This window comes from Hyalella azteca, unplaced genomic scaffold, assembly GCF_000764305.2.
Source record: "Hyalella azteca isolate HAZT.00-mixed unplaced genomic scaffold, Hazt_2.0.2 contig10098, whole genome shotgun sequence".
Lineage (NCBI taxonomy): Eukaryota > Metazoa > Arthropoda > Malacostraca > Amphipoda > Hyalellidae > Hyalella > Hyalella azteca.
In genome coordinates this window covers 58,399-635,114 of record NW_025940147.1, presented here as the reverse complement: position 1 = coordinate 635,114, position 576,716 = coordinate 58,399, and the positions used below count along the sequence as shown (strand labels likewise).

The window sequence follows — 576,716 nt, the reverse complement described above, 5'->3', positions numbered from 1 at the left end:
GTATGGCCCTGGCTGCTGTCGGGGAGGTTCTGGGACTCGAGTTTTCATTTCATCTCAAGTTTGGACCGTGGGGGAAGGAAAGGTTCAAGGGGCCAGTGACGCTGATGCTCACATCTTCCCGGGCGAAAATGAAATATCTTTAATTTAGACGCCGGGACAATTTTATCGAAAAAATACCTAATTTAGTTTAGCAAATTTGAGCTCGAATTTTCTGCGTAATAGAGATAAAATGTTATTTTCATTTGGTCAAGAAGTTTTGGGTATTTTATAATATCAAAATGACGTATGTACTACGGAGAATCCAAGTATTGATATCAATTATCAGACTAAATTATTACTAATCTTTAGCAGTGCTCACCGATCACCTGCATTATTCGGCTAAGATTTCCCTGGCATAGTAATCCTCGTTTAATCTCTAGGTGTGTAACTCTTGCTTTTAATCCTCTGAGCCTAATTCAAAGCTCTCGCTGCCACATTTGAGGCAAGTCTACAATGAACGCCTCGGTCTTCATCTCACCGTCAAACCTCGGGCACGGGAATTGAAGTGCCACTTCGTCCTGCAATTCTGCCTCCCGAAGGACTCTGCTGAGAGAGCGATCATGTCTGAAGTTATTCCATTAGCTTAGTCTGCCCAGCCTTAATCTTTCCTCCTACACGGCACCTCGCAGTCTCTCGACCCCTCATGGAAGACACGGACGTTTCATGGGCGGCCGCACAATAGATCAGACTGGGTTGCTGATAAATTTACGTGGAACTGGTGGAGGTGCATTTATTCTTGTGTATTTATTAGTTTAGCAATTTCCGTTTTTCAGGCCGCTTATTCGGGAATGTACGCAAGTATGAATATTAATCTCATGTAATTTCTCTACCAGAGACGACTCATGCAACAAACCTATTTTGTGATGTGTACTTGTCTAGGTCTTTTGTAGATGGGAGTTTACCAGCCGCGTTTCCTGAGGAAATGCTTATAATTTTTCTCGCGAGTCTAACATATGGTAACGTATTCTTCTCACTCCAGAGACTTCCTTGCTGGACTGCATCGCCAGCATCTAACCTTCCTTAACCTCTTCCAAGTATTGCTCTGCCAAGCAGCTATGCGTACATAAACCAAGAGCACTTTTTAGCAAGCTGGTTTCTTTGCTACCAAGCATTCTACTTGCTCAAGTTGGGATCGCGCAATCAAACAATCGAGTTAGAAATTCTTTCAAGCTTTTATCAAAGTATTTTCCCATGTCTCATGTTAATCTTTTGACTGGCGCTTTACGAGTCGAAGGCTTCTGACGAATGTCCCGGATATTTCAAGTGATTCGTCATCGTGACGTACATGGCCGACGCTCCACGAGAGTCGGGTTCGCAGTGTCGTGCTTTTCCTTAGCATCTTGTTTCACGCATCAATTCTTGGGATCATCACAACTGTTCTTCTTCTTCTTCAGTTCTTCTATCACAACTGTTTCGCTTTATTCTTCCACGATCTCAGAAAGTATCAACTATAGTTTCTTAAATATTTCCCTCATTCCATCATAACCGGATGAATTTTGTCTTCTATTTTCATCGAAGCGGCCATATTAGGCTCAAATTCGGTTAATTTTGCGTCAACCTGTGATAAAGTGTATATGAATTTCATTGTTATTGGGCACGTTCCCATGCATAAAAAATGTTAGTATCATTTCTGTTTACTGTATCTCTCATTACCAAAATTCATCCGTGACTATTGTCAATAAATCACAGCCGGGTTATAGGTGTGGATGAATGGTAGTTTGTTGTGTGCAGACTTGAGTTGATGTTGTCACTGGTGATCACACATCGTGCCGGTGATCTCGAGTCCCTCGGAAGTCATATTTTTGTCTTGTTGACGGGTGTCGTTCTCAAGTTTTTGCGGCGATGGCATGCGCGAGCATACCACCATACATCGATGATGTACATACCTCCTAATTTTAGATATAATAGGTTTGCATTGCTGGTCGAGCTTTCACCTATTAATAGACATACCGACATAAATAGTCTATCTGTGAATTGGATTTACATACTTGTGTCGAGTAAGGTATTAAAAAATCAAATGATTGCCAAACGACCGACGAGCTGTAAGGTAGCCATTAAAATGTCAGTTATGGAAAAATGTTCGAAATTATCTAACACATTCACTTGATAACTCGCTCTCAAGTTGGTCGATGATGAGAGTTCGTTTAGCTAGGTTCTTTAGGTGATCCCATGATTTAATCGCTGTCCGTTTTCTTTTCGTCGATCCAAGATCGTTTCCGTTTCCGAGTTTCCCATTTTAACTGACATAACTTCAGCTATTTTTCTTTGGGTATGCGGGTCGGTTTCGCAACTCCTGAAGTTATTACTGCGATAATAACTCTTTAAAGTGATTTTCAAAACCCGGAAGAACAGCTACGTCAGCTGGAATAGGGTTCAAAAGCAGTAATGAAACCTAAAAAGAAGACAGCACTGATTTCTCTAGTTGAGAGTTACTTTGAGTAACTTCGGTGCTGTTGCTGACAAGCTGCAGGAGTTGTGGTGGCCGAAACTTTACTCTCTGCTGTGTTTTTTGCGCAGTGCAACCACAATACAAGATGAATTTTCATGCATGCATTTTCCCTGAACATTCTCAGCGCAAGATGAGTTGGTGCTTGTGCACTTCTTATATAGTTAGTGATTCATAAATTATTGTATATTTTGATTCCAGAATGTGCTGTATATAAAAATATAAACGTCAATTTTCTGTGTATCTCTCTCATTACCTATGTTTCATTCGTGACTATTGTCAATAAATCACAGCAGGGTTATAGTCGTGGATGAATGGTAGTTTGTTGTGTGCTGCTCTTCTTGCATGTCGGTTTTTAGACAAACAATATTAAATTTGAACCGGCCTGTTTGCACACGATCCTTCTCATTCCAGTTGAGCTAATCATTTCTGCCAGAATTATTAACCGTATAACCATCCAAAATATTTTCATCTTAACACATTTTGGAGACTAAGCACTCTACTTCCTTGATCAATGTTGTTTGAAGGCACAGTGACATCAAACTCATCAGTGATTTTATTGCGTCTCTGGCTCAGATCTCCATCTTGCATGTTTAATTGATGCCATCACAAAACACCGCTGGTCATCGAATTGATTATATAGTATAATGTAAATGTCGTGCATTTTAACATTATCAAAGTGCTACACGACGTATTACATAAACGCTCCAACTTCCTCTTGTGTGAATTGATTGTCTCTAAAAACTCTGTGCTGGCTCCCCTGTAATGAGAATCTCCCGGTCGATTATCCTCGCTAATTGATTTGTTGCAATGAACACACAAGTTTCCCTGCAATTTTTCCAGTTTAATGGCCAGACGCAGGATTGTTTTTGTGTGCGCAGACCGAACCATTACCAGACTTTCTCTTATAATTAACGCGTTAACGATTGCTGCTCCACGTGCTCATTTTTTCGGTTAAATTTTTGCAGCTTCGTACGTGTGTTGCGAAGCTCTGTTATAATTATTGGTGATAATATTATTGCGAACAATAATGAATGGTGACGCGGGTACTGGTAATTGAACTTTAGGGAATTGTAAATTCATTGCGTGACCGGAAAATAGTGTTTTTTTCAGAAGTTCAGGAAAATTGCACTAGTATTAGGTTAGAGCAAAGTACGCGCTCAGTTCTCGTAATATTCTCGCTTTCTTATATCAACTCTTCTCAACTCTCAGCTACGACTCTTCCCTACTCACGGCGCCTGCACTTCCCTACTCGCGATGCCTGCACTTTCCTACTCGCGACGCCTGCACTTCCCTACTCGCGACGCCTGCACTTCCCTACTCGCGATGCCTGCACTTTCCTACTCGCGATGCCTGCACTTTCCTACTCGCGATGCCTGCACTTCCCTACTCGCGATGCCTGCACTTTCCTACTCGCGATGCCTGCACTTTCCTACTCACGACGCCTGCACTTTCCTACTCGCGACGCCTGCACTTTCCTACGCACGGCGCAAATCGAAGGCCACTAACAACGCATCAAGCCTGTTCAATGCTACTACCTATACATACGCCAAGCCCGCGTCAATGCTACTACATACCACATCCATACCACATACATAAAGCCCTGGTTCACCATCATCATCACCTACATACATTAAGCCTTTGATCGCCAGCACCTGTGACTATATTTGCATCCCTCGCTTTCATAAAGATATCGGGTTAATTTATACCTGGTCATAGGCATACGTTTGACAGTGTATGATAGACATCGGCTAAAAGGGTGCGCCAAATTTCAATAGGGGGCCGCCGCTGCCCTCCCCTTAGCCTGCCAGGAATGATCATTACCGAGTCTCTGAATCCAAAGTTTGGAGCGGCATTCATTTTCCAGTTCATTTATTTGATGGCCGAATCCTTGCCTCCTGTGTTTCTCTCTCTCTGCTGCATCTCTCTCTTCCACTCGTTTTTTTTCTGCTACTCTAACCCTCTCTCTCTCTCTCTCTCTCTCTCTTTCTCTCTGAACGTTTCTATTCTCAGACTTGGGACTTCAAAGTCCTACTCCTCTCGCTATTCAGTCCCTAAAAAGCGTAAACCTCGCCAGTGAGTGGAGCTGTTTTTTTATTAATCAGGGGAAACGAATGCGATCGTGGGAAAAATCGTCTAATGAGTTGCAATAAGAGTTAATTGGTGGTAATCTGTGGATAACATGCAGGTGATTCCGGCAGTTTTATAATTTTTTTTTGTTTCTGGAATAATTAGTTTGTTCGCTGCCGTGCCGAGGCCGATGATTGGAACGCAAAAGCGGCGCCGACGCGAGCTCCAGTTGAGCGAAATATGAGCTGTTCATCTTCAGGTGTTGTTGGGGGCTGACATGTCCGTGGGGATTGTGGAGAGCAATGAGATGTCACCTAACTTGCTTTGCTCTCTGCATGGACTATTGTGACCACAAAATTTGTACGATGAACGGAAGTATGTCACTTACATTTGTGAATTGCGGTGTGTCACTTTATCAGCCATCAAGTGTGTAGCAATTTGGACAACACTGTTTTCCTAGGTGCCGATTTTGTGCTCGAAAATCCATTCATTTCGTCTGTTTAGTTTGACTCGGGTTTTTCCGTCACCAAGGACCAGCATCTAGGGCTTCGATTCTCTGTCCATGACTTTTCTTTTTAAAAATCGGAAGGCAGGGCTGCAGTATTTGTTGTGAGCCCTCGTGCCCTCGCGGCACAAAGAAGCCCTCGCCCGCACTTCTGGCGTGATGCCAGTCAGCGGAGCAGACTTGCTTCTGCTCCATCATGGCTTGGAGTTTACTCAAATTCCTCAACCGGGAATATTTCAATTTACTTCAATAAAAACATTTTTGTGTAAAACCATTAGTGCCAAATGGGGCAGTAAAATCGCCGTGGATTTTGAAATTTCCATTATTTTTGTCTTGCACTAAAAATCTAGCTGTCCGAAAAACCGAGGGGTTAGCAAGTTTGCCAGGATTGGCTTGCACGGAGATCGATGATAGCTTGTTATCGGCAGCGAACAACAATCGTGTCGCTAACGCGTCCTGCTAATTGCTTTAAAGTATCGGCATTTGAGTCAGCCACCGGCGCCACCTGGTAATGAACGTCACTATTTTAGACTGGCATTCGTCCTACGGCTGGCTGTCGATGAAATTATTTGGGCTTTTGAAAGAAATCAGTTGTTCTTGCGGGTATTCATTAGTGGCCCAAATTATTGAAATTAGGCTAGATGAGCACAAATATTATGTCGGGTTGCGCAGCGGATGAGTAACATGTCTGGCACTAATTTCCAATATGCGACTTTGGAAAGATGAAATAAAAATCTTACGCCATCGTCGCTTCCAAAGCCCGTTTGGTTGAGCCTCTCTAACCTTCAGGGGGATTTTCTGTGCTGCGAGCATACATAAGTCAATCATCTTGCGCTGTAGCATCACCACTAGAGAGACTTGCGATGCTATGAGGCTACATCGGTCGAGTATTTTGCACTGCATCATGCCAAGTACGTAACATTTGCAATGCGATATTGCATATTTCTTGATCAGCCTTGGTATTGTCAGTGCGATCAGCGAAGATAGTGCTCGTTTGCCTTGTAATAAGTAGTAAGTATTTTTTAGTATTTTATTACCCATGCCTGAATTTTTCGGTATCCTGATGACTTCATTCTATCACTCGAATACACCTGGTTGTCAATGTCACGTTTCACATAATGACGCAACATAACTGCTGCTAATGCCAGTACTTACAGCAGATAGCCACCGTGAGAACTTGAAGCATATTTAACTTTTATCTTCTCAAGCAATTACGCAAATGTATTTTTATGAAAAATGAATTCTTCAGCTGGAATATTGACAAATTTACTGCCGCCGATTTCCGTCTTCACGGTTGCCACCGCTTTACCTGTCGATATTCTGAACAGAGTCCGGCTAAATACGTTTTTACAGGGTGATTCACTGGAAATTCCTGATTTGAAAGCCGATTAAAAAAAGAACTAGTAAAGATATCATTACAATATTAATTTTATTGCAAAATATATTACCTGAATTTTTATGTCATTTATTTTTATAGATGACATCGTACAAATGACGGCCGCCATTGTCAATGCATTCAGTGAAGCATATTGACGGGTATGTTGGCGATGGCTTGGCGTATGTTGTTCTTCAAATGAGGTGGGGTCCTTGGACAGTAATTGTCAACAATTGATTTAAGATAACCCCTTAAAAAATCAGACTGAGCCGAATCGAGGGAACGGGATGTCCAAAGAAGGTCACCTCTCAAGAAGATAAGGCGCTCGGCAAACTGTTGTCTCTGAAGATCCATTGAACTTGTGGCCATGGATCGTGGCTCTATCCTGTTGGAACCAGACATCCCTGCCATGCATTTCAGCCAGTTTCAGCCGTTATTTTATATTAAAGGCTTTAAAGCCGTCAATTATTTGCGTGTGCCGAACTGCAGTCACCGTTACTGCGCGTTTGTTTTTCTCAAAGAAATAAGGGCCAATTATGCCGAATTTTGATACCACAAACTACACAGTTGCGCAGAAGCGTCTCTCCTATGCCTTCAGGTGCTGTGGCAGTCCGCTGACCTCAAGACCCTCGTGCATTCACACTTGCCGTAAATGTGTTCACCCACGTAACAATTTTTATTTCCGATTAGGAACCCTACATGAAGGACGAATACGAAATCGAATACGGAATGTCGTTGAATAGCGATAATGGAACGGTCATTAGAAAAGCACGCCTCGACAACAAACCCACGCTGTTCACTTGCCCAATGCATAGTGGCAACTGACTAAGCGGGACACAAAACTTCTTAACTTTGGCCTTGCATATGAAATACTCTTCGCGCTATTCCTACTACTTCTGGCTGCTTGGCGCGAAGTACAAAACAGGAGCTTTTCGTAAATCACTCTGTACAAGAAGGCAGTGCGATTTGCTTTCTCTTCTCAAACATGGTTTATACGTTCAAAATCAGAGTGAGAACGTCAACTTCCTTATAATAGACGATCATTCCAAAAGAACCTGACTAGGTAGAATGGAAATATAGTTTAACACTAATGGTCCGACTGGCGCATGCCTCGTTTAAATCTCCATCTTCGAATTTAATGGGCCTTGCATGACCTAATGCCATTCATGACGAGTAAAAAAATACGAGCAAACGAAGTGTATGCTGCATCCATCAATTTCCTCTCTCGAAAAACCATCGGTGGTGTCGCTGCGGCCGGCGCCAGCGAGATGAGTTTTTCATTTCAGATTTTGTCGTGGCCATCGCTCGGCCTAGTGCGAGGTGAAGCATCGGACAGGATTTTCTATTGGTTTGTTGTTTGGAAGGCAAATTGCAGCAGATTGGAACTCTGCCTCGCTTATCGATCGCTAAATGAAGCACGATGGTTTCCATGCCATACATCCGTCGTTTTTCGCGATCGTATATAAACCAGGGTAATCACCTGACGATCGTCGGCCAACTAGTGGCCACCGATTCACAATGCAGCCAAGATATGATACTGGGCTATTGCATCAGAACGGTGTTTACAATTTACAAAAGGGCATTGACTGTCAGTTTCTTCTGAAAGTGACATGCTATTCATGCCTTGAATTTTCTAGCTTATCGTGACCAGTTCATTGAGGCAAATACACATTGCACTGCTGTTAAAAATAAACAGATTGCGGAATTGCCCAGAATCCGAATCGCTTCCACGTCGCATCGTTCGCCACGCATGGAGCCTCAGAAAAGTTGCTTCCCGTCAGAGTGTTCTAGACATTTTATGTAAGAAAATTAATGATGGATTTGTATCCCTCATAATTGTGCTTTAATGCAAATTAGTCCTAAATATTTCTGCTATAAATGGTCTACAGCTATTCACTAAGTATGATGATAATTCCGCTTACCCTTTTTAGCGCATTTTCTCATTTATGGAAAAAAGACGCTATTGTGCTCGTCATGTCCGTCCGTCTGTCTGTCCGTCTGTCTGTTCGTCCGTCTGTCTGTCTGTCCGTCCGTTCGTCCGTCCGTGACCACGTTTTCGTCGACGAGAAAATGCGCTCTCTGTCGCTCACTGCAGTGAGTACCTATACTGAGTTATATTTTTTACTCATTCAGACTATTTCACTTCGAGTGAAAACTGAAACTGATCTTGCACATCCGTACGTGCAGATTGATGATGGTTTGTTTCATTCGGGGAAGTTACCAGCAAAACCATTCTCATTTTTATTTTTTTCGAGAATTTTTACAGGCTGTTATGTAGTTATAAACTTCATTTTCGCATCGGGAACTCATGTTGTCTTAAATAATTCTGTCCACACCGTCCACGTTCAAGCCACAGTCGTTACCATATTTGTTATCGCGTGAATGTTAACTGTTGTTAAACTTAATCGCACTCTGTTACCAGAATCATAGTCTTAGTGAGATGAATTTATTTATTTTAATAGAGCAATGTCAATCATTCGGATGAAGTTTTAAGTTGTGTATTATTTTGTATTAAAATGTATTGGCTGCACTCGGTCGATCTTGTGACATTTCCCTCCATGAACGCCGCTTTGTTTGCCATGTTCGACGCCTGGTTTAATGAGCCAATAATTAACGAGGCAGCTTGTCTAGCGCCGCGTTAACAACAGATTGAACTTGTTAATTGATGTGCTTCTAAAAGATGCAGCTGAAAATTGGGCTCAACCTCTGGACCATCAGCTTTAGTGTTTGAGATGTGGGTTTCTCGTGGTACTGACGAAAATCCTGCGTTATTTCTCAATGCAAATATCGCTGGACACACGATTCGTGGTCGGATTTATTGGGTAGCCTCAAGTAGAAATTAGGCCGATCATCATTGATAGGTCAACGAAGATTTTTTATATCAAGCATGCAGGGACAAAACTTAAAACTCGTGTCTCTTATCAGTGATAAGAGACACGAGTCAGTTATCACAAAAGCTATGTATTGTATGCTGCCCATAGTATTGTGCGCTTTTTTCTTCTTTGTCAGCTGTCCTGTCTACAATTTGACTTTATTTCGTTGAGATGTTATATCCTGAAATCACTGCTTCAATGACCTGATGGTTTCGTGTAACGTTGCCGCACTAAATTGACGTTTGTCATGTTCAAGGCACCCGTGGAAATTTTTGTCAATCACGCGTCATTTATCAGCAAGACACGTACATGGTTCATGTTCTGAAACGATTGCTTCAATTCCCAGTTAATAGCCGTCTTAATGTTAAGCTTTACTTTTGAACAAGTTAACCATTTTTCTGGCATATGTCAATAAGATGAATATCTCTTTTGAATGTCTATTATGCACCAAATAGAGATTTGCAGATGGCGCAATCCCGCCCACGTGTTTCATTTTCACGAATGATCTGCCAAAGTCTCTCTCCGATTTTGCTGTCTGCAGACCTTAATCCATTGATGTTAATGTTAGCCCAGACTTGTGCAGATTTTCTCAACTTGGACTCGTGCTGGCCCAAGTTTGTGTGTTCGATGAATTGCTCTCTTGAAAGAAAACCCCGCAGTTCTGCGGCGGCGAGCTCTTGCAGCTGATCTAGCAGATGCTACAGCACCTCATTTGCTTCCTGAAAATAATGTCAGAGCTGAGCTAGATTTGAGGTTTAACTTTGTATCTTTGAGTCACGGATGTGGTATGCACAACTTGAATACGAGTGTGAATGATGTGGTATGTACGACTTGAGTATGAGTGTGACTGACGTGGTGGTGGTATGTACGACTTGGGTATGAGTGGGACCGAGGTGGTATGTATGACTTGGGTATTGCTGGACTTGATACACAAACAAGAAACAAAAAAATTCATATATATATTTATTTTGGACTTGATCCCACGGACGACCGGTACAAAGCTTAAAGAAGCCGGTGCCCATACAAATTCGGAACGAGACCAAGATCCAGAATAAGAGCTTGGTAGATGTAATAATAGAGGTTCGCCGACCTGAAAGACGAAGGAACCCAATCCAACGTAACTCTAAAAATTACAAGAACCGTGGTAGAAAAAAATTTTAAACGCGCAATAAGGTATAACAAAAATCTTCAACTTTTTAGTTGTTAAAAATGATTTCAATCTTATGAAGCAACGAAATTACACACCCTTTACAATAAGTAGCATCTCAGAGTTGCACATTTTGAATCGCTGAAAGTCCCCCAAAAGATAGAACGAAGTGTTGCACCAGATATGCAGGAAGTCTATGGAAATGAAATTAAAAGATGTTGAATAATGAGGAAAATTAACAGGTGAACGTGGCCAAAATTTTGTCTCACCATTTCAGTATTGTAACCGTAATGTAACAGCCTCGCACCCACCTTAAAACTGTGTACCACCAAGCGGTTAGGCAGCAATTTTAAGAGGCAATAAAAGAGGCCATATAAAGGGAAATCATGAAAGGAGGAGTAAGGACAGACTCCAATTTAAATTAATTATTGGAAAGACCTAATCCTTTCCACAAGAAAAGGAACATACAGATGCAATTTATAAAGAGCCAAAGCTCCAAAATTTAAGTGGTCTAGCCGCAGTAGAGGGCGATGCCCAAGATTTGATCTGGAGTCGTCCCTTTTCTAATTAAAGAAGAGCGAACATGCACGTAAGAAAAGTAAATAAAACGAAAAGCAAAGAGTGATCACTCAAAATAATAAATAGCAATTAAGAAGGTATGGCTTTACACACTCCTACCAGAGAAACATTGATTGACGTTTTTACCTCCAATTCTTACTGCCAACTCCTACTGTTTACAAATTCATACCCAAAAATAGGTATGAAGAAAAAGAAATTTAGAACCTGAGGAATGTGGAAATTTCTAACAGTATGAGTGAGACCGACGTTTTATGTAACGTATAAGAACGAGTGGGACTGCAGATGCCTTATTTATATTAAAATTTAAATATTTAAATAAATTATTCTGCTAATATTGTGATGAATGTTTTCAAGAGGTCATTAGTTTCTTTCATTATTATGTTGTAATTATTTTTTTAGTTGTCATGCGTTTATTATAATCTTAGAATTAGATTTCTATGTATCGCATTTTTTTCTTTCAGAGATTTCACAGGCCGGTTCACAGCACACCTTATTGAATTTCTTGGTCTTTTGAGGTTTTTCTTTATTGATGTTTATGGAGGGCGAATAGCCTAACCCCACGGTGCTTCCCACAGCTTGATCCGCAACGATATTTCCTCGTCTACTCAATCCAATTTTAACGCCAGTAACTCTGTCGATAGAAAAAGTTAGGCTCTTCCGCAGGCCGGTTTGTTATCAAGACGCTGTTCCGCATGACTGCGCCAGAGTTTGTCTTCCATGCACGCTAGATTAATATTTTCAGTATAAGGCCCCCCAAACTCTTGAGTTTAAAAGTTCAATTAAACGATCGTTTCGCAAGACAATGAGTTGAGATGAAAAATATAATGAAATATAATGGAAAAAGTTCTTTAAATTCTGGCTTGCCCTTCTGAATTCAAGATAAAGAATTTCAAACTGAATGCACTCGTATTAAAGAAGTTGGTAGAGTATACTTTTGATCTTGTATTGATTTATATTAATAAGGCGCATTTGAAGCGACATTTGTACTGCCTTCTGTAGGTCGACAGCCCTGCAGCTCTGCGGCGCCCAACAAAGCACAACCTCGTGCGTCACCCACGCACTTTGTTTTGTCCTTTCTGTTCCAGCCATCATTTACATCTGCCGTATTTGCGCCTTTTGCAATATCATTCATAGGTTCGTCGTTAGAAATTGAAAGATTCTTCTGCATGTATCTCTATTTATATCACGTCAGCATTCATCGCTTATTTCATTTAATTTAAGTGATTTCCACATGTACACTTACACATATTTGTTTTTCTTCTCGTCATTGTTAAGCTCATTTCTCCACTGAAAATATGCCATATAACAGATCTAGTTCATTGCAATTGCAATTTCATCTTCCTTTCCAAAATTTTCTCTCCCAAAGCCGCATCTTTTTGGCGTCACTTGCAAGTTCAAGCTCTCGTTTCCTCCGGCATTGCAGGTTTGCTTGCCGTGTCGGCAGCTCGCCAGGCCGGCATAGGCCTTCTAATTTATGTCACGGCCGCGAGTGCTTACCCTAAGTCAGGGGATTTAAGAGGATCGTCGCAATTAGACGACTTGATAATACGAGGGCCGCCCCTGCCATTCCTTCCACTCTTTTGCTGAGGCTCTACTGGACCTTCTGGACCAGGTCCTGGCGAGTGTTACTGTCGATGTGACTTTTTTTGCTTTTGGGATTGAATTAAAACTGTAATTTAATTCGACCCATGTGCGTACATACCATTCAGTAGTCAAGTGTCTTATCTTTAAGTTCGCTTAGAATTATAGCTTTCAGTTTAAGAATGATGCCGTGATTAACCATGCCTAATTAATTCATATAGAATGGTTATAACTCAATACGCTTCAACTCAACTGATGTTTATTTCATTATGCATTATTTGTCGGTTGTCAGAACACTCAAATGGGCTACGCATTTAAGTTTGCAGTATCTTCGATCTGTGTATATTCGTACAGGTCCATGAGCGCGCTTTACTCTCAGTGTAAGAAAAAAAAACTTTCCTTACGCCAGGCTACTCTAGACGCTATCTCCTTTATCTTGTAATTCTATTTATTTTCGGTGCAATTAAATGTGGCAGGGAAGGTGCGTTATCGGAGTGGTCGACAGGCGATGCGTCTTCATTGGCGTGGTAGAGAAACTTCTTGTTTTTACGACACGCCTTTGTCTAAAGGCGACCGCAGCCGCAGATTTCAACCCTAAAATGTCATTGTACAACACGTGTTTGGTGAAATTATATAAACACATAAGAATGATGCTGCATAAGCAAATGATACATTATTTATTCTAGCATGCCGATAATTACCTCTGATAAGTTACTGTAGTTCTTTTGGTTAGCTGCACGTGTTCAGTTCACTGCTGACCTCTAGTACACTCCATTGTCTCTAATTCCTGAGATCAGGCCATCCACTGATGTTCTCACGTCTCAAGTGACTTCGTCAGTTACTTCCCTCTCCTAATTAAACCCAGCCCAACTCCCTCTGCTATCTACTCGACCCTTCCTGCTCATCAAACATCCTCTCGTGAAAAATACAGCTGTACATACGGTGCCGCGACATGTGCTATACCTCTGACGTGGTCACGACCCTCGTCTTAAATGTAGAACAAGTGTCTTCCTTCGAAGACTATTCATCTGAATTATTGAGGTTGTTATTACGTGGGGTGAATTTTAATGTACATTGTTTTTACTAGCATAAACTCAATATACTTTTTGTACTTTATTATGCACATTTGATATAGTTTCAATGTGAATAACTGCACTTCCGTTCAACTTCGTAAGCTTCTCTCATGCCGGTGAGTGTGACTTATTAGTTACTCACTATCGTCATGTCAGGAGACTTTAACATGATATTTCTACTATTTTCCCTATTATATTGAAGTTTAGTTAGTAATTGTAAGGCCACGTGCAGTAATTTGCCTGTGCGTCTATATTCACGCGTGCGTGGTACGAATCATTGTTACCCCAGACCAGTCCATTATACGGGAGCTCGTAACCATCACTCCCGTGCACCTCATAACCAGCCATTCTACAGTCCTCAATGCTAAGCTCAATTTGAAGGCGGATTATCGGTGGCCGATAGATGGGCGACCTTTCCTCAACGGGTATTTCTAACGAGGTAGCTGCAAAGCGACACATTAAATGCAGACTATTCTGCGCCTTAAAACGCAAGTCTACTGTGCCGACGGCAGGCAGATCTCATTAGCTCCTTGTTCCGTGCAGGCTTTTTGCTGCTCACCTTTTTCTCCATCTTTATTGACTTCCTCCTCTTTAAAGTGAGGCGTATTTGCCTCAGTAAAATAGGACCTCTCGCGACTTTTTGCCAAATTTTGCGCGGCATACTTTGCGTCGCAAAGGGTTCGTTATGCGCGACGCTACGTTGCCGTTCCGACTGCTGCTAAAGTGTCGTTGCGCGATGACTTGTAAAAAACGAGCGCCGGTAGAGGGCGCTGCGCCGACATAAAGCGCGCCGTTCATGATGCCGCGTTGTTACGAATATTTTTGTTTAGCTCACTCCGACATTTTTTAGGGCTGCGTTAGATATTTAGATGAGCTCGCTTGCGCTGCAGAGTTGATACTACGAAACAAGCAACTTGTTCGGTGCAATTGCTCCTTTCTCTTGATTAAATTGGTTTTAATTTTTACGTTGGGGCGATTCGCCGATACCTGGCGTGCTCAGTTTCTTATTTGGTAATTTCTGTGCTACTGCTTGATACCAAGCTTTGCCTGCAACGGTTTTTATCTTCTTTTTTGGTATACTACACGAAGAATGGATCATTATTATGAACTTTAATTTTTTATTAGGTATCTAAACAATGTTCTTATCTATTGACTTTTATTTTTTAACGCCTGTATTCCTAAAGCTCCGCTGCCTGTGTATTGATGCCTAACTAAGTACCGATGAGAATAAATTTTTTTTTTTTTGAAAGTGGTACGTATGTTGTATTTGACAGGAATTTCGTATTCTTTTATTATTGAACTACATTTTATGTATGTATAAAATGTAAATATTGTGCAGTTATAAATAACGTTCATCAAGCCTCGTATTGTTATCTGATTACAATAATAGATTCATCATTATTATGATTTGTACAGCTAAATCATTAGCGTTATCGGCATTTTTATGAAGAATATTCTTTATAATAATTGTGGTTTTTCTAAATTTCTATATTATTTTCACAAATACATTTAAATGAAACAAATATAACTTACCTGTTGATGACTGATGAAAATACTAAGGCATTCATTCGTTCATAGCCAAACATATGATGGAACGTGGCTTCAAGCCACTCGATCTTCGCTGCTTCACACCTCCAGCGGGTTCGCGGAGCCTACTGCCTGCGTCCGAGTTCAGCAGCTCAGTGCTCATCTTGCAGTTGTGAGTGTAGGGTGTGTCCGCAAAAGGTCTTCTCAACGTCTGTGTAAGCGTCGTGAAAAATGAAAATTACTCCCGCTGAGAAATTCATGAACATCGTCCATGATACTTTATCTTGAACACATGTGATTGATGATGAATGATGTTCCCAATATCCTAAGTTTTTATCCTTTTTTAGTTTTTGTTGAGGAATTCTGGAAATAGTGCTCCTTGTGAAGTTGGGCTGAGAACGGCGTACGCTACCTTCGTTTCAGAAGCCGCACTTTGTTATGAAGATCGCTTTCTACGTTTACATTCTGATTCTTTCGGTGCCTCGCTTGACAATCAACCGAACTTTGAACTATCCTGTATTACTCGTCCTTTAGAAAGCATTTAATCTTCATAGATTTGAATCGTTGCTACCTTTTATTTTGGAAAATTCATCTGGACATCAGAAGGAAAATGGCTATACAAAAGGTTCTATTGAAATCGGCAACTAATTCTAAAGCCGATAGTGTTAACAAATTTAGCAATACAGTGAACAAAAGAAGAAACTCTCGGATCGCACTTCCTTGCGTGCGAACTAGCCATGGTAGAGCCGCCTGTGGTCAAAGGTGGGCTTTCGCTCGAGCGTGCACGAAAAGAACATTTTTGCAGCTTTCTTTAGTGTTGATCTTTTTTATCTTGAGTGCCGTTCCTGTAAGAGCGGATGGCAATATTCCAGGAACTGCTGTTCGTAATAACAACGGCGGATATGTGGAAATACCATGCTGCTCCCATCAGTTCACGAGAAAAGGTAAACAACTTTTTGTCTATTTCACCCTTGCATGAGGAGTTTCTAATTTGTTCTATGCGTAGGTACTATTACCGCCAATCTCACTCATGTCGCCAGCCTTGAATATAGGGCGACTTATTATATGATAAAAAATATTTTTGCGAGATCAAGCCAGCTCTTTGTGGTTATCAGATACAAGGTAAAAACCTTGTAAATCATAGTTGTGACTAGTATTGTTTGGTTTTTATTGAGAAAATGTCAGTTTAGAGCAGTTGTACGGTCTATAATAACTGCTGAGTGGCCACTTGGCACTTGCCTGTGATTGATGGAAGTATACATGTATATAGTAGTACTGAAGTAGTATAGTTACAATTCGTGATCACAGATTATTTTTACAAGGATATTATTTGTATCACACACATGATTACTACTATTTAACTATTCAATGATAATTAGGCAACACGCAACAAGATATTATACCGGTAGTTGCCTTATATCATCCATCTGGTCTCAGGTGCCACCATTAATTTCTAGAAAAACATTGACTAATTTGCTTGTTATCATAACATTGAGTGAACAAATTGCCTACTATTACTACTACTAATTATTGGCTAATTTATAATATTAGCATTATGCAATATCTGCAGGACCTCAATGCAGGGTGCTGGGTCCTTGGGCAAAAGATAGACTTGTACATTTACTCTTATAACTCAATTCTAAGGCCTGAAATTTGGTCTAACTTCACAACTTGGTGAATATTTTTAGTTTGAGTCTGGCACCCAGATGGATTGATATTTCATTTATGAAACGCTATTGCTGGTTTTACACGCCATAAACCCTTTGTTGGTACAGTCCGTACAGCAAGAAAGTAACTATCTAAGCTAGCCTAACAGTAGCTAAACCTGGGCCTGAAAAAAATCCTAAATATATTGGTATTTCATGAAGCATGTTATTTTTATATCCATTTTATTTTGCTTTAAGTTTTAACTAGTGAGAATATAGCTAATATGTACTTTTTGAAGTCTATGAATTTCCAATAGGATAGGTGTCATGTTAAAATTTGAAAACTTTTTACTGATATACTGATGCTTTCTAAGAATCAGGTCCATCTTTGTCTTCCATTCAGTTTCCAATTTGTTCTCCTGATTAATTTCTAAATTATATTCATATTAGTTACAGACTTGATACAGTTTATAATGAATGAACTGCAGAGTATGAACTAATACCATTATATTTTTAGTTTTGCTTTCCTCATGAATGGGTATTCAATAAATGGATTAGTAAATCTGCAAAAATGGGTACCTATGAAAGATACTAAAATATTTCTTTAAAAATATTTGTAATTTTTTTTACATTTTTGTACTTTCCAAGCAAGTTGATGTAAGGAAAAGTAGGTACCGTATAAATGTCAAGTTGTTAAGTCACCCATCAGCCTCTGGATGGTCAGATAGCTTCAACTTTTTGTCAATGAATTTTGGATGCCACATGGCATTACTACAACAATCATGATTCATTTACAAACCAGAATATGAAAGAACAGCTTAACCATATTTTTCTTAGTAGCTCAGCATAATTTTTAGCAATTCTAAAAATGAGCTGCAATATTTGCCAGGAGCCCAGGATTATTGTTGATTAGTTGCAATTTTGTGTAATTTGCATTAATTTTTGGTTTGTTTTTAACCCGTCAATTCTCATACATTCATGCTGTCAATTGGACAACTCCTACCACTTCCACTAATAGCTATCATACTCTGGAAGTTTCCAGAAGTTTAAACATTCCACTAAAGCCTTTTGTGAAGTTGACATCTTCCTCATCAAATATTGTACCTACTGAGAATTTCAACCCTGAACATGAGAAATCCAATTATTTGTGCCCTGTCCCTACCAATGATCTGTGGCATGCAAACTCATTTGCTTGAAAGCAAACATCAAGAAGCTTATGCCTGAAGTTGAACTCTGTTTTCTCATGTTTATGGCTGCTGCTTCCTTTTTTGTGTTCCAAACTTCTATAACTTGGATCTATTAGTCCTGTTGATTTACCAGGCCAAGACTCAAGTTTGTTGGTCACATGCTGGTTAGTCTCTGCCAAACTTTTACCCTGCAGGGCCCTCATGCCTGATGATCAAATGCATCAAGGAATTGATTTATGGCCGCTATTCTTGTTCACACCGCATCTTGCCCTGCAATTTAGATCACTGAGTATGTAATTTGTAATAGGATAATAAATAAGTCAATCATAAAGGATCAGTTACTCCATTTTCCTATAAAATATTGTAAGATCTTCTGTGATCCCTTTATGTCATTAGTAATTTTGAGAAATTTACCCATTGTTGCTTGTTTCTTATGTAATATTAACAAACCCCTTTATGCCTTTCGATCTTTTTATTTATTGTAAACCTTCTGCCATTAACCATCGAATTATTAATTAGGCAACAAAACCTTTAGGTAACAAAACCTTTGAACATAAAGGCTCACATTCAGTATGTGCTGTAAAGAGCTTAATTTCTAAACGAGTCGGCAGTTGCCATCATTGTTGTGGACCAGACTGCTGTGTCACGTTGCAGCCGCAAAAAGAGCCTGTAAGAAGGAGGAGTTCGTCGCGGTGTCGTTTGTGATCGCTTTGAGAAGGAGTGCTGTGCTCTGTTCTACCTGAGTCTCTTTCTTGGGAATTTGTTCAGGCTCGTGGTGGAGAGACAGAGGTTATGTTTCCTTTTCTATTATTTTTTTAGATACCCCATGGTTTCATCAATATTATAAGCCTAAAATTAATGATACGCGGGATACTTTACTATTGTTTGCCCATTTCTACGTCAATCATTTGTATCAAAGTAGAGGCTTAACAGGTTCACGCTCGGACTCGTCACAATGTTAAGCCTCATTGTCTTGCTAAATTCCTTTCAAATAAATGTGTTAATAATTAATTGTGTTGATAAATGTTAATTGTGTTAATAACTGTGTTAATAATTAATTTCAAATAATTGTGAGTTGATCGATGCATCTTTATGTCAGTGACTTAGATTTTTGTTTTGAAAACTTATGATAGTTGGCCGCTGAAGTTGCGTTTTCTTGTGGACAAACATGAATTATATCGCGGTTATAAAGGGTGAAAATTATGATGAAAAATTTCAAATCTTAGATGGAAATTTATCTAGGAGGGGACTGCAGGAGAGTTAATTTTTTCCGCGTTACTAACTTTTATTCGAATTAAATATTGATAAATTACGCACGTTAAATTCGTTTTTTTCCACTTTATTGCAGTTAAGTTACCGTAGTATAGACAAATAGGATCTTAGAAGCGATTCAACTAGAGACATTCCATTTTTCAATGTTTTAATCGTCTTTGAAGTTGTAGGCATTCCGACCCTTGTAAACTGTCATACAAACTGCGTATCTATTTAAAGATACAATGTTCAGGTAAAGGTTAGCGGCTGGTAGATAGTTGAGCATAGAACCGAGTATATTTGAACCTATTTGATGAGTGCAAGGCGACGACGTGCAGTGACTTAGCAAGTGTCTTTGACGCAGGCTTTATTGATGTTCCATTGAGGCATTTGCTGGAGGTATATCGCTGCTTCGCGTGGCGATCTCATGTCCAAAGAGCGTGTTCGTGCTTTTACGGCGGGCCGCGGCTCAAACTTAGGTCCATTTAGTAGCGCTAATTGGAGCCTTGCTATGCCATTTGAGGTCTTATTCATCGCTCACTCCGCGCTACATGTTTGTTTTACGTTCGCATTCTTACTCTAGCAACTGCTGTTCTTGCCTTCTTTTCTGATGAGAAATAATACGAAATATGTGCTTACTTCTTCGCTTTAGTCAGATTGACTGTGATAATTGTTAGATTCATTCCGTTAGATCCAATTATGCCTTGGAAATTGGGCTTAATCTCGTCATTTAAGCGTGGCGCCATGACTTGATTTACATTTTTCAGTAAAATTTATATGCAATAAGGTGCTTGAAAATCAAATCCTACTGCTGTCAAGTTCGTTGTACAAACTCGATTTCAGAAATCATAGTTTAATTTTCTACTTGATTTATGATGAAGGTACCTGATTTTATACGTCACTCGCGTATTCAATTTCACTTCAATTAATTATGCTGTCAAGACTTGAAAACCTAACCAATTTGTTCTCAGAAAGGACGAAATTAATGGCCAAAAATCCCCCGAGCTCAAGAGTGTTAGTGTTTCTAGTCATGCTCAGCTTGGTACAGCCGTGAATAAATCTTCCGTTTGACTTTGCCCACAATACAACTCGCTTGTGTCGACACCTCTTTCAGGAACCAGGCAAAGCGCGGTCACGTTCATGAAATGACTCAAGAGATTTATGTGACTCTCTATAGTTGGTCAAGACGAATGCTAATCGTGTTGCATTTGTCTTTTATGGAGCCATGATTGCCTTCAAATATCCCTCACTTGGTGCAAGGCTTTCCCATTAATAATCTCGCTCTACGGGTCTTTGGCATGCAACTCTGAGGGCAGTTGCTCGTCGGTGGCTGCACGTCCAAGTCTTCGTACATTCTGCCATAATAGACTAAATCTTTTTTCCTCTTATTTTTCTTTTTGGATCTAAAACTATATTTCTCCCAAATTTGGTTCTAGCTAAAATTTTATTAGTCATCAGGAGAAACGTTTTATGATTGCCTACTGAGAAACGTCGAGCGTCCACATTTTGAATGTTTCAAAACATATTTTGATCAATTATAGTTTGCAGATGTCAGTCGCTTCATGTTCGTTTCTTGTCTGAGGTAAAATTTTTACACACTAATTTTCTATTTTATTTAGCTCTTGGTTCAAGATTTTCACCAACGAAAGATGTAAATTATTTTGACGATCTTACCTTGCGTTTGTCTTCACCGTATTGCGTTATTTGAAGCATTGCCCCGCTTCAGTCAACATCGTCTGTATCTCATACGGTAACGCAATGCTCATCATTTGATCAAAGTTTGCCATGTGAGTGACTATAATATAACGAAGCCATATTTACGATAGGCCTAACTGCTGCGACACGTCCTCCCGAGGGCGCGCCTCGAGCTGCAACGACTGACAGCCTCCCAGAAGAACTTCGTAGAGAGAGGGCAATCGATCGTCCCAATAATGATATTGGTATGGAACGTGAGCGCAGAGTCCATGGCTAGCTAGCTTCTAGAAATAATCCCAGAAATATCGCCGGCCACTGCTTTGCCGACACTCTGCCACCAACACCATAGCTCTGCTCATGATTATCGACAAGATGATACTACTGATCTGAATTTTATTCTGCACATTGAATATTTTCAACATAAGAAATTCATATCGTTTTAAGTTATTCGTAGGCTAGGCTTTAATTTCTATTTTTGAACGATGCTCTGTACAAAATTTCAATGACACGATTGAATAAGCTAAATGTAAAATTAATAGACATCACCTCTCCCGGCCTAGATAAAAAAGGAAATTTCGTGATACCGGAGTACCTATAAATTATTGACCTTGCCTTGTGCTAGATATTTCATAATTTTCCATATGCCAGATTATGACTATTTTTGTGGGAGTTTCTTGCTTTATGAGCTGTCTTTGTTTTCCTCCTGGCACACATATGCAGAACTGGTTAGCGAAGGTAAGATGCTTGGCGCTCTGAGAGCGAGTGTGCAGCAATCCATGGAGCTGGCAAGCCTGCGTGCTGCCGTAATGCCAAGACGATCAGCACCTGGAGGCCGTCTATAAGAGGATAGGCCTGCTGCTCTCGCTCGAGTGGATGGACCAAGTCTCAAGTCTCTCACTCCACAGCCTATAACAAAAGACCCTCCTCTCGGACGTGCTTCTCAGGCTCCGATAAGCCGGTCAGCTCTTTAGGCAACCCAGTTTCCTAGATTTCCTGCGCCTTTCTCTCACCAGACCCAAAATTCACTCGATAAAATGCCCCAAAAATAATTTAGCTAGGCCTTCACTTTTCTACGACGAAGCCGATAAGCTGGTTACCCATTGAGGTGTCCCTCAGCTGAGTGCGTACGCGGTGGCCTGTTCGTCCGTACCTGCTGCAATTTTTTTCTAAATCTTGAATCGCCTCGAAGTCTTCCAGAAGCTGTCATTCGAGAGCTCCGAATCATGATTTATTGAAGAGATTTTGAAATCTGTAGAGACTTCAAAATTGTGCGGCGTCACGGAAATTTCAAGCTGTCCAACAAATAAACATATATTTCAATTTAAACTACATAAAAAACGAAACAATAATTCTTTTTCATTAAACATTAAAATTTACATGGACTGTAGTAATGATTTTGACAGTCGTTTGTGTTTTAAATACTCATCTGCCGCGATTTTCTATCCTCAATGCATTTTTTACTATCATCCCTTTATGCTGATAAAACTGTCTATCCGCCAACTAAGCTACTAGTGGCTAATAATCAGTAATTCCATATTACAGATGCAGTCGTCAAGTGACTGAATTATATTTGTGTTCTAAAGTAGAAGCAAATGTTTGTGACTTGGTACTCCATTTTCCGCGCGTGCACTCGAGGTCTGGACGTGTTATTATCTCGACTCTGAGACGCGAGTCTGCCTTCATCGCGAGTTTTTCTCGTAGTCAAATTCTTGGCCGCTGTTGAAAAACTGCCATTGAATGTTCGAGTTTCAAGACTCATTCATTAATTTTTGTAACATTTTCTCCATAAAATTTATGCCTTATATTTGTCGACGCCTTATTCCAACAGAGATGCCAAAGGTTTATAAAAATATATTGATTTAAAAGGATTTCGATATTCAGTAATATTTTGCAGGCGTTTCATTTCTTACGGATTTATAATTCGCTGGTAGAGATTATTATCCAGTAACTTTTTTACTTTATTTCATATCACCTGTCTTGAAACAAAATTCAACATTTTTAATTAAAATGCCAATCTGTGTTAATCATTTATTACCAAGTTTCGCGAATCATGAAAGCATATTCTTAATTTGATTCCTTCATAGAGCAAGCATTCGCAATGTTTTATGGTTAGCTGGTTTCCAATCCGCGTTCAATTCATACTCATTTTTATAGTGCGCAAAGAATTGTAGCAGTTACAATTAAAATATATTTTAATTTATGCGTCTAACAATCAGGCTAATACATAGCTTCTTAACCTCTGAAGTTGACAATGCAATATTCAAAGCTTGTAATTTGGTGCTCGGGATCTCGCAGCAGACAAGATCTCCTCGGCCACCTCGTGTCGGGCGTCTGCTGCGGCGCTAATCATGCAACAGGGCGCCAAGCTTGCATTTGTCACCGCAATTTCATTCAGCGACCAGAGTTTCAGAGTATGAAGTTTACGTAACACTTCAGCCTCGTGTTTGTCGTGACGAGAAGTCATCATAATAGTACGTATAACTCATAAAAATAGTGGAATTTAGCCGGCGGTTTTCTAGTCGGAACGCAACTGTTATTCATCCATTTTTAGCGCATTTTCTCATTTATGAAAAAATGCACTATTGTGCTCGCCATGTCCGCCTGTCTGTCCGTCCGTGACTTTATGTTTTCGTCGACGAGAAAAAGCGCTCTCTGTCACTCACTGCAGTGACTACTGAGTTATGTTTTTTATATAAATTGATCACTGCTTCAGTACACTTCCCACATGATGATCTTATTTACCGGTTATGTTCTAAGTTAACATTCACAACGCGTCCTCGTGTAGGTCTTCCATTAACTTCATTTCTCTGATCACCACGAGTTTCGTTTCGTATTTTCTACGTTTCTAAGCGCCCGCAAAGAAAAAACGGCATAAGCCCGTGTTAATTTAAGTAGTTATGCCACGTTAACGAATTTAGTTGTGCCACGAACAAAAACTGTGTGTAGTATGACGCCGTGTACCGAGTAAATCCTTGTTTATCTTTGCTCGCAACTAAATAAAGAAATACATCACATTCCTTCTGTGCTCTGCAAAATGTTCAGTAATGTTAAGGCCGGATATACAAACGTTATAGAAAATAATCTTTTGTCTTCTGCTCACGAATTGCCGGCGTCTATTCATACTTTAACATTTACTCGTCAGCTTAAACTTGGTTATTATATATTTAATTGTATTATTAATTGTATTATAAAAGTTGTAGGCTACAGTAAGCATCAACGCTCGGAATGAAAGCAAAGCTATGAATTCTTGATATGTTTGCATATTGCTGAACCAAGCCACGGCTAACATCTTTACCAAATTGTCAGCTCCCCATGGGCGTAAGGGGTGCGTGGCGCATCTCCCACTAAACCATCTATTACCAAAAATAATAATAATTCGTAATAATTTCGTAATAATAATAAAAATTATAAATTTTATTCAGAATCCTTTAGTTTAGAGAAACGAAATTTAAAAAAATCGTTAAACGGCGTGGAATATATATGGGGAGCTTGGAATGACAGCGTCCAAGAAGCGTTATCGCCACTGGCAGTCACGACCATACCTACCGTGAACGAGGGCATCGCTCGTTATCCTCCGAAGCTAAGTAGATAATGGATAAAAATCGTCAAATACTGTAGCCGATGCGCTCTCCATGTTTATAGCTCTATGTGACTGCTTCCCATGTGACTGCGGTGATGCTTCTTAAATTACGAACTCAGATCTAGATTCAAGCATGCCAGCTGCATGGCGCGTTTACGAAAGCGAAATGTCATTGAATGATGCATTTGCAATCTTCTCTACACTGTCACCTCCTAAATTTTATTTCTTTTTGATCATGAACGCTGCAGCAAGCAAAAGAAACAGAACGATTTCTTTGTGGAACGCACTGAAAACTTTTCCAACTAAATTATCACATATACGGTACATAAGTTGCTTCATAAACATGTGGTAAAATTGCAGCACCGCTTTTTTAGATTGAGCTCCTGAAGTCTACTTTACAGTTATTAAATGTCAAGTGATTGCGCTATGAAAATGATATTATTTTAGAAATCAAAATATTCCAAAAACTTCTTGCGGCCTTGACTTCCTGTTATAGTCGACCATGTATTTTTATTTATGCATTTTTCCGCTCTAAATTTCCCTCCTGTTTATCAAGTTTCCGGAATCCCATAGGAGTCTCATGGACTTGCTACAAAAATTTCCGATGACAATAAGCAGCTCCTGCATGATTGTTTTATTCTTAACATCTTAATTCATGTATTCAAGCATCTCAGCTGTCACTAACAAGTTGCCAATGATGGACGTCCAGTTCGGTGTCGTTTTATGCTCGGTGTTCTCTGTCGTCAGTAAATACTTACAATATGACCTATGACCATATATCCTATTCCTCTGCCGGTCATCAGTTCTTACACCTTTTTCACACCTCTGTTGTATCGTTGGAGCGAATTGTGTCTCGCGGAAGGAAGGTCCTGATTTACCGAATCGCTGACACGTTCTTCTGGTTTTCGCGAGCGAAATGCGTTCGTTGCTTATTTGTGCATTGATTTATAGTAATTTTTTGCCCAGTAGGCTGTCGTATAGCCGAGAATTCTGCTCTGCACGTTCTTTCCCGGAAACCCATCCTTGGTCGTCAAATATATCATGCATTGGGTGGCTTCGGCCCAAAATCTCGTGTGCATTTTCCCTGCGAAAATCCTTCTCTTAATTTGTTTTAAGCTTGCAACTTAATTTTTTTTAGCTCGCAACCTGGTCTTTTTAGCGCATTTTCTCATTTATGGAAAAAATGCACTATTGTGCTCGCCATGTCCGTCTGTCCGTGACCTCAAGTTTTCGTCGACGAGAAAATGCGCTCTCTGTCACTCACTGCAGTGAGTATTGAGTTATATTTTTTTGTCTTTCATTCAGGACGGTGAGGATCATAAACTGCACTATATTCTTTCCATGTCCATCTAAATATATCAGCTCTCACGTCCATTTAAATTTGTACAAATCAACATAATTGAATGCTCGATTTTTAGCGACATGTTCAAGAATTGCACAAGATTCGTCCTCCATGTCAGCCTTGTCCAGCGGCATGATGACCTCCGCGCCCGACGCTGCCCGGCTCTAAATTGAAGCCAAAACAGCGCTGCCTGATCGCCGCTACCCGTTAAGCGGGGTAAATTTTTTATTTTGGCTAGGGACGGCCATGCCTCGGCCGATGGGAACGAGTGGGAGGATTGGTTGCTATCTTAAACAAAAACAATGAGACCAGCGGCTCCTCTTTACCGTGCGTCCAATAGGGCTGAAATGCCCCGTCGCTGACGACGCGCCAGCTGCAGCCAAAGAGGCTTATATCTCACTAGCCGAATCTTCTCGATAGTTTTTGGTTAGATCAAACAATGCAAGGATTACAGTTAATTTCTGTTCTCAACTCTTAATATTTTACGAAAATACGAAAGTTGTGTGCACAATTTCGCCCGTAAATGACTAAAACGAGACGAACCAAAAGACGCCTCCCAACAATGACGTAAATCTGGACCCTGTGAAGGCCGACGATGATGGCGGGAATCTCGTTCTGCTCAGCGCGCTGCAAAAATTCTCCATGAGCTTCCTTCAGATTTGTTACGAATGGAAGACCCTGCCTTTCTTGGGCTACGGGATCTGCTTAGCGAATACCATGGTAAATATTGGTCACGTATTTATGCTTGTAATTTGTTGGGAATTTATTGCGTCACTTTATTACCAGGCCATTTTGTCTTGTTTTTCGTCAAGTTTGGTGCAATGAATTCTATCGGTTGCCTTCTTTTATAGGGCATATTTTTATGATGCTTACATCAGCTTGTCAATTATTGCTTTTCGTGTCGATATATTGAGCGAGCAAGAACAAAGCTTATTCTTTCTTTCTTACAGTTTTCTTACTTTAGGTTTAATTCATCGTGATAATCGAGAGATTTGAAATGCGATATTATTCATGCCCGGCGATCTGGTGCTCGCAGTTCGTTACAATTTAATAGAATATTTCTAAGTGCAGGCCTATTGATTTCGCTTACTGAAAGGCCTGCTGACCTTGCCTGTTCAATTTCATCATTATTGCTTTTATTGACTTGAACGTTCGTTCGCTGAAGTTCGTTCCGGACAGAAATTCAATTAAGCCTTGGAGTCCTCCTCGACGACTTCGTTCAAGAGAGCAATATATGAGTGGCAATTCTGTCCTGTATTCGTTCACTTCTGCAAATTTTCCTTGAGTGTGTTATGTACGAAACTATTATCTTCTTAGTTCCGGACATTGCTTGAAATTCCGTACGAATTATCATTGATGATGTGTGTCTTAAGTAGCTTCTTACATTTTTGATCGACACCATCAGTTGCTTCTATGCTCACTCGCCTTCTACAAGATAAAACATAAATAATAATTTATATAATTTATCCATAAATAATTTTCTTCATATAATAATATGAATAATAGATTTTATTCATATCACTTTCGGTTCGCTCTAAGTCAACCGGCTAGGCCTGGTCAGTGTTCTGTACATCACGTTTACCGAAACCTCAACCAACACTCAACATCAACGTTCATGTGACTCCCAATGTCAGCTCTCATGCCTGCATACCTCAGAGGTAGCTTTCCTCATCACAGCTTTGGTACAGAAGCTTGGGCGCCTTGTGCTCCATCAGTCACAGAACGAGCGCAAACATAGAGATTTTGTGTTGTACATTTGTTCTATGCTTTTCTATATGCGTGTATTGAAACTTAGCAGCGGCGCTGGTATGTACACTGTACAGGCAGCAGCGCTGGTATGTACACTACAGGCAGTGGCGCTGGTATGTACACTGTACAGGCAGTGGTCTCCCCTGCAACACTACCAGCGGCGAGAAGCAAGCAACAGCATCGTGCATCAGGTGGCCCAAATGAGGGCGGATGAACGATAATCAGAGGCGGCGATCCATCGTGGCCTGGGACTGCTATGTCCCAAACAAATACTAAGGATACTAATGACAGCGGCGCTGGTATGTACGCTGTACAGGCAGTGGCGCTGGTATGTACACTGTACAGGTAGTGGTGTTGGTATGTACACTGTACAGGCAGTGGTGCTGGTATGTACACTGTACAGGTAGCGGCGCTGGTATCTACACTGTACAGGCAGTGGCACTGGTATGTACTCTACCAGTCCCCTCACCATCTCCCTGTATTGCTACCATCATCGCTCCCGTGGCCCAGGTGTGCGTAGCGCCTCGTCGCCTCGCCTGGAATGTTATTTGTAGTGCCATTACGGCTATGCTGTCTATATGTTTACTTTAATATGTTGTGTGCTCCCACCACACAGAAGATATGGATGCATTTCTTTACCCTTAATTACATCACCGCGATGTAACATGTTTTATTGAAACGCTCGAGTATGCAGTATTGAAACGCTTAAAGTATGTTTTGGGTCCACACATGTGTCCCGCGACACGCCGAAATTCCTCTAGATTTACCACTCACAAGTAGTTACTGGTGCGTTAAATACTCGTACTCTGCTAAAAGTCTAGTAATTATTGTTATGTTTGGAAAACATTCCTACGGGACCCCCGGGACTTCGTTCATACTGCGCCACATGATCGACAATTAGGACCCCTTCTCGGTTTAGCGCAGTAGCGGGGAATTTTCTCTGGGGTTTATGGTCGGGCGCTTGAATTAGGCTGGCTTGTTTACCTCTGCCGGGCAGAATTATGAGATGAACTTTGTAAACAAATGCTCCGCCAATTGCCTCGTTGAGACGAGCAGTTGAGAGCTTGTGTACTCAGCTTTGATAACCTGCTTTTGTTTATGGCTCCTGAGTGCCGACGTAGACACTCGCAATCGCTCCTGAAAATATTCATTTTATAATCTTTATTTTTTCGTTATTCATTGGCGCGCAATAGGAATTTCGTAAAATTTCGCATACGTATAGACAATAGGCGTGTATCATTAATATACAATTTATAATTATTCTTCTTGAAACCCAAAGCAGCCAACACTTCTCAGTTATTGGTCTGCTAGGGATGGAAAGTACATTATTGTTTATTGGACGTGTCAATTATTACCCATTCAGTGTTGACTAATCTGCAAATTGTTCACTGTTGTAATCTGCAATTGTTCCCGTTTTGTAACTTATCAGTTAAGCCATGTAAGACTAACCATGAACAGGTTAAATCTGTTGTTTACTCTTTGTAATCTGGATTGTACTGTTGAATTTGTTTTTGTTCAATTAAATAGGTATTGCTGACATTCGCAATTAAAGGTTAAAACTAGTTCTCCACCTTCAAATTAATTTGATTAGAACCAACCGCCACGAATTTTATTTATTTGATTTTTGCCTAGAGAAGAGGTCTTAGCGATTTTCCATTGTTATGCTACATGTTAAAATCAGAGGTATTTTCTTTGGTATTAAAATTTCCCTATTAAAGTGAATTTCTTCGTATTGTGAGTTAGTGCTTTCACTGTAAAGCTTCTAAATACATGCCGTTCCTTTGAATGTGTGTGGAGCTGATGAATAGGTTCAAGAATTTCGAGAGAAGCCGTGTTTAGCTGTTTAATGGGTTCACGCTTCTCGCACTCTGCTGTGTGAACCTGTTTAATATGTTCACGCTTCTAGCACTCTGCTGTGTGAACCTGTTTAATATGTTCACGCTGCTCACGCGCTGCTGTGTGAAGCTGTTTAATAGGTTCACGCTTCTCACGCGCTGCTGTGTGAAGCTGTTCAATAGGTTCACGCTTCTCACGCGCTGCTGTGTGAAGCTGTTCAATAGGTTCACGCTTCTCACGCGCTGCTGTGTGAAGCTGTTTACTAGGTTCACGCTTCTCACGTTACTGGCGCTGTACGCTTCAGGTTTAGTGACGCCTCACGTCGGTGCTGGCCGGCTCTTGGCCATTCATATACAACCAGAATTTTCACGTCTTTACGTAGCCTTTAGATATTCCTTTGAGGTTTTCTATATTTGCCTAGTGAATCTCTTCTCTTCTATTCCACGTAATTGAGTCGGAAAAAGAGTCAAACCACCAGGCATGAATAAAACTGTGCTGACGTTTGCAATTGCAGGCTCCTCCGAATTCGATGTAAATTTTTTCTTTATCCTTTTGAAAACCATTAAAATCTTCGTTTAAATTTGTTGACAATATGCATTGTTTTGGAGAGATAATGTTCAAGTATATTTGAAAAATGTTCAGTAACGAGAGCGTTACATAACAGCTAGTGAGAGTTATCCATGAAACGCTATGAAACTCAAAATTATAAAATTCTACGATATCAAATATTACGTTGATGAAATTCCACAATTTTCAAAAATGGAACTAGAGGCTGATGGCTGGGAGTCGCATGTGAAGTTGAGAGAATTTCGTTAATTGCAAAGTTAAAATTGTGGTCAACTGCAACAAAGAATCTCGCACGGCCGCAGCGTTAGAAGACTGTGTTATATTCTCTGTGCTTATTTTAGTCTGCGTAATTTTTGGGTTGCAGCCGCGACGCTGTGAGGGTTTGCTAATTAGCTGTTGGCTCACACGCCTCAAGTGCAAGCCTTAGTGCCCGTGGTGGGGAGAGTGAGGACGGGTAATGGGTATGGGAGAGATGCTCAAGCCTTAGTGCCCGTGGTGGGGAGAGTGAGGACGGGTAATGGGTATGGGAGAGATGCTCAAGCCTTAGTGCCCGTGGTGGGGAGAGTGAGGACGGGTAATGGGTATGGGAGAGATGCTCATGCCTTAGTGCCCGTGGTGGGGAGAGTGGGGACGGGTAATGGGTATGGGAGAGATGCTCAAGCCTTAGTGCCCGTGGTGGGGAGAGTGGGGACGGGTAATGGGTATGGGAGAGATGCTCATGCCTTAGTGCCCGTGGTGGGGAGAGTGGGGACGGGTAATGGGCATGGGAGAGCTGCTCAACCAAGGAGTAATGTGCGGCCCTGGGTCAAGTGAGGGGTGACGCAAGGGCTGCATGTATGAAATGACGGTAAAAATGAGGGACTGTGTAAAACAGGATTAGGTTATTTTGTGCTGGGTGAGGCAGGCAATTACCGGACAAGAAGCCATTCAAGATTTTTGCTAGCCGTGTTTTTTTCTGCAATATTGCTTATAATTATTTGAACTTTCGTCTGCTGCAGTTGGAAATGAGTGAATTTGTAGACGGTTTACTGCATTAAATTAGCCTGTAACCCTTGATACTCCCTCTCCTGCCCTCGTGTGAACATGAGCCCTCGGCTGTCAGCTCATTTGACGCGAAAAACTCATGAACATAATACGTGTTGTGGTGGGCGACTCTAGTATTGGCTTCACAATAAACTATACTAGAGTGCGGGAGCGAACGCCTGGCATTTGCGGTCTCTAATATTGCTTATTGTCCCAGACTCTAAATACAACCCATGCCGATATTGGTAGAAAAAAAGCCACCCATTGAATAATTATCTATGTATTGCTAGACCCGCCAATTTGTTCTAAAGTCATTCAGAACCTATCGTAATGCAATGCAGTCAAAGAAGTGACCATCAGATGTTTCCTTCACATTAAAGTCCATTTCGCGTTTTTTGCACTTTTGTATAATTTCTTGGGCGCTTTTTTGGTCATTTTTGTCGCATCCTTGCTAGAGAAATATACTTCACAGAGATTATTTGAACCTATTTTATGTTATCCCAACCTAAACTGTAACTTTAACATCAATTTCAACTTTGGTGTAAATTTAATTTGCATACTGTATTCTTAAAGTGGAATATAAAAACTGAAATCTAAAAAACACCCACATCAGTTCTAAAAAATTTATTATTATATTCAAACACGGTATATTTTTTTGAGACTATTACTTTGTTTCATGTTATTATTGGCGTAAATAAACTCAAAAGTCCATAAAACCGGTTTTAATTATATTAGTCATTACTAAAAGCCTACAGTCAATTGAGTGAAACGAGAGGTGCCAATTAAATAAGTTTGTGTTGACTATTTGCCCGCTTTATTGTTGCCAGTTGATCCTTAAATAGACTCAAAATAGACAAATTACATACTCAAATCTTGACCAACTTAACAAAAGAAGGTTGTTAATGATGAAAGAAAATCGAACCCTCAATATATCTATTGTTTTTAAAGGCAAAAGTATTCAGAAAGAATTTGTACACATGTTTTTTTTTTCTTACGCGTTTTTTTCAATTTTGAATAATTTAGCTTACTAACATAAACTAGTAGCATTACAAGCCTGACAATTTTTTTATCATGTACAATATTAGTATCAGTAAGGTTTAGCAAAAATTTAACAGTGCTAAGTGCAATTCTTCGAAAAGATGTGAGGAATCAACTGATTTTTTATTCCGAGGCTATCTCGCGGGACATGATTCTCGATGACTAACGGCCGAAATATCGAACTAATATTCCTACATGTAATTTTCTTCCTAAAGACTTCCCTACGGAAAGTACATCATCGCGCTCAGAATGTGAGACGCTCGTGAGCGGGAGTGTACTGAGCTCATCATTCTCTATTTGAGTGGCATTTAAATAGCATGGTAATTGAATCATGAGCTCCATGCGAATTAAATAAGTGAAGGAATACCAAACGAAACGCTGCAAACTAATCATCTGAGCCAAGAGTCGGAGGTATTTAGAGGAGTTCTTGTGTATTTAACTCTGTTTTTATAGTTTTAAGTGTATTAATGTAGTATTAGATGTATTAGATTAGAGTCAAGTTTTCTTAGCATTATCGATGATTCGTGAACATTTCGGTGGAAGGCTTGATTAATAGCATGATAGATAATTGTACTCATGATTCAAAGCGAAATAAATTATTAATTCTGAATCGGAGTATTCTTATGTTTAATTATTATTCGACTGTATTGAGAAATTGTCGCGTTAAATCATCCATTTGTTCCAATATTCGTGATAATTTCAAACTTTTCATTTACGTTCAACGATCTAATGTGTATTCATTTTTCCTTCAGGTACGTGTGGTGTATATAATGCTGATGAGGATCGATTGATCAAGTTTCGGTAAGTACGTAAATTTGTCTAAGCCTGAAAATGATTGAAGTATCGGAAAGCTTTGTAGCTCAAAAGATGCACTGTTCATAAAAGGGTTTCATGTGAGATTATCGATGAAGTTATGCATTTAAATTTTTTTTCAAAACACTCAATGTTTCTTGTACCTGGAACGCATTGAATGAAGCGGTAGCTTACCCCCTCCCGAGAAAGATTCTCTCACCCGCCTGCGCCCGCGCTCGCTCGGTCTTGTGATCAAAAATCCCGTGTAATTTTCCAGTGGATGGCCATGAGCGAGAATGATGAAGACATCAGCCCCAGGCGTTTCCTGCTCATCCGTGTTTCCCTATCCTCTACGAGCGCCTCTGAGCGAGCCCTTTGCTCTCTTAAGTGAACTTGAACTCGTCTTGATTTATGCGTCCATCCCATTAGACTGATGGCGCATTAACTACTAAATTAGGAGACTCCTTGGCCCGGTGTTCCGCGCGTCGCTTTGGGTCCCATCGGGTCATGTTGCTGCTCTCCACAGCTCTGACCTGCCTGCGTTTGCTTCACTTATTGATACGTGCGCTATATTGCAGCATGTGCTTCACTTATTGATACGTGCGCTGTATTGCAGCATGTGCTTCACTTATTGATACGTGCGCTGTATTGCAGCATGTGCTTCACTTATTGATACGTGCGCTGTATTACAGCATGTGCTTCACTTATTGATACGTTCACTGTATTGCAGCATGTGCTTCACTTACTGATACGTGCATGCGCTGTATTGCAGCATGTGCTTCACTTATTGAAACGTGGACTGAATTTAAACATATGATTCACTAAATCATTGCTGTACTTGATTGTTGCATCGTAAATGTTAACTCCTTTTACTCGCCTATAGCTGTTCAGGAGGCCAACTAATGGCCGACGGACGGTGCAGGATAATTTAGCCACAATTTCCAGCAAGGTTCGTCCTGGCTATCACTCCGTTCATTATCGCTACGTGTCGAGAAGCGCTGAAATGTTGACGCAGCCGCCGTAATCAGCTGCTAAGCTGCCAATAACCAGGATCACAGCTCAGCTCTTGTGTCATCCTCTGCTGTCATAATACCCTGCTTTAATACTCTCGATGTTTTTGAAATGTCGCTCACGAGGCTTGCTCTAATACCGCCCCTCCCTGCCTAATGTCTCCCGCTAGCCTTGCTCTAATACCGCCCCTCCCTGCATCATGTCTCCCGCTAGTCTTGCTCTAATACCGCCCCTCCCTGCATCATGTCTCCCGCTAGCCTTGCTCTAATACCGCCCCTCCCTGCATCATGTCTCCCGCTAGCCTTGCTCTAATACCGCCCCTCCCGCTAGACTTGCCTCAAATAGTATGATTGCTCCCGGCTTGTGAGGCCACCACAGAATCGTGCAGCCGTGCACCCAATTTACCCGAGACGGCGCTCTTTCTCGCGAGTTTACATTCATGTGTGGTTTCCCTAGCGGCCTAGCCGCTTTTCAAATTTCATTGTTGCTTCTATTCAATTGGCGTTAACCTTGTCCATGAGCGAGATAAGTTCAGTTTAGATTAAAATACTGGCAAGATTATACCGTCAAATCCTATAGCACAAGTTGATAAAAATAGCTGTCTGGCTTGCCATGACATTATGACATATCCTTTGTTTCTCTTGCCATTTTAGTTTGTCTTTAGACTTGAATTTGTCTTACCACTTGCGTTTGTTTTGCCACTTGTGTTTGTCTAACCACTTTCGTTTGTCCAACCACTTGCGCTTGTCATGCCATTTACAGTTTGTCTTGCCACTTAAGTTTGTCTGGTCATTTGCGCTTGTCTTGCCATTTTTTTAGTTTGTCTTGTCGCTTGCGTTTGTCTTGTCACACGAATTGATTCATGATTAATCTGCAATAATTTGACACTTAATTATTACTGTTTGTAATTTTTAATTGCTCGAAGCCTTGCGCTCGCTGAAGATTTTATGTAATGTGAATTATTATCATGTAATTGTTTTATTTCGATAAAATTTGCAGATGTTTCAAGAATTTCAAATACAAATGTTCAATGGCAGGTTTGAACTTTTGTTTACTGATATATTAACCCTCTTCACTACTAATTGAATCTGAAGGCCTGATGGATATAGCAACTATCGTTAGGCAAGTATTTAGTTGAATGAAATACTATTCGCTACTCTCTCCCTGCCCCAGTCTGATCTAGTGCCCAGGCGTTAGACTTAATAACTACATGCTTACTGATCGTATGTTAAAGCAGGAATGGTAGTCGTTGATCGTGTGTATTGCTAATACTGCCGGGTATTGACGCCTTGCCACTGAGTTGCAGGAGTGAGATGCTCTTTACTCTGTCGGTAATCGCCTCTAGGCCGTTGTTGTATTGCCGTCTCAATTTCCTGCGACCTCCTCGGAGCTTCCTGTCTTTCTGGCTCTGTACCTGACTTGAAAAAGTCAATTTTTTGGAGACCATTCGACCACCTATATAGGCTTGCTGCCGTCCACCCGCTGCTACTGCCATCTTTTAGATTCTTTCACCGAATTTGTTCACTGTTAGTGTTACTTCACACGTTGATGAAGCGATCATTTGTAACATAATATGCATATCACGTTGTTCCGTAGTTAATAACTTGAAATGTGTATAGTCAGATGGGGTAAGACAGGACCAAAATCACCAACAAGCATGTAGCATCTATACCATCAATAAATAAAAAACCCTAAACCTATCACAAGGTGTAGTTATGCAATGGGCTTCTAAGCTACAACTCATTTCAAATTTGCTTTCAGAACTGGTTTCAGGCATATTGGTGAAACCAAAATCGTATCCAATATCAGAAGACTTTTGATCCAGAGTCTTCATTAGATTCACTGGAGAATGGAGTAGCAAGATGTTGTTCACATAGACTGGGACGTTTTCTTGGAGAAGAAAATGTTTTTATGCTAAAGCTCTTGAAGGAGTCTGAAAGGCAGAATATATTACAAGTGCACTTCAATAATGGCCAGTGTATGTAGATAGAAAATCGGTAAACTGAATTCGTGTTTCTCACTAATAGTGAGAAAAATATTGTAGAAGGGCACTAAATTATAGAATAGTAATGAAAACACAATTATTATACATCGTAATTCCCTACTTGCATGGTCTAAGGAACACGACTCAATGGTCACATTTCAAACAATGCAGTTGTAAGTCCAACTGTACTGAAGGATTGCCTTTAGAAACACAATGTGATATATGCATGTAATTTTTATTTTATGTTCAAATTTTGCATGTGCACCCACTATTGTACCTACTAGAAACTGTGTAGAATTATTCCAATGCTGCAACTTTTCTGATTTTCCCACCATAGTCCAATAAAGATTGGGAAAGTTCAACAAATGAATGGCACCACGGATTCCCAACAAGACCAGCGCTGCACAACGTAGTTGGTGGCAAAGAGTAGAGTTGCACCACCGAAACAAAGCAGGGATGCTTACCAAACACGTTCAAAACAACTATCGCATATTCCTTATCATGACAGTAATATTACACAGCATGTTTGAATTTGATAGGCAACCGTATGGTACACCTGGTCATTAAAGGGTTAAGCATAGTAATAGTAGGTTGGCTTTGATTCATTGTAGAGCACTGCTAAATGCTACATGTATATTCCATTAGTGTCATTGTCTGAAAATTTATCAAATTGATAATAAAACCAATGAATAATAACTTAAGTGTCGGACATCATGTATTTTCTTGCTAACTGCATTTGTGGTGCACTTCTCCAAACATACCTAGCCCATGCTCTCTCACAAAGTTTTGATATTAATTATTTTTTATTTTTCACACAATGATTTTCCCCCAACCACTCTTACACATAGTTCTGCAGCTCACTAATGGGAAGAGACATCCCTATTTTCTCCATCCCCTTGATACAATTTTCAATAGTAAGCTAAATTTCTCTAATTAAAAAAAAATAACTAGTTAGAATGGTTATTTTGAGCAAAAGATAAAAATTTTGACCAAAATACTCCATGTTTACTTATGCACAATAATATATTCATTTAAAAGCTACTTTTGATAAACTACGGGGTAAGAGAGGACCATTTGTGGGGTAAGATAGGACCACTTGTGGGGTAAAACATGATCATGTAGTGGTCCCGTCTTACCCCATGTCCGGTCCTTTTTTACCCCATTTTAGAATAGATGTCACGCAGTGATGGTAGCAGGTAGGAATGCCTAGTATGTCTCAAAAGTTGCTTAATACTTGAGGTTACCTGCCTACATCCACAAATCTGGCCAACAAATTTTTTGTAATCAGACAGAGCTTATTTCCCAAATAGGGTTAACTATTTTGTGACCCTTCTTTTCATAGGTTTTCTTTAAAAATTAACCAAAAATTCATTATTTGCAGAACAGGGTTGAAACAAACACTGAAATGACTGGCAATGATTGCTCTAACATATTCTTCTGTCAAATTAAATTCAGTGCAATTAGAATGCATGCCATGGGCCGGTCCTTTCTTACCCCATGAAGAGTGCGATCCTGTCTTACCCCATTTGACTATAAGTCTTTTAATTTAGCAATTCTCCGATTGAACAATTTTATCATCGCTTAGTGTTCAACTGTTTGTTAATTAAATCCATTGGGTATTTTTTAATCTGCTTACATTTCAGAATATTTCACAGATATTTAACGTTGAGAACAAGTTCTAAACGTGAAATCTTAATCATGGTGTATCATCCCTTACGAGTACCGGCAGTTGTGTCACAGCTAAAAATTTTGCTCTGACGGCAAAGCTTACTCCTAAATTCGAAGCTGGCTTGACCTTGTAGCTTTGAGTCGCTCTGAGGCGATCAAAATATTTCTTTCGGCTCACTCATCCTCGAATTATATGAACATTTGTGTCAGGTCTACTATACTCTACACGCCTTTCTATGAATCATCTTCGATTCTTCTGTATTGACAATATTTAGGTTCCGGCAATAAACTATTGCTTAATGCACTCATCTAAACTGAGTGTGCATTCTTTGCAAGGTCCTTCAGTTGAAAGGTTCAATATATTTTCCATTCTTCCCGCATGCTGGCCGGACGTTATGAATCGTTTTCTGTAAATGCCATTACACAATGAACTGGAATTATCGTGTGACACGGAAAATTTCCGAGATCTAACTCCCTGCTAAAGTTTTTGGTCGACTTCATGGTCTGTTTACTATTTATTAGTATCGAGTTATTCATTGGAACGGGTGCGGCACCTAGTGACAATTTAGATCTTAAATTGTCTTATTTCTTGACATTTGTATGCAATTTTTCCATAGAGAAACTCCTGCAGATTGCCCACGCGAGCAGCCTGGTTACGGTAATGACTTTGCTCGCTCGTTTATCTTCTGCCATTAGTGCTGTGAAATATTAACCTGAGCAGTAAGTGAAGAATAAACAGAGGCCTCCACAATCACTCTGCACGTCTGACCTCAGAGACTGCATGCACCATTCCCTCATGAAATAACACAAGATAAATTTATGGCTGACAGTTGGCTTTCTCTAATTTGCAATGTTAGAATAAGGCCTGCAGTCCATATCAGAATTGCTTCTGCAATGTGATCCTAAATGCACCGAAATTTTGCGTATGATATTTTTTCTTGAAAACTATAACGTGTCTATATCACCTTCTGTATGCTGTGAATTAACTGAACCTGCGTAGAACTCATCGTTGAGCTCTAATAGTCAATGCAATGGTTTTTCAGAATACCGGTTAGAATGCTTTGCGTAAACACTATCATAATACTGCCTTATTGGCATAAAACAATTAAGTTCAGAGTGGGTACAGCCTGACGGTTACCTCTAATGTCGGACGTTAAAATAAACGGAATTCAGATTCCCTGGCGATTTATAGGTGAGAGTGACGCGTTTGACAGGCGCTTTTTTAACACAGAAGGCGGAACTCTACCTCGCAATCTGGTGCATTCTCCAGTGGACGTGGCTTCAGGCTTCGAATATCGATTGCTTCACGTCGGTCCTCCGTGTCGGCCTCTGGGCTCCCCTCGGGACGGACCAGACCTTCCTCCCCTATTATAAAACAAACCCGCGCAATTGCCGGCCGAACGTCTTCTATGTTGTCGGCTCCTCTTTGAAATATGTACTCAATTTCTTAAGGGGTTTGTAGCGGTTACCTGAAAGAATATAGTGGATATTGCTCTAGTTTTTATTTACACAATTGCGGCTTATAAAATTATCTGTAGTTGTCATTAACTGAATTCATGTTGAAATTAAATTGCACTCCGTCTATTACTTCTATTCGTTCCATCGTTCGTGATTTTCTCGTCTTTCGGTATTGATAATTATTAGTAATTTGTACGTGTAACGCTTTTGTCTACCTGTGAACTGATTAAAAGGAGACGCCTTAATTCTGCATACTCCTGCGCTAATTGCTGCTAATTCATGAACAAACTGTTGTGTAAGAGTTGAGCTTTTTTAGTTATCTATTTCCGCAGATATACTAACTGCGAGGAGTTATTGCCCGGGACCGAAGGAGTGAGAGAGAAAACTCCGAATTCTGGGTGTTAGTTACTACTAACAAATAAATATTTGTTAGTTTCAACGCACGGGTAAACATCAGCCTGATTGGTTTTTCAATTTCATTGATAATGAATTTTATTCTCTGGATGCGTACCCATGCATACGGAAAGGGAAAGATTTTTATATGATGTAAGTGGCTTCACATTATATCTTATAGCATCACATACGTTACCGTGTGATGCTATGTAATAAATTCTTTCATATTGACTGAACCCCGAAGTGTTCACCTTCGATATGGTGGAGTTATTTCCTCTTAAATTTACCTTCTGAGTGGCGCTCAATGAACCTCATTAATTTATTTCAAACCTGTACTGACTTATGTTATTTCACTGAAGAAAATTTCAACGCAGAATTCGAATCGCCGTTTATTGTTTTGAATTTTTATATATGCGTGTATTCTGCATAAATGGTTCCAAGATTTGGCTTTATTATTCTATGTATCTGAAGCTCAGTCTGCAGCAGCGTCGTAGCCCATGTTGTCTTGCTTCGTTTCTTCTCCATTAGCTTGTGTGTGTTGCAGCTAACATTTCTTTATAGTTAAGAGCACGCGATGTGAAGTTTTGCTTTATATGGAACTTAGGTCGCGTGAAAAGAGCGTCAGGCATCTCCTGCATGGTGCTGCAGTGGAGACTCGATTTAGGCGGCCGTATGTTGGTTATGATGATGGTTTAGCTGATATAAGGTCCATATAATCTTCAATTTTGTATATTAAAAGAGCAAATCGCAGTGGGAGAGTATTTTACTACGCCAAAAAAATTGGCAAATAAGTATAATTGAATAAAAAGTATAGGCGAACTAAATATTATTCAATATAACGAAATTACGAAATGAATTAATGGTATATTGCTACCTCATGTTTTATAAAAAAAATTGCCGTAAGGTATTCAATTTTATTTTTGAGTAATAATTTTCTATCAAATGCTATTATCTTAATTCTTGAGTTATTCGTTGCATGAAAGTATGGTCTGATGATTCAAGATGGGCAAAAGTATGATAACATAGCCTGAAACACGTAATAGCTAACCTGGTGGCAGTTTTTGTGGCAGTGAATTTAAATATCACGTACTTTAAATTGCTCGTCAGATTATAATAATCTTTTCCTTGCCTTCTTGTTCGTTCTTAACTCCGAAGTGTGCTAATATTAAATTAAATTCTGGTGCTGTCTTAGCACATACGGTTGAATACCAAGCTAGAGACCTCCTGTCTTTGGTCCCCCTTCGTCAATGTGATGCCTCTATCCATCATGATGTTCAACACAAGTAACAATCTTTTGGCAAGAAAATTATTCTCGCCGTATCGCCTTCAATTTCCGGTTCGTCGGGCAGATGTAAAATAAAATCGTCGTTGGCAGGCGCAGGAATGCGGTTGCGCGCCATCGATTTCAGAAATTGGCAGAAATATCGCCTTGTCGCGCTCTATGATATATGCCACGCTAGTGATTGCTTATACATGCCAAGCTGCTAATCTTGGCCGTGTTATGAGTGGCCTCCTTACGGACGTCTGCAAGCCTCAGCAGACACAACGATCTTGGTCAATTGAGCAGAACGTGACTGAAGCTCCAGTCGTAGGCTCCAATTTCTTGGTGATGGACTAGCGGGCCCATGTTGATATTGGCTTTGTGGCAAAGATTTGGCAAATACCGACATTCACTTTTTATGCTCTATTCTAAATCACGCAAATTTTTGGCTGTAGTACGTGATATAATGCTGGCGGTTTTTAACCCGTGCGAAGTGATTCAAAGTTGTTTCTATACTTATAAATTAGTGTTTGTGATGAATGAAGATGATCATGCTATTCTCTATAGCATCAAAAATTAATGAAATTATCTAATCTATTTCTTCACGAACGATGTTTTGCATAACGGGAACCCTCGTGAACCGTCGTCGACCAAGAGCCTGAATTGAGTCATTCACTAATATTATTAAGTCTGTTTAGCTGTCTCCATGGCAATCGTTATTCCATGTTGTTTATACTTCATGTACAAATACTTGCACAGATAATAATATCTGTATTACTCACACAGGGAAAATTTACAATGGTCATTCGTGTTCTGACCGCATCATTCTTTGCTCGTTTTTCAAATGGCGAGAAGCTCTGTAAAGGCGAATCCCATTGCCGTGCGACTTACGTCTCAATTCTGTGGAGTTCGTTGTCGCGGTCTTGGCTAAAAACAGCGATCTTATGGCGCAGCGAGAGGATAATGACAGTGATAAAACGAAGCCTTGTGGCGCTCCGACTGGCTAATCGCTCTCGAACTCTCCTCCTCTGTTGCTTTTGAGACTTGGCTGAAGACTTCACCTGGAATGCTCTTACTTCGCTCGTATGACGCTGGTGCAGATGGTGAGTTTCTTCGTCTGCTCAACTAACGTATTGAAGTTGTGCACTGGAGGTCGATATTAGAAGGTCTGGATTAGAAGGTCTGGAGCCTTCTAATCGTTCAGTAAAAATATTGTATCCTATTTCTGTAAAGTTTTGATCCCGGATACCACAGTTAGCACGCATTCGACAGGAAGGGGTTTTGTCGAGCAGTATGCGGTCGTTATCTCACGTTCATGTATTATAGCTGGCCGCGGATCATTAGGTGTCCACCGATAATGCGACTTTGTTCTCAACCCCAAAGGGTGCGCCTCATGTGTGCTGGAACTCGCCACGCCCTTCACTTTCTTTGCGATCTCAGCTCAGCTGGACTAGCATGACCAACTAGCAGCCTGCACTCGTGAGTGACGCGTATGTGATGAATTTATGGCGGCTAACTAGCAGCCTGCACTAGTGAGTGACGCGCTTGTGATGAATTTATGGCGTCTAACTAGCAGCCTGCACTAGTGAGTGCGTGCAGGTGATGAATTTATGACGTCTAACTAGCAGCCTGCACTAGTGAGTGACGCGCTTGTGATGAATTTATGGCGTCTAACTAGCAGCCTGCACTAGTGAGTGACGCGCTTGTGATGAATTTATGGCGGCTAACTAGCAGCCTGCACTAGTGAGTGATGAATGGAATGCGGCAAGTGAATGACGAGCATGTGAAGAGCTGATTTTCATGAACTTTTCAAACGAACAGCGGCATCACCACTTCTCAGAAGCAGATTACTAACATAAGACTAAGAGGCTGTTATCAATAACAAGAATGCTCCAAAATTTAGTGAATCGAACACAGGAAGAATCAACAGCCGGGCTATTTAGAAATTATGGAGGACCAAGTTCATCCAATGGTTCCAGCACCGTTTCTGGAGGTGACCGCCATCCTTCAAGATGATAATGTCCCAATCCATACAGCTAGAATTGTTAAAAAGTGGCTCGCTGAACATTCTAATGAAGTTGACCATTTAATTTGGCCACCGCAATCACAAGACCTGAATATCATCGAGCATTTTTGGTCGATTTTCGAGATGCAAGTCGATTCCTGCCGCCGTCGTCTTTAAAAGAGCTGGAGAAGTTTTGACGGCAGAATGGGTTAAAATTCCTTTGGAAACAATTCACAATTTGTACGAATCAATACCTCGGATAACTGAGACTGTTTTTGCAGTAAAATGTGGACCTCCACCATACTAAAATATATTTTGTATATTTTTCTGGTGTTTCCCTTATTTTATCTAATACCGTATGTCTAACCTCTGTAGTTTTGACATGCATCCCGTAAAAAAAATGTCACAGAAGAATGTTACGTTCATAACAAAGTGAAAGTGGCGAATGAAATAATAATATAGAAATAATAGAAATCTAATAATTATTAGTGACGGAGGAAGTAGAAGTAAGCATGTGTCAACACATGATGAAGAAGAAAGAATGAATTACAAACTTAATACTACGCAACTTGCGATGCATAATAAAAGTGCATGAGAAGAATAATCGTCGATAAATTGTCAGAATATACACGAACATGTGCTTTTTGACCTGATGCTCATTCATGAAGACTTGACGGTGCGAACCCAAGTATCGAGGATTATCACATGCTGACTTTGTATAGTCAAAGTTCTTTGGACGTCCTCTCTATTGATTATAAATAAGCAAATCAATCCTTTCCTAGCTAAGTCTTGTTAACTTTGCATAGGGAAATATTGGTATAGTTATATCATTCAGTTAGTGTTTTTATATAGACACAGGCTAGCACCAGAGGCGGTCGGATTCAGGCAGATCTTACGATCTCCCCAAGACCAGAATAAACCATACCTGTACGCACATTTTATCATTGGTGCGGCTATGTACGTGGCCATGTAATGGGTGGTGTGTCTTGAGGCCATTTGCATGACCTCTCAGGCTCGAGGGCTCCAGCAAATGAGCGGTGCTAGCCTGCTAGCTATAGGGCATAATTGCGCTCATTGCTCCGCTGCCGTCCCGCTCCCTCCCACGCACGGTACGGTAGCTCCGGTCGTCGCCGCGCCTTTTGACGGATGTATGGAGACCCGTGATTCAAGTCAGAACTGGATTATTTCTTGTTCAAGCTATAATTCAGTTATTCTTTATATTAAAGGTAATTAAATAGCAAATAACCGGTAATAATTACTGAAAATAATTATTATTCATCATAAACGACATCTGCATGATTGGAAGCATTTTGTTACACAGGCTTGTACGTTTTCCTTTCACGAACGTCAAATTTGACTGCGCATTCCCTAGCCGTGAATGAAATAAGGCTTTACTTTCGGTCTCACAATCTAGTGCATAATAGAAGCGTATTTTCGGTGGGCGGCCCCGTATACATTTCAGCGCTCTCCGTCTTGCTCTTGTGTATAGCTGACACCTTTACCGCGGCATTGAGGGAACGTATGTGCTATTGTGCGAGCCTATCTACAGGCCCTCCCCCTGTCAATCCATTGCAATTTAGCCCTCGTAATGTAGAATCCTTTGAGCGTCTTTGTGCCGTGATAACCTTGTGAGTGGTTTCCTGTTACGAAGCCCAGTAAACGTCCATTATCATTACAAAATATGTCCTCTTGTTCCTGGCTGTAAGGGAATAGAACCAGCTTCTATTAAACTCTGTGGTTGTGTCTTTGTATGTGAAATTCCGCTTAATTGGGACCTTTTTTCTGTAGTCTTCCCCGCTCGACGAATCGAACAGTTACCGTACAGCAATTTCACCACAGGTTGACCCCTTATTTGAGAATAAATTCGTCCCTTTAATAATCTTATTATTCCTACCGAAATAGTCTCTGAAATTCTAAAGTCGACTGCTCCACTTTGAAATAATGTATATTATGACCTTCTCGCTTGCAATTATAGCGCCTGGTTGCGAAGGTCTGCCAATTTCTTTATTTTTCCTCAAACGTTCCGTGGGTTGGGCTCAGTGCGAACATTATTGTGCTGCCTTGCGATAAGCGCAGCTGGGGGGAGTTTCAAAAATCCAGAGTTTCAAAACTTACGAAAAGCCGACGTTAATTTTGGTTTGTTTAGTGCTATCCATGAAGTACCTAGAACCGACTTTTGCCTTTCGTGTTCGTCTTCGAGTTATCTGTTCACACGACTCGTGTCAATTCACATTCATTTGTGTGTATGGGAAGCCTAATGAAAGGAGAGCTAATTTCTAGTAGTATCTGCACTGCAAAGTATCACTGGTTTACATGAGCCGATGTATACCCTAAAGCTGGAGTCTTGAGTTCGCACCACGAGTCGCATGTGCAGGCTCAATTTGAATGAATGTAATAGTTCCGCATTTCTTTCTCACATGTTCTTCAGGAATTTGTGTCTTCATTTTATGGGTTTTTAACCTAATTTTCATGTTTTCAGAAACCGCTCCACAAATGGTCGCTGTTAATACGGGTTCTTACTGAATAGAATAATATTCTTTCTAGTTGTTCACAAGTAGTTGCCTGTTGGAAAAAATCAATGCACTGCAGCCAGGCCTACATCACTCATCTATCTCCCATGAATAACATTGGAATTTTTTAATGAAGAAAGATAGATTGCTAAGAGCAGGTCGACGTCTTCGGAGGCAGCGGACGGCTCGGTGTCGGATGTCTCCGATCATTTGCGTGATGGCCGGTCGTAGCTCTCGCTCTCAAGCTCCCTCTGCTACTTATTGGCGCCGTTTGTTCTCCCGCGCCGATCACTCGGGAATGATGCAAGTTTTCACTTTTTACCATCGGGTGTCTGCCGAGCCAAAATATTATGGACTCTGGGGAATAGATTCTCATTAAGACTTCGATCTGCGAGCTGCCAAGTAGTTGTTCTATCGCCTGGCCATCAGCTGTGCTGAAAAAATGACCGTCGTGATTACTGAACACTTGCGCCTCTGCCGCCTACGGTTCTCTTTATTTTCCTAGTGTTCGAATTTGTGATTGAATAATGATTAGTCATTTCTACTAACGTAGCAATGATCAAATTACCTATGAATCCGATCTTATAGTTCTATTCATCTGAGAAACACAAGGTATTATTTAGAAATATACTCAGAATTAATCTTCTATTGTAGGTTAGCTAACTAATTAAAAAATATAACTCGGTTCTCACTGCAGTGAGTGACAGGGTCGACGGATTTTCTCGTCGACGAAAACGTGAAATCACGGACGGACAGACATACAGACGCACGGACGGACATGACGTCCATAATAGGGCATTTTTTCAATAAATAAGAGAATGCGCTAAAAAGATGCCACAGAATGAAGCTGGAAATGATCCATTCAAAAATAACTTACAAAGTTGACGAAACCGATGTTGTCAGCATTGAGTGCGCTAAATGAGAAGAGCCAATACATATTGACGAGACCACACATGTTCGAGATACGATATCTCCTGTAAGTGCTTGTAGCCCTCGCCTTTGTCTGCAGGAGCATCAAAGGCGTTGATGAGAGCATCGAGGTGATAAGCCAGCTGATATTGCCTCACTGCTCGACCCGATGTCTTTTATTCAATATCATCCATACACCTTCAATTATAATCATTCTATTGTCAATGTTGTTGAATATATTACGTTGAATCTTTGGGTTGTGCAGCAGCATAAATTTTTCTCGTGTTTTAATGTCGATTTTCAAGTAATAACTGCACGAATTCGCGTTGCCATTTATTGCCTAATTTGTTGAATTTTGTATATACGTACAGCTTGACAGCTGCTACTTAGGACACTTTTATTCGCTTTTAGCCGCTATTGTTCAGGACTATCAACCTCACCGTTTGCGAAAGTTATTTTTTGTAAAGGATTGCCCGTGATTGATCTGAACATAATTCAATTTTTTACTTGAGTTGTACTTATTTTTCTAATTGTTTTTCGTTGTGATTGCAAATTATATGAATGACTTCATTTGGACCGGAATTATATGAGCGCTTAAACTGATCAACGAAACTCTTGACCATTTTGCCGAATTATCATTAATTAATTCATAGAGGTCACAAAATTTTTCAGTGTACCTTACGATTCTTCGATCAATTCCAGCAGTCGCGTAATCCAGCGAGGTGAGCCTGAGTAAAGCTCGATGGCGGCTCAGCATTGTCTGGATTCGAGAGCCAATTTTGCCTACAATGGCAGGGCCATCCGTCTTTCAATGTGTTCTTTATCCAAGTGTTAAGTTTTTGTTTATTTTCTTTGGCCTGGAGCTTCTTGCAGCAGAGATCTGCTTGCCTGCAGCCCATAGCTCGACCCCTACTTGCCAAATCTCTACTCAGGTTCAAGATGAATGTGATATTTCTCTTTATGGTCTAACTTCGAAACTGGTTGCGCTCTTGCCCTGCAAATAGACTGCGTGTTTATACGAGTGAAGTGAGCTTCGCGTTCCGTTCTTTGTGTTCTTGCTGGTCGCTTGAATTGAGTTCAAAGGTGTCTACATATTTCATGTCCTAGAATACTTAAAATACCGCTCCGTTGCACCATTCTTTGATTTATGCCAGAATGATATCCCTCCTGTATGCCATGATATATTTGAGCCATAAGACTGCACGATTCTACGTTCAACAGCGAGAATTCCTACATTCAACTGGTAGGAATTTGTTCTTTTTTAAACTTTTGTACATTTTTTCTATTTATTACTTCGTCATAATGTAGTCTCTTTCATCACTGCTCATTTTGTTGGTTGTAGTAAGTTCTTCTGTTCGGATTCGTGGTCATTTGAATCAACTTTGCTCTCATTCTTCTATTATCCATCATCTACTGAACCTCTTGCGGTCTCCAGACTTGTATTTCCGCTATACCTATGGAGAGTATAAAGAAAACTATTCATTGTTGGCCACAAGTTCAGAACTCTTGCCTGCCCGCCCGAGAGTTCGGGGGAAAAAGTTCAGAGGAAACATCGAGGCCTATAAGGACTACTTGCTATAGACTGCGCATCCTGGTATACCGCGCATCCCAACTCTCGTATATGGCAAACTTCTGCAAACTTTGTCCCCTCAGACACATCTGCGCTGATTCTCGATGGCGCTGCCCTCGTGTGTCTGAAACGTTTTTTATTACCGCGTTCTTCAACTGTTCAGTTATTTAATTCATGTATTATTCTTTACTTGAAGTGTACCCTGATTGCTGGGTGTTGTGAGTTTCTATACTTTATGGGGTTGTTTTTGGTAAAATTACTCATAATTAGATATGATCAATAGTACTTCTTAATGCTAAGTCATTGGTCGATGATAAAGATGCAATTTTGGGAATCCGTGTTCAGATGCAAGAATGCCTGCGCACAAACGAATCGTTTCATGTTCATTAAAATACAATGTAAATGCAACGAACTTGTCATTGTGAATGCTGTGTATCTGAAACTATCAATATATAACCTCATGAATATAATTCGATCGAAGTAATTGCCGCAAGATGAAGTAGCCACGGCTGTAGGCCGCTCATTAAAATAAAAGACCGACTCATCCTAGTGAGTATATCTGATTTTTCCATAGGACCCGCCGTGCTGGGAGAGTCGTTCACCTCCCGCGCTCCTCAAGTTGTTGCACAATCGCCGGCAAGTCCATTTGATCTCTTGACTATCGCCAATTCCCGCCTTCTTCATGTCGGGACATACGACTTTGCGCTGGCAATATGACAGGAAAGATTTGGTGTTGTTAATATTCAGTTCAATGTGGTGCTGCCCCATTTCAATGTTGTGCAACTCAATTTGAATGAGATGCAACTGCCTTTCCATTTTGTACCAGTCTCTTGAAATGTTGTACCAGACACAGAAAATGTTGTACCAGACCGTGCAAATGTACCAAACTTTGGAAATTTGGTACCAGGCAAAGGAAATGTGGTATAAGGCAATTGAAACGTGGTACTACACTTTGGAAAAGTACCAGACACTGGAAATGTAATACCAGACATTGTAAATGTGGTACCACACTGGAAATGTGACACCAGCCATCTCGAATTACATTTCATGCCGGGGCTAAATTTTACACAAGGCTGAATTTAGTTTCATAGTTTAACCACGTCCAGTCTCCACGTGACGATCTCGCAACGCTTATATGACATACGGCGCCGGTATATAAACAACGAATTGAGGAAGGATTGGGTACTATACACGTCATCCTCCAGCTATAATACTTGGGCCTGTATTTCACTCGATTGCCATATATTTCAAGTTTACATTTATTGGACCGCTGATTTGACGCATGTATTTATGCTCGAAATAAACAAGCAATAGTTATTTATTTAATATTCCGTTCTCCTTTTATCTGTTTTTGTTTATCTTTACCTCATAAAATTTCCCTTTATATGTGTTTTCAGCATTTATTTTCAATTTCAAAGAGCCGTCTATTCATGTTTACTTTGTTTAACCTCTTTTGTATTCGGAGTGTCTTGTTTGATTATGCGTAGCTGCTATTCATGCGTGATTGTTCTCTTGTGCCTCTGCCACTCAGAACCAAACAGCACAGCTCTTTGAAGAAGTCAATTGCACGGCTAAGATTGCAACAATCGCTTATTTGGTTGGACATCTCAGAGGCTCCTTTCTTTGACGTCTACCGACATGAAGCCGTTGCACTTGCTGCCTTGTAAACTAGGGTCAGGTCTCGATCGCCTGTAGTGTCCTATTCGCCTTGAGTACTTTAGTAGTGAATCTTATTGACCATCTGTAGGATGCCTCCTTCACTATATTCATTTACATCCCAAAGCTAGGATCTCATATCCAGTTAAATTGAAAAATCGATGAAAGTGAATGCAACACTTCTGATTGAATGATGTGCTGTGAGATTTTTAGAGGCCTTAGCATAAACCTGTCCCTTTGCAACATGTAACACTGCACGCCCATGGCACACCCAATGGACAGCTGCTAACTTTTTTGGCTGTCAGAAACCGCCTATGATTATTCCGAGTTTCAGTCGAATAAAGACTAAATTTACAGTCTATATCGCCACGTTGCACTGCAAAATGATTTATTCGCTAGCTGTGATGGACGTTAGGGCGTTTGCAGGTAATCGCTCAGCGGGAGCATCACATTTGATGGGCTAAGTTTCGGTGCACTGTTACTTGGGGAGTCGCTCGGCTCTGTCTTGGGCCTCACACTCACACAGTTGTATTTTTTTAATATTTTCTTTTCGTTATCTATTAATTTCTTTGGTATTTATGATTCCGTGTTGCCGAAAATTCAACATTGTATGTGGCTTCGTACGGCTTATCATCGTTACATTCCTGAGTGAATGGACATGGTCCTGGAACCGCTGGGTGTACCTGATTCAGCGAATCCAAGGACTACTTCCCTGCAAACGTGCTCGGTAGATGTCGGAGTACGTAGCCTCGTGCAGCTGCGCACGCGCGTTCACTTGTTTGTTTTTGCCGTGACGATAAAGAACAAAAAGCAACCTCCTGGTAAAGCTAATGCTAGTGAGTCGTATTGCTGTCCTGACATGTCATTGAAATGAGCCAGTGTATTTGCGTCCACCTGTACTATCGGCAGAGAATAGCTCAAATGAGCCCTATGATCGACGAAGAGAGGCGAGCTCGTGCGAGCTGCTTCTCTGTGTGCTTCGTTGCTTGCTGCGCTGGCTTCCATATACCTAACTCTACATTATTTCACGTCCGGCAATCAAGCTCGTTTTCCTGATGGCCTGGGAAGGAGGTTATTATGTGATGCATATCTGCCGCTCTGTCGATTCCGATTTCACTTTCAAAGAATGATTTTGGTTCGAATAATGTTATGAAAATAATCTGGGCTTTCTAGACATGAAATTATTTTCGGCCTAATGCAACAAACCCCGAGATTTTTCACAATCGAAAACGGTCCAATGACATTATAATTTTTAGAATTTTTTCTATGCATAATAGTCTTATTGTTACGAGTAGTTTTGATAATCCCTGCATCTTTATCATGGGCTCCAGTGTTGAGCATCTCATCTCAATCAATTCGTGTGTTCGTGCAGCAAAAACTCAAGTTCGCTCTTAATTTCGTCATCCTATCAGCTTAACTGTCCGAGGCGGGTTATCAGGAATCAGTAGACTTCCGTGGTCTACTCAGTTTATAATTATAGCAAGTCATTTATTTTCTTACAACTCAACACTGCATTCCGGTGTTTTGGCCTCAAATCTTTTGATTCACTTAACACATTCAATTTTTTTATTCACTCAAGGTCCCTTCGTGAACTCGTCTTGCATCCTGAGACGCATGTGATGGATTTTTCATGCGTGTATACAACAAATATATGGTTTATTCAATGTGTTCTTGATAACAACATTTTTTTCATTGTTCCAGGTACGTCTGGCGCTGAATAATGCAGGTATCTCTTCGACTTCCTCTTGATTGTGCCGGCTCATTCGTATGGTATGTTCAGTTTATAATTTTTATGCTGTCCCGAATTTGATTCAAAGAAACGTCAGTTGGTTAATACGGGTTTCATTAATATTCCTGCTGAGATTGTTGTTATGATAATGCCCGCACTTTTAGAAATTTATTATATTGACTATTTTGTGCTTCAAGATCAAATACGCAGCTATAATATTCCTGAACCGAAGCGTACGGAAAAAATATTAATCAACTTGTGTCTGAATTGTTATGTAAAACACCACGTGATAAATGTGGGTTTTTCCATACAAACTCGCTGGTCTCTACTAATTGCCGAGCGCCTAACATGAGGCTTGCCTCGTTCTGTTTCTCGGTTACTATCCTTCTTATTTTACAGTAAATCTAATAGACTATGGAATACAAAGATGGCACACAAAGTAACTCATTCTATACAGGAAATTATTCTGAGAAACGAGCAGGTAAGTACGAAAGCTAAAGAATACTTGGAAGACCAGCGGGCAACAGATGGCTAGCTAGCCTCGCCGCCAGCTTGGCTGTTCTCAGCTCACCTCAGCTGTCAGAGGTGAAGGGGAGCAGGGCTTGAGGGGGCAATGTCTTCATCAAGCCGCGGTTGGGAGGGGGCATTCTGGGGAGGAGGAGGTGATTGGGGGGGGGCGAAGCTAGAAGTGGGCGGGGCTTGCGGTTACCTGCTCTCACCTGCCTGCCTTACTTGACGCCTTCAATTGTTCCGCTTTGTTGCGTTGCTTGTGAGCCGTCTTGCGGCGCATGAAGCATCGTCGTGTTACCTTTTGTTATCTCTTAATGCGAAGCTATCATCTACAGACTGTATACCGCTATCGAGTGGCGTGTCGGCTATGCGAAAGCGTAATATTCTTTAACCTCCATTATTTAGAGGCGACTTCTTTCCTTCATCCTAGGTAAGCCCATATTTTACATTACAGCAATTTTTGTAGACGCATGTTTGCACCCAAAATCTGACAAAAAAATATATATATATAGTATAGTTAAAGTCTCAGACATCGAACGCACGGAAAGACGAACCAAATCGTGAATGTTTACCCTTAGCACGCTATGTTGAACCGCAGAGCAATCCTATGAACTATTTGCTGTTGCTCTGCAAATCAAAGACGTACAGGGGTGCGTCTCTCGCACCATGCGCATGTACCCCGCTGCGTCGGTGCTCCAAACTCGTGCATAAAGAACGACTGCTAATTCCTACGCCGCCACCCGTGATGATATCTGTTCCCCTCCTTGTAAAATGTGTCATAAAATCCGTACCTGTGAAAATTGTTGCCGTCATAAAAGCGCTCTGCTGATGCCGCTCTTCTCTATCATCATAACAAAGCTCCCCGGCCGCGCGCTGCAGTGCTTTGCCTGACGCCACGCCCGCGGTGGACAAATAGAATGCGTTCGTGTTTCGTCGTATCCACCAACCAATAAGGTTATTGCTCGTCAAATGTTTAGTGTAGTTTTTTCAAGCGATCACGGTATTTTTTTTCAACTGGGCAACGTGTGTCGAAATTCGTTGAGTTTTGTCGTAACGCATGCAACCTGTGTGATTCTCTGTATCAAATAAGGTTAATTCCGATAAAATGCATTAATTTTGGACATAAACCGCGTTCTATTCTTCACTTCAAATGATTTAATTCTGTCGAACGAATTCCGTTATTATGAACGAGTTGAACACATTTCTGAATCATGTATTTTGATGTATGCCTAAGGTCTACATGTGTCGCACACACCGCTGTTGTCGGTATGCAGGGAGCACGGAGGCAAACCGCACGACACGTGTTACCCTGCCACCGTATTGCCTCTCCCTCCTGGCCTCCGTCTTATGAAGACAGATAATGAAAAAACCATTACACCGCCGCACACATGCTGTGGTGGCCGCAAGACTTGTCCAATGCTCCATTGTTGGTCACATGAGCTTGAAATAATGTATCAATGCTAGAGCCAGGCAACTCAGACTTTGTGGATCTTAGATCTTATTAGACATTAATTTACATTAATAATACCCCTGTCATGGTTTGAGACTATGAGCTTCAATTGATGTGAAGTTAAATGTATAAGTAGGAAAAATAAATTCCATACTTGATATTCTTAGTCGTTTAACTTATTTGAACTGAACTGGAGTGGTCTTGAACGTATTGGTTAGCAATCGGCCTTAAATCATTCATTTTATAACTGCTCTATCTTCTAGAATTTTTATGCTTTCATTCTAACTGTACCTGATAAGTAAGCACTTCAATCTTTCAAATTTGTTAAGCTTTGAATGAAAAATCTTTCCCTCATTTACAGGGCTAAGAAACATTTCCAAAAGCCATACTGCCTAGTAAATTTTCCCTCTGAGCTTTGACCCCTCGCAGGGGTTGCCCTCGCATGAGAAGCTCGTTACGTCGCAGCTGCGCCTCAAAGCACGCCTTCACATTTCGCTCTGCCGCGATGGATCGACCGAGCCAATATTAATTGGCTTGTTCTGGCAACCAGCGACGTATTTTGTACTAACGACCTCGCTATTAAGCTCGGCCCCAGTTTCTATAATAATCGTGAGTGCTTCGTGGCCAACGAATGTTCAACATTTGACCGTCTGGGATGCCAGCCTACTTTGTGACACGACAGCTGCTTGTCCAAGTCGTGTTATATTTCTTCGGCCTCTCGTCCCAAGATTTTCCTCTGTATCTTACGACGGGGAAGATGCTGGCGTCATTGTCATCATGGATGTTTTCTTTAGCTGCTGGTGGTCTTCATCATCGTCTACTGTTTTTAACGCTTTATTGTCGTGCTGTAACTTTTTCAGAGGTTGGTCGTATCTCGATATAGCTATCGATTATTATTCGCGTTTTACGAGTTTGTCCTCTTCCCGTGTAACTTTTTGTATATTAGCGTATAATATTCAACCGCGCACTACGAAGATTTCATTATCAAACACCGCATTGGAAAATATCGGGAGAAACGAACATGAGACGTCTATTGGTTGGAATGAATAATTATCTATTGGTTTAAATGTTCGGGACGAACGTGAAAAATTGGCGGCTGTGGCGATGTTCCATGTGATGTACCAAATATCCCCTAGATGTTATTAATCACCAGTTATAGCTCTAGTTGGTTGTCAACGGTTCACGGCATCGAAACCTCATTCAGTTGGTTGATGTAATGTTTTAGATCAACTAGAATACCTAACATGGATTTATTTGAGTTATTTCTTTTGTTACTCAATGCTCTACCGTCCCTGTATACGGGGCCAGCAGTTGCTGATAACCTATACCTGGGAGAAAGAGTAAACGATTAAGTGACTATATATGATAACCGTTACCATTCAACTTTGCCCAATATGCAGAATCTTTACATATGATATACAAATCGAGTCTTCGGGATATAAAATTAATATTGATATGTTTATTGATATGTTCCAGCATAATTTCAGATCGAGATATGTTTGAAACTAGACGGCCACCTCGACTTTAATGCTTGCAGAATCCTGGTCGACTGCTGATATGTTATCAAATCCAATTTAGAACCACAGCCAAAACACATCGCCGGCCGACCGCCGGCAACCTACAAACCGCTCGAGTTTTATACTTTGATGTGACCGAACAATATTGTATGATTTCTGTGATCCTCGTGGCATCACATGAAACTTTTTAATTAAAACTAGGGTTATTGTTGCGGATTCCTTTGAAGGAAATGATGCACTTTAAAAAAATTAATTATTATACTTTGCATGAAATTTTACAGTATCAGTGACGTGCAGATTATCGAACACATTTTTAGTCTGCTCGTTTATTTTCATCTGTTTTGTTGATATGTTTAGTTGGATAAATTATTTAGTATGAATTGTTTTCGTAACGTATCAATAGCAACTGCAAATCGGTGCTAATTAATGTATCCAATATTCAAATTTAACAATTTGAAGAGTGCATGTGTTAGAGTTAGATTATACGCTGTTATCCATGTGCTTATTCATTTATTCGGTAAAATTCGTTCGTGAAATGAAAATTTTTTGAGGTATTATTACTTGCTTTACTGACACATATTTTTAGATAGAATTTATTATCTGGTGAGCCAAAGTGGAAGTAATGTAAGCATTGCACAGACGGGGTTTTGTTTTCTGTTTTTCTGCGTCAAAAAATCATCAAAATGTAAGAAAATGTACTCGATACACCTTTGGGAACCTACAAACATTTCTTTGGTTAAAAATTGCATGAGTTTTATATATAGTTGATGAATGGTAAACTATTAACCTCGTTTGAACATGACATGATGTCTGAGCCAACACACGCGCAGCAGTGACTTGCGATACCTCTGCACGACATGTCTGTTCCAGGACCATGCAGGCGATGATGAGGATAATGCTTCGTCTCTGGTGCGTTATTAGTCTTCGTGTGAATGCTTGTCTCTCGTGTTGCCGGCTCCACCGTACCATCCATCATCCTCTTAATGGATGACACATCCTCCTCTTCCTCTCTCCAGAGGCCTTCCATAACTGGGAGCAAGAGTTGCTACAGCCTCCACGCATGTAGGATCACTTCCTCTCGCCTGCAACATCACGGATACACCACGCATGTAGGATGACTTCCTCTCGCCTGCAACATCATGGATACACCGCGCATNTATACACATCTAGATGTGTATAAGAGACAGTGGATACACCACGCATGTAGGATGACTTCCTCTCGCCTGCAACATCACGCCTAACTACAGCTCCTCTCACCGACATCGTTAATCTCACATTTTCAGTTGAAATTTCCCTGTGGACCATCTGACCTTGCTCTGGGCCGCGGCTCAAACATCGTGGTGCTTTCATCAATAAATATTATATCATGTGCGACGCATCATTTTGCGCATATGTTACATTATCAAAGTATTTCCTTTTTAGCAATGGTGGCCATTTATTATGTGGTATGTGATGAAATAATTTGTCCAGGACATCAAAATTATTTCAACATAAGACAGCAAGAAATGTTAGTTTTGTTCTATTGCACATCAAAATAAATGTATTAGTGTGAGCTGTGATTCTACTAATCGTTATTTAATCACCAGTGTTCAATTTTATTTGCATTTAATGCTCATTTGAGGATCATTTTGGTCTGCGCGTCCGAACGCAGCAGTGTTATACGTTGTATTTCTCAATGTATTCAAGAGGTGACGTGAGCTCGCTTGTCAACGCCGTTAGCTTCTCGTCAATTCAATGCACATTCATGCTCACGTTTGCAAATTGCTCAGCAAATAGCACGTTTCTTTGGAATCGTTTTCTGCTTCAGTAATGCCAATCTCCGTGCCGTAAATTTTTTTGTGCCAACACTGGAGGAATTTTCTGCGTCAATCAAGGCATTTCCTCGCTGTCGATCTTGTCATGTCAAAAGGTCGAGTTCTCTGCTGCGAATACGACCGACATTCTGGCCCTGAGCCCAACGCATGGAGGCTTCGCTCGAACAACCTACGCGATCCTGCCCTTGCTGTTGCCTTCACAGTCTTTACAGTGCTGCACGACGGCCTTAGCCTTCACTGTTGCGACTGTGTTGTACGTCGGCCTTAGCACAGTCTGTTGCACGTCGACCTTCACAGTCTCTACGTGTTGCACGTCGACCTTAGCACAGTCTCGACTGTGTTGCACGTTGGTCTTCGCCTTCACAGTCTCTACTGTGTTGCACGTTGACCTTCACAGTCTCTACAGTGTTGCACGTCGACCTTCACAGCCTCTACGTGTTGCACGTCGGCCTTAGCACAGTCTCGACTGTGTTGCACGTCGGCCTTAGCCTTCACAGTCTCTACGTGTTACACGTCGGCCTTAGACTTCACAGTCTCTACGTGTTACACGTCGGCCTTAGCCTTCACAGTCTCGACTGTGTTCAACGTCGGCCTTCGCCTTCACAGTCTCGACGTGTTGCACGTTGGCCTTCGCCTTCAAAGTCTCGACTGTGTTCTACGTCGACCTTGGTCTTTATATTCTCAACTGTATTACTCGTCAGCATTCGCCTTCCTTTTGTTGACTAAGCGTTGCGCGTCTGAGGGGTTTTGCCTTCATGATTCAGTCGGGCGATGCGAAGTGATGTTTGTCTTAACAATGGAAGTGCACTATAAAACATTGATCTCTAATCTCTCAGCCAAACACGGCCGGCAGCTCTAGGCGTAAGTTTTCTGACGCTGCTGGCTCAGCACTTTTACCGCTTGCATGCGAGTCTGAGCGCTTGTTGGCCTCGCTATTTTCCTGGGATCTAAGGCGTAAATATGTCTTCATATTCTTAAATGAATTCTGAAATTGTTCATGCCGATTTTGTTATGTATATCTTCGACCTCACTTTGTAATACACAATTAACTTTAACGATAACTTGGTGTTGCTCGGGTTAGATAAATTCTGAGATTTGAGAATGTACGTTGATTAGAGAAAGACCCGTTCGAACCCACATATAGCACGGAAAACCCATTCAACTTATGCATTTTAGATGTAGAGAAAATTAAAATATTTTATTTTATATTAAAATATAGGACTTGCCCTATTAAAAATCAAATTTCAATTTTCTAACTCAATTCTCTAATCCCCCATTTTTGATGCCTCGTTATTCCACCACTTAAATTCAAGTGTTACTTTCATGTAATATCCTTATACGCTTTCGGATAGCCTCTATATTTATTTACAGAAATAGAATAGAATAGAAATGTCGGCGTTGAAGAAATAGGCCCATGGCCTGTTGCCGATTCTTGAACTTTTCGCGACATGATTCACAAGGGATCCGGCCTTTGGAACCCGATCTTTCCATAGCTGACTGGCTACTAAGTAGTTAGGAAAGTTGTGTTGTGGTATTAGTAGTAGTTGTGGAGTTTGGCTACTAAGAAACACAAACTGATCAATGCACTAAAATATTCGTATGTATTACTATGTAATATACCTAGTTTGTTTCGAACCAGTGAGGCATAAAACATTGATCGCTTCCATAGAGTATCATGCAAATGCATGTTCCTATCCAGTCTCATTCAGCTTTTGTATTTATTCATTTGTTTTCTTCGCTGCCTTTTAGGGCTTTCTGATAGTTTACATAAACTCATGGAAAAACATGGCACTTTGTATGCCAAATGCGGCGTGAAAATTCAATTTAGTTTTGGTACGGCAGCTCCTCGTCCGTCCGTTTCGTCATGCAAGCTCGTGAACAATTAAACTTTGTTATTTTTTTTGTCGAAACTTCCAGTAAATGACACTGGATTTAAGGTATTTCATTTGTCGAAACTGTGAATTGCTCGTTCTTTGTTATTATGCTTATTATTTTGATCGCTCACATTTTCATCAATTTCTTGCTCTATAGAGCAAGAAATTGATGAAAAGGCTATAGCCTCTCACCACGCTTCATCAAGTACCCGATGTAGCTCTATCTTGCAGTGCATGTTGCACGGTATTGACGTGTTTACTGTGTGTCAAGTGTCGCGCAGCGTCGCTGAACTACGTACGACATTCCTAGTATACTAGCGTGTCCTAACACTTAACACTTCTAAGAAACACACAAACTCATGCACTCAAATATACATATATAAAGGTTTTATTTCGTAAAACATTAATAGCTTCCATAAAGTATTATTTATATACATGTTTCAATCTAATCTCATTCAGCTTTTTTATTTGTTCGCTTTGTTTTCTACATTATTCACGCCGCATGAGATTTGATCTGAACGTGGGGGTGAGTTTGCTGAGGCACGCTATAGGCCAGCTCTCCCCCTGTGTGCTATACGCGCCATCTGTTAGTGTTTGGCTCGTCTTCCAGTGCGCCCAGCCTAATATTTCTCCATTTGGCGCTGCTTTCCCAGCCTCATGTCGGCCATTCCCGTGGATTTTCTCATGACTTCTGTTTTATTTTGCTTGTTTTTGTCATGTAAACAGCGAGATTTAGCCGTTATTGGAGTCAAGGTTAGCATTACTCCTCACTGTTGTTGCCGAGCTCTCGATTTTTGGCCGTTTTTAGCGTATTTTCTCATTTATGGAAAAATGTGCTATTATGCTCGTCATGTCCGTCCGTCCGTCCGTCCGTGACTTCACGAGAAAATGCGCTCTCTGTCACTCACTGCAGATCGCATTTGCAGTACCTACTGATCCAATTTTTTTGTTGTTCCTTTTGACCTTCAAAAAAAATTGTTCTTCAATTTCTGTTCGTTTTGAATTTATATTTTTGTATCAGAGAATAATCTGCAATTCGTACTAAAATTTAATTTGTGTGAAAATTTCAATTGTGTTCGAGTTTGGGTATTGCGAACTAGCAAATGAGTGCTACGGGGAAAAGTTGTGCTTCGTTAATTCTATCGTTTTAATTTTGACCAATGCTATCATCAAAGTTACTTTCGTGCGTTAAGATCTCCAAGCCTAACTCGAGAATAAAATTAAATCTTAGAAAATTCAGACATGTTATTACGTTTACATTATATAATTATAAAGTCCAAGCTATGAAGTTTGTTTCATTTTACTCGAACTATGTTCATAGTTTCTCATAATTTGAACTGCTTGTGAGTTTGTATTATATTCCGTATCTAAGAAAAGATTGCGCTAAAGTTCAGAGCTACTCGCCATTGTGAGGGCAGAGTCTCCCCTCCAGCTCGGCGGTTTCTTCCCTCGCTCTCATTGACTCCTTGTATTGGCGGGAGATAGAATTTTGATTGCGTACGTGAGGGGAACGAACTAATTGTGCAAAGCCCTTGCCAGGTTTGATGTCGACTTGGCGACTTGGCAGCTCAAGGCAACGACAAGGCCACGATATTTTTCTTACCACGCAATCTGCCGAGTTTGTTTTGATTTAGGTGAAGATCTTGAATAGGACCTCGTTTGTGTGTGAAGTGTTGTTGATGCTTACAGTTTTTCATTACATGTAAACTTTTCCCATTTTAGCTGGCCATCAACACTACCAGTTATTCATTTACAGTGCATATTTTGTGGCATATGCAGTTTATCCAGTAAAAATTGGAAAGCCCTGCGTCCTACATTGTCCTAAATTTTTTTATACTTTTATATGATTCAAGGTATAATTTTCAGTGGCGCAGCTGCATTGTCGTAGAACGGATACCGTATCCATTGCTTAAGTGTTACACGACAAAACTCTCGAGTGGGCGCCAAATGTTTAGGCTCGGTTTCATTGTCACTATTTCAGTTACTGCATCTGTTAAACGATGCAAAAACCATCATTCCAATACAATGAGAGTTCCGGTTGTGCTGCGCAGAAAGCATTCTCCTTTCAGGACTCATTTTTGTTTGCTCTAGATGAACAGAGACCGTTTATTTTTCACACAGCAACCACAGCTTTTCCTCCTCTAGGCTGCAGTTTTGCCGAGCAAACAATGCCTTCATTTTGCTCAATGAGAATATAGTAGAAAAAACGGTTGGTTTGTGATGCTCTCTGTTCAAATGTTAGTTTTTCTTTAGTGTTGATTAATATTACCGAGTCTTGGACCGTCGGATATTACTGACTTGCATTACAATTAAAGTGTTTAATGTTGAAGCTTAGGTGGTCTCAAAGCGCCAACTATGCTGACCACGTCTTGATCTCGCACTCTAGACGAATTTTTCATCAATCTTAACTCATTGAGATCCACACAAAGCTATTCCGTTCAATTTTGATTTTAATATCATAAAATTTTTATGATCAGTGAGCAACCGAAGCCTGACTTTTTATTCCCAACGCGTTCTCGTTGAGTGAGAATTTATCACAATTTTCTACCTCCGTTTGAGTACAAGATATCATTCATGATGCTAAGCACATAATTCTTTTGTAACGTGTCTCCTTCGAATTTTCCACCTTAAAAATATTACTTTACTTCTCTTTAAAAGTATTGCAGTCACTAGTGTACGGCCATCAGCGAAGCAAACGTGTAGTAAATATCTTGAGTTCAATTTTATGGCCGTGATTTGCTCTGAACTTTGCATGAGCCTCCTCTTCTATTGAAGCAATCATGCTGAGGCTCTCATTCAGCAAAGTAACTCAGGAGCGACGCGAGGTGTGTGTACTGAACTCAGTTTAATTTCGTCCGCAAAGCTCGAGGCCTGACCGCTGCCGCTACCGACGGCGCTCAGTGAGCCAAAGGATCATGCGACTTACCGTCCATGTTACTGCAATGAAAATCCGCATTTGCTTCGCCATTTTTGATGGATTAGCGCGCATCCTACAGGAATTTTGTCGAAAGAAAACTGAAGCACATTCACTGTAACGATTTTCCGACTTTTGTTCTACTTTTACCTCCTATTCTGGTTTTAAATTGCCTGGTAAGATGACTCGAATTTGGTTCATAATAGCACATATATAGAAGAATGGTTGATAAGGTTAAATCTCCACTGTAATTACTATAGAGATTTAACACGCGAATTTTCTCTATTTGGTCTCTTTTTTGTACACAGTGTTAGGTAACGACCTTTTTCAATACTACTATTTTTTATGCATAAAATCACGAATTTAAGTTATAAAAACGACCACTAATCAGCTACAGAGATATATTCCTTTGTATTGTAGCCAACGCAGTTGTTCTTGACGCCAAACATAAAGAAGCTACTTCCTAACGAATTTTTCCATTGAAGAATTGATCGATTTTTGCCAAGAACACGACCACATGCTGACGATCTCGCGTGTTGCTCAGCGGAGTGAGTTTTGAGGTAATATAAGCTGGCCGCTCCATTAGGATGTTTGCTCAGGACTACAAGCCGTGGGTGACGTGTCGCGCTCGTTGACGGCGGTATTGATCTTGTTGTTTGTAGGCCTGCCTTCCGGACGCGCGTGTTCCTGCATCTCCGACTTAAGCCAGTGCCTAAATTCCCTGTCGCATTTCCGGGAATCTCCAACCTAAATGTTGTGTTCGTGAGTCACCCACTCATCTTACCTGCGCACTAATTCGAAGAATTTTCTCGCATTGTGTGTACTTTTGCGTCCTCGTATCTCCACACGAATTCATACAAGTGCAATCATGTCTGACGATTTAATTTTTTTTCTCTTTGAACGTATGAACTGACGCTAGTTTCACATGACCATAATTTTACATTTATTATCTCAAATTCCCAAAAGTATTTCTGTTATCACTGCATCTGAACTAAATTATATTTTTTTATAGTCTGTTACAGGCCGTCGCTGCATTTCTTATGATTAAGTTCCAAAGGTCTCAGTATAGGAAACGCGTGATGGTGGGTTTGGACGATGGGAAATTGAAAATGGTTGGTGAGGCTGAGAAAGAATGAAGGTTCAATATGGCCGCGGCCGCTGATAGCTGTGTGATAAGAAAACGTCTGTGGAACTGCCGGTGTGTTTTTTTGTTCTTGCTTCGTATCATTGTACGCTGTTGTTAATCTTATATGGCATATCAAACTGTTGAAGACTCCAAGACACTATGCTGAAATCATTTCATGTCGCTTCAAAGCGCCTCATTTTTCATCGCGTCAGTTCGTGTTTCGCGTAATAAGTTCGCCAAACATATATGTATTTCTCATTAACTTGCTTATGCTTACTATTGGCACCGTCGTTGTCATTGTAGAAACACGGTAACATTTAACCTGTAGTGCAAAAGCGCGTTTAAACGGCTGCACTCGATACTGTTGTTCCAGCGTTCATAGGTTCATCAAAGCTGATATTTATTTAAATTTAACTGTGAACGATTATGTAAATCAGCAGTTTCAATAATTTCTGTGCACGTCAAACGAGATGAAAACTAAGAATTATTTTGGCCCATCCCGCATATTTTTCATTTACATTGTGAAACATTTCCAACGAAATGTCAGTAAATTTTTCATTATTTTCATAATCCAACAATAGGAACACAATAAAGGAAATGTCTATTGTGGTTACTTACTTGATGATTCTATAGTGATATTAAATAAGCCGTGGCCGGTTGTAGAGCTGAAGCGTCGGCCGAGCGATACTATCTCATTAAAGCTGAGCCTCCTATGTTGTGCTCGGCTCAATTCTTTCAGTATCCTCCTCTGATTAGATGACCATTTTGTCCAGTTGTTTGCATGTTAATTGCCTGCGGTCAACGTTTGTTGCCTTTAGCACGATGCTGCAACGTTTTGACTGTCTCTCTTGTGCCACGGATACTGCTAGTTTCTCGCCTTGTTTACGTTACCGCAGTGAAAACAATACCTGCCCCCGTAGACGCGATTATGTTTTTAGCGCGAAACCACACAATTATAGTGCAGCACGTGCAATGTCTGTTTTTTATGCGACGAACGCTGCGCGTGCAGGGATCGATATGCCACCACGTGCGTATGATCGTCGGTGGTGGTCTCCCGACATCGGTGGCGTGCGTATCTTCGCCTCATGTAGCCTGCATGCAGTGTCCCGACGTTCTCGTGCTGCTTCATAATGCTCTTCATGGTGGATACTATCGCTTCGTTGTGGTACTGTAGAGGGGTACTGTAGCTTTCTATTTATAATTTTTGATGTCGTTTCGTGTGGTGCTTGCAATACTCAATACCATAAACAAACAATACCATATCAAGCATAAATAGATTCGCTCCATATTACGTTATTAATAGCAAATTCTATCCATATTGCGTTAGTTTACCATGCATGATTGCCATCAAGTTATGCCGCGAAATTGCTAAGTAGGTTTTGTATAGCGCATGAAAAGTTAGTTTGTTGGGTTTAGCGGTATTGTAAGCAAATTCGTTAGATAATGCGCAATGATCAGCACGTTTACTTAATATTGTGTTATGATGAGCGAGTTCATTGCATATTTTGTTATAATTTAACAAGTTCCCAACATTTTGCAAACATGATTAACCAACAAGTTTACCCGCATCGAGCGATAAAATTCGCAAGTTGCTCGCATGTTGCGCGTCAATTATCAAGTTTTTTTAATGTTGCGCTGTGATTATCAAGTTGACCGCATTGCGCTCTACAATTATGCCTTTTTCGTCTCGATCTCACGATGACGATGTGGCTGCAGTTGTGACTGACTGAAAAAGCTTCCCCCGACACCGAAGGGAGGATCGCGAAAAGTCCTATTGGCAGAATCCCTCGTGGCTGCTGCGTCCATTAAGAGAAATAATCTGCTCGCTTTTTGTGGATACAGCAGTGTTTATTGCTGAGAACCATAAACTTTGTGTCGATATTACGTACGCATTTCAAATTACTCCTGGTCTAATATTCGGACATCCTTCTGAACGTTGTAAAAATTGTAACCATATGATAACCTCAGTTGTCATATACGAATCTCAGAATGTAGCGATGTTTGAGTGTTATAATTTATTTTATCGTATCTAGTTATTTAAGCGTGCTCACCTATATGGGGACAATTTTCTTCGAGGTTAATTTTTGTCTGAATGGACAAAATGAAATTTCTAAAATTCTTAACGCATGATTACCTTAAACTTGGCAGCTTATTTAAGGCAGGATGAACGCTTTGCATAAGGAGAAGGTGAGGGATTTCGTTCTGCATTCAACGCTAAAATTACCACCGTTCGACCATAAAACTTTGTTATGACAAAATTTTTCTTAGTGTAGTGAATGATATTTGTAATAAATAATATATGCATTCCGATATCGAAAGTATAAGCAAACATTGATAAGGATTTTATCATCGAAATTGGACAACAACAGTGCAGAAGCGATCATCAGTGTAACTGAAGCATCACATATTTGTGTTAATATCAAATCCCTGCACGCCTTCAAATTCTGTGAGCATTGTATCAAAGCGTTGGTGTTCAAAGTATTGCTTGCTCAGTAATCCAGTCACGTGCTCACTGGATTTCTGTGTGTCCATGTCGACTGGTTTTTGATTGGCTTATATTGGCGCGGTCCATCATTTCCGCAGCCATCGGACCGTCGCCGAGCTATGCCGCTTCTGTATATATCACAGCCAGAGCGCGTGATCGCTCTACCGAGAAATTGCTACCAGTCCCTGTCCATGCATTTCAGCGAGGTGCCAAAACCCTTATAATAATCTAGGGTACATTTTCGGATGCCAACACCGGGGCACCGTTTTTCGGTTTTAATGCAGCATCAAACGTGGGCAAAAACACGTACAGACTTTATTCGTTCTCGGACTTCTCCGCGCAGCATTTGTTGCATGTGATGCTTGTAGCGTGAGAGTATCATCTTCCAAATGTTAGCTGTCTGTCACCTTACTGATCATCGTTTACTTGTGTTGATCAGTGTGTATCATGAGCGCATGGCCAGCTTTTATTTAAGTCCTGTCGCGCAATCATCTGATTAATTTAAAGCGCGTTTGGCGATGCGCTCATTCAATAATCTGTGCAGGTGATGAAGAAAATTGCTAGTATATACTAGTGAACTATTTTCTCTCGATATTCGGACGAGCGTATTAAATATTTGATGGGTGTCGTAAACCCCGCGCATATTCGATCAGTACACGTGCATGTTGATTCATAACTACTCGTGTGTTTCAAAGAAAGTTTTGATCTGATGCTACGACCGAGTGACTCAGCGCTGGCCTCACGCCGGTAAAAGCGCGATACCTGCCATCTCTGAATTACATTTATCGTCATCGGAGCCTTGGTGCTTGGTGCACTTTCAGAACATAGTTGATTTTCTCTTCCGAAAAACCAAGATCGTAACACTGCGTTTTATCTTTGCTTTTAATATTAAGGCCAATAATCTCATCTAAGTTCTTAACTTGAAAAATTAGTTCTGAAATACGCTTATAGAAGCGCTTCCCATTATTTTTATATATTTATTGCTAGCTTGCAGGCGTCATGCGAATTCGAAGTAATGTGTGATTGCCAGACGTGTGCATGAAATAATTGTGATCTTAGCAAATGAAATTTTATTTCCGAATGGAAAATATTGGTTCTTATGAACATAACGCGCTCTAGCCAGATGAGCAGCGCCGAGCTGTTTCGAGCCTTCGTACCGTGAGGACTGTGATGAAGTCATCGAACGACACCTTCCCTTTATTTGCTCTATAGAGCGTATATAAGTATATTACCACTCACGTAGAGCTTGTACTGCATAAAAAAATTAATTGAGCTAATTGGCCCTGAGTGCTAAAAAGGGGAACTGATTATCTCTTTTGAAACAATTTCAAACCATTTGCGACTGCTAACATGACCTTTGACACAACACAAACGACTATGATTAAACCGTCCGCTGTTACGGTCCAACCCGTATTTGGTGATTTTAGGTGCGTTAATCAAGCTACATATCGCTCCTGTTTATGTCCTCATTAACAATTAGGATACGCATCATCGAGTGTGTGTAGTGTTCTAGCCCAGGTTAATGGCGCCGGACCCTCACACCAGTGCTACCAGCTCACGTAAAAAAAAAACTATGTACGCATTCTTTCCACAGGCGTACTGTGGTTATCTCGACGTATCGGTGAATTTGTCTGCAGGTTGTCGGCATCGATCTCTGGCGTATGTGGAATTGGACTCTATAGTGTGGAACTTCTGTGCTTCATTGGGCACCCCGTTTCAGTTTTCGCATTCCAGATTCTTCATTTAGTCCTTAAATCTTTTTGTGTTGTAGCAGGGAGGTTGAAGCGCATGAAGTCCATGTCTCCGCAACAACGTTAGAGGAAGATTTGATATGTGCATCGTTGATGCGGGAGGGCGTACGACAGTCTTTAATTGTCGGATGTAATTGTAAAAGTAGTTACATAACCGAGCGCATGGCGCCATTTTCCATAAACAGCTTAAATCATAGGTTACCCCAATCTTACCCTCGAATATTACCAACAAAATTACCCAATTACTCCTGAATAAAACCTCCTTCAATATTATTACGAACAATTACCCTCTGTTGGGTAAGATTTGGGGTAATTGTTCGTAATAATATTGAAGGAGGTTTTATTCAGGAGTAATTGGGTAATTTTGTTGGTAATATTCGAGGGTAAGATTGGGGTAACCTATGATTTAAGCTGTTTATGGAAAATGGCGCCATGCGCTCGGTTATGTAACTACTTGTAAATATTTGATATTTTCAAGAAAAAAATAATAATCAGCAAAGATCCGCTCGACGACCTGGGTCGTCGAGCGGTACCATTTTTATTATCGTTGAGAGTCGATGCCATTTTGGAGTTGGATTAGATGGCTGAATGAATTTTTTAACAAATTTACTATCGATGACCACAAACCTAAAGTGAAGCTAGCTAGCGCAAAGTAATTACCGTTTTACAAAGATAACTGCCTGAAGACACGCAGCTCACCTAACGTATTCTGCTGATACTGTGATTAAGTATAAGCTGTGGGGCTGACTTAACGTCTCACTGAATGAGTTCATCGAAACCTGGAACCTATAAGTACACGGAAACTAAGCTCTCGCTCTAGGGGGTTGCCTTTAAAATTTCTGTCCCACCTGCCTGAGAAGCAAGGCTGAAACTCGTCAAATTTTTGCAAAAGGGCCACTAGCTGTTGAAAAATATGGACAAATCACTTCTTTTCATTTCAAAATATTTTTCATGAGAAGTTAGTTCGATGGAATCTAAGATTACTTTTTATCCTTGTAATGTTGCGGCTGATGATTGCTAGCGTGACAGAAACTAAAAAAAGTAAAGTCTTGAAAATGTTCCGTAAGATATAAGCCAAAATTGATAAAATACTGTTTATCAGTTCAAAATAATCCTGAACACCGAGAATCGGCACAAAAACCCTTATTGCGATAGAGTCATATTAATTTAAATTCAGTTATTCAATCGCGCTATAGTTTGAGTAGAAGGAACCTAACTGTCAACTTGTTCCTGTCATCTGATGACCATTTGCATGTTTACACATAAATACCGCCTAATAAAAAGTGAAGAGACAAAACAATTCAAACAGCTCCTACGTGCAGACAAATTTTTGTCGGCTTTATTTTTTCAAAAGAACTACATTTAGTGGGTGAGAGTACGGAAAAGTTGAATTTTATTTTTTAACTTTGATTTGGTTGGCAGTATCATAATGAGTAGTCAGTATCATAATGAGTAAAAAATGATCCATTGCTAACATAATTCATCTGATCATTAATAATATTACATCTACCTCGAAACTGGCTTCCTAAGCTGTTGAGAGTTTCATAATATTGGATACTTATATGCATGAAAGCAGACTAACCTAACAGGAGGAAAGTCTGACATATTCATTTTTTTTCTACTCAACTGCAAACGCACTCTTTGTGCCCCCCAATTATTTATTTTGGGAAAAATTCGAAAACTTCACATGTCACCAAGCACATTCAAAATTCACACAATCTTATTTACGTGGCTTTGAATCTCTGGGTATTACTGTTTCCGTCGAAGTGGAAGCCATGTATTCCACTAAAGTCTACATTCACCCAGTTTGCCTTCGTTGGTCGCATTTCCCCTGAAATTTTGAGGGTAGCGTTTATTTGAATATTTTTCATTTGGTGAAATGTTTATGCGCGGCTGCAGTGAAGCAAGTGGCTTGTGGTTGCTACTGCAGGATACGGAGTGCCGCGAAGCTGTTTCATTTGCATTACACTTCTGCGTTCACACTCAGTCTGGTAACAATGATAATGTATCGACTAGTCTTTCTGAATTTTGACAGACGAGTATTTTCATGCCGATAACTAGCAGGAAGACGTCTTTGTTAACATCCAGCTTCAATTAAGTTGTTTCTTAGAAAAATCTGACGATTGCGTCGTTATCTTTTTTAAAATGCCGATAAAACATTTTGTGACCTTTCATCCGTTGGCTTTATTTGTACTGCAAAGTTATTCTTATATCTCTCTACCATTTACCGATAAATTTTATTTTTAACTTGCCTTATAGCCTATATTTCTTCCTTATCTAACATTCTCAGTTCATTTATCAAATTGCGTTCCTATAGCCGCATTTTGCTTCACAATTCTTCACCATTTTCAATCATTACGGTGTACGGTACATGTCAAATGATGTGCAACTGAACACTTTTGAAACCGGATTCATAAATTAAAATAATCAAATTATTACGAAAATTGTCACATACACGGAAATTTAGTGAACAGAGCACGAAGATGGCAGTATTGCGGCCGTGACGCTGGCTGACATTTTTAACTAGCATGTATTAGCCTTAGGTTTCATATTCTTGTAGCAGCACAGCATGCAGCATTACAGCATGCATGTCTCACTCATGAGGATCTCTCTGTCTCCGCCTCTTCTCTGTAGCGCTACTCTCGGTCGATGTCAGTCCAGTTCTGGATGTTCTTCAGCGTCCGCATCCCTATTGTTGGTATGGTTGTGATTAAGATTGACGGCGTATTCTACGACTTTGTGCAATGTTTCCCTAACGAAGGTTAATATTTTCATGAACTATTGCTGGAGAAATAACACTGGGACACACCATGCTAGGAAGCACTAACTTTAGAAAAAACTTTTTTACTCCACGACCCTGCGGTATAAATTTTGTCCCGCGTCCTGCGCTTCGTCGGCTTGCAACTGCGCTCTTATTAGTCTCTTAATAAATCTTTTTTTTTTAAATGGACAAGTTTATTTTCGAGTGTAGCGTGTACATTTTCTCCCAGCTTTAGGTTTTTGGTATATAGGAATATTTTTAACAGCATTCCTGCCTGATTAATCGCATTCGGGTTCTTCACGTAGCTCTAGTTTCCAATTATAATTCTGTTGATGGAATATCCCTCTTTGAAATGAATCCTGAACGTTACCAAGTTTATTACTGCATCTTGAATTTTTTTACTATTACGTGATTTCATTTTAATTGACCGCTTGAGTATATTATAAGTTATTTTTATTTCTGTATTTGCAATTATATCATTTTAACCCTCCCAGTTGTTTGTTCAAAAATTGTTGTTCATCTAATAGAAATCATTTCCTGAACTTCGAAACTCGCACTTGAAGGCTACAAAAATATTTTGCATACGTTTTTCCATTCTTCTCTCCAAGAAAACTCGTCAACTTGAGATTCAAATTTGCTATGTCTCGATTATATTATCCATTCCAAGTCACGAGATATGACAGAGGTTGCTTGATCGTCTCTAGAATCATTTCTGACGACACGCGAGATCTGATAGATCGTCCTCATGTTGGAACTATTCAGATATCATAATTGTCTCCGAGCATCATCAGTGATCCATAGCCAGCAAGTAATCAAAACAACCGATACAGGATAACAAGTCATGTGTCAGGAAATGTGATTGAGCACTGAAGTCCAGTCACAGCATACACGTTCTAGCTTATACTGTGTGAAGCTGTGAACACCAGTACGAAACCACGCTAGCTGAAGCATTGAAAAAATCGATTGGCGTATAGTAATAAGACATATCTGCATGATGGCTGGATTTTTATCTCGTTTTATTTTCCTTACGACGCATTTTCGTGATTTTCTAAGTCATTTTTTGCATCTTGAACAGATGTTGATGTCTTGTCATCAATAGATGTCTTGTCTATCTTTCCATTAATGTTTTCAGATAAATTTCCGTTTACAGATGACGTGTTTCACGAAATAAATACAATGCATGGAGATTGCACAGTGCAAACTTTTTTATGCCATAAAATTTGATAGGGCAAAGAACAGTTTTTTATATGATCCATCCTTGCCTGCAAACTCATTTTAAATATTCTCACTTCCTTTACATATCATAATTAATTTGTCAGTCTTTATTCTGAACCTGAAAACCTCTTGCTCGAATTTCATTGTATTTTCTAAATACTTGAGGATTAATCGCGAGGTTTGGTTGGGATCGTGCTGAGGCTGGTGAAGGGCCCCTGTTATTTCGCTGGGCAACTCGGCGCGTGTATGCTGGAAAATTTCTTCCCAATCTCTAAGTCGAGTCGAAGTGTGTTTCTGGCGGAGTGTTCATAGTGCTATAAGTTGGTGAAGCGAACTTGTTGTACTGTGGTTGTTATTGATTATTATAGGCTTGATTTCTTGGTGATGATCGAATCGAGCACGTACAATGTTGAATGTAAGCCAACTTTGAAACGAACCGATATGAACAAAAAAAAATAAATTACCACTACAGGTATCGGTGAAAAATACTCATTAACAGCTTGAACTTTGTTCCGGCTAATATTTTGAGAATCATTTTGTAACAGGAGATGGCTGGGAAGTAGATGCCTGGCCATTACTACCAACTGAATGTTGAGTATCAGCGGAAGCAGTCTCCACAAGCACTAGTTTTGTATAAAAACTGTGCACTTGGTTGCGATTTTCTCGTGTTAGTCGATCGTTTGGCACTCAATGGATGAGTGCTGGCCATCGATGGACCGTCATTTGCCATCAACAGACAAGCGCTGGTCATCTGCCATACGTTTTTCGTAGCTATCAACGGACGAGCGCTGTTCACTTGCTGCATGTGCTCTGCGAGGCTGCGAATTGTACATGTGATCTGCCTGCCCTGTGCGATGGCCTAGAGCTGCTCAGATGTTGAGAAAAAGCGCGATCTTCTTTCGAAACCCTCTACCACTTTTGCAGAACCAAACGTTTCAATAAATATTCAATTTATAAATGTGCATTTTCTATTTATTGAGTCTATCTTTGCATTTTCGAATCCGTGCACCTGAATAAATTGGTTAAATTTTCAAAATAAATCTAGTTATTTCAGGTTTATTTTTTTCACAACTCACAAATATTTGCACTTAAAATATTTACATTTTATTTGTGCACTTATTTTTATATTTCATTCTTGTTTGACGTATCGCTGCTTGTTTTTGTGTGAATTTCTGTATGGCAAGTTTCTTTCTATGCGGTTTTCTCTGTGCTTCACACAAGCCTTGGTTAGGGCTGCTCTCAGCGGGCATGGATTTTCCTAGCGGCTTGAAGGGACTCCCGCGAGGTGAGGGAAATGCCATTAAACCGTCTTATATGCTGCATGTGGCACCCTATGGGTTTGAAAGCTCTGGTTTTGATTTGAAGGCTAGTTTTTTGCAGGACTGTTTAAATTAAAATTACATTGGACATACTTCAAAAAAATTATTTCTGCTTCGTTTGAAATTCTGGCCCTTAAATAAGTCATAAAATTTCAACGTAAGATCGTATTTTAGATCCGAGTGCAAGAAGCAGGAATAATGTTCGGGATTGCAAAAAATAGAATGCTTGGTTGCGTTGATGATTCTGTATCACACGTCGAGCACGCACTCCAGTTCCATTATGTCGGACGCGTCTTCGGTCTTCAGTCCTGCCGAGCTTTGAACTCTGATCACAAGCACGGATACATCAGCGGTCCTTTGTTAGCCGTAATTGCCTTTGCATTGTTGCTTCAGCTCTGAAGAAATTGTCCAGTTCTGCCGCCACGGTAAATGCTATTCCTATTCCACCGAGCTAGAAACCGAGAATTGTTTCAGGCCTGATAAGTGGTGGACGCTTTGGTGATCTGCTTCAAAACTTTCGATTAATTGGTGATTGATGGAAAGGCAGTCAGGTCGAGAGCGACCCAAACTTTGGCGTCATCGTCGCCGGCTCTTTGCTTCTGTGGCCGTGGATGTGAAAGTTGCAGGCAGGCGCTCTTGTTGAGCCCTCACAGCGCCACATTGCGTTAATATAGAAGTGCAATTTCTACCTGATATGATGGTAGAGAAATTACCTGATATGATGGTACATGAATCAAAGTAAAATTGGGCTAATTATTTGCATGACTAAGTTTAAAGTTCTGATCGCCTCTGCTGAATTGATGCCAGTCTTCAAACAATATATGGTTGCAGGAATTTTTATCTATATTAATTTTATCTATTTAAATGTAAATTAGAATTATTGGTGGATATCGTAGAATTCTAATCTGATCTTATCTTAATCCTTATTAATATTCGGACTTGGTTCACCTTCCTCCAAGGTCCGTAGCAAATTGACGATTACGAAATTTAATTTCAGTAGCAATAGAGAATCGAGTTTTCTGCCCTCAAGTCATGAAGTAGTGGCAATTAATTAATTTAGGATCTGTATTCCTTATAACTCGTTGCTGTTGTAGTAAAAAATGGGGGGCCACCCCCGGGTTTTACCCCGCGTCTTTCGCGTATTGATACTTGTATCCTTACAACTTTATACTTAGTACCGGCGAAACGTAGACGGAGGTGAAATGTTTACTTTTTGTGTCATTTCTCGGCAACGGCTACTCCGATTTTGTTCAAACTTTTTCTAATCGCGTTCCACATAAATTCTAAAGCCATTTATGTAGGTTTCGAGTCGAAAAATTTTTTTTTTCATATTAAAAATGATGTGTAAACACGAAAATTTGGTCGAGTTCTAGAAAAAATCGCAGTTTTGCGAAAAAATGAACCTGTTCCTCGTAAGCGATTTTGATTAAAATTCATACACAGACTCTCTGGGACCTGTCTCTTATACACATCTAGATGTGTATAAGAGACAGGTTTTACTATATTAAATCTTCATGTAAACATGATTTTTGCGAGAAAATGATGGTTTTTCGTATATATCTCAGTTTCATGTTTCATGATCATGTTCAAACTTTACACACGTTTTCTCACAAGTGATATCTACACATTGATGTGGGTTTCGTTTTTGGGAGTTTGATATTTCCAGAAAAAATGATTGTCAAAGTTGCGTTTTTTGCGTTTTGCCCCCAATCGTAATTTCGACATAACTTCTGAATGAGACATCGTATCTGTTTCGGGTTTCCTGCTAAAGCTTCTTCACATTAAAAGCAACACGACGATGGGTAGCACACGTCACAGCTCCTCCTGAAGCGGCCGTAATTTGTCGTTGAAAATGGCATGCCGAGAAGTGCCCGCGTTCCTCGAGATCCATCGCTACGGTGCCGAAACTCATTCATCGTAATTTTGCTGTATACATGGTAAGTAATGTAGTCCCTGGTGAATAAGTTGGTGTGTTTAATATGTTTCCTTCTTTCATTTTAATGTGAGTTTAAGTAAAAGTGATTGTGAGATTTACTGTTTGAGGATCGTATTTTCGATCAGAAATGAACCCAGTAAGGGTAATCATGTTGATTAAGATATATCTTACTTTATTGTGACTCCGATTACGTCAATATTTTTTAATACATTTTTTCTTTAACTTGTTTTTATTCGTACCCAGAAACATATTCTTATTTTTATCCAACCCAGCGCTCTATGTCGTCTACTTGCCGATGGAATAACCAGCCATCGTTATTGCTGCTCTGCGTCGATAAACGTGGGGTTGTGAATATATAAAATGTTGAGAAAGAAGGTTGGATAATTTCAGAATGTTGAGGAGTTTAAAAGAAGCATTGTCATTTTTATGCTTCAAACACTATATATCATTGTATCGAAAATTTGGCTTATATGGACCACCGCAGGACCTAGTTTCTATTCGATTAAGATGAAAACGAGTTTGTATGGTTTATAAAAAAAACTTTATATGAAGACCATTTGCTGCCCAGAAGGTCAATGAAAATGGACCATGTTTCATGGCACCTATATATAAGACGGTATCTCATAAGTGATATTCATTATGAAGAGAGCATAACATAAATGATTATTATGTTACATATCTTTAATCAGGCGTGCATTCTGAATTGCATATTTTAAAGCTGTGTCCGAGTTAATAAGCCTCAATATTGCGGTAACGGGACCCGTTTTACGACATCGAATGGGTACTGTTGCAGTATATACGGTGTTTAAACCAAGAGGCATAAAGTCATGGTTTCTCAAATTACGTGCACTGTGTATGAAAATGAGTTACTCGGGGATCGTGATTCCATTGATGTAGGCAAATGAAGATACCAGAGCTAATTGATGTCATATATGACTGTAATCCTGAGCTCTTGTAGTATATACATTTCTGTCACAACACGACTACGCAAGACATTTCCAAGTATCGTTTATGGAATCGTCTATCGTCTAGTTCTTAAAAATTACATTAAAAACACATTAATTTCTGTTTCGTATCATATATGTCTCTCGAATTGAATCATTTGGCTATTTATTTGGTCAATATGAGCATTTTCGCAATTGATTTCAACTGCAATTCTCCTTAAATCTTCATCTAGAGTTCTAAATATATAAACTGCATTTATTTGTGTCCACGCCTTATTTCTGATTCATATGTGCCTTCAAATCCTTTACATGATTGAACTATATATAACATATATAACACTATACTATAAAATCTACTAGTTCAACCATGATCCTTTATTCGAGGCAGGAAGCATAGCTATCTTATAGTCTCAGATGCTCTAAAAGAATATCACATAATTAATAGACGATAGAAGGTAAAGGCCAACGGTCTTCAAAAATGCATACGCTCATGCCCGGTAGTGTTGCCAGATGGATTTTTCCGGCCAAATTTCATAAATATGGCCATTTTAAATGCATTGGCCTGACAATTTATTTGGCGTTTTTTCCCGTTCCGCCTATAAATATTCTAACATCAATGCCAAAACCTTCGCCATATCGCTCAAGTCGCCTGCCACTTCACTATCTATTTTGTTGGCAAAACTGAGTCGAAACTCTATTAACGTGATCGAAAAGCGTTATAGTTGTTAGGTGGCAATCGAATCCTAAATATCATAGTTCTGACTAGTATTATACGGTTTTATTTACGATCGGCGAGTAACGTGCAATTCGCTGCAGGCTGGCGCCGGCCGCTTATGCAGCATTGACGGTAATTCAGATCGTGCACTTGTTGTAATTGGTGTCTTCTTTTGCTGTCTGGAAGCCTTGAGAGTAAATGCGTGCATTTCAAATGGTTAGAACTACCTTAAATTTAAAAATTTCCTAAGAATTCCAAATGTGGCCGTTTTTAGCCTTTTTGTGAGCTAAATTGGCCTTTTTCTCTTAGCTCCATCTGGCAACCCTGGAGCCTCAGTCACGGCTCATGTTTTCCTTCACGGTTCGACTCGATAAGTGTTGCATAGGCAGAATAGGTAGTTAGTGTGATTTGCATATGATATAGCGACGTCATTGCGCTTATTTGCTATTTGTGATACTTTATATTGTTTTGCTCTGGTTTACCTCGTTCAAGGGTTAGTAATTGTATAGAGTTATTTGTAAAATACATTTTCTTGTCAATAGAGGTGAACTCAGGGCCTCAGGCCGTCAGGCGATCTTCGGTCTCATTTATCAATTTCATTGGCATAGCCTAGCCTAAGTGATAATCTAACTGCGGATTGATTATAGCCTACCTGAGATATTTCTAGCACGGTTTACTATTTCATGTGTTATTGTTATTTATAATCACACGACTTTGTGGACAAATTTGGGAATAAAGTATTATTCCGGCAATTATTTATTCAAATCATTATTATTCCAACTTCTCAATTCCTGCTATGCAGGTGCAACAAAGTTGAACAACAATAATCTCAATGATCATTTATCCTTAGTTTTAAGGGGTAGTCCTAACATTAATATATGTTCTGCATTTGACTCCCATATGTTCATAAAAATAAATGACAGAGTAAATGTTCATTTAAGTTAGGTATCTCTCAATAAATTTCCATTCAACCACTTATGATCCTGGAGCTGAATTAATGATTGTTTCAATTATGCCAGTAAAATATTTCTTAAACTTTTTATTATTTGTTCTTATACCTCTGTGCCAAACAGGAAAATTGGACAAAATCTGCCCATTAATAAGAGTAAAATGGCAGACAAAATCATCTGTTTGTGTTATTCCCATGACTTTATGTGCCTAATTTATGTAAAAATTCAGAAAAAGGACATTTTTGCTCATGCCAATTTACAGTAACCTGAATTATGAATGTTTTCTGTCACTATAGTTAGAAAATTCGGCCATGTACCGGTATTCCAGATTGGTGTTTGTTCAAGGGCAAGCATTGCTCTGACCTTTGAGCAACCATGGGGGAAGAATTTACTTTGTTTCAAAATTTGCAAAAGGTGAAAATGCATCTTGACTTGAATTTCTGTTGCTTATAGGGCCTGGGAAAATTTTATAAATCAGCAAATATTGTTTATTTTCTAGTAAATGGACTTACAGTTAGGATCATATTTTTGCTAGAATTTTCTATTCAGATTATGTCTGTCATTGTTCCATGCAGCCAAGCAGCTTTAGGCATTAAAAATATCTGCTTTGCAAGCTGCAATTAGAGCCTTCATCCCATCGTTGGAGCTGCAAAATTCCGACTTAGTTGTCTACCTGACTAAAAAACAGTGCAAGATCGAGTGAAGATCAAACCACAATTTTTTGACATCCTAGATTCACTGCAGAGGTATCTCATCAGAGGCCAAAGCTTTAAATTCCAAGCATAAATTTGTCAATCCTATGCACTTCAACATGTATATTCATTTAAATTTTCGTTTTTTTATATTCATTTTCCAAGTTTGATGCTTTTTAAAATTTCAATCATTCAGGTGTCATAATTCATATACCCAAGGAGCAGCAAGGAATTCATATTAAGGTGCAGTAAGCATTTCAATGAAGTTCATATAACAATGAGAATCAAGTTTTGATGGCTTATTTCATTCGGAAAAAGCAACAAATTGGATGTCGTTATTTAATTAGCTACTTCAAAATTACAAAATTGACATTGGTATCTAAAACCCCTTGGGCAGGTAATCCACTAGGATCATACAACTATCATTATTGGCAATGAATTTTCAGCATATAAACATAATTTAGTTGGTGCTGGATTAATTGTACAAGCCACTGTTGTCTTAAGACTATTTTGTGCTGGTAAATTTCATGAAACAAGCACTATTCTCAAGACAGTATTGGTGGTTTGAATTTGAATAGATGATAGTTTTGAATTAGATTCTCATATCTGAAAGATTTATTATATGGGTTGATATGAGGCATAATAACTGTCTCGGCTAATGTAAAATTCATGGTATCAAGTTCTACCTACCCATTTGCATTCTGAAGCAGCCACTTGCACCTTATTATATGGGGGTTTACAAATTAGTAGGAAATCTTCATTTTTTTTCTTCAATGAAGTATGATTTAATCATCAGTTTCCAGCTGTAAGTGCTCAAAAACTTGAATTATTGCATTGAATATTTGATTACAGTGATTAGATGGAATGGGGTGTAGTCTTTAAACTAGAATCAAGACTAATATGTAGAAAAAGTTAGGCTATGCCTCTCTCATGATAGATTAGCAAGGAGTTTCCTAAGTACTGTGGAAAAATCTGACTAGTTTTACACCAACTTAAGAAGATATTTCATTCCCATGGCCTATTCTGTGCCTGAAATCTGCACTCGCTATGGTATTGTCAAATTAAATTTATTTGGATGAAAGTTCCAAACTATAGAGTGGTGTTGAGAATATGCACTTCATCTCACTGCCTGTCTTCCTCTAGGTAAATAAAAATGCATTAGAACTTATATCATTCAAAATTGAAAGACGTGCTAAAATTAATTGATATATGTGCTGGTCTTGTGGTCCAGATTTGTTCAACTACATAGGCGGAGTGCATAAACCAAAAATTGTAATAATCCAACTCTGTTTACTGGTTGCACAGTAAATGTTGAGTTTTTACAAATGAAGTTCTCATCAATTGATGTAACAGTTTCAATGAAATCCTCAACAGTGTAAGTCAATTAAATGTTTTTCAATGGAATACTACTGCACTGAAATGCTATGGTGCACTACACCATTGATTCTGCACAGCAATAAAGTACAGTTGGTAAAGAAATACCACATTCGGCAGCATCTTTTACAATTTTCAGCTTCTGCACTTCTTGAAAACTGATGTAGCACTGTTCAATGCTGTTTTAAGTGTCAGGCTCTTACTGAAAGAAGTCATTTTCAATTTGCATTGAATCAAAATACTTGTGTGTGTTAGTTGAGAAAAAGTTTGACTGAGTCAACTCAGACACAGTACTATCATCCAGAGACTCAACTATAGGTGCAGGAGGGTTTTCACCTGATTTCAATAAGGCATGTACCTACCATTTTGCACTTTTTTATCATTAAAATACCACATTCAGCAGCATCTTTGACAATTTGCAGCCTCTGCACTTCTTGAAAACTGATGTAGCACTGTTCAATGCTGTTTTAAGTGTCAGGCTCTTACTGAAAGAAGTCACTTTCAATTTGCATTGAATCAAAATACTTGTGTGTGTTAGTTGAGACAAAGTTTTAAGTCAATTCAGACACAGTTCTATCATCCAGAGACTCAACTATAGGTGCAGGAGGGTTTTCACCTGGTTTCAATAAGGCATGTATCTACCATTTTGCACTTTTTTATCATTAACTTCTGAATTGAAGAAAGCAAGTTCCACAAGAGTTTCACTCAAGTTCCCTAAATGGTGCATGAATGTCTAGGTGGCTGCACTGGAAATTGATTTATTAACTGTTCCATAACTGTGCTAGTGTTGCTGGAAGTGTTATCAAAACACTCCTGACTTCTGCTCAACTTAATATACACTATTTTTTCTGCCTTTTGGTCTCCACTAAGTTGTCTTTTTTTACATTTCATGAAGCACCATGTCAAATCCTCTCAAAATTCCGCGTCTTCCTCTCTCTCTTTGGGCATGCAAGAAATATCAGACATTATAGATTTTCATGGATATATTTAAAAGGTAATCTGATATAGAATTTGAATTGATTTTCTAATAGGTACTCGAGTCATACACTTTGAAAATTGGAGTGTGCACCCCTGGCAAGATTTCAATGGAGTTCATATAGCAATGAAACTGCAGTAGTATTGGTGAGTTTTCTGTGATCAGGTGGTAGCACAAAATTGCACTTGGCTATTCAATCAGATTAAAGTTGTAAATTTGGCTGTGGTCTCCCCCAAAAAAATATTGAGATAATGCAACAATTGTTTCAGAACATCTAACTTGAATAATAGGCAAAAAAATCTGCCAAAAAACCTTTCAGTTGTGCTGCACTAAATGTGTACCTAGGTCATTGTATGTCAGAGTATATTCTGTGTTGATAAAATACAAATTGAGCACCATTCTCAACATGATGATGGTGACTTGAATTTTTTCAATATTTGTATTTAAGAGGAAAGGTATTAAGGTGACTAATATCAAGAAGAAATTGCATAATTGGGGCTTTATAAGTGTTTTAGTTTATTTGAAATTAATTGAATTAATACCTCCAAAATTGACTAGGCCATTATATTTTAAAGAATTTTATAATTAATGGACATTTGAGTCATGAATCAGCTAGTTACACCTTAATACTTTTGGTTCTGCAATTCTTTGCAGGAAATTTTCACTGTCAGGCACGTATATAAATATTGATCCCATAATATACAGGATGAAGTATGATGATTAATTGGTTGCCAAGTGTGAGCAATAACATGAGTTTGGGTGCTTGATTATGTTAAATGTATGTACTTTGGTGTTTGGACTTGAAAGACAAGTATAAAAATAATGCATCAAGATTGTTTATACATCTATCTTCAATTATGAGTCAAGTGTTTTCAAGTACTTCTGAAGACATCAAATGCAATCCTGGTGCGCCACCAAAGATCATGAGATTTGTTCACTTCTAGCGATTTGGCTGTTTTATGCATTCATTTATCTATGAAAATATTTAGGATCCAAACTCAAATTCACTGCCATAATACTTGTGTGCATGTTGTGCCACATCCATTAGACCATCTTTAGCAGGAAGATGAAATGAAAGTGTAGTATGTGCCATGTGTACCGTGGGTCTTCGTTCATACCAAAAAAGAATGAATTATATTTTTTAATAATTAACATAAATTTGTATTATATACCACACAACAAATATTCAGGCTTTGTAGTTAGTTTTTGGGTATGTGCAATTCATCATAGTATGATTTTGTTGGCAGACGGACAATTTCTCCTGCTTACAAATTTTGAGGAATTTTTTGAATGTTGTTCCATGCTTCATGATCAGCGAGCATGTAGCATTATTGTCCATAACATTTCCAAAAACGTGTGTTTTGAAAATTAAAGTACTTGGTGTATTTCTATGTATACTCCTAAGGATGATGGTGGATGAGTCAACCTGATAATTTTTTTCAGGGAGTATGCATTGAAAATCGGGTTAAAGTAGCAAGTTTGTTCAATGTTTGTGTGTAAATATGGTGGTGTAATTTTGGAATCAGAAATAAGCTCATAATGGGGTGAGATATTTAATATCTTAGTGCCATTATTGACCTTTATTACTAGTTAGTTTTATTTATTATTAATCATTATCAAATTGATATCAGAAAGACTTTCATAACCTTTAATGTTTTGACAGCTTTGATATCCAAATTCAATCGAATCTTACAGATGGGTCCAAAAAAGAAGCCAAGAAGGAAGCAGTGCTTCAGCTGCGGCCAATTTGGTCACTATACGCAGGACTGCCACAAAGGAGCAGCCCATGATGTGGCTGCAGTGAACTCTGAGTCCGCGCCTGCTACGTCTCAGACTTCACAGATCTCTGAGGTATTTTTGTTTTATAGGGCATCTGCTGTGAGGGCTTCAGTTTTATAATGGTGGTCTTTTTTCACTGTTATCTATACTATTATCTTTGTCAATCATATTTGCTTTCGTTTGCTATTTTAATTTGAAGTAAACAAATTCTCTTGATTCACAGAGCCCGTCAAGAAATGGCCCAACTCCCGGTCAGTGCCTGACAACGAACACCTCAGCGCATGACAAGGCAGGCAGCTCTTCACGTGAGGAAGACGTGTCTGTGCCCTCGACCTCGGCAGTGAGAGATTTGCCATTGGTGAGTGCTATGAATGATCAATTACAGCAGCTGTTACATCAATTTAAATTATAATAGGATAACTTGTACTTTCTTTTTTCGTAAATGTAAGATCTTGTCATTGGACATACTACGTTGATAATTCTGGCATATGTTCCTTAAATTATTTTTTGTAATTTGATCTGAGAGTCGTTATATTCCTAATTTTGTGTGTAGTTTACACAGCTATTTAATCGGTAAATTTCAGGATGGTCATGACAACTGTTGATTTTAGTATTAGTATTAGTATTAGTATTTCGTTATTACTTCACTCTTTGCTTTTCTTGGTGCAAATCCATTTTTTGCAAGTCAGATTAATTTTCGCATTACCCAATTTCATACCAAATTATTATGCCGTTGGCCTGTCGCCGATTCTTAATATTACAAAACATTCACAGGTTGTTGCGGTTCGAACACTCACCTCACTGCTTTAATTTTGTTTTGCTTATCTGCCCGGCCTACGCGCCTTTTCTGACTTTAAACTGGCGCACAGAGCTGGGATCGGTCCCGCGCCTCTCTGCTTCAATCTTGGTACTCTGAACTTTAACCACTGGGCCAAATATATCAAATTTGTATCAATATTACAATAATCATTGACTTTTGCAGAGTCCTCCGAAGAAGAGACTAAAGAGAGGGCATCCAGAGTTTTCAATTGTTAGTGTACCAGTAACGGCGGTGAGTAATAGAATAAATTTTTTCGCAAGTTATTGTATTATATTGTCCACGGTTTTTGCACGGTTGGCTACGTTTTATCACTGTTGTCTGCATTCTAATTTTAATTTGTTGGGTTTTGTCCATAGGTGATATTTTAATAATTTTATGAGAAATCATTTACGGATTTTTTCCGTTATATTCCTGGAAATGTCGTTACTGTTGTTACTCAGATTTTTTATTTTTTTTTTGTGCAGCATTTGAGAATATTCATTTTCATATAAATAACCAACAATTTTTCAGGGTTATTGTAGAAATTTCTGCAAATGTTTTTGACTTGTCAAAACTTTAATGTGACACGAAAAAATTTAATTTTTGCCAATATTACAGACGTCTGCAACGGGTACCCGCTCAAAATCGCGCACATCCGTTCACATCGAGGAAGACTGCACATCACAAGTTGTTGATGCGTCGTCCACTGATGTTGGCCCTTCATGTTCGACAAGTTCGGACCTTCCTTCAGTGAGTACCAGCCATGTAATATGCTTAAGCTTTATACGTAATTTTCCGAATCCTTTTGATATTACATTAAATTACACCTTAATTTGTTTTAAATAGTGCATATCTCTCTAAGTGAAGCACTTAGTTTGTAATTATGTCCATGTGAGCATTTTATCTATTGATTTTAAATCCAATTGTTCGGAAATCTTCATCTAGCGTTCCAAACGTTTAAACTGCATTTCATTCGTGTCAACTCCATATTTTTCATTTATAAATAACTTATTTGAAGCAGTCAGCATAACGCACATATCGCTTCAGATGCTCTAAAAGAAGATCATATGATTAATAGACGATAGAAGTTATGGGCTAACGGTCTTCAAAAATACTTACGCACCTGTCCCAAGTTATCCTATTTGGTTCGACTTTACTATAACTAAGTGGTGCATATTCTGATTTCCAGATAGCGACGGTGCATACTCTGATTTCTAGATTGCTTGTGACAGTTTTTCATTTTGCTTTGGGTGACCTCGGTCAAGCGTAAGTAAATGTCTAGACACGAAAGTTATTTAAAAAATATAGCTTCTCAAGTTCTCGTCCAAAATGATCTTCTGAGTTCTGGGCTATTTGCTAAGTTCTTTCCATTTGTATCATTAGCAATTTAACTGCGAATTCATTGTAAGCTATTATTTCTATAATGGATTGCTAATATGCTATTTTATGCGTTATGGTAACAACATGACTTTGCGGACAAATTTGTGAATAAAGGAGTGTTCCGGCAATAATTAAGTTAAATCATTAATTGTTAGCTATTCATTATTTCTCAAGTCTTACTTACCATGCAGTTTCAAATACAAGTCTGCAACAATCTGAAGCCTTTACTCATTTTACTGTCATTTTAACAGAATAACAATAATAGTGCTTTGCCTTTGACTCCCAACTCCCATTATTTTCTAAAAGCAAGTAGGTGAAGTGGCAGAATAAAACTTCATTCAAGTTAGGTATCTCTCTAATCTCTATAAATTTCTATTTAGTAGCCACTTGTGATACTAAAATCTAAATTAATGCTTATTTCAACTATGCCAGTAAAATATGGGACTTTTTATAATTTTTTACATATCTCTGTGCCAAACTGGAAATGATTTGCCTTTGACCGAAGGCAATATTTACATATTTTCATAAAAACAAGTGGCAAATCAGACTTCAACCAAGTTAGGCCTGCCTATCTCTCTATAAATTTCTATTTAGACACTTGTGAATTTTGTGATACTAAATTAATGCTTACTTCAACTATGCCAGTAAAATATGGGAATTTTTATAAATTTTTTACATATCTCTGTGTCAAACTGAAAAAATAGGGCAAATAGGCTACGCCTACGCCAATGAATGAGATTGGAATGCCGGACAATTTCACTTTTTCCCTAAACATTAATTGTATCATTATTGCAAAAAATAAGGAAAGTGGCATTTTTTGCCCACACTATTTAACAGTCACCTGGAAAATGAATGTTTTAAACCACAATTTTTGGAAAATTCCAGATTGTTGTCTGTGAAAGTACAATAGGACATGCATTGCTCTGAACAACTGGGGTGGAAGATTTTCCATTGTTTGGAAATTTGCTAAAGGTGGAAATGCATTCTAACTTGAATTTATGCTGCTAATAGGCTAAGCCTGGAAAAATGTTATTAATCAGATAATTGGCTTTATTTCCTGGTGAATGCACGTACTGTTAGGATTTGTAATTGTATTAAATATATTTTTTTCATTTCGATCATGACCTGACTTACTACAATTCCAATTTAATAAATTCAACCAAATATGTAAGGTGCTGTTTCAAACCATGCACTTTGTCCATTAATATTCATGTAGTGGCATGCACCTTTAGGTAGTATTGAAAATATCTACTTTGTGAGCTGCAAGTAGAGCCTACGTTTTCTCCAATTTGAATTTTGGAGCTACAAAATTTCCAATGGATTATCTAACTGATTGAAAAACGGTGCACTGTCAAACCATAACTTTTGACATCCTAAATTTGTTGACAAAATATCACTTAGGAGATTTAAGGTTAAATTTCAAGCTACGTAGGCAGAGTGCATAGACCAAACATTTTAATAATTCAACTCCATTTATTGGTTGCACAATGAATGTTAAATTTTTACACTTCTCTTTAACTTAACTTCTTGTTTTTTATTTTTTTTCTGTGTAGATATCTTATAATCAATATTTAACACACTTCTACCTGTCCAATTGATTTGAAATTTAGCACGCTGGCCCCTCTAGAAGTGTTTTCTTTAAAAAGTAATTTTCAATTTTAGCAAAAAAATCTTTAAATTACTTAAAAAAGTAATTATTACTAATGAAGTACAGTACAGTAATGAAGTACAGTTGATTCAATTACAGTAAGTTTTAATAAACGCTCAACAGTGTGAGTCAACTAATTATTATTCAATGTACTACAGCACTGAAATGCTATATTGCGCTACTGCCACTGACTATCGATGCAGTAGTAAAGTACAACTGATTCAGTCACTTGAAAGTTTATCAATAATGGGACTTCTTGGGCACAGAAAACTGCTGGCGACCATGTTCAATGACATGAAGCAGGTACCGTTTTTAGCGCATTTTCTCTTTTATGAAAAAAAGGCTCAATTGTGCTCGTCATGTCCATCCGTCTGACCTTGACTTCACGTCACGCTATTGTGCTTGTGCATGAGAAGCTGCGCTCTGTCACTCACTGCAGTGAGTACTGATCTATTTTTGTTCCTTTTGGCTAGTCAACAAGAAGTTGAAGTCTGTAAACATAGAAATACCACATTCAGCAGCATCATTGACAATTTTCAGCTTCTGTTCTTCTTGACAACTGATGCAGTTCTGGTCAATGCTGTTCAAGGTGTCAGGCTTTTGCTGTAGGAAGTCAGTTTCAATTTAGATTGCCACAAAAAAACTTGTTTGTGTAAGTTGAGATGAAGTTTGACAGAGTCAACTCAGACAAAGTTCTATTATCTGGAGATTCAACTTGAGGTACAAGAGGGTTTTCACAGGATTATGACAAAGCACGTACCATTTTACATGTTTGTCTGTAACTTCTGAACTAAAGAAACAAGTCCCACAAGAGTTTCACTCAAGTGTCATAAATGGCACATGAATGTATTCATGGCTGTATACTGGAAATTGACTTACTAACTTTTCCATAAGCAACAAGAACTTAGAGTAACTGTAGATTATTTAATGGTGTAATTGCAGCATACATGCGTGTGTACCATGCTTTGAAATACAGCTTCACAGTACAGGCATTGAACTGTTGAAACTCATAGAATTCAGACTGTAAGATGAAACTGGGATTGAAAGGGTATTTAATTTTTGCCATTTAGCAGGCCTTGTGATAGGCATCCAGGGCATTAATGTAATCATTTGGCTCTTCATCAACTTGAGCAGAAGTGGCAGCTCTTTCTTGTCTAGTTTGTGTAGCTAAAAAAATGGCTCAGAACCTTCCAATTTGATGATAGCTTGGACCCTGTCATATTTTCAGATGTGCATTCAATCTTCTAAGTGCCACAAGTGTATATGATGGCAATAGTAGATGGAATTGAGTTCTGCATTATGCAGCTATCTTTACTCACTTGTGTGAAACAAAGATGGGATTAGTTAATAAATCTTCCAACTGGCACTTTGGCATCAATCACTTAATTTTTTAATTCAGTGGTTAATATAATGGTATTGTACAATATATCTCACTGATATGGGAATGGGGTAACACTTGCAATAAACTCCATTTTAAAACGTTGGAAGCATGCAGAGTTTGCTAGTCCATTACTAACAGTACTCTGAAGTCTTCCTCTTCCTTTGTAGATGATGTAGATGTAGAAGAAATGAAATTTCTGTGATTTTTACTTGTTTTTCCTTTATTAATATGATATTACCTAATTCATGGGTAGCATCAAGGCCATTGAGCCTTGACAATAAGCTTGTCCATTGCAAGCTTCATATCAGCAGCCATATAGCATTTCTTCTGCACGTAAGCTTACAGGACGGCTTGTAATTCTGCACCATTTTAATCGTGTCAAGTGAATTCACTATAACAAAAAAAAAAAAGATTGTAAAAAACATACCTGAAACACAAAAGAATATTTTAGTGACAACCATCATATTTTTAGAGAAAAAAAGCATAGTTTAGGTTAATTACTTTTCATTCTATGTTGCCCGGTGAACAATTCTATCTATGACATTCTATGCACAGTTTGGTGATGACCGATGATGCACTAATTTTTTTGTCAAGTGTAATATTTCCACTGAGCGAGGTAAATCTAATCAAAATTTTTTGTTGTTAATTGATTTTTTTGTTAACTGGAGCCGTTGCTAACCAAGGCTCTACTGTAAATGCATTTTTAGGGGTGTCGTGCCTCTTATTACCGCGTCGTGCAGAAATGCCCCCATTTTTTTCTGGAATGAGATATGCTTATTCCATCAATCACATTTTTAAGCCAACACCTGTGTGCAACTTTTATGTAAGTAAAATTTTTAAATGTGACAAATATTTTTTCTGCTACAGACCTTAGCAGAGGTACTTTTCCAAAATCTAATTTTCACACTTTTTTAGGGATTTTTTAGAGAGAAATGTATTTTTTAGAGAGAAATGTATGACTTCTCAACTTGGTTTATGCTGCATAGATAGTAAAAATGTTGAACTTTATGCCACTATTTTTAGTGTTGCAATATTTTGAATAGTTTAGCAGCTACAACATTTCTACAAAATGGTATAAGACTGTCCCTTATTACCCTGCCTGTCCCATATTACCCCACCCGTCCCTTATTACCCTGTTTGATGGTACATTTGTCTTCAATTATGAGTCATGAATTTCCAACCATTAAAAAAATTTGTCTTGTTCTGCACCCGCTGCTCAAGCTATTTGTTATTTAGTTCTGTTAAATTTTCCTCGCAACATTCCCTCAATCAACTCTTAAGTCATGTATACCGTAGTGAGAGTGTTGCACCTTTCATGGAGATTTCCTGCACAGAACAGACAATCAGAAACAAATAGTTTGTGCAAACCAACTAAATTTTTTCTATAGATTGCATTGTTTCATTGCTTATCATTAATAAAAAGACACACTTTGTACTTAATTTTCACTATTGTTGGTATACATGTATTATCCATTTAACAAAACATGTAGGTATTGCAATCAAATACCCAGATCCAAGTTCTTGCTTAATCACGATAACCTGTTAGCATATATCAAGGTTATGGGAACCCTTTGGGGGATACATATTGCAAATCAAATATTTTGCAAAAATTTGGTGGTAACTGGAGTTCATTGTGCAAATTGTCTGCCTGAGGAATTTACTGGGTTTTAAATTAGATGAAACCTAACATTATGAATTTAATCTTCTAAGTGCCACGAGTGTATATGATGGCAATAGTAGATGGAATTGAGTTCTGCATTATGCAGCTATCTTTGCTCACCTGCGTGAAACAAAGATGGGATTAGTTAATAAATCTTCCAACTGGCACCTTGGCATCAATCACTTATTTTTTTAATTCAGTGGTTAATATAATGGTATTGTACAATATATCTCACTGATATACTGTACTCGTACATGGAATAAGAAATATGCCATCATTTCATTGTTTCCTGTGATATGCCAGGAATATGATATTATTTCACCTGTTGTCTTGTGAAAGTCTGTTTCGCATTGTGTAATGGTATGTGTATGGTTTCGCTGTTGGTCACACAAACAGTGGGGTAGGAAATGAACTTCAACAAGCATTGCCAGCAAATAATATGTAGTACCTAATTCAATTGTTTATTTCCTGTAAATAGGTAAAACTTTACACTCCTGCAACATTTGGCATAAAAATTAAATATTGTCATAAAAAACACCAAATGGACATTATAAAAAGGAATAAGTTATTGTGCAAGCAGCAAATGTTGAAATTTTTTAGCTTCATTTTTGTCATAAGGAACACTTTTAGGGGAGAGATTATAGAAAAATGTAATTTAATTTTTCCATTGATTTGGTTTATCACCCTAATATATATTATATTATGGAATATAATAGAGACAGTGTAAATTTCATAGATTTCAAAATTAATGTGATACATTATGTAATTTAAGTTATTAATTTCAAATACTCAAGTCATACACAGCTAATTTAGCACCTTGGGAGTTGGAGTGTGCACCTTTGTTCATGTTGGAGTTTACAGAGCATTGAGACTGAAGTGCAGTATTGATGAGTTTTCTGTAATGAGGTGATAGCACGAAATTGCACATGTCTATTCAGTCAGATTAATGTTGTAAATTTGGCTGTGTTCTCCCAAAAAAATTATCACGATAATGCACCGATTGTTTCAGAACATCTAACTTGAATATTAGGTAGGCCATAAAATTTCTCAAGAAACTTTCAGTTGGTGCAATAGGCCATTGTTTGCCCAAGTATACCTATTCTGTGTTGGAAAAACACAAATAAGCACCATTCTCAAAATGGTAAAGGTGACTTATATTTTTTAAGTTTCCCTATTATAGAGCCGTGTTTGGACTTGAAAGACATGTATCAAAATAATGCATCAAGTGTGTATATACTGTCAAACAGGGTAATAAGGGATGGTTTGGACTTTAGAGCGTTTTTCCTTAATAACTTCTTGCCATGAAACATTTCATAAAGAAGTTTGGGTTCATTTTAAAGGTATTTGCAAGGGCTATTTTATGGCATCTCTGAAAAAATTCCATATGATATTCGTAAGGTGCCAGACGCAAAATAAAAGCTTCCTGAACTAACCCTGGGAATGGGGTAACACTTGCAATAAACTCCATTTTAAAACGTTGGAAGCATGCAGAGTGTGCTAGCCCATTACTAACAGTACTCTGAAGTCTTCCTCTTCCTTTGTAGATGATGTAGATGTAGAAGAAATGAAATTTCTGTGATTTTTACTTGTTTTTCCTTTATTAATATGATATTACCTAATTCATGGGTAGCATCAAGGCCATTGAGCCTTGACAATAAGCTTGTCCATTACTAGCTTCATATTAGCAGCCATATAGCATTTCTTCTGTACGTAAGCTTACAGGACAGCTTGTAATTTTGCACCATTTTAATCGTGTCAAGTGAATTCACTATAACAAAAAAAGATTGTAAAAAACCATAGGTACCTGAAACACAAAAGAATATTTTAGTTACAACCATCATATTTTTCAAGAAAAAAAGCATAGTTTAGGTTAATTACTTTTCATTCTATGTTGCCTGGTGAACAATTCTATCTATGACATTCTATGCACAGTTTGGTGATGACTGATGATGCACTAATTTTTTTGCCAAGTGTAATTTTTCCACTGAGCGATATAAATCTAATCAAAATTTTTTGTTGGTAATTGATTTTTTTGTTAACTGGAGCCATTGCTAACCAAGGCTCTACTGTAAATGCATTTTTAGGGGTGTCCCTCATTACCCCAGGGGGTGCCTCCTATAACCGTGTCATGCAGAAATGGCCCCAATTTTTTTCTGGAATGAGACATGCTTATTCCATCAATCACATTTTTAAGCCAACACCTGTGTGCAACTTTTATGTAAGTAAATTTTTTCAATGCGACAAATATTTTTTCTGCTACAGACCTTAGCAGAGGTACTTTTCCAAAATCTCATTTTCACACTTTTTTCAGGGATTTTTTAGAGGTAATAAATGTATGATTTCTCAACTTGGTTTTTGCTGCATAGATAGTAAAAATGTTGAACTTTACGCCACTATTTTTAGTGTTGCAATATTTTCAATAGTTTAGCAGCTACAACATTTCTACAAAATGGTATAAGACTGTCCCTTATTACCCGCCTGTCCCATATTACCCCGCCTGTCCCATATTACCCCCGCCCGTCCCTTATTACCCCATTTGATGGTACATTTGTCTTCAATTATGAGTCGTGAATTTCCAACCATTAAAAAAATTTGTCTTGTTCTGCACCCACTGCTCAAGCTATTTGTTATTTAGATCTGTTAAATTTTCCTCGCAACATTCCCTCAATCAACTCTTAAGTCATGTATACCGTAGTGAGAGTGTTGCACCTTTCATGGAGATTTCCTGCACAGAACAGACAATCAGAAACAAATAGTTTGTGCAAACCAACTAAATTTTTTCTATAGATTGCATTGTTTCATTGCTTATCATTAATAAAAAGACACACTTTGTACTTAATTTTCACTATTGTTGGTATACATGTATTATCCATTTAACAAAACATGTAGGTATTGCAATCAAATACCCAGATCCAAGTTCTTGCTTAATCACAATGACTTGTTAGCCTATATCAAGGTTATGGGGACCCTTTGGGATATATATTGCAAATGAAATATTTTTCAAAAATTTGGTGGTAACTGGAGTTCATTGTGCAAATTGTCTGCCTGAGGAATTTACTGGGTTTTAAATTAGATGAAACCTAACATTATGAATTAAATATTTGGACAAATTTTTAGTTGCAATTTCTTCCATTACATTAAGTATTCTGTCAAGAATTGAATAGTTACATAAATTATTGGCATGTCACTAAGAAGAGCTTTTTCCTTGCAAAACCAGATTAGGTTTTTGGCTAGAAATGCTGCCAGCATTATTGAGTATATAGTATCAGAACCACTTAAGCTGTCAAGGTTTATTGCCCAGAATATTTACATTTTTCAGAGGTAGGTACTTAATGACAAGTGTTTCTAAGTAGGTACTTCTTAAGACATCAATTGCTATCCTGGTGGGCCACCAAAGATCATGAAAGATTTCTTCAGTTTTAGCATTTTGGAATGTTTGTTGCATTTATTTATCTCTGAAAATTGCTAACTCCACTTCACTCTTCAAATACAATCTTTGGCACAATATATCTGAATTGTTTGAATGTAATAGTAGGAAGGTGATATGTGCGTGTTGTTATGTGCTGTGTGCACCATGGGTCTTCATTCAAATCAAAATTGAGTATATTCAATGCTTAAGCACTTCATTTAGTTTCAGCAATTCATTGTAGTATGATTTTTATTGCAGATGTGCAATTTCACCTGATTCTAAATTTCTCAGCATTTTTTAAACTTTAATCCATGCTTCATGATTAGCAAGCATGGAGCAATTTTTGTTCAAAACATTTCCCAGAACATATTTGAAATTAAAGTGTTTAGTATAGGTAGTTCTATGTGTATTATGCGTATTAGATGTATATATTATACTTAGATTTAATAACAAAGAAACTTTTTTTGTGTATGATTTAAGATTTTTTATTTGTTCAAGGATGTCACTCGACGATATTGTAATGATTTTATATTTCTGTTGAGGTTTTTTTTGCTAGTCAAGCCTTTGATGTAATATGATCAAATCTAATTTTTGTTTAAATTACAGATCTCAGCAACGGATGACTGCGAGCATGTGCAGCGTGTGACGTCACGCCTATCCCTTCACATCAAGGCTGACAAGTCGTCAGCNTACCCCGCCTGTCCCATATTACCCCACCCGTCCCTTATTACCCCGTTTGATGGTACATTTGTCTTCAATTATGAGTCATGAATTTCCAACCATTAAAAAAATTTGTCTTGTTCTGCACCCGCTGCTCAAGCTATTTGTTATTTAGTTCTGTTAAATTTTCCTCACAACATTCCCTCAATCAACTCTTAAGTCATGTATACCATAGTGAGAGTGTTGCACCTTTCATGGAGATTTCCTGCACAGAACAGACAATCAGAAACAAATAGTTTGTGCAAACCAACAGAATTTTTTCTATAGATTGCATTGTTTCATTGCTTATCATTCAGAGCAAATTAAAAGACACACTTTGTACTTAATTTTCACTATTGTTGGTACATATGTATTACCTGGTATTTAACAAAACATGTAGGTATTGCAATCAAATAGTCACATCCAAGTTATTGCTTAAGCACGATAACTTGTTAGCATATATCAAGCTTATGGGGACCCTTTGGGATACATATTGCAAATCAAATATTTTGCAAAAATTTGGTGGTGACTGGAGTTCATTGTGCAAATTGTCTGCCTGAGGAATTTATCGGTTTTAAATTAGATGAAACCTAACATTATAAATTAAATATTTGGACAAATTTTTTGTTGCATTTGCATCCATTACATTAAGTATTCTGTCAAGAATTGAATAGTTACATAAATTACTGGCATGTCACTAAGAAGAGCTCTTTCCTTGCAAAACCAGATTAGGTTTTTGGCTAGAAATGCTGCCAGCATTATTGAGTATATAGTATCAGAACCACTTAAGCTGTCAAGGTTTATTGCCCAGAATATTTACATTTTTCAGAGGTAGGTACCGGTACTTAATGACAAGGTGTTTTTAAGTACTTCTTAAGACATCAATTGCAATCCTGGTGGGCCACCAAAGATCATGAAAGATTTGTTCAGTTTTAGCATTTTGGAATGTTTGTTGCACCATTTACTTATCTCTGAAAATTGCTAACTCAACTGCACTCTTTAATTACAATCTTTGACACAATATATCTGAATTGTTCAAATGTAATAGTGGGAAGGTGATATGTGCGTGTTGTTATGTGCTGTGTGCACCATGGGTCTTCATTCAAATCAAAATTGAGTATATTCAACGTGTAAGCAATCCATTGTAGTACCTATGATTTTTATTGCAGATGTGCAATTTCACCTGCTTCTAAATTTCTCAGCATTTTTTAAACTTTAATCCATGCTTCATGATTAGCAAGCATGGAGCAATTTTTGTTCAAAACATTTCCCAGAACATATTTGAAATTAAAGTGTTTAGTATACTTCTATGTGTATTATGCATATTAGATGTATATATTATACTTAGATTTAGGTATATATAGTACCTACCTAAATTAAATTACAACTGTAATTGAATGAGCTTCAATGAGTCTACCTGATATTGTTTCCCTGATAAATGCATTGATGAAAATCATGTTGAATTTGCCAGTTTTTTCAATAATTGAGTGCAAATATGGTAGTGGAATTTTGAAATTCCAAATTAGTTCATTCTTGGCTGAAAATATTTAATTTTTTTCATAAGATGAGGACAACCAAGTTATATTTGTAAGATTTTTTGTCCAATTATTTACCATTATTACTAGGAAGTATCATATTGTTATTATAAATATTTCTTACTAGTGAGTTTTATTTACTAGTATCTATGTGATCCATCATTATCAGATAAAATATGTAAGACTCTCATAACCTCTATGATTTGGACAGTTTTAATATTAAAATTCAATTAAATCTTACAGATGGCTCCAAAAAAGAAGCCAAAGAGAAGGAGATGCTCCTACTGCAATCTACTAGGTCACTACACGGAGGACTGCCACCAGGGAGCAGACCGCGACGTGGCTGCAATGAGCTCTGATTCCGCGACTGCAACGTCTCCGACTTCACAGATCTCTGAGGTATTATTTTTTTTATAGCGTCTACTTTATAGGCATCAGTTTGATAATAGTGGTATTTTTTCACTGTTATCTATAATAGTATCTTTGTCGATCATATTTGCATTTGCTTGTTATTTAATTTGAAGTAAACAAATTCTCTTGATTCACAGAGCCCGTCAAGAGATGGCCCGACGTCTGGCCAGTGCATGATGATGAACACCTCAGCGCATGGCAAGGCAGGCTGCTCTTCACATGAGGAAGACGTGGCTGTGCCCTCAACCTCGGCAGTGAGAGATTTGCCATTGTTGAATGCTACGAATGATCAATTATAGCAGCTGTTACATTAAATGAAATTATGATTGGAAAACTATGTCCCTTGAATTATTTGAAATTTGATATGATAGATGTTAGGTATATTCTTAATATTTGTGTGTAGTTTGTACTGTTATTTAATCGGTAATTTTCAGGATGGTCATGGCAACTGTTGATTTAGTATTCTCATGGGCTTATTTCGTTATTACTTCACTCATTGCTTTTCTTGTGGCAATTTCACCTTTCGCTGGTCGGATTAATTTTTGCACTACCCAATTTCGTACCAAATTATTAGGCCGTTGGCCTGTCGCTGATTCTTAACATCACAGAACATTCACAAGTTGTTATGGTATCGAACAATCACCTCACTGCTCTAATTCTGTTTTGCTTAACCAACCGTCCTTCTCTCCCTTTCTGACTTGAAACTGGCGCACAGAGCTGGGATCGAACCCGCACCTCTCTGCTCCATTCTTGGTACTCTGAATTTTAACCACTGGGCCAAGTATATCTAATTTTCGTCAATACTACAGACCTCTGCAGCGGGTGATCGCGCGCATGGACAGCGTGCATCGTCCCGGAACACTGTTTATCATGAGACAGGCTACCCATCCCGAGGCGTTGACGTGTCGTACGCGGATACTGCTGGCACTTTATGCGCTAGAAGTACACATCTGTCTTTGGTGAGTTGTCTACATTGTTTATTTGTAAGCTCTATGCGCTGTTAATGAGGCATCGCGCTATGATCTTGCCGATAATAATTTACGTATTGATTTGTTAAGGCTTCACAATTAAGTACATGGAATTAAGTCAAAGTCATTTGAGATGAAACGGGATAACGTATCAGTTGAGTTTTGTATATATAAAGCAAGTTTAAATAATTACATATAATTTTTGTATCGTCATTTTAAATGTCGTTTCTACTGCTCTAACGTGTTCTACATATTTTCTGTCCCTGGTGATTTTTCATTTCGGTTATTCAATTTTTAGTTTTACATACTTTTAAAATATTATCATTGCGATTTGCAGAGTCCTCCGAAGAAGCGACTGAAGAGAGGTCATCCAGAGTTTGCAACTGTTAGTGTACCAGTAACGGCAGTGAGTATTAGATAAATTTTTTCGCAAGTTGTTATATAGTCCACAATTTTTTTGCACGGTTGGCTATGATTTATCACTTGTATGCATTCTAATTTTAATTTGTTGGGTTTTGTCTATAAGCGATATTAAATAATTTTGTCGGAAATCTCTAATCCGAATTATTTATTTGCAAAAAATTTTCATCAAATAATAATTGACTTATGCAGAGTCCTCCCAAGAAGAGACTGAAGAAGGGTTGTCCAGAAGAAAATTTTATTTTTCGGAGGATGGGTTATCTTCCACCGAATTTTTTACCCAATTAACTGGTTTTATTTCACTGTCAGTCGGCATTTTCAGTTATTTTCAATTCAGTTTTTTCAAATATCCGTTATGAAGTATGACACTTTTTTTCAAACAATAATCTCATTTTTTCGTGGTGGTTGTAAAAATGATTCGCGTGTCATCTCTCATGTAATATAAAGAAAACTAATTTTTATCAATATTTCNGTAAAAATGATTCGCGTGTCATCTCTCATGTAATATAAAGAAAACTAATTTTCATCAATATTTCAGACTACCGCGGATGACTCTGTGTCTGGACAGCGTGCTACGGGCCGCGCTTCCGTTCGTACCGAGGCAGGCTGCTCATCTCGGGAAGTTGATCCGTTGCCCGCAGATTCTATCGGACCTTCGGGCTCGACGAGTACAGATCTGACTATGGTGAGTTACCTAAATGCTATATGAGTTATGAATTGGTCAACACGTCAAGCGGCTCACGCTGATTTTTTTTATTGTAGTTACGTCGTCATGGTAAATCGGTAAATTTTCCGAAAGGGAATTTTCCGAAAGGGAATTTTCCGAAATTTCCGAAAGGGAATCTTTTTATATTATTTGAACAAATCTACTCTCCTTTTAGCAGAGAAAATTTATTATATGTAGAAAATTCTTGTCTAAAAGCTTTTTATCACTTACGACATGTTTAATCTGCTTCATATATCCTCAGTAAAGAAAAAAAACGATTATTTACTTTTGTGATCGTGCAACAATCAAGTAAATTTTCTTCACAAAGTTTCACGCCTGTTCCGTGAGATCCATCGCTACGGTGCCGAAACTTGTTTATCGTATTATACCTGCATACATGGTAAGTAGCGTAGTCTTTTGGTGCAACATTTAGTGAGTTTATCGAGTTTCTGCTACTTTTTAAGTGTGAGCTAGAACATTTTGAGTGAAATTGGTTATGAGATATATCTCTGCGGGTATCGAATTTTCCATCAGAAATGGAGCTAGTATGGTCAGTTGTATTGATTGAATCATCATTTTCCGCTTCATTGCGATTCCAGTGAGTGAAAGTGATTAATCAAATGTTCGGATTGTAACTTGCTTTTCAACTTTTTTCAAACTTTTTTTAGGTTGAGTGGTCATGTCTTTGATCATACATCATAATTGATTACGGTCTCAAGCAGCATCATATTTTTCGATGCAGAGCTTCATCGACAGCACATTTCGGCACAGTTATTGGTTCCCTAAAATATATTCTCATTTCAATCGTATTTTTATTTAACCAAGTGTTTCACGCCATCTATTTGCCGATGAATCAACCAGCCGCCACCATCACTGCTCTCAGAGTTGATAAAATTGGGACATCGGTACAACGTGAGAGGATGGTCACGGGCAGAGCATCTAGTATCTTATATATTATGCCATAGTTACTGAGAACGTTAAGGATATCGATAAATATCCGGTCAAAATACATTTAGACACATGCTAGGTATTTGGTTAAAGTCTGGGTTCTCCTATCGTGTTCTTTCCTGATGGCAGCGGTTTGGCAGTGATTACCTGCGGCATCATTTTTATACGCTAATGGTGAAATTTGTGCTACAATTTCATCAGTGAATTTGTTTATTGATGAGTTTGAAATTAAAGTTATTGGAATAGAAATCAATTTTATATTTGCCTTGTTGAATAATCAACAAATATTTCGCTCGTTCTGCAGATAACGGTCATGTAATGATTAATGAATGATTCATGGAAAAGAACACAGTGATTGAAATGATGGAACCTGTGGAAGACGTTAATTATTAAGCGGAATTATTGAACATGTTCATACATTTTGGTACGTGAATCAGGGAGCTGCATTAGTTATGTCATAGAAATCCTCATCAGGCATCGAATAAAGCATTGCTAGACAACCTGTGGCCTGGAGGCGGAATAACATTCTCCCATAATATGGAGTCGTTGTTACGTGTAATCTGTTCTCGACCAATCGCGTGTCTTCACCAGGCGCCCTGGCGAAATATTCATTTCAATTAACTTTTAGCATTACGAACAGTGACCTGGATTCACTTCCATACTCGGGGACCTGGATTCCATCGACGTAGGCAAATGAAAAAACTTGAGCTAATTGATGTCATATATGACTGTAATCCTAGGCTCCACATTTCTTTCAGTTAAATATGCTCAAGTCATTTCCAAGTATCGTTTATGGAATCGTCTATGGTCTAGTTGTTATAAAACATCATTACATTATAATACACCTTAATTTCTGTTTCATATAGTATATGTCTCTCGAATTGAAACATTTGGCAAATCAAACGGTGAAAATGAGCATTTTCTCTATTCATTTCAACTGCAATTTTTCGAAAATCTTCATCCAGAGTGCTAAATGTATAAACTTTATTTTATTCGAGTCCACGCCTTTTTTTTATTCATATGTGCTTCTAAATCATTTATTCCATGCAGTGTGCGTAGCGCGCATATAGCTTCAGATGCTCTAAAAGATCATATAATTAATAGACGATATAAGGCATAGGCTGACGGTGCTCAAATATGCACACGCATTCGTCTCCAGTTTTGCTTTACGGTTCAACTCAATAAGTGTTGCATATTGCACAGTCTGAATTTCAGATAGCGACGCCATTGCGCTTGGTTGCTATTTGTGATAGTTTATATTGTTTTGTTCTGGTTGACCTCGATCAAGCGTAAGTAATTGTCCAGAGTTAAATATGAATTATATTTTCTATTCCATAGAGGTGATCTTCGTTTCCATTTATCAAGTTCTCTTATCTCTCCAGTTGCAAACATGACCGCAGACAATTTAACTGCGAAGCAATTATAAGATGTTCCTATCATAGTCTATAGAGTATAGACCTTACTATTTTATGGGTTATTGTAATTTGTAACCACTAACCACATGACTTTGTGGAAAAATTTTGGAATAAATTATTATTCAAGTAATTACTTATTTATTAAAATCATTCATTGTTCCAAGTCCTGCTAGGTAACTGCTTTGCATTTGCAACTGTAACAATCTCAATCATTTTTTACTGAATTACTGTCGTATTAAAAGGATAACATTAATCAATGATTTGTATGTGACTCCCATATTTTCATAAATATGAATGGCGGAGTGAAAATTCATTCAAGTTATCGCTCAATAAATTTCCATTCAACCACTTTCGATCCTGGACCTTAATTAATGCTTGTTTCAATTATGTCTGTAAAATATTTCTGCAGTTTTTTATAATTTGCTAACATACCTCTGCGCCAAACCCTGCAAATAGGAAAATTTGGTGAAAGCTGCCCATGAATGAGACTAAAATGTTAGACAATTTTACTTGAGTGGTTCCCATGCCTTTAAGTCTTTAACTGCTTACTAATGCATGCAAAAATTCAGAAAATAGCATTTATGCAAACCCAATTTATAGTCATGTGAAAGATGAACATTTTCTGTCACAGTCACCTGAAAGATAAAAATTTGTAGATAATTTTGCCCAGAATTCTAGATTGGCATTTGAGCAAGTACAAGCCTTGCTCTGAGCAACCATAGTGGAAGAATTTCCTTCATTTTAAAATTTGCTGAAGATGAAAATGCATCTTAGTTTGAATTTCTCTTGCTTATAAGGTCTGGAAAAATTTTATAAATTAGAGAATAGGGTTTATTCTCTAGTGGGTATACTTTCAGACATTCAGAGTTTGTTAGTATCATGATTTTGCTAGAATTTTTTATTTTGGGTATGAATTAAAATTTCAATTTAAAAAATTAAACTAAATAGATATGGTGCAGTTGCAATTTGCAATCCATTCCCTTTTTCTGTTACTGTTTCATGCAGCTAAGCACCTTTAGGCATTGTAAAATACCTATTTTGTGAGCTACAAGAAGAGCCTTCCTTCCATCTTTGGAGCTGTTAAATTCCCATTTAGTTGTCTATCTGATTGAAAAAGAGCACAAGATCAAACCACAACTCTTTGACATCCTAAATTCATTGCCAGCACTTGAAAGCCTTACGATTCAACTTTGAAGCATATATTTTTCAGTTCTACACACCTTAATATGTATATCCATTTTAATTTATGGTCTTTTTTATTCATTTTCTGAGTTTCATTCATTATAGAATTTCAATCATTTAGATGTCAATATTTTTTATACATCACACAACAGCAGCAAGGAATCATATTGAGGTGCAGTTTTAAAGACTTATTCCATTCAGAAAAATTATCAAATTGGATGTAGTTATTTAATCACTATAAAATTAAAAAATTGCCTCTGGTATCTAAAACTCTTTGGATAGATAATACACTAGGTCCATACAACTAATATTATTGGCAATGAATAACAAAATTTTGTTGATGCTGGATTGATTGTACAAACCACTGTAGTCTTGAGACTATTTGTGCTGGTAAATGTTATGAAACAAGCGCTATTCTCAAGACAGTATTGGTGATTTAAGTTAGAATACCTGTAGGTTAGTTTTAAATTAGACTCTCATATCAGAAAGATTTATTATATGGGTTCATGAGAGGCATATTTTAAGGTCTGAGTTTATGTAAAATTGATTGAATTAATTATCTTGAATGATTATTATCTACTTTATAATTTGGCAGTATCAATTTCTACCCATTTGCTTTTTGAAGCAGCCACTAGCACCTCGGTATTTGGGGGGTTTACAAATCGGTAGGCAATCTTTATTATCCTTCTGTCCAATGAAGTATGATTTATTGATCAGATTTCAGCTGGCATGCAATGACTTGAATTATTACATTTAATCTTTGATTACATTGAATAGATGGAATTGAGTGTAGTGTTGAAACTTGAATCAAGACTACATATACAAAAAGTTGGTCTACGCCTTCCTCATGATTGATTAGCAATGAGTTTCCTAACTTGATAAGCTATTTCATTCTCATGGCTTATTCTGTGTCTGAAATCATCACTTGCTTTGTTATTGTTAAATTAAAATTATTTCCATGTAAGTTCCCAACTAAAGTGTGGTGTTGAGAATATGCACTTCACCTTGCTCTCTGTGATCATCTAAGTTAGTAAAAATGCATTAGAACTTGTATCATTCAAAATGGAAAAACATGCAAAAAATTAAGTAATAAATATAAATTAATTAGCCAATTATAAAAATTGGATGTATGCTGGTCTCATGGTCCAAATTTGTTCAACTACATAGGCAGCATGTATAAACCAAAAATGTTAATAGTCCAACTCTGTTTACTGGTTGCATAAATTTAAAGCTTTTAAAAATGAAGATCAAATCAATTGCGGTATTAGTTTCAATAAAATGCTTAACATTGTAAGTCAACTAAATATTATTCAATGTATTACAGCAATGAAATGCTACTGTGCACTACTGCCACCAACTCTGCACAGCAATAAAGTACAGTTGGTTCAGTCATTTGAAAGATTATCAATAATAACATATTTCTTGGACACATGAAACTGCTGGTGATGACGTTTGATGACCTAAAGCATGCACTGCTTTTGTTCCTTTTGGTTAGTCAACAAGTAATTGAAGTTTGTAAACAAAAAAATAGCACATTCAGTAGCGTCATTGACAATTTTCAGCTTCTGCACTTCTTGGCAACTGATGCAAGACTGTTTAATGCTGTTCCAGGTGTAAGGCTCTTACTGTAGGAAGTCAGTTTCAATTTTCATTGCCTCAAAAAACTTGTGTTAGTTGAGACAAAGTTTGACAGAGTCAACTCAGACTCAGTTCCATCATCCAGAGATTCAACTCCAGTTGCAGGAGGGGTTTCACCAGTTACTATTTTGCCCTTTTCTGTATCATTAACTTCTAAATTAAAGAAAGCACAAGAGTTTCACTAGAGTACCATAAATGGTGCATGAATATCTTGGTGGCTAAACTGATAATTTATTTACCACTGTTCCATAAGCAACAAAATCTTTGATTGACTGCAGATCATTTCATGGAGGAATTGCAGCAGACATGCATGTGTACCATGCTTTAAGACACAGCTTCACAGTAAATGCATTAAAATGTTGAAGCCCTTTGAATTCAGACCGTGTATGATGAAACTGGGATTGAAATGGGTTAATATTCAATCTATATTATTTTTTTGCCACCTAACGGGCTCTGTTATAGGCACCTAGAGCATTAATGTGAACATCATTTGGCTCTTTACCTAGAAATATCAGAGCCAAATATAATAATTCTTTATAGTCATCTCTTCCCTGGATTATCTGAAGCTGGTTTTGACAGAACTCTATAATAGATTTAGTTTATGGTTTCAGAATGGCTGAAACTGTTCATCATTTACACTACTTTCAGGTTTTCTATTTGTCTACTTGACTCCGTGATTGTGAGAACTGCTCAAACAACTTGATACTTGGACCACTGGAGCATCTTGTTAACAGATTGAAAATAGTAGCTATTATCAGTTGAAGAACGTGATGCCTGTATGCTAAACTAATAATTGGCATCTGCAGCTTCTGTTGCATAGTAAGGAACATGTTCCAGCTTTTGTGCTAGTGTTGCTGGAAGTGGTGTCAAATCACTTCTGACTTCTGCTCATCTTCATATATCCTTCATTTTTCTGCCTTTTGGTCTCCACTGTCATTTTTTATCAAATCCATGAAGCACCATATCAAATCCACTGAAACTTCCATGTCATCCACCATATCAAACTTCCACTTTGTGCAAGCAAGAAATTTCAGTCTTCTGGAATCTTGACTAAATTTAGTGCACCTGCATGTGCAACATTGAAGAGGTCATTAAGTTTTGAGCTAAATTTATTCTATTTCAGCCCTTGACTTTCTGTACATCTACTTCCTACTTTTTTAGACCCCGTCATTGCTTGTGCTGCTCTTTTATCTTATTAATGATATGATAAAGTTGGTTAGTGGGAATTCTTGCTTTTGCCCCAAATTTAATTAATTCTTGAGCAGTAGTGGCAGCACTTTCTTGAATAGTTCTCTCATCTAGTATGCGTAGGTGAAAGAATGTGCTTGGAACCTGACGATTTAATGTTAGCTTGGACCCTGTGATACTTTGAGATGTGCCTACAATCAGCCAAGTTCCATGAGTAGGTGTAATTGAATTAGTAGTTGGAATAGAGTTTTGCAATAAGCAGATATATTTAGTCACCTGTGTCAAAGAAATATGGATATATTGATCCCATAATAAAGAGGATGAAGTATGATGATTGCCAAGTGTATGATTGCCAAGTGTGAGCAATAACACGTGTTAGGCTATTTGATTATGTTAAATGTATGGACATAGGTATTTGTACTTGGAAGATAAGAATCAAAATAAATCATCATGAGTCATCTATACTTCTATCTTCAATTATGGATCATGAATTCCCAGCCTTTGAAAAAATTTGTCTTGTTCTGCACCCACTGCACAAGCTATTTGTCATTTAATGTTGTAAAATTTTCCTCGCAACATTCCTTCAATCAATTCTTTGAGTCATAGTGAGACTGTTGTACCCTTCATGGAGATTTACTGCACAGAACTGACAATAAGAAACAAATAGTTATGTAAACCTACTAGATTTTTGTCTATAGATTGTATTGATTCAGCTCTCATCATTCAGAGCAGATTAATATACACTTGGTACCTAATTTAAATAAATGTTTCAACAAAACATGTATTATTTAATCAAATATGTATTGCTATACTTGTTATCATATACCATAGAACTTGTTAGCATATACCATGGTTATGGGACCCTTTTGGATAAATGTTGCAAATAAATTGTTTCACAAAAAATTGGTGATGATTGGAGTTAATGTTAAATGTTTTGAGTTGCAACCTGCAAAACAGGAGTTTATTTGCAGATTCTCTGATCAATGAATTTATCCGGTTTTAAATTGAATGAAACCTAACATTATGAATTAATTGGGTAAATTTTTCTAGCATTTCCATTCATTGTATTAAACAAATCAAGAATTGAATACTAAAATGAATTACTGGCATGTCACTAAGAAGAGCTTGTTCATTGCATCACCAAGAATAAATTTTTTGACTAGAAATGCTGCCAGCATTATTGAGGATGTTACCAGCTGTTGAGATTTATTGCATTATTGTATTTAAAGGCAAGTGTTTTCAAGTATTTTTGATGTCATCATCAATTGCAATCTTGGTGTGCCAGCAAAGATCATGAAAGATTTGTTCAGTTTTAGCAATTTGGATCTATTATGCATTAATTTATCTATGAAAAATCTAAGATTCTAACTCAAATTCACTGCCATCATACTTGTGTTTAGGTATGTTGTGCCACATTCACTAGACCATCTTTAATATGTAATTTTTTCACACAACATGTCTGAACAGTTCAAATGCCATAACAGGAAGATGAAATGCTGGTGTAGCATATGGCGTGTGCACCATGGGTCCTCATGCAAACTAAAAAAGAATGCTGACTTGTATGTTTTAATAATTGACGTATATTTGAAGAATTTTTAACAACAAGTATTCACGCTTTGTAGCTAGTTTTTTGGGTTTGTGCAATTCACCATAGTATGATTTTGATGGTAGATGGACAATTTCTCCTGCTTCAAATTTTTGAGGAATTTTTAAATCTTGTTCCATGCTTCATGATCAGCAGGCATGGAGCAATATTGTGCAAAAATTTCCCAAAAGATGTGTTTGATAAATTAAAGCGCTTAGTATACCATCAAACGGGGTAATAAGGGATGGTTTTAGCGTTTTATGTTAATAACTTCTTGCCATGAAACATTTCATAAACAAGTTTGGGCTCATTTTAAAGGTCTTTGCAAGCGCTATCATATGGCATCTCCAAAAAATTCCATATGCTATTTGTAAGGTGCTAGACGCAATATAAAAGCCTTCTGAATTAATCTGGAAACGGGGTAATAAGGGATTCCTGAAATAAAACTCAATTTTAAAACGTTTGAAGCATGCAGAGTGCACTCATGCATTACTAACAGTACTTTGAAGTCTTCATCATCCTTTGTAGATGTAGATGTAGAATTATAGAATAAATGACATTTTTTGAGATTTTTATTTGTTTTTTCTTTATTGATATGGTATTACCTTATCCATACATACCTGCTATATTATTAATGTGATATTACTGTATCCATGGACATGCCATTGAACATTGACAATGACCTTGTCCACTGCAAGTTTCATATCAGTAGCCATATAGCATTTCTTCAGTATCTGTAAGCTTACAAGATGGCTTGTAATTTTGCACAATTTTAATCGAGTCAAGTGATTTTACTATAACGAAAAAGATTGTAAAAAGCATACCTGAAACAGAAATGAATATTTTAGCGACAACCATCATATTTTTTGAAGAAATAAATAATAGTTCAGGTTAATTACTCTTCATTCTTTGTTGACCAGTGCTCAATTCTATCTATGACATTCTATGCACAATTTTGTGATGACTGATGCATTTATGCATTTTTGCAATTTTTTTGCAATTTTTTGTTAAGTGAATTTTTTTCACTGAGCAAGGTAAATGTAATCATAATTCTTTGTTGTTAATTGATTTTTTCATTAACTGGGGCCTTTGCTAACCAAGGTTCCACTGTAAATGCAATTTTAGGGGTGTCCCTTATTACCACAGGAGTGTCCCTTATTACCCCGTCTTTCAGAAATGGCTGTCATTTTTTTCTGGAATGAGATATGTAAATTCTGTCAATCATGTTTTTAAGCCAACACCAGTGTGCAATTTTTATGTGAATAAAATATTTCAATATGACAAATATTTGTTCTGCTACAGACCTTAGCAGAGGTACTTTTCCAAAATCTCACTTTCACACTTTTTTCAGGGATTTCTAAGAGGTAATAAATGTATGATTTCTCAACTTGTTTTATGATACATAGATAGTAAAAATGTTGAACTTTACGCCACTATTTTTTGTTTTGCAATATTTTGATTAGTTTAGCTGCTACAACATTTCTACAAAATGTTGGAGGACTGTCCCTTATTACCCCGCCCGTCCCTTATTACCCCGCCCGTCCCTTATTACCCAGCCCGTCCCTTATTACCCCGCCCGTCCCTTATTACCCCGCCCGTCCCTTATTACCCCGCCCGTCCCTTATTACCCCGCCCGTCCCTTATTACCCTGCCCGTCCCTTTGCCCGTCCCTTATTACCCCGCCCGTCCCTTATTACCCCGCCCGTCCCTTATTACCCCGCCCGTCCCTTATTGCCCCGCCTGTCATTTATTACCCCGCCCGTCCCTTATTGTCCTGTTTGACGGTACTTCTATGTGTACTCGTAAGGATGGTGGTGGATCAGTCCACCTGATAGATAGTTTGACGAGTTTACCTAATGATTTATTTCAGGAATTATGCACTCAAAATCAGGATAAAGCTGCAATTTTTTCAATGTTTGTGTTTAAATATGGTGAGGGAATTTCGGAATTTAAAATGTGCTCATAATTGGTTGAATTATTTTAAATTTTGCTTGACATGAGAACAATCGAATAAGACTTGTAAGGTTATTTTTGGGACATGTTTCATTTGAAATTATTCAGTATTCTCACTAGTATCTTAGTGTTATTATTTACCTTCCATTACTAGTGAGTTTTATTTAATAGTAAGTATCTGAACCATCATTGTCAGATTAAAATCTGTAAGACTTTCATTACCTTTAATATTTGGACAGCTTTAATATTGAAATTCTATTGAATCTTACAGATGGGCCCAAAAAAGAAGCCAAGAAGGAAGCAGTGCCTCAGCTGCGGCCAATTTGGTCACTACATGCAGGACTGCCACCAGGGAGCAGACCATGACGTGGCTGCAGTGAACTCTGAGTCAGCGCCTGGAACGCCTCAGACTTCACAGATCTCTGAGGTATTATAGTTTTTAGAGCGTCTGCTATATAGCCTTCAGTTTTATAATAGTGGTCTTTTTCACTGATATCTATAATAGTATCTGGGTCAATCATATTTGCATTCGCTTGTTATTTTCATTTGATGTAAACAAATTCTCTTTATTCACAGAGCCCGTCAAGAGATGGCCCAACGTCTGGCCAGTGCATGACGATGAACACCTCAGCGCATGGCAAGGCAGGCTGCTCTTCACGTGAGGAAGACGTGGCTGTGCCCTCAACCTCGGCAGTGAGAGATTTGCCATTGGTGAGTGCTATGAATGATCAATTACAGCAGCTGTTACATTAATTTAAATTATAATTGGATAACATGTACTTTCTTTTTTCGTAAATGTAAGATCATGTCATTAGACATACTACGTCGATAATTCTGGCATATATGTTCTTTAAATTGTTTTTTGTAATTTGAAATGTGAGATGTTATATTCCTAATTTTGTGTGTAGTTTACATTGCTTTTTAATCGGTAAATTTCAGGATGGTCATGACAACTGTTGATTTTAGGCTTATTTCGTTATTACTTCACTCTTTGCTCTTGGGGCAAATCCATTTTTGGCAGGTCAGATTAATTTTTGCATTACCCAATTTCATACCAAGTTATTATGCCGTTGGCCTGTCGCTGATTCTTAACATTACAGAACATTCACAGGTTGCTGCGGTCCGAACACTCACCTCACTGCTTTAATTTTGTTTTGCTTAACTGCCCGGCCTACGCGCCTTTTCTCACCTGAAACTGACGCACAGACCTGGGATCGGTCCCGCGCCTCTCTGCTCCAATCTTGGTACTCTGAACTTTAATCACTGGGCCAAATATATCAAATTTGTATCACTATTACAATAATCATTGACTTTTGCAGAGTCCTCCGAAGAAGAGACTAAAGAGAGGGCATCCAGAGTTTGCAATTGTTAGTGTACCAGTAATGGCGGTGAGTAATAAAATGAATTTTTCGCAAGTTATTGTATTATATTGTCCACGGTTTAGTCCATAAGTAATATTTCAATAATTTTATGAGAAATCGTCTACAGATTTTTTCCATTATATTCCTGGAAATGTCGTTACTGTTGTTACTCGAATTTTATTTTTTTTGTGCAGCAATTGTAGATATTTCTGCAAATTGGTTATTGTATAAATTTCTGCATATGTTTTTGACTTGTCAAAACTTTACTGTGACATGAAAAAATTTAAATTTTGCCAATATTACAGACGTCTGCAACGGGTACCCGCTCAAAATCGCGCACATCCGTTCACATCAAGGAAGACTGCACATCACAAGTTATTGATGCGTCGTCCACTGATGTTGGCCCTTCATGTTCGACAAGTTCAGATCTTCCTTCAGTGAGTACCAGCCATGTAATACCGTATGCTTAAGCTGTTTACGTAATTTTCCGGATCCTTTTGAGATATAGATTTCTTAGTAAAATGACCATTTATCGTTTCGTTACTTTTGAATGGGCTGACCTAGTAGTTTGTTCACAATTTAGAATAACTTTACTATATTTTCGTCTGAGTTCAGTAGTTTATTAGCAATATCCAATGTATAAATTATTAAGAGAACTTTTTCTCATGCGGCCACTAATTATTACCATCATTCAGCTAATATGTGTTCTTTGTTTTCTTGTTTTGAATGCGTCAGTTTAATCCCTTAAGATACACTCATTTTTCTTGATTTTCTTTGCTTTTGGGCATTGCGTTATTTATGCTTATACTTGTTTATTCTTATGCTATAATTAATTTTTTTATAAAATGTTCTACTTAAAACATTTAATCGGTTACTGACATATTGTACCGCAATAGAGAGTCGTCACTCGTGCGTTAGCTCGTCGTCTAGCCGAAAGTGCCGTCGCAAGTGAAACGAATTCGCCCGATAACCAAGAAACAGTTGGCGGGATTGGCATCAATGAAGAGATGGAAGTGGACGTATCAACAGATTCATCTGATGAAGAAGCGGGATGTTCATGCTGTCATCGATGTGCCACACCAAACTACCCCATTGAATTGATGAACGTGAATGTAGTCACGAGACGGTCATATGGAGATATGAACTTGCCTGATTTACCCCTCTTCTGTTGCGAATGTGCGGCATATTTAGGGACACGCGATAAAGAACCAAGTTGGGCTGTGGCTTGGCCTGCCGTTCTTTTCACTTTCTTCACGAGTGATAACCTACCATTTGATTCGCAGAAGCTTGTGGAAATATTGCCTCGAACAATCAAAGAGAGTTATAGGTTATTAGTACCAAGATTAAGTGTCGGCATGGCAGCAGTCTGGCAGTGTCCTCCAAAATGTGTTGATGCGACTCAAGAATTGCATCAATTCAAGACGGATCTCCTGAAGCATGCAGGCTTATTGGCATCAAAGTTGAATGAAACCTGCTTCCCTTCCGTCAAGTGTCCGATGGGTTGCAACACTTACATCGATGGAGATGTTGGCAAAGATGTCGATTACCTGCCTCTTCATCATTATTTGAGCTTACTATGTCCCAAATTTTCATCATTCAAATCCGATCCAAATTTCTTCAGTGGTAAGCGTCCAGATTGGCCAAGTCGGGGCAAGCACGAGGGGTTCAAATATGCTGCTACGTTAATAGTTGACTCGAAGAAAGGACTCTGTATTGTGACTTGCTCAAAGAAAATTCATGCAGATGGCAGGAGTCTGTATATTCACGTACCCTGCAACCCGGTCCTCGGTAGCACTTCTGAGCTTCGTCCAGACCTCATCGCTCCGTTATCAGCTAATCCACACTTCGTAAGAGCTGGCCGGACCAACGAATTTAACACGAGCCACGCTGTTTTCCGGGAGTACGGCGATAGTAGCGGCGCGTCGTCCTTCAGTCTAACCCCGAAGCCTTACGTTGGCGGGCCGTGCACTCTGCCGCAAATAGATTCCATGGGTCTCACTTTTAATCAAAGGCCTGATATTTATCAGTCGTTAATGGAAGGGGAAACCCTGCCTAATAATTTGCTGGAAGAGTTGAAGGATTCTTATGATAAGCAGCCTTTAGATGAAGAGACTATACGTAAAGCGAGAGAAACGGGAACCTACGTCAACGTACACGACGCATCCAATATGTTGATGAATTTCAACAGTCGTTTGGCTACTGGGCATCGAGAAGAGACCCACCAGCAATTGAAGGCCAAGGGGAAGGAGGTGCTGCAAATTGCTCATCCTGGCAATAATGTGGGGCGGTTGCCGTTCCGGTTCTCTCACTTAAGCAAACGCAATGGCACTCACCCTAATGGTTTGGTAATGCACATGATCATCAACACGCTGTTGCACAGTCGTCATCTGCACCATTTGTTTTTGTCCAAGTTGCATACTGAAGCTCCTGGTTCTATGCACCATCTTCTTCAAGCTGCCGTTCATAATGCTGCCGCAGGTTTGAAGTTGACTAACCCTCTACGGCTAGAAGAGCAATTGCTGCGGATGGCGCTGGATAAAACATTGTGCGGTGAGCAGTCGCGACCACACATATTTTGCAATGCTATTCTGTCTGATATGTGTGATGTTGAAAAAATCTCTATCCATCGCAATTTTCGAGCTTTGCAAAGGATCGCCAGCCATTCGGAGAAAGTACTTCTGGTCGACTGTTCTGCACTGAACGCGAGTGAGCCTCCTCAGTCTTTATGCAATGGCCGGTGGCAATTGATGATGGCCCAAACCTCTAATATTGACGGAAGGAATCGATACAATTTAGAGTTTGACTTTCGTTGGAGTGACGACCTCAAGTGGCAACATTGTTCTTCTGGTAAAGGCATACCAACACAAGTTGGCGATAATCCTCGCAAGAAAATGTGGAATTTTCTGCTGTACATCGAAACGGCCTCAGTTGGATGCGTGTCGAAAGTTGACTTCCTCAACTTTTCTGGCGGACAAACAAAGCTGAAATGCTCTGAACATCCAAACTACTTCATGGTGAAGGAACGGCCTGGCTCTGGTCTGAGATGCTGCTCAGCCGGGTGTCAATCAGAATCTGTTCGTTATCGATGTGGTAAGGGATTTGGACAAAATCAGATAATGTGCTGTTCAGGATTGTGTTTGAAGCATGCGAATCTCATATTAAACAGTGATGTGCCGACCACTTACGTTGATCCTCCGTTGAATGGCGTTCCTTTACCCGTGCTGGATGCTACCGACGACGAAGTGGTAGATGCTGCTGGCATGCACATCTTGGAAGACCCCCCACCTCTATTTCCAGAGGAAGTTGACGATGTTGCAGAAATTTACGCAACCCCTCTCGACAGTCTTGCTGGGCAAGTTCCGGTGGCCACCGAATACGTAGAACCTTCGTATTCTAGAGGACCAAACTCTACATCTGGCCATTTCTTGCTTAATAAGTCTCTCAATATGATGTCTAGAGTAGACATCAATCGAAAACAACCGGTCTCACAACAAAACCTACTGACACATATTCATTCAATATCTCCGGAACAGTCGTTACCTATGTTGTATTGTGAAGCGCTTTTGTTTCCGACAATCTTCTGGGCGGCTGTGGACAGGAGTGTCGTCGGAGCTCTACCATCTGTTTTTTATTCTGCCTATGGACGAAAAGCTGTTTACGGTGGCTTTGCATCGCTTGTGGATCATCTGAGAGTGAGGTTGTTTGACTCCTCTTTGCTCACCAGTCATGACCCTAATTATCTCGCTTTCTGCTTTGATGTCTATTTGAACAGTCTTTTACAGAGTAACAGCGTTTCGGTCGCTTTACGAAAGGGTTTAGAGCATGTGAACCGCGCGTACGTTGTTCCTGAACGTCAAGAATGTTCCTTAAAATTCGACGAGGCGGACAGTCGTCGAGAGGTTCAACGTTTGTCAGCAATGATGTCGGAAAATCCATGGGATTTCTTCGTTACACTGACGTGCAATGACAGCGGAACAATGGGAGTAGCACCGTTAAGAAAAGCACTCGAGGAGAGGTACCACGGCAAAGAACTCGACAAGAAACTGCAGAATGCGTGTCCACTCCTTTGTCGAGCGTGGGCTCGTTCCGTACGATACTTATTCGAATTTCTCATGCACGGCGAAGAAAAGATTTTCGGTGAGTTGAAGAACGTGTGGTACCGGTTCGAGTTTCAGAACGCCGGTAGTCCTGGTAACAAGCCGCACGTTCACGCTGGGCTCACGCTCAAGGATCGTTCTCGCAATGACAACGAGCGTTTGAAGCGTGTTCACAACAATCTACTAGACATGTTCAATGATGTCAATAGGACTGATTTTGAGAGCCTCGTGAACGATGGTCTCGTGAAGGATCGCGCCGACTTCGTTGAACTGGTTAACCTCGCAGACCGGCTTACTCAACACAATTGTTCAAAGTCTGGATTTAAATGCATGAAAATAACATCAAAAGATGGAAGTAAAAGGTGTCGCGTCCCAAGATATTTATCCAGTGCAGAACCAAAATACCTTGAGCACACGCACATGTACGACGTCGATACTCAGGAGCGTCTTATGAAACTTGGCCTCGGGAAAAGACGGTATCCTCCAGAATTAGACCACCTGACAGAGCTTCACAATGACGTAGTGGTGGAACCGACTTTGGTTGGCGGGCGTTATAATTATGCGGGTGAGCCAGGTGTGCGCCGTGTCCCCTCAAATGGCCGCATTTTCGCTATGTTGCGTTCTATGGTGAACGTGCAAGTCTGCGATTTGAAGTTTACCACTAGTTACTTGGCGAAATACGCCGCAGGTGCCGATGAGAAGCGTGAAGTTGTAATCACCTCCTCCGGCGACGATGATAATGCAGTCGATGTCGAGCCGCGCGACCTCTATCATGCCAAGATTTCTGGTTCAAAAATCGCCCAGAAAGTGAAAATGCGAGCTGAAAAGGCAAAAGAAGCTTTGTGCAGGGAAATCACCGCCCCAGAGATGATCTGGTTTACTCATCAACTCCCCTTTGTTGTCTGCTCGGCTGAATTCGTTCACTGTTCAACACATGCCCCTGAACACAGGCAAGCAGTGTATCGAAAACAAGGCGGGTACATCCAGAAATTGATAAACGAGGACGGCACCTTGAAAGCAACCACACTACGAGCTGGCTTTCCAAGTTGGCGACGTTTTACTAGGACTCAAACTCTGCTCATGAGTGAAATCGTCAACTCTCCATACTTCGTTGACAACACATCTCTCTTTAGCGTGCGGCCTCCTGAGTTGCGCAAGGTGATGAAGCTTGGCGATTATCTCAAGTGGTTCTCTTTCACTCGGGCCAAAGTTATGACGGTTTCTGAAGAAATCAGCGAGTGCCCTTGGATAGATGGGAGCGGCAAGTTAGTTCGTGTGAGGAAGAGGTATGTGGACGATGTTCGTCGTTTTTTTGAAACGTTGGCAAACCAAGCTCACCCTCTGCCTGGAACCATGGAGATGCATGGACTTTTCGAAGCTCTTCATCATGAAGTTCTTCAGGGAAGTAACTCGATTTTCGTAAACCGGTTTGTCGATATGACGGCTGACAAGGATGTGGTAGTGGTCTTTACCTGTATCGAGCCAACATCGACACACAAGTTCCTCGTTCATCTTCTGCTCACCTTGGGGTCATTTGTGACTGAACTTCAAATTTTTAGGGGTCCGACCCTGCTGCATGCTTTTCAATATGCCCAACTTATCGCCGATGTCAACAATCCGACGGAAGAAGAGGCCCTGTCTATCATCAGACTTTACGTGATGACTCAGCTGAGCTCCTTACCTTACGGCGTGAAAGCGTTTTCTCGGCATTTGGGTATAGCAATGGATGCTTTACTCAACTTTTTCTTTACAAGGGGCGTTGAGTACGTCGAAGTTCCACTTGCGTCATTGAGAGCGATCAGAGAAGATGCTACTACGAAATTACAAGAAATGGAAGCAGCAAGAGCTCAGACCTTGGCTTCTGTTCTGGAAACAACAGGCATCAAAAATTCTCCCACCGCAGCTCTTCTTAGTAGCATGAGGAAATTTGATTTTGTACCAGAAATTGAACGCCTGCCTGAACAAAGCAGATCCTCGTATGCGGAACAGTTGTTGTGCTTGCATGCTCTAGTGGATGCAATCGACCGATTTGACCGTGTCGGGCCAGTGTTTGTGCCCTGTCCGTTAATTGTTGGACCACCTGGAGCGGGAAAAACGCATCTCTTACTGACTGCTTGCGTGTACGCACTTTCAAAAGGCTTGCGTACCATCATCACCGCTGCCACTGCCGAGCGGGCCCGCAGTTTGGGCGGAGAGCATTTACACTTGTTGTTTGCTATGCCGACTGTTAAAAGCCAAATCGAATCGGTGCCTGTGACCGCGCAAAAATGCCTCTTAAACTTGTGTGCAAGCCCTGTCAAGATGGCCTACTTAAAAAGATTGGACGTGCTGGTGATAGAAGAGATTGGTCTCTTACCTGCATCCCTACTTAACATCATCGACTTTGTATTACGACAGTTACGAGAATCTGCAGCACCATTCGGAGGTGTTCTGCTGCTCTGCTGCGGTGACCCATGCCAATTGAAGCCGGTAAAGGGACGAAGCATTTGGCTTATGCCCAACCTTTTCACAATGTTCAAGGTACTCGGCTTGAAGCATTTTGTAAGGTCGAGGGGTGATCCTCAGCTCCAAACCCTTATCAAGCGCATCCGAAAGCCGAGGCTTAACGCAGGTGACGTAGAGGAGAGCCTTGCTATCATCAGAAACCGCTGTGTACCTCACCAATTCGTCAACACCTGGCAAGAAGTACCCGATGATCATCAGCGTGTGGTCGGTAAAAATTCTGCAGTCGAATACGCAGTCAGTATCTATTTGGAACAAAAGAAAGCCACGCCTGGTCTTCGTTACATCATAGAACATGCGCATGATGAAATCGAAGTCATCGGAGGCAACTGGATGAATGCTAGCGCTGCCATCAGTAAACAACTAGACAAGGAATGCAAGGAACCACATGAGATTCTTCTCTTCTGTCGCCAAATTGTAAGATTAACCTACAATAATTCAGCACCGACTGCCAGGATTCCGAAGTTCTCTCAGGGCCAATTAGCTGTGTTACTAGAGTTGCCCGACCTTAACCTTCCTCGGCATGCTCAACGGATCACCATTAAGCTGGTCCCACCGGGTGTCAGAGTGGTGTCTGTGGATGCTTTACCTAATGAGTGGCCGGTCTTCGCTATTGCACGCAGGTTCACGATCCCTCAAAAAATCCAGGTGCACATGTCTAAGGCCAGGCGCGAACAGTGGCCATTCACTTATTTTGTCTGCACCACGGTTCATCGGAGTATCGGAGAAACCCTACCAAAATTGGCAACACAGATTAGTGAAGACAATTCCATGTTCAGACTCTGGGACAAAAATCAACTCCTTGTCATCTTAAGTCGAGTTCAGTCTTTGGATGATCTGCTATTTGTTGGTAATGCTGACGACACTTTGAGGTCAATGAAGAAACTTATCGAAGTTGTGGACCCCTGGCAAGCCTTCGTCGATAAGGTCCTGACCGCTTGTGACAGCATTCGACAGGGCGATGGACTCCTACCGCAAACTGTTTCTTATCCTTCGATCCTCTCCAGTGTCCCTTCTACCGAGTCTGGATTTGTGTTTATGCTCGTAAGCTTGAAGTTTGACTCGTTTGTCATCGACAACGGACCCAGCTTAAAGGAGGCACTCAGGGAATACAATGATCCCCTGACCCGTTCGGAAACTCGTTCAAGGCGACCGTGGATTTTAGCATCGTACACCACTTGCTTCTCGGACAACACTGCGATCCTTGATTTCACTAGGGCCTGGAGAGCACGAATCCATCGTCATCACGGTCTTGAGGCAACGTGTCATCAGGCGTTAGAAACGGGCCGTCTTGTGTTTCAAGAAGAAAAACTAGTTGAAGGTCAACTAATCATGCAACAATGCGTGAAGTTGACGGCTGGTGACTTCTGAGGCTGGTGACATTGAAAGTGGCGCTGTATGAGCAGTGCAGCACGTTTGCAAACAGTGAGTATATTCGTGTATGACTTCATTAATTTTATTTTGTTTTCCAGGTCTTATTTTCTTTTTCCACGATTTCTGTTATTTTCGCTTTATCGAATACTGCATCGAATGTTTAATTGGTTGTTTTATATATCTTTTGTTTGAATATTGACTTCGAGAGAATTGTGCAATTATTTAGTATTCACAGCATTGTATCCAGCCTTGAAACCATGGAATTTTTTTTGCAGGCGTGGAGTTGTCCACGTTTCGTTTCTTGTTTTGGCTGGAGTGGAGATGTTCGTGGCTTCGTTTGTTTTCGTACCACCTGATCTTCCGACCTCTGTGGATTGCGTTACATGTGCGAGATGACGGAGAGCGTTCACTCTACAGTGAGTAGTACTTGCTTCAGATCGCTGTAATTCTTACCTCTCAAGCGATTTCCTTCTGTTGCCAAGTTTCAATAGTAATATTCTCAATTGCATTACCTTTTTTCATTACCTTTTTTATCTGCTTCATTTATTCTATTATATACCTAGTGATTTAGAGAAACCTGTGAATTGAGAACAAAACGTATAGACTGAAATTTTTTCAAAAAAGTAATTGTTCTTAATAGTTATAAGTACGCTTATTTAGTTTTATTTCTTTTGTAATATGTCACTCTATTTTGTCTAGAATATTAATTTCTAATAATATGCGTTTAAAAATTATTTTTTAAAGACAACACTTCTAAAGAATCCAGTGTCTCCGATGTTACACATGTGCAAAGAATTTCCAGTTTTATTTTCATATATTAAAAAATTAATTTTGAAAATTTCGAAATTAAAAAAAAAATTTGATACAGCGTAACAAGTGAATTCACAACAAGAAGTATAGGCTGGTATTTTTACAATAATTGCTTTTCATAGTTTTTGGTAGGCTTATTTAGTTTTATTTCATTTTGTAGTATGTCACATATTTGCTCTTGAATAATAATTTCTGGAACGTTGTAACGAGATCATTTGCTTTTTCAGGCGTGGAATTGTCGTCGCTTTTGCTACTCATCATCGCCTAATGAAAACGGGGAAAAAGCTGATGTGACGTCAACCAGGCTGCGACCTACGCGGCTGGCTTGATGTTGTCGAGCAACTTTTGATTCCTATAACACCAGATCTTGCCTCTGATGAAGATTTCGTGTGTGATGAAGATTTCGTGTGAAGATTTCGAGATGGCGAGCATGCGCTTTACAGTGAGTGAAAATTGCTTCGAATCGCTGTAATTACTGTTGTCTCTTTTTGAGCCTCAATAGCCACAGTCATTATCACGGTGTCATTGCATGCCTCCCGTTTTCTTGTCTATACTGGTACTTGATTTTTATCATGTTAGTTTTTGAATTGAGCTCTTTGGATATTTTATGAGAACACGAGTACCTGCTCCTGGTATAATTCATAACCTATTCATTTTTGTCTCGAAATAATTCGTTTCTGTAACACTTTAGCTCGACAATTTTTTTATGCAGATGTCCAGTGGTCAGCGCAACAGATAGCTCTCACATCGTCCGACGAGCTCACGGTCTGCTGAGGGACTGCGAGAGGCTGGCGTGAGAGGACCGAAATGCGCAGCTTACCGTAGTAAGTACTGGTATTATCAATTGGCTGTATTCTCCTTGCTGAAAGCAGCTGCTGTTTACAGCGGCTGCTTTCAGCTCTGCATGCTATGCGGGGCTGCGTTGAGCAGCGGGAGTAGACGACGTTGGTCGGCGGTTCGTTTTAAGGTAGGACGGTTGTTACAAAATTGTAAAAATGTCTTTTTGCATGACAAGGCTCATTTACGATCAATTTCAATGTGCAGACAACGGTTATTTTTCTAAACGTTGTTGTGTTTAGCTTTCCTGTAGTGAATAGTTTAAAAATAATTATTTCACCAAGAAATTTCTCTAATTTGCAAAATAATTTCATTCTATATTAAAAGAAATGGCTTTTACAGTTATCTGGGTGATTAATCGGCCTTGTTGGCTTCTGCGTGCGATCATGAACTGAACTGCGAGCAAAGCAACGCATCACGACGAAATCCTGGCCGGACTGGTACTTGAGTGGCCTAGTTTTGCCATTGGAAGGAGGTTCACGATCCCCCAGATGATTCATGTGCAAATGGCAAAGGCCAAGCGCGAACAGTGGCCATTCACTTACTTTGTCTGCACCACGGTTCACAAGAGCATCGGGGAAACTCTTCCTAAACTAGCTACCCAGATCAGTCAAGACAATTCAATGTTCCGTCTTTGGGACAAGAATCAACTACTCGTCATACTCAGTAGAGTTCAGTCCTTGGACGACCTGCTGTTTGTAGGTGATGTGGGCGATACTGTGAGAGCCATTCAAAAGCTATTGGAGGTCACGGATCCCTGGGATCAATACATCCACAACATCGTCAACGCCTGCGACAACATTCGCCAGGGCGATGGCGTATTAGGCGTATTTAGAACCGTGTCTTATCCCTCAATCCTCTCTTCTGTTCCTTCTACCGAGTCTGGATTTGTGTTTATGCTCGTAAGCATGAAATTCGACTCGTTCATCATCGATTCCGGACCTAGCTTGAGACGGGCGTTGAAAGATTTCAACGACCCCTTAACAAGACCAGAAAAACGTTCGAGGCAACCCTTTGTTCTAGGTGTCTATATCGCTTGCTTTTCGGACAACATTGCAATGCATGATTTTGCCATGTTGTGGCAAGGACGAATTCTGCAGCACCACGGCTTTCACGCAACGTGTTATCAGGCACTGGAAACTGGTCGTGAAGTCTTTATCGAAGAAAAAATTTCTTCACCGTCCATAAAAATGCAGGAGTGCATCGTTTTAAGGGGCGAGCTGATTGCAGACATCTAAGCTTCATCTGAGCGCTGCATGAGCAGTGCACGCGTGTATGGTTTGTGATTTTCAAGGCCCTCATTTTTTCGTTACTTACGCTGCCCCAGTGTTGTTCCCTATCGCCTGTCCGGCAATCTCTAAGCTGAAAACCATTCAGAATTCTGCTCTCCTCATAGCCACGGGTTCTTTCCAAATGGCCTCCGCTTCCCACTTGCACAGTGAAGCTGAGGTCTTACCCGTGACCGAATACGTCTCTCTGCTCTGCTCACAATACCTTGCCAGCGCCCTACGACCACACCATCCAGCTACCCTATCGTCACCCAGACATCGGGGCCCGCTCCATGAAGCACACGCTTCAGACCCGCTTCCCTCCTTCGGTCTCTTACCTGCTGGAGAAGGGGTCCCTCACCCCCGACTCTACTCTACTGCCCTCAGCATCCTGCCCTGCGGAGACGCCGCCGAGCGACTCTTCCTGACAATTAACAACACGCGTGTAAGAAGTAAGTATATTAATTAATCATTATCATTCTCAATTAATTATTATTAATTTGGTTCCGTTCCCCAGGTTTCATTATTTCATGTTCTCTTTGCTATTTCAGAAACTGTAGAGAAATGTGTGTACGTAGAGAAACCTGTGAATTAATCACTAGAAGTATGGACAGGTATTTTTTCAATAAGTGTTCTTCATAGTTTTTGGTACTCTTATTTAGTGTTATCCCTTTTTGTAGTATGTCGCTTAATTTTGTCTTGAATACTATTTGATAGAAAGTTGTAACGAATTTATTTGCTTTTTCAGGCGTTGAAAAGTCGGCGTCTTTGCTACTCATCATGGCCTGATGAACACATGACATAGCTGATGTAACGTCCACCGAGGATGGCTTGATCCCGTCGCCTACATGGCCGCCTTGATGTTGTCGAGCGGCTTTCGATTCCAACATCAACAAATCTTGACTGCTGTGAAGATTTAGTGACAAGTGCGAGACGATGGCGAGCATGCGCTTTACAGTGAGTAGTAAATAATTTGAATCGCTGTNTTGAAAAGTCGGCGTCTTTGCTACTCATCATGGCCTGATGAACACATGACATAGCTGATGTAACGTCCACCGAGGATGGCTTGATGGCGTCGCCTACGTGGCCGCCTTGATGTTGTCGAGCGGCTTTCGATTCCAACATCAACAAATCTTGCCTGCTGGGAAGATTTAGTGACAAGTGCGAGACGATGGCGAGCATGCGCTTTACAGTGAGTAGTAAATGATTTGAATCGCTGTAATTACGTCTCTCCCTTTTAAACCTCAAATAGCCAGTCATGATCTCGGTGTCAGTGCATGTTTTCAATTTTGCTGTCTATAATGGTACTCGATTATATTCATATGCGCTGTTAAATTAAGGTCTTTTGATATTTTATGACATGTCATATAACCTGCTCCTGGTATGCACTTTTGTGTCGAAATAATTCGTTTCTTTAATACTTAACACGTTGACTACGAAGTGGTACATATGTGTACCACAAAATGTATTTCTCCAGGACGTAGTGTTACATAATCCAGGTTGCCTAAAATTGGCCAAATCCGAGAATAAAAAAGGCCAAAAAAGGCCGATATCAAAATGTACTAGTTTATNTATATATTGAAAACTTTCGGAGACCATTTTGATTTTTTGTTGTGTTGCCATCAGGTTTGTAACGGCCACATCGCCGGCTGCAGCGACGGCTTTGACGAACACAACTGTTCAAACTTCACGTGTCCACCTGAGCGGAACTTGAAGTGCAACAACGGCCACTGCATTGACGGGGTATTTTTCACTGGTCATAAATTTTGAATGGTATCAAATTTATATTGAAATTTATATTTAGGCTGACATTTAGTGATGAAACGAAAGAATCAATGTCGGTATGAATTCATTTATTGAATATTTGAGAGAAATCTTCAGATGTGGTTTAGATGACCGCTCATGCGGTTTAGTGGAGGTATTGCACGAGATTATTATACTGCATGACGCCATTAAAATTCACCAACCTGTCTTTTATATCATTTTTTAGGTATTTCATAAGTATTTTTAGATAAATTTTGTCATGCGTCCTAGTAGTTTATTAGCATTTTATCTCTGTCTCGGATTTTGATGCAGTTGTTAAGTAATTCAAGAGTATTCTAATACCACTCTCGCCTACTGTTTCAGGTGGTTGGTATGTAACCGTGGTGACGACTGTGGTGACGCGACCGACGAGCTGGACTGCTCCCATACCGAAGCCCCTCTGCGTCCCAGCTCCTACAGACCCCCCACCATAGCCATCCCACCGCCGCCCTCTTCCTCAGCAATCCCGTGCTCTGAGGAACAGTTCACCTGCAGGAGTGGAGCGTGCATTTCTTTAGACAGGGTCAGTATTATCAATATATGATTTCTTTGTTTATTCTTCTTCTTACTCAATTCATTCGTGAATATCCTATATTGTTCTACCGTCTGTTCATCCAATGTCAAATGCTTAAATACCTTCATTTTAGAACGTCCAGAAGGACTAATTGGTGTTTGAACGAAAAAATCAATAAGTCGCGTGGAAAATTCGATAGAAATTCTTTAAATTGACCAATCGTTAGTTCAGATTATTCGTTCTGTTTGTAGCGGTAACTCGTTAAAACCGTCCGGTGAAGCAAGGATCTAGCCTCAGATATCTCACGTCTTGTCCAACCGGCGACATCACTCTGAAGCCATATGTCTTTCTTTTTTTTCGTATGAATCCTCTGAATTCATTGAGAGTTCCATACATTTTCTCCCCGTTAGTTTCATATCAGGCCTGTGACGACGCATAGAGTGCCAGATGTCGATGGCACTAGCTAAAGAAAGTCTACTTAGCACGTTGACTCTGAAGTTGTACATATGCGTACCACAAAATGTATTTCTCCAGGACGCAGTGGTACATAATTCAGGTTGCCGAAAATCGGACAAATCCGAGAACAAAAAAGGCCAAAAAGGCCGATAACTCATTATATACTAGTTTATTTGTAGGTTCCGCTATAAAAATTCTATTTATTTTCTATTTGTAGTATTTAAAATTTAATTAGGAAGTACCCCTATCATAAATTTTAGCCGGCCAACGCAATTGAGAAAAACGAAATAACGGAATTTGTCCGGAAAAAAATGACCGCCTGGCAAAACTGTTTAAGGATTATTCAAGGGTTTGAGCTATACTTCCTGTGAATATCATTTGTAATTCAGAATTTTCCTTGTTATTTGAAATAATAGATGGCTAACATTACCTTTTTTGACAGCATTTGTTTGTGAAACATTTCAATAAGACCATTTTTTTGTGCAGATTTCGAGTTGGCGGTTCGGTCTTCGAGGCTTTGTCGGGTTGTGGACGCGGTCTGCGAGGCCTGCCTAAGGGCGCAACTTGTAGTGAGTACTAGTAGAATTCAAACTATAGAACTCTCGAGCTGGAAGCAGCTGCTCTTAGCAGCTGCTTCCAGCTCTGCACGCCGCAGGCGCTACCCTGCGTTAAGCAGCAGGTAGTAAGTGACGGTAGTAAGTGACGCAGGTCGCCCGCTCGTTGGAAGCTAGGACAGGTTGTTTTATACATATATATATTGAAATATGGATAGTGTTTTACACTTATACTAGCTGATTACTAGCTTTAATGAGTTTATTGTTCAATTTTTAGTAATGAATTTGTACTCAATAATAAAAGCGTATGCTTCTGCAGGGTTATCTCGGTGATCTCGCTTTTCTTGTGATTCACCTTGGAAGTAACAGCCGAGTGTGTCAGATGAAACAGCGCAGCGTGATGTGCGGCCTTTTCCGGTGCCGCAGCGGTCTCAAGTGGACAATTTTCAGCGGGAGGAGTGAAGAAACGAAAGTTGGATGACGCTGCGGTCAGATTGGCCACGAGGTCAGCTTGGCGGTCTGCTCAAAACTGATGGCAAGAAAAAAGGCAAAATGTAGGGAGAACAAACTGAGGTGTGAATGATAGTGTACGAGTCCGGAACTTTTCCTGCCAGAGATCACGATGCAAGGAAGCGGCTTTGTGAAAACTAAGTATTGGCCACACACCTTTCAACCATGTATACTTTATAGATTGCTGCTCCCATACGGCAAAGATTGCTTGGTACACTCGACAGTGTCATAGCAGACTGGCTCAACTACAGCACCGACTACATGAACTGCTCCGCAGATACGCCCCTACTAATTCAGAGGAAATCCTTCACTAGGATTTCAAAAGAAGTTTTCCGAATAGGAGAGAAACGTATGGCTACCACCATTCTGCCGCCCGGGTGGGCCAGAACACAAGCCTGAAACAGACGACGAATTTTGTGTGTAGACGTGCGAGTATGCTGGTAACTATCCAGCTGTGTATATGAAATGGTTGTAACATTCTCAATGGGAATATCAATGCCTGAGAAAAACATTTTTTATTGATACTGTAGATATATCAATGCGATATAAAGGCCTTTTTTGGATTTAGTTGTTCATTGTGTGTCGTTAGATATGACCAGCGAAAGCAGTGAGCTAGCAACGCTCTAGTGCATCCTGAGATATTGTAAAGTTTTGCTTTTTAACTGATGTTGTGGTTGTGCGATGACTTTTGGATAGCATAATTAAGTGAATTTAGTTCGTTGAATATTGATTTTTGATTGCAAGCTTAGTTAATATGTGATCTTAATTTTTTCATGCTAGGTTTAGTTACCTAGAGACGCCGGTTTAAACGTGTATATAATATACCGTATTATATAGTGTATAATATACCGTGGAAATGTTATGATGTATACATTTGGAGGGAATGTTGTAGATTTGGTGAGATCTCTGGTAAAATTTTTCCGCCCCTTGTGGGAGATGAATGATTTTTTAGATTTAAAAAACTTTCTATAACTGAGACGTTCCACCTCTTTGGTGATGTTCATCTCGACTCTCGGTACGAGATAGCTAAATAGCTGAAGCGCTGGTAAACATTTGGCCACTAAACTAAAATAACTGGCAAATTTCGTCGACTGCTGTCAAATGGTTCCTAAGTGGTAAAATTGAAATCAATTTTAGTGTTTTTTTCAGTTAATGAGCATAATATATGAACCAGTGAAACGTGTATATTTTTAGAAACCATCACAGAATATGGATTTTAACTGTTCAGTCGGTCCATTAGAAAGACCGTTTCATCAAGGCTTTGTGGTAATTGAAATCGACGAGGCCTACTGATTTCTGATACGTTAATGTCTATGTCAGATCGTAGCAAAACATAACATAATTGTGCATCAAGATGCTTGTTTTGAGAACAAGTTGATCTTGCACACGATAAAACGTATTGAGTATATATATTGATGGTTTTCATCATTTGACCTATCGCATATCGCAATGGATTGTTCGACATTGACAACCATAGAAAAATTAGCGTGTATTGTGTTTTTTACACTTTCAGTTGCACTTCAGGAAATGATAACACTTCCATACCAGAAATCTTATTGAATTGGTTAGTGTCGTTCATTAAACCGTGATTAGAAATCTTTATGCGAATGATGGAATTGAGTGCGACAAAAACTCGGTAGTACAGGAACTTAGTTGTAGAGACAGGCTGGTGTCGCTGCGTGTGTGCCTTGTTATCGTCATACGAACAGTCATCGAAATTTATTCTCAAGTGTGAAATTTATTCTCAAGGCTATGTTCCATCAGGGATCGGGGAGACATTTCGCACGATATTCCGGATTACATTCAAAGTATCCATTCTTGGAACTTGCGGAAGCAACACAAGATTGATCAGCACCGATTGTGTCAGATCGGACAGCGCAGCGTGATGTGCCCGGGTGGACCAGAACACAAGTCTACGTGCGAGTATTCTGGACACTATCCATCTGTGTATATAAAATGTTTGTAAAATTCCTCATGAAAAATTCATAGCACGAGATAAAAATTTTGTACTGATTCTTTAAGTATATTAATTTAATATTAAAAGCCTATATCTTGGGTTACTCATTGCGTGTCATTATCGGTGACCAGCGAAAGCAGTGAGCACAGCAATACTGAATCCTGAAACAAAAAGTTTTGCTTTCAACTGATTTAGTGGTTGTGCAGTGACTTATGGATAGTATAATTAAGATAAGTTAGTTCGCTGAATCTTGATTTTGATTGTAAGCTCCTCAATATTCGATGTAGTAATTCAGTTCAAACTCATTACCAGCTATGTGCTATTCATTTTTTAGCGCTAGGTTTGAGTTACCTTGAGGCAGCGGTTTAAATTGCTGATATTGCCGATTAGAGATTCCAAGATTTTATTCATATATTATTGCAAAAATTAGCAAGCTGTATTTTATATTTGGTCGTCACTTGATGGTTGATTTCTAGATTTTCCAGAAACGCGTTAGGTCTCTGTTTGTTGAACTTGGTATTAAATTTGTTTTAGGGGTTAACTTTTTTATTTTGTTTGATTCACTTGGGGAAGTAGCTGGTAAAGAGTGTGAACTGAATAACTACATCGAATATTGAGGAGAGTTGAAGTCGGTGAAGTTGTAATTTTATTTTTAAGTTATTTATTTGACTAAAATAATCCCTGCCGTTTTCTTGCCGTGACATTTTCTTGCTTTCCAATACCGCGATGAACTTAATTTTATAGGAGTATGATGATCACTAACATATTTATTTTTGTTCATGGTACTTGCTTGATTAAAATTGGATATAAACTACGTGATTCAGCGACATTGTATAGTCTCAGTCATTTTTAATATGTGATATATTTAAATTTTGCATAGTGTCATTTCACACGTCACTTGTTGTAGGACTGTTGTCAGCAATTTTTCTGCTTGAGGGTCCGAGCGAATGGGGGGTTTTAAGTAATTCGATATTTCTGTGATTTTATTGGAGGCATGTTAGCCACCGTCACCCATATCTGTAATGAGCCTTGTCGGTAAAGCTGTATGACGCTTGTCGAGACTTGAACATTAAAGCAACATCTTTGCTAATTGCAAGTTTTTTGTTCACGGTAAAAGAACTTCATTAATCTTCATTCATTCAACTAAGTAACATTTTAGAAGACCTGTCAATTGTTTTAGTAATCGGGTATAAATTTTAGGCGTATTGAAGCTACACTGTAGAATAGTTGTGAAATTGAAAATTCAATACTGCATCGTTACTGAATAAATGTATAGTCAATAGCATTTGCTCTTCCGCATCACGAAAAGGAGTTTCACCCGGGCTGCTAAATATTAGATCAAATATCCTTATCCTGTTAATAGTCTTACGCTCAGCCCTACTTCTGAACTGACTAGTAAAAATTTGGGACAAAGCTTACACGTTTGGTTACGATTAGTCGACCATTTGTCTGTTAGCTCTTCAATTTGAGCTTTCCTAAGCAGTAATTTGGTAAGGTAAGCAGCATAGTTTCAGAATAGCTGGTAACAGTAATATGAATGACTCACTGTGTACTTGCACTAATTATACTAGTCCTTTATCGCATTCAGTCGCAGAAACCGGTCAAGCACTACAAAACTGCGTGTTCTCTCGCTGTCCTGGACGAACCTGAAGAATGTCGATCAGGGGAAAACTTTAGATTCTATTTCAAGACATGGTTTTGTCCCAATGGGCCGAGGTAGTTGGCTGCGTGATACTGTTTGAAGTGCGTGATACTGTTGTGTTCCAAATCCGCTATGGAATATAATCAACTACGCACGTGGTCGTTATTTTCTAACTTGCTATCAATCTGTACAGAGCATTGTCAGTACGCTGGAGGCTGCGTATGCAGTTCAAAGAAGGTTTAGTAATTAGATAATTTTTTTATGACCCCTCCATTTTTATTTGACTTCAAAATCAGTAAATATACAAATCAAAGTGCAATACAAATTGGTGGAAAACCTTAAGTGATATCTTTCCGCAATAATTCATTCGCTGTTCTCGATGTTAGCGTCGGTTTCTTCTGGGTCACTGTCCATAGGTTGATTTTCATGAACTACAGCCCTTGTTAAGATTCTGAGCTTCTTTCGGGGGCATTGAATAGGACTTGTTTCTGTTTCGTCGTTATCAGTCGCTTGTTCTTCATGGTCCAAGTCTCTGCTCCTGGTTGTGAAACTTGTCAGAAGAATTTGTCCTGGTGTGACTTTCGGTCTTTGGAGGCGACTAGGTCCAGCGACATCTTCCGCTCTCTCTGCTGTGATGTCCGGCGTCATATATGCATGCATTCTCCGTTGCCGAATGGACGGATGTATTTCAGCTTGTGGAGCTGTAGTAGGAATTGTCATCCCGGGATTGTTATCCCGATCGATGGAAATTGGCTGAAAATCTTCGGGCAGTGCTTTTGGAGTTAGGAGAGATATGTGTACGTTCCTTCTCAGCTTCGGAGCATCCTGGTTCGAGTCTGCGGGGGCGACGGCCAGCTTGAACCAGCCACCTACAATGATGCTGATGTCGGAGTCGACGAAGCTCTTAAATAGCTTTTTCACTCCCTCCCTCACCAGGTCTTGATCTATTTTCTCCGACTGAAAGGTTTTAGAAAAAAAATTACGTAATATCAGGTATGAGCACATGTCGGTTTCTTGGAAGTTTCAACATTTGTAATATCAAATGAACAATAATAAAATCGATACTTATAATCAAGGTATTAATCAGGAATTTAATTCAGGGTTTTCCTCTTTGATGCAATATATGACAAATAGCTTGCTGTGAAAAGACTATTATCAGTAATTTAGGAATTTTTGGCAATTTAATGTCTATTCTAGAGTTGAGGGGTAACTATAGATTCTTCTACACTTAATTTTTAGTTGCCATGCTCAGGAACAAAATTTTCCGTGAATGTCCAGAGGCCATGTTCTCGTAATTATATTCTGGGCCATTGACGCGACGACCACGTCTAACTCTTTCCGTTCAGTTAAGTGAACTTTGATAACGTGAAAACCGTGATAATTCACCTGCAGGACTGTCTTCGAGATCAGCAAATTAGCCAGCGTCTCGCTGCTGAAAGGACATCTGCTGATTTTGTGTCCTTTAATAGTTACGCTGCAGGTTAGCGTGCGATGATCTGTTCGGCCGCCTACGAGAGCTGGGCAAGATTTTCCAGATTTTTCAGGAGATTTTACAGGCACGCTCATATGCAAGGAGTTGCACATGATGGCCGAGCAGGCTGGCGGTAAGCCGACTGTTCCTAGAAGCACGTCACTTGCTTTTACTTCAATCAGGAACGTCATTACTGGTTCCTTGCTCGAGGCAGATCCCAGCACCGTCGACAAACGAATATCCGCGGTATTAGGGGATAGAGCCAATGGAACTAACGAGGTATTGGTGTCCAAGATCGTCAGTTGGTGGATTTTGCCCGCTGATCGCGGCTCGTATACTGCCATCCATTGGCCGATGTAAGGCACATTTGGTGATCTAAATAAATGAAATGCCTCTTCTTCCCTTTCCGCGATTATGTAAAATGCCTCTCCTGTTTTGAGTTCTCTGCAGGAAGAAAATTTATTTTAATCAATCTTTACTTCATTTGCACAATAATTATTGATGCATGGCAATCAGTTTGTACATTCATTCGTTAATTTATCTGTATCAAGTAATGAGGAAGTCACACTTATTGAACAAAATTTGATTTCGGCACATTTTATTTTAGAAAATAGTTTTGAACTGAGCAAGTAATGAAATCATTTCGCGCCGCTACCTCAGTAAGACGAGTCGGTCGTATTTAGCCACAATCTTTCCGTGGCGCAGAAATTGGAGTTTCCGGGAGTTGTCGTGGTACTTCTTGATGGAGAGGATTAATCCATACACGACCCGTTGGTCTTCTTCTTCTGCACATTCTTCGTCTTGTTCTTCTTGACGAAGTTGCAGGAGGCTTGTATATTTGCCTTTTTGCACCACGTAAGTTGCCGCCGCTTGCCAGTTTTCTTCATCGATAAGGTCCTGGACCGTATTCATCTATAAAAAATTAAGAGTGAGCATGGGACATGAGGAGTGGAAGTAAGTTAGGTGATAAATCGGATTTTCCTTCGATGCCCTTATTTATTGATGGATGCTATATCCTGAACGTAGGCATTTCATAATTTAAATTAATTTTTGTTTGGTCCGGCAGAAAATTAGAAAAGAAGAAAGATGGACGATGCTCTATTCAAGTCTTAACTGCTATAGGTAATGCGTGATGCTGGAATGGCCAGGCACAGGTGATCAAAATTGTATTACGACATAACCCAATATGTCTAGCCGTTGTCAGGAACACCGTTGTCTGGTGCTTAACAGCTATGAAAGAGTTTATGCCATCTTTGGAAACGCTTTGTTTTATTCAAGATAAATAGTAGCATGATTTAGTTAATTCAGTACGGAATGAGAGCTAGGGGTAAATTGACTATGTTCTGACTCTGAAATCGAGGCAATTCTACGGTATTTATATTAGCACAGCATATCATTCAGGTTATCAGATTTGTACGACTTTAATAATAGACAGCGATCGGCCAATGCACAATTCAGATTTGCTTACGATGGTGCAGAGGTTGTTCCAAGGTAAAGATGGCAAGACGTCCAAGGCGGCTACGGCAGAGCCGTAATCAAGAGTGGTAATTAACCGAATCTGAAAAACACGACATACTAGGTTAGGTATATAGTACTTTAAGAAGTGCAGTCGAGCGTTGCACTATAAATTAAAGATAATAGAGTGCACCAATTTTATCGAATCGAAGTCACTCTTTACTGAACAAATGTCTGCATTGTTTGCAATTGTGTAGCTGTATAATTGCCAGGTGTTCACAGTAAATTTGACAAGGGTCGTCAGGGTTCATGCATGAATTTGGCAAGATATGCGCTTATTGTCTTATTTTAATTCGATTACATTACATCAAGCCTCAAATGACTCTACAAGTAGCTTACCGTAGTGGTAAAACAGAGTGATGAAGGCAGTAAGGTGTGAATAGAAGAGGTATAGTTACCTATATGAAATTAAACACGCTATCAAGATCTATATTTAGCTACAACAATGATACCACTCAAGAAGGATTCATGTACATTCGTATAATGGGAAATTGTGGGGAAATTCAAACTATGGTACATTGAGCCTCTTACCATGTCAATGAATGAAAGTAAAATAGGTCGCGAAGCCAGATAGGATATCGAGGCTAATACAGGGTTAGACACTAACAGAATTCCAAATTCTGTTCAACCTTGAATCTACGAAATCTGTCGCTTATTCCCGTCGTCAATATAGCAGTGCATGTCATTGACGATTCGATATGTGGAAATTCAACCGTATTAACAATGCTTCATTCTTTGAATGGAGTGAATTACATAAAAGTTTTTAGCATTATTGGATTAAATTACAAAGGCACTGAACGCAGTAACAAGGCGCTGGAGGTAGAGGAACCACTTCAAAGTTGAATCTGGACAGACTTTAACGATAAACAGCAATATATTAACATAAGAACCCAATTACGACTTTGCGCCGGGCTTTTATCATAGATCCGCCGATCATTAACTAGAATTTTGGAAGTAAAGTTTAGAAATTTAGCGAAAATTGCTATCCATGTAAATCTATGGCATTTCTAAACAGAAGCACGTTTGCTTATCTGAATTACAGGACATGCTAGGTAAACGGAAATGCACTATAAAGTGATCACGAATTCCGAAGCACAATTCAGTTCAAATTCAAATTTTAGACATTCCGTGCCGAAAAGTGAGCTAGGGTACATTTACCTCGTGCAGTACTGGCGTAATATTTGTTTCGATAATCTAGATACTCTAAACTTCTTATGAGCGGTAAATAGATGAAGTAATGTGGTATTGTTAATTAAGGTTTCTAGGTACTTCCTGTGAATATCATTTGTAATTCAGAGTTTTACTTGTTATTTGAAATAATATATGGCTAATCTTACATTTTTTGACAGCATTTGTTTGTGAATCATTTCTATAAGACAATTTTTTTGTGCAGATTTCGAGTTGGCGGCTCGGTCTTCGAGGTTTTGTTGGGTTGTGCCCGGTCTGCGAGGCTGCAGTTGCAGTCGTATGTTTTTTCCTTCTGCGAAATCCTTGGACCTGGCCACCGCTCCCTCCTTCTCCCCCCGAGTCTTGGCCTTTGCGGGGGCGACGCCGAGCGACTTTTCCTGACAACTAAGAACAACAACACGCGTGTAAGCAGTAAGTATATTAATTAATCGTTATCATTATCAATTAATTATCATTAATTTGGTTCCGTCCCCCAGGTTTCATTATTTCATGTTCTCTTTGCTATTTTTATGCTATGGCTAATTTAGTACTGGTCGGTTGGTTTACATGAATTTAGCTCGCTAATTGAGGTCAAGATGAATTTTCAGTTGTTTTGAATTATTTTATTAACATCGTTTTCGAAGTGAAGACGTTTGCTGGTGTTGTGTATTTTGTTGGAATTGCTTACATTTGCAGCATTGAAATGGAATAATATTGTTTTTGCAGTTGTGGAGTTGTCGGAGTTCTGCAGTTTTCAAGAAACATTTTAACACGACTATTTTTTATGCAGATGTCAAGTTGCCGGCGCTATAGACGTCTCTGGTGTCGTTTTTCGGGCACGAGGTCTGCGAGTCTTCACGGTCTTGAGACTGGCGTGAGAGGAACCCAATGGCGCAGCTGCCGTAAGTAATATTTGCTTCTAATTGATGTAATTCGCTCTATTCATATTAATCGTATACTTTCTTAAGCCTAAGTAGCCAATGTTATGAGCTCGGTTTTATCGCATGCTTGTTCAAATAGCCAATTTTATGATCTATGTTTCATCGCATCCATGTCAATTTTTTTCGTTGAATAAACATATATTGAGTACATCTGTAGATTAATCAAGGTTATGAGGTACTTCCCGTAATTCAGAGTTTTTCTTATTATTTGAAATAATAGATGGCTAACCTTACCTTTTTTGACAGCATTTGTTTCTGAAACATTTCAATAAGACCACTTTTTTGTGCAGATTTCGTGTTGGCGGCTCGGTCTTCGGGGCTTTGTCGGGTTGTGGACGCAGTCTGAAGAAGAATGGCATTGTACAAGCCTGGAGCATGTCTGCATACAGTGAGTTTAGTCGTGTATGGCTTTGTAATTTTTTTGTTTTCCAGGTCTCACTTTTATTATATGATATTGTCTCTTGTTTTTGCCATAGCCAATTTTGAATCGAATATTCAAGCGATTGGTTTATTTTTCTTTTACTTGATGACTGATGTCGTGTCATATGTTCAGTTATTTAGATTTTTATCTGCTTCATTTATTCTTTTATAGATTGATGTAGAGAAACCTGTGAATTAACCACTACAAGTATGGACAGGTATTTTTTCAATAAGTGTTCTTCATAGTTTTAGGTACGCTTATTTAGTGTTATTTCTTTTTGTAGTATGTCGCTTAATTTTGTCTTGAATACTAATTTATGGAAAGTTGTAAGGAACTTATTTGTTTTTTTTCAGGCGTTGAAAAGTCGGCGTCTTTGCCTGATGAACACGGGACAAAGCTGATGTGACGTCCCGTGCTAACCTTACCTTTTTTGACAGCATTTGCTTATGAATCATTTCTATAAGACCATTTTTTTGTGCAGATCTCGAGTTGGCGGTTCAGCCTTCGAGGCTTTGTCGGGTTTTGGACGCGGTCTGAACACGCAGTCTGCGAGGCTTCAGTTGCAGTCCACGAGGCTGGCACGGCAGGATCCGGCGCACTTGTCGTGAGTACTAGTAGAATTCAAAGTATGGAACTCCCGAGCTGGAAGCAGGTGCTATGAGCAGCTGCTTCCAGCTCTGCACGCCGCAGGCGCTAATCTGCCTTTAGCAGCAGGTAGTAAGCGACGTAGGTCGGCGGCTCGTCAGACGCTAGGACGTGTATTTATTTATATGATAGTGGTTTACACGTATATAAACTAAAAAAAATTAGGTTTGCCCTTGTATCCGAATGGACTTGGATAAGTTTAGTTCTAGGATAAATTTCATTTTTTTAACCGAGTGTTCAATTTGAGATGAATTTGTATTCAATTTTAAAAGCGTCTGCTTGTGCAGGGTCATCTCGGTGTACTCGCCTTAAGCAAAACGAGTCCGAGCAGCGGTGGAAGCAACACGAGTCCGAGATCGGACAGCGCAGGTGCCGCAGCGATTCAGGGCCGCAGCGATCCAGGGCCGCTGCGATGTTAAGGAGATTCAAGTTATTATGAGGCGGCGGTTAGCTTTGACGCCCGGGTGGACCGGAACACGAGTGGCGATCTGTGCTTGAGCGCAGATCGTACCGAGTGCCTGAAATAAAATGGGATCGGAGTTTATGTGTGCGGCCTAGGATGGCTTTGGCTATATTGGATTGCAGTCCAGACCGATTCTTTGAGAGAACCGTTATTTTGGGATAAATGACCTAAACATTTTCGTGAAGACTTTTATGCATTAAAGTATCATAAAAATATGTTAAGAGTGTAGGGGTAAAAATAATCTCACTATGATATTAGGTGTTTCATTCATTATTGGATGATTACTTGAGATGTAATTACTGAACTTAAGCTATTGTTTAGGAAACAAGCAAAGGAAATATGCTTTAATAAAATTGATATGAAATCTTGTCCCGCAAACATTTTACTGTAATTTTCATTTGCGAAATGATTTCGTTACCAAAAAGACCACACAATAAACAATATCTATCTACCACTCACTGGCCACCATCTGCCAGATGATGTTGAGCGCCACAGTCCTGATATGTAATATGTGATGTATTTAAATTTTATATAGTGTCATTTCACACGTCACCTGTTGTAGGACTGTTGTCAGCAATTTTTCTGCTTTAGGGTCCGAGCGATTGGAGGAAACAAGTGGCTATACAGAACAGTCTAGACTAAGGGTGGACCAGACTAGTCTGGCAGCACTTACAGTGTAGTACCGAGTACCCGAAAATTGAAGGCTAAGCAATGAATGAACTATTCTTTATCAATGATGATAATCCTTAACTATTCTTAATTATTGATATTAAATGCAATTTTCGTCCTTAGAATTTGCAATATGTATCTAAACTGGAAGTATAATTCCTTTCTTGTGAGTCCTCTAGGTTTTGTCGCCATATTTTACTATGCTATAAATTTTATGTTTGCTTGAATCTGAGCAAGAATGTATGCATCGTTTTTTTTGTGTGCAATTATATGTTTGCCACATTTCGACTGCAGCGCGATGGTAATCGATTTGCTAATGCGCTCTGGGTGTTTAAGAATAGTCTGCAGTGCAGATGGTTGCATTATGGATTGGAGCGGAAGCGCTGGCATCTTATTTGATTTCAGAATTGTAACCGTTTTTTCCTCGAAATTAAAAATTTATACGGTATTTTCTAGGGCTATCTTGTTACGGAGTACTCTTCAGGGGGTACTTCAAGATATATATTTTTGTTCCCGGTATATGCTGAATTAAAATTTGATATAAATTACGTGATTCTGCGCCATTCTTAAGTTGCAGTCATACATAATATAATATGTATAATATTTGATGTTTATGCTAGGGTGTGTCAAGATTAGCTGGTTGAATATACGCATTTGTTTTCAGTCTCAGCTCCTATTAACCTTTATCGAAATTTCCCACTAGCTGTATTCTTTGTAAGACCTGTAGCCCAAGCGCCGGCGCCTCAACCTTATTACTGCCGAGCGTTACGAGCAGTGTTGGCCAAAAATGAAAGTGTGAAATGCGAAAGGCCGATGTGAAAGAAAGCTTGAACCAGACTCCTATGATCATCCTTACGTCCGCGTCGGCGAATGCTTAAAACAAAGTTTTCATTTCTTCTCTCACCCGGTCGTAATAAATCGGCCGAGACTTAATGAAAGTTTTCGTTTAGTGCTTCAGGAATTATTTCAAAAATTAAAGTCCTTTTCAAAGTTCATTCTCCCATTTTCAAAGTTCATTTTCCGAGGATTTAAATTAACTATTCAAAAAATTATTAGATATTATCTATGAATTGTTTATTCACTTGCAAGACCGTCTTTGAGACCAACAACTTGGCCAGCTTCACACGGCTGGAAGGACATCTGCTGATTTTATGCCTATTTATAGTCACGTTACATACGTGCGCGATGACCAGTTCGCCCACCCACGAGGGCGGGGCAGGATTTTTCAGCAGCCAAGGTTAGGTGCGCTGAATCACACATGACAGCATTGCAGGCTGGAGGCAAACTGACGGTTCCTAAGCGGAGTTGGCAACGGATTTGTCTTACTTATAATATCTCATACGCTACCATTTGAATTCAATATTCTTTTCAGTGGAGCAGGGTTTGATATAAAATCAATAAAAAGAAACAAGTGAAGGGTTTAGATTTTATTCATCGTTGCTGGCCTGCGCTTCTTGGGCCTCGGAATGTTCTTCTTCCTCCTCTTCAACGTTGGCAGGACGGTGTACCGTAAAGTTGGATAGAAGAATGCCTTGTGTGGTATCCCGACGAACTTTCTTACGTGGCTGTTGCAACCCACTGCTTCCTGCTCTGGGTTGAAGCTCATCATCGCTTGACGATAATTGGTTCGGCGTCATGAATTTCGGCATTGTAGTTTGAACAACTGCTCTATTTAGCATCGCTTGCGGACGTTTACGGGGCCGTAGAGATTCTTGCGCCTCCTCCATTGTTATCCGATTTTGAGGCAGAACTTTTGGGCGAAGAAAGGTGACATGAACGTTTCTCCGTTGATTTGGAGGCTCGCCTGGTACATCCGAAGGTGTAATAGAGTGCTTGTACCATCCGGCACAAATGATGTCCTCACTATTATCAGCGAATCGGCCGAAGAGCTGCTTTACTTTTTCTCCCACTAGGTCCACGTCAACCCTTTCTGCCTGGAACAATATAAATTATTGATCGCACCACTTTTTTATTAGACGTAACGTTATTAAAAAGATAATAAAAACTGTCGCGAATTTCACAAATTACATCAAGTATTTTTGGCGTAGGAGGTCATCGTTACCTGCATAATGCATCGTACATAATTGAACGTTAATATTACCTGCAAGACCGCCTTCGAGATGAGGATATTGGCAAGTGACTCGCTGCTGTAGGCGCATCGTCTAATTGCGAAGCCTTTGATGGTGATTTTGAACGTGAGGCAGCGCCTGTCGCTGCGGCCTCCGGTCAGGGCAGGGCACCGGTTGTCGTTCTTCGTCGACTTGTGGAGGGAATCGCACATTACAGACGAGCACGCTTTTGGTAAGCCCACTTCTCGGATGCGAACGTCTTTCGCAGGCACCTCAATTAGGAAAGTTTTCACAGGTTCCTTACTGGTGACAGCGTCGAGTACTGTGCTGAGGCATATGTCGCTCGTGTTCGGCGACACATCTATCGGAACTAGTGTCGTATCGGTTGTAATTATAGGCAGATTGTGTATAGTCCCGCTAGATTGGGGCTCGTAGATGGCCACCCACGAACCAACGAATGTCACATTAGGATATCTAAATAGATGGAAAGCATCGTCCAAAGTGGGGGCGATCATGTAGAAAGCCTGTCCAGTTTGGAGTTCCCTGCATGGAAAATAAAAAGATGAAAATTATTTTTGGGGCATGCGCTCTTATAACGCAATGATCCGATAACGTCGGTATAAAGGGTAAAAAAACGATTTAAAAAATATTCAGAAATGCGATCGGGGCACAGATAGGCACTTTTTCTCAGCCGCGACTATGACGGATATTATCTGCTTATTTACCTCAGTAGCAACAGCCGGCTGTACGTAGTCAGCATTTTGCCATTGCGTTGGTATTGGAACTTTTTTGCGTTATCCTTATCCTTAGACTTCTTTATGTTGAGAATCAGAGCGTAGAGCACCCTTTGGTCCTCGTCGTCCGAGTCATCATCTTCTTGTCTTTCTTCCTTTTGTAAGGTAGCAATATCTACACATTTCCCCTTTTGGAGGATATATGATGCCGCATCTTGCCACAGTTCATGGTCGATCTTCTCTTGAACACCGTTCATCTAAAGGGAAGAAAGGTCTATTCGGTTCTCAGTGAGATTTGAAACTGCCCCCAATTTATAGCTGACATTTATTTGCTGCTAAAATTTCGGTATCTTCAAATGAGGCAAGACAACAGTTTGCTGACTGATAAGTACAGAAACGAGCACTATTGCCGAAATAGTCAGCAGCATATAATTAATCAACACTTGGCAAGTAAAATGTGTTACTTTCATTAGACTATAGATTTTAAGAAACGGGACTCTCTTACTGTGCTGAGAGTGCCGCTTGCAGGCGTTGACGGCGCACGCGTGGGAGCTCGAAGGACGATCGGCAAGGCGCCGAGGCAGTTGCACACGAATCTGATGAAGGACATAATTGGTGGAAAAAGTTGCAGCAAGAACCAGCCAAATAAGTTAGAAGCAATAGTTACTTTTAGTTCAAAAAAGAATAAACTTGGGTACTGCAATAAGTGGCGTAATGCTGACCCAAGGTAATACTCGAGATTACTCGTTCTGAGATTGGTACTATTTCAAAACTTCAAATAAGAGATTCAGGGCAGTGCGAGATCAGAACGATACTATAAGTGGGCCATATTGAGACCTAGCCTTTTGAATATTTAGTCGTTATGCACAAGATAATGAATCGCAACTACAGGGCTAGTTTATAAACTAAAAATTCCGAGTTGTTTATGCGTGGACTGCCAGTCGAAGTTATCGAAGCTATGTTGCGAGTAGAAGTGCGTAACACTGAAACCTGGTAAATGCACCGTAACCTTGTCCCTTTTGGTTTTTCTTAACATCAAGGCAGTTTTAGGGTGACGGGAGACAAGTCAAGAATTAAGAACAGTGTAACTAAACTAAGCCAATTTCTGAATGTCTACATTTAATGCTGCTTTGACAGAGGGCTTCGAAGGGAGGAAGTTTAACCGTAAGCACCATTCTTCACGTTCAATTAAGTACATAGCTGAAAGCTGTAATTTGATAGGATTACGCGACAAAGAGCCTCCTCAAGTTTCATTTCCTTTTTTGAAGTGGTGCGGCGACCGTCAAGGCGGTGATGGTAAGACACAGAAGCCAGGGACAGCTGCTTTATTCCAAAATAGCAGGACGTGCTTCGGAAATGTGTAGCTACCTTTTTACACATTGTATTAAATACTTTCAGATGAAAATGACGGGCGAAATACCAATTACGGTACGCGAACCCAATTACGACTTTGCGCCGGGCTTTTATCATATATCCGCCGATCATTAACTAGAATTTTGGAAGTAAAGTTTAGAAATTTAGCGAAAATTGCTATCCATGTAAATCTATAGCATTTCTAAACAGAGAAGCACGTTTGCTTATCTGAATTACAGGACATGCTAGGTAAACGGAAATGCACTATAAAGTGATCACGAATTCCGAAGCACAATTCAGTTCAAATTCAAATTTTAGACATTCCGTGCCGAAAAGTGAGCTAGGGTACATTTACCTCGTGCAGTACTGGCGTAATATTTGTTTCGATAATCTAGATACTCTAAACTTCTTATGAGCGGTAAATAGATGAAGTAATGTGGTATTGAATACGGTAGTGGAGCAGGAAGCGTGCGAAGTTTAACTCAGGGCTGCGGTTTATAGTCTAAAAAGATAGAGTTATTGATGCTTTGAGCAGACTTGTCTATCAAAATTATCTGTAGACCATAAGTGCTTACAACCTCTAAGGCCGGGTAAATGCACAATAGCATATTAAATTTGTAAAACATTTCGTGAAAATCAAACTAGTTGAAATTTGTATACGAGGTTTGAGGTCATGTATGCTTTTGATAATGAACCAAATTGACGGGATTAGAATAAATTCAAACTTGATCAATTATTTGCAAACTGCGGCAGAGCTTAATTTACGAACACTACATCGTTCCCAACTCTTGTGCAAAACTAAGACGGCAATCACGAAAGACAAATTTTGTCCACTACTTAGAAGAGATCTATTTTGCGATAATTATCACAACTTCAATAAACTCGTTGAACGGTTAAAGCAATGATATAGACATAAAGAGGTCGGGGCGCCAGGAGCTTTACAAACTTACGCAAGGAGCTTTTCGCTGGCGGTTGCCGAGGATGTTGAAGGCAATAGGGGCAATGTGAATAGGGAAAATTCAGGAATACATAGAACAATAAGAATTTTATAAGAAGATACTTCACAGAATCATTGCGCACGATTTGAGACGGATTTTCAGTCTCCAGTCTATGTTGAAATCCAGAAAATAGCACATAGCGTTACCCAAAAAGAGTTAAAAATCATTTCTTACATAAATGTACACAGATAAGTATCAGAGACTAAGTGGATGTAATGGATGTTGAAGGCAATAGGGGCAATGTGAATAGGGAATATTCAGGAATACATAGTAGAATAAGAATTTTATACGAAGATACTTCACAGAATCATTGCGCACGACTCGAGACGGATTTTCAGTCTCCAGTCTATGTTGAAATCCAGAAAATAATAGCACATAGCGTTACCCAAAAAGAGTTAAAAATCATTTCTTACATAAATGTACACAGATAAGTATCAGAGGCTAAGTGGATGTAAAAATGACTGGAGTAAGGCGATAGGGGAGAAGTATACACCTCAGTTTGAGTACTACCAACTCGTTTGCCACAGAATGCAGTTAAATTGAGGTCAATTTTATTAAGTTCAGAGAGGCTGTGAGTTTACGATACTTATTCTTGTAAGATCACATTGCTTAATTTGAGCTAGCTTTCGTAGTTTTTTAGCGACGCTGGAAATCTTCAAAGGAACCGTTCTTGAATTTAAACGCATATCAAGAAAACAGCCAGTTACTTCCTTATCAATTGAGCTATGATATACTAATAAGAAATATATTCTTTGCCATTATTCAATCTATGTGCTACTTGACATTAGAAACTTACGGTGATTTGGCGACAGTGAGACCAGAAGGAGCTGTCGGCAGCTCGACTGTAGGGAACACTAGACGCCACACGAGGAACACTAGACGCCACACGAGGAACACTAGACGCCACACGAGGAACACTAGACGCCACAAGAGGAACACTAGACGCCACAAGAGGGACGCTAGACGCCACAAGAGGGACGCTAGACGCCACAAGAGGGACGCTAGACGCCACAAGAGGGACGCTAGACGGCACAAGAGGGACGCTAGACGGCACAAGAGGGACGCTAGACGGCACAAGAGGGACGCTAGACGGCACGAGCGGGACGCTAGACGGCACGAGAGGAACGCTAGACGGCACAAGAGGAACACTAGACGGTACAGGGAGACTAGACTGAACAGACTAACGGCACACAGAATGCTTCTACGTACTAGAAGATCCAGAGCGACAATGAATCGGGAAACGGAAAGCAGCGCCCTTACAAGCTTTGATACGAAGCTTTGTCTTCGCATTGTTCTTTTAGTATCTCGCATGGCAATTGGAAATAGTTAGATTGATGTATATTCGATTGCATGTTGAATTTAGTATTTATTTTTCTTCAAAGTTAACAGGAGATAACAGGAGATGAAGAGGTATATATATTAAATAATTTTTAAGGATAGACTAATAAATAATGAGTTTATTCTTGATTAGTATTGAATTGGCAATTAATATAGGAATAATTTTGTACTGGTCAGTGAAAGGCTGAATTGATATTTAATTGAGAAAACACATTACAAATAGTAAAATCGAAATAGCATGGAAGATATTGAAGCAGCTGGTAGTAAATTTATTAGGTCTAATGTTGGACGATTTGAGACGTGTTCAACGCTTCATTGAAATATATAGTGGATTGGAGAAGAAAAGACTTTTTTATATATTTATTTCGAAGAGTTTAGAGCAGAGGATAGATTTTACGGGCATCTATATTGCTGGGTAAATTGTGTTGATATGTTGTTACCTTGAAATTTATTCTTTCATTCAAAAATTTTGACTTGAGATCATTTGTGAATTGGTAACGCAGGTGACCTAATGATGAATTTTTGTTTACTTTAAAACAATAGATTGGTAAAGTATCGAACTTACTTCATTCAACCATCGACGATTTGGTTACAACTTCATACACGCATTTCTTGATTGCTGACCAATATTTTAATATGCACTGTTGACGAACACTAGACGACTCAAGAGCAACACGAGAGGAACACTAGACGACACGAAAGGAACACTAGACGGCACAGGGAGACAAAAAACGCTTGTACGTACTAGAAGATCTAGAGCGACAATAAATAGGGAAACGAAAAGCAGCGCCCTTAAAAGCTTTGATACGAAGCTTTGTCTTCGCATGGTGCTTTTAGTATCTCGCATGGCAATTGCAAATAGTTAGATTGATGTATATTCCATTGCATGTTGAATTATTATTCATTTTTCTTCAAAGTTTACAGGAGATTACAGGAGATGAAGAGGTATATTTATTAAATAATTTGTAAGGATAAACTAATAAATAATGAGTTTGTTCTTGATTAGTATTGAACTGGCAATTAATATAGGAATAATTTTGTACTGGTCAGTGAAAGGCTGAATTGATAAAGTTTTAGGTGATAGTATTCATTCATTATTCGAAGCCATAGTTCAATTGAGACAACACATTACAAATAGTAAAATCGAAAAAGCATGGAAGTTATTGAAGCAGCTGGTAGTAAATTTATTAGGTCTAATGTTGGACGATTTGAGACGTGTTTAACGTTTCATTCAAATATATAGTATATTGGAGAATGAAAAACTTTTTCATAAATTTATTTCGAAGAGTTTGGAGCAGAGGATAGATATTACGGGCATCTATATTGCTGGGTAAATTGCCTTGATATGTTTTTATCTTGAAATTTATTCTTTCATTCAAAATTTGACTTGAGATCATTTGTGAATTGGTAACGCAGGTGACTTAATGATGAATTTTTGTTTACTTTAAAACAATAGATTGGTTAAGTATCGAACTTACTTCATTCAACCATCGACGATTTGGTTACAACTTCATACGCGCATATCTGATTGCTGACCAATATTTTAATATGCAGGGTAATCAATATTTAGCGTTATAACTTTGAGTGGTTAGAAATATGAAATGAAACACAATTGTGAATGTTTTAAAATGTATTTATGTAGGCAGAGGTTCAGAGATGCAAATCCCACAATTTCATTCAATATGTCCACCATCGGCATCAATAACGAGTTGTAGAAGCTTAGAGAAAGCCTTACACGAGTCACGAATGACACTTTGCGGGATTATTGCCCACTCCTTCAGCATGTGACCTATAGGGTTTACAAACTGTGATGGTGAACGGTCGAGACCTTGCTCTCAAGGTATGACCAGATTCCAAAATACAGAGGTTTCAGATCGGGTGACAATGGGGGCCATTCATCTTTGGTAATGAAGTAGGGAACATTCTTGGACAGCCACTCCAGAATCGATTTGGCCCCGTGGGGTGGTGCAGAGTTCTGCTGAAACGACCAGGGACGTTTTTTGAAGTGTTTTCGTGCCCAGGGCAACAATGCACCAACAAGGATGGCATGTCGATAATTCTTCTGATTCAATTTCACACCTTTGTCAACAAAAAAGAGGGGACTCCTTGAGGGCTCTGTCACGGCTGCCTAAACCATCACTGAGGTCGGGCATTGCTTCCTAGTCACCACACGGGATCCTTCGTCCCCATTCTTCGACCAAATTCGATCGGTTTGGGAGTTGAAGTGGTGTTCAACATTGAATATCTTCTCCTCACTGAAATCGAGGTTTGGAAGCGTATATCGTAGTTTTGCGCGTGACGAGAGATCAGTAGTTCGTCTTTGAATTTCTATGCGTTTATTTGCCGGGATATTGTGAGAACTTTGGCAACAGGTTAGTGATCTCTCTACAATCCGTCGTTTGGTTATCAAAGCTGAAGCTTTGCTTGTCAGTATCGTGAGGATGCTATGATAACGTGAAATGATTTAGTTCCATGTTATTAACGATATTGTGATACTAAGCGCTCCAGATAACCAATAACGAGTCTTCGAGTGTCCTGAAGACTATTCGAACCAATTTGAACAATTTTCGAGGGGATGTAAAGGTGGTAAAATGTCGTCGCTGCATGTCGTCGCTTTTATTGGCAATTTGGTAGCATGAAGCAGGTCTGACTTACGAGGACAGCTCTTGAAATAATCAAATCGTCGTGGTTTCCGTGTGTAACTATGGGTTTCGATAGGCTTGACTACGGCTTTAAAGATTATTGCCGAGTCTCGTGATCGGAAAGACATCGCTCAGCAACATGCGTTCCACGGAGAACATGCGTTCCACGGAGAACATGCGTTCCACGGAGAACATGCATTCCACGGAGAACATGCGTTCCACAGAGAACATGCGTTCGACGGAGAACATGCGTTCCACGGAGAACATGCGTGCCACGGAAAACATTCGTGCCACGGCGAATATTCGTTCCACGGAGAACATGCGTACCACGGAGAACATGCGTACTACGGAGAACATGCGTTCCACGGAGAACATGCGAAATGCGTTCCACGGAGCATATGCGTTCCACGGAGCATATGCGTTCCAAATATGCGTTCCACGGAGCATATTTGTGCCACGGAACAAATTCGTGCTAGGCCCAATATTTACGTTAGGTAGATTATTTAGGATAGGTAGAACTTCCGTGTCACACAGAACCACCAGGCATGATGCAAGTGAAGGTGCAGTAGTGATTTCTGAGTAAATGCATGCCGGTACGTAAGAGTGGCTAGAGGCCAGGATGAAAAATTTTGTGCTCTTTTTACAGACGTCAGACCAAGGCGTCGAGCAAAGTTCAAGAATGGCGACCTTAGTCTTTTCGAATGAAGTTTACCTTCTTCATTTCAATTCCTGTATTGGTAGTATTCACGCCCGAGACTCAGTGCTAACATTATGAAGAGCGCAAATGAACGTCTGCGCGTGTGTGAACAATTCGTATCAGAAGTATATTCAAATTAATTCGAAGAATAGTGAACCCGATTTGGAGATTAGTCAAATGAATCGTGTCTTTCGCCGAAATCTCAACGTATGAAGACGCACATGAACGTCTGATCGTGGGTGTGCAATACGCATCTGAAGTATATTCAAATTAATTTCAAGTTTAGTGAACCCGATTTATAGGCTAGTCAAAGAGATCTTCATATATTCAAATGAACTTGCGCAATAGAATTTTACTCGGTTAATGGCGTACTGAAGCCACGCTTACTCCTTCATTAGGTTTGCGATAAATGCTTTGGAATTGGATAACTTCGAACAGTGTCTTCATGGCTTCGCCATTCTCAGTCAACATCCTGCGTCTCAGGCTTTCATGAAATGAAAGCCCGAGACCGGCTTCCATAGAATGGAAGCCCGAGACCGGCTTCCATGGAATGGAATCGACGGGCTTCCATGGAGACGGGCTTCCATGGAGACGGGCTTCCATGGAGACGGGCTTCCATGGAGACGGGCTTCCATGGAGACGGGCTTCCATGGAGACGGGCTTCCATAGAGACGGGCTTCCACGGAGACGGGCTGCCATGGAATGCATCTCGGGCTTCCATGGAATGCGTCTCGGGCTTCCATGGAATGAAAGCCCGCGTGGAAATGACCGGTTTTACGGATGGAAATGACCGGTTTTGAAGATTTTTGATTTAATTATATTCAGATAGGCAGCCTGCGCTATCATACTTGTTGCGATATAGGAGTCTAAATTTCAATTGGGTATATTTTCAAGGAATTAATTCAAAATTTGCCAATGCTCCATAATGGAATGTTTTTCATCCGCAGATGTTATGCTCAATGACTGTAATAATGATGTCAAATTTCAATACTTGTCAGAGCTACTAAGGATGACGTCATGATGGCATCATGATCAGTTAAAAATGGATATATTGTACATATTTTGAACATATTTACTTGAACCTTTTAGAAAAAATTTGAGATGCCTCCATCATAGACATTCCATTTAGGTTAGGTGCTGATAGAAAAATGGTTTTTATGAAATCGTGTAAGTTATGCTATGAAACATTTCTTGCGATGACATGTATTGTTTTATGATGCTGCTAACTTAAACCTTGAGGTTAGGTGAAGATGGCAAAGTGTCTTTTAAAGTGAACGCGCGTTTTGACATATATCGACTACTAGTGTAACGAGACGAGAACCGGAATTTGAACGTTTACTTTGCGATTGTGGCAGGTAAATAGGAGTTCTTTTGACACCGACACATTATACGTTTTGCTCTCGGATTGCTCATTATTATACGTAATGCTCATTAATGAATTGATTTGATAGGAGATGCAGATAGGATACAAGTTAAGGTTAGGTGGGTCTATGAAAGATGTTTTTAATAAAGTGAATGCGTTGTTTTGACACATCCACTTTCGGAATGCGTTCACTTTCGGGTGCCGTCCGGGTCCCTTCCGCTGTCAAAGTAGACTTGCCAGGTTTAAGACAGCTTAGGTTTTAGACGCCGTGCAATTTTAATGAATGTAATGACTGAGGACTTCTGATGCAGCACAGACATAGCTGATGGAATCTGGGGTTAGGTAAGGAGGGCCAAGTTTTTTTTAGAGCAGGGCCGACTCGATGAGACAACCTGAGGTTGGGTTAAGAACCGAAAGGCATTTTCCTTGTAGGGATGAGCATGCTCTTGGACATGATTGTGTCAACATCAACAAACTATCTGGGGATACTATGGTTAGGTTAGGGACTACAGGTTGTTGTTTATAGTGAAATTATGAACTAACGGAGTCGTAAGGTCGTATCTGACATACACGCAGTATATCTGACGCTGAGTCAATGTTGATGTTGGTTTTAATGGAAGCAGATGGTGCGATAGACATGGTGGGATGATAGACGATTATTTAATTAGTATTGATATTGTTATGTTATGTTATGTTATGTTATGTTATGTAATTAAATATTGTCATAAAGAATATCAAATGGACATTAAAAACTGATAAATTTTGGGTCAAAAGGAACATCTTTAGGTGGATGAGATTATGGAAAAGTTGAATTTTATATTTATTTACCATTAATTTGATTGACACCCTAATATATTTTATATTATAGTATATCATTGAGACATTGTAGAATTTCAGCTTTAATATTCAAATTCAATTGAATCTTACAGATGGGTCCAAAAAAGAAGCCCAAGAAAAGGAGGTGCTCCAGCTGTAACAGATTTGGTCACTATACGGAGGATTGCCAGGAAGAAGCAGACCTCGATGTGGCTACAACATCTCTGACTTCACAGATCTCTGAGGTATTATTATTTGATATAGACCTTCTGCTGTGTAGGCTTCAGTTTTACTATACTGGTTCCCAGTTTCATCTTAGTCTGAATTCAAAGGGCTTCAACCTGTTCAATGCATGTACTGTGGAACTGCATTGCAAATCATGGTACACATGCTTGTCTGCTACAATTGCTTCACAAAATTATACACTAGTTTATTATACAGCTTGCCTGTCTCAAGAATTTTTTTTGGTTTTAAATGTTTTCAAGTATTGGTCAGCCAAACATATTTGTGATATTTGTGTACAGTGTACATATTGTGTCTTGCTGTTTTAATTTAAATTAAAAACTTTTTGGACCCTGTTTGTTCACAGAGCCTGACAGGTGTGGTCTCAATGCTTGAGCAGCACACGACAGGTCCGATCTGAACCTAGTTTATATTGATGTTTCTATTGTACTTTTCAGGATCATTATTGTAACTGTTACTTTTACTACTTTCTTCTGTTTAGTGAGTTAATACATTCACTTTTTTTTAATTTGTTACTTAGCAGATTTCATTTTTGTATCACCCAATTTATTATAATATCTTTGATTTTTGCAGAGTCCTCCATAGAAGAGACAGAAGACAGCTCGTCCAGAGTTTGGAATAGTGCAGTGAGTATTCTATTGTCACTAAGAAAGTTTGAAGCAGTGCCAGCATTAGTGTGGATATGTTGTCATAACCACTTCAAATGTCAAGATGTATTATTGCCTTGGATATCTGTATTTTGTAGGTATTTAAGGGCAAATGTGTTCAAAGGCAAGACATCACAATGCTGGTGTGCCACCAAAATAATTTTGAAGATTTAATAACAGTTTAAACCTTCAAATCTTTGATGCAGTCATTTAATTTTAAAATTTTTAGGATTCAAAGACAACTTTAGTGTTATACGTAATACTTGTATAATGTAAACATTATGTCACATCCAGCATACCATTCTCAAAATTTATCTTTGTATAAAAGTTGTGAATACCTACATTTTAACTTCAATATGAATGCTTTACGTATCAAATTCCATGTATTTTCCTGCGCCATGTATTCTCTTGTTTTTAACTTTATGTTTGATTTATTCATTGTAGTTTCATTAACTATGTTTTCTGCTCTATTAATTAATGCCTCAGGCATGTTGTCTCAGCTAAAGTGGCCTGTTAATCGATGGTGTATCAGCTTACCTTTTGTTGCCAGTATTTGTTTGTAAATTTATTCAATATGACCATTTTTTGTGCAGATATCATGTTCTCGGAGCGGTGTGCGAGGCGTTGTCTGGTATAGTGCACGCGGTCAGAAGAACACCGGGTCTGCGAGGCTGCAGTTGCAGTCCACGAGGCTGGCACGGAAGGATCCTAAGAGCGCCACTTGTCGTAAGTACTAGTAGAATTAAAAGTATGGTACTTCCGAGCTCGAAGCAGCTGCCAAGAGCAGCTGCTTCGAGCTCTGCTCGCCGCAGGCGCTTACCTGCGTTCCGCAGCAGTTAAGTGACTCAGGTCGGCGGCTCGTTGGAAGCTAGGATGGGTGGTTTTGTACTATATGTATATTCAAATATGGATTGTATTTAAAAGTAAACCAGCTGAGTCCGAACCAGCTGAGTCTCATTTAAGTCCGAATGGACTTGAATGAGTTAACATTCGTGATATATTTAACATTTATTTATTGTTTTTGAGTACCGGTAATGAATGTGTATTTAATAATAAAGGTGCATGCTTCTGCAGAGTTATCTCAGTGATCTCGCCTTTCTTGCGGTTCACCTTGGAAGCAACAATTGAGTGCGTCAGATCAGACAGCGCAGCGGTTATATTTCATTATTGATAACTTGATAGAATACTTTAATGAGTGAAGTTGCATGCAGTTGATTGAATTGCATGTGCAATGTCGTCACTTAGTATACCTTAAATGTGTCCTACCTCCGTTGAAGTTGCAATTTTTTAAATTCTAATTTAATAACCACATTAGTATACTAAATACGATAATGTTCAATTGAATTTAGCTATAGTGTATTAATTTTTTTTATTGCTGCATATATCCATGAATATAGTTTTCATTAAGTGATTGTGCAATGAATATTAAATGCTAGTGCTTTTTGCAGGGTTATTTTCCGTTCATCTGGTCTGGCGGCCCTGGTTGAAGCTGCCTTGTTTGCCCCACAACACCTACAGCCGTCAGCTGTAGATGGGTGGCGGATGGAGGGCGATGGAGCCCTCTAGGACAAAATAAAGATTATGTTCATTGAAACTCCAAAGTTATTGCCCTTAAATCAGGTTGGATATAGAGAACGAAGGTTGTATAACATTTAAGAAGTCAAGCTTGAACGACGAAAAAATAAGTTGAATGTCAACTAAATATTATTGTTTTTATTTACCCGTTACCCAATTCTGATGCTTAATGGTAGTACAGGAAGATCTGAGATTGAATGAAAAACCTAACCTCAAGAATAGTCAAACATATTTCTTTCACTTTCACTTCTTCATGCCGGTCGTCTATTGGTTGTTTTCATGCACGTGACGTAATTCTTGCTATGAATAAAGCAAATGAACGTCTGAGCGCGGTTAGTACAGTACAAATAGTATCAAGCGTTGATCTGAGGTATCGTCCGTGATTTAGAGAAATTCATATGTATCAGAAAACATGAAATCGATCTATTTAGAACGACGAGGTCTGATGTGTCGGGAATTTGTCCGTTATGTTATTAATCCTAATACTAAAAACGAACCGTACGCATGACATTCATGAAGTAATATGTTGGCTATGATGTGAGTTACTAGCTTCGTGTTCAAATATGAACTGCGTGTAGGGTTAGCATATTAGCGATATGAATAGATGGAAATGTAAGTTGAACATTGTTAGCATCGTTGATGGAAGAATATCTCGGTGATTTTCATGCATCGATCACTGGAACTAGAATCTTTAATTGACTAGAGCTGGGCTGTTCATTCATAATGAAATATGATCAATGTTCGATGGCTGATTAGTACGAGAAGAATGAATTAGTATGAGTGTGATATGAATGATCGTTAATGAAGATTGGATAGCCTTAGTATAACAAATTGAAGAGGCCAGCGTTCCATATAGCACGGGAGCTATACGTTAGCTCATTTGCGACCAACATTGAAACTAGAGCGTTCTATTATGGTAATGTAGAAATGAAAGAAAGCTTTCAGGCGCGCTTTCTGAGTTGCAGCTCAAAGTGCATAGTTTGCAGCCATGAAGTTATACGTCATGGACCGAAAGAACCAAGTCATCTGCATGCTATATGAATATACTAAATCGCAGCCAAGTCTGTACTCTGTACGTTGTTTCAGATAGTATACTGTTTTAAAATATTAAAAAATTGTCATAGTCTTTTTATAGGTTCTTTAATGACATGTAGCTATGCCGCGTACAGAAATTACCCTAAGATTCTTCGCTAGACTCGTCTATGTTTGATGACTGTTGAAATAGATATGAATACCTGATAATTGGTCTACTTCCTGGATAGCGGAAAGCGAGATCTGTGTCCGTGATCGTCGGATTGCTACGGCTGGTTTGAAGTGATAATTTTATTATGAGTTGATTGAAGTTGCACGTTAATATATGAATAAAGTCTGGGAGCTATAATGTGAGCAAAATGTATCGTTTATAACGTAAATTGGATAATATCTTCATCTTTGGTGGTTGAATAATATGTCCGCTATCATGCTTCGATCGCTGGAAACGATATCTTTCATTGATTAACACTGGTGACTGGTCTTGGTTTTCGTATTGAAATAGGAACATTGTTAGTGGGCTGCTGTGCGGGCTATATGAAGAATTGTTAATGAAGGTTGGTTAACGTCAATATATTGAGTTTATGAGAAGTATAGCCAATTCCAAGCATTGAACCCTGGAAAGAATTTCTTTTACAAACCACCACAAGGCTTGGAATTACAATGATAAGACCCAAACGAGTCCAGATGGCGCATATGGAAAATTGGTTAGATTACCTGCTGCCCAGTGTTCATATAAAGTCAAGAACAATAGGCCGTGTTCCACATTCTTTTGAGACGTTATCTCACTTGTAACATATATTAGAAAAAGAACTGAATTTTATTGGTAATGAAGTGATATAGCTATTCAAGCATGCGTACTGAGTTGCAGCTCCAAACGCAGATTTTCAAGCAGTCCATATATTTTTGATAGATCGAAACGAACAAAACGTCTGCTCGCTAAACATAAATATTTAAATGCAGCGATGTTTGTGTATTGTTTCCTATAATTTTAAGGATCTAGCGAACTATTATCATCGAAGTATTTTAACTGGTTTCTTAAAAATATGTCGTATCTACGGCGCATGCATAATTTAGGCTAAGATTTCGAACCGACGTTCCATGTTTAATGGCTGTTGATATAGATCTGAATACGTACATGGCAATTGTATCATTGAAGAGGTTAGCATTCAATTGGCCGGCGATCATGTGACTGGAATTCAAGAGACAATCGTTCAAGCGGCCAGCATTTAGGTGTCGCGTGCAGAAGTTGCAAATAATGGGGACCCGCCGTAACTATAAGGACGTAGCATTCATCGATAAGTAAGCATTTGATTTGCAAAGTAAGCATTTGATTTGCAAATGGTGAAGAGAAGAAGAAGCTGTGACCTAAGAGAATACCTAGATTTTTGAGCATCTAATTATTGGACGAGCAATAGGCCTTCGTCAGAATTCCATTGAAATGAAAGAGGTGTTTCATTCTAGCGGAGTGTTAACTGAGCTTCCACGTGGGTAGGTTGTGTGGTGCCTAAGAGCTCTCTAAGTGCTTGTTGTGTGCTCTGTAGCCTTGCACGGACGTTGCCCCCATTCTCTCTTTTCGTTCTTGCTGACGCAGCAATTCTATTATTGGCACGTCTTTCTACTGCTAGTGTACTCGTTATTTTTTTGCGGCGTGCCACTTGCTTGACTAGTTGCACGTAGCATTCGAGCCAGCATAAGCGTAATTTTGATTGTAGCCACGCAGCAGCCGTTCTGTTTTGGTTTTCGCCTAACCTTATGGAAACGGCCGAGGGATGGAGGGGAGAGGACGCGGGTGCCTGAGTTGCTCGAATGTTAACAACAGGAAGAGGACATTTTTTCACCATTTTTTTCAGGAATTTTTCAAAGCTAGTAAATGTCGTATTTTTCGACTTCCTTTATACTACATAGATAGGAAAAATGTTGTTGTTTAAGCCACTATATTTAGTTTAGCAATATTCCAATTAGTTTCGCTACTATGACTGTTTTACGTGTCAGAGGTGCGCCCCGAGTTGCCCCGCCAGTCCCGAGTTGCCCCGGTTGACGGTATATCAAACATGGAAGAGCTTTTTTGTGATAAAAGAACTTCAGAGCAGAAATTTATTAATAGTATTGAGTCAGAAAGGGCTAATGGAGGATAATGGGTAAGCAACTGATGAGATGGATTGAATCTAAGTGCATAGCCTACAGGCATTGTAGCAGATGCCTGCGTAAAGCATGGAAGGTGCTTATCATAATAGCAGGAATTTATTGGTGAAATTCATTGATAGAATTGATTCAGTGGTGGCTAATGGACATTTGATTGAAATGATGAAAGAAACCTATATTCTTAGTGAATAGTTAAAGGAGGGGATGCGGGTAAGAAAAATTAAAATTATGTTTTTGTATTCAGAAATTGATTGCTGAAATAATAGCGTGACGGTTAATGGATGGAAATGGAAATTGTGATTGAGAAGATTCATGAAACGAATGGATGGAAAATGTCCGTCTATCAAATGCAAAGATAAAGCATTGAGAATATTTTCACCATAATTGCTAAAATTCAGTGACATTAGAATTACGTTTTATGTTTGCGAGCAGCTTTGGGAACTTACATAGGATTAAACAGTTTATGTGCGGCATTGCAGTGTTTTAAGTTAGCATATTTGCCTCAAGCTTTCAGTGACTGGTTCACTGAAAGCTTGAGGCCGCATGCGCATGTGTCGCACAGCACTGACCGCGTTGCGGGCATCCACGCTAATATTGCGTATTTTTCATAGTGAATATATTCATTTGAAAGTATTCCAATCATATATATTCAAATTTAATACGTTAGAAGATACAATGCTTCACTACTAGGTTAATTTTAGTGAACACAAGTAGCGCTGAATAAACTTTTAAAGTTCATTTATTTGGTTTCCATAGGTATGTCTTCTTATCGCAAGAATTTAACTATCGATGAGAGACGTAATGAGTTTGGGTAAGCGTGTTTATTAAATGATTACTAATTTTATCAAGATTACAATGATGTCAATTTTTTATCTGATGTCTCTAGCAACTGGGTATTCTCCTGTTTTTCAACTTTTTCATGTTATATCATTTGTTCAATCATTCATGATGTTCGGTCATTGTAATTCAAGCAGCCTTTTGCTGGATTAGCAGATCTTCTTCTGCGGATGCTATGTGTCCCTTTGGTTGTCGAATATGACTGAGGCGAGTGGTGAAGAACCAAGTCCTCAAAAAAGAGGACAAAAGAAGACTCACCAAGTTAATGACAGGTTAGGGATAGGACACCTGGTTACTTTATTTAAGGTAATGACTAAGGACTTCTGTTCCAGCCTGTACACAGCTAATGGAATCTGGGGTTAGGTGAGGAGTGCCAAGTTATTTTTTTAAGAAGCAAACTATATGTAATAAAGCCACACAGCCTGACAGCCTGGGTCAAAGCAGGACTGACCCATGGTATTAGAACCTAAGGTTAGGTTAATGACTGCAAAACATTTTCCTTGCAAGGATGGCAACCTCAACAAACTTCATGGGGGAACTAAGGTTAAGAAAGGGACTCTAGGTTGTTGTTTATAATGAAATTATGATTGAGTTTTATGCAGCATGACTAAGTATGAGTCAATGTTGGTGTTGCTTAAAGGGAAGCACATGTGTTTTTGTGGTAGACATTGTGGGATGTAGAATTCTTTAGAGTGATATTGATATTAAAATGTAGGGGGTGTTAGGAATTTCTGGTTTGTCACTTTGTAGTGAGGAACTGGAAACAGAAATGGGAAGTAATTACAAGCCATTAATTATCACTCTTAAGTCGTGACTATTATCCTTCCTTTTCAGCATTCAGGGCAAGACGGAGGTGTAGACCGTGTACCTTAGTGTCAATTCCAGCAAATGGGGAAAATGGAAACATTGAATCTCTAGAGACCCTGAAGGATGGAGAATATTTGCCTGTGATTCAGTAAAATCACCAATGAAACAATTGTTTATATGTATTATGTAAGCTGTTCTGATCTTGAAAACTTGAAACACTGAAGCATAACTGCAAGGCTGAGACTTTTTTTTTTTTTTGCCCTTTCTTTTGAGTCCAGTGTGGAATTCTAGAAATGGAAGTTTGCTTATAATAAAAGCTTTTCATCCAAGGTAGAAAGCTTTCCTTAGATACAGTGCTCTGCCAGGTGACTGACTATAAAGAAAAAGGGTGATCAGAAGTGGACAAACTGTTTCAATTGTATAATAGTCAGTAGTACCTCTGATTTGTTTTAATATTGTTTAGTTGTTTTGTGTTTAATTGATATTTTTTCTTTTATTTGATGGACTTTTTCAAAATTTTCCAGGCCCTTTGTTTGTAATGAACCAAGCATGGAAAACTTCTACCATTAGGGCCACAACTAGAGCTTTCCTGCCCCCGCCATTTCTGGAACCGTGCAATTTCCGCCAGATGAATTAACTCCTATCTAATTGTTAACAAAAGTGCAGGAACGAGGCTGCAAGATTCCAAATGTATTGAAAATTTGTCCAGTTGGAGTCACCAGATTTCAAAAACAATTAGGAAAATTCTAATCCTGTAATGCCAGAATGATTAAGTTTAAGATAAGTATTAATTTTTATTTCAATAATTAAGTCAACCAGTACACTGTACACATACCATGTATGGGAACTACCAATTACAGCTGGAAAGGACATCACAATCCCCCCAACCAATCACAGCTGAAAAGGGATATCATCAACAGATATTTATATAATGGACTGAATGTGGAAAGATCCTGAATGTCCAGATCCTGATTTCTAAGCTTTCAGGTCCTACTTTCGAATATGCTATTCATACTGGTCATTTTAATACCCCTCTAGAATTCCTCAGTCCACACTGCTTTTAACTACATGATATATGAGCAAACCAGTTAAAGTATCATGGATATCAGCATCATCATACTCATACTTGATATCTCATACTCATACATAACTAGATCAATAAATTTATAATGAACTGATTGCTAAAAAATCTCTTGTTTGCTCTATGCATTGAACTGACTGTAGATAGCATCCTAAAGTGATTAGCAGGGTGTAGTCTGCATGGAGTCTAGAATTTATACTCTCTAGAAGATAAGAAAACACCCACATGAAACTAAAGGTTTAGGGCTCCAAAGTGACATATTTTCAATAATGCTCTAATTTTGGAGCTTGATTTTCAAGTTGGCAGCTGAGAAAAATTTATAAGCATTGACATTGGGTTTTTTGCCTTAAATCCTTTTTTAATCCATGTAAGACAATTTTCAAACAGTAACAGGTTATGCACCATATCTCTTCATTTTACGGTACATATAGAAACAAAAACATTTTACCTACTTTCAAGCATTAGTGGCAATTCCATCTATCTCAAGAAGTTTCAAATGGTTTTTCTCTTGATCAGGCTTTAAATATGCATTTCTTAATTAACATAAATTAACACTTTTGTAACTAAGGGGACATCTTGGTCCAAAACCACTAAGTTGGAATAGCATTAATGACAATAAATGTATCAGAGACAATAGACAAACCCATTAATGCTGATAATTATTTTCTGTAATTTTTTGAGGTTTCCTGTGAGAATATTATCACTTGTAATGGTAATAAATAAAAAATATGTTCAAATATTTATTTTTCATTGTATGTGAAAAATTATAGCTTAGTCCCATTATGAACTGGGCTAAATATTTCATTATTTAAATGACTTTAGAAACATTATATCACAATAATCACATAATACTAGCATATACAGCATTAAAAACATTCACTTTATCAAAAAAAGTCTGCATTAAACTCATAAATAATATACATTTATAACAAATTACCAACCTCTCACTGCTATGATATCAAGCTGTCCTGTCAGACACCTGGTCCTTATAATCTTTGAATGTTAACTGAACAGGGAGTAGTCAGCCAGCAGAACCATTCGTTGCCAAAACACATACAAGAGGTGTATCAAACCTACGCAATACGCATCCACCTGTATATTTACAAATGGATATTTTGTTCTCTGCTAGTTCATGATGGAACCTTTACATTATTACAGGTTACGGGTCTCAAGGTGCATCATATTTTTCGATGGAGAGCTTCATCGACAGCACATTTCGGCACAGTCATTGGTTCCCTAAAATATATTCTCATTCCAATCGTATTTTTATTTTCCCAAGTGTTTCACGCTACCTATTTGCCGATGAATCAACCAGCCGCCATCATCACTGCTCTAAGAGTTGATAAACGTGGGACATCGGTACAACGTGAGAGGATGATCACGGACAGAGCATCTAGTATCTTATATATTATGGCATGGTTACTGAGAACGTTAAGGATATCGATAAATATCCTGTCAAAATACTTTTAGACACATGCGTTTTCTTGGTTCCATGTATTTTACCTGGTATTGGGTTAAAGTCTGGGTTCTCCTATCGTGTTCTTTCCTGATGGCAGCCCTATGGCAGTGATGACCTGCAGCATCATTTTTATACGCTAGTGGTAAAATTTGTGCTACAATTTCATCAGTGAATCAGTTTATTGATGAGTTTTAAATTGAAGTTATTGGAATAGAAATCAATTTTATATTTCCCTTGTTGAATAATCAACAAATATTTCGCTTGTTCGGCAGATAACAGTCGTGTAATTATTAATGAATGATTCATGGAAAAGACAAGGTGATTGAAACGATGAAACCTGTGGAAGACGTTTAAGCTGCTAAAGCTAATGATATAAAATAATAGCTAATAAGCAGATGCGAATACTAGGCACGGAAGGGCATCTTTGTGACAATAGAAATTCATAGTTGAATTTAATCTCTAGAATTCGTTCAGTAAAGGTTAATGGAGGCAAATAGTATTCGCTAATGGAGGCAAACTTATATNTTTATATTTCCCTTGTTGAATAATCAACAAATATTTCGCTCGTTCGGCAAATAACGGTCGTGTAATGATTAACGAATGATTCATGGAAAAGAACACAGTGATTGAAATGATGGAACCTGTGGAAGACGCTTAAGCTGATAAAGCTAATGATGTAAAATAATAGCCAATAAGCAGATGCGAATATTAGGCACGGAAGGGCATCTTTGTGACAATAGAAATTCACAGCTGAATTACATCGCTATAATTAGATCAGTAATGGTTAATGGAGGCAAACTTATATTCTTAGCAAATAGACAATGGAGCAAATGCGTGTAAAAAGGCTCAGATGAGCTTCTTCGCGATAATAGAAATTTATAGCTAGAATTCGTTGATGGAACTGTGTCAGTAAAAGTTAGTGGAGGATAATGGGCTAGTGACAGAAGAGATGGACCAAATCTAAGTATATAGCGAACAGCCATTGTAAGAGATGCGTGTGAAAGCATGGAATTTTTCGTCAAATCAGAAATTCATTGCCGTAATTTATTGATGAAATATTTCATTAATGGGTAATAATTGAAGAGTTACCCGTGGATTGGGATTCCATTTACGTAGGCAAATGAAAAAAAAACCTTGAGATAATTGATCTCATATTTGACAGTACTCATGGGCTCGTACAGAATATGAATCTATTTGTCACTTATCCATGAATTCTGAAGTTATTTTCAAATACCGTTCATGGAATCTTCTATTGTCCAGTTCTCAAACAATACAATTACATTAAATTACACCTTAATTTGTTTTAAATAGTGCATATCTCTCTAAGTGAAGCACTTAGTTTGTAATTATGTCCATGTGAGCATTTTATCTATTGATTTTAAATCCAATTGTTTGGAAATTTTCATCTAGCATTCTAAACGTTTAAACTGTATTTCATTCGTCTCAATTCCATATTGTTTCATTTATATGTGCTTTTTAATAACTTATTTGAAGCAGTCAGCATAACGCACATATCGCTTCAGATGCTCTAAAAGAAGATTATATGATTAATAGACAATAGAAGTTGTGGGCTGACGGTCTTCAAAAAATGCTTACGCACCTGGCCCAAGTCCTCCTCTTTGGTTCGACTCTACTAGATATAACAAAGTGGTGTATATTCTGATTTCCAGATAGTGACGGTGCATAGGCCTACTCTGATTTCTAGATTGCTTGTGACAGTTTCTCATTTTGCTTTGGGTGACCTCGGTCAAGCGTAAGTAAATGTCTAGACACGAGGGTTATTTAAAAAATATCGTTTCTCGTGTAAAATGATCTTCTTGGCCATTTGCTAAGTTCTTTCCATTTGTATAATTGGCAATTTAACTGCGAATTAATTGTAAGATATTATTTCTATCATGGATTGCTAATATGCTATTTTATGTGTTATGGTAACCACACGTCTTCGCGGACAAATTTGTGAATAAAAGAGTGTTCCGGCAATTATTAAGTTAAATCATTAATTGTTATTCATTATTTCTCAAGTCTTAGGTACCATGCAGTTGCAACTGCAAGTCTGCAATAATCTGAAGCATTTACAGTCATTTTAACAGAATAACAATAATAATGCTTTGCCTTTGACTCCCATTATTTCATAATTTAAACAAGTGGCAGAATCCAACTTCATTCAAGTTAGGCCTGCCTATCTCTCTGTAAATTTCTATTTAGCCACTTGTGTCTTGTGATACTAAATCAATGCTTATTTCAACTATGCCAGTAAAATATGGGACTTTTTAAAAAAATTTTTACATATCTCTGTGCCACTGGGAAATTGGGCAAATAGGCTACACCAATGGATGAGATTGAAATGCCAGACAATTTCACTTTTTTCCAAAACATTAACTGTATTAGGCTATTAATGCCAAAAATAAAGAAAGTGGCATTTTTGCCCAGTGCCCACGCTATTTAACAGTCACCTGGAAAATGAATGTTATATACCACAATTTTTGGAAAATTCCAGAATCCAGATTGTTGTCTGTGAAAGGACATGCATTGCTCTGAAGTTCTGAACAACTGGGGTGGAAGATTTTCCATTGTTTGGAAATTTGTTAAAGGTGGAAATGCATTCTAACTTGGATTTATGCTGCTAATAAGCTTGCAAAAATGTTATGAATCAGGTAATTAGCTTTATTTTCTTGTGAACTAAGTCTACAATTCCAATTTGCCTGACTACAATTCCAATTTAATAAATTCAACCAAATAGACAATGTGCTGTTTCAAACCATGCACTTTGTCCATTAATGTTGATGCAGTGGCATCATGGCATGCACTTTTAGGTACGTATTAAAATATCTACTTTGTGAGCTGCAAGTAGAGCCTTTGATTTCTCTAATTTTGAATTTCGGAGCTACAAAATTTCCAATGGATTATCTAACTGATTGAAAAACAGTGCACTGTCAAACCATAACTTTTGACATCCTTAATTCACAGACAAAATATCACTTTAGAGATTTAAGGTTAAATTTCAAGCTATATAGGCAGAGTGCATACTAGACCAAACATTTTAATAATTCAACTCCATTTAATGGTTGCACAATGAGTGTTGAATTTTTACACTTCTCTTTAACTTAACTTCTTGTTTTTTATTGTTTTTTTTTCTGTGTAGATATCTTATAATCAATATTTAACACACTTCTACCTGTCCAATTGATTTGAAATAATGCACGCTGGTATCTTTAGAAGTGTTTTCTTTAAAAAGTAATTTTCAATATTAGCAAAATTATTTTAAATTAAAAAGTAATTATTACGTACTAATGAAGTACAGTACAGTAATGGAGTTACAGTTGATTCAATTACAGTAACAGTTTTAATAAATGCTCAACAGTGTGAGTCAACTAAATATTATTCAATGTACTACAGCACTGAAATGCTACGTTGCGCTACTGCCACTGACTAGCAATGCAGTAGTAAAGTACAACTGATTCAGCCACTTGAAAGTTTATCAATAATGAGATTTCTTGTGCACAGAAAATTGCTGGCAATGATGTTCAATGACATGAAGCAGGTACCGCTTTTAGCGCATTTTCTCATGTATGAAAAAAAGGCTCAATTGTGCTCGTCATGTCCATCCGTCCGACCTTGACTTCACGTCATGCTATTGTGCTCATGCATGAGAAGCTGCTTACTGGAAATTGAATTGAACTACTAACAAGATCTTAGAGTAACTGTATATCATTTAATGGAGTAATTGCAGCAGACATGCATGTGTACCATGCTTTGAAATACAGCTTCACAGTACAGGCATTGAACTGTTGAAACTCTTTGAATTCAGACTGTAAGATGAAACTGGGATTGGAAGGATACATATTTAATTTTTGCCATCTAGCAGGCCTTGTGATAAGACACCCAGAGCATTAATGTGAACATCATTTGGCTCTTCATCAATAAATATCAGAGCCAACAGCAATAATTCTTTGTATTGACTTCATGCTTGTGAGAAGCATTCAAACAGCTTGATGTTTGGACCAATGGAGTATCTTATTGTCAGATTAAAATCTGTAGCGATAATCAGTTTAAACACATGATGCCTGCATGCTAAACTAATAAATAATAAAAGGCTTCTGCAGCTTCTGTTGCAGTAAGGCACATGCTCCAGCTTTTGTGCCAGTGTTGCTGGGAGTGGTATCAAAACACTTCTTACATTGTTGTAAGCATCGTAGGATGTGAGATGGACGGATTATATTAATGGTATTGATAAAAGATCGTGGGACGTGTGAAAATATGAGTATTACTAAAATTGATATTAAGATATAGGGGGCGTTTGGAAACTTCTGGTTGGCGTGCAGGATGCCAGGCATTCCCCACTGAGACTCAAGTGTACGTCAGCTGTAGGATGTTTAGGATCCTCATTCAAGGACATGCACCTCGATCCTAACAAAATTCGGGGACCGCCATGGCTCCGGTCGAATAGTCACTATACACTCGTCCCAATGTAATTCAGGGTCTGCTTGGCCGCTCGATCGAAATCATTTTCTGGTCAGAATCTCCTATCCGACTTGAGAATCGCCTGAGAGTATGAGGGTTGGCCGAGCCGAGCTAGCAAACTGCCCAGATCGAGGCTGCCCTTCAAAACCTGAGCTAAGCGGACATAGAGAAGCTGATTTACGTGCGGTCCGAGTCATAGGCATGCACATGCAGTCTCCCACGCCTCTTATTTTTGTAGGGGCTAGGCGGGTATCTGCGAGCTAAATTAATTGTTCTCGTTATAAAGGCGCGAAAAAAAATTGTGACTACATTTGTAGTCACTATTAAATATATCATTAAAAATCTCATAAAAAAATATTTCATTAAAAATATATCATAAAATATATCATTAAAATTTGTGACTACATTTAATTTAAAATATCTCCATAAACCTAGAGATATTCTGGATTCAGTGTTAATCAAGGCCGATTATTTCGAGTTTTGCAGAATGCTATTCAAATTACGAGTGAAAATAGCGAAGCTTATAGGGAAGAGCCTTTTGACTGCACTCACCTTATTTAATTTAAATCTAAATCTAGTCACCGCTATGCGTGAAGACCGGCAGGATTGTAACACGTGTGTTTGGAAAAAGTCAGATTTTTTATTTTGGCATTCATGTTGAATTAAAATTATTTGAAAGGTAAAAAATTTGCAGATGTAAATATCTGTTATGAGAGAATAATTTGATTTATATGGTAAATTGTTATGAAAATTTAATTTGTAGCCGTACTATTTAACCTGAAGCGATTTGTTATTCATAGTTATTTATAACAGAGGTTTCAGTTTTGTTTTAGTTCCTTTAAGTCCTAACTACCATAGAGTAATTCGTTCCGAAGAGTAATTAGTTACAATAATTTGTACCGGGTAGTAAATTGTACAGGTAATTGTATTGAGGAGTAATTTATAAGGTAATTTGTGCAGAGAATAATTTGTAACAGTAATTGTTACCGGGCAGTTATTTATACCAGTGGGTAATTTGTAACAAGAGGTAATTTGTACAGCGGGTAATTCGTATTGGAGAGTAATTTTTAGTAGTAATTTTTACCGGGCAATGATTTGTACCAAGGGGTAATTTGTGCAGAGTAATTTGTGCAGCGAGTAATTTATAACAATAATTTTTACCGGGCATTAATTTGTAACAAGGGGTAATTTGTGCAGTGAGCAATATGTGTTGGAGAGCAATTTGTAACAGTAATTTTTTCCAGGCAGTGATTTGCACCAAGGGGTAATTTGTGCAGCGAGTAATTTGTGTCGGTGAGTAATTTGTAACAGTAATTATTCCCTGGCAGTGATTTGTACCAGGGGTAATTTGGGCGGGGCGCTTGATAATTTGGGCGGGGCGGGTAGTAATTTGTTACAATAATTTTTACCTGTGTGAAATTTGCATCATTAGAGTATCGATCGTGATTCATTCGTAACATAGGCAATTAAGAATAACGTGAGGTATTTAATTAATTTATAATTATTAAAGTAAGCGAGGTATTTGAATAATTAATAATTTCTCATCTCGGAGTAACTGGTTGTTCGGAGTTTACTAATACAGTAACAATTTGAAGCTGTATGTGTTAAGTTTAAGGAATAATCACTCTTACATTGAAGTAATTTCTACCGAATAGCAATTTCTGGCTCAATATATTGCTGAGCAGATGTTTTGATCAAAAGAATGCTCATAATAATGAGTAAATTAAATGATGACGTGAGGCGTTTGTGCATCGTCTTTATCGAGCATCGTGAACGAGGTCACTAATTGCTTAACGATTGGTAGTAACTACAAGTATAATGACCGTCACACGTCCATCGCCCCTGGCCGCGCATTGATGTAAGGCCTCCTGCATTGATGGCTATCTATAAGCTTTTGCCTAGATAGGTTCTTCTATTATAATTTTTAATTTGATCATGTGGCGTGGGTATGGATAAATTAATACAGGATATTTAATGTCCTAGAATCTAGAGCATTCCAAACACTTGAGTTCAGCATGGGTACTTGGGTTAAAAATAACTGATGTGGTAAAGTTGATGGGAACAAAAGCTTTATTTTTGTATTCAAGATGCGTCTCTGATGTATAAGAAATTTTATTCTCAAAAGTTTCGGAAAGAATATCAGAGAAAAATTTTCCTGTATTTTCTGACAAATAAAGTAAAAATCATTGTACTGAGACTCTCTTGGATTTGAAATTAGAAAGTCAGATATCGCCTGTTGGCTCAGATTTAGCAGCTAATTCGGGAGAATTTTTCTATTATTAAATTAAGTTGGTAATTTTTTGTCCTTACCTAGATTGCTATAGAATTTACACTCTAGTCATTCGAAGCATATATTCAATTATCATCAATAGTACTTATCAAATTGAGCACCTAATTACGAGCCATAAAAATGAACATAAAAACTGCCTATTGAGAGCAGCTGCGTACGAAGACTTCGCTCGTCTTTTCGAGCTCATCGTAGCAGTAAATTGTGTTATTATTATTCGTTGGGCACTGACGCCGGTGCTGTGGTTTCCATAGGAACGCGTCTCAACAATGCTGTTAGAGACGCCATCTCATGTCGCCCTTCGTGGACTTCGTTGCGTTTTTTAGCGCATTTTCTCATTTATGAAAAAAAGGCGCTATTGTGCTCATCATGTCCGTCCGTCTGTCCGTCTGTCCGTCTGTCTGTCCGTCTGTCGGTCCGTCTGTCTGTCCGTCCGTGACTTCACGTTTTCGTCGACGAGAAAATGCGCTCTCTGTCACTCACTGCAGTGAGTACTGAGTTATATTTTTCTTTTATTATACCGTTTTGCTGTCTCCAACTTCAAAACTGTTCAGGGAAAACTCGATACTTCCCATACCACCCGAGACATCTTTCCGGCGTTGGACTGCCCAGAGTACTCGACTCTGTGCGCTGGAGACTGCCCAGAGTGCGCGACTCTGTGCGCTGGAGACTTCTCAGAGTGCTCGACTCTGTGCGCTGGAGACTGCCCAGAGTGCTCGACTCTGTGCGCTGGAGACTTCTCAGAGTGCTCGACTCTGTGCGCTGGAGACTTCTCAGAGTGCTCGACTCTGTGCGCTGGAGACTGCCCAGAGTGCTCGACTCTGTGCGCTGGAGGCTTCCCAGAGTGCTCGACTCTGTGCGTTGGAGACTTCCCAGAGTTGCTCGACTCTGTGCGCTGGAGACTTCCCAGAGTTGCTCGACTCTGTGCGCTGGAGACTTCCCAGAGTTGCTCGACTCTGTGCACTGGAGACTTCCCAGAGTTGCTCGACTCTGTGCACTGGAGACTTCCCAGAGTTGCTCGACTCTGTGCGCTGGATTTATTTTCTACACCTCATAAGAATAATAAATCCAGCTTATTTTCTACACCTCAGAAGAATGGCACTTCAAAGTTGGCGAGGCGTAATTTCGTGCTCAGAAAATTCTTTGCGCGCCCGCAAGTTTCATGGAAGCGCTATGAACGTTTTCGGTCTGTTCTATTTCTTCCATGACATTACTTCGGACGCGCGTCTTGTCTCTCTTAATAAAATCACTTTTCTTTAAGTTGCACTAACACCATCACTAACATAGGCTTAAATGAGTAGGCCACACACTGCCACAACTTAGTATGTTCCCTTACAAATTTGAATATTTTTAAATACGATGAGGAAAGTATCTTGTAAGTACACCCTGCATGATGGCGTCTGTCAGAAGTCGCCGTATGACCTCTTCAGTGCACCTGCGAGCTCAGCAGGCGCATTCTCCGTGCATTGCTCTCAGTTCAATTTCCGTTCCTATGCTCCTGCTAACTTCTTCATGAAATTCTCTTGCTAGCGAGCATGACTTCAGTGTTTAGTTACTCAAACTCGCTCACTTACTTGCCAGGAGTTTACTCATGAAATTCACTTATCTCAGGCTCCTATGTTCAAAGTTTCTTAACGACGGCCCACGAATTTTGAATAACAAAAAGACAGTACAACATTGAATTTAATACATAGTTTTTTTTACTTGTGCATGACCGATGTGTTAGCAAGTTATATATTTTTACTGGTTAATATCTGTTAATTATCTTAGTAAAAACCTTAAATAAGCAGGTGGCCTATCAGCACAAATCGATACGCATCGATTAAATGGTAATTTTTACTTCTTTACCAAGAATTTCTCTCATCGTTTTGCTAAAAACTATTATCAAATACTTTCAACGAAAATCTACCGCCTGCTTCAGTATTCGAAAAATGGATACACGAGACGTTCGAAAAATAATAATAATTGTTTCAGCAAACAAATTATTAAAGTAAGGTAGTAAAATTTCTCATTATAGGCTTCCTTTGCGTACCAGGATTTATACCCTCTCGTTAGAAGCCCTCATAATGTAGACCGTATTCTTCTAAAGAACAAAGCTCGCTCGAATTGGCACACAAATTTGGAAAGCTATCGTTCATCTACTTTATTGTGCCTGTTTTTTTATGTTCTTCAATGTTATGATATCAGTCTACGAATGATATCATTTTTAAACTAATTATTAAAAACTTAGTATCAGAAACCATTACAAATATCGACCAGTTTCTATTCTTATCACCATTACAAATTATTACTAATTTTTTAGCAATTATAATTATGTATACATGTTATTCGTTGCTCCGAAGGCAGACCTTCACGTTCTTGTCTTTTACTACATCATATTACACTGACGTTTATTTTTCGTACAACTTCCTACATATATATTATTAATTTTAGTCGTCTGAAAATCACTGCACAAAATATCTTCTAAAAACACACCGAATTTTCCAAGTTGATGAGAAAATTACTTTTCTTTAAAATTGACCCATGATATTATTTATCGCATTATCCTCAAACTCCGTAATTTTCATGAGCGAAACCTGTAATCGTAATTGCCTTCCAAAATAGGCCCAATAGAATCATTAAAAATTAAGTAGGCTCAAGCTTTAAGGCTCTCGAGAAAATCCTATTGCCAGCTTCGAGCCGCGCCATCTTTACGTTGATCAGTAATAGGCCTATGCAAGCTTCCTGCCTTCCTTGCCTGCTAAAGAATATTACCATCATTATTTTAATGCCTTATTTTATCAACTTTATTATGTTTAAGTAATAATTCAGTAATAATTAATCAAATATTCAGCATCAGTAATTGGCCATCGCAAGCTTCCTGCCTTCCATTCCTGCAAAAGAATATTGCCATCTTTATTTTAATGGCTTATTTTATCAGCTTTAATATGGCTTTCCTTTGCCTCCCTCGAATTCATTAATCGCAATAATCTCGACTTGAGATTTTTGGGCAATTTTTTTGCGTAAAATTGAATAATTTTATTCTGTGCTCGTATTGGGTGATTTTAGAAGCAGTTAGCGAGCTCTGGTTTATAAGTACGAATCTCCCTTTCACAACAGTGAATTTCATATAATTCATCCTCAAAATTAATCAGAGAGAACAAATTTCCATCGTTTTTTTTCACTCACCATTAATGAACTCCGCTCCTCAAAATTCTCTCAAACCTCGCTCCTGTTTTATTGTTAACCCTGAGAGAAATAATGATACACTGAAGAAACAAATATTATTCATAATAGGATTTTTCTCATGAATTCATCTAGTATATGATAAAATTACGCGATTTTTGTTTGATTGAGAGGCTCACAAGCTAAATTTCCTCAATAAATTTGCTTGGTCGGGGGAATTATTGTGATGAGGAGGAAGTGAAGGAACAAATATTATTAATGATAGGTTTTTTCTCATGAGTCATCTAGTATACGATAATATTACGTGTTTTTTTTAATTGAGAGGCTCACAAGCTAAATTTTCTCAACAAATTAGCTAGGTGTTAGGAATTATTGTGATGAGTAGGAAGGCGCTTCCTAGCCTTGCTTAGCAGCACGCGACCTCTAGGGACATGTCAGTTAATTGGCTCTGTTTCCTGTCTAGGAATCTTGGCAGGTTCATCGGTGGCCAACACATGGCCATTTATATCCAGACTTTAATTTAGAATGTGGGAACTGGTGGCTGTCGACCTGTGCCTCCGTTGATCGTGTTGCGAGACTCGAGTGACTGCAATTATTTTATAGAACTTGCTTTAGCGCTTACATTTCTCGCTCTTCGCTGTCTGCCTGAATATCTTAGCCTTCATTTAAGCCTAGCATCTATTCATCTTCAATTTTTGAATAATAAATGTTGATCATGCATCTCTTGCTGCTGATTCCTTGAATAATTTTCATGTCCATCAACCTGTAATTACATATATCTTGATCTTTTATTTTACGCAAATTTCAGGATATTAATCAAAATTACATTTCTTAATCCAAATTCTTCATTACGGTTGCATTTATCCGTTTGTTTACAGCATTTCTTAATTTTACTTCGATCTTATATTTCTTAGTGTACATTTTATACCTGTATTTCTGGCTTTTCATCCAGTGCTTACATTTTTTTCTTATTCATCTTTTAAAAATATTTCCAATCGTTATTCTGTGGAGCATAAAATATTCTTTTTTGGGGGGAGTCTATTTCTTTCTCAAGTTAAGCTCAAAAAAATTAAGCCTCATTTTTTTATATCCGTTTCTCATTAATATTCTTATCCCGGGAAATCAATTTTTATCAGCTTGCAGCTTCTGCATTCATTATTAAACTTGATGAGTTTGAGTGTCGGACAAGCGGGGAGAGTTTCAAAAATGTTCAACTTAGGAGATGCAACCAAACCATCTTATCTGAGATCACGTCCTATAGATTGTCTAGAGTCATAAGCCAAACCAGGCCTGTTCTTCAACATCGAAAATATTATACTAAATTTGGGCGTAAATCTAGTATAGTTATGTGTCGCATTAAGTATGATATAATTAAAAATGTCATCTCGATGAAATAAATTTAAAACCTGCAATAATTCCTTATAATTTTCATGAAATGTTCGCTTGTTGATAATTAATGAACGTTAGATAAAAATTTGCAAAAAATTGTCAGTTTTACCATATAGATTTTCGAGAACCTAATGAATTTTGTTGAAATTCAAAAATTGATGGAATAATCTGTGTTAGTATCCAGATTTCAAAAGTTAGACTGAACTTGGAAAACAGAAAACCATGACGCTGGCCACAAAAAACTGTTTAGTAGGGGACTATATAAGAATACTCGGAATGGCTTCTTGTGAGTTTCCTTGGGCATAGAAAGCAATCAAACATTTATATTATTTACACTTGTGGTGAATTTATTGTACAAATATTTTTTCAAATCTCGAATTTTGCTCAGTGACTTTATGTGGCTTGCCAAAGTTGATTATTTCATCTACAAGCATATTAGTTGACTGTCATTAAGCTTTGAGTTCTTCAATTACTTCAATGCATATAATGGATAATTAAATAACTTTTTTCTCAGCAGCAATTCATGTCAATTGCGACGGCAGTAAATGAAATGCAGGTAAGAGATACTTAATCATGGCACTTATAACCGCAGACTTTCCCGGGTGACCAAATGTTCAAGTCCGCGAAATTACTAATTTCTATCGCTGGAATCCTTCGAAGATCCTGTTCAGACATTCATTTACAAGCTATAATTGAAGGTAAACGGGCCTCATCAAATTCTTCCCTCGACATTAGTTATAATTGTTCATGACTGATTACACCGCGCAATTGCTTATGAACGTACATGGTATTGGATACCGCTGTTAAACCGACGCACACTATCGTAAAAATACTCGATGTGATCTGTTTGAACACGACTTGCAATTATCGCTCGGTAATAACTTATCTGCCGCATTCTACGTGCAATCGAATTTATTCTTATTGCAAATCTCATTATCGTCGGGTATATTTACCATACACTCTTTTCACGTTTTTCCTTCAACTTTTTTTTATCAGTTATGAGAGCATACATAGTTTTAAGTTAACTGAATCACATTGTGTGTATGTGATTATCTTAATATTGGTATCCATTAAATTAAATCGTGTTTATTGTTATTTATAGGAGATCTCGTTCTAAAATCTATTTATTTGGAACAGTATGTATTAAATGAATCAAAATATAATGTCTAGGTATCAAAATCTAATGAAATAATTTATCAAACATTTGTCACCAGATTAAACGTCAGTCAAGTCAAACCAGTTATTTTTCCAGCAGTCCATTTGCTATTAATACAGGATTTATTAATTTTTAATTTATTAATACAGGCACGATAGTTTTACTCATTTTATCGATATAATAAAATTACCCCAAGGTAATGATGCAAATTATAATCTCATATTTCATGTTTGCAGGTACGTTGCGATGCAGTCAGAGTCTTAGCAAAAGTTAACTGAGAAGGTAAGTATGCAGTGTTAAATATTTTAGCATTTATCTCAAGTCTTTTGTATTTGTATTCAATTATTGTTCAATATTTTTAATCAATTTAAAACTCGTCGAATGTCCCAAGTAATTTTCCGTTACTAGCATATTCGAAATTGACAATTAAACTCTATCTCAGATTTATGAATTTTTCGGTTGACAACGTCTGAATGAGCGTCTGGTTTACACAAAATATTCCTTACCCTGAATCGAATTTAAAACATTTTGTACACAATTAGAAACTGCGCACGATAATGGTACGATAGATCGCGTCATCGCCCATCAGATCGTTTAACAACATTTCTTACGATACCTTCGATTTCTTTCCACATTCGTTTTCCATTACCTCTGGATATTGTTAAAATAATTATCAGTTTCATTGGAGCTACTACCAACATCTATTTTTGAGATTTCTTGAATTCTAACTCGTGTTGCTCAAACGTATCATTACTTCCAAAGTTTTCGTCGATCTAGTTCACTTGTTGGGCGTCCGTGACTGTTGTAATAAACTTCTTCAGCAAATATTTGTCGTATTCATTTAAAGCGGTAAGTTTTCTGCTTCATTTCAATCACCCGAAATGACGCTGTATTTTGTTATTCAACGAAGGTGATTAATTAAACCTAATTAAATGATAACTGTTGTTCTTAGTATCATTTGAATCACTTGGTCTCATCTCACAACTCTGGTATGCTATCTTCAGTAGTAAAAAACTCTTTTCAGTGTAATGCTTTTCATCAGAGTATTGAGGGACGAAGTCTAACGAGTTCTCTCTATTCGAAATTTTCATTGATCACTTGCCAATGCTGATATCTTCGCCATTATTTTTACTTCAACCAATTTTCTCCGAAATGTTTCGCCACAATTATATGCAAACGGCGACCAATGCGCGTCTGACGCTGCGAAATTTTTATTGGGTTCGCCGCTGGTTTTGCCATTGCAGTTTGCATTTTCTTTCCATCGACGCAGGCTTCATGCAAACGAACGCCGTCTGCTGCAAATATGCCTCCAGACGTTCCGGACGGAAGCTTGAACTTCTTTCTGAAACTACCATTTATTCCGGAATACAAATCTTAGTAAACTGATAAACTTTCATGCAATTCTTTTCAAAAATGTGTGAGTATTTTGTAAAATGTTCTTCATTTCCATGTAAGAATTCACTGCTTATGATCTCGTACCTGGAAATTATGCTTAAGAAAAATATACATCAACTCAACATTAATTAATACAAAATTCTGAGAATTGTTTTCTTTCAAGCAGGACATTTTTTACAAATGGAATTTTCATATCGAGTAATACATTAAGCAAATTTATCACAGATTTTCACTAATTTAAATTAATCTATCACCAATCCTTTAAAAATTTACCAGTCAAATGTTCAACGTTTTGATAAATTCTCGTTCTTATCTTAAAATTTTCTATATTATAACATGCGCTGTGAAAGTTTACTTTAAATAACAATGAGGTTTGTTTGAGTGTACAATGCTTGTAAATAAGTCGCCAGGGGAGTGGCGACTTACAGGCTAGCAGCAATTGAGCCTCGTGGTCCCCGAGGCGCCATAGCGCCGCGACTCTTGCAGTCCGGCTGTTGTTCTGCTCAATTTTGTTGCTGCTTTTATAAATACTCATCTTACTACTGCCTTCAGTGCACTGTAATCGATATCACTTGTTGTTATTGAACGCTGTCTAAATTTTAGCTTTAGTGGACTGCGACGGTACACCACTTATTGTTATTGAATGCTTTCTAACTGCAACTTTCAGTGGAAGTGAACAACGATCATTTATTAGTGTTGAATGCTGTCTAACTGCAACTTTCAGTGAACTGTAACGACAATCACTTGATGATTGTTGAACGCTGTCTAACTGCAACTTGCAGTGAACTGAAACTACTATCACTTATTGTTGTTGAATGCTGTCTAACTGCAACTTTCAGTGAACTTTAACGACAATCACTTAATGTTGTTGAATGCTGTCTAACTGCAACTTTCAGTGAACTTCAACGGCAATCACTTAATGTTGTTGAATGCTGTCTAACTGCAACTTTCAGTGAACTTTAACGACAATCACTTATTGTTGTTGAACGCTGTCTAACTGCAACTTTCAGTGAACTTCACGACAATGACTTATTGTTGTTTTTTATCTTCATGTGCCACCTTCAGTACACTCCACTGAAAGTAAAAAATCGTTGTTTCTGATCACACTTTGTTACCAACTTCAGTAAATGACAAAGCTACTCGCTAAAAATTGTTCATAAAATCTCATCAAACCTTTCTAAGTGCGTCTTTACAACCTTCGCCCTTATATTTGTGGAACTGAAGTGGCCGTCACTGCACTACATGGAATAATTCTGATCGATTAATTCTGGTTTTGCTCGTTCCTGATGTCATATGTGCGGCTTGATGGGCGGCTCTGTGATTATTTCCAGTGCTCGAAAATAATCAAATTGGAGTTGTAAATTAATGCTGGCCGGTATCAACTGATTCAATATTACATTCACTTATTTCATAAATCAAATGTTGGTCACTGACTGTTTGCTTACATTGTGAGCATTGCTTTGTAATCGTTAATTTCTACTGTTAAGTATTTAGGATAATTATCAAAATTCATAGATAGGCCAGCATTATGTCAGCAAAAATTCTTTTCTTAATTACGTATCTGCTATCACGAATTGTTACTAATGTTATCATGGATCGATTAATAGAACATATTGCAATTGATGAACTAGCAAAGAATTATTTCCTGTGAGTAGGTACATCGGATTTCTGGAGCCGTTAACTTTTCCGCTTTTTTAACTAATGATTACTAAGATACGGCCGATAATTACCGTTTAAGAGACCGCAGACCGCCCGATCAGAGCCATCTCATTTCTCTCAAGTTGCGATGAATGTGTCCTGCATGGCAATAAATTTTCTCAGTAATAATTTACCACAAACAAGTTCGACACTGTCAAAAGCTAGAAGCATCTTCGTCAGCAATGATAGAAGCATCAGAAGAGTGCCTCTACTAGTGTAAACAACTGCATTAACTGCTGTAGTAGTAGCAGCAGCAGCAACTGCCACAACAACAGTTGCTGTAGTAACGACAACAACAGTAACAGCAACATCTGACGCAATAACGCAGCAATTGACTTCCGTAATAACAGTTGCAGCAGCAACAGAAGCAACAACAGCAACTGACTGCCGCAATAACAGTTGAGAAATTAACGGCAACAACAGTAACAGCAGCATCTGTAACAGCAGTAGCAGAAGCACCTGACTGCCGCAATAACAGTTGCAACAGTAAACAACAGTAACAGCAGCATCTATAACAGAAGCAGCAGCAGCAACTGGCTGCCGCAATAACAGTTGCAACAGTAACAGCAACAATAGTAACAGCAGGATCAGTAACAGAAGCAGCAACAGCAACTGACTGCCGCAATAACAGTTGCAACAGTAACAGCAACAATAGTAACAGCAGGATCAGTAACAGAAGCAGCAACAGCAACTGACTGCCGCAAAAACTGTTGCAGCAGTAACAGCAGCATCAGTAACAGAAGCAGCAACAGCAACTGACTGCCGCAATAACAGTTGCAGCAGTAACAGCAGCATTAGTAACAGAAGCAGCAACAGCAACTGACTGCCGCAATAACTGTTGCAGCAGTAACAGCAGCATCTGTAACAGAAACAGCAACAGCAACTGACTGCCACAATAACTGTTGCAGCAGTAACAGCAGCATCAGTAACAGAAGCAGCAACAGCAACTGACTGCCGCAATAACAGTTGCAGCAGTAACAGAAGCAGCAACAGCAACTGACTGCCGCAATAACAGTTGCAGCAGTAACAGCAGCATCTGTAACAGAAACAGCAGCAGCAACTGGCTGCCCAGCAATTGTTGGAGGTCAAACACATCAACCTGCATGATGAACGCTCGCCTGGATCGCAACCCGAGGCCATCAGCTGCCCATGCAGCCCAAGCACCAGCATCGCTGCAATCCAATCCCCACAAGCCACGCAACCTCGGTGTTCCTGTGACCAGCTCCATGGTGACTGCGCTGTGAAGGCGCATCCTATCAAAATTAACAGCCTTTCTACAGGAGTCTGCCTCATTCGGAAATGTGAAGGAATCTTGCTGCAAGAAAAAGACTTGTGACGATAAACTCGTGTTTTGAATGAACCATTTCTTACTTGTTTTTGTCTCGTTGAGGTCCATAGAGGTCGAGTTTTGTAAGAAAATATTTAAACCTGAATTATGTGCTCTAGAAATTATTGATGAGGATGATTGCATGAGGCTGATTTCTTGTCTCGTCTGAAAAGGCTCATTTACATCGCTGGTTCATTCTCCCTGAAAATTTTTTCACAAAGAAACGCTATTTCTCGAGCTGGATTTCATTTGATGTGGATTCTAACTTGCGCCGATCAGGGTTTCGAACCCTGTTCACGAACGTTGGCCGCCGTTCTGCCAACGAAAGGACCTTGCTGATAACCTTACGCATGTTCAGTGATTCAATGTTCGTTGTTCGTCCGCTGTAATTGGCCTGTAAACGGCGTGTAAACGGCCGAGCAACAAATTGCAGAGGCGCAAGCGGTGTCTGCCATTCGAGAGAATCCCAAATATTTCTACAAATATGCCCGGTCAAAGGCCAAAATCATTGAAACGCCGGATCTAGAGAGGAGTATCCAAGAATTATCTACGTATTCGGCTCCCGGGCCGGATGGGGTCCCTGCAGTATTACTGAAAAGATGTGTCGGTGCACTAAAGGTCCCTCTGACTTTGATCTGGAAAACATCATTGAGAGAAGGAAATGTCCCAATTGACCTTAAATTAGGGCAAATTACCCCTATCTACAAAGGAGGCGCAAGAGACAAGCCCCAAAATTACAGGCCGGTTACATTAACATCACACGTAATCAAAGTATTTGAGAAGGTTGTTGCCAGAAGGTTGGTGCAGTAAATGGAAGACGCTGACCTTCTCAACAGAAGTCAACACGGTTTTAGACGAAATCGTTCCTGTTTGTCTCAGTTACTGGAACATCACCACCAAATCCTGGTCATGATGGAGGAGGGGGCCGGGGTGGACGTGGTGTATTTGGACTTCGCAAAAGCGTTTGACGAAGTCGACCATGGAGTGCTCTTCAGAAAATTAAGACTGCTGGGAGTCGAAGGTGAATTGCTGGCATGGATCCACAGCTTCCTAACGGAAAGACTACAAGCTGTAGTTGTTGGAGGCTCGAGATCGAGCGTGGCTAGGGTGAAGAGTGGAGTTTCACAGGGAACGGTACTCGGCCCAATCCTCTTCCTCAGCCACATCGCCGACATAGATGTGGCAGTGAACCACGCCACTGCATCGTCATTCGCGGACGACACCAGGATATTAATGACCATCACGGACAGGACGGACAGTGAGAGGTTGCAAGAAGACCTCTCTGCAATATATTACTGGGCCCTAGTGAACAACATGCAGTTCAACGGGACCAAGTTTGATGTCCTGAGGTACAGAGGAAACGGAAGAGCTGGAATGGATCACAGCTACCTGGCACCTGACAACTCGGAAATCGAAGAGAAGCGACTCGTTCGCGATCTAGGAGTGTTGATGAACAATCAGGTCAATTTTGGTGATCACATACCGGCAATAACCGCAAAAGATAGACGACAGATGGGGTGGATCTGGCGGACGTTCAGAACGAGAGAAGCGAAACCGATGATCACACTCTTCAGAGCCCTTGTAATACCTATCCTTGAATACTGCTGCCAGCTCTGGACTCCGTTCGCATAAGGCGCAATACGGCAACTGGAATGAGTCCAACGAATCTTTTCTTCTGGGATCAGAGGGATGGAGAATTTTAACTACTGGGAGAGGTTACAGCGACTGAGTCTGTACTCACTGCAGAGGAGACGGGAGAGGTATGTCATTCTGCACACATGGAAAATGATAACCGGTCTGGTGCCAAACTTCGAGAGCGAGACCTTCAGGATTCAGACATATCACAACGAGAGAAGAAGGAGACAAGATCCCTCCCCTGCGTAACAGATCCGCAGTCAGATTTCAATCCCTGCGGGAAGGATCGCTTTCCGTGGCAGGGCCAAGGCTGTTCAACGCCCTACCAAGGGATCTATGAGAGGGGGAGTTCACCCTGGAGACCTTCAAGAGACAACTAGACGTGTTCCTGAGCACAATCCCAGATCGACCTCCCCTGCAACACTACCAGTGGCGAGAAGTAAGCAACAGCATCGTGCATCAGGTGGCCCAAATGAGGGCGGATGAACGATAATCAGAGGCGGCGATCCATCGTGGCCTGGGACTGCTATGTCCCAAACAAATACTAAGGATACTATAAAGATGGAATTCAACCCTAGTACGTTGATATATGATACGCTCCAAATAAACAATCCAGGTTTTTTTGCCAATTAATCTGGGGTAATGGCTAGTGTCAATTGTTTGCGTGTTTAGTTCATCTACACACTCGTTGTGGCGAGTATCTACACGTTTATATACATACTGAAAACAGTGACGTGTAAATTTGTGGAGCTTGGTGGAAAACTTGATAGATCCTCTCTTCACTGTTCATTGGTAAGGTCAACCGATGGTGTCTTCACGCGTATGGTATAGTAAAGTTTTCAGTGTAACCAACTCGAAGTCGTTTAAAGTTGGTGTCGTTTGAAGTTCGGGTCGATCAACGTTGATACCTACGAACACTTGTTGGCAAATATTTCCCGTCGGTAAACTTTGGAGTCGTAAAACATAAGGCGTCTGCGAAGTTCGTAGTTCCGCTTCCATTAGCACTCGGTAGTCAGGCAATCTTAGAATCCGAAAATGCAAAGAAAATGGAAATGAATTCAGATTTATAATTCAACATTTGACGATAGTCGTAATATGTTCCGACATTAAACAACCAAATTCAAAATCCGCTCGAATGCAGGTGCGCATCTTGCTTCTAATATTGCAAGACTTCTAAGCCCCAGCTTCAGGTTAGATTATGGTTTGGGGACTCTTATTACTCGATGTGTAGTATATGATGACAGCCGGTATAAACTTTCATACTGTTTTATTTGATGACAGCTGGTTTACGTAGTTACTCTCCGCTGTATATTATGACAGCTGGTATAATTATTCACACTGTTCTATATAATGGTAGCTTGTATACTAGTACCCATACTGTGCTGTGTATGAATGCAAATGGCATACACATTCACACTTTGCTGTATATGAGGGTAGCTGAATGAGGGGAGTTTGTATACGTACACACTTAGAATTCAGTCGGCATGGGACCGTGCTGGTGAGAGGTCGGCGGTCGGGCGCTCCGTGTATACGCTCTCTCCTCCCTCACACTCTCGTTTGGGATCCGCTTGTCTCACGCTCTCTTTTCTTCAAATTTTCCAAGCTAGCGGGCAATTTAGGCTCTTGCATTTGCAAGCCTGGCTACTTTCATGCCTCGCATGGTAATTTTTGTGATTATCGGAGCAAAATGTGATCTTTGTGGGCCTGTTTTTTTTGGGGGGGGGGGCTCTCCCAATCCTATTTTCTAGACCACCTGTACGTCATTTTTATATTACCTGTAAACGCTCATGGTTTTACCGTCAAAGCGTCGCCTCACGAAATTAACAAAATGTTTTGGAGGGATAAACGATAATAAGATTAGTTTATTTCTTCTTTCACTGCTAGTTAATTGTTAGCTTGATATTGTGTGACCTTAGCTTCATTAATTACGAGAACATCAGAGCAAAATTTAGAAAAGCTCATAAACACTTACTAAGAATGTGAAATTTTAGAATTTGTTAATAATTTACTCTTCTTAACCCAAATGTTATCATCTTAAAGTTCAAATTTTCTCTTCGTTGCCAGAATCAGTTGAAATCTCGGCTCGATCCGTGGCAAATGAATTTCCCGTGTGAGCATCAAAATTAAGAATTTACTTCGATATTATTTAGGTCAAAATTCCAGAGTTTCGTTTGCTTTTTCGACATTTTCACGATTACCTGGGCAGCAGCTATCTTTTTAGGAACATATTGCGCGATTTTAGTTTCGATTACATTAGTTGAAGGAAGCTGTCTTTTGCAACCGAAATCAGAAGTTTGCAGGCGTATAAAGTATTAAATTAACTTGTATTATTTATTTACTTTCTCTGCCGTCTGCCTCTTGACCTTAAACAACGACACCTCACACATGAGCTGTCCTCTCCACGACCTATCTAATACCTCCCTCACCACGACCTATCTAATACCTCGCTCACCACGACCTATCTAGCACCTCCCTCACCACGACCTATCTAACACCTCCCTCACCACGACCTATCTAATACCTCGCTCACCACGACCTATCTAATACCTCCCTCACCACGACCTATCTAATACCTCCCTCACCACGACCTATCTAATATCTAGCGAATTAACTGCCATGTCATTATATCGTAAAAAACGAGAGAAGTATCTAATTTTCTGTCAACTAATTCACTCAAGATCCTGTGCTTCTATTAATCATTGCGATTAAAAGCTAGTTTTTACATACAAACAATATAAAATACAATCAATCTTTCTGTTTGGCATGCCAGTCATTCATATCAACTCCAGTCTGAATTATGTGCGCAGACAGTTATTCGTGCCTTACTTTGACTCGCACTGTTTCTTGCAAAGTTTCTTGTAAGGAATCAATTTTTGCCAATGTTTTGTGGAAATTTTTGTCTTTCTTAATGAATGGAACATGCTATTTGAGCCATGGTATCCAATAATTAGTTGAGTTTATTCGGCGTTTTTTAGGTATATTCTGATTAAAGTCGCGTATTCCTTAGATAATATGAATTGTAATTTCATTTATTTTCTCATCGAGCCGCGGATTCGTGAATAAATTTTGGGCTCCGAGTTTGGTATTGGTTAGTGACAGCGGGTAGTTGGAAAACAACTGCTATGAGTTGCAAGAAAATTGGACAATTTTTTATTAAGATTGAGTGGCGATTTCTTTCAGCACTTTTCTTCAGAGGGGAGATGTGATAGCGAGAGACCGACTAACGAATATTGGAATTTTCCAAGATTGGAAACTGCCGATCGAAAAGTCGCATGAAACTCAAACTCCTAAATGATGAATGTACTTGAATATTAATATTATTTTTTAGATAATTAAATTTATTTTAATTTGTTTTTTTCTATCACTGACGCAGAGAGCAAAATTTTTAATGTCTCGATAGTAAAATATTTGTAAACTTCTCCCGTTTTTCTATTCAAAAACTTAACATTACTGTCTTGATGTGACGGTTTATTTGGATTTGAAAAACTATATAAGTAGAATAAAGTAAATTTCCAATACCAATAAATTCTGCAGTAATTGGCGTTCATGAATGAGGAATATCCAGCATATCTTTTAGTTTAACTAGAACCTAAATGATCAATAGAAATATTTCTATTCCCGCGACAAATGAATATACCATTTCTCCATTGGTCGCCATCACGCAGTGGTTCCTGAGATAATCTAGGATTGAATAAACGAAAAATTCTTGAGCGGTGATCTAGAGAGCGCCTTAGGCGGTTTATCATACTTTATATTTTTCATAGAATTCGTCAGCCTCTTTTATAGGAGATATTGTCGTAAGGTCATTAGGAACATAATTACTGGACAAATTAGACGAGATCGAGGGGAGTGCGCCACGAGGTCGTTTGTAGCCTGGCTGGGCATGGGCTCATTGAAGAACGTTAAGTGCTGAGGCTCATGGAAGAACGTTAAGTGCTGGGGCTCATGGAAGAACGTTAAGTGCTGGGGCTCATGGAAGAACGTTAAGTGCTGATGCTCGTGACGAAACGTTAAATACTGTCTCGTTCTTTTTTTGCCGACAATAATCGATAATACTGGTTACAAGAACAGCAACCCCGTGCTTGAAGCCGTGAGAAATCTTATGGTCAGTCTTTACGTTCATTAAAGTTACTCTCTGCTCGTTCCTAGGAACGAAAGAAGCGAAGTGGTGGCAACCAATTCTTGTTATATTTTCTTCACTTGAATTATATTTACGTTTAATTCCCTTTACTTGTTTAATTTGAAAATCTATTTTCTTGATTTTAAGTCTTTGATGATAATCCTTAAATAATTCTCTCGAAGTTCTTTGTAATAAATTCGCTTCACAAGTATCTGATTTATTTCATCCAAATGTTCACTGAAAAATTGATTGCCGTCTTTGCGACAAGCTTCAGAAAGTGTTTTCTCGAGTTATTGGAAAACATATCTTCTGTTGAAGAAAAACTTCGAAAACTGCAGCTTCGCTGATAAATAAGGCAGACAGAACATGCTCGACACACTTGTCAATAGCACTTCGCAGGCAAGGAAACGCATCAGTGTGGGGTGCTCCACCGATAGCTTGGTTGGGAAATTTACATGCATTGAGAAAAGCCTAACCCTCGGAATGCAGAACGTGATCTGCGAATAGAACTATAACGCGCACGGCAGAGCTTGATCTTCCATGTACAGGATTTGATCTCTGTAAAGCCGAGATCGATCTCTGTCGGGAGCAATCTCGTCCTGTGTTAAGCTGAACTTGATATGACCTGAGCTGAACATTATCTGCTCCAAGTTGAACTTGACTACAGTTTAGTTGGAACAAAATAATCGATTTGCGAATCACCGATTTACGAAATTTAGCTGTCGCGATATTTATATGTCACGAACTGAGCTTGATTTCTCGCAATCAGTACGAGAAGAGCGCCAATCAACCTACCGCTCCTCGCCTGTATCCCGACCCTCGCTAACCGAGCTGAGGGCTCGTGGCCGGGTTACAGGCGTATCATGGATACGTGGATGCCTCATCGGAATGTCAACGGAATGCCTGACAGATGATGCTGCTGAGCCGATGTGACTTGCCCACAGCTGTGGTGCGCTCGTCAAAATTGTGAACCGTTCATTGCATCGTAGGTTGGGCAACCGTTTTCAGCGTTCAAGTTACTTGTTGAAGCTTCCAACCCACTTTTGTTATACTCGTTGATTGTTTTAAATTTTCAGAATTATTCCGTAGACATGAAAGTATAGCTACCAAAGTTTACCGAAATTTATTTCGTGCGTTTCCATCTGGAATTATAGTGCGATTCTTATTATTTTATGTTCAGTAGTTATGTGCGTTCTCCGCAACTCAAGGTCTGTTTTTGATGCCTGTAGCAGGTCAATAAATCAATGCCGTAATAAATTTGTTCTACGATTGATTTGCTGGATGTTTGCTGCCATGACACCGCGTCTCTCCATGCCATACCTCAGCTCCAGCTCAGAATGAGAACGATATAGCGACACCGGCCTCACATACGACCGCTATGGTTTGTACGGAACTTTTTTTTCCCTGAACCGCAATTTGTGAATAAGACAATACGAATAATAACACAAAATACGTGAATAAGACAAAAAATAAAAATTAGAGGGAGGCTTCTTTCTTGCTCTAATTACAATTGATGCCATTCAAATGCCTATTAACTTACACACTGTGGATCGGCTTTTGGATCAAAATCTTGATTAGGATCACAAATATAAATTCAAAATGCCAGTTTCACGTTCACTATTTGCACTTCTAGATCAAGTCTAGCCGAAACCTCTAGCCGATGTAATCGAGATGCTTATATTATATCGTTGCTGATCTTAAAATTGTTTTATTAGTTTTAGTCTTTGTCTGCTCCGTCGTGGCTGCACTTACCGTCTATAATGGAGCTTCTACTGCTTATGGAGCTCACAAATTACCGCTTTATTAATAGCTAATCTACCGGCGGATAAATTCGTACCCAAACCTATCTTCACTTATATTAGCTTTAGGAGCGGTTTTAGTTCAGTTTAGCGGTGGCTTCTAGCCAAGCACTTCTTTTGCTCGCAATAACCAATGCAGCAACCTGGAATCTGTTGGCCTCCAAAGACACGTCTGTTGTTTTGGGAGAGCCTTTGTGGTAGTCACAATATTTGTCTGATATCTACGCTCGCCTGGCAAGGCGAAAATACGCACAGGAGCACTACCGTCCATTTTGGTCTTTGCGTTTGTCCATACGCATCAGATTATTTTTTTCTGATCGAAGCAGCAGGACGAATACAAATTTCCATTTGCCCTGCCAGTGAATTTTCCGGTATCTATTAAAGTGTCCCATATAGAGATGCTGTAATAACGACTTACAAAAATCAAAACATTTTAAATTAACTAGAATTGCCATTGTTCCCACGCAGATAAATTTTTTTCGCGTTATATCTATAAATGTAAATAAATTAAGTTTTAAATTTGAAAAAGTTAATTGGGAGTTATAATTAAAATTAAATTATGTTAAGTATTAAAACGGAAAAAAGTCGTTAGATATAATACCATAATTATTGCTCAGTCTTCAAAAAGCGACGTGGTCGCGATTAAACATATACTTTGTTTTTGCTAATACAAAACACAAAAAGACAAACATACTGCAACGTTCCAAACTTGCCTTCATGCCTCCAAATCTTGGTATTGACATTCAATTCAAAGCGTAATGTATTTTTTAGTGACCACGTCTAAATTTCCGATTTTTGTTGCCTGCTCGCAACTAAAAGTGACTGCGGATGCGGATCACGAGAGATTGCCGGTTTGCATTAATGGATTAGAGTTCCATTAAAAGTCTGTTTTCTTATATGAAGTTCAATCTTATTTGAAATTTTGTGCTGTTGAATGAGACCGTTCGTATCTGCGCTCGAATTTATCAAGATTTTATTACCCTCTATGTAGTCGTAGGTTATTTATTTTTGGCAACTGACATTGCCAACGGACATAATTAGCAATACTAAATAAAATTACATTTTGTTTACTTTCCATAAATTGGTTTGGGAGAATATATTGACCCAAGAGTGTTGAAAATTTCTCTTCTCAAGAATTAAATTTGGCTTCTCAAACTAAATTTCGCTTCTCAAGTCAAATTTTGAAAGTTTCTGCCCCAGGAATTTTTATCAGAAAAAGTATTTGCACTCACGGCAATTAATTCCTCGTGAAAGTCTGGTCCGAGTTTTCTGGAACAATTTTTAATGGAAGTTTGGGTGGCTAATTTCTGCGCTGAAAATATGAGCTTACTAAAGCTGTGAAATAAAACTTTTTTTCTTCTTCGACATTGTATTGAGGTTGAGATTATATCATTAAACTTGTGATTTATTTATCATTAAACTTGAGATTAATTTGATTTGAAAGCTGAGTTAAGGTACGAAGATTAGACAAGACACGTATGACAATAAAATAATAGGTATACAGTATACTCGGCCTGAGTGAAGACAACGAGCGAAAATTGAGTGGTTTTTGTATTGTTCGTTGCAGGCAGACGCTCCATCTTCTTCGACTCGTTGGATCTTTACAACACCTATTAATTGGAATCGATGACATATATTACTTTTTTCTTCATTGAACTTAAAGAGCAAGCATCACTTGAGATCGAATGTGTATAAACAGTTATTAATTTTATGGGATTTTCATAATTACAATGCGAAAGGACCAACAAATTTTCGCGCGTTTATATATTTCCAAATATTGCCGATTGCGAGGTAATTGCGAACGGCCATCCCGTATAACGTTATGTCTGATGACTATGCTGCGATGTAAAGGGAACTGGTGGTATAAATTGTAAAGCTCTATAACAATCATAAATTTATGCATTTGAGTGTCAATATTATGGGTTTTAGTGCATATCATTGGATTTAGGTAGAAAACGACATGTGTAAATATAATGTGCTTATACTGAAGTAAATATGCCAATGCTCAACAGAGACAGAACGCCCCTTGTTTATTCGCCTTCAGTATCAAGGTCAGTATGAATCGCTCTGTTCGCACAAACACGGCGACATTAGTATTCAAGTTACGAACCACAACTTCTGCTTCATGGCACAACAACTTTATTAATACAAAAAATTACCGCCGTTAATGTATCAAACCTAGAACAAAATTCTGCTTTACTAGTATTCTGGCATAAAGCTCGCCCATTGTTTTCCGACGCATACAAAAATTCGTCCAGGAATACTACTTTCTGTTGAAATATATTTCAGTTACAGAAATAGTCTCTGAGAGGCCGTCGCTCTCGACTTGTTCGCTTAACCAATTTGCATGGCGATCTCCTTAATGGTCGTTAAGAGTCAAGTTTAGTTATGCCTTGCGCCAGGAATGACATCGCCTTTTTCTGCTAAAAATGATGCTGAGTTGAAGATATGGTTTTCTTTAATATCTACGAGACATCGACACGTGAGATGCTAACGCCTTTCGAAAGCGTTTCGTTGCGAATAAATGAGATGACAAAAGCTTTGAAGGCTTAGAAGCCGCAGCTTGACTAGGATGAAGCTTAAAGGGTCGAGTGGGACAGAGAACTACGCTTGATAACGGAGACCTAACGCGATATTGACTAAGAAACTCGCCGACTGCCTGGCAAAGGCTGAGCAAACTCTCAGCCTCGCGAGACGAATTCTTGAAGAAGAAGCTCGTTGTACCAGCCTCTGTGCAGGAATTTGCTCTCGTCCTTCAACGCTGTAATAGCGAAGGCCGTGAGCAGCAAGAAGCTTTAGAGGAATTTGAAGAAGTCCTTTGCATGCGTGTAACAAAGCTCGCTGGCTCGTGCAATGTCAGGACCAACTGTAGATAAGAAGCTTCTTTCGCGCCCCAAATGGGCTGTCTTTGAAATTTTTATAATATAATTCCCGTATTACGTCTTTACCCGCTGCCGCACACCACATTTCCAATTAATTTGTCAGCGGCAGCCTTGAGCGGATGGCAATCATCAATCCACGCACCAGCAACCAGAAACTAAATATCAGAACTTTGACTTGGTCCACACAATGGGCATTGATGAAAAAAAATCAAAGGTAAACTATATTATTTCTTCAGCATTATAGGCAAAATAATAACTGATAAACCATTCTAGGTTTATCTATGCTCAAGGGCTCGATATAATTCTACTTTTAAAACTATTTTTTAACAATCTATCTATCGGAATCTATCGGAATGTTTTTTTTAAATTAAAAATTGTGTGTATTAAATCTCCTGTGCATGAGAAACCAACTAACAGGAATAGATAATGTCGTGTAATTTCACCAATATTCCATCGAAATTTTTCAGAGACGAGCTTCATTATCAGTTCAAAACTACCTGAAAATATCAACCGATGTTGGAACAGGCTTTTTAAACGTTTTTAATAATGTTATAGTGAATTTATTTCCCTTTTCTTCGCTTTTAAATTCGTCCTTTCTTTACGATGAAAGTGAACGAATGCTATAACTGTTAGGCTGTGGTTCGATAACACTCTTACCATGGTACAAATGATGAACCAGTATAACTAATAATTGTTAAGATTGATATGAAAAGCACCGTATTTTCCGAAATGACGCTGAAATTAACGTACATCTGTGTAAATGACGCTGAAATTTACCGCAAACCTCTGTGCATGGGTAGGAAAATTTAAAAATTAAAATAATTATGACATGGAATGCGCTAGTTAGGTCACGTCAACGGTGAATGAGAAAATAGTGAATATCCTGAAGAGTAATGAATCTATTTATAATATATGTACACATATATAATGCGTTGCTTCTGTTACAACATTCAAAGCAGCAAAAGAAAAATTATAAACGACATTTCGATGCTTTTAAAATGCTGATCACTTTTTGAGAACTCAATCAATTGAATGTCCGTCACCTTAAAAAAATTAATTATTTCTCCATGGAAACTTTGTAGCCTGTTCTCATTCCCCATTTTTATCAATAGAAAACCATGCATGAGATTTTAAATGTGTGGAAATCTATCAATTTCACGAGTCTATTCGATGCGACACAACTGGTATAGTTTCCTGCTGAATACTCACTGAATTAAACTTCTGTTCACTGAGCGAGTTGAGATGAAAAGCAACACCAGTTCACCTGAGTCAGAACACATCTGTATTCTGCCTATCATACAGATGTGCTAGTCATAAGTCACGCGGGTTCACGAATCTCGGTCTTTATTATTCTTCATTGCGTATCCATTTTACTGAATAATTCAATTGTAACATTAGGCTTGATGACTTAATTTTGAAGGACTCTGATTGGCATAACGCTCAGGTAATATTTCAGTTCTTTATCAACCTAAGAAAAATTTATTATACTCCACAGAGTATACATTTTTCTGCATAATATATGAGCAAAATTAGGCTTGTTTCAAATATTAACTCTATGACTTTGAATGGCATAGCACTCAGATAATATTTGCATGCACATATGCAAATCATTTCATGCTAAGTTTATTATGAAATCTGTTTCTAATTTTATAGTAAAGCATTATGTTCTACGTTAAAATTACCATTGAATGAAGAAAGGCTTGTTGTCAAAATTTTCGTCCTTAGCGACATTTCACTTCCTTTATTCTACTGGGATTAAGAGACATCGAGACCTTCTTAAAAATCATGGCCTTATTGAAAATCATGGCTTCTCTCTTCACCTGTTGACGCCGGAAAAATTATAAGTTTTTTTATATCTATCTCTGATTTAGAGCAGTGCTTTACTTGATATTAGCTTCATAAATTCCTGTCATACATCATTGAGTGAGTAAACCGTTCGTGCTGTGACACGGAATCTAAAATTGTTTGAAACGCTTCATTTTGTTATCGTTTGTGGGGCCTTCCAATAAAGTAAATGCTTTTCAGCTTCAATTGACGTTGGATATGAAGTTGGGATTCACATTTTTTAAAGTGTCTGTAGAAATTCGATATTGTGTCGTGGCACTTGAAAGCGACTCTGCTCTTTTTCAGCAAACTTTTGCAAACCCAGAATTGGCAACTCGCTTTTCCAGGGAAGTCAACTCCAGGAATTGGAAGTGATTTGGCTCTTCTTGGATATTTGAACTGCAAGAGGCTAGAATTCTCTCGTCTCTCACATAAACATTTTTAGCGTAAAACTTGTATAGTAAGACAAAGTGTGTGCTGAAACTCTTATTACTGAACTTGCAAGCAACACAAAAACCACAGAAAAGCTTTGAAAATAAACAAGCGCTTCTCTATTATCGCCACCGAATGCATGAAAATTCTTTGACATCTTCTGAAGGTGCTGGATTCGGAATTGAATCCAGGTTATCCTAGTTTAAGTTTCGTCTCTGAGTGCAGAGCTGCTACACCTCGTACGTGAAAGGCTGGTCGAGGTCCGTGTGAGAGCTTCCATCAAGGCAGTTCAGATTGCCAAGATAGAGAACATTTCCATTAGTGTTCCGAGCCTGCCTACACCTCCTAGCTCGGTCTTGCTCACCATTAAACTCGGGCGCCAAGAGATAGAGAACATTTCCATTAGAGTTCCTAGACTACCTTCCCCTTGGTCGAGCTTCGAGTCTTCGGCTCCTCTGTGATAATTGCTAGAATGCAACGGTGGGCTCATTTCAATGATGACTATAGGTACAATTACACCATCTTGATTGTGCGCTTGGTGATCTTGAGTACAGATTTTGATATGGGACACTCTTCTCTATTTTATATTTAAAGGGTTTGGATTTAAAACTGCAATGTATCAAGAAATTTATCAATTTGGAAAAACTGTTCGATGAACCTAATCAAAAATAATTTCAATAGTATTGCTATTTCTAATTCACATTGCATTTGACATTGGTCTTTGCCATGGTACAAATTTGAGTTGAGCGGGCTCAAAAGGAAGGGAATCTATCAAAAATATGACAATAATTCTACCCACTGTCATTAATTTTTAACTTCCAATAAACCTCTCGAGCGTTGTAAACACTGCAGTTCTACTCCACGTGACCTATGCCCACTTTAATGGTGACGGTTTCAGGCCGGCTTGTGAGGCCACCAAAACCAAAAGCGAAAGATGGAGCCGAGTGCAATAACCTATTTAAACGCTAATTAAATGATGTAACCGAGCTGCCGGCCCATATGATCTCATCAAGACGTCCCAGGCTCGTTGCTAAAATAGAATTAATTTCAGGCTCTTAACTGCTTCTAATTAGGCGACGCTTGCAAGCTGCCGACAACACCTCTTCAATTAAGTAGTCTCGAGTCCTCCTAATTTGACGGTCTCGACAGACCTTCTTCCAAGCTTCTTCGCTCTCTAAGCAGATATCTTTGATAAATGTATTGCATTGCTGAATGTCTCTCTTATATTTACCATAATAAATACGTTGACATTTGAATGTCACATAGTCTTTTTATGGGATTGTTGACCATGAACTTAGTTCGAGTAAAGAGCTACATACAACGTCTTGGCCCCCCATAAAAGATGGCCATTTTCCTCATTTTCCTTACTGACATCTCCTCCAACGCTGATCTTTTGGATCAGTTCACGACCTTGTCTTACTCTTAGCAGCTTCACCTGATAAATTCTTCATATTATGAATACTAATGAACCCATCAAAATAACGAAAGAGATCTCTCATGATAAGATTAAATGATCGGCAGGATGAGGCTAATTTTGCTTGTGTTGATCGCATTCCTGGTCTGGCGAGCATCAGGCCGCTCTCTTGTTTATCAACACAGAGTCGAGTGCGCGCTCTTTTAAGCTTGCTAGTTTTGTGTGCAGTTCGTCTCTGTCAAGAGGTTGCGAGCTGAGCTCTGTGTTCTGTTTAAAGCATGGGTCATGTACAGGTACTGTATTTTTGCACTGGATAATTCTGCCTAGGGTTTTGCGCTGGATAATTCTGTGCTAGGGTGGATCTTTAACACGCGCATCGTGGAAAAGGATTATATGAAGCCCATTCGTCGTATTTTGCTCGAAATTTCCTACTTTACACGCCCCTTATGCAAGATCCTTGACATTTCGCACTAATGAATCGAATAGAAAATATCATGGTAATAGTTTTTGTTCTAAAACCTTAGAATTACTTATGTTAATGGAGCATTTAAGAAATTCTGTGCTACAAGAGATTGTGTTCCCTGGTGTTAGGAACTCAGTGACCGAGATATGCGGAGGCATAAGCGTTTAGCACATGCGTTGATGAACTGCAAGCCTGCACGTCCTAAGTTATGGGATTTGGCGCCGCGGCTTCTTGAATATTCCCCAGATCCTGTCACGAGTGATTTATAAGGCAACGCATCGGGATTCGGGAGGTGCGTTAATGGATTTTTTATGGAGCTCGTGAGCTATTCGTGTTCACATGGAACCGAATTTCGTGCAAGGGATACGATTCTTCTTAAGGAGAAGTGATCGCGAGCTTTCACTAGAAATTTGTAAGGACTTTTTCTGGCCAAAAAATTACCTGTTGTCTAATCCGCTAAATTTGACTTATATACTGAAATTATAAAATTTTGTGTCATGCTTCAAATGAATGAATTAGTCTGATACCAAATTTAAGTAAATAAAATACCAGAACACATAAAATATTTATCTAGATACGTTTTATTTTTATTGTTTAATATAATAATTACACTCATAGAAAAAATCTGCTCTTTTATTGAGCAGTAACTTTACAGCAGTAACTTTACAACTTTACAAATTTTACTAGATGCGTTTGCCTACCATTGGACTATGCACTGTGTATTTTTCTTAGTTATTTTGAAGACTTCGGATTAAGTTATTTATTTCATATTAAACTATAACGTTTAAAATGATATTTTTTGCAGATGTGTTACCCTTTCATATGTCACCCAGACCGTGTTGGACAACTTTTCGGACGCCAGCTTCTTAACAGAAAATGAATTGAAATCGAGATATTGTTGAGCCCTTAACTATTCCGTCTCCCTATCCATAAATGTATTAAAATATACAACATATCATTGGAAATTAGTTAAATCTTAACTTTAGATTTGATAAGGTGGCGAAGGATACACGCATCGTGTTCATACACAAGTGTAGATAGCACCTAACTCAATATGATTAGGCTTGCCAATCCTATCATAAGGCAACTGAAATAAGTTCAAACTAACTGATGTTTATTGAAGTTAAATTATTTGATTCCAAAGCCTTGTGATTCATAAATATTTGGATGATATGTACATCTCACATTGTGTCTCGTGATAACCTCCTTGAAACTAATTTTTAGTGCTGCTGCTGATAGCAGTTGTCCATTGTTCATGCGTTTCATTGTGCTGTGTGGAAACAACAGAACCAATTTCCGTACCAAGTTCCGTTGAGGTTTGTTCCGTAGGATTTAATATCCTGGCAGAACGCAGGCTGCGTATCAAATGTGTATATGAGCTGTGTAGTCAAGTAAAGAATGAAACACTTTTTCTCGCCTTCGGTGTCGTTCTATAGTTCGTTATGAGTAGCTAATATTTTTGCTGAATACTATTTGTCGTAGCTATGCTTGCTAGTAGATGTGATATTATTAATATGCTTGGAAAAATAGCTATCGATTCAAGTTATTGTAATTGTACGTCTTTGAGACGCACGTGCGATGGCCGCTGAATCTGGGCGGATAGAAGACCTACATAAATATAAAGGTCGCCAGTCTCCTTGTGGGCCTGACGAGCCCAAGGTGGCGTCGAGCAACCAAAAACATATCATGAAAAATCACAATTTTCATCCAATCTTTGATCAAGTTGCGCGGCCGAATTTAAATCGACGCGATTCAAGTGCAGAGAAAAAGGCCATGTCGCTACCCGTAGAACACGTGCTCTTGGCATCTGCTGAAGAAAAGCCTCGATCTCCTAGTCCTGGCGAGCGGGGAAGTCACATGGCACAGCTCAGGTTCAAGATAAACACTACCGCTGCCATCATGTCCGATAACAAGATGAGGATAACAGGGTTCGTGCCTACTAATCAACGCTCGGACTCGATCGGAGCGGACGAAGCGGAGCTCGGAACATTCGGCGAACTGCCGGTCTATCCCGTGAGGTTCTCCAGGAATCGCCGACACACGCTCGCCAATGTACGGTAAGTCCGTCTTTTATTCAGATTTTATGACGAATCATTCGTATTTCGTTCCTGATTACGCGACACACAATTTTTTTCATTCGAAAATCTTATGCGTTTTAAAATGTAGACAAATCTTCCTTGGATGAAGTAAAATAATATCTAGGCCTAGCTAATGATTTATCAATGCTTTTATCCATATTTTATTCAGATTTTATGACGAATCATTCGTGTTTTGTTTTTGGTTTCGTGGTACACAAATTTTTTCATTTAAATATCAAAGAAGATGTCAAATATAGACTAATCTTCCTAGTATGAAGCAAAAATAATATCTAGGCCTAGCTAATGATTTAATAATAGAACCACTATGGAACTAAATGAAGAATTTCACAGCGATTAAACTATCACATCTATGTTTTATTGTCTTTGCAATAATTATTTAAGTCTCAGATATAATTTTTTGATATCAAGAATTACAGTTCAATATTTCCTGCTTGACTACGCGCGTACTATCAAGTTACCCGTTGTCTTGTGTATACTATCCTCCGCTCTCAGGGTTGGTGCGTGTGTTGTGCCGAGCTGTTGTTGCTCAATGAACCGGAGCTATAAGAAAAAGAAAGGCGGCAGTAACGCTTTTCGTTGAGTTGTGAAAAGTGACAAATGATATGATGGCATTTGTTTGATAAAGGACATGCCATGTATCCATTGAATGTGTATAAACGAAGTTAAATTTGATCGTATCAATTGCTTGTTTTATCTTGAATGTAATATTAAATGCAATGATTTTTGTTGTAGGTGTTTTGTGGTCCTAAGCAATATTCAATACCATGTTGCTGCTGTTGTGCTTGCCTCCTGAAAAGTCACAATAATGAGGCTTCTTACGGCGACTGTACTTAATTGGAATAATTCGATGAGGTCGCTAAAAATTCCTTCCATTCTGATGCGGCTTTTTAAATTAAATTAGTCTTCGTTCCGAGAGGTTGATTTAACTTCACTTGTTTCCTCTTTTATTGTATTCTTGGATGCTCAATTTTCGCATTTGAATTTTATTTTAAAATTAGGCTGTCGATGTAATATTCTCAACCTTATGCTAGTGTATACCACAGATAATCATTATAGATGAAAAACACCTTCATTTCAGCAGCCCTGAACAATATTATTATATAATTTCTAAATGCATACGATAAAATATTATCACTTTATGCGCATTATGTCTAGAAGATCAATTAAAAAGATACAATACAAGAAAAGCTTACCTTGAGGCATTGAGATTTATTTCACTTACCTTAAAAAACTTACCTTGAGGTAAGTTTTTTAGAAACCCTTACCTTTACCTTACCTTTCAGAGAAACTAACCTTGAGGCACTGAGATTTATTTCGCGTCTCATTAAACTAACATTCTTGTCATTCAGAATCTATGAAGTGGACACTAAATGACCGACGGCCGATTAAAAACAATTGTGCTGGAATTATCAACAAGGTTAGACCGCTGCCTCCTACTATATTGATGGCATGGTAACCGCCGATAAACCTCCTATGGTTTTTAATTAGAATATCCCATCAGGGAGAAATTCTGACGTGTGTCTTTGTACGTCAGAAGTATTATAGGATTTCGCATTTCTGTGGGGCATTGTTTCTGAGGTGTCTGACATTGAGTCAGACATCGCTGAGCTCGCGGTGTCTGGCTGCAGGTCTCAGTTGTGGGGTTAAGTTATTATGTAGGTAGGATTCCTTACATTAAGTACTTATGTAGGTAGGATTCCTTACATTAAGTTATTATGTAGGTAGGATTCCTTACATTAAGTTATTATGTAGGTAGGATTCCTTACATTAAGTTATTATGTAGGTAGGATTCCGGACATTTCCCTTCTCTGTCTCTCTCTTGCGGGCGACCGACGTCTCGTGTAAGCGACCTCTTGTTCGAGTGTCTTAGTTTCTGTTGCTTTTCACCTGTCTCTCCTTGTCACCTGTTCTTCCTTGTCACCTGTTCTTCCTTGTCACCCATCCCTCCTTGTCACCCATTCCTCCTTGTCACCTGTCCCTCCTTGTCACCTGTCCCTCCTTGTCACCTGTCCCTCCTTGTCACTTCACTTCGTCTCTTTGAGATGCTAACGCTGCTCTTGTTTAATCAGCTTCAGATGACTGGACATCAGAGATTTCCAGCCCCATGTGGCTGATGAGAAATATCAATAATGGAGACCTTCCACCTAGCTGGTAATGTTACTTAATTAACTCCAGAGCGAAATAGCCTAATAGCTGAAGCGCCAGTAAATCACCATTCTACTACTGTTACTGCCATATTGAATGTACGTGAGATCCGTTGTACCCAGAGACGTGTGTATTCATCCTCGGGAACTGTCGCCACGAAAGGCGTGTGTATCGCTTATTCAGGCACGGGCTGATGAATCTGAATCATGAGGCTCCCTAAATACGTCCTTAAAATTATTTAATGGATTGTGTCTCTTCTTATCTTAATGTAATCGAGTGGTAAGCCCGCGAGGCAACGCCAATTCGACATTTTCGTTTTAACAGTTTAAGTTTAGATTTTATTGGATTACGATGTTAATTTCTGCAATAAAAAAATTGCTTCTTTCTATCCATAGGATGAGTGTATTTATAGAATGTTTTTCTATCAGGTCTGCTCAAGAAGAAAAATTTTCACTGGAATGTATCGGTGGTCCTATCAGTCCTTGACTTGGTTATCTATATTTGATAGCTGATTATGTTTTTTGATTTCGAAGTAGGAATTTCCCAATCTATAACTTGTGGTTTTGACTTATTGCCAAAGGTAACTTCGATGATATTTTGAACTTATTCCAATCGAGTGAATGAACTGTCATTCATGAATTCGATCAAATTCTGACGGCATTCTGATTCATTTTGCATTATTATGTATTACGGAAAAATAGAAGTAACTTCAGGGGCTATAATAAGCAATGCGCACTGCACAATCCTTTAATAGTAGGATCAAATGCAGTGCGATGGCTGGTCATCGCCTGCGAGTGGCTTTTAGAAATTCAAATGCGTTTTTTATGAGGCTTGTGAATACCTGAAATTTGACCGCCTACGAGGGGAAAATAACATGAAAATACCGCCACAATTACCACCATTGGCTGAGACTTGACTCGGTCGCTTCACTTTAAACCCTGCATTAGACGGTCAATTGTCTTGCGATGTTGGCGTAGAAACTTCATCACAGCGTCTTACGGCGGTCAAATTAAGGAATCTTTGAGATTGCGATGAACAAACTTTTACGTGTTGCATGTAGTAAGAGTAATAAATTTTCAAATTAATGTAGACGTCTCGTTTTGACGCTTCCTTAACTGTGTTATTAATGAACATCCTGACTTGATGAATGTATTGCTTTCTACCGTTCCGTAATGTGAACTTGAAGTCGGTCAACTTGGTGTATAAATGCTATCAAGTACGAGAAAAAGAATTACAGAACGCATTTTACCCCTGTAATATGGAATCTGTGAGGTAATCTTGCTGAAGTGTAGGAAGGTATGTGTCTGGTCGCAGATATGTGAGGATCGGCAGGATGCGTCCATAAAAGATCTTCGTGATCCGCTCAGCAGCAAACGCGAGATCGTGCCTCGCATAAAATCATAAAATGGAGCTCTTGCGGATTATTGCCTTTCTCTTCTCTGCTCATTTTTATGGTAATTGCTTCGAAGGCCCTTCATGTGGCCGAACAGCGTCTTCGGTGGCTCTGATTAAAACCTCAGTGGAAATACCTGGATATTTTTGGAAATTTAATTCAAGAACGCGTCCTTAATGCACGCACTGAAAATATGGAAATTATTTCGGCATTGCTTGCCAAAGTCAAATTTTCAATTGATTTCCAGGAACCGAGACAAAATTTTATTTATTTCGAGAACGTTTATCTTACATTAAGATATTTACATTATCTTATTACACGGGATTACCGGAAAGAGGAGTGAGAAAGCGTTTTCGAGACAATTTTATTTGTTAATAATTACAGCATTCAGTTGAGCTTGGAGGTTGGTAACTTTGGCCAAGCTTGCCGCTGCTGTTGTTCACCAGATCGCGGAGCACGCTTCGGTCATCTCTCGTGAAGCTGTTAGGTTGCGTCCAGGCCTAAAATAAATTATCTTCAAAATCTGGACGTAATCTGATCACAACTAAATTATTAAAGGTTATTTTACGCTAGTTTGATCTGGACTATTTTTTTTAGGTTCGGTTACTTATCTTTTTATTTGAAATGTTATTGCTCAGGTTATGCAATAGCGGCTTAATGTGTTGATCGTGGTGTATTTACCATAGATTATTAGCAATCTCAGTTACCTTATCTAGTTTATTGCTGAAGAAATAAGACGGAGATTATTATGTTTTCGCGTTTTTATTTTTCTGCAGGGCTGCCCAAAAAGTCACATTTTATTTATGAAGCTGAAATTGTGAAATGTCATGTTTTACATATATTTTCTCATTTCTTATTTCTTCAGCAAGGCTATATAAAAAATTCACGTTTATTTATGAAGCTTAAATTGTTAAATTGTCAAATGACATGTTTTATGTGTCTTTTCTCATCTACTGCATCCCAATTATCTTGCATTGTTCTACGAAAAAGTTGAGCACATTTCTGCTGCACCAAAGTTGACCCAAATTCGACCGCCGATATTTCAGCTCTGATTTTCAACAAGGTAGCGATGCGCTCCCCGGAAGGTCTCTCAATTTGTCACATTCAAGTTCACGTTCTTGCCGTTTCTCATCGGATGTGAAGGGGGCATTTTTAATAATGAAAGAAGGACGTCATGTTCGCGTCATGTTTCCTGCGCAAACATGATGTATGCTTGGCTGGCTTGTGCAACAAATTAACCCTGAGAGATGGCGGCCAGTCTCACTTTCCCTAAATGAACACTTGGACATTTTCTTGCCAGGCTCCGAGACGCAACTCCTTCCTTGTGGAATCTTGGTGCAGAACTTTTCCAGAAGCTTTTTTTCTCTCGCCGTCTTATGTGGCTCCACTGGGAATTTTTGCGAATGACAAGACTTTGGTCTCAGTGCGAATGACAAGACTTTAGACTCAGATTGTCTTTCCAAAATTTTTTTTAATGTCTGACAAGCGTTGATCATTCAATGCCTGAGTATTCTCGAATTTTATGAATTTCGTATGCTGGACCTAATTTTTTACATATAATTTTGAAATTATTTTGTCTTGTTTTTCAATAGATTCAGTGAGATAAATCTTTCGATTTCTGCTCGAGTTGCAGAGCTTTAATTAATTATTTTAATGCATTGAAATAGAACGAGTCACTATCACTATATATATATGGAAGTAAATTTTATAGCTTCCTTTGCGGCCTCGCAATCAGCTGCTGGAAGTCATTAGTATTTGTATCCACGATCTTCAGCTATTCAATTATCTGAACGTAAATATTTACAAAAAATTAAGAAAACCTTGTAAAACCGGTTTTTATTTGCCATTGTTCTTGATCCGCAACAGCTTGCGGATCATTCGCAATATTAGCCTTTGATCAACACCATTAACTGAATGCAGCATATTGCCTTAATACTCGAACTGCCACATATAACCCCCTCTTATTAAGTAACATATGCGGTAGTTTTGAGCGGATATTATTTAACAAACCAATAAATGTTTTGACGATGAATGTCCTTGGCACTCGGCACAACATAGTCCTTATGTGTCTTACATTGGCCTTGGGAAGTTCGAGGCTGCAAGTGATTCAAAATATGTTATTGAATGTGATCGGGGCTATCGTGACATCGGCTTGCAGTTCAGTTCACTACCGTCCTTGATTTGTGCAATTCTATTCAAGATCCTACGACGACGTCGGGATCCCTAAATCTCTCTGAATTATCGGGCCTATTATTATTCTCATTATTATTATTAATATTATTACTATTAATATTATAATATGAATTATTACCTCTCCATCAAATGGCCGAGTTGGCATTGGTTGACACAGTTGTTACTAAGAGTCTATTCGTGATTATCCTGGTGGATAAACGCATAATGCTGAGGATATTTAATGTGTCTAGTTTTGAATCCATTGACTGGTTAAGCTAACTCCGTCGAGATAGAGGTAAACTCGCTGTTTTTCATTTTTTATAGCTGATACCAATTTTAGTAGGATGCCGGGGTCTGCTCATTTGGCAGCCTGGGGTTTTATTTGATGTTTTTATCATTATCCAAGTTTGATAAGTCGTCAATTTTTCTCCTATTGTCTTTTCCTTAATCGGTGCGGTTTTTTTCACTCGCTCCTCCGCATCAGCATTCTTGGTCATTAGCTCAATGAAATTACAAACATACAGTTAATTATAAACGGTTACTTTTATCAGCAGCTGGGAAATTGTCAATATCAATCCATATCACGATTCCTGGGAAAACATTTTCATCAAAAACAATTATACTATTATATTCTATAATATATTAATATGTCTCTAAATATATCGCGAAATAGCTTTAAATTTACTATTCTCATCCATATCAATTTAATTTGAATAATGTTGACAAGTCCCTTCATATCATTCATTTAACGAATAACCAAAATAACGTTACGTTGTCATTCTGGTCCACAGATTCTTCACAACTCACATCCCACAAAAGTAAATAAATATGAACTTTTCGATGACACTGAGGCTCAAGATGCGTGTGAGTAGCTTTAATTACTGAGACTTGAAACCTCACTTCGAGAGGCTCTCATGCTGCTCTGGTCGAACGTGGAAGCCTCTTGGCCAGCGCAGAATTGTTTATTTCACGTTCTGCTAATGCCTCAATTCGTGATTTTTATTTTTTTCAGGTTTTATTTTCAGGCGTGCGACGGAATTGGTGAATCAGAGCCAACGTTTGATTAGGTAAAATTATTTGTATGACATGCCTGGTATAAAATGATCTCCCTGTTATATCCCGTCGTTGCCCAGGCACGATAATCTCTCCAATTTTCGAGTCCCGTCATCCTGAATAACAATAAATTAAAGCTAACAATGTTTATAAATTATGAAAAGATCCATTCGATTAATCTTACGTTGATTAATGGATCTTTTGTAGAAGATGACCCAGAAGAGTACCGTGGATACACATTCGAACAGCATCTTATTTTTTTTAAGTTAACTTTAACACGCGACTAGCGTTTAACAGTGAGGAAAGGCTCAATCCAGCTTAAGAAGAAGTCGTCAGCCTATACCATCCAGAGATACAGAATCTGAGGTGCTATTGGTATGCGGCGCAGAGCAGCAAATATGCTAATGTATGCGCTAGCGAGTGTTGTGTTACCCGTGTTATGTGTTGGGATTGCATACTTAAAACACAACTGATAGCATAGCAGCAACTAAGTTACAATCTTATAAAAATCAGGAATAGATCAGTGCCGTGCAACTGCTGACTGTTCATGGGCAACTGTAACAACGCTACAATTTTTGCAGAATAAACTGAAATAACATAGTTTAAAAAAATTTGACATCATCTCAAGATTCTTTGTATTTATGTTAACATAAATGGAGAAACGATTTCGTTAAAATGAGATAACTTGTAGATATTTTATTCAAAACATCGTAGCCAATTTCACTTTTGGTGTATATATTTAGGATCTTGTAACACTTGAGCGAACACTTGTAAATGACCGGCTGCAAAATCAGAAGGAACACTGAACTCTCAGACTTCGTTAATTTAAGACCCTATATTTCGTAATGGCTTGCTGCTCTTGCTATTGATCCCTGCCATCAGATGCTGAATAATGCGGAGTTATGAATAACAATGCAGCTAAATTCTCTCAAAGCAATGAATAATAGAAACAAAATCTTCATATTGTGCCCGAAATTTTTTTTTAAATACTCAACCGTGTTAGACTAATGGATAATTATTCTTTTCGCGTCGATTTATTTATAAGGTGTAAATTTTGAATTAACGTTAGCATTATTCAGTTTGCATGCGCCTGTGTTGTGTGTCTCAGCTATTATATTAGGCCAGACTCTTTCAAGCATTAAAATTTGTTACAGTCTACGGATATTGCTTTGAATATTTCACTACATGCATGGGGAATGATTGTTGCACGTCAATCATCGGAAAGGGATTGTTCGATAACTGTGATTTTGCGTCAATTATTTCCCTATCTTCTATTTACGTCTAACTGATGTCAGTTGACGTTCGATTTTTTAGCTTCATTTTCAATCTCACTTTGGGCAATGGAGCTGTGGACTTTTTCGCTCCTGGCCCGCACAGCAGTGACTCTCATCCAAAAGGCAGATTTCGGTTAATTTCGCATCTGTCCTTTGAAATTTTTAGCAAAAGATTTATGAGAAATATATATATTTTTGTATTTCAATGTTTGTTTTTTAACATTTTAGTTGGCATTTTGATCATGCCCGAATTGTTTTATTTTAGGTATTCAAATTTGTACTGTTCATTGGTCATTCGCCGTATTGCTGTTTATTGCAAATTTAAACAATACCACTCATTCTAAGCCTATTTCATCCGAAGTAACGGGCTCTTACAGGGATATTTTTGTGCCTAAAGAGGTTTCAAGGCAAGGCTTGGTAAGTACAGACAAATGTGCGTGCTGCGCTGCCGGGGAAATTGGACCAGCCTTAAACTAGTCATTTCCGGCAGTGGAACGAGAACGCATCCGTCTTCCAGTGCCGCGGATTGCGCTGTCTCTGCAAACACTTCACGGCATCAGACTTCGACGTGGATGTTCATCCGCGTCAAAATATGTTCATCCGCGTCAAAATTAACTGCTTTTCAACCCCCAAAGTTTCTGCTCACATTTTAATCCACTCTTCACGTTTTTGTTTGTGTCTTTTATCAATTTTTTACGAAATAAAATAATAGTAAGCGATCATGAATGAATAAAGTAATTATGCAAAGTGCATATATAAGTGCATTTGCAAATTGAATATTCTATAAAATGTTTTGAAAGTTTCACTCATTGCATTGATACAGATTATAACGCGAAAGTTGTTTCAAGACGTATATTATCATACACTCAACTGCACGATAAAACTTGTTTTTCTTCATGCAATGTTTCACATGAACAAATAGTGCGTAAATATGTGCCGGCACAAGACATCATAATAGCATGATGTTGGTGGCATTAGTGAACCTGGTATGGAGTGAGTACGTCGAAACTACGCAAAATAGAATTCAATATTATAATAATATGAGATTAAATAATATAATAAGGAGTAATAAGTCACTTATTTTATTTTTTATTTATTGGTTGTCCGGTTTCTGTTCAAATATTATGCAGGCAAATTGGCATCCAATGTTTGGTCCAAGGCCACCTCCGATAATTCAGCTATAATCTTCACCGTGGGATTGCTCCTTCTTTAGCAGGTTCTTCATTGGATATTCATGAAGTCATTACTCGTCTCGTCAGGTGCCTCGATAAAGAGCTTATCGATCAGCTGTTGCAGTAGAATAATTACGCAGTAAATCTTAACTCAAACTCGTCGTCTACGTACCTTCCAGACGACGTCGCATGGCAAAGATGGGTCGATAACTCATTCAAATAATGGGTAATTGTGTTGTGAGTAAAACGGTTGAAAATTATATTTTTCCTACGTACTAACCCTAACAAAATTTAGAGTCGCCCCAGCTTCTGGTTATCCAAATCAGAAGCCGCCGCGTCCGTAAAATTTACTGGGAAGTCACTGTTACATATCTTCGAATGTTGAAGATATATTACAGTAATTTTAGGCAGTTTGTCGGGACCTCTACATTAAGTATTTACGCAAGCGACCTCTAAGGGCCGAGTCGTTCGTCTTCAAAAGGCGGCCATGGAGCTCTGCTCAACAGCGCCCAACAAAAGGCTCCTAAATTTGAACTCGTGTCCTAACCTCACGTGTTTCTGGCTTGGAAATAGCAACAGGTTGCTTCCTTTTCTAGTCGTGACGACAGCAGTTACTGTCGTAGACTGTTTGTCCTAATTGTAAGTAATGGCATTGCTAAAGAACGTGCCTCGAAAGCGTAGTTCATAACCTCATTTATTAAATATGGCACTCGTCATAAAGGTGTTCTCCTTGTTGAAGATATTCCATGTTCTGATATTTTTTTATGGTGACAAACGGTTACTCGGAATGCCATGCACAACAGTCAGCACGCAACCAACACTCATAGTACGGTCAGTGAACTACTACTGAACTACTGAATGTTACAGGAGATTGGTTTGAAAACTTTTTCATTGTCTTGCAAATTCCCTGCCTTTGCAAGACAAGAATTTATTTCAATATTGAGCTGAGGTTTATAAATAATGCTTGATTGCTGTTCAAAAGTCGAGAAAGTAGGTGACTACTTCATCAATTCTTTCATTAAACTGTTCAGACCGGAGTACTTGGACCGAGATCGTATTGCCCAGACCCCCCAAAAAATTTTTTGTTATTTATCATTGACTGTGAATTTTTTCTCTTGTTTCTTTCATACTTGCTTAATTCTGAGCATGTATAGAGAGAAGGAACTCGTAAAATGTCGTCTAAAGGCCACGCAGACGTCATATATCGGCGCAGCCTCCTCACCCGCTTGAGTGTCACTCGATTTTCTTCATGAAAGCTACATTTATTTTATTATTATTAATTTCAGCCAGTTGAAAATGGTAATTCAAGCTAAATTGCGTGCTGAAGTCCAATTGAAATAAAATTCATGTGTTACAAAAAATTTCATTAAAGCTTGTCGAGGAAATTTTCTACCGAATTTTATCTGCAAACTCCATCATGTGTGCTACGAAAACTATTTCACAAAATCTGTTAAAAATAAATAATGATTTGAATGGTATCAACGAAAATAATTGAAATTCGTGATACCTGTTAGTTGGTGTCTCGAATATCTAATCCCCTCGGCATTTCGACAAAACTGTTGAAACAATCGGATGAAATGTCGATTGAATGCCACATGGTATAGCACATTTTTAATGAAATTGTTAATGAATATAGTTGATCGCTGGTGCCAAGTTAACTGATTAATTTTATTTTTAAGAAAATTACAGCTTCACGTCTAAACGCCGCTCGATGTGGCAAATGAGCTAGTGCCTTTTTTATAAAAAAAAAACGGGGATGTGTGCTTGCGGATTACGCCAAATTGAATTTTATCGAGTCACTTATTTTCATCAGCCGCTTTAGCTAGAATTGACAATTTGTTTTGAATTTGAGGTTATAGTTAAAGATTTTAGCGTATGATTTATGTTTAGGCTCAACCAAGATAAACCGTTTATTAAAATTAGACTCTATATTATTCAAGATCGCCATTTTGCAGAGTGAATTTCACCCAACAACGACTAATTTACTTTCACGCAATGAAATATTTTTACAAAGTAAAAACTCATTCTGGTTTTAATTTCGATGTTTTTTGTGGTCTGTATAGCCGTTTAATTTCGATGGTTCCATAAGTATCTTCCCAAAATTAATTAAGATGAGCACTCGAAACTGAAATAATCGATCACATTTTGTCCAAATCCAAGCAATCCTCTTCTTAAATAGGTGGAAGATCGAGATGCAAATCAGGAGTGATGGATTTGAATAAAATGCAATTGGAACAAGTGAAATAGAATGCGTCTTTTCTTAGCCTCGGCTAAGCCTAACTGCAGGAACGTCTTCTGTTTCGCCTTCTTCGACGTGTGACCGGTTTAAACATTTTAAAACAAGCCTAAATGTTGAACGATATTTTTTTCGACCATGCACCCAAAAGAAATCAAAACACTATAGGAACTTGAATTTCATGCTTACGTTACATACTACCTCCCTGCGAGAATTCAGCTAGAGTTTCCTCCTCGATGATATAGATTTATGTTTGAACAATTCTTATATCTAGACGGCTCCTAAAGATTTACATTTATCGTACGTTGTATGGCTGCTCATATTTAACTAAAACTTACATTATGAGAGCCGGTGCAGTTTTTTGCATGAGCAGCCGTAGATAAAAGTGCTATTCCTATGCACTGTTAGCCTGAACTGCACTGAATCATAGTCGTGAAATATGAATTCTACTTTTATGTGAAAAATTCTGATCACCTGAATTAAAGTTTGCTTGGGTTTTGAATAGATAAAATCAAGAACCTAAAATAACAATAAAATAACATTTGTTTGTAAAATGGTGATTAAGCATGTGGTCTGAGTGGAGTTTCTAAGTTGGCTGTTTTATTTGAATTCAGAACAGCTTTACCTCTAAATCCTGAGATATTCGTTACCCTGACAAAAATAACGGGTGATTAAAACTTGTACGTGACCGACGAATGGCCGCAATTTAATAGAGAGTGAACAATGTTCTAAAAAAACTTCACTCGAGCTAGTCATATAAAAGGTGAATCTGTAATCAGCAAGCTTGAACTTTTGCATGGCGTCAATCTCAGTTCAAATGGAAACCTTACATCCGATTTCTAATCCAATTATTTATGAATAAGATCAATTCGTTTTGTAAGTAGTGAACGTTATAAACAATGTTTATTTTCATTAATTATCGTAAGTCGTATTATATTTTAATCTAATTAAGTTGCATCTACGACCTAGGTAAGGTGGTTTTCAAATCGGATTAGTGACTATATGTTCAAAGAGATGAAATTAAATACCGCACACAATTTTTTTTAATTTAATCGTCTTCTAAAAGTCATCTCGGACCTTGCACTTCATCGCGTCTCGTGTAATACACGAACTTTAACCATTTTGGCAGCGGTGAACGAATCGCCGAAGAACCGCGGAAATTGCGTTTACTCGGTACTGGCATTCTGGACGTTGACTTTCGCCTCTTCTTAAGGCTTCAGTCTTAAATTCATCGTTACGGATAGAGGAACTTCTCTGGCACGAATATCAAGCAATCTGAAGTTTATGAATAGCTACAGGACCTGGCGAGAATGTTTTAAAATGAATGGATCTAATTACAAAGAATCTAATTTCAAGCGTCATTCATATATCATATTTAAAGGATGCCGTTTTTTAAGCTTTTATGTTCAGATTTCTTCAGTAATTTGGCTTAATTGTGAGTCGCTTACACTATACGTGGAAATAAAAGTTTTTAAATATCTTGTCCCGATTCTATTATCAAATTTATCGAGTAAAAAATGTCCGCAAACCAGGCTCCCACGATAAATATAAGTCTTACAGCTTCTCAAGAGTTTTTTGCGCTCAACAATTTTGATTAATCCGAGAGCACCAGTTCAATTCAATAAGTTGTGCTGCGTAGTGACCAAATCTTTGTCACTCCAATAATGTATTGGCATTATTTAAGGTTTTATTTAATCTTCGTTATTCCAATAATGTATTGGCGTTATTTTCGGCTAGTGGCAGTCGCGAGCTATTGTACAGCGAGCCGGTGGCGACAGCAACTATTGTATTGCTAACATTAGTAGCCATTATCGAAATTATCTGTGATGGAATCCTGACGCAAATTATTGCCTTCAAAGCAGAATCTCCATTAAATATCCTTCCCTTCATAAAATATGAAATTGCAAATCCTCCTTGTTTGCCTGCGTTTGATCTATCATGCGCAACCCTTGATCAACGTGTCTACCGACTCCATAATTCTCGGCTCGTCAAAAACTCATCAATTCTTTTCATGTAAGGGTTTCAAACAACGCCTGTGGAACTAATGCTTTGCCTATGAGATTATGTGGGCTCTCACTAAATGTTAACTGGGCCTCAACGTCGTCATCATCGCAAGCATTTAAAACTTGTGAAGTGCCTCCTAGGCAATATCAAATTCTTGTTTTCGTCGGTAGAAGTTGATGAACATTGAGGTTTATGTTGTAGTTTTAAGGCTTCAGTCTCTTCAGCTTCTATAGGCTCTTGTCGCATGTTCTGAACTACTCTAAGATCGCCTCTTCCGCGGCTCCGTACTACACGATGGTTAACCTAGCGCTTCTATAACATGGTAGTATTTATAAACCCATTTTTCTCTGAATCAAAAATTGCTAAGTAAATCAGCCCGTTCAATCAAAGCAATAAGGAAAAAAATTAGCCAAAATCCTAAAAAATTTTAAGTGTTAATTGTCTGAATTCTCACTACATGGACAGAAATACAACGATCCAGTTAAAATATAGGCTAATGGCTGATAAATAACCGATGGCATGCCGGCACTGACACTGCTACAATTTTCACTAGGGGTAACAGCTCCTGATTATCCTGGTTACCAATTTATGTTATGTTCGCTAGTCGCCGCGACAGCTGCACAAGATTTCACTTGCTGCCAACAAATAATTCGTGTTTGTGTCACTCAGGCGCTGTCGGTTGCCTCAAACTTTGCAACTCAAGGAAAACTTAGCCTCCTTTGAAATGCATGAGTAGCGCACTAATCTAACCCTGCACAGATCAACAGGCTAATTTACTTTCACCGCTTTATTTATTCGCCGATATTTGTAAATTTAGATAATTTAAACTACCTAATTCACTGTTTCATTTATGACCGTTATTTTATGTAAATTTAGGTTTCATTTATTATGACTTGAGCAATTATATGTTAATTTAGGCTTCATTCATTGAACCTAATTGATACAGTCAATGAATGAATTAATTCCTCCTAATTTACTTTAGAACTTCTTTCTTCTGATCTCACTTTTGCTTCTGCAGTCTCAGTCTACTTTTGTAGCCTGCAGAACATAGTTACATCATTTCGCACTTGTTGCCTTTGCATAGTTTATCCTGTTTTATATAGAGTGCTAAATGGTTAAATGGTCCATATATGCTCTAACTGTAGGCAGCTGCCAGGTTTTTTATTAATCGCAATCGATGCGGTGGTGAACATTTAATATACCTGCTGCTCGCAGCTCACTCGCAGCTGTAGGTCTATAAACATTAAAATTAAATGATTGATCGTACACCATACTCAAAACTATATCTTTTTTGTAGAATTTTCCATTTAGTGAAAAGTTTTGCAAAGGTTAAAATTTTTGTATTCAGAGCAAAGTTTGAATTTTTTAAGTCAGCATCTTGACTAAACCCGCGCTGCACTTGTTTTTTTATCGTCTTGTATAAGTTTAACTTCATACTGCTTGCGCTTCTCCTAATATTCTAGTCTCCCTGAAGAAATCAGTTCATAAAACACAACTGCTCCCTGTGAGGGAAAACGAACATGATGTTTCTTGTATTTCACCACTTTGCGAGGACGGGTCATGTGATATTTTATTAAATTTCATGACCTTTTTAAATTGATCAATATTGTCAAATGAATCTCATAGCCTGCATTTAGTGCTAGTTTAGTGATGAGTATTGAAAGTGAAGGTGACAAGTTTAGTGCATAGGGAGGACGTATAGGTAAAGCCGCTGTGCTGAACCATTAAACACAATAGGCGTTTTATGGGTCATTCGTAAATGCCTACTGACGGTGGAACACCTGAATGGCTCTAATTCCAAACATTCTGTTACCAAATCACACTCTACTACAAATTCTGAATAAGAAATGTTATTAGAATTCTACGAATTCTAAATGAGAATTCTACTACGAATTGAATACGAATTGAAGAATACTAAAGAATTGAATACTTAAATAAGAATTGAATTTTCAGTTGACTTGTTTATTGAATATTCACTCAGAGCCACACGCAAGCTTTGTTTGAATTAAAACTTATTTCAAACCGGGAATGGAAAATCTGAGCCACAGCTCGCAAGTCCAGCTATGGCTTCATTGAACTGCACTGATGATGGGAAGCCATGAAAGCCATGCTGCTGTTGCCGGATCTTTTGTTTCGTAAGTGTAGCATTGATACCGCGATTTAAAGACCTCCAATCGAGCATCCCTTTGATGGAGAGTTATCTATGCTGCATAACTGCGATGAATGGCCATTAAAACGCTCCAAAATGGAGGCTATTATCGTTTGAATGACACTTATCTGGTTATACGCTTTTTATACACGGGTTATACTTTTAGTTATTCTTTTTAGCGCATTTTCTCATTTATGGAAAAAATATTTATGGAAATAGATATTGTGCTAGTCATGTCCGTCCGACTGTCCGTCTGTCCATCCGTCTGTCTGTCTGTCTGTCTGTCTGTCCGTGACTTCACGTTTTCATCGATTTTGAGAATTTTCTGTCTGTCTGTCCGTCGATTTTTTTTTTCGTCTCTGTCTCTCACTGCAGTGAGTACTGAGTTATATTTTTTTGTACTACCTATAGTGATTATACGAATATATATTATTGCAGTGCATTATTAGGACTCGTTATAGTTTTTATGGCATTCTACATTATATTAAAACACGAATTATTATTTTCAGAGCCACTGGTGAAAATTCCGGATATTCCATTACTTATTCTTTGTTGAAAGAGCCTTCGATCAGTTGTTATTCTAAACTTGAAATATAGTGCCTTACAGTTTGATCTTACTCGTGTCACGCCAGATTTACTGCCCACGTGTGAATATGAAATTATGTTTTCAAAAGCTCAGAACTTATACAGTTTACCTCTCTCAGCACATGAACTTCAAATCTCTACACTCTTTTCCTTTTATAGTTAATCATGCATTTTTGATCACATTTAATAGTTCACTGGAAGTCATTAAGATAGTTTTCACATTTGTTAACGTAAATTATGTTATATCCTTGATATTTTTAGCTTAATTTCTTATAAGACTAATATAAACGACCAAGCATAATATAATAATAACGACCTATTGCAATCACATTAAATGAAATTCCTGTCACGGCTAACAAGAAAGACACATTTTTCTTCAAATTGATTTAGTTTCCAATTATGTCTGAATGACGGACGTTTTAAGAATGCGTTGCATGTATTTACAACACTTCTCTTTAACTTCACTTCTTGTTGTTTGTTTGTTTGCTACAAATCTTATAATCGATATTGAACACACTTCTACCTGCACAATCGATCTGAAATTCTGCACACTTGCGTAATGTCGGAGACAAGGTTTGAATCGAGTGACAGAATGAATAATTTAAAAAAGTAAAATTTTATTTATATTAAAAAGTTTTAAATACCTTTTTTAAATATTAAAAATAAAATTAGATTCATTGTACATGTATAACATCAGAGACACTGGTCTCTTAAGAAGTGTTGTCTTTAAAAAGTAATTTTTAAACGCATGCTGGCCTCTTTGGAAGTGTTGTCTTTAAAAAGTAACTTTTTAAGCGCAAATAATTTTTAAACGCATTTTAAACGCAAAAAAAATAATTTTTAAACGCATATTATTTCTTATTTTTTGCGTAAGCTTGTCGAGGGCTGACATCTGTTGCGGCCACGGAGGTCAGCAGGCAGCAGGTGACCTCAGAGCGCCGTGTTAAAGAGGCCCTCGCTCTACCAGCCCTTCAGAGGCTGCGTGCTGCCTTGCATTATTGCTGCTGTCACTGCCTGTGATGTCTGGGCATCACATGCCTCCGTCACTGTGTGATGTCTCAGCATCACATAACTGCGTCACTGTGTGATGTCTAGGCATCACATGCCTCCGTCACTGTGTGATGTCTCAGCATCACATAACTGCGTCACTGTGTGATGTCTAGGCATCACATAACTGCGTCACTGTGTGATGTCTAGGCATCACATAACTGCGTCACTGTGTGATGTTATGGAAAGATCGGGTTCCAAAGGCCGGATCCCTTGTGAATCAAGTCACGAAAAGTTCAAGAATCGGCAACAGGCCATGGGCCTATGTCTTCAACGCCGACACTTCTATTCTATTCTATTCTATTCTATTCTATTCTATTATAACTCCGTCAATGTGTGATGTCTCAACATCACATACCTCGGTCACTGCGTGGGATGTCTGGGCATCACATACCTCCGTTGCTGCTGTTTCTCCGATGTAAATCAACCTTCCTACCACTAACATAAAAGAAAACCTATAAAAGTTGCTAGAGCACGAGTTTGAGTTTCATTGCGTTTGTCTATGTATAACCTATTTTTTCTTGGCCAATTTAAGATCATTCTTAGCGCATTTTTTTCATTTATGAAAAAAGGCGCTATTGTGCTCGTCATTTTCGTCCATCTTCCGTATGTCAATCCGTGACTTCACGTTTCCGTCGACGAGAAAATGCGCTCTCTGTCACTCACTGCAGTGATCACTGAGTTATATTTTTTCACATCGATGCGGTGGTGACCGGTGCATGGTTCCTTCCTACTCAATTCAATAGGCTCCCTCACACATGCTACCACCGGAGCGCTATCGCAGCTCTCTCGGCTCCCGCTATCGCTGTATATATATAGACGGATATAGGCCAGTGGCTGTATATCGCTGTATATATATATACGGATATAGGCTTGCTTTATATTTCTGTATGGGCACACGTTCCCGCTATCGCTGTGTATATATAGACGGATATAGGCCAGTGCGATAAAGCTGGCACGCGCGAGATTACATATTAAATTTACGTTCCTCGAAGTGGTTTTCAAAGTCGAGGATTTTTTGGGACATTTTCAGTATGCGTTAACTTTTGTTTGAATTTGTCTTGCACCTTAGAGTTCATATTTGTGGTGCAGGTGCGGGTTGTATGAACTTTATTATGATAATGCAAACACATTATAAAATATGCTATAAAATACTCCTCAATCTTAATTCTCTAACTCGTATCTCCGAAGAAAAATCAACTCACATAGGTTTATTCCGCGTTAACATTGTCAAAAATGGCTATAATCTGGAGGATTTTCGTACAATTTTTCATTTCATTCCAACTTAATTCGCAAAAATACTCATAACTTTTATTTTCCTTGATTATTCAGAAACCTCCCCAGAAATTTCTTGATCTCACTAATTTCTTGATCTCGAAACCCGCTTGGGTCTTACGAGTGACGTCACTCGCTTCCTGTACTTGGTTTTTTCCCTTTATTATATAGAAAATTTATGTCACTTAAGGCCCGCTCCTGAGCACTGCACTGTGGCTGACATGAAGGATTAATTTGAGCTAACCTAGGATAGAAAACGCCTACTTGCCGTGAAATTGAGCGACGGATGCATGAGAAAAATTCTTAAATTCGCTTTCTGCCTCCAGGCGTCGAGAAATTTTATTTGCGGATTTTGTGCCGGTTTCATTTATTCAAACCACAGCTCGTAATGGAAAGCCAAACAGCCGCGGGCACCGACCTCACTTCTTTACGATCAGATTTTTGCAAGGAAAACCAATTTTACATCAAGATTTCCAGAAGAATACTTTCGTCCGATGCTTTTATGAAGCTTTAAATATAGCTAAACGCCTTAGGTACTTTTTCATGTAAAAAATCATTTGTTTCAAAATCGGAAATAAAAAGAAACATTCAAACGTAGAAAAATATTCATTGGAGTAAAGTCAGTAAACTAATGATACATCACAAATATAAACTCTGCGCATTTAACCTTTTCCTTGCTAGAGTACAAAATATCAGATGCATCTTCCATTTAAAACTTCTTTCATGGTGCACCGACACACCAGTTGAAACGTTGTTAATTAAACATTCGTGCATGTGACATTTCAAGATGTGGAGGCTTCAAAATGTCCATTATGGCTTGTAGGGTAAAAATTAAATAAAGCTTTATGGCGTTCACTCATGGTGTACATGTCTGATCTGCTGCTGTCCAGCGGCCGCTGATGCCTTAGCCAATGTTTGTGAAGAGGGCAGAGCCATGCGTGTGACACCAGCAGCCGAGTGTTGTGAAGAGGGCAGAGCCATGCGTGTGGCACCAGCAGCCGAGTGTTGTGAAGAGGGAAGAGCCATGCGTGTGGCACTAGCAGCCGAGTGTTGTGAAGAGGGCAGAGCCATGCTTGTGGCACTAGCAGCCGAGTGTTGTGAAGAGGGCAGAGCCATGCGTGTGGCACCAGCAGCCGAGTGTTGTGAAAAGGGCAGAGCCATGCGTGTGGCACTAGCAGCCGAGTGTTGTGAAGACGGCAGAGCCATGCGTGTGACACTAGCAGCCATTAGGATGCCAAGGTTCACGGTGGCCCTAAAGGACCACGAATTTGTCCTCGAGGGCCGTAAAAACCTGTGGCCATTAACGCCTTCACATTTTTTTGCTCGATTTTTCTTCCTTAAAGCCTGATCCTATCGTGTGTAAGAAATAATGTCGCAATCACATAACGTCTGCAGCCCGCGGTAAAAACAGCCTCAGACACATTGGATTTGCCGCACCACTGTAATTTGTTAAATAATTTGTTATGCTGTTTTGCTCAAAACAGGTCATGTAAGCGGACCGAATTTCTTAACTTGCTCTATTCCACCTCTTTTATTACGCAATTTTGTTCACGAATTAATACGCTGTAAAATATGGGATGTACTGTATTCATTAATTATTAAGCATTGAATATGCGTGTTTGTGCGCCATTTCAACGCCGACAAATCCACGTCCACAAGAGCAATGCTATTTACATTTTTGATCAAAAACTTGAAAAACTTGATTCGATGCCACTTACAGTAACCTAATATTAGCGCTTATTCTTAGAAATTTAATGATTTATTTACAGAATCGTTTTAGGATAGCTACGTTCGCATTCAATATAAATAATGCGGTGGCAGGCACACATTTGAAAATAAATAATAACCAGTGCTAAATAATAAAAGTGTTTTTTTTTTCTCTGTCCGGCGCCACTTGACCGGGAAATTTTACGATCTTCCTATCGGTGATTTATCACAGATGAATCGATTATTCGGCTCAATGATGTTCGATTATAGACTTCCGTAACGTACAATGTGGTCTATCCGGTAGCTTGCCAGACTGGCCGGATTAATAAGCTCGATTATTCTCATCGAAATTCTTTAACGCTCATGAAAACAATCGAGGCCAGTCAATGTTCGAACGGAATGCCTAGAATCATTATTGAGCCGTTTTTTATTATCGGAAGCGTTTTGGTAATGGACATCGAACTCGATATCTGCAATTTCCATCGCACGCTTACTCATTGTTCTTGTTTTAGCATATCCAAGGAATTTCATTCATTTTCCCATTTCATTAACACTGGAGGCATTGTTACTGTTTTAAACTCTGTATACGACGTCTCGCATCATCTCAGAATTTAAGTCTATTCAATTATTTTACTCTCGTATTCCATTCTCTCTCAGTTGGAATATACAAAAACACGGAATGTTTTTCCATGCAATTCTGCCCTCGTATTCGATGACGAGAGCCTGAAGCGCTTGTTTTAAAAGCCCAAATCTATCGGCTGATCTGTCTGTTATGCTGCCAGTTGTATTCCTAAGCGTGTTTCTGAAGAGCCACCTGTTGTGGAATGGCAAGCAAACGAACATAATGGGTCAATTAAAGTTCGTTATAGCTCCGGTCGCTATTTTGCTGGCCAGATTGAGGCGACGAAGAGACGCGGAGTTTGAGCCTTGCGAACCGCGAGCAGCTTCATTTATTTTTAAATCATCTGCAACTCATTGGTAGAAAGTTATTTGTTCAAATGATTAACAATTAAACTAATAAGTAGAGTAATAAATCGAAAAGAATGTCGTGTATATTTATGATGAATTCATTTCGTATAATTTAGTCTTTTGGATTCGATGCATGCCACAATGATATGAGAAAAATGTCAGGGCGAAGAGCCTACCCACTCTCAGTTGTTATCGTTCATGTTATTCCAGCCTTCCCACAGTTTTTAGTAAAAGCCCTGTTCATGTGAATTCTGATCACTCACAGCTGGTCGTTAAAAGCGAACCTCGTGGAAATCTCAAGACGTCAACAGCGCAAAAAAAAACACAAATGCACTGTTAGAAAAATTTCCGTGAACGGTATTACCAGCGTTTCCGTGGACGGTCGGCACGTGGAAAGAAACACAGTGTTGCCGTTTTTATTCTAAATTAACACTAGAAATCCGTAAAACATCTGATACAAACGGCGAAACAGTTTATTTTAACGGGGCGACCGGCCACTAGAACGCAAGTGGGACCGTTTTCACCGTTTTTTCAAACAGTGTGGTAGGGGACAAGATTCACGTGAACACCCCTTCAACGTGACTTCAACCCCCCCACGACTGTTCATTAACGCACCGTTCACGTGAAGCCCATAATAGGCAGGTTAGTTTCTCCAGCCTTCGTTAGGCAGGTCGCCCTGCAACGCTAGCCCCGGAGGTTACGTTGAACATGGCAACCGTGCATATCTACCCTCATTTGGGCAAGCTGATACAAGATGCTATTGCTTGCTCCTTGTTGATAAAAGTCGGCTATGGACGAGCTATCCGGGTTCTTGCTTAAAAACCTCTCCTGTCGTCTCTTAAAGGTCTCATGTGTGAACTTTCCTCCTTTCAGCTCCATCGGCAAGGCATTTAACAGCCTCTGTCCTACCACGGGCAGTGATCCCTCTCGAAGAGCCTGAACTCTGGCCGTAGTTCGGTTTTTCAGTAGGGGGGGATGTCCTGCACAATGTGCGTGAATCATACCCCGAGGAAAACAGGCCCTAAAGTCCGTTGCTCTCTGGGAGGCCGGCGAATCATCTTGAGAAAGCGCATACGATTTAATAAACATATAGCTAAATACACAAGTGATTTGAGGAGACAGAGACTAGTAGTGTTCTACAAGCCAACCGAAAGCAGATTGCTGGATTCGCACAGGATGGAAGAAGTCGTTGCCGAGGAACGAGCAGTTGTGATCATCTGAGAGAACCCTAGGTATTTCATTAAATACGCTCAGTCCAATTAAGTCTAAAATAAAGACGCCAGTTGGCCCACTGAAGGATAACGAAGTTCTTGTCGGAGATGACCATAGCATGTGTGAGTTACTGTGATTGCATTTTGAATCAGTGTTCAGTAGCCCCCGCTACGCAAGACAGGAGAATGAAATCGAAGTTCTCCAGGAGCTGCCAAGCGATAGATCGAGGGTTGGAGAACATTGAGTTTGGACCAGAAGACATGGAAATAAGTATCTAAGAACTGGCGACGTTGTCAGCACCATGCAAGACCCGATGAAATTCCGACAGTGCTGTTGAAGAAGTGTGTTGGAGCACTGAAGGCTCCACTCACAATGCTCTGGAAAGCCTCGATAACAGAGGGAATTATCCCTGAGGGTCTCAAAGTGGGACTGATAACGCCAATCCACAAATGAGGTGCGAGGGACAGACCCCATAATTACAGACCTGTGACCTTGACCTCACAGGCGATCAAGGTTTAAGAGAAAGTAGTGGTCAGGAGGCTTGTGCAGTATATATGGAAGGGGCTGAACTGGATAATAGTGGATAACATTGTTTCCGGTGAAACCGTTTATGCTTGTCACAGTTATTGGAGCACCATTACCGCCTTATGGCCCTAATGGAGGAGGGAGCAGGCATGGACGTAGCATACCTGGACTTTGATAAAGCTTTTGACAAAGTTGTCAAAAGCTTTTGACAACTTTTTTGATCAGCAGCCTTAGCTTTCTTAAGAAAGCTGAGGCTGCTGGGGTTTGGAGGAAGCCTGTTAGGGTGAATCCACAACTTCCTTACAGCTAGAGTAAAAGCTGTCGCACGTGCAAACTCGAAAAAAACGAGGGTAAAAAGCGGAGTGCCACAGAGTTCGGTGCTTGGGCCGATCCTCATCCTCATCCACATCGCCGACATCGACTCAGAGCTTACCCACGCAAATATCTCGAATTATCCAGTTATGGGAAGCTATCTTCAGCAGGTGGCAAGCAACAGCATCTTACATCAGCTGGCCAAAAGGAGGGCTGATATTCGGAACACGTTCAACGTTACATCCGGGACCCGAAGGTGGGGCGACCTGCCTATCGACGTTTTAGGGACGGACGACGACGAAAGCGGCGCTTCAGCGTGACTGTGTACTAAGAACACCTAAACTCATCATAAGGTCATAATGTGTCCTGTAAAGTGTGCTCCTCCCTAATTTCCCTGTGATATGTCACTATCCTGAATGAATGGCTCACTCACAGATGTTCATTTACGCAACGCAATTATGACTTCGGCCCACTCACAAATGTTCGTTAACGTTCCGCGCTTGTGATTTGAGCCCCCTCGACACAGCTATTGATTAATGCACCGCTCACTAGACTTCGGCCCACTCACAGCTATTCTTTAACGCACCGCTCACTAGACTTCGGCCCACTCACAGCTATTCTTTAACGCACCGCTTATTCGTTAATGCACCGCTCACGAGACTTCGGCCCACTCACGGCTATTCTTTAACGCACCGCTCATGCGACTTCGGCCCACTCACAGCTATCAGCTATTTTTTAACGCACCGCTCATGTAACTTCGGCCCACTCACAGCTATTTTTTAACGCACAGCTGGCATGACTTCGGCCCACCCACAACTGTTCGTCAAGACGCTGTTTCCGTAACATCGCGATCGCTTACGGCTGCGCTATTTTAGGCGCACGTTAAAGGGTATGTGCTTGTCAAGTGAAATCCCTCGAGGACAGGCCGTATCACCCGACCACTATCTTGAATCACACTTGACAGATACAGCGTCCTTACGGTAGAATGGACATTTTTGCAACTTCATCAAAGGCCTCCACTCGATATCATAAGTTTCTTTGAAGAATCTATTCACTTTTGATTCGGTAGGTGTGAAATACATTGAATGCTAGAGTTGAGTCACATTACCAGTCTAAGCTGAGGAACCTGTTTAATTACAATAATATATATAAATATAACGCGCATCTATAGAACTTAGCTGTACCTATTTATTATACAGACTGTTATTGAAGGTGTCTGTCTGGCTTAATTGGCTTTGAGTTAGTTTAGTCGCCTCACTCCAAAGAGACATCAAACTTTCTTGCCCTTAGTTGTTGTCCACAGCGCTAGATTCTTCACTTCTCATTCCGAACGTGCAATTACTCGAAAAACTGTTGCATGCAGACTGGCCTTCTGAACAGACTTTCTTACTGTTCAAATTTTAAAGCATGACTTTCATGGAAACGCCGCTAATGAACTGGCAAGGGAAGGAAGATTGAGGTCATTTCCGGGAAATGGACCAAAATCTCGCAATTTTATGGAAATGTGCCGAGCGAGAATTAGTCTCTTGAGAGATCCCACCGGCAAGTGGCCGGGCCTGTGAATAAGTTATCGGGCGAAATGTAAAGAAAAGCTGCGCACCAGACCTGAACATCTAGAATTAGATTTGATTCAACCTTCTCAGAAGCAAGAGATGTGCTGCCATGTTTTATTTGATACTTTATGACGATTTATTCCACTATATCCAACCTCTTTTACGACTCTTTTTCTATCGACTAGACCTACAATTATACAATTACGATAGGATTATGCAATGTTTAATCACGCTTTATTTATGTTCAATTTATTTATTTTACAAATATTTGTTAATAAAACATTATAACTAATCATATATTCAAATTAGAATACACGTCACAGTTTCTGCTCCCTCTGATACGTGATTCTCGCTAGATTGCAACAGTAACATGCACCTGTAACATCCACGTCCGCATCTTCATTTATCATATCACTTTAGGTGAGACGCAAACCGCCTTACGAGCTTATTACATATACATATATATTACATATTACAAAGTTTGCGAGAAAAATAATTTTCACTTTCTGCGAATTGCATAAGTAACGAGAGCTTATTGCTTATTCCTAATCTTGTTTTGAACCCCACAAGACCGAGCTAAGCTCGTCGAACTGCAGAAGGAAGTTTTTTGCGATGCTCTCCGTAATCGGATGAGGCTCTGCGTAATTAATACGGCGGCGTTCAGAAATATACTGGCGTGCCGGACTTGCTTCGGTCAGATCATACTATTACTCAGTCGTGAGTCGGCATCACGACGGAGCCCTGCGTTTTCTCGTATTTTTAGCACATTTTCTCATTTATGAAAAAACGCTATTGTGCTCGTCATGTCCGTCCGTCTATCGGTGACTCCACGTCATGTCCGTCCGTCTGTGACTCCGTCATGTCCGTTCATGACTTCACGTGACAAAAAATGCGCTCTCTGTCTCTCACTTCAGTTAGTACTGATCTATTTTTTATGTTTATTTCTTCCATTTTTAGTGCCTAAACTTGTTTCCTGATGCCATCAAAAATAAAATGAACGTTATCGCCGGCGGTCATAAAACGGGGCTCGGTATTTCAAGTGGAATTAAAGCGCGCTTATCGCCCAGTATACGTTATATACATCGATTTGATTGGTTAGTTGCCAAATTTATTTTCGCTTGTAAGTTATCCTGAATTTTTTATTGTGAGGGCTGCAGAGAAGCGTGTTGCCTGTATAATTTCAAAGGCATAATTTACACTTTTATTTATTTAAAAAAAACATGCCCTGCAGTGCCCATACTTACGCGGGCATTATTTGAGATGTGAACATTTCTTACTAAATCTCGCATCTGTCAGCTGTTCGCGTACGTATACATTGTGATGGTGATGTCGTGCGTACTCATTATGCTGTATGTATGCACAATTCGCGTAAAATTTAGTTTAAAAAATTAATTTTCAGGACGTGTTGAAGTTCAATTCATCCAATTACTAGTTTTAAAATTGAACGAAAAATCGTGGAAAGCCCCTCTGGATTTCAACAATTTTGGTGAGGCAATTACGCGTTCAATTCAGTTGAGCTTCGTGTTGACTTAACAACACTTGTTTCTGAGAGCGAACCACTTGAAATTATGTTGAACACTGCCGGCAAACTATAGGTCATGGCGTCCACACGATATTCAAGTGATTTGTAACAATTATATGAGGTCTTTAGATACTCGTGATCTTACGTTTTGCATTATAAGTGCTGCAATCATACTAGTACACTCTACTACTGTAATCATACTACTCAGGTTGTAAACACACACATGCAGATTATGATTATACGTACCCTAGTGTAGCATGTTATATTATTAGACCATTGCCATACGACTTGCACAGCTCGCTACAAAAAATTACTATTTCAATTCAAGGTTTTCTGAATTGACGGTTAGTAGTAATTTGGCAGCACTTAATTTTTGTTTATGTGTATGTGCCTTAATATATTTAGCTTCTCCCAAATACTTGTCTGGCTGCTAGACACGAGGAAAAGGAAGGCTTTCATGCATCACTCAACATGTTACCTCTTCTATGTATTTTCCTATTGGAAATATTCGCTTATCAAGTGTTGGCCGCTGGATGGCCGACATTCGGCCACCGATAATTCTGCCATGAATTTTAGTGAGGGTCTCTCTTCATCTCGCTGCCAAATCTTCAATATTTGCGCCGATGCCCTGGTTTTTGCCAACTAATCAGATATCTAATTTGTGCTATAGAACTCCAATACTTCATACCCATGAGACAAACTCAGTCACTCTGTTGATAATCTCTGCGAATATACTGCCCATGTCATTCTTTGATCAAAGAGTTGTACGTCATATTCGAATATTTGTTTGTCAATATGCGAGTTAAAAATATGCTATTGTTAAAACACACAGAATTCCGTCATTTACAACACAATATTGAAACTCCTTAGTCAGTCATTGTCTTAACATATCCGAGATTAACCAACAAATTTTAATTTAACATTATTGGCATTAGATTCGGCTGATCTGTTATGTCAATTTTTTGTTACAAAATGAACTACTTATATTTGAGAATTAGTCGGAGTCCTTCGAAATTGTTAATATTTGTCATTTATCGACTATTTTTCTTCTTCTGTTGCAAATATTTCGATTTACTTACCGTTATCTCAAAAAGTGACACTTCATTAACTGACCTTTCTTTCTAAAATCTAAATTCATCAAGCATTCTGAATTAATTCTTTTTTTAAAAGAGATAATAACATTGATTGAATTTAGTAGCTATTTAAAATTCGAGATCTCATTTTATGCACAAAATAAATTACATTTTTACTTAAACTTTACTTAAACTTGTTTCCTGATGCCGTGAAAATATATTAATAAATTAATTTTATGTAATGTTCACTGGTACACAATAACAATCAATACATCGCCGCTCCCACGCTGACTCGATCACTTAACGCCGTGTCGTATTCGTCGCACCGATCGAATATTCGCCTATACCGCGCCGGCTGGGTCTCGTAGATGCACGTGTAAGGTCATAGTCTCAAAGGACTATTTCCGATTTAGAACAGCAATTAGCTAATAGCAACAAGAAAGCTTATTCTATCTCGTAATTTTCAAGCGTGTTTCCGGGTTTGAAAACGGAATTTGCGATTATTCTCGTCAATCTGCGCCTTCATATCCCGGCCTTGCCAACTTCTCTGGCCCTCCATGACTTGTTGCTAACTTGATCGTAAATTGAGTTGTTTAGAAGTTATTAGGGTACGTGAGTCTCAAATAAATCGCTACCGCCAACGAAGATAGGAACATTTATATATCTTCGTCATCGACGGAGATATGGAGCGTCGTCCATGTTACTTCGTCCTCCCCATCGAAAATTCCCTTTTTTAGACTAAAATAACTCTCCGATCTGCTTGAATATTAAAAAAGTGTAGAAATACTAATACTCTGAATATTAATGAAGTGTTCAGATTTCCAGCACATTTTCGTTCGCCACTAGGTTGGTGAAAGCTCTCAATTTCGCTCTGTTTGCCACTCTCGTCGTGCAGCGATGGCGTTAGATCCTATACCTTTGATGTCGAAGGGGCCGTCGGACCTAAAGCTTCATGTGGTATTCATTGAACTTCCATGATCTCTAAATCTCCCTGTTAATTTCATTGCAGTTATAGTCCTTGAATACGACTATTCGCCAGGGCTTTTCATTAACAAAGCATATTCTTTTAATGGATGGGGCTATTACGTTGACAATTGTGCTGTAATTTTGCTGGTGCGAGGTTCAGGTGCATTGAGGTCATTAAATGTTCGTGTTGTGAGGGCTGGCAGTGACCGCTTACTTGCTACCGCTGTGTGATTCCACTATATTATGTATATTCGCTGACACTGCATGCGTGATTTAGATTCTATTTGTCGCTATTTTATGGTTAATTAAATTGAATAACGCCTTATTTATAGCCAAGAATTAAAGAGTAATTAAAATGTCAAGTAAATTTATCATATTTTCAGTCAAAATATGAAAATTTACTCATCATTTTCTGTAATTTTATTTCTTTGTTTAATTTATGATTCAAGCAAACAATTAATTACATAAATATTCCTTCATTGGCTTTGAGTACGAAGCAAACGTACTTATATTATCTACCATATTATATGCCTCTAGGAAAGGCTCCTGTATTCACATTAAACCAAATTTACGCTATAACTTACTTCTACTCACAAAATTAAATGAGCACAGTACGCTTTTCCAAGGTGTTTTTATCAATAGGTGAATACCATCATATGTGCTTCACAATTGGAAATAAACCGAAAAAAATTATTCGGGTAGGAAGACAGTCAGCAGCGATGTTGCATTATTGTTGCTGCTGACTTATGTAGCGTAGGTACACTCTCGACTTTGCACCGGTGTCCATTTACACGGTTGCCTGAAGTGCCCGGTTGCCAAGCTAGATGTAGACATCAAGTTAAAGTAAGACTCTTGTTTGCTAATGAAATAAGCTTCCCCAAGACATGCCCATGACACTTTGTGGCCAATGAGACATGGATGCCAATGACACTTAAAGTTTGCCATCACACTCGTCAATTGTACTTGGTTTACTTACCCCCCTTACGCAAGCTAGTAAAACCAGGACTTGTCAGTTCATAAATAGAAATATATTGAAACCGTGAGTGATTGGTTGAATGAAAATATTGATATATTCCGAGTCATGAAATAGAGAATAGACTGATTCAGGAAATAGAGAGAGACGGTTACAAAAGTTATTTGCAATAGAATGCTGCTGTGACAGATAATAAATACCGATGTCACATTACTAACCCGCAGGTTAGCCTGGCGTTGCTCGATATTCTCAACAATTTTGTAAATCCCGTTATCGCAAATCTCGTAAATGATGATAAAGGTAATCTCTGCTAATTCAAGATAGACGCGTTCAAACCCTATACATAGAAAATTCACATGTTTCAAAGAACAGCCCCTATTTGACGCTCGATTCAAATAATGAAAAAACTATTTTGCTTCTACGAAACACACAGACAAACTTTGACAAATCTATTTATGACATCACAAAGCATGACCCAAATCTGAATTTATTGCATTTAATACTCTTCTATAGATCCCTACTAAAGTGGGAGAAGGAAAATATTTCTGATGCATTTTAGCCTAGGTTCGTTTATATTGTTCGTTGAAGTGCGTCTCCGAGAAAACGAGTCTCTTTATCTCGCGTTTAGACGATGAGACGCCGGCCTCGTTTATGGCCGAACGAACCAGGAAAAATCCACAGCCTTTAGCTTGTTAGGCCAGCGCAACTGATGGTCCGTCATTACCAGCACCCAGCAGGGATGATACCGGGCCCAGCCTGATATTGGGACGTAGTGTCCAGCCTGATATTGGGACGTAGTGTCCAGCCTGATATTATTGGGACGTAGTATCCAGCCTGATATTGGGACGTAGTGCCCAGCCTGATATTGGGACGTGGTGCCCAGCATGATATTGGGTCCCAGCCTGATATTGGGACGTAGTGCCCAGCCTGATATTGGGGCGTAGTGCCCAGCCTGATATTGGGGTGTAGTGCCCAGCCTGATATTGGGACGTAGTGCCCAGCCTGATATTGGGGCGTAGTGCCCAGCCTGATATTGGGGCGTAGTTCTCAGCCTGATACTGGGACGTAGTGCCCAGCCACGAATTAGGGCTCCATACCAAGTCTGATAAGATAATTTGGCTCATTCAATAGGCCCCGCGAGCTTGTCTGATATTGAATGGTTCCACTTTGTGATGATATTTGAATCATCACACAATCTCTCATTTATGAGACTAATACTGTGCCTACGTTCCAAGAGCTGATATACTGGGCCTCGTGTCCAGACTTGACATGGGGCATGGTGTTGTACGCTTATTACGGCTTGGGGAGCATGTCTTCTTATTGCCTATCGTTTGGTCTGTGCCAATGTTGGCAATCAGCGAGTAGATGAGCCTAATGGATGATACAAACCTTAATTAAATTCAACCTCTCGAGCTTGCTAACTAATTAGAAGGAATTCCTCAACTGCAAGTATGGCTGCTGCATTGAACTATTCAGTTGATGGTCTCGTAATTAATTGATATTATCCAATTAAGGCAAGGCTTCCGCTCGTGTTTGTCGTTCGCCTGTCGGGATGTTCCGCCGGTCACGTTATTGATTTGATGTAATTATCCTCTTATTCTATGCAATTAACCTCTTCTTTTGATGCTGGAGCCCGCATATTCAAGTGTAATTTGTGTTCAATCTCAAATGCGATAATTTTCTTGTATTTGCCGGCGCTTTATATTAATGATGAAGGTGTTAGGTGGGCCAGATGCTTATCATTAATTTCATAATTTAATTGAAATAAAATATTGTATCAACAAACTTCTTGATCCCGATGCAGGAGTATTATTGGCTGGAACGGATTTTTTCTGCCTTAGCGAGTTAAAGTTTGTTACTAAATTCAACTTGAGAACATTTGAGGCTCGTGAATTCGACATTCATTCGCTCACCTGCTATTTTATGATGATAATCAGTCATAAAACATTGAATTCTATAGAGTTAACCAACATCCTTTTCCCTCGATATGCACCCTTAAATTAGATTTTCATAACATTATAATAGTAAAGCGTCTATAAAATGTAGCGGTGTTGGCTTCAGAAGGTTGCAATTGAGAATAAACGGGCCAATCGCGCGACATACCAAGTTTGTGCTTTGCACATTGTCACTTGTGCTTTGCATGACAATGTCTGGCGCGTTGACGTTAGGATTTGCACTGCCTTGAGTTGACCTCAAGCTGCAGCTAAAACTGTTCACCATTGATTATTCAAGAGCCAGCAGCGTGGAAATGGAGAAAATTTCCGCAAAAATCGAACCAGGGCAATACAATATTCCCGCTTTTCGAGGCGGCAATTTTAACTTACACAGTTTTGGGATCAAAACTATTTATTTACCTTACTAGTCGTGGAGCTCCAGGTTCATCGATGCTTGCTGGCATTAGATGAGTGCTGGTAAAAATTGTTCTTCTCCGGTGCTCTAAATGCTATGCTGATTCTCAATAGTTTACTGTTCAGGCCGATTATTTATATTCAATTATTTTTTTTTTTCATATTTTCCGAGCTGAAACGATTTTATTCTAAGCAATAAATAAATTAATCACGTCATTTGGACCTTGATTAGTGCTAAGCTTGGAACTTCTGGCTATGCAGGAAGAATTAATCATGATTGAGGCTGTTCCTGCGTGGACATAAGTTCTATATGAGAAGCTGCATGCAAGGTCCCTCAATCAATAGACCTTGACTCTGGTCTGAACTGAACCTGTTCGCTTGCCGCCCCCTACTAGTGGGTGCTACATCCAACGGTTGTTTAGCAACTAATTCTTCTGTGATATTTAAGACTCATGAATTAAATTGATACGCATAAATATTCTGCACATATTTTTGGAGTAGAATGAATGAACGTATGATAAAAACATGCATTGGACTAAACTAACTAAGCGCTGTTGACAGGAAAGTGGCGCCATCTATGTAGCAGCGGCGAAGGTTCGTGGCGGGAAGTTGCTTCGAACTGCCAACAGATGGCGCAAACTCGGAGACCGCGGAACTTCTAGTTTATGGGTGACAGGTTGCACATGCAGATTGATTATATGCATAGTAGAGTGGAGCGAAAAACGTTTTTTTTAATTCTTGTCAACTCTTTAAATTGTATGTTTGGGAAATCCTTTGAAGGGGGCTTCTTTCTGCATTTGACCGAGTATAGAAGCATTCAAGAATAAACTATGGGCCTATTTCTTCAGTGCCGACATTTCTATTCTATTCTATTCTACTCTATTCTATTCTATTCTATATTCTTTTCTATATTCTATTCTATATTCTATTCTATATTCTATTCTATATTCTATTCTATTCTATTCTAGACAGAGCTATGCAAAAGTATATGTTCTGTGTTGAAATGCCTGCCACCCTACGTAACTAGTAACAGTCCAGTGATTATGTAAACCAACGTCAGTTGAAAAAATCTTGTCAAAAGGCCAGTTTTTAGATATGTGAACAAGTCACGAAAAGTACAATAATCGGTTGTAGTCCTTAACAAGCCTATATCTTCAACGCCGAAGATGCTATGATACGCTAAGCTATGCTATGCTAAGCTATGCTATGCTATTCTAAGCTATGCCATGATAGACTATGCTATGCTAGACTATGATATGCTATGCTACGTATGCTATGCCATGCCATGCCATGCTATGCTATGCTATGCTATGATATGCTATGCTACGTATGCTATGCTATGCTGTGCTATGCTATGCTATGCTATGTTATGCTATGCTATGCTATGCTATGATACGTATGCTATGATACGTATGCTATGCTATGCTATGTTATGCTATGCTACGTATGCTATGTTGCTATGCTATGCTACGTATGCTATGCTATGCTACGTATGCCATGATATGCTATGCTACGTATGCTATGATATGCTATGTTACGTATGCTATGCCATGCTGAGCTTTGCTATGCTATGCTACGTATGCTATGCTATGCTATGGCTATGCTATGCTATGCTACGTATACTATGCTATGCTGTGCTATGCTATGCTGTGCTATGCTATGCTGTGCTATGCTATGCTATACTATACTATGCTACGTATGCTATGCTATGCTTTGCTATGCTATACTATACTATGCTACGTATGCTATGCTATGCTTTGCTATGCTATGCTACGTGTGCTATGCTATGCTATGCTATGCTACGTATGCTATGATATGCTATGCTTCGTATGCTATGCTATGCTATGCTATGATATGCTATGCTATGCTGTGCTATGCTATGCTATGTTACGTGTGCTATGCTACGTATGCTATGCTATGCCATGCTATGCTATGCTATGCTACATATGCTATGCTATGTTATGCTATGCTATGCTATGCTACGTATGCTATGATATGTTATGCTACGTATGCTATGCTATGCTATGCTACGTATGCTATGCTGTGCTATGCTATGCTATGCTACGTGTGCTATGCTACGCTATGCTATGTATGCTACGTATGCTATGCTATGCTACGTATGCTATGATATGCTATGCTACGTATGCTATGCTATGCTAAGCTATGCTATGCTATGCTACGTATGCTATGCTATGCTATGCTATGCTATGCAATGCTATGCTATGCTATGCTACGTATGCTATGATACGCTATGCTATGCTACGTATGCTATGATATGCTATGCTATGCTATGCTTTGCTATGCTATGCTACGTATGCTATGATATGCTATGCTGCGTATGCTATGCTATGCTTTGCTATGCTATGCTATGCTACGTATGCTTTGCTATGCTATGCTACGTATGCTATACTATGCTACGTATGCTATGATATGATATGCTACGTATGCTATGCTATGCCGGTATCCACGTAAAAAAATCATCGTCTGGTAGCGAATTTACAAGATTTTCGCTCCACACTAATGCATGATCGTCCAAGGGCATTTATAAATGTGCAATGCCGCTTAAAAATAATCAATCAGTAGAAATGGCATTGTTAATTTATTTCTTGTTTCTAATTATTCCATATGTAAATGAACAATGTTAACGTTATAGTTAAATGAACCGGTATACAAAAAAAAAAGTCTAATAACTGGAAGTCTTTTGGCAAGATCGTTTTGAGAAATCAGCGCTCGAGTGAAATTAATTGTACAAAGTATCAGACTTACTCATACACAAAACCTGTCATCAAATGCCGTAATTGAAAATGGTTTCTATTCTATAGTTTTGTTCATTCTAAAATAGTGTAAATAATTGCCTCTTTTGCCGGAAGTTTAGAATATTAGCCCAATGTTGTTTGATGCAATTATACAGTAATGAAAAATGTGATTTGAATTTGTGTAAGTGGCCACCGACGACAGATGTGACGGTAACAAATGACGATAAATAAAACACTGGTAATAAATGCGGCTGACATTTTAAACTGTTACTCTGAGGGTTGCGCCAATCTTAAAATTTTGTCAAGTAAAGTAAATAGGTTTAGCCAAAACAATTTATTGTGGCAATGTGTGTGAGAGATAAACTCCCATTCTCATTGAACATGCTTTGTGATGTAGTTCTAATTACAACATACATCACTTTTTGTTGTTTTTACAACACTTCTCTTTAACTTCACTTCTTGTTTGTTTGTTTGTCTGTCTGTCTGTCTGTCTGTCTGTCTGTCTGTCTGTCTGCTACAAATCTTGTAATCGAAATTTAACACACTTCTACTTATCCTATCGATCTGAAATTTTGCACACTTGTGTAAAGTTGAAGACAATGTATGAATCAAATGTCAAAATAAATAATTTTGAAAATTAAATTTTTTTTTTTTTTCAATATTAAAAAAATGAAAAAATAAGTTTTGTCAGCTACAAATTTTATAACTGATATTTGACACACTTATACCTGTCTAATTGATCTGAAATTTTGCACTCATGTGCGAAATCAGAGGTAATGCATGAATAAATTAATAGAATAAATAATTTTGAAAAAAAAATTATATATTAAAAAAATTGATAAATTAATTTTTTTAATATTCAAAAATTAAATAAGAAATTCATTGTACATCTGTAAGATTGGAGACACTGGATTCTTTGGAAGTGTTGTCTTTAAAAAGTAAATTTTAAACGTATATTATCCTGCTACAAATCTTATAATCGATATTTAATACACTTCGACCTATCCAATCGATCTGAAATTTTGCACACTTGCGTAAAGTCGGAGACAATATTTGAACAAATTGACAGAATAAAGAATTTTAAAAATATTATATATTGAGAAAATAAGTTTTTATAAAATTAAAAATTAAATTTTGGCACAATTAAAATTTTTTATATTTATAAAAAAATCTTTGTACATGTGTAACATCGGAGACACTGGTCTCTTTAGAAGTGTTGTCTTTAAAAAAGAATTTTTAAACGCATATTATTCTATTCTGCAGTACTTTGCCCCTGTTCATTTTGAGTTATGGTATGCACAGTGCAGTGTGCGTAAATACCCTTCCTTTCACTGTGCTTGTATCTTCCTGCAATACCGGGTTTGCGGTAATACACTTTCCTGCACTAACTGGTTTCCCTCTGCAGCACTTTAGTCTTGTACTCAACTACATTTTGTCAATTTATAATAAAGTGCAGTTAATAAGGAAACTGCCATGAGACGCCTGTGAGACTGTCAACATTTTCAGGCTGGTTAGGGCGACACTAAGAATTTGAGTCGCTCACCGTACTCGTTTATGACACATTGTATTCGCGATACAATGGAGACAGGCTCGCGTACTGGGGTTATGTGTGCTCCATTTCATCCCAACTTTTCTCAAGTTTTACTACAGTCACAGTATGGCGGCGGAATTCGAGCGAACGAAATTTGTTGCTTTCCCCACCCAGGACTTACTTCAGGATAAATGTATAACTTGAGGTTTTTTTCCACATTTTCATTAATTATTACTCCAATTATTAAATATTTGAAATAGTTCATATTAAGCTGAGATCCTTGTAGTCTTTGTCTATAAATTACTTCTTCTAGACTTCTTCTCTAGACTTCTACAAGCGTCTTTCAATCTTGTGACCATTGTTATCCGTTCTCATTATTTCTCGATTACTCATTTTTTGTTCGCTTTCGAACTTGTGTGCAAAGTGCCATCGAAGTTTGTTTGAACTAGACACACTTTAATCGCTTCGTAGAATAATAATAATGATAATCATTATTCACATTTCTTGAAATATGATGAGGCTTGTCATGAGTTCATTTCGATCATTATTAGAATATTTCAGCATATTAAATCAAATTTTTTTCCTTTTCCAGGTGAGTGAATGTACGCTGTACGATGCGTCAGAAGAACGGTGAGTTTTATGCTCGGTTTCTTTACATCGTAGGCCCTAATTTTGTATACATAATTAATTATGTATAATAGACTAATCTACTTCTCATAAACAAAAATATCGATTTCTATTTATAGGTGGAATAAATTATCCATATATTAGATTGCTTAATAATTTTTCTCTGCTTGAATATTTCGAACAATCTTGCCACGACAAAATGTACTTTTAATGTGCAAGACCCTGCAGGTATTTTCTAGCAAAATTTCAACCGTTTGTCATAATTTATTAATTATTTCCACGAGATCACCACTCGTCTCATGTTAGCATACCCCACGCCGCATACAAACACAATTAGACATCGCCAAGGGATGCAATTAAAACGCAATTGAAAACTAATTAATGCAAACAAAAATATTATAGACCGATGATTTTGATTAGGAGGCATAGGCCTTATGGCCTAAAGCTAACAATTAGCTGAGCGTGGCGGCCGGTAAATGGGTTGACGTTGACACTTAGGGTTGACAGTGACACTTAGGGTTGACGGTGACACCTGTCTCTTATACACATCTAGATGTGTATAAGAGACAGATTGGGATCAACTCCATTGGGATCAACTCCATTGGGATTAACTCCATTGGGATCAACTCCATTGGGATCAACTCCATCGGGATTAACTCCATCTTTATTTGAGTAATTTTAATGGGAACCTTGTCCGCAGTTAAAAATAAATTCACAGAAGTAGAGAGCACAATTTAATGATTAGTTAAAAAGAAAGCTTATTAATTAGAGTCCGCCGCAATTGAAGTTATCAAAAATCATTACAGTAAGTGATTAATCTTTGAATATTTTTCTCGATCACCATTGAGGTTCTCGGCTGAGCCAGTCGATTGCATTCCAGTGCTTCGAAGTTACGATCAGCGACATTTATATAATGAACAGTTATTGAGAACATTAAAGAAACAGACCGCACCGCTGCTATTTGTTGAAAAGCGCTCAATTTAGTTTATTTAATTAAAGATTTTCCAGCGTTTTATAATTGCCGTTTTCTCTTTATTATTGAACTTTAGTTTGGCTCAACCACATATATACTCATGGGTGCTGTTTTTGAATGCTACCGAACTCACAAAAATGAAGTAATAATAAATTAAAATTTATTTGAATCTTTACCTCAGACATGACAATTCCCAAGCGAGGTAGAACGAGAGATATTACCATTCTTCAGGAGTGCTTACGAGCAAAGAAGCACTGGTTCCAAACTATTAGGCCACATAAATTTCAACTTATGTACTAAAATTCTTCAGTATATACAATTTCTTGTGAGAGAGCTGAAGCCTAAGGAGGTAATTTAGTTGTTTATCGTTAAAGCTCCTCATTTCTGGAAGAGGGCCATGAGGGCTCAATCAAAACGCGATCTTGTTTGGCTCGGTCCTCGCCGAGCTACGGAAGAAGTTTTCTGGCAGTTGGCGTTAGCGCGCCGTCGTGAGTGTGTCGTGGTGTACGTTGCTCTGTCCAAGTGCGCGCCTCCACTGCTGCTTCTGCTTATGATGGATAATAAAATTTCAATGTCCGTTCTCTCTGTTTAACTTTGTGAACATTGCGAAAAAGTTTTCAGAAAATATGTTATGTCGACTGACTGATTGATTAATAACTTAGAGCAAATGAGTTAGCAAAAACCTTTGTTTCATATTTTTAGGTTGAGAATTAGTTCCCAACCAAGATTAATTATGTCCTGAAATCGGCGTGAATTTTTCACGGATGAACTCACTCGGTGTGTGGAGTTTCCTCTACGACGATCTCCAGGGTGTCCGTGTTCGTGGAAATTCAGAATGAATTAATGATCTTTGTGGAGGGTGCGCGCTCGTCTATTGTATGAGCTGGGAGATAAAAATCCTTGCTATAACATTCGCTTGATGTTATCTTGTTCATTGGCGACTTATCGATCGGATCTTTAAGAGAGCATTTACACTGCTTATCTATTGTCGAAGAAGCTCGCTTCGTTTATCAATTTTATTATTAACGTAATAAGTGTTAAGCCCATCTCTGACGAAATCCCCGTTACGTTATCTCTGTTAGTTAACCTTGGCTGTGAAGAAACTATCTCACTTGTATAAAAGATGCACATACATATTTTCAGCATACACATTTGTTTTCTCTTAGCTTAATTCCTCAAAAATTTACGTGAAGCTGAAGATTTTCAGTGCGGTGTTCTGAAGCCGCTGGTCAGAATTGAATACCCAAAAAATATAACTTGATCAGTACTCACTGCAGAGAGTGAAAGAGAGCGCATTTTCTCGTCGACGAAAACGTGAAGTCACGGACGGACAGACAGACGGATGGACATGGCGAGCATAATAGCGTTTTTTTCCATAAATGAGAAAATGCGCTAAAAATAATCTCGACCTAGTAACTCCGTCAGCCTATCTTGACGTTTTTGTTCGGCCTTGTCTCTTCAGTTCAGTTGATACTTCAAAGCAAATTTTGAAGACTAGATTTTAGTCGTAAGGAAAAAGTTAAATTTCGTTCCACATTCATACAGAATAGTTCATCACTGTCAAAGCAACTAACAATATGTCAATGCAAAGTACAACTCAAACATAAACCATGAATATATAGGACTAGCCCAGTAAAAATTTACGGTCGCAGCAGCTTCTGATTTGGATTACCAGAAGCTAGCGCGACTCTAAATTTTGTTAGGGGGGACCGGGATCAGAGTTCACCGGGATCAAGGTACGGATGGCTGTAGCACTGCGGCTCGTGAGACGCCCGCAGTTTAATAGATCACGTCTAGTTTCCTCTACTTGATAATTGCGCGACGCTGGCCAGATCTTGCATACAAGCAACGTGTTAAGGCAAGGCTATTGCACATCAGTCTTATTCTCCTTGATAAACGAGCTTCGCTTACTTGGCGAGCGTCCCTGTTTAAAATTTTGACTATGTTATCGTTGGCCGACGATCGGCCAACCACAAAATGTAACGCACTCATCAACTGAAAGGAACTGAGGGCCTCAGGACCGACTAATTACCCTTCCAACGCTTTCCTAGCATCCTATAAATTTGCTTAATCGTTCGCATTGAAGTTTTTATACTTCCTTCTAAACACATCTCGAGAACGTTTCTATCACATTAAAAGGGACTCATCGCATTTCTATCACGTAACTTGTGTCCGATAAAGAAACTCTTCGTGAAGTGAAAATAATCGAACTGAGTTTAAAGTGATTTACCTTTCTATTTACAAAAGCGATTGAATTTGATGAGGATGTGCACCTTTTTTTCCTAGTGCCGAGAACTTATTGCAAGTTGTACCATGAAAAAAAAAACAATAATTAAAGAAAAATGAAAACATGAATAATCAATTTAACTCAAACATCAAATACAGTATCGTGAATGTTATCCTGAACAACACCTTGATTTTTTCATAAGGATCTCATCAGGTTTTACTCTTTAATTTGTTATATCAATGATTGGGACTTTTATCGCGCGGTATCTTTGTGCGCTTACGTAAATCATAATTGTGCAAGATACGCTGTTTTGTATATATCATTCTCTACTACTCAGTAAATTTCTCGATTGAAATTCAGATTCATATGCTATTTCACGTTTTAATCGTCTAAAGTTTCATTGAGATCTCCAGGTAGCCATTATACACTGGCTATAGGTACGGGTTTCAGAAAAATGTCATATAAATAAAACGCGTGTGATCAGTAGACGATTTCTGTTCAAGGATACAATCGAAGTTTTTCGGTTACAAGACTTCTTCTTTTACATTGTTCATCTTACAATTTTGAAACACTCGTAATTCTTCCAAGTGTCTCCTGTGGATATTCTTCACTGCGAGTTTGATCAGAATTTAATTATGATTGCTTGCTCCATGAATGTAATCGATCGTGGTGATCTCAAACGCTGCGATTGTTGATGTGAATTACGGCTGAAGATTTTAAACAAACAAGCAAGAACTGAGAGACAACTGAAAATCATCTGCTTTTCTTGTTTTTATTTTTTTTATTTTTTTTTTATTGAACTGATAAAAATTTCAATTATTTTCACTCTTTTGCAGTTGTGCACCACTATAGAAACATTGATCAATTTCAATGTTTCTTGGAATGACCACAAAACTCACTAATCAATGTTTTTAATATAGTTATTGCGGGAGTTTTATTTTATTTTTTTAACAAGGCTTTTATTTTATTTTATTTTTGAACAGAGCTTTTATTTTATTTTATTTTTGAACAGGGCTGGACAAGAAAAATTTGAGAAGCGACAAATACATTAGGAGCGACAAATACATTTGAGGATGACATTATCATAGTACGCCGCTAAACCAGCAAGGAGTCCTGTGAAATACTTGTAACTTCTCTCTTTTATATCGTGAACAATGATTCGCATTACTCTAATTGGACGCTGACAATGGGACTTGAATCATGGGCAAGATAGAAAATGCTATTGCCACATGAGAGTTTTTATCGCTATTGCCATCCTGAACTCTAACCCGAGGAAGCAATTCATGTTTTACCGCAGTGAAACTTTCAATAGGATATCAATTACGAGCTATCAACGCAATCTATCATTATTACATTCTCTTCAGAACAGCCTCAATGTTATCTGATTTTCTGTTGCCTTTTCCATTGCATTGGCAGGACTGGGTTAGTGGCCTTTCAAATTTCTTTGTGTTGCGAGCCGACGCTTCGGAATACGATGGTATCTACGATGATAGAGAATCGTCTTATTCAGTTTGACGTAGAGCTGTGCGACTTCGTAGTCAGGTTTAATCAAGGCTTATTCACTATTTCTTAATTCAAAAAAGCCGTTTATTTATCACTGTTACAAGTTAGTTTAATTGGTATTTAGCTAAGCGTTGTTCTCTAGATATATCTTGAGAAATTGAGGACGTTTTGATTTAATCGCATAAATGCCGTTTTTTACTTTTGTTAAAGTTCTGGCACTTTTTAAGAACCGCAAAGAGCGAATGAGAATCTCTGGTATTTTCAGTCATATTGTAGTTTGAGGATAAAATGTAAGGTCTATGTTACGTGTTGTCAACACGCGTTGTTCACATTGCAAAGATTCATCAGTCTCGGTGATGTCAACGTGAACACATGTGTGCATACAAGGATGTCACATTTCCTTTATGAAACGGCATATGCTGGTCATGTTACCAGGGCACTTTTTCTTTGTATTATGCGCTCGGGGAAAATAAAAAAACATTCCCCTGAATGGTGGGTATCAAAATTTTGATGTTTCAGCACGTTTGATGTTTCAAGAGCAAGGCTTCGAAATTCGGAAGTGAGAAATCGCGTGAGAAGTGAGAAATCAGAATATAGCATGCGCTATAACAATTCTTATAGGTATCGAAAAAAAATTCGGTACAAATGTTGTTGCCTCTTGTCCAAAAAGAAGCTGGCGAAATTTTGGTTCCAACTGTTAATGATCGAGAAACTCTGGCGATGCTTGATCACAAGTCCTGTTTTTGAATAGTTCTCATTTGAAACAAAAGCTAATCAGCTGTACTGTGAGTGATACCAAAATGTCACGTTTTAGCAGGAAATCCCCCACGAGAGACGCCTATATAACCTTCATTGCGCTAAACGGCAGAAATAACGTTTTCTGATTTGTTTCTAGCGTTCGTCTAATGAGTTTGCTTCAAGATATATTTTGTGGTCATAAAGGCTATAATTGTTCATTACCAAATGAGTTTTTCATATGTAATTTGTTTTCATTCATTGGCTAACAGTGTTTTCTCTTGGCGTTCAGAGTAGTTTTTCAAAGCATCTTTTCGCAGATTTCGCAGAGAATTGCGGTTTTAACCATATATTGTAATTCAAGTCACTTCACTTCTATCAAAATTGTGCCTCATTTAAATTTTTCGACAAGACAACGAAAAAGTCAAACATAAAAGAAAAATTATTATAAGTAAAACTAAGGTATTACCGGGTTTCAAGATCTTTTTACCGGACGTAATACCGGTCAAGATCTTTTTAGCTTATGATTTTTCCACGAACTTACTTCTTGTTACTGCAGTGGCTTCTCACACCTGTGAAAATTCGCAAATTTCCACACTTGTGGAAATTCGCTACCACTTGGCACGCTTGCAGAAAAATCTTTATTGGATCTGCGACGAAGTTTGACACTGCAGAGTCATGCACCCCTAAGAACTTAAGACCTTCAATTTCTTTTAACTGCGAATCGCTATCGCTTTTTAAATTGCTTCTTGTTGCCTTGATAACGGAGAAATGTTTTTGTGTACCCGAAATATTCATGTTATGCTCGTATTGCTCATTTAACTGTAATACAATTATATATACATAATATATATATATATATTTACTTGCTACATTTGGGATAATAATAAATATCCGGAGCAAAAATACTGGAAAATTTAGGTTCACTGGAAAAGACCTAATAAAATCCGTTGGTATTCAAGATATAGCGGAATTCGCTCCTAGACGAAATTTTTATCCATGATATTGTAGTTAAGCTTCTAATCGTAATAATCTCAACTAAGCCTCGTTGCTAAATACTTTATTAAGTCTTTGATCTATCATGAAATTTAGGACTTAGTTTGAGAATATTGAGCAGTCAAACCTCGTCCGTGACGGCCGAAGAGTTTTCTGGAAATTGAGCTCATGTCTGCCGTTAGCTCAGCGACGCTGATCTCTGCTCAGGGTCTGAGCCAAGACAGGCGACCACAAAAACCTGCAATTGATGTCGAAATTCGTGATGGACGGCGAACATCTGCACCAAACTATTTTGAAAATCACGAGCCGTTTTGTTGGCGGCAGATAAATGGCCGCCGTTAATGTGGCTCAAGTTTTCAACATTGATCGTTGAAAAGACACGCCCGCAAAAACAGTCTTGACTCTGTGTGGAATACTTTATTCGAAGTCACGTGTGGAGAAAACGCGCTCCGGAGAAATTGTCATTTATAAGATTTATTTATTTGTTAATTTATATAAGATAATTGACGTACTTGTCAATTATAAATTTTCATAATTTTTCAAATATCTAACACCTCTATGATATCAATGCGACCAGTAAAATTATAGTGTAAACAATGGTAAACAATGAATTGCAGGGCTTCACTTTTAGGTGTTAATTTGATCACGGTTGGGGCAAGGTTACCTTCAACTTTCCTTTGATGAATTTCTATAAACTGCTTAATTCTTTTAAGTTTTATCACTTAAGTTCTGAAATGAATTTTTCTTATAATTGTATTGGAGTACCAATGAGGAAACGTCATTTGAACGCTTGGCAGGAGGGATCGAATTGTGCGCTTCTCTCTCGGCAGTACTGATTGCAAGAGTGCTTTCTCATGTATTGTTTGCAGCTGATTATGTGTGAAGTATTGAGTTTCGCTATTACCAGCGTTGTTGTACCAGACGAGCTTGGTTTAAATGAGGCGAGGATAATCAAATCACAATTTATTCGTTAATCGATGATCCTCTTAATTATGTCGCGGGAGCCAAGGATAGCAGCAGCTATAACAACGGAAGCGCCGCCCGAGCTTCGTAACGCTAGACGTCTTAATTTGACAGAAATAATATGTATTTGAAAATTACTTTTTAAAGACAACACTTCTGAAGAAGCCAGTGTCTCCGATTTTAAACATGTACAATAAATTTCTAATTTTATTTTTATATATTTTAGAAGAATTATTTGTTCAATTTCTTTAATATTAAAAAAATTAACAATTTTTACTGTTATTTATCCTCTCAATTGATTCAAGCACTGTCTCCGACTTTATGCAAGTGTGCAAAATTTCAGATCGATTGGACAGGTAGGAGGTGTTGAATATCGATTATAAGCTTTGTAGCAGTCAGAAAAACAACAACAAGAAATGAAGTTAAAGAGGTGTTGTAAATAGGAGTTCAAATTACGTAAATAAAATGAACGCTCATTAGGCATCAAGATTTCGAGAGATGGCAAGACTTGAGACTGCGAAGACTAGACGTCAGTAGTATATACAGTAGCATTAAATACATAATATATAGAAGGGACATCCAATTTTATCACACTTCTCTTGAACTTCACTTCTTGCTTGCCTGTCAGCTACAAATCTTATAATCGATATTTAACACACTATCCAATCGATCTGAAATTTTGCACACTTGCGTAATGTCGGAGACAATGCATGAATCAATTGACAGAATAACAAAAATGAAAAAAAATTAATAATTAACAAATAATTTTTTAAATTTAATTTTTTGTTCTTAACATTCAAAAATAAAATAAGAAATTAATTGTACATGTGTAACATCGGCGACACCGCCCGCTTTAGAAGAGTGGTCTTTAAAAAGTACTTTTTAAACGCATATTTTTTATTTTCTATGTTCTTAGGGCACTAGTGGTGGCTCTACCTCCTGTGAAGGGACAAGGCATTAAGAAAAGCTTTTACGAGCTGTGCGCATTAGTTATCGTGGCTTACCTCCATGAATGCAGAACCGGTCATTTCAGTGACGTGGATAGCTGGTCTCCTTGTGCTTTTGCTCCATGGTACCGGTACCCCAAGCTGACTTGACGTTCCTCGATCCTGTGAGGTCCAAGGTCCCCGAAGCGTATAGAACGAGTTCGCCCAATACGTCATTTTATCGCATTTTCTCATTTATGGAAAAAATTACCTATTGTGCTCGTCATGTCCGTCCGTCCGTCCGTCTGTCCGTGACTTCACGTTTTCGTAGACAAGAAAATGCGCTCTCTGTCACTTACTGCAGTGAGTACTGAGTTATATTTTCTTTTTAGTACCCTAATGGTAGCTGCCGCCGTTCCCCGATCGCTCTGTGCTCCTCTTTTGACTCATTTAGACGATTTTGATTAGATAAAAGGGAACGAGATAATAAAGTTAGTGGGAGCCATCTTGACCAGACGAAAAACTAGGATGCCGTTGGTAAGGTTGGAGAGATGACGGTCAACAACGTGACTACTGAGACGTAGTAATAGACTTCCATACTGGGACACGGGACAGTCAATAAGCTAAAAAAGACAAAGGGTCCAGCCGTTAAACTGCTGCTTGTGCTCGAATAATCAAGAGTGAGTTTAGGCTTCATTAAATTAATGACATTTAATTAGAATTCAAATTGGAAAGCTCTTTAGAAATACTTAGAGAAACCGCTTAAGCAATGAAACTTGCAATGTGTAGGTAAGATGATACCTTCAGTTTTAACCAAGTGATGCACTAAATATATGCGTTCTACTTGCCTCGTCTGTTTTCGTTATTATGGTTAGATTTTCGGCATTTATGGGCAGTGGGCACACATATATCTTATGGCCAGTATTCAATACATTCATGCATGTAAATTTATTAATTTAGTATACATTCATGCATTTATCGCTGAGCGTCTGAAAGGAGTGGACACAGGCAGACATCGGCGTAGATAAAATACGAGTCATCGAATTTGCGGATATGCATTTATTCTTGTATCTGGGCTCGAGGTAGACGCTGAACAATGGAGAGCTCGAGTAACTAACTAGTCCCATGAATCGTTTATCCCAGGTTTTTATTCCTGGAAGATAGAAAAAGAAAATATAAATTAAAGTTCTCCATAAAATAAGGACACGGTTCTTAATAGTGATTCTCAGGAAATTGAAACCCAGGAATACCAAAGAAAATTTGTTTAAAAGTAAGTTATTTTGGTTGATCGACTGCCGCTCGACTCTCTTGAAGAAAGCGCTAAGTTCAGACCGAGATAGAGTAGAAGGAATTTCTATTAAATGCATCTTACGGCATAATGTCATTTTCATTGCTGAAATTATATTTCGGCGTGAAACTTGTTAGTAAGAAGCATTGTTTTTAACAAGAACCTGTAATTCTATCACAGATGTACTACAATTGTTTAATATTTTAATGGTGCAAGTGGGCTAACAACAAAATATTGATCGCATGCAATTTATTTTGAGTTACTGAAATTTTGTTCGATCACTTGGCATTTATTCCCGAGTGTCAAGGACTTTTTAATAAGTTAACTGTTTGTATTGCTTAATTCTTTGACACGTAAGTCATCGTATTGCTTCATATTTTGTCGATTATATCGTTGAAAAGTAAATTCGAATACCAGTAAAGGGTAATATTTTTCATAATGACATCCATCTTGAAAATTTATTTAGTATTTTCTATTTCATTCTGCAAGCTATTCGTATTCGCCAAGAACTCTAAACCATGTTTACGCTCATGGGATCTGGTAGACTTTGAATGACATTTTTTCCAATATCTCCCGCTACACTGAGGTAAACAATTTGCCTTCAATTTATTCATAAAGCCGCGGTTCCTTGCAGAACACAGCAACCTCTATAATTATATTGCCACGTCGAACATTAGCATTGCGACGGCGTTGGTGGTGCACTAGTGATTCTATTTTCTCACCTAACGCTATAAACTAATTATGTTATGTTCTTGTTACACCGCAAAATGGCTTCCCATAGTGCAGGTGACTTCTAAATACACTCGTCAGTATATTTTCAACAATGTACTAACACCTACAACATAGAGTTGCTTTTCCTGAGACTCCTGGAATTGAGAGCGACATAATGTAGGGTTCTACTAATTGCAATCCCGACAATCTCATTGTCACCTTCCTTGCAATCACTTTGAAGCTCGCCATGTGCTGTATATATGCAATTGATATGAGATAATACAATGAGACACTGAATGAATTGGTAGATATTTATATAAACGGTATCAACAAAGTTTTTCCATCCCGCGACATTATGATAGTAAATTTTTTAATAGAAGGCTTGTAATTTTACGTAAGCTAAGGGCGTTTTTTGGTGAAAAGAATAGTTATTAAAATTCCTTTGAGATTTTCTTTGGATTATTTTACGTGTTGCAAGATATCCATGCTGAGGGCAAATTCAGGTATGACGTGATATCGTGAGTATGAAATTCGTAATTAAACTGTGCGAAGTGTTCTGAATATATGAAAAGTTTCTCATATTAATGGGAGCGAAATGGAAATGAATACCGTTTTTGTTCTTCCACTGATAAAATATTCACGAAATGCTTCCAATTCTTCTGCATAGGTTTTATCATATTATTTATTTTATATTTATATTAGTTTTTTAGTATTTCAGCATTTCAATGTGTTTTTTTAGTGTAGTTTTCAATGTGGTTTTTTAGTATTTCGGCATTTCAATTACACATAACGATTATACTCGACTATTCAATATCAATCCTGTAGAACAGAATCCTAGTGCCACTGTTATTGTGTCGTATATTCTTGTTTTCTCGCCCTATTTGCATATGCTGACAGTGACATATCGTACCTCTGAGGGTGATTACTTTCGTTTTTGTATTTATCTACTGGCAATGTTTATCCCATCACAGGGTTTATCCCATCGCAGGGTTTATCCCATTACAGGGTACAGGGTTTATCCCATCACAGGGTTTATCCCATCACAGGGTTTATCCCATCACAGGGTTTATCCCATCACAGGGTTTATCCCATTAAACGGTTGATCCCAGTATCGTTTTTTTTTATTGATTTTTGACTTGCATTATGACTTCATCCCTTGCATTATTTATCAAATTGAATTATCAATTTATCCATTTATCTAATCAAATCATTAATTAATTTCAATTTAATTGCTGGGAGGGTTTCATAAGCAATGAATAATCAAAATGTCATCAAGGCGTCACAGAGAAAACTTGCGACCACTTGAGCCAACAAAGGCAGCACACGAATTCTGTGTTTACTTATGATTTCTGGTCCTTCTCCTACAGCTACAAATATATCACAATATGTTTAGATGGAAATGTTTGTACCAAAGTTCTCCCATGAAGTTGTGATGCTCTCCAAACTTTTTTTCCGGTGCCGTGGCATCGATATTTTTTATCGTTATTGTTGATTGCATAAGATCGCCGCGAGTTTCGATGCCTCCTTGCCTTAGAGTTTTCACTGCCTGTATCCTTATCAGGTGCGATAAGAAAGCTTATGCTCGGCTTAAAATCCTGGCAGCGTTGCACTGAGTTTTTCAGTAGCGAGATAAAGACGCGGCGGCCGCCTTGAAGGTGCATTTCCGTCTTGGCTCGCACGGCCTTGAACTGAGCCGCCCGTGTACCGCTTGTCCCGGCCTTCCACAACCGGTCCCACGTCCCTGGCCTTCCACGACCATTCCCACGTCCCGGCCTCCCACAACCATTCCCACGTCCCGGCCCTCCCACGACCATTCCCACGTCCCGACCCTCCCACGACCATTCCCACGTCCCGGCCCTCCCACGACCATTCCCACGTCCCGGCCCTCCCACGACCATTCCCAGGGAGCAGGTTCTTCTGGCCCCTTCGTCGTGATGTCTTCCTTGTCCTCCTAATTTCGGCATTGGAGCTGCGCGAATAAAATTTGATGACTCAGCACTTTTCATTCTTTCTTCTCATTCACTTCATTATGTGATCTACAGTTCGAGGTATCTGCCAAACTAACAAGCTAACGATTAAGTGTGACATTCAATCAATCTGAATTCACGATAGTCTTCGATATTTTCTGTTTTAACTCCATGACAGTTATACTTTTCATCACGGATGAAAAGTATAACATCACGGAAAGGCAAGAAAACTAAAACTTTTTTGCCTCATTGCTCATGTTGGATTGTAAACAATATTTCGAAAATTAGTTCTCAACAATGAGTGTGTTGACCTCGTAATTTCCGTACAAAGTTTTGCCTACATTGCTTTCTTATGCTTGGAAAAGAACCACAGGTTCTTTTTATAACATTGTTTCAGCCTCGCTCTGTCCAATATGTTATCACCACGCAATTTGAAGGCCTAATATCGTGGATAAGGATGAACATAGATTGGTGCCCAAACATTGCCCATCGGATTTGCATATGTTAGCGGTCATATTTTAGCTCGAGTCAAGGCCCTGGCGATGCATTAAGAAGAAATGGAACGGTTCCTGAGGCCGTATGCCCGAACGATCTCTTTGTCGTCTGCTGTGGACCGTCTTGCGGGAAACCCGCTAGCAGAATAATAATACATACAATAATGTAGAAGAGAAGGTGGTGTGATGCTAATGGCATGCTCTTATAGAACCCCTAAAGCCTTGAACGAAGCTCTTATAATAGACCACAGGGAACTCTATATAACGGATTATGGCAGCATGGATTTCATAAAGTCTCACCCTTAAGGTTTTATTAAAACTCTCGCGTTAGTTGATTAGATTATAACTTAAAAGCTGTGAGCACAAAATCATAATGAAAGTGTCGTAAATCAAGATTATCTTATCCCCATCGCAAGTCTCGCTCAGAAATAAATTCCCTGTGATAGTAAACCAGTTTTATTTCGTTCGAAAGCCAATATTTAGCTGGTGATAATGCCTTGAGTACGCACTTCACGTATGTAAGCATTTTTATAGTTATTGCTATTGAAGTTCCATGGCGTTTTTATTTTTCCTTCAAGTCAACATAACGCACCTTACCTATATTATTCTAGTCAACATAACATACTGTATAAATATTGGGGAATAATTATATTATGTATAACATTCATGTCTTTTTCATCTCGTGAACAAAATTAAGGCGAATGCGAATTAGTATGAATTATAATTTGTCGATCGATTTTTTCAGAAAAAATATTTTCCTTGTATGTGTTATTTTGTTAATTCTGTTTATTTGTGTTTTTCAATTGAATTACGTGTTGAAAATTCTATGCATTTAGTGTTTAGGTGGTAACGCGTGTATTCAAGTCAAGCGATATCGGGAAAATTTGAAGTTTTCCAGCTCGGATAGATGGCGTCTTTATGAGAGGAGGAGGTTCAAATTCTCCTGTCCATTGTGCGAGGGAGTTGCATAAAAGTTTGTGCTTTGTGCAAAGGAAATAAAAAGTACAAACAAAGGTAGAACCTTGATGTACGGCATGTCGAGAGCTCCGGGCTCTAGCGATACAGCGGGTATTGACGGCGAAGAAACGGAAGACGATCCTTCTGATGGAAAAAAAAATTCCCGCAAAATATTTGCATGGAAAGAATCGAGCAAACAACACCACTCAGCTCGACTGTCGCAGACAAAGAGCACAATCAAAAGACTGAGAAAGGAAGCGACTGTGCAATATTTCAGCGGCCGCAAAGAAAGCTCGTCATCCGTGGACAAAGTCCAGACGGGCGACATGAAAGACTTTGAGCATAAGAAAGGCGCCAGCGTGGACGGTGGTCAGCGATACCACTTCGCTGGGTATGAACAGAGTAAAAGTGAAGTATGGAAGTCTGGGAGCCTGAAAATGTCCCCGGCTAGCCAGTCTGTCCATGCATCACATGGACTCAATTATGGCAGTCCCGAAATAAAGATAGAATTACCTGACGATGACCTGCAGCAGACTCCAGCCATTAGCCTGAGTCTACCAGAAGATGACGATCATCGTCAATTAGACGCTCCTCTCCTACTCAAGTCGAGCTCACGGCAGTCATGCGGGCTACCTCCTCACCCGCTCTCCGCAGCCACACTCGCCGCTCACGACACGCATTCCAAAGCCAAAGATCCCGGGCTTTGTGAGTCTAAGGAATCCATCCCTGCTTTCTTGCAGATCCCTCTTCAAATGCCTTCCCGACGTCGCCATTCTTGGATATGCAGGTGAGGGATTTTAAGTTTTTTAGCGCATTTTCTCATTTATGGAAAAAAGACGCTATTATGCTCGTCATGTTCGTCCGTCCGTCCGTCGGTCCGTCGGTCTGTCCGTGACTTCACGTTTTCATCGACGAGGAAATGAGCTCTCTGTCACTCACTACAGTGAGTACTGACCTATATTTTTTAATAATTTATTCGCACGGCAGCTATCGTATTTTACTCAAATCATGACCTAGTCTTAAAATTCTTCCGTGTTCAGAATTTTCTATCAAAGATTATTATTTATGCATTAATGAAGAATACCAAAATCCATTATTGAAAGCTATTTTAGTGCAACTGTTTGACGTGTCTCAATGTCAATGCTCGAGTTGCGTAATCTCCTCGTTCGATGCTTCCACTCATCAATATCGGAGACTTTGTAAGCAAATGTTTGCCCCTTCTTTACGGTTGACTTTAGCGATTGGTTTGTCTTTGCAAAAGCGTTCCGTGCTAAGAGTTATTTGCCTCACAAAGTTCGACGGACCACAGCTAAGTTGCGGGGACTTGGTCCCGCATTTCTGGTCCACAGTACCCCGGTCAGAGCCATCCGAGTTTGTCCGCCTCAAATAGAGGCTGTGGGGAATGAATGTACGAGTGTCGTGGCTGTTGATTTTGTCGTTACTTTCCAAAGGCAAGTGAAACCACAGTACCTGGAAATGATCCAGATGCCTAGCGTGCTTGCAAGCAAACTACTTGATCAAGCTGTGCTCCAATCAGTGATCATTTTTCATTCCAATCACAAATTTTAAATGTTCATATTTAATTTAGCCTGTGAAAATGTGGAGCCTTTCTGTAGTGTCAATATCATCCATTCTATTTATGTTCGTACTGATTTGTCATCGAAAAAATATAAAAAACATGCAGCAGACAGAGGAACTTAACGACAAATTTGTTGATAAGAACGCAAGCTTGTTGATATCATCACTTATCATCACATCCCCAGCGTCCTGAATTTGTCGTCTTTCTCCACTAGTTACTTAGTTACACTTGCTGCCAATATAACCACCTTGATAAAAGCATGTCATTTATAATATATCATTAAAATGGCTTAAACATATCTTGCATTCGGCTTACATTGCTTCATTATATATAATTTTTGCTTGTTTTAGCTCTATATGAAACATTTTGAAGAAATTGGTCCGTTTGTAAAAGCATATCATTTTGTAATATATCAACAACATATCTGTGAAATATAGTGCATTCGGACTGCAATGGTTCATTCTTATTTTTGTTTTTCTGCTTACATGTAAAATTTCGCCTAATTTGTTGCGCTGGCTTGATAGTGACCGTATCGACAGACCATTAAGTACGCTAACCGCTGGAATACCGGCGTGCACAGCAGACGTTGTTATTGATCATGTGATGGAGCTACGTAAGTCACGCGACTGAGTCACCAATGCTCATGGAAAGTCAGGCTGAGGTCACATGCCGAGACCGGCCTATGCAAGTCGCACCTCTAGTGCATTGCACTCCCGTATGACGCTCTTGCATAATATTTTTAATCAAAATTTTGTTGATTTGCATTTTAGTTAATTTCAGGATAAAATTGGGTCCGAGTTTCGGTTCAGATCAGTGTACGTACAAATTAAAGTCTTCTTTATTTCCCCCGCATGACAGTTTTTTTAATCAAAATTTTGTTGATTTGCATTTTACTTAAATCCAGGATCAAATGCGTCCGAATTTTGGTTCTTATCAGTGTACATACAAATTAGTCTTCTACATTTGATTGCATTATTTCTATTAGATAAACTTATTCAATATGCCATCTAATACTGGAATTCAAAATTTAGTACTACACTCCTAGAAGTTCATAATCGGTTTGAAAATATCAGCATGCCCGAGACTCTTGTTTGCTCATGATTCACCAGGAAAACATGCCAATATTGTTATCATGCTGCGCTGGACAGGAAAGATTAGAATCTATTCTGCCTACAAAGCTGCGTGACAGTCACGCTATTTCTTCAATCCCTAAGTTTCAGATGTTCGATTCGTTCAGCGTCTCAAGTGTACGCAACACGCTTACAATTCCCGTGTTGAGTGACTGTGTTCATTTAGTGAATATATTTATTCACTGAAGCGCTTCATGTACTATTCGTGTGAGCGAGTTTGGATATTATCTCCATAGATGTGTACACATTTTATAGCTCTGAGCAGGTACAACAAATTCAATTGTTTGAAACCCTGGCCAAAACTGCAGATTTGACAATTGGCATTTTATTTCGGCAGATAAAGAGTAGCGTGGACATGTTCTCAATTAAAATAACATTCAACATGGGTAAAGTTTCAACTTTTATATTCGTTGCACGTACGTATTTCATGCAGTTTGCTGCTGTAATGGATGGATTTTGTAAGGAAGTATTTTTTGCGTAACTGGATGTTGTTAGCTCAAAATTTAGAAGGCTTAGCATATTCCGATGCAGTATAACCGAGGCTTAAACAAGGCTTCTCTCCATTATTCTTGTCTATTTACGCTATAGTTTGCGCATTCATACGTTGCTACCCGCATTAGTTTGAAATTTTCCCTCCATACTCTTTATTCGTAGCATTGAAGAAATTGGTTCTCCTTGCAGTTTACAGGTACTGGAATTGCGAGCATCCAATCATGATTTCATGTATCTATGACCAATTTATTCATTTCAGAATAAAAATGCAAGTCGAGTTCATGTCACTCGTTTTTCATTGCTACTCTGTGTTCTTCCTGCCGGCAACAAACGCAAAATAAATCGTCCAACCATTATTAATTTTGTTGACAGTCTTTTGCAATCAATGAAGTGTTCTCATAAGCAAGTATCCAAGCAAAAAAAATTTTTCTAGTCGTGTGAACTAAGAGGTCAATGGCCAGCAGTTGTGACAAGTGTTCAGCGTGACTTGCAGATTGATGGAAGCTTGACGCTTATTACTCACCCACGGTTTTTATAGGACGTATCAAGTGTAGGAAGCGAGTACAGCTATAGTTCACGAGCTTCTGACAACAGTTTTTTCTTTATAGCTCTAGTTCTTCATGAGTTATATTTTATTCAGTGCCTTGCATGGTTTTGACCGTGGGCGGAAACAATAATTGACTCTAATTTTTAATTATAGCTGGGTAATAAAGTGGGATTGTGCGTTCACTCTGCCTTGGTTGGAAATTAAATCGAATTTTTATTCCATCTGCAGTACCGGCAAAAAACTATTTGTAGGAGGTCCATGTAACATGACACTGAAACTGAAGTCTATAACATTGCTCATGTGTTGAGCAGCATAGACTGCAGAGTCATGAGTTGTGAAGAAATTGGGCATTAAATAAACAGAGATTTTGAGTTGCGTTGTAGAGGAAAATAGAGTAAAATGGGACAAAAGGAAGTTGAATGAAAAATAACACGATTATCGTCCTTTTTAATATACAAATTTTTAAATAAAACTAAGCATTATATCCTAGGTTACATTATTTACTACCTAGGAGAAGATAAGAACTGTTATAGAAACGAAAAATAATAAAAATAAAAAAAAAGTAAATAAAATATCCCACAATTCCCCGGGTCGAGGAACTATGGGACAGTTTATGGGGTAGATTGGGACGCTTAACCTTACTATGATATTCTTCATTTCAAATTTTAGGCTAAAATTTTGTTATTTGGAATTTCCGCATTTAGTAGGGTTGCTGAGAATGACATTAATGTTTGTCACATCGATTGATACAGGGTGAACCAGAATTAAGTAACCCTTTTAATTTGTTAATAAATAAAAAACTAAGAACGTTATGAAGTTGAAACTTGTTTTATTTAAAAGAAGAACATTTTTATGGTAATATTGTATCATAGTTACGTCATTATCCTGTATAGCTTGCTAAATTTGTGTTTAATTATCAAGCCTTAAATTTTCATCATGATTCGCTACAGCAAAGAAGAAAGAACGAAAATTCTGCAAACCTACATCAGGACGATGTCAATAACAGAAGTTCAACGTGATTACAGGATCCATTTCAAAACAAGAATCAGTCCTTCAAAAAAAAAACAATTAAATCTCTATATCGAAAATTTGCGGATACCGGGAAATTACTAATGAAGGTTATGAAAGCAACGAAGAGAAGAGCCCTATTTTGTCAAAACCATTGTGGTGGGCATTTAAAATATATTATATTTAAAAACTAGGATACAATATTACCATAAAAATGTTCTTCTTTTAAATAAAACAAGTTTCAAATTCATAACGTTCTTAGTTTTTTATTTATTAATAAATTAAAAGGGTTGCAATTCTGGTTCACCCTGTACAAGGTCAGCTTCATCAGGAAATACAAATTGTTTAGATTTTACGACTTTACACGACAAGTGAAATTTTAAAATTTCACTATTCTTTATCTTCGTCTATTGGTTCTGTTATTGAGTCTGCCTAATTAGTTTGTCGCTCAGTGAAATCATATTATGAAATCACGTATTAATGCAGCTTTGATTCTCTCTGCAACAGTTACTATTTTAAGATTTTTGAACCTACTGTAGCAGCAATTCTTCGTCTATTGCATTATATGAATTATGTAAAATATATAATTCTTCTTCTGATGAAGATTACGGATAGCCTGGTATCTCTTTCAACGAACATTTAGCGGCGAACGGTTAATTTCTTTTCATCTAAAAAGGTCCTGGATTCAATAAATAGAAGGTCCATCACTGTCTCAGTCCCACTTGGGCTACACTGTCCCAGTGTGCCCCACGCAAACTGTCCCATTTTTTACTATAACAAATAATTGACATGCCACACTGTACCTCCCCTTTCCTCTCCACCTTCCTACAACTTCACCAAAGTACGGACGAATTTCAATGTTTCTTTTTTTAGATTGCTAAGTAAACACCGTTTTAAAATTCTGCTTACTGTAGTAATATTCATTCTTTTTTTTATCTATGGATGACACCACAACTGCTTTTCTATTTAGCGTTTTAAACTTTTTATCTTATCAATTAATTTCATTTTAGCAAATCGCGTTGCTCGATTAGTATTTCAATCGAGTTGAAGTGAAACATGTCGCTATAAGTACTAACATCACTTGTTTGCTTGGATCGCAACTATGCAAGGAATTTAAATTTAATAACTTTTAAATGTTTGACTCTGAATTTTTTTATAACTGATTGCATTTACTTTCTGGACTTTTTTTTACGTTCTTACTATCACGCCACAATATGAGTAGTATCTATCGCCTTCCTCATTCAGTTTTTCTATATGAACACACAACACAGGCAACATTTATTAACATACGGCACATGTTAGTGGTTTTCTTTGCAGTATGAGTGGTAAATGTACATAGCTTTTTATAATAATCTGTCAAATATATTGTGAAATCAGATGCAGGCACCCTACTCAGGCAACATTGATGTGCATTTATAAACTAAGAAGTTCCTGTCATTGAAGCGGTCTGTTATTGCATTGTTAAACCTTTTCGTTGTTTATCTTATTTCCTGTTGTAAGTATAATCATAATGGCAGGGCTTTTTTTCTTGAAGAATCTTTCATTCAGCGCTCATCTGTTCGGTTGGAAGTGGACGAAAAGCCTATGGGAATGACAAATTTGGATCATCGTTGAGTACTGCCAAAATTTTGCAGGAGGCGCTCAAATCAATGAGTTTAACGCTTCGTCATAACGGTGGAAACATTTACCCAGTTTGTAGAACATTTATTTATCCCTAAAACGTTGGTTTTCTTGCCTCCTTAATAAGGCTTTCTGCTTTACTTTGATCGAATAAAATAACCGAATTTATCTAAAGAGGATGGCAATACTAATGTCGTGGCTCTGTAAACTTTCATCGAAATATTGTTGGTTGGTTAACTTTAATGCAACTGTTTTCCTAAAATGCCAGTAATCCATTGATCGTCATCCTACGCATTGCGCGTGATAGCAAATACTGTTAAATACTTTATGTTCCTGTAACGCCTTATTTCGCTGCTAAGTCCGTCGAACCGAGTCCAGGATAATATCAAGCTTATTTTATTGCGTCCACGGACATAAATTGTATGATGTTATTTGTAACTTTACACTGACGCATTGCCATACGCAGCCACAGAGAGAACTGTCTCCTGGACTTTCTTCGGTATAATGTTACGCTTGGAGTGTAAGTTTCAGCCAAACTGTCGTGCTTCCCATATCTAAATCATTTCTAGATGTTGAATCTTCAATATCACGCCACACTCATTACAATGCACTCATTCCACAATGCACGTTTTAAACCGTAAACAAAACAAAATTTTAACATTAATTTCGAGACTTGATTTCGGTTTCCTCGCTTTCTCATTTGTAAGAGACTTGCCTTCGTTGAAAACGATAAAATTGCACTCGTCTCAGTATAGTTTATAGCTATTCACCAGCTTCGTTCGTAATTGAGCATAACTTCTTCCATATTCAATTTCTTCTCCTATTGTTTGTCTTTCTTACTGTCCAAAGCGTCTAGCAATAAATGTTTGAAGCCACATGCAGAATTGTTTACCTGCGCACTACTTTAAAACTCAACGACGCTTAGCGCTCAAGACACATAACCATTAACGACCATAAAAGTTGACCATCACTTGCGTGGTTAAGTGACAGGTGCAAACCACGAGCGCGGTACATGTGACCGCGTGCCAAGCCATGCAGCTGCCGCAAATATTTCTGTACTCGTGCAATTTTTTTGGTCTTTTTGGTTCTAACGTCTTTTTTCTTACGTCTCCCTCGTTGATGCTGACGGTTGATGAGAACTTCTTGCCACCTCTGCGCACCTGCAGGGGCGTGGCCAGCTAACGTCTTTTGTTTAACAAATTTTGTTTAAATAATACAAATTGCACAAATTTTGTTTCAATAAACAATAAACGCTAATTGTGCCTTTATGTCGTCTGTATGTATTATTAAGTTGTGTGCGTAAGTTGTTGACGGGATTTCATTGCGTGTTACACTGATTTATTGTTTATTCTAAGTCCAACATTTATCCTTACATTGTATACTGAACACTCTCAATACCGATCACTCGACTCAACATCCACCTCTCGCGTGCCCTCTCAACATCACCTCCCCACTCAACACCCACCTCTCGACTGCCCACTCAACACTCATCGTTATGACCCACTTCTCGAAGGCCCACTCAACACGCACCTCTCGACTGCCCACCCATCAAGTCACCCTAACACTCATTCCGTGCCGTGTCGCCGCACCCGAACATAAGCGTTATAAGCGCGTCGATGTTGCGCGGCTGCGTGTCACCCAGCGGCAGCGAGTGCTCGCTTCTTCACGTAAATAGTTTGTTTATTTTCGGGGAGACCGAGAGCTTTGCGTTTTCTTGTTTGACTTTTCAGCGAACGCGCAACGTTTGAAGCGACCACAAGCGCTGCTCTCGGGGCTGTCTAACACTGGCTCCGGCAGTCGTCCTATAACTGCACTCTAGCGACGCAGTTAGTTTGAAAAATAAATATTTTGATTGGCCAGAGTTTCTTATCATTAGGAAGCGAGTGATTTTTTAAGTCAGCTGACTCGATTGCTGGCATTATAAAGACTCCATTTATACTTTTTTTCGTTTGTAGCCGTTTTATCAAGTCTTTGATCATATAATTTATTCTAAACTAGCATCTTCTTCAAATTTATATATACAAATTTCCCACGCAAATTCCTATTTTCAGTCCAACCATTCCCATTCCTTGTCTTAAAATGCCTTATGATTCAACCATTAAGAATAAACAACCAAGAAATATTCCGACACGATAAACTCTCGAAGATAGGCGCCCAAATAACCCATATTTAGTTCCAGCATTAAGCTTCAAACAAACGCCCAAAGAATTAACAAACACACAAACTTGAACAAACGTATATGAGGTAAAAAAATCAATCGAACCCTGTGCAGTGTAGGCATTGATAAACGTTCCCGAATGCCTTGACTATTTATTGATTTAACCAAATTTTCGATACCGCCTCCACCTTCCGTAGCTGCCTGGCAAAATTCCAACGCCCGGTAATCCATTGAATCACTGAAGGAAATTGAGAGACTTGGCTAACGCACGAAAACCAGGCTGTGCAACTGCGATTTAATGATTAGTTTCTTGCATTTCCGCCACGCTTGCTCCAAGGCTTGCATTTCTTCCTTGCATTTCCGCCACCCTTGCTCCAAGGCCTGCATTTCTTCATTGCATTTCCGCCACCCTTGCTCCAAGGCCTGCATTTTTTCATTGCATTTCCGCCACCCTTGCTCCAAGGCCTGCATTTCTTCATTGCATTTCCGCCACCCTTGCTTCAAGGCTTGCATTTCTTCCTTGCATTACCGCCACGCTTGCTTCATGGCTTGCATTTCTTCCTTGCATTACCGCCACGCTTGCTTCAAGGCTTGCATTTCTTCCTTGCGTTTCAGCAACGCTTGCTTCAATGCGTATATTTCTGTCACGCTTTCTTCGTTTTTTCTTGGGTCCTTTTATTTCTGCCTCTCTTGCTGCAGGGCAATAAGTGATTTACTAAAAAGTAGGGTAAGCATGCATAGTGTGCACAGCGTTTTAGATGCGTGTTCAGTTAGAATAAATTGCTGCGGTAATGATAAAAAAAGTCAGTGCAATCATCCCAAGTTAAAAATTAATGAAAAATCAATGATTGATATCTGAATTTATCGAATTGCTCTTGCGTGATCGATCTTGTATTTTCACGAGTGGGTGGTAAGAACGAGTTTCTATTTAGTTCTCCAAATGAACTATTTCGTAGTTTTCCGTCTGTTATTATTAGTGAACATGCCAGGTAGATAAGAAATAAATCAATACATTTGTTCTCAAGTTCCAAGCACTCGGATTAGTCCCAAGTAATCCTCGTCCAACATTACTTACATTCCGTGCCATGTGTCAAAAAATGTGTCGAAAATTAGTAAAAAAATATTACCAAAAATGTTAATTTTGCGTGGCATTATGGTCGTATTAAAGAAAGTATTTAGTCCAATTAGGCAGTTAAGCATCAATGTTTGACTGTTTGTTTTGACTCAATATTGTTTGAATGTATTGAATGAATAATAATGAATCGTGAGAGATATCAACTTGGGGTGCTATACTTTAATTATGTTCCTACGCGTTAAGCTGTTTTGCGATGGGATCAATATTATTCACTTTCTGTTTTGATGGACTGGAAGTCTTTGGCATTTTGTGTTTTGACTCGCATTTTGCACTAGCACTAAAAAAGAAAATATAGTTCCTCTAGGAAATTTATTTCCTGCTAATCACCTATGATTATATCAAAGATATTTCAAAATAATATAATGACCACTATATAATAATATAATGCCCATATTGGATAGCAATCAATTTTTTTAGTTGTAATTGCGTTTTTCTCCAATTAATTATAATATTCTGTTGATTAAATTAAAAGAGCCAACAGCGCACAGTATGCACGGTGTGAGTGTCGGCGCATGCCAGTTATTCTGCAGTTAGAACTTCACTCCAGAAAATTAAGGTCGGTTGGGTGGTGCCTGCATGTTGCGAAAGAGCGTCCACATCACGACATCCACTCCCAAATTCTGACAAGATTGGTCATTTGTTATCCTGTCGCAATCTATATTCATTGTGTGTAACCAATAATCGTCGGTGCGATGGAGTACAATTGTGTACGGTACCACGGAGAGGTTCTAGAATGGTATTCGGCATGGTTTATTTATGTACCTCAAAAAAGATGCCTGTTTTTGCTCGGAAAGATTTATTAGTATACGTGATGTGTCAGCTCGCTGATGCCGGAAAAGAAGCGAAGCGATGCTCACTTTTATTAATGGTGGTTCTCGCGGTGACGGGATGGCAGAAAACACTTCTCTTACTAATGATTCTCATCATCCTTGGAAGCTTGCCCGACATGGCTAGCTGCCACTGCTCCTCATCGATAACAAATTGCAGGCGCCTCCGTGCTCGCCGTGAGCGATGAAACGTGCACAAATGTACATGAAGTGCATCTGAAATAACATTCAGATAGATGAAAAATCCAATTATCCAGTACAATTTTTAATCAGAACATATATCTGTGAATCAAGTATGCTCTGAACTTAGTGAAACTTCGGAATCCAGATTTAAATCCGTCTGTGCTGGAACTCTAACATCTAGTCATGGTGAGTGCAAAGGCGTCTTGGGAGACTGAATTCCTTTGCCCGTAAGTCTGGAGTAATCGGTCCAAGTGGACAGACTTACTACCTCTGCGACAGCCGCCTCCTGAAGAACCGAGGGAAATTTACCCCGTCTTCCCGCCTAATTTCACTTAAGTTTCTTTTTTGTGAAACTTTGCAGCGTTTCTCCTTAAAATGGCCGATGGAAATGGCTGGCCATCCATGTTAACGACCGTAGAATAACTTTTTATGAAGATGGAATAGGTCTCTCCGAGTGGGAGTCATTCCTGCTTGCTGTGAATGGTGAAGTGGCCGCATGACGTCACAGAAACTTGTTGTCATGCCAAGTGCGTACATTATCGAATTTGTTTCCTTTCAATAATGAAAATAAATATTTATTTCTAAATTATCAATGTATAATATTGAGATATAGTCGATTTATATTCATCATTTGTTGTAATAGGAAACCATGAATCTCCCAATGTTTGGTTGCTAATGAAGCCTCGCTGATGAAAAATTTCAATTTTTTGTAGTAATTCATTTATTTCTATTTTGTTCTGGAAAACAATGTACTCTCTATTTTTCGCAACATTCCCCGGAATTCGAATAGGCTGAAAGTCTTTTATTTATTGATACCAAATAATTTTTCTAGCTTTAAGGCATCGATAAATTCCGTAAGCCAGGCTTCAATGATTTGAAAGAGTGTACTGCACATCCACTCATAATTGGATTAAAACCTAGCTGGTAATATGTAGGCCTAGCTTATATGTAGGCCTAGCTGATCAATGAGAATTAATTGCAGCGTTCACAGGGCCTTTTGAACTTTTTCTATTCACTGAAGTCGAAATTGTGAAATGATATTTTGGCGTAGATGAAACGAATTTAAATTTTTATTTTCAAATATTCTAAAGTTACTGGAGATTCTGCAGCGCGTTACTCCAAGTGTTAAATTAAGAATGTTATTGCTACATTTTCTGACATGATGTTAGGTAACGCGGCTTATGAATTCTATAACAAAAATGTTAAGTTGAGGCAAGGCTTTAATTTTTTACGAAAATATTTTTTCTGCTATCGGCAAGAAACTGGCGCAGCACAATTACATGGAAATAATGAATTGACTAGCCGTTGCCATCCGTTGCAATGCCACAAATTTTTTTCCTTACTTTGTGAATGGAGTCGTCACATCTAAATTGAAAGCGTGAAGGGTACGTGAGTTTTCAAATTAAGATGTTGTAAGCACATTTCTTTAACGTCATGAATATCAATTCTTCCTATTGTGCTACTAAATTCCCCCAGATTTGACTTTCATCAAGCTTCATAGTGCAGCAACATTCCTGATATTAAACCTCTCATGTTTGCTGCAGAGCGAATATTTCACGTCATTCTTTTACTATACATTCATTGCATTGCCATTAAGTTTCTCTTTTTTATTTTCATTACACATTTGTTCCACATTGAAATAAATACTCAGGTTATCATAAGAGCTATCTTTGAATGTGTTACTAGTAAACTTCTTCTATAAAATTAAATGACAACAAAAAACATATTTTCAAAAAAAACGTGTTTTAGACCAGCTATATCTGCAATAGAAAAGCTGTATGAATACAATTATCATTTTTAGAACCAATAAATTTACCTAGGAAATATCAAAATTTAAATAACAAATAAATGGACAAAGTAACATAAAAACCTATTGACAAAGTAACATAAAAAACCTATATAACATAAAAAAAGAACTATAAAGTAATACTAAGTAATACAAATACTATTCTCTAAAAATTCTCTTCTCTTATATCATGCTCTAAAATACATTTTCTGCCATATAGTTTCAGAATCACAGCAAAAATATAAATGTTGAATACTAGATTCGACCGAAACTGTGTGATGTTATATAAGATATGGAGCATCAATGGGCTGTTAAGCTTGGTATTGTACCTATATACGTCCGGGACAGAGCTTTTTATCTCACTAATTTCTTCACTGGCACTAATGCGACAGAGACGAAGCTACTGAAGCTTATTAGCCCCGAGCTCTTAACGCTCTTATGTACGGGCCTTTGAATATTTTTTACGTTTATATATTACATTTTCAGCAAAACTCCAGTATTCCTCTATTAATTTTCTCTTCACCGCATCAAATATTCATGCCTTGGTTCACAACATCAGAATTTTTGATGAAAACCGAGAATGTGTTTTGATGTTAGGTGAAAATTGAGCAGGGCTAAATTCAAATTTATAATTAGTTTAGTTATTCCACCTTTAATTTCCTGGCCTTGAAATTGTCTGTTTTCTAACGTAATGATATGTTTGCATATTTCAAAAGTTTCAGCATTTCATAACCGATGAAATTGGTTATATGAAGATCACAGATTGAACGAATATTTTGGATGACGCGATATCAGAAATCATAATAATACCGAGTCAATATATATTTGATTGAAAAAATTGTATATTTCTCATTATTTTGTTAATGTATGTCATCCTCGTGTTCTTGTGGAATCTCAATACTCAAGCATTGCTCCCAGAATTGGCGGCGAGAAGTTGAGGTGGAAATAGAAAAAAATATAACTCAGTACTCACTGCAGTGAGTGACAGAGAGCGCATTTTCTCGTCGACGAAAACTTGAGGTCACGGACGGACGGACAGACGTACAGACAGACACTCAGACGGACAGACAGACGGACATGGCGAGCACAATAGTGCATTTTTTGCATAAATGAAAAAATGCACTAAAAATGGATCTTAATTGTCTGACATTCGTCATCACACATCCTCGTAAGACTTCTACATATTTACCGGCGTGCATGGTTATCTGGCACGGGTGTGGTACCGAAGGAAGTCACTAAAAAGAGCTTGAAGCTTGAACGCTACCGATACTTACAACACATTACTACATTAATTAATTACTTAATTATTTCATAATAGTAATGGAGATCAACAAAGTAAATTTATTTCAGATTATATGAAATCATTATACGTCTTTACATATTTTTATCGTTATGATTTCATTATATGTCTTTGTATGTACCGTTAATGCACATAACGTGCAGATATTATTCGCTTCTAACATACTAGACCTGATAAGTTAAAACAGATTTACATTTTGATTTCAGCCCACCAAATTAGGTAAAAACTTGTGTTATGTGCTCACATTAACTTCTTCGTTAGCTAGTGCTATTATTTATTCTATACGCTTGCAAATTTCTGCAATGCATATTTTATTCCTCGAAACACTAAATGTAGTTCGGTTCAAGCGCGTTGGTAAATTACGAGTGAACTATTACAGGTTTTTTGCTCTAAAATCCCAGTCCGTTTACGATCTTCGACTTCGCCATCACCGAAAAAACATACTCAGAATTTTCTGTACAAACTTTATTTTGGTTTATACACAAGAAAAAAATTGTTCGGCACGAGTAAACTCAGTCCGGCACACACGGTTGCTTGCCAATCTTATTAATCAATGGAGTGAATATGACTCAGCTTGGATTAAGAAATATTCCTGAGATACTGCTCTGTCATGGGAGCTAACGGAATAAATCTCTGTTGATCGTTAGCTGAAGCCCAACTTTTCATTCAAGCGGTAATTTTAGACGATGTCGAGCACTGGCGCGTGATCTATCGTGCAGCATTTGGTTTGATCAACTCAAGCTCATTAACAGGGGATTTTTGCCTGACGTAAGCTAAAGTTTAATTGCAATACTACATAAGAATTTGATATGATACTCAGAGGAGAAAACCTTGGACATATAGATTTGTCGGTGGCATATTTGTCGAATATGAGATGATGTAGAGTTTATTTGCTATTTATTTGCTCTGCCATGAAGTTTTCCTCCTGCTAGACTTGGTCAACATCAGTTCTAGGGAGAAGTTCGGATCTGAGTTTACGTTTTGCTGCAATAGCAATTTCATTCGATCAGTAATTAATTCATTTTAATTTGATTTATTTGTCTTTCAGGTATCATTCGCTTAAACGCTGCGTTTTTCTTTTCTTTTCAAAACAATTTATCATTTAGTAATGGATATTTTTTCCCCGCTGGAGAGAGGTTTACTTTTATCGCTTTTAGAAGTGAAGGTTCTTTTAATTATATATGCACGTTGGCGAAACCGTGAAGACTGGTGAAAAGTTTCGCACACATTTTCGGTTTTGCACCTTCCTTGTACTTCATATAATTATTATTTGTGCTCCATAAATGGCTAAACCCCTTATAATTCCTAGGCTGCCTTCATACGATCTTTCATGTCACCTTTTTCAAGTCGACACCATCCCTCACATACCCTCTATATGAAGTTTATTTCAAGAGATTATTACTGATCTGATACGCTTATTATATCTTCTGTGATGGATACCTAACCCCTGAGCGACCTCTAGCAATAAGTTTTTCAAGCTCAAAAATATTTTTTTCTTCGTTTGGCGCTAAAGAGACCCTAACCCACTAGTTATTTTCAGTTTTTAATAAAACTGGCACCCGCGTGCGCGTGCCAAATATTCAATGGCCCATAAATCTGCACCGCGCTGACGTTACTGAACAGTTAGCCTTACTTGGCGTCCTTGTATGCCTCCTAGGGGAAAGTGACCTAAAATGTTCGGTGATCCGTGGGTTCAGCATTCAATTAATTTTTCAAATATTGCGAAAGTTACGTATCATGTATCGTTTTTTATTTACCTCCATCCTCCCTGAAGATTTATTGAAAATTGTACAAATCGTCTTTTTGGCATTTACTGAAATTACATTGTTTTGCATCTATCGTTTCACCAACCTCTACTACTTTAAATTAATTATAATGTTCAAATTTTTTGTAGCTATTTAGTACATTTTTAAAATTTCACTTGCATAATAAGAATCAAAACCTCAGCCCATCACTACAAAGTTTTCGACTCACTAGTGTAAAAGTCTTACTAACCCAAAACACAAACTAAGCTACGAATTGATGAATTGATGTTACAGCAATAGCTGCTGAAGTTACCTGTTTAATTCAACCGTACGCTTCTTCTCACAAGATTAATGCAAGCCCTGACCTCCCTTTATTTTGGTAGCTCAAAAGCTACATGACACACAGTTTACTATAAAATAAGTATCTGTTCCTTGCACGATAAAGTGATCTTACAATTCACTATGAAGGCAGGAATATGTTCTGTTATACCTCGCATGGCGTTAGTATAAATACTCTTCTTATGGCTTAGCTAGCAATGATTTGAGGTGAGCGTGTCTGTACGTAGTTAGCTGTATTGAGACGCGATTTATGTGTGAGAAGGTCTGTGGCGTCCATCACATTCATTCTCCTTGCCGAGATTGCCTGCTATTCATGGACTGAAGATGCCTTCCCGTGGATATTTGCCGCAAATATTCTTATATCCGCAAACTTTAGATATGTGTCGCATGGATACGCGTCGCAAATAAATATATAAATATAATATATAATGAATTAATACATTAAATCGCTGATATTTATAACTTCCTTCGTCGGTGCCCAACGTTTCCCTTGCCAGTTTAAGCGAGTTTTAAATCGTTGGTTCAAAGCTTACAATTTATTTTAATGCATTATTCACAGTTGAAATGTATATCCACGATGGATTATTACTACAAAATTCAACTGTCAAGCTTTTGTTTAGAGACGTGGCAAGTTATTTTCCTCGCGCAGGAAAATTCTGAATGGGTTGAATAATATTTTTTTTACATCGTGTTTAATCCCAGTTAAGCATCGCATTTAATTTTTATTGAATTTTGTTTTACGAATATAATTGAACGGATTTATTTATTCGTACCGATATTTGCTCGTTTTTTATTTGTTTATAAAAACTTCCTTTGGATACGGGTAAGACAAGGGCTTGAATTGATCTCGTTTTGTCTGCTAGGAAAAAAATTTCATTTTATGATAATTTCTTGGATACCGAGCTGCTGTAATGACTTGGTCATTACCTCCTTCCCCTGCTCACCAAATAAAAGACGTCGGAAAGACTCTAGCTAAATTTTTTTTTCTATTTGAAATTACAATGGACATGAAATTTTATGATGAAAACGTCGAGGGAACTCATTTCTTTACGAAGAACCATTCTGTTCGCCCTCTAATTAGAGCCCGAGGGTTATTTCGAACGCCTCAAACACTTTTGGATTTCCGTCTTAAAATTAGGCTGCTTGGACCGCCTTTATCTGGATTTAAATGATAACAAGAGACATTATTTTTAATGAAGCGCTTGCTTCTTGATGATTAAATTGATGGAAAGCGCTTTTTTCAACAAATATTGCATCCACGCGTTTGCGTGGATGCAATATTAATTCATACATAGTATGAATTAATTTTAAAAATCTTTATTTTCGACAGTGCCTTGGCGATTTTACCAGGAAAATGTTCGCAAATTTCGTTGCTCTTATTAGACAATAATCTCGCTATGTTCCAAGTAACTCTCTTTAATTTTCTTCTGTGGAATAAGAGGCCCGGCGAAATTTTCCTCCTGGAAAACGACGTTTGCATACGTGTCTCACTGAAGGCAGTTATTCGCTTCATTTGATCTTGGCTTGTCCACGGCCAGCATACAAAGCGCAGAGTTCAACGTCGCTTTCTGCCGAATGCTCTGCAAGCGTTTATGAAAATCATATCATGATAACATCAGGTTTTTCAAACAATTCTTTGCCATGTTCTGGAAATACTCAACACACATGAGTGACCCAGTGAAAGCCAGGGTCCAGGATCAACCAACTTTTTTAAAAATTTCATTTTAAATGTGCTTTTATGGACAATAATTTTCTTTCCTTACTACCGTCTGATGAATATTCTATGAGCGACAAATTAATGCAACTCTACCATCATGAGAGACACAAAAACCAATCGTCTGCATTCATTTCCTCAACGACTGCTCTTCTTGTGCCTTATTAATAAGCTTCATTTATCTAATAACGTCATGTAGAAACATTAGTTACAATGTACTTTATGAATGCGCACGGCTCAAGAAAGTCAAAATGTGCAGTAACTTTGCAGTGGGCGCAGTGATCTCATGGTTGTATATATGAGCGCCAATGCAATTTTAACCGCATGGTATTGCAGTAACACGCAAACTACGATATGTAATGCGAGTATCTGCAACCAACTGAAGAAGATATTGTGCTCGTTAAAATTGAAGTTTTGTTTAGTTTGATCTCGAAAATGATATTCAAGATCAAAACCTGTATCGTCTTTCCCACCTAGCACGCAGCGTTCAGTAGCAAACCTACCTTCTCTTTTGTCAAAAAACATTTTAGTGGCAGCCCAATGGACCGTAACCGTAATGTTGTTTTCCACATTTATTTTGCCTAAATTGTTTGTTAAAAATGTATAATCATTATTTTTTCACGTCTCCTCAAATTTAATGAATTTCTAGCGAACGAAAAATTTTTTGTGATTGAATCTTTTGCTAATTCATATTTTTCCTCTACAGGTATGTGACAGATGAAAAAAGCCTGGATGGCGGTGAGTATAAAAGTAACATATCATGACTCATGTTCATTAGAGACTTTTTATTACATGTTCATTTTCACGAGATGCACCCAATTGAACGGGAACTTTCCCGCCTTGTCGAAGTATTGTGCATGAATATCTGTTGATGTATCATGTAATGAAATTAATTTTCAATTACCGAATCTCAATACGATGGTCAATTTTTCAGAAGTTTCTCAATAACAAGTGAATGATTTTTATGATTTTTCAAAGAAATGCATATATTCCCTCATACTTCAGGCCTATATTCCCTCATACTTCAGGCCTTTTTCCTCTACACTGTAATTCGTGCAGAAAATTAAAATGACTTAAATTGAGTTAAGGTAGAATTTATATTCATATTCCCCACATATTCAGCACCATGTTCTTAGATATGTATGTATGTACGTATTTACGACTATGAGCTTCGTCTAAAAGTTGCAAGATACCCTGCCCAGATTTCAATTAACATTGTCCTATTATTTAACCGTGCCGCGTTCCCGAGTGACTGCAGAGCAGTTCAAGTCTTCATTAAACCCTCAATGAGAAAGAAGAGAGTCTCTCGGTGGGTTATTATGTTTGAAATGCCCTGTGCCCTGCGACGCTCATTCCCTATAAAAAAATTAGAGTCGCCCCAGCTTCTGGTACTCCAAATCAGAAGCTAACGCGTCTATAAATATTCATTGGGTTATTACACCGAGTCACGTTAACCATAATGTGTTTCTTTCATTCCGAATTATGGCAACGCTTATCAGCATATATATAAGCTCTGACGAAATGTATTGATGAAGACATGCGCTGATTCCATCACTTTGTCGAATATGAAGATAGATACAATTTTTCATTGTTCCAAACTGCTAGTCGGGTCGTATTGAGGGTAGCTCAATTTAGGTATTTCTTTATTTAGGTCGTAAATTTAATAAATTTAATAATTTAGGTCGTAAAAAGATTTATTTATTTAGGTCGTATTGAGGGTAGCTGAGGATTGAACTCGGATTGGCTGGTATCCTTATCTACCATGAAGCTAGAAGCTATGCAGACCGTAACAAGTGGAGATTAAGTCTGTAGAAATATACCAAAAAGTTTTTCCTCAAATGCGCCTGCTTGAGGTTTTTCAACAGCACGAATGGACTAAAGAATACATGAAATAAGATGCTAACATTTCTCTCTACTCACAAATGATTGTTGGCTGTACGGCTAAAATAAAGTTTTGTTGTAAACAAGCTAAACGCCCTCGCAGTTGAGAGACTCCCGGTGGGTTCAGATGAAGGTCGTAATTTGGGCCAGCATCATTGGTGCCCCGCACGGCCTAAAAAATTACATTGAGCGTATACTATATATATTTTGGCAAGTTCCAATACCTTCTTGAAACATTCAAAAATATTCCGAAATCCCGAAATTTTACATTCCAGTCAAACTTGGATGATGTTTATTAAATATGCAGAACAATGACACTTATCTTGCGGCAAATACCTTTGCTTAACTTATTTTTTGTTAGAAATTAATCAGATGGAGTGCCAAGCTGTTTCAGCGAATTAAACCACACACGCAGAACAATGAATGGGCCTGACTGGCCCAATACAGACGCACTTTTTCCTCGTAGCACTGATACGCCCTAATGCCGAGCCAAACTAAGTCAAGATGACCCATACCAAAGCAAAAATAGCATCGATTTTTGGACATATCGGCTCTCATTTCTATGAGTGAATCTTGAACCTGCGCGATAGCAAGAGTAAATGCGCCTCTGAGGCAGCGCGTTTGCGTGGATGCAATACGATTTGCAAATGAAGTTGCCGTCTGGGGTGCAATTGTTGCTTTTGCATAAAGCTTCACACCAGGAGATCATCTAAATATTTGGAGGTGTATTAAATCATGTACTATAATTATTTTTTCGTGAAAATATTTCAAACATTTGTCAGTTTGAGTTCAATTTGTTGAGAAACTTTCACTGTTGCAATCAATAAGACTTAGTTTACCGCAATAGTAATTTACATTTAACTTTTTCTTTAATTATAAACAGTGAAGAACTTGCTACTAAAATTAAACTAAAATAAAAGAGCTTTACTAAATACTAAAATTGCCATCGATTGTTGCCGTTTATTGCTGTCTTCTATTAATGCAAGTTTCATTTTGACGTGGCATACTTTAGTGAATGTTGAGAACTTTCAGAATATTGAAAACCAGTTTGTAATTTATACTTTTGCACTTTTACAATGTACTTTTATGATACAAATATATCACTTGCATCATAAAATGATATGCTCGTGAAAACGGTGCTCGTGAAAAGTTAAGATCTATGGTACTCAAATTCTTCAAGTTTTTACTGGTGGATGTGATCATGTTAAGGAATGTAAACATGTTTGGTTGAAACATGTTGGTCTTCCCATCTCCGCAGGCCGCTGCTGCGTCTTATCGTATGCTGTGAGAACGCTGGCTGTGCTCGCACCTTGTCACTTCCGATTACCGAGCACGATCGCTGACTTGTCTAAATCACGAGCAGATTTAGTTAGTTTCTACGTTTAAATTGTCTTACATGCTACGAAATATATCAATTTAAAAACAATAACCTGGGCTTTGTCAATTCGTTTACGTGAATACTAGCGTTTGTGATTAGATAAAATGACGCTTACTGTTCAGATTTTATGCACTCGAATTTACTTGGTCAGTTTGGGATTCGATTTTTAGTAAATTTTCCAAAATCACGTAGATTCCGTGCCAACAATACCCATGCATAATGCCGATTAGTCAGAAGCTTTTATTCTCGATATCATTGATTTAAATTGTTGTGGTTTCTGCAATAAATACCCGAATTGACTCCCGCTATCGCAACGCAAGAGACCCGGCCATTTCATTGACGTTTTCCGGGCTTCAAATCGAATTAGAGAGCAAAGTTTAGGGCACCTGTACTCGATGAATGCGACTGTACCAGCTGAAGTTAAATTGCTCATGTCGTCGCTTGATTTTCAGCGTCCTGTGTGCAAAGTCCGCTGACAGACGGATGTTGTCAACGGTAACAAATTTGATAAATGAACATTCGAATAGGGGCTCTTTGAGATTTTGTATTTATGCTTGGTATGTTCGATTGAGCATTTTTTACATGATTTCATTGATTTTCCATGTTGTCATCGCTTCTTTCATCGTTTAGAAAGATGTTGAAGGTATAGATTATCTTATATGTTCAAATGCTAAATTGTCTTATAAGTTCAAACGCTATTAAATGCATCAATTTTAAAACATAAAGTTTTTCTGTTCTATGTCTATTGGTTGTAGGTGTCGGCACCATGGTTAATCACAATTTTGGTCTCATCGCATCATTATTTGATTCATGATAATATAATAGGAGGAAACCGAATTTCTGGATATAACTGATCTTCCATTAGGAATAAGATCATTGGTCGCCATTACTGATACGATCAAATAAAACCGAAGGCCCAACTGTTTGAGCAAATTTCAAAAAAATCTTCAATAATCAATAACTTCCTTAACCAATATTTTTCAACGACCCAGTGAAATAATCAACAAGATTTATTTTGCACGACATCAGTTGCATTGTTACCCCCTCTCCTCGAACTTGTTAAGGTACTTGTCCTATACTTTCAAAAACGTTTAAAGATCGTAAGTTCATCAGCCAATCATTGACGGCCTTTCAAGCCAAATCCACCAATCATAGACAAGAAAATAGAGCGTAAGTACTAACGTTCACTTAGCGAGCTTTGAAAGTATCCACCAATCATAGACAAGAAAATAGAGCGTAAGTACTTGCGTTCACTTAGCGAGTTTTGAAAGTATGGCCCTGCTTGTACAGCTCATAGCTACCCACCCTCACAGTCCACACGGAGATAAAGGCGGCCTCAGCTCGCGTGTTCGGTGTTTCGCGAGTTGCTGTAACGGGCGAACTTGCGAGGAAAAATGAACGTTTGTGTCATCTCGTGAGGCAGTAAAATGTGGCTCGACAAGTTCGGCCAGAAGGTGGAGCTGGTGAACTTCACGCACATTTCTCCATATGTAGAATTCCTATTTTTTACTCTGCTTTTAAGAGCGAAATGATAATTACATTGAAGCAACTTTGGTGATACTCTTCGAAATCTAAACATCTTTCATAAATTGTATGCGTACTGAAATTTGTTGTAGATTTTCGTGTCATGTGACAAAGTTATTATACAAAGTGGTTACACCAAGAAACTTGTTTTCGAGTATGCGAGGACTCACGTTTCAGTCAATTGTACATAATCTAAGACTCAAGTGTATATACAGACCTCACTGGAGAAATCATTGCGCAAGTCTCTGATTTATGACTCCCTTCACTGTGTGTTGAAGATAAGGATGATGTAGCAGATAAGGCAGCGCTGTAACATTCAAGTATCCGAAGAATGTGCGTCTCTGCTTTGTCGTGATGAAAGTTATCCACGCCAGCGTCTGTCTCCTTGTGTGTTGTTTTTTCTCGAGATTTTTGTACATTATGCCCACTCTTTTTTTCGATCTCTTGGATCCTATTGTTATTTATATCTTTACAGATTTATGACTCGACGAATTGCGTATTTGAATGATATTTGCAGTCGGTTAAAAATTATATGATAAATAGATAACGCTTGTTCTGCGAAATTTCGATGTTATAAACTCTCCTTGGTTATGACTTTGGAAAGAAATTTAAATTTAGTTACATCAATGTTAAAAGAGGAGGAAGTTTTCCCTCAAAATTATTATTTAAACTAAATGACCAATCTCTCGGAAACTGCGTATATACATATGCAAATCAATAAAAGAAAAACATTTAGCTAGTATAAATTTTCCGGAAATATGCGAGAAAACGTGAATTAAATTGAAAACGGCAAAAAAGGGGGAAACCTTAATAAATTGATCTCCTCTTTGGATTTACGAGCTACAACATCGAGAGACATCATTTGATTCGTAAAGAGAATTATTGGCGTCCCTGGAAGCTTTTTTTTAATTTTTGGACGATTTCTTCTATTTGTTCCTATTTGTCCCTCCTCCCTCCTGATTTTAACAATATATAAATCAGAAAAATTGGCTTCTATATATAGAAGCACATTATTTAGAGCCGCTAGATACGATCTTCACAAATAAAATGTCATGCCTCTCAATGTTGTAGCTTGAAAATTTATGGAGGAGAACATAACTCTAAATACCTATTTTTCAGGAGGAAAGTATCTGATTAGAAAAAGTGAAAGCCCAAAAATTTTCTTAATGATTTATGCCTAGTTTTCGCATCGCCTATTTTTATCTCGTATTGAGCCAACCATCATGCGCTGTGTGACGTATTGTTATCCAGTTTAACGCAAACGATATTCTATAACTACCAAATCTCTTGAATAAATCTTCGTAAAGAGACCGTAAAAATTTTTATTTTATATAAATTTGAAACTGACTAACGCAAAAACTAAAGCGCGCATCAAAATAAGGTTTGCTGTATTCAACACGCCTTTTCCTCAGCTACAAAATGAGCTCAAAAAACGAAAAAAGCCGAATTTCTCAATTTACGAAAAAAACCTCTCCCCCTTAAAATAATTTGTGTTCAAAGTTTTCAGATCTTGTTTTCAATAAGCACCTTAGAATATCCTTGTTAATAAAACGCTCCCCCGTTTAAACCTTAAGATAATTACTTTCTTAATCATCCTTTTCAAGAATGGCTCATAACGTTTTTTAAGAAATTTTTATTTCCCTTCTGAGCAAGAATTCAGCTAGTCATTCGATAGATACAGGAAAAGAGGCTACTGAAGACAGAAACTGAATGCTAAAACTGCAATATATCAATGGATTAGACTAATCATTCAAGATCATTATATGATTTCAAATAAATTTTACTGTTTTTGTTGCAGGAATGTCAATCACGGGCAAGTTCATCAGATTTTCAAGTTTACGATCATATTAGAAGAGAATTAATGGAATTTTTTCACATATAATTTTATTCTATACGTTACTTTAATTTTTATAATATTCACGTTCGAGTTTAAGCTGTTTTCGCATGTATTTTTTACTTTGCCACTATATCTTTAGAGTTTCCTGCATAATTACCGTATTATTATCCAGCATGAATTTTATTCATTAGCAATGCCTGCTTATCCAAGATTACACTCACGTTCACTGATTCATACTGAATAATATTGATAAATAAATATTAGATAACCACTATATTTAGGCACTATATAGATTCCTACCAAAGTATCTGAACAACTGAGAACTACGAATTCTACATTGACAAAAAATGCATCGATATTTATTACCCTGAAATATTTTCTTGCCCCATATTTTTTGCCCCCTCTCAGTTTAATATGAAAACCCATGACAAGGAGTAAGCTTCATTCAAACTTTTATTCTATTTGACATTTTTTCTGTGACTCTGGAACCCTCGTTCAAATCCGCACCATCTCAAAAGGATGGTTCCAATTCTTCTTGACGTTGCAATAGATTGCTGCTGTGGCCCAACCCCTGCGTTGCATCCAAAAGAAATATTCCGTCATATCGCTTGAAATTTACTTGAATTTCGCAACATGAAACATTTATTTGAAAAAAACATGCAGGAGTTTACACGGTTACGAATTTTTTTCTTTAATTTGAGCTGTGGAGCGACTATATTTAGAGCGGTTTTTATTATCGAAATTTGCTGTTTTTGCATTCATTTGGAGCCAGTTTTTTTCCAGTTTTTGTCAATTGAATAATAGGTAAAACTAGGAGGTTCTACAGGTATTTCTCGGACCAATAATTCCTGCAACTTTGAAATTTTGTTATCCAAACTCTCGTTTATGATGAAAAGCTTATGTATTACAATTATATGAAGACTTCTTCAATATCATTTTCAATTAAGACCCCTATTTTTTCTCGTCTCGAGGTATGAAAAAAAACAATTTGCGTCTTTTAAATTCATATACCAATTACGGAATCAAATTTTAATTTTGGGTCCAATCCTTTCCTCTTTTTTCCTATTCAACAACTAGTATACAATTTCAGGTGTCATCCAGACACGATGAGTAACATGGATAGGCGTTTGAACATCCCCTATATATTCGTGGTGGCCGGCTTCAAACCCACTCACAAACAAAAACAATAAAAACTTTGACAAATAAAATAAGCTGTTGAAATCGTTTCATTGTTTGTAAAGAATTTCTTCGCTCAAACTTCAATGATGCAATTTTTGACAATACTAGAGCGAAATGCATAAATCGATTACATTCTTCAGGCTGAAAAGGAGTTGAAAAATCGGCCAGATTTTTATTTTATTGGGCAAAATTGATGCGACCTCGAAATATATCGTTACGTCATTCGGACAATTTTAGAATGGCTCACGTGCCTTCTACTGCACTAAACAAATGAATTTATTATTCAGAGCTTATAACCTTCTTATATCGCTGCATTGTTTGAAAAATTGTTCAAAATGTCATCTTCTTGCATTACTTCAGCTGCACCGTGCGGCCACTTCCATGAAACGTGACGTGGCCGGCGTAAGGTAATCGGCTTGTCTACGGTTGGCCTTAAGCACACAACAGCTCTTTGTTAAAAAAATATTTTTTCAAATATTAAAGCGGTTCACACTCATCTGTAGGAAGGATATTTTTTCGAATTTTAATACCGTTCTTACTCTCCTGTAGAAAGGATATTTTCTTCATATATTAATGCGGTTCACACACTCCTGCGTAGAAAAGGATATTTTCGTATAATATTAATTAATGGGGTTCACACACTCCTGTAGAAAGGATATTATCTTCCAATATTAATTAATGCGGTTCACACTCGTATTTCAATTTCTAATGAACGCTGGCTTGATATTGCGAAAATATAAGCCGGTACTTGACGCAAACTTGCATTTTATTTATCGTTTTTGGAAGGAACAACTTTTAAATATACTTTTTCCTATTGAACCAGCTCGAGGATATCTTGGCTTTGCAGTTAACCAGTCCTTCATCCAGGTTGCTCCTGTCCAAATGAACATTCAGAATAACGAAAGAGTGAATTGTTTCAGGTTGAAAATTCTTTTAATGATGAAATTCTCTTTGCATTTGCTGATAGTGATGAAACGGGAGCCCCCATTTAGCTCATGCCACTGCTGTGCTAGCCAAGTGTGTAGAGAATGCTAGCAGCTGTTGCAAAAATTGCAGATTCTCGTGGCGTTTATTCGGGTGATTTACGCTTAATTTACTTTATATACTTATTTAACACAACTTTATTACTGCCAAAAGTCAGTTTTTATTACGTGAAACTAATTTTTTATTTATAATTATGAGATGATGCAATTTGTGGCAATGTAAATTGATATTTTAGAAAAATGATCCATCTGCTCTATGAATTCATCAACATATGAATAACATGCGTAATCGATACTCTGCACTCAATAATTTGTTTAACAGACATCATTGAGCCGCAGGATTATATTGTCGTGTGCACAATGACGGTCGTTGACAAGTCAGCTCAGGCCACGCATTGTGAGAACGTCGATGCTGGGGTGATTATCTGTCTGCTGGGGTGATTATGTACCCTAGTGTTCCGGCGTTCCATTGATTATCTGACGGCGATAGTTGAGAGGCACGGCACAGCTTCCTTGTTTGTTCTCGTGCATTAATATAACGCCAGCGAACATACAGATATAGGAATCAATAACTCATCACGTCATATAAAAATCCATATTATATGTTGCATCAAACAAGGAGTATATTGAATTTTCATCGGGGCTACAAGTACGTTGGTTAATTAAGAATTTCCACGTTCAGTAGCCAAGTATGAAGGTAGATTCGATTGCCGTGACGTACGACTGGAGTAACGTCTAATGACACATATAATCGTCACTTTATGATTTCCTAGAGCGCCGTATAGTCTTGATGGCATCTCAGAGGATCTGCAATGCTTATAAGCACTGCATTGTACATCTAATAGGAGCCAGAGGCCTTCGCTTCACATCGCCTAGACTTTAGGGACATCACAATAGTTTGTTATTAGTGCTGGAAGCGCAGTTCACGCACGACAGACACGATCTCACTATCCCCAAGCGTGCCGCTTGGCTCTCATCATCCTTGATTGTTGCAGGCAAATCTTGCGTAATGTGCTTGTTATTCCTGCGCATGCGTGACCATAGCCGGAGTTTTGCGCACGTCGGCTCGCGGTTTACATGCATGTTAACGCGCTCACAATTAATTGCACTCTTTGCTCGTCTCCTAAAAACTGCGTTTTACTGTGTACGTCAGAACTCATTTGCATGATTTCCATTCCAGCGCGCCTTTGACCTGAGCTGATCCGCTCTTTGATCTTTTAGAATCTACAGCAGTTATTTTTCTCGCTAGTTTTATGTTGAAAGTGAAGGGTTTTTACTGCCAATAATAGATAGCAACATTCGCTGTTTTTTAGTGTAAATGAAATTTTGTGAACATTTTTTGAGCATCTATGCATCGTGACGTACAATTAAGTCTCCCATGTTACGTAATGTATAATATACGATTCCGAATAAATATTACGTCGGAGTCAAAATGGTTGAGCCTGGTCTTTCCTCAGTTACCTGTTATTCGGGGATAAATATAAAATAAAAATACAATTAGTCTATGCGTACGCAGTTGCGCATAATTGAGTTATAACCAACATACGAAACGAAAAAAAAATTGAGAGTCGAAGGATTATCTCGCCAATTTTGGTAGTCTTCACCCTTGGTTAGTCTTGGTAGTCTTCCCCCTTGGTTAGTCCTGGTAGTCTTCACCCTTGGTTAGTCTTGGTATTCTTCACCCTTGGTTAGTCTTGTATTCTTCTCCCTTGGTTAGTCTTGGTAGTTTTCACCCTTGGTTAGTCTTGTATTCTTCTCCCTTGGTTAGTCTTTGAAGGTAGCTCCGCTATAGAGAACGTAGCCCCGCTATAGAGAAGGTAGCCCCGCATAGAGAAGGTAGCTCCGCTATAGAGAAGGTAGCTCCGCTAGAGAAGGCAGCCTCTCTGGAGAAGCTTGCTTCCCAATATCCGTGTCTTCAGTGCCATTTTCCGAAAAGCTTTATTGCATCCTGTCAGTCTCAGCACATGCCGTGCAGCCGTCGATGCTCCAAACCAGTTCTGCTAATAACTTTTCCTCTTCCTCTATTTGTATTTTTTAACTCTTTAACTTTAACTCTTTTAACATTAACTCTTTATCAATTAATAATCATTATGATACATGATGTAACGATATTCTATGATGAAGGGATAGCTCAATGGCACTGAATATTTGAACTTCGTGCTTCCAGAGGGAACGATTTTTCGATGCGAGGAACTGCATAACGCCTGATTATTCATCCTTTATTTTGGTTTAAGCGAGACTCGTGGGGTTTGTATTTGAAAGCTCTTGCTGAGGATTCCATTTGGAACCAAAGCTTGCATTGTAACCTGAAACTCCCCACTTTTGCTGGCTCGAGACTGGCCCTCTGTTCTGGAGTGCCTTCTCAGCCTGCGGCTTCTGAAGATTTGCCACTTCAAATGTTTTTTGTACAGAAACTTTTGATCTTATTCTTTATATTGACGGTCTACAGTGTTTCTAAAACTTTATTTAATTAACTTTACTGAGAGGAATTTGAAGAGCTCGGGAAGAGGTTGGGGTTTGTTTGACGGAAATTCATTGCGGTTGTGTAGTCTGTTTGCCTGTTTTACTTCCAACAGCAGCTATTGTCCTATGAACGATAGATCGGCTGAGCGCTCACTAAAGAGATGCAGACGATCATTGCAATTTTGAGGCCTCCTGTCGAGTACGGAGAGCACACATATACACGTTCTCTCCGTGCCTAACCTACCTAATTCTAAATTCCAATTTACACCGCGTGTAAATTTCAGATAACCGACGAACGTGGGATACATTCTAATCAAAGCTCTCAATTCGAACTAATTCTAATAGGCAAGGCCGAAAAAACTGTTTGGGACTCATTGTACTCATTTTGTCACAGGTTGAGGTATATATCTCCTACCGCAACAACTTGTGCCGGTGATTCAAGCAGTTCGGACGTTGGATGTGATTAAGAATTATATATAACGACCCATTTTACTCAGACGAGCCAAGTCGTGTCGCTTAGCGAAAAGTTTTCCTCTTAAACTCTTGCTCCTAACGTGGCGCCAATGCTTCAAGGTCTTCGAAGTTATTCCATTAGAGGAAGTTTTATATCTTCTATTGTTTAGGATATGGCCGAATATGATTGCTAACTGCTACTAAACTTGCCAGTGAAGTTTTCGATGACATTGTTTAGTTCCTAACTTCAGGCAACTCAGCCATTTGTCATACGCTAACCCCCTACTCAGCCTACTAGACCTGCCTGGAGTGGCGTGTCCTGCAAGGGTTAGAGCGACCTGCAAAAGGTTGGAGTGACTTGCGACGATGGCGCAATTAATCACACTCAGATAGGAACAGCCTGCTTGTAGTGAGGCGGCCTACTTGTGGTGGGGGTAGCCTGCTCGCGGTGGGGGTAGCTTGCTCGTGGTGGGGCGGCCTGCTCGCGGTGGGGGCGGCCTGCTCGAGGTGGGAGACAGCCTGCTCGCGGTGGGGGCAGCCTGCTCGTAGTGGAGGCAGCCTGCTCGTGGTGGGGCGGCCTGCTCGAGGTGGGAGACAGCCTGCTCGAGGTGGAGGCGGCCTGCTCGCGGTGGGGGCAGCCTGCTCGTGGTGGGGGCAGCCTGCTCGTAGTGGCATGGCTGACACTGCAGGCGCGGTGGCCTGAAGGGCCGCTGTTGAGTGGCTTGCACCCCATTGCGCCGCTTTAATCTGATGAGGCAGCTTGGGTGCTGACGGAAGAGTGAGACTTTTGCCCTTGATTTGACGGGACTAATCAAAGGGTATGAACCCTACTGTTTACCGCCTAATTGATGTGTTAACCGTGGGGAATTCGCCTAATTGATACCGTCTAATTGATGTGATAACCGCTTGGAGGTAGACCATGATCTACTGAGTGGAATTAGAGGCTTCTGTTAAACCATACAGTTGGCGACGAAATTATTCGTACACCTCTTTCTTTTCAATCTTTTCCTCAATAACTCGAAAATTAATGAATGTACGAGCCTAAGATTCGGTTGAAATAAGCAATGTATAAAATATGAAATATTGGTGTTAGAGCAACGAATGAAAAATGAAATATTGGTGTTAGAACAACGTGATGCGGCTTGTAGAAGTTATAGGGTAAAATCTGTACCTAAGAAATAAATCTTTTGTGGATATGTTTAGAGCAATAAAATATGTTCTGAATGAGATTGATCAGGAGTACGAAGAAGCGAAATAAGTTTACATTAGCCCCAACACGAAGCCCCAAGTTTGTACATATGCTCCTCAAATCATTATAAATTCACAAATCATTCTCATTCCTCGCACTTACAAAATATATTTTGAACAAACTTCTGATTTTTCATCTGAAACCTTCATTGCTATTCAGGTACCTATCAGAAAATTGCACTTGAAAAAATAAGTGTGACTTTATCTGAATAAATATGCAGGTTAAATGGGTTAATAACTAACCCATTTGGCCCGCGAAAAGTCGTATCAGTGCTACGAGAACTATGCACGTTCTGTGCACAAAAAAATGTGTCGCTCATTATTCGGACTATCGCCCATCCATTTTTCTGCATGTACAATTTCCATAAGTCATTGCTATTCAATTGAGGATCACATGTAATAGCATTTTCAGCCTTGGAATTCCTTGGTGGATTTGATCCGAAGCTCCTAACCTTGAGAGAACTAAAATAATCGAGGGTAAAAATCCTCATTCTTTTAGAGACTCTTGGCATATTTTAAATCTTTATTCTACTGACCATTTGGAGCGCCATAAAAATTCAATAGGAGATAAAATTCTCGCATCTCTCATCCGCTGGTCTAATAAATTCAATATTTTCGATGACGTCGACAGTTGGCAAAGTGCGCCCAATTTGGAAGAGACAAATATTGACCTGAGCACAATTCTTCCTTCAAAAGTTGCAGGAGAACTGAAATCTGGGCCACTGAGTTGGAAAATAGGCTCCTGGCGCCTTGGTAATGGCTTCCATGTCACCTGCTTCATTGCTGACGTAAACAACGTCGCGTGTGACGCAACTGGGCGTGAAGTTCTCCATTTCTGAAGTGAACGGCAGTCTTGATTTCTTTTATCGGTGATGAAAATGACGTCTTGTCTGATGTTATTTTTTTAAGATTAAGTAAAACCAGTCGTCCACTACGCAAACATGAACAATGAGCGGCATGGAGAATGCTTCTGTATATCCTAGATAATTAATATTGCGAAACAGATTCAGTACAGCCTCGCAATTTTCCTGCGCTGGGAACGTAAGAGAGTTTATTTTGCCTATGCACCACTCCGCTTATTATATATTAATAAGAAGTTTACATTAAACCATCAAGTTTGACATCGATGAGCTAAAGGCTCATTTGATGGCTCGAGGTTTCCATCAGTAAGCTGAAGGAGGAGCTTCAGATCTCTTTATTTGTTCTTAGGTATGCATGAAGGCATGTGAAGTTCGCCCTGATATTAGTTACTTGGCCGACCAAAAAGCCATCCACGAGCCGACTCCCTGAATCGTTACGGGCCGTAATGGATCTCAGAGGATATCCTGGGCTTGGCTCAATCTCTTCCAGATTGCAACTTGAGCTCGTTTCTCTTTAAAAAGACGCCCTGGGTTGCACCAGTTGCAATGCTTGTAATTCTTCGCTGTGTTATGGTAACGCCGCACCTCTTTTATCTATTTAGTAACTACTTAGTATACGGTTCACTTAGCTGGCGAAGTGTTATTCATGCATGAATTTGGTAGGTATGGGCTGTCATTAACTAAAAATTCTTAATATCTTAATTATTTTAACTTTTACACGTACAAATGTATTGTACCTGTGCCCACATTCTTTTTATTTTCTGTTCTGTTGACCATCATCAAATTCAGTGTCCACATCCTTGCTTGTGCTGTTAATTCACTAGCCCACTTGCACCGAAACACTTGTCACACTCGAGTGCAAGTGTGCTAGCGTTTGCACCGTGTATCTAATGCGTACATTCATCATCTCTCCTTCATTCATCAGCTGAACTGTCATTTTTATCCGTTCTATTCAATTTGTGCTATTGGGAAGGCTTCTATAACGATAATGATTTTACAGTCACTGTAAGTTGACATATGAGAGCACATTTCAATAGTTGAACAAATTCCCGTACCTCATTCGCTACGTATCTTCAGCTGGTCAGTAATCCGCATCTAAAATCGCGCATAAAATGCATACCCTCTGCTTATCTCTCTCGCTCCTATTACCCGCTGCTTACCATTACCTCTCTCAAACTTCCCTCCTTCTGACAGCAGTTTACCGTCGTAAAGTCAATCGGCCGCCTCATGTCAAGTTGACTTTGACTTCAAACGCCCAGTTATGCATCGCATTAACCTTCTTTCCTTTGCTAAGCGATCATGTTTCCGCCTGCTGTCTGCTCACCTCAGTTGACTGTGCTGAGCATCACGCTCTCGCCTGCCTCCCCTCAGTTGACTGTGCTGAGCATCACGCTCTCGCCTGCCTCCCCTCAGTTGACTGTGCTGAGCATCACGCTCTCGCCTGCTGTCTGCTCACCTTCGTTAACGTTCACTAGAGTCCTGTTTTAGATAAAATATCTCGAAATTGCCTGTGATTTTTTTTCTGCGGAAGTCGTGGTACATTAAACGTCGTTCCAAGCAGTAATATTTTCAGCAAGCAGTAATATTAATGGCGTACATTTGAGGATGTTGGCGACCTCGCAGAATTTATGTTATAAAATACATTCGTCGAGCAGTGGGGAAAAAGTATGCGTGAAATATTCAGCTACGATAGAAGCTTCATGTGCTCGTATTTATCAGTATAATGTCACGGAAATAACTAGGTGTGTTTATACTGATGGTAGTTCTAATCATCTTTAAATAATCCCATAGAATTAAATTTTACATTGTATATAGCCTAATATGATAACTCCAAGTTTGAATTTTCTTGTATTCAAACTATTGTTGGTGGAGCATAAAATTTAATTTTCTGTTTAGGAAATTCTAGTATCCGGTTACCTAAATTTCCCACACAAAAGTTTCCTCTTTTTGCTCCTACATTATTTGTCACCTTGACATTCCATTTGGTTGTATAGGTTGTCGAGTGTACAAACTGTCCATTAAATTCTTTTTACTTAATGAAATTTCGTTATCGCGTTTACCTAGATTTTCCACCTGAGCCTCTTATGGTAGCGCTGAGTAGCTGTGATACTCGATAGCTTCTGTCGGCGAGTGCCGCCGGCGCGGATTTGTCATTCTCCTAGGGTGCCGTTCGCCATTACACCGGCAAATCTGATATGCGAGATGCAATATCAAATGGATTCTCTACCAGAATTGAATGCAAATGATGTTGATTGCCTGGGAAAGTCGCAATGGATGAGCCTGCTTGAGGCCTGGCTCACTAAAGTTCGTCAGAAAGACCGTCTCGACTTCAATGAAATTTTCGTTGTTTTGTTCGTGTAAATTTAGATAATCCTACTGAGGCTGACAATCATCCTGAGAGATGGTCACCTTCTGCTTCGAGAAATTTAATCCGAATGACGTCATAAGTGGTAGAGAATGACGTAGAGTTGCACGTTATTCGAAATATTCTTGACGTTTGTTTGTCGACCTCTTTTATCGACATAATTTTACGACTGTGTTTTTGAGATATGCGATGCGACGATCCATTTGCGCAAGGCTCTGGAATAGTCGCATTGTGTTAGATTTCTTACTGTCCTTCGAGTATCTGGCATTACAGATACTATTTCTCAAATAAATTTCGCCGTTAATTTGAAATTCCGAGATTAAGATATGAATTACGATTATTTATTTTTTGTCATTGTTAATTTTGGCTCCGATTTATTTGTAATCAAAACGACAGGGTAAACGACATTATGCGTAATGCGCTCATCGCTTCCTTCGTTGCTGTGGTTTCCCTGAAGTTAACGAATGCGTTTAGCCAAAATTCTCACTGCAAGAGATAGAGAGCCAAAAAAACTTATTCTACATCAAATGATGAGTTGATAGTACTTTATATTTGTATAATGTTTATTTGTTTCTTGCACCACATTTTTGGTCCTTATTTAAGGAAATGTGAGAGCGGAGACGAACTTTGAGGAGTTAACGCGGGGTTTAAAGCCTGACACTCTGAATGCAGCTGCTATGCCAACATCAACTGAAAATGTTTTCTTGATTTCAGAGTAGTTCTTGCTTTTGCCAAGAATTTCCGAATTTTCAGGTAATTATAAATATTGTTAATCACTTTCTGTGGCTCCGATAAAGTTTACTGTGAAAAAAAATCTGGAGTGAAGTTGTCAAACACGTGAACTTATGAATTATTAGTTTCGGTTTTTAATATGGTATACCCGAGAATACTCATTTCTTTATAGTTCATATAGAAAACTATGAGAAGAAACTATGCGATGGGTAACCCAAATTAACTGTTTCTATGTGTCCTGCAAAATGCAATATAAATAGTGATGTCGGCGTTGAAGAATATACCATAGTTGACCTGTCACCGTTTCTTGTAATTTTTGTGACTTGTTCACAGATGTAAAAACAGGCCTTTAGACTGGATTCATTCAAAACTAACGTTGAACTAAACTGGACTTCTTACCAGGTCTCCGGGATGATGTGATGCCGTGATGTCTGATGACTAGGCCTATTTGATATCTGAACACATAATAATAACGAGAATTATATTGGTGTCATCGTTTATTGTGCCATAGATGGCACAATAAATTATCGCAGAATTTTCACACTTTATCGGGTTTTGATCCCTAAACTCACTGCTCCAATCTATTCACATCCACCTAGCCATTTCCCCAATTTTCACCAGCACTGTCACAGGAAGCTGAGCCCGCACTCACAACTCTCTGCTCCCATACCGGGACTATTGTTGCTCTTAACTTCACCTAATCGGCCACCGTGCCGCCGTCTGAATAATTTTGCCTGGCCTGTTCTTGAACGCGTTTATACTGCACTGGGAGCGTCAACGATGAAATCACAGAGTCTGTGCCACATGTCGGTGACATAAAGAAAGAGGTGTTGTCGAATTGATGTGTTGCACTGCAGGTTTTTTATTATATAACTGTTGCCCCTAGTGTTGATTTTTGTTTGATTTTGTGTTACCTTCCATATTATAAGATAACCTACAATATCTAAGTTATGCGTAATATTCCGCTTATTATCAATTATTAAAGTTATAAAATTACGAGCTCTTCTGGACTATTTCACTCTCCAATGGCCGACTCTGTCAACTTCAGTCTCCTAGCTGCAGCCAGAGCAGTCAAAGGCCAGAAACTTGAAACTTTGGGACAATTGTGAATCAGTTTCCCCTCTTTTTCAAAAAAATTAAAACATTCAACTAATAGTTGCAAGTTGCGATGTCAACTATATGCAATGCTCGGAGACTACCTTCAGACCTACCTACCTTCAGACCGTAGGTCTCCGTATCTACCTTCAGACCTACGGAGACTCCCTTCAGACCTACGGAGACTATCTACCGACTACCAATGCTAGGCTACCTTCAGACGCGATGCAATGCTCGGAAGACCAGAACGGCAGTAAAGCATCTTTGCTTCGAAGACAAACCACTCGGTAATAACTGTATGCCTGCAACTGTTTGTTTGTAAGCTACACTTCCTCTTCAGTCAACTCGATTGGTTTTTGTTCTGCCAATATCTCATCCTAGCCAACTTGAATACTATACTGTTCGAAAAAAAAACGGTAAAAAAGGCGTTCTAGTGGCCGGCCTCCGCGTGAAAATGAACCGTCTATCCATTTTTTCAGATGTTGTACAGGTTTCTAGTGTTAAATTTGAATGAAAACGGCCATTCGGTATTTCTTTTCACGTATCGGTCGGCCACTAGAACGCCGGTGAGACTGTTTAACGGTGATTTTTCTTACAGTGTACCTTTCACCTGGTACTTATGCTGGAATCTTGCTGGTGTGTTCGGAATGCATGTAGATTCACCCTTATCCATCGATTTAAAACTCATACTGAATAATTTCTCAAGCGGCTGCTCTTTTCTGTCACTGCTTCAGCGCCTGTACTTGAGTTCAGATTCTGCAATTAAAAAGCGCTCTACTGGAATATTTTTTATATAAAAAATTTCACCATTAAATTTTCTAACAGTTGATTGATGTAAGGGAATTTTAAGTTCTATTGGAACTTTGATTTTATATCTAAACCTCAGGAAGAGAGGCTGATGATATATACCATGTTCACTGAGGGGTCCCGAAAATTACTCGATCGTCGTATCGCTAAGAACGTCGGACGCGACGTTGTGATCTGCTTGGATGCATTGCACCTGGAGACGCTAGGCACTTACTTTAAAAAAAATAATAAGAGATCGTAAGTTCATCAGCCAATCATTACCGGTCTTCCGATCAAAACTCACCAATCATAGACAAGAAAATAAAACGTAAGTACTTACGTTCATTTAGCGAGTTTTGAAAGTATGGCGCCTGGTAGAGAGGAAGAAAGAGCGCGTGCTTGGCTAACGCGATGCCGTGTAAAGATGACTACTGTTCCGCTTTATCTTTCGACTGAGGAATTAATACAGTGAGCATCTCCTTTAAAGTTGGGGTTCTACGTGAGTGATCTAAAGTGCGACGTAATGTTCGGCCGAGACTCACCTCGGGCAGCGGAGCGTCGAACTGACGCACGGACTGACGCACGGTCTGGTCGTTATTAAACAATTAGGTTTAATGAATTTACAGAGTTCATTTTGTTAGTAAACATCAATATGATTGTGATTTTTGATTGCATTGGCAAATTTGGCAGATAATAAATGTCTTTTATCAAGTACTTGATAAATATCAAGTACTTAATAAATGTTTTTTATCAAGTACTTAATAAATATTGAGTGCTTAATAAATGATTTTTATCAAGTACATTATCAATTTACGTATATATATGAGTTCCCTGCCATTAAGTGTTCAGGCCACGGCTCTTTGTTACCAAGTTCTGTGACGGCGGCAACAAGCAACTTTTAATCCGTGGCAGTAGGTCAAGTTCTCGAGTACTATGTCATTGAAATTCAATTGAATGATGCCATGTACTTGTGTTGATAAAACCCTCCTACCACGTGTATCAAAATGAAACCCCCGATACTACAGCTTTTTTTCTAGTTCGCGTTTGATCTGAATTAAGATTTCTGAAAATTAGGATTTTTGTTGGATGTTTTCATAGTTATACTTTTTTTTGTGTCACACGTTTTTTTTTCTTGTAAATGATGTGCTTAACAGTATTGTCGCCGTTTCAATATTTAACCTTTTTCAAGTTTTTTTTCGAGTATTCCATCCATATATTCCGAATTAAAAAAGCACATTTTATAGATACTAAGTTAAACCTCAAAACCTCCAAACAATACTAAAAGGAACACAGATTATTATCATGTGCTGGAAGCGAAATAAAGTTGGAAGCACCCGCATGCTCGCAGTCTGGCCGTGCGCCGCGCAATATCGCTGCCGTTTAGCGCCTGCGCGCTAAATCCCTTTTAATGGCCGCAGGCTGCGGATGTTAGGCATCATGCGGATGTAACGGCATCAGGTGCCGTTATTGCTGGCAGTTTCTGGCCGTTTCCTCGCGGAGACTTGCATGCTACTCTTAAGAATTTCTACATGACGCAAGCGTTCATTGTAATTCTACCAGCCTCGCTGCTGAATTTTACAAGATCTTAGTTACTGATATGCCTTGACTTCGTTCCCGCATTTGTACAGCTTTTAAACGTTCCGATTTCGAATTCTTTCTCAACGTTCATTCCGGCTCCAAAAACTTTTTCCTATAAAACATCGGTTGGGTCGGATGCAATGAAAATGAAGCTTTCGTTGCAGATCAACCTTCATCGGCCTGAAAAATCTAATTGCAATCAAGTTGAGCCAACTCTGGATTCAAGTTTCAGCTGGGCGACCTGAGAATACACATCAGAAAATTATTCAGTGAGAATTATTTTTCATCTTGGCCTTAATTGACGAAGAAAAATTTGTTACAAAGTGGATTTTATTCAATGACATTTTCGAGCTCATAACCTAACGAACCTTTAGGTTTTGCCGGTACAAGAGAACTTGTTTGCCTTCAACTAACTCCACCTCAACGACGCGATCACAAGCAGGAGAATCACGCCGAACTGTTCTTCTCATCTCGAAGAACACGTAATGAGCTCTACTAAATAGATGATATTAAATTGTACGTAATGTACAATTGTAATGTACAATGTACTTCATGTACGTAATGCCTCTGCCTGGCATCAAGTTGACGTTTTCTGAGCATCAAGTAAGTCATGTTCCCTAACAAAATTAAGAGTCGCCCCAGCTTCTGGTAATCCAAATCAGAAGCTGCCGCGTCTGTAAATTTTCACTGGGTAACAACATTTAGAGTGGCCCCAGCTTCTGGTAATCCAAATCAGAAGCTGCCGCGTCTGTAAATTTTTTTAGTTGCGCCACGTCCAAGTGGAAATTTACAGACGCGTCAGCTTCTGATTTGGATTACCAGAAGCTAGGGCGACTCTAAATTTTGTTAGGGGTTGAATTGAAGGGCAAAAAGTATAAAAAATTATTCCTTTTGTATTTACTTGTAATATCTCAGCAGTGTGTATCTGTAAACCTCACTTGAAGATTGATTAATGATGAGGCAGCGACGTACTGCTGCTCTGCTCTCTTCCCTAACAAAATTTAGAGTCGCCCCAGCTTCTGGTAACCCAAATCAGAAGCTGCCGCGTCTGTAAATTTTCACTGGGGTTGCAGCGCCTCCGTCGCCCGTCTCCAGGGGAGTATCGGGCGCGGAGACATGCCCGCGACCCTCGGGGGAAATTCCCGTGATAGGTTTTGGGGGTTGGGGTTATTCGGCTCTGAGGTCAGCCCCTCGTGACGCCATCAGCAACATCGCGCAAGCATCAGTATTTATCGATTGGTGTCCTGATTATCGTCATTCATATCATATAACTACGTAAATTCTTTTTTTAACACATTAAAGCCTATTGGCAACTTTAGTTGCCACCTTAAAAGAACTGTTGTATTATTCATAATTTAAGTTGAATTCCAGTTTGGTTGTATTACTCTGTATCATTCACGTGATTCTTAATTTTATGAAGCTGTACTGTATTTACTGCTGATGTCTGATTGCAATACGAGTATAAATTCAAGTAAGAAGATTTGAGCTACAAGCAAAAATTTGTGATTTTCTCTAGCAAGATCGTTTTTATTCTTCAATCTCGAATAGACAACGGCTTTCGCATGTCAATAGATGATGTTAAAATTAATTGCAAATAATTATCGGGTGGAAATATTCCAAATAAATCCGATATGAATTTTAATCGAAAAAATACCTATCATTCCGCCTATCATGTTATGATGCAGTTCTTAATATGTCCCACGTAAGTAATAAAATTTCTCATGTTTCGTGTTCGTGAAAGTTTGTGCTTGCAAAGGAGGGTGGAGGCATAGAGTGAAGTCTGTTACTTCGCAGGAATTTGGCTCAGGAATTCAGTTCAGTTCGCGTAATCGGATTTCGTAGGCTCACTTTTGCTGTGCCGGCGCTGAGGCTTTGTTTCTGTGCTCATACATTAGCGATACGGCAAGCTTCCTCTCTTAGCTGCCCCGCTGAGTAGGTGAGTCGTGCAATGCAGTGAAGAATTATTATTCAGTACAGGAGCTCTTTCTTCAATATCATATGTTTACTCCTTGTAATCTGCGGATTTTACTCATCGGATCCCATACTGTATCCAGAGTGAGATTTTCTGTCATAATGAAGACTTGTCATTCACATTGAAAATATTTCACTCTAGTGTAAAAAAAATACAAAGGACAGTTCGCGTATACACGAGCGCTGTCTTCAATATTATACGTTTACTTCTTGTACGTAATCTGAGGATTTTACTCATCACATCCCATACTGTATCCAGAGTGAGATTTTTCTGTCATAATGAAGACCTGTTGTTTACATCGAAGATATTTCGCTCTAGAGTAAAAAAAATACAAAGGACAGTTCACATATACACGAGCGCTGTCTTCCTCTATCATATGTTTGCTCCTTGTAATCTGAGGATTTTACTCATCACATCCCACCCTGTATCCAGAGTGAGATTTCTGAAATAATAAAGACCTATTGTTCACATCGATTATACAATATTTCGCTCTCATGTCCAATTAAAATCCAAAGGACAGTTCTCGTTTAAATATAAATCTGTCTTTTTTGTGATACGCTTACAAGTGTACGTCATCTGTGATCTGTTGTAAGATATAGCCGTACAACTGACGTATTACGAAATAGCCGTACAACTAATGTACATTTCTCACCTCCTCAACTTAGTCGAACATTAATTACATTAAATGGCATTACATTACATTAAATGGCATTAAATATTTAAAACAACGCGTGCATGATGACGTCGCTGATTTGTGAGGATATTAATATGTACTTTGATTTGTGTAAACGTAATAAAAATGTAGGCAACCCAAGAGTGCAGAGAGCACCACAAAGCGTAAGGGTTTTTTCCTGCTTTTGGTGTCCGCAAAACACAATTTGAAAATCAATCCTTGCCTCATCAATAAAATATTATCAAATTGAGTTTGTAAACTTATTCTTAATTCATATTTTTTCGAAGCGAAAGACAACTGATTACTACCGGTGGATCGTCAATACATTGTGTATCCTAGTCATTAGTATTTAATACATACTAATATTTCAATAATGTCTGTTACAAATTATACATATCAGAAACTCGTCGAAATTGCATCGCTAGAAACTTGAACCTTTTCGTATGTCGATCGCGACATTACGCTACTAAAGTGTTTTTTTCGGTAGTGGTTGTTCCTACGAAAAATTAATTAGTGTTCCTAAACTTATTTTATAAATTTTTCGATATTTCTGTATCACAAACGATTAAGTGACAAAGGTGGTGATAGATTTCTCGATTGAATCTCGTTATCGGCGCGTGCGGCTCGTTAAAGCCGATAGCCCCACTCAGGTTCATCGCTGCAATCCTGCGATGCGCTGCGACTCACGACGCTCGGAATGAAACTTGCTTGCTTTTATATCCTCAAGCACAGAGTTAAGACCATGACTTTGTCGGCCATCAGTTCCTCATGGTCTGAGGTGAGACGAGGAAGGTGACTGCCTTGACAAACTCAAGGTCTAAGTTGAGACGAGGTATGTGTCGATGAATACGGCTGTATGGTCAGAGTTGAGACGACGACTTCGTCAATCTTCACAACCTCAAGGTCAGAGTTAAGACGATGACTTCGTCAATCTTTACCTTTTCAAGGTCAAAGTTGAGACGAGTATAACGTCAATCTTTACCTCCTCAAGGTCAAAGTTGAGACGAGGATTACGTCAATCATTACCTCCTGAAGGTCAAAATTGAGACGAGGATTACTTCAATCTTTACCTCCTCAAGGTCAGAGTTGAGACGAGGATTACTTCAATCTTTACCTCCTCAAGGTCAGAGTTGAGACGAGGATTACTTCAATCTTTACCTCCTGAAGGTCAGAGTTGAGACGAGGACTTCGTTCGTCAATCTTTGTCTCCTTGCGCTTGAACTTAAGAAACTAGATGTTATGCATTTGATTAATATTGCTGGCATACAGTGAACTATAAAATGAGGTAGAATTTTTATGAAATCTACGAATGATTTTGATAATAATGGCCTGTGGTATCATCGAAACACGTTATAGTTACGGAATAATACATGAACTTGATGACGTTACAGTGAAAGACAAGAACTTTTGGAATTGAGGAAAATGTGTTCTAGTTGATAATTACAGGATTTTTAGTTGATAATAAGAGTTTCAGTTACGATGAGACGTAATAACGGTTTGCAGTTATTAGGCATCATTTGTAGCATGCCGGCATTGTGAAGGTGTTGTAACATGACATCATGCATCGCATGCCGGCATTGTGAAGGTGTTGTTGTAACATGGCATCATGCATCGCATGCCGGCATTGTGAAGGTGTTGTTGTGACATGGCATCATGCATCGCATGCCGGCATTGTGAAGGTGTTGTTGTGACAGAGCATTGCGCCTGTGCCTTGCGTGTAAAGAAGCCTTGCAATGTATTCCATTTTAAAGAGAGAAAGCTTTATCTGTCCGTACTTGCTTCTCTGAAGTGTTCCTACACGGGACTTGGTTCACTGAAGCTTTTTCAATCGAGGATTGGTTCAGTAGCTTGCCGGCATAGCTGGGAGTAGGTGTGTGTCACTCCTACATGTTGTGCCAGACTTATTTTCTACGTGAACTCTAAGGATGCGGTTCGCGGTGCATTGGTGAATTATATCACTATCTACATTAGATTTATACTCTTATGCCAAAACGAAAATTAATACGTGTGGCTTATGGAACTTTATTATTTATTCATAGGCGACAATGAGAGTATTATTTATCGTTTCTTATTCCGAGTGCAAAAAACGAGCCTCTGATCGGTGAATTTATCTTTTAAGGCTGGCATAAATATTTTTTTGAAGCTCCAATTGGTTGTACTAAATTTGGTACGATTTATGTTATATTACAAAATAGCCATTCTTAGCCTTCCTTTGTTATTTTGATCACGTAGTCATTTTACTTCTAATTACTTAAACCTCAGCGCAGATGTACAGAAATTTCTGCAGCGTATGCGGTTCTGGAAAACTCAGAGGCAAAGGCCGCGTCGCACCTGTTGATTGTGGCAGAGTCGCTCTCGCAGCGGCCCGCTGCACTGTCCTGTTTACAGCTGTACTGTCTTGTTTACAGCTGTACTGTCTTGTTTACAGCTGTACTGTCTTGTTTACAGCTGTACTGTCTTGTTTACAGCTGTACATCTGCTGCACTGTCTTGTTTACAGCTGCACATCTGTGCTCTGTCTTGTTTACAGCTGTACATCTGCTTTATTTTTTCAAGAAAAATTTTTTCAACTGCACACATGCGGAATGGCATTGTTATCGGATTCACAACTTTTTGTCTGATATAAATTGTATTCAGTACAGCTGCGCCGCCATTCAAGATCTACTAGTGCATTTGCACCTTCCAGTTTCCGTCTTCTACTTCGTTATATGCATGTTATTCTAATACTGGATCTTGTTATTTTTTTAAATTTCACGCGATCAAAATTTAACTTTGTTATTGTAATACATTTTAATTCAGCAAGTTACATGTTCTGCAGTCTCCCTTCTTTAATACCTGCGCCTAGCTTGTTCTGCGGAATGCTCGATAACGTTCTAGAAATATACTCCCAAGATATTCAAGCCTAGCCTGTTCTGCGGTATACTTGATTAAATTCTAGAAGCTTTTGTTCCAGATACTCAAAATTTTCTTTGTCAACACGACGCAGCGCTTATGATCGTCGCAATAATCTTTCAATATTGCGTAACGATACCACGTCCAGAAATTTCACCGATTCAGGCTGTGCGGGCACAACAAAATTACGAAATGCTCTCCTCCATCTACCTTTGGATTAAGATTGATTATTGGCGATTTTATATTGTTTAAATGTTTTATATTGGCTACTATTGCGGATTGAAGTTTTTGAGACTTGCAGGCTGTAAGGCGTTCGACATCAGAGCTTGGTCCTCAAAATACATGAAAAACATACCGTTTGATTTACGTAACGATTTTTAAAAATACAATTATCCTCCGTGTAAGATTGTTTATTGTTCATATGTTTTACTGACATTTTTGGGGGGTTCAGGAGGGGGAGATATACAAGTTCTACTATTCAGAAATTGGGTTGTTCTTTGACCAAACCTTTTGAGCCAGGTTTAGATGAAAATTTGATATCAAATTAATATTGTTAGTGCGTTTTTATGAATTGAAAACGTTTAGTAAACGAACAGTTCCGATGTCACTTACTGTGCGACTAACATTGATGCGACCAAAATTAAGAGATTTATTTGCTCTCGAGTACTCGAACTTGCCGATACAGAGAAAGTAAGTTGAAGAATAAAATAATTCCTACATTGTCTAGAGTATGTTCATAAACGTGTCATCTTTTTCAGTTTACTGCATTTTTTTCATTTGGAAACATCGAAAAAAGTTTGTTCATCACACCTCGAACCAAATATTGCCGATGCACTGTAAATGTACAATCCGCATCGAGGCGATACGCGTCACAATTCCGTCACCTCGGACCTGAAAGTTTGGTGATCACAACAAGCTTTGATGAGCGCGAAGCTATCATCACTACACAATATTGCTCGCAGCTTTTGCCGTGTCATGCGTCACTGAATGTCGTAATTAGTCGAGGAAGTTTTTACATCAAGTTTTGGTGGCGGGTAAAGTTGGTGTCAACGTCGGGGCGTCTCGAAACTGCTTGCTCTTCTGACGTCTTATTAAGATACGTTCATCTAACAACAGCCTACTACGTCACTATACTTTAAAAGATTGCGGCAGCAGCTGCAACACCTGAACAGACGATAGTTGCTGCAACACATTATTAGGCTTAGTCACTATATTATGTTTGAAAAACACCTGCAGCACTTTATCATGCTTAGACGTTGCAACACTTTATTCCGCTTAGACACTGCAGTACTTTTATTATGCTTAGACACTGCAACACTCAAATATTCTTAGATATTGCAACACTTCATTTTCCTAATATTGCAACACTTCATTCTCCTAATATTGCAACACTTCATTCTCCTTAATTGCAACACTTCATTCTCCTAATATTGCAACACTTCATTCTCCTAATATTGCAACACTTAATGGTTTGGTCCTGCAACATCCAAGAAGACGTCGTCCCAGCATCGCCCTATTTGGCTGCTGTCACTTCAGCGCCAGCGCTCCGGCAGCAGCAGATTTTCTTCTTCAAACATTTGTTTGAATCTTATGCCACGACACCCGTTTTTATGATTTTGAAAATCGAAATTTATTTTATTTATGGTTTACTGGGTTGGTTCACATTACTAAATCACTTATTTGTCTCCTTTTTTTATTATGACTGTCGTTTGCTATTGTATTTATTCCTGCCATTTATTCATAATAAAGCTAATAATTGAGCTATATTTTGAGTCGTAAGTCTGCGTAAAAAATATCTAATTAAAGCTTCATTCAAAGACCTGGATTGTTCATGCATTTGTTTTTCTTTGATGTATTTTTTACAAATCCACCTTCTGCTTGACGACGAAAGATTTCCGTCGACTGAAAAGGTTAGATTTTATTCGAGCATGAGCAGCTGCATGTCATTTTAATTGAGCGTCCGTTCATAATTGGTGTCATCAAGGCTTCGTTGATCGCAATTTGTCATAGTCAACGTTTGAATTTGCGTGCAAATAGGAATCATAACTTGGATTCTCTCGTCGTCCGCCGTCTGGCCTTTCATCCTCTAATCTTATAAAAAATGCAGTGTTTTCCCGTAGAATCTCATCACCCTCGCAAACGAAATAATCAACCAGTTTAAATAAGTGTAATGAAAAACACATGTTATTTACCGTCATGCGCTGAGTCCTTCATTTTAATTCGTCATCTAATTAATGACCAGGTTGAAAAAAGTGGTAATTTTATAGTTGCACTAGCAGCTTAATTAATTTAGCTCAACGTCAAGTCACTTAAATGAACATGTGTATAAAATATTATAAATTTCTCATGCTAAGTAAATGTGATGTTCATTCAATATTATATGAAACTTCCAAATTCATCCCTCTATGTATTTTGATGCGGAAAATTAAATTTGTTCATTCCTGGAAGTCATGTATCCGTTCACATTTAAAAACACTAAAAATCGTGAAATTTTGTTCGCAGCACATGTGAGAAATAAAATCATATTATAAAAAGTCTACGGAATTTCGAACCTAGATTCAGGTACCTTCAAACGAATGTCTTCTCTGTAATTACAGAATTTTTTTATTAAAAAAAATACGCATGGCTTTCTGAATCTTGGGGGATTTAGGATCCAAATACGATTTATACTCGGTTATTTTTCTCAATAAGTGCTACTTTATTTTAACTCTTTAAAATTTCATACTTCCCCCAACGTTGTTTCATAAGTGTAATGGTATTCATAAGTGTTTTCATAAGTGTAATGGAAGTGTGTTTCATACGTGTAATGGAAGCAATCCAACTGTTTGGGTCAGGGTTGGCAATGATTAAATCATGTGATTAAATCACTTTATTTTTTATAAAAAAAATCATGATTTATTTGATTTTTTCGATTTTTTTTATTTATTTTTTTATTTTTTCATATATTTAAATATATTGAGTGGCAGGCTTTAATTTATATTGAGGTATTATTATTCATGGTTTAGTATAAATGTACTATGAATGACAAATTGGTATATAAACTTGTTGCCTTGAGTGTGCATTAGGTTCAAATAAATTGAATGTTTTTGGTACAGAGGCATTAAGTGTTGCAATACATTGTACAAAGCTAGCAGTTTAGCTAATTCTTATAAAGCTATAAGTAGTCTTTAACTATTTGACTACTTATATATTGATTACACTATACAATTTAAATGTGTTAGCTAGCTTATACAGGGTGGGGCAGAACTGATTGAACAGTTTTGAGGCAAAATATAAGAGTAATGGAGGTACATAAAGAAGAGAGTTTATTTTCCTCAAGATTAGCATAAAATACCATTTAAAATACTTATCTTTTGAAAACAATATCAGGAAGATGTGGTTTGTTAGCTGCATCACACTGTTGGAGTCGTTCTCGGAAGTTTTCTACAGCACGTTCACACATATGGCGAGGTATGGCCATAACCTCTGCTGCAATAATCTGTTCCCTTAGCTGTGGTAGGGTGTGAGGGCGACTTCTGAGCACCCTTTCTTTTAGATGTCCCCAAAGAAAGAAATCGCAAATGCTCAAATCAGGTGACCTTGCAGGCTACTGTAAATCACCCCTTAGAGTCTGGGTACATGCATTTCAAAACATAGAGCGACATTCGGGCTGTGTGAGCTGTAGCCCCATCCTGCTGGAACCACATGTCTCCCAATGCTTCATTTTCAACAATGTTTTCCATCCTGGGCTGCATGAAATTTTGCAACATTGCAGCATAGCGATCGGAATTCACTGTTACGGTTACTCCTTCCTCTGAGAACGACTCCAACAGTGTGTTGCAGCTAACGGCCCCCATCTTCCAGATATTGTTTTCAAAACATAAGTATTCTAAATGATATGCCATGCCAACCTCTAGGAAAATAAACTTTCTTCTTTATGTACCTCCATCACTTTTTGATTTTCCCTCAAAACTGCTCAATTGTTTCTGCCCCACCCAGTATATTGAGAGGTTGAGATTGTATTAACCTTTTAGGCAATTAGAAAGATTGTCCACCCTAATACGAGTACCGTATTTTAATTAAAATATTTAATTTCAATCTTTATATATGATAATTTAAAACTAGAAACAAAACAATTACAATTATTAGACTATATATAAAATAATTAAATGCAGTGAATGGATATAAAATATTTGAATTGTGCACATGTTTATTTCAAACAGTATTAGCTTTTCTCATAACTAAAGTCTCGATTAAAGTCGTATGAGGTTTGTTTGGTTATCGTTCAGTTTATGTTTAGTACCTATTGGTTTATTGGTCTGAATTAAATGGGAACAGTGCAGTCAGTCACTCAGTCACTACTAGTCGGTGTGTATAGAGGGTAGAGTCTGGTAGTGGTAGATTTATAGGACATAAAACTAGTAGATCTATTGATAGTGCTGTGCACTGTGCTATCAGCTACCTATCTGCTATGTGACTCTTCAATGTTTAGAAGATCTGCATTCCTGAAGTGTTTTTGTATATTGAAGCCAGTTAGATGGTCAATATTTAGCTCATTACCTTGCTCCATACAAACTTTACAAAGCTGATGAATAGACTTATCAATAATTGTTAACCTAAAAATCCCTAAGTGGTAAACACCACCTTGGCCTGTTGGCCATTATTGAAGGCAATAAGTGCCCTTTTTAGCCATCCATTATGATCCATATACTGTTATTGTTAGTAGGTTAATTGCAACATAAAAAATGACACTTCAAAAAGACAAAAAAGCTGAAAAAATAAAAAAAATCAAATAAATAAATAAAAATCATGAAAAAATCCAAAAAATCATTGATTTTTATTTATTTTTTTTTTATTTTTTTTTTAAATAAAAAAAATCACCAACCCTGGTTTGGGGGTATTTTTCATGAATTTCATTGTTAATAAAGGAAATATCCTGAAGTATAGCCTCTGAGTTCTAGCCCATTGCGCTGAGGCTGTAGCCAATCGGCAGTCTTAAGACTGAGGCAGAATTACGCTTTTTCTGATAAAAATCAATCAACAAGCTGCCAAAGAGGTCAAGTCCAAATTGCCTCAATTTTTATAGACGTTCGTCTGAGTAAAATTAATCTGTGTTATTTCAGTTTCCGAGATCCGTTATTGCCCGGCAATTTTGTCAGTTTGCCAAGCCGTGCGATCATACATTTTTCATCTCAGTGAGGTACTTGAGCTTTTAATTATCTGATTAACTTCACTAGACACGAGATAAGGAACTACAGACACGAGTTTACTCTGTCCAAAGTGAGTCTCGAATTATATGAAGATCCAGTCCTTCATCTCGATAGTGATATTTTTGTCCAAAAATTGAGCCTACGAATATCCTTTGGCCGCTAAAGGAATTGTCTTGGTCTCCGCTTAGGATGACGAGAGCGACGTTATAGCGGCTCATTAATGATGTCACGCTTAATCTATTTATTTATATCAAGTTTTTGCCTATTTGACCATTTGTGTTTTGCGGTAGTCTATTAATTACCATGCGGACAAAAGACGTTGAAAAACCATTTAACCAGCATAAATTAAACGTTTAAGTTCTTAATCACTGTTTTTTCTTTGGAAGATGCCTGGTAGAAAGGTAGCTTCTGATAAACTTTGGCGTCTGTTGTATGAATTTTAATTCAAATTGAAAAATTGAGATCGTTAAAAAATTTGAAAACGGTTTCTGATAATTTTTTACCTCCAAATTATGATTCGTTGCTCAAGGAGACCATGTGCAGATCTTCTGGCTATAGAAATTACAGCTTTATTTACTGTAAGAAGTTTACGTCTTTATTTACGTTTGCCGTAACAGGATTCGAATTAGGAAGAAATATCCTCGAATTCAGATTAGATGTTCGCGATAATAGTCATTATTCTCCTTTTGATAAAATTTCAAATAATATATGGAGTTGTTATTTCCGTGTTACTCCTATAGTTCGTTGTCTCTTCAGCTCATAAAACCGTACAAAATCCTGATGTTTTTATCCTCTGACAATGACAGCTGGAAATTCGATGCCGCTCGTTTTAGAGGAAGCTTTTGTTATTGTTTTTAGCGACACTTCGACCTTTTCTTTAAATGCCTGCCATGCGAGAGTTCTAAACCTCCAATTTGAGCTGAAGAGCGCGGAGTGAGATTTGTTTGTGCCTCTTGGCACTCCATATTTAGGCCAAACCTGTTCCCCTCAGCATTGCGGTGTTTTGTAGAGCCATGCACAATTTGCATTGTATAGGTCTGGTTCAGCAATACATTTTTCTCTTCTGCTAGATTATGTTGGAAGACAATTCAATCATGAGTGACATTTTTTTCCTAATTAAATGAATAATAGTGACAACTTTAAAGTATCGAGAACGACGTATTTTCTGCTTACAGTACTTCAGGTAAAATTGGAGAGCGTCTTCGAATGATGACGCTTACTCAATCAAAATTTTGAAGTGAAAAATAATTGAGACAATATTCATTCAATCAAATTTAAAACTATGTCAAATAGAACTCATGCAGGAACCTCAGCATCCCGAATCATCATTCCAGCAGACTGAATGTGTTTTACAATGCAAACTTTGCGTTGATGTTATATATTCCTTGTATGTTATTCCCCACTTCTCAATTCTGAGGATAATCAATGAAATGATGAATGTTGGATGGGGTGTTTAATACGGTCGAGGGGAGCTGGCATTCGAATAATTTCATGTCGCATCCCTCTGAGTTGATTCATTACAACATGAACTCGGTGAGGGTATATTATATATTATATTGCATGCAGCAGAAGGCAATCTATCAGATCTATGTTACAATCTGATGGACATCTATTTCTTTATTTAATGAATAAACACTTTACATTATCATTTTTTAAATATACACATAATCATTATTTGGCCGTTGATTCATAAATTTTCTGGAGCATTTTCGGTTATGCCTTGCTTCAGGCTTTGCATTAAAATGCCTAAATAACCCATTTTAGTTAATTAATGAAATAATTAACAGTGGCGCTTGGTTTGGAATTTCAGCAAGAGATTTTTCTTAGAAAAATGGGCGAACAGTCACAGTTGTTTATTATGTAATTTATTTTCTTAATTCTCGATTCTCTTATAAATAACTTACGTTTATAAACCACCCGTTTTTTAATGTAGCTAATGCGTCAACCTACTTGTCTTGAACTCGTCTTCCTTTCAGATAATATTTCTTAATTCGTTCACAATTATTCTTACAGGCTCATTTTGTGTTTTCACAAGACAATGCCGTGATCACGTGCACGAAAGCCTATCTAGTAATTAAGACATTTTCACTGCCCTCAATTTAGTACAGCTCCTGTAAAATTCTTCACTGCTTCCTTGAAAACATTTATAATTGTGCATAATTAGCGCATGAATTGTGGGTAAATTGACAAATTTTACATTTTGCCTGAGTTCTATGTAAGCTCAAAGTTTTTTTGCTGGTTGAAAAATAGCAAAGAAAAGTCATTTAATAATCTGAGAATCGCGTGTGTGTGAGGTGTGTTTTTTTTCTTCTATTCATTACAATTGTGTCTACTGAAATTTTTATTCCTAGCAACGCACTAACTATACTTGAAACCTCCATGCCAATTCTCTCGAAAACCGACTTTGGGCGTTGGGAAGAGAATAAGTGACGATTATCAGTATTGGGATTATTGGTACGAGCAATACCAGTGTGGGGATTACCAGGGCAGGAGTTACCAGTGTAGGGATTACCAGGGTAGGCATTGCCAGTGTTGGGATTACTGGTACAGGCATTACCAGTGTGGGGATTTTTTGGTACGAGCAATACCAGTGTGGGGATTACCAGTGCAGGCATTATCAGTGTGGGGATTACTGGCACGGACACTACCAGTGTGGAGGATTACCAGTGCAGACATTACCAGTGTTGGGATTACTGATACGAGAAATACCAGTGTGGGGATTACTGGTGCGGGCATTACAGTGTGGGAATTGCCAGGGCAGGCATTATCAGTGAGGGATTACTGGTACGGGCAATACCATGTCACGACCTAAAGGATTTTCCTTGGATTCGGGTCGTCCTCATCGTATCCTAACCCAGGATTCCTCTGAGGGGGAACCACAATCCCTGCAGAACCTTGACCAGAGGACGGGCCGAGCTTCATCTGTAGGTAATGTGCTCTCACATGAGCCCATCAGCATCTTGGGGAAGAATAGAAGGCATTCCGGCACCTCTAGTGGCTCTTCTCACGGCTCCAGACACAGCGTTAAATTTTGTGAGCCTGAATGGCAAGAAGGAGAAAGGCGATTTTCAGAGTCATCCACGGCGTCGTCGTCGTCAGGCGCTTCGTGTTTCCGATATCGCTCTTTTGACATGCCGTCGCAAGCCAGCATTCCCGAGAGCGCCGATGAATCTGACGACGACTTACTATACTCGCCGGAGAAGATCAGCCTCAATGAGTTCCTCACGCTGGGTTCAAGTGGCAGTAGCATGAACTTGTCAATTGACAAGAGCAACTCTACCAGCAACAGCAGTGTCAACATGTCTGACAACCCACATCCTCAACAAGCTTCAGTGAAGCCAAAGACCCGTGTGGTGACACGGCCTCCCGATCGCAACAGCATGATCGCCTCGTTTGAACTGCGGGTTCCCAGTCTTCTTATGCCACTTTCTTCAGACGATGTAGCCCAAGCGCTGCCGTCCGTCTCTCCTGGGCGTCATTCTCCGCTTTTAAGTATTCCCAAAGTCAAAGGATTGACCATATTATCGCCTCATAATCCTGCTCCCGAACTGCACTTCTGCTCCAGCATCACGCTCAGGACCAGGAAAGGCAAAACCATCGTCCTACCTAAACTGCGCATTCCTTCGCACATTCCAGATCACTGCTTTCTTGGGTGAGTTATCCAGTGCATTTATTCGCATATTACCAAAATCTTACATTTCTTTATTAAATGTCATCATGTTTCTAGATTATAAGCTGTACAAGACTAGCATTCAACCATGCCTAGGTAAACTACTGAAATCACCGGTTTTGACGTGTTCTGGTTTTATTATGGTAAATAATGCTTTGTGCAACGAAATTTTATGACGGAACCTTTCTTCCTAATTTGACTTCCAAAATTTCGCCTACTTTCGAATTCGAACGTATTTTCCGACTTGTAAAAAACTGAAATCATAGGAAAATTTTACCCTATCTAGACAAATAATGGCCGCGAGATTCTGGAAAATTAAATTCAAACTAAATTGCGTCACCTGTTAGTCTAAGAAAATATAACTCAGTACTCACTGCAGTGAGTGACAGAGAGCGCATTTTCTCGTCGACGAAAACTTGAGGTCACGGACTGACGGACAGACAGACAGACGGACGGACGGACTTGGCGAGCACAATAGTGCATTTTTTCCATAAATGAGAAAATGCACTAAAAATAATAACATTCTTTTCGTCATTATTGTAAAGGTAACAGGTAATGACAGTATTTACTAATTCCGCAGTACACAGTAGTTCCGCAGTTTCCATAGTATTTACAGTTATTCCGCAGTGTGATGGATGAATTTACTAAAACATTGATTTTCATAACAGTAACATGTATATGTTTTGAAAACTAAACGTTCATTTACTCTTCGACCTACTAAATTCTTAGATATTCGAATTCTATCACAAATTTTAAAACTTCTAGCAGTTTCAGGATGTACAATTTAGATGCCAGGTCCATGCCGTTATTATTGCACCGCGTACAAATCACCGACTCGCAATGTTCGATTTCTTAAGAGAAACTCTACCTGAAGTGAAGAATTCCACACATGGCCAGGCGAGGTAATCTGTGACGTGGTCGGAATTTCAAGAAGCTGCCTGTTGACAGATTCTTGATTTATGATGTGGTAATGACGAACACTGTATCAATTATGAAATTCTTTTTAGCGCAATTTCTAATTTATGGAAAAAAGGCGCTATTGTGCTCGCCATGTCCATCCGCCGTCTGTCTGTCCGTTCGTGACTTCACGTTTTCATCGATGAGAAAATGCGCTCTCTGTCACTCACTGCAGTGAGTACTGAGTTATATTTTTTATCAAGTTTTTACTTCATTCAAAGGAAAATTGTTCAATGATTCACTCGGCAATTAGAATAACTAGACAAATTAGAGATGCGTTTGCTTTTTTGTTGGCAAAATACGTACCTAAATAACAATACATTACAAAACATTATAAGTTAGAGCTGCTTTGTACGCAGCGTCTCACTGACGTCAGATGTTTGTCGCTGCTGTGGCGGCAGCGACTGAAGTCGTGCTTCTTTAAAGAGCGCATCGCGCGCACATTTGCGCTCAACGCTTGTTAGCACCTCGCATGCTCCTGCTCAACTGCACCTCGCATGCTCCTGCTCAACTGCACCTCGCATGCTCCTGCTCAACTGCACCTCGCATGCTCCTGCTCAACTGCACCTCGGACTCGTGCCTCACCAACTGTATGCCCGCATCACCACTTCTGTTCTTGCTGTTCACCAGAAGTCTTGCATTTGGCACCCAACCCTCCCACATGTTCCTACAGCTCAGTCTCTGTTCATCTACCTCTCTACGCTCACTGCTTAACTGCGCTCATTGCTTAACTGCGCTCACTGCTCAACTGCGCTCACTGCTCAACTGCGCTCACTGCTCAACTGCGCTCCTGCTCAAATGTACTCACTGCTCAACTGCGCTCACTGCTCAACTGCGCTCACTGCTCAACTGCGCTCACTGCTCAACTGCGCTCACTGCTCAACTGCGCTCACTGCTCAACTGCGCTCCTGCTCAAATGTACTCACTGCTCATCTACGCTCACTGCTCAACTGCGCTCACTGCTCAAATGCGCTCACTGCTCAACTGCGCTCACTGCTCAACTGCGCTCACTGCTCATCTGCGCTCACGGCTCAACTGTGCTCACTGCTCAACTGCGCTCACTGCTCAACTGCGCTCACCGTTCAACTGCGCTCACCGCTCCACTGCGCTCACCGCTCCACTGCGCTCACCGCTCTACTTCGTTCACTGCTCAACTGCGCTCACGGCTCAACTGCGCTCACTTCTTAACACTGCTCACTGCTTAACTACGCTCACTGCTCACTGCTGCCGCGTACATCATCGCATACCCGAGTGGGTTTTTAATCAGTGAAGCTGCATCATTGTAACCAATGCAATTAATTTCACTGCTTGAGACAGCTCTTATATTACCAGTATAACATTACTGGAAATAATTTTTGCACTGTGTTATTCGGATAAATTTTACATTTTTCCTAAAGCTATTTTGCGACATATTTCTCCTTTTACTATTCCTGATTGATGCTCTTGATGGTAATATGCCCACCATTAAATGAATTTCAGCATCAACTTCTGCTCATTTCAGCGCTGTTAAATTTTATCCCTGAGCTCGACCGTTTCTAATTTAAATGCTCCTTTGATTTCACTCAAAATGGCTTGGCATTATAGAGGTCGTCACAAATGAGACGTTTCTGCAATACTGCAGTTTTGGGCGATGAGATTGCTAATCCTCATTTCTAAGGTTCAAGCCTCAATAATTATTAATTGGTATAGTTACATTGTGAGTGGCCGACGTTCGGTCGGTAAAGGTCTCGCAAATATTATGGTCTTGGCTCATTAATTAAGGTAATTTCGGAAAACTCGCATACTTCAGCCCTACACTCACATGAAATGAATCGTACGCTGCCTACTCTAGTAAGAAATTATATTAAATTCGCTAGTCGCACGATACGATTTTTTTCAAATTAGTTTATTCTCCATGTTCCCAACCACTGCCACTTCATTGGAGCCTCTTTGCAAGGTAATTTAAGATACGTCCTACATCATTCCATTATGCATTAGTCCTTTGAATGCATTAGTTTGAATTAGGCAAAAGGAACATGCATGTTAGACTATCTAGGCTCTTTTTAGCGCATTTTCTCATTTATGGAAAAAAGTGCGCTATTGTGCTCGTCATGTCCGTCCGTCCGTTCGTGACTTAACGTTTTCGTCGACGAGAAAATGCGCTCTCTGTCACTCACTGCAGTGAGTACTGATCTAATTTTTTACGTACTGAACGTAGAGCAAGCCCTCGAGATTGGCCGTTTCAATAAACGGTAATGTTACAGGCACGAATATTTACGCTCTATATTACGCTCCAGCACGAATATTTTTGCCTCTATAAGTCCACGCTGCCGACGCTATTTTTCAGGTCAAAAAATACTTTTGTATATTTTAATCGTTGCCTCTTTAAAAATTCCTTATCCCATTTCAATCCAAGGTTAAAAATTCCGTGTCAGTTGTTTACGTGGTCCATATAAGAGCTCGGTCCATGTAATTAAGTTTTGAAATTAACGCATGTTTTTCAGAACCTAGCAACTGGCTGCTGGCGTGTGTGGATATACATGTTATATAGTGAGTCAAATATGAGAGTTGTCGTGGCGCCGGCACTGGAGTGGAAACAGACACTGTGGCAGCGAGGTCTGCTGATCCCTTTGATGCGATGCAGCTGCAGATTGCATTCAGATTTATTACATTTATAGCTATTAATTTCGACTCAACCCAACAACGCACCGTGGATCAAATCGATGCGTTTGTTTACGTGCATATGAAATGTTATGAATGTTAAATGTCGCGCAATTTATCGAGAAAAAACATGCAGGCATTGATAATTATCCGAGAAACCCATTAATTTACATCTCGGCATATTACTAATTACAAACAAACGTTAGTTTTTCGCGTTTCCATTCAGTGTGGTTCAGAGCCGCTCTGACTTTGCTGCAATTTTTAAGTTATGATTGTTGTTATGAACGATGAAGTCAACATTACGACGTCTGCTAACATTTGTGCCTAATTTATGAATGCAATTATTTGGGGTCAATTAAACCACGGACGAAACCTCTCGACATTCGCTTCCTTGGCTCAACTCAATGACAAGCAGTTTAAACTTTTATAAAAAAACTTTTTCATGTTTTATTCAATTCGCAAATTTGTTTGAATCAGGGCTGATGACTGCAAGAAGTTCTTTGAAGTTCGTGAATGTATGGTCAATGTATGACCCTTCTACTCGGGTACGGGATGCTTTCCCCGTGAATGTGAATGCAATATTTGCTTTATATGAACATATTTGAATGCCTTGTATATATTCACATATATTTATATGCGAATGCCTTTTATTTTCTTCCCTCTTTTCTGGTAATTTGAGGTCGTTGCACCGAGTTACGACCTCATGACGACATCTTGAATGTGGGAAGGTCCCCTCATTATTGTTCTGTTTGCTAAGACCATTTCAGTTTTAGTATTTGTTCACGTACGGATGTTCAACGTTGCCCATCCCTTGAGACTGAATTACCGTTCACCTGATGCGAAGCTCGCGCCTTAAAGCTCATTCCATTGACGCCACGATTACCGCGGTCTTCAACGCAGTATTTAATGACTGAAATCTATTCAATAATTTTGTATGAAAACGATCAATTATAGTAATTATTGTATGCATTATATATTAAATGAAAGCGAATCACAAGGAATTTTCACATCTTAAGATGTGTGCTGAATTTGTGCATACACAAACTCTGTTGTTTCATTGAACAAAAAATTTTGTGACTGATTGGTATCGCATTGCCGAATGTCATAGCGAAGTTCCTACTGCATTCTTGTTTGAGGTCTTGTTGTCCGGTACACGCCTAACAAAATTTAGAAATTTAAAGTCGCCCAAGCTTTTGGTAATCCAAATCAGACTCTGCCGCGTCTAAAAATTTTCACGGAGACGTTGTCATGTGTATTGGAACATGCTCACGTGTTCGTTGTCCGTCCGAGCAGAACTTCCCACTTCAGGAAAATTACTGGGGAAAACATTCTTCCGTATTCATCTCGGAAATTGAGTCTGTTTGTTTTCTTCGTGCATGAGGCAATCGCATGCGATGAGCCTAGCAAATTGCAGCGGCCTTTCCGTTTCTACAGCGGAATTTGGCGATGAAGATAAAGAGAAAATATTTACACTGATCGGTCTTTTACAGTGAATTGGATTACTACCAAGTGCTTCTAAACACACTTTTTATGCTGGCTGTTGCGTTTTATTTATTTTTTTTATTATTTGCGGTGCTTAGCGATCCTTTGTTTTTTTAGATTTCCATCTCTGGGCTAAAATCCACCTTTTGTTTTTCAAGACATATTGATTGATTAAAAAATATCGGATTCGTATTAAACAAGTATCAGAAAAATGTTCAGTTATCTCACTTGGTGGTTGAGGAAGTTACAGTGAATTTCACACTTTTGTTAATATATACTAAGTTCCAAGTGAATTTGCACTGGCAGACGACCCGTGCTGATGAAATTCTTTGCACTTTCGCTGGACTCGAGAAATTCTTGCAGCGCCTTGCCAGCGCTGAGTGATGGAGAGTTGAGGTCCAAGTGGATGAGTAATTGTGTACCTGAGCGTGAGATTGACGTGGTGAATGAATTTATGGGTGATGCATGGGCAGCATGACTGAAGGAATGAATGGTGCATGGATAGTGTGACTGAATGTCTGAGTGGTGCAGGGATAGTGTGACTGAATGTCTGAGTGGTGCAGGGATAGTGGGACTGAATGTCTGAGTAGTGCAGGGATAGTGTGACTGAATGTCTGAGCGGTGCAACGATAGTGTGACTGAATGTCTGAGTGGTGCAGAGATAGTGTGACTGAATGTCTGAGTAGTGCAGGGATAGTGTGACTTGTGGTGCAAGGATAAAATGTGTGAATGTCTGAGTGGTGTAGGGATAGAGTGACTGCGTGAGTGGTGCAAGGATAAAATGTCTGAATGTCTGAGTGATGATGGGACAGAATTACTAGATGGCTGAGTTGCCGAAGAACGGAGTAACTGAAAGCTTGAGTAGTGCTGTAGTGGAGTGATTGAATTTGAGTGTTGCAGTGGCGGAGTGTCGATACATTCAATCTTATATATTCAGAAAGTTTATGGGACTTTGTATATGCTCTTATACATATTTTGGCTCCCACATCTTTTCTGTTTAATAGTAACTAAATAATGATTTTTATATGTTGTTCGAGGTTTCGCGTGATTATAAGGCATGATCGTTGTCATGAAAACTCTTATGGAATATCTAGGCACAAAAATATTATTATCTTTATATCTTCTTATGCGTGTAATTACTTAAGTTAATCCAAGACCATGCGTACCTGTTCAAGTACCAAATTTACGAAGCGGGGTTCAGGCTGAAAGATTTTAACTTACATTCAAGCTGCTGCCAAAATTTGCTGCCAGATATCTGCGTTGATAAACTTGGATTTTTAGTAATTAACTTCTGTTTATCTTGACTCGGTGAACCTTGATAATATTAGTTATAGCTTCTTTATGGCTGCTTTTCCAGCGATGAGCATCGTTATTTATAAGCGTTGGTCGATTGGAAGGCTGGTAATTTAAATTTTATTCAGATATTACTTATTATTTTCTGCGAATTTTTCAGTGAATAAGCTACTATAAAAGGAATTATAATTTTTTGCATGAATAAATTTATTGAGTCGATGCCCAATTAAATATAGAGTTCTGCCTAAATTTCTGCCACACAAAGTCGCCGAATTTTTACTTGATTATATCTCCGCTTTAATTTGAACTAATTTAATTGTATCTTTCACAATTCATTACGTTGTTTTCTTTTCGAATAGTTATTGTTTACGTTTGTCGCTTCAGTGAAAGGGGGAAAAAGCAATTTGTCCAATCAAAATTTTCTTGTGTTCTTTCTTATTTATTTCCAAATTTTTCTTTTGTTGATTGAAAGGCATGTCACGAAAGACATGCTTACGATTAACAACGTTTCGAAAGTATCAACATTCATTATCCAATTGCAAGACACATTCAATAAATGGTCGACCTAAGTACAAATCCAAGTAAATATAATACAATAAAAAATTAAGGCCAGAAAATCACTCCGTTTTTTTATTTTATTTTAATGAAATGTAGCGGTCAAACTTTTGCGTTATTTTGTTTTTCAAATGTTATTTAAATAATGCCTAATGTTATTTTTTTCTTTTCCAGGTAAGCCTAATGTCATTACATCGCTTCGTAACAAGTCGCTTGCTGCTCCTGGTAACAGTAAGTTTTAATATTAATAAAGTTTTCATTCATGCTAACATTTCTGTCATATTATTACCTCATAGCTTTTTGTGATATTTCACAGCGAATTTCCCAAAATTAGTGAAATATAATTAGCCCGTTCTGAGGGATTTTGGATTTATTTCGAGGTGTTTTGAAAAATTTAGAAATTCAGAATAGTTTAATTAGAAATAATTCAAGTTGTATAGTTTATTATAAGTTAAGTTATTCAACTTTCTTATTATTAGTTTAAGAATCCAGAATAGTTCAATTCTTTGCATTCCATAGGTAATGAACTCTGGGTGCAAGTGCCGTAGACTTTAGGAAAAGTGTGGAAAAATCCATGGGTTTTTCTACGTGAAATATAGCTTCACACACACTCTTACTATTGTTTTGATGCTTAAATATATTCCCTTATATTATTATCAATCTCAACGAGTAAGCCTAAACCAAGCACGTCCCAACTCTTCTTATACGTAACTCCACACACTCTTACTATTGTTTTAGTGCTTAAATATATCCTCTTTTATTATTATCAATCTCAACGAGTGAGCCTAAACCAAGCACGTCCCAGCTCTTCTTATACGTAACTCCACACACTCTTACTATTGTTTTAGTGCTTAAATATATCCTCTTTTATTATTATCAATACCAACGAGTGAGCCTTAACCAAGCAAGTCCCAGCTCTTCTTATACGTAACTCCGCACACTCTTACTATTGTTTTAGTGCTTAAATATATCCCCTTTTATTATTATCAATACCAACGAGTGAGCCTTAACCAAGCACGTTCCAGCTCTTCTTATACGTAACTCCGCACACTCTTACTATTGTTTTAGTGCTTAAATATATCCCCTTTTATTATTATCAATCGCAACGAGTAAGCCTTAACCAAGCACGTCCCAGCTATTCATTTCAATCTCGTGGCGTCAGCACCGCAATTAACCCTGCCAGCCACAGACCGCAGGTCGCCATTTAACACGCCATTTCAATGAGCGTCAATCCCAAATTTATCTAAAAACTTTTGTTCCATTTGTATAATTTTAAAATTAAGTCGTGTTTTAAACCGGGTCGAAAATCTACCGAAGCATTTCTGATAATGCGAAAAAATTTCATGATCTGACTCCTAAAGCTATATTTTGATAAAATAATGCCTATTGTTGGGTTAGCCTTAATCCTAATAATCAACTCTCAATTATCATGTCACTCCGGGCATATTCTTGGAGCAATATATCCTATGATTATTCTAGTGGAATTGATGAACAACTTGCTGCTCGACTGAGCCTTAAACTGCCAAGCCACGTCTCCTTGATTGCTTTAGGACGCCTTGACTGATTGCCAAAGCCTCAAGGCCTTCACGGACATATCGTCGGTGACACAAAGAAAACAACAGATCGCATCTAGTGTCTCTGAGTCACATGGAGACCTTTGTTTATTATTTTTAAAATTTTATAAGTGTATTGAACAAAAAATATAAATATCTATTAAAATTTGAAAAATGTTCCATTTACCACATCGATATTTGTGTTTAACTAACTTTAAAAAGCAAGTCCTTCCACGCAAGCAAGAATACCTGTGTAATTAACTCAGAATGAGTCTCTGCCAAATTTATATGATAATATTTCAACGTCTTATCGCACGAATAGTCTCCGTGAACGTTACATATTCGTCATAATTTAATCAAAATGCTGTAATACTCTCCATAAATATTCTCGGTATTGAATTGTACAGTAATATGATATGACTTGTGCTAGAAGCTTGTGGATCCTGCAGATCGCCTCCCTGCCTTGAAGCTCCGATTGATCTAATAACGCAATAAAATATCTGAGCGATCGGGAGCCCAGAATTTGCCTGTGACACCAAGCGCCTCAAGCATCTCCTCTATTTCTTAAACCGACGTCTGATGGTTAGGTTAGGTTAGGTTAGGTTAGAACCGATCTCCGCTGGTTAGGTTAGGTTAGAACCGATCTCCGCTGGTTAGGTTAGGTAAGAACCGACCTCCGCTGGTTAGGTTAGGTAAGAACCGACCTCCGCTGGTTAGGTTAGGTTAAGTTAGGTTAGGTTAGATCAGGTTAGGTTAGGTTAAAGTCATTTACTCCAACATTCTAATTGCGTGAAAATAATAAAGTGCAAACATCGTACTTTCTTAGACTCTTCATTTCAAACTAACCGATAACTTTTCCTCCTGGTTACTCCTTCAAGCCTGCACTCTGCTTCTAATGCATTGCCGATGCTCGATTGTATAAATTGTTCCAGGATATTACGGTTCCGGCGATTCTAGTCAATCCGAAGTTGTCTCCGTGGATCAGCGTTTTTTTTAACCTGAACAGGGATTGGTGGATGGATTTACGGTGCAATAAGTATTTTTTTAAATAAGTCTCCTCGCCTGAGAAGTCGTGGTTCAAGTCACGTCTAGTCGCAGGCGGCGACAACTTTTTTTCAGAGAACTCGAGATTTCAAAATATTTTCCGGCAAATTTTTGTGGAAAAGTTGGATTTTCGAGGAAATTAGTTGCGCCAAAGTTTATTATTTTTTTGTGTCATTATCTTATTTTAATTCAGTATAAATTAGAACGAAGCTCCTCACTCAAGTTCGGACTTTGCTCCTGCTGAGTTAATTGATGAACGTGAGTTGAATCCACTTGAGATCCGAATGACTGAGTTCATTTTTTATTTATAATTTTATTATAATTTATCAAAAATTTGTGCAAATCATGACCGTGACATCGTCTATATCACTGCACCTGCAGTTCCTCCGTTAATAACATTAAAATCCTGGCCCGAAAAAGGAAAGACGGCTTTCACGTCTTTTTAGCACAAGGTTGTTTACTTATAAAGAGCTGATGTGCCTGGCATGCTGCTTTGGTTCTACATAAGGCTTCAAACGAGGTTTAAAGACTGGTAATGGCCGTCTAACTTTGAAGACATTCTTTTAAAATGTTCCAGCCGCTGCCTCCTTACCTCCCTTTCCGCTTGCATGCTGCTTTTTAATTAGTTAATTCTCCTAAGTTTGTAACCGGTTCCTTATTGCACACACGCCGGTCAATCAAGTACACTTAAAATAACATAACATAGTGATATCGGCGCTGAAGAGTAGGCCTGATGTGGCCTGTCGCCGATTCTTGAACTTTTCGTGACTTGTTCACAGAAGATCTAAAATAATATCATTTGACCGGATCTTTTCATGACTGACGATAGTTTCAAGTAGCTACTAGACTTCCACCGGGTTCGATATGGTGCTAAGCATTTCAAATTTGAACATATTTTTTCCATAGCTTTATCTAGTCTGTTCTTGAACGGGTTCATACTTGAAGCGCCAATGTGCATACAATTGTTTCCTCAGCGGGATCTTTTACCAATATCAAGAAGTCAACGAGTAACCGACTCGGCCCCTTTATTAGTTCAAAAGAGAAACGTCTTTTGTCTACACAGATCACTAAATAGACCTTAAAATAAGTTTAAATTCATGCTCAGCATTTTCCACATGCACTTGCTGAAACAGTGATAACGGTCGCATCAGATCTAATGGATAAAATATCCGGGCGATAATGGCCAGGAATGGCCAGTTTTGAAGTTGCTGCGAATTTTGTTTTCAAGACTTCAGCGGTCTTATTATATGCAGTTCAAATGTTTACCCCGCTCAAATCTAAACTCATGGCAACGTGCGTGCGACCGAGGAGAAGCGTTCACTGGCCAGTTGAATCCTGTGTCGTGAAAAATGATTTTGTTTTGAAGACATGACACAGCTTTTAAGCTGGTTATTGAATTGAAGTGACGCTAGTAAAATTGCAGTGAAAGCTTCATTCATTTCAGCCGCCGGAACACAATCCAATTTAATGTTTCCATGTGCCGAGCGCAACAGTTTAGCGCAATCAATAAAAGTATGGAAGGCTAGCTGACTCAATTCTTGTTCGTGATAAATAAAACAACTGGTGCAATTTCATTCATAATTAAATTAAATTGTTTTGAAATATTGTCATTGACAATGAATCGTTGACAAGAGTTTTTTTTTTTTTTGTCTATGATTTATTTTTTGTAAATTCTGCATGCGATATTTAAAGATAATATTTAAATTCAAATACTAGTAGTAGTAGATATACTGATACTAGTATTCAAGATACTAGAGTATATTTCTTCACTGTGGATGAATCACGCTTCAAAAATTGGCTCGTCAAATTAACTGATGACAGTGAACTCTATGCTGGTCGCCACTTACTATACTTTTTTGCGCTATATGTGTCTAAGATGCGAGTGGCGCAATCCAGGTCTCAAAATACCATAAAGAGTAGTAAATCTAAACCTGAAAACATGGGTAGAAAGTATTTACATTCTAGCAGTCATTGATATTCTGGAATGCGCTTGTACCATTTTGAAAATATAGGCAAATTTAGGTATTGAAAAATTGACATATTGTGGCATTTCAACATTAGGGGGTTGCACACTGTCTCAACAAGAAGCGGTAGCATACAGTGTCTATGCATCAGCCATGATTGCGCACTATACCATCTAGAGATTGCGCACAAAATGCTGTTGCGTATAGGTATCAATAAGAGGCTGTAGCGCAGAGTCTCAACGCAACCGGCGATTGCGTACCACATTTCGATAACTTGTGCCGGATGCAAGCATGAGTTGTCAACACGTTGCGGCAATTGCTGTTCCTTGCTAAGCTTTCGCACTTTCTCGCTTGCAGCAGCGAGCAACACGCTCGTTTTGCGCTTGGTCATGAGCCTCAACTCGCATTTTTATTCAAAGTGATCCTCCTGAAAAAAACATCCTATCGATGTTTTTCCGTTAGCTTTGGCTCTTATCATCTAATTTTCTTAGACGATGTTTTGCACGGTCGTGTTGCTCCAAACACAATTTTTGTATCCTTGCGTATTTTGCTATTCAAGTGGGTCATGAAAGGTGGAAAGTTTATAATTATGTGTTATTTATTTCTTCTCTAATTTTAATTGTTGAGTGGTTGGACCTCCTTATTATATGAATTGTCTGAAAAAGGCACTGTTGTGCAGAATATAATTTTGTGCAAGAGGCTCCGCAAAAGTGTACATAAACTAAATTTTCCTGAAAAGTGGCTTTTATTTTTCAAGCATTTAATAGATTTCCTCCTTTTCTACTGTTTGCGATTTGCCGTTGCTTCTGAAGACCTGCGATTATTATTTCATATCTTTTTTGATTGTCACCACATGGAAGATGAGGTCGATGCTAGCTCATGAATAAATCGTGACACATGAAACTTGTTTGTCAGAGTCGTCAACAAGTTGATGCTTGACTGTCCCCTTTGAGACACTTAAGTTTGCACTAAAGCTCCGTGACTCGTCACCCGGTGCGCTGGAGACAATGGATGATCATTTTGCTGATGTTTTGCTTCTTGTTGTCGGCACGTTATTGTTTCGTGAGAAAAATATCGTGGAAGCTTTCTGGGTTATCAACGTAAACTGATTTCTAAATTCTGGGTGAAAAGTCCTTGGCCTAAAACTTAGGACATCAGTTTATTGAAGCGGTTGACAGGAGTTTTTGAAGCGATTTCAGAAGGCTATTCGAGTTCTTGAGGTTTCAGTTACACGCTCGGAAAAAAACACTGGTATATATAAACTTTTATGAGTTATTGCCTTCAGTTCGAAGTTCTGGATAAGCGTTAAGAATAATTGACGAGTCATTGTAGGTTAGAGTCGAAGTTAGTTATCCATCAGTGATTCATCCATTGTTAACAGAGTAACGATATGAGAAATTCACCGTTGCAGTTTACCCGTGCATTTTTGTCATTCGTTAGTCAACCAGTTTCAATTTAATTGTCTGTTAGATTCATGAGCGTTTCAATCAGACGGTCATGTTCATGAGTGAATGTGTTAATATCCAAAGGTAGCCTCACTAGTGAGCGTGGTGCATTTTACAGTAACGTAAGATATAAAGTCTCACTAGTGCGCCTGTTTTTTGCCGTAATCGCTTCGTCAAAATTGTTTTAAATATTTTAATGAAAACTAGTCTGGTTGCAACCTGAGTAGATAAAATTTAAAACTTGAGTACGATAAAGGCGACCATCAAATTACTTGTCCACGTCAAAAACCAACAAATAATGAATATTTTTACGAGCTAAATTTCATCGTATCGTCATTTCCTGTTGATAAAAAGTTTCCAGTTCTTGACACAATTCAGGTTATCCTTTTTTCGGAACATCTGAGATCTGAGTTCTATATCGTCAGCGTATTTTAAACACAGTCTTCGTGTATGCGTACATATAGTCACCCAAATTTGCGTACTACTGCGTACTCCTACATATATGCTTCATGTCATAATGAATACCTCGTTTTTATAATTGCACCTCGTCGTTCATTCTTATTCACATTCATATTCACATTCTTATTTACATTTTTCTCATTCGTATTCACATTCTTATTCACATTTTTATTCACATTCATAATCCCATTCTTGTTCCCATTCTTATTCCCATTCTCATTCATATTTTCATTCACATTCATATTAACATTCATATTCACATTCTTATTCACATTCTTATTCACATTCGCATTCACATTCTTATTCACATTTTTATTCACATATTTTGCGCACTAACATAAAATAAGTAAGGGAAAGAACTCGTGCATTTATTATGCTCGTATTGTGGAGCGCGTAACAAATAATGAGGATATTCATTATAAACTTAACTCCGCGCAACAGCGTTCACGCTACAGCTGCACCTTGTGCATCAAAGAAATGCGGCGCTTTGCTCCTTAATTAGTGAGCTTGCGTACGAATGTCAACGTTACCATAGCAACACCACAACAAATGCATCGATATTATTTCTATTATATTGAAATTATATTATTTTTATTATATTATAAGTTTTTATTATATTTCCCTTGATATGTATGGATGTAGTCATCGGATGTCTGTTGTCATCAGATGTCTGTTGTCGTCAGATGTCTGTTGTCGTCAGATGTCTGTTGTCGTCAGATGTCTGTTGTCGTCAGATGTCTGTTGTCGTCAGATGTCTGTTGTCATCAGATGTCTGTTGTCATCAGATGTCTGTTGTCATCAGATGCCTGTTGATGTCAGATTTTCTGTCACAAATTTTCATTTACTGCGTACCCGTCTTAGCTTAGAACGCTTGGCTGTATATTCAAATTTTCGTAAATATTTTACTTAATTTTTCAATTTATTCAATTGCATTTACAGGTATATTCGTTCTGCATTTTGCATTTAAACTCGTTTACAAGACACACTGACAATCGATATGTTTTTCTCGAATAGAATAGTGTTGCATATATTCCTTTTATAAATGAATAATGCTTTAAGTGGAAAAAGAAACTCACTCAGAATTGCCGGAGTTTGATTCAAGTAAGAAATGAATATCGATCATTGGATAGACGCTTTGAAAGCTGTTAGAACAAACGCGTATCATCTTTAGACCTGTAACTCGTATCATGATCAAGAAGGATGACTACTCATCCTTCTCACTGCGAGAGAAAAAGTAATAACCCTTCTGGACCCTTCATAACAATCAGCTGTTCCATTTATAAGGAATTAAATTATAAAGAAAGTAGAGGGAAAATTAGTTTTTCGACATAATTTACAGAAGTAGTCATCAACGTTAAACTTTAAAAGCTAATCGATATTGTGAAGGAAGCAGCTAAGTGTCTTCGCTCTATCCTAGGCTACCATTTCGAGCCGTGAATGCCAGAAACGTTTCTTATAATCTTCTATTTATTGATCTATGACTATTACTAGTCATATATGTTCCACTTACTTGATACTTGAAACCAAGTATATGTGTATGTTCAGTGTTCTGAATTGTGATGAGCAATGTTATTTTAGATAAGTTATATCGATAATCAATTTTTTCTGGATGTGACGTAGAAAACTATCTGGACGAGTAACTGTTATAAATTGATCAATAATTCGATGCTCACAATAATGGTTAATACCGTTCAAAAACATCATATTCGTACCGTAAATAAGTCTTACACATTTTTTATTTTATGAAATCTGGAATTATTAATCGTTGGATCAATTTATGATGCCTGATTTGTTATTCCAAGCCACACCTAAAAACTTGCGGCTTGCGTACTACGGGGCTGGTGCTGGTACAAAAAGAATTTTTATTTCTGCTCAGTAAGAAAGTTGTATTCGTTAATTTTTAATATGGAAATGCCGCATGCAGATGTCCCTGAGAGGACTGACACCTCTTAATTGGTAGGCGATTTTCGGTAGATTGTCAGAAAAGTCGATCGGCTTCCATTCAAGGCTAAAACCCTCAGCACGTTCCTACCAACGGGCCGTGTTTGCATGATGAAGTAAACAGCCCTGAAATTGTGTTGATACTTGATAGTCATTTAATTTCAACGTCATACTTTTCGTAGCGTCATTCAGTGATCAAAATCACCGTGTCGACTGTCTCATCTTCTCCATGGTTGTTATGATTTTGAAGATTCAAGCCTGACAGTGTAATTCGTCCTGTTCATATCATGACAAATTCTATTCGTATCATGAAGAATATGATGATTAATGATATGCAGTCTTGGTGCGCTGTATATTTATTTAACTCGTAAGATTTAGTTAGTGATGAAGATTAATTAGTTGATATGTAATATCTCCTCAGACCTTAATAATAAAATGATTGCGCACATACAGACATGATACAGATATTATTTTTGGCGAGAATGCCATGATAACCCCCGGTTACAACATTTCTATCAAAACAATCCTGCTGTGCTAAAATTAAATCTTAAGAATAACCGAATAAAAAAGTGTCCAGAAATTTTTTTTTAAGAAATTCGAATTTTTCATATTTAGCCGGTTCCACTCACCGACTGAAATGCGAAATATTGGATCCCGCTTCAGCTACTTAGTAATGGACAATGCCCAGCTAAGATCAGATACAAGCGACATAAATAATCAGATCTAAACGTTATTGTTTTGCTGCAAAGAAATGTCCGCTGTCAAATCTTGAGACGATTGCAAGAGTTCGACTCGAGTACTGGAAAAAAGCTTAGAGCGACTACAGGCAGATGAAAGGCGACTATACGTAGATGTACAGTATACATGCAGATGAAAGGCCACTATAGATGTATACATGCAGATGAAAGGCCACTATAGATGTATACAGGCACATGAAAGGCGACTATAGATGTATACAGGCACATGAAAGGCGACTATAGATTTATACAGGCAGATGAAGAGCGACTATATATGCATACATGCAGATGAAGGGCGACTATAGATGTATAGGCGCAGATGAAGGGCGATTGTAATCATATTGAAGGGCGACTGCAACCAGATGAAGGGCGCTTACTATCAGATGAAGAGCAGCTCTGTGGCCAGATAAACACCTACTACTCGCTTGTTTACAGGCTTCTCGTTCTTGCCCTTCAAATAGCTGTTGTTCAGTTACGTTTTAGACTTGGTGAAGAGTGCTCTGTTTCTGCTGGCTCACTATACATTCCTTCTCATCCCCTACGTATCTTTTTTTATTTATGCTGTGGTTTTCCTTTTATCGAAAACCTCATCACTTGTGCCGAGATCTTAACATTTGTATTCTTCAGTGAAAATACTACTTCCACGAAATCGAAAGACGCGTTTTCAAGCAGCATTTGTGTATTAATTTAATATCTTGGACAATTATTGGATTTTTATCGGAATCGAAACAAATATTTCTATTCATCTACTTACCTAAATGAGCATTCCTGTGGCGATGAGAGATTGGGTTATTACAAGGGTCAATCAAAATTATTTTCCAGAATACTGACAACTTATTTTGGGTATTTCCAAAAGATTGACAACTTATTTTATTTACTTCCAAAACATTAATAACTTTGACAACTATCATTGAAAACATTGACAATTATTGGCTACGTCATCATGGATGAATCGCGCAAGTTTACTGTAGAGAGATGCAGCGAGTATAATCCTTTCTTCCCTTCAATTCTCTCGTCGACCATCGCCGTAACAGCACCAGATTTTTCTCTGACAAACTCGCATAAAACTGCACCTCTGCCTGACCCAACGCCTTCAACCATCGCGAGCTACAGGAATCTCTCTCGGAAACTCAATGCCTGCATTGAAGATAAAGGAGAACTTGGTGACCCGGAATTCGCTTCCGATCAAAGTCCAAAAGCCAGCGAATTAGATTTTTTGGTGAGCTTGAGACCGAAGGTTGCGTCCAATATCGCGGGCGAAGCAGGCACGTCTCTGGCCAGTAAATCGCGACACGACCGCCGGTCTGGCGGCGGTAGCGGACTTCGGGGCGAGAAACGCGGTCTCGCCAGGCAGCGGTCGTCGCGGGTATCGCGGACCTCAAGGTTAGTAATAATTGTGCACACCTGCTTCTATTAGTCTCATAATTTTATTCAATTACCTGTTTTTTTCAGTTTTTAGTATGAATTTCTGAGTTTTTAGCGTGAATAATCTATTGCACAAATTTATTAGTCTAAATTGACGCTGACGCTACATGATGATGTATGGAATTGAATAATTTCCTGCCGTTGCAATAACATATTAATTTTATTTAATTGATTCAACTTTCTTGCAACCATTTATTTGCTCTCAATTTATTATTCATGACTTCATTATTTGGGGAATATTTATTTAGGAAAAATGTTGCACAAACGAGGATTAAATGAACCATGATTCTCTTTGACGGTTGAGGTTATGAAACACACGTGCAGCACAGGCAAAAATGATCCCGTAATCACTGTTTGCGATGTGGATGAGTGCTGCTTTGATCACGAGAACAAGGCTGTCGTTGAGCGCTCGATTTACGCCAAGGACGAGTTGGTGAAACGATTTGTATGCAGCGCCTCTTCACATGCATGGCTTTGCTTACGCTTAACTCTGCAGGCTTTTCCCTCTCTCCATAATGGCGTCCTATCTTGAATCACTTTGTTAGAATAGACAAGTAATAGCTACATCAATGGTTCTTTTAATGCCTTCAAATGCCTCACTGCTTTCAGCCTAATTGGTCGTCAGTTAATCAGATGATAGAAGAGTTTACGTTTCATCTAACTCTTTCAATGAGTCAGGGTCGTTCATAATCACAGTAATCCAATTGTGTTGATTAATAGGTACTGTTGAACTTATTTCGAGATAACAGATGTAGGTATATCATTCAATGTTGGTGTGATAACATTAGTTCCACGTTGGTGTAAATAGCTAGACAAGTAGACATTCAACGTACCGATATCGACCTTTTTTTACCGTTGAAATAAGGTTATTTTATGTCTCTTATAGTGTGTGTCAGATTTCAACGTTGATTTGACATTTAATTTTGGTTGTTCAGTATTTCAACCTGAAATCAACGTCGATTCAACGTTTAAAAAAAGATCAATATTCAACGCACCAATATCAATGCTCTTTCAACGTTGAAATAAGGTTGTTTTGCGTCTCTTCGAGTGTTTGTCAGAATTCGAAGTTATTTGACGTTCAATTTTGGTTGTTCAACATTTCAACCTGAAATCAACATTGATTCAACGTTTAAAAATGAATCAATATTGAACGTACCAATATCGAGGTTATTTCAACGTTGAAGTAATGTTGTCTTACGTCTCTTATAGTGTTGGTCATATTTCGACGTTGATATGACGTTTAATTTTGGTTGTTCAACATTTCAACCTGAAATCAACCAGTAATCAACGTTGTTACAACGTCAGATGCCTGCTTTCGATAGCGATAGAATATCTTGGCTTCTCTTGGTTGGCTAAGAATGAATGTCGAGTACTTAAATACTCGATTTAGGCTTCGACCACTAAGGCATTAAATTCATTTCTTCCATGAATTTCATTTCAGATTACTTTCTGATCATCAGGCTAGCTTGGAATATATGTTCAACAATACAATGTGGAGGAATGAGCCATTTTGCGTGTTCCAATGCGGAGGGAATGAGACATGTTGCATTCTGCAATGCGGAGGGAATGAGCCATGTTGCGTGTTCCAATGCGGAGGGAATGAGCCATGTTGCGTGTTCCAATGCGGAGGGAATGAGCCATGTTGCATTCTGCAATGCGGAGGGAATGAGCCATGTCGCATTTTGCCATGCGGAGGGAATGAGACATGTTGCATTTTGCAATGCGGAGGGAATGAGCCATGTTGCGTTTTTCAATGCGGAGGGAATGAGCCATGTTGCGTTTTTCAATGCGGAGGGAATGAGCCATGTTGCGTTTTTCAATGTGGAGGCTATAAGACATGTTGAGCTCTCTCATTGTTTCAGATGCAAGCGTCCACCGATCAATCAATCTTTACAAAAGTTTTTCCCCTCTCATGTTACCCGGCATCGGATGAAAGAATAAAGTTTACTTGAGCCTGTACCCGCACCGCATGCAATTTATCCTCTCCGCACCCAGAGCTTTATAATAATTATCTAATTTATTGATAGTAATAATAACTTTTCATTTCATGGAATCATTGTCCGTGATCATCGTTATATATATATTGCCTGTCATAGCTTGATTAACCCAAAGACTGCATACATGAATTCAACTCCATTATATTCCTGATCAGCTACAATTATCGAATGTTTCCTGATGTTTCTTCAGTCATCGCATTTGTGTTAAAGTAACATTTATTTTTTTACAGCTTCTCTACGTATAGTTGTTCTTATCTCCATGCATATAACAAGAATGTCGTATTTGATTGCATTATGCTCGTACTCACGCACTGCTGGCACGCATGACATGCTATGTGCTTGCATTACGTTCAAATGCTCAGGCACTGTGCTGGCAATGTGCTCATCGTTATGTTTAGCATCAGTGTATCAACTTCTCTTCCATTACAATGAGGCACATCCTCTAGCACTGAGTAGCAAAGCATTACATGTATCCGCGCATTATGACACTGCTACTTACTACTTGAAGCCGTCTTGGAACTTGTGACGCCGTAACAACTTGATTCTAACTTATAATTGAGTCACAAAGCATTACATCAAAGCGTCAAATAAGGCGTCACATCGTGATGCAGAGACCCACAACCTGCCACCGATGCACAAATCTATGTTTAGAAGCAAACCTCACTTCAGAAAGCGCTAAGTTACCACATTGGATAATTCATTTTCACCACAACGATTCTTTCTCCGTGGATTTAGGACACTTCAAATGGCACTAAGTCTCACCCAACGGCACTCGTGTTATCAGCAGCATGGCTGGCACTCTGCCTTCAGTCACAGAGTGGCGAGCTATGGACCAACACGTGCTTGTATTTGCTGCTTGGTGTGTGCATCACATGCAGTTGTGTGCTATGTGATGTGTGCACCACATGCAATTGTGTGTTGTGTCATGTGTGCACCACATGAAATTGTGTGATGCGTGCTATGCGCAGCCATATGCCTCTGTGTGCGTTGGGGTCTGGGCACCACATACCCATGTGTGATGTGTGGTGTAGGGAACCGCATATATGCAGTGTTACGTGATTACTTACGATATTGATTGGTTGATTTGATGTTTGATTCTCTGCCACAGAGATTCTTAATTGCGGCTAAAAAGAAGCACACGTTTGTCGGTTCGTATATATGCTTCAGTTTGAGCGCTTGCATATTACGCTCATAAGGTGCATAGTTATTGTTAACATAAACTGTGATTGAGAGCTGAATTAACGTTTACAGTGTCAATATAGAGATTAATTTTGTGGTGTACGTTCGTTTCGATAATACAAGGAACGGTGAGCACTAAAATACGTTGGCCAAGATTGACCAAATATGACAAAATAAAATGTACAAAAACAGATTGGTCACTTGTGGCTTATAGTTATCTAACCAAGCTGACTACCTATATACCTGCCCAATCAAACGGCTACGTGAGCATTGATGCTGATTGTGGAGGGGGTTAGTGACCATTAATCCGGATGTTTGAAAATTAGAACAGATGAAGCTTATGAGGTGCAACTTCCTAAAGTAAATCTGCCTATGCTTAGCAATTATTCTGCGATATGTTAAGGATGAGCATAGCTGCCTCTGGAGGAGGTAAATGGGTATCACCTTCATAGATTTTCGCCGAAGTTCTTGTTTATGGTCATAACGAGTTGATGCCGTAAAATAGAACATGGCTCTCTTTGGTTGATCTGACAAGGCGTGCAATCTTGTTCGATATCGAAATCAACCCTTTATCCGCCGTATGTCACTCTCCGGGAATATAAATTTCAAATGAAATTATGGCTAAACTATTGAGTGTAGCAGCTTGAAGACGTTTGTACGCAACAGAGAACATTTTAAGGGGAGCGTCTAGGGTAAAATTTTGGATTTCGGCTTTTCTGATTTTTAGTCTCATCTTAAAGCTGACATTCTGACCTATCCAACGGTACCAAAACCATCTCTGTACGTTGATTTATGCCTTCACGACAGATCATGAAAGGGAGGGGGGTAGGGTAGTTCTTTAACAAATAGAATGGAAGGAAATTCGCTGCGAGCACTTTAAATAGAGTGTCTGCTTGAAGTGCACCTTAGTTACCCACCTGGCGTCGTATGAGGAGATGTGCATGCAGTCGCTCCCACCATCCTTGACTGGAATCAAGCTCCAGTAACGTTTAGTTTTGTATCCTTGCTACATTGAGTGCCTATTCCGATGCGCGCGGGACTTTGACGGGCTCTACTGAAAAGTTAACTTATTGTCACTGCAAAACTATCTCCTCCTAGAGTTTTTAAGCTACAACAATGAGTCATATACCATTCGATGCGCAACAAAATTATCTACATCTAGACACAGGCGTTTTTCTAATTTCGTTATAGTTTGGATTTTATTCTGCAAAAAGGGGGGGGTGGCGGGGGGGAAATCGAAAATTTTTCGAAAAATTTACGAAAAATGCTCCCACACCCACAAAAATGAGAAATTCAAAAAACCGCCGTGTTCAGTTTTAGATATGGTCTTTACGCATCGAATGATATGTGTTTCGTTGTTCTAGCTTGAAAATCCTAGGAGGAGATAGATTTCTACGGTACCCCCTATTTTGGCCGTTTTCTAAGATTTTCACGTTTTCTTTCATTTTTTTCGAAAAATTCACATGAACAAAAAAGTCTTAGATTTCCGTTTTACATATGTGTACCAAGTTTCAGAGTGATCCGTTCGTAAATAGCCGAGATAAATTTTACCCTAGACGCTCCCCTTAAAGTTGTCGTACGTGGCGGGAACCATCAGTGCAAGTTATTTTGCGCTCACTAGAACGTATCCTTTTTGGGAAGTAGGCTTGTGACAATATTGTTCCGGTTACTCATGTCAGGTGGTAGAGGGTTAAGTTATTGAACTGTCTTAACTGTCAGACATATAATATTGTATGAATACATTTTCATTTATTCATTTTCCTCTACTTCTGTTGTGTATTTGTTGTATTGTTTTTATTCGCATTTCATTGTCATAATGATTGTGGTTAAATTTTGAATAACAGAAGCTGCACGGGCGCCGACGGCGGTTAATAACAACATTCGGTTGTATGGTTATTGAAGGGTTAAGAGAGTCAGTTGATTCGTGATTGTTTTTAGACCATTTTGTGGCAGGAAGAATTCCGTGGCTGCCATATTTATTTACTAACATGCTCGCGCCCTTCTAGCGCCGACACAAACTGTGAGGCCTTGCGACCATTCATCTCTTTGAATTCAGCGACTGAGGTGTGCATCTATTAGTCCTTTCAAGTAGCACCTATCAGTCAGTACTTACAGGTAGCACCTATCAGTGCTTAGAGGTAACACCTCTCAGTCCTTTCAGGTAGCACCTATCAGTGCTTACTGGTAGCACCTTTCAGTCCTTTCAGGTAGCACCTATCAGTGCTTACTGGTAGCACCTTTCAGTGCTTACTGGTAGCACCTCTCAGTCCTTTCAGGTAGCACCTATCAGTGCTTACAGGTATCACCTATCAGTGCTTAGAGGTAGCACCTATCAGTGCTTTCAGGTAGCACTTATCAGTGCTTAGAGGTAGCACCTCTCAGTCCTTTCAGGTAGCACCTATCAGTGCTTACTGGTATAGCACTTATCAGCGCTTTCAGGTAGCACCTATCAGCCCTTTCAGGTAGCACCTATCAGACCTTGCAGGTAGCGGCTATCAGCAATTTCAGGTAGCACCTATCAGTTTATTCAGGTAGCCCCTATATCAGTCCTTTCAAGCATCAAAGATTGCCGAGCGTCTATATTCATTAAAAGACAATCCTCTAATTCAGATTGGTTCTTAAATCGTCAGCGACTTTTTAGTGTAAACCTTTATATTTTAGAGGTTTCTTGTTTTATCTAATGCATATTGCAGGCTCGCCCTTGTCTCAGTTTATCTTATCTCTCTCCATTTGTGAAGTGGTCTCGTTCGCGCGTCTGGTGTGAATAGGCAATGATGCAATCAAAATTTAAACAACACTGTCAATTTGAGAAGAATGTTGAGTTATTATATAACTAAGTAAGGGATCACATGATTCTCACTTTCTGTTAAAGATTTTATAATCCATTTCAATTCTATAGTCGACTCACGTAAATATTCATTTTTTCCAGGCTAATTCAACCTCACAAATTGTGTTGCACTTACTCGATATTCTTTACGTAACTTCGACATACAGTGTGCGAATAAAGAGTGCGTTTTAATTCCTGACTAACTATTTAAGTTTAAATAGATTTTCTTAGATGAAGAAATATTGCCTTGGTATGTATTATGGAGATTCAGGCTCAGTGGCAGGCCATAATGCGACTAATTTGATTATAATTACTTTTATTCAGTTGCACTTATGTGGAAGTATTCAATCTTTTGGTTGTTAGGTTTTGATTCTGATTGCCAAGTTTAAACCTCAACCAACGGTCTACTCATCATTGAGCTCTAATGTCCCGACGCGTGTTAAATCGCAAGCGAATTTACATTTACGGTCGCACGTTGAGCGCTCCAATCCAGATCCTGCGACTAAAACCAGGGTGAGTAAACTATGTCGTAAGAAAAGTTATTAAAAATCAATTAATACAGTTTTTGGGTTGCTAGTTAAGCTATCTCATGCCGATACCAATGTATCATAGACCGGTGTGAAGCATCACTGATAAGAAACTAGTTGGTCTTATCGTGGTTTTGGTATACATCTGAGGTGGTTTATAGGCTCTGTCACTAGTAAGAGCATATCAAAAAAGTTATCGAAAGCTAGGACAGGTGCCTGATCGGACAGTAATTTCAGCAGAATATTACGGATAACCTCTTGTTTATTTGAAACGATGTCAGCTTAAGTCCTTAAGCGTTAGAAAACATTACTAATGACAGTTTCACAATTAATTTGGTTGTTTATGGGTTCTAAAAAATTCGTTAGCGGGTAACCTCTTATTTAGTTGAAGCGAGATGAGCTGAAGTCCTTATGCGTTAGAAAACATTACTAATGATGGTTCCACAATCAATATTGTTGTTTATAGGTTCTAAAAAATTCGTTAGCGGTGCAGGTAAACGTGACGGGATAGAAAGACAGCTTCTAAAACATCAGAAATTTAAAAGCATGCAAATAAAATCGTCAAAAAGTTCACCATTTCTTATAAGCTCCATCACCATTTCTTATAAGTCCAGCTCCATCGTCAGTTCAAAACCTAGAACACATGTATACAAACAATTAGTAACCTAAAATTCACATTAAAAAAATTTCACCTAAACTTAAGGACATTAGAACAAAAATCGAAAACAAAACAAGCATAAATGAGGCAAGAGCAGAAGGTACTCTCTATTTATAATTTGTAGAGGATTAAAACTTGAAGCTGCATTTAATTAAACCCAAGCATTTGATTAAACCCGAGCTTCTGAAACTCCCTGTTCGTCAGAGGGTTACTTGACATGGCATTACTTAGCGTATATAGCGTTATGTGATATGATCTTACTTGACGAGGTGACATCAAAAGTATACCTAAATTTTGAATGACAGCGATAACAAAATCTCCATGTGCAAAGCCTGCATGAATTACCATTTAAAAATGAAACGTTGCGAGCTGATACGTGAGACCTCGACTAATTACCTAGGTTCTCCATCCAATTATTCAGACGACTATTATACCGCCGCATGAATTGCCCTCATCCTATTTATTTGAAAAGGCTTTTATTTCCTATGAGCTTCCGACGTCTCGCTTCGTCGCTTAATCAGGCTGGGGATTGATTGCGTCGAGTGTTATATGGAACTCGTATGGTATTTTTATTCACTTCATTGTATTAGCGGTGCGATGATATCTGTGCCATGCTGTAATTATGCATCATCGGTTAATAACCTGGTGGCAAATATGCTACCGGGCGCTGCATAGAATTTTTCCCCTGTGTTGATATTCAATTAGAATAAGATTTGTTCTATTAAATTAATATGATATTAGATTAATATGAATTAGATTTGTTCAGTTAGATTATTATGAGAACGAAGGATGTGGCTAATATCTCGAGCGACATTGCGTCACAGTCTGTTACTTCCGTGTCATGTTCAGTCGTGTCCGTGTCATGTTCAGTCGTGTCCGTGTCATGTTCAGTCGTGTCCGTGTCATGTTCAGTCGTGTCTTTGTCATGTTCAGTCGTGTGCGTGTAATGTTTAGTCGTGTCAGTGTCATGTTCAGTCGTGTCCGTGTCATGTTCAGTGGTGTTCGTGTCATGTTCAGACGTGTCCGTGTCATTTTCAGTCGTGTCTGTATCATGTTCAGTCGTGTCTGTGTCATGTTCAATCGTGTCTGTGTCATGTTCAGTCATGTCCGTGTTGTTCAGCCGTGTCCGTGTCATGTTCAGTCGTGTCTGTCATGTTCAGCCGTGTCAGTATCATGTTCAGTCGTGTCTGTATCATGTTCAGTCGTGTCCGTGTCATGGGCAAATGGCGATAAGAGCTTGGAATATATACTGCAATTTTCGTGTGTCTTCGCTTTACATTATTAACCATAATCAACTGCCAGGAAGTGCTGCAAAGCAAAATTTATTTTAGAAAAAAATGTAAAGAAATGTGTAATGTAATAAAGGTTTGGAAATAACAGTGGTTATTTGTTCACATGTACGTGATCTATAGCCATGCATAGAGGCATGGAGTAGCAGCTCAGTAATCGATGAACTCCGGTGAGTACAGAAGCTTTTATCACAAAATTATTAAGGCTATTTACACTTATGCAGGATTCACTTCATTGATTATTCAATCGTCAAACATGGCTCTCGTCGCTCTACTTCTCATGATACGAGTTTATTGCTTACTGAGTAGCGAATAAGTATCAGTTAACTTCCAGACTTTGTCGAGGTTTGATTATTTTTTAGAATCGGGTTGGAGTTTTCTGTTGTGGAGCTTAATTTTCATTTGTTTGTTGTTTTTTTTACCACAAACTATAGTAATACCGCCACTTATTCCGCGAGTTTATCAAGAATTTAAAAGCAAAGAAAATCGTCAGAAAATTCACCATTTCTTAAAAAGAAAATTTTTCTTTCCTTCTTAAGAAATGGCGAATTTTCTGGCTATTTTCCTTGCTTCCAAATTCTTGATAAACTTGCGATTTAAGCAGTTAAGTGATTTTAATATTTATTTTCGCGCGTTTTGGTGCATGTGTCCTAAGATATTGTTGCGTGATCGTGCTTTTATGTTTTGCATGTGCCTAAATTTCGTCGCTGCTTTTCGTTGCCTCACATATTCAAAATTGTTTTTTTTTATTTTAGTCAATTTACGAACCGTATTCAGTCCAAGGCATATTCATGTAATTATTTACTTAGGGCTTTTCAGCTGATTTTGCAGAGTATTTTTATTTCGAGTGACGAATATTAATTAGATTTATTAGCCTCATGCATTATAGCGTGTTCTTTTATCATTTTAACGTATATGCGTTTCCGGGTTTTCATTCTGCATCTTAGTAATTAATCATTCATTTGGATATTCATTGGCCCGGCTGTTTTGAAAAGCTGCATCTCAGTTCGTTTCATTTCTCCCGCCTCTGTTTTTTCTTAAACTCAACCATTTCCGATGCTCAATCTTTACATATTTGCAGTTATCTCAAAAATGAGTGACTCTGATGCATAATCTTCAACTATTCCACTTCTAACCCGTTCTTTGATAACCATTTACTTCAGTTTCCTCCTAAGTTTGGACTTGCCTTTTCCTATTCCTCAAAGCTATCCTCCAATCTTTGTGCCTCTGTAGGTAGAACACTTAACTCAGTGTTGACTTGGCTCACCAATGTAACGAGGTAAACAAGCAACTCGTTGTGGGTTCGACGGAGGTGCTGAATGTCTTCAACTTCAATCCGGCTATTTTATATTTTTTCCAATGGGTGTCATGTATTATGTATATTTATATCTTTTATTGTGTTTGTACCAAGCAATATGCATTCGTTGATGCCCACTAAACACCGCCGATATTCATCCTCGAACAATTATCATATGATTTCGAGCTTATTTGTTTCTACTTTACTTATTGTAGTGAAAAGTTCTGAAGTATATCGGGCAAATGTACTGCCACAACTTTGATACAAATTCACCTGCTCCAGGGCAGGAAGCTCCCTCCCTTCATCCCCTCGGTCGTTGGAGTTCAGTCTCTGTTTACCGGTCCTGGTGAACGGTTGCCCAAAGCTGCCAGCTCCCCGTAAAATATCCAGCTACTCTTATTTAAGGCTGGAAATGCTGAAGACTTGATTAATGAGCCGTGAAATTAGTTACTCCGTTTTAATAGAAAAGATGAACGACTGGAATAGCTTACAAGCGTCAGTCGTTGTCAAATGTCACGTGCAATGCCCGCGGAGTTTTAGCTCTAACTCTGGCCCAGTCGTGGCACCTGTTGATCGATGAAGGCCTAAAAAACTGAGAGCCCTTCCTATTCTACTGCTCTGAGATGAGCTAATCAATGCCGTGGAGCTCGCATACTATTAGTTGTCGCACGTGGTATGTCTGCTCCAATTATTTCCGGTGACCGTCTAAATTGTCTTTTTCAGGAATCAGAATGAAAGGAAGAAAATGTTGAGTGAATGAATCTCTTAGAATTCTCTTCACTTTTTCGAAGATTTTCTTTACGTTGCGTTTTTATATATCAATCAGCTTAAACGTATTGTGTTTATTTTCGATTTCTAGTTTATTGTTAACTTCAACCGTTGTTTATGCGAGTTATTTATATTTGTCAACGTCTTACCTTTCGATGATAAGGTCATTGTGAATCGATTATTTATTAATGAAGCTTCTTCTTAAGCGAGTCTGCGGGCATTTCTTCTTCTCGTATCCTGATAAAACGCGTGCCTTTTCCGACATGCACTGGTAACCTGCAGACAAAATAATATTTATTAAAATGATTTTTATTCAGGAATATTTGATAATTTCACTTGTGTTTCATGCGTAAACGTTTTCAGCAACAGTCACTATTGAACATATTTTTTGCGTTTCCTCACGAAAATATCTAATGTCTTCACGATAAATTAAGATGTAACTAATGTTGAGTGTCATTGCTGATGACGAGCAACCGATGTAACTTCCTGAATTTATTACGTAAGCTATGAGCAAATATAATTGTTCGGGAAATCATCATCGCCTGAAGCTTTTAATTAAATAATATCAATCGTACCCGGACTCCCATTGAATAGATCCCAAACGCAGGCCTTCAACGCGTTAGAACCTATCCCTAACAAAATTTAGAGTCGCCCCAGCTTCTGGTAATCCAAATCAGAAGCTGACGCGTCTGTAAATTTTCACTGGGTAACATAATTTAGAGTCGCCCCAGCTTCTGGTAATCCAAATCAGAAGCTGACGCGTCTGTAAATTTCCACTGGGATATATGTAGCTTTAGCTGCCGGATTTAGACAGGGATGCATGAAGGCCTTTCATTAATCAGTGATGAGTTGAGTAAGCGCTCTTGTATTACACAGAGGGTAGCAGTTAAACGAGGATCCCTCACTGGCCTAACGAGGCTGATTGCCCTCAGCCTCACTCCTGGGACACAATTTTATGCCGACGCGTCGACGGCAATCCAAGTTTTATGGATGATCTGATGCGTCGATCGCAGGATGAGGCTATTGTTTCCATCGATCGGGAACGTGATAAAATCTTATTAAAAAATCTTATGCATAAGCGGAATTTATGCGTGTTAATGGGTTTTATTTTGTATTTTGTTCGAAGTTTTGGTATTTCGATTCTAGAACTGATATAATCATGCGTTCTATAGCGTGTCGAACATTTCATTCAAATGTTCTCGTTACTGTAACAATTCCTTTTGCATTTCAAGCCAATCGCTGTGCTTACATATAGCATAACGAGCTTTAATACTCCTCAATGATTCTGACATTGGAACTTGGAGTGTCAACGGCCGTCTTACATGGATGTGGTATGCACTGGAAATGTTTGCAAATTCCTTCGCTATCGATCGTAATGGCGTCCACGTTGTCTCGAATTATGCCTTGGCCTCCCCCCACGAACGGCGTGATTTAGCTTCCTGTTAGTGTGGCTCTCTCAATTAATTGCACCGTAATATTTACTTATTAGTTGTTTAGAAATGCTCAGCTTACCATTTACCAAGTATTGCATAAATCTTACGCAGTGGAAACACAGGCGAGACATCGCCTCATCAAAAGCATTGTGATGTGGCCCGAAGCTTTCCAAAAATTTCCTCCATTGCATCGCGTCCAATAACCGTGGCTTTCAAATTCCGCGGAATTTTTGACTGCTGGAAATGAGAAACGACGTCGGTCGATTTCCCACGAGAATAAAAGATGCAGTAACCTCAATTTTCAAAAGAAAAACAATTTCGTATCCGCCATGACACAGGGACGACATTTCACTCGCTTATAATCATCTCGAGATGAACATTGCACCTGCGGCTATGATAAGACCTGGGTGCCTGAGGTCCAGCATCGATTTAAGATTCATTTGCCTCTAGTAAAATTGCGTATGAATCTCGGGAATGTTACCTCATTTTAGTTAGATTCCTTTTTTAATTGCAATTGTATTCTACTTATATATCCCAATTTTCTCTATTAACGTCCTCTTCCACTGAAATTTTGGAGTCACCCATTGAACTTTTTTATTTGCTAATTACAGTGCCTGGTCAAGAGTGTTATCACTACACCCACGCTCTAGATTATCAATTAACTCGCAAGGCATATAGTTTACCACTGAATAACCAAAGGTTGGCCACTCATTATATTGATTTAATTTTGAATTAATACAAAATTTCATTAAGCTAATAGCGTTTTAATTTTATCCCTAAAGTAAAAAGATACGAATAACTTCAAATGAACGACTTTTTTTTCGGGTCGCAGCTAGGTAATTTTTATTCGTAAAAGACCCCCCCCTTGCTGCAAGCAAACCCCCTCCCCCCCTATCTTCTATTGACAACCGATTTTGCTGCTTATGTCACCCACGTCCACGCTGGCTCTATAACTGTCATCTAACTTCTAAGTCCAACAGCTATTTCCTGTGTCAGTACCAGGAATAAATGCTAATGTTTTCAGGAATTTAATGTTAGTCGCCATGCTTGAATTAGTTGCTGGTTTAAATGCTACAGAAAATGCTTATAAGTACCCTCGCCATTGGGCATACGCTGCCGAGGCACCTAATGTATAAGCGAAGTGTGAACGCATTGCGATTCCTGCCGTCTTTGTGTTGGATCTCGGTTGCGTGCTCGCTCCAGCGTTCAGAACATGAACAATAATGTTGAAAAATTCACTAGCCTCCTGTCCTGTCTATTTTTTGGCAAGGAATCAATGCCCCTGAAAATCACGAGCGTCTGCATGCATCGGATCAAGACGAAAAAAATGAACGCCTGCTAATTCGGCCAAAGTGTATTCGTTCTTGATCCAAAATTGAGCGAGAAATCAGCTTTGACTCGCCTTCTGAATCCTCAATGGGATCTGGTTTCTGAGTTGCACTTCAATGCAACGCCTCTATCGAAGATCACAGAAGGTCTAAATTGAATTAATTCTCAGATCTATGCAGTGATTGGAACACCAGCAATTTATTTAATGAAATCTGACTCTACATGTCATCAGATAAGCTCTCTAGCTTATCACTTCATTACAATTAAATATTTCTTTCACGATCTGGTTGTATTGATTTAGTGTCCATAGTATTGGGTACAGATTTAGAAACTCTAATTAATTAAGATTGATATGACTGTCACCAATTATCATCAAACCTCAAGCGTTATATCGAACCGCTAGCGTGCTAAATTCTGGGCGTGATTTTTCGCGGTCGAACGAGCGTGTGGTCCAATCGTTGCATCGTTGCAGCGGATAAGAGTGCTAATTAAACGTGTCAGCACAGAAAAAAATTTTTATACTTTGATTAGACGCTATCTCTGTTTGAAGATAATTTCATACTTCTCGCTCAGGTTTAGTTGGTTCTCGTTCTAAAGTGATTTCTAATCACGCATCAGTCGTTCCGATGAGTTATATCTTGCTGAGAATCTTATCGGATGAAAATTTTTTCTCTCCCTGCCGAGATATTTATCTTAGAAGGTTTGGTTTGCTTTGCACTGATGCCGCTGCCAATTGAAGCTCGGTCTTAATTTTACGTTGTTTTTACAGTGAGACCTGATGGTGCCGAGCGATTGAGTGTTCTGATTTTGTTGTTTGATGTCAAGTTTGCTCAACGCGCTATATAAGATCTTCACGAAACACAGATATCCTCACTCGAGGAGAAATTTATGTGAACCGTTGGCTCAATGCGACAATAAATGTCTTAAGAAACGTGCAGTGTCGTGCAGCGGAAGAAACGCAGTGCCGAAAAGTGTTCATGACAGCGATACGAACGCTCGATTACTACGAGTAGTTTGTACAATTTACAGGAGAGTGTAATGCTTCAAATTATCGGCTCTCAATCTCAATTAAAAGTAGAAATGCATGGCAGTTTGTTCGTGGATTCATAAGGATTGCACGTTTTCAAACATTAAATTCCGTTTTGTTCTTTACATTTTTAAAGTTTAATAGATATTAAGCATTATTTTTATACAAACAGATGTGCTGGTTGATGCACTGTTGCGTGTTGTATAGAGCCCGTCTGACCTTTCGATACTATGTTCACGTATCGAACTCAGCGCTCTATTCTTATTCCCATCTGCCTGCTCTGGAAATGAGTTCAACTCTGCTTTCTTCGTTGAACAAATCGTGTCTGTCAACTAGAGGAAGAGCAACAAAGATATTCAGATTTATCGATGTGACTGAGATTCTAATAACATGAAATTACTGCACGCGATGCCATTTAGATGATAATAAATACGCGTTACGTGATATGAGGTGAAAACAATTCTAATTCTAACTAACGGTCAAGTAAATGCGCATCCGAGAACTTCTACCAAGTTCATTTTGATCTTACGGGCCAACTTTATTTATTGCTTAATTTTATTTACAAAATTCCAGAGCGAAGATCTCCATGAACATTTTTCATTTCAGTGACGTAAAGCACTGCGGCCAATGCAGATCTCTAAAATATGAGCACTTTCTGTAGGCAGACATTTTCCGTTCTAATGCTGAATGCACATTTGTAATTGTAATTTTGATATTTCCCATAAATTAAAAATTTCGTCCTCTATTAACCCAAAGAAGTACTTGAGACATATATTGTTTCTTATATAAATCGTTATAATTTAGCTTCGAACTTTCTTCGATCAAAGTTCAAACTATTCATTTCTTGTCTTATAATGATTAAAGTTCAAGCGTTGTTACTAATCCTTGAAACATTACTTACTGATCCGCATTCGATTTATCCTTCTAAGTATCTGAGATCTGACTGAAATTTATTCCATTTTCATAATTCCATTAAAATATGTCAAGATCTATTATATTTTATTTTACTTTCAGCTAGAGATATGATGATGAAGCATGCATCCTTATGAATTATTCAATATCAAATTTAGCGAAGCATCGCACGCGATGAAGCCATATGATTCATGCTCACGGCTATATTGCCGCTCTTTTATTGTAGTGATCAATATATAGAGTACGGATGGTCACTTTTAATGTTGATTTTACAAAAACTACACTTGAACGCAAGTCAGCTACAAAAAATTTACAGTAAAGAATATAAATATGTTCTCCTGGATTTCCATTTCTAAACAATCATTAATGAAAAGATCCTGTTATACAAATAGTTACTAAATTCTTAAAAAAGCCGAACGCATATCGGTTTAAATGTATTATGCTCACCCGAGACGCAATTGTGCATAATACATCCTATAATATTCCAACGACCTACAAGATAATTAACTGTAGATGTTACTGATATTTCTGCAGCCTGCATAGTCGCGAGAAGGATAGCTGATCATGCTATGTATTTCTCTTCTCTTCTTGAAGGAACAGCAAGTAGTCTTCGGACTCGCACTATAAGCTAAAAGAGTATGTAAATATTTTACTATCCTGCCACTGAAGATAATCAAGACGCAATAAGTACCTAGTCCAGTGATTTATGTACTGCTGGCGATTTTATTGAATCAATACGATTGCCATGGCGGCCCTTATGTTGTTTTGTATTAGTTACTGCGATACAATTGCTTAGTACGTGGGTCATTAACAGGAATTTTACGATCTAGTTTATTAAATGAAATTTTACGCCCGACTCGTGAAGTGTATATTGATACCAGTAGAAATATTTTGATTAAATAACATTGTATCTTTTCGAATCAATCTTTGTTTTGTTAAAGGTAGCGATTTCAAAGAAAGACGGATAGCTCTAAAAATAATCTATGATTGAAGGTCACAATTCTTTGAGAGGCCACGTAGAAACTTTATATGCAGAGGCTTAAAATAACACTTCTATGCCTGCACGAAATATTGTTCATCTCATTAATCTTTTCCGATGCATGGCGACTTGTATTCCTTTCTGATTAACGACAGTGCAAAATGTATATTAAATATTGAGAACATTTATCATACTTTCCGCAAAGTAAATCCTGTATAGTAAAACTAAATGAATTCAATATAGTTCTAAATATTTGTAAAATAATGTTTCCGAGCAACTATCATCAAAATTATTTCAAAATGCACTAAAAATCCATTATATTTATTACTCTCTTCTGCTCACTTTTATTTCCTATTGCTACGAGATTGAATCGTCACTGTAATTATCAATCGTATTGCTTTTTTTATCGTCTTTTGATTAAGCAACTTTTCTCGAGGTATTTACAGGCGACGTGTTTTCATGTTCACACAATGTTTGTACGCATACGCCTCACTCCGAGTGGTGAAGATTTCTGTTCAAAGTTTTTACTAAAATTTAACACTCACTAGTGCAGAAGCACGCCATAATGCATTTGTAGTAAGTTACAAGAAAAGCTCGTACTCTCGCAAAAAAAAAAAAGATCTGAAAATGAAACTTTGGTAAGACGTGTTCCAAGAGCTTCTCGTCCCAGAGGAAGAAGTCTGCCTTCAACCTCACGTCATGCTGGGATCAACTAAAGTGCCTCCCATTAAACTTTCATAGCCACTTCCTTGTGCGAAACTTCAACTAAAACGAAATTAGATTATCCAAATTTGTTACTTCTACTGCTTAGCTTTTTCTTTTCGAGTATCCTCACTATTTGTAACAATATTAACAATAAGAAATGTTTGTGATTAAATATTCAATATCCGCTCAAAATGACTGCACAATGATCCCACTTCTCGAGATTAATGAGTATTATAACCATGGTAAAAACAGAGTTACTTACACCTGCGAGTCAATGATGCTTTGTCGCAGCTGCGATCAACGCTCGTCTTGAAAATTAAGTCTTAATGTAATGCATGTTTTAGCTTCATCGAGGAGGACGCTGAAGCGGGACAAATATGCTACATTTACGTTATTCGGAGTCTCTGCCTTCGGAGGAACAAAGTAAGAAGTAGAAGGGACTCTCAAATATATTTCACATGTCGAGAAGTGGAAGTAACTTGAACCAAACCAGAATAGAGGACGATTCTCAACATTGCAGCAAATGCTAACAGTATGCCAAATATCAGTTCTGAAACTTAGTAAGGTAAACAGAATTCCATGCGGTAAATCGTCATAAATTTACAGTGCACGTATCATGAAGTAGAGATCGGAGCCCAGCTACTGACTCATGATCCGAACGTCCCAAGAAAGAAGAGTTTCTCCATTACTTATCTTTAGTCACAATCTGAGAAGTGCAATGAATTAAAACTAACAGCGCGGCCAAAAGTTGACCAGCTACACTCCTCCCCTTCTAGACACCGCACTATATTCTCCAATAATCTGATGCATCACCACAATAGATCGCTCGTGAATGATTAGGCAAAGATATTCCCCCACGTACACATGACGAATACGACTAACTCGCTTTGGATATAAATACGACAATACTAATAATTACACGGTAATCAGTTTCATTTGGTCTTTGGGATAGTCTAGTTTGTTCAGTTTTAATTTAGTTACAATACAATGAAATAAATTTTCGCGCAGTTTTCCAATTATATTTACTACGGACACAGTTCATATTAAGATAACACATACGTTATCCGAAAATTTATGGTAAAAAGAAATTAAAAATCTATCGCGAAGTCGGCTGCTACTCAGAGCAGATGTTCCCTTATTATCTTGTCGAAAAGCCTTTTCAAGGCGGGTCGCGAATCCATTCAGTGTTTCCTGAAGACTCATCTTCATTGTCTTGAAAGACGTGTACTTCGAAGAGAAGCTCCTCCGAAGTTGCACTGTTCTCGCGCTGTACTCACACTCGCAGCAAGAGAATTCAGCTTCTTACCTTTGTAGGTCTTCATTTCTTCATAAACTGTAGAATTATCAATTGACAAATGACCGCGCTTCTCGATAACAGAACCAAGACAGACGACTTCAACTGTTCGTGCCTCAGTTGTCCTCATGACTACCTACCGAAGCAGCCTCGTTGCTAGATGTGAAATCGGAAAGTCTCCCTCTGGGCACTACGTCACGTTTACTTGACAATCTTCTTCGGTTCTCGGTACAGCGGCCAGCGCAGGAGTTATTTCTTCGTTATTCGAAAAGTTATGATGAATATCAATCAGATGTCATGTGGTCTGTCCCATCAGACGTAAGTAACAGTTCAGCAGCGAGAATCGACGTGGTATCTACTGAACAACTAATGCAGGCTTTCATTATCACTAAGTTTGAGATGACCATTCAATCTATGTTATCCGCCAACGGTTCCAATCGTCATTTGAACAGCTATGATGATTGTCAGAGGTCAGGCAATCTGACCCATCAGACGGAAGTAACAGTTAAGCAGCGAGAACCGACGTGGGATCTTCGCAGCTGCTGGACAACTTATGCAGGCTTACATTATCATTAGGTTTTAGATTAACATTCAATTATTTTGTACTCGAACGGTTCCAATGCACGTAGATGACATTTACCGTAGGGAACATTTGAGCTGAATATGTCCTTTGCCCCACAGTTCCTGCAGAATTTCCTATTAGAATTGATCAACACTAACGTACGCTGTTTACTCGACATAACATGTTGTTTAGACGAATTGGTCTGTTTAGCGGCATCTTCAGTTATGGTAGAGCAAATTGTACTAGACAGTGCTTCTCGAAGCAAGACCATAACCATACCCTACCAAGCCTTCAGACTTAATATTTGACAAGGACATTTTAGCGCCAACTACCAGAGAGAGAAAAAATACAATTCAAATCAGAGTATAACAAAGTGAAGTTTGCGGAGTACCAAAAATGTATGAACACGGTCATCCATCGTATGACCGCCACGACTACTGGCCACCTAATATGTTGTGGGAGAGCCTCCGACATATACAGGCTGACATTTTTTGACGCGATAGTGATATTAAAAAAAGTTATTGAACCTACGAGTACAAAATTTCATTGGGCGCTTCGAAACCCAATGCGTATCAAATGAAGGTAAACGTAATCCCTCAACAATGAGACCTATTGTTATCTGTTACAAACGCAAACCCCAATCCCCTTGTCAGACACCATTGAACCACATTACGAAACGTATGAACCAACTGCGAGTATTGAGATAAAAGCCTAACTTCTCAGTAGAAGAATTGGTCTGCAGGTGTATTCACGACTAACTTGGGTTTCTCTGGTATAAATTTTGAGCTCTTCAATTCTTCCAGTCAATTTCCAGTCAAATTGTCTCATTCGAAATGCTCTTAATCAAAAGAGACAAGGTAAGTCTGCTGCCCATGTCCACCCTGAATATATGGGGTCTTCTGCCATGAATATGGGGTCTGCTGCCCCCCTGGGGTCTGCTGCCCATGTCCACCCTGCCATGTTTTTGTCTCACCAAAGATACAAAAAATAAAACTGTGAAAAGAAAACATGTCAAGACAACGTAATGATTATGCAAATGATCTTACTGAAACTTTGCGCAAGCACGATTTTAGCACATGTCACTGAAAGTTCTATCAAACGCTTCTGGCTACATCGATCTGTCTGATTTTTGGTGGAGAGATGCAGAAAAACATAGGGAACAAATCTTAACCTTCCAAATTTTTTTGACTCTATTACTTTTCGAGTCACAGTCATTCAAAGTTGAATATCGTTTTTTTGGGACGCCCTGTATAGCAAACGTTCTTATCGAGCTAAGCTCTGCCACAAAACTCAAAATCATGGGGTGTATGTAAGCATTTATCCTATGCATTTCAACACGCAGGTAATTGTGCAAACCTACCGAATACAAATCCAAGCTAATAGTATCGTCATTTCGTACTGACATCATATATGCTCTCAAGTCTTTCCCGCCACTCAAAGAGATCATGTAAGGCACCACAGCAGCTATCTAATAAGCATAGGACTGAGATCTAGGAACGCATTGCATTAAAATTAGTGACAAATTTCACGAGATACACGCGACATGAGATCGCAATCACTCCCTACGCTGATCATTATTATAGAATTGCTGCATATAGCGTAACTTCAACGCGTTTGCTTTGTATTGTAAAATAACTAAATACGTGCATTTTCACCGTTGATTCGGTGTATATGTGTTTCTTCTTTTGTTTTTTTTCAATTCCCATTTTTTGTCTTCATCAATAATTTTTTTATTTTATTTATTTATTTTCTCCTGAAATATTGCTCATATACACAGATCTTAATGATTGATTACTTTCACACTTCTTAGCTCCGTCCAAATTTAAGCAATTGAAGAGAACCGAGCTAAAGCAAAAAAATTCAGCGTGGGATCAATTAACCAGTTTGAGAGCCACTTGCAGTGCGTCGGTCATAACGATTTATTTTCTTCCAAATTCCTTCTAGATTTTTTTTGCATCAAGATCGCCAGATCGGTGCAATCAGTTTGGTGGGCGCTAATTAGAACCGGTTTGAGTATGTGTGTCATTCAGCTCCAAGACGCCGTCGTGTGCAGGGTGTATATATAATATCTGGCGACGCAATCAAATTTGACTTAAAAAAAACGGAGTGCGACCTTGATCTCATGAAACCAAAGTGAAGCGCTGGCAGAGACAGCCTTTGAAATTGAAGCATAGAAACTATCTTTATGCTCATTTGAAAAACAAAATGTAAGCACACGTGTTGTAATTATCTGTAAGAGATAAAATTATCTGTAATATCATTACTTACTTACATTTTCTTCTCTCAACTTCTCCCGTAATTTAATTCGACCGCGTTTCCTACGTCAGGCAGCAAAGTGATCGTCGGTAAGCTGTGTGCCGGCAGAGATGTGCTGGAAACGTTCACAAACGTCCCTGTTAATGGCGGTGGTTGGGCACAAGAGGTACGATAACTTGGAGCTGGACTTCTCTTGAGGGTTCCCTGGCCGCGGTAGCTCAGAATGTCGTATAAAGTTGGCTTAGGGTTGCGTCGCCGAATAAGCTGCCGGGATGGACTTGTCATGGGCGTAGTGGAAGAAATAGAAGATCGTAACGATAACGCTGATATTCTTGAGGAATTAGAAGACCTCGACTTAGAGAAGGTACAAAGACATTTTAGTGACAAGGAAACACCTTTAAAGCAATATTCTAAGGAGGAAAGAGTGATGGATCGTGAAGCTGTGGATAAGTTCAGTGGTAAAGTTATGAGTGTTGGTAGCGGCTCACCTGTTAGTCCCAGCAAGTTGGCCAGTGAATTAGGTTCAACCAATGACGCGACGAGCATGGCAGCTGCAATGACTGCCGTGGCTTTTAATAAAGCCACATCGCAATCTCCTGGCCAGCTCGAAACTCCTAAGAAAACTTGGAAAAATACCGGAGTTTCTCTGGCTAGGATGAAAAAGTTTCGTCGGTATGATACCTTCATATGGGTGAGGGAGCCAGCCATGGGATGTGAAGTGATGCCTCATAAGCCTCTCAGCAGACTGCGATCCCTCGGAGCTCTGTGAGTATCACTTGACTGCATGGATCTCTATTGAACTCTTTAGGCATTTTTTCGACTTTTCATTCGTCACGGGGAATGTGCACAATAAACATGAAAAGTATTCGCTTGAATTTTGTTTTTTCATTGTAGATTTATTGTATTTCATAGATTTATGAGTTTAGATTTATTGTATTTCATAGATTTATAAGTTTAGATTTATTGTATTTAATTCATTTTATAAGTTCAGATTTATTGTATTACATACATTTATAAGTTAACTCTCTTTGGAGGCTCCTCATGTCACTGTAAGTTCAGCTAATTACTGTCTATGATGAACGAAATGCAGCGTTGAAAAATTTACGATGTTTTTTCTGAAAAAAGTGTGATATGATTCACAAGGGAAATTTATTTTAGATCTCTAAATTCATATTGAATTTTTTTTTCTACAAGCAATTGCTGCGTGCTTTGAAAATGGACAGCTATGGGATTAGTCGTGATTTTAAATACGTAACTCGTTGGACATTTAAAAATGCTGTTACAAAGTTGAATCTAATTCAGCGCGCTACATACTTTTGATTCATTTTGGTCTCAACATTGGAAAGTTTTCCTTTCAATTTCGGCTGGGTAATGTGTAGAGCATGTTAAGTCCGGTAATATCACTGTTAAATGCCTTATCGTGTCCGGGCAATTTTGGTCGCCGATAAACGCTTTATCATATAGATAAATTTGCTATTGGCGATAGTTTTAGTAGTATTGGAGATTTATGTCAACAAACGCTTTTCGCGATAAATTTGTATTTCTAAACAACCCATTATGCAAATAAAGATAGAGAGAAAAAAGCAGATCCGTGAGCTGCAAGCTGATATCGAGGCCGGCCGAGAAGCCCATAACGACTAAACAAATCATCAATCTTGCCGTCAGCAATCAATAGTGTCAATAAGAATTATTTTACCCTGCATATCAACAAGCAAAAATATTAAGATCATATGTAGTATGCAACGAACATTTTCTGGCAGCTTGTGGAGCTGAAAACTTTGCGGCAGCTTGGAATTTTTTTTCATATATCAGAGCCGACATTGGAACTAACTTGTGACTAATATGATTCTATTTGTAATAATTTTCATTGGAATTTAGTATGAGAATAAGCGGAATGAATGCGTTAAAAAATTGAAACTCATCGTTACTTCGTCCTCGTCTAAGCAATGTTTCTTACAAAATCGATTGCGCTTTTCTTCATAACTATGCTTATATTCGTTTGAGTCCAGCGTTTTTGACTTCGTACAAGCGGAATGCACCTTCGCGGTTAGCTTTACGCAAAATGCTGGATAAAAGATTCTCTGATTTGCAGAGACTTGCTTTGGAAACCTGTTTCTGCTCACTTGTATTTGTTATGGATTATTTTCCATCGGCAATTTCGTTTCATTTTTTGGGAATTTGAGTTACATGCTGGAAATTACAGTCATTGTGACCGACCGATCGTCAGAAATTCCTCCACCATGCATACGAACGAACTGTGATTTTAGACAAGATTTATTCACCAGGATTCGATTGATGTTCATCATTAAAGCCTCAACAATCAATTTTACTCTTTTTGAATATTTGGCACATGGAAAAATTTATTACCAGGTGATTTATTATATATTTAGGATTTTCAACGGAATATTTTTTTCTTCCCTAATGCTTGCCATGGTATATTAGGCATTGTCAATAATTTCACATACGCTCGGTTTTACCATCACAGGATCTTGCAACTCGTGTGAATGTCCATCTTGCGCTTAGCTCCAGGTGATCAATCTGTGTCGACATCGATCTTTATTCGAAGTGCAGCTTTCGTAAGGTCTCGACTTACCAGAGCCACGCCATCCGTGAGTCTGTACTTGGGTCTCCCTCTAAAAGGCTTCATCTTCACTAACGTGCCACATGCCCTCTACATGCTTCATCTTCATCCATCTCGGGAACATCTTAATCTTGACTTAACCTTTGATTCACAACACCCTTTGGTTGAAGCGTCTGCTTGGGCGATGCCGAAACTCATATTTCATTGACTTTCACAGTTTTCGTCTTATTGTAACCTAGTGCTAATTCTATATACTGATCCGGCATAAACTTATTCACAATTAATTACTGGAGAGACTTTATCGAGGCCGGTATAGACCAATATCGGTAAATATTTCATATCTATCCTGTTAATTTATGAGCTATTATAAGAAATCATCGACAGCAGTACTGTGAACATATTTGATTAAGAGTAACATTATCAGCCGGGACACTTCTGCACAAATATAAGGATTCCGGTATTAACAAACTTCAAGCCGCAATCATGAAGAAAGATAGGAAGTTGAGACTCCAGTAATCCTTTAGCCCGCAGCGTTAATAAGATGAGAACCGAGGATTATGGTTAGTGGCAAGCGACTCAGTTCTGCTGCCACTACCTTGTTGATGCTGATGTCAGGTAGTTACCGAGGCTGCTGGTTGCTGACAAGCGATTCAGTTGATCTGCAACTGTAATGTTGATGCTGATGCATTATTCACCAAGCCCTGATCCCGGGAATTGCTAACGTAACTAAGGCCCGGTGACTGAAATTCCTGCAGTCTCACCACCCTGCAGTTACATCATCCTGCAGTCCCACCATCCTGCAGTCACACCATCCTGCAGTTACATCATCCTGCAGTCCCACCATCCTGCAGTTACACCATCCTGCAGTTACATCATCCTGCAGTTACATCATCCTGCAGTTACACCTGTCTCTTATACACATCTAGATGTGTATAAGAGACAGGTCCTACCACGGACAGTGATCCCTCACGAAGAGTCTGTACTCTGGCCGCGTCTCGGTTATTAAATGGGGGAACCTTGCACAGTCTCCCCCTCCTTTCATGGTAACGCGTCACTATTCTGGAGGTCTCACTCTCAAAGTTGGGAGCCAGTCCGTTTATCATCTTCCAAGTGTACAATATGATATACCTTTCTCTTCTTCTCTCCAGTGAGTACAGCTCCAGGTGTTTCAGCCTGTCCCATTATATAGTAGTTCAGGTTCAGCTCCCTCATCCCGCTGATCCTGTACGTGAAGGTCCGCTGCACTGCCTCTAATTTCCGCACGCACACGCACACAATCATACCCGCACACCATCCTACACGCACAAAATCTGCACGCACAAAATCCTGCACGCACACAATCCTGCCCACACGCAATCCTGCACGCACACCATCCTACACGCACACCATCCTACACGCACACAATCCTGCCCGCACGCAATCCTGCAAGCACGCAATCCTGCACGCACGCAATCCTGCACGCACACCATCCTACACACGCACACAATCCTACACGCAGACAATCCTACACGCAGACAATCCTACACGCACACAATCCTACACGCAGACAATCCTGCACGCACACAATCCTGCCCACACGCAATCCTGCAAACACGCAATCCTGCACGCACACCATCCTGCACACACACCATCCTACACGCACACCATCCTACACGCAGACAATCCTACACGCACACCATCCTACACGCCGACAATCCTACACGCAGACAATCCTACACGCACAGTCCCGGGATCGCTGCCGTCAGGAATTGCGTGGGATTTTATCTTCCATTGCCGAGCCTCGACTTACGCGGCGATCAATAGACGGAAGACTTGGGACTGCTCAAAGCCCATTATGTTTTGGCGCTGCCGTTTATTTTCATACTAACTAAAAATTTATGCATTATATACTTATAAACGCATATATAACCGTATAATATTTATAGAGCCATTATAGTTATAAGGGGCAATTTGCTTCAAACTACGAACTTTTCCAATGGCCGTGTCGATGCCGTGGGGTTATACCGGCTGCATGCGTCTTTTCTGGTAATATTTTTTATTTGGTATCAAAGCTCTGATTCATTTACTGACTTCGAATGACTTTAATTTGATTCTAGTGTTTTTATTAACAAAATATCTACGGATTGTTTGTATATTTCTTTAAAAATTTCGATTGCTTAAAGTTCAAGTTTGTGGAGAGCAGATGTGTCGGCTATTTACTTACTCGTTAAATATTGCTCACAAACTACAAAGTCACTTTAGTTTTGTACTTTCGTCGTGGCAATGAATGAAGTCTTCGTTGTCGTAGGTTCACGGTCTCCTAAAATAACAAATAATATACTGAAATGTTTCCAAAGAACTGAATAGTTTAGTAGCCCAGAACAGGTTGCTTAATCTATTTTTCATATCCGCTTGGCTGGAGGACCCTGGAGTGGAAGGTTTAGTGGAACCTCAGAACCTGGTTCCTGGCTGGGGGATTGGGGGGGGGGTCATGTCCTGCACCGTCTGTTGTCTAGTTTCATCAATAATTAATGCTTATAAATTGCAGCGATCGTTTGTGCTTTTTTATGTCATTCATGCTGAAAGAATCTAGTTAAGACTGAATTATTCTTATCTAATTTCATCGAATTGACACGGTCATTTTCAATGTAGTATTATCCTCTAAATACCAGTAGCTGACTGCGGTATTATCTATGGCCACCTATGAAACGTATAAGATTTTGCTGAAAGGCAACCTTGGCTACACTACAAAAGGTAAGTGGAACGCCAGCGCCTGGTTTAGCTACTGAGCCGCAGCATTCTTGCCATCGATTGAAGACCGCATCTTTATTTCCAATCATATTTCTCGTTAGTGAAATTCTTGAAATTTCACAAGCGGCAGTTGTTTTGTGCGGTAACGATGACCAGCAACCAAAATATAGAGAACCTGCATCAGATTACTTTCTTGTTTAGTACACTATATATAGATGATATATTGTCTATGATGATGTAGTTCTTTTGTTTAATTCACTCAGCCGATTCTTCTTGCGGTGGATGAGGTCTCGTTGGGTGACAATGTTGACGAAAACAGAAATCATGGATGCGAATTAAAACTGTCGATGATATCATCAGCCTTAAACTTGCATGAAAGCGTGGCGACCCTCCATCCAATAGTTGTTTGTAGGAAATCTAAAAGAATTCCTCTGAAGAGATTGCATGGCCGCCTGCATTCCTGCGCTGCAAATAAGCTGAAGATTTTATCTGGCTCTGGCAAATAGTAATTGATGCTCCTGAGCGTTCGGCGTGGGCATCATTTGCATGAGATTGTAAATACCGTCCTCACTTTCCATCTGCAAAAGCTGCTCTTGTATAGATAAAAATAACCAGTTTGTTCGGCGTTTGTTTGGGGGAAGGCAAGAAGTGGTAGAGGTGCGTGCTAAACAGCCTTGGCCTGCACCGCTATTTAAGATGTGGATGCGTAAATAGCGGTCGCGTACCCTCAGAAAATTTAGAGTCGCCCCAGCTTCTGATAATCCAAATCAGAAGCTGCCGCGTCTGTAAATTTTTACCGGGTATGTGTTGTGTATACCTGACAGATCTCGACTCCAGCCTTTCCTTCAGCTGAATTACTCATTGTTTGTTTGACTGTCAGTAAACCTAAATAAGTTCGTCATCAGCATTGATCTCGAGCTATTGAGTAGACGTGAACTGCATTTTTGCTGCAAGTTCTTCGTCTCATTATCAGTAAAAAAATAACTGATGATAGAATAGAATATAATAGAAGTGTCGGCACTGAAGAAATAGGCCCATGGCCTGTTGCCGATTCGTGTACTTTTCTTGACTTGATTCACAAGGCCTTTGGAACCCGATCTTTCCATAACGTACGATTGATTGAGATAGCTGCTAGACTTATTGCCTGGTCCGTAAGGTGCTAGGCATTTTAGACTGAATATATGCATCTATAGCTTCGTCTAGTCTGTTAGTGATGATACAATGAAACTTGCTCATTATTGCTTAGATATCTTCGTTGGTCGCAAAATTTGACATGCCTTGACATTAGGAACATTCCGCCACTTTATCGTAAGAAGTCATTGAACAAAACCATTGCGCCCGCGATGTCTGCTGCACGAAATTTGCTTGATTGAAATTCCCACATTCTTAAAGATTACATTTTTTCTTAGGTCTTTCAGTTGCGGTCCCGATTGAACACGAGCGACGAGATTTGGGAGCACTTCAAACGCCTCATTGAATTTATTCTAATAGACTTCTGTGGGATTTCTCCTCCGTTTACTTCTTTGCGGTTTTCGGGGCCAGAGACGCGCTGGTATAATTGAGGTCTCCTGATCTAACATCAGTGAAAGTCACTACGATGGATTGATCAGCAACAGGAGTTTTTTCCTATAAATTACGTGGCAATTGAGGTCTCCTGATCTAACATCAGTGAAAGTCACTATACGAAGGATTGATCAGCAACAGGAAATTTTTCCCTATAAATTAAGTGGTAATTGAGGTCTCCTGATCCAACATCAGTGAAAATCACTACGATGGTTTGATCAGTAACAGGACTTTTCCCGTATAAATTACAATGAGGAAGCTTTACCCTTAATTGAGGCTCTTTTTACGCTTGTTTGTTTGGCATATATGCCAAATTCATCCATATTTTGGATAAATTTGAATATCCATCACAGTGCGCTTATTTTCATCCATGTTTGTAAGCGCACTGTCGCTCACAAAGACATATAATCAACTTTATTTGACTCATGTAGTTCATCTATTTAATTTTCTAGTAACCATGAATATTGCAATTTAGGCTTGCATTGTACTACAGTCACGATAAGACTCCTTCTTCTATATCTTTTTTTAAAGTTCGGCTTGTTTTAATTTTGTGCATTCGTCCTATCTCAAAAAATTAATTATTACTATGCTGCCAACCTCAACTAATGAAACAACTGCAATAAATATTCTTTATTAGGATAACCATGTACAACAGCGTTCTCAGAACTGGTGACTTGTTTGCCGCCAAGCATCACTTCAGCGTTTGATTTTCTCGTGTCAGAGGAAGACATTCTACGTTCATTTTACGTTAAATGCAAAAGAATTGACTAGCAAGTGGTCGTTAATTGACGTTGCGCACTTCAAGTCTCGCGCTTCATGTGTCGTAAATATTTAGCGTTTTTGCGGGTTTCTTGCGCAGCGCATGCGTGTAAGAGGGCGGGCTTACGCGTGTGTTTGAATGTATGTGCGATAAGGACTTGCTTGGCTCGCGGCGAAATTCCTGTTTTGGTCTCAAGTATCTTTTTTTCTCTATTTTGTACATGAATTTATAATTTAATTTTGCTTATTTGGTTTATTTTAGAAAAGTTTGAGTGTAAAAACTTCGACATTTGATGAATGTATAAGTGTGTTTGTATTGTTCTCGTATATAAACGACTATAAATCAGATTTTTTAGCCAGTCAGTCAGCGTTGTGTCTCTGCATAAAAAGCCAAAATAAAAAAAAATATTGTCATTTTGTAAAGAATGAGGCATTTATACCAATCATTCGTGGTCAGAAGAAATAGATTAGAGGCGGAAGAGAATGTATTAAATGTAAATGTACATGTATTCATAATGAAAATAGAGGACATTCGGGGTACAAGAAAGTGATTTTCAGGAAAAGAATGAGACTCTTGACAGCGTGACCAGAATGAAGGTGGCCGGTGAGACAGTCTCAATGTCGAGGTTGTTAGCCCAATTACTACAATGTCGTCCAAATGATGAAGTCTACAACCTTTTTTGTTGAAGCAAAATTTTTTTATAGACCACATCGGCCTCTTAGATAACTCCTTTCTTGCAGGTTCCATTTTTGCGTATAGTCCGGAGTCTGGTGTTATCATGAGCTTCACGGAGCCTGTTTAATTCATCGATTATCTTGTGATGAAGTTGCTCGATTTTAACACTTGTAGGCAGTTTGAGATTCTTTTCCGAGTCTTCAAATTTCATATCGTTGAAATTTGAAGAATAGACAATTTTGACTAACTAATAATTTTATTATGCATTTTTATAAAATTTAAAAATTAATAAAGACTAATAATTTTTTATATATAGATTTTTTACTGTATAATTATAATACTCTGTAATTAATAGAAAAATTTTAATTTTAATTGTAATGTGAGGCGGTAATATTTGTTTAAAATGGTTTAGTATTCTATATTTTGTTTGTAATTTTAGAAACTCGCCGAATTTTGGAGTTTACCGAAAGAAATGCGCGGAATGCTAGGGTTCGATTGATATTGTTGCGTGGCAAGCCTGAGCGAAGGTATGTGTTTTACTAGGATGCGATACCAATTTGTAAATGATAGTAGTAGAATATTTTTTTAATACTTCAATTGCAGGCTTATGGATATGTTTATTTTAGTTTATTATTAATTTGTGTATTTTTATTTGGTACTAATAGGTAACTTCAAGTCCAAGACCGGAGCTCAAATGCTAAGACTCGATCCCTAATGTGAAGGTTAAAACTTCAAGCACAACATGAATGCCACGCATTAAAGTGTCAACGTTTGCTTGATTATTCGTAATATTTTACAGCTTATGACTGTTTAAATTGTTATTTGAAAAATAGTGAAATAAAGTCTTTTAATTATGATTAAACAGTGACTTTAAACCCATGCGATCATGCAAGGTAGTTGTTTTGGGAGCCCCAACAACGTTAGTGCACATTGAGGTGTTGACTTAAGCTTGTATTCTGGTCGCTGCTCGTAAGTAGTACGAACGAAAGTAACGGATATTTTTTAGCTCCTTTCTTATCGTTTTTTTTTTTTTGTATAAAGGTTACAGGTTATTTTTTTACCGAGTAGCAGGTTTTCGTCCAATTTTTTTAAAGTAATTTTTTGGACTTTTTAGCGCGTTTTCTCATTTATGGAAAAAATGCACTATTGTGCTCGCCATGTCCGTCTGTCTGTCCGTCCGTGATTTCGCGTTTTCATCGACGGGAAAATGCGCTCTCTGTCATTCACTGCAGTGAGTACTGAGTTATATATTTTTTTTATTCTGGACACTGTGACAACCTGTGCGCTTAATGTGGTACGGGCTATTATTTTTTTTAACTGTTAGGTGAGTAATAGTATGAGTGCTGAGGAACTCATCAATGGATTATATAAAGCATATTTTGTCATCATTAAATTGCAAGACTTCAAACTCGCAAAATCATACCCGCTTATGTTGAGCAATTTTTCTCGAGAAAAATATCTCGGCATCCCACAAATTTTTACTGGCTAAAGATTATTGGACGCGCCCTAATGAACTTGGACGTAATGGTTATTTATATTAAATAAATTTCAAACTACGAAATTTTTTCCTTGTATTTCCTGTGGCTCGATTTGGCCTTTTTCTTTATGCTTCACAGTGAGAGGTGATGGAATAAATCGATGAGTTACACCCTCGCTTAGCCCGCGCTGATGACATCTTCTCAGCATGTTGCCTGTGTAGCTGCGGTCACTGTAACCTGGCGTGAATATAGCCGAGAAAATCATTCGACGAGACTGCTAAAACCTTACTACTAATTTTCCATCGTATGAGAAGTCGCTATCTTGGCTCATGACTGAAAGGCCGAGCGACTTATCAGATGAAACGTCGCTGTCGAACCTCACGAGACTCGCAGCTTGCCACCGATGGTCGTCGACTCTAATACTCCGACCCAGGCCATGGCACGGTCGAGGTTTTGTTCAAGGGTTGCTCTAAGACCGCGTTTGCTGCGTCCCAGTATGAAGTGCTCGCGTTGAGGTGTCGTTTTTATCGAAAATACGAGGTCTATAACTATGTATATTGGTGGATGCGAGTCACTCAAACTACGCTTCTAAAAATCAGGTATCTATTAAGCCCATTTTTAGCGCATTTTCTCATTTATGGAAAAAATGGCGCTATTGTGCTCGTCATGTCCGTCTGTCTGTCCGTCCGTCTGTCTGTCCGTCTGTCTGTCCGTCTGTCTGTCCGTCCGTCTGTCTGTCCGTCTGTCTGTCCGTCCGTGACTTCGTTTGTCCGACGTTTTCGTCGACGAGAAAATGCGCTCTCCGTCACTCACTGCAGTGAGTATTGAGCTATTTTTTACACCATATGTGCAGTCAAACAACGTATAACTCAGATACGCGTTCGTAAATCAATATGTTCTTGTTATTCTCAGCCGCCCTTAAGAAGATTTGTTCTGGTTAATATGAAGTCTTGTCCTCCATCTATCTACATAATTCGCCGAGAGGCAATTGAACCATAATGTTCTTCACTGCCACAACGGTTTATTAAAAACAGTTATTTTGCTTAAAGCTAGAGATGATTCAATCAGGCTTATATTTCTCAAGTAAGTTTAAAATGAAACGCCTGGTAATGTGTCATTCATAACACATTGATCGTTATAGTATTGCGGTTTGACCCATGTTTTTTATTGTTGTACTCTCGCTGTGCGACTGACTATTTTTAATCCATGTTGCATTTTTAGCGAAAACTATCAACTCAAAATGTGCATTAGGCAGATTATTTAAAGTTGAACGAGAGTGGTTTGGTCGTCAAGCTTTCTCTTATAAATCGTGCACCTAAAGTTGAATACTGCAAAGCACAGCATTTTCTCACCGCGTATTTTGCATCACTTGGGGTCCATGTTGCTCATTGTCGACATCAACACAAAAACAAAACAAAATATTCTGTGACATTGTATGTCGTCTGTGCATACGGACTGTGTCATCCATGCATCGATCGAATTGGCCAATTTATCTCTCATGTTTATGAGTCGAGCAAGTTTCATTCGCGACTTTTTTTGTGTGGGAATGAAATAAGCATTCCCTCTGTATCTTAAATAGCATTCATGATGAGAGCTTCATTTTAATGGGAAGTTTTGAGCTCGGTACTCAACCTAATCATGTACTCATAAAATACTTTATAGTGCCGGCTTATAGCTACGGTGTGTGTTCGGCTACAGGTTAATGACCAAGTTACTTCATGTAAGCTTCCTGCATGCTAGAATTTCTTAGTCAATTCGTAAATTCAACAAAATTTATTAGTATTTCAAACTTCAAGATTGTCAGTTTTATTCCGAAGAATAATATCACCAATAAATATAATGTCTATCTGGAAAAATTATTCTCAGTTATCACGCTCTTTCAAGCCGCTGCAAGCCAGGAGAAACGATTCGATGTCCTTCATTTCTTGCTCTCTGCGATTTTAAATTTATGTGCAGAAAATTCATGCATTAAAGCCATCTATGAACTTGCGTGACATTGAACAGCGCTGCTTTTGTTCCTGGAAAGAAAGTCAAGTCAGGAACTTGCATGTTTATTGTTTTTATTTTTGCAAGCCTCTCCGATTTCCTTGTATTTATTTAGTGGAGACTTTGTTCGGTGGCAAATGTAAGTAAGTGTTGACGCTCGACGTCTGCAAAGCTCATCGTGAGCACTTCGTTTGCTCTGAACATCAGATGTATGAACTTGATCGAGGGACAGACGCATGATCTCGTAGGTTTATTCTTGTCAGATTCATGGTCTCAAATGAATACCATTGTCAGACGCATGGTTTTCTAGAAATACAATTGTAAAAGTTTTATACAAGTGTATAAAAACGATTGGCCGATACTTCAACACGTAGGATTGGCAGATACTTCAGCACGTAGGAATAAAATTTCAGATACCAATCCCTGTAAAAGTATTATTGTCGCCTGCAACTCTAATATTAATTCTAATTTTCAACTTTTTTCAATGCCTGCTGTCATGCACTCATTAATCGGTGCAAGTTAACAGAACTGTGGGTATCAGCCACACATGGTTGGCTTAACGCATAAGCAACGTAATAAGTTGCTCGCAATAGTTGTTCGTATATTAGTAGCCATCGCACGGCGCTGATATTATTTTGAGTTTTGAAGAACGTCATTTGGCTGTCCCCCAAACGCTTGCGGCCGAAGAACTCAATATTGTGTCCTGATACCAATTTCTGTATTATACTGAATGTGGATGTGATTACTGAACGAGTTGTGCGAGTTTCGCCTACAAATTCCAACACAATAGGTAAGGTATAATATCCCTGTAGGAAATCAGCGGCTAATAAATGGCCATCGGTCCAGCGTCTTATAGTTCGTAGATTATTTCAACTGGGTTTGTCGAGCAAACAATTGGTTGCTCGACAGTGAGTTGAATGAATTGTTTTGATATTGTGCAATGTCTCTTGATATGAATGGGAAGACGACTTGCGTAAGAATGAGATTATTTTTATTGTAGACTTTTGAAGTCTCATTTAGAAGATATTAGCTTTCTCGTCATTCCGCGGAGGATTAAATTGAATTCATTTTAATGGGATGTTCGAGTTATGGTTCCTTAATTTAATTAGCCTTTCAGATTTTGTTCGGATAACTGCCTGTGTTTTAATACGAATTAACTTTGATATGTCTCGTTAAATTTATAAACACGTAATGGTTATAATTCAAAATAGAAATTGAGTAACATCCGTTAAAGTTATGTACACTCATCATGGTTTCTGTCTTTAGTGATGTCCGTCTGATTTTTAATCATAAGACAATCTATACTTTAAATCCTACTTTACTATAGCATGGAAGTCAGCTATTGCTATAGTTCACAGGTGTAATATTCATGTTTTGAACTGACTTAACTGTCTTGTCTGCTTGACTATTGTATTATTATTCATGGAAACACAATATGCATGTGTAAGTATATGATATAGCTTGTTAGTTCAGACATAATAGAAATTTTTAAGAATAAGATGTAGCTTGTAAGTTCAGGTATATTAATTTTGTTTGAATAAAATAAAGAGTTTGTTAATTCACTCAGGTTATTTTGGCTGTAGGCTTCAAATGTGGTTGATTACTTAAATTTTCTTTCGTATTGAAGTGTTGTTGACGTCAATATGCGCTGGGAATTTAAAAATCCCATATTTTGAATGAAATTAGAGGAATAAAAAGTGTTGAAAGAATAATTTCGTTGTGACCTCTGAAGGGTGAGCTGAAAGTTTATGTATAATTTTGACTTGCTGTAAATGATAATTTAACTTTAGTTAAATATATCAATTATAACCTCATTTTCAATGCAATGGCGCTGTGTGATACTTTCCTACCATGTAATGCATTTTAATTTTTAATATGAATTGAGAGAGATAGCTTGTTAACCTAACATCATATGTATGCTTCTATTAACATTCTTAGCAGTAAGTAGCGGGTTCGAGCCTCCTAGCTGTAAATAATTTTGCTCGACATTGGCAAGGTGGTCAGATAGTAATGAACAGCAAGATATTGGAGCTTTGAGTTGCGGGTTCGAGACCTAGGCGTGAAATTCTGCGATAACTACAAACGGTGGCAGGCGAGACTGGGCCAAATCTTCAACTCTGAAATCCGTATTATATGGTGTTCAGTTTTTCAATTTGATATAACTTTAAATTCATAGAAGTTCTTGGCAAAATACAACTGAGTATCACGAAACGCCAATCTATATTTGAAAATTTCAGTGAATTGTAGAATGTTTCACGTCCATTCAAGCCTCCACTCTTAAATTAAATGATAATCAGATGCCTGAATGCCACACGTTATCCTTAATAAGACATTCTGGGGCCCACTTCATGTTTATTCTAATTAAACCAGTGTTGATTCAATGCTATCTGACAAGCACTACAAATTGAACAAGCCGTTAAGCAGGTGCAGATCCAGCGATATCGAAGACCGCCTACTCTTCTTGCTATATAAAATTGCTGTGTGTGTATGCCCAGGTTTTCATGGTAATGTAGAAGACTTGGAAGTGAGTGTAGGCAGTCTTTTAACCGTTCCTTAAAGGCGCTTGGGATCTCTTGTAATCTGCAATCAAGAAGCATTGAGACTGCCACTGATCCCTGTCTTCAAAGATATGATCGCTGGGTCCGCAGCAATAGGAAGGTATATTTCATCTGCAGTCTATTCAGGTCGCAATGAATGTTGGGCGACTTCAAGTGCAACGAGAAGACTGCGTACACTTATCTTGTATGGAACATGAATGACTGATCTCAGTCAATATCTGCTTTGAATGTTGTACATTTATGCCTGAATGAATGAATGACTGATCTCAGTCTATCGTTACTTTGAATGTTGTACATTTATGCCTTGTATGGAACATGAATGACTGATCTCAGTCTATCGTTACTTTGTACATTTATGCCTGAATGAATGAATGACTGATCTCAGTCTATCGTTACTTGAATGTTGTACATTTATGCCTTGTATGGAACATGAATGACTGATCTCAGTCAATCGCTGCTTTGATTGTTGTACATTTATGCCTTGTATGGAACATGAATGAATTATGACTGATCTCAGTCAATCGCTGCTCTGAATGTTGTACATTTATGCCTTGTATGGAACATGAATGACTGATTTCAGTCAATCGCTGCTCTGAATGTTGTTTCAATGTTTCAGTCGAACAATGAATGTTTCAGTCTGAATGGCCGCTCAGTGGCAAAATAAGAAAGCGCTACTACACTTGCTATTTTGATATCTATTTGCCGAACATAAAAAAAAATAGTAGATAAAAAAGTAGAGAACAAAAAATGTGATGAAATCCGATCGAAATCGTTTTCAAATCAACGTTATTAGAATTTCTTCATTATATTTTATAATTGACTGCAAAATAATTTTTTCTCCATTGAAGAAATTTCTAAGCTGTTGATAGATTCAAACACGCTCGTATCTTATTAACGTTAGGATGAAATGTTACGCTTTATTTGAATGGCTTAAATGCGATGCATTGCAATTCTTGTGGTAACGCTAGTTATCTAACTGCTAAACTCAATACAATTTATTGTTGTGCGCAAGCCGTCACAAAATCTACTGAACGCTGTTATAAAATTTAATGCTGAGTGAACGTTAGCTCTCCGTGGATTTTGGCCTCGCATCTTAAACGCAGCATCGGATTTTCAGCAAAGCAATCTTATCAAACATGCGTGGGGAGCGATGCCTGAATGTATGTACACACTGACCGCTTTGCTGCTGCATTTTTGTTTCTGTATTTGGCGTGTGACGTACACAATGCACAGCAACGCTGAGACTCTGCACGCCTATAACGGCAGTGCCAAAGCTTCTACTTTCTGCTAACTTCAAGACTCAAATCGCCTCGATTATTCGTTGTGCTCTACGAACTAGCAGTCGTCAAGCTCATATATAGAGCTTACAAGAGTTGGCTTGTACTTTCTACTTTAAAATCTTAATTATATGTTTTGAGGCAAATAGTTCACGAAAATTTAAAGTAGTTCAACCAGACTTTCAAAATTGAACCAGCATCATAAATTATGATCGTTCGCGATGTCACAAGATTTTGCGATGTGTGTTTCTCATGAACGTGTGTTTCTTTATTAATCTTGCGTGTGTGTGTGTTCAACGATGTGTTAAACAATGTTTGTGTGAGTTAAAAGAAATAAAGATACTATGTATGTTTCTTTATTAATCTTCGAAAACAAAAACTTATTGCGTACTTATCCCCAACCTTTAATTTAAGATAAATCCGGCTTATACGAGCAATATTAACCGTATCAAATGATTTCAATATTAACTCAATCAAATGATTTATTGAATATCATCAACTGGGTCGGTCCTAAGGATGCGTATCGTGTTACCAGCGTCAGGTTGAGTATGAGTTTAATTGAGTACAAGAAGATGGACTTGGAGTGCCGCCCTCATGCCGACGTGACAGTCCGTGGCACTGAGACGCGTTCTCTGCATTGCAAATGCGGCTACGGGACGTTGATAAATGCGACCGTTACGGTGCCCGTATCACGACGGCTACGGGACGTACGTTGATGAATGCGACGTGCTACCGTTACGGTGCCCGTACCACGACGGCTACGGGACGTTGATAAATGCGACGTGCAACCGTTACGGTGCCCGTTCCACGACGGCTACGGCAACGGGATGAACGTGGCGCGCGGCCGTTACAATTTCATGTCTGTGCCCACGGCCACTCATCATCACCTTAACATTCGTTTCTAGATTGTTATGACATCTCTTTTCTTCACTAGCTCTTAATTGCCGCATTTCATGCTTTCCATCCTCATAAATAATCTGTTTTCTATGTATTGATCCTATGTACGTAAGGACTACATCCGAACGCTGAAACATTTTTTGTTACTCGGGAAACAGTAACTTTTAAAATAATTTTGACACAACGCTGCCCTGCCTATACTACAGTATATGGCACAACGCTGCACTGCCTATAGTATATGGCACAACGCTGCCCTGCCTATACTATATGGCACAACGCTGCCCGGCCTATACTATATGGCACAACGCTGCACTGCCTATACTATATGGCACAACGCTGCACTGCCTATACTATATGGCACAACGCTGCACTGCCTATACTATATGGCACAACGCTGCACTGCCTATACACTTGTACATGCCTTATGGATACGCAAATTTGGCCAGCTATTATTCATCTGAATATTCATAAAAATTATACTCGTGTACCGTGGTGACTATCATGTGGCATGTACATTCTTCAAGAGCCCTGCAATAATTATATGCTTACAATTGTCTCGGATTGTAGTCGTAATTTGGTGTATTTTTCTTATTTGAACTTAGGTTTTAATTATACGAATACTGTACATTTTATTTACGATTATTCTGAGTCTATATACAGGGCTATAAATTCATCGCCAGTTCATTGAAAAATCACCTCTAAATTTGTAGCATTTCTCTGAAAGGGGAAATTATTTCTATTTTGTGGAGCTTGCGCTGTCTTCTTTCAGCGTCTCTAATGAAGAGAAGAACTGTCTCTTGAATGATAGAGTGCGTTTCATTATGAACATCTCTGCAGAAGCTCGAGTTTTGCGGCTAACTGCTTCCACAGGAATTGGTTAATAGTGAACAAGTCTTCGCTTCACTGCTGTTTCAAACAAACGGACTGAAGAAAACGGGACATGTTTTGCGTAAGTTCCATTGTTCTGGGCATTACAAACGGATTTAAACTCAAGCAATCTCAACGTTGCAAAACAATAGACCAAAAACTTGGCTGAAGACTTTTAATTCTAGTTAAAGCTGGAAATTGCCGTTATTTTTTACCGTATTTCTCACTGACCACAGTAAAGAGAAGAGGAACGTTTCTTCGCTTGCGGCACTAACGATGGATGGACAATGACCACCAGCATTGTGTGGCCAGCCATGCATGCATCAGTAATGTTCTTAGTCGGAGAGGGCTGAATTTGTTCCATCTGTATTAATTAATAGCTTTTCGAGTTAAGTTACACGTCTCTGATTACTATTGAACAGATGAAAGCTGGCAATTCAAATTAAGCAGCCAGGCATCAACTTTCTTTTAAGTTCTCTGGCAGGATTTTATCGAAGACCAACGCAGTGGAAGGGCAGTGGCACATCATGGCACATCATGGGCAGTGGAAGCTATAGAGCGCGTATACATGATAATTCGCGGAAACTTCTTGTTACAACATCCGCGAGATGTTGTAGGAAAAGACCCGGGTCATACATATACATAGTATTACTACAGTCAATGTATTTTAGATCAAAGGCAAGGTCATGAAGTTTTGTGTCCCGGCTGGTCAGTGGGCACTATGTATTGGACAAGTGATCAGCGTGCGTTTGCTGTCTAGGCATACTTTTCTAATGGCCGTTCAATTGACCTGAGACAGAACGCCTCATGCTCCTTAAGAGATGACCTTCTTCGGCCGGCCCGATGCCCGATTTGGCTCCGTGTGATTTTTTTATGGGGTTATCTTAAATCAATTGTTTACAATGACTGTCCAAGGACACAACCTCATTTGAAGAACAACATACGCCAAGCCATCGCCAACATACCCGTCAATATGCTTCAGCGAGTTGAACGGAACTTCAAAAATCGGCTAACTGAATGCATGGACAATGGGGACCATCATTTGTCCGACGACATCTTTAAAACTGAATGATACAAAAGTTTAAGTAGTATTTTTCGGGAAAATTTATATTGTAATGATATCTTTACTAGTTATTTTTTTTATTGAGCTGTCTAATCGAGAAATTTCCGTGAATCATCCTGTACAAACTTGGAGATAATTTTCTGCAACTTTTCAATAATATAATAATATTAATATAATAATTTATATAATAATATAATTATAATGCGTTGTATATCGTAGTTCCTGCTTGTATAATACTGTTTAGTTCTGATGCATTTATTCATCTCAAACACGAATAACCACAATACGCATAATTACAATATCACTCACTTGCCTAATTTATATTACACACAATTGCGATAATATTACACACTATTACAATGAAATTACACAACATAAAAATTTCATTACTGACACTTAGGATGATATTAATAACCAATAGGAAAATTAGTAAGGCGGAAAGAAGATACCTAAGAAATGTTTGGAATTTGTGGTTAAAAATTCAGTGTTTTACGACGCCATATATAGCGCCGGTCGAGCTTGACTGACTGTAGGGGGGGGGGGCGAACCTTCTCGTCTGCTGGACTTATGATAAAATAACCAGCGTTTAAAAATTACTTTTTAAATACAACACTCCTAAAGAGGCCAGTTTCTGCGATGCTACATATGTACAAGGATTTTTTTTAATTTATTAGTTTTTATTTTAAAATATTTTTAAAAATTATTACATATATTTTTTAATATTTACAAAAATTACAATTTTTAAATTATCTATTTTGTCAATTGATTCAAGCCATGTCTTCGACTTGACGCAAGTGTGCAAAATTTCAGAGCGAGTGGAGAGGTAGAGGTGTGTTAAATATCGATTATAAGATTTGTAGCAGACAGACAAACATTCAACAAGAAGTGAAGCTAAAGAGAAGTGTTGTAATTAGGAGTGTCGTATGCGCGGTCTATTTTCGACATAGCAGTGGCCGGCTATAACCATAGGAAGGGTTTACTGAAGACCTTTACGGTTATTAATTTAAGGTATATCTGACATAAAGCTTCGGTTGAATAAGAGCTTCAACATTTATTTCTAATGTGTTAATTTTAAACTTTATTTATTTCAGATATGTCTGACACATGAAGCTTCGGTTAAATAAGCTCTTCGACATTTCTTTGTAATGTATATTCTCTACAGTCATTGTAACCGTTGAAATCCTTTGTCCAGCCTAGGATTGGTTATACAAACCATACTATGCGACGGTCTTCACGTTTTTCGATTATGGTTTTGATTCAGTTAAGGACACTATAAATGAAACTTGCTAAACGGAACGTTGAAAATTTAATTCATATAAAGAGAAAGAAATGTTCGCCTATACAGTCATGGGCCCCAAGCCACAGCGACAGTCAGTGCCTCAAGCCACAGCAACAGTCATGGTCCTCAAGCTACAGTCAGAGCCTCAAGCCACAGCCACAGTCATGGGCCTCAAGCCTCAGCCACAGTCATGGGCATCAAGCCACAGCCACAGTCATGGGCCTCAAGCCACAGCCACAGTCATGGGCCTCAAGCCACAGCGACAGTCAGAGCCTCAAGCCACAGCCACAGTCATGGGCCTCATGCCTCAGCCACAGTCATGGGCATCAAGCCACAGCCACAGTCATGGGCCTCAAGCCTCAGCCACAGGTTGCAATTGCAATTAAGTTGCATATAGGTCTGCAAAGTCAAAGATAGATAATCACGTATAGTATTAACTCCTAGTACCTATTTAAATCAAACATTGTAGCTCTGGACAGCGTCGAGATAATAAATGACACGTGGTGATGAAGCGAAACTGACTACTAGTCAAATAAACAAGTTCTACACGCAATGCGTAAAAGCTACAGTCGATATTATTCTGAATATTTCGTATCCATCACTCCCAAAATATGTTTCGCGCGGTCAATAGCAATTACTATTGTTGTCAGCTGCTCCTGCGTGGTTTTCATGCATGGTAATGTCCATGTAGCGTTATATGATCAAAAGGCGGTCAATATGGTGACAGGACAGTTGTTAGTGTGATTAAAATTTATTCCTAAACGTGGTAAAATCCATCCATCCACAATATTATTATAAAGCATCTCTATGCTTATGATAAATTCATCGTTTTGTGAGCACACTGTGAAAGCCAACCATAACATAACATTAATTGTTTATACCGAGCTCATTGATGGCTTTTGCTGGTCCTCCTAAGCCAAATAATGTTCTGGTCTCGAGCGGTAGAAGTAAAGTCTGGAGTAGATTGGTCTTCACTGATGAAACTTCCAGGCTCTAATTAAGTCTCTTGTTTTGACAGTCTTGACTCTAGGCATTTCTGAAAGAACAAAATTGTTAAAACGAATGCTAACATGAATCTGTATGAAGTTGCACATGCTAGTGACTAGATATAAATGGAATGAATCCTAACTGAAAGACGATGTACATCGAATTTGCGTTGAATAATATAAACATGCAAGAATTTACAATCGAACAGACTACATTAATAACACGACATCCACCTCCGTCACGCTTTGCCAACAACGACATGCGCTCCTATTGCACAAAGTGTACAATGAGAAAAGTTTTCCTTGAAAGCAAATTTGGTAAATCAAGCGACTCGTTTTGGAGCCATAATAATCGATATAATAAATTTCAGTGATCAATATCATGAGAAAAAACTCTCGGTATGGTGAATAAAACAGTCGCTAGTACAGGGTGCGGCGTGGGAACTTACTCTTTTAAAAAAATCACAAAGTAAAAAGTATTAAAGATAGCGTTTTAATTCTTTCTTTTTTACAAAGAGCTACATTTAAAGTTTCGTTGGGTTTACTTACAAGTTTAATTCTTGAATATTACATCTTGTAGGTGACCTCCATGCTGTTCAATACATTTTGTCAGACGAGTTCCTCTCTCGACCACTGCATGGTCGCAACTGAACTGAGTGGACGAAAAACTTCATAGCCCGCGCACCATATTGCGCATGGCGCCACCTTCCTAGGACTAATGGCCGCCACGTGGCGCGCAATTCAAATAAGTAAGTTCCCGCGCCGCACCCTGTATATCTAAACGGAAACTTTGAAACGTTGAAGAATGAAAGCCCTCAGTTGTTCTAAGACTGATTTGTTGAAAACCGTGTTCTTGATTTGGCGAAATGACGCCATTGATGTTTCATTGAACATGCCATACTGCCGAGTTCACAAGGCTCTTCAATGAGTGGCCAACGTTAACTTTGTGGCCTCGATGCTCTTTTGGCTTCGTCTGAGAAACCTCTGAAGATCACATCAGATTTTCTGCGAGCTTCGCTCCAAAGTTCAGTTCGTTGTTCAAGTTTGTGCAAACCTCGCAGAGTTGAAACTCTTGTTGACCTGAGGGCGCGCAAAATTCTTGCGACAGGGAAATGCAGTGCCGAGAAGCTGCAGTTCGTCTTGTTTGTTCTTGTGGAATTGCTGTTTTAGTTATTATAGCATGAAGCTTCCTTGCGACTATCATGTAATTCTTATGGCTACTCATTGTTCTTACATTGCATGGAGCTATAGTGACAAGGTGATTAATTGTGCTCTGTACGTAATGCGGTGCATTTGATTAAAACGTGTTGATTAGTAGTTATTTCTCGTTTTTTTCTTAGCTAGGTTCAGTCATTAGGTTCAGCCACATATACATTATATTTCATTGTATTTACACGAATAGTGCATATGCACGTATATTGGGTTTGTTTGTGTGTGTTATATATTGTTTATTGTATATTGTGCAAGAGACTACTCTGTATTTCTTGTACTCGCTCTTTAATATAGAAAGCAATCCAAAGCCTTTACGATTTAATGGCGTGGATGGCAAGAGCCAAACCGTGAAAATTTCGGTTATGGTGCGTGTGTGTAGTCTGGAGGCCTCGCAATATCTCAGGTTAAGGTTTCTGATGAACTTTTTTCTGAGAACTTGAGGTCGCTTGCCATAAACGATCATATTAATTGCGTTTACAATTTGTTATATAACACGGCGCTATACTTGGATACGAGTTTCGAGTATGCATTAACAGTTTGGCCGAAACAAACAATCTAACACGTATTTGTAAGCGTTTCTGTTTTAATTTAAAGCCTGACTGAAAATGCATCCACCAAAGTGCGTATCAACATAACCTATCGTGTCGTGCACTGTCTGTATCTGATATTTTTTTTTAGTTTTGGACTAACGAGGCATAATAAAACGAGGGGAATGGGGTTGAATACATTTTGAAATATACGTTTTAATTTGTAGATGCTGCGCTTTTTTTTAGAATAAATTAAAAATTAAAATTTACTTGTTACTACAAAACTAGAGTCGAATAAAAAGTTTTCCTTGCATGTGCTGTTCTTTAAAGGTACATGATCTTGAAAATTAGCGACAGGATTTGAGATAACGGTTTGTTCAAACCTCAAATATTTTCTCGAGCAACGCTGAGCTGCTAATTGATAACAATCGCAATGCTTACTTCCACGCCAATAGAAAGCATATATAATTTAATCATTCTTGGAAATAGTTTTGCTCACATTAATATCGTCGCTACAGTAAAAAAACAATAATACGTACCACATTATGTACAATCACAGCAGCACCAGCACCTGCAATGACGATAACAGTTAGTATTACAATGACAGTCGGAAATTGCTTTCTGATGGGCATTTTCTCATTATCTTATATTGCAAGCAGCAAAGATGTTGAAACAGTTTTTATAGTGATTTGCATTTGTATGGTCTCTTCTGTATATATTAATATAAATTAGTGTAAATACAGCGTAGGAATGTGTAGAAGATTAATCGGATGATCAATGAGATATTTGTTTAGTCGTCTTGTGAATGTACGTCTTTGAGCGGCCATATACAGCGTGATTCATGGGAACTTCCCGTTTTGTATTTCGCGCCAAGCAGCCAGATGTTGCAGAAAAAGTGCAAAAGTATTTTATATGAAAGGTTTATGCTTCGAGGCACAAAATTTCATGAACTCTCATGAAGTTTTGTCCCTCGCCTAGTTAGTTTCACTATGCTCTGGACAAGTGAGCAGCGTGTGTTTGCTGTCGAAGCGTACCTTTCTGATGGCCGTTTTTCAGAGTTGTCTCAGTCCGAAATAATATTTTGCAGAACGCCTCATCTCTTTGAGAAGTGACTTTCTTTGGATGGCCCTATCCCCCGATTTGGCTACGGGAGATTTTTTATGGGGTAATCTTAAATTAATTGTGTACAATGAATGTCCAAGGACCCTACCTCATTTGAAAAACAACATACACCAAGCCATCGCCAACGTACCCGTCTATATGCTCAGCGAGAATTATTTTCATATGTTTCAACGGTACTCCAAAAATCGACTAACTGAATGCATTTACAATGGGAGCCGTTATTTGTCCGATGTCATATTTAAAACTAAATGAAATACTAAAAATTCAGTTACTGTGTTTTTCAATAAAATTTATATTGTAATGATATCTTTGCTATTTCTTTTTCATATTGAGCTTTCAAATCAGGAAGTTTCAATGAATCGACCTGTACCTTCTGGCAATATAATGATCAAATGTGATAGAACTGACTCAAAAGTTGTCACTTCATGGACGCCATAGCGTAGATTTCCCATAGCTACGTCCTTTCGTCTCGATCTCCTCTCTCAAGAATCTTAGTCCCGTGGTCTGGATATTTTTGTGGGGTGTGTGGACTCTCCCAGTTCGGCACACCGTCTCGATCTCCTCTTTCAAGAATCTTAGTCCCGTGGTCTTGTTATTTTTGTTAGGTGTGTGGACTCTCCCAGTTCGGCACACCGTCTCGATCTCCTCTCTCAAGAATCTTAGTCCCCCCGCAGTCTGGATATTTTTGTAGGGTGTGTGGACTCTCCCAGTTCGGCACAAACGCTACACACATGAATAACTTGATGAGGCTCTGCTGGTTCTGCACCAGCGCGCCAAGAATAATCAGACTGTCAGTGTAGCGATTAGCTTCAGTCCAGTGAGCGCGCTTTTGTACGTGGCTGCATGGAGCTATATATATAGCAGCTTCTCTCCTCTTCGAACTCGAGTGAAACGCTGCAGTCGTCAACGTTGGGTAGCTTTATTCTCAACGCTTTATTCTCAGCTTTATTCGTCAACGTTGGGTGGCTTTATTTTAGGCGCTGCAGTCGTCAACGTTGGGAAGATTTATTCACTCCTCTTATGGCTCTCTCATTGTTCCGGAAATTGTCAGGACTCTGGAAATGTCTCGAAAATCGCTCAATCTTTCGATGTCATTATATTGTAATATATTTCCAGATAGTTTGAATCGTAGATTATAAATTTTTCAATGACTGAACCTAGATATTATGCTTATTGTGACAAAAACAAAATAACCAGTCGCGCGTCATTTTTCGTCATTACGAACTACGTCATTTTGTCACTACGAACTCTGTCATTACGATCAGAGTTCGTAATGACAGTGTAGACAGTGTAGCTGACTGGTGTAGCTGTGGTAGTGAGTTCTAATATTTCCACAATAATACCTGCTATAGTTTTTTCTCTATCTCTTTCTGCTGTCGTAATAATATCCTGATCTAAATTTATTTGCATCTTCAACTAACGGCTCACAAATTTTAATGTGGGTGGATATCATTCATATATTCTGTAGTGATAATGAACAAAAACTACTATTTCATCTTGAAATCTATTTTTATTAACTTTGAATATCAGGAATCAACGAAACAACATATAACTTCAAAGTAGTCAACAATGTTTCAATTAATTACTTTCGTGATATAAATAAATTTAAATTACTATGCAAAAATGTAATTCGTAAAAATGTTCGGTTTATTTTGGATTTTCGAGGCTCGTTAGCTGTCACAGCCATGCAGGCCTCACCGCCCTAATGCAGGTGACAGGTTCTTGTTCGGCGCCGAGTTTTGTTTTGCTCATCAAGAGAAAAGTTGGTTTGTTTGCATTAAGCGCTCATATCTCTCCGCAACTCTGCGCATGTGCATTGTTTATGCTTCAATTTTCTTAACTATGATTGCGATAATTCATATGAATTTTGCAATAGACGTATTCTAGTTATAATTTTAATGTTGCCTGTTTTCGGATTGATGGGATTATGCGTTGGTATCTAATTATTATTTAACATATATAGCTACTATGCGAGTGCCCTAGCCTCATAGCACACTGGCATGCGGTTTATATTCATCTGCAAGATTTATTATATAATAGGCGTAATGAACATGATGGCCTGAACAAGTTTTTTTGCTCTGTGTTTATAAATCTTGTGGGCCACTGTTTCATCCCCAACTCATCGCTATCTTATTGATAAACAATAATAAATTCCATATTGATTTTTTGGTCAAATTCATTAGATAAAATTAATTTTTTTTATATATTTTCTAATAAACTGTGATACCAAATTGTAATTCGCTATGCTTGAGCCTGCAGTTATTTCTCCAGAAATTCCTCTCGTGTTCAAATCATCACTTTTATAGAATATTTATTGTTGAATTTCTCCCACGAAATCATGAATTTTCTCTCTTATTTTGAACTTCGAACCATGCACGAAGTCATGTCGCGAGCTTTCATGCAAGATTCGCTGCACAGTGCACTTCTATGCAAAGTTATATGCATAGACCGACGCCCGAGACCGGCCATAGACCGGAGCCCGAGACCGCATGCATAGACCGGAGCCCGAGACCGGCCATAACGGAGGCTTGTTCTCGCCTCGTCGACAAAAACTTCGCTAAACACCTGGAGTCTCGGCCAGCGTTTCTCTCCGCAGCTCAATTATGAACAATTGTCTATTATGTGCTAATACTGACTGGCTGTGGTAACACTGACTGGTGTAGCTGTGGTAACACTGACTGGTGTAGCTGTGGTAACTCTGACTGGTGTAGCTGTGGTAACTGTAACACTGACTGGTGTAGCTGTGGTAACACTGACTGGTGTAGCTGTGGTAACAATGACTTGGGTAGCGTGGTAATACTGACTGGTGTGTAGCTGTGGTAACACTGACTGGTCTGGCTGTGGTTTATGAACTATTGTAGATTTAATTAGATTGAAATCAATTCGATCATTTCATTGTACTCGCTTCGTGCCTTATAACTCTGGCTACTTAGGTTACCCCTCATTTCCGACTTACATAGGAACTGAATTATATTAAAGGCCGATATTATGTCAACAGATACAGGATTAAGCGCCATTTTCTACATCTTGTCCCGCGTTCGTGCTGAAAGCAAAGCACGTATTTTTATTTTAAAGATTTGTGTGCAAATTAAATAATTTTCCCTAAATAATCATTGGAAATTCTCTGACTTTTATCAATTTTAGATCCTACTACGTGTCGTGAATTTTGTTTTCTAAAGCGCTTCTCTAGACGCCTACGCTTGGTATGAACGATCGATTAACCACTCGAATTTACAGTGTTTTTGATGAGTATTGTATTTATGATTCTATGTATCCATGTATTTCCTTTTATGTATTTCCTTTTAGTGATGCTTACTATAGATTTTTTTTCCTTTATCTTCTGGAAGATCGATTCGGTTCAACAGCAAGTGGCAGCAACAATATAGAACTTTGAGAATTGAAAGCAGATTTGAATAATGCGGATAATGTCGTTTAAAGGAATGATAGCAGATTCACGCGATTGAACGTTGAAATTTCAATATCAAGATTTTTAATTAAATACGAATTATATCAACGCATTATACAATAAATTATGTTCAAAATATGCCGCTGGTCTCCCTCTCAGCAGCAGGTGTTCTTGCTTCGTCGACTTGAGCAATCGCAAAAAATTTTTCTTTTTGAATTTTTCAGCGCACAAAACTTTTTATTTTCTTTGTGTGCGCTGGCGTAGCGATAGCTTGCGCTTGCCGACGATGAGCACGGAATATTAGGCGCAACTTCGCACCTACTGCATCACTGCGCATGTGCACCTACTGCATCACTGCGCGCCTACTGCATCACTGCGCACCTACTACATCACTGCGCGCCTACTGCATCACTGCGCGCCTACTGCATCACTGCGCGCCTACTGCATCACTGCGCACCTACTGCATCACTGCGCGTCTACTGCATCACTGAACACCTGCACCACATCACCACATATTTACATATCAATGCAAAGAAGTCGGAATTTTCTGCTTTCACACCATGCGAAACTTAATTTAAAAATTTTAGATGAAAACTCTGGAATTCCATTTTACTTCTTTTAATTTATATACAAAGTTGATTATTCTTTATTTTTGTAAATCATAGTTCCTCGTACACACACAAACTATTATTTTTTGCCTGCAATCTTCATGGAGTTTTCCAAAGCTTCTCCATTGATGACTACGTTAGCCTGTCTACGCTGCATGACGTGTGTGCTGAGAAGCAATAAATTCTACTGTATTTAATGCGCTTATTTTCTAAAGACATCGCCGACAGCGTTTGAAGTGCCCTGGCTGCTCACTCGGATTATCTTCGCCGTCCATCTTGGGTGTACGTAAATCTTCCAGCCGACCAACCCTTGTAAGCTCACTCATAACTTGAGATCCTCGAACCAAGGACGCCCCGATCTCGGTCGCTGGAATGCAATATGATCATGCAAAACGAGTCTTTCGCTCGGGATCGGCTCGAGTAATACGATCTAATCCTAAAAATTTCGCTCTCGCTTGAGATATCTCGTACTGTTAACGGCGCAATACGATGAGATCGTTAAAAACCGGTTCCTCGCCCGGTTATCCTTAAACGGTTTTGAGGTATGCGTTCTCAACGCAAATTCTGTTTTTTTTTATTAACTTGTAGATCTTAATTGTATCGTTAACAGAAATACAATTTGTCCATTAGAATTATGAATCATTTTGTGGATAAAATCATCATTGAAAGCGAAACTCCTTACTTGCATTGTTCTACTATCCAATCGGTGCCTATAGGAACCTGCAACACAGTATAGTAGTTGTTTTAGAAAGTCGCGAAGGCCCTTTAAGCGTCCTGCTCTTGTTGCAATTTATCTTTTCCAACTGATGAGTAAAGTCTGCGGTCGCCAACCTCTTTATTGCTGTGCAGATCTATATTGTTTGGAATTGGCGCTCGTCGAGTCGCTTGTAGTCGTCCAGAAGTGATTACGAGTGATGCATTGCTGCTCGTTGCCATGTCAGTCCTTCTGAGTAACTCTTTACTTGTCAGACTGCGGCGCGGGTGCGTTTAGATGCCGCTCCTTGCACCGCACCTCGTCATTTAAGCCTAAATAATAGCCTGTTGCCTGGACTTCAGTCTAATGGGTGGTTATGACCACATGCCTTTCTTCTCTCGTCAAAACGCTGTATTTAGGGTGGGGTATTTGAACTATTGTTCAATTGGTACAGGCAATTTCAGACGCATAACTAGTTTGTTTAGAATATCGAACAAAAATCGTACACTCGCTTTATGCCAGCGGTATCTTTACGAGTAATTCTATAATTCAAATGAAATTCTATACATGCTTTTTCGGCCATGTTGAATCCATTGATGACTAGAAACTCTGGCCGAGTCCATTTTTATAACCAAGCGTTTATCAATCAGTACTCTCGACACTACAGTAAATCAAACAAAAGCACCAATTTGTTCTCATAACCGGGAACTGTTTTCTTTAGGCTAATGAAGTGTTCAATTAACCACATGCGCTGGTACATAAATAATTTATATTGTGCACCTGGATTTTGGTTCAGTTAATTGAAGGGCCGTGAACTAGAGATCTTCAAACAATTGAAAATTATGTACAAAATGTTTACATCTTCAAATTTGAAATAAAATGTGTCTATGCTACTTAAAATTTCGTTGCCTTGTCTATCGTCGGTTAGTGTTGATCAAATAAACTTGCTCCATAGCGGTAACAGAAGAAATTGAAAGCAACGTACCAGCTTTGCCAGGCTTTTCATCACACCTTGCCGTGCGCACTGTTGACTAATGTCATCTTGTGTGTGTACTCGTGATACCGTATGTAGATGTGAGCGCAAATACGGCGCTCTAGAGCTGCCAGTTGTGACTACTTCTTCTTTTCTCCGTTTCTTCCCGTCATTGTCATGTGCATTACTGTGAAACCCTGACTATTATTGAGACTTTGAATATATCACATGAATTGCAATTGCTAGACCATTAAAAAAATTTTGACTCCTGAATGTGGCATTAGGGTTAAAATGTGTCGCATGAATTGCAAATTATTATCGCCTGTTTTTTGTTAGTTTTGTTTATAAACGATCTGCCAGAAGCCGTGTCAAGCGTGTGCTCGATATGTGCTGATGACACAAAAATTTATAATACAGTGAAGAATACGTCGCAAAAAGTACAGTTGCAAAGTGATCTTGACTGGTTGGTGACTGGGCTGATAAGTGGCAGCTGCGTTTTAACGCTGACAAATGTAAAGTAATCCACCTTGGCAAGAATAATGAACAGCAAGATTACAATATGAGAAGACACGGTTGCAACGACAGAGTGATGATGTCGAAGTTGACAATGGAGAAAGATTTAGGAGTTAATGTCGACAATGAGTTGAAACTTTTTAAGCATATTTAAGCTCAGGCTAATAAAGCAATAAAGCCAATGAACGACTTGGACTGATCAGACGCTCTTACGAGTACATTATATGCTGAAGCGATGAAGCATGCAGTTGTTTGTCGCTGTCGTGCGTCCGAACCTAGAGTTTAGGAACGCCGAGTGGTCACCGAAACTAGAAAAGGACAAAAATTTAGTCGAGAGTGTTCACAGACGTGCAACGAGGATAATTCCGGGATTAAAGGGCAAGTTTTATGAAGAAAGGTTAAAGATTATGAAGCTTCCAAGCCTCTGTTATCGACGTCTGCTTGGTGACCTGATTGAAGAATGCAACTATACCAACGGTTTATACAAGGTCCTAGAAGGATTACTAGAATTTGAAACAAGAACCAACACCAGGAGCCACGGCTATAAACTGAACAATCTGCGTTGGAAGACATCCATGCGACAACATTTCTTCTCGCTTCGAGTCACCGACATGTGGAACAGCCTCCCTGAAAGCAGATGCATTGACGCTCCGAGTATGAGCGCCTTCAAGAACAGACCAGACGAAGCTATGCAGGAGCATATGTTCAGTCTTAAAATGCCTAGCAAATTACGGACCAGGCAATAAGTCCAGCAGCTATCTCAATCAATCGTCAGTTATGGAAATGTCGGCTTCAAAAAGCCGGATCCCTTGTGAATCAAGCCACGAAAAGTACAAGAATCAGCAACAGGCCATGGACCTATTTCTTCAGTGCCGACACTTCTATTCCATTCCATTCTATAAAAGCTCCAACTTCAGATCAAATGCTGCTCCCGATTAACGAATGAAGCCCTAAGTACTCAAGTATATTTACAGGCACATCGGCGTTAATGAAACGCATGGACGAAAACTATTGGATTATCAACGGCATTGGAGGCTAAGTTTATCAAGTTCCGTTTATGTTATTCAGTTTGCATGAGGATCTTTCACATCGTCTTGCTGTTGTTTCTTTTGTTCAGCAAAATGCATTTGGTAAGAAACGAATGGCAACGAATACCTGATATATTTTTTAGAAAAGGGGGTAATTTGCAGGTAAATTTGGATGGTATATTAAAATTATGTTCGTTAAAAAATTATTTTAATCGGACTGTTCGCCTGGAGTAAGGCAAGCAATTTTTGAGAACGGCTTGAACGTGTGAAAAATGCAAATTTCGCTGCCTTAGATATGTTTTATATGTCTCAGAAAGATTCATCTTTCTTTTGCCCTTATATTCGCGTAGATTTGAGGGCTTATTGATAACCGAGCGGAATTCCTTCCTAACTGTTGACTCGGCCCTATCATCAACGTGTTCGGTATAAAGCTTTACAACGATGAAGCAGGCGGGGCTAAGTTAATATTGTTGAATGTTCAATGTTGTTCGTAAATACAAATTGATTTATTTAGATGAGTGATTGCAATAATTTATATTAACGTTGAAAAGCATTTCGCGTAAGTACCGCATTTTAACGCCGGACGAAATTTCGATGCAGTATTGAATTTTAACGAAGGAAAGCAGTCACAATAAAACTCCGGTTCTGCATTCTATTGTCATTAACACATTTTAAGACGGGATTCTTATTTTAACACGGATATTGGTATAAAATTTAAACCTGTATTCCATTTATCGGCTGAACTTCATCTAAACGATCCGGTGCCGTGTTTAAACTCCGGTCCCGCTTTTCAAATCCGATACGCCATTTGCATGCGGTATTTAATTTTTCTGCCGTTATCGAATTTCATCGCCAGTACTGCAAATACTACGGCTTATTGCAATTACCACACGCTTCCGCAGCAACGTATTTTAATGCTATCTTCTGCATTTTAACGCTAGCGTTGCATTTGAACATTGGTACCGAATTTCATGGCCGGTGCTGCCTTTTATCACCTGTTCTGCTGAATACTTATTGGCGATTTTATTGCAATCTATTGCTATCTTACGCTCCGTTCTGCTAGACATCAAAATATATGTATGGTTGTTTTTATTAGCGTCAAGCACAAATTCAGATTATTTTCCGTGCCTTGTAATAACCTAATCAATCACCCCCTTGTAACTTGGTCATTTCCTGAGTACGTTCTATTTCACTTTACCTTTTTCATTGTTCTCATTCAGTCCTGTCAGAGCGAACTTTGCCCGAGCACTCTGCCTTATATCCACTATTGATAGCTTTTCAGGTTGCGATTCCTCGTTCTATGTTAGAGATTGGAGCTGATCCAGACGCCGAATGCTATCTACGTCACAGACTTCAATAAAAGACCAAGCTCATAAAATCCCGATGTTTCTGGAGTATTTTTGGCCGGCGCTTCGTCGTGCTCATTTCTCTGTCGCACTCTAACTGATGGTTTCCTTGTCCACGTATCTCTATTGAAAACAAATGTCCTTTCTGTATAGGCCAGTCACTGGTCATTTTCACGGCTGAGTTCAGGTTATTCTTATGTTGTAGTCAAGAATGTGGCATTCATTGCCTCGATCGCGGGAAATTGAAAAGCATTGGAAGTTATGGAATAATATTTATTTTACCTCATAATTTAAGATGGCAATTAATCATTTATGCCTCTAAATATATTCCGGAATCTGTGTCAGCCCTCTAAAAAGTCAAGAATTAACGTTACAATGGACGCTCTCAATTTACCTATTAAGTGATTATCAGGGTTTACTAATTGTTCTAAATTTGTTGAAGTGCATGTCTTATTTTTAATTAATCTGATAAAAAATTAATGAAATTCTCTGCGAGATATCATTTTTCTCCTCTATTTGTTAGACCAATGTGTTTTTTGTAGCGTAAGTTTAATTTTAACATTGTTATCCTGTTAAAAAATTGCTTAATAATTTTTCCTCTTTTTGCAGGTAAGTGTTTGCGGTGCTGATGCTGTCCGCATTTCTAGCTTTACTGAGACCAGGTAACGACGAGGTCAGTTCTTATCGCTTCTCTGCTAGTTCATTTATCAATAAGGCATTTGTTATTTTTTAGCCTATTTCTGAAGGTTTTGACACTGTAATTTTGAATTTTCTGTTGCTAACATTAAAACTAAGCTTCCGGAAAATCTGGTCGTATAATATTTCTTAAATTTTTTTTACACAAGGAGATATATAAAATATTTTGATGTTATATGAATCGATCATTCGTTCACCTGCTCGAACGTTAGCGACCTTTAAGATAGTAAGGTAAGTACGTCAAAAAACTATTCATTTTGCCTTAAGAAATTCAATTTTTATATTTGACGTTTGTTTATTCCATGAAATAGCGAACTTTCTAATTGCGCAATGAATAGATTGTTTGAAAACCCGCTGCATGCTTGTAGCTATTTTTAGCGCATTTTCTCACTTATGAAAAAAAATGCACTATTGTGCTCGCCATGTCCGTCTGTCCGTCCGTCTGTCTGTCCGTCTGTCCGTCCGTCTGTCTGTCCGTCTGTCTGTCCGTCTGTCCGTCCGTCTGTCTGTCCGCCTGTCTGTCCGTCTGTCTGTCCGTCCGTGACTTCACGTTTTATTCGACGCTATTAAACTTATACGTAACGTGCCTTTCGTTTGAACAATACGCCGCGATAATCGCTTCGTAGAATAGTAATGATAATGTTATGATGCTACCTAGGTGCATACAATAATTATCTCACAATTGATTGTTCAACAAAGCTCATATCGGCCTGTGCGATTTGCTCTTTTTTGTCTTAGAGTGATTTATCGCTATTTGTCTCTATTTAATAGGGACAAATAGAGTGATTTGTTCCTACTTAATATCTTACTGAAAATATTTTGTTTCTTCAACACTAAAGGAAAGTCCAACACCATGTATAAACAGATAAAATCCGTACATTTATTTAGAGTAATCGGGCATTTATTATTGTATTATTCTATGGAATAATGTAGTAGGTTTAGTAGTAAGTTGCCTGGCGATTCCAGACATCGCCCAAATTTCACAGATAGCTAAGGCTCAAGCCCGCAACTCCCTGCGCCAATCTCAGTGATTCCGACCAGTTAATGCTCGATTTATATTTTATTATAAATTTCTTACCGCTATTTATGCTCGAATATTTTGGCTAAATTATCCCTAATCATTTGAATTAAAAATTAAATTGTAGCTGTCAATTGAATTCCGAGAGACCCAATTGACTTCTCCCGATAAGTTATATTCCTCGATTTCCGTATCGTTTGGTTGCCCTTGAGCCGCATGAATCATACATTGGAAAATCTGATATAATCGGAAAATCTCATCTCTAACTTCAGTTCGGTCATTGCTTCAGGATCTCTTGTCTAGAATAGTTCGAAAAATATAGAATAGTTTGCCATGACAACATTCTTTACGGACTCAACAAAAAATTTTATTTCAGAAAATTTCCAAGGTAGCCTATGATGTTCTTGTGCGGCACTGCGATTTCACACGTGTAATTATTGGGAAGTGTTAATTATTCCTTTCCTATAGCTGTTATACGCGTCATATTCACTATCCTATTCTGCACACGGTATTGTAACAATAGGATTATTTGAGGTCGCAAATGGCTAACGTTGCATAATTTGATTTGCGCAAACAAATTCTGCATCCAAAGTACGATTTTGCGTTACGTAACCAGTTACCAGTCTACGTGCCTCAGTGAATAGTTACGAATTAGTGTCATAATTGCCGACGTAAGCTCTTCTCTTTATTTATTTTCGGGCGACATGATTCGTCTCGGGTTTACGTTATATGCATTTTTACGCTTTCTTCTTGCATATTTGGTTTCATTTGTAGTATTCGTTTTTTGTTCACTCTTGTGGCAATTTTTGTCTCGTGTTCGATATTGATTTTGTTTCCGTGGGTCCTTCAGACGACCTTAGAGCTGGATCATAGCATGGAATTTTACCTTTAGATGGCTTTGAGATTACTTTCAAATAAAATCGAATTTATTACATTATTTACTCTGCAACACCATGATTATTGAGAAGCTTTGCACACTTCTTATACATAAGCCAATCTGTATTTAACATTAAAGACACATGAACTTTAATTGCATTGCCAGGCTTCTCTGTTGCTCACTGTCTGATGGTAGCGCTGCCTCTACCAGAGTTGCCAGGTGGGCCGTTTTCCGGCCAAATTCTGGGCCTCCTTCCGTTTTCCGGCCAAATTCTGGGCCTTCTTCCAGTTGAGTTGGTTGGCTAACATATGTAAGGGCCTGAAAGCTATCGTAATTTTTAAGTAGTCAACGCTCTTAAATTTAATTGTTTGCACTAAAAATTGTTTAATAATAAATATTGAATCGCATTGGGACCGTTTTTTTTTTTTGTTTTTGTTTTTTTTGAGCAAATTTGGCCGTTTTGACTCCACGGCCAGCGAGATCGAAAACCAGTTGTCCTGCAGATAAAGCTAACGTGTAATTTTTCAATTCAAGCATGCATAAATTCACTCCAGATTCATTTTTTGAACTTCAACAGCAATTACTTTGAGATCATCACACGCCATTCTCTGGACGCATGCAAGGCTGAAGGAGGGAAGGGGAAGGCAGTTGCTGGCTGTTGGGTGGCCAAATGACTTGCAATTTTTGCAATACGCGCTAAGCTTCGTGTTGACAGCGCCGTGATGCAGTGAGACGAGTAATTGAGTGCTGTGTTGACAGCGCCGTGATGCTGTGAGACGAGTAATTGAGTGATGTGTTGACAGCGCCGTGATGCAGTGAGACGAGTAATTGAGTGATGTGTTGACAGCGCCGTGATGCAGTGAGACGAGTAATTGAGAGATTCGTCGACTGGCAGATGATTGGGCTAATTGAGTGCCCAATTGACAGCCAATTTATATCGCAGTAGTATGGCATTTTGTGTGACATGTTTACAACCATATTATGCTCTCTCTATATATCGTAGGTGCATGTTTCGCATGTAGCTTGACATCACCATTAGTATGTCAATAATAGTAAATTATCTACGGCTACTGTCAGCCAAGGTAGATATTTTCAATATCATACTCCATCTCTATAAACCCAGTTTCAAATTATTTTCAGATAACATAGATACATACTCTCGGGAAAATGTTTATTCTTAATGTACTAATATATGCAACATTGTCAATTTGCCATATTACCGTTGTTATGGATGCTCCAAGTACATAGTTATTTGAATTTTTCTGATTTAGTCTATATATGGCACCAAGATAATGTAGGTAATATTTGAATATATAACTGAATCAGGTGCATTGCTATTATGCATATATTAGATCTCAACTTTTGAAACCCGATTTGCGGTGAAAATGGTGCTCTCGAAGCCTACCTCAAACTCTGACACTGATTGCGCAGAGGGTAACAATATTATTTCATTCACCAGAGCACCACACAAAATAATTTTTCAATTGCGGCAAGGAAGTATAAGAGAGAGGCGGCGAAGGAGCGAAGTCGAGAAAACTTTTTACGAGACTTTTTAGTAAATATTACTCGTATATGAAAGCCTCTATCACACCCTTACTGCCCTCGGAAATATACCGCACCCAGCCCATGGAGCTAGCTCGATGGAAAGAAGTCAATCATTTATTGTAAATTGGATACGAATTCTAAGTCTGTAAGGGATCGTCGAGGATGACAACAAAAATGTCCTACCGAAAATGTCCAGTGGTCTCCTGCAAAATGGAGATCTGGGAACCCCAACAACAACAAAAATGTCCTCGGATTCATTTATTGGAGCCAACGTTAATTCCATACCACGATTGGGGAAAATAAATCAATGAACGCAATGTGTTGTCGGAACGTTGTATATTGTTTTTGGAATTAGTTGAATGTGGGAAGAGTAGAATGCTCTCCGGTTTTTCCCTACATGATTTCTCTACAAATACAAAAGAATTTTTGTCCGCGCCTCGCAATTACTAGCTATTTACAAATTTATTTAATTTCACTTCATCATATCGAGAAACTTACTTTTATGTTTCTAAGTTTTCTATGTCTTGAAAGCTTTGTACTAAAGGAGTGTGACTTACACCTGACAAATTGCCGCCAGTGCTGAATGATGGCTAATGATCATTTGCTTTACAGTCTGATACTGCCAATCCTTTACATCCATCATAAAGTTAGGACGTCAAGAAAACGACCGTCGTAACAATTTCATGGGAATAGGCTAACTGCCAGCGAAAAACGCCCTCGGCAGCTACATGTGGTGTTCAGCGGTACGGATCATTGCATCTCCTTAATGCCTGCACCTGTTTCTTTATTTCCACGAAATGTTCGTTGTTGTTTTTTCAAGATGAGAAAATTGCTGTCTTTACTTCTAATTTTTGCGAAGCGTGCGGGCCTTAATTGCATTTCGCTGTCCTGCTGGGAATCATGCCGCTGCCGGTCATGACGTGGTATGCCATTTATTTGCCACGCCACTCAAAGTTTTCTGGAGTGTTCGAGTGTCTATGCTTTTATTAACCATTCGGAACAATTTTTTTAATGATATAGAAATCCCACACTTTTTTCTCAGCGTTTGCACTTAACTAAAGCTTACTCTATCTTAGGCTTAGCAATTAAGCATATATTGAGCACTTAGTCATAACATAGACTCGCTGAAAATGCATGTTAATCCTTGTCAAAAATAGATGACCTACTAGCACATGTTATCTGCACACGTGCACACCTTGAGATTACCGCAGGAAGTTATCATCGACTTATCAGTTGTGATGTCCGTTGCGAGGCTGCGTTAGGTGCGACCTTCTGCACGAGGTTCGACGCCATCCCGAATTTCGCTCTAAATTGAGCGTTTGCACCGCGTATCAAGTAAACAAGGGGGCTGCCGTTTCTAGTTAAGCTTATATTAAGAACTAAACCTCCAAGTTATTTGCGTACAGTAAGATGACTCATCAGGTGCAGCATACGCTTGGCGTAAAACCTGACCACCAGCCTTAGCACGACTTCCTTAATTGTCTTGTGTTTTTGTACGACCTGGTCTGTGAATTTTCATCAAATGTCCACCAGATGTATCATCGATAGATAACCGTATTAATTTACCTTTGGTTCACGCGCGTTTAACATTACGAGCCACGAGCCCACCAAAATATTTTCTCACTTGACGTTGGTCGAAATTTTATGAGCGCCGGGCTATTTGTTTTGTTTATTTGACAAGCGTCCTTCAGCCGTGATGCAGTGATAAAGCTGCACTAACGTGATGTGCTTTGAAGCGCTCAACTTCCCACTGAGTAACGTGTATTAAATGTGAAGCATACAGTGAGCCATGGATTCGCTTCCCACTCAGTAACGTGTATTAAATGTGAAGCATACAGCGAGCCTTGGATTCGCTTCCCACTCAGTAACGTGTATTAAATGTTAGCCATACAGCGAGCCTTGTATATCCGCTCCCACTCAGAAACGTGTATTAAATGTGAAGCGTGCAGCGAGCCTTATATATCCGCTCCCACTTAGAATCATGTATTAAATTTGAAGCATACAGTGAGCCATGTATTCGCTTCTCACTCAGTAACGTGTATTAAATGTGAGGCGTGCAGCGAACGTTGAAAACTCCTCTCGATCACACAGAACCGTGGCCACGGCTGGCGTACTGCTCGTTTCGTCCATGTATCTTATACTTGGAAACGTCGTTAAAGAAATAAAAATGTCCATCGGCACCCTGATTTTCAATATACCAGTGCAAACGAAAAATATTGTTCGATATGTTGAAAAAAACGTATAAGAAAATTGTCAATAAAACAAATTCTCTGGTCTTTAATGAAACCTGCTTAAAAGAACAAATTCTGCCAACCTTTACTAACTTGTATCTTAAACTGTACAACTTACCTAAGGAATTATGTACACGCGTATACCATGGCTTACTCCTTCTCTGTTTCGTGTCTGCCATTTTAAAAATTCTACGGTACTTAAAATATTATATTTAAATATTTAAAAGGCTTTCTTATACTTTATCCGCCTGATAGTATCGCGGCTACTTGCCATCACGCATCTCATTTGTCCTAAATGCGTTCCGAAATGCACCAGCAGATTTTCAAACTTGTTATCGGGACAAAGATCACGTACCTTGATCATCAGTTAAACTTGTTGTTAAGTGGGCGTCATTACTGTTGTTAAGTAATCTCTTTTTGTTGCACGGCGGTTAATTTATGCCACTCTTTTTCGCTGATTTTAGTTTGGTAATCCCAAAATTAATATCGTATTTCTTCTTGTATAATATCCCTAACTTTCTTTGTAAAAATCATCATATCACTTAACAAAGCACACGAGTTATACCCTTAAGTATTTCTTTTATCCATTTCACCCACGGTGTTAGTGTTGATTTAATCAACGATCAACGACTAATTATTTCTAACTAACTATAACTATTCTTCATTTCTTTGTTTCAGCAGCGATATTCCGTCCCAAGAAACTTCGTTGTGAACAATTACTTCAATATTACAGCAGAACATCGCAGTATAACTTCTTATAATTGGTCTCCGTGAAAATCTTTGTCAGCAAATTTGTAATATTTTTACCCTTTTTATATCCCTGCCTTTAATTCCAATATCAGTGTAGGTGGCTTCTGCTCTACACTATTAAAAATTAAAGTCGCGTAATAGAGCCTGCCAAGCCTAAAAGACATCAGTCGACCTACCACGAAACGTCATATAACTTCCAAGCGGATCCGCCTGGACCTGCGCTGAATTGTCAAATTTTATGCCATTCCAAGAAAAACTTAAATGCGTTTGATATTTTTTTTATACGAAACATAGTATATTGTGGATTACGTCGACGAGGATATTAATTGCAATTCAGGCCGCTAGGGAGATAGCTTGCCTTGCGTTGGACAAACTATTATATTATCGATATATCTTTGCTTTATTCGTTATTCCTTCGGATACCTGATTTATCCAGACTCAAAAATTACGCGAATTCGCAGGGCGTCGCACATGCCACTTGTTTCACGACCTCCTTGAATAGTATTGCATCAATTGAAATATCCTATGCTACATCACTGCTAGAAATCAGCACCTCATTATCACCAGCTAAACGTAGTCCGTTTATGAACCACCGATGTTGCGTCTATCGTTATGTTTAGGTTAGGTTAGTTAAAGGGAACTTGAGCGCCGTAGTTCACTTGACGGCACCACGACGCCGGGCCGGGCTTGCCTTTTTTTCTCGAGCTCAGTGCCGCGCTGGAAGTGACGGTGTAAGGTGTGCGTGGGTCATTAGTTCCGGATGTCTCTTCACCTCCAACGCAAATATAAATTGAATTTTTAATCGAAAGTATTTAATAAATTCTATTGTGTTGCACCACGCCCGCGAGTGAATATCATTCAGATTCACGAAATTTAGAATTTTTCACGAACAAGAATGAGCGTTGTGTTATATTTATGATGGAGATGATTTGTGAGTTTGTTTCTATTCGGCATCATTGAGACAGTGGTCTGTGAGAATAACTGGATGATATGATTTAATTTCTGGTTAATGTTCTCCATGAAGTGATTGCTCCATATTGGACGGGGTAATCCAATTCCTCCACGCCAGTTGGTATGGACTTATTGCTCAATATGGGACGGGTAATCCAATTGCTCCACGCCGGTTGGTATGAACTTATTGCTCCATATTGAACGGGGTAATCCTATTGCCCCATGCTGTTTTGTATGCGCATCACATAGGAAGTGAAAGAGCATTTTTCAGTCTTGCTACTTTGGAGTGTTCAACTATCGTTATACCGCAGTTGACTATATTTGCAAACCCAATATCATATGGAAATTATCGCCTGCTCAACATAATTATTTGAATAATTTTGACTGTTTTCTTAAACACTTTCGTTATCGCTACAGCGCTTCTACAACGCCCAACAGCATTTTATGTTATTACTGTCATCTCACATTTCAAACGAGGTTTTATCTATTGCGAGTATGTTGGTTCATACGTAAGCAACGAAGGGAAAATGTTCAAGAAACTATTGGCCTATCGCCCTGCGTTCTCATGACGTCGCCTTCGAAGCATGATCGCCTCTACTGTCCAAACGAGCAACGCCTTACGACAGACTGACTAGCTTGCACCTAACCACTTGTTGCTCGGCGCTGGCTATCTTTGCTGGTTGTCCACGGTTCAAGACTTGTGTGCGTTTAATTTTTGGCGTAAATCGTTAACTGTATCATTTTCGGGAAAACGGTTGTACCACTTGTTGCTCATGCCTCACTACTTGTTGCACGAAACGAGTTTTTTTACCAATCAATCAATGTGCCATTGATTCGTCTTACAAACTTAACGATGCATGCGGCGTACGACATCCACTGCCCATTTCATGCGCTATTGATCCGTCTTATCAAACTTGATATGTACATTCGGCGCATGTATTGTACCACCCATTTCATGCGCCATGTTGGCGATGTTGCACAGCGCATACCGCCTGCTGTCTAGAGCGACAATGCGTCGTTCTTCATCATCCGCACGCCTGACGCCAATTTTCTTGTCCGGCCGGCGTGGGCTGGAGGGATTGAGTGCAGCTGCTTCGTTGCTTTGGCGGCGCTGTCCGTTTGTGTCCTGAAATCTTGCTAATAGCCAGGTTGGGAATTTAATCCGGCTTGAGAGAACTTGATTAATTAAGCTCATCATCTCATCAGGGTTCAAATAAACGAAATAAATCGAAACAGTAAACAAGAGAGCTTTGCTACAATTTTTTGTGTTTGAAGAAAGTCTAATGACTTCGGCTTAGCTTCAAGTATTTCAACTGATAATATATGATTGCTCATTTGCCTAACTTTTTACCGCGCGGAGAAAATTTTCAACACTTCAGTGTTACTATATTATAATACTAAAATTTTGGAAATGCAATGATTTTTGACTCAATCATTTCCACAACATATATGACATTGTCTACAAATATATAATGTGGCACAAAATTCGCACTTTGTTTGTTGAAACCTATTTTAAGTTAAGCGTTAAAAACTTGTAGCGGGACATATATGCAAGTATAGAACAATACGTCCTGGAAGAATGTGTCCTGTGATGTGTACCACTTCATAGTTAAGGTAATATATGAAGAATAACTTAACCATGATAATATAATGTACCTGTTGAATCACTAAAAATAATGTTACTTGCCATAAATAAACTTCATTAAGTTTCCGAAGAGAATATCGATATATTATAATTAGGAATTTTTATTTAACACTCCATGCTTGGAAAATATTTAATTATTACAAACAATAATGTTTAGTATTGAATTTGTGGCAGCTTAAATTGTTATTTTCTATGTATTAATCAGCATCATTTATTGCTGTATTTCCCTCCTCCAATAAGTTTTTGACTTATAAAATGATTCGTTCCAATTTTTTATGGAGAATTCATAAATATGTGATTTCATTTTCTCTATATTTCACCGTTTCGGGATGATTGAAGGCTCGAGATAACTGCGCCTCTACCCCTTATGAGAATCAGAGCCATGCTATCGACGGTTGATAGTTTACCACTTGCCGATCGACTATATGTTTTCCATCAGGGCGACATGCCCTCATGTTTTTTTTTTCTTATGAGGAACATTTAGCTCGAAGCAATTCCCATGAACAAGGACCGCTAGTTAAATTTAGGTGTTGCTTGTTAATGTTAGATGTATATGTCTAACTTGTCTAAGCAATAATGTTTAGTTTAGCTATTGAAAGTTAATATTAGGTTATATAAGTTGTGGATTTTTGCCACAAGTTGAGTTTATGTAGTGAAAGATTATGTTAGATGACGAAAGTTATAGGCAAGTACTGCAAGTTAATGTTAGGTGCGGCAATTTGTGTTCAGGTAGTGCAAGCTATTGCTGGGTGCTGTTAGGTCAGTTCGGGTTGGGCAAATTAAAGTAAGGTACAGAAACTCGAGGTTATCTGCTGAGCTGTTTTATTTCACTACTTCAGTCCCTCAGCACCAGCTTCGAGTTTCAGTTTGTTTAATTGACCGCGCATTTCGCTCTTTTCATTGCGAGGCTGAAGTTCCAATAGCACTCAATTATGACTGCAATTGCATACTCGTGTCTCGGGCTCTCCAGTGGCATATACGGTGACGTTCTCTCTCACTTGTGTTCGGTGACGCCAACTTGCTTTGCATGCCGTAATTTCTTCAAGTCTTTTTATTTGCAGGAGGTGGCCGGGTTTACCAGTGTTGATTGACTAAAAAATTAGTTTTTCGACTTATCCAAGCATAATTTACAGGACAAAGCTAATTAAAAGAACTCAATTTGACTCGATGATTACCCGTATTAATTACCTAGGCTATAAGTTATTGAATGGTCTGAATGTTTTCTAGTAGGCTAAATGTGATTAATCTAAATTGTATAGTTAATAACACTCGCACGTATTAACTGAATAAAATCTAATTGGCTGCTAGAATTTTAATTATCTAGACTATATCGAACGGAGTTGATAAGATCTAAATAACGAGCATGAATCTACAAAATTATATCTAATCAACTAAATTAAATCCAATAAACTTACTATAGATTTGCATAACCTGGCGTGATCTGTTTAAATAATTATGCGTGATGTCGATAGTACATGATGTACTAAATACAATAGACATAACATATGGAACTGCAATAGACATAACGTAGTTAGTACATGAAGTACTAACTACAATAGACATAAAATGGAACTACAATAGACATAACGTAGTTAGTACAGTAAAATTATGTACTAACTACAATAGACATAACATGGAACTACAGTAGACATAACGTAGTTAGTACATGATGTACCAACTACAATAGACATAACGTGGAACTGCAATTGATAAAACCAACACTTTTAAATTTCATTTACGGTATCTATATGGCAGAGTTCTAGGTGCGCACAGATGAGCAAACATGTCGCCCATGATTCGACGCCGCGGCCTGGGTCGTGAAGTGGTACTCGGATGCTACCTATAGATCGAGCCACACTCGCCCATATTGATCTCAGGCTCCGGTTCTCATTTGTGTTGAACTATTAGGCAATCCGTTAAGCTTTTGCACGAGTTCGCTAACTTGAATCTGTATAAGTCAGCCTGTCGCGCAGTCTCAACTTCTTCTCGAATCTTTAGTACAAAAGTACCGTCCGCCCTTTGCAGGTATACTGAGTAACTTGGGAACGCGCAGCTGCATGAATGATTTGCGGCGCTAGCATTAATTCCATCTGAATGACTTCATCGCGAAAGATGACAAATTCCACAAATGCAAATGTCTGTTCAATAGGAGACTAGTTCCAAGTAATAATTCAAATAATATTTGCAGAGTTCAACGGAATTCTAATTCAAGTACTTGTTGCTCTTTTCATTCCAGAAATCTAAGTACGAATTTATTTCCTCGCTTAACCCTTTGTTGAACTCGTTCCCAGACGCCATTAAAACGACATCTAATTTACAGCACCCTCAGAACTTGACTGTTTTCCAGTCCATCATAAATCCCAGTTCACTATTAAATGTACCTTGCATGGATATTACTGGTCCAAATGCGCTCAAGCATCTGTCTCTCTTCATCTCAAATCGCTTATATGCATGTCAGCCGAGGGTCCGGCGAGTGTCTTGCAAGCTACATCTATAACACTCAAGTCTGGAGCCAAACCTTAAATGTTAGACCCGAGTGATTGCTATCCAAGTTTTGAACTTCTATATGTATAGAGCCGAGAGCTTATTCGAGCTGGTCAGTAGGTTATGCGAGCTGGTTATAAAGCCAAAAAGCTATACGAGCTGTTGGACTCAATTATAGGATTACTGCAATGCGTCTTATATATAGGCTCCAGGTCTGAAAGTCGTCAAGGTACCAATATATATTGTCATTTTAATGCATATGTAGGTTCTCTGTTGAAAATTACCTCCGAGTTTGAGCCGCACAATCGTCGACTATTCGGCGACCACCTGTTAACCAAATACAATTCTAAAAATATGCATGGTGCACGAATTATGTTAACTCTCAATACAGTTGAATCGTTTTTTTTTTTTGTCGAAGTAGTTGATTAACAGCCGCGCACTTGAGACTGTTGAGAACTTTTCTAACGAATATTGTGAAACAATCTAAATTGAAGACATGATATCAAATGCTCGGATGCAAACTTGATATCAAACAAATTAATTGAAAGTGGTTCAGTAATTGATTGGTAATTGGGCCGCACCTGACTCCTTAATTGAAGGAATCTTACGAGTTATGTCGGCAGTTGTAGTCAACTTTGGTTTGTGACTCCAACATTATACGTGAATATATTTACACACGTTGCTATCTATTAACTGTTATTTTCTGACTGTTAATTTATTCATTTATCCACTTTTTTGTTGAGAATAGATTTTCATCTGTTTCAAATGTTCAATTTGCAGTAATCACTTCTATAATTTATACGGACGTTTTTGATTAAAGATTCATGCACATTTTTACATTAACAGCTAATTTTGCTGAAAATTTGATGTTATTCCCGAGATTTACATACGACAGCAACTTCATGGAACCATGATAAGCTTTCAACATTTATACTACTGTGTCGATACTTGGTGCGGTCGAAATCCTACTGTGTGTGCCTGTTTGATTTAACAGAGCTGCTGTATTGAAAGACGGTTCGATCCTGCAGAACTGGTGTACCGAGTGACTGTTCGATACAGTCAAACCCCCTGCATTGAGTGTCGGCTCGATACAGTAAAACCACTGCAATGAGTGTCGGCTCGATACAGTAAAACCACTGCATTGAGTGTCGGCTCGATACAGTAAAACCACTGCATTGAGTGTCGGGTCGATACAGTAAAACCACTGCATTGAGTGTCGGCTCGATACAGTAAAACCACTGCATTGAGTGTCGGCTCGATACAGTAAAACCGCTGCATTGAGTGTCGGCTCGATTCAGTAAAACCGCTGCATTGAGTGTCGGCTCAGTACAGCAGAACCGCTGCATTGAGTATCGGCTTGATACAGCAGAACTGCTGCATTAAGAGAGTGGTATACAATACTGAACTGCTGCACTGAGTGACAGTATCATATATACAACAGAACTGCTGAGGCGTGTGGTCGGGACTATCAGGACATAAGACACTCGGATGCCAAGAGGTCGTGACTGCGGCTTCACGCTCCGGATCTTCCGAGATTTCGCTCGCGGTGTAGACCTTGACATGATGCCTGGTTGCTGTCACATCATTTTACCACGACGCCTGGCTAATGTCACGGCGTCATCTATATAGTCAGGACGCTTGGCTTATGTCACAGTATCATCTAGTCACGACGCTAGGCTGATGTCACGGCGTCATTTTGTCACGATGCCTGGCTAATGTCACGGCATCATCTTGTCACGGCGCCTGGCTAAAGTCACGGCTTCATCTTGTCACGACGCCTGGCTAATGTCACGGCATCATCTAGTCACGACGCCTGGCTGATGTCACGACGCCTGGCTAAAGTCACGTCGTTATTTTGTCACGAAGCCTGGCTAATGTCACGGCATCATCGTGTCACGACGCCTGGCTGATGTCACGGCGTCATCTTGTCACGGCGCCTGGCTGATGTCACGACGCCTGGCTAAACTCACGGCGTCATTTTGTCACGACGCCTGGCTGATGTCACGGCACCATCTTTTCACGGCGCCTGGCTGATGTCACGACGCCTGGCTAAAGTCACGGCGTCATTTTGTCACGACGCCTGGCTAATGTCACGGCGTCATCTATATATAGTCAGGACGCTTGGCTTATGTCACAGTATCATCTAGTCACGACGCTAGGCTGATGTCACGGCGTCATTTTGTCACGACGCCTGGCTAATGTCACGGCATTATCTTGTCATGGCGACTTGCTGATGTCACTGCATCATCTTGCCACGGCGACTTAATTGTTGATGTCACGACGCATGGCTGGTGCCACGGCATCATCCTGTCACGAACGGTAGTGCATCAGTAATGTCGCGATAGCAGTTCTTTATGCATCATTATAACGAATTAACATCCAAACCATTATTTAATAGTTGAAAATTTCGACAACACAATACGCTGTATTGAAAATCTTTTATTCATGTTCTCATAACTAAAGCTCCTGAAATGCTTATGAAAGAAAAAGCCGTAAAATCCAATAATTTTCTCCTCTAACAGATTTGGTGTCTCTTTATTTCAACTGCACTTCTCTCTGTTGCATCGGCTCATCCTAGGGTACAACAACGCTCATTACTCACTCACGTCATTTTGGGGATTATCTCCATTCAATGATCGCTCAAATGATTCATGTGCGTCCATAACTCAGGACTGAGATGTCGTTTGCACCTGAGTCTCTTGCATGTGAACAACGACCAGCTTCTTCCGGTGTTCTGGTCAATTTATTCATGCAGAAAATGCAGCGTGTATTAGAACTGGGGACTGTATTGTGATTTTCGTTTTGGCGTTCGCTATATTCAGCTTCGAGCTGACTATAGGGGGAGCTAACTGTGCCTTATAAATCTGAATGTGGGCGACCGTTACGTTCCGACACCGGTGACTGATCGGTCTTCTCGATTTGTTCGGCCATCTTGGTTTGTTCTGCCATCTTGGCTTGATCGGCCATCTTGGTTTAATAAGCTATTTATTTTTAAATGTGAAGGTGGCTGGACCGGGCGTGTCACCAGGCTCTGTCTTTTTCCCCCGGTTTTTTATTGCTACTCACGTAGCTTACTTCACGCAAACTACGTAGACGTAAATGTGTTTTTGACTGGGAGGACCATATTGCTAGAATTCTTTTTGGCGTTCGAAATGTTCGACTAAGAGCTGACTGGACGTGCATCATTGTTTCATTACCCAAGCTGAATCTGGCTGTTATTCATTGGCGCCGTTTGCTTTCTCAGCGAAGCGACTGCTCGGCCTGCGGTCAGCTGCTGCAGTTCTTGATCCATCTGTCTGTGAGTGAGTAGATTTATTCATCATGCCGTCCCCCACGCCTCGCATGTCTTATCGTGATGCCGTGCCTGGCGGAAAATAGGTGTCCTTATGGCACCTATCTAGCAGTGCGCGACAACGGTGTGTTCGTCATCACTGGCAATAGGACGTTGATACGGCATCAATCATTTGCGCTTAACTCTACGTCTGGCGCGTCAGCTGAACGACTTACTGTCCACCTTTGGCATGGTTTGTCACGTGACCTTGCCGACGCACGACATGGGCGGACTGCTGGACGTTGTCATGACGCGTGCTGACCTTCAAATTCAGTAAGTCGACATCACCGAGATCGCAATATCCGACCATCGACTACTTACGTGGACGGTGCCACGGGTGCGTCCGGTGCTATGCAGCGTACAAAACCGTTCGTCCGATAAGGCTGTCTCGACGGCGATGTCTTACGCGAAAGCGCGAAAAAACTGCACTAGTCCCGACCATATTGACTTGACTCACTGTTGGCACTATCAGTCGACGACCTATAGTGCAACTCTTCCATACCGAGCTGACCTGTGCACTCGATTACCTCATTATTGCATGCACAGTTCGGGTACCCCAACGAGTCTACGACCCATGGTTCAACGCTGAATGCCGGGTTCGAATTGGGAGGCTCGACTGCTTCATTATAATAATCAGAAAATAGGGCCATGATTTAACTCATGCTCATTGTTTATTTGCATTGATTGAGTGCAAGTTAGGTTCAAGCAGACCGTCTACCGGGCGAACAGACGCGGCCATCCTGCTGCTACAGCTGCGCTGGCCTCCACCTATATAGCGTGATGCGCAAGCAATTAAGTCGACCTTTTTCGATCTAAAAAAGTCATTTTTGCGACAGAGAGTCGACGCGCGACGTAGCGACCCTCGAGCGCTGTGGCGTTCACTGGATAAACTGGAATTCCTCCACGTAAGCGTGGAAGAATTCCATACGATTTTTTAAAACAGAATTTCTGCTGTGCGGGCGTCGTCAGGCGATGCTCATTCGGCAATATTTGCGCCGTGCCCTTTCGACTGCTATCTCCAAGAATTCACTCGCGTCACAGCTGACGAGCATCGCTGCAGAAATTGCCAGCGATCCGAAAAATGTGCCAGCGATCCGCTATCGTCGACGTTGTTACTTAATTAGATGGAATGTCGTAACCCTAACAGCTTTTCCGGTCAAACTTTTCAACCGCTGCGTGACTGACGGTGTTGTTCCAGAGAACTTCAAATCGTCTTACATTACTCCTCTATTGAAAAAAGACCTTGTCGCTTCTGATCCCCAATCATATCGACCCATATCCAACCTGTTTATTTTGTCGAAACTCCTCGCACTCGTAGTGGCCAGACGGCTGAATACTGCTGTCGTCGCTCTCCTTGCGTTTATGTGCAGTAGAACGCTGACACGAGGGTCAGGTTTTCTAGATGGCCTCAAAAACAATTAGCGTTTCGTAGATGACATTTGAAAAATTGGCCTCTGTTTATAGTGTCCGTTTTAGCGAGCCATCCCTATTATAAGCGCATTTCTTGTATCTATTTAATCAAATGCTTGCTGAATTGAATTTTCTTCAATTTTGTCCTTTCGCTTTAATTGGTCAATTGCTTATATACTTATCGTAACCGAGAAAGTTTCTCATCGACTTTTTCTAATATTCAGATTTTATCGTCAGCACGAACAGATGTTCAAACTTTGGGTTCACATTGCGAATAAAGCTGTATCGGGAAGGGCACTAGAAAAGGTTATTTCGAACATCAATTTACTTTTCACTGGCACAACTGAGTAAATTATTCGATGTTTACGGATTGATGCGTCGAGCCTCCAAAGCACAGTGATTTTTTCTACTGCAGCCTGCCATAGCGTTACTTTACTAAATTATTGTCACAGAAGAAAATTTTTGGCCACTATTCGTCTTTTCCCGAGCTTGAGCCGTGCAAATGGTCCTTTATTCACTAGAGTCCTGTTTTTTCTGTTCTGAAAAGTCCATTAATTTCAGCCCACGCATTCAGCGATCCCTGCGGGCGCGATTTTGGATGCGAAATCGCTCCGCGATGTGTGCCTTGAATCGTATGTCTAGGCTGAAATCTGACACCAATTCTGTCTTGAAAATTCTCCTCTCTTTGATTTTGTCGGTTGTGTTTTTTGTGTGGATTTAGGTGCCGCTTCTGATACTTAGGGTGAGTGGGCAACGACGTGACCCTAGTCCAAGTATGAGAATCTTTCACGCTTATAGTTTTTAGTTTTAGACGTAACACGATTCTAGGTTTGTATCGGGAGTTGAAAAATATTTTATTTTCATGCTTTGATGCCAATAATTTGACGATTTATTTTATATTTTCTAAGCTTCTGGCCCTGGAGATTTTGATTACCGGTACTTATCCACTGCGTGCGTCTTGCGCATATCAATACAATAGATTCAGTATTCCTGCCGCGTATATTTGATTACTCTGCTTATCTGGTCTTACGTGTCATTATTTTATTAGCGTTGCAGTCCAAATATTTTTGAGTCTTCTTCGGTCGTACTTTGATTTCCTTTGTGCGTGGGCTGGAGAACTTTAAGGCTACAAAGCATTCAATATTGAAGGTGCACGCTACGTTTTCATGCACTCGTCCTCACTCTCTCACTCTCACACCACCGCGCTTTCATTTCACATATTAAATTAAAATGAATATTGTAAATCGGTGGCCAACGAAATACCGGCGATCGACTGGTTGTTCCTCGTCCATTATATTTTAATCGAGAATTTTTATTGTTAATTTCTAATAATTTCTGAATTTCTTGTTTTTGAAGGAACATTGCAGGAATTCAATCAGCATGTAACTGTTGGATGTAACTCGCGATTACCCGTGCTTATTCTTTTTGTTGCCAAAAAATCAGTGTTCATGGCATCAGAAATCTAAGTTTATAGAAGCCACTTATATGCCTTCGCTTGTTTTTATGCTGATTCTAAAGGGTTTACTCGTCATTTTAGTTATGTAGGATTAGAATGAATTTAGTTGCTCAATGCAGAGAACATTTCATTAGTCGCCGTTTTAATCAGTGTTCGCTGTACTATTCCTTCGCTGTGTACCTTTTAGTTGTATTTCCTCTATGAATGAAATTATGAAAAAGCGTATAATTGTTCCAGGAATAGCGCGGGGTTTCTAACAATGGTTCTCTTTATCTGCTCGGCGCTGGTTCCGATGATACGCATCTCCGCTAATTCTTTGACAGAGTAGCCAATTTATGGTTGGTCAATTAATTACTGTTTGCAAGGTGACTTAATTAATCTCTGTTCGTTAGGTTAATTAGTTAATTAGTGTTTGCAAGGTACGGGTCCTCCGTTTACTTACCTAAAGAAATGCTGTGTCACATTTAAATTACATTCCTTACTGTTTTACACTAAAAAAACTGAGATGGGTTCGCAATTCAAAAATCATTTATGACTCTTATTCTTCTCCATTTACTAGATAATTATTCATAGTTCATTCCTTCGGAATGACAATTTCCGAAACGATTCTTAGAATTTAACGCTGAATCTTCTTTTTACAGATTAAATATTCAGCTTACAAACAATTTTACTTCGTGAAAATTCTTCTGCTGTTGTTGTTAGTTCCGTTTACTTTAAAAATTGCGACTTGATCCACGAGCTATACGACAGCGGCTGCAAAGAGCTTTTACGCAGATCCTAAGCCAATTTCAGTTTGCTCCAATTTAAGATTTTGTTGTACCTTCATATTGGCTGGTGCAAGGAGTGGCAAATATTTTCCTTGAAGGTGCTGGAGGGGTGATTGCCTGCTGCTGTGATCGCCGCAATGAAACCAAAGTGGCTTTAGCCTCTGTAATTGAGCCCATAATGTGTGCCTTGCGCTTCTATGGGCCAAGTGTGTTTGTGAGACTAGTGTGCTTCGATTTTATGGGGCCTTATGTGCACCTTGATTTTATTAGTTCCCTTACTTCTTAACTCAGAGAGTTTTGCAACGTGACAAAGATTTATTTGCGAAGAATACCACATGATAAAATAGACTATTAACAATACGTCATTTTGACTTCTCGTTCGTCATCGCATCTCTTCATTTTCTCCCATTTTTGGGCCACTATTTATTATTGCATTCTATTGCCACTGAAAGATAATGCCTTGCGCGCCATGGTTGTTGCGACTCCGGCGTTGGCTGCCGACAATGTGATGCGCGACTTGATAGTTTATGTGCATATTTCAATAGATTGTCCATTGCACGTTTTTGAGCATTTAATACTTTTTTAGTCATAAACTCATATCCGTCAATATCATTCGTGAATTTTCCCCACCACCTGATTATATATTTTTTAACACTGATGCAATTGATTAAATTGAACGAATGTGGTTTTAAATTTTCCCGTCTTGGGAACTGAGAAACGGCTTCAGGAAAATGTCTTCACAAATGAAGAGATCTCTAGACTCAACGAAGCATAATTTTTATTTTTTAGTATGCTAATTATCCTGTGATGATTGTCTACCCTCTCCCTCGCTTGCTCTCTCTCCTCTCCCAAGAGGAATATTGAACACAGTTAGTTTACTTTACCTAGTTTGCAAGCTCACTAAATGGCTGATGAAACTTCATCATGTTTCTCGTTAGAACTTCTCGAATCAAGATTCTGCTCGAATTCCCAACCTCTATGTTCCTCTCTCGTTTCTTTTAGTCTTCCTCCACTTCCCTCACGCAATGTCTGGCTCTAACTTCCTTAAACTCGAGCTAACGTACATCCATTAAGCTGGCACGTGTTGCATGGCATGGATATTCTCAATGTATATACACTTTGGTCGCACAATTTGATGCATCGATCACTTGGAAATCCATGCTTAATTGATGCTGTATGAACTCGTGCGGGACGCAGACCTGTTAGTAGTATAACCGCTAGTATATTTCTGGTGTAATCTTCGCTGTCGATATTAATCTGAAGGAATAAATTTTGAAGCGTGTAACTATCTATAGATTTTATTTTTTCATATATTATTTTAAATAATAATAAATAATAAACTATCATTAGGCATTTGATTGAGTGACGAAAATCCCAAGGTACGTTGGCCGAATGTCAAAAATTTCCATGACAACCATGCTGTAGTTTCTTGCTACAGGTTTCTTGCTAATGCGTTGCGTTGCGATGTGCAACTGAAAGCCATTTAACGTTATTCAGCTCTATTTATTTGGGTGAAACACGACCAACCCTGTTGAAAGGCTCTAAACTAGAGAACCATTACATTACTGCTTGGGTTACTCAGTGTTACTCCCGTGAAGCAGATGTTACTCGACACTACAAGTGTTCAACGGAGAACCCTGTCTGGTCCAGCACCTGCTTTAATGTGATTTGGAGGTCGTCAAGAGTTTTAAATTTGTTGTAGTTGTGGACTGAGCATTTTTTTCTTTCTTCGCAGCATACGACGCTAGAGTTCAATACCTGGCACTTGAGTACAGCAACTTTGTTTTTGCAATAAAAGCACACATTAACTGGATATGAATTATACTTTAACAGTGTCGTTAAATTCGATTTCCCAAAAACGTTTCGCCGCTGTTTTGCATGTTGTAATACGCTTTTAATCGTACATATATCACAGAGTGCATATGAGTAACACTGAGCGTGCGTAGTGGCGTCAGGTAAATGCTAGCTAGGGAAAGGAAGGATCAGGCTAGTACCTCAACAAAATTTAGAGTCGCCCCAGCTTCTGGTAATCCAAATCAGACGCTGCCGCGTCTTAAAATTTTCACTGGGATAAAGGGTACATAAAATACAGAGTGCATATGAGTAACACTGAGCGTGTGTAGTGGCGCCGAGTAAATGCTGGCTAGGGAAAGGAAGGCGCAGGCAAGTAAAGGCTAGCACAGGCCGGTGCAGGCAAGTTGAATGCAGGTAAGGGCATGTAATGGCAGGGTGTAGCTCCACATGCCAGCTCTCTTGCTCCTGCCCTAGCAATTGTGGAGGCTCCAGCTTTGTGCGATCCTTCATAACCACGCAAAAAACTGGCCTGGTCTCTTCGATGCTTGGGTTCTTCGTGCTAAATTCTATTGTAATTATCTTGTCATGAGTTACATTAGGATTTGATGAGATAATGGGTAAAACTACGCCTTCGCTGCATATCTTAACTTTATTCTGAATTGTCGTTAGTGGTTGAATACATTAGTGATTGCTTTTAAGGTACATCATGCGAAGTCTTTTAATCAAATGTCTTTCTATTTCTAAATTTAAGTAAATTCGTGCCTTTTTTCACAACGAAGGTTATGAATATTTCCTTCCGCGATGCTAATTTGTGAATTAATGTTCCTATCATCCTGACATCGTGGTTTGCTTGTTGATGAGCTTATTCATCGATTTAAATTTCTCAACCCTCGTTTAAGGATACGCGCTAAATCATGTTTTTATTATTCTGTTTTGGGAAACTCTTGGTTGTTTCAGTCTTTATGTGGAGCGCAGTATTGTACATACAAATATTATAATAATGAGAAGAAAGTGTTTTATTGAGAAAGTCTTTTTAAGAATATTTTAATAATTGAGAAGTTAATAATTATCTTTTTATTATTCTGTTTTTGGGAAACTCTTGGTTGTTTCAGTCTTTATGTGGAGCGCAGTATTTCATTTCGTGCACGATGTGCTGCGTGGGGTGTTACGCTGATTGACGTTCCCCTGAATTATTTATCCCGCCAATATTGGTCGCGTCAAACTTCTTTCTTCTATTTTCTTCACGAAAGGGAATATTGTATCGTCCCTAACAAAATTTAGGGTCGCTCCAGCTTCTGGTAATCCAAATCAGAAGCTGCCGCGTCTGTAAATTTTCATTGGGATCGTCTTAATTGCGTCATATCATTTTTATAATAATTTTTTATTTCTTTTGAAATAAACCTAAATATTCAAGTGCAACTAGAGCGATTAACTAAGTCGACGTAAAAGTTTTTACCTTCGGTATTGTAGTAAATTTATTGAACATTTCCTCGTCTTCTTAATAAGGTTTTTTAAATATTCCAGCTCATTCAATGTTGGTATTCGATCTAAGTTGCACAGTTTCTAAAATATTTTATAGATACTATACGACTAGTATGTCATTCATATTCCTTCATTCTGTCAGATGATGGTAACTCTCTTTTGAATAATGTTATCAAAACCTAAATTCTTTGCCCTCATGCAGATGTTATTATTTTAAACGTTAAGGATTCAAGTTCTTCGCAAATATTACGTCGAAGGCTCGGTCAAAACATTAATTAAGCCTCGATTTGCCTGAACTTGTCAGTGACAGCTTCGCACAATATTGGACAATATTGAATTTTGTGCGAAATTGTTCCATCACGTCGGTGATGAGGTCAGGAAAAATCATCCGCTGATCATCATGTTTTCATTCAAACTTGAACTAACCACCCGCCCCCAGTCTTCTGTACTGTATAGAGCATTTAACACGAGGGCTTGAAATGTGTACATAGTGGCAGTGTATTGTGTGTATTATGTACCCTATTGTGTGGGCTCGTTAACCAACCTCGCTATCATTAAGCTGCTGAACATTTTTCTTAATTTTACTCTGCGTGCTCAGCGCATCCTAATTGTAGGTATAGATATTGATCAGCTCTTCAAACTTGGAAATGTTTCAATTTTTTCATAAATTAAAATTTTAGACAGGTTCGCTGGAGGTTTGTTGAGTTCCCGCTGGCTTAGGCAATTTTCTTTTGAAAGCTAAACGGACTCGAATTAATTAAAGGAAACGGCGAGCATTATAATCGAGACTTTAGATTAATTTTCTTTATTAGTTTAGTCACGCTCAAAGTCAGATAATAAACCAACACAGAATTTCAACTTCGTTGCGTTTCAGATAATTTATACTCTAATGTAAATGCAAATACAGGAATGGCTCGATCAAGTTCTGTGCTAATTGGAAATAGTTTTTATGAAGGTCCAACTGAACTGTCTGACTGATTTGTCAGACAGTTAAAACAATTTAAAGCCGGACAATTTAAAGCAACATAGTCTTTAATTTCCTTTAGGGATTAGTTCTAGTCTATCGTGGGTTGACTACCATTGCGTTCCACGTTATGTCTATTGTAGTTAGTGCATCTTGTACTAAATACGTTTTGTCTATTGTAGTTCCACGTTATGTCTATTGTAGTTAATATTTTTTTACATCATGGAAAATTCTCGCAAGATTTTTAGAGGAAATTTCACGTTTAACTGAATGGTTTTACCGTGATAAATATGCAAGCTTTTTCACCACGGTGAAAAAGACGCCAGTAAACTAAATTTGCTAGATTTCTTAGTCATTTGTCAGAACAGAGCGCTGCTGCATTGCCTTGCGGATAGGAACCTGCGAAGCATAGGTTGTGTGAGAGTGACAGGCCGATTTAAGTCATAGATTTTGAACTATTCTGACAAATAAGAAATTGCAGCTTGAAACTCCACCTAAGAGGATTTTGATAGCATTCAATTTGCGTCGATGGGCGTCGTTCGACTTTTGTTCAAATGTTGTTTACACTTAAATTGAAATGTTAGGCAAGATGCCTATAATTGGAATATAATCACACTTCTTTTTCACTGGTTTTTGTAAGTATAAGATTCCGCAACATGATCATGCAGGGAGTGTAAAGCTCAGTCAGTTTAGTCAGTTTCTTCGACGGCCACCTATAGGTGCAGGGCGTACATTCCCTTCGTGTTGTTTTGATCAAAATGAAATTGTTTGGCATTTAAGTACTAAAAATATTTCGAGCATGTTTTCTAGTATATATGTCTTTAGAGTGAAGGTAAATTATAAATATATACATGTAGTCTAGTCTGCACTCTCGGCAGCAAGAGTAAATTCATAGACCGTACCATGACACTGCAAGCTCTGCATCTGATCATGCATCGCGTCGCCGTGACGAAATGTAAGGTCTATTCACTGCCAATTACCTGTGAACTGCAGCGCTAATTAACCTCGTTCCCTCAGCTGTACGACACGGCCTCTCCTGGTTTTGCATGGTTATTACATCTCGAACTAGCCACGGCATCAGACGGTAAACAATACAAGCAAATTAATGTGACGCATGACACTATTGGAGCAAACTCACTAATTGTTTTCCCATTATTCTAGAGGGAAATGTCTTTCGCGGCCTATGAAATCGAACGTAGTTCATTGATTTCAAACTGCCAGCTAATATTTTACTTCACTTCCGGATTATTTTGCATAAGTCTTAGAAGTAATCAGTTTCAATTCTTCTGTTAAAGGATCTCTTTTAATGATTTCTCGTGTATTACGTAATTTTATGTCAATAAATTTTAAGTTATACAATTTTTCTCACACAACTTTTATATATGTGTTCTAGTATTGCGCAATTTCTTGTATTGCGCAGTTCTGTGCCAGTGTTCAAGATTTGATTACCGTTTTTTTTTTTCACGATAGAGCCTAGCTGATGTTACTCAATTTGCCTCATCCATCTTCGCCCGTCATTTGCCGCGAAGCTCTGGCTATACCGTGGCAGCTGCGAGCCTCAGAAAAATTGCTCTACTGATTGAATGCGCTAAATGATCGTATTTTTGAACAACTCTTTGTAGTTTTATTCTGTGAATATTTCTGGTTGAGTACCTATAGGTTACGATTCTGTTATCCAATTTGCAATGTTTAATTACCAACTTTTAGCTAAGTGCAACCAACCAAGCGAAGCGTGCGTGATCTTTGGCTTGTTTTCTTTCTGTAACGATAGATTGTTGTTATCTATTAATTGTACTCCAATCTTTATTAGTTCGATGAGGAAAAAAAATCGTAAAAATGTGTAACATTATTTTTAACATGTCTGTATTAAAAGATATTGAAACGAATATTTGCCAGAGAATGTAAAGTTCATATTACAACACTCAAATGTTTCAACAACCAATAATATACCGTAAAATTGAAGTCAAAATCAATCCTGCCGTCTTTGGAAGGTCAAGGAGATCTGGGCGAGAATAATGTATTTTACATTTTATTGTGTAAGGTAACGACGCAGAGGCACAATATTTTCAACCCCTGAACATTTATTGCAGCGTTCAATTTTCAACCCAAGGAGCATTTATTGCAGCGTTCTTCAATGGCGTCGGTAAAAGCCTCGTCGTGTCACTCCTGAAAATCGCGTTGCTTGACAAAAAAAAATAGATTGTATCAAAAAAATGTAAAAGTAGCAATGAAAGAAAATGCCGGGAACGGGAAAAGAACAGAATGCAGTAAATTTAGTTACTTGTCCCAAGGCGTTCTAATTCTGTGATTTATTCGAGTATCTTTTCCTGACTTGCGTTCAAGAGCTCTAATTCATATTCCTTCCGTGATGAATTTGAATTGCATTGTTTCACGCTGCATCAAGCATGGAATTTTTGCGTGTATAACAGCACCTACTAGTCCGTAAGTCACTGACAGGAAAAATATAAAACGCGTAATATATTGTAATCCTAATGATACCGTACAATTACTGCTTGATATTTCTATTGTGCGCATCAGATATCTCATTGCTAATGTAATCACAAGCCTTCAGTCCATCAGTAACATCGATCGTCGCCAACCTTAAGACTTTCTTTTCTGTGCACACAAACGCTTGGAAAGCGATGCGCGATCGGCCTCATTGTGCGCGTCTCGCAATGCTTGCATTCATGCCAAGATCGAGGAATCGTCTTCCATTACCGGCGGCTATAGGCGAGCTCTGCAGGATGCCGGAGCTGGTGCTTCATATTTGACACACGTGTAAATATTATATTCACTGCCGGCAAAAAATACGCTACATGCGACCTGAAAATAATGCATTGCTTTTCATGCTGTTTTATGATTTTTTCTCCAAATGCATGACGTATATCTAAGGTAAGATTCTCAGAAACAATCACAAGATTATGAATCGATCGTGTTGCAGTTTTTTTTAAACCAGCCAATCGCATGCATTGAACTGAAATTTATGATCATCTTCGAGCTCGCGAAGCTCGAGCCTATGTTGTCGATATGATCTGAGACGCAGATACCCTAACAAAATTTAGAGTCGCCCCAGCTTCTGGTAATCCAAATCAGGAGCTGCCGCGTCTGAAAATTTTCACTGGGTACCAAGCCGACGCTACATATATCGGCAGTCAGAGCTCTGGCTGCGAAGCTCTAACCCTCGCCTAACACTCTGGGTTTAGCGCTAGCTCTGCGTCCCGATATTGCCAATATGCCGCCCGTTACCTGAGCGAGGTGTTGGTGTTCCGGCATTCATGATCACATCAGGTGCACGCTGATCTAATATCCCGCCGTATTTCCTTGTTATTTCTGCATTGCATTCCAGTTATGTTTTTAAAGCTTTTGCTGAATTTATTCTTTTCGTATAGATTTGATTATAATTTAATTACTTGTATTTACGTCCTATTTGTTTGAATTTTGTACGCTTCTCTTTGAGATGCCGTTATTTTTGTAAAACAGACATTTTTGCTGTTCAGCTGAAGCCAACTTTCCTGGTAATCGTTTGGTATTTAGTATATTTTTCCGAACTGCATTACAATGAATGCGTGTTAACGCATTGATGTCTTATAATATCAAGTGTTTTCATTATATAGGATACAATTTTTATTATCTGCAGATCGCCATTGTTCCTAGTAAGAAGGATGGTCTTGAATTGTCAGTGTCGCGAAATAACGTTTCTTGCTGCCTTGTTATTGCCGTTCTTAAATGCCTCAGCAAAAACTTTACTGCCAAAGTTTGTCTCTATTTACGTAGGTTACGGAGTACAAAGTTTACGTAGAGTTAGATCTCAAATAAAGCAATAACTGAGCACTTAATGGACGCATTTTAGGATAAACAATCTGATTTTCAGCCCCACTAACACTTTATCTTTCATATCTTTCACTATTAATTTTTTACTTATTAACCGTCAGGCAGGATCAAGCCTAAAAAACAGTGCGTTTAAAAAAATTTCAGATTATGTCCTAAAAATAAGTTTTTGCCTTCACTTAAAAATGATGTGTTTTGCAGTGTTTGTAATGTTCTTCCTTTATTTAAACGTTATTCTCAACTTGAAAGTATAAATCACCACACAAATTTCATTGCAAAACCTCACGCAAATAGTAATGGTTTTGGATACTTAGAGACTTAGATTTCTAATTGAATGAATAAATATAAGATTCTTCATAATTATGTTCAAAGTTCAAACAAAATGAAGATGATAATTAGTAAATGTGACGGAAGGATCAACATCCAAATTGGATAAATTTTTTGATTGCAATATCAAAGCTCATATATAGGAAGATTGCTGCTACAACTGCTGCAAATATTACTGTACCATACAATGTTAGCATCATAAAAAAACTGCAATAAAAGTTGGACCCATGAAAGTGCTTTTCATTTGCTTTGCACAATGCCACACACATAAAAAAAAGATTTGGATTTGATGATCTTACAATATCTTCACATTTGACGGGCGTACATTGTCTTCATGCACATTCGATGATCTTATAATGTCTTCACATTCGATGATCTTATAATGTCTTCACATTCGATGATCTTATAATGTCTTCACATTCGATGATCTTATAATGTATTCACATTCGATGATCTTACAATGTCTTCACATTCGATGATCTTACAATGTCTTCACATTCGATGATCTTACAATGTCTTCACATTCGATGATCTTGCAGTGTATTCAAATTCGCTCCGATGTCTAGAATTAATGGAGGCTCGCGTTGATGTTGCGTCGGTTTGCTACGCAGCTCATAGTCATATGTATTGCAGCCGCAGAGTTTATATGCCGTTTTTAGGACTAATTTCTGAAAATTTTCTTATTTAGAAGTAGGCAAAGCTTAGTCGGATTGAAATTTGTATCTCTATTCACGTTTGTGACTTGTGTGACAGCTCGGTCCCCGTACTGTTTGGTTAAGGACTGTTCCTTACCTTGAGTAATTATTTTGAATTAGTAAAGAATTGAATTTATCAATAATTAATGAACCCACATTTTAATATTTATGTTGAAATATTGTGCGTGTACCAACCATTCTATTTTTTAGTATAGTTTACAAATTGTTCAATTGTATGTTTTCAGAATTTTTTGCGGTATGTTCAATAAAATGAAGAAATTCGCAGAAGTTGACATCCTGCAATAAGTCTATACATCAGTGACGGAAAGTGATAAAAAGACAGCAAATAAATTATTGCTAGTGTAGAGTCGTGTCTATATCTATTTTAAAAATATCTTCAGCACACCACTACACTAGTCATCCCTAACTACCAGAAAATAGTCAATCAAAACTGATCGCACTTCTATGTCGTTCTAGTAATCTAGCAAAGAAAGTTGGGTTACAAGAATCTAGCTTTCATCTTCTAGTAATCTTGAGAGTGCTAAGAACACCTTCTAACAGTGCTATTCACACCTTAACAAACTAAGATTTATACAATTATAAAACTTTGAATTAACATTCATGCGTCAAGCTTGTTGCACTGAATTAATGCTCAGTATTAGTAGTGGACACAGAAGTCATAATGTTTCATAAATGCAGGGCGCTGCTGTGTCAGAACACTCTTAGGCATGTGAAGTATGGTGGCATGGTAGGCATGTGAAGAAGAAGTGTTGTTGAAATTCATGACAATCAAACGTTGTACAATCTCGATCATTTCCTTTAATATTTTTGCAGTAAAATCTCATAAAAGAATTCTTCTAGAAATCCTTTCCTCAGTAAGAAGCAATAGAAACTTATAATCAATGAGGTTTTTTATACGATTTAAAAAACTTTTTCATCCTAAATATCTGATCACAAAATTTTGAGAGTGAAAGCTGTGTAGACTTGCAGGGTTATTTAAAATAATATTCTTCATACTATAATCGTTTTCTTTCAGATATTTTGTTGTTACATTTAAATAGCGAGAAAAATTCTAATGGAAATGACATTATACAACGTTTTAATCTTATTAATTTCGATTGCAGTTCCTTTTTACCTGCCTACATTATAAAAAAATCTGAGGTAATAATAAGGCGCCCATAAATTTCAGGCCACGAGGCTCATTTTTCATGAAGAAATCCTCAACAAAATCGTTAGTTGTTTAGGGCTCGATTAGATTTGCATTATTTCTGCTACTATTTTTACGAACAATTGTAGTGGCTAACGGAAAGGCACGAGTACTGTCGTGAAGTGCTCTTTCTGCTAAATTATTAAGTGCGAATGTTCTTCATGAACGGTGGTAATTAATTGCTTGATGAATGAAGATGCAACGTGCCGGTCGATACGGTTAAATAAAAAAAAAAAGTTCTTGCCTTACTTCCAATCTAGTTTTGAACCTGTGCGAGTCGCGTGTTTAATTGCTAATTGAGAATGAATAATAAATTTATGCTTATGGTACTCGCTTTGTGCTGCTAAACGACGACTAACTGATGACAGTGACTGTGTCAGAGCTGCAGGCCATTCTTGGAAGACTTTTTTCAATTTATCTTGGATATATTTATCCATTTCTTACATGTACATTGTGCAGTTATAAGTTGCGCTTTAATTGTCATAGAAAACTGATCGTACTGTTGTGAAAAACGTAGACCATTTATCTACATTAAACTCATTCGTAAAATTATGTTTTATCCTTACTTATCTTCAATGTTTCCTGCTCTTTTCTATTAATGCACTTCTTACTGACATGTCAGTTCATCGAAAAGAAAGAACTTAAAAATCTCCGATAATTTTTTGAATCGAAATATTTTCAAGGGTTATCACAACAAGGCCAGCCCATGAACGTTAATGAACTGGAAGTTTGCATTGCAAACTCTCACGCCGTAGAGCGTGATAAGAAGCATCTCTACTGCACAGTCTAATGTGCTCGCGTCGTTAGCGACGGTGTTGAGAGTTTTTAGAGCTGCTGCGATCGATGAGCCTTTGTTCGCTCGCCAAATGCAAACACTTGAGCAAATGTTTGTGCGGACCGCGAAGTGAACAAACTGTTGTTAGAGCGTTGGCCCAATATCATGATTTGAAGCTTTCATTCTGAATCGCCTGTTCGCTGGATCTCCGTGCCTCGGCGTTATTTCGCTTCTACAGAAAAACTTCTAGAAGTAGTTGTGCAATGCGTAAAGTGAAACTGCCTTGTCCTGAATTTTAAGGACCTGCGAAGAATCAGCTTCGTATGAAGCATCGGGAATTCATAATACGTGAAGAGAGCCTGCCTTTTCAATTGTGGTGGAGTGCCTAGTGCCTGAATTGATGATGCCTCGCTTGAATTCATGAAGCTCGCGCAACGCGTTAAGTGAATCTGCCTATTGAATTCATGAGGCCCTCGCATCGCGTTAAGTGAATCTGCCTGTTGAATTCATGAGGCCCGCGCAACGCGGTGAATCTGCCTGTTGAATTCTTGTGTGTTGCGTAATGCGTTGATTGAATCAGTCATATCAGGCATGGGAACTGACCTTCATCAATGTCTTCACTCGTATCTAATGAGAGTAAAATTTCTAATTGAATAAAATAAGTAAATTTTGTAATTTTCACCTTAGCTTGTTCGTCCGCTGCACTTGTTCCGGCTTTTTTTAAATGCATTTGATTCTATGAATTATCAAATGTTCAATCACTCTTAATAATTGATCTGTGTGTTCAATTCCATGCCACAGATGTTTCTTTAGATGTTTTCCTTAAATATATTCTATCAGATTTCCTGTTGAAAACAATAATTTATAATAAAACCTTATTCAATATTTTAAACGATAAAGTGACTACACAAATGATACCAATTATCTCGAGATAATAGTTAGCAATATTGGTATGTGGTAATATCAATAAGATGTGGGTGGTTCGATCATACACAAACAAAAGCTTGAAAAGCGCCGCTGTGGCTGTATTGTGTTCCCGAATTTCTATTCGCAATTCCATTTGGTCCTTGGCAGCAACGCAGGCCACGTGTATTTCAGCTTGAATTGTTCCGTATTTCCGGAACAGTCGAGAGGATTCTTAAGAAACAACCGCTTCATTCCGCCATGTACATCAAAATTGTCAAACTTTTGCAGCATTTATTTTCTCGACATTTTTACTTAATTTAGGTGCGACAAAGAAAAAAGATGTTGTCGTCGGTGTGACTTTTAATTCCAGCTGTGGAGATTCATGTGGGCTTGAAAAACACATGAAGCATTTTATTTTCTTAAAATGACATTTAGAAAGGAGCTAGGTTATGTGGCGTGAACAATATTGGTGTAGGGCTCATGACAGCCCTTGGACTGTGGGAAAAGCTATTACTAATAAATTACTACATTTTCCTCATGGACAATGATGATACTCGCAATGATACTCGCAATGTCCAAGTGATAGGTTAACCGAATTCATGCTACCTACAAACCGTTTTTTTTTTTGTTTGTCTTTAATTTTCGTTAACTTTTTTTCTTTAATTGACAATGTTTCATTCATCTTATATCTAAATATCAACTAATGACTTACATCAACTAAACGAATATTTCATGACACTATATAGTCACTTAGCATCCTTCCTAATGCTTCTGGTAGTTACGCATAGAAGCTGAATCTTGAGAAATCCAAGTATCTACGGCTTTAATATTTCATACCCGAGTACAGTTATTTTTCAAGTGCTCAATAATCGTTTGAATAATAAGTGCATACATTTTTCTATAAGTGCATACATTTTTCAATAATAAGTGCATCTTTTTCAAAATATTTTTTTTGGAGTGCGTTCATTATATAGATAACTCAGCAATTATTATATATTAATTAAGCCCTTTGTGTTCTCGGTTGTCTAAATTTTCAAGGATATAGTGGTTTTTTAAACTTTGAAAATTTATTTTGTGGCCAGAAATTTCAACTTTCACTGAATTTTTCAGAATTTTTCGTATTGAGTCTCAGACTTTCTTTTGATCAGAAGAATGATTTTTTCTAATGATTTTTTCATATGAATGATTTGTTTCGAAAGTTTGACAAAATTTAGTTTGACGTAGAAAATTATTGAACGTTAATTTTTCCTTCTAAACGCCGCTAATGAGCGTAACTAGTATATTTTTCGAATCAAATTGCCATTTTCGTACATTTTTTACGGATAAACATTCAATTATAATATATATAAATTAGTTAAAAATAAATTATGCCTGTAGAACAAAAAATAAGTAAAATCTGATAATCTTAAAAAAATGCGTAATAGCTCATAGCACCTGACATAACATGTCAAGATTCAATTTTACCACATGCATTTGTTCTCTACACCTTGCAATTTTTGTTGCGTATTTCATATGTCATCCATCTTCCGCTTCTTTCTTTAATGTCTCTCTTTCATCAATAATTGACATCATCAATGATGTTCGATGACAACGATTATGGTTGATCATGTAGTTATGCTCTCTCTCTGTTACCCCTACAATAAGGTGCCTGATTATCATAATTATGCCGCTGCTTGAGCTATGGACAAGCTGTATTCAGAAGCTAAGTGTTTTCACATGAATTAACCTCACTATTGAACTCAGACGATTATCTGATGTATGTATCCAAGATAGCCTGACCCAAAACCAACTTGTTGATACCATTAGAGGATCTGTGAACTTCCAAGGATACAGTCTTCGATTGATCCTTGGCTCTGTTTACAAGGCTTCCGTGTGTCCTATTACTGATGACACCGAGCACCGGTGATCTCCCTGTTGGAGCGTGTGTTGTTAACCCTCTACCGCCTGACATGAGTAACCGGAGCAATATTGTCACAAGCCTACTTCCCAAAAAGGATACGTTCTAGTGAGCGCAAAATGACTTGCACTGATGGTTGCCGCCACGTACGACAATTTTAAAATGTTCTCTGTTACGTACAAACGTCCTCAGGTTGCTACACTCAATAGTTTACGTATAATTTAAGTTGAAAGTTATGTTTCCGGAGGGCGATATACGGCGGTAGAGAGTTAAATGGCACCTCCCTTACTTTGTGTTCACATGGGCGATGAACTCCTATGGAGTAGCCAATGAATCTGATGATACTACGTATGGGTTGTAAATTTATATATGGATATATTCCATTTGTTTAATATATCCTTTTAGGGAGCATACAATTTTTTGAAAAAACAATCTTGATTAAATTTCTTCTTCCATTGCCGGAAAGGGATTGGATTGCCCTAGGTCTTCTTGATTCGAGTTTTCATTATTGACATGTACACGCTTTTTTGATAAAAGAATACATTTCCTCGAAAGTTACATTATCATATCTCCAATACCCGAGCACTCTTGCCACTTCCTTCATGTATTCACGCACTCAATAAAACCTGCTCAATTTTGCTGCAGCAATTCCATGATGTCTCAGAATCAACGTGCGTGTGTTCGCAGGGCTTCATGAAAATTCTTTAGAATTTTTCTCCATGGAACGACTGCAATGGAAGCTCCAACGTCTGCGATAACAGATCTTGCTGTCAGCACGGTCGTCTCCCGCCCTCATATGGGCTATTCCCAGCTGCCTTGTGATGACTTGCTGCTCTTCAAATTTGAATTGCCTTCTTAAATTCATGTGCAATTTTTTAACTTCAAATTTGAATTGGCTTCTTAAATCCATGTGTAATTTTCTGAAACTCGCAGAGAGTTACTTGAAATGTAATGGCGGCGATCTTGTACAGAAGAGTAAAGTTATTATCGATGTCTTCAGAAGTTTTTTCCTATGCGAAACCTTACTTGAGCTTCACTAGAATTATGTGATTTCCACGCGAAAGATGAGAATTTGAGCTGAGAAGTCGCGCTCCTCTGGTCAAATCTAGTCTAGAACTTTCAAGTGTTACAAATTAAATACCCGCGTATACATTTTTTTATTAGATGCAACCATTGTACAGCTGAACAGTTTGATTACTTCTAAAAACGAAGTAAGCGTTGCAGATAAACGACGAAGTATATCCTTCTCATTATCTAGTTGTCTTAAGAAACTTCTTGGTGTATCTTTCTTATTCTTTACAGTGCACCCTGTGACTTGCATGTCCTATTTTCTTTATTCTTATTCTCTGCTTCTCATATTATTTTCTCGTATTCTCTGTTTATTCTTATTATTCTCTGATTCTCTGCTAACATTTGTTCATGGCATCAATCAATGGACCGAGAGTTCCTTCCGTACGAGTTAAATTTGTGAACGCTGCGCTCAGTTCCCGCTTCATTAATTTTAATGTTGTTTTCCTGTTGTAAGTCATTGACGGCTTCGTAGTCATTCGTTCGAAGATTTTGACGTGATCAACAGTTTTGTAATATAGGCTGTGTGATCATCGATGCGTCATACTCGTTTATGCGGAGTAAATCGAACGTAATAATTGGCGTATTATACCGACGGAGAATTATAATGGCTTCCCAAAAGCCGTCCAGATTCACCGTAATTGTGGTTAATAGGTTAAAATCAAAATTTTCTTTGGGGCTCGTATGCACCGGATAATAATGTTTATGGGTTTATGGGCGGATGATCTATAAATCTAATTTGGATATGTAAGATCCAATAGGCTTTATTTTCCAACTTTTACATTTACAGAACAATGATATAATTAATGATAGTTGATCGTAATGGAAAAAGCAGTGGGCACACGAAAGACTTCGGTTCATCATTTTTAAGTTTTATCCTAATTGTCTCGGATAAACATTTTTCACATTTTTACTCCTAATTTTGAAATTTTGACATGTTGACTCCAAAGTGATAGATATGCGTACCACGAATTGTATTTCACCAGGACGTGGAGGTACATAATAATCTGGGTCGCCAGATGGCCTAAAAAAACAGCCTAGTCCGCGAATAAAAAAGGCCTACAACTCTTATATACCAGTATATATGTAGGTTCCGGTGTGAAACTTCCATTCATTTTTTTACAGTTATTTAAATTTGATTAGGAAGTACCCCTATCGTAAATTTTAGCCGGCCAACGCAATTGAAAAAAAACTAAATCGCGGAATTTGTCCGAAAGAAATACCGTCTAGTTGCCCTGCTTCAAAACATACAAAAAATTGAATGATGGTACAAGATGAAGCAATCGAAGTCAAGAGGTTAAAGTACTTGGAAATTGTTAATTTCTATTGAATTCCTGATAACTTACATTCAAATATATGCATCAATTTGTCCAAATAGTTACTCATTGCTTACCCACATCTGTTACCCGAAGATAACGAATGTAGCACTGATACCCCTTTTCTGGACCTAACTGGGTCATGCAGGATGACCGAAACAATTAAGGGCAATAAGTGCATCGTTATTTAGACAAATCTCTCTCATCTTACTGAGTGTATCATGTCTACAGCTTTTGCTGTAGCGCCTAAATCTTTACGTGACGAGAGTGCCGTCTTAACTGGGATTATTATTATTACTATTATTATTATTTTTATTAATATTGATAATTATTATTATATAATCATATAATAATTTTTTTATGTTTTATTAATAATTATATTAGTATTATATAAATTATATAATGGTTTCCTCGGCTCTAATCCTAAATATGTTACTCCATACTGCTAAATTTTTCAAGAATCTCTCACAATATCTGGTCAGAGTATACCTTCTAGCGTCAAATTTTGCCATAGCTCATAGCTATGGCAATGACTTTGACATCTTTCGCCTCAATGACTTTGACATCTTTCGCCTCAATGACTTTGACATCTTTCAGAGTTTCCGACTTGAACAACAACTCGGAACACGAAGAAACATTTCATGTATTCTGCCATTGACTTCAAAAGAAGAATTAACGCTGACAGTGAGCAGCAGCGACGTGTTATTGTTCGAGTCTCATCTTAGATTTATTTTTGTTATGTTTTATTAAGAGAGGACTTTTCGTTATCTCCATGTGATCGAATCCGGATTCACGAACCATTGTGAAACGCAAATATTTATATATATAAATAGATTGAACTGGCAGTTACTTATTAGTAATAAAACAGTTTAAAGTATAATTATTACTTCGCTCAAGTGTGAGGAAATGAATGCATCAAACTGTTAATGATTGGAAGCAAATCTTTTTCATTAGATCCGTAGGTAATTGCAAATTTTTGTATTAATATCCATAATTATTGTTATTTCAGAACTAATAACGCAATGTACTAGAATTCATTAATTGTATGTAATGAATTGGACTTGGCTTTGTTTTTTAACTTACAACATTCCATTTGTATTTTTCAAACTAGCATCCATTCCTATGAATATTGTCATTCCTAGATAAAATGCTAACATGACCTAACCCAACTTAACTTGATCTAATCTAATCTGACCTGATCTGATATAGCTAAATATCGACCGTAACCGCTTGTGTGTCCAGTGTTATAAATTTTAGCAAGTGGGTTAATCAAGTTACGCTGTCAACGGAAACATTCACGGCAAACCAGACTTCCCAGTCAAGGAAAATTGTTACAATACGCTTTAAACTGACTTTAACGTTCTAAACTGATTATTACTGCGATATAAACTGATTATATTGCCTGCAAAACTAATTGTATTCCGTTCGAAACTGATTATTTGGCTATCTAAACTTTTGATAGTGTGTTCTAAACTAATTATATGACATTCCATCTGATTATTTCGGGTCGAAACGGATTCGTATACCCATGACGGTTGAAGATTCCATTATCCATTTCACATACTCCGGTATCACACATTTTACATTTACATTTCAATCGCACCTCAGAGTTTCTCTGCAATCCCAGGAATATTTCTACATTTCGTGAAAAGTTCGACGCTCCCAGTGTTTTTGACCCAAATTACTAAATTTATTCCTTCCATTTCAAAGTTACCGAGCGAGCTCGAACTCTGTTGAAAATGTGCCTTGTTGTTCGCAGCGATGTGATGTTGTCTGGGTTGTTTCAATATCATTGCGCTCTTCCTCTTCATTCTCAGCGTAAATGTTGAGCTTCTAGCAATAAACAGGCCAAAGTTTTTCTTTAAACTTAACTGTTTTCATAAACTTTAATCGACGCATCAATCTTGTATTAATGATCTTTCTGTCTGAGCGATAAGATATCTTGATGCGAGAATTTATTCCACAAAAATTGCTATAATTGATTTATTACCTTGGTTTCAATTTTTTAAATGTTGTCGACGTTCAAAAAATATTAGTATTAGTAAGTTCAGTAGCCATGATTGCCAAGGCTTTAGATCGAGCTATCTCGCTCTGGCACAAGAATGGTACAATCAATTGAACTTCAATGCTTACTTACATAAGTCTTGTCGATATTATCTTGTACAAGGATCGCGCTTCTCCTGCCTGATCTAAAGACCTTCGTTATCTGGAAGACGCGCAAAAAATTGTATAGAAAAGTCGTCGCAAGTTGTCATGGGCGCCATGACACGTGTTACGCTGTCGCCTCATATCTTAGGTTCCATGTCACAGCAGCCATAACACGTGCTGCTCTCGCGATGTATTTTTACTTGTGTCCTGTTTACCTGCAATAATATAATATTTTCTCAAGAAAATTGGTTGCTTATACAGCTAAACCTGTCCTGTTGAAAGAATTAGAACATGAATCGTGGATACTTTTATTTTTTTTCTGTACGTATTCAGTAGAGTTGACTTGCAAATACGACCTCAGATGGCTTCTATAATTTTGGATTCATTGTTTATTCTGTTCTCTAATGTTCATCTTAGAACATAATAATGTCACTAGATTGCTTGAATCGCAAATTTTTACAGCATACCGGTATTTGGTTGGGATTGGAATTATTTCTTAAATTCAATCTTGTTTGTCTGGCGGGAATTTGTCGTTAACTCATGCTGCGTCGGAAAAAATTCTCCGGATATTTGGTATGCGGGATGCATGTTAGTAGCCAGCATTGCCCAATCCCACCAGCACTTTAGTATTCTTTCCCGCGCGCAAGCATGCTACTGAGTCTAGTAGCTTTTGACGTCAAGTGTTTGGAGCCATAGATGCCATAAGTCCGCAGCCACTGTACGTATAGTTTTCATGGAGACTAGATCACATCAATCGGTTAGCATGTCGCTACCTCCACACTTACCCCGACTCTCCACCCAAACAAACACTTCTGGACATATCCTATCCTCATTGGCTGCAGTAAAGTGGATAAACAGGGCAAGGGGGGATGCCGGTGCCGGTCATAGGCTGCAGCATGGTGGAGAGGAGGGGTAATTGTGGAGGTTAGGCATGTTGGGGTGAAGCCTCATAAAGGCTATTGCAACTTGGGGAATGGCTGCGAGCAAACGGAGATAATGCTTTAATCCGGCGTGGAACTGGTGTGACTTACCGTGTTTCTAGCGTGTTTAGCGGTATCGTGGCTCTGAGGCTAAAAGTATAGCTGTGCATGTTTAGACTGGGCGTTAGCTACAGGACAAGTTTAAGAGTTTAATTTAATTGTGGCCTACGGCTACGCTCCCCGGAATGCTGATTACGCGTTCCGGGTGATTAAATGGATACCACCCTTCGCAATTGCTTGTTGCGTGACCGAACCGAATTCCCTTTACTTATTCAAGAATTATATTGATAAGGAGTGCAATATTGCTGGAAATGCTAAAGATCTTTGATTTTATTTCAGTAGTAGTTATTGTTTTATGCCAGTTGTAATAATGACTAAAAAATAAAATAAAAACTTTCAAATTTTCATTCCGAATCGAAATTCGTCTTTAATTACGCCCAATACCGAGTAGTACTAATTCATATCTCGTGTAAGGTGCACTGTAATATCTTTGACCTCCTATACACCTCGAACGCATGCTGAGTCATCGTAAGCTTCACTCCTGGTTAATTTTTTCTGGTATTTCAGTGGTTATTAATTGTCGGCCGTCACTTATACCGCCATAACATTAGACTTTGGTTGTGGCTTTATTTTCTTTTCCTTGTTAATCACTGGTCATATCTTGAGAGCTCATTAGCAGGTTACTAATTGCGCATTACACATGCGTTCAAGCATGGATGATTACTGGCATGTTACTAATTGTGCATCACTGATGCGTTCAAGCATGGATGCTCACTGGCATGTTAATAATGTGTGCAGTGTGCATCGAGTTTGCGTTCACGCATGGATGATGAACGTTATTTCTAATCGGATTACCAGACGTTACTATAAGGTGACCGGAGTCATCGAAAATCATAGAAGTTTTTAGGCCTGCTTTATGCATCGTGCGGTGGCGCGTTTTTATTTGAATTTATTGTTCGTGACAATTATAACGCCGGGTCCAAAAATGACCTACTTAATAAATCGTTGAGATGATCTTAGCTCTTACGATAATCCAAGCACATTATACTGCATCGCAGTGCGGTATAAATTTGTGAGTGAGCACCTCTTGCGTACAACAATGGGACCTAGTTTCCCATTGCTGAATTTGCTATATCAACACTGCAATATTGTCCTTTTTCAAGTTTAAATTTTTTGAGTGTATGATACCTTATCAATGTCTGATCGATTTTTTCCTGAGCGTCAATTGTCGTAGAGAGAGAGACTATCTGATGGTGAAACTTTTTTCTAATATTAATTACTGTTTTAGTCCCTCATGACGCTTTTTAGGTAGCATTAAATTTTACTTCTTAAAACACGCGGTAAAAACGTATGAAAGATCCTAGTGAAATTGAATTTAAATTCTATGCAGATATTTAATTCATTTGCTGATAAATTTATTTCCTTTAATTGCATACGAATGGAATTAGCTCATAAACGAATTAATAGTAATAAGTGTGACATGTAGCACATGTTAACTTGTTCACTGTTGCTCATTATTATCTGAGTAATTATACTCTATTCTCTATGCTTATACACCTATTGACTTCTCCTGTTCTGCCTTTAAACGAAATTACTTGCACTGCACCTACTGGTAAAAGTTCAATTATAATAATTTGCACTAAATCGAAGAGTTCAGTCAGCGTTGCAAAGTATGCCCTGGCCCTGATTTAGCTGATCGCATGTTGCACTGATCTTTTAGTCGTATTGATGCCATGGCAATATTGACGTAATGAGTGGAGTAGGCGATTTAACGTCGGGCACCGGCTCAACATGGCTGCGCTCTTGCCTTTTCATCTGCTCAATTTTAAGCCAGTTTACCCCTGTAAAAGTTCCCCCCTTTTGTAGCCGGGAAATTCCTCTAGAAGCAAATAAAATCCCTCATTAGTTCGTTACATTGCAGCCAGTTTTGTGAGCTCAGTAGTTCACGTGGATGATCAAAGGGACCGTATTTGCTCTTCCTCATCCCTCTCACCGGAACTATACTTGTTGAGTAGATCTGACCAGACCGTGCGAGGTCCGTCTCTAGGAGATGTGCTACCTACTATTATTCAGTTTTTTTTTGTTGGCAAGCGTAATTTAGCTCATTTTTTTTGTTGGCAAGCGTAATTCAGCTTTTTTTGTTGGCAAGCATAATTCAGCTCATTTTATTTTTCTTGGCAAGCGTAATTCAGCTCTTTTTTTTGTTGGCTAGCGTAATTCAGTTCTTTTTTTGTTGGCAAGCGTGAGTCACTGGAAGTGAATTTATTTTTCTGACACTTCCCTCTTTCTCTCATTTATGCTTCATACCGCTTCCTCTTACTCTAAACCGCTTATTCTCGGTTATTTTCCTTTGCTACTCATTTTTATTGTGTACTCTGTACCACAAATCCATTTAAGTACATACTTTTGATTATTACTGATGACACATACGAAAGTCACTTCCCCTCTATCATTCGCTCTCCGTCACTTATCATTGAAACTTATTTCTGGCACCAAACTTCTACTATCTATCAAGCCCCTTAATTGCCTCTGATTCTGACCCATAAGAATGTCACTTACCCTCTCCCGCTAACCAATCGCCGCCTAGTCATTTCCCCTTGTTGTTATGACCCTCGCGTTTGGTACCGTCGGTCACTAACGAAAATAATTATAACAATAGCTATATTTCATAGGCTTCGATGTCACATTGCGTTGAAAAGATGATAGATCATTCCTTCTTCGTGGCGTCGTTTGAACTTGTACGGAACCCCGACATCAGTTCTAATTGTGTATCGAAAAGTATAAAAAAATTCTGTTTAAATTGCTACCGCGAATCTGTTTTGATTATTTATACATTTTCTACGATGGTACACTATATAGTATCACTGATATTTATTATATAATCAATTTATTTATATATAATTAAGAACACTTATGAATTGGTCTGTTTCCCAGGGTAAACTACGTTGTGTATAATTAATATTAAGTCAGCGAGTTGATAAAAACATTTTGTGCTGAATACCAGCTCTAGAAATCGGTATTAATTAGTAGTTTATAAATCACTTAAATATATGCGTTCATCAAGTATTTAAACTAGAATTGAAGTGTCAGTGTTTAGTGTAGTCCGTTAGTGTCGTGGTGACGAAGTTTTATAATATAGAATGGCCTCTATATCAGTGTTTGTTTTTCGTGTTCCTTTTAGTGATCTTTTTTCTCGTGTAAAGTGAGATGTAAGAATATGAAATTATTTTCTCCTATGCGCCAATATTAATTTAATTTGGAAGAAGGAGAGCTCCCCTCGAAAAATTACGTGTCCCTTTTTGGGTGAAAGTTCCATTTTAAATCAGTTAGCAAGATGGAGTGCAATTTTATTGCAAGATGGAGAAAAAATTTTACGGCTTGAAATCAAGCGCGAGAGTGTCCAGTGTTTATACATTTTACATTTTGTCTCGTATATCACGTGACATTTGTACCATAACTATTTATTCGGAAATTTTGTCGGAATGGGACTGTAAATCCGTTGCGACTTTGGTACGTTCCGCATGATATAACGTAATTGTTTCAAGACTATAAGTGGAAAAATGCTCTTTATTATTCGATGCTGCTAATTGTTTGTAAAATTTTAATTTTCACAATGAACATTAATATGTGTTAATAGAAGAGCATTGTGATTTACAATGATGATTGCTTATGCATAACATATAATCGTAACTTTTCATCTTCCTTAATGTTTCTGAGGGAATTCTTTCCTGATCCATTACGTGATGGAAATGAATCCTGGAACTCCGATGTAATGTTATTTGTTTATTAAAATGGAAGAGTTACAATGTAGCTATCGACGTTCCCGACGACACAGAGAAGCTCAAAACTTCAGCCTGATATAAACGGCGGCTGACGCTGAGATGTCCAACGTTCCCTTTTGCTTTGCGTGTGATGACAAAAGAGTAAAATGCCCACAGCCCAGCCCCCACTTGAGCTCACGAAGAAGTCATGTTGTGCGTCATGATGTCGGTCTGGTCGGTGTGGAACACCATCCGCTGTCTGGGTTTCCTGGGTACTCAAGGAGCGATCCCGGACTGCGCTGAAGGAGGAGATATCGCGGCGATGGAGAAGGAAAGCCTTATTGAGAACAACCGTAACCGCGATGAGGATTCTGAATGTAAACAAGATGTCACGAAGTCTGCAGAAGTGTCTCCGGCAAGCTCGTTACCTAAATACGCCTACAAAGGCAAGTCTTTCAAAAGCAACAGCGTTGGTATCGTTGAAATAAGCAGCGTGCGACATACTGTCGTCGAAGGAAGTATTCTTTGCGTTGCAGGAGGCAGCCATTCCAGTGGATCGTCCGGTAGTCGAATGGATTTAACGAGTGATGTCACAACTCACGTCAAGAAGATCTGCACTTTCCAGGAAGGTACAATAACTAATGCCTCTACGAGCTCCACACAAACTCTGTCGGCTAGTCGGCCGAGGCGGCGTTCATCTTCCAGAATTTGTCGCATTTGTCGCAAGTACAGAGATGGACCTAGGAGGCACAGGTGAGAAATGTTTCTATTCATAGTTGCATATTTCTATTCATAGTTGCATACGATATATTTGAAGGGAGAAGAATGTAAAGTTTCATATGCGTTGATTGGAATTTAATTCTACTTACAATGACCACTTTTAAACGATATAATATGAGATACTTGACGTCTGTCATAAATAACTGAATATGACAACATATGATTTTAGATTACGACTTTGGTCACGTTTTATTGATAGTAAATTTAACCGGTCGCCCCTGTGAATTTTTATACTTGTATTAGCTTAACAAAGCAGGGTTGATATTATTGCTTGACTATATTTGGATAATGATGTTCTGCATAACTTAAAATTAAATCGTTATGACCTGGTGCCAGTTGGCACGCGTACTCATGCAGTTATGCCATCTAGCGCCTGGTTAAATCCATATTTTCATTCCATAAGAACGTGACACCAAAAATTATTCCAGAAAAATTATTGTGTTATTACGATGAGTAACTGGGATGCATTACGATACTACATTTCGAAATCAACGAGTGAATGAAAGTGAAAGGGAAATTGAGTCAATGTACTTATATATGGAACCAATGGTTTTAATGAAATCCTCCTTAATGTAGTTTCTAATCCAATCGCTTTCTCCAGCCAATGCTCTGTTCCCTAAAACGAACTTTCGTATATCCTGTAAATTTTAACCTGTGCCTTGCAAAAATAATTCCTTTTTTAGCCATTCGGAAAGATTACTTTGGAAATTTTCGGGAACTTGGGTCGCGCAAATACGAGACTTGGCCTTAACTTGCCGAGACTCCATTGTTTCTTTGCTGCAACAATACAGCAATTGTTTCCAGAGAACATATTTCCGACTCGCCTAATCTCTATGCACGTACGAATATCATCACTTCAGTCAATCTCTTCTTTGGTTTTGCTTGCATTGTCTTCAATGTTGACCGCAGATCTTCGATGTATGCACTTCCCTCGAGAGTTTATTTACAAGTACGATAAAGCATTCGTCAGAAATTTGGAATGGAAAAATTTTACTCGTACAATTTATAAAGAAATCAGCAAACGTAAAGTTGAAAATATACATATGAAATTCCAGACTTAAGTTTAGGTTGAACTTGTAATAGGACTGATGAATAGATTATATCCATTCAGTAATCCATTTATTAATTTATTCACTCGTGTGCAAAAGAACTTCCCTAAACCGTGATGTTTAGGAAACAAAAAAGAAAAAAAATATTATGTTGAATTGTCATACGAAGTAGTGTCCGTTCGAGGTGTGAAGAAAAGGCTTCTCAAAATTGCAATTTTCCGGCCTATAAGCCCTTGAAGCTCACTTTGGTGGCAGGTGTGTGTTGTGGCAGGTGTGTTGTGGCAGGTTTGTGGCAGATGTCCATGATATTTTATTGCAACTTAACAGTGCGTTCCTCTCCCACCCTTCGCAGCGCTTCAGAAATTTTTCTTTGTCAAGTGCAAATAGAAGAAGAAAACCAACTAGAACAAATTTTGTTCGTCAATTTTCGAAAATACTATCAAAAATTCGTCCAGTTATGATTAATCTTTATTATTTTGGCTAAACACGCGAATTGCCAAGTCAAGTTTATTATGACCAGCGTTTATATAACTCTGTTCCTTTTGTTAAGTTCCACTGCCTAAACGATTTTTCCTGACGCGAGCATTTATCTGATCTCGTTCCGCAATTTCCGAGCTCATGATAGTGAACAAAATCCCATTTGCAGAAGGAGCTTCGTAGCCATAGAATCAATTGTGTAGATTCTTTGTTGCAGGGGAAACCGCCGTATTTTTTCTATTTCAATTCGTTGTTGTTGCCGAGATTCTGTGCTCGGCTTAGAGGATCTCTCGCATTTACGATTGGTTTTGTCCTCATGAAGAAAACAAGTCGTTATGGTGAGCTTGAGGCTTATCTTTCTATAAGCAATCTTTAGTGTGAGATCGCTTCTGTCATTAAATCCTTATTTTTTACAATAAATCCACTGTGTGATATATAATTTAAAACCAGATGGCTCCAGATCATGCTAACGATGTTTATTTTTATTTTTTTCATAATCTTATTATGTTTTCAGTCCAAGACAGAGGAGCACAGAATTCGTGCTCTTTTAGTTTTCGTTACGAACCAACTAACTTTCGAAGAGAAATGGTAATTAGTGTCGTCGATTCCTAGTTTCCTACAGTCAATTTTGAATACGGTACGTATAAACGATATTTGCATCTAAAATATTTTATTTATCTGTCATTAGTTCCCATAGCATAAACTTCTCGATCACTTGTGATGCTCACCGTCATGTAGTCTGTCCATCGAACGTTTTCTCTGAAGAAAACCCGACTTTTACAATCTACATTACTTATATGGTGAGCTTGGAGCGCTTGTATATATAGGATTGTGTACTTTTTTGGCTTCCCTCAATTGATGTAACTTCGTTAATTTTTGATTGTTTTCTATTTAGCGGAAAAAATGGTAGCTCACACACCCATGCCTTTATTTCGTGGTAGCTCGTTTCATAGGACAGATCATCGTTATTAAAATTTGTACAAGTATGACCGTAGTTCTAGGACCTTCAACTTATTTTATAGCTTACTTCGTGTTAAAAAACATATAAGGGTGAATCCTTGACTCCGTCCAAAATAAGCTTGCTCTCTGATATTTATCGAGGCATTTCAGATCCCGCTTCGAAATTTTTTCGGAATCGGCTTGTTCGATGGACAGATTTTTGTCAAAATACAGGAGTGTTTATACTGCTCGATGCGATAACAATCTTTTCGTTATATTCTTCCTGGAAATCAATCTGAAAAACATTGTATACACCTAATCATATTCGGTAATATATTTGGTGGTCAGCACATTGTTTCAGCCAAGAGGCTTATAAATGAATCGAGAACATTTTACAAAATACCAAGTCGTTCGAATCTTTTGGCTGTATTTAACACTTCATTTAATTTTCTGTGCAGGATATTTTTGTTAGTCACCTTTAAAATTCCTATGAATGTCACAATCTAAAGCACCAAGTAAATCACCTTCAATGTTAATCATCTTTCAGTTGCTCGTCTATGACTTAACCCTTCGAAACTTACGACTGTTGTCATTTATATTAAAATTTATTAAATTTTATCGTTCTATGCTTCATTACAGTTGTTCTCATATTTATTAAGAATCATAGAAGCGCATTTTTAGGCCAACTGCAAACGCTCGGCGCCGGACCTGTGATATTGCATTACTGATTTTTAAAGGAGCATGTCTAAGTCCTCTTCCCAATTCAGGTGTTAATGCTTGCATTTTTAAATGATTCCATGCTCTTTTCTATATCAGATAAAATTATGTACTAAGAAAATAAGGATGATAAGACTCTGATATTATTTTCCCAACATTATCTTCAGCAGGCAACGAGCCTCAATTGCTAACATTCACATTCATTCATGAAAAGTTCAACTTTTTATTCATGAAAAGTCGTTTGGTTCACCTCTGTATATATATGCATCTTCCGTCGCTATCAAAATTTCACCTGTACAAAAATTCTTAGTGTGTTTACTCTGCATGGCGTGTCACTGTGTTGAATTATTTCTTTGTGCATTTTCGTTGTGTATATAACGAAATTTTATTACGTTTTCAACAAAGAAATCGTCAAAAAATCATCTGTCCGTCTTTTGTGCAGCTTTTGTGTGGCATTCCGAGAGCTCAGACTCATTCTGTTGAGTGTCCCTCGAGAGAAATGCGCTCAAACTCATGTGTCAGTTAGTGTGTTTATTCCATAGAGTATTGCGTGTGCGTATTGTTGTTTGTGCGTATAATTATTAATTCTTTTAATTTCTGATTTTTTATAGCTATTTACAAATAATTTATCTAGGTTTGTATTCGAAATTATGTTTTTGGAGTACCGAAAGCCTGAAATTTAGCTGATTTTTTATAGTTTATCTATTATTATTTATTCAAATAATTTATCTAGGTTAGTATTCGAAATTATGTTTTTGCAAGCTTCTCAATGTACGAGGTAGAGGCAAACCAATATTTAATTCTTGTCATTTTAGTGGATTTAGGCCTATGCTGCCTACAAGCATATATGTAGCTATGTAGCGTGCCTTAACTTTGCAATTGTTCATAAACGGCCTATCTTGCTTTAGGTGTTTGTTGTAAGGATAAATAAATGCTTTATGTAGTTTGAATGCTTTGCAGTGATGTTAAACGCCAACAACCTTTATTGCTCTGTGTTAATAATAGCTTGCCACTTTTTTAATGTTCTTCATCTTGGCTGAAATGAATTCCCCAACGAGACCTGAGTGACGCTTACCGCGACGGCGCCAGACTTAACGCTGACTCAGCGACGCTGCATAGTGATGAGAGCTTCGTCTCTTCTAATTTCTTCGCTTGAATCTCTTGGAATGCGATTCTCCTGACACAATTAAGTTTAAATGCTCCCGTTCCTTAGGGGCGCATGAGAATGTTTATGCTCATGTCACTCTGGTTCTATATGAAGTACTAGTATACCTATAAGACTATTCACCCGTCTGTTCTAATTTCTTCGCTTGAATCTCCTGGAATGCGATTCTCCTGACGCAATTAAGTTTACATGCTCCCGTTCCTTCGGGGCGCATGAGAATGTTTATCTTCGTCACTATGGTTCCATGAAGTATAAGAATATTCACCCACCGCGTCTTTCTCGGCTATAAATGCGTTTGTGATGCTAATAGTTCCTAACGGCTCGGCTACAAATGCAAAGCAATTGTGTTATTATTCCAAATTTTTGGGTATAATTTCTCAAAAATTTGTATCATTTGTGGAGAATCTCGAATTGAAATGAACATACTTTTTGTGCTACAAAGACAAATTTTTTTGTCTTTGTGCTACAACAAAAACATATTGTGCTGCAAGGGAACTGGGCACTGGTAGGGACGCTATATAAACCTTGGATGAGGCATCCTCTCGTTGATTACGCAAAGTAAGCTCTGTCATTTTACAAGAGAGCGTTGTCATAAGACCTGAAAAATTGCGTCTTATTCAATGTATTACTGCACAAAACTATTCTCTGTCTAGCTGAACGAAAATAGAAAAATAATAGTGCAGTACGAACTTAAGAGAGACGAGCCCATTTCGAAAGTTGCTTATCCCTCTGAAGAATTATTGAATCGTCATTATATTCTCGAGCCTTGTCATCAAATTGATCTGGGTCTTATTATCAAAACATGCTGTCTGCTTTATAATTTTTTTATTCTTCATTAAATAAATCTATGTTACTGCCATAGCTTATGATTTAGTTCGAAAATTACCCAATTTATTGATTTAGATATTTTTTGCCTTTATAAGGCCATTTTTCTGGTATCTACATTTGACGCCAGGTGTGCAACAGGTGTGATTCATCCATTGACGTAAGGCATGCAATGTGCCGCATCTATAGTCTATAGAACTCGCAACCGTGTTGGCTGAAACGAAGGAAAATCATTAATTTGGCTGAAACGTGTTAAATCATTTGCTGATCTGCGTGCCTAAATTTTTTAAACGTGCTTAAATCATTTGGCTGAAACGTGCCAAATCATTTTCAGGTCTACGTGCCTAAATTAAACGTGCCTAAATCATTTGACTGAAACAAAGGAAAATCATCAATACAAGCTCGCCGCAGCAGTAAGCTTTGTTCACAATTGTGCTTGTTGTTACAATAGATGTTTGATTGTCTCAGTGCAATATCAGGATTTTTCTTAGTATATTAATTAATTTATGTGTGAGAAGATGTCATCGTCACTGCTTATGATATGAATGACAATTTTTTTTTAATGCACTCAAGGACGGAGCCAGGCGATGCACACATTATGTCATAATGCGAGTAGTGCGATTTTATTGCTTAGTTTTTAGTACAGGTCAATTCCTGAATTTTTGTTCGATATATTCCTAATTTTATAATATATAATTTTTATAATACCGTATATAATATAATTTCGATTTTATTGCATAGTTTTTAGTACAGGTCAATTCCTGGAATTTTTGTTCGATGCTGATTGCTGAAATTCGTAAACGGAGAGCGAATTCAAAATCACTACTTTTTCGCAATCCTATAATTATATGTTCGAAATCCTATAATTATATGTTCAACAAATAATTTTACTAAAATTTAATTATACAGAAAATGGAAAATCAGTTTATCGTATTCTCGAACCCTTCTAACATTTATTATATTCATATTATAAAGCATGCAGTTACCTGTGCATATTTAAATTCATGTTGCAAGTGATTGAAAACATCACTTCTCCTTGCCCGATTAAATTTAAAATTATATGAAGAAATAATTTACCCCTTGTCTGCCTGTGAAAAGGCTTAGCATATGTTATCAAAGGCCTCAGCTGTGTCTAATCATGAAGCGGAATTTTATGCACGATCAAATCTACACTTCGAACACCTGTACTTCGCTCGGTCCATGTATGATAGAAACCGTTACCCATGTGCTACGCTATACTCGCCAACTTTAACATACGATAACTACTGGAGGCTCTGAATCTGTAAGAGTAATTGTGATTGAAAATCACGATCTCCAGGTCATTTTTCAGTTTTGTGGAATAATTAATAATTAATGAACCAATTATAGAAGACGACGTACGGATATGTTTTAGTTGCACTTGTGATAAAATTCAACCCCAAAAGAAACAGTAAAGAATTAACTCATTTAGTACGTAACAGTAAACAGTTAAACTGTTAATAATTAACGCCCTGAATACGATATAGCCGCACTTAACTTGTTAATGCATTCATGCTCAGCAAAGTATAAATCGGGTGCAGCGTGGAGTGCTTGACACGCTGCACGTAGGATATAATTACATATATAATAAAACAAAAGGTTTTTATCGAGCAAGGCGTGGAAACTGGAAAGTTATGAGCGTTCAAAAATGTATCTAGTGTTTTTATCTAAAAAAATAAAGTTTTTGTTGTGCTTACCTCAAAGATGAATACCTATTTGTCTTTGAATCAAACGTGGTTATTCAATGTTAAAAATGTGGTTCCAATTCGATCAATTGCATTCTGTAAATAAATTGATTGCAGATCTTCCTTCTTCCTATTGCACATTAATTGCCTTGCTGGTCTAATGTATTGCGTATTTAAATATGGAATAACGTTCCTCATTTCGGACGAACAATCCGAAATGAGGTCGTAATAATAATATTATTTTGTTTATTACGATTTGTCTAATATCATTTATATTTTAAATTGAATAATATAGTAATAATATAATAAAATAATTGTAGTCGCTCAAGTTGATATCTAAGTCTTGGCATGTGGCTAGGAACTTAGGAAGTTAAATGCTTTTGCTAATATCATCGACTTGAAACTTTGAACTTTCAATGACAGGACTCAATGGCGTGCTGCCTTAACTTCTCAACAGAGGCTGTACGTGGTGCAAGACTCACATTGTACGACCTAAATACACGTAACGGACTAAGTACACATAACGGCCTGAGTACACGTGAATGTACTTAAAAAAAACCTTAAAATGCCGAAATCATTTCAAATCCTTCGAATCCTGCAGATATATAACGCCAAATTTGCACCAGCTGTTATTCAATCAGCTTATAGTACCTCGCATGATGACGTATGCCAGAAAATCATAAATTTTGCTTCTAAACAATTTAATTATTAAGGGTTAAGTCATTGTCATCGAAATGGGAATCCAAACCCTAAGTAAGCACTTGAGTTCTTGTGAGAAATCTCGATTTTTTGTTTCATTTTATATGAGAGTAATTTATTTTCATGCCATTACTTGTCAGTCGGAATTTAGAGGACATAATCGCCTTATAACTGATGATAAAAATCACCCGAAAAACAGTAGCAATTTTCCGTTCGATCTATGGGTCATCAAATCACTTAGGCACTCCAGATCTGGCTAGAGGATATACGGGCCAAGTTGAACGAAAAAAAGCATACCGATTGTTCAAAATTTGTATTGCCTGAATGTACCAAAGTACGGTAGCTGAAAGACCCAGAGATCGGATCGCGAAGTCTCAATGAAAATTCACCAAATTATCTAAAATTATCCAATCCAAATTATCTAAAATTCATATGAGTTTCCAAGCTATTAATCCTACCAAATGTTCGTCTCTCATCATTTCTGTGAATTAGACTGAGATAGGTGGTCTATCTGACTGAGGAGAGGAAAATTCATGATAATAAGCGAATTTCATGTAAAATTATTCATTACACAAAATGATGAAAAATACATATGAGCTTTCCTCTACAGCTCATATCGAGCTCGTCTTTTCAGACAAATGTTCTCGTGTATTTTCATGCGGCGTTCGTGTTATTAAACTGTTCTATTGTAGGCAATATAAAAGAGCAGGGTTTTATTCCGATAATTTTTAGCTACATTGCTACGTGCATATACACCACGCAACGTACGTTGTTTACGACAGACAAAGCGTGAAACAATACATTCTCCAACATTGATGCTCGAATTTAATTTGATGTATTATTATTTATTTTAGCATAGAACGTCAGAATTTGTTCTTTGATTTTAGTTTTGAAAGCTTGATTTTAGACCAGAGAATACGTTTTATTGATAATTTTCCTGTAATAAGTCGAACAATATTCATTTTATTTAATTGGGTACTATTTCATTCATTTTTTTCTGAATCTATGTCAAATAATTTTGTGTTTCTAATGTATATTAAGTTGTATCAATTTATCACGATCATTAAATTGTGATTTGTCAGTGTCATAAGAATTCAATTAATATCACCATTCAGTAATTGGGCTATTCAGCAAACGTGTAAAATGTATAGATGTAATAATTTCAAATATCAAATTCTTCATAATTACTTGTACATTTATTCGCTCTATAAATGTAGAAAAGATGAATAAATCGCAAAAATACTTGTTAAGTCTACCCTCTGGCTCTGGATATAACGCAGCTCGTATCTCACTGCGTCTATTTCGTTCATTGCGTTCGTCACTAATATTACCGAAAAATAAATTAGGCAAACCACATTTGCCTGTAAAAATATATGTTGCGGATAAGGAATGGAATTCTCTTTGAATCCATCAGTTGACATCCGTGTGTTTTGTAGAGGGCCATTTATTTGTTTGCTTGACCAGAGTCGTCGTTCTTGTCTCTCATTCATCGTATATTCGCTCGTTCACGACTTCAGTGGAGGAAATTCGCTTGTCTCTATACCAGTGAGTTTTTCTTCCATCTAATGGAAAAAATATTAATAAGTGCTACCTATAAACTCATCTCTTGTATTATTTATATTTGAGAGAAAAAGTTGCGAGGTCATTTTGAATGTATACTCGTATGTATATACGTAATTCTAAAACAATACTTCAAATTAACTTATGGAGTAAATAACTCCATTTCACTTTGAAATTAATGACCTTGTAGAACATTAGTATAATGTACATATTTCTTTTTAGTCAGAAGTCAGCATTGGAGAGGCACTAAGAAAACAAAAAGCCATTGATGTCTGATAAGAATTATCTTTTAATGTCTCTGATTGAAAAGATTTACTGATTCTCCTTTGTTTCCTCGTTGCTCTGAGGTTCCTGTAGGATGAAATGAACTGCATTGGTATCGGCAACAGACTCGTATCACCGATACTTAACTGAACTTCGTTGGGAAGTGGTCTCGAACACTCGAGTTTGTTTTGAACTTTGCAATCGCGGGAGATTGCTGGGATTTTAGAGGATCAGATAAAGGACGAGAGGGATCCCAGGAAGCTTGTGGAGAGATCTGCCTCGTAGATCTCTCCTCTGCATAAAGGTGTCCCATAGTTCTGTAAGATTCTGGCCCACAGGTTGTAAATAATGACTCGAGATTGATTGAAATCTGGGATAGTCTGGGCAACCCGCGTCAAGCTATCAGCCTGTAAACATATAAACATTCTCAATTGTTTCTACGAATGCCGTGAGGTTGCAATCACATTTTGTTTAATCTGGCATTGCTAAATTTATAATTAGTACCTGTGAGTCGTTTAATAGGTACTAAAGTAATTCAAAGAAGTGTAAAGTAGTTTAAAGTATTTAAAGTAAAGTAAGTAAAGTTGTATTAGTAGTTTAAGGTAAAATGTCCTTTTATTGAACTTATTTGACTTTCTGTCGAAATCTTCGAAAGACGCCCGGGATCGAGAGGCTGGCATAAGGCTATCTTCCCCAGACTATATCCTGGTAAGGGTAGCCGAGTTTTGTGTTAAGCTGTGTCGTGCGTAGCATAATTACGGACGTAGCATAAATATATGTAAATAATTACATATTCCAGCACCATTCCTGTTTATCCGTGATTTTCGGTCAATATAAATTTCTTATACCACTGCTAATTTTTTCAATAATTGTTTCTTTAAATTAACAATTAATGGCAACAGTAAACTTTAGTTTTGATGCTCCGTTCGTTGGCTTCTCATTTTTATTTTCAACTAGAGCAGCTAGAATCGCCGTTTTAGCATCAGTTTCATTAGGTTTTGGAAATTTAAAGCGATTGAAAATGGGCAATTACTTCAATTTAGTTAGGTTTTGACCGTAGTGAATTAGGCTTTATTCGGAGTATCCGCGTTTATAAGTTCTCGTATGAAATATATTACCGCAAAAATCGTACAGAGAGAGGGTTGCAATAAAACACTGGTACGTTCAATATTAAAGTAGTAAATTCAAGTTTGCATCATACTTTACAAAAATCTCTAATACCTACAGTAGAAGAGTTAATACGAACACAATCAATGTTGAAAACCTATCAGTTAACATCACTAAAATTTCCCAATTTTTCCAGAAACGTCCCATTGCAGTTTCGTTCAATAGTACGACTCTCGTAAACGTATACATTTGCGACCGTAGTACCAGCTGCCGTACCGCAGCCGTAGTCGCGCATCTCCGCTGCCTGCGTTCGTTCTTTCTCCATAGCCGTCGTGTCTCTATGCATATAGCTGTCTCACGGCCAGTCTGGCCGGAGATTGTTTTATAACGACCGTACTTCTGAATAGCGGCGTAGTCTATATCGTTACTCCAAGCTAATGACCGTGCTTCTGCCCGGTGACCGTACTGCTACTGATAGTGACCGTACCGCTACTGACGATGACTGTGACCGTACTGTGCTGATGACCGTACCGATGATGTAATTCTCGCCCCGTGTTTGATCTTGAATGTGCTGACTGCCGACTTAAATATCGTTGAACTAAGTCACAACCGTAGTGATGAATGTTGACTGTACAAATAAGCGAAGTTGTGGCCGTTACTCGCAGATTTATGACTTTATTTCGGATTCGTACTGATATGAACGTCTCGAAGTTACGCGCGGGTTTTCTGTCTGACCCCTACGGCCGGAGCCGTCACCTACGTATGCGGAGATAGCTGCAGACCGTACTGGCGTGACGGTCACCTCTGTAGAACAACCTTTTGGCACGAATTTTAGGGTCCTTATATATAGGCAAACGTCGTGCACATATAAGCCTACCAAGGGTCGCCGCGACAGTTAAGAGTTCCTCAACGGTCTGTCCTTTCGATACCATCGACCATTCCGAACTATAAACAAACTCACGCTCACGGTTTTCTACCCTTTCTCTGTGGTCAAGTCACGTCGTGCCAATAATTGCCTAACATCTTTCGGGCCTTCTTCACAACTTTACATAAGCTATGTTTAATATTAAAATATAAACTAAAATCAGAATTACCAACGCTTTATTCAAATTGTGATTATGGCCCTTATCAGTTGTACAGTACGTGCCTGTAGTTTTAGTCTCGACCCTTTCCTCGCGTTTTGAATCACGTGCAGACTAAGGCTGCGAGCGAGCAGTGGAATACCAACAATTATCACTGCATAGTTTCCTGCCTCGCTTTTAATAACTTTCAATTTCTGTACATAAGTTCCGGAGCGGAGGTACTCTTATAAGTTATATCGGATGATTTAATTCAGCTTTCTCTGTCGTGAATGGTAAAAATACAATTTAAAATATAGATAATTCCTTTTCGACCGGTATGGTTAAACACACCAGAAGGAAATGGTAAAAGCCAGTTTCATAAAGCATTGATCGCATATCGGCGCCTAATTCGGGTACGCAAATCTAATTGCAAGGGCCAAAAGTGCTCATTTTTTTGGTCTCAATAATGTACATTTCTTGAAAATCTGCTAAATTCGTTCTGTAGACCAAGCGTGCTTACTACGGAAGCTTTCCTGGTCTCCCAAAAGCGTTAATTTTGTCTTTTTAAAAATTAAACGCGCAGGAAAATATATTTGAGTGCTCCTCTTATTGAGAGTGCAGTCTTATATTGCTGTGCGAGCTCACATACTGCAAAAAGAAACTACCGCAATGACTATGACAAGATATCAGGTGCGTTTTTTCATATACTAGGGAAAACGAATTAAAAGTAAACAAATTTAGAATTTTTTAATTTAAAAAGAATGTAGTGAATCATTTACGGTGAAATTTCTTCTGCGGTCTTCATGTGTACAATTGCATATGGCATTCGATACTGTAGTTTATCCAAGTATTTTATTTTTGAATGGAAGTATAGAGCATCATCAGAACTGGCTCGGCTCCCGCTATGTCAACACCTAACAAGCACTGTTCTCTTTAACCTGCAAGTATTCAACAATTTATCATTTCGCATATGGATGTATTGTTGTCACTGTCTTATAATGTCATATTGTTGTCATGACGAATTTTTCATGGTAGTGTTATTTTTTCAAATAGGGGGATTTTGTTGATTAATGACTTATAAGAGTGAACACTAGTTCCGCTTACATGCAACACAGTTACTTAGTAGAAATCATAAGTATATTGTTGATGCACGGTCTTCGAGGATGTTTCAGATCTTGCTCTACTTTACTCTCTAAAAAATTACTTAGTTCTCTTATTCGCAGTTTCGTTCCCAAATTCTTTCGTCTTCCTAGTATTTCCTATAATTCTTCTTGAGTTTTGTCGGTTAAACGGTCATATGATATTTTTCGTCTCTTTCCTCTAGTCATGTAATTGAAAGGTGCGCGCAACTGCTTAGCCTTACAGCATACACAAGCAAATGTAATTTAGTACGAAAATCTTTCGGTTACAGTCGTGTGTTCGTGGTAGACGGAAATTGAGTGTTCATTAATTCTGTCTTAATTAAATCTTTGCCACAATAGTCCCCTCTAATTTATTTATTTTATTACATTTTAAAGTTAGGTTCATTGAACTGAAACCGTGTCACGCTTGAGTATGCATGACTTTTCAGTAATAAGAAGCACATGCTTCCCCAATCGATGAAATTCTCAGGATATGAGTAATATAATAAACGTAAATTAAATTTATATCTATATTCAATTAGCAGCACAGATGTTGCCACTCGCCCTGTAATTGCATTCCTGGTCTGAATGCATCTCATTACCGCCAATTAAGAGAGCGCTAGCGCGGCTGTATCACGATACGAAAAGACCTCTTTTATTTTTTTCTCAGATTATAGCTGTATTTGGTACGGCCGATGATCGGCCTCCAGAAATTTACCCATGATTTTCAGTTAGGGAATCGGTAATACAAATCCAATTTGTATTCGCCCTGACACTTACGTGCGGAAACTCTGCTGAATGTGAGACGGAGGCCCAACGCACCTCTCCTAACAAAATTTAGAGTCGCCCCAGCTTCTGGTAATCCAAATCAGAAGCTGCCGCGTCTGTAAATTTTCACTGTAACAAAATTTAGAGTCGCCCCAGCTTCTGGTAATCCAAATCAGAAGCTGACACGTCTGTAAATTTTCACTGGGGATCTGCACTCCACACTCGCTGAGCGATGACTGCACGATGCAGCTCATGTAATGAACTCAAGTCTGTCTTGCTTAGTCTGCATGCGACAGACACAGATCTTCTGCCCTAGTGATACTCTTTGCAGATCCTGGAAACCTGTAAGTTAGTTCATATATGTTGATGGAAAGTCTTTCTCTAGACGCATCTATTTCATTTGTTAAGCTTTTTGGATGCTCTTGTGGATTGGCTTATTGAGCGCAGGTACAGTCACCAACTTCTTTTAGATCGTTTACATTTTAAAGAATATTATTATATATATATATATATTATATACATAAATAATTTATTATTTGGAGGGTCACAACAGTTAAAAATTAAGGAGCGCCCCTTAGTTTTAGTAGTGAATTTTATTAAATTAAAATTATCATGTACTTCCCATATTTTTAATCAATTCCGATTACCTGCAAGTATATCACGAACAACTGCGACATGAACACGAAACAGTAATATATAAAGCTCTAAAATCCGCAGATATGATGTAATTTATTTTTTCACGGTACATGTTGACAAAACCGATTCATGCGTTGAAGTTTACACGTTCTGACTTAACCCTCGCTTATTGTGTCCTAACTGCCGCCCGCACTTGAACTTCTCCTTTGGTTATTATGTCTTTGCAGCAGCACCTGAACTTCTCCTTTGGTTATTGTGTCTTTGCAGCTGCGCTTGAACTTTTCCTTTGGTTATTATGTCTTTGCAGCTGCACTTGAACTTCTCCTTTGGTTATTATGTCTTTGCAGCAGCACTTGAACTTCTCCTTTGGTTATTATGTCTTTGCGGCTGCACTTGAACTTCTACTTTGGTTATTATGTCTTTGCAGCTGCACTTGAACTTCTTTGGTTATTGTGTCTTTGCAGCTGCACTTGAACTTCTCCTTTGGTTATTATTTCTTTGCAGCCGTACTTGAACTTCTCCTTTGGTTATTGTGTCTTTGCAGCCGCTCTGCGCTCTTTGTCTCGGTAAGTGCTTATAAGTTTTCATCCTCAAACTCCTCTTTCAACCTGCGTTCCTAAGCTGCCTTCCTACCGTTTCTTGTCATTGTGTTCACCCTGCAGTCCTCAGATTACCTCTTTATCATGTGGGCCAGACTGTGTGCTTTTGCTGCCGTCCTTCACGTTGTACATCGGTTACACTGTTTGAAAAATTACCATGAACGCTATTACCGGCGTTTCAGTGGCCGGTCGGCACGTAAAAAGAAACACCGTGTCGCCGTTTTTATTCTAATCTAACACTAGAAATCGATAAAACATCTAATAAAAGCGGCGAAACAGTTCATTTTCACGGGGCGACTGGCCACTAGAATGCCAGTGGGACCATTTTTTTACCGTTTTTTCTAACAGTGTAGTGTGCCTCAGCTACCATCTTTATTATATTTCTTCGTCGGTCAGTGTGTCCTAGATACGCCTCAGTTGCCATCTCAAACTTCTTTCTCCTAACGAAATTTTGGTTTTCCGAGCTGGAGAGGAAAGACGACGCTACCTTCCTTCGTAATTTTGAGAGAGCGTCATTACTTGATGTGGGGCGAGGCGCTATAGAACTCGTTTAAGGTCGGACGCGTCTATTTATTTCATGCGGTTACTTCCTTCCGCTAAGAAAATTTGTTTAGCAAAATTTTATCGTTAAAATGGCTTATTTTCCATGCATGCTTGTTTAATATTTCATCTTCATTTTTGGGCACCGGAGAATCAAAAGCTTTTTTAATGATGATAACAACAATCAAACTAGCTATGGCCTTAGCTATAAAATTCCGCGTTAGTTTTATCTTAGTTTTATGCTTATTCGTTTCTTGTTTCTCTGACTCAAATTACCTATCAACTTTATTTTCACTCCATGTGTATCATTATGTGTATTTTACCGCACGCTTTTACTCGCCTTCATAAATTGCTGCTGCAAGTAACTTAGTCGTTAGATTTACTGGCATCATCGACCTGAATTTACTGGCATCACGGACCTGGATTTAATCAGGAATGCTCCTCTGATGTCACCAACAATCACGCAAGTCATCAAGCGTCAAGACCCTGAGCCACACATCATAGTGCCTGAGATCTTCAATATCTTGCCAAAAGAGCTCATTGGTAACGAGATTTTATTAAGCCTTTCTTTGATCTCCGTGAGGATTGGGTGCTGCTGCATCGGTAGCCTAAAATTTGACGCCTCCTACCGCAGAATTTTGCAAGAGCCTGCTGTTGTGGTTTATCCGTGACTTCTCACAGAATTTTTCACCCGCAGTCTTAGTGTAGCCGAGAGTTACCTCAGCACTGGTAATCGGTCATGCGAAGTCGTAAGTGAGACGTCAAACCCTGCTAGGCTTCTGAAAAATAATTTTCTGTCTAAGAAATCAAATTCAATCGTCGAAAAGATTTATTATTATTTAACAAGTCTATTCTTGATCTTGCTATTATATTGGTGACAGGTTAATGAATCTTCAGAGAAGAATCAAGAATTCTATATGAAAGAAAGTGAGAATCGCAATTAAACTGCGTATTTAGTCTTAGAGCAGTCGTGTGGTGGAGAGACGCATATACTAGACGATAAAATAATTTTACATGAATCTATTGAAAAATTTTTTATCAGGTCAGAACCTACTGAAGTCAGTAGTTGAAACGTCAAACGGCAGGCAGCCATGAACTTGAAAGTCATCTTGTTATTTCACCCCACCTCGAATTGACGATTCTTATCTCTGATCCAAGGACCAAACCTAAAAAATAAAAGCCTATTAGTAATTGTTGAGAATGAAAATGAAAAATAACGTCATGATAATTTATTATAATATTTAAAAATTAAAAGTAGAACTTATACTATCAAGGAACGATAATTTAATCTTTTCGTTCTGCGTAAAATTTTACTCTTGTCGTTTGAAAACAGGCAACTAAACTCGCAAAAATTTCGTAACAATACTTACTCGATAATGAAGAACTCGCGAGGTGCTCCCAAAAGTCATTGCTGGCCTTGCGGCGAAAAGACAGATTCGTTCAATGTCCGATTGGATGCTACGCCGGATAGAATTTCATTAGATTAGATTTCAAATATTCAAATAACTTGCCTCAGTATTTTTATATACGTGCTCATGAAACCCATAAAAGTGCCGGCACGTGAATAACTCCTGAGTCTCGACATGCAAGCTAATCATGCAGACTTACACGTGCGAACTGGTGCGGCGTTCGAACTCGTAAAAATCTCGTTTAGAACTACCGTACTTCGCTGGGTGTGAATGTATGTATATGGTGGTTCATTGTATGGTGGTTCATTTTATGGTGGTTCATTGTATGGTGGTTCATTGTATGGTGGTTCATTGTATGGTGGTTCATTGTATGGTGGTTTGTATATGGTGGTTCATTGTATATGGTGGTTCATTGATGATGGTTCATTGTATTCATGTATGGTCTATAGCTGCATTGAAGTTATTAGCGTTACGAATGAGATAGAGAAAAAGGCTATAAAAATGAAAGTATTTTATTTACTTTAGAATTCACTCTCTCAAATGAAGGCTGTCGAGAATAAAAAATAAAATTAAGTAGTATTTTATTCTGAAATTGTTCTCCAATGATTTTTTTTATTTTCAAACTGCCCGTTTTTCAGTATAATACAACATAATACATTATAATACAACAACAATAAACAATAGTATATTGTAAATTTATGATTTGTATGTATCTATCATAAACTATTACACACCAGATAACTTGTAATTCTTCTTCTCTTATATTGAGGAAACTCTCTTTTCTCTTCCTCCTTATAATTGTATGTAAATTATTTTGCTATTATCCTTAACATTTATATTCTGATGTCCACTGATTCTATAAAAGCTCTCTGTATTCTCATTGAGAAATTAACGGTTTACATATTTTTCTCTTGTGCAGTTTTGACGTCGAGAATGGCGCTTCCCCAGGCCGTAGCCCCTTGGATGGCTCCTCCCCATCTGCAGGGCTCGTGCTCCAAAACTTCCCCCAGCGCCGGGAAAGCTTCCTCTACAGGAGCGACTCCGACTTCGAGATGTCGCCCAAGAGCATGTCTCGGAACTCATCTATCGCCTCTGAAGGGTAAGTTGCCGAGCCAACTTGACGACATTTTTTTTCTGCAGGCACTGACGCTAGTTATCTTTGACGACACTTGACATGTACACGTATTTTTGACGGTAACTTTGACGACACTTGACATGTACTCGTAACTTTGACGGTAACTTTGACCTGTTTCTTTGACGGTAACTCTGACGACACTTGATCGACATGTACACTTAAACAAAAGGTTAATGCGTGATTTTATTTCTGACCTGACTTTAATTTATTTTTAGACTACTTACAATCATGGATAAGTATTATCTATAATAACAATTAGAAAATGTAAAAAATTATAAGCGTATGGTGCTTCTCATGGATTACTCATGGATAAGTTATGTCTGTAATACCAATTAGAAAATGTGAAAAGTAAAAAATTGTAAGCATTATCACTCGTGCGATGAGTTTTTGAGTAAGTAAAAAATAACGCCAATAAGCCAATTTGTGAATGTTTTTAAATTTGTCAATGAAAGTCTAAGTTTGGAACTTGTTGAATATTTGCGCTGAACATCGACAATTCCGTCTACTTGAATGTCTGTCGTCTCGGGCAATTCTCGGAAACTTGTAAGTTTTATATATATTTTTATTTTTAGCCATGAAAAGTCTTATATGCGACTTTGAACGTCTCCCGCCAGACTTTTTAATTATTTTTCATCGTCTGTGATCTTTATGCCAGAAAGTCTTACGTTCTTTGAAAAAACCCGTGGCAGAAGTTAATTATGTTGTAAAGTTTGTTTAGTATATCCACGAAGCACAAAATTAAACACTGCAGGCTTCTTCGCTCCGTCTGAAGTTAGGTGTAAACTTTGAAATCCCAGAGGCTTCTTCATTAGCCCTTCGCCCAGCATATTTTTTTAGCTCTTCGGTAACTCAAGAATTTTGTAATGCCTCGACTGTGATTGATTTAGCTATCCTTCTCTGCCGCAACATCTGAGTCACTATATTCCATTTCTTTTAGGCATTAATTTCTTGAACATTACATTGAGTTTCGAAGTTTCAAGTGATTTGACGAATGATAAATATTCTCCTCGTATATAATGATTAATCATTGTAAATCTATTCGAATTGAGCAATGCCAGTCACTAGGTTAATTATTATTCAAGATCCATCTTACATCACTACGCGTATCTGTTCTTAATTATCTAAATGACGCCATAGAAGACATGTTTGTTCTCGGAAGGAAGTATCGCGTTCGAAGTAAGTATCTACGTTACTTCCTACTTTGAAATATACGCTACTACAAGAATATTTAGGAACTGATATTTTGTAATTATGTGTGCCCTTTACAGGACCTCCTGACGCATTTTCATATTCAGGCCTAATTTTCGAATATAGGTCTAACGTAAAAAAAATCATTTTCAGAGCAAGGTTGATAACTGCGTCAATTTTGAAAATATCATATCAAATTATTTAATTTACGCAGAGCAATTCGTGTTGTGGTTCATATAAACCGAGTTCGTTATACAGTTTGTTGATTTGTTTACAATCTTCACCGTTTATGCGTTGTCAATGTACCATTTACGCCGGGTCGTGACGGAATAGCGTTTGAAATCTCGATTCTGTTATTAATAGTGCAATAAAGATTTTAATACTGTAATCAGTATGGGATTTTTTCCCCCAGTAAGTAGTGCGACTGTAAAAATTAGCGACAATTATTTCAAGCAGTCACCGCTACGCAGAAGAGAATCTTTCTATTTCGTTTTCTATCACACATATTCTGAGCCTAAGAAAATTGCCGTTTAGGGCATCCTGTGTTAGTTTTAGTCTTCGAATTCTAATCCTAAATGACGATTTTGAGTCTCGGCTGAGCAGTGGTCTTACTATAAAAAAGTGACGAGTTCACAACTCCGGCAGTCAATCACTGACGCCTTCGCAGGCTAAATTCACCAATCATAGACGAGAAATCGGCCGCCACGTGTAGTTGTACCAGTACTGTTCCATATGACCTTGTACACAGCGAAAGTTGTGGAAGTTCTCCAATAATGTGTGACAAATTGGTATAACGCAATCAATGACAAAATGGTATAACCATAACACTTTCCCGCCACGGACGTATTGTATATAAGCTTCACGTCTACAAATGTTCATCCTCAATGTGATGTCGAAGGACGAAATTTTAATACCCTTATGTCATATTTACGCGGTTTATATCCTCTCTACGTGCACTATCCTGTTCAAGTATTTTATTAATCATGAATTCACGTGATTGACTCTAGAAAAATGCGAAATTTCGTCTACTATCAAACTCTTATAGGACACTTGCCGGCTACATTAATAGTCTATTAGATGTTATTTCTTTTTATCTGAGGTTTGTAAAGCCGATTTAACTGTCGTCTTGAGTGGAATCAATGCCTTGATTCTACAGCGTATGTTTTCGGCCGACATACTTTCATAGTTTCATAAGAAATTGATTACTACTGTACAGTGCAAAAAAGTGTGATGTTGCTAAAATTGAAGGTGCTTGCCTTCATTTTTAATGAAGGTACATTTTTGATGTTGCTGCCTGGCTCCCTCTTCATGAGGTGAATCCACCCAAACGCTGTTGAACGTGGGAAGTGTTTCAACAAGTTGCACACATTGCGGCTTATGCGTTTGCCTCTATTATTTTAGAACATTTTACGCTATGCGATTTGTTAAATAATCTATTTTCTTGCTTCCAGGACGATGGAATAACTTTTTAAAATCCAATTTCGGAAATTTACATGCAAAGCTTCTTGACTCTATTTCCTAATTTTTTTCAGCTGTCGCTGCTAAGAATTAATCATCAACACTCAAAAAAATAACACTAGGTTTTTAGAAAGCTATTTCTTTGTCTTTCTGGGAATTACACTGTAAAACTCGTACATACATTCATGAGACTCCAAAACTTCTCACTCAATACTTTTTCCTACACACAAAATTATCTTGGGCATTAAAATAAATTCCTCACTTCATTTACTGACGATATTTGCATGAAAAAAAAAAAAGATTTCCTAAAATTTCGCTACAAAGAGCACCTCCACCTCAATATTGAATCCTGCATCTTTGTTCCTTTGAACTCCAACGTCAAAGACTTGCTTCTTTTGAAATGCAATCGTTTAAAAGAAATGTGCGAAGTGACGCAAAACATTGCCAGTATTGCCCGTGGAGACTTTGCGGGAAAATTTCACAGCTCAGCAAAATGTTCTAGAAATTTTTTCACAAGTACGGGTAACACTGGAAAGAAAATTAAAATCTTGCTGGCAAAATGGACTGATAATCAATCAAAATGCTGTAGGTGATTGCGATTTCTAGTTTTCTTAAAAAATTCTTCAGTTATCAATGTCTGTTGTGGACAAATTTGTAGCATCTTTGTGGAATGTACAAAGCTTCAGCCTATTTTTAATGGTTAATTGGATAACTGGATAGATAGAATACGGATATAAATTGTACCTTTAATTGGTTTTCTGTGCTTGCCTGTCACTCTTAAAAGTAATAAAAATTCCTTCATTACTATTACTATTTTGTTACTTTCTGATATGAAAAGAATGAGTCATGTTCATTTCTGGGCACTAGCTACCGGCTGGCGGTATTCATATTACTGCTTGGTTACTCTTTAACAATGAAGCCATGAGTCATGTTCATTTCTGGTTATTAGCTGCAGGTTGGCCGTATTTACAGTATATTACGGCTTGGTTAATCTCTTACGTTAAAACCATGAGTTATGTTCATTTCTGGGTGCCAGCTGCAGGTTGTCCGTATTTATATTACTGCTTGGTTAATCTCTAGCATTAAAACCATGAGTTATGTTCATTTCTGGGTGCCAGCTGCAGGTTGGCCTTAGTTATATTACTCGCTGATTACTCTAGCATTAAAACCATGAGTTATGTTCATTTCTGGGTGCCAGCTGCAGGTTGTCCGGCCGTTAAAGCGTGATCACATTTACAGGTCTCGTGTCATGCTCGCTACTCTCAGCGAAGGAAGAGGAGGCCATGAAGATCGTCCGCAGTGAGTGTCTAGCCTTGCTTTGCCTGCTGCAAACTTGTTCGTTAAATTACTTTGCTTTTGTTCTATCTTGCCTAAAGGCGCTATGCACATTTGATGTAAATCAAGGGTGAAATGCACCGAATTTATTTTGAAAGATCCCATGATTTTCATTCACGATTAGTTTCAGAAGTCTGTTGTTGGTGCCGTGAATGAGCTACCTGTAATCAGCTAATAACATCGCTGCATTTCGTCATGGCTTAAATGTTAATGGCTTGGTTCGAAAAGACGCTCATTCGCTGTTCATACTTCAGTCTACTGGACGCAATAGAAACCTGCTTATATTCTGATCAATTTTGTCGACACAATTCACGGAACAATCGTTTGGTGTATCCTAGAAAAAGTGATAAACGTGGCTATCATATAACGGTGTTGAAGCCATGTAAGTTTCGCTTGAGCGCTTGTTACGTTTTTTGGTAGAATTCTTCAACTTTGCTTGGTGAAGCCACGTTACTTAAGCTTTTTTCTTCGAAACTTATTTATACAGATTTGAGAACACCTATAAAAAATTACGTATTCAAACCTAAATCGAACCGTGAATTGTGCTATACAAAATACTTATTTGCACAACACCAGAGCGAGCCTGTTGTTACCTGTATATTTATTAAGCGTATTTTTAGAGAATGTCCTTATTTCACACTTATTTGATCTCATCTGCACAGTTATCTTCCTTATGCTTACAATACTCTTGTATCTTCTGCTTGGGGGATATTCTTGCGCTGACCAACTAACTCGGTATGCATTTAACAAATAGTTATCCATTGGATCCATTGCTTGATAGGATACATTGCTTGCAATGGATAGCAACGGAATGGATTCATAGGATCCATTGCTTGATGGTCTGCTGTGCAGGTGAACTATACGGCCGTACTGAGCACCCTCTTCTCAGTTATTTATATTTCATCGGCAGGATACGGGCGTGACCGGCATTTGATTTCCAAGCCAACTAAAAATACCTGATTGATTCCGATTCCGCAATGCCGAGCAATGGTCCTACATATCGTCCCAGGCGCATGTGTCTATAGTGCCACTGGTATCACTGTATTTCAGTTTTGCCGAATTCATCATAAGTACGGAGCATGTAAAACTCTTGAAATACTGCACACGAAAGCTAGTTAATTCTGTAGACATTGTTCACTAATTATTTCTTTATCACTTTGATGATATTGCGTGTCTTCTTTCTCTTGTACCCGCAAAAAATCTCTATAATAGAACATTCGATTGTTTTTTTTTAATATTAACTAGTCTTTAGTTTAACATTAGCTAGTTCTAGTTTTCTATATTAGAAATTTTTTATCAAGCTTAGTTGAACTAGTGTATGTCTACTAGTGTATACTACACTACTAACGATCTCACTAGTTTCGATTATGTAGCCGTTATATAGGTTATAGTTGTACCAAATTCTGTTGTAACAGTGCATTTAAACCTTTAATATTTATTTTAGTAACAATTATGCCTGCAGTAGTTAGATTTGAACGCATATTTATGCCTATAATAGTTTTCGATCGCAATGTATCGAGCATGTTTATCAATGAACTTCTTCCAGGATCATGCATCTTCAAAACCTATGAGCATTTATGCACCTACAGGGTTAGACAATAAAGTAAGGGAAACCTGAGAAATCCAGAAAATATATTTTAGTATAGTGTAGGTTAATTTTTACGACAATTACAGCATCAATTCTCAGAAGTATTGATTCATAAAAAATGTGAATTGTTTCCAAAGTAATTTAAAACCATTCTTCAGTTAAAAGTGCCTCCAGCTCTTTTAAAGACGATGGCGGCGGGAATCGATCTCTGACTTGCATCTCTAAAATCGACCATAAATGCTCGATGATATTCAGGTTTGGTTATTGTAGTGGCCAAATGAGATGTTCAACAGTATTAGAATCTTCCTCGTGCCATTTTTAGTAATTCCAGCTGTATCGATCGGGTCATTATCATCTTGAAAGATGGCGCTCCCCCTCCGGGAACAGTGCCTGAACCATTTGATGAACATGATCCTCCAAAATATCTAAACTCGAGGCTGTTGATTCTTCCATGAAGAGAAATAATTGGTCCACCGGATTTACAAGAAATAGCACCCCAGATCATCACAGATCCCCGTCATGTTTTACGGTTGGGAGGAGGCAGTCGGGATTAAATACTTTTTTGGCTGTCCCCAAAGGTAACCTCAGCCAGATGTTGGCAGTAAGGTAAACGATAATTCGTCAGAGAAAATCACATTTTTTCACTAGTCGAGGGGCCAATTCTGGAGGTTGTAACTCTTCTCTAAACGCTTTCAGACATTTGTATTGAAACCAAAGGTTCTCTAATTGCAGCTCTTCCATAGCATTCAGAGCTGTGCTTTTCTCGGCGGACAGTTTTTATGGAAACTGGGTTTTGTAGGTGTTAATTGGGGTCTGCGGGAATTCTAATTAATAACCGTGGTCTTTCAATTGTCCCTCACAATTCGATTTAGGCACCGACGGTCTCTATCTCAGTCAACTTCGACTTTCGGCCAGTCCGTTGCTTTGCTGAGGAGGTTTTTCCTTCTCTTTCAAAAGCAGTCATTACTTTTGAGACAGTACCTCTCGAAACGTCAAGCATTCGGGAAGTTTCTGTCACTTCATCTGTAATACGGGCACCAACAAAAAAACATAAAGATATGTCACGTTTTCATTGTTTAAAACATTTTGAAAAATTACTATATCTAATTGCCATGTGTTTCACTTATTTTGTCCAACCCCTAGAGTTTCCAACCCCCAAAAATTTATTTTCTAGTTCACTTTTTCTAAATTTAGACGTACTGCCACAACTTGAGTTTCTGTTATTCCATTTTTGTATCTAAAATTTTGTTGGAGGTTTTCTTTTTCGATGCTGATTTTCACTCTTTTTAGCTAATTTTTTCATTTATGAAAAAAAGACGCTATTGTGCTCGCCATGTCTGTCTGTCCGTCCGACCGTCTGTCGGTCCGTGACTTCACGTTTTTGTCGACGAGAAAATGCGCTCTCTGTCACTCACTGCAGTGAGTACTGAGTTTAGAATTTCTGAGTACTGAGTTTAGAAGAATTTCTCTTCCGCGTTTAGAGTAAGTAGAGTCTGTTGGCCGTTCCTCAACTGCAGCTACGCGCTCACTGCGTCTTACTGACGGCAGTTGAAGCAAGCGAGAAACTCGGGCGGTAATTTTGGACAATTTCCAGCATTATTGTCGATGAACAATTTTTTACACCACCAAATTTATGTTTCTGCCTCATCTACATCTCGTCTACAAAATTTTCGCCGCCTCATAGAAATCTTGAGGCCCGAGGAGTTTTGATGTAAAGCTGAACTTTTTCAAAACGTTATCAATCGATATTTTTCCTGTTTCATCTAGCAAATGAAAAGGTGAATTAATTTATTCCCGTGTAGTTGTTTTATCGAACTTACTAACTACTCTTGTTAACTCTTTCATGCATGTAGTAACCTTTAATTGCTTTTGCAGTCATTAAGTACCACATCATCGCGAGGAGTTTGGCTCATCTTGCACAGCATTCCGCAAATTCCTATTTTTTTCTTACCCCTCACATGTTTTCCTATCACAGTAAACTTATTTTATAATATAAGTACATATACCTGCTATATTGCATGCAGAAAAAAAACTAAAATTAGCAGCTGCATGGTAATCCAATTATAAATTTACGGCATTCTGTTGAAACTATTGCATCTCAGTGTAAATGAGTTGATCAAGGTTCATTCAAAAATTCTAGGAATTCATTACTTGGATTTGTGTTCTCACTCATGGTGATGAATATAATATGCCATTGTTATCCACAATATTGTTTTGAAGTTTAGTTGCTACATCAGAAGCATATAGTTACGAATTGGGAATGAATGTATTTTCCAGTGATCTAAGGTAAGTTTATTTGTACTTGTGTCTAACTTTTCTCATGTTCAAAATATTCATTGTATATTAAAAATATTCAACTTACTCATTGTGCAATTAGGTACCAATTTCGCGCTTTAAAGTACTGCTCGCGAGCTCAGTGATCGGCGCGATGCAGCTAAGCCAATTCACGATAAAATAAGGGATTGAAAAAATACTATTTTAAACTAATGACCAAATTGTTACCGAAAGAATTTTCATGATCCCTTGTATAATTTTCGAAAATGAATTTTTTTTCGGAAATTCTGGAGGAAAGACATAAAATATAATGACCTTACCATGGTTCACATCTCTAACATTTAATTTGTGCCCGAAACGAGAGCGAGAGACATTTAAATGTTTGTTGTGAAATCCGGGGATTTTTTCCTCAATCTCTGCTGCCGGAGAGTCGTATCCTGTATACCTGTAATTTTAATAAGGTGATCATTCATTATTTGCCTGATTCTTCGTATTTATAGTTTGCTAGCGTTATTAGGAATATAACTATTGTCTGATTTTTTATTGTAAAATCTAACTTATTTGACTTAAAAATAATTCGTCATTTGAATGACCCCAATTGATCTCATGCTACGTTTATAGTCCAATTAATAATCTATTGTCAACCCTAACCAACTTTTTCTAACGATATGAAATCATAAATTTTGCATGCATATCTATTTTATTTTTTTTTTCAATTGAGTCTACCAGAAGTTTTTCATGTGCATTCATGACGAGCGTAGCTTATTTTAGGGACTGTGCACGAAACGCGTTATGCATTAGTTAAGTCCCTTGAAACGCAGGCATTTTTAAAAGTGCGTTTGCAAAATTTGTAACTCACTCTAAATTTGTAACTCACTCTCACAAATTGCGCCTTACAAGATTCGAACATCCGCCAACCCTTCGTTTAAGCGCCACGTCGTAAGTAATTTTAACTATTAATCTATTCAAGAAATTGGGTAGCTTATTTAAACCTTGTCGCTCTGCATTAGTACAAATGAACCTACACCACGAGCGATTGTAAAGTCGCAAAATTATTTAGCCTGACGACTGCATTATTATGCATATCTAGTCCAATGCGGAATCGAGGATCTTGTCCTGCTACGGGATAGTTCCCCGTTCGCTTACGCCCTTTCATATTATTTTCATTCTTCTGTTCTATATCCTGTATTCTATGTCTGCACTTTGAAAAATGTTGCACCTGAAGTTCAACTATGTTACCGTTAATTGATCCTAACTTTTTAAATTGTTGATTGTTGATCGCTCTGCGTCGCTGCTTATACTACTGAAATTTGTAGCATTTCCATGGCACTTGATTTGATGGGTGACATAAATTTTTTGAAATCTCTGTGACTTCAGTAAACTTCCTAATTTGTTGCTTCATCTAATTATGCGTTATTGGTTACGCCCGCATATGAGTTATGAAAATACTTATATGGCTATCATTAGTAAATTTTAGTATAACTCTAAGACTTCCACGCACATTTTTTTTAAGAATCAGTGAGTTTCATATAGTACTTTTGGAGGCCAAATTCTTATACATTTATTTGTTTGAACAGTTTAGTCGTAAATTAAATTAATTGAGTACATCGTACCTTCTCAACCTGCAAATCCTGGTCTCCTCTTAAGAATAATGACGACTATACAACGACACTAATTTGTACTTACCCGATATTTAATTAGTGTCAATTTGACTCTAAATTCGTTATAGTGGAACTTAATCCTAATATTGAATAAAAACCAAATTTCAGTCCTTGCTAATTATTGAATTAAAACTGAAACTAAACGTATTCGATTTGCAAATAGTCTCGTATACAGGAATACAGTGGCCATACTTTCAAAACTCTCTAAGTGAACGTAAACACTTACGCTCTATTTTCTTGTCTATGATTGGTGGATTTGGCTTGAAAGGCCGTCAATGATTGGCGGATGAACTTACGATCTCTCAACTTTTTAGCGCATTTTCTCTTTTATTGAAAAAAGGCGCTATTGTGCTCGTCATGTCCGTCCGTACGTCCGTCCGTCAGTCCGTCCGTCTGTCCGATCGTCCATCCGTCTGTCCGTGACTTCACGTTTTCGTCGACGAAAAAATGCGCTCTCTGTCACTCACTGCAGTGAGTACTGAGTTATATTTTTCTTTTGAAAGTATAGCCCATGAGTGTTAAGTCGCCTGAGCCCCGGCAGCTGTGGTGTCAGCTGAGGCAGCGTAGCGGGCCGCGGCAGCAGTGCCTTCAGTGCCAAACTTGCCGTGACCCCGCGAGCTGCTGCGTGTGCCGGGGCAGAGTTGTTGGCAGTCCCTCACGCCAGTCCGACTTGGCGCTCACCACCCAAACTTTGACCCCCCGAATTTGATAATTTCGATTGTGTTAGTTTCAAACTGTGGTTCTTTCCAACTGTGTTGTGGCTTGATATAATAGAATAATGTTCCGTGTTTGTATTACGATCAGTGGAGAGGTTTTATTCTGTAAACGAGAGTTGCAGCGCGTGGTAGTTTGTACGATAGTATTGCCAAAAACTGCCTAGGGCTGCAATAGCTCCCGCTCCCCCGTATTGATCCTCCAGACAACTATCTACTACGCCCCTACCCCGCCTCTACAGGACCTGTTATTTCATTAGTAACTGTGCAGTCACTTCCGAACACGTTCTTAACCTGTAAATTTCTCTTATTCTTGTATGCTGCTAAATATAACTCGGAATTAATTGTGGTCTCTGATAAAAATCGTTATTATTCACCCGGTTAGTTCATAAATACGAATGTTAGTGATTTAGTTACATTTGGAAAAGAAAGAACCCTAGTATTACAGTTGCATATTCAGTATCAGAGTAATTAATTTCAGGATAAATATTTAGTTGCTAAGCTTCATTAAAATATATATGAAATTTGCTGAAATTTTCTAATTTCTGTTTATTGTTCATTCCCAAAGTAGTTTATATGATTGTGCAGGCTGAGAAAAATACAAAGTAGTGTCGTCCATTTAATGTGACGTTGCAGTCACCAGCGAAGTTGGTTTTTCTAGTAGCAGTCACCAGCGAAGTTGGTTCTTCTAGTAGCAGTTACCAGCAAAGTTGGTTTTTCTAGTAGCAGTCACCAGCGAAGTTGGTTCTTCTAGTAGCAGTTGCCAGCGAAGTTGGTTCATCTAGTAGCAGTCACCAGCGAAGTTGGTTCTTCTAGTAGCAGTCACCAGCGAAGTTGGTTCTTCTAGTAGCAGTCACCAGCGAAGTTGGTTCTTCTAGTAGCAGTCACCAGCGAAGTTGGTTCATCTAGTAGCAGTCACCAGCGAAGTTGGTTCTTCTAGTAGCAGTCACCAGCGAAGTTGGTTCTTCTAGTAGCAGTCACCAGCGAAGTTGGTTCTTCTAGTAGCAGTCACCAGCGAAGTTGGTTCACCTAGTAGCAGTCACCAGCGAAGTTAGTTCTTCTAGTAGCAGTCACCAGCGAAGTTGGTTCTTCTAGTAGCAGTCACCAGCGAAGTTGGTTCTTCTAGTAGCAGTCACCAGCGAAGTTGGTTTCTAGTAGCAGTCACCAGCGACGTTGGTTCTTTTAGTAGCATTTAATAGCGAAATTCTTTCCTCTGGTAGCAATTGCCAGAGCAGTTCAGTTCGTCCAGAGCGTTTGTGAGGTGTCTCGTGTCGTCACTACCCCAACGCACTGGATTCCTTTGGTAATGGCAGGGGCCGTGAGGTACGAAGTCCCCCGGGGGCAGACCACCGACAGCAGCAGACCACGTTTGTCCGACAGTTTCCCCGAGGTAGCGCTGTGTCCACCGTCGTGTCCACCGCCCTCGCCAAACGAGCCAACCCAGGAACACCGTCCATCCACCTCGAGACAGCCAGCAAAGCCGCGGCTGCCGCTAGCCTCTCCAGACACGTCAGCATTGAGGCTAACCAAACGCGACATGATCAGCAGCAATCTTCGTCAAGAGCTCTTTTGAGGACCTCAAGCCTCGCCCAAGCCGTCGACTCGTCAGCGACGTTCAGCAGAAGCTGCGACAGCTTCCGTAACCTGCCTGACTTGTCCCAGTATACTGACGACGAAGTGTCTGACGCCCACACGTCTTCTGTGACGTGCCGTGCATTTCAAAAGTTATCTTCATACTCGTCAGTTGACAGCAGTGACAAGTACCCAGCAATTTACAGCCACGATCAGAGTTTTGGCAGCCATCATCGAGTAATTCACGAAGACTTGCGCGAGGAGGCTAGCTACGAGACTAATTCAGCGAGATCGTTCTCGAGTCAGTCTCAAGGCGCCTCGGCTTCAAGTCGGGTTGCTCATTTTCATAGCTCTGGTGGAGAACAAAAGCAACTCTGCGAAGTTCGTGAGCAACATTACCAGCAACAATCTTCGAGCATAAGCAGCAGCTGCAGCACCAACACGCTGTCTTGTAATACTACCAGTGAGATTCAGGTGCAAAAACATCTCAATGTGACCAACAGTTTCCCTAACCTTGTCGATATGGCTGGTGTAACGCAGACACCTGCTGCCAAAAAGAAGTTGCCAAGGACTCTGAGCACTTCAGCCCTTAGGATCAAAACCAGATCTCCTTTCTGGGAAAAATTCTGGAGCAGTGGACAAGCTTCAGCCTCTGGAGCCCCCAAACAGTGAGTTCTAGAACTGCCTGACTCGAGTGATCTATCTCTTCTCCAAGCAAATTTCCTGTCATATTCTGTCGCTGATCAATTGTACGTCAGGAAATTTATATTTCTCAGATGCGCCTCAATCGAACTGTCTTGCGCCCGAATCTAACTCATTTGTCTTGTCCATATTGGAAATAAGAAGCAAAATCATGACGGGCTTATTTCCCGCCATTGGTTAATTGACATGTACAGTGGCACGCAAATGATTCTTGAAATACGGCCGTTCCTAATTATAAAGTCACTTGGAAATACGTCCTACCTATTGAAAGTTATAAAAATAATTAATCTTTTGTGACCATAACTATCATGATCCGATATTTGGGACGAATGATCGTTTGAGTGCACATGGAGCTCGAAATTCAGAGGGTCCATCAGAAATTTACTTTTATATTTCTATTGATGCTGTCAAAAATATTTTCCCGTTTCTGAGTCTTATGAAAGGTAAAGGTAATTCTTAATATATGACTTGATATCTCGTTCTAACTTGGGTCTCATCTATCTAAGGAAGTTTGCAAACATGCCAGGTTAATTGCCGTTGAGCTTATCAGAAGCGGGCGTGTGTGCCTTCATTTATATGCAGCTCAAAATGTTGAGCCTATGCTTTAAGCATAGGTTTAGGATGGGATCTAAATTCTGTTCACGTTGCTGTAGAAATTTCGTTCCAACCTTATCTATGAACTTTTTGTGGGATAGGTTGGAATTCTTTATATCTTTCGATAAATTTTTAAAATGCATTATAAAATGTATCAATGAGAATAAAATTGTCCCCAAAATGCCATTGCGCATTCATTTAAATAAATTCATATCAGATATACGTCATGGCATTAGTAATGGTAACTTTGTTTACTATTGCGTTTGGATCATTGAAACAAACAATGGTGAATGATGAGGGCGCAATGCATGCGACATCTCTTGGCTCACGCCACCATCTCTGCCAGCATTAGAATATTATGCTCACCATTAAACTGTGATATGAGCTACTGCTCGGTAAACATTGGTTCTTGGCAGGAGCTTGTCTCTCCAACGATATTTCTGATTTATCATTGAAGAAATTCATGTAAATATATCTAGTGTTTTGCGCACACAATCACCACTGGAAAACTTTTTTAAGAATCTTACGGTCAGACGTCTCTGTCACAAATTAACAGACATTTTAATAGCAATAAAAATTATAATTATTTCGCCACATCAGGTTTTGCCTAGAGCAAGTGCGAATTTTGTGCGTTCAACTTTGTCTGTGGTGCGTGAAAAGTTCGCGCCATCTGCTCTAGCTTGTGCATAAATAATGAGCTGTGCGCGGCTGCGCGTCTCGCTGTTTTTTTCTACTGTGAAATATAATGGTTATATTTACTTTTATATTGTAAGTAATTTATTCGAAATATTTGTAACTAAACCGCATTTCGCCTTGGTTTTTTTTATTTGCAGTAATGACTTAGAAGAATAATTTGAAATTCAACATATAATTAGGGCTGTCACTCTTGTTGCCTCAAAATGTAACACAAAATTCGGCCTTATAATTAATTTAGCTCATCATTGCCTGAACAGCTTAAACTTGGGCTTTGATTCGGTCACGCCTATTGTTTCAGCCTCGGCTTTGATGGTTTGATGGTATGGCTTCTATCCGTAGCTACAGCCAAACTCATCGTAAAAACAAACTTCAATTATAACTTCCGCATCGCAAATTTGGACTATTTGGCTCTTGCTTTTAGTTAGCGGCGTTTTTGAGAAGCAAGAAGTCCCATTTGACTGCAGAGCTCCCATAAATGGCTGGTAACTTGGAATGAAAGTGTTGGGCGAACTTCAGACTGAAGAGGCATCAGACCTAGAGTGGGCGGTATCAATGGTCTACATAGTCTTGAGTCATGTAGACCCAAGTATGTAGGCGGTATCAATGGTCTACATAGGCCTGGGTCTATGTAGACCCAAGTATGTGTGCGGTATCAATGGTCTACATAGGCTTGGGTCTATGTAGACCCAAGTATGTGCGCGCCTGTGCGGTATCAATGGTCTACATAGGCCTGGGTCTATGTAGACCCAAGTATGTGTGCGGTATCAATGGGCTACATAGGCTTGGGTCTATGTAGTCCCGAGTATGTGTGCGGTTTCAATGGGCTACATAGTCTTGGGCGGACTTGTGCTGCCCACACCATGCAGCGTCTCCGGGGTACATATACGTTCTTTTGGAATTCCCACAAGAACGTACACGACATGTGTGTTGGAATCATTCTACGTACGCGTTCATTTTGAGACATTTTGTTCACGGGTTTATTTTGATGCCAGCTTAATTCAATAATTGCTTCTCCCGCGTGATCAAAGTGCTCAAGCATGTTTTGAGTGTGTATTTATTAGATGAGCAGTACAGTACATTCCCAGACGCGGCTGTTATACCTTTGTTTGTTGCTAAATGAAATCAATTTATTAATGAGTTCATTCGGGATTCTATCCACGTTTCTGTGGCAGAGGAAAAAGACCGGTCTAGAAAATACGGTCGCCGAAGCTCGCGTTACGTGTTTGATGGATAGGAGAAAAAGACGTGTTGTACCTATGCAATATAACATCCACGTTTCTGTGGCAGAGGTAGAAGACCGGCCTAGAAAATACGGTCACCGATGCTCACGTTACGTGTTTGCTAGATAGGAGAAAGAGACGCACGCTTCCTAAGAAGTTCTGACGTCTCCCTCCTTCAGATCGATGATGCGTCTCAGGTCAATTGGGCCGAACTTTCTGATTCGTTCTCTTTGCCCCTCGCGACCACAGTTTCTCATTTTTGTACTATTTTAGCCATTCCATTTTGTGAGATTGATCAAGGCAATGATTCCACCCTTATTAGTGAAATTCTGTTGAGTGTGAATTAAGATTTATTTGCCATAAGAATCACAATGTTCTTATCAATCTGAAATCTCAATTGTAATTTTGCAATCTGAATTTTGTAAATTTCTCGACTGAACATTGATATTTAGTGTAAAATTTGCAGAATAAGTTCCGTCTACAAAATATTCCTTTTATTCTGCTCATCTCGTTAACTGTCACTCGTATTCTCCATTCCTCCATTAGACAGTGAGCAACTCACAACCCTGTAGGAACAAGGGAACCTTCAGCAGTGAAGCCGCTAATTACTTGGCATAATAGCTTAATTAGCTTCTATATATCTGAACTCTGGGTTAGATGCAGTCTAGCGCCATTGCGCATAGCCTAGAAACTCAAATGTAATAACGACATCGTAAATTCTGCAGTATGCAAATCCCAGACGCGCTACTTTTATTTACGATTGTCGTATATCATGCGTTCACCGTGATAACTTTTGATAATGTTCTACCTGGGTATAATGAAAGAGCCGCCGCATTGCGTATAAGAAAAAATTAAACAGGTGGCATGCTGCTTTTACCGTCTGAAATCTGATGTCCACCTGATTAACTGATGTCCACCTGATGAAGTGATGTCCGCCTGATGAACTGATGTTCCCCTGATGAACTGATGTCCACCTACTGATGTTCATCTGATAAACTATTTTCCATCTAATGAACTTATATCCGCGAGATGGATGACTAATGCGTGCCCACTGTTTAAACACTTGTTTTCTAGACATTCTTATACCCACTATATTAACTGCTGTGCACGCTGCGACCGTTGCTGTATGTTAACGCTATCACTGACAACATGGACATTCACTCATGTTTTCTAGAAGAAAGTGACTGAGCTCGTGAAATTATCAGCGCTATATTTACGGATTAATCAAATTTTTGTTTGATTTAAGAATTTTGGTTTAACTTGTTCTGGTTTAAGTTCTTCTGGTTTAAGTTGTTCTGGTTCAAGTTATTCTGATTTAAGTTGTTGTGGTTTCATTTTTCAAATTTTTTCATTGCCGTTGTTTATAGCTTCCTCCTGTATTGGAACTATTGATCTTTTGATTCGTTCAAATATTCGGCACACGTGAGATATTTTCATACTTGTACGACTTATATTGATCATTAACAAAGTTCTGCTACGATTACGTATACATTTTGTATAAAATAGCGTTTATTTTATTTTATTTTATTGGACTTGAAAGACGAGCATTAACTCGCAAGTTAATGCTCCTGCTCTTCGCTCCCAATGAAGAAAGCCATAATTTTACGTCATTGATTATAATTTCTACGTCATTAACTATACTTCCTATGTCATTAACTATTCTCTATGTCATTAACTATAATTTCAACGTCATTCGTCCTTAACTGTAATTTCTACGTCTTTAACTATAATTTATGTCTACGTCCGTAACTACAATTTCTACGTCATTAGCTATAACTTCTACGTCATTACTATAATTCCTACGTCATTAACCATATTTCCTACGTCATTAACCAGAGTTTCTACGTCATTAAGTATAAATTCTACGTCATTAACTGAAATTTTCACGTTATTCCCAGCGGTGAGGTTTATACGCAATGCAGTTGCTTGCTCTGCCCAAAGTGCCGTAAGCTCGCAGTCTATCCTGATAGCCTTATATTACGCCGTGCGCTCGCTCTGTTCGTAACGTGATTTTTATTTTTTATTAGTCTGGACAGACAAGATTGCAGGATGTGCAGAAGTAGTCTCCTATATGCAGTACTGGCCTAGCCATCTGTGAAGTGCTTACCTAGTCTTTTGTGGAGTGCTTACCTAGTCGTCGGTGGAGTGCTTACCTAGTCTTTTGTGAAGTGCTTATCTGGTCTTCTGTAAATTACAAACCGCGTGTTGTGGTCTGCAAAGCTCGTCTGTACAGTACAGACCGCGTGTTGTGGTCGGTAGAGCTCGTCTGTACATTACAGACCTCGGGTTGTAGTCTGCAGAGCTCGTCTGTACAGTACAGACACGGTGTCGTGCTTCAGAGTTCGTCTGTATAGTGCAGACCTCGGGTTGTGGTCTGCAGAGCTCGTCTGTACTGTACAGACCCCGTGTTGTGGTCTGCTAAACTCCTAGTCTCTCAGTACAGACACCGTGTTATGGTCTGCCGAACTCGTAATCTCTCAGTACAGACACCGCTGCTCTCCTAAATTCCACGCCTCGCTATTGCATGGGCGCTCAAAATTTTGCATCTTGACCGCTTCAAAAATCCGCCCCTGGACCGGCATAACTCCAGTAGCCGCATCTATAAAGTGCAGCTCCCAGGGGATTTACTTGCAGTCAGTGTGATGATTTCACATGCATGCAGCCTGTGTGCAGAGCTTGCTTTTTGGCAGTAATGTAAGCGTTTGTATATTGGTGCGGGAATCATTGAAAAATATAACTCCGTACTTACTGCAGTGAGTGACAGAGAGCGCATTTTCTCGTCGACGAAAACATGAAATCACGGACGGACGGACGGACGGACATGACGAGCACATCGTTTCATAGTTACTAACTGGTGTTCACATGGTGTTTTTTTTTGTTTGTTCAGTTTGATCACGAAGTTCCACTGAACTTCAAGTTACTCTAAACTGAACGTTTAGTTCATCCGATATGTTCTTTGTCAAATTGTCATTTAGTATGTCGTGGTGAAAGAATGGCTGACTTACACTGCATTCGAACCTTGAATAGAATATCTGATCATTATTATTCTTCAAAAATTACTTTGTACAGTTAAGTGGCAACCGTATAATACGGTGATACTGTTTTTGCCGAATTCCTCCTAGTCATCATTACACATACGTCGGTGGTCGTAGTTTAACGATAATATCTTGTGGTGTCTTTTATATAAGAGATCTTCGACTCCAGAATAAAGTTGGAATAACCTTGAAAACTCGGGCAGGACCAAATTTTATGGAATTCTTTGATGAAATTTTGCTTTTTTGCAAGTTAAGCAAAAAGTAAAATTTGTATATAAACTCTATTATAATGTCATTTTTAATAATATACTGTGGAAGGGAAAGAACAAGGCCTATGAGACCTTCCAGCTTCGAATGAAATCGAATTTGGAGTTGCATAAAATGTTCACCTATTCGTTCATGTTAAGCTAAAGCTGTGTTATGTGTGTTATGATAAGCGCTAAAAGTTACGAATCGTGATTTTTAAATTCAATTTTTGAGATTAAACCCCATCCAAATGACTCATGATGGCAGTTTAATAGCTTTCCCTGGTAACATATGAAATTATGAGGTCGAAGTTTTGTCGTTCATAGGAACATCGCTAACATTCGCTTCTTGTTTAAAATTTCAAACGGCATATTGATTGGCTGACAAATGGCCGACATTGCTTCGTCGGCTCTTCATATAAGCTGATGTTGTTAGCTTATATAGCGTTCTTTAACGACTTACGTTGCTGTTGCTCTCACTTCCTTAACCAGCGTTCAACGCCGCCATGTCAGGGAGGTTGTAAAACTAGGCAGGGTCATTTGGCCAGAAATGACCAGCGGTGTGATCAGTTACAGAGCTTTTATGGGGCCAGCCCGCCCAGCGAATCTTGAGCATAAATTGCCTGATACCGACATGGAAGCTTTCTGCTCATAGTTTATCGCTCAGCTGAGATCAATTTTCAGGTTTAATGCATCTGTTCTTCGATTAAATCCTGAGAGTTTAAAATTTTAATAAATATTTGTTCGTACAGTTCTCGAACCAACAATTGACTGTCATTGTTCTTAACAATGACAGTCAAATTGATAGGGCTCTCCGAACTCTCAGCTCGCCTGAATGATGGGTTCATGGCTTACTGATTTATAAGAATTGATAATTTTACAAGCGAAGAAAACAGCCCAAAAATTCACCTTTTCTTACGAAGGAAGGAACGGCCGTCCTACACTGAAGGAAAGGACGGCTGGGCAAGCAGTTTCCTTCACAAGAAATGATGAATTTTTTGGCTATTTTCTTTGCTTTTAAATTCTTGATAAACTTGCGATTTAGGCAATCAAGTGATCTTAATAAAAATTAAAATACACCACTGTCTTCAAATAAACAAATTAAATAATCCCTTGCTGTAAACTATGACGAATTAACACTCTAACGTTAACACTTAAGGCGTAGGTACACTCTAACGTTAAGGTGCGTAGCTTCCATCTTGCTGCGGTTTGCGTATTCAAGATTTAAGTCTTCACATTTGATTGAGGCTCTCCTGAAGAACCGAATAAAAAACTGAACGGCAAATAGTCATTTAAACATAATAGAAATATCCATAAAAATGAAATCTGAATATTTACAAAGATTATTCCACAACTATTCTTTACAAATTTATATAGCATCCTATCACAACACACACTTCCGCTCCGGCTTTCCACTGCACAATAACTATCGAAGCTTAACATTCCGATCCCATTTCCTCCAGTACACTCTAAACTAAAATGACAAACCAAATTTCGAATAATAACCAATTCTTTAACAAATATTACGGCCTGAAGTAACATTAAAATTTAATTTCTATTTCGATCCATAACAAAATGAAGTATGTAAAAAAATTTCTCGTCTTTAAATGACTACCTTGTACACTCCTTTCATTATAATAAACAATAATTATAATAATTTCTCTTTTCATCACACGTGAGTTCTTCGATGCTACACACAGAAAAAGGAATGGCTCATATTGTCCAAATAGCGACACGTTTTTTACCCACAGCTCGAACAGAGAGCGGACTTGAACTATTATGCTTTTTTGCCGTGTAAACTGAGTCTCGATGACCCCTGTAGGAGCAAAAATATAACTGAGTACTGACTGCAGTGAGTGACAGAGAGCGCATTTTCTCGTCGACGAAAACGTGAAGTTACGGACAGACAGACGGACATGACGAGCACAATAGAGCGCCTTTTTTCCATAAATGAGAAAATGCGCTAAAAATGCACCGCTACTTTGAAAAAGTCTCCTACATTTCTGTCAGTATACGGCAAATTCAGACCCAATTCTGACTTCGGTCTCAATAGCGAAAATAGGACTTCATTGGATTCGAAACAACCAAGCTTTATTTCTTTTGTCTTTGATATTTCATCAAAGGCCTAAAGGCATTTTTGCTCCAGAGGAGGCGGGCGAGGCGCTGCTTATGATTCAGTTTGAGGTTCGTGTGAAGTTGAGGACACGAAAACTGTTTACATAAAATATTTGCTACGCGTTTCAGACGCGCGTTAGTTTTGTCCCGCAACGTGAGGTTAAACTCGCTTTGTTAGGATAAACTCGCTTTGTTTACGCATGCCTTTTTCCTAAAGCGAAGGAAACGGCGTTAAATTTTCTTGTATGGTTATTGATCTCCAGTAAAATTCTCTATATATTCAATTGTTTTTAACATTTTCCTTTCCATTAACTTTTAATTGTTAAAATCCTGGGTCACTTCACTGAAAAGCGTGAACTCATATTTCGCATTGATTAAAACTGAAAATAACTTTAACATAGCCTTTAACATTCGAAATTTTATTACTGTACCTCAACTAAATCTTTGAAATTACCTGCAAAAATAATAAGCGTCTCTTATGGAACGGTATTTTTTCATATCTTTATATCCTGCTTAGCTACTGAGGATTACTATAGAAAAATCTTCTCTAAATCTAAAGTCTCGTACATTATTTCCGTTCATGAAACATTTTTCATGACCCTTTTGGTTCGTTCCTAGTTCGAGACCGGATATTTATCCCTAAATTTTTACATTTGAAGATGCTATCTTTTATTCGCTTTCTAAGGCATCGAGCACAAAGGCCAAGCGGCGCGGAAGGAAAAGTCGTGCCTTTACTCATCTATACGCCGGTGTTTGCTTTGGTCCTTAGAACGACCCAAATGTTGAACCGTCGCTTAATGTGTGGTTCCTAAATTCTTAAGGGACATGGGGCCATACTTTCAAAACTCGCCAAGTGAACGTAAGTACTTATTTGCTCCATTTTCTTGTCTATGACTGGTGGATTTTGCTCGAAAGGCCGTCAATTATTGGCTGATAAACTTGCGATCTCTTAACTTTTTTGAAAATATAGGCTCTGAATATTTAACTCTTTGCACTGCAAGGATATGTTTTCTCTTCACTTTATGGGGAATATTTAAATTACGAGGTTAATTGTGATTATATTTCTCTGAAAGTAATCTATGACGCTATCGCTTATGTTGAATAAGTAAATGCACAACTTACATTTTTGAGATTAGTATTTGTATTTGATAACTTTCTTCTGAAGTATGCGTCACACTTTCTATTTAGTTAGAAATAAATCTCGAAATTTTATAATTTCACGGTCAAATCCGACCTCTTGTCTCGTAATCTCCAATGATGATTATTATTATTACCTATCTGTTAAAATGATAATAATAGTTATTTTTATTATTAAAACAGATAATAATAATAATAGGTATCTGTTGCTTTCGTATTAGGGTCCGGATGAAAAGTCAATAATTTTTAATCGACTCTAAATGCAGACATTTAGATTTCCGTGACGTGCGATCTATTTTGGTGTCAGGTATTTCAAGAAAGACGAAGTTTGGTAATCGTTTTTGTGCTGTCTGTCTTGCCTGAAAGCTTGTAAGTTGTAACCACTTGCCATATTCGATCTTTTTTATCAAGGAAATTTACTAAAAATAAAACGGTACGTCGTTAACCTAAAATAACTTTTACGAAGATAGCATACATTTTTTTTAAGTAAGCACCAAATGGAATGAATTATTATGAACATTCAATCGATTCAGAATTTTCTTTGGATTTTCAAAACTGAGCTGCGTATGCATTTAAGATCGCAGTGTTGTTAAGATTGCCATTTTGTTATTAAGTAATCGGAATACTCGAGTTCAAAATTTCCAGATCGGTTTAGGGAATTTATTTCACAATTCAGTAGATTTTTAGTTACAAACCCTTCTGCAATCAACACACATAAGGGATATAAAATTGAATTGCTGCGTGTCCATTTGCTGTCGCTAATAAACATGCGGTAATAATTGAGCTACTTTCAACTTTTGATAAATTAAAAATGCCTATATATACTGTGATATAGTTTCTTAAATCTTGAACCTCATCGAAAATACAGTATTTGAATACCCTTATTTCATGGTAAAAAGTATAGACGGATCATTGGTCGCTGAAGAAAGGCGCTATCTCTCCATGCTTACTAAACTCGCTACAATCGTACCCTAACCTGACCAGCTTGCATGGGGACGCAATAGTTTTCCATACAATAAGCTCCCCTGTGAGTGATCAGGGATGTTCGATGATGAAATCATTTGAACATCTGCACTCTTGTAGAGGACGTAATGGAAAATTTCACGGCTTGTTATTCTCCACCTGACAGAGATGTCAGTCGTAATTTCAGAGATGTGCCCGGAATTCGGTCAGTGTCGTGTAAAGACAGGCATTCAATATTGAAGGCTAAAACTTGCTTCATTATTTCCTTTAATAGAATCTTATGACGCAGTGCAAGGTGATGTGATGATCGATGTAAGGTACATTATTCTTTAGTTCAATAATGACATTAATTCTTGTCTTTATTCCTGCCCGTGATCAGTTTTAGTAAAAGAAAAATATCAATAATAAAGACAGTTTGGCATCAGACTTCGAGCATTTTATGGATAATTTTATGATACGGAATTTGATTGGAAAAAATGCCGATGTTTTTGATTGATCAACACTAATTTTTCCCAATTTAAACTAATTTTTGATTGAAGATACGAACTCTTTTCTGGGATTCGAATCCACTTAAAGGACTGTTGTCTCATGCAAATATTATTTTGCTTATTAATTCGAGTTGATTCACAACAGAAGTCGAGAATTGTGTTTAGAATGCTTAGAACCATCAACAGATGCAAAATTTTCTTAAGTAATCACTTTGCGAGCCTTCATTAAGATGTCTTAATGGTTAATGGTTAATGATGTCATTTCTTATGATTTGTCATAAAATTAAGATGTCTGAATAATTAATGATGTAATACCTTATAATTTGTCTTAAAATTCCTCATAATTTATCTTAAAATTAAGATGTCCTAATGATTAATGATGTCATTCCTTGTAATTTATCCTAAAATTGAGATATCCTAATGATTAATGATGTCATTCCTTATAATTTATCCGAAAATTAAGATATCCTAATGAATAATATCATTCCTTATAATTTGTCTTAAAATCAATATGTCTTGCTCATAATTTCATGGTTATTTTTGTGTGAATAACTCGTCCAGTGGGACTGCAGCGCTTCGCTGTGCTGTGGTTGCGGTGGTGGCAGTGATGTCAGGTTGTGTCTGCTTGCAGACATTCTGCGTGGAAACCTGTATAGGGCTTCTGACACCTGATTCTGTATAGTCGTGTGTGTATTTTAATATGCATGTGTGTAGATGTGCGTTTAAGTTCGTTAATGGGCAAACCTTGTGTCCTTGACAAGCGCTCACGTTTTTATTTATACGCTAGCCGTTACTTGAGTTCAAATTTTGTGTTCTGAACTCGTATAAAACGAGTAGAATTCAATTTTTGTGTGCATAGCTTTAAACCCGTGCCCGGCTATGACGTGAATACAGTGTCAATTATGCATGATGGCATACATAATCCTGATGTCAGTATAGAGGACCTAACAAGTCTAGCCCCTCTAGTGCTCAGAGTAAAGTTAAAGGTAAACATAATGTTTAAACTTTACCTTATAGCTATGCATACGAATTTTGGTAATTTATCGGTTGTTTTATAGATAGTGACTGCAGCACAGCTGAAATTATAGCTCTGATTGTTTACCCGGACCGAAGGCAGCGCTAAACTATCAATGCATTAGCTTTTAATGGCAAGTTTGCAGTCCATCGAATGTTGACGCGCTCGCGTCACAAGTACGATTAAAGTAAGGCTTTCCGTGTGAATTTTAAATTAAAACATTCATTGTAAAATATTACATATATAGTTACAAACTACTCAGCACGTTTCCAGTTTAGTAATAAAATTTGAACACGTGAATGATTATTTTTAAAGAATTGTTAAATACCTGACTTGGTCTGTATAAATAAAAATTTTGAAATTGGTCATTTTTACATGATGCTGATTCAGATCCATCCAGCGCTCAGAATTCCATTAAAAAGTTTCTAGATTTAAAATAGATTACTTAAATATGAAATTTCGACTTTTCAGTAGACATCACTCGATAGTTTACTGGAGATTGCTAGAAAGCTTTATGATGTCAAGCATTTAAAACGCACTTCCTTCCCTGTGTCGGATCGTGGGGCTCGAAAAACGCTGTGGGTTTGAAGGAAAATTACATTCAAAGTTTGTGTGCGTCTCGAAATTTTTTCTTTCTAGCGTTTTTTTTTATGTTTGCTGGAAGTTCGTTCTGAAAAGTTTGAGAGGATTGACCTGCCAACTCTCAATCGCGGCAATTTGTCGCCTTCTTTGTATTCTCTTGAATGTCTGTCGAATGCGGAAATAAATAAAACTTTTCAAATTTTTATGCAGCTCTATTTTGCCTGCTTCTGCGCAAGCGGTGCCCGGTGTATGATTTCCGAAATTAGTTTCGATCAATTGCACTTGTCCACCAATCTTTTTAGCTTGGAAACCAATACCAATAAATGAGTGAATTACATGATAATTGGGTCCCCTTAATTTGGGTCGGAATCAATGCGTGAAAAAGGGGCAATGAAATGCATGACAAGCTAAACTCTTTGGATGCTTAGTAATGTAGTATCAATGGTAAAGATAAATACATATCAGTAACATAAAATTCATATTGCATATCATAAAGTACTATTATTTATTTTTAACATAAAAACGACATAAAATTACTTCTCACGATCGAACTAATCTTCATAACTAAAACACACGCACTAAATTTTTCCCTCTCTACTCCAGAGCCAGCACAAAATTATAACTTATATAAGGTGCTAACTAAATCGACGATAAGTGAATTGTGCATGACACGCATGGTTAATTTGCGCGAACCGGTTTCTAAACACGTTTATTTATTGCCTATGAATTCAACATCTAAAATAAATTCAATTTTGTATTCTGGCTTCCTCTATTGATCGATAGAACCGTCGGCTAGCACGTCATGGAACCTGTCTGCGAAGATCCGGTTGCTCGTATGTCTAGCTTGAGGTCGCTTTGAAGCGTTCATGCCGTCGAGACATCAAATCAGATCCCGCGTTCAAATTAAGTTCACTGCACAAGGAATGAAGTGAGTTTGGCTGCCATCGATATTGGCAATCGTGGCGCTAACGAAGGTTCGCTCCTCTGATGAAGTGTCACTCTGACCCTTCAAAGGTCATTGGGTTCATTCCAGGAGAAGGTATTCAATTCGTTGGCATAGTTGAAGTATTATGAAAAATTGCATGACATTTGTCCAGTCAAATTTATTGGGTTTAAATTTATTCTCTTGAGGTAATGCGTTGATTCGAATTAAATTAGAATTTAAAATTCAGGATAATGTTTCATTTATCAATTAATAATGATAACATTATTGTTAACAATGATAAAACTAATTCATTCGCAAATTTCTGATCACTATATATACGTAGCGTTTGTTATAATTTCCAGCAATATCCATAAAATCATCTTAACCATTATTTCATAATTTCATGGTACTGTATTCCTCTTGTCTTATCACGCTAATGGGAATTGTTCGTCATGACTCGACTTACCATTAAAAATGACGTTTATTCAATTTTGATCGATATTCTTATTGTATTTTACAACTGAAAAATGTACTTTCATTTTTCAAATATTCTGTTTCTGAATATGCGACAATTTCACTCTAATCTCTCTGGCTGTTAACATTAAAATGTTTATAATTGAATAGCTTCGTAAATTGACTTCTGGTTATTAATAGCGACGCAAACTTCACGGAAAAATGTTATTTTGTGCGTCTATTAAATAAATTGCTCGCTCTTCACCACTCTTAATTAACTGCAGCTTCCGTGTTGATCGGCTTGATGCGAATTATGGGCGATGGAAACTCGAGTCTAAACTCATTCACTGATTCTGAATTTCTAAATAATAAAAGGGAAAAATGTGAATTTCGCAGTAATAAATAATGAATTATCAATGTCGCAGTGTGAATGAAGCAGTGAATGTCGCAGGAGGAAAGGCTGAATTATGAATGTCGGGAAATTATAAATTAATGTTAAATGTTTAACGGTATTTAAACATCTAACACTAACTAATACACTAACTCCATGTGGCCACGTTTAAGGGTATAATAATCTTGCGGGAACCATCTATTACCCAATGACATCATTGCATCATACAGGGTTTAACAGTTTAATGTGTTTCTCTTCTGTGTCAAAGTTTGTTCACAATCTAATATGTAGCCGCGTTAATTTCATTAATCACGGTAAATATAACCGTGACGTGGAAAGGGCTTGTATGGTTGACTATTTGTTTCTAATTAACCCATTAATGTCGAGAATTATTTTCTTTTTTTTTATTTTCTGTGAGAATATTATCACTTGTGACGGTAGTAAGTAAAAAATATGTTCCAATAATCATTTTTCGTCGTATGTGAAAAAGTATAACTTGGTTCCATTTGGAACCGCTCTAAATATTTCATGATCTAAATGACTTGGGAAACATTATATCACTTAAAACCATATACAGTAATAAAAATGCGCACTTCATCAATAAAATTCTGCATTCATCTCGTATATAATATATTTTTTGAACGAATTACTCACTTTTCTCCGCAATGATATCAAGTCATCCTGTCTGACACCTGGTCCTTATATAATCTTTGAATGTTATTTAAACAGGGAAACGGTTGGCGCAGCAGAACCAAACTTTGCCAGAACATAAACAAGATGTGTATCTAACCTAAGCATCCACTTGTATATTTATTTGATCATACAATTCTATTATGAATCCATTTTTCCCGCTGGTTCCAAATGGAACCGCTCGGCATTAATGGGTTAACATTGTTTAATTCTCATATTTTTCGGTAAACTTTTCGGTGATAAATAATGTTACTGTCTATTCAAATTTTCCATATGTTCATCGATATTTATTTGTTTTTAATTAGTTTGGAACCACACTATCGACATTGTGTTTTCCTGAAAGCTCGATTTATCGAAGTCACACGATGCATCAATTCCTCAGAACTGATATTGTAATCCAAAGGTGCTGCAATGAAGCAATGCAGGAGCTACATAAGCCTCGGCCATGGTTGAACTATAAAAGGTTGATCCACGAGGACATCCGTCTTTCAGTTCAGCTTACTTGTTACGTCACTGAGATCGAAAAACGTAAACAATCCCGTCATTCCCATGACGGATTGGCTGACTGGTTTGATCGCATTTCGGTGATTAGTTAATGCCCGTGACACTGAGATCAGTGACGTCACAGGCGAACAACGAAGTATATCCGCAGAAATAAGCTTCTCATGGGTCAACCTTATACTAGTTCAACCATGAGCCTCGCCAATGTGGTATTCATGATTTTTTTTTCTCCTTCTCTCTGCGCAATTCCTTCTCATATGTAACGAAATTCTAAACGCTTCGCCATGCGCGTTTGGAATGCATCATGATCTCTTTGGTGTTATCATTGTTTTTGTGTTGAAATCCGCTATTCAAAGTCTTTCAACCGTTCAGTTGTGTGAATTTATTAACTTGCGAATTTATTGAACTTATTAATACCTCCTTAATCACTGTATTGAAGTTACCTATGTCATTATTATAATTTTAAGTTTCCTATGGTCATTAACTATTTCGTCAATTATTTGCTTTATTACGAGACCGTTAATGTCTTTCAGATCTACAATTCTGCTAAGGAAAGCTATTTGAAAAAAGTTGAACTTCTTCTCGTTAAGAGTGACTAGTTGTAATAGCTGAAAATAGATTGTGTCTTATTTGGCTTAACGTTCACACCAATTCCGCGTATTAGATCTCGATCTCGTTAACCTCCATGTATATATTCCAATAACATATTAACTGTTCAGGCGCTCAATAAAGTTTCAGAATTGTGAGGATGTAAACGCTTGCTCTGTACGCTAAGAGCAGCCGTTAGATGTCGGCAGATGATGCAAGCTGCTGCGTTAACTCACAGTTAATTACGCATCCATGAATCTGAGGCGCTGGCAGCGTCTGCTGCCTAATTGCATTTTCTTACCATGCTAAATTAGTCATTTTCTTCTCACTCTTCTGCCCAGGATTCGATGAGCTCAATTTTATGCACTAAACTTCCGGTTCAGTCGCCGTGGTTTAGCGTTGTCGGATATTTATACTGAAACTGAGAAGAGGGAATCGTCCTCGGTATCAACTCAAATAAGCAATTGAATTGAAGCAGCATGCGTGTCACACAAGCGTATCCTACAAGAAAGCGCCTACAAATTGTGTTGCAAGCAATTTTATTAGACGAGAGACTTGATCAAGTATGTAATTTAATTATTTGTTTAATTATTGTTCAATTATTGGTTTAATTATTGCGCACTGGCGACTTTGCTGCTGAATTGGTTGTCTACCATTTTTATCTCATTTTAATATACTTTCGAGGGAATTTTTCTACGTACATAGTTTTTACAAAATAAGTTTAATTTTAGCTGTTTTGTATTGAGTATATTTATGACCAAAAGCACGGGGTATCGTATCGATGATGACCATAAGGCGACCTTCAGAAGTGATGGAGCGCTGAGCTCAGGCGACTTACCCTCACCTCAGGCGATTTACCCTTACCTCAGGCGACTTACCCTCACCTCAGGCGATTTACCCTTACCTCAGGCGACTTACCCTTACCTCAGGCGACTTACCCTCACCTCAGGCGATTTACTCTCACCCCAGGCGATTTACCCTCACCTCAGGCGACTTACCCTCACCCCAGGCGATTTACCCTCACTCAGGCGATTTACCCTTACCTCAGGCGACTTACCCTCACCCCAGGCGATTTACCCTCACCTCAGGCGACTTACCCTCACCTCAGGCGACTTACCCTCACCCCAGGCGATTTACCCTCACCTCAGGCGACTTACCCTCACCTCAGGCGACTTAACCCTCACTCAGGCGACTTACCCTCACCTCAGGCGACTTACCCTCACCTCAGGCGACTTACCCTCACCTCAGGCGACTTAACCCTCACTCAGGCGACTTACCCTCACCTCAGGCGACTTACCCTCACCTCAGGCGACTTACCCCTGTCTCTTATACACATCTAGATGTGTATAAGAGACAGGATATACTCCCTCCAGCTGGCAGTTACCAGCTGATATACGTCCCCCCAGCTGGCAGTTACCAGCTGATATACTCCCTCCAGCTGGCAGTTACCAGCTGATATACGTCCCCCCAGCTGGCAGTTACCAGCTGATATACGTCCCCCCAGCTGGCAGTTGCCAGCTGATATGCGTCCCCCCAGCTGGCAGTTACCAGCTGATATACTCCCTCCAGCAGGCAGTTACCAGCTGATATACGTCTCTTATAGTCGTTCGTACATAAAATCGTTTTGCCGAGAAATATCGTTTGTAAACAATGGAATAAGTAATGGAATTAATAATGTTCTTTAATTACGTTGTTTTGTTTCCGGTAGAATTACTCAGACCGGCCGTGCATCTATTATGAAATGCGAGGAAGAAAGCAAAGCCGGAGGGATTTAATGTTTTTACCACCCTGAGAATTATTTTTTGAGATCTTAAACGAAGATTATTTGATAAACTGAAACTTCTATTTAAGCTAATTGTTTGCATGGACGTTCTTGAGTTAGTATTATGGTATGGATGTTCCTCTGAGTAATTTATTTCACACAGTAACTTGAATGCCGTACTTGAATAACACATTCATGTTGTACCTATTTCCTACGTCTCTGAATAATATCCAAATTACTGATATATTAATAGATATTTGTCATAAATTATTATCTTGTGCAGTAATGTACCTTTCGGTAGGCCCACGGCAGCCGTCGGCTTAGCATCACAGCTTGAAGGTCCTCGCTCAGATGCGCGCACCAGTTAAAGGCTGCGGACAGCGCACGTTGTTGTTAGTGTCAAACGCTGAAACTCGCGATGAATTCACTGTATCAATGTCAAATATTTTTTAAATGTTTTAATTTGATTTTAGTTACATGCTTTCCATGTTTCAGGGTAATATACAGTTTGAAAAGCGTGTCATTTTTGTATATTAGATTATAATTAAATTCGCGCAAAGCAATCGCTTCGCTGTATCGATATCAAATCTTTTTTAAATTCTATAATTTGATTTCAGCTTCATGGTTTCTATGTTTCAGCTTAATATCCAGTTTGGTAACCGTGTAAAATTCTCACCATTTTTGTATATTAAATTTACAATAAAATTCGCGCAAAGCAATCGCTGCCTTCATTTCTTGGGAAATGGAATAGCACCAAATTCCACAACCTCGCAGCAAGCCCGGATTAAGTTTAATCTGCAGACTTAGAGTTGAGGGCTATACTAGTCTCTCATTATCTAGGTTATTGCCGAACTTTCTTAAATAATTGCGTTGAATTCTTCATCCATTATACCGGATCCCCACAGCTTGCCTAATTGTGCCGATGCGGAAAGAGAATTCGCTTTTTGCATGTATTAAGATCAATAAGGGTATTCATATACGCCTTCCTCCATTCAAGTGTTACTCATAAATGTTCATTTGAATAGGCACACAGTTTACATATTGGCGTATTTCCGACTAAACTTCTCCATCAACCAAATCCATAATCTTCATTTAGCAGTACGTTTGTCTAGCATGACTGCCATGAAGCGCTATAAATGCCAGAAGCATTTGCGTCTGTAATGACCGACTCTGGGATGCTAGCCTTCCGGCCTCTATCGTTCACCGCCACACCGGCAACTACACAAAATGTTTCGTGTTGTAGACAAGAAGGTTGTTGTGCTACAGGTCATCTGCAAGAGTACATGTAGTACCATCTGTACATGTGCTGTGTTCTGATGATTACCGTCATTGTTGACATTTTTCTTATCAATTCTTGTTTCGGTTGGACAAATTTCTGTAACATGTTACCGACCAATTTTTTGGAAATTGCTGGGTTTGATTATCAAATTCAAATTAAGTGTAGTTAATTTGTAATAGATATCATCATTAGTGGTCATCAGTTAAGTGAATTTCAGGCTCTTGCTCATCTTGGGTTGTTCTTTTATCTGTTAGCACCGACTGCATGAATAATTCAACTTGTATTGAATGCTATTGTAAGTCATGAAAAGTATTCGTAAAAATATTATTATCATAAGAACTCGCTTGTTATTTTAAGTAGATAATTACGTTATCACACGAACTAAGAACTGAGATCTGAGCTACCGACTCGAAAGCAGGGAACACGTATGATGAGATTGGATAAGATTGTTACGTAGTTTGCTTGTTAGCACATTGCAATGTAATAAGTAACGATTAAGTAACTCTCTAATTCAAGACTTGGACAAGACCGTTGCGTATAGTATGCTTGTTAGTACATTGCAATGCAATACAGTAACGATTAGGGAACTAACTCTAATTCAAGACTTGGAAAATACCGTTACTTAGTATGCTTGTTAGCACATTGCAATTACAGTAACGATTAAAGAACTCTCTAAATCCAGACTTGGATAAGACCGTTACGTAATATGCTTGTTAGCACATTGCAATGTAATAAGTAACGATTAAGGAACTCTCTACTTCAAGACTTGGATAAGACCGTTACGTAGTATGCTTGTTAGCACATTGCAATATTAACACAGTAAGCGTGATGCCGGCACGTTATACCTCAAGGTTTGGGTAGAAGACCGTGGCGTTGCATGCTTGTTCGCTCATAGCAATATTAATAAAAACCGACGTTTACCTCTGTGGTTTCTTATGGCCACTTATATACACAATATGTAAGTGGACTCATCGTTTCATGTACTTGATTGCAACGCTTGTTAAACTGGCTGCGAGTTTGTTTATTTTCCTATTGAACTGTTATTCAACATTGTATTTCAAATTCTTTGTTTGAGTGCTCTAAAAAATTTTTGTAAATGATTCACATTTCCATCGGTACTCAATTCATTTTTATTTCATCGTAATTGAAGCTGGCGAAGGATGTTTAATTTTAGACTTATTTGCACACGCCAACTAAATTTAATCGTAGGCATGCTCCAGATTTGTAAACAAAAAAAAAAAAATTCCTTCCTCCAGCCTTGCGAAGCTCAACAATTTCGATTCCTATTTACAGCAGGTAACATCAATAAACTACGAATCCCTCTGCACTGAATCAGCTTAATATTATATTTCTGGGATGGAATATAGGTTCCTATAGCAACCAATATTTGATATCAGCCTTTGGAAGGTAAACCACGATGCCTAGAATTTATTTACCTTGTTATTTCTAGCGGCGTTAATACTTGTTACTCGTACAGATTTATAATAGCGCTCAACGTTTGAGAGAATTCTTCACTCCAAGAAATCATCAGTGTTAACTGAACCGAGTAATAAATGAAGCTTGGAATTTGATTTGAAATGTTGCGGTATTGACGAAAATAAAAAGTTTTATTGAGACACTAATTATGAAAATTTGACTGACGCTCAGACTCTGTTGAATTTTTACTAGTGTTGTTATTTAAAACTAAATGCTGAGCGGTTCATGGTTTTGAAATACTCAAGGAGGCAATTATGGGTGCTTTGATTCTCACTTGAATTAATGAATAGGATTTTTAAGACTCTGTTGCGCAAATATTGCACGTACGCATCAGAATCAAATTACTCGAATTACAGCTTAAATTCGATGCGTACAAATTATCAACTATAAATTACAACGTTCACCTACGTTTAACCTACGGTTTTAATTGCTTCGTTTGTTTTCCTGAAAAGTGCGTATGTTTCAGCGCTAGCATAATTGCCAACACAGCTAATGCCACGTATTGCTCTAACAGTCTACCTCTTAATAGAGCTTAGCGTCGCGTAATCTGCTAACAATGGCTTAGCACAGGCCAATTAAAATACAATAACTCTTGGTTCATATAATAAAATAAAAAACCACTACTATTTCTCTGTATGTAAATTTTTGCATGCTTGATTTTGATTCTTAGGATGAAGCTTTCTCTCGAGGTGTTTATATAGTATAGTAGCTTTGGCATTGAATAGGCTGGATAGGCCTGTCGCCGATTCTTGTATTTTTTGACAAGTTCGCAGTTCTAACAAACTGACCTTTTGATCAAATCTTTTCAACGGACGGTAGGTTTAAATCGTTTCTAGATTTCAGTTTTTCCGTAGGATACGACGCATTTCAAGACTAAACAAATGCTCCTGCATGGCCTTATCTAGTCTGTTCTTGAACGCATTATCTAGTCTCCTTAACCAAGTGGGAAGATAAGAAATTAGTAGCCTTTGGTTCCAGCAAACTACATACTGCATCAGAATAAGATTTGAGAAGCAGTGGTAGTCATTATTCGTATGGTATCTCAATTCCAAAATACGCAAGTAAAGAATCAAACAGCCTGCCAGACTTTTCGATAAATTTTTAATTCATGTACTAAAATCGCATGTTAAAGAAAAAAATTTAACCACGGCCTTGATTGCACCTATCTACTTCAATCTTAGATGAAGTCTGATATAAAAACAGAAGTATACTGCGTACATGCAGACAATGTTGACAACGCACCCATCACATTTGTAAAGTGTGCAAACTTTTGTTTATTTTGAATGCCTACAAACTTTCCATACTAAACATTAGAATATATTATAATATATTATTTATAAATGAGTCGTCCATCAGCAGTTGCATATTGTCTCTCATTATCCATTTCAATTTATTGTTAACTTCTTTTAAAAACATTCAAAAAATATCATTCGAAGGAGAATAAATTTTAAGATAGTTAAGTTGGAAGCTAGCTTTTCCACATGGAACCAAGCTATATATATATATATATTTCTTCCGTTATGAAGAATATAAAACATTTTTTGTTTACTATAAGGCTCCTAGTGACAGCATTTTCACGAGAAACCGAAAAATATTTGGAAAATAATTGATGGAGTTAGCCATTTATTCGTGTGCCGTATTACGTCGATGTTGTTCTCTCTGTGTAAACATGCAACTAGTCCATTATTAATTAAGATCATAGATTTTCAATGAGCCCTATAGTTGGCAGCTAGTTAAGAGCTATTAGTAGTTATTGCAGTTATTCTTAAAATAAATGGATTATTTCACTGAAATACTGCTCATGGTTTCTGATACTACTAATGTAACGCCGTTGAAATATCGATGAAAAACATTTCTATTCCGGTCCGAAACTGGACGTCCGGAGTAAAATTTGCATAAAATAAAAATTTACAATAAAATACAGTATGACTCACACTTAACAATGAACCATCTAGCACGCTTCTAATTAACATAAAATGCATACTCCGGCCTTGCACGAATACAGCTCATGTCTCAGCAAATGAGGCTTGCGCGGCCTGAGGTTCTCTCGATATTTTTCGACGACATTTTCGCCGACGTCAGAAAATGTTGGCTCTTTTTGATGAGCTTTAACGAGGAAGTGATCAGCGCCGTGGTAAAATGCTTCGTTAGCAGCCCAGTGTTATGAAGTGCAGTAATTTGCGTGGCTGTTATAACTAATTACTCTCGAGTATTAATTAATTTCGGACTTAATTGATCATTGCGGAATGTAGCGGGTCTAATGGAGTCTATATTTCACCCAGCAATTAATGAACTATAACTCACTATTTGACGACCTCTCGTAACGAACGAAAATGACTGTATTGGTGAGATTTTCATTGTGTTGCGACTTTCTATGCCTCATTAATTCTAGGCTCTGATGTATGCCTTAATACGCATGAACTGCTCATTTAAACTGTATTTTTCAGTGCGCTTTACATGGAAATCCCACTCATGCCCACCATTTAAATTGAACTAATTAGCATTCGAACAGCGCGCTCCATTATTTTAATGTTAATATTCCTATTTTTTAGGTATACCGACGTATAATTGCAAGGAGACTCGTTTAAATTTGTCCGTAGCTTTAATACAAGGCATTTGATACGTCATGAAAACCTATTGTTTATAATGTCTCTACATTTCTCCAATCATGGTAACGATGAATTGTTCTCACTATTTTATCCATTGTGCATCATATCGAGAGACAGTTGATTCACTTAAATACTCTGAATATTTACAAGACATTCATCTTATGTGGACAATTTATTTTCTGTTCAATAATTTCTATCAAACAACGCAGTATTTTTGATGTGAATGATTCGTAAGCGCACTCGTGCATAATCAATATTTAGTGTCTTCCTTTATGGTCTTCATTTTCCAAATTTTCTCTTCTCACTTCACATCTCATCTTTCTCAGTTTGCCGTGACATTACATTTCCTCGTGGAATGAAATAATGAATTCAATGGTCAGCTGGTCAGAATTCAGATGAATTCAGTGGTCAGATGCCACATAATTCAGTGGCGAGCTGTTACAGAATTCTGTTGAATTCAGTGATCATCTGTCACAGAACTCAGATGAATTCAGTAGTCAGCTGTTACAGAAGTCAGATGAATTCAGTGGTAAAGTGTTCAGAATTCAGATGAATTCATTGGTCATGCAGCTGTTCCAGAATTCAGATAAATTCAGTGGTTAGCTGTTACAGAATTGAGATGAATTCATTGGTCAGCTGTTACAGAATTCAGATGAATTCAGTGGTCAGCTGTTACAGCATTCACATGAATTCAGTATTCAGCTGTTACAGCATTCACATGAATTCAGTATGTAGCTGTTACAGCATTCAGATGAATTCAGTATTCAGCTGTTACAGAATTCAGATGAATTCAGTATTCAGGTGTTACAGAGGTTGATCGCTGCGCACACTTGTCTGCCTACGCTGGGCGTGCGTACAAGGCATGTCGAGTCCACCTGCCTGGGCCCTTTCGATGAATAAATGATATGAATATCAAACCGTCAGTGGCCCCAGACATTTACTTATAATCGTGTTGTAAAATTAGTGCCTTTAAGTAGGATGAGTAAAAGTGATAAAATGGACTAAAATGATAATTGAAACAACCCATCAATAAATACCAAAACCAAAATTAAAAAAATCGTGCGCTTTCTTTAGCCCTAATATCAATTTCCAATAATGATCTATTCTAGTCTTTGTTTTGGATACTTTCAGCAATAACGAAACGAAAACACAAATTTAGAAGCAACGAAATAAATAAACTAATAAATGCTGAAATATTGCACGAATGATATAAGATACAGGAATAATATAACTAAAAATATTCACTATGACGTCAAAGAAAACTTCACCTAAACACCAAGATACAGACAACACTGAAATAAACACAACCAAAAAAACCACGTACCTCTGTGGTTGAATCGAAAACCAGAATAACAAAGTGTTACGGATTCTTACCGAGGTCAAGTCAGAGGTGACTCAAACGCTGAAAAAAAAAATTCTTATCTAATATTTACAAGAACATTGCATCCCCTTACATCCCCTTCTTACGTCCCGTTTGTACTTTAATGAAGCGCGTGTATCCGATTTCAGTTATGCATTCAGCCCATACCGTATTATATTAGATACTTGCCGTTATTACATCTACCACATGCCACATTTTAGCAGAAGTTACTGGTAGACTTTTTGCACAAGTGTCTCTTTTATATCATACAAGTGTGTGATGTAATTATACAAGTGTATATAAGAAAATCAGATCGAGCTCTCACTCACTAGTCGAGCATAAAAATTATAGTAAATCCATTCGTTTCCCGATAGCACTTAAATCTTTGCATCAGTATCGACGGCCGGCTGTGTGCCACCGATAGTGCGCGCTGACTTCCCAACGCATGAGCTGTGTGCATTTCTTAGTTCTTTATGACATGCTCGCAAGCTTTGGCTTCAAACGTTTGCTCTTTCAGTGGGATATTAAGATATTCCGTTTGTTTTAAAGTTCCTCGTGCATGGATTTATGAACTCGGCTGAATTCAATCTATATATTCGGCTTTGAGCCTTGCTGTTATTGGGTTCGAATGCCGGCGAAGATTTAACTCGCCCATTAGCATTGCTGGACGAATTCTCCCTTATTCGTCGTCATACATCGCCACATATTGCGGATACCAGTTCGTTTTATATTAAATGCATCACCACTAAAAAGATACTGTGCCTGCTCTCATTGCTCTCATTTCTGCTCTTTTTCTTGAAAAGTATGTAATTACGCCAATTAAAAATACCCAAGAATTTATGACCACCAACTGGCATGCATGAATGACTCGTGACGTCACGATGATTCATACGCCATGCGTGCGCGTGGGTCGGTGCTGCTACAAACTCATCGGCGGAGTATGCGTCATGCGTAGCGCCAGCCATACTTCCGTGCCATATAAGCGTAGACGCTTGCCATGCCACATCTGCGCTGACGTACGTCATGCGACGTGTGCATTGACGTACGTAGTGCCACATCTGCGTCATGTACATCGCCACATCTACGCCATGTACTTCTTGCCATATCTGCGCTGACGTACGTCATGCGACGTGTGCATTGACGTACTTCATGCCACATCTGCGCCACGTATGTCATGCCACATCTGTATGCGTGGCATGGCGCGGTGCCAGCTTTGTATTGGCCGCTCGACTCTGTGACTCAACCTGCCGCATGCCAACAGCAAGAGAGCCCTGTGCTGTTATTGCTGCGCTGGGTCCTGTGCTCTTATTATCGTACTGGGCACTCAGCTCTTATTATCGTACTGGGCCCTCCGCTCTTATTGTCGTATTGGGCTCTCAGTTTTTGTTATCGTGCTGGGTCCTCTGCCGTTCTTAACAAGTTAGGCCGGCTGCCGTTTTTACCATATTAGCCTTATGCCGTTATTTAATTACTGAGCCTTATGCTGTTATTAACGCATTTGGTCATCAGCTGTTATTATCATATTTATTCTTTTGTTTAATTAACGAATTTTGTTTTTCTGCCGTTTTCAACGTATTTTTTGTTATTTACCTGATATACCAACCGCCGGTATATATGTATTGAATTTTCTGCCGGTATTAGCGCATTAGGCCCTCAGCCGTTATTATTGTATTCAATCTTTTGCCGTTGTTTGTCGTATTAGCCGTCATTAACCTGCTGGGTCCTCTGCAATCATTAACATATTGAGCCCTCGGAAGTAATTAAAGCTTTGAGACCTCTGTCGTTTGTCAAAATTTTGGATCCTCTGCAATTATTTTTATATTAAATAATTTGTCATTATCAATGTACTGAGTTTTCTGCCGTTAGTAAACCTGTTTTCCCTCTTTAACGTTGTTTTCCCCTTACCTAATGTATTGGGTTAAAGGCCCGTTTTAATGACATGGGCCATTTGCTGTTATTAACACATTAAATCTTCCCAATTTATTAATGTACTGAATTCTCTGCAGTAATTGGGTTCCTTTAATTGCTTCTATTATCTATTCATTGGATGGTGTCAACTTGTTAGACCCTCTGTTACAATTAATGAATTTAGTACCTGGCTGTTATCAACGTGTTTGGACCTCTTGTATAATAAATGTGTTTGACCCGAAGCTGCTGTACACGTACGTATTGGGACTTCTGTCGTTATTAACATATTAAGTCTTCCTTTAGTATATTAACGCTAGTCCTTCTAATGAAGTTATCGTTTTAGTCCATCTAGCCTATCGAAATTTTGAGGGTGGTTAGCTTCTGAATTAAAGACGCATTTAGCTCGCTCAGCGCTTACATTAGCGGCTCTGTGTCCGCTTTACGCTCTGGTTATACGAGCCAAATAAGCGTCTGATTTGAATCCGGTCACAGACCGAGCGAGCTTGGGGCGATCGTGGGGCGCGCGCATTTGGCACCTGACAGACACGACCCAATCTGAAAAGTGCGTTAAAAACTGCCCACTCCCTTCCTCATTCCCCCACATATATGCAGCCTAGTACTACTAGATTGGTTTTAAGACCAGAGTGAAGGCTATCAGAGTCTCAATTTCTATGCATAGACTAAGGTTACAACTAGTAACCATTTTAACATGGCGTTCTCCTAATATAAGGGCGAAAATCGTTTTCCAAATAAAGAAATGTTAATAGCTGCAAGAAAATAAATTATTCCAGGTAATGCAAGTCAAGGAAATTTCACCTATTCCATCCTTATATCATTCTGATTGAACCACGGTATTTTTAATATAAACAGTGAAATTAATTGCGTATTAGTCACATGAATGTTGTCACCTTGAATTTCTATCGAGCAATTTGTTCTGCAAGGCCTTTAAAATTTTGCGTCCACCGATGACAGAAAGTGAACCGAAACTTTCGGTCAAAATTCGCGTTGTAATTAAGGTAATTATGCTTAATTAATATAGATGCTTTACTCGAATAAATAACATAATGATACTATATAATACAACACTAAGTAACTAAATCCGAGAAATACATTTACTTTTATATCATTAATTCGACACCAAGAAACTCGATTCGATTCTCCTAAATGCACAATCTTCCGTTCCACAAATTTATCCAGTTGATGCGATGAATTAAAGATTAGAGCCTGAGGCATACGAGCAAATGTCACTCAATTAACAACTGATGCTAAGCATAGCCTCGAGCTGAAATCTTCTATTATTGTCGAGTGCTGAAAACTTGCATCGTACAATTGCTGTATTATCAAAGAAGCGATGGTGAAATTCGCACCATACAACTATAACGTCTTGAAAAATACTTGAAAGAAAATCTAACAAATTTTCTTTCACAATTGATTTTTTTCAAATACGTAATAGTTTACAACATAATGGAAAAGTGCGTGTTAATATTAGCAAAGTCGGGTTACTGCAGTAGCTTGATTGAAGAATGCAGCCACTCGGGCACACTTCACAACAGTCAACAAATGTTTTTTTTTGCACTGGAGGTATTGAGCACTAAAATCAAATTCTTCTCAAGCTTTCATATTATCAACTGCACTCCAAATTCCTGGATTAGTCAACACCGACGCGGCGGCTAGGGCAGCGAAAACGTTCTTAGGCAATCTCCAATAATTAAGCTGTCGGGATGCTTTGAAATTCCCATTAAGTGCTAAAAACACTGCCCTGCAACTTCTCCACGCGACAAAATTTTTTTCTCGCTTCGAATCACCGACATGTGGAACAGCCTCCCCGATTACATCGTTGGCGCTCGAAGAATGAACGCGTTCAAGAACAAACTAGACGAAGCTATGGAGAAATATATGTTCAGACTTGAAATGCCTAGCACCATATCGAACCCGGTGGAAGTCTAGTAGCTATCTCAAACTATCGTCAGTCATGAAAAGGTCCGGTCAAATGACACGCTTTTAGATCTTCTGTGAACAAGGCACGAAAAGGAAAAGAATCGGTTACAGGCCACATCAGGTCTACACTTCAGCGCTGACATCACTATGTTATGTTACGTTATGTTAAGAGCTACTTCTATCGCCGCTCCTCAGAGATATGCCCAAAGCTGAACATTTCTATTGTAAAAGAATACGAAATAATTATTTCCTGGACTTGCAAACAGTGATATCCAGACAATTCGAAATCAATGAAGCACTTTCTCGAACACTCAAAATATTTTTTTTTCTGTTCAACGTCTGCAAGTTCAATGATCTTTAAAATTAAATTGTTTTCAAGTCGTACTGCATGCTCACTGAAGGAAACAAAACGATCCAAATCTTTTTGAAAGGCATTGATCATTCGTCACCAAGGCAGGTGATGCGTCACTATTATATAGTTGAATATACTTGCGCCTTGCTGGTTTGAGGCATCACTGTTATAATTGTATACACTATACAAAGCGTTAGCCGTTGCCTTACTGGTTTGTGGCAACGGCTAACGCTATATCTCGATGGGGGGAGGTGCGGGAGGTAGACCCTGCATACCCCCGCGTGCATTGGAACCTGTAAGACTGAAAGCTATTTTTGATGGCTGCACATGAATCAAGGCCGATTTGCACCTAGCTTTTTTTACCTCTCAGCCGACTCCATTAATTGCCTCTGGGGCGACCCTAAGAGAAACGAAAATTTTGCCTGGGTACTGATGTTAACATGTTAGGACCTCTGCTGGTAAAAAAATTAGATGCTACTAACGTCTCTGACCCCTGGTTGTTATCAACATATTCCGCCCTCTGTTTATTACGTATTGGGCTTCATGCTGTCTTTCGTTACCGCCGTGGCTTTTCTAGCGTTTCAATCCCATTTGGTCCGCTAATATAATTTACTTTTGGAACTTCTGTGTCATTCAAAACCTGAGCTCTTTGTTGATTTATACGTCACTGATACTCGTTTGTTATCCATGGCTTGGACTCAACTGATATTTTCACTTCACGTGGCCGCTGTTATTAGCGTCCTGTTCCATATGACGCTGCTACTATCCCCATCTCCATTGCACGCACCGCCAATCATTGCTACTGAGATGCATTGCCTTAGATTCATGTATAATATAATGTGTATTTTTACTTCCGTACAAGCTATTTGCTCTTAACATCACCGCATGTCCGTTGAATATACGCGTTATGCTAATTATTATTAATTACCTTATATGATTCGCCGAATTTCGTGTTTCAAGAGCTTCTGGCGACGTAACTTTACAGTGATGTAATCTTAACTATGATGCAAAAAACATAGCTTATTTAAATTACTTTGACCTGGTCATCCCTACACATTTAAAACTGCATTTACAGCCTACTGGTTTCTTTGGGCGGTGAACTTCCGGTTCGTTTGTTCGTTTGTTAATACAACAAACCCTAAATGCGTGTGTGATATTCTCTGAGAGCTTGTTATAGTTAGTGTGATCCATTTGGGTTTTTTTACGATGCAATAAAATATTGTCATGTTAGCGTAACCACGACTATCGTACGTTGTACAAAAATTGTCCGTTAAAAAGCAACTACTATCATAAGGATGTTTAGACTACCATCGTTTTTTTGTCATCGTAGATTTTAAATCATGCATAATTATTCAGTAATCGCGATTATTTCTATTATCACCCGATGAATTCGCTTTGCAGCCAGTACCTTAAACTCGACTAAATAAAATTTCCAATATATTATCCACCTGGAACTAAACTGTCTACATTCACTTGTACTTTCTCGCGGGTACTAGAGCTCAGTTATGCCCCCATTGGAAGACGACGTCTGCCGGAAGTTCACAGACCACGTGATTCATTAATCACAAATAACTTAGGTTCATGTGTTTCTCGTACTTCCTTACAAGCCGTCGTGAGTAAGCAACGCTCTCCAATAATTATTATGCCACTGCGCAAGATTCCCTCCAGTTGATTTACGTCCGCCATTGTTTGTTGAAAGCTAACTCCGTCTCACGCCAAGTTTGAGGGAGGTGTTTGGTTTACATTCGGCATGTGTTTGATGGCCTCATAACTATGTAGTTCTCGCACTTCTATGTTTATGAATCATACATTCGGGTTGAAACTCACCTATGAATAACTGACGGTTGACCGTGCTTTTTTTTCGTCTTGTAGGGCAGCTTTTCAGCTTTCTTATTCTCGTACGGCTTCTAATTCTTGGCTTGATTTGATATGACTTGCTTTTTCGATAGGTCGTTGAAAATATACGAAATCATGTTGAGAGGCTTGTGATATCAGCACACCAGTATCTTAATTTTATATTGTTTCAGTTAAGCAGAATTATTTTATTTTAGTTGTCTCTGATAAAAAATGAACATTTTTGCTGTTACGGGTTTTGAAAAGAAAAATGTTTAAAGAAACAGGTGTTCCATTTTTGTGCCTGTGCATAAATTGTACGCCTAATCTGGACCTTTTCTTGAATTGAGCTCAAAATTTCCTTTATTTAGTGAGTAGGGTAATCAGGCAAAGTTAAGAGTTATTATTTGAAATGAAGCGTTTAAAAATTAACTGCTGTAATGTCGCAACAATTTTAATGTCACAACAAGCATTTTGAGCGACTAAATTACTTGCCACTCTTAGTTATCATCTTTTTGTTCGTTCCTGTTAAGGAAGCGATATCCCTATTAAGGGGACCGACCTAGCTAAAATTTGAAAATTTTGAGTTTTTCTGTTTCTTATCTCATCTTAAAGGTTGTTTTCTTGCGCATCGAACGATATAAGTATCGTCCCTGTGCGTCGAAAAATGACTTTGTGACAGCTCCTCAAAGGGAGGTGGGTTTTAGGTCCCTTAACAAAACTCTACGAGGATAAATAACGCGCTGGTCACTCCACAAAGGAAGGCCTGGCATTAAGCAGCCAATCATGGCACTAAAGTGGGCATAGTCTTGTTTGAAAGAGCACTTTCTTACGCATCGATTGGTGGTACACCCATCTTTGTACCTCCTTTTTTTACTGCACCACGCCCCATAGAACGAGGGGGGGTGGGGGCGGCCTTCAGTATTTCTTAAGGCAGTAATTATGGGGCGTGACTTCCAAAACTGCGAGTTGAAGCCAAACCTCTCAGTGCCCATCATGACAGCGACGTGAGAGGTGTGCAGCCAGATGCTCCATACGTTCTTGAATGGTTTTAAGGCTAAGTTACGGTATCCTGGCTGCGTTGCGACTCTTTTACGTCTATTTAAGTGCTCGCGGGCACACTTTTGGGCGTACTGAAAACCTCATACTGCTCTCACGGCAAATCTATCTCCTCCTACAGTTTTCAAGCTACAGCAATGAGACATATACCGTTCGATTCGTAAAGACCAGGCCTATCGACTCTAAGTGTCACTTTTTGGAATTTTCGTCTGGTTCGTTTTTTATATGGGGAAGAAAGGGGGGGAGGGGTGAAAAATTTAAAAATGGGAAAACACGTCATAAAAAAAACTAGGTGGAAAATGAAAAAAGTGACACTTAGAGTCGATAGATATGGTCTTTACGAATCGAATGATACGTGTCTCGATGTTGTAGGATGATATTTGTGGGAGGAGATAAATTTTCTGAAGTACCCCTTTTTAGCCGTTTTCTATGAATTTCACGTTTTCTGTCAATTTTTTCGAAAAATTCATAGGAGCAAAATGTTCTTATTTTTACATTTTACGTATGTATGTGAAGTTTCATGATGATCGGATAATAACTGTAGAAGTTTCTCCGGAGCTAGGTCGGTCCCCTTAAAGGGACCATTCCTACAAGTTTTCTTTAGTTTCCTCGGCGCTAATAAGTTAGATGATCTTCGTCGTACAAAATTGGCAGCTATTATAAAAATGTCATTCTTCTTTCAATTTGCTATGTTCGTTATATCAATTCTGTGTTTGGTATTGATTTACCTGTGAGTATCGTGTGGGAAGGCTAACATTTGATTATCCCTCATATAAATTTAGAACAGATCGGTCGGTTATTTTCAAGATCAGGCGACTCTTTCTTTTAAGTACAGGCTGGCTTTAACTACTGACATGCCGTATGTAAGAGAGGACATTGTCGTGGATAGATTCAACGCCGGCTACCCCAATTAATGCCAGATGTACCGTAAGCGCGTTTCTTGTATTTATGTATTATTTTTTTATGTTAACTATGTGATATAGGTTCAGTATAGTTTCCAATTGTTAAGCGCGTCTTTTGGTATTGATTCAAAAGTACTCAATTAAAAGGAGGCAAATTAAAAATCTTGAATAAATTTAGGAGCAAATTATGATTGAGATTCAGGTTTAACACTAAACGCTAACGAAATACTGGTTCGCGAAATTGTATCACAACAATTAAGTTAAAGGAGAACGACATCTAGAGCATAGGCAAGTGTAGGCCTCTCTAAACATCGCTCCTAGAAATAATAAATTAAAAACATGCATTACTGTAAGTTAGATCGGAAAAGACAGAGAAACTGAATTTCCGGAAAAACTATTTCATACGAAGGCTGAAATTCACACTGCGCTGCACAAGCTACACGTCGAGGATTCATGCATGTGACCGGCAAAACTAAAGGATTCTGAACAAAAGTTGAACCCATATCTTCGTCCCACCAATTCCGCTTCGAGATAAGTCCACCTCACACCGAGATCCCAATTACTATAACAACTGCGACATTTAAACCAGTAAAAATGGGAACCTAACTGATTGCAGTCGTTTCCCTTGAGGTTTTCAATCTGAACCTCGCCGCTCACGTTTCATTGCGAAGATGTCCCGCCTGTCCTCATTGAGCATTCGGTGGTAAAATCCTATGGATCTTTTGATAATTTTTTAGCTCCTGGCCATCGAGTGTGTTTACACAGGAAGACATTTATTTATTATCATTTTGTCATTCATTCTCGAAGCTAGATGCGGACAAACTGCATCTAAATCAATAACTCACAATTCATTTTCATCTATGAAAACGCGCGTTTTTTTCGCGGTTCGTGCGCTCATAGGTCGAGTTTCGACATAGAATAACGGCCATCAGATTCTTCGTCCGTAGGTGTCATTGTCAAGAATTTTTCGCTTTGTATGGCCGTTTTCTAAATGAAACCAGAAAGTGACTTCGCTGAAACCAGAAACAAATCAGCAGCCATTACACGACGCTCGTCAATACAGAACCTCGCTGCTCTGAGGCGCGGAAAATCCCAGTAGTGATGTTCATTCTATAGGACAGATGGTTGGTTGTATTTTTGTAATCGAAGACGAAAACTATACGACAAATGATGACACTGCTCGAAACGATGCATAATGACAAAGACGCTGCCAACGTTGACCCTGAAACTATCATTAATAACTTGGATTGTAATCTTGCAGGCAACCAATTATAGATCTCGAAGAAATGCTCCAAGCCCGCCCTCTGCACCAGCGTCTGACACCTAAAACTACATAACAAATCCAGCAACTCTCGGCCAGCGATGCCCCTGAACAACAAAAGACAGCTGAGCTGCAGTTACATAGTGCCTTCAATTATTAAGCTTATTAAAATAATTAACGGTCTCGGCAGCTGGTCGACTTTGTGTGCTTTAACGTCTCATTTAGCCGACGAAGCAAGCTTTGTTTCGCCTTGTTGTTCGTAGATGAATTCTTGCGCAGTAATTCATGCGCTATTGCTCCTTAATTATTGCGTCGAGCTGCTCTCTGTATTTACCCAAGAAAGCAACAGAGATGCATACCTGGGGTTTTAGTACCTGGGGTACTAAAACATTTATATTCATTGCAGATTTCATTTTCTTGTGACGATTTTGTTATTTGATTTTTAAACATTTGTACCCTTTTTAAAATTTTTGTGTAACTTATCATCGACCCAGGCTTTTTATGCGTTTCCCATGCGTTTATTTCCTCTACAGATCTGATATAAATTCGTTTCTACCTAATGATAGATTTGTTTAGAGATATTAGATTTGTCACGAGCATCAGTCGTGAATACGTTTGTTTACGGTATGAATAAATATGAAGAGTCTACTTTGTTCGTGGCTTTGTTGTTTGCTCAACTGATCCTTGCCAAATATTCCTCTGAATTATCTTGACACTGCCACGAGAAACCTGCCAAGAAATATTTTTATCAAACGTTGCTCGCGTTGTAATTAAGACCAAATTCTGACGAAAGAAACATATAGTTAAAACATATGCTATATGCTGCACGCACATGTGTAGAAAATGTTGCATGCTGCACTGCCAATGTTAGGCGAATGCTACATATGCTACACCGCCAATTTGCAGCAATATGCTGCATGTTGCACCGCCAATGTTAGGCGAATATTGTGTGCTGCACAGCCAATGTTTGCCGAATACTACATGCTACACCGCCAATATGCTGCATGTTGCACCGCCAATGTTGACGAAATTTATCATTGCCGACGTATTTCACCAAGACTGCAGTACTGACAACCCTCGACATCGTTACTCTCACACCTGCCTTCGATTACTAGTAATGTTCGTAACCCCTTATAACCTAATCATCAGTGCGCAGTCTCAATTTTGCATTTATTTAAGATATTAACTTATATAACTTATTTAAGAATAATTATTCAGTGTCTGAATAATTAACTTGATAATCACTGGTTCCGCTTTTATTGCTGAAACGCGCAAAACGACTAGTGACTTGAATTATGTTTTATTACATTTTTATTGAGAAGTATAGGATAATCGTTTCATTCGAAAACGTTAACTAAAACAGATTTTTTGATGCCTTTTTCTTTACATTCCTGTTTGACTGAACTCATTGAAACAGATTTTAATTACTGTTATGAACGTCGACATAATAGCGCCACGTCATCACTCGTTCTGAGTAATGAATGAGTGAACAATGAAACATACTCATCGTCTTCCACACCATTACACTGAGGTAGCATATCATTGATTTACTCTGTGTTATCCCTTGTCCTTTTTACGCTTTGAATTTATGATGGCCTTAGAATTATCACACGTGTGACCTGACTCACTACGTCGCAGTCTCAGTGTATTGATTGACTGTACAATTCAAACCTGAATTTTCTAGAGCTTTTATCTTCGATGCACAAACATGTTCCGCTGATTCTCCATGGATAGTAAAGAATACATTAATATTTTAACATACTTAGAATGAGCGTGTGTGCGTTGCGGGAATAGCCATTAATCTTTTTTGCAGTTAGTTTAAATTTTTGATCATAGCAGCGACTTATGCGTGCCGCTCGCTATCTGAGTAGCTTTGTGAGCCATGTCAAATTGCAGCTCATACCATCCATTTAAACGTCTGAGTATTTTATGATAATAAATAATTTGTATTATTAATTTCATACAAGCACAATCTTTATTTTATGCATATTGAATTAGGTGAATTAACCAGTACCTACATGATAATATAGTTATTTCAGTTACCGCTTTTTGATGTCTTGATAAGTCTCCTATTAAATTCAAGCAACATTGTAAAAATTACAGGCCTTTAATAATACCTATGTCGATTATTGGCCGGCAGTTTCTCTGCTGGTATGGCTCTAATTTTTATGAGGATACGGCGACGCTGCGTCAATGAGAAGGCGTGCCTGTAAAGAACATCAATACAGGTTAAGAGTGAGCGTGTCGCGGCTCCCAGAGTAATATATTCTTATACTTCCGGGTGGGATAGAGTACTTTGTGAAGATCAATTCTAAAGCTTACATTCATTTCATAAAAAATAACTGAATTTTATTTCAGTTTTCTATTTCAATGTAATAATTTATTTAATTGGAATAGCTACTTAAACTGATCTCTAAATAAGCCAGATGTAGATGTAGCCCTGAAAAGTGTAACCAGCCCTGGGTCACTTTTTTTAATGAAAGGTCATAGGTTTTACTAATGAATAAGTCTCGCGTGATTATAATTTATGTGGCAAATTATATGAACTTTTCACTAAATATATATCTTTTTAGATCTAATATGCATCTCAGTTATCTAATTCTAAATGTGTCATGTTGCGCATTTTGGGAATACAGAGATCAAATTTCTTGATAAAACTTGGTTTAGGGAAAATCTGATTTTTTTTAGTGAGGTTATAATGCTTTTAATTGACTGATGCACATTATTGACCTTGTTATCGTATTAACAAAGTTTTGCCTGACCTATGATATATAATCGGCCTATGAAGCTAAATATGGATTGGAAGCGTTTAGCACACACTAGTTCTATCAAAACGCCGAGTCTAGCTAGTTTAAAATATTTAGTTGTCTGGATTTCAAAAATGGAACATTGTACTTTAACCGGATCATAAAGATGTAATTTAATCATTTATTTACTTAGGAATCCACTTCTTAATTATTAATTTTTAACTAATGATGTCTGTCTGATTGAACTCTGGCTTTTCTCGATGTAGAGCTAACTATATGGATTTATATCGACGTAGATGTAGAGCAAACTATATGGATTTATATCGACGTAGATCTAGAGCAAACTATATGGATTTATATCGACGTAGATCTAGAGCAAACTATATGGATTTATATCGACGTAGATGTAGAGCAAACTATATGGATTTATATCGACGTAGATGTAGAGCAAACTATATGGATTTATATCGACGTAGAACCTGTTGATCTTACGCATAAAACTGACGCATTGATCTTGCTGTCGTCATCGTGCCACATTAATCATTCTCGCGAGTCGTTACCCTTATGCTTCGAACTGCGCGCACTCATAAAAACAAATGGACAATAATGTCCATATATATGCACACTTGTTTTTCCACAGCACGAGCAGAGAGCGGACGTAGCACTGATACGCACTTTTGCAGGGCCAAACTGGGTCAGGATGACCCACACAAGGGCCCAAAGTTCATCGCTATTTGGACAAAGTCTCACTCACTTCTCTGAGTGAGATATTCCACGTAACGTCTACGCACTGACCCAGTAAAAATTTACGGACGCAGCAGCTTCTGATATTTGGATTACCAGAAGCTGGGGCGACTCTGAATTTTGTTAGGGGATCAATGCGTCCGACGCGGCTGCCATACTATCCAGCCTCGCTTAAAAAAACGAACCTGTGGAAAAGTGGTCAACTTTCCTAATGTTAAACCTGGCGTAAAACTTGGCGCCTTTCACGAAAGTTTGATGAATATGCATTGATTTTCGATGGTGTGATTATAAGTAACGCGCCGCTGGCTGCTGCTCGATTTTTCTACGGTATTCTTATCGTTGATAAAATTGAAATGACGTAATCGCAGAAATAGGATGAAAGATGAGTAAGTAAAATAAAGGTGTTCTCTTCATAAAATTGTAACTATCGGACTTCATTCGGATCGTTTTATATTCATTACTATTAGTATTGCTAGTTTAAATATTCTGTTGCTATTGCACGTATTTATTATTGCTTTATTTGGCCTTCTTCAAAAGACGAAGATCATCCGCAGCGCTCAAAACTTGACCAAAAATTACCGAACTCTGCAGCGATGTGAACTTTTAAAAAATTCGATGAAGGTGATAAAGTTGTGAGAAATTGTTGAGAGTTTTGCACTTCCGGGGGCCAAAATAAACTCAAGATACGACTTCTTAAACCTCTACCGCCTGACATGAGTAACCGGAGCAATATTGTCACAAGCCGGCTTCCCAAAAAGGATACGTTCCAGTGAGCGCAAAATGACTTGCACTGATGGTTGCCGCCACGTACAACTTTAAAATGTTCTCTGTTGCGTACAAACGTCTCAGGTTGCTACACTCAATAGTTTACGTATAATTTAAGTTAAAAGTTATGTTCCCGGAGAGTGACATGCGGCGGTATAGAGGGTTAAATACACCAGCCAATCACGTACTGGTCATCTTTTCAAGAGGTCCTACGTACCAATCGTAGGTGTGGAAACTGTACATTTTACATTTACAGTCGACCTAACTAGTACCGATCATTGTATGATTATTGTGAATCCTCTTCGCGCTTACAGGATTTTGCAACTTCTTAGGTCGTGGCTGCCGAGCCTCAGGTTCCAAATAATAAATTACGTTTTTAATAGATAAATCGTCGCCTGAGGCGCTATCGATTGAAGGTGCTCGAAAAGTTGCTTGCGTTCGACCCTCCCTGTAGAGACCTCACGAGCTATTGAAGAGCTTTCAGAGGAGGGCTTCGGATCTAATAGTAATCCCGGGCTTATTAAACTTCAAAGGATGGCACATCCTAAGTTTATCGTCTTACACATTTCGTGGTCCGTTTAAATGTCACGACTTCGCATCACTTTTATACTTGAAATAACGTAATAAATAGTTTAAATTATGTAACTACTCGAAAATCAAAAATGTAAAAGCCTACAACGGCACTACGAAAACAAACGAATATTGCTATGGGCTCAACATCAAAATATTGGTAATTATACACCGGTTTCGACGAAAATTAATGCGTGACGGGAGTCTTACTGCGAAACTTTTTTCTTTTTTTTATTTCCTCCTACTCTTTAAATAATTATTCTTGTTTGTTCAAAATCTCTCAGTCTTTCCCCTCAAGAAGTTGTCATGCAGCTGCACAACTAAATACAAGTAGTTCACTAGTCTTGAAAATTTGCTAGCCTTGAAATTCTGCAGCATATCGCATATAAGCATTGAACAAACACCCTCATTTATATTCAAGTAAATTTAGATGTTTCTTTGCATATAAGTATCGAACAAACTCCCTCATTTATATTCAAATAAATTTAGATGTTTCTGTTTCCTACCCATTTTATGATTATGCGCATTGATATCATTATTATTGATTTCTTATTGACTGTTTTTGGATCTGGTTCAGAGATTTGTCGGCGAGAATTTTATTGAAGGTTATTTACCGCCAGACAAGAATCCTTGGTATCTGTCAGAGTTAAACTTTTGAACAGCATTAATTAAACACTGAATATAATTTACGAACTTAGACTCAAAAGACTACGCGGAAACGACGATTTTCAGGAAAAATATGAAAAAACGAAGAAAGCAGAATGGAACTTCGTATACAGAATATACTAAATTCTACCAACCGGAATTTCATGCTCAATATCAGCCTTCAAATCAGAATAAATCAATTTGATCGTTTGTTTAGATGACGGTTATCATCTACACAAACATAAATGAATATATGTTTTTCCATCTTGGAAACACATTCAAAATATTTAACAGAAAAATTTTTGTTCCTGGTAGATTTCCAGGATGCGTGTTACTGCGAGGTCATCCAAGTCATGGCTCGCTTAACGACAGCTCTTGAAATGAGTCTGATCCCGAATTCCACTCAAACTTTTCCTAGATAAAAGTCTCAATTAACTTCCTGTTCGGTATTTGCATTTTTAGACCGTGATGAATTTCCAAGATAATTGGATTTGTTAGCGATCGGGCTAGTGAGGTCAAATATCAGTGGAAAGGTTTGAATTTTGCTGTTTTCATATAAATTAATTCAATGCTAAAAACTCGTGTGGATTTTAGTGTTCAACTCCTGCGACTGGCCTGTTTGGTAGAGGTTCCTGCATCTTATATACATTATATAGTTCGGTAAACTATAGTTCAGTTCATTAATTCATGACAAAGATTTCCGTTATGAGTTTTAGGTGGAACTAATCATTTTTATCTCAATATTCGAGATCTTTTTGTACCTGGGATTATCACGACCTTTTCATCACAAATAAAATCTATATTTTCATAACTATGATTATTTCATTTAAACAACGATAATTGTTCTTATTCTGATGGTCCGGGTTTCAGGACCTAATATCCGCATTGTAATTCAATAAACGTTCTACTCTATATTGATGGCTTGTGGTGCTATAGGAAGACCTAATACATGGGTGAGTGCTAGGTTGGGTTTTACTTAGCAATATTTAAGGTTTGTGAATAGATTGATACAGTGATTGTAAATGAGTTTTCTTGGTTTTAAGTTAAATGCTTTGTGCATTTACCTAACTTAAGTGATGATTCAAACTTATTTACTGCTGTTAACTGTCAGCTGAAATTATAACTGTTGCACTTCTTGCTAGCCAGACCACTTCAATAGCTACTAATCAACTGCATCATTATAGTCTTGTTTTCAGCAATATCATCTGTTCATTCATTTGATTCTATGATAGTTTGTTCATTTATCTTCGTTATAGTTAGTTTCATACCTATCTTACTGCTAATGTGTATCAAGAGACGTACGTGGCATGGCTAAATTATGATTCATTTTCACAAAATATTGCTTTGATCCCCTTTCCTTGTTTGTTTGCTACTTAGCTAAATTTATGAATGCTGTGTGCTTATTATCGATAGTCATTTTATGAAAGTTCGTTACTACTCATTCCTCCTTCATAATTCGTGTATTAATTATGGTTTTTATATCTTCCACAGTTACTGCTTGCCCCTCTCGTGCTCCTTATCTTTCACCTCAATTTACGCGTATCTTGCTCTTCATCCCTCCACAGTAGTTTACACCCAATAATTCTATCAGTTTATCCGTTATTCAATTTCATCATTGTCGCTACATTAGCTCCAAGCTGTAAACGATCAACACATATTTCAGTATACTTTGTATTTACTGCTGTTTTATTCTGTTTATTATGTTATAATAAACTGTTGTTTATTATTTTATTACTGCAACAATTTAGGCAAGCATTTTAAGTGACTAAATTACTTGCCACTCTTAGTTATCATTTTTTTGTTCGTTCATCTTAAGGAAGCGATATCCTTATAAAGGGACCAATCTTACAATCTTATATCCCTTACAAAGGGACCAATCGCCTTGAATAGTCGCCTATTTGCTATTTAATGTTAGTGTTTTACCTACTTATTTAACAATCCAAAAAGTTAATAATTTAATTTTCAATTTTTATTAACTATTTTCATTGAATGTGACCCTTCCCGACATCATTCATGGATCCCTTCTTATCATTCGACATAAACTTTAACCATTTGCAATTACTGACCGTTTTGTGGATGGCTGACGGTTGCCTGACGAAAATTAACCTGCATTTTTTTACAAAGGGTCTTCTTTTCCGCTTTACATCATCAGATGAGAATTTTACTCGCTTCTTCTCTGGCGCTTCGACGCGGTGGTAATGATCGAGTTCAACTCTCCCATCAAAGAGGTTCCGTCTTCGATCGAAGAACTGCATGTGGTCTTTTGCTCTCAGTAGCTCGATCTTGCGTCGATCGGGCTGAGGTAATGAGCAATGTTTCCCTTGTCTCATTTCCTATTTTTTATCTTAAAAAATACTATTTTCCAAAATAATTACGTAATAAACGTCGATGATGGACAACGCATTTACAGAACTGCAACGTATGTCAAGACTGCAAAAAGGCTGAAATTTTGTAAGTGAACGTTGATGAATATTCGCCGCTAAAAGTACTCAGGTTGACTGATAAAAAATTAATGTCTATTTCATCGTTACCAACATTTCGTTAGAGCATTTGCTTTGTCAAAAACTTGAAAATACCTCATTCGAAAATTGTGAACGGTCCCTCGCATTTATTTGTATTGCAAGGAGATGAAAACATTGCCCTCAATCTTGCAGTGTTTTTTTTTACCATGTATCAATCTCATGCAATCATGCATCCACGTTTAGCTCTGTATCGACAGTGATAAAAGTCATGGCTGAACATTATATTGAATATTTCGTTCTCAAGTTAGTTTCAGGCAGATAGTTAGGCATCACTAGAATTAATTGAAAACATCGTTCCTGACCGCCGTGTGCTATATCAGGCTAATAGAACGCTGCTAAAATCGCTAGCAATGATCTCGTATTGAAACACGGACTTCGGACTTCATCGTCTCCCTTGCAAGCGAGATGATGGCCTTACCATGTGTGTGCCGTGGACGGACCTTTGCATTTGTGGCATCTCATGTTTTTATGCACACTTGGTACATGATTAACATACCAGCTTCTTCCTGTAGCCGGAGTTATAGCATGTGTTCATTTAACTTTTTATGGAACAAGTGTTTATGACTACAATCAATGTGCGTGCAAAGTCTTGAGGCAAACGGACTGGAGTCCGTTTGCCGTTGAAATTCGTGCGGATTTCTTAATTTCTTGTTCATGTTACGTTACATTAAACTAGCTAAAAGTTTTATATTCTTTGCGAGAGTGTATGACTGACATGCGTTTATCGCGTCAAATTAAGTTCCTTCAATTCTCGTGTTCGCATTCATTTAGGTCTGAGTTTGGCCGTAATTTGAACCTCGGTTGCCTCTCCGAATTCCTGATTTGATAAAGTAATGGCAACGTCGTGCCGACGGGTTGTAATTTCTGAGCACTTTTAGTCCTAGGGAACTGCGTTGACACTTTTATAACAGGATTTGTTCCGACTTTTGGCTTTATCGTCCTCTTTACAGAAGCTCATGCAATCTTGCACATTTTATACTAGTGTGTATAAGCGTTAAAATTAGTCATCCAATGATCGTAAACACTTGTTAGACGCTTGCTGTTGAACATTTTTATTCATAATTTAAAGGGCGATTTATAGATTGAGATAGCATGTCGTCATTATCATATCATGTGTTGCTACAATTTGACCAACTCGTGGTTGCTTGTTTCTACTGGTGATAGCAGTGGATTATTACGATAATGTTTAATGTTGTACACATGCGTCAATGTTTAATGTTTTTTCACATACGACAATTTATACTGTTGTTTACATACGACAATGTTTAATGTTGTTCACATAGGACAATGTTTAATGTTGTTCGCATATGACAATGTTCACATACGACAGTGTTTAATGTTATTTACATATGGCAATGTTTAATGTTGTTCACATACGACAATATATAATGTTGTTCACATATGACAATTTATAATGTTGTTCACATACGACAATATTTAATGTTGTTTACATACGACAATGTTTAATGTTGTTCACATACGACAATGTTTCATGTTGTTCACATACGACAATGTTTAATGTTCTCATTTTTTCTTGCGCAGGCACGGCGAGGATTTGATAGTCACTCCTTTCGCCCAGATCCTAGCGTCTCTTCGCTCCGTGCGCACCAATTACATCACACTCACTAATGTCTCCACAGCCAAGTGAGTATCAGTACTCTTGTTCATCATTCTTATCATTCATTCTTATTTTTATTCTCTGTTCATTGCAAAAATATTAAATTAAGTCCTAATTAATCACATTTTTATCATTGCTATGCGCTTGCATACTTCTTGTTTTTACCTCTAACTCCCAATCCGTCTTTCACTCCATTTTAGAATAAATTGATTTCGATTCCTACTAAAATTAGCACATATTTCCATCATTTCATCTGTAAAAAAGCTGTATCAGATCAGACTTATTTCGTTTAGATACTTTAAAGAATTGACGAATAAACACGTTGGTCAAAAGCTATTTTTGGTGTAAGCGGCTTGTTTGTTTTCACTGTCGAACTTGTTTACTTGTTAGGTTGTGTTTACACTCTCCCTGATACGTTGTTCCAACTTAGCAGTTGTTTTCTAACCGACAAAAAGGAAAATGTTCCCTACAAACCGTAGTAAAAATACTTCTATCTGTATTGTACCTTGCTTAAATTTTTTTTCCTAAAGTATACGGTACCTTCATTATGCATTCATTAAAGAAAATTTATAGTACTGAAAACATTTTCATATATTTCAGAATGAAAAGATTTCCCAGATGTTTAAGTCTTTATCATTACCTCTCCACAAAGTTCCTTAGCTCTGAATTAAATAACTTCAAGGAGAACTTTTTTAATTTTGAGAAGTCTTCCGTTTTTACAAACCTACATGACACAAAAAAAAAAATAAATGGCGTGTTCTCTTGCAATCTTCCCTGCCAAATCTCGAGATTAAATCTCAATTACCCGCATAAATATGAAAGTCTCTTATTTATTTAGTACATATCATTTTCAGCATCATTTTGAAGTCATTGTTACTTTTCATAGCAAATTTTATGACCGACTAGGCATCATTTAGAAGTCATTGACATATGTTCCCTTGTAGCGTTTACGCTAGAATGGATCTCATTTGAAAGTCATTGATGTGTTTCGAAATTCAGACAACAGCGAAGTCGAAGGTACTTCTCCTCTAAAAATGTTTTTCACGAAAACCTGTAAATTTGTGCAAGCTTTTGTATTCAAGCCTGTTATTCAATTTTTGAATAGTACTTCTCATTTAATAATTTTTTATTATCACGAAAACCTGCCAATTGTGCAATCCTTTAGATTCCTACTATTTATTTGTTTTCTTAAATATCTTCTTCTTTCCGCTATTTGGAGTCTTTCGACTCCTAATTAAAGCCAAATGTTATTGAAGAATGAGAGCAAAAGCTAAACGAGTTCTGCAAATGGTCTGTGAAACACATGCATAGCCCCTATATGCACAAACCAGTATTTTCATCTTCACTTCAGCTTCACTATAACATATCTTCACTATAATCTAGTGTGTTCTGAGTTAAAGTCTTCAGTGTTCTTGTGTTGAAAACTTGTCACAGCATTGCTGGCGAGGAGGCCATGACGAAAGATGAGATGACAAAACCTTACGCTTGACCTGTTATGTTCGCACCAAAATTTCCCCTGCATTAAGTCAACAAATTAAATTACTGGGACCTGGAGAAGAGAAGTTTTTCCCCCTGAACCAGGACTCGGGGAAAATAAATATGATGATCGTGTTCTGGTGATAATCTTATTTTCATGTTGAACATTTCCGAATATTAAGATGTTTCTGATTAATAAGTTTATTTATTTTATTTATTTATTGAGGAAAAGTTGTTAACCCGATAGCTTGAGGAAAAGCTCCAGATTGAATTAAAAAAGTTATATACGTACAGAAGTACATGTACATATGTACATGTACATACATACATACGCACATATATACATAAATGCACACACACATGCATTGACACATATATGAGATAATGCATTCGATTCATAAGAAAAGAGTAAAAAGTTTAGGATTGTATAAGTTATCCCTAATTGTTTGACGTAACATTTATTATATCTTAAATCAATAAACAATACTCATTTGCTAATAATCACTCCTGAAAAATAGATATAAATAGTTCCTTGAAAAAAATCGTGCCAGTGTGTAAGTTCGAACTTCCAGTCATTTTTGTATTTTTGCTTCCGAGAATCGGTCTGATTAAAAAGAAGTCTTTGCATGCAGCCTGTAAAACTTGGTCAGGATGCTTGGACGTAGCAAAAACGGTTAAATTTCGTCATACACTAGAATGTTCAAAAAAATGTTAAAGCGACGAAAACGCACCAAAAATTAATTTTATTTTCATAAAAAAAGCGGAAACCAACTCTATCATAATTTTAAAAATTCGATTTGCATTACATGAACTATCAAGTAGATGACTAAATTTACTAGGAATGTTTATCACAAGTAAATAAAGTTGGACTTTTCATTTTTGATACTCTCACCTATTTTTTGCAATAATAAATATTGCTTTTAACTAAGGTTTTGTTTTGGTGTGTGTTCGCAAACTTGGTCGTATTGATTCAACTTTAATATAGCGGTACAGAGCTGTGACACACTAGCAGTACAGAGCTGTGACACACTAGCAGTACAGAGCTGTGACACACTAGCAGTACAGAGCTGTGGCACACTAGCAGTACAGAGCTGTGGCACACTAGCAGTACAGAGCTGTGGCACACTTCAAAGCTTGGCAGTCGCTGCGTCGCTGCCAACGTCACGCGCGACTGTAAGCCGAGACGCTGGCCGGCCACCAGCCGCTAAAATTACTATGCCACTAGAAAAACAAAGTAATTATTTTACCTTGCGCCGTAATTCACCCACTTGCAAGAGTTTATTCTTTCATACTTCGTTAAACATTGAAATAATGGCTTGTTGTTCGACACCACGCACACCAGAACATGTTTTCTACGCAATGGGTTTGTTATGCGTCACAATATTACCCAATGAACCTATCTACCTCATAAGTAGATAGGTTCACGAAAACCGAAGTCAGTTCGAAGAAAAGCTCCTCGCTATACCTCGCTGTACGACCCCGAAGCATTGCAGAAAAAATACAATTGTAGAATGGCACATTCCTAGGGACCACGTTGAGTGCATGGGAACTGTGAATTTACCTAAATAATAATTTTTTAATTATTCCCGGTTTTCTATGGGAAAGCAAGAATTTTGTAGAAGTTTCAAGAGTATAGTGCCTGGACTTCAGCGCCAAACTCGCACTTCGTTCCTAGGATCTTGCTGGTTCTTCCACCTCATCTCGGTTGTTTGAAATAAACATTCGTGAGTTTCGACTGTCTGCCAATGCAATTATCACTTCTTACTATCAGATATTTTGATTGAGGGATGAATGGTATTCTTTTTATTTCCTTCTATATTAATCTAGACTTCAAGTAGTATTTAAGAAGAGTTTCTATAGTGACGAAATATGGCATAAGTACGAGAGGCGTAAATTCATCGTCATTGCACATCTTGGTAATTTCAATGTACTGTGGAATCTTGCCTGACGAACTTCATTCGTGCCGGCACTCTTCTTTTTATTGCGGTTCATTCGTAAAGGGAGTCTATTTTTCTCATCAAAATCAATGGCTCTGTTCCACATCGGCTCTCCCCGAAAGTAACCTATTTTAAATTCATATTATTCTAACAATAGGTTTGAAAATTATCATTTTTTAGGTACCTAATAAGATGTTTTTCTGACTCAAGATAGTAAAGATCATACTTTTATTTCGGCCGTACCCCTTGGTCAAGTCGACAACCCGCTTGCCGGCCGGCATGTTTTTTGATGATATCGGCATGTTTTTTGATGATATCAATTCATCATCGATAGATATCGACACTTTTTATGCCGATCCAATGCTTTTTTGCAATGCTTTGGGGTCGGAGAGTGAAGTATAGCGGATCACATTTTTTTTTCGAACTGACGGTTCGTAAGGATAAGTTTGTTAGGGAGGACCTTTGTGTCACAGGGTTACACTGTATTAACAATCTGATACAGTTTGAAGTGACTTCAAAACTTGAAATAACATTAGTTAGGCTCCAATACATTAGTTAACCTTCAATACATTAACCTCCAATACATTATACCTCTAATACATTAGTCTCCAATAAATATTGCCTCGCATTAGTCCCAAAAATCTTCTATGGGTATAGCTATTACATATCTATGGTCTGACTTAGGACTAAATTTCTCCGATAAATTACCCAGAAGGACTTTCACTTCATCTCGTTTTCAGCTGGTAATTTTTTTTTCAATTCGGGAAATGTTGCGAGTCAGGTAAATCGCAATGATTTCTTAGAAAATTTATACGGGACAGTAAAAATTATCTGGCGGTCTCCAAGATAGGAGAGCGCTCCTTGCAAAATATATCAAACTGCATTCACTACTTTTGAAGAAAACGTTGAATTAACATATATAATTTGTAACAGTAGATAAGAAATAAATTACGAAACGATATTTAAGTTTCATTGCGTGGAATAGACATTTAAACATAAAAATACTCATGGGACTTCAAACCGAACAGAAACGGGAACTAATTGGCTAGATGAGAGAAAAATGACAATTGTTTAAAAATGGGTAAAAGGAAGTAGAGTGCCTTACAACAAATATAGTAATGCTACGTGAGTGATGGAGAACAGACTTATTTCCTCTTGGGGAAAACTTGGTCCAATTAGCAGGTGTTAATTCGAGCGCTACACGGACATCATTTTTGTTGGCACGTGTGATTGCAATCCTAATGGTGAAAATAGCGTCCATGTCTTCAGACTTTTATTCCGCTGCATGAAATTGACTTATTCGTAGGGTATACTGTCAATTAAATGCATTAAAACGATTAATATATGCGCTTGTTGAAATTATTAATTGTTTTAGCTTTATGATAAATAAGGAATAACGCCTTACGTTTATTATGGAAAGATACTCCACAAATGAACCAGTAGAACTTGATTATTTTATTTGAACGTTATTTTTTTGTGTTACTGAGTCTCCTTCATACTTTTACACATGAGCTTCTGGACGAAAATATGATAATAAAAATAGAACATCGCTGTAAAAAATGGAAAATACATAATTTCCAGTGTTAAATTAACAGATGGATCTAGATTTTATTACGTGGATTCAGTGCGCGTTTATTTCAGATGTGGTCGGTTATAAGAAGACATTCGCGTTACTCTTCTGTCCGTATAGTGTGCTGTAGTGATGGACTGTGGGAGATGTGTATTATATTTGCGTAGCGAAAAATTTTGAAATGGAATAAGTTATCAGAAATATTTATTATTTTATTAAATCTAATTAGGTATATTAGGTTAATATTGATATAATCCGGAATGGCTCCCGACCATATTATATCAAGTTAGCTATAGATTTTTTAACTTGGGAATTCTACTAGTCATTAATGGGATCGAGCTGCATTAGTTAATTATACTATATACTATATTAATTTCGTTAATTATCGATAATATTTGAGGGCGATGATGATTCACGTATAATTTCACTCTCTCAAGGACCCGTGGCTAGCAAATATTTTTGGTTTAAGATGAAACACATAAATGAATTTTTTCTAGGTTGCATAACTAAATCTTGGAAGAATTTGATTTCTCATTGGTTTTGATTAAATCTTTCGACCAGAATCGATGTTCCTCACAAAATTATTAGCAATTGTACATGTATAATTCCATCTAACCCACAGGTTTCATGTAGTAAATTTCACATTATTCACTTTGAAAACGATCTCAGTTTTTTGCTTCTCTTTTACGTGCCTTTCTGATGCTCTGAATAAAGTTTTTTTTCTGATGTTCTACACCTAGTGAATGACTTTCTTTATTGTCTGTTCAAGATAACCCTGCATGTTCTCGTGGTGCAATGTAATAATTTCATGTTTCTTCGTCGTGTTTTTCAGTCACGCATCTAGCGTCAAAAAAGTCATATTCCACGATGTAGAAATTGGGGATAGCAAAGCCCGCTCGGCACAGTGAGTAACGGTGTTAAAAGCAGGTCAACCGCGTGCAAACTTCGCGTAGTATTGTAACCAATTGATTTTTGTGACCCTTGTAAATTCATTGCGTTATTGTATATTTGGAGTATTGACCTTGCGTTACTGCTTCAGATGCTGAATTGATTTCAAAAAGACCCTTGATAATAATATCTCAACGGACATCATTATATCCATAGAAATTTGGTACTCGATCTCCCATCAAGCGAGTGTGTGAACTTCAATTATATTACTCTGGACGTTCATCGAATATGTTTTCGTTTGCAAGTGAATTAAACTATTTTGCTGTTTTCCCCCCTCCTATATCGAGTGTATTCAGTTTCACAACTAATAACACGAATAGCTAACTAAGTATGCTTCCTGATTCCACATAAATTTTTCTAACTATAGAATTAATGAAATAGTATCTGTTTCAAAGTTTAGTGTTATGGTTATATAGTTTTAAATTAGCTTGTACTGCCCAGGCTCCCCTAACCAATTGCATCTCAATGCTGCATGCGAAGCCTCACGAAGACTTTTCCTGCCGCATGTTATGTGTTCAATTAATGTGACTGATGAAATGTGAAGATTTGTTCACTAACTTTCCTTCGTGACCCTGAGTGGTATTTGACATCATCGCCTGTATTTCCTGCTCCCTAAAATGAAGGTGTTAATTCATTAATCACAGAGTACAGGTCAGACTTCACATTTCGAATTCATCTGTTAGTGTTACTTTAATTTTTCGAGATGCATTGACAACCTACACAATTTTTACATGTCCTTAATTATTATGTTATTTTCAAGTTAGTCTGGTAATTATGTCTTTTACCTAATTAAATAAATAAAATCATCGATTAACTTCGCTGCGCGTTAGATGGCCATCATGACATTTGTCTCTCGAGATGCATAGACAACCTACAATATTTTCACATGTCCTTATGTTACTTTCGCACATAATTTAGTCTGTTAATTATGTCTTTTACCAAATTAAATGAATTAAATCATCGATTAACTTCGCTGCGCGTTAGATGGCAATCCTGACAACGTACGCATTAGGATCCTCAAATTCATCGTTTCTTCCATCATTTACATAGATCCACACGCTCACCTTTTTGCTTGTCATCTGAAGCCTCTTGAGGAAGTGTGGCAGCATGCATGAATAACTTAATGGGTATCGGGAGCGACCAAAAATGCCGCAGTATCGATTGCATGATCCATAGATCGTACAACCTTGAAATAGTTATATAGTTCGAATCTTCAGGCCAGGCGTGCTATGTTATCGGCTGAATTATTCGATAAAAGATAAGAAATGAGTTCTTTTCATCGCCTTTATACTGGTGTTCTTCGAACGTCCTCCATAATTATTGTATTTTTTATTGGATTTGTCGTACATTCTACCTATTCGTAACCGCTCTTTTCAGATTCATGTAGAGATCTTAAAATTTCCAGGTGATGTGAAAATTCGTATTTCCAGACCATATATTTGTATGAATTACAGCGCTCGCAAATTGATAGTTAGCGTTAGCCATGAAAAATTATAATGTACGCAACGAAGAAGCCTATATCTTCTCTGGATATAACAATAATAAACTTTTTGAAAGCATCATACTTGGAAGAATGTTAAGTTTTTGAACTGTACGATGGAATGAACTGATTTCGATTACTCTATTTCAAATTCAAAATTGGAGAATCCCGAGAAACCAGAGAGATTTTTAAATTTAACGGTAGTAACAATTATTCAATGTAACAGTGATATATTGAAATTGTTTTCTTTTTCATTGGAACATCAAACGGTTTAATTGAGACTGACAGCGTTTAATGAAAAACACAAACGATTGACTTTTGCCTTTAGAACAGAAGTTAGTAGAAAATAGAACATTACCAGACCTTTTGGACCCTTTGACGCAGGCACGAGTCTCTTCAAATGTCTTGCTGACCTTAAAAGGTCTAACTGATCGTGAAACCAGCTGACTAATCTCCTTAACGTTCAAAAGTCCTCTTAAATGCAGAATTTGGGTCACTTGAAAACATTTTTAGTCGCTTTAAAAGGCATGGCGAGATTCCCATGTCTCCTCTTTGGAACAATGATTAGTCGAAACTTTGATGTATAGCTCCCTGTAAATAAATCCGTATTCTCTCTTTGCCTTACTAAATTTGTGTTCTCTTCAGCACATTTGCTTACCAATTGAAATCATTGCCCGTTCAAAAATGAAGGAGGCACTTGGGTGACCGTTGGATGAGGCCTTCCACTCGCCTTCCCTATAGCTGCGCCACTTCTGAACTGCGACTAAACTTCACTGTTCGCTAAAAAATTTCTCAGAAAATTTGTAAATATTTTCCGTCTCGTAAATAAAAATGTTTTACGGCCCATATAATTATATTGCTGAGTCACGTTAGTTTATTTAGAAGGAGGACAAACTTGTCGCGCGTTCACGCAAAGAAATTTATAGCACAGAACGACTTACTTAGGTAATCTGCTCTTGTTAAAAATCAGAGCCATTTAGTGAGTTTTCCTAAATCATTTTTATTTCATAATTAATTCGTGTCTCATAATGGACCTAAAGAGCTACGAAAGATTTATAGTTAAGTCCGGGAACGACAATGAGTAAAAAAAATAAATAAAGCAACGATTTTATAGGTTGTTAGACCTACCCTGGGCTAAGGTTATTTTGACATACTAATTCGTTGCATTTAATTATTGTGTATCTTGGCCTTCATCATTCGCAGCTTGCGCATTAAAAATGTTGCATCCACCTTCAACATGTCCGTTATTTCCTTATTTGAATACTAAATGATTCCATTTCAAAAAAAAGTCTGCCCACGCTCTAAATGTATATGAACGCTAAAGTGCATGATAAAGCTCATCGCTGATTGACCACTGATCGCTGATTGCAGGTGCGATTGAGGGCCGATGACCAAGTGCATCCGGCCCATTTTTTATACTCGTTTTATTAATATTGATTTGTTACCAAACCGTGAGACTCTCGCTAAGAAGCTAATAAATAGCAATAATTTAATTTTCCATGTGGCCTTGATTTATGGTAAAAGAAGCTGCCACCCCCAATCATCAATCTTCTTGAATTAAATATGCAAAGAACGTGGATGAGAGCTGCTTTAATTTAAATAAATTAGATGTTTAATGCACGTTGCTTGTGATTGATTTACCAGACTTTGTGCACACGTCTCTTTCACACTCACCATAAAATGGTAGTTACAGTTTCAAAAAATATTGTTTAGTTACTTCAAAGAAGATTTATTAGACCAGGATGAACCAAGAGGCATTTATCTGCATTATTTTAAGCGTTCTTTGCAAGATCTCGTTCGTTAGTAACTCAAATTCATACATAAAACCTGCTTAAATAAAACATGCGTGACATGCATTTTTATTCAGTTTAGTTTCTTGGAACTCAAGCTTACGCATCTATTCGTTTATAATGTTGAAAATGAGATCTTAGTTAGCATTCGGGCTAATTTAAAGTGTTGCCCTGACACTTGAGATACTTTAATTCGTTCAAAAAATCACAAGATGTACTTCATTAGTACCTAATTTCGCCTTAGAATTGCTACTATAATAAGATATGAAGTCATTACATATAGTAATTCTCAGAACAACTCAAATACTGGGAATGGCTATAAAAACGAAGGAAATGAAATCCGCCTGTATTAGAAGTTTCACACTACGACTTTCATTTATTTCCGATTTGAATGTCTGAATTTATTCGTAGGTCGTGGTTTCGAGGCACCATTATCCCTTTTTTCCTGTTGGTCGTGGGCAGAGAATTGCGACGTTAGGAAAACCTAGCGTTTGAAGACATTCTGAAAAGCGGCGGTGAGAGACCGAACGAAGCCACTTACGAACTAACTGTTACCGGGACTTCTAGGCTCTGGATTTGCGATTTTCGTCGGATGCTGGGTTTTGTTCTGTCTTGTACCGTTTATAAACGTCCTGACGTTTCAAAGCTGAGTTGTGCGTTTCGCAGAGCTGGGCAGCGCTACTTTGAAATGTAGCAGCCGCTACCGCTACCGCTACATGCTCTAAATGTAGTGGGCGCTACCGCTACCGCTACACCCACTAGATTGTAGCGAGCGCTACCGCTACCACTACAGTAAAATTTAGCGCCGCTACATTAGCCGCTACAATGGCCATAATTATTGGAAATCTCTAAATATGTATTGTTCTGTAAAATCTAGAGGCTTTATCTAAAAATGTAGCGGTAGCGCTGTAGCGGCAAAACCTCGTATCGCTACTTAAATATGTAGCGGGCGCTACCGCTACCGCTACAATTGCTTAAATGTAGCGCCGCTACCGCTACTGAAAATGTAGCGGCCGCTACATGTAGCGCGCTACTGCCCACCTCTGGCGCTTCGAATATAAACGTTGATTCTTTGTACATTACTCAGTACCACAATTGAGTAGAAGTTGCACATCAACTAACTATCGATAGTTCATCTTGCAGAATACCAAATGAATTTTTCTATGTATACTTTATTATCGCTCGAATGTGTGATATGATGCGATAAATTGTAATAGTGACATTGTGGCCGTTATCGAGAAATAAAAACTTTACTTTTCCGCCATTTTTACTGTGGAAGTCAGTTATTTTAAATCTAAATTTTAGAAGGTAAGCTTCATTTATTTTCAAAATGAAATTTAATCTTTATGTATTTATATAGAATACGGAGGAGTCTGCGTATGACGCAAAAAGATGACAAGAAAAAAGATTCCAGGAAATTTGAATCAGTTAACCTCAAAACTCGAGCGTTTTTTGTAGCAGATAGAAAAAAATTCGGGGGCTAACGGCATCAATGTGTAGTTGTTAAACTTTTTCGCTTATCAAATGTCAATTGGCTTCTTAAAACTTGTAAAAGTGGCTGAACTTTCCTTTCGACGTATTAAAGGATCAAATTACTTCAATAGAGAAACTAAACCTGACCGTAACATCTATCATTTGTTCACTTGAGCGAATTTTAAGCTTGTATTTCGTGTAAAGCACTATTACTGGACTTCTTCAGACGACTAACAAGACTAAGACTGCGGTTGGAACGTTCCTTCATGACTTGATTAATGGTTGTATTTGTTGTTGTTTTGGGTGTATTATCATGCGTTTACTTTGTGTGGTAAAATGATTAATCTTCTTGTTTGTGTTTGATCAGTTGATTTAAGCCTATTGTCGAGAATCCTTTCGGGCTATCAAGTGGAGTGAGCTTGAACTAGAATCTAAAATTTCCCAATTATACAACTATAATTTGCAGCAGCTAGCTACTAATTTAGAAATCAGGCTCTAACCTATTTATCATTTGGCTAACAACTTCATGCATCTAAAAACGTATAAGTATTGCTGATACGTTAAATTTAATTATATACGAAATGATTCTTCTAACCATCTGTAACTTCGTTAACAAATTCTACGGTTAATGACGCTAAAGTCGCAACGTAGCAGATACGGTACAACACCTAACTCGCCGTTTGTCACTAAAAACAGTATAATGCTGGTCAGAACTACGATTTGTAAGGTTCCATAACCATTTGATGACTACAAAGCTTTTTTGATCGAGATAGAAAGAGACAGTTTAGTTTTGTTTATGAAATAGATCGTTTCTATAGATGGCCAGCGACACAAATGTTGTGGCGTCGTAATCTGATTTGTCACAAATCTTTACGGACAAGTTGAAATGCTGTTTACGATTTCGTAATTTACCGATTCTCTTGAGCTGTAAATGGTTTATTTCGTGTACCTGTTTTATCGATATGTCTATTTCATCCGTGTAGCTGTTCTATCCGTGCGCCTATTTCATCCGTGTAGCTGTTCTATCCGTGCGCCTATTTCATCCATTTAGCTGTTCTATCCCTGCGCCTATTTCATACATGTAGCTGTTCTATCCGTGCGCCCTATTTCATCCGTGTAGCTGTTCTATCCGTGCGCCTATTTCAGCCGTGTAGCTGTTCTATCCGTGCGCCTATTTCATCCGTGTAGCTGTTCTATCCGTGCGCCTTTTTCGTCCGTGTAGCTGTTCTATCCGTGCGCCTATTTCATCCATGTACCAGCTTCCTCCCTGTCCCTATTCCATCCGTGTGGCTGTTCCATCCATGCGCCTATTTCATCCACGTAGCTGTTCCATCCGTGCGCCTATTTCATCCATGTAGCTGTTCCATCCGTGCGCCTATTTAATCCTTGTACCAGTTTCCTTCCTGTCCCTATTTCATCCAGCTAGCTGTTCTATCCGTGCGCCTATCCCATCTGTGTATATAGACGTTTTATATGCGTCTCCGATTAATCCGGATGACGTTCCATCTTGCGGCGTTACATCCATCACCAAATAATATGAAAGTATCAGCTTGTCTTAGCAAAAATAATCCTTGTTCACTTCGAATGAAGAACCTGAATTCCAAGACAGTGCAAACCGTAGATCTATCGGAGAGAACATGAACCTGTAAGGACCTGGCAAGTGTTCCTAGCTTTCGTTCATCCTTCCCTATTTTCATCAGCACGATGTAAACGTTGAATTTATTTAAAGCTTAGGTAAATGATTACGCTGTACTTCTGAGCGAACCAATGCACCACAATAAAAATTGTTTAAAATTGTTTCTTTATGGAACAACTTATTTGAAAATACGAATTGATGAATCCATCATTTTTTCAGAATAGGGAATTGCGCAATGTAAGTAGAGGTGTCTGCCATATTGTGCACGTCCTTATGATACGAATTAAGAAATTGTTCCTTCTGTTACGAATTAAAAAAACTAGGATACCTTATATGCGTGGCCTTCCGTCTGTAATATTGTTTCCGCCGTTTAGACTCTTTTTTGCAACATTGAAACTTCAAACAAAATTCAATAAAGTTAATTACGAATTTGAAATATTTTCTGTTTTGTATTCCTTTGATCAAAATCTTCTAGGAATTTGCTTCATTATAATCCAAGTTTGAAACGTTGCCTGCATGAATACCAAGGGTCCATGGTTGACATAGAATGGCTGCCACCCTTGACAGCGAACATTCTCTATCATGTAGCTCGTCTAGTGCTTAGGTTGATGCTGAAAATTTTTTTTTATTGTTAACTTGGCAAACTATTTCTTGGTCTGCTTGCTGAAGATCGCTGTGCTTAGGTTGATGCTAAAAGTTCTATCGTCCTGTGCTTAGGTTGATGCTAAAAAATTCTATCGTCCTGTGCTAAGGTTGATGCTAAAAAATTCTATCGTCCTGTGCTTAGGTTAATGCTGAAAATTTTTTTATTGTTAACTTGGCAAACTATTTCTCGGTCTGCTTACTGCAGATCGCTGTGCTTAATATATGTCTATTGCTTAGGTTGATGCTAAAAAATTTTATCGTCTAGACTCTAGTGTATCGATGTTTGATATTAAAAAAAATTCATTGTTAACTTAGCACACAATTTCTTGGTCTGCTTGCTGCAGATCGCGGCGGTCGAGCGGTGCTGTTGGTAGTGCGACACCGCAACCTAAGCCTCTCACTCAATCTGGTGAGTCTTAATTTCGTTAATTTGGAATAGTTATCGGAACAATACAACTTGTTAATATGTAAGTAAATAAAATTGTAATATTAAGGAAATTAGATTTATAATTCCTGTAGAAAAAACAATTCCGGATGCTTGTCTCTTGTCGTGTAAAATGGCCCTGAAAACCAATCTTTTGAAGAACCTGGGATTACGTCAGGATAGCCAAGCTCCCATTTTCTATTAATAATATGAGTTGAGTATGATAATAACAACGGTTTTTAGCGCATTTTCTCATTTATAGAAAAAATGCACTATTGTGCTCGCCATGTCCGTCTGTCTGTCTGTCTGTCTGTCTGTCTGTCTGTCTGTCTGTCCGTCCGTCCGTGACCTCAAGTTTTCGTCGACGAGAAAATGCGCTCGCTGTCACTCACTGCAGTGAGTACTGAGTTATATTTTTTTTATATTTTCCTCTACCAGGTTTCATAAATATTTCAATGTGATTTCCGAAAAAATGTAGCTATCCTTAGGTAACTCTGTTTCCATCAAAAGCTCGTTTTCGGGATAACTTTCACACCAAGAAAAAAGAAGCAGATTTTTTTCCGCTATCTGCTAAGCTGCAGAAAAGCCTAAACCGACATAATCATATAATTTGAGTCCTTTTTCAAGAATGCTCACTTATTTCCTGAAAAATTTAACTATAACTTGTTATATTGCCGCTCAACGTATCATGATGAACTTTTCAGTACTGTCGATGAGTGACGAAGTTTTATATCATTTTTACTGGGCTCCTTAGCCTTATTTTCGTCATTAGAAGAATTTTATTTTCTTATTATCTATTTATTCAATATGGGTCTGTGGACGTCGCCTCGCAGCATCCAGCCTGCAATTTTCCTCCCATTACACCGGTAGATATCATCACTAAAAAAGATCGGCGAACAGAAATTTTCCGACCGCGAGAAATGTCACCGCGACACGACGCTGTCGCGCCTGTCACTCAACTCTAATTCGCTGTGACTATTTGATCATTTCACTGCTTCTTACGTAACACTCTAGGCTTTCCGCAGTATAAATCATAGCAAAATCATTGTGGTTGAACTATGATCATTCATTGGTCTCACATAATGTCGGCTTTTAATGTTATTGAACCCTAACTTCTGGTCTCCAGTAACGTTATTTCGCACAGCGTGCGCGACATGTGCGAAACCATTTTATGCTTAAGTCATGCCTGAGTGCAAGTAATTCCATTACTAATCTGTTGAGTGCATATCAATATCAAGATGTTGACCCAGGATCTATAATTTTCGTAGACCAAATTAGTGGAGGGGTTTTCTTTTAAAATTTAATTAGGCAGAACGCTCCGTCATGCACATTAGGAGGGCATGGATATCATATTTTTTTACATTTTGCTTCAATTACCAATGTCTTATATACCTATATCGTGTATGATCGTATCGGCTAAATAGGGATATTTAATACGTATAAAGTATTTATCAAAAGGGCTTGCTTCCGCTAACGGGGTCAACTTAATTGAATGCGATCGTAGCTCGCAAAACCTATGTGGGGCACCGTATCGTATAGTAAATTTCGTGCTTTTCAGATGACGCGTACAGTAAAGTGGCTCAAGAGACCCTGGAGGAGCTGGATTGGTGCCTGGATCAGCTGGAAACGATCCAGACCCACCGGTCTGTGTCCGACATGGCGAGCAGTAAGGTGAGTATCACAACCTTAGTTTACAGAGATTACAGAAAGCGTGGTTTACCCAAGATTTCACCCATATGCTGAATTCCGAAGCCGAATTACGATTTAATTGTACATTTAATGACTGATAATGATTTCTCAACCTCGCAGCACGGGTCCTCGCTTATTTGGTCCTCGTTTCTTTGTTTCCTCGTTCGTTTCCATCGAAATCTCTGCCCTCGGTATCACAAAGCACAAACAGTTCGCATGTTTTCAGAAAGAGCGCGTGAACTATGTTAACTTCTCAACGCTTCTCAACGAAAGTCAACTAGCTTCTCAACGAAAGTCTGATAGTTTACAGACTATAACGGCCATAATCACAAATGAACAGAAGATCTAATGATACTATGTGCTTTTGTTCTCTCAACTCGATCCTGTTCTTCGGGCTAAAAGGCATCGTATAAACTTGTACCTATACTCGACTCGAGCGCTTCAAAACTACAGAGCGCATGCTCAGCCTAATTCGGTAATGAGCCTTTTTTGAAAGTTTCTTCACACAATCCCACTCTATCTCCTTGCCCGAAACTTCCCACAGGATTCGTTAATTCACCTTTCGTCTTTATTATTCAATTATTACGACGTGTAACAGTATGAATGCCCAACGTATGCTGTTATCTTTGACAGATTGGTTTTTGTTTGAACGATGACACTATTTTCGGTCTTTAGTTGAAAAGATCGATATTTATCTTGTGAAGCTCAGCATGCTTGGCGTCGGATAAAATATTTCAAATACACCTGACCTTTTCCGCGACCTTACCCAAAATTGGCCTCGCTTCCCGCAGTCGTTATACTGAACTGCCTCACTTCAGTTGTTGTTCTCAGCTTGTGACGCGTTTAATTGCAGGAAATTGTCTATGCGGAGCTCGTTGCATTCATTTCAATGCATGGCAGCCTCAATACGATCGCAAGCATTTTAATTATTTGGTTGTTTTGTGACCCTGGTGATGGTGTTGGTGTGACAGCTTGAGGCGACTGCCGTGCGGGATGTCATCTTTAATGGCACTCCGAGGGAGGATGTAGCCGAAGGGAGTGCGCCGGGTCGTCATCGAGGGAACAAAGGGGTACTGATAGAGGGGAAAACCTGGTGTTATTTGAATTATGATGACAGGTGTAGAATATAGGAACCTGTAGCTGAAATATTTTATAGGAAACTCGAGTGTAAATCAAGAAAATATAACTCAGTACTCACTGCAGTTACAGAGCGCGCATTTTCTCGTTGACGAAAACGTGAAGTCGCGGACTGACGGACAGACAGACGGACATGACGAGCACAATAGCGCCTTTTTCCCATAAATGAGAAAATGCGCTAAAAAAGATTAAGTTGATTGATTTCAGTTTTTCGCCGTGTTTTCTGTTCGCGCTATCACTTATTTCAATTGAGGAATTGATTTTTTGATCAATGCCCATTTAAATGAAATGAGGGTATCATGATATAGGTTACTTGCACCACAAGAAGCATTTTTTTATGTCACTGCATTGTACGGATGTGAAATGGCCTTTGCAGAGATGAAGGAACCACTTCTACTTGGTGCATCTCTGTCGAAGATGTTGCCGAAGTTCGTATTGAGAGCGATTAATTTACTACTCTCAAAATTGATGTAATTGAAATGTCTTCGTAGGCAAACTTTGCATACAAAATTGAGGCCAAAATTTGTCGTGCATTGATCGCCATTATTTCATGCAAAAAAATGTCAAGAAAACTTGCAACAATGTCGTATAATGTCGGGATCTGAAAGCCGTACCTATTTTATAGTGCAGCAAGAATCAAATTTATATTAGCATATAGGTATCATTTTTATTCTGGACTTATCTGAAAATCCGATTTAATTGTCACCAAGTCTCTACTCTATCTACGTGTGCTAAATGCCTAGCTATTTCCAATTTCACTCCGTCGCGGATTTTGCGTATCAATTTTCCCTCAATATATTCAATTAAACAATTCCTTACCACCTCCCATTAACACGTGAAACGCTCTCAATTTTGACAGAGACAATAACGGGGAAGTCTCCGCAGAGAGCTTATGCGTATCCGTAATTTTACGCGCGAGTTCCTACGAGACAGATGCCTTAGACGCCTCGTGCGTCACCGCGAAGCATTAGTGTGTCTGGCGTAACAAATTACGCTAGTGCGGTCAGCTTACTTTCTCATCTATAAATAAAGTGGCCGCCTCTCGACTAGCTTTGAATACAGAACTTTATGCGATTTGAAGTCCTAAATTCTTCAGAGAATAATATTATAATATATTATTCTGAGAATAATAATTATGTAATTCGGCTAGTATCCCTAAATTGAAAAATTTTGGGATACTCGATAGGATACTGGAAAAATTGCATTGCTCGTTTCAAGAAATTACTTGAAACTGGTTAATAGTGCAACTATTTGAACGTTTACTAGAACTCAGGAAGTTTGAATAACAATGTTGTTTATTGTAAAGTACCCAGACTTTATTTAAAGCGTGGCTAGCGGCTTTTTGTGAGTCGTCTTCAAAGAATTACACGCGAGGCTGTTGAGTGAGTGCAAGTGGCAGGGAAAATTCGAGGCAAGTAGCCGATGACATAGCATGGTTCGAATGTATGGCTTATTTAACAAATATACCCAAATAAATATTGGTATCATTATACTGTGTATTAATATAAAAAATTTCTAAGCAATTGGGTACATTTGAAATTTAGCGCTAAACATAAACTGAGAATGAATGGAAAGGGGAAGCAGGAAGAGAGGAAGGCGTACAGAGATTGCGCTTAGAGAGCATCAAACCCTGAGATGAAGAGGTACAGTGAAGTAGATCTTCGTTCAGCCACGAACTTTATCACCCAATCCTGTACAAAATGATATAAATATCAATTCTAAGTCCTAAATCCCACTTCTTTAAATTGAACTTTTGGTTGCAATCGTGCGGTGCGTGAGAATATTTTGCAGTGTCATTCAAGGTCGGTCGTCATGGCAACGGCAGCCATGATGTGACGCACTACTGACGTCTGTGAGCAGCACTCTGCTCACACGCAGCACTCTGCTCACACGCAGCACGGTGATCACGCGCAGCACGGTGATCACGCTAGTTAGAGTGCACTGACATCTGTGAGCAGCACTCTACTCACACGCAGCACGGTGATCACGCTCGATTAGCACGCTCGATCAGTTGCCTTCGTGACAAACGAAGTTGCCTATACTTATGCTTTAACCCTTTACCGCCAAACTGGACTTTCAAGTCACCTTTAAAAAAACACCTGTATATGGAATATGTTTTTTTCAAAATTGACAGGAATAAAAGCCGTCTACTTTTCTGTTTACTTTCGACTGCATTAGTTATAAAAATGTAATTGCTGTTAATTGAAATCTTTTGATCATATAAAAGACTAGGAAAATTTTGATTTGCGTCTCTTATGATAATTGCTTCCTGAAAAATCCGTTACATTTTTAAACAGAATGTTTGCCCTGCTCAACAAAGCTTCTATAGTTATTTACTTATTAATATGAACTTCATTGCAGTGTGAGGTCAGTTCGCCATTTTATCATTTACATCATAATTATCATTCTGATGGTTATAATTTTATTATCTGTTGCACCTCTTGGTGGCTAGCGAGGAAAAAAATTGAATAGATGATCGTTTTATGATAGAATCTAGGCGAACATGAAATTCCGGTGCTTTACTTTCAACAGAGTTGTACGTTTCTTCTGGAATATCAGACTGGCTTAATCTATTTGATGTTCTAGTTTTTCACTTACGATATTTGTACAATGAAATAAGTACCATTTTGATTAGAGATTAATTTTGTCGTAAAAGTCTGCGGATCTTACTCCTGGAATTTAATTACTAATTTTTTAAATCTACGGAAGTTTTGCATGAGAGTTCATTTACTTCTTATTTGATTTTTATCCCAATTCATGAAATTATTACATTGTCTTTGTTCGTTAAATTATTGCATCGATTTTTCAAATTACTTTAGATCTCGACGATAAGAAGCGCGTATTGATCAGCCGAACCTTTACATGGCGTGTTTAGTTTTCACAAACACTTTTTTTCCGTACGAAAAAGGAAGTGCGAAATACGCATGCTGCTCATTTTGTACGAAAAAGTATATTCTTTAATAAGGCGTTTAGTATTCGTTTAGTAATATCTAGTATTAATACTGATAGTGATAATAATAACAATAATAATAATAACAATAATAATAATTATAATTAATGGATTATCATAGGAGTTAATGAGTTAGTTCAAGAATGTAAAGATGTGTGTGGAGTTGACAGTTCTGGGTTGAAGGTTCTTGCCCAGTCTCAATGATCTTGACCTTCCTTAGGGTCCTCAGCGGCAACTATGGCTATACTCTCGTGCGCATCACTCGCTGTCTACTGACTGCCCTCTGCTCTTAAAAACACTATCTTGTATATTATCCATGGACCACATCTGATATTAAGTAGAAAAATCAATCTCATAAATTTTTAGTTATTATTACTTGATATCGGTCACTGTTATTGTCAGCCTTATCATTAGAATTTTTTTAATTCAAATGATAAGAACGAATTCGTCTGGAATTTTGTTCGGTAGCTTACCTCTGTGTCTGACGTATGCTGACATTTTGAATGCACATCTCTTCTTTACTGATATATAGCTTAAATCTAATAAGACTCAGCTTTATGTATTGATTCAATTAATACATCTATGTTTTGGGTTGTGTACATCACACGAGATACTCAAAAGAATGAATGTAATAAGAGAGCAGCGAGAGAAAAGAAGAGAAGAGAGCGGCGCTAGCAAGCTCATCGATCGGCACGAGGATGTCGTCACAAGGCTTGTTCTTTTATCGTTCTTGCGAACCCTATCGTGCGTAAATTGCCTTATTATTGAAATAATTACAGACTTAACACTCGCTTCGATTTATGTTCACACCGCCTTAAATTCTTGTTTCTGACTCATGGTGCGCTTGTCGTGCGTCTGTTGTTAACGTCGTCTGCCTATTGGTGGCTTGTGCGCCTGCTCCTGCGAAACTTTAATACCGGCTCTCCTCCCTTCTTCTACACACCTCCTCTCCCTCCTTCTGCACACACCCTCCATCCTTCTGCACACTGCCCCATGAGGGCTCTTCTGCAAGATGTCAGTCCCTTCCCTCGCTTATCTCTCTCCTGCCAAATAATATCGGCGAATTTGTTCCGAAATTATCTCACGGTAATTCTGTATCTACGCTTAATAATATTTGTAAGAGAATTATTAAAAGAAATTGTTTATAATGACTTTTAACATGGATGCATGTTTGGTCATCAGGATAAGCTACATCTTAATTTGAATTATGTTTGAATAAACATGGTCCCTTTTAATCGTAATTTCATCAGTGTAAACATGGTTTCTTTTAATCGTAGTTTCATGCCATGTATGCCACGGTGCGTGTTGTGTTCACGTCATACAGATCAGCGATGTTTGTAGCTTCTAAGCAATTGGGTATAATTTAGCCTTCATTCCTATTCAGTGCAGTTGAACGGCGGTCGAACAAACTCGTCAATAACATTTCTTCTTTTTTGCGTCAGTGATCGATTAAGAAATAGAATTACCTAAAGGTGCTGAATTTTTAGGATCACGTAATAAATTTTAACTTGATTTATCGGCCATATTTTTTCTTGTTATTAATCTTTGCCGCGAATTTCTTGTATTGAGTTTGTTGTGAATCCTGCAGACGAGTTCTCGCTTGCTCTCTATTACTTTATTTGAATATTATTTGAATAAGTAACAAGTGTCCTTACCCCCAAATACTACTTTGGGTATGGTGACATTTGAATTATTTTGAGAAACAATAACTACAAATTTTAGGGCACAATGATGCCAATTTATTCCTAACTTAGATGTGGTTAATTTTTCAAATGTGGTGTCTATTAGCTGCGTATTTTGTGTCAGGTTGTGTCCGTTTTTTTGCAAAATATTAACAGTTCAAATTTGGTCATCAATTTAACAATTAAATTGTTTATTGCGATCAAGATCTCGCATATTCCTAACTTAATCCTGCACGGATTTTCTGTTTTTTTTACATTATCTGTTTTCAGGGTTTGGAAAAAATTATTCATTCATCTCATAACGATCGCTTATCTGCGAGTATTTTTCACGAATCAGGTCATCGAACTTGTCATTAAAGTAACTGAAAAAACCTCAGCAGCATCTCTTTAATGGTGTATTAGTCAAGTTCACCACCATCATTGATCACCGAATGATCTCTCACCACTATTGACCATCACCACCACTGAGTTTGACCAGTCAAGTCAGAACCGTCGTAAGAGACGCACACTCGCTCGGTGTCTCGCGACGTCGTCGGCATTCCATCAAGTTTAACGTAGTTGCATTAGGCTAAGCGTGTTGTGTCGTCGTATGTTACGTCAAATATAGCGTGTTATTGTGTCATTGTAACCATGTGTTCTAAACTACCCATTGACATTTGTGCGACCCGCTGTTTTGCAAGCCGTATCGATATTCTCACCAATATAAAATTTTCCGACGTTATTGTGTCTATTATCAATTGTGATGACGTACACTTCATTAGTTACCATGTGCTCAATGAATGTGTACACCTTATTTACTTGCATTAGGTTACATCTTGGAATGAGTGGTTACTGGTACGGTTTCTGTACTTGATTGGTGTCGTCTGCTAGAGGTTTCGTGATCCCTTTGTAAACTTCATATTTTTCACTCTTAATGAAATTACTATTTATCAATTGTGTTTGAATTTCGGTTTATTTATGTCGCCTTTTGTAAGCTGTTTTCATGGTGGCGTATATCGTTGACTTCATGTCGCGTTTATTCTTCATCTCTTTAAACTGGAAGTGACATCGTAGCCAATGCAAGCACGAGACTAAGTGCGGCTAACAGTTTATTTTAACGTCGCAAGTGATCTTATTTGCACCAGAGTTGCCGAGATATAATTATACTCCTGCATAAAATCCGCGATGAAGCAACACGCGCAAAGCTTCTAAGATCTGCCTCGGAGTGTGTACTTCTAAAGGTCACATTTTCCCTTGGCAGAAATAAGCTTCTGTATTTAGCAGTACTTTTATACAATCCACCGACCAATGGGTGAAGTGTGCTGTAAATTCCTCGTGAACAAATTGCTTTTAGAGCAAAATAGAACGCATTTAATTTTGCGGATCGTGGATTCGTCAAAATTTGTTGAATATTTAAGTTTATTACAATTTAAGTTCACAAGTTCTTGCTTTAACATTTCTACTGATAAGTTGTACAATGACTTATCTGTTTGGCGGTTTCCGTGCTGAATTGTACTGTATGCAGTCTTACGAACCTGAAAGGTTTAGTGTCTTCTGCGCCCAAGTTTTCTCTCATCCGACCATTTTAGTAACTAAAGCTCCAGCTTTGTCGATTTCGAGACCCTTTCTGGGTAATTTTTTGCACAATAAGAGCTCAGAAAAACGTAATTTTTGCGAAATTAATGGGTCATGCTAAATTCCAGGTCCATTCTAGGTGCTGGACTATTCAATGCCTCGTCTCGACTAGTAGCTTCGATGTACATAAGTTCATATGACGTTCTTAGCGAGGAAACGCTGAGGTATTTTCCTCTCATCTTATACCTCTGTCGCTCTCATAATGCTTGATGCCTAAAATCGCATTCTAAATTATTTCAAGATTGTATTAAATAATAAGTGTTTTTACTTCGTACAAATTTCGACAAAGATGCAAAGTTCAACATTTGATTAAATAAGTGTGAGGCATTTATTTCCTTCCTGCAATTTTTATTATCTTGTTTGAAGTCTAAAGATGATCATTGTCTAGATGCTGTTGTCCTCACTTACACGTCAAAAACGTGCACGTGTACTTACACGTCTAAAATATTTTCTCGGCCCCCACATTCCCACTCGAAAGTGTCACATTATTGTCATACTATTTCGAAGTGCTCACCCATTAGATGGTCAAGACAGTCGGCGCATAATTTGACAAAAAAACGTTTATAAGCAAACGAAACTTTACTTCTAAGCCACTGTTTAATGTAAGCCCTTCTTTATCTGAACAACTCCTCCTACATTTGCACAGTTCTTTAACCAAGCCGAACCAATCCGTCATTTTTCATTTAAACCCCAGTCCCCATTTAATCCTCTACAAATCACAGACGACATCTAAGTTACTCAGTTCAGTTCCTACATTTTACATGTTTCTTTTATCCAGTCTATTTTTACTATCACAGTGACAACTGGGATACTGCTCAATCTACTCGTATCTGGCAACGGTCATATCCTTTTTGTTTTGCCACACTTATGTTCCTCGTTTTTATATTTTCAATTTTTGTTCAGCTGAAGAGCTGTCACTTCCCATCGCAGCTAGGAACTGAAATTCATAATATATTTGGATAATGTACAAGATCCCACAAGCGAATAATAAAGCTCTCAATTATCTTGGGACGTTACTGCGGATTAACATTTGTCACTATTCATCAAAGCTCATGTAATCTGCAGTTCCATTTAACTCCCTCTTATCGTAGAATAAACGATCACTAGCTAATCAACGTCACATTCACTAGCCCAATGAAACTTCGAATCAGTACATATGAAATTCATTATACTTGGTTGTAAAAATTCTATCCTCACTTGTTAACGAAAAAACAACTGGATTTAGAATGTGACTGCTACACTGTTTTTTTAACTCATAAAATGAGACTTAGAAATTTACAATACGATTGAGAATGGGGCACACACTTTATTAAGTACGATTATGTACGCTGATGGTCATTTGTTCATTAAAAATGTTTCATAATGGCGGCTGTTTACTTGTCGGTGATTGCATAATTCTGCACTTAGATGCCCTTATCGAACAAAGCAAAGTATGTGTCACTCAATTTGAGTATACGTTTACCTTTGTATTTATTCAGGTACCTCACATGATTGAGGCTTGTTTGTTTAAATAGTTAATGTTATAAAAAAATTGATATTGCTTCTTGACTCAATCCTCTGAGTAATCCTGTTCGACTCTAAATCTCAGTTGTTGACGACTAAATCTGGGCTTGAGGTACGTAGACTGAAGTGCTGCCTAGCGTTGTGACGTGGTGAGCGGAGCTGTCGTCACGAACCCGAAGCAAAGAAATCAATGATTCCTGAACGGTTCGCCAGAGTCCGCCACCGCGAGGCTTTTTGATTGTGGCAATTTGCCTGGCGCCAATTTGGAACTTTTCGCTGTGCCAAATATAACTTGGAGTGAGCGTCCTCGTCAAATGGCTTCGTGTTGTCGTCGTTGTTATTATTGTGCGTGTGTGTAGGTTTACCAGAGTTTTTCAGGTTGCGGAAACATGAACGTAAATAAGTTGAAAATGTTCTCGGTGAATAGTCTAAATATGCTTATGGTCGTTGATATATCGCGTGAAGTAAACATTCTTGTATTTTTTCATTGTTATTATGAAACGTGTATTTATTAGTTGCCATTTATTATATTTCCATTTTATTCGTCTTTCCGCAAAGCCAGGGAGAATAATTTTAAGCCAGAATGGAAAAGACAATTACATACACGATGCAATCGGAATGTAAATGTTGGTACTGAGCTTCGTTGTGGATGACAATCACGAACTCTACATTATAAAGTATTAGTTGCGTACTCCTTGTGATGCTTAGAGTAATGTTTAGTGAATTAATTTAACGTTTGCTAGTGAGATAAAACTTGACTGCAAACGACCCGACAGGAAATTTATTGTTTTCCCTGTCTCGGTGACTAGCGACTTAACTGCGAATATATTTATACCGACGAAAGTGAATTTCAAACGCTTCTGTCATGGTTAATGATTGGAAACTGTGAAGAGCAGTCTATTGACATTTCTAGTATAAACTGCTAAATAGGTAAAACCTGCACAAACAGAAAAGCTTTACAATGTTTCATAAGTTTCCGCATAGAGCTATTACGGCAGCGAAAGCTTGCGTTATTTTAAGGGACTTGAACATTCGATAGCAGAAAACTCTAATATATGAGAGCATCTATAGCAGCGACAACACCAGCTACTCTTGACGTCCTGAAAAATATCAGAACTTCCTCGATCATCAAAGATGCGAAAATGGAAAATTCGCAAATGACAAGTATGTCTTGGAAGTGCGTTTATATTGGTTTGAAAGCATGTCGTTGCGGTTCATGACGTGGATTATAATTTAAATGGAATTCTGAACGTATATCATTCAAATATACGAGTATACTTGACACAGCCATGATAAAAATGAGAAAATATCATTTATATCTTATCACCACTAAATTCGCTGGTTATCAAGTATTTTGATTATGCATTATTTTACATTATTCTAAAAGTATAACTCAGGGAATGAATATAGAGTTTTTGAGAGCATTTTGCGTCCTTCTGTGAACGGTCCTAAAGATCAAAAGTCAATCAAATGATTGACTTTTTAAAGTATGATTTTGCTTTAGTTTGAGCAGCACATGAGGTTGTAATTGGGTTATGGTGGCTCGTGAGCTTAAACAGGTCGTGTCGTAGTGGCTGTTGGAGACCCTGAGGAGGTCGTGTCGTAGTGGCTGTTGGAGACCCTGAGGAGGTCGTGTCGTAGTGACTGTTGGAGACCCTGAGGAGGTCGTGTCGTAGTGGCCGTGCCCACGCAAATTGGGGACCCTGAGGGCCCTGGTGAGCGAGGTGGAGGGACGCGGCCCTGTTGTGAGCCGCCTCCCTCTGCCGGTGACCTCAGCGTGCATTGGAGAATGCAGCTTCTGCTGCAAAAGAACAAACCTCCTCCGTATGGTGGAGGTGGACTCCAGTCAAGTCCCCAGCAGCGTTCTGTCTTGTATCACACGTACGAGGCCAAGCGTTCAGATTGCCAAACACCCTCGCCAATTTGTGGCGGGTTATGCCGAGGACTGCAACATAGCCAGCCTTCATCTCCGACACATTTTAATATCAATAAGACTGGGCACCTTTACTCCTCAAGTGCTAGAACTAAGTGGCGTCATGAGCCTTTAGGATGTGTACAAAGTACGCCCGAAGAAACCAGCGTTCTTTTATACCATAGTCCAGTCCATAAACAGCCGCTGCTTTCTAGCTCCTGCCAGCACATCTACCAGGAGGAGCATTGCCACGTCCATTCTCATCCTGCACTGGTGTTGTGCCAAGCTTCCCCGAGTATGTCTATTCCCCAAGCAAGTTCCTCCGCTTTTAAAAAGAATCCTGCATCACAAACCTTGGTCATCGATCATTCCGCCATCGCTGCCCTTCCAGGACCAACCATTGGCTCACAATCACCAGCCCAAGGACCATTTCACGGCCATCGCCATGCGCGCTCTGGAGGTGTCGCGGCCAGCAGCCCATCTGTCACTGGCACCTCTTCGCAAGTTACTGCATTGACTGGAGCCGCTGCCTACCATCCTGACATAGTACCGGGCTGTTGTAGTGACTCCCACCAACACCGATATAATTATCATCATCATCACCACCACCATCACCACCATGCTCCGCTACCGGGCCCTATCGAAGTCTACTCGCGGGCCAGTGGCAGTCAGTCGGCCCGAGCGCCGAGCAAGCCCGTTCTCGACCCGGCCGAATCTATCGATCCCAGGTTCACTCCGACGTGCCCGTGTGGCGGGCGACTGCTACGCGCCAGCTCTCTTGAACGCCTCTGCAAAACCGGTGCAATTATGCCGGCCGATGAGGCAGAAATTGTCGCCGGAGTTGTCCACTGGAAAGGTGCTAAGTCAAGAGGCTCCAAAGAAGAAGGCATTAGAAGAAAAAAGGAAAGTAAAGGCAAAATGAGACGTCTCGTTGAATTTGCCCATTTGACCGCACTATTTAGACCGAGAAAGGTGAGAATAATTTAATATGTAGACAAATTTATAATGTACTTGTGCTTTTTTGCACAAGCATTTCATTTTATTTTTTTTTTCGCCTAAAGAGTGCTTCATGATATTACCTGTTTATTAATTTATATACGAGTCTTTCCACGCAAGGCAAAAAATTTGTGTCCAAAACTTAATTTAGTGTTTGAGGAGTACATTTGTATTTTAGCACTTAATTCTGGAAATGAATGTCCGTAGAGTGTCATTCATCTTGTTTCAATTTACTCAAAGTCAACAGCTATTACTAATATAATGGAAATTCTCCTGGGTCGGCCAAATAATATCCATTAATTTCTTACTCCAACAACGTTGAGGTTCGTGCTGCAAAATTGCGTTCTGGTAGAGAGGGAAAACCATATTGTGTCCCCAGCTGTGGAGCCTAAAGTTTAAAATAGCATGAGGCTCGTGGTAATAGCATTTTTAGCATTTTACCTACACAGCTGTAAAGATAATAATTAGACATAACATGATGTTGTTAGGAGTAATAGCGTATTATTTCAATTAGCTGCTAACATTATAGTTCGAAATAGCGTCCTGGTGGCAAGAAATACCACATCACTTCAACAGTTGACACTAATAGCGCGCTGCATAGCTGTAGGAATGCTTTTCTTTCTTCATGGTACAGTGAATAGTCCATTACTGAAAAAAAGGTAACTCAGTACTCACTGCAGTGAGTAACAGAGAGCGCATTTTCTCGTCGAGGAAAACTTGAAGTCACGGACAGACAGACGGACGGACGTAGTGACGGACGGACAGACAGACGGACGGACATGACGAGCACAATAACGCCTTTTTTCATAAATGAGAAAATGCGCTAAAAATACTCCACTACTGAGGGTACACATGCGTACGGCAATGTTGATTAAAGTTTTGATAGAAAAAAGATGTTTAAAGGCTCCATGGACATGTATGCCTTCTTACTTCCACAACTTTAAGCCTCCTGAGTTAAGCCTCAAGTAAAAATCTCTTCGCATCGAAAATTTCAGCTTTCTAGAAATAAGCTTGGATTGAGTTTTATATTCGAATCACTTGCTTTGGCTTCAAATGAGACATTCTATTGAATTGTGTTGATGGAATGATGATGGTAAATCAAATTAATCACCACTATTGATAATGAAAAAAAACTTAAAAGCAATACCCGAAGCGAGTTATCACTTTCCCTTCCCTCGTATTAGTGAAGTTTTTTTCTTTTGAAAACATAAATATTATTATTAATATATTATATCATTGTTCACAGTGATCGCTATGATGGACAATCGAGCGGAGATTTTTCTTTAGAATGAGCGACGGTAATGAAGCATTTCACTTGCATTTGCGATGTTAGGAATTAATAAATCCCTAATGATCGGTGACCGTGATGGTAGAGGCAGACCTAATGACTGCGAGATGTTAACAAGTCAGGTATTGTGAGACTGCTTGTAAGGTTAAAGGTTACACAACAGTTCTAGGTCAGGCAAGAAGGGCGTGTGTGAGACGCTCATCGATCAATCCTTTAAAAGGACGTTTTATGCAGTCACTTGTCCAACCCCGCAATGTCCTCTTTAACTCTTTTTAATTAGAAATATCACTTTTTTCTTTTCCTTAGTACATAGTTCCTTAATTCTTTCTTTTCTATTAATAATATAAGATTCGTAATTTATGTGGGCAAATCTGATTCTTGGGGTAGTGATGATTCTATCACTATCAGTTATTCTTCTATCGATATTTCGAAAACTATGGCGAGTGGGGGATAAATTAAGCTTCAATTCAAAGAATATTTTATTTATCCGGATGAATGAAACTGTTGCGAAACTGGCGGTCGGAGAAGACAACGGGTTAAGCCCATCGGTGGCGCTCCCCCCGACCATCCGCCACCCGCGGTTCCGAAAAGGAGGATGAAGTGAAACTGTCAAATAACAAAATTATGAGAGACGCAAAACAACTTGAATTGGTAAAAAATTTAAACCCGGATATTAAACATAGTTGGTATCAGAAAATATTCCTAGGTAATGACATAGGTACATGGGGTAATGGTAACCGTTTAATATCTTAGATGAGAAAATTTTACTCGAGGTAATATTAGGTAATGAGCTCAGTGCTAGCAGGTAAGGTAAAGTTTTTAAGGTAAGATAATAAAGAGCTAAAGCACTGGAGCTGGTTGGTAAAATTTTATGGTAGCAATTTGAATATTCAAGGTAATAGCTACTCGGTAAATGATCTTAGGAGCAAGTGAAGGAATTGATGCCTGATGGGACTCTAAAGGTAACAAGGTAATGCGCGACAATCACCTGCCACCCACCTCAGACGTCCATAGGATCTTTGCCGTGTGTTGAACGTCGCCGCGTCAAACTTCCATCGCCGTTAGTCCGAACGGTAGACGTCAAAGACGGTAGCGCCGAAGGTAGCAACGTAGAAGGCCCCCGTCATCCCGCCGCCAGTCACTTCACCGAACTCCCTATCTCTTCATAGGGACTGGCCAAGATGTTTAGTGGCAAATGAGTCGAGAGTGAAAATTGAAGTTGACTGCATGGAGGCACTTGTTGACCACACCATCTGTGCTAGAGACTGACTGTTTAGACGCAGACGTATTTTCGTGACGTTGTGGCCGGGTAGATGGTTCTTTGCAGCAATTTAGAAATGGATAGTCAAAGTGGTAGCAGGGTTGTCGCGATTAATAAATCTAACATTAATTGAAATATATGAACCTGGCTCCAAATTCCCAACTGCATATTAAATCAATGAATTTGGTTTTAAACTATTTGGTGTCAACTTTAAGTTAAGGAAAATAGGCTGTTAAGTTATGACCAATCTGACTACCTGAATATTTAGATATTAAGAATAAGGGTACATTTTCAACACGATAACTTAATTACTAATCTATTTTTCTTATGTTTATTCTCTTGTGATTCGTTGTATCAATTAGATTATTTCACGATTGTTCACTTCAATTCATGCGAAGCTATGTGAAGCCGAGGCTTAAATTTCTTAATTGTTGACTTCAAACTCGCACGCTGCCGAAGAATTCAACACTAACGAATATGATAAAATAAACATGGCGAAAATCTAAAAAAAATCGAGGCAATCCGACCTGTCATGATAGCTTGACTTGACTGGGTAATCTGACGTGTCAGCGTAACGCAATATGACAGAGTAACCCGATTTAACTCGCTAACCCGACAGACAGGGTAATCTGACGTGGCAGGGTAACGCAATATGACTGGGTTACCCGATTTAGCCAGGTAACACGACAGACAGAGTAATCTGACGTGTCGAATCTCCGTTCGTCTGTCTGTCCTCTCTGTCCGTGACTTTCACGGACGGACGGACGAGAAAATGCTCTCTCTGTGACTCACTGCAGTGAGTACTGTGTTGTGTTTTCTATTTATTTTTCCAAAATATCCTTTTTTCGATTCCCTCACAAGATCGCGGGTTCTCGGGAAGGTTCAATTAAGGCTCGTGAGAACCGTCAATAGGTCGAATTTCTTGCCGCTTGGCCAGATTAGTGTGATAGATTAAGCAATAAAGTAGCAAGACCTGCAGAACTCCTCCAGGAACCTGCAATTTCTGGCTAATCGCGCGCTGCTGCCCGGTAACGAACCGCTTATCATGCGGCGCTCACTGGAAGCTGCGATGCTTCCTGGAATGCCGGATCTGCCTTCTTGGTAGAACAGGTCGACTTATATCATATTTAAGAATTAAATTATCTAGTGTTGCAATGTGTTGAATTATGTCATCGTTTGAAGATAATTCTTTTCAATACTGGAGCGCACTTGAAAGCGAATCTATGTGGTACGCTTGTAGAACCTATTTGTTGAATCATTTTGGCTCGAGAGAATTAACTTTTCAGTTATTTGATGAATTCCATTATGACCGGTGAACTGTTCTCCGTGATTGGTAAGATTTAAGTTCAACGCTTTAAAATAGTGCGCCTGAATAAACAATTGTGAATTGTTGGAGGAAGACAAAATTTTTTTTGGCGCAAATTAGTTGACAATTGTTGCATCATTGTGTGCGTTTTTGATATTTATGAATATTCTAATCATACTTTATAATTCTAATATACACTTTTTCTTCTCAGGTACGTTGTTTTTTTTGGCGTATTCATCAGACGTGAATTAATGTCTCTGCAGTACCGTGAGTAATTTAAATGCACTCCCTTAGTGACAAAGCAGAGAGTTTTTTAGACTCTCCTTCAAGTTCAATTTCAAGTCCTATAAGTAGATCAAGCTACCAGCAAAGTATCATGGATACCAGCATCATCATACATAAGATATTGGATTAAATCTTGAGTAATTGAGAAAATTAAAAATTAACTGATTCTAAAAAATCGCTGGTTTGCCACTATGTCAGACAGACAGCAGCACTTCTAATACACATGTATAGTCATTGCTGATATTCAGGGAATTTCCGCTCCGAAAATATTGATTTTCACTGGAAGTTGAATACTCGCGTTAGTCATCACGTGAGAATTGAGTCAGCGCTTGAAGTGAGTTCAGTGGCCTGTGACCAGGGCCTATACTTTCAAAAAAAGTTAAGAGATCGTAAGTTCATTAGCCAATCATTGACGGCCTTTCAAGCAAAATCCACCAGTCATAGACAAGAAAATAGAGCGTAAGTACTTATACGTTCACTTAGCGAGTTTTGAAAGTATGGCCCCTGACGTGTACTCGAGGAACGTGTCACTTCATGCGACCGGATAACCCAGAATCTAGACCCTCAATAGCCTCATCAGGCTGCCTGGAAGCCGGTAATTTTGACGCTTGATGCTGTTTTTTCTTTCAGCAAAATTTTGAATTTTTCCCGCGAAGTGTTCACAGGATGGAAAATTTGACTGGATTCGTAATGTACAGCATTTATGTCATGGCATATACTCTATTTATTGTTATAACATAAATAATGCTACGCAAATTTACACACAAAAAAACTTGCAAAAACTTCCCTGGAGATGTGGTTTTAAATATGCATCAAAAGATAAAAGTATATCAAGTAAGGTAATAAGTAGGCCTGCTTAAATTTCAAATTTACTCTATGACTTCTCATAAATTAGTGTTACGCAGGGCCATGTGGTGGCCACTCCTCATGCGCTCAGGCGTCATGCGGTTGCCTATTTTGTAGGGTAGCCGTCCTTCTTCAGTGGAGGTTTGGGTAGAATAAAAAATATTGGTGTTTTAGAGTCGATTGTTGGCAGATGTGGCCAGCCATCGATACGCCACCTATAGTCTATACCACGCCCACTTATTATCATCGGTGCGCCACCCTTACTTTTTATTTGATTCAAACGTGCCGAGAAAAAGCAGGAATTTTATTTTTTGAACCTCGCTTGCTAAACATAAATATTCAAAATCTATTTTTATTGACTAATTTGGCATCGTAAATCCTTGAAATGTGATTCGAGTGTTCGTTGCATTTATATGACAGATCTCCGCCTCATCTCACTTGATAGTGAGAAGAAACTTACTTGACCCATTTTGAATTTTTGTCGACCTGCTGGATCACAAGCTTCTTGTTAATTAAACATTAAATTACAAATATTCACATGTTGCAATCAATTGTTTGCTAATTCCTCTGCTCAGTGCGTGCATATCGCTTATGAGATTCACGGAAATTGTCACAAGAATACATTTTCTATATTTTTTTATTCAATCACAATACTTCTATTGTTTTTGTATACTTCAGTTATCCATAACCGGCACAAGACCTCTAGGTCTGCCTTGGATATCGTGTTAATCTCATCGGTCCTCGATTATCTGCCCAAGATATTGCCAAAATAATTATGATATCTTAAACTTACCTACGACATTTTAATCTACCTACAATCTTTTCCATATTCCTACAATCTTTTTGACCTCAATTCGCCCTTATTTACACTTTAATGAGCATATGACGTGTTAATAATTTCTACTTCGCCCCCGCATGCTTGCTACCGCATAAAGAAAAGCTTTATAAACAAAGTCATCGCCTCTACATTGCGGTCATCCTCAAAACGGCGGCCATCCATAGCAGCTCCCAGCATAGCTTGAACTGTTTCAATTCATGCGCTCGACAGTTATTTTACGCTGACAACAACTGACATTCTTGCCCTACCTTTCTTTTAGCGGCAACATTTTCGCTTAGTGCTTTATCGTCTATTTAGCGCATTTTTTCATTGATGGGAAAAGGCGCTGTTGTATTCGTCATGTCCGTCCGTCTGTCTGTCTGTCCGTTCGTGACTTCACAGGTTTTCGTCGACGAGAAATCCGCTCTCTGGCACTCACTGCAGTGAGTACTGGGTTATATTTTTTAATGATAGTTCTTATTGTTCGAGCTTTAAGCCACTCGCTCTCCGCAGCGCTCATTCCTAATTCATCCACATTCTTACGGACTCCCTGTTCTTCTGACATCTTCAGTGTATCTGAATCCACAGTTTATCTGCCATCCACTTGTTAGATACGCATGTGAAATTAACGAGATATAAAGAAATTAGAAATACCACAATCCATGGTATTTCTAATTTCTTTATATCACACATTAATATCTCGGAATAATATTTGAAACCAAATTTTGAAGTATCACGATTATCATTAAGTTAATTATGCTGTTGGAGGCTCACCAATACATTTTAATTAACTTTTGAATGTGACTGATGTGCATTTAAAATACACGCATCCGTGTGTCGTGTTTGAGGAACGGCCATGTTTATTTATATTGAGCGTGGACTATATCGGTTAGCTCTTTCTTTAGAGCAATTTTCACCCTTAAAACTTATTCTCCCTTGATGTTCTATTTCGCATTATGATTAATTGTACACCAATCATAACGTAATTATTATTATTTATTTATCTTTTTCTTATACTCGGCCTATTCTCTATCAAACAATATGGCACTCCACGGCTATCAAATTTTGGCCGCGAGTATCTTCAGCTTAGGCAAAATTTTGCCTAATAATTTCGCTGTATTTAGTCCGATAATGTCACGAAGGGGACCCTGCACCATTGTTCATCTCGAGAAACCGTCCCGCTTCTTCCTGATCCAATGGTGCAGGGTCCCCTTCGTGACATTATCGGACTAAATACAGCGAAATTATTAGGCAGAATTTTGCCTAAGCTGGAGATACTCGCGGCCAAAATTTGATAGCCGGGGAGTGCTATATTGTTTGATAGAAAATATATAATAAGTATGCCTGTTACAACATCTAAAAATTAATTGAAAAAATCGGTACCAACTTTGTTGATATCATTACGAAGATACCGAAATCGGTATCATGTTATTGATATTATTATGTATTATTAAATGCTGGTAGATTTTTGCAATAAATATCTTCGTGAGATATTTATGTTGAATTTAATTCTACTTTTTCGACGATTCAGCCGCCGCGAGGATGTTTCGGTGACGCATGGTTGGTAGCGCAGGTGGTCGGGTTCCCCATAAAAGGCGCTGTATGGCTGTCCACGGGTCAGTTCACCAAGAGTCGCCGACGTTGTTTGACGTGTGTCTATCGTGGGTGTTGCTACTGTTAGGGAAATACGGAAGTCGTGACTTATATTTTTTATGAATTTATTCGATCAGGTTTATAATTATATTTTTACATATCACTCTGAACTGAAAAAGCTTTATTTGAAGGCTTAATCATTACTTTCAAAATCGATTATTGTTTCAAATACTTCTGTTTTATTCTGGTTACTTTTTATCATTGTAAAAATTCAGAATTTCTGGCTAAAATTTTGTATTACTTAACAACTTTTCACGATCGGAAGTTAGTTTTACGACGCGCTAACTTGGGCGAACTGCGCGAAGTTAAATCCTGGATTTTTAGATGAAACTGGCGACACAGTTCCTATCATTGTTTACTCTCTTTCTTTGGACTTTAACAAATAATGTGATTTCTCTTCTTTGATTTGCTATGAATTGCGTACATTTAATAAACAAAGCGAAGAACATTAAGCTTTAACGGAAACAAATAATTCAAACTTCGAAATTTAATAAAAGCTGACAAATCTACTGGGAGAGAGATTAAAATTTCGAAATAAATCATCCGATAATTTTGAAACATTACAATCAAATCGTGTTCTTGAAAGTTCAGACTTTCGTGTCATACCAACGATTGAAATACCAGCAAATTGTGGCTTTTATTTCGATGATGGATAGCCACATGCGTGAGTGGGTCGAGCAGACGCCGCGTCTCCTCGCGGCAGATTACGCCTGCATCACGAGGGCTGAGAAAGGCTTAGGTTCTTCTCCTCCAGCATGTTTCACTGCGAGTATATCAGTAAGTATTGGATTGAGCATTAGATTGAGTATTAGATTTGAGTATTAGATTGAGTATTAGATTTGAGTATTAGATTTAAGTATTAGATTTGAGTATTAGATTTGAGTATTAGATTTGAGTATTAGACTGAGTATTAGACTGAGTATTAGAATGAGTATTAGATTTGAGTATTAGATTGAGTATTAGATTTGAGTATTAGATTTGAGTATTAGATTTGAGTATTAGATTTGAGTATTAGATTTGAGTATTAGATTTGAGTATTCGATTGAGTATTCGATTGAGTATTAGATTGAGTATTAGATTGAGTATTAGATTTGAGTATTAGATTTGAGTATTAGATTAAGTATTAGATTAAGTATTAGATTTGAGTATTAGATTGTTCAGATTACGCCTGCGTCACGAGGGCTGAGAAAGGCTTAGGTTCTTCTCCTCCGGCTTGTTTCACTGCAAGTATATCAGTAAGTATTAGATTGTTCAGAAGATCCGTATGTTAATAATGTATTATATTATAAGTGCGACTGAACTTGTCGGCTCCTTGACACGACCAAGCCAACTATTTTGCTTCTGCTAAGTTTCATCGCATAATCGTTAAAGTTTATATAATTAATCATGTTAAGCATAGTTAATCACATATATAATATGTGAACGAATGCAGCGTTCACTGTGAATTCACTCCCAGTGAAGGCAGCGTGTGTTTTAATTATATTTCAAGCATCATTCTGTTTGGTGAATTATATTTTAAACTTGAATTTGAATACAAATACTGTATGGGCTCGAATATTGTACTAATCAAATCGCGAAATTCCTGACTTAATTTTTTTTGTGAGCATATATTATTTTTTGCTGCTTTCTCTGACCCACTTACTCGTACGACAAGTGAGTCTCAGCTGTTGAATAAAGTCCATCAGTTTCCATCAATTCGAAAGCCTTGAAAACAAGTGTTAGCTTTCTCTTAGCACACCTGCAACCGTTGACCCCGTGTATTTGTCTGACCTCTCATGAACTTTCTCCTCACTCGATGAAATGAAAATGAAATGAAACCGAATTAAGTCTTTGGTCCTCCATGCGAATTTTCTGAAAAAGTTCACATGAACTTTCTTTTTAATTTTATCTGTGTAGAACAGTTCTTTGCTTGGTTTTGGTCAATCACTCGCTGTTCTACGTTTTTATTTATTTATTGGGGTCCATTGATAATGAAATCGGCTCTTCGCAAAGTCACCTGAAGCGCAGGGCCGCTCTTAGGCCAAATTTTCCTTAAGTGCCATGCTGCTTCGAGGCCAAATTCGCATGAAAAGCCATATCTCTCTTAGGCCAAATTCATGAAAAGCCATATCTCTCTTAGGCCAAATTCACATGAAGCGTCATGCGGCTCTTTAACACAAGTCACATGATGCGCTGTTCAAATATTATCTTCAAAATCCCCTGCCAGGCGTCATGTGATTTTATGACCAAAATCACCCGAGAAATTATGTGCATTATCTCCATCATCGTAAGCGAGCTTCTTCTAGAAATTTTCGCCAAGTTTTAAAATATCTTATTTTAAAATTGGTCTGATCTGTAAAAATGTAAAACTTGCCTGATGGTCTGTATGATTAAGTTGCCTGATGGTCTGTATGATTAAGTTGCCTGATGGTCTGTATGATTAAGTTGCCTGTTGGTCTGTATGATTAAGTTGCCTGATGGTCTGTATGATTAAGTTGCCTGATGGTCTGTATGATCGAGTTGCCTGATGGTCTGTATGGTCAAGTTGCCTGATGGTCTGTATGGTCAACTTACTCTATGGTCTGTATGATCCACATAATGTCGGTTTGCAGTTTCTTTGATTCCAAATTTTCCTGTCAACTTTTTATTTTCGTATCGAGTGGATTAATTATTCCAGATATTAATTCGTACGATAAGCAAATAACCCTTTAACAAGCTCTCGAAATTGCTCAAAATAAAATCCAACAAAATTTAGCGTCTGCATAAAACTCTTCCTTGCACAAACGGTGCACATTATTGCATCATGGATGTATGCGGTGAATGAACCCAGATTTGGAGGTATGAGTAGCTGGCTACGAATGAGTGACGTCACAGTCTGACTGGAGTGTTGAGTAACCTTTATCCACATTCCTAGAATGTGATGTGTCAATGCATCGCTTACTCATGTTATCCGGTCGATTGTTCCTTTGTTACAGCAAGCTTAAAAAGTAGTCAAGCACTACTATTTATTTCATTTAGAGGCGCAATTATTTTATCATCTACAGTGGGTGCAAAAATTATCCGACAGAAAGGAAAAACTTTATTATTATGAACCTTAATTTTAACAAAATTGCAATTATCAAGTCAACATTTAATGATATTGTGGTTTTGATATATTTGTATTTCCCATATAAATTTACATTAAAATAGTATTTGTTTATGTTATTTTGTTAGATAAGCTTTAATTAAATAAAGTTTTTCTTTTATGTCGGATACTTTTTCACCCACCGTACTTGCTCTACCTTAGAAGTTTATTTATGTATTGTTGCTCACACATGTTTCAGTTGCATTGCCTTAACATGTTTATTCTTATATTATTGTTTACCTTCCGTTTGCACTAATTTAACGGACTCATTTCATCAGGATTTTAAAAAGATATTGCAGCAGGTTAAACAGGCGAGTTTAGTATTAAAATAGTTGAGCACTATTATGTTTTACTAGTATTTACAACGCATTTCGTCAAGCTTAAAATTCTAAAATTCATTTTTAAACTGGTAGGTTAAAAGTGTTGAACCTGTTATTTCTCGTCCTGTCTTCTTTCGGGATCCTTTGTCACGATTCCTTGTGATAGCAACTTCACTCCTGCTCATCGTGTGAATTCCTTACATTGCCTCCACCTTGTGTCTTCTGTGTATGCGTTAATTATGCGTAACGCACTCCACGAAGCGCGGGCCCGACGTGTGTACGAACGAACGTCTGGCTCATCGTGACGTCATCGTCCTGATTTGTGCAGCTGCGATCTGTACGCAGGAGATGCATGTACTCATGCTAACGCCTGGAACGCTTACAAGTCACTATAGTAACCATGATGCAAGATTTTCTCCGTCAATTGAACATTTTATTCCGACGCCGTCTTGCAATTGTTTATGTCCGTATGGTTCAGATGTTAGATACTGATTGCGGAAGAGCACTTAACCAGTAAACCATAACTGAAGTTACTAAGCTTTTCAATCGCAAGCGAGTTTATATTAAATTCATCCTACCTTTGGTCCATGCCAAGCATGCGCTTGAAGTTGTCTGACTTACATGAATATACAGTAAATTAGTTGGACAGACTCTTAGAAGGTAAATGTCGCAGAAACTTAGCTCATAAAAGGAACAGATAAATGAAAAATATCGTTTGCAAATTTTCAGATTGCTTCCAGTTGACATGATTTCGTAACTTTCGCAGAACAGTTGCTCCCTGATGTGCCTCTTCATCTGGGCTCGCGAAGACCGTAGAGTTTTCAACCAATGAATACGATTTGTATTCGTCTCATTTTTGGCGCATTTTCTCATTTATGGAAAAAATGCACTATTGTTCTCGCCATGTCCGTCTGTCTGTCCGTCCGTCCGTGACCTCAAGTTTTCGTCGACGAGAAAAAGCGCTCTCTGTCACTCACTGCAGTTAGTACTGAGTTATATTTTTTATAACTTGCAACAATTTGGGAATTACTGGAGGCAATTTTGTTCTAATATTTTTTATTCTAATTTGAAGATTTATGCTAATGCAATGTTTCCACCAAATTGTGCTTGACCACTTGTTTCCGATTAATATTTATATCGACAGATCGACAGTTTTTTGTGAAGATGATACATCCTCTGATTGTGAGACATCGATACACGTTTCACATTCTGTGACTTCGATACATATTTTGTTTTCTGTAACGTCGATTTGTCCCAAGTTTCTTTGGCGGCAATGACTTTTTCGTTTTCTTTGACGCCAATATGCGTTCTTCGTTTTTCTGTGACGTCGATGAATTCTACGTTTTCTGTGACGCCGATGAATTCTTCGTTCTCTTTGACGCCTGTGAATTCTTCGTTTTCTGTGACGCCGATGAATTTTTCGTTTTCTGCGACGCCGATGCATTCTTCGTTTTCTGTGACGTCGATGAATTCTTAGTTTTCTGTGACGTCGATGAATTCTTAGTTTTCTGTGACGTCGATGCATTCTTCGTTTTCTTTGACGTCGATGCATTCTTCGTTTTCTTTGACGCCAATGCGTTCTTCGTTTTTCTGTGACGCCGTTGCATTCTTCGTTTTCTGTGACGTCTATGAATTCTTAGTTTTCTGTGACGCCGATGAATTCTTAGTTTTCTGTGACGTCGATGCATTCTTCGTTTTCTGTGACGCCGATGCATTCTTCGTTTTCTTTGACGCCAATGCGTTCTTCGTTTTTCTGTGATGCCAATGAATTATTCGCGTTTTGTGACGCCGATGAATTCTACGTTTTCTGTGACGTCGATGAATTCTTAGTTTTCTGTGACGTCGATGAATTCTTAGTTTTCTGTGACGTCGATGAATTCTTAGTTTTCTGTGACGTCGATGCATTCTTCGTTTTCTTTGATGTCGATGAATTCTTAGTTTTCTGTGACGCCGATGAATTCTTCGTTTTCTTTGATGTCAATGCATCCTTCGTTTTCTGTAACGCCGATGCATCACTAGCATCGGCAGCGATGCATTTATGCTATGCTACTGCAGCGATAACTGGTGCATAGTTTTGCTTCAAATAATATTTGTATGATTAGTGCACTAATTCCTATTCCATTTCATTGTTGAGAGTTCAGTCATGAGTCCACCTTCAGTATTAATGGATCTGAAGAATGTTATATGTGCTTATTTGTAAAACTATTAGTATTTTTTCGACATGGATGTTAAATTTGGGGGAAATTCTTGTTATGTTGTTGTTCTAACGTATGATTAAATAAATAAGATTTACTTAGGTTTTCTAAATAAAATTTTATGAACATAATCGATTTTTGTTGATTATTTTGGTTCTTGTATGGCCAGTCTCTTGATTAATCCACCATAAGGACGATTAATCCGTAATGATTAAGGACGACAAGATTTGTATTGTTGCTCGTACGTAATCGCATATTAGATTGCAAGTACAATAATTCGTTTTTAAATAAGTGAATTTTTCATCGGTAAACTAGTTTGTTGGCATTTATATGACATTTCATTACAATTAAAATTATTATTATTACGTCGGTTAAAAAAAGATGAAGGCCATGAGTCTCGCTCACATCTAGCGGTGCGTGAGCGGCGGTTAAAGTTTCGTCGTCACATGAATGCCGATTTACGAGTCTTTTAAATTAGAATTAATGTCTTAAAGTCGATCTTTTCCAAGCCGTGCGCTGTTTACCCTCGCTTTATTTACACCGCTTTACCTACATAGCCTCCCTGAGGTGTCATAACTTATTCGCTGCTACCTGCGCACTTCTCAACGGAACCTTTACTTTGTTACCCAGTAAAAATTCAGGGACGCGGCAGCTGCTGATTTGGATTATCATTTACCAGAAGCCGGGGCGACTCTAAATTTTGTTCGGGGATAACGATAGTATCGACGGCCGGCTATTAGACATCTACTGGCCCCAGAAATTCCTGCCATGATTTTTAATTATCTTTTGTGCAAGTAGCTTTATCACTTTAGCTTCGTGATATTATTTGCGTTATCCGTTCTGCCGAATTCTCTATGCGTTATTTACTATCAATTTTTGGAATGTTTGGCAATGAAAGTTAAGAAGAGTGTGGAAATTCGAATTGCAGGATGTTGAACAATAACATTTATTTGCATAATTGAAATTTCTATTACAGTGTAGCTTTTAGGACGTTTACATTTTATTCGTTATGATTAGCACAAGAATTTCTATCCAGGTTGTTAAGCTAATTAAAATGAATTCCTCGTCGTACGCTTGAAAAAGCTTGGTTTGGCAAGCGTCACTGAACATCAGTTATTAAATCTGAAGACTTGCGCAGCTGCAAGACCGACTCGTCATATCGTACGAACACGTCTTTCTTACTACTTAGCATTATATAGTCTATAATGCTATATTTCTTCTTGGTCTATATTGCAAACGATTCGATATTTCTTCCTGGCGAATATCACATGCAAACTCCAACGACTAGAGCCTCTGTGTAACAAACTTAATGGTCTGCTATTAATATGATTCACTTGTCAAGTTAACTTGCGCTTCTCCGAACACTTAAATTACGATTAAGGTTGCATGCCCTGTTGCTCTTGAAGGAATAGAATAAAGCCGCCCGAGTTGGGATCTTGTATTACGTATAAGCTACTCCTTCAGTTTAAGTGATTAATGCTAACACCTTGATTTTTTGAGTGATTTATTAGAATTTTTTGCCTCTGATGCTCTTCTTATTGTAATGATAGATCATTTTTTACCTTTAATTGCTTACTGTGCTCTGCAGCCTCGCCGTTAAGGTTGACATGAAGGGATATTTACTACCATTGAACAATTCGCATTGACTGCTAAAAAATTCATTTTAATAAAGCCCTCTTTCACGACTAAGACATTCTACTTCGTTCTACACGTTATTTAGAGACTGCTAATGCACTCTTCATATTTTCGACGCGTTGCAAAAAGAGAATAGACTCATAAAATATTAAATTAATTGAATTTTTGCCACGATTTTCCTGGTTAATTAAGTGAAGCAAGCTTACGATTCGTTAGCATGTGAGCGTGATCACCGTCGCGCCGCCGTGACATGAGCAACGAGCGGCGCCCATGTGCTTATTGGCGCGTCTCACTGTGTCCCTCCATATCATAATTATAGCTGGCTTATCGGGAGCTTACAGTCATATTTTGATAGGCCGTCTATGTATCTGATTAGATTTTTAGTAAATAATTATGATCTGAAAACGAGTAACTTTTTCCCGCTTTGCGTCATCGAAAAAGAGTGACGACGCTATAGAATGTGATCGAGCGACTGACGCAGCCTGAGCACCAGCAGGTGCTACGGTACAGCTTTATGTCTACTCATAAATATATTATGAGTAAATATATATAGTCTCTTGGTCGCTGCAAATATCCCTTCAATGTTTCCGTTGCTGTCGAGAAAAAAGTCATCAATGTCGAGGCTACACGCCAGATGTTGTACCCGCTTCAATAATTCAGGTAAAAATAAATAAGTTCGGAGTTCAACTATGAATAAACGATATTTATACGCTGTTTCAAAATGATTTCAAATTGAACCGGTAAGTAACTTCTAAGGTACGTTTGTCTCTGATACAAATCTGAATCTTGAGAAAACCCCGAATTGGCATAACACATGAAGTTTTAAGCTAGGTCATGGTCCTACCTCGAGTGGAAGTTAGAATTAGAAACTAAACATCAATTTTTTCTATAATCTCAACGCCTTCTATCTTGCCATGGCTTCTGATACCAGCAGCAGGGATAGTAATGAGCAACAGCTTTATATCTTATTTGACAATTTTTTTCGATATGTCATGACGAGGTAAGACTGAAAGCTGCTTGGTGAGACTGAAAGCTACTTGGAAAATAAACCTTTTGTTTCTACCAAGTTCCCAAGATAATCATACAAAGAAGGTGAGAAAAGAGCAAGAATGCCACTGCAAATTATTTTGTAGAGAAAGAAACCCTTCCCCTCATGCTATAGATCCTGTAGGACACGTGCTGCTTTAACAGCGCTCAACGCTTAGGTAGAATTGCAGTCATGGCAATACCTACTGCAATCGTTATTATTATCGTCAATCTGAATAAAGTCATGTTCAAACTGATCTATCTTTGAAAAGTTGGCAGGTGGTTACCTGAATAATTTTCAGTTTTCTCTATATATTTATTTTTGTTCCTTATAGCATTTATGCATGCGTTTTTTAAATTAAAAATCGAAAATATTCCTTAATGTATTTTCTACCGGGAGAGTTTTATTTTCATGTCTATTACGGTTAAAGAAAGGTTGCTGTGAGTAACAATGGAACTTTTATAGCGAAAATTATATTTCAGTGTACATTTTTCCGCTATATAGTCAGGGTACAGTTATGTTTCAGAGACAGTTACAAAGCTGTATGGTCTGTATGCCCTCCAGGTATTAACTGGACTCATACAGACTTGTATGTCCTTCATTCATTATATGTTGTGTAACAGTTTTTTGCCCTTCATATATTAACTGTACATGACGAACATGACTTGTACCTGTCACGAGCTGTTTTCTATTGAATTTGTCCGTGCTCACGTGTTCCATTGCTGGTGCAATATGTTCTTGTGACGTCGTACGGCCTGCGGCGATATATTTCCATTAGATGTGTTCCAGGAAAACTTGTTCTGAGCTATTCTGGGATCTCGTTTGGCCGAGAACACCGAAAAAATACGGTCTTCGTACGCGGGATTATTTACTTATGCTTGTGGTTTTAGCATATAACTTGATGCAGGGTTGTATTCTATTGTATTTAGCTTAATGGAGGGTTATATTCTATTGTATTTAGCTTAATGGAGGGTTATATTCTATTGTATTTAGCTTAATGGAGGGTTATATTCTATTGTATTTAGCTTAAAGAAGGTTTATATTTATTGTATTTCATTGAAACTGAATGTTGAAACCAATTCACAATGCTAATCATTATCGCAAGTCATCAAAGCCATTAATTTTATCTAAGCTTTCATAATTATTTTTCAGCTTGTTATTATTATATAAGCTTTTCCATTTCCGATGTTAATGTAAGCCACGGTGTGTTTCTGACACCGAATAAGAGTGATATTTAATGTCGCATAGAGATAATTGTGAAGGAGTCACATAGTGATGATTTTAAAGTAGTCATATAATGATGATTTTTAAAGTAGTCATATAGTTACGATTGTGAAAGATGCACATAGTAATGATAATGATGATGATTGCATGAGTCACATGAGATAGTGTAGCTCTGTCATAGGCTCAGTTTGTAGAAGCTACCACATTTTAATTCACTCACTGAGCTCTAAGCTGCCGGCCGCTCTTGCATCATGCATGGCGCCAGTTTGGAGGTGGCAGCGGTAGCATCAATGGCTCGATATGCCATCAACTTCCGTTTGCGTCGTCATTTCCGTTTAAGATATTCTAACCCGGCGTCAGCACTCATGACCAAGCTGGTACAAAGGCGCCTAAATCAATAATTATGTATGTATCATCAATCATCACGTCAATCTTTCTTCAGCTAGTCATCGATGCCATTCGTCTGACTTACTAAAAAATAATTTTGATCAATCATTCGACCTTTAATAACCGTAGGTATTTTTCTAGTTTACGGAAGAGAATGGAAGCCTTGCGATGTTTACATTATTTATTCCTTTTAACCTTATTAAACTTTAGCTTCCGTGCATTCTTCATTACGGAAATTTATATTGAGTATAGTTCATGTTTCTAATAACAACGTTCAGGTTATAATTCGTGAATATCTTGAATTATGAATACTTGAATTGTGCTCCAACTATTATGATACAACTACACCCATCTACACCAGACAACTACAGCCATCTACACCAGACAACTACAGCCATCTACACCAGACAACTACAGCCATCTACACCAGACAACTACAGCCATCGGCTGGCGGTAGTTCGCTCGCCAACCTGGCTGGCGTGAAGATAAAGCCTCTCTGTCACACTTTGAAGTCTGCATTCCTGTCAATCACATGCCTAACCAATCGAAGCTGCTGCTTCTTTTCCCGATAAGCGAGCGTCAATGAAGAAGTTCAATTTGTCGCTATCATTTTATCTGACGGAGAATTAGCTTTAGTCCCGCCAGGCCGCCGCCACGTGTCTCCTATCGATCACCTTCGCTTTATTTTAGTCACCTACATTGTTTTTTCATCGTCGCGCTATCATAAAAAGTGCGCAGATAGGCTGACTAAGAAGTCTAGCTTCAGCCGGAGCCGCTGCAATGTGACATTCCTAGCGCATGTATCAACTAAAATCAACATGCTTAGTTTAGTACCCAGATATTTCACGCGATTAAGTTCAAACGATACCTTAATTTCAATGCATCAGCTTTAGAAGAATATATATTTCACGATTAGATAGCCTGGTTTCCTTTTGACTCAAGTAACGCTCTATAATAATATTGCCTCCCGATCTTGCTGACTCTCAAGCTTCTCATTTGCAACTTTGGTTTTCGATTAATTTAGTTTTTAAATGTTGTCCAGCGATATGCGGTGATGCCTAAATAAGTTTGCTTATTTATTTAATTCCACTACTTCGTTATTTCCACTTTTGTCAGTCCACTTCAGTTTTCGGCAGCGCAAACTGATCAAATCATTTATTCGTCTCTATTTGCACCCGCAAGATATTTCGCTGCTCATTATTTTTTATTGAAACAAGAAAAAAACTTGTCTCTGTCTCGGTCCCTGACTTCAACTAACCGGTTAATTGTAATGAACATGCATTGCGGAAATATATATTGCGTGCTTCATTTCTTTAGACGATCGCGAGCTTCAAAATAAATAGGGTAAAAAGTAACGTTCCTTTGCGTGCAATGCTGTGGCACCGACCGACACTTTTCACTTTACGTTGCCCTGGAGATAATGTCTTGGAATTATGAGATGTTATTAGAATTTTGTTATCTGCTCATTTATACCATGAAATTTTAAAATTCTGTTCTGGTAACAAACGTGGCTTGTTATTCACTGTCGTAAATTCGGTTGTGTTGCTTGAACGTTCGTCGTACATACGGTCGCGAACAAATATCGTTGTCACTCTCACTCTTCTCACCCTCTCACTCTTCTCACCCTCTCACTCTTCTCACCCTCTCACTCTTCTCACCCTCTTACTCTTCTCACCCTCTCACTCTTTCTCACTCTTCTCACTCTCTCACTCTTCTCACCCTCACACTCTTCTCACCCTCTCACTCTTCTCACCCTCACACTCTTCTCACCCTCTCACTCTTCTCACTCTCTCACTCTCTCACTCTTCTCACCTTCTCATTCTTCTCACCCTTCCATCAATGTTGAAAAATATTGATTTAGTATTCAATCGTTATTTAAATATAATGAGTTTATTACCATGAATTCTTATTTATGACGAGTAATATATTAAATATATAACTAATATTGAATGAAAGTGTAATATATGCCCACTTCGATAAGGTATCACGTTTTGGCATATATATTGCGTCTGAGGCATTCGTGTCCAATTATTTCATATTGTTGCAAAAATTCAATACCGGTATATGACGAATTTTCGATAGTTCCATTCAATCCCGTCCTATAAAAATTCCAATTCATGTGATATTTATCCACTTGATTTTGTGAGTGCAGAACTGACCTCCATAACCGCATGGACTGCTTATTAAATCATCTTTGAAATTCCATTACTTCGTTTTACGAATGGTCGACTTTGAACTTTATCAATCGAATGTTCGAATGGTCGAATTTTATCACCCCCCTCACATCTGATATATATTGTTTAATTAAATAAATGCTCAGTAATATGCATCATGAAGATGATTTGCCTGAGCTTGAAAATAAGGTATACGTACATCACAGGTATGTCGTATACCCCCGTATATGTTAGAAGGTAGGAGGCGTAAAGCAGCCAAGTAATATAGCCACATGCTGTGTTGTATGTACGTGCATGTGTACGTGTATGTGCACGCCAGATGAAGGCAGTCGTGCGCTTTAGTGTCATGCTAGCTGCCGTCGTGGTCGTTACTTACTTTTCTGTGGTGCTCGTAACTTAGTCTACATTCAATTTAATGCAATACTATGTTTTCTCCAAGCCGCTCAGGAAATTAACGTGTAACTTTATTGACTGTTCACATGTTAATATTGATGTGCTGATGTTGTAGGCATATGTAGACATAATGTCATCGATAGGAGTGGAAAAACTTTTTTCTGGATCATGGAAACATTTTATTGAAATATCGTGCTAGAGTGTTTTTTATTAGGAATAATTGAGTTATCACCATGGAAAGTTTCGATTCGTTCTATCTAAAGTGTTCAGTAACCTGGATATGCACAACATAATTTTAAGATGGCTTGAACCACTGATAATTCGAGACTCCCCTTAATAACTCTGAACTATTGCCTCCTTTAAAGCCTGTAAAGTTTTGAAGTAGGTAAATCTAAATCTTATTTTAAAGTAGTTTAATCTACGTTGCCAGGAGCTACTGCTACAAGGCCATTATTTATTTTAGTAAGCCATTAGTTTTCGAGCACGTAGCTGGGATAATCTACGAATTACGTTCATCGTCACGTAGAGCACTCCATTGAACACGATGTGTACCGAGAATTTTCGTGTCCAGCATCAAATCCGAAAACATTTAATCGTCAGTACGAGTCTGTTGGCCACTTTATTGTTCCTTTGCAAGTTCATTCGATCAACCAGGATAAGTCAAGTTATAATCACATTGATGCCAGTTTGTTATTGTTGTCATTTTAAGTTTTAAACCTTCTACGTTTCATGCTGCATGTCATGCAATTGCTCAGGTTATGCCTAAGGGTGGCTGGTTTTAGAGGTAAAAACCAAAATTTTAGAATTTATAAATGGGAAAGATTCTTATATATCATTCACTATTGCATGATCCGATGAAACTCCGAGGTCCCAAAGTTATAAAATTCAAAAAATCAAATAAGAGACGAAGAGGTAATCCATTTATTTAAATCATACAACTAAATCAGTGACGTTGTCTCTCGTGTTTATCTTCTATATTATTTGTTTTCACGACATTTCCTTGCTAGTTGTCTCCTGAAACATAAAATTCGAAGCAAATCCTCTTGATCGACGTTTCAACCAGACGAAATTCGTCATTTGCATTACTCGCATCACTCGATGTGCCATCACTTATAATTATATCATTTGCATTTTCCTATTATTATTATTATTATGTATTATTATTATTCTTATTTATGTATTATTATTGAATTTATTATTGATTATTATTATTATTATTATTATTCTACGAAGCATTTATCGTGGCGTCTGGTTCAAACGAACTTCGAGGGCACGTCACATATAAGATTGATAGCAAGAAATAAAATAAAATCCTATCTCGAAGATGAAGGCATCGACAATTCTTCATGATGTCCCATGCGTTTCACTCATCTTATAAGTTATCTAAATTTGATTAAATATTGTAGTTAAATAATCATTTTTTCATTCACTGCTTTGTTCAAGTAATAATTAATCTTCGTTCAGTGATAGGAACTTTCGTATCTTTTCCAAAAAAATACAACAATAAAAAATACGCATGCAAAATCAATCAAATTTTCTGAATCTCCGAAAATGTGCTCACTTTATCTATGTAACTCAAGACTTTGATGTGATTAGTTTAGTTAACAATTAGTTCTTAATATTAATCATATTAATTTTTAAATTATGTCGCAATTCAAATATATGCCAGAGAACCAATCGAAGTTTTGTTATAGATCTTCAAAACATTACAGGTCGCAACTCCACAAACATAACCTATTGTTTATTCTTTGCCACCACTATTTATTTCCATTTGATCTTCTACAAATACTGCACTTAATTAGATGTTTGTGGATATTGTTTGTCGCTCAAGTAACATACACGGTAGAAAAGTGTACCTAAATTCCTCGGCCTTACGCGTTGATGTAGCCTAATGAAATGCGACAGCTGAACCCACCCGGCCTGCCTCACCCGGCGCTTGGTGGGCGGACAGTGCCTCACCCGGCGCTTGGTGGGCGGACAGTGCCTCACCCGGCGCCTGGTGGGCGAACAGTGCCTCACCCGGCGCCTGGTGGGCGGACAGTGCCTCACCCGGCGCCTGGTGGGCGGACAGTGTCTCACCCACCCAGCGTGCCTCACCCGGCGCCTGGTGCTTGCAATGATCATGTTTAATAACGGTTCAATATTTGTTTAAACAGAAATTATTATTTCATATATTCTCTAAGATATTCTCTGATATATTCTCATGCAATCTTATTGAAAACGTGCAATCTTTTTGAAATATATCCTAACTAGCAAAAATTTCTATAGTCTGTTATTATTTACTTATTTTTCAAGTTCCATGAATTTCAAGTTTCTTCCACATAGCAAACCCGTCAATTATTTGTACTATAACCTTGTATTTTGAAGTTAAACTACAACTAGCCAAGCGAATATAGTGTCAGTGAACACATTTCTACAATGGAGTCGTGGTTATGATCTGCAGCAGCCACCTAATTAATTTTGAATCGTTTATTGCTCATTTCATTCATGTCTATTTTAAAAAAGAATGCGTAGCATTCCATAAATTTTAACCATTCAATAAAAAAACATTCAAATTTTAACATGAACGTTAAAGTCTAGTTTGTTAAAGTCTAAACATATTGAAATGACATATTTCAGAAATTAAATAAACTCCTGTTTAACGTTTATACCGCACATATGTGTGAACCCAAATGGTGTTTTCACACACGGATGTTCGGCGAGATTTGCGAGCGATCGTGTGCTAGATTGTTGGTTGCGCAATCTTTTCCACTTTTTTACGCCATATCTGTTCTGCGTTACCTCTTTTCCATTGAGAAAATGTCATTGAAAAGGTCAAACTATTGTTGCAGCGAAGCGATGAAATGTCTTTTGCCATATCAAAACTGAATCGTCGTCGCTTACTTTGCATTTTCATAGCTTGGTTACTCAACGTTGGTTCCTCAACTATTCAGTATCAGTATTCTAGTCAGCTTATTATTCAACGACTCCAAAGTGTCGATTTGCAATTACAATTTGTTTGTTTTTACCCATAAAGTCCCACATCCACAAATTGCATCACTTCTTCAATCAGTAAAATTTATGAGTAAAAAGCGTCCTTCGTGCGTGGTTCAATCGCAGCTCGAGTCTTGATTGCATTTATAGCTGACCGCCGCACCCGCGTTCAGATATCTACTATTCACTTGATCAACGTTGAAATACAATAGCGAATGAGATGACATTTGCAGCAGCTGTTTTAGAGGACTTTTGCCGGTACTATTTCATAATTCATGTTGGGAAAAATGCCAATAGGACGAACAATTTCGATTTATCTGCCTTTGAACGTTGCCCGTTAAATTCACATTAGACGTTAGAAATGCATCAGAAAGATGAAGATTCATCTTATTCATCTTATTTTGGTATAAGGAGAAATTTATCATTCATTGTATTAATTTTATTGTGATAATAGATCTATGCTCGTGGGTTAAACTGACATGCCAGTTACAGTATGGTTAAATGATCTATGCATGAGGTCCGTTGAAATTTTTTTCAGTATAACCTGCGCTGCTATGCACTATAAAACATGTTTCTATTATTATTCTGATGCCTGTAGTTATGGGGCGTACGTAGCTAAGAGATTGTTTCGTGTTGTTTATGATTATATATAATATCAAAATGCCGCATTCCATTTCTGTTGATATCCATATTTTCTTGCTAATATTTCTATCAACGATTTTTAGTGCATTTTCTCATTTATGGAAAAAAGGCGCTATTGTGCTCGTCGTGTCCGTCCGTCCGTGACTTCACGTTTTCGTCGATTTTAAGAATACTTTTTAACATGTCGTGATTTAGATTATACTTTTAGATTGTGCACGAGAAAATGCTCTTTCTGTCACTCACTGCAGTACTGATCTATTTTTTGAATAACCATTTGAAAAACTTCCATGCACTTCAAATTAAACATGATCATTACCGAGCGAACACCATTCGTTTTTTCTGCTATCTTGATCATTATCACCTTAAAATATTACGAATTTCATATTTTGAATTAATAGAAATTTAACTTTTCCGTTTAACTCTCAATTTATCAGCCCCAATGAAGTACGTGAGTATAATGTATACCAGTGCGTTGGGAATCGATATTGAAATCCTGGTTTTTATTTAGGATGCAAAATGACTCATTACGAATCAGTACACTTTATTGTGAATTTTTGTCGTTGAAATTCCAACCGCTATGTGCAAAAAATGAATTTCAGGTAACTTCATCTCCCTTGCGAACCGATTATCATAACAATGGCATGCGTTGATATCCTGAGCAGCGTCATTACAGATGATAATGTGTATGTTCGAATTGGCAATTGGCTTAAAAATTTTTAAGACCCTTGTTAATTACCTACTATCCTCCTAATATTTTGGAGGAATGAGCTTCCGAAAATAGTATGTGTGCTGTATGATATAAATAAAGGAAAGCATACTATAGTATAGTACACTATATTATAGTATAATATATGCTATAGATATAAAATACATACACTTTACTATTCATGTATACAAAACACCTAAATAGGTTCTTAAAATAATCCGGGCTTCTAACAACTGGCTTTTGTTTCGTCACTATTTTAAGTGGGACCTATAAGCTGCTGTAGCGCCCCGCGCCTTGATCTTCAGGCATCCTATAGGTGCTCGACCGAAACCCGGTGAACTGCAACCGGTTCCTGATCTGTCTTGTTTTTGCGAAAACAAGTCATTTATCGTGACTTATGCGCTTAAAACTCCGAGTTTTTAAATTCTTTTTAGTCTTCGTTCATCTAAAAGTTTGTACATAGAAATAAGTTGTTCTCTTTAACGTTGAATCTAACTTAAGCGTTGACCGGACAGCCTGAGGTTCAATTATACTTATGAAACGGAAACTGCGCGAAAATTGCACATGGAATACTACACTCGTAAATTTGGAAAATTTCCTGTTCAAAGTTATATTAAGATTGATTGAATTTTATAGCAATACTGGAGACAACGTTTGAACATTGAAAAATGGAAAAAATCTCTTTGTTTAAAAAATATCAGGATCTGGTATTCATCTTGTGATCTACTAGCTTGAATTATTAGACAATACATGTATCTGACAAAAAGAATTTCTCAATCGTTGCCATTTCATTTATTTCTCTAGCGCCATTTATTGACATTGACTATATAGTTAATCGCTTTTTGGCCGCCACGCTTGGCACTCGCCGGGAAAAAACCCGCACGCCGGAGGACTGAGCTCAATGAATGCGACGCTCAGGCCTCCAAGACTGCAGCATGTGGGCAGAATTCCAGCTCTATCCGCCCTCGCAGCTCTGGTCGGTTCGAAAAAAGTTAAGAGATCGTAAGTTCATCAGCCAATCATTGACGGCTTTTCAAGAAAAATCCACCAATTGTAGGCAGAAAATAGAGCGTAAGTACTTACGTTCACTTAGCGAGTTCTGAAAGTATGACCCCTGGTCGATTCGAAAAAATTTCTTATAGTGGATCTACCGCCTTCGCTTTGATTAATTATAGTTATAGAACTTTGTGAGTCGCTGTTTTATTGTAATAACTACCATTAAAATATATTGGTGAAATAATATTGATGACTGGCAAACAAGAACTCTGTGAAAAAAATGCAAATCTGGCACTCAGAGAGAACGAAGTAAATTTCTCTATTATTAAGATCCTACCTCTTATTTCTATATATTTTCATTGATCAAGTTTCAAACTTAATCAGAGCCATACCTTCAATTTCAATATACTTCCGAACACTCATCTTGCCACATTTGACCCGTGTTTCGTACGCTTGGTTTTGCGACGCATGTCACAACACGTTGATGTTTTTGAAAGAATATTTTGCCTTATCCCAGATCGCAAATCAATTATTATTTTTTTTAATTCTATCCGACGTCTGCGCTATGTATAAATGCGGGTTCATTACGGCTCTCCTATAATGCAAACTCTTGCAGTATTTTGAATTCACAAGTCAACACACACTCTGTCATGAGTCCCGGCGACCCACTTTCGTACTTGCCTCAGTCCAATCTGTTTACGTGAAGGTGCCGGGCTTATCTGCTATGTATTTGCTCTGCATTTTTACTCTAATGTTTTTTCCCTGATATGCTTACCTAAAGAACATACCGCTGTCGTCAAGCTTCATTTTATTGATATATCGGATTGAGCACCCCGGATAATATTGTGCAATGTCGCGCACTCGAGTTTCTCATAAACTCTGTTATTAAACAAAGATAACTTTGATGCATAATTAATCAATCAAAATTTATTTTTAAACAGGAATACATTGAGCATGCCACTTATTGTCCTCCTCTTCTTTCAGTTTTGTATCGTGATTGAACAGGTTTGGTTCCTCATTCAATTATTACTGGATTGGTATAATCATAATTTAATATTGATTTCATTTACTTCTTTTGAGCTACTTATTCTCGTACGTTTGTGTTAAATTTTTTTACTTGTGAGTAAAACATTTATGCAATCCAAGGTTTGCATTTATGGTTGATATGAGACGATAGTGTTTTAATTCAAAGAAAAACTGCATTAGTATGGTTCCGTGCGTGTACTGGTCATGCTATCCACGAGTACTGCCCCAGGACTGCATTACGGTACTCTGCAGTCGTTCGTGACACTTTTGTCGCCACATTTGGGAGCTCAAGAAAGCGAAGTGTGTAGTAATCTTGCAACGAAACCTGTGGAAGTCACTACTGGCATTTCAGGTTTCCATACACAATCATATCAAGTGAGAAACTTCGATATCAAAATGGCTTCTGACGAGGGAAATAAGCTTCCTGAAATGCCTCACACATGTCCGGATCATAAGCTGAAAAGAATGAACGAAAGGATCGATGACTTGCACAACATGAACATACTGATGCCTCCAAAGCCCATCAAGTCTGCCAGAAAATCTAAACTCGAAGCGCACGCACGAGATGACATGAGCTTAGCCAGCGGCAGCTTCGACGTTGGCAAAGTTCCTTTCAACCGAAGATGCAGCGTCGGCGGCAGCATTGCGAGTCTAAGCGACAGTTTCTCAGGTTCGAGCAATGATAAAATGCACTTCGCGTCCCCCGAACTGAATCCCAAACTGATGGCGGTACTTGGGCCACATGCCACCTCAGCTTTACTCTCGTGTAGCCCCGTAAGGCGCACCAGTGTGGATTTTAATGCTGGGTTTGAGGACGACTTCACTGCAATTCTGAGGAAAATTACAGCTCCCTCTTCGCCCCCAGCATCTGCTCCAGGCACACCGAGTAACAAGAAAAATTTCCTGCCAGTTAGTTCATTATCGATGGACGAGTCATCTTCAACAAAAGATGATGATGATGCCCCCGAGTGGTACAATGTTCCTAAGATTATCGAATCTAGAGTCCCGGTCTCAGAATTGGAAGATTCAGATGCACCCCTGACTACGGAAAGTACCAGCAAGCGTGTACCACGTCCGACATCGCTATACAGATCTAACTCAGATAGCTGCAGACTAAGAAGTAAAATATATTTACGAGATAAGTTCAGCAAAGCATTGAGTGTGAAGCATGAGGAAGACGAGCATAATTTATCTGACGACGAGGTGTTCTCGACCGTCGAAATCCGCGCCGGCCATTTGGATGTACCTTTTCGTCACCGCACTCTGTCTCCGATATCTCAGTCTTCCAGCTCAGGCTCGCCCGAGTCATTCGAAGAATCGTCGCCTTGTGCCAATACTTTGGATGCGGATAAATGCTTAATGCCTGATGCTACAGAAACATCAAATAGACTCGAATCACCTGACTTGACCGTCTCATGTCCTACGGATCGATATGAAAATCGCGCTGACGAAAAACAAGTAAAGCCTCTAAACCGTGGTGCCACCGCTTCTTCTGGCGAGCATCCAGATGTTCCTGGAGGCAACATAGCTACGACGGCCACATCAGAGTTTCTGGCAAAGGGTCTAGGTTCTGCCTCTCCACTTATCGATGTTCGTCCGCTGAGTGTGTCGCATTCATCCGAAGGACCTTGTACAATCCGTCAAGATGCAACAATTCCTACAGATCCTACGACTTCACGGTCCGTCGACCCTGAAATCCAAGAACAGCGCTCAACCGACTCCAAAAGATCTAAATCATATCAGGTATCGGAAAAGTTGAACGGGAAAGATACATTCATGGATCCTCAGAGTTACGAAATAATTGGCCCTTTCTCGTTGGTATTAGTAGTTCGTGTTCTGGGCAATACGCTGCTTGAGCGATGCTTTCTGTCACAAAAATCGTCACCATACGTCCAACTTCGACGTCGGTCATCCAACAAGAACCTCGAATCGGATTCAAATAATGTTTTAAAATCTAAAGAAATTCAAAATTTCACGCTGGAACCACAAACCTCTGCCCAAAAGTTTTCTATCTCCTTGGTTAACTCGTCTTGTCCAGACGGACAATTAATTAAAGAAACTCACTCTTCGATCTATGCCTCAAATTCTAGCTCTGAAAAATGGCCTCGGAGGCCATCGCATAATTCCCTTCGAACGGCGCTGCAGTATGTGAGCCAGAGGAATGCCCTGGGGTTGCTGCTCTTGATCCTCTCCTTTCTACCACTTGTGATACTTGCCGGAGTGCTTGATATCTCATTGTACGTCTTCAGTCTGCTATCCCAGGTAATCAGATTCCTCGCTTTTTATGCAACATAAAGGTTTTTATGATGCATCACTGTAAGATATCAGAGATCAAGTCTTATATAAGATTGTATTGACGTCTAAGTACCGATGGTGGCTTTTTTATCTAATTGTAAATTTTGAATCGCCTACTTTAGGTAACCTCATCGCGTGTCATGAGTGCTCATTACTGAGACCTCCGAGAACTAATTCTGTATTTACCGTTTTATTTTCTTTGGAAGCAAAATCGCACCTTTATTAGTTTTATCTCATTTTTTATGTGCTCACGACTTCCTAAATTTTCGTGCCCTAAGACCCCGGTCTTGAGAGATGCTGCAGTTCTTGGTCGGGCGGCTTGGATGGCTGCCAAATATATACCTGGAAGAACTGGACTGAAATCCAGAATCCAGGCTGTGCTAGGACATCGCTTTGATTTTTCCAAAGAAACCAAGATGTGACTTTAGCTTTTACCTTCTGGAATTTCGTTCACACAATTACGAATTCCAGGAAGAAAAACCGTCATTACTTTGTTTGACAAAAAAAAATTCTCAACGAGACTGAGATGAAACTGAAGTCGATCCTTCCCAAGTGCTGAGGATGAATACGAGGAACTGAAAATAAAAAAAAATTGCTAGCAAATATCTGTCGTGTGTACTAGAAACTAGAATTTCGGATAATTTTAAAATGAGTTAACAGCATAAACGATTGATATGCTTTTTCAGGATATCTGCTAACTTTATTCTGTCTGAGATATCGCGTGTACGTCTGCTGTGTAAGAAAAGAGAACTAAAAATCACTAGGAAATTCAAACTCTAACTTCATTTCTTACCAGCAAGGTCGTGAGAACGTATCCTATAAGCAGGTTGTCATGATCGTTCCACTATATGTATATTCATCGCGATTTTGAATTCATCCTTCAGTTCACATTTTTAGCGCATTATCTCATTTATGGAAAAAATGCATGCACTATTGTGCTCGTCATGTCCGTCCGTCTGTCCGTCCGTCCGTCCGTGATTTTACGTTTTCGTCGACGAGAAAATGCCCTCTCTGTCACTCTCACTGCAGTGAGTACTGAGTTGTATTTTTTTAAGTAGTTACGCCTTGTATACGTAAATATCGCACATATATAGTTCAACAAGTATGTCCCTTTTAGAGAAGCTGTGCGGGTCACAACCATCTGTATTGATCACTTAATTATTGGACAATGATAAAATAATAACGACTGAGATTTTATTAATTCTATATTGACTTCTTCTTTGCTGCTACGATAAGCAAGGTTTGTGAGAATAGATATGGAGAATTCAAACTTGCATTTGAACAAATTGGCAGAGACCAATGCTTTGATTTTTTTAAGTTTTTACCACTTGAATCCGTACCACTTGAATCTTGTTTTTAACCGTATTCATAGTTAATCGCATTTAATCATCTCTGTCCATAACTTCCTCGAATTCGGCGAGCATCATGATATTTTTTAGATTTCTTGGTTCACAACTCAAATCGGTAAATTTTTTGATTGAAATTTCATTTCTTATGCTCTAAATTTCCTACGTAGTTTCTAGTTCAAACTCCCATCTGTTCACCTCTGACTGAAAGCTCTCCGATATTGCGGCTGTATTCGATCGTGATCTTCTGATAGCAACTTCATTTGTGTTCGATCTTGGCTTCAACAGCAGCGCTTGCTTAACGTCAAAGCGATACAATATCGTGGCCTTTATTTCTGTTCCACCGTCTCAAGCCACGGCGCAACCCGCAACTTCAAAGTAAAGGTTACTTTACCCGATCCTGGACCTGATAAACGAGGATCGATGTGCTCTGCTCTTCAAAAAAATAATTTCTCTTTTTATGTGAAGATACTTTCAGCTACAGCGGTTGGACTTTGGGCATTGATGATGAGCGACGTAATTTTCTTTTGTAAGTTTTGTGTTCTAAATGTACTTCTTGTACATTGCTATTTTGTTTTGGCGTTTGCCACTTCTACTTATTCAACTGGAAACAGCCGTTGTAAACTTGGATGACCGCAAGTGTTGTTCTACTGCCAACGAATTATTTTATGTTATGCAGATTGAACTATTATAGTTTTTTCAAAATATCATAATTAATTTTACTCTTCTTTTCCTTGCAGTTCAAACGGATGTTGAACAAGGAGTTGAGCCACTTCTCCGAGTCAAGTCGATCCGGCAACCAAATCTCCGAGTACATCTGCACCACTTTCCTCGGTGAGTGACGTCTTTAACGAGTAATTTACATGCACTTTGTTTCTTGCTTCACTATTGATAATTATGCAACGAGTTAGTTGTTACTGAGACCAGTATTCGTGATGCTCTTAATAGGTATCCGACTTTTCCAATGTCTTCCCGCGTAGCGCCAGAAATTGATTGACGATCATTTTTGATGGCTTATATATTGCATGTGTGGCCCAATGAGTTGCTGATGGAACTTGTGTGAAGATTTTGCGAGAGCATTACATATGAACGGCCGATACCATAGGTCTATATATCATTCTTAATTGAGGCTTGATCGCGAGAAGCTGGACAGCCTATGGCTAACTCCTTAGCTCTGAGTTGCTCTATATCTCCTGTTGCTCATTCGGCTCAGGCTGCTATATATAGCGCCCGAATGCACAAATCTTTTTATGGATAAGACGTTCAACTCGAGTCATTGATTCGAGGATACTGAATGAATTTAATGCGGTTTATTTCTTACCTAAACTAGAATTGACCAATTCATTTGCGATATCGTCTTTTTGCCGGATCTTAAAATAGCATTTGACAAATTTCTTCATCGTACCGGCAAAGGAGAAAGAAAACACTTAAGGTGCTGTATACAATGCCTAGAGAAACATTGTTATTTGTAAACAAGATTCTTTGAAAATCCACTGTTAGCCTCGTCGTTTAAAGAAGCTAACCGTTCGCTAGCATTTTTACCATGTATTTTTCTATTCATACAATGAAGCACAGACATTCTTTTCAGCTTTTAATCAACATTTTGGCCCTGAGTTACAGATTTATGACAACATAGCTAAACTTCATATTTCGACTATGCAGTTCTCGCTAACTGCACCGTAACAGATTGTCGGCTTCAATAACCGATAAATGTAGGCTTTTTAATGCTTATTATTGCTTATTTTGTACCGTAGAATAATTATTCCTTCATTACTATAGAATTATTCTGTTGTAATTATCATAAAATAATGCAATGCCCTCATGCATGAAAAAGAGAATTATTATGAATACGATTAATGAATTGGCGAACGGTAATGAAGAATTACCCTGACCTTGTTTTGCAGGGCCGTATTACAGGCTGTGTTGCAGGGTCATACTGCAGGTTGTGTTGCAGGGTCACACTGCAGGTTGTGTTGCAGGGTCATACTGCAGGTTGTGTTGCAGGGTCATACTGCAGGTTGTGTTGCAGGGTCATGCTGCAGGTTGTGTTGCAGGGTCATACTGCAGGCTGTGTTGCAGGGTCATACTGCAGGCTGTGTGGCAGAGTCATACTGCAGGCTGTGTTGCAGGGTCATACTGCAGGCTGTGTTGCAGTCATGATGCGGTTTTTTTGCAGTTTCTTTTTCACTGGCTCTGTTGCTTGCCGGTAGCTAGTTCATATTTATTTGCGTAGGATAATTCATACTTTTTTTCCGATTTGTAATGCAGACTTAATTATCGTGTAAAAATGTTAATGCTTTTTACTGCCATGTAGTGCGGATTTAATTATCGTGTGAAAATATAGTCTTCAAAAGATTTGCGATTATCCCCTACGAAATTAAGTGATCCAAGATTGTTGGTTTGCCGCTGTCGCTACGACGAGCGCCAGTGCGATTTTTTTACGCACTAACGCACGTATCGCTGACGCATGTTTGAGCAGGTGCCGTTCACTAGGCGGTCGCTCTTGATTAATTAAGAAGCTGCTATCTGCCCGAACATTGCCAGAATCTCTCCTCAAATCTTTGGCTGGTTGTCAAGAATTTGTGTGTAGCTTGGCTTCAATATCTTTTATAAAAACTATCTGCTCCAAGTTGTTACACTGATGCTTATGATACGGAATCATGAATGTGTCACAATTTCGAACCTTCTTCGCTAATTCATTTGTCAATGCTGGTATGCGATCTCTGTTTCACAATTTAAACCGTTATTCCAATATGTCGGTGGTCATAGGCTCGGAATGTAACCACTTGGCCTTCTTCCAACTTCAGTTTGGATCACGTGATATGAAAATAGTGTTCATTATTTACTGTTATTTTCTCATCACGATTGTATTGAAACGCAATTTATGTATCGTTCGATGGCGCAGGTCAACGAATAGCCTGATGCTAATTGCAATCACTTGTATGCGTAGTTCACTATTATTCCGCATTGGATGGAATTATATGAAACAATTTTTCTCTTACTTAATTATTAAATATAATCAGAAATTGTGTTTTGAAGTAATAATATAATTATGATTTATATATTAAATTAGTTGTCACCTCGTTATTAGCGCATTTTCTCATTTATGTGAAAAAAGGCGCTATTGTGCTCGTTATGTCCGTCCGTCCGTGACTTCACATTTTCGTCGACGAGAAAATGCTCTCTCTGTCACTAACTACAGTGAGTGCTGAGTTATATATATTTTATATATTTTTTTATTTTGTATGTTCCAGACCAGCATCAAGAACTCGATATCCCCAGTTTGCAACAGCACGACAAAGAAGATACTCCTGCCATTGAAGGTCAGCAACCGCTGCCACTACAGCAACAACAGCCACAAACTCAGACACAACAAAGTGGTCATAGGTCTTCTTCTCGTAAGAAATGTGAGTCGAAAATTTGACCGAATACCTTTGTATTGTATTTCATTTTCATTTGGCTACTTTTTATTCATCTTCCAGCTTTTTCTGCCTTTTCCATCATTTGGTTCCCATGAACCTGCGCTGTAGATCACTTATTTGCGTCTGAGTTCGTTAGGCCTCTCTGTCTTATTTGCTTCTCAAACTTTGTTTCTATTGGTCGTCTATTCTTCCACTTCAAGGTATGTGCAACCTTTTATTTAATAAATTAAGTACTACAAATTGTTCCCATAACCTTAATTTCTCTTTTAGCTATTAGGAAGTAAAAAATCGTGCAAATTCAGTGGGAACCCTAAGCAGCATGTTGAGTTTCATTTGTGTAAGAAGGGATTAACATGTGACTTTGATATCAGTCGTTTTTTTTTTACTTGCAATAGATTTAACAAAAATTTAAAACGTAAATTTAAATTCACCAAAGCTTCGGTTAAAAAAATTCCCTGAATAATTTTTACATGCATAGTTTTATATAAGTAGAATAAGAACTCGCTGAATTGGCGTCATAGAATACATGCTAATTTCTTGTTCAGTTTCTTCATCAAGTCACGGAGCACAATCTCTTGGTCATCCTTCATTGCCGGCCTCAGAGCGGTTCCCTGCCCCAAGTTCCTCAGCTCACGATGGCTCTTCTTCAGCGGCCACGTGGCAATCCAAAGAATCCTGCAGCCAAAGCAGTGGCGCTCAGTCGACCAAACACTGCTCGACTTCTCAGCGCCAAACTTCCATTATATCCGCCAGCGGCGAGTCAACTCCTGCAGACTCAGTGCAGTCGTCCTGTACAGTCACAGAGACTGGCGGAGATGCTGCATTTACAGGCGTGTCCGGCAAGGAGGTGGCCTCTGTGGCATCTTCCATGTCTCGGATCATCGGGGTGAAGTCACCGCAACAAACTGTCTCGTTCGAGAGCATCCCGAGATTTGGTGTCGAGACGCCAAACGAAGCCGAGTTAGCCAAGGTGAGTGTCTTTCTTCCAGGCCAGTAAATATTTTACGCTATTTCTTTACTTACTCTATAAGGAAGCCATTCGAGACGCATACGGCGCAGTGAAATATTTCAGAATAAAAATTGAAAGTGGCGTCGTCACTCGCGTGTTTAGTTCATTTCGGGCGTAATTTAAGTTATTTACACTGTGTACTCTTCGGTTTCTTTTACTACGCATTGTACGTGACCTTTGCTCGTACCCGTTTCCTAAGACTCAACTTGTTTCTCTACCTGTCAATCATAATTGCGCAGTTTTTACAGCATATACAAGTAGCTATAAAAGCAAGAGGCTTTTAGGTCTAGTTTATGTTGGCAAGTCAACTTACTTACGAATAATAATTTGCTCAGACTCTAATCACTGTCAAATGTTTAGGCAGTCACCGAACTGACGTTGCTGTTGATTCCCGTCAAGCTGAAATCATATTCTTGTTCTAAGTTTTGTAGTAACGTGATGCAAACACGAGATATCTACCTCATTTAGTTACTCTACTAGTATTATTCTGTTTCTGCAGTTGTTTTATGTAATAATGTAGCCTATATTATCTATGACACGCGCTCACATTTTTGCCTCGCCGGCAGCGCGAACTGTATTAATGTTACACAAAATTGAAAGTTATCGATGATTTAGTCCCTATTAGATTTTTACTTCACTTCAATAAAAAATTTATGCTATTTCATGCTCTGCTATAACTTTCGTACATGAATATCAATCCTTTCAAATTGTCGCGTTGTCAGTGCGGAAGATATATTGTCCCCACGTTGCGTTTGTTGTCAACATTCAGTATTAATTCGGTGTTTGTCTCACTTTGCATGGCGATCATCAAAAGAATATACGACTCCACGCCTTTGATCGTAAAGGAAGCAGCTGACCAATTCCTTTCATATAATTAATTTATCTTGTTCTGACTAACTCCTGTCAATGTTTCCCCTTCGTTACTCGTTTTTAATAATTCATTTTAAATTTACAACACTGGTTAGTTTTCACTAAGAGCATTCTTACTTTACTAATGACTTTTTACTCATTGAAAAAAGGTGTTAGTTTGATCGAACTTGAATTCATATAGATGAAGTTATACTACAAATAATGATTTGACGAGTTCAACATATATGAGCTCGATGGATCAATTTTTGTTTCCTGACGCATTGAGAACTTTCGCTTTACAAACCTCATGTTTGCACGTCCATAAAATACATAAGCAATATAGCTCAAGGGCTCACGTCTGCCTATATCCATCGTACTTAGATGTATTAAATTGCAACCATCTCCAATGTGAGAATGTTGAGTTCACCGTGCAGAGTAGTTCTGGAACATAATACAGTTATTAGCATTTTTAATCTCTAATAATTTCGAACCCATTATTTCCAGTCAGTATTTATTTCCTTCATTTTCACGGCAAAATATCATGAAATTTAATCAATGAAATTTTGCTTGTACTTTAAATAATAAGTAAGCTAATCAATTAATCCCCTACCGCCGTATGTCACTCTCCGAGAACATAACTTTCAACTTAAATTATTGGTAAACTATTGAGTGTAGCAACCTGAGGACGTTTGTACGCAACAGAGAACATTTTAAAGTTGTCGTACGTGGCGGCAACCATCAGTGCAAGTCATTTTGCGCTCACTAGAACGTATCCTTTATGGGAAGTAGGCTTGTGACACGATTGCTCCGGTTACTCATGTCAGGAGGTTAAAAGGGTTAAGTCGTGATGCCCATATTCAAACGGAAATAACGGGATGTTCTTCGCTGCCCCCGCACTCTCTTAATGCCGTCACAGACTGTATAGCCTGAACAGTGCGCTGCACAGCGCACAGCAGAAAACATCTATCACGTTTTTAGCGTGATTATTGCTCGGTGTATGACAGGCACCGTATAGTCATAATTATAGATGGACTAGTCTAATAATAACTGTTCGAGGGCTTAACCCATGTCTCCGTCCTTGATATTCCCTTGGCAAATGCCTTAAGCGCGCGCTGAGAAGCTATGTATTCTGGTGCTCTTAGTGATGAGTAGAGTCTTAACGCATTCATGAGTAACAGTAGTAACATGAGTAACGTACAATCTTAACGCATTCCTGAGTAACAGTAGTAACATGAGTATAACGTACAGTCTTCAGGCATTCATGAGTAACAGTAGTAACATGAGTAACGTACAGTCTTGACGCATTCCTGAGTAACAGTAGTAACATAAGTAACGTACAGTCTTAACGCATTCATGAGTAACAGTAGTAACATGAGTAACGTGCAGTCTTAACGCATTCATGAGTAACAAGAGTAACTTTTTGACAGGTGCAGTTTTCCTACATAGCACAAACCATATTAATTGTCTAATAATTGTTTAAATAAAATGATTATTAAGTGTCAAATTAATTGTCATGTTTTTTGTACAAGTTATTAAATTGTACTTGATTTCGTTTGTATCGTTGAGTCGCTCAAGCTGTTATAATTAGTAAGAATCGCTCTATAGCCATGCAGGCCGCTTTCATACAGGTGTACGAGGCAGCTGTTCGCAGCTGGTTCTCTCGTTGCTTTAGAGTAGACTTGCAGCTGTTACCTACACCTGTCACACGCTGTGTGAGCATTACTTCTGGTGCTGGTAGTGCTAACATTGCAGTTGTTCTAAGTTTGTAACGTAGCACATGCTAAATACAGCAATGGGTTCCCTCGGTTTTAAAATTGTTGTAAAATTAGGTAACGTCTGAAAGACTTACCGTATCGGAATGTTTATATTTACCTTCTTGGAAAATAAAAAATAAACTACATCCTTATCTCAAGCCACAAAAATGATCAAATTAACATCTGATTCTTCACAACAATTACCGACACTCTTGAGATGCCGTAGACATACAGACAGGCGTTAAAACGAGATTAATTAATTAATTGATTAAGCCGTACGGTGATAGGTGCGGCGATAACTTATCGCAATTCTTCAGTTCGCATGCATAAAACTCAAGTTATGACAGCGTCGGTGCCGCTGTCCAGTGTCTTATCTTTCTTGCGAATGTGTTAGCTTGTTAACATAAAATTTAACCTGTTAACTGCACGTCAGCGACAAGTATTTATCCTGTTAACTGCGCGTCAGCGACAAGTATTAAACCATTTAAAATATATAAAAACAAAACATTCGTCATAATATTGTTAGCTTCTCAACTCTGTGTGCACGACAGGTGTTTCAAGACCTCGACAAATGTTGTCAAAATCGTCACTCGCATTTCAGTTTCTGTAATTAATTGCTTGATCCGTTGTTAAATGCGAGTCCATTTTATGCTAATATGCACTTGTATGGGAGACTAATGTTTCCTCGGAAGTTCTCCCCCAAGCTTCATAATCACTGCTGACATTACCGTGCAGGTCCTGGAAGACATCGACAAGTGGGGCATTGATATTTTCCGAATCGCTGAGCTATCCGAGATTCAGCCGCTCACCGCTATCACCTACACTATTTTTGTTGTAAGTTTGTGTAAGATTGAGCTTCATGCATTGAATTAATAAGAAATCGGAATATGTATTTTTATAATATTATCTCGATTAATAAAGGCACAGTTCAATAAGAGATTAATTTTTATGCTCATTATCTATACAAAACGTATATTTAGAGATTTTTTTAACAATCAGCGGTTGATGGTTATTTAAAAATGATTTATAAACTTATCCTTCCTAAAATTTTCTATTGCCAGTTAATTTAAATTGATCTAATTGTTTGGATCGTTTTTTTTTCAAATAATCGAATTCAGTTTGCATTATTAGGGGATATTCTTGCAAATTCGATGTTTTTTATTGAATTTAAACTGTAATTATCTCTTAATGTAATGCTTGTCTCATTTGCTTCGTGAAATTGGAATAATCAATTCCATAAATAATTTTTCTTGATTACTTGTGTCTTTTCATTTTAATCGTGAATTTTTATTTTCCGTTTTCGGTGAAGGTGAATTTAATTCAAAAAATATACTTCGCTAATTTATTTGTCCTCTACAGGAACGAGATTTGATAAAGCAGTTCAAGATCCCGCCTAATACTTTACTAACGTTCCTACGCACGCTGGAAGTGCACTACCTCAGTCACGTTCCCTACCACAATGCATACCATGCAGCCGACGTCACGCAATCCACACATGTCCTACTCAATTCCCCTGCATTAGAAGTGAGTATAATACACGTAAATGGATTAACTGCAAATAATAATAATAATTGTATTAATAATAATTAACTGCAAATAATAAATGCGCAGCATTTAACCTCCTATGTAAATCAACCGATGTTGCTGTTTTCGATTGTACATGCAGTCTCATAATTGTTTGAATATAATAAATAATTTCGAGATTTTCATAGGATTGACATTTTTTGGTTCATTTGAATTTCGGCGTGAGCAAAAGTAAATTGTGCCAGCACTTAACAACATGTTTAAAAATGACTTTTCATCTCAAAGCCAAAACAATTTTTATTTATTTATTTTGCCCTATTTTAAAGTTCACTTCCACACATCTATGTATAAACGAGAATCAAAACTCATTGCAATGCAACAAGCACTTCAATATACTCACTGGGTGCTTGCCTCATTCCAATAACTATTAATGATAATTATAACGATAATCAAATCAATATTGATGATGATTATATAATTATAACAATAACTATTTACTTTACATTATTCCCCAGTCCGTGTTCACGCCTCTGGAAGTACTAGCAGCAATATTTGCTGCCGCAATACACGACGTCGACCACCCTGGTCTAACCAACCAATACCTCATCAACTCCTCCTCTGAGCTCGCACTCATGTACAACGACGAGAGCGTTCTTGAGAACCACCATCTCGCCGTAGCATTCAAGCTCCTACAAAACCAAAATTGTGACATCTTTGTCAATTTGAGCAAGAAGCAAAGGCAAACTTTAAGGAAGATGGTCATAGATATGGTCCTGGCTACTGACATGAGCAAACACATGAGCTTGTTGGCCGACTTGAAGACCATGGTGGAAACGAAGAAAGTTGCCGGCTCGGGGGTCCTTTTACTCGACAATTACACTGACCGAATACAGGCAAGTACAATATACAAGGTTTTAATACATAATATATATTATTATGTTTATTGTAAAACCTGGTTAATATACCAGGTTTTACAATATACTAGGTTACATATACTCTTATTTTGTTATGTGTCCTGAAATTATTCGAAGTTTAAATCTTCTTTTTTAATTAATCGTAAGTGTCTACCCAAGTCCTTGAAGTACCTCTTAGATTAATTCTAAAAATGTTAACGTGAATTTTAACATCGATTTCATATCTTAATGCCCAGTGTTCTTTTTATTCACCACCAGTATTAAGTAAACGTGTAAATTTCAATGATGAATATGGGCTTAATAATAGGTACATTCCCTTATATTGTTTCCCGGATGTTATTCAACGAAACACGATAAAGTTTATGGTATATTTCGTGTACAATATTCACGTAGCCAACTCCCGACGTTTTAACGATGCCCTCTGACGTCAACGATGAGTCGTATTCTTAAAATACATGCAAGTTACCAGCTTATAATAAAACGGGACTCAGTTGGGGGAACTGAGGGTGAAGGAGGTGTGAAGGAAACGCTTCAAACTTGTTTGCTATGCACCGAGAGTAGCTTTGGCGTATACCTTGCTTATGAGGGAGCTTTGTTCTGGTGCTGCCTTTGCTGCTGTTGCTCTGGTGAGGCTGCCTCTGCTGCTGTTGCTCTTGTGAGGCTGCCTCTGCTGCTGTTGCTCTTGTGAGGCTGCCTCTGCTGCTGTTGTTGCTCATGTGAGGCAGCATTTTGATGCACTAGTGCATCAACAGCATCACATGCTGCCCGTTGATGCTGTTGATGCACTAGCGATATTCTCTTCTTTTTCTCCTATGTACAACCCTGACACTCTGCACCATTGAAACCATCTGTTAGTTGTATTTACCCGCTGTCATTATTTACTTATAATCACTTGCAGCTTACTGCTGTCATCAGAACCCGTCAGCTCCGTTGATTAGGCTCCTATTATTGTTATTTGTTTTTCACTCTTTACTCGTAATTGAAGCAAAAATTGTGTCTGTTGTTAGTGCTATTCCTACGAAGTTTGCTGTACTCTTCATATAATATGAACAATAATATGGGAAAATCATTAACTTGAGTGTAACCAATATTTTAAGAAGCGCGTAGGGAAGCGTGCCATAAAGTACTCATTAAATAATGAATAAAAAGCGTTGTTTACTTAATAAAAAAATAAAGAAGAGGCGTTGAGTTGGGGTATCTGATGCTACTCGTGAGTCACACCGTGCATGAAGGTCGCTGCGGCGATCGCTGCTCTCGTGAGGGCGTCTCTATCAGTACAGGAATGCTATGTTAAATTTAAATACTAAAAAAAATACAGGCCTCATTGCAACACTAACTATTAAAATGTAACGTATTGTCACTGTTACTCATGGTATAACCAGTTTATTAAATACATTAACTAAAGTTTTCGATATCTATTTACATTTATTGGCTGAATAACTTAGCGTGGGAGACGACAAACACTCAAGGCAGTGCGCATGAGAAGAATGCGGCTACGCAGTCGCGTGACTAAGCAACTGACTCCTTGACATGACTACGAAGAACGTTAAATATGTACATTTACTTAAGTTATTCTCTGAACTCCTCGAAGAATTCCTCTTTTCGAGCTCTAGATCAGTTTTATTTTAAAGCAACAGAACAAGCTTCACAAATACCGGTTCAATTTTTGCATCAGCTTGTATTGTGTGGTTTAGCTAAATGGCCGCGTGGTTTGCCTGCGCTTCTGATAATAAGCTATTCATGCTGCAAGTAACGAATTAGCATCAGAAAAGGTTTGGAATGTCTCAGTTATAATAAATTAAAATGTTATTAAGCCTTTCTAGGTTGATTGTACATACTTTTTATGTGAGCATTTCAAATCCATTCCCTTATTAAATAACTTTTAAATCCACAATTGGCTAAAAATGACTAAATTTTAAGGTAAGAGCGTTGCCGTGCTGACTTGCGGAACTGATTCAAGTTAGAACCCATTGACAATTTACAGACGCGTCAGCTTCTGATTTGAAGTACCAGAAGCTGGGGCGACTCTAAATTTTGTTAGGGAATGGACTCAATTCACTGGCTAACAATTATTTTATTCGCAGGTGCTGCAAAACATGGTTCATTGCGCTGACTTGAGTAACCCGACGAAGCCTCTGGACTTGTACAAGCGGTGGGTGGCTTCTATCATGGAGGAGTTCTTCAAGCAGGGCGACAAGGAGCGTGAGAACGGCTTCGACATTTCCCCCATGTGTGACCGACATTCTGCAACAATAGAAAAGTCCCAGGTACTTGTATACTTCCAATATTAATTGACTCTTTTTAAGGGGATACCTTCATAAACACTTGGATGCATGCCGTATGGTATGCATCAACTGAGTAGCCACTGAGTAGACTGTTGGACGCATCACGTCACGCGGTGCTCAAACTCTTGTGAACTTTCAGTGATCAGTGATGCGAATTGATCATTCAGAATTACATGTTTATTTTTTAATCATTTATTTAAGAAGTTCTAGCGATTTATAAAGTTTTTGTATAATGCCAAACTACGAAAAGGCGACCGAATGCAATTTAGGAATTAAACACAGCAATTTTCAATCAAGAAAGACCTTGTCCTGGTGTTTTTTTTTCATTTTTTCTTGATTAGGTTATTTTTTATGTAATTCTATTTACTTGAGTTATGCACGTGTTATTACTCCCGATTTGTTAAATTTCTTTTTTTCTTCGTTTTGGTTTTTATCGTTACTTGTGCTTCTCCAAAAATTTTGCTCTCCGCAAACTTTGCTCCTTGATCGTTTTGAAGTTTTCACGCAATACTTTGATTTTCATAATACAATTCTTCTTTTCCAGGTTGGTTTCATAGACTACATCGCACATCCCCTCTGGGAGACTTGGGCTGATCTAGTTCACCCAGATGCACAGGATATCCTGGACACTTTGGAAGAGAACAGAGACTGGTACCAACAAATGATACCCATCAGTCCTTCCTCGTCTTCCAATGACCTGCAGGAAGAAGATCAGCCGGGCACCACATCGGAAGATCCCGAAGAAACGGAAGACGATGGACAACTTTGCGCCGCCGCTGAAAGAATTCAAATACACTTCACGCACGACGAAGAAACTGAAGGAAGTGGTGGTGAAACAAGTGGTCTAGGTGGCTCCAGTGGATATAGCGGAGCTGGAGTTACGAGTGGGGAGAATCCTTTTACTTCTACTGGAGAGGATAAAGAATTCGAAGAGCCTCCCGAGCCGCAAACGAAGGATGAAGACAGTGGGATCTGACCTACCCCGGCCTTCGCGTTAACAGGGTACTGTAATCGGGTCCGTAAAAGGCTGCTGAGGTGGTTTCACGCTAGCAGCTCTGAGTGTGCTAATTCTAGTGCTAGATCTACAGGTTATTCTATTGAACAACCGAATATTGTTAGTGGTAGTGTGGTGTCCAAGACTAGTAGATGTAAGACTTTTAAAACTGATGACCTTAGTTCGTGTGTTCTTGAGAGGGCTCATGATAAAATCGTGGATCCTGATAGTAGTGGAGGCAGACTGTCGGACAGCCGGGCGTTAACGATGGATAATAAAAGTGATGGCAGGTTTTTAGCTTCTGACGACAAAAAGGCTTCTGATGACTTTTGTGAATCTTTTGACGACGGTAATGAAAATATAATGATTTTTAAAAATAGACACCTCGATAACCTTGAAAACTCAGGCCTACTCTTTAATGCCAACGGCAACAATAATCAGTAATCTAATTTTTCGTAAAAATTAACTTCCTGACAGTGTAACTAAATTTTTACAATCTTGTGCGTGATTTTTTATCTGTGTTTAGTATCGCTGAAACTGAAGTTCTTAGAATGCGACTTGAGCGTAATTTTAATAATTTAAAACCCGGATACAGGGTAAAGGCTTCCTTTTGAGAGCTCTCTGTTTTTCATTCTGTAGTTTCGCAAAGCAAAATCTATATTCTGAAGTTGACCTACGTAAAACTTGTGCATGCCGCAGAGTTTATATGAACTTAAAGTATTTAAATGAAGACAGTCAAACACCGTATACCAGCAACAAAATTAATATAAAATTTTGCATCATATGTGTTGCGTCATTCAATATTCGTTGAATTCGTTATCGTTTCGCTGTTGTGTGGAAAATTACGCGAACCTGATGTATCAGCAAAATTTTAAAACAACCTGCGTCACGGTTAGATTCCGATATGTTCGAGGTCCTCATACTGAGTTCTTCATGCCTGTTTTCCAATCAAGCTACTATTTTTTGAACGATGTTTTTACGCAAGTTTTGCTTATTTTTCATTAACGAAGACTTATCCCGCAAATTTAGAATTGAAATTTATTTATATTGGAATTTCTGATAGGTTTTTAACATGCTTGAACTTGAATCGTAATTCGTCACATTTTTTTCTGTCTGTAGACTTCAGACGCGTTTTCTTTTCTAGTAATTCTAATGATTTTAGAACAGCTTTCGGCCGTGTGCTTTATTATTTTATCATTTACTCGTAAAGTATCCAAAAAAGAATTAAAAGCTGTAATGAGACTCCAGTGAACATGTAACATCGTCCCGAGTAATCTTATTGTATTTGAGACTTGCTGTTGTTAGAAGTGTTATAATAAAAGTCAATGTTGCTTCGTCTGTATCGAAGTAAATGTATTTGAAATACGGTATTACCAAGAATACTGTATTGCTACGACTGCTCCTCCATGTGATTAATGTCTTCAACTCAGTTACCCAGTATACTAGTTACTTAGAGAGTACCAGAGGAATTTTCTGCTTTGTTTGTTATTTTGGTTGCCTTGTGTGTGATGAGCTTGCAGCGCAATTTGTAAGCACTTTGAGCCGGCTTTCATAACTTGCAGTTTCTTCCTTTCCTCGTGGCTTTAGCTAATAATTACCTGTTTTTTTCTGAAACCGTCGTAACGTTCTTAAACTTTTATGTTTATCACCGTGGCCACTTGAATACTGTGTAGTTGGTGTCTAAGTCATTTCCGGCATGACTGTGGACTGTCGGAGAAATGCACCAGTTAGTGCAGTTGTTGTCAACGTGCTGCCAAGAAGGGAAATGTACTCGAGAAAACAACGTAACAAGCAAAAGTACATGCGGAAATTATACTAGAGAATTATCGAGCCACGGCTTTTGAACTTTTTTTACCCTCGATGAAGTTCATCAGTGATTTATTGTGTATCTGACAGTGCTTATGATAGCTTATTGTTGTGTCGGTACGACGAACGTGTTGTGTAAGCTGAATAAGATCACGCCTTTGATGATCCAGGTGACGATAGTCACGTTCACGACACGTTTGTGCTGGTGACTTAATTTCGACGCATTAATTTTACGCATTCGATTTTTCGAATGTTCATGTTGTATTTGACTCTATTTACTGAGTTTTTGACTTTGTACTACAAATGAACTGGAAGAAATAGACCGTCTTCGTATCATGTACATATATTATGGAGATTTGAGGAGTAAAATGTCGATGAAGTTTTCTTGATATAATATCGTGATTTACAGTCTGTACTTGATGTAGCCAAGGATATTTATATTAAACCAAATTTATGGTTACGTCATCTACGTTCATACCGTAATGATAATAACAATTGTTCTCGTTCTTTTTATCAGTATAGAGCGATGAAGAATGTGCTTGTATATATTAGATGCTGTAAATAAGATATTATGTTAAATTAATAGGAGATGAAAGGATTCATTGTATAAAATGAGTATTCTAAAATGTGTACACGATATATTAAAGCTATCTGTTCTATATTACAGCGATATATCCCTTAATTAGATGACAAAGTTAAGAAGCAGGTAGATGTCGCATAAGCTTAGTTGGAAGCTGCCGTTCGATCTTATTGCGTGGCCTGGTGAGCTTGAATCTGCCTGTACGTGGACATTTACGTTAATAAACATAAACTCTTTAGCCTTTGTGATACGTGACTTGCAATCTAACAGATCTTATGCCTCAGGATTTATCATCATTCGTAGCGAAGCTGGAAAGGAATTAGAATTCCGATTTGTTTGTAAAACAAATATCTATATTCGGAAGTCTGCAAGTCCTCCCAGTTTGCTGCACCAATGCCATCAGTACATCACCCTTTTGTTGATTTATCGAAAATTTTTTGTTTTTACATGTAATTTATTTATTTATACTTGAATTGTAAGTTGGTCCCTGCATAACAACCTTTGCGACGATACAAACTGTGTAGTTGAATCGCTATATACCTTTCGATGTCTTTCTTCGAAAAATCAGAATGCCATGGCTCGAATGTATTTACTATCGTAAGCTTCTTTCCATGCAGCTACATGGTCGATATTGATACATCTTGTATTGCAGTTCAAGATTTTGATTCTGCGCGAGACGAGTCATTGTAAAGTTAGTACCGTCGTCGGACACTTGTAAAGCGCTAGTTGAAATTACCTAATACTTTTCATCTGCATGGAAATAATATATTTTTGATTTAAATAAGGCACAAGAATTTATACTAAATAATTTAAGGTAACTTCTTTGAAGAATTGTGCGCTGGCTGCATTTTCATTTTGATTAGAATGCTGACAGTGTGAGAGGCATTGGAAAAACTCTCTATGATCGACACTTCTTATCGAGTGTGAAGAAGCTTATACTATAAATTAGCTAATATTTAACTGTTATTTATTTTACATGAAAACAGAGCAGGATAGCTACCACCCCCTAGTAATTCTGTCGCTTCTTATAAGTTGTTAAAGCATTTAATACGATCTTTATTCTTATTTATGAATGACCGCTCCTATCGACGTTACTACGTTTAGTCAGACGGAACTTATTTAAATTTAATGCTTGGAGGAATGCAAGTCGCCGTATCTTATGTATATATATTTACGTTAAAGATCGTTTGTGTCAAATGCATAATTAATGTTTTTTTTTTATCCACGAAGAGTGTCTTCCTGCTTGATTCATTGCATGAATAAATAGTGAGATTTCACTAGTTCATTCATTATCTGCAAAGTATGTAAGTATATGATTTTTTAAATTGTCAAATGAAAATATAGGTTAGCGATTTCGCTGGGAAATCTAAAATTGAAAGAATTTCGATAAAATATTTACTTCACCTTAGTCAAAAAGTTTAACTAGGTTTCAATTCTAACTTAGTGTTTTTTTAATTGAAAAATAGTTATTGTAATTTAGTTAGGATCTCTTGCACTGGTCTTCGTATTTATCTCTTCAAAATTTATCAGTGAATTTTGTTTTCGTCTTGCATAAAACTTAATGTTTCACCAAAGCTCAATTGTACCTTTGCTGCTTTTGTTCCCTTGCACCAAACGCTGCTCTGAACATTCATGTTTTATTAACTTCGTTTATTTCTGCCCACCAGGCGTTTAATTATGCAGTTGACTTATTGAACAAAAATATTGTTGTACGATTTTTATTGGTAAAAATTGATGTTCGTAAGAAAAAAATGTTTAAAAAACTGTCCAGGTTTTCCGTCCTGTCTTGTCGTGCTTGAAGGTTGACTTAAATTTTTGTTTGAAATGAAATTTCCTTTATATTGCGGTTTACGGGCAGGAAATTGTGTAGGAATAATTCGAGGGAATTTCAAATGAAATCCTTATTTGTACTAACAGTATAATGTCAGCGTAGAGTTATTTCTTGCTATTGTCCTGATTTCTACCTCATTACTTGTCCGGTGATTTACCACGAACAACATTTACCCTATAAATTTTGTTTTTATTCGTATTTGAATTAAAACACTTTGTTTTTAAAAGGTCACGGAACGATTGGAAAATCGTCAAATCTTCAAGTTGTTTGAGTGTTCATCAAGATTGACGGAGCATGTTTTAATTTCGTTAATTTAATCTCGCTCAACTACACCAGGTTATGGAGAAAGGAAATTTATTCTAACTTTTGATTCTTGTAATGCCTAAGCCAAATGTTATTAGTTACTAATTTGTTTCCTATATGTGTATTACACCATACTGATGACTTTCCTCATTTTCATTTTAACGTATTTAATTTTCTGCTTATTTTGCTAAAAGATTGAAATTCTTCAATTTTGTTCTCGTTTCTTCAGTTTTGTGCTCAATGTTATTTCAGTGATAAAGTTTCGTATTTCTCTTGATTCAAGATTCGGTCACCACATCGTACCTGTCTTAAGTATTTTCAAAATGAATTAAGTTTCTCCTCTTTGTTATTCACGAACGTTTTTTGCCTAATATGTTACTTGCTGAGTGTTTATTATTTTTTTGCATTTACGTGAATCCCGGAGTTCAAATCTTGAATGTATCTACGATTTCGTCGAGATTGATTGTTGTGTTATGCTTTACGTTTGATTTGCTTACGACCGAACTACGATTTCCTCCATTGATGCTTGAATTTTAATCCGTTGGCCAGCGAGAAAGTTTCGCAAGCTTCTATCTTTATTATTTTTGTTGAATATCAAGTGCAAATTAACTTGATTCTAAATCAATTTGATATCAATTATGCAAATGTTGCTGACCTTTGAATTTAATCATGATGTCAACAACTTAAATCTCCTTGCAATTACAAATAATGACTTGAAGTGAATACTTCTTTAAATAATTGAAAAAGTTAATTGCAGGTCGCGTAAGTCGACTGCGATACAAGAAATTAGAAAAAAAGTGAAGTGGGCCTCGAAACATGAACGGAGTATGCAAAGTAAATCTCGTCTAGGAATCTTACCTTTCGAGAGATTTAAAGAAACTTTTAGTTTTTTCATCCTGTAGGTGTTTAAAAATTGACATAATAAAAATATGTAAATACGTTTTATTTTTGCGCAAAGATCACTGCTGGTTCGGTGTTTTACTTTATTATACGCTTATGTTATAAATTTAAGGTTGTTATGTTGTGATTTTTTTTATTTGTTGTGTCTTCCCGTTACATTTATCTTGGTTCAAATTACCTAGCGCTTCTTGCTAACACTTGTGATTAATTGTGAACATAGGCCTCTGTGGATCGTAGGCCTACAGACGTGGTGGATGAATGGTACATTAAAAGGTAGCACGGTGCGCTAAGGCTTTCAATAAAGGCCACCACATCCCTGGCCTTCTCAATTTTATGTTCGCATTATGCTTAAATTATTCGTGTGTTTATTGTATCAGGAATTTTCTTCAATCTATAGAGTTAGCAAGTGTTTGAATTTTACGTTAAGTTTACAAAATAGTTTATTGAAATTTTCACTAATACGTACGTGTCAGTCTTCTGCGTATGATACAGAAAGAAAAGGAATAAATGAATTCAAATACATAACGCTTGTTTTGAAAATTTATCCATCATTATCACGATACATTCACAATATGCATGGAACAGTGGGAAGATTTCATTTCAAATATCAGAAATCAATTAACCTCGTATCAATTAATGAATTCCGGTATTTCAGCAGATACTTTGCATTCACCCGAGAATTTACCCACCTGCTGTAAGCTCTCGAGTTACAATTTCAATTTTGTAATAGCAAGATTACTTCGCTCGAGCACGAGACCATCACAAAATCGTTGAAAATCCGCCAAATGGAATATAACCGAACAGCAAAGTTCTAGAAAATTCGAGAATATTCTAGAACATTCTGGAATGTTCTAGAAATTCTCCCCTCGATCACATGAACGTTTCCTCTATCAATCAAGCGAATAAGGCATCACGCACCTTTGGTCAGCACACGTTGCGCTATTTTTTAAATTTGGTAGCTAATAAAATATAAATAAATAAATGGTTTCCAACAGACTTCATATACGATACGAATCTCCAACCAGCCAGTTATGCCCCTTTCTCATGTTTTAAATTCAATCTCCTCAAACTCAAAAGAAGGTTCACATATTTGAAGCACACAAATTCAATCTAGAATGAATTAATTTCCTCCCCTTCTTAACGAAAACTCACAAGTATCTCGCACTGAACCGAGAATCAAATTATCATCTGCCAAATAAAACGCAGTATTCATTTAGGCCTCCCGGAATGTACTGTTGTTGTTGTTGTTGTTGTTTAGTGGCCAAATGTTTACTAGCGCTTCAGCTATTTAGCTATCTCGCACCGAAAGTCAAGATGAACATCACCATAAAGGTGGAAGGTCTCAATTATTCATCACCCACAAGGGGCGGAAGGTCTCAGATGTCCAGCCCGCTGAAGCTGGCTCGAGAGAAGCAGCGTTAGCATCTCAAAGAGACGAAGGGACAGGTGACAAGGAGGGACAGGTGACAAGGAGGGACAGGTGAAAAGGAGGGACAGGTGACAAGGAGGGACAGGTGACAAGGAGGGATAGGTGACAAGCGTCAGAAACGAAGACACTCGAACAAGAAGTCGCTTACACGGGACGTCGGCCGCCCGCACGAGAGAGGCAGAGAAGGGAATGTAAGGAATCCTACCTACATAATAACTTAACCCCACAACTGAGACCTGCAGTCAGACACCGCGAGCTCAACGGTGGGGCGCTCAGGAACAATCCCCCTAGGAGCGCGAAATCCCATAGGACTTCTGACGCGCACAGACACTCGTCAGAAGTCCCCCCTGAGGGGACCCGGAATGTATTGCTTATATCTCTCGTTATACCTGCGAAGAAATAACCCTTCTAAAATGAGGTTAGGTTGTAGTGCTTTATTAGTGTTTCGGTACAAAAGACCGTCTCGCATCCAATACTAATCGTGCATAGTAGCACTGCAGAGTAAAACTTACTCAATCAGAATTCTTCATTAACCCACAATAGTGAGAGCCTTCCAAGTTCAAGCTGGCGATAAGGAAGGCCAGTAGGCGTCGGGTGAAGGTCGTGGGTGAAGAGACCGTGGAGACCGACCAAAAACGTGGGTGAAAAGACCGACCTCGAATTTTCAAGAAGAAATCCCCACAGAACTGCTGTTGACGAGCGAAAGCAGTCGTTTGGATTAGTACAGAACTCAAACTGTCTCGCCAGGAGGGTAAAATGTGGACAAACCAAAGATTGTGAAAATTAAAGTACACAATAGCGGCGTTGTTGCAGAAACGCTTCAACAACGCATGGAAAAATAATAATTTAATTTAAAATGATCCAAAAGAGATCGTTTAATATTTCAAGGACGGCAAAAAGAATAACCGACACGCGGTAAAATACTGCAAGGAAGGACGCTTAGTTCCATCAATCTGTACGGTTCTCTGAATAATATATTCATGATGAAATTCATCGTCTTCGCGCGCAAGTTGAAGCAAAGCGTAATGCCTTTCAACGATTATCAAGCATAACAGACTGAAGAATGGTCTTGAAATCTAATCGTTTAAAAAATATTAATCAAATTGAAGTAGTTCTTTCTTATACGAGAAATCAAGTGAAACGCCTTTGATTGCTTACGATTTTCAGAAGCTAAAATTAGTCATGTGGTATAGAAGAAAATGATGAAATTTTCAAAGAGCAAAAATTCGATTATGTGACTGATGTGTAACTACACACTAGATATTTATCCCTTGGCTTCTTTGAGAGAAACCAATTTTGCTCATTAGATGAGAGCCGTAAGTCCAAGGAGTCGCTAGGATCTTTGTGGTTCGTTAATTGAACTGCAAGCAACCGCGCATACACTTAAAAATATTTTAGAACACACACACATTCATGCTAGAAAATATTTCAACATTTATTACATTGAATCCGAATGTAAATTTGAGACGCAATAACGTCAAACATAGACACGAAAAATACGAATCATGATAGGAGGTGAAGCTGAATAGAATAGAAATGATCAACCTTTGCGAATACTGTAATAAAATTATAAATAACTTCGTGCCAACTTTAAACTTTTCTTAACATTTTTTATTTTCACTAAAAAAGTGCATGTAGTAATCTGAGTCTTGCAAGAAGGCACTCCAATGTCTAAAAAAATACTCTGATGTAACATTAAATCGTCAGAATTATGAGACAATATCACAGTCAGCCACAACTGAATGAACAATAAACAATAAACACTAATCTACAAATTGCGTCTCAACTGAAAAAATTAATTACTGAACTATGTGTATATATTTAATTAAACGAGAAGGTGATTCATGTATAATAAATGAGCTATACAATGCTACGACTCGCGCACCATTAAGCGACTTGCTCGCGTCATATAACATATAAGCAACAATAAAAAATGGAATAAAGAATAAAGAACATAATGCCACATTATAATATACTGGCATATTTGTAGTGAATGCGAACTCGTGCATTTTACCGAAACTTTGTTTTCGGCACCGGCTTGTTTTCCAGCTAAAGAGCCAGCAGCAGATTTATTTGAATTTTCATTAGCTGTAACGTAGGATTATAGAAACCTATCGAAATTATATCATAGAATACTGATCATAGTTTTAGAGGATATGTTTAACACATGCGTGCAAAAATTCCAAACGAAATAAAAGTTAACTATTATTAATGTGATTAGATTGCCGGACGTCTTTAAGGTGCAGGAAGTTAGGTTAATTAATATGTTATTCAATAACATTGAGATCCGTCTAGTTTCTGATAAAGAGCTTACGTTATATAAAACGATCGATAATACAGTGATAAAAATAAAAAAAAAACAGGAACTGCCAATAGCTATTTGAAGAGTTGATATATACCATTAAATATATTCATTCTAGCATCAATAGCAGCCTTCGATTCAATTACTGAAAATATAATTCAAATAAAGTTAATTAAAACGCGTAAGTCCCTATTATGGATATTTAGAGGAATCCATGTTAATCTAATGAGCTTTAAAACCTTGAACATGAAAAATTCGTGCAATAAACACCAAATCGAACATAAAATAGAAATAAGAAAAAAAAATTAATGCCTTAAACGTAAATGAGCGACAGTTTAAACTGAGTGTAAATGATAGTTAACTAGAGTAAGTGAGCAGAGTTTATGTAGGTAGGCAAAGATTTCACGTGATCGGTGGAACATACAAAAGCTAATCTCTAGTTGATTAAATAATATACAGTAGTATATCATGCATATTACTTACATAGATTAAACATCAGAACTTTGTGCAAATATCAATAATAAACTCATCACTTCGGCAGCCAACAAATTAACGGGAAACTCTGGAAACCATGACCACCATGAGTCACAAATACAATCGTTGAAAATTGTACTTGTGCAATCCAGAACATTACAATTTTGATCTGCCACGTTAGTATTTATCGGAATACTCTGGAAACGATGACGACAAAATGTCACAAATACAATCGTTGAAAATTGTAATTGTACAATCTCGAAGATTGCAATTTTGATCTGCTACGTTAGTATGGAAATTTTTGTGGCGGAAGAAGGCAGCATCTCGAGCTCTTCCTCACACAGGAAAGACTCGGTGCTCTTGCTGCTGAGGTTCTTAGCGAGCTTAGCTTTGGCGCGGTCGTCGAATGGATCGCTGGTCGGCACGAGCGTTGCCGCATTCTTCTCCAGCCATCGCACCGACCCGAACAACCTGCAAAAATATGTGAAGAATAAATAATGCAAAATAATTATCAGTATTCAAATGACAAACGTGGCAAAAATCGAGAGAAGTTGATAATATACTTACCTGCAAAGTTCAAATCTTTCCTAATACCTACGCCGCTTAGATGATTACAATTAGATTTTTACCCGTCATAACAAGAACATGAGAAAAAAATATAACTCCGTACTCACAGCAGTGAGTGACAGAGAGCGCATTTTCTCGTCGACGAAAACGTGAAATCACGGACGAACGGACAGACAGACAGACGGACGGACATGGCGAGCACAATAGCGAATTTTTTCCATAAATGAGAAAATGCGCTAATAAATATTAACATATGAATTTTTAATGAGTAGAGAATGAATATTGTAATTAATCACTTCAGGACCTTGAGATGTGTTCAACAAGAACACTTTATTGTACTTCACGAAAAATATTAAATGAAGCCAGCAGCGCACGCAATGCAGTTCGATAATAAGAGATGTCTGCACGCCCGCTGACTTTGATTTAAGTAAGAATAGTCGAATGGCAGTAATCATTAAAATAAAAAACTACGCTCTCAGAAGTAAATTTATTTCTTTACAATAATAAAACAGTACAAAAATTCGTACTAAAATTATTTAGAAGGGAAGTGACAAGAACACAGACAAAACATAAAATACGAAGACCTTCTATTCAATAGGAACATCAAGTGAACTATAGAAAAGGTACGTCAGCAATAGTTAGGTCTTTATTAATAGTAACAAATAATTCCTAGTGAATTAAAATAATTATAGCAGTTTAGTGACTAATACGAAAAAAGATCCCACAAAAAGATACGAGTAGACTGAATTCGTTTCTTGTAACATTAAAATGTAGTCGAATATATTAACGGCATGCGTATCTTGAAACATAAAACGGAAAAACACGACAGAAATTCTCCGCCTCTTTAAAAATCTTGATAGTTTAAATATCTTAAGGGAAATAATTGTCCAACAGCTTTAGGCTGCAGCACGATATGAATATTTTTAACAAATTAAAGACAGATAAAGTCATTTGAGCTCATCGGGATTATCAGATAATCACATTACCTTTTAAAAAAACGCTTTTATACGTGTTTTCCAGTGCTTCATTTACGACGCTCAAACCAGTCGTTAAATGAATTAAATAAGTTCTTAAATAAGCCACATCGCGATACATCACATCGACGGTACATTACATCGACGTTATATCACATCGACGGTACGTCACATCGACGGTACATCACATCGACGGTACATCACATCGACGGTACGTCACATCGACGGTACATCACATCGACGGTACGTCACATCGACGGTACATCACATCGACGGTACGTCACATCGACGGTACATCACATCGACGGTACATCACATCGACGGTACATCATACCTGAAATTTTTCGAACGATGAAAAGTTGCAAGTACTCATGCGGGACGTTACTGTTTTGTTCGACACTTCATCAGCTATGAAATATGAATCGTATTTACAGTTAAATCATTCATAATTAGAACACTAGTGGACAATATCAATTTCTGAGACTAATTGAAACCGGTTGGAAAACTTGAGAAGCTTATTTAATTATTTTGTTGTTATTATTTAATTACAAAAATGTCTGTAAGGCAATAATAATATAATAATAATAATAGTGTGTGATGCATTAGGTGCAGAGAATAATTCTACATTTATTGTCAATAACCGTTTACTCAGTTTGCTTTGCGGTTTCGATGTAAAACGCAACAAAATAAGTTACTTTCTGCCTATTCTTCATGTTTCTAGATGTAACCGCGTCTTTTATCCACTACGTTATATTTGCCAGTTCACTTATTCACCTCAAAGATTCCACCTTAATGAGTTAGAGTTGATTGATATGTTTCACAGAAATAAAGAGATAAGCATAAATTTTGCAAGGATTAAGGATAAAAACTTCGTAACAGCGACTCGAAGTTGTCATTTTACATCGAAAATGAAGAATATTAAGCATTAATCGTTGAGCATCATCAACATTGACCATTAATATTACTGAAGCTATAAGTCGGAAACGTGAATCTCCTTAATTTGTCTCCGCTTTACAAAACTTCCTAAGCATTTGTCCATAAATAACGAGTCTTAAATTACTCAGAAAAGTTTCACACACGATCACACAAAAAACTAAAATAATCAGGAAGAAGGCACTGTACAATATCTCCTTCAGTAGAAGCCAGCGTCTCTGCGAACGCAGTATAGCTCAATTTGTGCCGATGTCATGGAATGCGATGACGAGTATAAAGGAACAGCAACAGCTCCTACTGTATACACGGGATGGAGTATCACGGAACAGATCCTATATAAGCAGGATGAGAGATCACGGAACAGATCCTATATAACTGGATTTAGTATCACGGAACAGCTCCTATACACGAGATGAAGTATCGCGGAACAGCGCCTATAACGTATATAACCGGGATGAAGTATCACGGAACAGATCCTATATAAACTGCATGAAGTATCACGGAACAGCTTCTTTATAAACTGGATGAGGTATCACGGAACAGCGCCTAATAGGATAAGGCATCACGGAACAGCGCCTAATAGGATAAGGCATCACGGAACAGCGCCTAATAGGATAAGGCATCACGGAACAGCGCCTAATAGGATAAGGCATCACGGAATGGCTCCTAATAGGATAAGGCATCACGGAATGGCGCCTATAAGCGGAATTTCGTCGTCAGTTTGGTCCTCCGCCCAGAAGTCGGTGGCGGTCGACTGCTCGAAGTGCACGATGGCTGCGTTGTCCCGTAGCGACGCTGCGCTACTCGGGGCATCAAGCGCCGCCCCTTTGGGGTTGACGGCTTCAAACCTGTAATGAAATATCATTGGAGCTTTCAGATTTCCGCATTTCAATGATCACTAAAAAAGTCAATCGGTTTGATAAGAATACATCATTACTTGGATTCTAGTTGCCAACATTAAATTAATCAGTTTTGGCGAAAAATCTCTAATGATCGATACTTATTATAGAAAGTAAATTCACAGTCTTAAGTTGCAAGCCTGAAAAGTAATTAGAATATTTTGGTTTTCGCGGTTGTCATTCTATGATATAACAACACAAATGACAACCTAAATGGTGCTATTAACTTAGGCGGTTTAATGGGTTTAGGTTTAGGTTTATCATATCGATAACAGAAAAATTTAAATCATGAAACGATGGATCGGCAAAATAAACATTGATCAATAATTTTTTACAAAGATTTCAATTTACACATAATGGTAGTTGTGCATCGTTTAGGTTTATAATAAGTTTAGGTTTATCATATCGATTAAATAAAAATTTAAATCATGAAACGATGGATCGGCAATAAACATTGATGAATTTTTTACAAAGATTTAAATTTACGCATAAGGTAGTTGTGCATCGTTTAGGTTTATAATAAGTTTAGGTTTATCATATTAATAAAAAAAATACATCACGGAACGATGGTGCATCGTTTAGGTTTACAATGGGATTAGGTTTAGGTTTATCATATCGATAAAAGAAAAATTAAAATCGCGGAACGATGTAAGACCTGGCCCTGAGAGAGGCAGTGTGCGGACAGGAGCAGCGGCCGCGGCCGGATTTGCCGTCGCAGTTGCAAGACTTGCGTCGCGTCTTGTGTACGACGTCGCTCAGCTGCCGTCTTACCCTGCACGCCATCATCATGTATGAGGCAAGCATGATCATGTAGGTAGCTGATATGGTCATGTATTTAGGTGACATGATCATGTATTTAGTTGACATGATCATGTAGTTAGCTGACATGGTCATGTAAAAGGTCAACATGATCATGTAGTTAGCTGATATGGTCATGTATTTAGGTGACATGATCATGTATTTAGTTGACATGATCATGTAGTTAGCTGACATGGTCATGGATTAGGCCAACATGATCATGTAGTTAGCTGACATGATCATGTATACATGATCATGTCAGCTAACTACATGATTATGTCAGCTAAGTACATCATCATGTTAGCTAACTACATGATCATGTCAGCTAAATACATGATCATGTCAGCTAACTACATGATAATGTCAGCTAAATACATGATTATGTCAGCTAACAATTAACATCATCATGTTAGCTAACTACATGATCATGTCAGCTAACTACATGATCATGTTGGCCTCATACATGACCATATCAGCTAACTACATGATCATGTCAGCTAACTATAGTTAGCTGACATGATCATGTAGTTAGCTGACATGTTCATGTAGTTAGCTGACATGATCATGTAGTTAGCTAACATGATGATGTACTTAGCTGACATAATCATGTAGTTAGCTGACATGATCATGTAGTTAGCTGACATGTTCATGTAGTTAACTAACATGATGATTACGTAGTTAGAGAATATGGTCATTAAGCCGACATAAGAAAATCCGTATTCATGGTTCATCTTTATATGCTAAGTTATATCGAATGATTTACCAAAGAAAAATAGCGTAAACACAACGGCACTATTAAATGTGGTGCATGATCGACGTTCGAAAGTGGAACTTCATTATTTTATTACATTTATTTATAGTATTTATTTATTATTACATTATTTGTATAGGTCTAAACTATAAAAAAGCCTCATCATTTTTCGAATTATGTCAAAATTCTTAGATGTCCGCAGTACAACACAATTTTTGGATAACCAAGCATATTAGTAACAAACATTCAGTAAAAAAAGCGTCAAGCATCAACGTTAAAATAACTGAATTATTAGCGAGTGAATAATGGATGAGGCTGGCTTGGCTACTGTCATCATATCGACCTATTATCTAACTGGTCAGTTAATTAAAACTTCAAGTGAGTAGATAAAAGCAGCTAATTTAGTGTTGAAACTGATTTGTTGCAACCAAGATATTATGTAGTGATGAATACGATAAAAATAATGAAAAAATGTGCAGATACACGCGTTAACCTTGCAATAGATTCCTTTGTCAAAATCCCGATAGAAAAATCAGATGTTAGATGTGAGGAAAGTTTAAATTACAGAATCAAATATAAAACAGGAGTTGGAGCTCTGAACACGCAACACATGTAGGAGATTCATAACATTATGTCAGTCATGCGGCGTAATTGTAGGTACACGTTTTGCACTCAATTATGAGATGGACTCATAATCAGGTACACGTTTTGCACTCAATTATGAGATGGACTCATAATGAGGTGCACGTGTTGCACTCAATTATGAGATGGACTCATAATCAAGTGCACGTGTTGCACTCAATTATGAGATGGAAAGCTGCAAGAAACCTCAGACTGCCAGTGTATGTGTGTGTGTAACCTATAGAGTTTAGACACTCATAGATCATCGAGCAAGCAGACCCTTGACCGTTTAGGTGGTTTTATTTGTAAGAAACTTGCAATCAACAAATGCAGATAGGAACAAACAACAGCCGGATAACACAATTAACGTTACTAGCGAGTTTCAATCTAGACAAAATCCCAAAACACGAAACGCCCAAAGTTGCGGTAGAAATAGAACACAGAAGAATCTAAGACGACGCTTATGTTTATACCAGAAAGGGAGAATAACAGTATAAAATTCACATTCAGTTGAAAGAAGGTATAGCCATCAAAGAAATTCAAAAATAACTCTACGTTCAAATAATCCAAATACTAGACTAATGAAGCAATTCAAAGTTATAGAGGGACGCAAGAAGCGATAATTAAGGGTTATAATCAAGATATTAAAGACACGACTCACCTCGAACAGCGCCAGCACGTGTCCAGACACGAGCTTGCACGACATCATTACACCACGATCTGTCCCACACGATGCCACCATATCATTGTATCGTTAATGCCACGATAGCATTGTATCGTTAGCCACGGTGGGCGTACGATGCAAGTTACAGGTCTACAGAAGAGCCCAACACTTTTTCTTCTATCAGAAAAATGTCGTGGTTAGGTCAGCAGAACGTGACGAATAGCTCTCCTGATGCAGAATAGCAAAGACTTTGCCATCAGCGGACAAGATACCAACTCTTTTTGCTTAATGGATTCTTTTATATTTGAAATAAAATATTTAAAAGGCTCGAATCTGGAAATATTGCATAAAATAAAATTTTAAATTATTTAAAATATTTGCAGTATGTCTTGGTGTTGGTGTATCTTTAAGGAGAAAGAGCTTAAATAAATTATGGTCGTCCTACATTCTGAACTTTTAAATAATCATCGTTTTATTCTTAGTGAATTTATATGAGATTTTTATTTCCAAGCATCGAAGGAAAAATAAACATATCTTATCTTTTAGTCTAAAGCCACAATCATGATATTTAAACAGTGCAGTCTCCTAACCAAGATTCTGCTCTATAGCCACAGCTCTACTATATATCATTCAAGTAACAATTTAGAAAATTTACTTAGTATACTAAAATGAGCCACAAAGTAAAAAGTTTTAACGGTCTTAGTAATTAAATTTGAATTTGCACGACAGCCTGAAGAAGATCCCACAATATAAGTAATGCGTACTAATGCATTAAAAACAAGTAGCAAAACGACTATTCAATAGAATCCACGTGAAATATATAATTTTTGCTTAACTTTCTGTAGTTCGGGTAAGATTTCCAGCAATTGTTATGGCGCTTTTTTTGTAACTGTAGTAATTTTTTCTATTTAATATAAACCTCTAACATTCTCAGTAGCATAGTCATTAATTTTTGTGTGTTTTATCAACAAGTAAAATGGAATCTTGATACCAGCTTTAGTAAAAAAATAAGGCACGAAAAGTTCTGATAATGTCGATTCTGACGCGCACTAGTGAAGATCATCCACTAGAAAGTTCATCATCTAAATTATAAAAAAAGTTAATTCTCTAAGCGTACTAGACAGTTCATCTTCAGAGTTCATACGGCAGTTCATCTCCAGAGTTCACTAGGCAGTTCGTCTACAGAGTCAGCTTGGCAGCTCATCATGTGAGATATTATGTATCTCATCCTCAAATTTCAGAAGAAATCTCATCGTTCAAGTTCCCTTCAAGTACACCCGCCTATTCCTTCTCTCTTGTACCTGAGATTCTCATATGACAGTGAGCGGTGTTAGTTGCAGCCTTTATGAGCCAGAAGCATCATAACGAAATATTGTAATGACCGCACGCAAACCTCTTGCAAGTACCGAGAAAATGAGTGTAAAAACAACCTTCAACAAGCCCGGGTTGGGTTATAAGTAAATGCAATGTCCTCCGGATTGCAAGGCATGCTTTTATGTGCAGTTAAGTTCTGAATAAATCCAAACCTAATAAAAGATGAAATTAAACCATAACTATAGATGCGAGTTCACCCCTTAATTAAAGAAACCAAATTGAGTTCGATGCTCCATTATTGGAATATAATTAGAATCTTGCCACTTCAACGCAAGTGTCGTGCACAAACTTTAATGAAAAGTTACTTTCGTTGAAGCTGTGAACTCAAATGCAGTTGTGCAATCAATTTTTTGCAGACAATTGCACAGAGTGAGTCCAATTGGGCAGTTCGGGAAATTCACACAAAATTAGGATATACAACTTAGAATATACATCTAACTGATGACTAAATAACCTGAGCTGCATACTCCATTATAAGCGATATTATACAAAAAACAGCTAGTAGACTATAACCCATAGTAACTTCGTTCGGTTTACTAGGAGGTGAACCTAGATGAGCATAAAAAGATCAATAACAAAAATGAGTCGTCAGACGATTTAGGAAGTATGAAAGGAAGCTGTGAAGTGAATAAATACCTGGGCGAGAAATATAATGTACTGATCATATATAATGTAGGATTGTTCCAACACAAATATGGGAATGGCTCAAGTTAACATGTAGACGTTTTAACCCTCTACCGCCTGCCACGAGTAACCGGAGCAATATTGTCACAAGCCTACTTCCCAAAAAGGATACGTTCTAGTGAGCGCAAAATGACTTGCACTGATGGTTGCCGCCACGTACAACTTTAAAACGTTCTCTGTTGCGTACAAACGTCCTCAGGTTGCTACACTCAATAGTTTACTAATAATTTAAGTTGAAAGTCATGTTCCCGGAGAGTGACATACGGCGGTATAGGGTTAAGAAGCATATCAACTTCCTTATAAGTGCATGTCTTTTCTTAACTACAATATTTACTACCAGAATGAAATAAATTTCTGCCTCAGAACAGACAAAAATGACAGATTTTCAGTCTCAATGACAAGTTTAACTAAACTTTCACTAACTTCGCGTTGTAGTTACCAGTTCATCAACATTGAGAGATATCGTGTGGAAAAATCTCAACTTATTGTGGAAAACTGTTGAAGATTTTGTGTAAACATCTGTCAAATTTATCGCCTAAACAACAGCTAAACTTATCGTGTGAACAACAACTAAACTTATCGTACCTATGAAGAACAGCTCTAGTGGTTTAGTTAGCAACAGCTCTAGTTATCGTGTGAACAGTTGCTTATGTGACGTTTGAACAACAGCTCTATTTATTTCATGTGAACAACAGCTCTATTTATCGGGTGAACAACAGCTCTATTTATCGTGTATACAACAGCTCTATTCATTATATTAGAACAATTGCTTATGTGACAGTGTGAACAACAGCTCTAGTTATCGTGTGAACAAGAGTAAGTCATCAGGTGAACAGTTGTTATGTGACGTGTGAACAATAGTCTAATGTTATACAAATAAGAATGAGTGCAATATTGAGCAATACAAATAAGAATAATTGTAATATTGTGCACGGACCTGGAGAGGGTGGACGCCTGACGCGGTGTAGGCAGGTCATCGAGTCCGCGGTGCATGGAGATGTTGTCGTCGTCTTCTGATGTCCCCAGCCTCGCCTCCCGCGACTTGTGGAACTCTAATGTCGCCAGTGATTCTTTGCTCGGCTTACGGTAGCTATGCAAACATGAAAATGTTACATTAATGTACGAAACTGTCATAAACACACGTGAATTGCAAGCATCAGCAAACGGCACCCTTGAGAATGAACGGATGAAACATCCGTGAAAAATACTACTAGGTTCCATCAAAGGAATATATGGAATATATATACGTTCATGAAGCCCTCGAGATATATGAAGCCCTCGATCTGGGAGCTTCATATATCTTTAAATGTTATACATATGAGCTCATCCAAGTGTTATACATGTCTGCTCAATCATGTTCATATCACGCACAGACGCTAATTAAATGTACACTGCTTCACAGGCGGCCTCTTAAAGCAAACACAGCATGTGAATATAATATAATTCCGTTACTTTGAATTCGCAAATCATCAAAAAAGGACAGACATCTCTGCATTTAGATAGCATAATGCATTTTAGTTATGATAATGCTGACAATGATAATTCTGAATATATCAATCGCATTAATTTCATAAATCAGAACTTTTCATCTGAACGAATATTCCTGAAATTCAACATGCCGTACGTCTCCGAAATTATTTCCGTTTAGTTAAAGTTAATTTCGTCACCGAGTTCAGTTGTGTTAGATTTTCAAAGAAAAAAGAAGTATTAAAGTCAAAATTAAAAATACACGGTCAATTTACTGGAAAAGGGCATTATTTTATCTAAAATTGATTGTTTATTGTCATGTAGTTTTTTCAGATGATGTATGTTCAAAATCATTGTTATCAGAACCACCAGAAATATAAGGATTAACATTATCTTTACAATGATCGAAGATAAATATATATAAAAGATAATTATATACTGTAAAGACTTAGTACTATATAAGGACAGTTATAATTATATATCTTAGATAATTATATAGTGTAAGGACTTAGTATATAAAGACAGTATATAATTATATACAAGATAATTATATAATTAAAGACTTACAGTTTGAGGTAAAGGGAAGAAGCCACCACAGACACAGAGCTCATAGCCATCGCAGCAGAGCCCATCCATGGCTGCCGACAAACATAAATATTTAAAATAAAATTCACACGACACACTTACGCTTCACACGACACACTTACGCTTCACACGACACACTTACGCTTCACACGACACACTTACGCTTCACACGACACACTTACGCTTCACACGACACTATCCATCTCATGGTCCATGACACAATCCATCTCATGATCTACCCAATAAAAATTTACAGACGCGGCAGCTTCTGATTTGGAGTACCAGAAGCTGGGGCGACTCTAAATTTTGTTGGGGTATAATCCGTACCAACTTCATTATCAAAGAGAACTTTACAGCAATATTTTCATGTACAAAAGTTTCTTTCTCCAGAAGAAGCCAGGATGAAGACATTCCAATTTTTTAGAAGCTGGATTTTGCTTCGATAAATATGATGAAAACTTGTTACTTGCAGAGAATTAAGCTTAACTAACATCACTATTTTGAAGTACCGGTAACTTCACTATGCTTAACCTCTCATAACTTAACTAAGCTAACTTTTCTTAGCTATCATAAATGAATTAAACGCTTATAAATCGTTCAATAAGTGAGAGTGTCCTAGCAAACCAAAAATAAAAAAAAATCGTTTGCATTAGAAGTAAGTGAGCAACGGTTTAGGAGAATAATTGTAATTTTCACGACATTGACTTAAAAAATTAAATTGAAAAATTAAATCGAAATCAATTAAAAAATGCAATTGATTTCTACCACAAGTTTTGCTGGGATGAAATTAAAAAGTTACTGATGTTGTTGTCTTGAATTACAGAGATGTAATTTAAGATGAATACGATTGATGAGGATAATTTAAGATGAATACGATTGATGAGGATAATTCAAGATGAATACGATGAAATACGATGAGTAGAGTCACCTGCAAGACGAAGCCCAGAGGTTTAAAGACGCCAGCAGCGATAGGGATGCCCACGATGTTGTAGATCGAGGCGAAGAGAAAATTCATATGGATTCTTCGTACGGTTTTCTTGGAGAGATCCAAGCAGGCAACCACGTCCAACAGGTCTTGCTGTAACCACGGTTAGGCTTATCACGGTTAAGTCTATACATAAACGGTTAAGTTTATCACGGTTAAGTCTATACATAAACGGTTAAGCTTATCACGGTTAAGTCTATACATAAACGGTTAAGCTTACCACGGTTAAGCTTATCACGGTGAAGTCTATACATAAACGGTTAAGCTTATCGCGGTTAAATCTTACATAAACGGTTAAGCTCATCACGGTTAAGTCTATACGGAATCACGGTTAAGTTTATACATAAACACTCGAGGCATACACGGTTAAGTCTATGCATAAACGGTTAAGCTCATCACGGTTTAAGCTCATCATGGTTAAGTCTATACATAAACGGTTAAGCATATCACGGTTAAGTCTAGGTATACATAACTGCATCACGGTTAAGCTTATCACAGTTAAGTCTATACTGTTCGATAAAACTGTGAAAAACGGTCTTACCGGCGTTCTAGTAAACGGCCGCCCCGTGCAAATAAACCTTTATGCCTTTTTTTCAGATGTTACACGGGTTTTCAGCGTAAAATTGGAATAAAAACGGCAACACAGTGTTTATTTTCACGTGCCGGCCGGTTACTGAAACGCCGGCAATACCGTTTAACAGTGATTTTTCTAACAGTGATATACATAACTGTAAGTGATGTCATAACTGATAACATAACTACTTTATTTCACTAGATTAATGGTTATTAATGGCACACAAAAAGTAACGCAGATGGAAAGAACTGAATGTTCAGAAAGATATTCTCTGTTAGTATAATCTCAATGATTTCTAAAACTTTCACAATTTCGTAATAAATTAATTAAAGTCGCGCAGCAATGATTTTATTGTTGATAATATACAGATACAAATCAAAAGTTGTCAAATAATTGAATAAAAATACAGCCTTAGAAATATAGGTACGTATTACTTGAAATATTTCACTCAAATCTCATTAACACACATTGTAAAATGAATTAATAAAAAATATTTAGATATATAGAAATTACTTGAAATATTTCACTCAAATCTCCTCATTAACACACATTATAAACACGTCAGGAACGTGTCAGGCATTAAGCAGCGTACAGCACAACACACACAGCTTTGTGCTGTGCCTCGGGAGGCCGTAGCACACACGCAGTACATACAACAAACTGTACAACAAATAACACAGTAGAGAGTATGATAAACAATACAATAATACAGCACCAATCAACCACACACGGCACAACAACAACAGCACACGACACAAAAAACACAAGATGCGGCACAACATCAACAGTAACTACACGGCACAACAACACTACCTATACGGTACAACAAAAACGGCACAACAGCAATAACACACGGCACAACAACAGCACACAACACAACAACAACATCAACACACGACACAGCAGCATACGATACAACAACAACACACGGCACAACAGCAACAACAGCATACGACACAACAACACATGACACAACATCAACAGCACACGACACAACAACAGCACACGACACAACTACAGCACACGACACAATAACAACAGCACACGACACACAACAATAGTAGCAACAGCTCAGCAACAGCACACGACAAAATACACGGCGAAACAACAGCACACAACAGCAACAGCAGGTACCCTCATGAGGACGATGTCGGCGGCCACAACAACAGCAGCACACGTCACAACAACAGCAGCACACGTCGCAACAACAGCAGCACACGACACAACAGCAGCACACGACACAACAACAGCACACGACACAACAGCACACAACAACACACAACAGCACACAGCAGCAGCAGCAGCAGGTACCCTCATAAGGACGATGTCAGCGGCCTCCACGGCGACGTCGGTGCCTGAGCCGATGGCGATGCCGACGTCCGCCTGTGCGAGGGCAGGCGAGTCGTTCACTCCGTCGCCCACCATAGCCACCCGCACGCCTGTCGCCTGCAGCTGCTGCACCTTGCGCACCTGCAGCGTGACGGGGGTGTTAGTGTCTGCAGCTGCAGCGTGACGTGCTAGTGTCTGCATTGTTATTAGTTGAATTAAAATAATCATCAGCAAAGATCTCACCTTATGTGATGGAAGGACCTCAGCAAAGACCTCACCTTATGTGATGGCAGGACCTCAGCGAAGACCCTGTTTATGCCGACTTGTCTGGCGATGGCGCGCGCCGTACGCTGGTTATCCCCCGTCAGAAGGATCACCTCGAGCCCCATCTTGTGCAGCGTGTACACCGTCAGGGCGGCGTCCGCCTTCACCGTGTCTGCTACGGCCACCATGCCGCTCAGTTCCCCTGCAAAAATAGGTGGCGTATGTTTCAAACGAACTTCGAGGGCACGTCACACATAAGATTTATAGCAAGAATCAAATATAAACGTATAGGCAATGTATGCGCACCATTAAGTGCTATAAGAACAGCGGTGTGGCCGAATTTCTCCTGTTGGGACATCTGCTCGTCGACTGCGTCAGGCACGGCCACGCCGTTCTGCTTCATCCAGCCTCTGTTGCCGATGATAACCTGTACATAATAAATTATTTATATTGCAAGGATAAAAAGCTAGAGACTTATATTCAGTATGCAGCCTCTATTGCCGACGATAACCTGCACATAATACAAAATAATTTTTATTGCGAGGATAAAAAGCTCGAGATTTATATTCAGTAGGTTAACCTATTTTATATAAATACTGATTTATTAGTATTCAAGATATTGAATAATACTAATTGCGACCATTTCCGTATCAAATCAATCTGATTAAATCTTATTGAATCTAACTAAATCGTTAGATTAAATCAGAGAGTTGATAATTAAGGGAGTTATTCCAATTATAGAAGACACTTTAAAATATGCATTTCATACAAACCATTACTAGTTGAATATATGAATACCACATCGAAATGCTAGGCCTATAAATAACTCACTGTTTATTTTAGCTTAGAAGGTGCGTTAAGATTGTGGAATTAGTGAACTCAAAAGTTTACTAAGGTCGTAGTGATACTACCAAAATAGTTATTTTATTATTCATAGTTCACTTTTTAAGGCCCAAATAGAAAAAAGTATTGGCACTACACACCCCAAAGTGTGTAGTGCCAAAACTAGAGATGTCTAGGGCTAACCCTAGAAGTGCATGGAACTAACCCTAAAGGAGCCTAGGACTAACCCTAGAGGAGCCTAGAACTAACCCTAGAGGAGCCAGGAACTAACCCTAGAGGAGCCAGGAACTAACCCTAGAGGAGCCTAGAACTAACCCTAGAGGAGCCTAGAACTAACCCTAGAGGAGCCTAGAACTAACCCTACAGGAGCCAGGAACTAACCCTAGAGGAGCCTAGAACTAACCCTAGAGGAGCCTAGAACTAACCCTAGAGGAGCCTAGAACTAACCCTACAGGAGCCAGGAACTAACCCTAGAGGAGCCTAGAACTAACCCTAGAGGAGNCTAGAACCAACCCTAGAAGTACCTAGAACCAACCCTAGAAGTACCTAGAACCAACCCTAGAAGTACCTAGCCCTAAACACCCGCTACTAAAGACTCACGTTCACAGGCTCTGTCAAAGGAACACCAGCAGGCACGTGGCTAGAGGGGGAGGCCCCTAGAAGAGGTTTGCTAGAGTTTGTCTCGTCGATGACCTGCAGGAGCGAGGAGGCGCTAGTGTCCTCCTTCTGCAGGGTAAAGTCCACCAGCACGTCGTCCACCAGCAGCAGAGAGTCTGTAGGCTTCAGCGTGTACGGAATATTGATCCTGTAAGGTAGAGACGAGATTTAATTAATATTGTAATGTTGTTCTAGGACTGCACGACATTAATGAGAACTTGTATAATTATTATTCGATTATTGTTTAAATCAGGGGCCTCCAAACATTTTTCGCCAAGAACAAGCTTTCTGAAATCTTCGCGGGCCAGTCACGCTCATTTACTGTTTTTACTTCATGCGTAATCAGAAATAAAGGCAACGCTGGATTTTTCTACACAGAATCGTGCTTGAATTTAAAATTTTGTACACAGTGATTTTGTGTGATTTTTAAACACATAAAAATCGTGCTTGATTTTTGTACACACTACGAGATATACTCGGCAGGCCGGATAGAACCTAGCCGCGGGCAGAATCTGGTTTAATAACCCCTGATTTAAATAATGACCTCTGGTTTAAATAAAGACCCTTAGTTTGAATATTGAACCCTGGCTTAAATATTGACCCCAAGTTTAAATATTGATCGTTTAGTAACTAGGAACTGACCGCTGTTTTGAATAATAACCCCTGGTTTAAATAATGATCGTTCAATAACTTAGAACTGACCCCCTGGCTCAAATAATAATCGTTTAGTAACTTAGAACTGACCCCCTGGCTTAAACAATCACCCCCGGTTTAGATAATGACCATTGACCCCTGGTTTAAAAAATGTTAGTCCATTAACCAGGAACTGACCCCGCCTCGCGTATTCTGGACGGTGAAGGTGTGGTGGCAGAGAGCATCTTGAATGATGTGGTTGAGGCCACGACGGCGGGCTCAATGTTGCTCACTTGACATATGAGCCCTGAGCCTGACACAGCCCTGAACCCACTCGTGTGACCCATCACATCGCTGTTCAGCACACCTTTGCAGAACCCGCTTATCGCTGCACAAAATTTAATTTTTAACTTGCGATAAAAAAATTAATTAAAATATTAATTAAATTGCGATAAAAAATACAAATTTAATTTTTAACTTCACTTTAACATCACTTCTTGTCTGTTTGTCTGTCTGCTACAAATCTTGCAATCGAAATTTAATACATTTCTACTTATCCTATCAGTCTGAAATTTTGCACACTTGTGTAAAGTTGGAGACAATGCATGAATCAAATGTCAAAATAAATTATTTTACAGGTTAAATTTTTTTTCAAAATTAAAAAAATTGAAAAAATAATTTTGTCTTATAACTGATATTTGACACACTTTCACCTTTCTAATTGATCTGAAATTTTGCACACTTGTGTGAAGTCAGAGGCAATGTATGAATCAATTAACAGAATAAATAATTTTGAAAAAAAATTATATATTAAAAAAAATTTATATATATTAAAAAATTGAAAAGTTAATTTTTTTAATTTTTGAAAGTTAGATGAGAAATTCATTGTACATTTGTAAGATTGGAGATACTGGATTCTTTGGAAGTATTGTCTTTAAAATGTAATTTTCAAACGTATATTATTTTAATTTCAAACTTGCGATACATGTTAATGTGAAGCAACAAAAAATCAGCAAACCCTTGTAAAAATCGCTTATCGCTGCACAATTTTTAATAGCTGCAATTTTTAATTTTTAACTTGATCTGCAAAGTAATGTGAAGTAATAAAAAAATCTTACATGATTCAAATTCCATGTTGAGCCAATAATTGAGAAACATGAACGTTTTTACAATTAAAATACATACATGATTCATCGTCAGCGATATGAATGATAGTAAAATTCATATGAATGAATCACTCTAATTCGGATATAGGATGCTCAGACGCGGAATATGCAGCACCAGTATGATGTAAGGCTGATTAGGAATAGGAATAGGAATAAATTTTACATAAAATTAGGGATTGAGGTTAGACATAAACTCGAGATTTCGAGGGAGGAGCTCGGAACCGCCTAGCTAGAGCGCTGCGCGAGACCGGCGCAGTATTTAAGGGAGAGCGCGGGCCGACCGCGAGTTAGTCACGTTCGGGTGTTCGAGGCAGTCAGACGTATCGTGGATTCACTAGAGTGGCCTGCAAGTTTCCTGAACTCCAGCGAAGAAAATACACCCCGATTGAAAGTCCTGCAACTATTTGAACACCACGTATCGTGACTGAGCAGAAGCAGTATAATATAAATATATTTATAGTTTTATCCCTAAAATGCTTAGACTTGCCAGTAGCAATGGGATGCTCAGAAGCAGACTCGGCGGCGCCGGCGACGGCAGCAAACTGCGCGAAGGAGACGCGGGGCGAGTAGAGGGAGATGCGCGTGACACGAGGCTGTCCGTGCGTGATGGTGCCCGTCTTGTCGAACACCACGCTCTTGATCTGAGGGCGTCGTGACAAGGACGTCAGGGGTGACATGGGAGACAAGGGCTTCAGGTGTGACAAGGGCGACAAGGGCGTCAAGGGCGTAAGGACCAGGGCGTCAAGTGAGACAAGGGCGTCAAGTGAAAAGTTCGTCACTTGTGATAAGCGCATGGTAAATGTAAAGAATCTTATTAGTTTGTTGTTGTTGTTATGTATATCGTCGTGAAGCTCATGCATGAAGAGGATTATAAGAGCATCTTAGTTCGGGGCATTGACATTCATTGTCTCCTGTGGCTTACAGACAACTGAATCGGAAGTTGATTGAAAAATGAGTGAAAAAGTTGCTGAATGCCCATTAACCCTCTACCGCCAGACATGAGTAACCGGAGCAATATTGTCACAAGCCTACTTCCCAAAAAGGATACGTTCTAGTGAGCGCAATAGGACGTGCACTGATGGTTGCCGCCACGTATACAACTTTAATATGTTCTCTGTTACGTACAAACGTCCTCAGGTTGCTACACTCAATAGTTTACGTATAATTTAAGTTGAAAGTTATGTTCTCGGAGAGTGACATGCGGCGGTAGAGGGTTAAAACATGCACCTATCACAAAGTGCCCATTTTAATGCAGTCAACTAAGGATCAGTATCAGATACCCCTTGATGCCACAGACCTTATGGGCGTTCTCCAAGGGCTCGGCGCCCTTAATAAGGATGCCGTTGGAGGCGCCCACCCCGGTGCCCACCATGACGGCGGTGGGGGTGGCGAGGCCCAGAGCGCAGGGACAGGCGATGGCCAGCACCGTAATGCCGCAGCGGAACGCTGACTCCAGGATTATCTCCAGCTTTGTGAACCCTTCCGCCTCCTGCACCATGGAGTGTATTGTTTAAATAATTTTACAACTTTTACTGCTTGGCGGAGTTTATTATTTAACTAAGTTTTTCAAAATATAAAACTTGGCACCTTAAAATTTGATACCACTAGTTCAAGGTACAAGTAAGATAATAAAAGTTGTGTAGAACACTAATTTCATCCTAATGATCACTCATCCCTCACTATTATCTGTAAATATTTGTAGTAGAAATATTTTCCAAACATTTCGTAAACATTTGTAGTAGAGATATTTTCCAAAAATTTCGTAAACATTTGTAGTAGAAATATTTTCCAAACATTTCGTAAATATTTGTAGTAGAGATATTTTCCAAACATTTCGTGAACATTTGTAGTAGAAATATTTTTCAAACATTTCGTAAATATTTGTAGTAGCAATATTTTTCAAACATTTTGTAAACACTTGTAGTAGAAATGTTGTCTAGAAATTTCGTAAACATTTGAAATTTGTAGTAGGAATGTTCTCCAAACATTTCGTCAACATTTGTAGTAGAATTGTTCTCTAGACATTTCGTAAACATTTGTAGCAGAAATGTTTTTCAAACATTTCGTAAACATTTGTAGATGAGTACATGATTGCTCAGTGAACATCGTGTCATATCCATGTCTGAATTTCTAACACTAACGTGCAGCCATAAAATTTCAAGACAAATTCATCCTATTCGTACTAACAAAATCTGTGAAAATTATCTAAAGAGTACAAAGGAACTAATCGATAATGCAAATCGTCACATTCTAGATCAAAAAAATTATTTTGGCGCTAGTAAAAGAGCTTTTATGCAGCGTGTATGACCAATTTAAAATGTGACTGGATATCAGCACGCACACAATTCCAATTAGCAAAACATAGATAAACCTCAAAAAAGTTATTAGAAATACGCTTTTCTCCCTAACAAATTGAGAGACTTTAATACAAATTCAGCAATTTTAAATGATCAAACTGACTCTCTGCTGCCAGTTGGGCTCGACGAGGCTGATATCAATGTAGCCGACGATGATCCAGGAGACGAGGGTGAGGGAGGAGACCGTCACGACGAAGGGCACGAAGTAGCCCGCTATGCGGTCCGCTAGCTGCTGGATGGGCGCCTTGCTCGTCTGGGCCTCTTCGATCAGCTTCACGATCTGATCAGTATACACTTTATTGAGATCTCAGACTTCGTTAATGATCTGAAGATTCATAAATGATCTAAAGATT

At 38.4% G+C, this 576,716-nt stretch overlaps 6 protein-coding genes and 1 long non-coding RNA gene across 12 annotated transcripts in view; 5 read left to right on the top strand and 2 right to left on the bottom strand.

Annotated features, from left to right (window-relative positions):
* Positions 1-81,488: 81,488 nt before the first annotated feature.
* LOC108668485 lies at positions 81,489-82,775 on the top strand. Its single transcript, XR_001930603.2, has 3 exons — positions 81,489-81,535; positions 82,160-82,228; positions 82,595-82,775. It is a non-coding gene; the product is annotated as an uncharacterized LOC108668485 (long non-coding RNA).
* An 11,156-nt stretch (positions 82,776-93,931) lies between these two features.
* Positions 93,932-115,927, top strand: LOC125177549. Its single transcript, XM_047882288.1, has 13 exons — positions 93,932-94,087; positions 94,237-94,353; positions 94,909-95,058; positions 95,405-95,473; positions 96,026-96,172; positions 106,374-106,529; positions 106,679-106,813; positions 107,422-107,490; positions 107,769-107,900; positions 108,747-109,762; positions 110,630-110,815; positions 111,188-115,487; positions 115,712-115,927. Exons 1-12 carry the CDS (start codon positions 93,932-93,934, stop codon positions 115,431-115,433), a joined length of 6,579 nt encoding a protein of 2,192 aa, XP_047738244.1. The 3' UTR covers positions 115,434-115,487; positions 115,712-115,927.
* On the top strand, positions 98,349-147,573 carry LOC108668484. Of its 2 annotated transcripts, none has more exons than XM_018155716.2 (6): positions 98,349-98,430; positions 145,203-145,334; positions 145,679-145,688; positions 145,906-145,958; positions 146,573-146,705; positions 147,428-147,573. In XM_018155716.2, the coding sequence occupies exons 2-6, from the start codon at positions 145,203-145,205 to the stop codon at positions 147,508-147,510; spliced, it is 411 nt and encodes a 136-aa protein (XP_018011205.1). In that variant the 5' UTR covers positions 98,349-98,430; the 3' UTR covers positions 147,511-147,573. The 2 variants fall into 2 exon arrangements, with proteins under 2 accessions (XP_018011205.1, XP_047738242.1); XM_047882286.1 differs by having other exon boundaries at positions 145,679-145,721.
* On the top strand, positions 117,540-119,302 carry LOC108668482. Its single transcript, XM_018155714.2, has 2 exons — positions 117,540-118,803; positions 119,100-119,302. The coding sequence occupies exons 1-2, from the start codon at positions 118,359-118,361 to the stop codon at positions 119,138-119,140; spliced, it is 486 nt and encodes a 161-aa protein (XP_018011203.1). The 5' UTR covers positions 117,540-118,358; the 3' UTR covers positions 119,141-119,302.
* Positions 126,059-143,618, bottom strand: LOC108668483. The gene is made up of 6 exons (XM_018155715.2): positions 143,298-143,618; positions 139,030-139,404; positions 128,727-128,816; positions 127,914-128,170; positions 127,174-127,702; positions 126,059-126,744 (listed from the first exon to the last, which is right to left on the bottom strand). The coding sequence occupies exons 1-6, from the start codon at positions 143,616-143,618 to the stop codon at positions 126,151-126,153; spliced, it is 2,166 nt and encodes a 721-aa protein (XP_018011204.2). The 3' UTR covers positions 126,059-126,150.
* Positions 147,574-238,622: 91,049 nt separating the features above from the next.
* LOC108668480 (cAMP-specific 3',5'-cyclic phosphodiesterase 4D) lies at positions 238,623-553,558 on the top strand. 5 transcript variants are annotated; one of them, XM_047882283.1, is made up of 15 exons: positions 238,623-239,564; positions 422,408-422,587; positions 426,509-426,568; positions 478,027-478,128; positions 483,918-483,989; positions 491,402-491,466; positions 493,040-493,152; positions 535,603-535,696; positions 538,117-538,269; positions 538,830-539,254; positions 542,632-542,730; positions 543,256-543,420; positions 543,936-544,313; positions 546,419-546,601; positions 547,164-553,558. In XM_047882283.1, exons 1-15 carry the CDS (start codon positions 238,846-238,848, stop codon positions 547,593-547,595), a joined length of 3,240 nt encoding a protein of 1,079 aa, XP_047738239.1. In that variant the 5' UTR covers positions 238,623-238,845; the 3' UTR covers positions 547,596-553,558. The 5 variants fall into 5 exon arrangements, with proteins under 5 accessions (XP_047738239.1, XP_047738240.1, XP_018011199.2 ...); XM_047882284.1 differs by lacking the exon at positions 483,918-483,989; XM_018155710.2 differs by lacking the exons at positions 238,623-239,564; positions 422,408-422,587; positions 426,509-426,568; ... (2 more) ...; positions 491,402-491,466; positions 493,040-493,152 and adding an exon at positions 504,241-504,940.
* Positions 553,559-558,325: 4,767 nt separating this feature from the next.
* The window catches only part of LOC108668475 (copper-transporting ATPase 2), a 33,382-nt gene continuing 14,991 nt past the window's right edge, over positions 558,326-576,716 (bottom strand). The window contains exons 15-27 of the mRNA XM_047882287.1: positions 576,467-576,643; positions 575,304-575,495; positions 574,494-574,647; positions 573,039-573,228; positions 572,151-572,355; positions 571,014-571,134; positions 570,722-570,909; positions 570,426-570,584; positions 568,484-568,633; positions 567,538-567,608; positions 566,441-566,593; positions 561,267-561,383; positions 558,326-560,560 (exon numbers count right to left, since the gene is read on the bottom strand). Coding sequence (XP_047738243.1) covers positions 560,395-560,560; positions 561,267-561,383; positions 566,441-566,593; positions 567,538-567,608; positions 568,484-568,633; positions 570,426-570,584; positions 570,722-570,909; positions 571,014-571,134; positions 572,151-572,355; positions 573,039-573,228; positions 574,494-574,647; positions 575,304-575,495; positions 576,467-576,643 — 2,043 coding nt within the window. The 3' untranslated portion in view covers positions 558,326-560,394. The remainder of the gene's footprint in view (positions 560,561-561,266; positions 561,384-566,440; positions 566,594-567,537; positions 567,609-568,483; positions 568,634-570,425; positions 570,585-570,721; positions 570,910-571,013; positions 571,135-572,150; positions 572,356-573,038; positions 573,229-574,493; positions 574,648-575,303; positions 575,496-576,466; positions 576,644-576,716) is intronic.

What these genes read in the sequence shown, in the direction of transcription:
- LOC125177549 (XM_047882288.1), top strand. Translation starts at nt 93,932, where the DNA reads ATGGCTCCAAAAAAGAAGCCAAAGAGAAGGAGATGCTCCTACTGCAAT. An exon ending in TTAGTGTACCAGTAACGGCA is followed by an intron (nt 95,474 to 96,025) that starts GTGAGTATTAGA and finishes TCAATATTTCAG; the next exon opens with ACTACCGCGGATGACTCTGT. An exon ending in GTGGGGCGGTTGCCGTTCCG is followed by an intron (nt 109,763 to 110,629) that starts GTTCTCTCACTT and finishes CATATTAAACAG; the next exon opens with TGATGTGCCGACCACTTACG.
- LOC108668480 (XM_018155707.2), top strand. Translation starts at nt 531,426, where the DNA reads ATGCTATCCACGAGTACTGCCCCAGGACTGCATTACGGTACTCTGCAG. An exon ending in GTCTTCTTCTCGTAAGAAAT is followed by an intron (nt 538,270 to 538,829) that starts GTGAGTCGAAAA and finishes TTTCTTGTTCAG; the next exon opens with TTTCTTCATCAAGTCACGGA. An exon ending in ACGAAGCCGAGTTAGCCAAG is followed by an intron (nt 539,255 to 542,631) that starts GTGAGTGTCTTT and finishes ATTACCGTGCAG; the next exon opens with GTCCTGGAAGACATCGACAA.
- LOC108668482 (XM_018155714.2), top strand. Translation starts at nt 118,359, where the DNA reads ATGGTTTGTGATTTTCAAGGCCCTCATTTTTTCGTTACTTACGCTGCC. An exon ending in TAACAACACGCGTGTAAGAA is followed by an intron (nt 118,804 to 119,099) that starts GTAAGTATATTA and finishes TTGCTTTTTCAG; the next exon opens with GCGTTGAAAAGTCGGCGTCT.
- LOC108668484 (XM_047882286.1), top strand. Translation starts at nt 145,203, where the DNA reads ATGGGTCCAAAAAAGAAGCCCAAGAAAAGGAGGTGCTCCAGCTGTAAC. An exon ending in TGACTTCACAGATCTCTGAG is followed by an intron (nt 145,335 to 145,678) that starts GTATTATTATTT and finishes GTTTGTTCACAG; the next exon opens with AGCCTGACAGGTGTGGTCTC. An exon ending in TCCTAAGAGCGCCACTTGTC is followed by an intron (nt 146,706 to 147,427) that starts GTAAGTACTAGT and finishes TGCTTTTTGCAG; the next exon opens with GGTTATTTTCCGTTCATCTG.
- LOC108668483 (XM_018155715.2), bottom strand. Translation starts at nt 143,618, where the DNA reads ATGCATTCCATGGCAGCCCGTCTCCGTGGAAGCCCGTCTCTATGGAAG. An exon ending in ATCGCAAACCTAATGAAGGA is followed by an intron (nt 139,405 to 143,297) that starts GTAAGCGTGGCT and finishes TAGTCTGTTCAG; the next exon opens with TCTAGTCTCCCTGTACCGTC. An exon ending in TCTCGAAGACAGTCCTGCAG is followed by an intron (nt 126,745 to 127,173) that starts GTGAATTATCAC and finishes AAAACCTTTCAG; the next exon opens with TCGGAGAAAATAGATCAAGA.